We start from the raw sequence: 436,649 nt of genomic DNA on the forward strand, positions 1-436,649 counted from the left end.
TGCTCACCATAAGGACTGATGTCCTCTCAAAGGACAGCTGTCCATTTCTTCTAATTCAAAGGCAGAAAAGGAGGCTGTGCCTTCCCTTTAGTAACCCAGACTTAGCATAGGGAAAGTGGCCAGCCCACTTCAGAATAGCTGGCTGTTAATGGACTGCCCAGGATCTTACAACATGTGGAAGTAGGGCTCCTGAATTTTCATTTCAGCCCTTGCCAGAGCTGAGACAGTCCTTCCTCCACACACCCAAACACAGTCTTAAGGCCTGCTGGCAGATTCTTTAGGGTCCTTTTCTGGGGACTGAGATCTGGGCTCCCCCTTTCTGGGCGAGCATCCTGTCCATTGGGCTAGAGCATAAAAAGAGGGGAAGGGAGGCAGGAGCAGGTCTCTTCCCTCTTCTCTGCTATGTGTCTTTGAGAAGCAAGTTGAAAAGATCTACTCAGTTCTTTGAAAGGGCAGGCCTAGGTGCCCATTTGTATGGAATGGGGTGTTGATCCCAAGCGGATTTGGGTCACCACACTCGACACACTTCTCAGTGTTTTCTGAGTGATACTTTAACTTGGACTCAAAACCGAAATAAAAGTAACTACCTAGAGACAAATTTTTGGTAATGTTAGTTACTAACTAACAATATTACAAGTACAGCTAATTATGCCTAATAAGAGTAGATAATACAGCCTTGATTGCTTACTTTATTTTTATTTTAACAGGTCAGGGAAAGAAAAATAAGCAGATAAACCAGCAGGGAAATAAAGCAGGGTATGAAATGCAGACGGATAAAAAAGGCTCAGTGAAGTGGAAAGAGAAAAGTTACAGGGAATCACGGAATAAGATTGGAATGGAGCACGGTGGGTCATCTCTCCACCCTCCCTGCTCAAGCATGGTTATTCTAGGCCCGGTTGGACCAGTTTACTGGAAGGTGCCCCTGCCCACAGCAGGGGGATTTACGATCTTTAGGGTGCCTGTCAACCCAAGCAATTCCGCGGCGCTCTCTAAGCGCCCATGCCGGCCCGGAGCCCCTGCCGCGGGGAACCAGCCTTATTAGGCCGTGCGGGAAGCGGCGCCCGCCCCGCGCCCGCCCCGCCCGGGAGCGCCGCCTCCTCCGGCCGCGCCGCGCACGCCGGGACCGGCCCTGCCCGGCCTTGCCCAGCGCCGCCGCCGCTGCCCGGGCACGGCCCCGGCTCGGCCCCGCCGGCACGATGCAGGTGAGCAGCCGCGGTGCCCCCGTGTCCTCGCACCCGGCCGTGTGCGGGCGGTGCTGCGGGGCAAGCCCGGCCGGGCTGAGGGCTGGGGCCCCGCCGACAGCCACGGGCCGCCCTCCCCGGCCGAGTGCCCGGGGCAGCCGGGGCGGGGGCGGCCCGGGTTCGTGCCGCTCTCTCGGGGCGGACGTGGCTGTTACGCGGCAGTGTTGTTCGGAGCTCCGTGGCTGGGTTTGTGGCGATTTGTTGCTTTTTTTGCAAGTACGGTACTTACTTCACTACTGTAGTGAGCGAGGGCGTTTCAGGCAGTGCATCAGCGTGTTAGTAAACGATAGTAAATGCGGGGTCGAGGGAAAGGTGACCACGGTCAGAGACAGAAAACAAATAGTATCTGGTGTTCTGTGTGCTGAGCTACATTGTTCTCTTTATTTATTTCTTCTTTTTCTTCTCCCTCTCTGTCCCCTACCCCTCCCTTCCTGTCCCGGTAGCCCATAAGTGCTGGGGTTTAGTCTGAGAAGAGATACGGTGATATGGATGTGAACAGACCTAGTGTAAGGTGTACTGATACAAGCTGTAGCAAAGCAGTAGGCGCGTTCAGTTTACAAAGTGGACCTAGGCCAAGATAGCAAGGAAGCACAATCAGCCTGTGGGTGCTTATCACTGAGATTTCTTGTATTTTAAAAATTAAAATTGCCTGCTAAATAGGAAAGTCTTACATTGAGCTTTTCAACAATACACGGGGGCCTGTTTGCCTTGTTTTGCAGGATTATTGCAACTATTTTACAGTGAAGTCTCAAGAATAGTTTAGCTGTAGATTTACATCTGAATCCTTAGCAATGGGCTTGGCTGACAGAGACTGCTTGCTTTTCTCTAAACACTCACATGGTCACTCTGACTTGAATCTAAGACGGAGACTTCCCGCGTACTGAGAGGCCTGTAAGGTTGGTGCCTGTGTATGTCTTGTCACTAGTGCTTCCTGATGCAGTGACCATTGATTTGGTGGCCTGTCCTGCTCAGGGTCTATAAGGGAGCCCTTTGGCCACCATGCTTCCCTGTCAGCCAGCTGATACCCTCTCCTTTCATTGCACTTCGTTAGAGATGCAGCAGTGGTTACAATGCTTCAAACCGTGGTACCCAACCAAGGCCTCACGTATGTGCTGTGAGTGGGAGGAAATAAAACAAAGTCAGTCTTCGTGGTGCTACAGGTCTGGGGCTGGAAAGAAGCCCCAGCATCAGGAGGATTCGTGCTGTGACTTTCTGGTACTATCCATCCAGTTACCAGTTTAGCAACTGTGTTGAGTTCTGGAAGTGGTAAAGTTCACTTTGAAGAAATATCATCCATATGTTGTTCTGTTCCAGGATCCAAATAAAGACACAGAGTGGAATGACATTCTGCGCAAGAAAGGTATCCTTCCTCCAAAGGAAAACTTGGAGGAACAGGAACGTGCGAAGGAAGAGGAGCAGTTTGCCATCCTTCAGAAATCTCTTGGTGAGTGACCAGCCAACTCAGGCAGCCGCACAACAAGCCTTGGAATGGCTTCTGGGGGAAGCTTTTTCAAAGAAATGGCCAGCAGCAATGTTTATATGCTTGTAAAGCAATGTATCATTTTCCAGGTCTGTAGGGATACCAGAGCTTCATCTGTGCAGGGTGATCAGCTGATAATGGTATCAAACAAATACATTCCTGAACACATGGATTCTTCCAGCACAGGAAAGCTTTTTTCTTCATGTCAGCTCTGTATTTTTATGGAAGTAAATGTTTGAAAACATTTTTGAAATGTTTGTAAACATGTTTGGAAACAGAAACAAGAACAATGCAAAGGTAGTCTAGCAGGTGAAGTGCATGTCTGTGCTGCAGCTGCTAAACTTGAAAGCTTGTGCAGGTAGTTGGATGCTAGTCTAGGCAGCCTTCAGCTCAGAGGCTTTTCCATCATATTCTTTCCACCTATATATCTAAAGCACATAACACTTTCTAAAAATCCATTAGGAATAATAATGACAGGTTGAGAAAGCAGGGGCTGCTCAGCCTGCAGAAGAGAAGGCTTGGGGGAGAACTGTAGCACCTTCCAGTGCCAAAGGGACTGACAAGAGAGCTGGGGAGGGACTTTTTTGAATCATAGAACAGAATCATAGAATATCCTGAGCTGGAAGGGACCCACAAAGATCACTGAAGTCCCAACTCCTAAGGGTAATTGCAGCTTTATGATACCATGTAGTGATAGATAGGATAAGGGAGAATAGCCTTAAGATGAAGGAGAGTAGGCTTAGATTAGATATTAAGAAGAAATTCTTTGCTGTGAGGGTTGTGAAGCACTGGAACAGGTTGCCCAGAGAAGCTGTGAATGTCCCATTGCTGGAAGTGTTCAAGGCCAGGCTGGATGGGGCTTTGAGCAGCTTGGTCTAGTGAAAGGTGTCCCTGCCCTTGGCAGGAGGGGTGGGAAGTAGATGGTCTTCAAGGTCCCTTTCAACCCAAGCCATTCTATTATTGTAGGATAATACTCAAAAAAATCCACTCCATGTTTCCTATTAATCTGTCCTTAGAGTAAATAAATTCTGTTGGATTGATAAAAGATGATGAGTTTTAATCCTGGAATGAGGTTTTTGCTGATTTGATGTTTCTTCCATTTTAGTGAAAACTTACGAGGACATGACTCTGGAAGAGCTAGAAGAGAATGAAGATGAATTTAATGAGGAAGATGAGAAAGCTATTGAAATGTACAGGTCAGAGCAGCTTGCAGAACTTGGCTTTAATGATAATTGGAGGGTCTTTCTTTTATATGCTTTTAGATATTGTTGAAGAGAAAGAATGTTTTTAGGATGATGGAAAAAGGGGGTTGTGTTTCTGGTCTCTTGTGGAGCTTCTAAGTGTCTTTAAAAGGATAACAGTGTTTGAATTCACTATCCTTTATCTATGACCTAGCTTTGCAGAGATAATGTGCACCTGCTGAGTGCATGGCTGGGAATCCTGAGAGCTTTGAAAATCACCTCCAATATTTCCTAACTTTTGTGTGAATGAGATTAAGGTGCTGCAGATTTGCATAATTAGTGTTGGTTTCCGTTTATCTCTTAACCTCTCTCATGGTTTTTGCCATTTAGTTTTGTAGTGTATTGCCTGCAGAAGAAATGTCTAGTGAGGCCAGAAATGAGGAGAAAAAGGCATTTCTAAAAACATAGTTGTACTTCTTGCATGTTGGTGGTTTTAACTTACAATGCAAATACAAGAGCATCTACTATGTCATTTTGCTTTCACTGCCCTGGGGTTAGAAGAAGTTTGTAGTGTGTCTCTGAAGTCTAGGTTTCAACCAGCTCCTTCAAGTGTTGTTCTGTCAAGAAAATGCTTCTAATCACAAGATGTCTTTTCCATTCCTGGCTATTCAGGCAGCAAAGGTTAGCAGAAATGAAGGCAGCTCAAATGAAGAATAAATTTGGGGAAGTTTTGGAAATTTCGGGAAAAGATTATGTTCAAGAGGTTACAAAAGCTGGAAAAGGTATATGGGTAGTCTTGCACCTCTACAAACAAGGGTAAGAATTTGTTTTTAACCATTAAACCTTGCACTGTCAATAGCTGAAAATGTTCCAAGGTAAATTTGTAGTTATTGTGGAACTAAGGACTGATTCTGGAGTTCTAAGAAATAAAAACAAATTAGTAATTTCAATACTGTTGATTCAAGACTGCTGGACTTCATTTTAGAATGATGTTACCATTAATTGGCTTTTTTATACATAGATATGACACAGCATGATGTGTACCATACAGCTGCCATAGAGGTAGCTGCTGCCACTGAAATATCCAAGCTGTGGAAACTATTCTGCATTAAATGCAAGGGTCAGTGAATAAGAAGGATTGATGTATATTTAGCTTGGTTTCTAGTGGCATACAAATGGAGTGAGCAAGCTTTCCAGTCCTGTCACCATGATAGAAAACCTTGTCAAAAAGGTCTGTTAAGTCCTAGAATTTTTTGGAAGGGTTATAAATACTTGCTGTTGTTCTTTGTCTCTAATTTCCTCACAGGTGTTGATCATCATTTGCATGCTTTCTTCCAGGAGCAGCTTTTCTTTTTATTTTGCCCTTGCTCATGAAATTTCTAAGTATCTTAAATCCATAAGTTTCCCTGTATATAATGGGGATAGAGGGGAAGGCTGCATTAGTAATATATTAAAACAAAACCCTACCACACACCACAATCTCAGTGGTGCTGATCTCCTTTGAGTCCTGGAATACTGGACAACAAAAGTATCCAGAAGTTGCTTCTGGTACTTTCGTTTTTCCAGAAACTCATCAATCTGATATTTCTGACCTTTCTTCTGGAGATGTTTACTTTTGAATTGTCTTGTGTTTTTTCCTTATGTGTGTGTGTTGCTGTTCTTCACAGAATTCCACTCTGTGCCTTAATAAATCAACATATGAGTGGGCTTGCGAAGAAGTTCAGAGATGTGAAATTCATCAAAGCCATCTCTACCACCTGCATTCCCAACTATCCCGATAAGAACCTGCCTACGATATTTGTGTACCTGGAGGGAGACATCAAAGCTCAGTTCATTGGGCCTTTGGTGTTTGGTGGCATGAACCTGACACGGGATGGTGAGTGGCTGCATCTCTGGTCTTCCGAAGGCAAAGCAAAACTGTTTTGCTGGGAATGAGAGAAATGAAGCTTAGGAGGAGAAGGGAGGTACTGAAAATCATATTAGATTTTTTTTTTCACCCCTATGGCTCAACCACATGGCTATCTTGTACAAGCAGTGATAGGCCAACATATAGAGATTTGTCTTGTGTGTGCAACTGTTTATGCCCTGTGTTGGGTGAAACAAATTTTGCTGGATATATTAAAGGGTAAACAGTACCCATACATGTTCTTTGGGTGTCTTGGACATGAATGATTGCCCTTGCCTGCAGTGATAATCTGTGCACTTGCCTATTGGACTGTAGGGCTCTTTGTTTCATTTTTAAGACGATGGCATATGTTTGTCTGTTGTTCCTGACTGAGTCAGCTTAATTCGGTCATCGCAGGAAGCTGTGCACTGAAATTTCTGCACTTTCTTTTGTCTTCCTTCCTTCTCCCCTAGGCCAGGTGCCTTCCACTGGAAATTAAAGAAAGTGTGAGGTTGGATTCATTATTCTGTAACATCTGAAGGAAATTAGATTTGATTATAGGATTGTCAGCAGGAGTAGGAGAAGGGTTTCAACTGTATGTGTTGTATTGACTTTTTACCACTTCTGGGAAGCAATCCAGTCCAATTTGGGCCTACTGGTGGTGGTGGTCTCTCTTTACTGTCTTAAGGAACTAATATTTAGTGTGTGATGTAGAGGCAAAGGGGTGAATTCTATTTACAAGGTACATCCCTGAAAAATACCTATAATTCAGATGTGTACATGAAATTTCCACAATTTTTTGCCCTTTATTAAATTTATTTCCTGCCTCTTCTGATTGTGGTGAGCTCAGTGTATGATGGGAACAGCTGTAATGTACGAGCAGTATTCCTTCACTGGCAATAGATGTGCAAACATGTCTTCTGCCCTTATGTGCTTAGAAGGAGGTACCATTCATTTTCACGGGGAGAGTTGCCTCTAAAGCTGTTGCTCTGTATCCATCACCTCTTCTGCACTCCTGGTTGCAGGGTGGCACTGGGGATGTCACTGGTGGGCTGCAGAGCAATACCCTGACCTCTGTGCCCTGGGCTGAGACCTGTGCCAGCACTAGGGACTGGGAAAGGAGGGATTGGTTGGAACAGGTGTGGTAAACAGGGCAGGAGCTTGGCTCTGGTTGTGGAAGAAGAGGAGGAGGACCCTAGTGTGGTGGTGGTGGTAGGGTGATAAGGGAAGTCAGCTAGGGAGTGAAGGGTGGGCTTTCTCCAGTTTGCTCCCATATGTTCGTGACTCTTGTTTTGCACTGCACAGAATTGGAGTGGAAGATTTCAGAGTCGGGTGCCATCAAGACAGACCTCGAAGAGAACCCCAGGAAGCAGATCCAGGACCAGCTCATGTCCTCAATCAGGGCGTGTGTCCCAGCCAGGGGGGACAGTGACTCAGAGGATGACTAATTCCTGCGACTGCATCCAGACTGATGCAGTGTACTTGCAGCCAGTGTTCCCACCTCAAGCACTGGAGACACTCCTCAAGGCCTTGCTGAGCACCAGAAGGGTCACCTTTCAAGATGTTCATTCTAGAAACCTCTAGAAACTAAAAACATTTCTGTTTTTTAAAAATTGCAGCTTAAGATGCTGAAAGACATTTTGTATAGTAAAGCCTGAGTAAATCTTACTCAAGAGTTTTAAAATACAGACATGACTAGAAACGGGTCTCTTGTTATTATTTTCATAGTAAATTGCTGACTTCTTTAAAAAATTTGAAATATGAAGTGGTGTGAAGTGCACTGTTTTTAACAAGCTTAAGTTGTACAAATCAAATCTAAATAGCTGCTCTTAAATAATTGCTTATGGCACTTAGATGGGCCATCTCTTAGCCCACTGTGCTCAGACCTCTGACAGCCTGGACTTCATAGAGAGCTGGGGGAGGGTACCCGTGGTATGGGTGCTTCTGAAGGTGGTATGTGGTGCTCTGCAGAGATGTGCTGGCACCAGAGGGTCAATAAGAGGCTGTAAGCTGGGACCCTGTGCATCTTGAGAGAGGCCTTGCGGATGGCCAGCCTCTCCTGGGACCTGCTGAGTCCAGAGCTCCACTTTGAGTTAGCAGCACTATTTTGCCTTTCACAAGGGCTGAACTTCCTGTACCATCTTGCCTGCTAATTGCAGAATAAAACTCAAGCTGGTGGTGCTCAAGTGTGAAACTGCTGATTTCTTCCACAACATCAGAAGTCAGGTGTTCTTGCAGTAGTGCCATTGCCAAATGGGAGGGAGGATGGTGTTTGAGGAACTGAGATCTTGCTATATTAAAGATTTCTATCTTCTAGCTACAGTAATAGTAACTGAAGCCTTAGAAGAGCATAAACTTAAATACCACCTTGATTATGGATCTGCTGACACTGGGAGCTGCTTGATTATTTTGGGTTGGATTTAATGTCCACCTACACTTTCAGTTGGTCTACACTCAGGCTAACAATCTCCAAGAGCTTTTGCTAACGAGGCTGCCCCAATGACATTTTGTTAAATTGCTGGTGGATTCTGTGGGTGGATGGTACAGAATGCAATACTCAATAAGAAGTGATATTTTTAAAACTTTTTTTTCTTAGTTTGTAGTGACTTTCAAGCATGATTCCTGCACTCTGAGACAAATCAGTGTGTAGACCAAACAACAAATAACTGTTCCTTCAGGTGAGCTTGTAAGATCCTGATGGAAAGCTTCCTCTGAGATGTGAATGGTGATTTGAGTCTCACTTGTGTCTTTTCTTGTCTTTTATGTGTTTTTTGGCAGATAGCTAAAATATTAATCTTGTGCAAGTGAGCCAAATGCAGCACAATAGAAGCTGATAAATCCTGAGTATTATTATATAGCAGCACTCCTCTCATGACTATCCCATTTGGGACTACCCCAAATGCTATCAGACTTGATGCTTTACTGTGCTCACCTACAGCTTCGTACAGTCTAGGAAGAGGACAACTCTTCCTCTGTGTAGAAGCCTACACTGCATATTTTGCTTATCTTTTGCTTATTCACATTGAATTGGTCTTTGGAGTGACCTCAGACCATGTGGACTGCATTCCTTTTGGAGTAAACTAGAGGAGCTAGAGGTGAATAAAAAGGGGAGGTGGGACTTCAGACTGTTTCCTTCACAGTCTCTTCTTCCAGCTGGGTCTTAAAACTATAGCTGTGTTCCCCTTTTGTGTGTGGTCCAATGGGTTTTGTGAGCTCTTGGACCACCGAGAGGACAGCTCCTGAAGAGGAGCAGGGCTGCCTGTGGGTTGTCCCAGGCCACTCAGCTGCGGTGAGCCAGATACCCTCTGCCTGGGAATGGTACCTGTGGCACCCCCAATTGTAGTTATCTCTTTCCTCTACAAGAAGCAGACCTGGTCTGCCTGGGAGGTTCATCCAGGAGATTAGCTAGGAGAGGGGGAGAGTGCCTGCTCCCTGCCGTCGGGGCTACAGCCAGGGGCTGCCTCACCATTTCATAGGCAGCTGTATTTTGGTAGAGCAATTCAGGAGAAATGGAGACAGTTTGACCTCCATCTTTTATCCTCAACTGCTTAATCTGCTGGCATGTTGGAGGATGCCACTGGAGGATGCCATGCTGAAAGGGGCAGATGTGAGAATCATCACGAACTAGAAGAGTCTGAATATCCTGCCCAGCTGATGACACCCACATGGAGCATCATTTCAGATGGTGTCTACACTCCTCACTCCTTGGCTAGGTGTTAAAATAGCTTTTTGTAACATTATTTTTCCTGCCAATCATATTGCCGTGCTCAAGGCCTTTTGTAGAAATTAGGTCTCTGCAGGAAACAGATAATGAGATCTGTTTAACCTTTTGGCAGAGCAGAAGCTGTATAAACACAGTTAAGGGAATGAGCTTTAGCTTAAAAGGAAGCTGGCTGCTAAATAGCAAATCAAAAGAGTCAATTATTATACATTGCAGAAAGGGGCAATATAATGGGAAAAAATAACTGGAGAGCATGAACTCTCATTTGCCAAGGCTTGGGGCACTGTTGCTAAATGCACTATCAATATTTTTGCAGCCTGTCAACAGTTAGTGTCAGATCAATGCTCACTTTTCATCTGTGTGAGAAGGGTCTTTCTGTCAGCTATCATGGGAGAAATCAGAGGCAGCGATCCTGTAAACAGTGCTGAGGCTTGGATGAGTTGCTGTCCTGCATACTGCTGTGAGAGCATCCCTGACTCATCCCACACTGCAGCCGTGCCAGCAGGTGGTGGGAGAGGGAAAAGTAACCCCAGGCCATAGACGGGGGCAGATGATTTGCCATTAGTGGACAGTCACTCTGGAGTTTTTTGTGTGAAATGTAAGTGCACCACTAGTAATAAAAAGAGTTTTCTTCATGGTGCAAGTCTGAAGTCTGCTGCTTAGCCAGGCCATGTGAGCAGTTGCATCAGGTTCACGGCAGGCTGCCCTGATCTGGATAAGTTACCATTCTGATTTTTTTCCCCCCAAATCTTCTTGTATTCACAATATGGACTCACCAAACCTGGAGAGCAGCGTTTTACAACAATTTCACATGTAGAGGGAGAGCCTGGTGTTGTGCAAGCAGGGCAAAGCCATGGTTAAGCTACCAGTTCTCCAGGTACTGAATCCAGCCACAGTCAGGGACCTGTACATAGGTAGAAGCATCCTCAGGACTGTGGCTGCAGGAGGTGAAATGAAGGGGAGTCCTTTGAATGGCTGTGCTGTCCTGTACCTGTTTTGGCCAGGTCCTACTTTCCCAGGGCTCAGCTCAGCCTCTCCTGCCTCCTCCTTGTGGCTGTCCTATCATCTGCTTTCCCAAATATGCTCAGGTGGATATTTGGTTGGCCTTGTTGCCAGGAATAATTTAAGTTAGGTGAGATGACTCACTATGAGAAAGCTGGGTGTGTGCCTCCAGCTCTGTTGGATCAACACACAGGATGGGCACACGGTGCTAAGCCATAGCTTAGCCTGACACCTGAATACTAGTATTTGTCTTTGCAGAGTTCATGAAGAAAGTCATTCTGATCTACAGCAATTCTCATGAAAGTTAAGGTGCACTTTTTATTCCTGTTTTAAAAACTCAAGTTCAGAATAATTTGTCATTATCCTCTGGAAATCTGGGGAAGTTAATCTACTTCACAGGCAATGAGAAATGAAACTTCTAACAGAAACTTCAGTAACTTAGTTTGGAGTAGCTCTTTTTTTGCGAAGGGGTTAAAACCCCTTGCTGTTATATGAACATTTTGCTGCATATTTATTGGGATTGGATCATGTCTAAAGAAACTTTACTCTCACTGAGATCAAAGGGGAATGCTTCCCCATCATTGCTAAAACTAATATATTCCCTGTTTGGAATTATTTGGAAGGCAGTTGAACTCATTTCTCATCTCAGCCCATTATAAATCACTCCTCATTTCAATCTCGTTTAGTTAATTCAGTCATCAAAGGGTTGTAGGAGGCATGAAGTATTTTATTGATGTATTTAGCTCTTCACAGAATTAAAAAGAAGTATTGAACTTCTTAGGTCTATTTGCAGATGGCTCTTGTGATGGAGGAAAAAGCTTCCTTCCCTCCTGTAGAAGCCAGAACCATTAAAATATGAAAACCAAACAGCAAGAGACTCTCTCCAGGCTTCTGTGGGAGACTGATGAACAATATGACTTGTTTTCATATACCATGTTTAAAATTTCATCTCTTGACAGCATGCCAAAGTTTTGAGGACTTCATCATACTAATTTGAATTTACAGAGCTGACTGAAGCAACTGAGGTCTGATAAAAAAAGTCAGGAAAAATATCAAGTAATTCTGAAGTTGTTTTCTATTTAACACTTCAAATGTTATATAAGGAAGGAATTATAAGATCTAAGGCAGAACAGTCCATATAGAAGTTATTAATGGACAATGAGATGTATGTAATTATGCATATTTGTAAGCCTCTACTTCAATATGTCTCCTATAAAAAGGCCTATTGCAGTATTTCATCAAACACAAAGATGCTTCTTGTAAAGGCAAAGGTTACAGCACTTGCTAGTGAGAGCAAATCTTGGGTTTTCAGCTAGCCATTGCCTACCCCCACAGAAACTGACTCATGCTATAACATGTGTCATCCTGATCCCCCTCCCCTCAATATCCATGGGAATACTTTCTTTTACAAGGAAGGTAGCAAAGCCAGCTAATGAACTCCTTCTTCCATGACTGCAGCTTATCCTTCTGTGAATTAGTACAGACCATTTGGGGGTGTTGGGAAACTTCATTAATTATCTGTCCATACAGAGATGATTTCTGTTAAGCTGAAAGTAGGGGTGTCCTGGATCCTCCAAGCTGACTGTCACTTCCTGTGGTTTAGTTGTTGCCCTCAGGTGATTAGGAGAGCAATTGTGAGGGCTGCCTCCATGGCAGAGAAGCCCAGAAACAGACAATTGCAGAGATCTGCCACAACATTACGGCATAAACTATAGTCTTTAACAAGAAAGTGCTGGTGGTAAAAGGGTGCAAAGTTTGGTGTGATATAGCAAAACCATGAGAATATTCAAAATGTGGAGTTGGGTCTCCTGTCTGGTAAACATCCCCAAACTTCTCCAGCTGAGGTGCATTCGCTCTGATTATGTCTATCCAGAAAATTTAATAGAGCTGAGGAATGGGATGTGAACCAGATCTTGTGGGATGAACCAAGTCCAGATCAAAGGGCTCATCCTGGAAGTGCTCAGTGAAAATTTTTCTTGTTTTCCTTCTCCCCCTGAGAAAAAAGTGAAGGGGAGAGTCCTTGAGTCAGTGGAAGAGATGAAGGGCAAGACGCAGAGGCAGGATAAAAGGAGCTCAGATGGGAAGCTTCAAAGAGAAGTCTGACCATTGCTAGAGAAGAAGGGTAGAGGTGAAGAAGATAATAAAGAAAAATTTTAGAGCTTGCATTATGACGAATATTTGGTGTTGGGGTAGACTGAGAGAAGCACTGTTCTCAAAAGATAGACTTCGTGTATGTAGCTGAAGACTGTGCACAGAGGAGAGCAGAGTGGATGGCAGCATTAAATCACAGCGGAGAATTTTGGTGCAGACCCATGAAAACTTCATCCCTTACTTCAGCGTATAGGAATAAAAAAGGTAAAGATGCATGCTCTGTTCCACAGAGAAATGCTGGGGGTGAGCAAGTGAGCACCACTAAGAGCAGAAATCAGGCAGGTTTTCAGTAAGTAAAATGGATTGGTAAAAAAATAATCACATGCAATTCAAGCCAGGAGAAGATATTGCAGTATTATTTGCCTACTAATAAGCTGTCTTTAGCATGAGCTCAGGAGAAGCTATGAATCTTTCAGGTGAGAGGCACTGTTTATATACAGTTTTACAAGACACAGGAGGCACTAGCGACATCGTGTCATCTGGCATATGTTACAGATCCAGCCCAGTGGGTAATACAGGCTTTCTCGCTACATTATGATGCCAAATGGCATTTTCAGTTTAAAAACACTACTATACTGTCATTTTCAAAGTTAGCTGCTGCCCTATGTCTTTGTGTTTTATTATAAAAGAGATATCAGTGTCATTTTAAAAACAGTTGAGCAACACTCTCACCACTGGCTTATTGGTAGCAGTCCCACATTGAATGCAGCTAGAAAAGGGAGAAGGAGAGAGAAAACATCTCTTTGTCCTTTTACTGATGAGTAGCTGACACTTCAGGCTTTAAAACCTCAGGCGTCTCCTGGTGAGAAAATGGTGATCAAGGATTTTGGTGGCACCTCTGCAAAACACACAAATCCCTGTCCTCTTCCTCTCCCGGTGGTAGGATAACCAGTGAGAACATGGACATCCTCCCAGCTAAAATACCAGCAGGCTTCCATCACTCTGGGCTTCAGTTAGGGGAAAATCTTTATCATCAAAGCTGTAACTGTCACTCCAATCTGTGTGGAACACGTGGGATTTCCCTACAGAGTTATCCAAGCAACTGGACCCTGGGTTGTGCGTCATGCACCTTGTTCTGAAATGCAGATAATGCCCTGGAGATCCATAGAGGTCCCCTCAAAAGGCCCAAGGAGTTTTCCCCAGTGCAAAGGACCCCTTGGAATGGGGCACCTCCATGCAGTGACAGAGGAGTTGCATTGTCCCTGTCGCTGTCGGTGCATTTCACTCCACTACCCTGTCAAAACGGGAGCATATGCAAACCAGAGTGAGGGAGGATGGGGCCCTGGCTGAGAGCAAGCAGCTGGTGGGTGGGGTGCTCAGGTCCACCAGGATCCAGGGAGTGCTAGGAATCACTGGCTCACCCTCCAGCTTTGCTAGCAGGGAGACAAAAACCTACCTGGAGCAGACCTTCCCACATGAAGGAGATGATTAAGAGTGTGGATGGCAGCACAGTGTGGAAATCCTGAGAATGATGGGGTGCCCGATCTGTCACATACCTCTGCAGAAGGACTCCCAGGCTGCTGTGATATACATTGCTCTATGTTTTAGGGAGGACATGCTCATGGATGAGGTATGGAAATGGGATCAGCTTCTCCTGGTGTAGCTGTGGCAGCTCTTCCTTACATAAACAACACAGCTTCTTTGGGTCTCATATTCCTCACTAGGAGAATTCATGTTCGTGTTTACTGACCATATATTGGTATTCGAAGGGTTTTTTGTAATTTATGCCTGCAGTGAGTTACGAAGCACTGTTGCTAAACTATAGTCATTGTTGGTTTGTCTATTTGTCCATCTATGCCAGATTTTCCTGTGCAGGAGTTCTCTACTGCTGCTGTACTTACTGTGAGTCTGCATGGCTTCCAGCACATGCAGATAGTCTGTGAGTAAGTGCTGCTATTCCACTTGCTAATGAAAAAAAACTTTTGTAGAACTTGGTCAGTCCTGGTTTTCCACTATTCATTGATTTCATTGTGATACAGCTGGCTTTCTCCATTAAATATACTTAATGAAGCTCCTGGCCAGACAAAAAGAAAAAATGTGCTAGCCCAGAAAGCGATTCAGATCTTCTTATTGTTGCTTGAGGACTGGAACAGCTGTTGCTATTTAGGGAGACTGCTCCATTCAAGGGCTTGAACTCTGCTGGAGGCATCCTGGAGTTTTCATGAGAGGCAAGGGTGAACAAGTTCTGCAGTATCATCTCTCACAAAGATGCTGGGCACTAAGTAAATGCAGTTGTGCACAAGATGGCAATGTTCTCCACGAAAAGGACCTTTCATTCCTTCCTTGCTACAATCTGCCTGTGTGCTTTGAGACAGAATCTGGCTTCAGTAAAGTATCAATGCCAGCACTTGAGGTGTTCAGTTCTGCTCTGTGAATACATAGAGATATGCACACCATTTGTATGTTCAAATGTGTCTCACTGCAGGCACATGTAAACCTGTCCCACAGGTTTCTAACAGATCTAGTGAATGCACCAGACAGCAGCTTGTTTTTTCCTGCGTTCTGACCTGACTATCAGTGCACTTAAACCTAGTGTCTAGATGATTAACTTTGTAAGACTGCTCTTTGGGAAGAATAAATCTGCACCATGTTGGTCACAATAGCTGACTGTAAACACTTCTAATTCACCCATCACCACAGACCCAGATGTCTTGTCCACAAAAACATCACATCTACATCAGTCTCCAGAAAGAACCCGGATCCAAATCCAGATGACTGAGGTGTGAGCTTAACCTGTCTGTAGCAGGTCCATCCCTATGTATGAGACGTGTGAAAGTCTTCACAGGACTGCAAGTTCCCTGTCACTGTTCCTGTCTGAGGTAAGATAATTTCCCTGCCTTTCTCCAATATCATCTGCACTCCTCTGGAGAAAATCATGCATAAATAGATTACTTTCACTGAGCAAGCTCCATACATTAGGACTCACATGATTTACAGAGTAGAGAGCACCATGGACCAGGAGTGGACACCTCTAGACAGAGAGAAAACCATCTTGAGTTAAGAATCTGAGGGCTAGTATCTATCAGTGGTGTTCAGAAAGACCCAGAAACTTAAAAACAAAACAAAACAAAAAGTTGTATTGAGTACTGGTTTGATTAGAAAGAATATTCACAAGTAGCAATCCAGATTGATCAGGCAAATAGGTGAGAGTCCCTTCATAGATCTTTGATTTTCTGATCAGACTCAGAAGAGTCCCTGGCTTGGCATTGCAGGTACCAGTCTAGGTGGGTGACTGCCACCCCGGTGGAGAGACATCTTGGCAGGAGGCATGAGAATCTCTTCGCAGTTCCTGTGGACATCCGCCCCTTCAGGAGGCACTGCTGTGCAGCAGCAGCACTGACTCAGTCTCCCCGTAGCTGAGCCACCTGCGGGGATGTCGCCACACGGCAGCCACCACTGCATATCCCACTGCAGCTCTGCTCCCTGGGGAAGCTGTACAGAGGCACTGGAGAGGACATTTCAGGAGAGGAGAAGAATCTTCCATTTCCTCCAGCAAAAACTAATTTCTAATTTGGTGAGGGGACATCAAGGTGCAGTCCCGTGTGCTGCTCAGTAACTGAGGGTTAAGCGCCCTCCACCTGTATGAACAGCGGTGCATAATCACTTGAGGAGCTTTTCAGCGTCTATCACTCATGGGTAGACCAGGAGGGATTTGAGCCCTAATGTGATACTTCTTATAAGGCTTTTGTCCCAACTCTCTGCTACAAGTGGTGATTCAGCTTCTCTTCATGGGGTCACTTTCCTCTGTTCTTTCTGAAGACACATTTTTTCATAACAGCATTGCTTTGAAACTTTGTTTACAGAGGAAGTCAAACCCCATTTTTATTGCTAAAGACCATCAAGTATGATGACGGGGGGAGAAATAGAACCCGGACAGTTTACAAATCAGAGCTGGATTCTGGTTGAGCGCACTAAGAAATGGCGAAAGAGAACCCAACCAGAACTGCTGGAGCACACAGCATGCCATTAATAATGACAGTGACAGGGTAGACCTCATACCTTGCAGTCACAGGAGGATATGTGGTCTCCCAAGTCTTAGGGTCTAATGCTGTGCTTCGCAGAGCTGTAGTGTTATTCTGTGAGATTTCAGGATTCTGTGTCTTGGTTGTTTGTTGATTGCATGGAATGTGGGTAGCCTCTCAGAATAAAAAAATATTTTACCAAGGAGTAACTGAAGTTCCTTGAGATGGATTGGCCACTTCTCCTTCAGAGCCCTGCCCAGCTGAGATTCTGCAGTTTAGGTTTCTAAGCTTGGTTTTCTAATCTGCAGTAGGCACAATCCACAATTTATGCTGTTCAGCAGAGGGGCTCTCCAAGGGCATATGCATGGTATGGGTGTGCACAGTGGGTCAGGAAATTCTAGTTTTGGATGTGTGCAGTGCCCATACAAGCCTATGGCCTGTGGCCATGGGCAGAGCACCCCATATACCTCTATTCCTGTATGTGATTGACATTCAGTTATTAGAACCTCCATAGAGCTTTTCAAACCTTAAATAACCCAGCCTCATAATCACTCTGGGAGGTAATTAAGCTGCCTGGTTATCAACAGTAGAACTGAAATGTGGAGTTGGGATCTAAATTTTGGATGAGATATCCTTTTTTTTTGCAGGTCAGGTCAGAAAACATTAATGCAAGTGGTGTGGAACAGGATTTCTGCTTCTATTATGTCTCAACATCAATACTTGAGTTAGATGTTTAGGAAGCTCCAATATCCCAGCCCCGTTCTCAGAACATCTTCCCATAAGGCAGAATCCCAATGTATCTTGTTAGAAAAATGAACAGAACAGGATGTTTTATAAAATCTGAACTGTACCAAGATCATGGTAATTTACAGAACACCACAGGCATGTTTCTGTGTCTCAATGCACTGTTAGTGTCTCTCTTTGTATCAGGTTTTAGCATAATCTGTGATGGACTGAACTCTTTTTTTTGCCATGGCAACCTCACTATGGTGATTTCAGGGTTAGGGAGCTTTATATTTATCTTGACCAGCATGAAGAAGTCTGACCCTCATTAACTGAGGAAGGTGGATGGATAGCATGTGGAACACACTGCACACGAGACGGCGCTTCCCTTCCCAGGGCAACTGGGTCATTTGTATTATCTACATGAGCTGTGATTTTCCTTTTGGAAATACTGAGTTGCTAACTGTTCTCTCTGTCCCAAGGGAAGAAAATCCAGACAGACGGCTTCAGAGAAACCTTGCATCTTTAAGGGAAGATATCCTCCTGGAACAATAATTAATGCTGGTGGGACTTTTTTTTTTTTTTTGAGAAGCTTGGAAAGAATTCAGTATCACCAGAGGGCATTAACACAGAGCCTTGCAGAGGACAGAAAAAGATAAAGAGGGGAAAAAATAGCTAGCACAAAGCAGTGATCCTATTAAAATGACATTGAAGAATTCTATTAGTGCTCTTTGCCCCCTCGCCTGCTGCCTTCGAAGATTCAAGGTGAAACACAAGTGCTTGTCAGTCAGACAAAGCCTACTAATAGTCTCTGCTAAAAGGTGACATTCACAAACTGCAGAGGGACACATGGGGCTCCAGGCTCTGGGCTGACCACATCAGGAGGCTGCTGGCAGAAACCCGTATCTGGCTGTGGGTGCCAGCAGCCAAGGCTGGAGGGGAGGGGATGGTGGGGCAGGCATGGGTTTGGGCTGCTCACCACCCCGAGGCTCAGCAGCTCTGCCTGTGTCAGTGGGGCTGAGCAGCAACACTGATACTGTGCCAGTATTGTCTCCACAGGAAAGGAGACTGTTGGTATGCTTTGTATGAGGGCCCTGGAGCACTGGGCGAGTGGGTTGAACTTTGTCCTCGCTTTACTGTAGCCAAAACACCTTCCTGTACTGCTATCCTCTGGTAAAACCTCATCCCTATTGAAATAACACTGTTTTGAGCTTTGGATGTGTTGACTCTTACTGTTAGAAGCACACAACTATAAGGGAAGAAAAGCTGGATCCTAAGCTAGTCTTTTCAAACAGAAGTAACAACTACCTTGGATGTGCTGCCTAGTTTGATGCTGTGTGCTATATTCCAGGGTTCTCCAAAACAGTGATGACTTTGGGAACCATGAAAACTGAGACTAAGGGTCGTTCTCAACCAAGGATCACTGGGAAAATGCAAGACCTCATTCCCCACTAGCAGCTAAACCTCCTTATTTTAACTTCCTGAACTTGTTCTGCCGGTACATTTCAGCAAATGTTTGTGCAAGAGTATCTAGTGCACCATGCACAGGATTAAGAATGTTTTCTTTTCCTAGACACATTCAAAGTAAGTTTTGATTTCTATTAATTTTTCTCTCTCCCAGCTTTTTTAGTAAGAAAGTCTGCTTGGATCAGGATCAAAGGGATAGATTATCGCTCTTTGTGGAAAAGTAGATTCTCTGGAAATTACTAAATGTAGCACAGAAAACTCATACACCATTTTGTCTGTTTTACTCAGCAGAGATAATGTCTCAGCTGGAGTACTTTGTGTAGCACTGGGCACTGCGTCCCAGAGAGATACAGCCTAGCTGGAGTGAATCCAGAACAGAGCTGCAGGAAGGATCAGAGGGCTGGAAATCATGACCTACCAGAAAGAATTACTCCATTTGGGTTGCTTTTCTTAAAGGAAAGAAGATTAAGGATGGGGGAAGGGAGAATGATAATATTCCTCAAATATGCAAAAGACTGCTGCTGAGAGAAGAGGAAAAATTTCTTCTCCCTTGTGAAAAGCAAAAGAAATAATGGGTTCATATTGCAGCAAGAATAACTTAAGTTAGGCATTATGTAAAAGCTTTCTAACAGGATGGAAAATGAAGCACTGGACAGGATCATCTGGGGAGACATGCCACATGCCATAGATCCCACTGGGAGTCTTTAAAACCAAATTAAGCAACTGTTCCTCTTGGACAAAGGAAAGGAACAGATGACTTCGGGAGTTAAAGGCATTATTATTAATATGACATTTTATATGAAAGTAATTCACCTGGAAATTCAGCCACTGGTAAAGTGGCAAGTTTAAGAAGAAAATAATAAAGTTTTTATTCACACTTTTCTATGTCTTATAAACTTTAAAAATCATCCTTTCAAGATTTACTAGGCATATCATATTAAAACATTAAAAGATAACAGAAAAACAACAGAACCTAAAGGGGAGAGTTTGTACGTTTCAGTACTGGACTGCACTTGGCATCTCCAAGCCACTGACGTACCCGGGGATACTTGGCACAGTGTCTCTCTCCAGAAAGCTCACCTCTTTCCAGATCATCCAAGTGAGGAAGGCAGATTTCCTGCCTTCTTCAGGGAGCCTGGCACTGCCAAAGGTGTTCGGAGAGTATCATCGGGGCAATCCAGAAAGGAGAGCTACACCTGCTCTAAATGGTGGCTAAGCACTGCGCTGGAATGTCAGAGGATGGAAATGGAAAGAGACGATAAGAAGATTGCCAAGTTGGCCCCTGCAGCTGAAAACACCCTGGCAAAAGTCCTCTCCTGCTTCTCTGCTGCAACCTCTCAATCACTCTTGATACAGCCTTTGTAATGCTCTGCCAAATAGGATTACGCTCCAGCAGAGGGAGAATTTACACATTCCATAGCACTTGATGACAGAGCACTTGATAAGGGCACGACACTGTATTAACTGGAAAAAAAATCCATATCTATTAGGGGCTGGCTGGGTGAGAAAAGGAGAGTTACATCCCCGTTTGGTTGGTTCAAGCCCAAGCAACCCTTGTCTTCGTGCAGGGAGAGTCTTCTCACAAGCCTTGTGCTTGTTAGAATTTAATTGCTTGCTGGTTGTGCTGCTGGCGAACTGGTGCAAATAGAGATGATCCCTCATTAATGCAGAAGCTTACATGAGGCCAGCTCCAAGGAATAATTGCAGTCGTGTCTAAACACTGTCTGGTCCAAGTTTCCTTAAACCAGAACGACGTTTTATTAACATATCTGAACAGAAAGAAAAATCAGCAACAAATCTTTCTGGTAACTGTTTCTTCATCCTCCAGATACTTTTAAAAGTAGGTCTTGTGAGTTTGTCTTAGAGGGTATTTGTGTCCTGGAACTGCATAGAAATGCATTTGGAAACACATCACCAGGCAGGAGGTCAAGGGGCCAACGGCCACTATTAATTGCCTTGCAGCCAGGCAGGAGCAGAAACGCTGCCCTTCGGCCTTGCTCGGATGAGGAGAGTGTAGCACAGCTGTAAACAGCTGTAAAGAGCCGTCAGCGAAGGAGAAAGCTACACCTACCTTTTGCTTTTTTAGTCTTATGTGGAGAAAAAATATAAAAAGCAAATGAAAAACTCCCCTTGCAGGAAGATGTGCGTGGATTTCTTCTCCTCCTCTTCTGAAGCTGAACACATCAGTCTTCTTTCGCATGCGACGCGAGCTGCGTGCTGAGACACCTTGTGATTATAAACTCTCCTCAGCAAAATTACTGAGGGTCAAAGAATCTGAGGACTCGTGGGATGATGTGATTGGCAGGACAATTAGGTCTGGACTGTGTTCTTTCATTTCTACTGGAAACTTGGTGTAATTACAGCTTCTGCCTCTGGCCCGTGTGCTGCCGGAGGTTGGATGAGGTGATCAGAATACTCCCTCTGGCCGTAAAATCTATTAACCTTGCTTTGCACCACACATGGCTCAGGCATACAGAAATTCAATACCTGTCCACCATCTGAAAGCTCTCTTGTCAACGAGGGAGAAATAGAAGTACTGAGGTGAGCAGGGTTTCTTTCCAGTTTTTTCTATTGAAATTGCTGGAAAGAAGCTCCCAGGTGAGGGAAGCAGGGCTGTGTTTTGGAGGCTCTTATGACAGGACTTGGGAGGAGTGGGCCTCTCAGCTGGGGTGCACTGCAGAGCTGCTTGGCAAGTGATGGACAACTGAGGGAGACAAGGGCCATAGGGATCCCCATGCTCACTGAAGGTGCTGTTTCCTTATTTAAAGGGGATGGAAGAGGGAAATCTGTTTTTTTGGTAGCAAGGGGGCTTGCTACCCTTTCTTATAAAAGGAAAGCTCTTGAGTACAGGAAAATAGGCTGCCCCAGAAACAGGCCAGAAAATCACCATACTCCAGAGACTGTAATCTTTATTTTTGCACATATAGGGCAGAAGGATTTTTTTGAGTGAGGATCCTACTTATTTACCAGCTTTCTTCGGGGGTATTTTTTGGAGAAAGGGGCTAGTGAGGCTTTCTAGTTAATTTGGTAATCTGCCTTAATGAGTGGGAGATTCATCTGCCTTAAGTTTGGTATCTAAAGGTAAAAGCTTTCAAGCCTGAGCCAGCCAGACTTTTACTCCCTTTGTAGGAAAAACAGAAGAAGAGATGGCAAAGACAGATCAGACTACTGAGCCTCTGGAGATGCCCATTTCCCTGCATCAGCTACACAGGGAGCCATGGGTGACCACTTCAGGCTGCAACACCTAACTTGCAGGATTCCAAGGTTAGGTAAGATACACAGTAGCCATCGGAGTAAAACTGCCATGCTTTTCACAGATGATATTAATGTCATTAGAGAAAAAAGTACCACCGAGCAATCAATCCTTAGCTTAACTAGCTCCAAGCTATGAAGTCAGACAGTTCCAGCTGGAGGCCAAATCCAGCCTGTGGGCTGACTCCATCTGTCTTATTTGTGCCTCTGCCGTGACTGTGTGGTGGGATGGGCGGTGATGGGGAGCAGCTGTTTGCACCCTGGGGGAAGTCCAGCAGTTCCTCATGTTTCTACCGTACTTAAATGCAGCCAAACCCTCAGTTCAGGGAGGTGCTGTGTCCACATGGCTCACAAGGGGAGTCTCCAAATGGGCATCTGGGCTCCAGGAAGACAAAACAAAGCTTGGACCACCCTGTGAATTAAGTCATTCTTCTTGGCCAGAAAGAGACTTAGGAAAGTAAACATCTTGAAGCTTATATTGCACAGCCTTTCTTTCAAAAGTCCAAATTAAGTGCTTGGATGTGCAGCCTGTGCTGAGAGGTAGCATTTGTGTTGTTGGGGTTCTTGCAATTTCCTTTGGAGGGATTTTCACAAAGAAAACAAGAGTTTGTGTTTTCTGACATTTGCTTTAACTAAAAGACATTATGAGGACTTTTACAGAATGCCAATTAGACTCACAGGTTAGTGAGTGAGAGCTATGCACTTTGTGTTGGCTGAGGTCACTGCACAGCAGGAAAAAGAATCAGAGCTATTCACAAACAGCCTATCCCAGAGCTGCAAATCTGATTTCTCCACTTTAGCTAGATGAGGGTTGTTAGCAGAAGTAGCATCTCTCCTTACATCCACTGATTCAGTTAGAAAAGAGTAGACTATTAGTTGGGCTGTGATCAAGGTCTGAAATAGAACCTGGCAACCAGAAGGGCTTCTGCTCCCAGGGGCTCATCTGGGCTCTTTTTTTTTTTTTTTCCTTTTTTTCTTCACAGCTACAGCAGCCAGTCTAGGAAGAAATATTACCTCACTACAAATGATGACTTACATCTATCTCTGACAATCACAGCTATAGCAATATTGCTCTTAATTCCTATCACTATTCAACAATTGTAAGGCTTAGAACCCTCTAAAAATACTTTTTGTGCCTTTGTGTTTGTCAACAGCTTTATGTGCTTATGTTTGACAGGTGATGCCTGTTAATGCCAGGGCCACTGGTGCCATGAGACAGGTTGTGCTCTTGGGTCACCAGAGAAAGCCTGTTTACCCTGTGCTGGGCTCAGGGAGAGCTGGGTGCTCCAACAGGTCCAAGTATGGCTCATAGGTGAAATTTTATCAAAGTAAAGCAATCCTGTACCTCAGAGACTCCTTTCCCTAATATTCCTCTGCCTTGAGAAAGCTATAGAGCAAAACAAACCCTTTCCTCCATAGGTACCACACAAGAAGCACACCTGCCTGGCAGTGGATGGACACTCACATCACAAAGCAAGAGGACAAGAGGGATTCCCTGAGGCAAATCCAGAACTTGCTGAGAGACAGACACCACCACTCTGAGCTATAGGAGGACAGACCATCTCCTATGACTGTTTTCTGAGTGGGCCACTGAAAACAAGAATGAGGAAGAGCACATTGTAATGTTATAGCACATCTTCTCAGTGGTGTGGAGCACAAAAAAACTACTTTTCATATGGCAGTAATATGCAGTGTTTAACAAAAATATATAAAGTAAAGAAGGTCAAGGTAAATTGGAGTGATTTACTCTCAATTTTTACTCATGTTACCTCTAATTCAGCAGACAGGTTTTCTTGCACTCTCTCTCTGGTATGAAACAAAGTGTATATCTCTAATAGTGATAGAGCTGTACAGAACAGAATTTAGCCACCTACACAGCTTTAATCAAACATCTTTCACTACTTGAAAGGGGAATTTATCCAAGTAACAGCTTTTAAATTGACCATGCTTGTGTTTCTGCGATAAGCCCTCCATCATTTCTTGGTATTTTTCCCCATCTGTCACATTAACCTTCCTCTGATTTCTCTCTTACATGTCAGTTCACCAGGGTCAGAGGCAGCCACAACATGGCCAGGAGGGCCCTGAGGTAGTGCAGCTCTTTCTTCATTACCTGATTTGGCACACATTAGTGTGGCAGCTGAGACTGATGCCCCTGAAACTCCCCCAGTTAGTTTGTCCCTTGAACAGAAGAACAGCGAAAAATGTCACTCTTTTTGATGGATATAGTTCTCTCATAGATGATCTAAGTCCCAATCCTGTAATTCCTCGCTAGTGTGTATCATCACTCTCTTTAACATTTCTATTGCTCTGCACCATAACCATGTAGGCAATGTCCGTGCTGCAAACAAAAAAGGATTAGGTACCGATGCCTGGTCCTAAAGCCAAGTGGCATATTGGGTACAGCTCCTGTATGAAGATATAGCTCCCATGCTGAAAGCCTCCTTACTTCAGCTTACAGAAGCTGAAGTAGAGAGTAGCTGCTGTCTTTTCTAAATTTTAGTCTGTGTAGTCTTTAGCTCAAGCAAATTGTTAGAAAAAGTAGTTGCTCTACTGAGGTTGATATGAAGCATAGTGTATAGGTGTAGCATATAGAATGAAACTTCCCATCGAACTCATTATTGAAAGAACAGATTTTAATGCTAGGAAGGGTTCATCAATTAATGGTAGTGTTGTCTCAAAACAGTATTTGGAAAGTACATACAGGCACATGCATGTGCATGCACACACCACCTTGTTCATGACCTGCTCCTCTTTCTTAAGTTCTCTGGTCACTACATGTAAAGTGGAATCCTTACTTCTTTAAATAACTCATTTCTTCCTCTTTCAATGAACTTACTCATGCTCTTTGAACTTCAAGGTAGAAAGATCAAAAGCAGTCACTGTGTCTCTTAGGAGTTCTTGACCTACTTTGTACTGATCAGTTCTCATCTCCTACAGAAATGTGGAAACTGTGTCAGAAGGATTTACACAATAAGCTGTTGAGAATGTTTCTTCTTTTAACTTTATGCATTTCAAGGAAGGGAACCTGAACGCAATATGCACAATCTTTAGATACAATTGTAGGAAAAATGTCCATGCCAACAGATAATGTAAAAGATCCTCTGTGGGCTCAAGAGGTGACTTGAATGAGTTGTCTAGTGTAATTCAAAAAAGAGTCCCTGAATTCTTTCATGTTGGCAGTAAAATCAGAACTATCACAGAGTGATTTTGTTGACAGAAAAAGGGGAAATTTGAAAACTGGGGGAAGGAGGTAAAGTAAAATATTTTCCCACTTGAAGATAAAATTCTACTAATCAGTTACTGATCAGTGGCATGAGATAAAAGCTCATAATAAAAAGTAATGATCCATTATGAACAGAGGACTTCATATTTTAAAAATGTTGCTAAATAATCAAAGATCTGTTTAGGTACTGGTTTGGCCACCCACCCCTCAACCTGTCAAATGCCCATTAATTAAATTGGCAGTCCAGGACACTGCTATGCAGGACAAAACAGGTTTCATTGTGAGATAGCCTTTGAATTCTCCCCAAAACAAAGAAGGAAAACTAGCTACCTTCACAGCCTTTTTATGTCCCGTCTCCTCATCCTCTGCCTGGGACTTCCTTAGACATAGGGATTTCTTCCCCTGGCAGGCTCTGAGGACCATATTTAGGAACGCAACACAATAGGAAATGACAGTCTTACAAAACTTTGGAATGGTGAATATACAACCTGCTGAAGAAGTGGCATCCTGCAAGAATCAGAAAGAGTTTTGGTTAATGTCCTCAGGGGCTTTGTTTAGTGTCATTAGGGGTCAGCCTCATGATTGCCACTGTGCTCTCAGACACAAGTTGGTCACATCTGTCAGTGCTGGGCATCCCTGTAAAGCCCACATGGTTCTGTGCTAAAACATACAACAAACAACACATAGTCCATTTGTTGCTTGGAAATGCCCTTGTTTCTGGCAGCAAACACTTCTCTACATGGATAGCAGTATAAGTGTTCTGATACTTCCATTAAAACACCACCAGCTTTTTTGAATACAAAGGATTTAGCTTTCAACATGTCCATTAAAAGGTTTGGTATCTTTTTGTGCCAATACCTCTGTGACCACGTGTGTGTTGTATTCATATATGAACGTGCACGTGTGCTTTTTCACAAACCTTTACTGTGGAAATGGAACACCCGTATCTCTGTGATCAGCACTTTGTGGGGACAAAAGCAAGGCAAGCCTGCATCATTATTGTAATGCCTCCTGTTCAAGGGCAGAGCTTTTCTCAAACTGTATGGGAGAAAGTCTGCCTCTAAGAGAAAAACTGATTTAAAGGATGTTGGATCCTTCAGTGACAATTGACTTAAAGCTATGGTGGCATCAGCATTGTCAGACAAATGAGCGGCACCAAATGCTCTCCTCAGCCCTTCTGATCCCAGAGCTGCTACTGAGGCTTGGTTTGGATCTTGCTCCTTTCTGCAATGTTTTTCTCCAATGTGGACATGAAATGAAGGGATGGGAGGGTCTATGCCATGCTTACCGAGTTGTTTGCCATGAGCTCCTTCAGACTGGTGGAGTTGCACCCCATGCTAGGAATGGAGGTGTGTGACCCAGGCTGATCTTCCTCCCAGCCGGCATGATGCCCTCTCCTGCCCTTCAGACAGCCTGCTCTTCCGTCTCCTGGAAAGACCACGAGCTGCTTCTCTGGAAGAAAAAAGGATGTGATAGGCAATTTCCATTTAAACCTGGTTTGTGGGTATGATTCTTGTCACCATGATGTTCTAAATACAGACAGACATATTCCCATGCATGCAGATGAATACATCACACCTCTGTGTTGTTCTGAGCACAGCTATTAAAATAAGGGGAGTCTGATAGATACTCACCACCATATATTAAAGCTACAGCCTGCTAGATCCATCTCCTCTCCATTTTGTGCATGTACCAGCAGTAACCAGGTAACAGTAAACTGATTAACATTCCAGGGAGATTATCCGCAGTGATGTGCTCCATTAAATGGGCGGACGGTGGCTTACATTTCATAATCCATGGTGACATACTGGAAACGAAAGTGACAAAAATTATAGATAGCTCTTTGGCTGAAGATGTGAAAGAAAAGGCATGGAGAAGAGAGGCCCAGGGGCTTGCTTTTGCAAAATGCCAAGCCAGGCTGTGACATACCGGCTCATGGATCAGGTGCAAAGGGTTGTACTAGGGGTTACATCAGGCTGGTGACCAGTCAAATGGGTTCCATCTTAGGCCCAGTTCTCTTCGACATCTTCATAAATTACTTGGATGCAGAATTCAAAGAGTTACTAAGCAAGTATGCCTATGATAGTAAGTTGGGAGGAGCCATCCACTCCCTCCAGGGCAGAGACAATATGCAGAGAGACCTCGACAAATTAGAGGGCTGGGCAATCACCAACCACATGAAATTTAACAATGACAGGTGCAAGATCCTGCAACCCTGGATTTACAGCCAGACTGGGAGACAAGAGGATGGAGAGCAGTGCCATGGAAAGGTCATTGGGGGTCCTGGTCAATGGCCAGTTGAACATGAGTCAGCAGTGCCCTGGTAGCCAGGAGGGCCAAGCGTGTCCTGGGGGGCATCAGGCACAGCATCGCCAGCCGGGCAAGGGAGGGGATTGTCCCGCTCTGCTCTGCACTGGGGCGGCCTCACCTCGAGTGCTGGGGGCAGTTTTGGGCGCCAGAACACAAGAAGGATATAAGGCTATTAGAGAGTGTCCAAAGGAGGGCTATGGAAATGGTGAAGGGCCTTGAGGGGGAAGCCACATGAGGAGTGACTGAGGTCAGTTTGTTTGCTCAGCCTGGAGAAGAGGCGACTGAGGGGAGACCTCATTAACATCCTCAGTGGTGGAAGGGGGAAGAGGAAGTATAGACACTGATCTCTTCTCTGTGGTGACCAGTGACAGGACTCAAAGGAATGGCCCTGAAGTTGTGTCCAAGGAGATTCAGGCTGACTATTAGAAAAAGGTTTTTCACCCAGAGTGTGGTCAGGCACTGGAACAGGCTCCCCAGGGAAGTGGTCACAGCGCCAAGCCTGACAGAGTTAAAAAACATTTGGACAATGCTCTCAGGCACACAATGTGACTCTTGGGGATGGTGCTGTGCAGTACCAGGAGTTGGACATTGATGATCCTTGTGGGTCCCTTCCAACTCAGGATGTTCTGTGATTCTGTGAGTGCTCCCATTTCCACTTGAGGGCTGTGAAAGAAGGGCACTGAGCCCCTCAGAGGAGGGCAGGATGGAGCTCCCATTTGGAAAGGAAATGTTTATTTCTTTACAAATATCATCTTCTGTGACTCAAAGAACATTAAATCAAGTGCAAACTTTGAATTTGCTATTTTTCTGGTTTTTATGAAGGCACAGCTACAAATGTGTGTATGTAGGTGTTTATTTGAGGATTTAATTCAACGCAGGCTTAGTTTGAAAAATAAGCCATTACTGACCCCAAAGATCACAAAGGCAAGCAATGAAGACTGAAATTGATGGAACAAACAGAAATTGTGAAAAGAATCTCAGATGCCTGAAATTTGTATTAGACTGCATTTTTTTAAGCCATAGGACACTCGAATACAGATAAATACTCAAACTGAGTCAGCTCACAAGCATTCAACAATTCCGTATCTCTTCTTGATGACTGCTCCTTGGGTCACAGATGCTAACGCTCCACAGTTAAATAAATAAATAGGGCCATCATTTGTGTCTCCATGTTTCTAAAGTCACTAGTGGGCACTCTGGAACCTTAGGGGTTTCTGGAAGAGCCATGGTTGAATCCAGGGACACCTGTAAAATAGTTTTATTCAAAATTAGCATCCTAAAAAGAGACTTAAATCAGCCACATGTCAAGACAGCCTTTAAAATCAGAAACATAAAAATAAATCCCTACAGACTTGCCTTAAAAGATAGCTCTGAACTCAACAGCTCTGAAGTCGAATAAGTGCAGTATAAACATCTTTTGAGCAAAACATACTGGTGAAAAGAATGTTTATTGTGTTACAAAAATCAATGCAACCTGCAGGGACCGAATCAAATAGCTGTACAGTCTACCCTGTGATTCATTTTGCTTTCATGAGTAAGGGATGCTAGGATGAAATGGAATATGCATGTAGCTGGAATGGTTGGAATATACACGATGAGAAAATATAATCACTTTTTTCCGGCTTGGAATCTGACATATGCTTTACATTGCTTTCATTAATATATCAAGATGTTCTTGTCACATGATGAAAACCACTAATTCATGAAAATGCAAATTAGATGCCACAACCCCTAAACTAGCAGAGAACCTTTCACTTAGGTATAATTATGAAATACTACCATCACCCAGTCTACTGCTGGCATGCAGGATTTGCTATCATCATTCACACATATATTTTTGTGTGAGTTAGACTTGCAGCTCATATTTTCAAAGCATTTGTGTCAGTCTCTGAGCTCCTTTGCTTTAAAGTAAATATATAACTGCATGAAAAAGATTGGCAGTGTCACCAGCAGCATGTCTTTATTCTAAAGTGGAGATGAGTCAAGCAAAAATTAAATTATAATCAAGTAATGCCCATTCTACACACAACTATCAGCCCCTTACTTGCCAGGACTGAGGTAGATATCTACTTTTTTCAGTGTTTTGAATGTTAATTTTTTGAGTTTGTCATACGGGAAATGAGTTAACTGAGTATTGTAAGGCCAGTCTTTGCCCCACGAGGGATATGTCTGTAGGAGAAAGCAAGCAAGTCCTGAGAGGGCTCTGAGCATCCTTGGAGCTGCATGAGTTCAGTGCTTAGTTCAATGCACCCTGAGACACAGCAAGCTGAAGGGTTCATACTTGGTGCCAGGCTGACTACGGCCACTTTTGTTTTGATTCACACCACTGCACATCTTTCTGCTCTAGGGCACACACAAAGCAAGGCTGCTCCTGCCTACAAAGTGTTGTGGGCATATTCTAGTCACTGTTTCCCAGCTCTTAAACAAATAAAGTACACATGCATGGAGGAGATGGGAGAGTTATGGTCATGGCACTGGACTGAATCTGCATTTTTCTGTGCAGCCTTGGTATTTCATAGTATTTCCTTTTACTCCTGTCTTAATTCCCCTTCTGACTAGCTGGAATAAAGATGCTGGCTGTTATACTGTACAGGGTTGGCTTTCTGTCTGGTCATGACAGGTTTGCATAGTAGGGTGTTGAGGGACCATACAAGTACCAAGCCAGAGGGAGAGGGAGCAAACCAGAAAGGTTGAAATGTTAAACGATGTATTGCAATAACAGAGGTGTTTGGTTGGGGTTTTTTTGGTTTGCTGGGTATTTTTTTTAGCCTGGAGAATTTATAAAAGGACAGCAAAGCAATGGCAATCTGCTTGTCACATCACAGCCCATCGCAGCCCTCCCTCTCTCCTGCGCTGTCACTGTGCACCCACTGAATGAATAGGCAAACCCAACTTCATTTCAGCTTCGGACAAGGACTGTCAGTCACTTCTGACAACAAGCATTTGGTGCCCGTTTTTAGCAAGATTTTAACAGATCAATCTTTATCTGGTGGTTCAAAGAAGCAGTTCCATCTGCGTGCAGCTTCGTACTTGCAAATGCTGTGCTTGATCTCTAAACGTATCATTGTTCTGAGTCACCGGCTGCTTCTGTTTTAATGTAGGTGATCTGATTCACCAAAGTAAGTTAATAATATAAATGGGGAAAATTAAGTTCCTATTTCTATGAAAGCATAAATGTTATCTGAGATGGTGACATTTACGATTCACTGAAAAATATGATTTGTTTTATATGCAGTTGTTGAGCTGCCAAGGAGGGGGTTTTTTTTATTTCTAGCAATTTAAGATTCTCTGTAAAGTAGATGATTTAAGACAGGCAGAAGATGCCTTTTCCTCACTGATCCATTATGCCTGCCTTTTCACTTACTCTTGCTCTACAGCAGGCAAAGAAGCAGCACTGGTTAGAAATCTGGATAAATGTACACAGCCCATTTTTCTTTGTAATATGAGGGAGGGAGAAGAAAACCTTATAAAACACAGAGCCATTAAAAAAAAAAAAAAGGAGCAGACAATTCTATCATGATGGATAACACTTACACAATTAAATAAAAGTACACTTGCGATACCAAAGAGCAGAGCACATTTCATTTTTATCTGCAGTGTCACTCTCCTAATGGTTTCTGTCACAAAACCTAACCAAAACAAATCTTTGAAGCAGACAAAGTCTCAGATTTCAGGGATGCAGAGTTCTGCCAGGTGGATCAGAAAAGTAGGTCAGTGGGTCATTAATGCAAACCTGACAGGAAATAAACCCTGACCTGCTGAAAAGGACAAGGTTTAGCACAGTCGTACATTCAATACACTCCATGCATATCATTTTCTCTAAACAGGCATTGTAGGTCAAGCACTGCAAGCCAAAATGCAGATCTGAGGACATCTCAGAGACTGATATACCTTCATCCTCTCACATTGTGTGGAGTTCACAAATCACATTACATAGATGTGGAGTTTTCACACTCAAAGAGCAACATATATTACAATTTCTGTGTGCCTGAGTCTACTGCAAATAATTTTCAGAAACTCTTATAGTCTTATTTCTATTACTGACCAAGTCACTTACCGCTTAAAATGTTTTTCATTTTTCTACGTCCTTCTAAAAGCCTGGAATATTTTTGATATTTCATTTTCCAAGAAGGCATGATAGATGCAAGGTTGGGAATTTCCACTTGCAGCCTTGCACTGTTAGCTGCTTTGTGGCTTCCCCCTTATACATGGTGAGGAACATGTGGTGGGGAGCGAAAACAAGTCCTGGTCCCTTGGGCATGTGGCAAGAATGCCATCCTGAGCTCCTCAGTGCCCTGCAGGTAAACCTTCTGTATCCCTGCATCCCTGTCTGCTGCTTGTTAGTCCCTTTTGCCTCCCCTAGCCACCCCAAAGGAGACCTGCCAATGGCAGCTTTTGCCTTCAGGCTTTCTGGATCTGTTTGTTTTTACTTAGTTTACCTCTCTTTGTATAGACCCAAGGCAATTTTTCACAAAAAAATCTGAGGGTTTTACTCATTTTTCTCTTCTGGTCAAGGAATCAAGCACTTGGGTATTTTTGGTTTGTTGCTTGTTTGGGATTTTTTTCACATTGTTAACTTAATCAGAATTTCCTGCTTTGTACTATTTTACTTTGGCACCAAGTTTTTCCATCTCTCTTACCCTTCTTCTGGCATCAGAGTTTCGTGTTTCCCCCCACCTTGAAAAGCCCATTTCAGGAAATTCAGAGTCAGTGGTTAAGAAATCTGATGCAGCTTGGAAATCCTTCATGATACATTAGTTCCCAGAAACATGTGACAATCAAAAGTCCTTTGGTAGCTGGAGGCATTAAAAAATACATATAAACAAGCACAGAAATTTGGAGTTAAGATTTCTTATCTTCCATACAACAACTTTCTTGCACTTGTTCAACTCTCCTTTTGGCTGGCATTATATCTTTTCTGGGCAACTTGAAAACCTAAATGTGGGTATGGCATAATAAAAAAATCCCACACCAAGACAGACACATCGGGTTTAGCTTAAACTCTTCTGAAATGACAAGTAAGATAATCAACCAAATGGTGCATGCAGCAACAGCAGGTCACCGTATACATTAAAGCAGTGCAGCACATCTCTACTCAGTGTCAAGGTGGTTCTGGGTGCCTACTGAAATCCCAGACCTGAAAGTCTTGTCCTGGCCAGGACAGCTTGTGATCCTTTGCAGGATTAACTAACTCACCTGGCACAGAGAGCAGGTCTACAGCAGGAGGAGGAAGGGAGGCCAAACCTCCTGGTTCCATGCCTAGTCCTCAACGCTGGATTTCACAGCAGGTAATTGCTTTTGTATGTCTTGAAAGAGGTGTATAATAAATGAGTGGATACCTACATGTCATAGACACGGGTTTGAATCCAATTGTTTCTAATTATGATTTCAGTCATTAACAGAAAATGGCTAATCCTTTTTTGCTGCTTTTTTTAACTTTATACTTCAAGAATATTTCCCCACACAAAAGCCTGTAATCAATAATTGATGAGCTTTGTTTTTTTTTTTTTTTTTTGCAACACTAGAAGGTGAGCAAATCCACATCAAATTATTTGTGCAGTTATGGTTTACAAACATTTATTCAGATCCTTAATTTGTGAGTTACTTAATTTTGAAATGCCAAACAAAGCATCTCTTATTTATTAGATGCTGATTCCTTCTTACTTACAATTTAAATGAAAATGGAATTAATTAAAATATGTGAGATCAAAGCTTTATTATTGTTTGAATAATCTCAGCAAAGCTAACTTAGATGCACTGTATGTGTGCCACAAAGTGAACATGCTATAGCATTTTAAGCAACTAAATACCCTCTTTAATAAATAGAGGAGGCAACATTTCTGTTTGCCTAATTAAATTGATTATTTATGGCCACCTGCCTTTTGATTATCTCAGAAGTAGTAATTTTTATCCTTTCACATCAGTTTTTACTCACTAGTAGTGTGTCTGTTTGTTTAAGTGTGTACTTGGCTTTCAATTTAAATTACCTAGTCCTTGACCAGAGCTTGAAAAAAAAGTAAAGCAGAAAATGTTCCATTTTTACTTACAGTAGAATTTACCTCTGATTAAAAAAATATTTGTGACTGTAGCAAACCCTATTTCCAAGTGAATTCAGTATTCCTACTGAATAACTTTCCCTAGTTGACAGGCGTCTTTTTTTAAAACCATGGCTGCAATCATATAATTTGTTACTTTTATTGTAATTTATATTATTCTAATATATTATAAGAAATTTAGATTTTCTCTTATGTTGTCATATTTTACATTTTAGTTTTAAGCAATTATTGGTTTAAAGAGAAAAATAGGATTTAATTTCAACTGTAATATACAGATTTTTAATGAAAATATCAATAGATTCAAATCAGTAGAGCAAGTTGATTACACCAAAAAAACCATATTTAGCAACATTTCTGTTGCCATATATGTCAAATTATTCTATGCAGTAATAACTTGAAAGTATAATTTTATTTATTATCTCTCTAGCAGTTGAAAGTACTTCAGATATACTCTGTTGATGAAGGGACATACTATGAGTGCAGTCTAATTCCTACTTAAATCCAGAGTTTAAGTTCTAATAGAAATTGGATAAAACAAAGAATTTGCTGGATTTTTTGTTAAATTGAGAGCCAGAGAGAGACACACAACAATTTAAAGAGATTAAGGATCATTCTTGAAAGCCTGACTTTGTATTCATTTGACATCTTCAAGTAACAGAAAAAAAATAAAAGTTGGAGGAGCAGTCAAACAAAAATTAAGTCTTTGTTTTAACTAATGGGTCACAGTGCAAAGCAATAATGATGGCAGAATGATGTGCACTTAGGTGCTGCAATTGAAGTTGTCATCTCGGCTTTAGAGGTCATCCCAGACTGCAGGTGCCAACTCCCTCTTTCAGTGCCATGCACAGGTAGGCAGAGCTATGAGGGATTTTTCCAGTGCCCAAGCTCCAGGCTGCCATCCTGCCCCCACGTACCCCCCCAGATCACTTCCTCTTTGGGGTGGTGAGAGCCTTTGGAGGCTCTTGAGGACAGATCCTCATGGATTGAAATGGCCCCGACTTGGTGGAGCTGACAATGATTTACACCAGCTGGGTACCTGCCCTCAGCACATACCCTACTGGTATGTGTAAGTCAGTGAGGGTTAAACAGCGGGGAATTATCTTTGACATGAATTTCTAAAACAATGCATTTAACATATGAAAGCCTGGGAATCCAAAATGAAAGTTTTTACATACTTGGCATTCAATTGTAAGTTGGCAGCGACAGCTTTCATCCTACAGAAAACATTTTTTATCTCATGAAAGTTGAAAATAGCTTTGTGCAATACCGGTGCCTCTCGCTAAGATGGGGCTTTTCATCCGTGACCTACTTTGCTTTCTGCACAATATACCTAATGAGTAATAATGACTTCGGAAAGGGCAGCGCTACAGAAGAAGTCGAAGTAACGCCTTAAGATGCTGTCTGTGCAAACATCAAACAGAATATTTTTCATCAGGCTGAATAAAAGAATCTGGTTAAAGTACACATAAGTTTAAGACGTAAGCAACACTCGGCTGCTGGTTGCAGGCTCTCGGCACAAGGCAGCGGTGGCCGTGCTGTGACAGCCCCAGGCGCACACGGGCATCCATCGCTCCCTGCCAGCACCGGGACACCCGCTGGCACGGCACTGCGGGAAGCTGCCCTGCAGGGCACCCCTGAGACTCTGCAGCCTTTCGGGGGGGAGGCACCTGCAGGGAGCGAGGGCCGGGGCTGAGCAGCTGGGAGAAGCATTAGGGAGCCACAGAAGATGGGGATACCAAGCTCCACCCTCACCTGCTGAGCTGCTCTATCTTTTGCAGGCCAGTCACTCATCAGCATGGCGCAGTCCCCACCCGAATTTGTCCACCTGCTCTTCTGCAGCCCTCCTTTACCCCTCACCACCCTCCAGCTGAGAGCCAGAGCTGTATGACAGCCACATCCCTCCTTCCTCTGCAGTGGGGCCGATGCACAGCTCCCGCTTCTCCAGCCCTCCTCGGCTCTCTGGGTTTCCATCCCTTTGCAATCACCCAGTCCACAAGCCACCCCTCCACTCGCAGAGAATAAAGCTCTGCCTCTTCTCATCGCCCCCGCTCCATTTGTATTCCAGCTTCCTAGATTACGTTTATTTTCATTGCAGAAATCTTGGTTAGATAAAGAAGGTAAAATACAACTTTTATTATTATTGCTATTAAAATTCTATTTGCTTTTTAGACTGAAGTACTTTGATTTTGCAGGAGTAGAAAAGATATGCTTTTTTTTTTTTGGGTGACTGAAACTGTTAGATTGTAAAGGTCATTTATTTTGTTCTTCTCAGGTAAACTGAGAATATTCTTGACAGCAAGAACATTCCTTGTGAAACTGTATAGAAGGAAAAGGATTTTATATATAAAAAATGTATGCAAGTCTCCATTTCAAAAATCCATGCAAGCCACAACACTGTATCATTTTTCTTTCTTTCTGTCAGCAGATGCCTTTGAATTTTCTCACCAGGCCGACTTTGAATTGTATTTTGCTTCTTTGCCCATGGAGCATAATCAGAAACCTGGGGAGATTGCATGAAAAGCACGAAATGCCTCCCTGAACAATGAAGAGTAAATAAAGCAGGCCAAATGCCAGGCAGCAGAGAGGAGAGATGAGCTGCAGAAGGAAGATGAGTTGTGAGTTTGCTGCTGCAGGCGAGGAGAGGACACAGAGGGGAGCTGGGGCCTCTTCAGCCTCTGACCCTGCCTCAAGAAAGAGTTACCCACTTCAGGCACAGCTCAAGATGAAGGCTGATCTGAGGGATTCAACTTAGAGGTGATCAGCAGGTCCAGACTTGACAATAAATTCAATTTCATACCAATTAGCATAAACTAGTCCTGAGGAACAGCACTGAAAGCCACGAAAGCCATGAGAAGCAGAGAAGGACAGCTGACTTCCCTCACAGTATGTCTAGTAGGATAAAGGAGTATTAAGATGCTGATATTCTCAATGTTCACAGCTGCAAGGCCCCTTTATAATACTGACATGATCTGAAGGGGCGTTTGTTTAAGTGAAAACCATATCCAGTGCCTTAAGTAGGTCAAGTTCAAAGCCTAGTCAATATTTGAAAAATCTGTGCAAGTTAAAGAGGCAATGAGAAAAATTAGCATGTGAACCCACCAGAGCTTTACTTCCCAACTGCACTTTGCATGGGGAAAATGAGGACAGTACACAATGAATTGGTATTTGTGTCCCAAATACCCAACTCCTTCTCCAATTTTCCATAGGAAAAAAAAGAAATAATTCAGACACTCTTTTTCTGAGCTCTTACTTGATCATCCTTTTTTCTAAATTGGGAAATGGAAACTTTGATTTCTCATCGTAACTTTGCCAGAAAAATCAAGAGCTAAAAGTGAGTTTTATGTAACTTAATTCCCAAACATTTACCATACATCCTAATTACAATATATTGCTGTAACTTGGAAAAGCTGGATACCAGATATACGTACCACAAAATATAGACTATGGATGACAGGAGAAGCCTTTCAAAACAATGACTAAAACTGTTTCTTCATTTACAAAAAGCTTAAATGAAAGAATGATCTAAGGGATGTGGGGGATGCCAGGGCAGGGAAGGAAGGGAAAAGATGAAGGACAGCTCATGCCAGCTCGGGCCAGTGACATTTAGGCACAGTTTCTCTTGTGTTCCTCTTTAGTGAGTGCACTTCCAGAGAGCAGCTCAGAGCAGAGGTTGTGAGTCATTTTTTGGCAGAGCCTCTGGATGAGCTACACTGGTATATCAATTCAGATCAGGAGCGCACTTCAGGAGGGATTATCCCAATTGTCCCCATTTAAAACACTGGTTTTCATGGCAGAGCAACACTTAGCTTCCAGATGAAACCAAACAGGGAGAGGCACTCCAGGAGGGCACTCATAGTGGTACAGCCACAAGAGCATCCATGCTTGGCACGCAGGACTGACCAGGCCTAATTTGAGATAAAATTGTTACATTTGGAGAAGTGAGCCTCAGTACTGACTGTTTTACCCTGTAGGCCCTTATTTGTGAGTCCACAAAACTTTTTACCGTAGGTGCAACTCCTGTCTTTGGGCATGCAGAAAGTCTAAAGGAGCACCTGTCTCAAGCAGCAGAGTTCAACACCCAAAGGTGGCTGGTGTAAACATCCCTCAGTGTGACTTGCAGCTGCAGCTGACCTAACAGCCAGCACCATCCCTGCCATGCTCGCCAGGATGCTCCCAGAAGGACACACTGCTGCAGGGTGTGTGACTGAGCATGCAAGCGGAAACTGCATGTGAACTCTGGTATGTTCGAAAGGGGCTTGAGGAGCCACAAACACTTTCCCACCTTGGTCACCATTTAAACTTTCCACTTTGCTGAAAATTAATTTAAGGAGTCAATGCAAAAATCTGTGGGCTAGTCTCCCTGTCATAGCAAACATGTTTCCATGATTCATCGGGGTACAGAACTCTGGCTGAGAGGGGGTAAGAAAGGCCCTTAGTCATGTAGGGTTTCTGAGCAGGTTCATAATTTCGAGACCAATTAATAGAGAGGAAGATGGATGGAAAGGAAGCAAGATGCCATGTGGAAAGACAGCATAGTTATTTAATGGGTGCTGTTTTAAAAAGCTACACAAATTTGGATTCTGTGAGGCTAAATGACAAAATTTCCGCTGCTGTTAGAGGGCCCAGAATATGATCTTTGTGAGTCTGGGATTGTTAGCCCAGAGATTTTCATCAGTAAACCAGTAGACTGAAAACTAAAACCAGACCAAAGCAGAGTTCTGCATTTGTGCAAGAAGAGATTCAATAAAATGAACATAAAATTCAAACAATATTACAATATTTATTTATTTCAGATTTATTTTATTCTTAGGGGAACTTAATAGGGCTTAGCTATGCATTTCTGTGTTCAGTTGTAATTCTAGCTGCAACACCGATTTCATACCTGAGTTTAGCCAAGGAAATGAACCAACCACAAGTCGTAACAGCAGTTTTAAGTTAATGGTCTTGCTTATGTTTCTAAAAATACTTTGGATATGAGACATGTTAAATAGTATCTTGCTAAGGTAAAGAGAAGAGAGAGAGAAATGCAGAGACATACATAATTTTTCTTATATTTTATATTAACTTTAAAAATACAATGATTTTGTCAGCGCAACAGCATGAACAATGGGTTATAGTAAAAGGGGCATGGGTGACAGTCTTTATATAAGTTTGAAACATACTTCCTTCTTTCCAAAGAAAAACATGGTGTCAGTACATTTAAATAATTGTACAGTTCTGAAAAGTTCACTGTACTTTTCCATACACAAATACACACAAGTGCTGCAAGAGAAAAAAGTGCATACTAACAATTTGTCTTAGCTGCCTCATACTGACTCCTAGGCAACACTGATGAGCTTCAGTTTTACACTTCACTAAGGATAAACATTATGGCAAAAACATTAAAAGCTATGCAAACATGGTTTCAGGATCCCATCTAAGAGATCCTTCTGAAAACAATTTTTTTCCTTATCTAATACCCTCACAAGAGTACATTTGTCATTACATTTCTGCCACCTGGAGAATTCCAGTGAAGTGAGAAGAAATAATGAGCAACATGACAGCAACCTGAGAAAAGAATACATGAGAAATGCAAGTATTCTCCACTACTCCCATTGCATAAATATGCACCTTCCAGGGAGAAGAGAGAAAAAGCAGCAAGGATATTACTTTGCCCACACTGATCCCAACCCAACAGCCAAGATGTAAAGACTTGTTTATATTTACAGCTGCCTGTTGCTCATCAGCCACTCTGGGATGGTGATCACGTCTCTTCACTGCTTGTTAAATGGAAAAGAGTGACTGAAAATAACAACAATCCCTGGCCCTCTTTCTTTGGAGGTGGTGGTGGCTTGTGAGCAATTCTTACCTTTGGAGGACCTATAAACCAGCCCCAAACACCTGAGAGCCATGCGGTCCAAGGATGGAATCACCTGTTACACTATTTTCCCTAGCAGGCAATACTTCATTTATTTTTGCACACACTGAATAATAATAGTAATAATAATGACAATAATAATTCTTTAAAAAAAAAAAAAAGCAACTCTGCAGATCACCTGGTCTTTCCCATGTCATAGTATCCTATCTGCCTTCAGAGATACATTCCCAGTGCCCCAGGCTGAAATGCTTCGGTGCTTGATCGATTTAGGCGCCAATACTTTGGGTAAAGGCTGAATTAGACACAGATTTGAAGCTGTTGAAGCTGTTTAGGTTGTTCATACAGTATAGGCAGTGTGTACCTTTCACTGCAAAATTCCTTGATTCTTAGTGTCATTACTAAATAGGAATATTTAGTCTAGGTTTACCAAAAGAGCCCTTGGGTATTGAGAAACTTTCACATTTGTCTGAGTTTATATCCTCAGGGTGAAAACATAAAATTATTTAGGTTGGAAAAGACCTCTAAGATTATCAAATCAAATCAAAATATATTTTCTCAGGGAGTTTTGACTAAAGAATGACCAAAGAAGCTAGTCAGATCATGACTTTGCTTGAGTTTTGAGCAGTTCAGAGAAGGGCTGATAGACATGGAGCCCAAAAAGCACACTAAGCAGTTATCAGTTGCACTCAGATTGGCAAAGTCAGGTCAAATGCAAGTGCTGCAGTAAGATTTTGGTTTCAAAATTCAGATGTGGGAAAAGAGGACATTAAAATGGAGTTGAATAGTTGCATAAAACCCCAAATCAGGATGTTATTTTCACTTAGCAGATGGTTTGTTTTTTCACAATACTTCTTGTAGCCGGTTTGACAGTGTACCAGTGCAGAACTAATGCTGTCAGAGCCAACTACGTGTACTGCAGCATACAACAAAGTAAGGCACTACTGTGAGAAAGTTTGCCTCAAGGCTGTATTTCTAATAGACACTAAGACCATAAGATGGAAACAAAAATCTATGAAATAAGCATTGAGGAGATGCATTCACGCAATGAAAAAAGTAAACTGAGAGCAGCATTTTTGGTGCAAGCAAGGCAGAACCACAAATATACTGCACTGCATCAAGTTTCTGGTGATCATTAGCTTTAGCTAGTAGTCTGAGTTAGCTCTGAAAATGTGAGTTTGTTTTTCTAAATCCACCCATCTCTTCTCTCCCCATTGCAGGGCAGAACTAAGAGCTTCTTGATTTGCTCTTCCCTCCCTTCCCTTCTCACCCTCCCCCTCATGTCCGCAGGAGACCAGGCTTCATTGCTTTGACTGTTTGCAGAATGGCTAGTTTATGGTGCTGACATTATGCTTTTTGGGTTATAGGACAAAGTCCCTGTCCCAAGGAGCTACCTCCCAAGGAGTTGTGGGAACACAATACAAGTAATCACGGGAGAGATAAGGAAAGCAGTGTGACTCTGTGCAAAATGGAAAGGAGAGAAGGACAGCTCCCCAGGTCCCAGCAAATAAGTCTGTATATTGGTAGGACAGATGTTTATTTCTTCCCTCTCCTCTTCTTTCTCTCACATGCACACAAACATGCTCATTTAATGATTGCAGGCAAACACAAGCATAGGCTTTCTTGTAGCACCAAACAGAAAGAAGAGGCTGATTATGAGGGTGATATTGCTATACCTTCAGCTATAGCAAAGGGAATACTGAGAGCTGCTGGAAAAATAAATTGCTTTTTTACATCAAAGTTCTGTTATATTGAAAATGTCCCACTACGCGAATTCCTCTGTGAAAAGAAAGCAAGAATGGCTGAGGCTGGTTTTAGCTCTGGTAAACTCTAAAGAACTGAGGCCTTCCAGAATTCAAGTGCTGAGATGGATTGCAGAGTGAGAAGGATTACATTAAAAAAAAAAAAGCAAAGAAACCCACTTTCAATCTAACACATTTCAATTACTGAAATTATTTAGTATTGGACCTTAATTTCTTTAAGCTTCTTACTTTGACAAGAAGTTACTGCACACCAAAAGATTTAGAGCATATAGGATTCCTCCTGCAATGACTTTGTGTTCACTGCTAATACAGGGAGGGAGCTTTCCATGCCACCTCATCACTGGGAAATCCACTGGAAAAGAATCATTTTTCAGACCTAACTCTCCACAGCAGAAGTGAGATCAGCCTCTATGTATGTATTTTGAGTGTGTAGTTAATGAGCAGAATTAATTGCATTAGTCTTCTAAAGGCCTCATCTTTCCCAACCTTGAATTCACACTTTAATGATATTTTATGATGTGAAGTCTTCTGATCTTGAATAACACCATACTTTAGAAAAAAATTCCTCCTATTATCATTCTCACTGTCAGAGAATAACTAGATGCTCAAGACAGTTTTGCCAGGGAGAAAAAATTGGGGAAGTGATGATAAAAATAAATTATCAGTGTGGGTGCCCCACTTTGCCTCCTTGATTATGTCCCTGTAATGAAAGAGATGTTGGGATTCTGTTGGGAGCTCACAGGATCCTGTGCTTGTGCAAATGCTTCCTTAGGAAGCAGAGCTGAGTATCAAGGGTCAAGATAAACTGTATGGATTCAAGAGATGAGAGAGATAAGACTCATCCATGGCTGGGCCACCAGCAGTGAGGATTCTCCCTGTGGCAGTGGAGAGGGGCTGAACAGCAGGCTGACATCCAACTGGCGGGATCCCCACTTCAAGTGAGCCTCTCCTCTGCCTTTTGCCTCATCCTGCTTACAACACCGTGCTCTGCGGAAACAACTGGCATGGCAGATCCATCCTGATTGCTCCCAGATTTCTGCCTAAGAAGAGGATGTTTGCTATTATCATACAGTAATTCAGTCTTTTGAAATTCCAGTTCTTTGAGGCTAAAGTGCTTTCAGCTCAAACCCTCACTCTGAGCCTCTTTTGGAAGCTCCCCATCTAAGGAGCCCTGTCAGGCTGGATGATTGTTAGACCAGATTTCAGTGCAGTATTCTGAAAATCCAGCAAGTGCTTTGCTAAACCAGGGTACCTTTGCACAGCTCTTACATTCAAGGCCAGCTGAGCCCCAGAGCTCCAGGTGAAGACCCAGGAGAAAACCAAATTTGTGACAAGTCCAGGTTGAATGAGGCTTTGAGCAACCTGGTCTAGTGGAAGGTGTCCCTGCCCACAGGAGGGAGGCTGGAACTTAGTGGTCTTTAAAGTACCTTCCAACCCAAACCATTCTGTGATTCTATGGTTCTATGACAAAGCAGAGTTCCTTGCATTCCCTGGCGACCTTGCAAGACTACTCAACACCTTCTTTGTTCCAATGAAAAGGTGTGCAGTCTTTTCAGCCAGCTGGCGATTCATAAAAGGGTTCCGTGTGGCAGCCCCTCTGTCTCACACCAGGAGATGTGCGGGGCAGTCATTCTGCTCACAGCCAGGCAAAGGACAGGAGAACATGGCTGCAGAGAGCAGACTGCTGCTGCTGCCCCAGTGTGACACTGAGTCATCTGCAAGCCACCTAGGAAGGAGGTGCATGCAGATGTGTGTGTCCCAGAAGCTCCTGTTCTCATGGCTGCCTAGTGGTCTGCACCACTTAGTAGGTCTCATCAGACATCTTTAGGCTGAAGATGGGAAGATCCCCATATCCTTTTGTTTATTAGTTCCTAATTTGCTCAGTAAAAGGATGTTTCAGGCTTGGGCTACAGTCAAGACAAAACACAGTTTGCTGGACATTGTGATTTAAGGTCAAGAACACCCAGAGCTTAGTAGAACAGGTGATGACCAGGGATGCAGTGAAAGAGGAATGCTGGCAGGAAGCAAGGAGGAGAGTCCAACTGCAGCTTGGGCAAAAGCAAAAAGAAAAAGTATGGCAGGCTCCTGTCATCCAGGCCTGCAGAGCTCCCACTTCCGACAGTGCCAGCAAGGAGAAGAGCATGTCTCACAGCTGTGAAAAGCCATGCCCCTTCCATTTGGAAATATCAGTGCATCTCCTTGCTGTAGCACAGAGATTGGTTTCAGAGAGACATCCCAGTGTCTCATAGTATGAAATATTTTGTTGAGATATTTTTGCATTTTATAGATTACTGGAGCAGTTAATATCTTCACCTGAGCTCAAAACCATCTGGAAACAGGGGAAAAAACAAGCAAAGCTACAGCTGCATTTTATCCTGTATCTGCAAAAAAAGTGTTCAGAGGAAATTGAAGATGTGAGAAAGGTTCATCTCACTACTGACAGCGGAAGCCTCTGAGGCATTTCAGGTGCTTTATAGCTTTCAATTTACTCAAGCAAGAAAAGTTAACAATAAAACCATAGCATGGAAATGTTAAAAGTGCCAAACTCCACATAAAAACGAGCAGGAGAGAAATCAACACAGCAAGGCATATGGGGAACTCACATAAGCTTGCTGTTCCTGCTGCAATACTTGTTCTAACCAGATGAAGATGAGACACAAACATGCATTGAAAACTGGAAAGCTGAAATTTATTTGTCATTTAATCACCTAAATCACTAATCTTCATAGAGATGTCCAGTGAACCTACAGCACACTCTCAAAACCAATTCAAGATACCAAAGGCATCAATGGCAGCATTGGCTGTTCTGAGGTATCAATGAAAGCCAAGCTGGACTCCTCAGGGACAGGCTGTGACTGCACTCCTGGTGCAGGCTGGAGCACAGCTTTCCAGTGGTGAAGGTGGTGATTTGGTGAGTATGCAGCTTACAAGCCACTGGGGTGCCAAGAAAGGGGAGATTTCTGGTCTCCACAAACATATACTTCTCTCTTTTGGCTTGATAGGGCCCTTGCATAGTTCAGGAGTGCTTCACTATGCATGTGAAATAAAGTGGTGAATGAGGTGCCTCTGACAAGTGGATAGAACTCTTCCCCAAAAGCAATACATTCAATTTAGTAGGGAGAAACAGGACACAATTCCTGCCTGTATTTATGAGAAACATTATCTGAAAATGGGTACAGGTTATTACTGGTTACCATGCAAAACCAAGTCCAGAATGTAGAGAATATTTTTTTCCAACACAAGGACAGGATTTGGGAAATAAACACGATCTTGGAAGAAACAGGGTAGCTGCAAATACACTCTCTAGAGCAGTGTTCTCCACACTTTCAGATGTGCTTCATACAAAGTTGTACATTGCCTTTACTGCCCACCTAGAAACAACCCTGGAGAACCTTGAAGGAACACCATGCCCCAGTCCAGGGTGCTGGTTGACAGTGGCACATGAGCCAGTGTGTGCCCCGGTGGCCAAGAAGGCCAATGGCATTCTGGCCTGTATCAGCAATAGTGTGGCCAGCAGGACCAAGGCTGGGATTGTCCCCCTGTGTAGTGGTGCAATGCTTTATTGTATTTCTGTATGCTCTTTGTACCTCAATGGTTCGTCTCTATTTCCCCTATTCCCAGTTGGTCTACCCCCAAATCCAAGCTGCTCCCTTGGTGCTCCTAATATGGTTATTCCCCTCCCTTTGTTCTGGCACCTTCCCCACCACCCGCCAATCATCCCTCCTGGAGTTCCAGACAGTTCTGTGCCCGTCACCCAAGTCTTCCCTAATTACCCCTATGTGGTCACTGTCAATCTCCTGAGACCCTGCCTCCTTTAATACCTCCCCTTTGGAAATCCCCTAAAACCTTGATGCCCCATTGGGGCATGTGACCCCTCTCCCCCCACCCACCAAGACCATTGGACCTGGTGTAGGTCCTCCCCCTCCAGCGCCCCCCCAAATCCTCCTATTGGTCCCTAGTCGGGCCACGCCCCCTGTTAGCCCCCTTTATAAGATGTTGCAACCCATCAGTTCTTGGTTGTTGGGGTGGATGGTCTTCGAGGAGGGCTGGGATTGTATCCCCTGGCAAGCTTCTTTGCTACCTTTTATCTTTCCCCTCATGGAGGGCTGCTGACAACCACAGGGCCTGAAGCCTTTGCTCCCCTGGGTAGGGCAGAGGCTTCAGAGGAGCAGCTTCAAAGCCCCGTGCCTCCAGCTGCTCCCCACTCCTGCCGCACACCGCTGGAGCTAGCCTGGGCAGTGGACAGCAGCGGTCACTGCAACACCCCGTACTCAGCACTAGTGAGGCTTCTTATGTCCAGTTTTGGGCCCCTCACTTCAAGACAGACATTGAGATGCTGGAGCATGTCTGGAGAAGGATGGCAGAGCTGGTGAAGGGTCTAGAAAACATGTCTTATGAGGGGCAGCTGAGGGAACTGGGCTTGTTTAGTCTGGAGGAGAGGAGCCTCAGTGGGGACCTCACTGCTCTCTAAAACTATCTGAAAGGTTGTAGTGAGGTGGCGGTCAGTCTCTTCTGCCATTTTCAGGTGCAAGGACAAGAAGAAATAGCCTTAAGTTGAGGCAAAGGAGGTTCAGACTATAAATCAGAAAAAAAATTTCACTGGAAGTGTGTTTGGCATCAGAAGAAATTGCTCGGAGAAGTGGAATCACCACTTCTAGAAGTGTTCAAGAGGTGTGTGGACGTGGCACTTGGGGGTATGGTTTACGGGTGATTCTGATGGTGCTGGGTTGACAGTTGAACAAGATGATCTCTTGCAACCTTGATGATTCCGTGGCTTGTGACCCCACTGGAGCAGCCTGTTCCTGAAGGACCGCACAGTGTGGAAAGGAGACACACTGGAGCAGTTTGTGAAGAACTGCAGCCTGTGGGAAGGACTGAGGTTGGAAAAATTCGTGGGGGACTGTCTCCTGTGGGAGGGATCTCATGTTGGACAAGGGGAAAAGCGTGAGGAGCTGTCCCCCTGAGGAAAAGGAGCATCAGAGACAATGTGTGATGTACTAACTGTAACCTCTTCTCCCCATTCCACTGATGAGAAGGAGGCAGAGAATTCTGTATTAAGTCCAGGAAGAAGAGAGAGGCAGCGGGGGAAGATGTTCTTAAGATTTGGTTTATTTCTCATCATCCTATTCTTATTTAATTGGTAATGAATTAAGTTAATTTTTCCCCAAGTTGAGTCTGGTTTGCCTTTGAAAGTAATTAGTGAGTGATCCCCCCTGTCCTTATTGATCACAAGCCTTTTATTATATTTTTCCTCCCATGTCCAGCTGAGGAGACAAAGATATAGAATGGCCTTGGTGGGTACCTGGCATCCCCTACAGCTCTTTTATTTGGCATGGGAGCAGGTTGGTTGAGCAAAATATGGACAGGAACCAAAGGTCAGGTCCCTCAACTCCCTAGGACTGGTGTTGCCAGCACTGGTGTTCCAGGTATGCTGCACAAGTCAGAAGCCTGTTTGTGCTTTCAGACACTTAAAATCTTTGCAACAGTATTAATTTCTTTGGGTTTCCCAATAAGATAGAGCACCAAGGACAAGTCAAACAGCAAAGCATGAACTATTTTATATCTCCCCACTTTCTATTACTAAAAGAGCATGAGAAACACTTGAGGGCAGTTTGCAGAGTGCATCTACCATCCAATATGACAAGTAGGTTAATTGGAATGAAGGAAAATGTGACCCTTGACTACAACTGCCCCTTCAGGGTATTGAGTTTAGTGTTGTTGTTATTGTGTTCTGCAGCGTTGTGAGGCAAAACACAGTGACGGGCTCTTCTCAAGCACAGGAGCTGTTCTTAACAAATGGAGCTGCACTGAGTGACTTGGATTAGATTTGACTAAATCTTGCCTCAAGAAATCTTTCCCTAGAAAATCCTGTAGCACTCACAAATATTTTAGGAGTGACAATGCTGGGTGTCCAGCTCAGCAGAAAAGCACACGGGCTATAAGGGTGCACTATGATAGGCATCTTGCAAGCAGGAGAATGTGAGGATCACCTGCCATTTCTGTTGCTGGCTGTGCGTGCAAAGGAATCAGCTCATTGACTTTGTGTGAATGTTGAGATGGGGAAATAGTTGTCTTTGGGTTTGGTTTTGTTTGGGTTTTTTTCCAAAGAGGAAGAAGGCAGCAAGAAAATATGTGCAAATTTGTGTTAAAGAATGGTGATTTTTAGTCTCATTCTCTTGGATGTTCTGCTCTGTTGAATGCCAGATAGACTCTATGGAAATTCGGACAGGAAGAGTTGAGATTACACACATACAAATTTGAGCTCGCTACAGCTCGGTGTTAAAAGCTATTGATAACATGGATAGAGCTTATTCTCCTAAACTGGCCCACCAGTTTCTATGGGACTCTTCCATGGAATCAGGTTTTGAAGAAGGAATTGAGTTGTACTCACAGCACTGGAATTTCCTGGGTGCCTATCCTGGAAGCATGTGAAGATGCCAGCAAACACGGGGCAGATTTGGCTCCCTGGCTGATGTCCTATCCTTTCCTCTCCTCTTCCCCCAAGCAGCACCAGCCAGAGGAGGGCTGAGCTGACAGAGGAGGATGTGGAGTGGTGGGATCCTGCTGTCCTTGCCCCAAGAGCTGAGCAAGATCAACTTGGTCTTGTCACTGAGGCCTGTTCTTGGCTGTCCCTTGAAGACCACTGCAAACCACATCCCAGCTTTGGAAGGAGCATGTGCCTGGAAATGTCCTCCTGAGGCAAAGGGTCTGGGCAAAAGCACAGCTGTGGACAGAAGGGCCACATGCAAGGTCGTAACACTCCCAAGAAAAGATCAAAATGTGGGAAATGGTAAGAAAGGCAGTGTTAGCAAGAGGAATACAGAAAAATGTGGTCTGAGGAGATTCTGAAGTCAGCTGGGATGTATATACCATCTAGATCTGGAACTGCTGGCAGGATTTTTTTCTAGGTAAAGGCTATTTTTAGCTGGGGGATGTGAAAGGTAGTACGGTATGAAATAAAGAAATAAGGTCTCAAGAGTAAGGTATAGGCAAAGCTGAAAAATATGTTGCAAATAGAAACCAATCTAACTTACACCTTCTTTTTCCATATTGTGCCTGCTATAGTAATCCTCAGCTAAAACTGGAAAAACAGATTGCTCATCCCTGCATAGGAGATACCAGGAAAAAAGGCAGAAAGGAATTTTCTCTGAAATAAGCATACTCATAAAGACCTGAGATCTGAACTTCAAAAGAGGCACATTGTCCTTGCTCTCTCTCCTTGTCCCAAAACAGGATTAACCCAAACCACAAGTTTTTATACATCCATACCCATATTAGCTGTATAATTTCACTTTATATTGAATTTCTTCCATTGGTCCAGTTTTACATGTGTCACTGACCTCACTGGGAGCAGAACTGGTACATTGCCTTGTACTATCTGAACAATAAGCAATAAAAACATATATGTTCCTTAGAGCCAAATCTGTTCTCTGGCAGCAAAGTTTCAAAACTCTCCAAAAGATGAATTATTAAATGAGATGAAAGTGTCTTTCAAACTGTGGTAGAGGTTGACCTGTGACTTAGTGAACAGTGATGTGAATATTTTGAATTTTCTGAACATTTTTTACACTTCTTTGCATTTCTTTGGGATTCATAAGCCACTCCACTGAAGGGTGAAATTGCAGGGGAATATTAGCAAAAGCACCAAGGGCTCCTAGGCGTTTACTTTCTCTTGGAATCTTCTCAGAGATACCTGTCTTACATCAATGTAGGTCTTCGGAAAACAGGTGGTCAGTTTTGACACCTCCACAGAGGACGGTGAGTTTAAAAGCACAGTCTGATCAGCTGTTCCTATTGCTGGTGTGGGTTACCTGTTCTGCCCTGCTGTAACTGGTTGTTACTCCTTTCCTGGCTGCTGGCCACCTCTGGGGCCCACCAACTCAGGTCTGCTGGTGTGGCCTTGCCAGGTCACCCTCTGCACGAATGATCTGTTGAATGATCCCCTTTGCCTCTATGAAGAACAAACTGAAAAGAAAACCCAAGCCCTGTCTAGTAGGATCAGGCTTTTACATTTTAATGACATTAAGAAGAATGATTAAACCAGAAGAACTAACTTGGCAGCAATGTCGGAAGGTGACTGGAATAAAATACTGAATTTGGACGGCAAGTACTCCACTCAGCTTGTCTGCCTGGGATCCTACATATTGTGGATCCTACTTGTGAACTAGGTCTTGAACCAGTTTCTGTATGTGCCTCAGCATCAGTTTGCAAATACATCTCTGGGAGCTTTCCTACCTCACTGTTCCAAGAAGCAGGGGGTTTTTGGATTGATATTTGCAGCATACAGAGTGACTGGAAAAAAAAGATCAAAATAAGGTGACTTTTTGCTAGTACATGAAGAAAGTAGAAAGAAAAAAGTTATTGTTCTTAGATAGACCTGAAAGTCATAGCATTATACAGATAAAGAAATACTTGGAAACACATTAGGACTATGATATTCCAGCTGAGACATGGAAATAACTTGTCTTGTTGGTGCTCATTTTCAGACAACAGAAATGAAATCATGTCTCCAGCATGGAAAGGTCAGCCAACAAGATTTTGTTAAACTCATCAAACTGTGCTCCCCACTGAGTAGCTGTCACTGGCGTGGACTAAAGTAACAGAGGGGCTGAAGGTGTTTTCACCCAAACAGCACAACGTGGCCAGAATAGAAGCTGAGAAAAAATGCATTGATCTTTTTATTTCTCGTGTACTGAGAAGTAGGATTCCCTAGATGCAACTTAGCACATATCTTTCTTTCCTCCCCCATCTTTTATCTGGCAAAATAACACTTAATGGCTTTAGAAAGAAACCACTGTTCCAGCCAGCATCACCTGGCAGTAACAAGATGCAAGAAAGTTCTCCAAGTTTTGAGTTCAATATTTTTACTGAGCAGTAAAATATAAGTCAATTTGACTGTTCTCCTGAAATCAAGAAGAAAAGAATATTCTGTAGAAAATTGTGTAAGGAGATCCTTATGCATTTCGAAACTGGTTCAAAGCTATAACCATAATTTTCGCAGCATCCACAGATTAGATGACATTTACAACAGTTTTTAATTAAATTTACTTAATTTAGATATTTATCAGCCAGAATCCATTGGCACACTTTCTTCCATCCTTCTTAAAGGTTAAATGAGCAATATGTGTAATGAGGTCTTTAAGGGAATACAAATTGTGTCAGCCTCAAATTATCCCCAAAGCCAGTACTGCGCTGGAGGACTTGTCGAGCACTGGCAGAGGGGAAGGTGCCTCCTGCTCACTCTGCTGACACCAGAGTGCAGTGTACGACCTTCACACTGGCTGCTCCTGCCCAGGTTGGAGCCTGTGGTGTGATCACAGCACAGAATTATCTGGCTACAGGATCTGTTCACAGTTCCAGCCTCTCACAAATACCACTCTTACAGCTGCTTTCAGGGGTCTTAAAGATACTGTGAGGTAGTGGCTGAGGAAAGTTTTCTTAAAGACTCCTCAGGAGACACCGAGCTGGGACAAGACCTTCTGAAGTGTGGCAAAGTGCGGGGAATGAAAGAGTAGTGCAAGCCCAGCTGGCTGCGGACACCCTTTGCATCTCTGGAACAGCTGAAATGCTTTGCTGAGGATTGAGGGGGAAGGAGAGCAAGGAAGGTAATGTCTCTCTTCATCCCCAAGATGAGCACCCACAACCTTCTTCCTCTACATTAGAGCTGCGCTCTGTGCCTGCATCGACCCTGCCATTCAGTATGGCACTACTGCACCTTTCAAAAAGTGTTTGGTGAAGCATGTCTTGGAAAGAACATGATCACAAGCCAGCACGAAGCAGAATGAAATGCACTATGAAAAGGGCAATTACAGTGAAACTACATATGAGAGTTGCAGATGGACGCAATATGTAGTTGAATGACTAACAAGGAAACACAGTAGATGGCCTCCTAACAGCACATGGACCATATGGTATAGCAAAACTTGGGGAATCGTTCTCATCAACGTGGCAGTTTTATGAACGCCAAGGTAAAAAAACACATAAGCTTTTTTGAAAATCTCAGTGAGTATCTCATCTCAAACTGACAGATTTCTTCAAAGCTAGCCTTATGGGTTCAGATAATTCAGTGCTGAATATGCTGACAATAAGACAGAACAGAAGACTCCAGTTAAAGTCCGCACAAGATGGTAGAACTCCCTTAAATTCAGCATCACTGAATTCACTAAATCTGGCATCAGCACCGCTTAGAGGTAGGTCAAGCTATCTCCACATTAGTTTTTAATTCTTCAAACAATTTGGTGGTAATAAATTGCATCTAACAACACAGAATACTTAATTACCCAATATGCTAGAAATAATCAGCCTTGATTCTTGCTGTCCAACTATGTATTGCAATTGTGCAGGAATGGTCTTCACCACAGGTAACTCATGTACCAGTTGTTGTAAACAAATACCCAGATAATCTGGACTGTCAGATACCAGGGAAAATGGGCCTGAACGTGGGGGGATTAGGGGCAAAGAATGACTGGGGAAAAGGGGCTCAGTGGTGAACTTCCTTTTGCATTATCCCATCAATGTCATCGTTGTTATTACTGCTACTACTACTACTACTTACTACTACTAGTATTAAATATCAACTGGTGGTTGGTCATCTGGTGCTTTATCTGGGTCCTCCAGCACAAAACATCTTCAGGAATGCTTGGTTTCCCATCTGATTCAGATGCCTCCACTTGGGCTTGCAAAATAATTACATTTGGTCCTGACCATATGTCTGCCAGAGTTTTTGTGTGTTACTGTCTGACAGTGGAGGTCTCGGGTTGTATTGGTAGCTTCTTGTCAAAAACTGACTAAAAGATAAAAACTGTATCCTTGTGATGGGGTAAGCAACAGTACCAAGCATTTAGTCTTTGCTTGGTTTGTCACTTGTCTTTGGCAGTGTCAAAACCACTGCTCTGAAGGCTGAGGTCCGGAGCTCATTGTGTTTGTCTTATTTGATCCTGATTATCTTAAACAATCTGACAAGACACTGGGAAATGGAAACATGACATTTATTATTCTGCAGAATGAAGGATTTTATGTTCTAGTGTATTTTTGGCAAAATAGAGCAAGGATTTAGCAGACATCTCTTAAGCAATATGCTAACTTATTTCTTTCTGTCCAAACCGTAAGCTATATGACAGCTGCCTTTCTAATGAGAAAAATGCAGTAATCATTACTTACATATAGTGGTTGGCAACAGTTGTTTGAATTTCTGGTGAGCATAACTCTCTGATCTGTTTTTCTTGTGGTAGTTTACATACAGTTTCTAAAGTTTGCATTGTTAGTCATACCTATATTTAGAACTTCCATTAGCGATGACTCAAGAGAAGCAGAAAAAAAGTAAAGAGTAAAGATATGCCTGTAAAGCTCAGTAGTGATGAGTAAAAAATGATGTCCTGAATTTCATTCTGTGGCAATGCACGTCTTGAATTCAAATTGGAATTAATTTAAGCAGTCAAAAATGTTTTTAAAATAATTGACAGCGCAGAGAAACTAATTTCTAAGCTGATTTTTACACATAGAATTTTGCTTTAATTGCTGTAAATGCTTTCTTTCCCTGATTAAAAAGGTGCTAAGGGTAGCTTAAGGCAAATGTATTCAGTTATTTACTTTAAGTAAAGAGCTCTGATTGCATTTGCCAGGTAGAAGGGGTGGATGGGGAATATTGGTTTAACTTTTCATCAAAGAAGGGACAGTTAGTCAAAGAATCATAGAAAAGAATCATGGTGGCGTAGGAAGACCAGGAAGCTTCATGCTGACTGGGACCTTTGCCATTGCAGTCCCAAATAGCACAGCAACGTTCAGTTTGAATGATCTGATGAAAATGGATTTGTATGGTGGCAGCAAAGAAACTGCAGGCAGCATGGCATGGCCAGGTTTGGTTGGCCTGAGCCCCAGTTCACTGGGTGAAATCGAGTGCCCCTTATAGAAAACTGTCTGTGCTCATTTTTGCCTTCCCTTGCCTGGGTAGAACAGCACCCTGGTCCTCCTGTGTGATGTCTCCTTGCAGTAATGTTGGCTGTCCTGTCAACGGCTGTGACCCTGCACAAATAAGCAATACATGGGTGGCTTAAGAAGAAGTTGCAAAGGTCTCTCTTACAGATTCACAGTCTTCATGCAGCCATCTGCGTCTTTCAGCTTCTGGGGTATTTCATATTAATAAAGTATACAGAGCAGGCTTTTGTGCAGGAACAAGAGAATAAAAAATACTGTGAAAAGACCAGAACAAGTGAGGAGAATAAAGAGTAATACTGTGAAAAATACTATGTTTTCATCATTTGTATCATAGATAAATGTAGTTAGTATGTGGGTTATGTAAGACATTGGCCTAATTCTGCCCTCATCTTTCTTCCAGTGATGCCCTTTGACTTACCTTTTAAAGGTGAAAATGCGAAGTTTTGGCTAATTTCCTAAAGAGGACTTCTACATTATTTTGAGGGTGAGATGCTGCCCAGAATTAATTGAATCAGTTGGATACTGCAGGGTCACTCCTAGACATATTTCACAAGAAAAGATTAATTTATAGTTGGTGCAAATTAGTGCAGCTTGAGTAGAGTCAATTGAATTACTCTTGCTCAGTTCAGGCCTTGTAGTCAGATTGCCTCTGGAATATGAAGTATATCTTGTCTACTATCAGCTAAGAAGCTAATTTAATCTTTCTAAGTGATAAAAGAGGGGCCAAGCCTTCCTTCCATAAGGTAAGAGAAATGAATATGTATTTTAGAGGAACACTGAGGAACATTTAAATGAAAAAAACCAATCCTGGAGAAGATGTCATGTCACCGATATAAGGGCAAAAAGGCATCTGCTCAGAGAGCTGACACCCCAGGAGCAGATAAGGAGGTAGTGGCCAGCAATATTTGGCACTTGGCTTCAGTCACAGAGAAGAGATGCAACAGGGGCCATTGACTCCTCTCTCAACAGAGAACTTCTGAGAGTGGGAAGAAGGAGTTCAGCAGATCCCTGACATGCTTCCGATGTGCTGATGCACAGCGGTGCCAGACCCAGCAGCCTTGTTTTGACCCAGGAAAGTGTTTTTAGAAGGATGTGCTACCAGCTTCATTGGCAATTTGTTCACTCAGATAGTTCAGTTTTCAAACACTCTTCTCACAGCTGAGGATGCTGAGTAGACTTGCAAAAACTCACAGTTTGTGTGAGATGTTTGAAAATTAACCTCTGCTGATTTACTGAGATATCTCTGTAGCACATGTATCAAAGCACCTGGAGATAGGAGTAGTCATTGTCCATCTACCCATCAGGAAATTCAGTGTTAAAGTGGAACCAAAAGGCTGCATACAGGTATGCCCACAAATACAGACACATATCAATGATGCATAGCTGGAAAGTCGCAGCTTTGGATGTATTTTGCTATTCCAGTAGAAAAATTAATATTCTAGGGTACATGACTATACTTTCCAGAATATTTTCCTGATCATCTCAGATTTCCTGAAGGTTAGGCTTTAGTGTAATATCAGAGCTATTCACCAAGTGCTCTTTGGGAGGGCTGTGTGGCAGTAACATAGATGGAAAATATTTTCCCTCATATTAAGTATAACATTGCTGTCTGGAGATTATTAATTACTTCTGATTTTTTAATGTTTATTTCTCTGAGACAAATGAATGGAAAATGAAATAGCTCCTTGTTATAATTTAGTATGTAACTTCAGAAAAAAAAGCAGCATTTGCCTGTATTTTGAAAAGGCTTAAAGACTAGCCCAGTATGGTGCATTTGCCAGAAAATGGAACACAAAATAAAAACGCAAAGAGAAGAAGATGCTAGAAATTATTTCCTAACAACTAACTCATCTGCAGGAAGCACAGTGTGGGCCAAAGTGGTTCTCTGTTTTCTTCATGAAGAAAAATCTTGCTATTGTTAATTAGATCCAAATGCCTGAGTTTTGATATGTTACATTGCTATTTAACAAAGGAAGGAATTTCGTGAAATCTCTTCCCAAATAAATAATTCTGAACAGAAACTTAATGCCAATATCAAAGTTGCTTCTGCTTATGGTCAGAAGTATTCATTTCTTGTGAAAACGCTGTAGGGTGTTGCCAATGTTGATGAATTTCAGATTTTGATTCCAAGATCCAAGCACTGACTAATGAAATAGATATCAGCTGTCTGTGTAAGTATGCAGACTACCACCATCATTCGTTTCTTCAAGGTGGAAGTATTTTCCCAGTAAGTTTCAAAAATCTCTTTAAAATACAGTTCTACAGAGGAAAAAAGAAAATACTTTTATGCTGACATTCTGGGGTTTCTGCCATCACAATGACAAGTAGCTCAAATGTGCTCTGTGTACTGGCAGAAGAACAAGGTTTCTGACTGCCAGCCTGGACAGGGAGGAAGGTGGTGGTAGTGGGAGGTTGCCTGGGCCACCCCTGGGGTCAGTGGCACTTGTGACAGATGTGAAATGTACTTTTGTCCCAGCATAAAGAAACAAGAAATATTTCTCCATTTTTAAGCAACTTCTCTGATTTCTGCCCTGTGTTTCTGTTTCATGCTGTTTCCATGCAACATAGGATTCAACAACTTAGCAAGATGTTGCTATTAAAAAGCCAGCCCCTTTTTCTGCAAAACCACTGGGTCAAAGTCTTTTGCTCAGCTCTCAGTGACTAGCTACGTTTTTTTCACAGATATTAAGAAAGAGAGCCTTCTTTTGAAGGGCCTCCTTCTCATCTAGTGATTTTCTAAAAAAATTCCTCATGTTTACATCTGTTTCCAATTCATATAATCTGATTTAACCACATATTGTGCCAAAATGTCACCTTTCCCTGCTGGAATAAAGAGGGTAAAAACCCAATCCCTGCTTAGGTTGAGAGTATCCTTCTCAATAAGATGGAGAAGACCCCCATCATAGCAAATCATGCAAAACACCAGCATTGCTAGACTTGCAGAATCCGTTTGGTCTCCAATTGACAAGATCCCCTCAGAGTACACACCAATGTGACAGGATACCAAAAATGGACTTAAAACTCAGAAGAGTAAAGGGTCCCTCAGGAAAAAAAAGGCACAAATTAATAGTCTCCCAGGAGACAGAAAAACATATCACACCTCAAGAGAAATTAAATATTTAAAGAGGCTGCGTCAACCTGCAGGGGCTCCCGAGTGCCTGCTCCTCCTGAAGATGCCCCTAGGACTAGAGATTCTTTTCTCTTCTCTTTGAAAAAGAAGAAATTAAACCCAAACTTGGCTACAAAGTTGAAGCCTGGGATGCTTTGGAGTGCCTCCTGCCCCTCCTGCATTCCCCATAGCCCTGTGGTACAGCCTCTTTGCAGCACTGTGCTGGGTGCTGGCTGTCAGGCAGGGCAGTGGGGTGGGCTGGACACCCACGAGGGGTGGCAGTGGCCAGGGCCACCATGCAGAGGTGCACAGCAGACGTGCTGGCTCATGGGGCCCTGTGTGCCAGACACCTCAGCGGGCAGGTGCTCTCCAGTGGTGCCTCCTCTCCTGCCGTCGCGAGTGTCATTTAACGGGGCAGCGCGGGTGGAAAGTGTGAGGGTTTGGCACTGTGGCCATGAACACGTGCACAAATTTCATCCTCCACTTCCTAGCTCTAGGTTCCTGTTGCAGTGCTAGGTTTAGTTTAGCAAGCTGCAGCTTTCCCTGAGAGCTCGGTGGAGCTGCTTAGGGCAGTGCGACCGTTTCACCCTCCCATAGTCCATTTTGGACGGCTCTGCAGTTTTGCTCCGGTAGCTATCAGCTCTACAAACAGGGACAACAAAGGAGGGGGGAAGGGTTTCTCACTGGGCTTCCAAAGATCTTTAATATTACACCTTGTCTCAGCGACCCTCAGATGCAGAGACCTCATGATCTGGGTGCAGAGGGTTTTCTCAGGGGCTCAGGGGCGGTACATGCGGAGTTGGGGTACAGGAACCCAAGGGAGTCACCAAGGCTAGGGGCTAGGAGCAAGGGAAAGCGGGGGGAACAGTATGGGATAATAAAAGTACTGGATAAACAGATCACCACAGGTTCCAAGCATAAGAAGGAGGTGTATATCTTAGAGCAAGTCCAGAGGAGGGCCACAAAGATGATCAGAGGGCTGGAGCACCTCTCCTATAAAGAAAAGTCTTAGAGAGTTGGAGCAGTTTAGCCTGGAGAAAAGAAGGGTGCAGAGAGACCTTATACACCTTGCAGCACCTAAATGGGCCTGCAAGGGAGAGAAGGACTTTGTACAAGGACGTGTAGTGATAGGACAAGGGAGAATGGCTTTAAACTGAAAGAGGGTAGGTTTAGACTGGATAGTAGGAAGACTATCTTTTTTTGCTGTGAGGATGGTGAGACACTGAAGAGGTTGCCCAGAGAAGCTGTGGATACCCCATCCCTGGAAGTGTTCAAGGCCAGTTCAGATGAGGCTTTGAGCAACCTGGTCTAGTGGAAGGTGTCCCTGCCCATGGCAGGCGGGTTGTCACTAAATAACGTGTAAGTTTCCTTCCAACACACACGGTTCTGTGATTCTATGATTCTAACACATTCCCTCAACTGGGAACTTGTGGGGTGGGAGGCCCAGAAACAGCATAGCAGGGCACCATTACAGTAGCTCTGCAGCTGCTTTCCATTACCCACATCAGATATAAGCTGGCAAGCAGGGGGATGGGAAATTGGGCCTTATATATTAGCCAGCTCCGGCATGCAGCTACCCTGTGTTGCAATTAGCATTTCTCTTTAAAATCCTTCCAGGCTCTGCTGGGGCAGAAGGCAAGCCACTGTGCTGCAGCACACAGCTGCTGGGGCGGTTTTGGCATGTACCATGTCCCAGACATGAGGTTTGTGGGAAACTCCCTTAAAAATCCTGTGTTTTTTAACTCAACAGAGCTAACATTTCAAGCCACTAAAGAAAGGCTCTGCTGCCATAGCTCACACGCTGGCATGACCATGCTCTGTGCAGTTAGGACAGCATTCTTCACTTGTGCTCTGAGACAGGGTGCCTGTCTGAGTGCATAATCTTTACTCGGTGCCTGGCACAGCTGAATCAAACTGCAATCATGTCTTCCCACTGCGTCTCCACAGGTTGATAGCCACAGACCCTGATTTCTAACGCAATGAGGCATTGCTAATAAGGATGACTTTCTTCTCTTTAGCTTAATAAAAATATTCTCCATCCACAAATGGGACTGAAAGAAGCCAAATTCTAGGGAGGAGGAGAGAATTCCCACATTGAATTTTAGTATCTTCAATGGAAAAAAACAAAACCAAACCTAGCAACATAAATGTTATATAAAATCCAGGTAATTAAAAACCACAATTAAAATATTTTGAAGGGTGCTCATTTCTTATGGAGTTGAACCCTCTGCACTAAACCAAGAGGATAGTATCTCCCGTTTTTCCAAATTACTATCCTTTTGGCATGTGTTACCACAAATCCAGGACTGGGCTAATTAAAATTGTTTTGTTGCTAACGACAGTGCATCTTCTTTCACTAAATAGTTCAAACTGCAGCCTTCCTCTTGATCTGCTGTGAGATTTTTTTAATCTCTAAATTAGAAGAAAAGCATATGCCCTTTTAATGCCTATAAGAATTTGAGCTCGTTAATGTAAAAAAAAAAAAGTAGAAGCAGGATTTCTATTATAGCTGTTCTTTAATTATGGAACAGCATGTGTGAGAAGACTCTTTACTCACAAGCATGTCCTCAATTCTATTACACATTTTAACAGCGAATGCATGTAAAAGAAAAACAGCAATAGACTGTGGAAATTGTCCAGAGCCCTGCTCTCCTAGGGAAAAGATGCCAATGGTATTTTTGTACTGCTACTCCTCAGCAGCCTCTTTGCACTTTCCTCCGGGTTGCATGCATGGCGTGATTCACTGCCTGATGGTTTCATTGAAACAGAAAAATATAGACACAGTAATGATTACATTCAATCATAAGCTACAATCAATACAGCAGAGTTGAAATGTTCTGCACCCTAGCAAGCCACTACAGGGTCCCCCGCCCCACCCCATGCTGTTCCCTGGAGAAATGACTTTTCATTTCTAAAAGATAACAGTTGTTCCAAGTGTTCTAGCAGATGTAGTTGAGTCTCTCAGAATGAAATATGTAGGTCAGAGCAGGAGGCATTCATTGTTTTCTTTGATGTACCTTCACGTCAGCCCTTCTTTGGATGGAAAAGCCACTCACAATTCTTACGGACTGCCTGGTGGGAGCTTCACTGGAGACAGCAACTCCCCAGGTTCACCCGGGGGCACCGTGTGGGCAGGGCTACAGCGCTCAGACCAGAGACTTTGTGGCCTTTTATTTATGGACATCAGGGTATAAATCTCAAATTACTCCTTGAATGAAGACAATTTATCTCAAAGAAATCTTTGTTTGTGTCCATCACACCACCACCAATGCAGAGTTTGGCAAACTCAGACGCTCTGATGAGAAACAGCTCTCAGGAGACCCAGGCAAGGCTGAAAGTAGGATGGGGTTGGGGAAGGATGACGGGAACACAGCCAGAATAGGATACAGGGAGCCTCTCCAGGAAAAGTAATAAACATGACTTTTGGTCTTTAGAGACACTGTGTGTCCCTGTGCTAATCACAGTTTTCTAAGCAAAATACCCTGTTTTCAATAACAGTAAAAATTCTGGTTTGCTGTTATGTATTATTTGCTCTTTTGCAGTGCCTTCAAAGGAGAGATGCCCAAAGGAATCACTTCTGCCCTATAGCTCTGATCCTCTAACAAAAACCAGCACTGCAGTATTTCCCATCACAGGTCAGGGAACATCCCAGCACACACTCCAGGAAACTCAAACTCCCATTTCCTTAATAACCACCTTGTACTAGGAGCTAGCAAAAAAAAAAACAAAAAAAAAAAAAAAAAAACAAAACTCCCAGAAGGCCAGTAAAAAATTGAATCATGCTAACAAACCCTAAATAAAGGTTGCAATTCCAACATGTCCTCTGTTACCCTTGGGATGAACAGTAAGTGACAGCTGAATAAATCAAACTCCTGGAGTTTCATCGTAAGTATCAGATTAAAAGTGATATCATCTCACTTTAGCTATTCATACTTCTTTTTTCTTCGTCAGCTCTTGGAGATGTTGGATTCTATGCCATTCACATTAGAGTTGGAAAAGGACTAGTGGGAGGAGTAGTGCAACTTTCTAAAAAACAGCCTCTCTTCTTTTTTTTTTTTTTTTTGGGTCATGTATCAATGTTCCTAGTTTCATTTTACTGCCTGTCTCCCTTTCTTCCTTTCCCCCCGCCCTGTTTCCTCCTCCCACTCGTTAGTCTGTTCAGCACCTTCAGTGAGTCACTCAGAGAAGGCTGACAAGTGAAGTGAAGTTCGACTTCGTGTAAAGTTCCTGCAGAGCCCTTCTGCTGTGTGGCTTGCTGGGCACTGCTCTGGTGCCTTCTCCCTCCTCTGAACCTGGGCTGGGATGAACCTTGACTTCTGAGGATGTGCATTTGGGACCAGAGTCCTCTGCTGCACCTGAAATATGTGTTGTAGGCATTTCTGTCAGTCACACAGCTCACACAGGAGACCGCAGGTGAAAATCTGGAATTTATACCCCTTGCTAAAAGGCTGCAAGCCCAAACCTTAAATTATGTCATGCTAATTTAAGCCCAAGGGAAGGAAGGAGTCCCAGTATTGGCTAACTCTGTCTGCTGTCTCTCCCCACCACAGAATATGTCATCCTTAACATTTCTAAAATGGATTTTGCCTTATCACACGAAGTGTCAGCAGAGGCCACAATATTTAGGTCACAATAACTTACTGTACAACAATTCCTGAAGCGAGGACTGAGAGCTGTATTCTTTGACCCCATTTCAGCAACAGCTATAAGCATGTGTCTGACCTTAAGCACACAGCAGTTTTATTAGTTAAAAAGCATATTCCTCAATCAGAATTTAGTGTGTGATGCAGATCAGTGCTTTAACTGTCAGGTTGAGATTTTGTGATGTCTCAGCAATAGTCGCCTGGCCCCAGGAGAGGTACTGTTACCAGTCTGGTAGTGAGGCACTCAACTCTGGCAGTGGGAAGGGTAACTGAGGCATTAACGCTCTCCAGAAACCTTCTTTGTTAAAGACAGAGTTGCTGAGACACTAATGATGATCTAGAGACCCCTCCTCTATAGCTCAGGGGCCTCATTCTGGACTAATAACTGGCCACCTTCACCTTGCAGAACCTGGAATATGCAGTCCCCTCTTACCTGAAAGGCACTAACAGGCCCTGGTCTACCATGTGCCTCTGAGCAGGACCGTGATGTTTGTCCTCATGTGAAACCTGGGACTTTATGCCTTTTCCAGCCTGAGGGGCTGGTGGGGTGAGCTGAACAGGTAACCAGGGGCTGGGCTTTGCAGGCACAGCTGCTCTTCATCATGGCACATCTTCTAGGAGCTGGAGAGGTGCAATTGGTTATGGCTTTCAGCTGGGAGGTTCTTGCTGTTTGCACCCGTCGTGCTTTCTTCATGCAATAGTTACCAGGAAAAATCAGAAACGTTCTTGAGAGTGAGTCTGGGACCTTCTTCCTGTCCCTTTCTAATATAGGAGCCCTTACACGAGTCACCCAGTATAGCACCTTCCTACTGTGTTTGCTCTGTTTTCTCTTTAGCATTGTGGTAAGCCCATGTACTGGAGTTGGTGGATTCAAACCTTTTTCCTGGAGACTTGTTACCTGGGACTTTTTCTGGATGTTTATGCAGGTGTGTCTCTCACTGCTACAGCTCTCCAAGCTGAACTTTGTGCATGTGCTGTGGGCTTGGGTACCAGCTGGATGCCTTTGGGTAGCAGGGGGTGTCCTATGAGAGCAACAGAGCAAGGTCACAGCACCAGAGAGGTCCTGGGCCAGCCAGGAATGTCTGATGGGATTTGGGGGCTTTCTGAACAGATGCCTGAATGGTGCCTTAGTCTCAACACAGACAGTAAGGAAGTGATTTGGATCTTGCTCTTAGCACTCAACTCTTAAATAAATCTAACTCTATTCCTTCTGTTGCAGAAATGGCAGTAAATCCTCCTTGCACTTTTAGCACTTTTACAAGTGCTATAGATGCAGCTATTAACAAGGCTTAGAAAACTCTTAAATATCCTCCATTTTCTGAAACCTGGGAAAAGCCTGGTTTATTACAAGGAGAAGTCTGGGATTGATTACTGCTTGCTCTCTTATGTACATTTAAGTATTAGGTCAGTTCTGAAAGATGCATAAATTACTGAAACCAAACTGTTGAGTTAATATGATTGATATTTTCAAACTCCTGTGGTTCTGTTTTAAGTTCCCATGGTATTAATGCCAGCAGAATAACTTACTGCAACTGAAATGCACCACATTCGGGGCTAAATTATGCTAAAATAGGTCAAGCAGCAGTGAAGGCAGTTATTTTGACTGAACTAGGGTTAACAAGATGCATGTAACAAATGCCTCAGGAGAACAATCACATGCGCTCACTGCACATGATACCACAGCGGGATACCCATAGCTTCAGGTTCCAGCTAAATGGCATCATGGTGTGCTCTTTCGGGCAAGAAAATAGTTTTACAATTGTTTGAATATGATCCCTTCAGTTTACGTGATGTAACCTGACAGTTTAAAGGGTCCCATAAGTACGTTTTCGCTGAAGCCGACACAACATCTACATACTCAACTAGGCTGTTTTTAACATAAAGCAGAGGGAGAGCAAAGAAGTAATTAATGAAAGAGCTGATACCTTCGGAGACTCCTGGTATGACAGCGTGCCCAGCTGCCTTTCCACTTGTTTCTGAAGAAAGAAGGAAGTCAGGAGGCACAAATTAGCCTGAGGTATTAAAATTGGACTAAAGCTGAAGTAGAGCATCTGAACATCCTTGGAAGTTTAGGTAAAAGTAAAGAAATATGTTTCCAGAGTTAGCCTTCTTTGTAACATCAACAAAATAAAAACAAAACCTAAAACTTTTCCCTCAATTTCTTTATTTTTCAGCAGCTCCATACATCACTTATGGAACAATATGTAATCCACTCCACTTTATCTCCACTGCCTTGCCTTGCCTTGCTTTCCTTTCATTTTTCCCCCCTCTTTTCCCCCTCTTTTCCCTTTCTTTTCAAAAAGCCTCTATTATGAATTACAGCACTTGACTTTTGAACACTTCCATCACAGCTGTATGCTAGGGAACGAATACCTTGCAGGGAAAAAAGGAAGCAGAGGAAAACATACAGACATATTGATTGAGCCAGCTCTCAGCAAGCACCTGGGCCCAAATACCTACACACAGACACTTTGTGCATAAACCAATTCCACATCTAATATTCAAGACCCATGTCATTTTTCAGAAATACAGAATATACAGCATAGTAAATTTAGGAATACTTATGAATATGTGTTGCATTTTGCTTATTCAAGAGCACAGGATATTTTCTGTAAATCTGCTTGATCATATTGAGTGCTAAAAATGTTATGAAATTCCCAGTCATTAGAGCTGTGTACATTTTTATGAGGGATTTTAAATTTATTATTTAGCTGAACAGAGAGAAAAAGGATAGAGAGAACAAACATGTACTCTAGAAAAGTCACTTAAAGAAACCAATTCTGTACAGAAATAAACTTCCTACTGTAACAAACCCACTATTTGAGTCTATTTTCTTCATTGAAAGTTTCTGTAGTATTTTCACTTCTGGATGGGGCTGCATTTAAGACAATGAAGAGAGAGTGCAAAAGAGGCATTGATGAACAGTCATATTACCTCCAACTTCAGGTGGTATAAAGAACTTGTAAAATACAGCACAGCACTTCTCCAAACAGAAATGCTGATTTAACAAAACCAATAATGTTCTCTAGGGTTGTATTAGTTTATCAGATCTGTTTAGAGATGACAACTTGGGAAGCTCAATTTCAGTACTATTATTTTTACTTTTATTTCAAAATAGAACATATTGAAATGCTTTGATTACTTGTAATATACCAGATTATGTGTAAAAATTACTCCTTGTCAGTGTTTTAATCTTGTCCTAACTGAAGGCTACATCCAAGTGGAATAGATGCTTAAGTTTGTAAGAAAAAATCCTGTATTGTTGTCCTGCACAAAAAAAAAATAGGTAATTCCCATTTTATCTTCAGGTATGATGCGTGTTGACTTTTCAGCATTTCAGACACAAGGGGAACTTCAGGTTTTGGACACTGGAAATTCAGGGGGGTTTACTGTCTGTCACAGCTTTGATTACTTTTATTGCTGAAATTGGTTTGGAATGAAGGTTTTAATATTGTCTTCTCATTTCAGTAATTGGGTCTAGCAGAAAGACCTTTTTCTTTCTGTTTAGAAGCTATTTTAGTCTGCCTTTGTCAGACCGAACTGGATTCACCTACCTTGAGACACATTTCCCTTTACCATAAATGAAATGTGCAAATTATCTATGATAATTAGATTTGACCCAGTTACTGGATTTGGGAACATCCTTCTATCTTGCCTGGAGCTGAGCATCCCTACAGAAAGCAAATCTCACGGTTAAGACAGGATATAATCAGGGTTAAAAACCTTTCATCAGAGACACAGAAAGAGATGTAAGTGAACTAGCACTATTCCATTGCCTGACATCGTCTGTTATTTTCTTCCGCACAGTGAATTATTCATTGCTAATGATTTAGAGTTCTCTGGCTTATCTACATGATGACAGCTCCTCTCCCCTCCTGCCATTTACACACCCTACCACAACAAGAACACTTACGACAAATAGTGATGTCACATCCTTGAACTTAGTTAAAAAGTATCAGCTATGAATCAAATGCCGCAACTAATCCTTCCTCCTCCATCTTACAACTTCAGTAAGTCGTGGGGTATCAATGGCTGAGCATTACCACCTTTGCTTGGAGATAAGCCCTACACACACAGCAGTGTAACAACACCCGATGGGAAACACATGCCCGAGAAAAACCCCATAGCAAGATTACATTGTGCTAAGAAATTCCATTTGTTGGCTGGCTGGCTCCAGAAATGTTATTTATCCCTTTTGAGCTCCCAAGTTAAAATGCAGGGGCTTATCTACTCGGAGCATAATCTTGTACCAAACCAGCAAGACATTTAGATTCTGTTGAACTCTCCGTGAGTTGCCATCGTGTTCTTAGCACAGACTTTGGGATTAGCTGACATCTGCTCCCTGAATTTGTTTTTTTTGGCGGGTTTCTGGTCAATAGAGGAAAGAAGTGAAACATTTCTATGCAACACTGAATAAGGAATAAAATGCATTTTCTTTCAGTGATGTATTCTCTTGGAGTTGGTGCAAAATAAAAGGATTCTGTCCAAAGCTTGCAACAGTAATGGCTATTAGTATAAATTCCTGGTTAGGGACAGCCTTGTGATAAAATATAAATAGCAATAAAAATCATGAATATTTACTTCCTGAATGGGAGCTCCATCCTGCCCTCCTCTGAGGGGCTCGGTGCCCTCCTTTCACAGCCCTCGAGTGGAAATGGGAGCACTCACAGAATCACAGAACATCCTGAGTTGGAATGGACCCACAAGGATCATCAATGTCCAACTCCTGGTACTGCACAGCACCATCCCCAAGAGTCACATTATGTGCCTGAGAGCATTGTCCAAACGCTTCTTGAACTCTGTCAGGCTTGGCGCTGTGACCACTTCCCTGGGGAGCCTGTTCCAGTGCCTGACCACACTCTGGGTGAAAAACCTTTTCCTAATATCCAATCCAGACCTCCCCTGACACAGCTTCATGCTGTTCCCTCATGTTCTGCCACTGATCACCAGAGAGATCAGTGCTTGGCCCTGGTGAGGTCTCCCCTCAGTCTCATCTCCTCCAGGCTGAGCAAGCCACTCCTCATACAGCTTCCCTTCAAGGCCCTTCACCATCTTTGCAGTTCTTCCTTGGATACTCTCTAACAGCTTCATGTCTTTTTTGTATTGTGGCACCCAGACCAGCCCCCAGCACTCGAGGTGAGGCTGCCCCAGTGCAGAGCAGAGCAGGACAATCCCCTCCCTTGCCCGGCTGGCGATGCTGTGCCTGATGCCCCCCAGGACACGCTTGGCCCTCCTGGCTACCAGGGCACTGCTGACTCATGTTCTGCTTGTCATCCACCAGGACCCCCAATGACCTTTCCATGGGGCTGCTCTCCATCCTCTTGTCTCCCAGTCTGGCTGTAAATCCAGGGTTGCAGGATCCTGCACCTGTCATTGTTAAATTTCATGCGCTTGGTGACTGCCCAGCCCTCTAATTTGTTGGGGTCTCTCTGCAGGGCCTCTCTGCCTTCGAGGGAGTCAGCTGCTCCACCCAATTTAGTATCACGGGCACGCTTACTTAGTATCCCTTCCAGTCCTGCGTCCAACTCATTTATGAAGATGTTGAAGAGCACAGGGTGTAAAATGGACCCCAGTTAAACCCCACTAGTGACAGGTCACCAGTCTGATGTCACTCCATTCCCTGTAACTCTTTGCAACCAACCCATGAGCCAGCTGACCCAACTCCAGCTCAATCTACAGCTCCCAGGGGTAAAAATGTGGTTTTGTCAATAGACTTTAGATCAAAAGTTCGTCTACTGATGTACCCAGCCTGGCAATCCCTCTCTGGTGTGGACTGGACCTGACCCTAGAAGAGAATAAAGCAAGTAAGCGTTTACCCATTTATGCAATTTTACAATCAAAAGAAATAACTCATCTGAATTGAAAAAGCAGTGGTTAGCCTGAAGAAGGGGGGAAAAAAAGGAGCTCCTCCAGACTGGCGAGGATGGGATAGATGCTGGGAAACTGAGACCATCCCATTTGTTCAGCCACCTTTTACACCAGCTGCTTTGAATTTGTATCTCTCAAAACCACCTTTTCAGGCTAAAACTCCATTCTGAGGCTGTTGAATTAAATAAGCCTCTGAAAACTTTTCCATTTATGATTTATGAGGGCAGTTAAACTCTTGTAAAAACTAAAGACTGAATGAGAGAAACTGTAAAGAGGCAGGACCAATGAACTGAGTTTGTGATTAAGTGGCAGAAACCTCCTGAAGCCTAATTCCACTTCTGAATTAACATGCCACTTGGCCTGGGGCAATCTTTTTACCTTATTAAACTTCCTTTCATCTGCTGATAAAATTTGTAAGACTAAATATGCCAGGAAGTAAGGACACACTCATGTCTGTGTTTAAAATATTTTGAAAATCAAGACCAGATTTTATGCATATCATATAAATACTTCAGTTCTTCAGACAGTGTTTGAAGAATCATAGATTTGATGTGACTAAACCAGTCAAGGTACCATGTTACCACAAATGAGGCTGAGATGGCAGCATGGAACTCCTTTTTGGTTACCTGACATCTTTACAATTAAATGAAAATACCACAAGCTGATTCATTTACCATCTGGAAGGATTAATGCAGGAACAACCATGTCTTTATGTATTAAATCAGATTTGAGTTTGTAGGGTCTGAAAACTCTGTGGTCACTGCTTCCATTCCTGGTTTTAGGAAGCTGGAAAAATCTACATTAATTAACCAGACTTTTGCCTTTAAAACTTCCTTTGAGGATAGATTCTTGGAAATTAAGTAAATGGAGCAAGAATGCTAGAGATGTATGTTTTTTCCACGAGCCATTAGACTGTAAGCCACAAACGAGTCCGACTCTCCAGCTAGCCAAGGCTTGTCTTGGGGACTCCTGTCTTTCCCTAATCTCCCAGAGCGGTGACAAGCCATGCCACCCAGGTGCTGATTAATAGTGTTAGAGTCGGCACCAGCTCACTTCTAGCCAGCAGTCTGAAATGCTTGGGCTGTTCCCTGGAACTGCTGGCTGCTGCAAAACATAACCCAGGCCCCAGGATTAAGCAATAGCCCGAGCCCCTCTCCTACTGCATGCCTTCATGTTATAAATGCAATTGCTTGGACTTTTCAGCTTCTGGATCTTCCCTTGACTGAAGTAATCAAAGCACCTCAACACTCTTTATACCCATGTTGTTTTGTATTTATTTCCCCAACCATTCTGAACACCTTGAAGAAGGTATTTCGCTGGGATAGGGAGGGTGTGTGACTGCCAGGCAAGAATAGTCAGCAGAAATACTAGTTCTCACCTTACAAAGGATCATACCTTAACTCTGTCCTTCCTGCGAGGCGAGGCTCCTGCCACGACCCTCCCTGCATACCTCATCCTCTCCCTGACAAGGGGCATTTAGCAGTGTACTCCTTCATCTTTGAGATCTTTTTGGTGAAGTGTCACTCCACTGACTGTCCAGGAATGATAAAAAATGGGATGTGCTTAAAACTAAGAGAAGAAAAATATTTAAAAAAAGATCATTTGCCTTTTCATTCAACATGACTTTTTAAAAAAACCTCATAGAAAACATCCAGCAGTCAATAGCATAAAAGCAGTTGGCCTGCCTTGAATTTTTTTATTTTATTTAAATTTTATTTAAATTTTATTTAAAACCCATGGCCAACAAAACCCTCTTTGATTTTAAACTACTACTAGCAGAGGAAAAACGATCAGTTATATAATCTTTATTCTACTATTTAACAGATACTAAATATAGTGCTGTTACTCAGAACAATACAACACATCACAATATGAGAAACAGCGCCAAAGAGGAGAATGCAGCCATTCTAGATAGATGCATTTTTAGTATTATGTTCCTCAGGAAGAGCATCAAATATTTTTCTGAGTGACCTAATTTTCTTTGTCTGATCAAATGTACCAGATGCTTCCTTATTCAGAGTTGCCACTCCAAGTGAAAAACTGTTTTCTGGCAGCCACTTGAAATCTCGTCTTCAGTTTTCTGTTAGGGATTATTATACAATCATTGCCTGGGCAGACTGAAAGCATATGGTAACTGGGCTGACATTATCTCTGCTATTTCTAAGTTCCCCAAGGATGTGTGGGCACAGTTACAGTTGGAGGCGTAAGCTGACCTCCCTGGTACCTACAAAATGCCACCCAAACTCGGCACTGACCAAGCAAACTGGGGCTAGAGAGCTTGGCATCCTGGTTTCCATCTTCCTCTCAGGGATGGGAGGTTTTTTTCCCTTTTGTAGGTATTTCCATCACTTGATCAGGAGAAAATTATAGGGATGGCTCAGTGCCTTTAATGTGCAGTTCCCAGGTAAAATTATATCCTTTGCAACCTGACTGGAGCTTGAAACACTGTATTTTGGTTATATCCATTGAAATTCTTACATACTTGATTTAATTCCTGCTGTCCTGACTAACATTTCTTGTCTGCTCTCTTGAGGACTGGGAAGATGATAAAGATTTGATTTAGCCTTTCCCAGTATTCCTGTTGCTGGTGACAGGGAATCAATATTTGTAGGAATAGACAGCCAAACTGCTGTGAGTGTACCCTGCGCATTCCAGCCCATGCTTGCATGTTTTCCTGGCACCAGGAACATGGTGACTTCCGGGGTGCTGTGGACCTTCTGAGCCCTTCTGGCACTCAGAGGTGGTGTCTGGACATCTGAGTAAGAGGGACATAGACTGAGTGCTGGCACTGAACCCTTTCCTAACTGTGCAGGTTGCATTAGTTCTATCTTGCTCCCTCAACCCTGCAAGGCAATGTGAGACCAAGAGGATAGAGCCAGGTCAGGGGTGACTCTCTGCACCTGCACTCTTCTAGTACAAAGACAAGAGGGATACTTTTTTCATTTATTAGAAGTATGGAAGAAAAGTTCCTTTTATAAGAAATGCTTTTACTGCTAGGTTGTAGGCAACACACATTGATTAACCAGGGCAATTAAGTGCTCAGTGCAGATGCTCAGCAAATGTCATCAGACTTTTTTCTAACCAACAAGAAGACAACATTACTGTGTGCACCTGAATGAACTTGGCACATGCCTATCCATCAAAAGTCAAGAGAGAATTTTGATTTTGTTGTTATTGCCATTATTTACTTTGTGTTGCCTTTGCCCTGGAGGTCCCAGTCCCCCCTCACTCAACATCCAGCCACAAAGGCTATGTGTCTACTTCTGACCAAGAGAGGGCCAGTGGGCAGTAGGATAGGGTGTGTGCAAACCCCAAGGAGGTCTGTGTAGGGTAGAGGAGTCAAAGCTTGGTGCTTTCTTATCTGTACTGATTTTGGGGAGAAATTCTGGGGCTGAACTGTCCCCTAGTTGTAGCAGCTCAGGATCAGACCAGGGAGCAAGCCAGCAATCAAGCAGTGTCCATGACTGAGAGTGATGCTCAGTGCCTGTCTCTTTTAGTTATCAGCACACGCTGTCCCAGACCCACCTCCCTGCACTCGCTGCCGAGGGGCCCTTACCTGCACGTATCTCTGGGATAGTTTAACTAAAGGTCTCAATTCAAATCAGTATAGCCAAATGAGTAGAAATGTGGATGTTCAATAAACACTTAAACACTTAAACCTAGTTTATTTCTGCTGGGCTAAGTTGATTAGAAATTGATTTAAGATAAAAGCAAATGAGTTGCTCTTAAATTGTAGTACCTACATGGCCAACACATTCCTGTAAGAAAATCAGTAACAGGTTGTACATTGACAAAGCTGTCATGGAAATGGAAATTAGGTTTTCAAGATGTTTAGATTTTAGTTTCTTTAACTTAGTTTGATGTATCAACTATTAGTAGTATTTACTGTCTTGACAAAACTAAGTGAAGCAAAATCCTATCTCATTTTGCAAATTCTAACTCCAAATATAACTCAACATACATTTTTTTTCTTTCTGATTTAAAGTAGTGTCTATAGACAGCTCAGGGAGTCCCACAGAATTTTAAACAGGCAATATTAAAATAAATAAATCGATGAGATAATGTATTCTGCAATATTCAGAGCTGGATAGCTCATTTTCTTCTAGACAGTCTGTAATTTTACTGTAACTTAATCATGATGCAGACTATAGTATGATCTCTTAACACATTGCTGCAGGCAAGTTGTCCTAGTCACACCCCAAATGAAGAGAAAAACTTAGCTAAAATAGCAGCCACCTGGAGCAGACATGTCAGCTCAGGCAGAGCTGGCCAGGACCTAGGACACAGACAGAGAAGGTACAAGAGGTAATTGCAGAGGTAAGAAGCAGTGGGAGTGCTGGCTTCAGCAAAGTCTATACCAGGGCAGAAACACTGTAACTGCATTGACTTTAAGTCTTAGAAGCATAGTAGAAGAGTTTCATTAATAACTCCTCCCAGCCTGTCAGGTGTAATGGGAAAACCCTAATAAATGCTTCCCAGCTGTGAATTTGCCATTTTGCTATCCCAAATTTCCTTGTCAGTGGAAGGAATTGGTTTCCCCTTCTCACCTCAAAGCCATCACCTACTCCTGATGCCTTGGAGCCCTGCTTGTTTTCCTTTGGAAACAAGCAAGCAAACAAAAAGAAGAAAGCTACTCCCAAATGTCCCTGTTAAACATTGCTCCAGAAGTTTACAAAGTTATTTTCTTTCAAATGATCAGTCATTAAAAAATATCTGTCAAGGGTTATTGTGATTAGCCAGCTGTGCTGCAAGGGCCTGCACTCCCCAGCCCACTCCAGCTGCCTGTTACCCAAGATAATGTTATCTACATGGAAGTCTTAGACAGTCTGTCAATAATTATCAGTGATTTACATTGTTATTCTCCAACACGTGTTTGTCTGTGCAGACCAAGTCATGGAGGCCTTGGAAGTTTTTTTACCCAGTACATCTTCTCGGATCATTTATTTGTCCAAGTTCAAATCCCTGGACAGTAGTTTGATGTGACTTTTCCTTGGTGTGTAAGATACAATATTAGAGAGGGAGCTAGGATATATTTGGGTTCCTCTTTTCTTGCTTATCCCAACTCTATAGTCTTGGAAAGCTCATATCTTTGCTATCCTACCCTCTAAGTAGTCTTTCACATTTGTTAGACTTTCCCTGTAAAATACAGTATCTTCTACCTCCTTTTTGCTATGTGCTCTGCCCTGCATTTCATCCTTACTACCTGCTCTTTCCAGCTCCCCTATCAGCTGTGAATCCTCTGTCATCAATAATCCAGTACTTTAACTGGCTTAGAGTTTCCTTCTCTCTCTGTCCCGGTCAGATGCCAGATTAGACCCAGCAGAAGCCTGCTACTATCCCTGTTGTATGTAGTAATCTTCTTACAAGTATGGTCTGTTCTGTATTTAAGCTCTCCTCCCTTCATAGGCCAGGTGATATCGAGAGCTCCAGCAAAATTATTTGCCTTTGCACATTAATAAGTGAAGCATTAGTAACACACAACTGTAATTTTATATAATAGATTTAGATAAAATTGCTCAAGGTTCTAATCCCAGGCACATAATTTGGGCTACCACACAGTCTCATCTTCTCACCATGGGTATTGATGTCGTAGGGATTTAAGTTATTTGGTGTTGTGAAGACAAAATTCATCAGGTGAACAACTCCTTTGGAATCAGTGGGTTATGCTGCTTAACCAGAGCAATAAGATCTGCCTCTATGCCTGTGCTGCAGAGCTATCTACAGCTGTGCTAGGAAGAGAGATAAATCTTTGATTTTGGATTTTCCTCCCCGTGTGGATTACACTGTACATCTGGGGATGCTCCTCGTTGGTAAAAGAAAAAGAACAGAAGCTGGGAGCCCCATCTTCTATTCCTGGCTCAACCCCAATTCACTGTATGACTGTAGGCAAATCATTTAAGCTGTCTCTGGGATAATAATCGACACAGCAGTTCCAGGAGGCTTAATTTTTAAAGTGTCAACTCATATATTTTCTCTGATGTGCCTCAGGAGATGTCCCCTTCCCTTCACTGGGAGCAGGAGCAAGGCCTTAGAACTGACAGCAAGATTTGCAACCCCTGACCCACTCTTCCCCAGTCTGCCATAACTATTTCATACAGAATGTTTAATAATGATGCCAGAAATGCTGTCCCAGAGCTCTGAAAGCCTCTTATCAACTCTGATTCCTAAAGTACAGTGTACAGAATCCTGTGTAATGGTTTTCTTTTCACTACTTCCAGCATTAATTCTTCTCTCTTGCTTTGCCAGCAGATGCATAAATCTGCTGCCAGTGCTTTTTGTCTTTGGTTTCACTGATTGCATGACTTAACTGTGGAGAAAGAAAGTTGGGTGGTTTTTTCCAGTGTGTTTTTGTGTGCCTGAAACCCTAACCTTTCAGAAATGCCTAGTGATGGGCTGTGTCTTTGTTGGGATAGAGATTGAAGTATACATGTTCTTCATTTGGGAAGAGCTATATACTGCATGTCCATTCTTCTGAAAATCCACTGTCTCAAAGTGGAAGTATAAGCAAAACCAATCAGCTATGAACATCCAGCACATGGAAGACTCCTTCCAGACATTTTCACAGGGTGGATCACATTCAGAGCAAGATATGGAACAGACCATGTCTTCCCATAAGTACCCCCCTTCTAGTTTCAGTGGCATCTAATCCCTGTGGCAACTACAATAAACCCACTACTTTCATGGGTAAATATTATTAGGAAAGTATTTGGTGTGTTTCCCTTACTGAAATTTAGCAGCTGGAGGCAACAAAGGGAGTAGTAAGACTGTGGGCCAGCACAGCTCTCTGCAGTTCACAGCAGTGACCTGGTGGGACACTGCTTGGAAGTTGCCCTTCCAAGTACCTGGAGCAGGACAGACACCAACAAAGTCAATGGGAAAGCAGTCATTCAAACCTCATCAAGGTTTGAATTACATGTCTCGCTTGAATGATGAAGACTTGAATTTGTGTAGTTTGCTGTATCACAATATGGTGTTTCAAAATGTCTGCTACCACTCACTTTTAAAGCATATGTATAGTGCATATAGTCTTGTCACAGCTGACACCTTTTTTAGAGTTTGCTACATGAGAGTACTCTGTTGCTGATGAATCAAGCCATTTTTAGGACTGGTTTACTTCTGAGTATTTTGGAGGAGGAAAGTAAAAAGTCAACTATTTTTCAATGAACCATCCCTATCCCTATGTTTTGAGCAATTCTTAAATCAGAACCTTTCTTTTTTTTTTTTATTTTTGATAATCATTATAAATGTGATGTAACTAACCATTCTTCAGAAGCCTTGTAGAGCGAAAAAAACCCCAGCTTTACAGCTAAAAACCTTGGCTCAGAAAAGCATCCTTCATTAGGATAACATTTAACACACGCCAAGTCCACCGGGTCCCAGCTCAAGGGCAGAAAAGATGCAACGATTTATCATAGGCTGAATTGCAATGAATAACAAGAGGCCATGGAGCCCATGTCCTTGCCCCAGGGCAGTCCCAGTGACACCTCTGTGATCCCACCAGATCCAGGTGGAGTGTGTTGGTACAGACTCCAGTAGGCTGGGCTGCCAGAGACACATCTTGTAGGCAATTCGCTGCCCTTCTGCTAGCAGAGGGGTGCAGGACTTGCCTGCAAAGACGTCAGCTGTAGCCACTGGATGAATTACAGTTTCAATCACTATGAAAAAGGAAGGAAAAATACAGCAAGAAAAACACGGCAGGTGGCTTGGGCTCTAAACAATTTAGGCCTGCACTCCTCTCTTGCTGGCAGCAGCGAGCGTAGCATGCGCATCACAGAAAGAGGTGTGCTGGGCCAAAGTCTGCCCTCAGAGGCGTGTGCACACAATTTCCAATGACATCCATGGGAATTGGGCATGTGGATTGAGGGCACAATATGGTTATTTATTTTCAGCTCCTCTATTATGATCATGGCATGCTAATTTCTAATTCCTTTAGCAAAAATAACACAGGAAGACTTAAATATTAATGTTGCCAAATGTCAGAAACACCTCTGCAATATACTCTTGAGCAAATTCATCCACACACATTTCAGGAACTACAGCCATGCTCATTATTGGAACCTGACATCCTTGATCAGTTAAAAGTCTCCTTATCTTCATTGAGGTTTTGCCAAGCTAAGAACTGAATAAGAGCTGCTGGATTTAACTCCTTGGTAACTGATTTGGACATGGATCTCCTGACAGCCATGGTCACAGCTTCTGACTTAGAGATGGATGCAGAAGCACAGATGTCATCTTGGGTTTGCCAGATGATAAATATTCAAGTAGGTTCACCATCTCTCAAAAAAATTGGGACTGAAGTCAAACAAATGCAAACCCACAGGTAAGAAGAAAAGTGCAGGTGGAGATTTACCAGAGAAAGGAAAAAAGCCAGGATATTATCCTCTCACCAATCCCCAGTACCATATTCCTTGCCGCTGCTCACATTCGCAGGGGAATAAAGGAGGTACTGGATTTAGCTAAGAGGAGAGATGAAAACCTCCACAGCTGCAAGTATGCTGTGTGGGCTTGCTTCTGGCAAGAAACAGGCCATGGGTCAAGGTCACAACAGCTGCACCCTACCCCTGCCAGTGTGGGGGGTCCCATCTCTGCTAAGGACACATTCAGCAGTGTGTGTCTGCCTGGGCCTCCAGCAGCAGAATTCATCGTGCTAAATCAGGTGCCTTACCGTGCCAGCTGCAGGTGGACAATCAGGTCCATGGGAGGGACAGGGGGAAATGTGCCTGAACCTGATATATTTCTGCACAGTTGCTCAACTAGCACAAGCTCTCCATCAGGGTACAGGACCAGAGGAAAGATGGCAAAAAAGAAGCAGCATTTTCTTCCAAGGGAAGCTGAGGCAGCTTGCACAGGCTGCCCCACTGTGTGGCAGTCAAGTGGTGAAATATCATCTGCCTAACCTTCTGCTGAAGGGAAGGGTCTCCATGGTCCTTGGCCCTCTTTGCTGCTCTGGTTTGGGTATCACTGAAGGAACGTTCCTGTCTCCTCCACATTCTGCAGTCTTTGGCAGGCCCTCTGGTCAGGCTTGTGGGATCTGAAGCTGTCAGGGAAGATGGAATAGAATAAAAATGAATAAAAAGCTCAATTATTTGGAAAGTGCCCCCAAGTAGAATAAGAAAACTCCATGGAATACAGCAGAGCCACATAGAGAGGGGGCAATAAACCAGTGGTGTCAGGGAAGGCACACAGGGTGTGAAAAAGCGGGACACCTGGAAAAAAATGGGGCTGTGGAATCCTACTTCTGGACATTGTTCTGTGCCTCATGAGTCCCACCTGAGAGCTGCCCCTCACCAGGGCACGCAGCAAGGCAGGGATGGCACTGCCAGAGGTACCTCAATCGCGCGCTGCCCAAGCCCCCAGCACCGGCGCTGGCTCCGGCGTGTCCTCGTTTCGCTCTCAACATTCCATTTCATAACGGCAGGGAGCCGCTGGCCGCTCAGCGTGTCTGGAGGCCGGCTGGGGTGGCAGGAGCCCTCCGCCTTCGGCATCGTGCCTGCGCAGGCACCCCGAGCCTGCCATCGTCCTCCAGAAATGCACAGCCTGTCACAACTCGTTGCTTAATGCTAAACTACCCATTATAAATAAACATGGTCCTAATAATAGTTCGCCTGACCTGACTCACTGTAGGAAACAGCCTCAGAAATAAAAGAAGATGACTTTCAAACAGAAGAGTTATAATTTTACGTAAATAAAAAATGAAAAGGGCAGCACAGGACAAGCATGGGGAAAATCGTATTGCAGGGAGTCGAAGTTGCAATCCCAGGGTGTTAAAGGGCTTGCCTGGCTGCTAAATCTGACTCTGTCTCCCCCTGTAAATTTGCTGGAGTTTGACAGATGGATGTGGAGAAATATTACTTGGATTGTCAGATAACCGTTAGTCACCCAGATTAAAAACAAATTCCATTGACGTTATGTCATACCTTGGGAGCCCAAAACAGATACTGATATTTTCATCTTGTTGCAGGGAGGAGGGAGATGGGAGTGGATAAAGTAAGAAATCAAAATCACCCAGATAGGGCAAGTCTTTTGGCTTGCTTTGAAAAATGACACCACAGCACAGTGCACTTAGCTGAAAATGAGAGATAGCACAATCTAGAGTGATAGTACAGCCTATCTCACTCTCAAATGAAGGGGAGACAAAAACAGTGCTATCATTAAAAAACCCAGAACTTTTAGGACCTGTACACAATTGTTAGTCCAAGTGAAGGAACCAGTTTCACTCAGTGGAGGCTGCAAGATCCACCCCTCAAAAAGCTTCTCACACCAGCGGGATGTGTGGTGGGCTGAATTCCACACATCCTGGGGAGCACAAGGTGTTTCTTCTCACCTTTGAGTAAGAAAACAGAGGGAGATGCTGAGCATCAGCAGGTGGAGCAGGAGAGATTAGGACTTGCTCAATCTGCAGGAGTTTTGAGGAGATGTAACAGCCAGCCAGCATCTAGGAGGGACCATGAAGAAGCCAAAACCCAGCACTTCACCGCACCACAAGGCAGGAGGGTGAGAAACAATCACAGACTCATAAAAGTGTTTAGTTTGTAAAAGACCCTTAAGATCATTGAGTCCAACCATTATCATAGCACTTACAAGATCACTATTAACCATGTCCCCAAGTGCCACATTTGTATGTCTTTTAAATACCTCCAGGGTTGGTGACTCAACCACTTCCCTGGGCAGCCTGTTTCAATGCTTGACAACTCCATCCTCCTCCTCTGGTGAAGAATATTTTTCTCATAACCAATCTAAACTTCCCCTGGTGCAACTTGAAGCTATTTCCTCTTATCCTTGTTACTTAGGGGAAAAGACTGACAATCTTCTTTCAGGTGGTTGTAGAGAGCAATAAGGTCACCTCTGAGTCTCCTTTTCTCCTGTCTAAACAACCTCAGCTCCCTCAGCTGCTCCTGATGGGACTTGTGCTCCAGACCCTTCACCAGCTCCACTGCCCTTCTCTGGACATGCTCCAGCACCTCAATATTTGCCTTGCAGTGAGTGGCCCCAAACTGGACACAGGATTAGAGGTGCAGCCTCGTTACTGCTGAGTACAGGGGGACAATCCCTCTCCTGGTCCTGCTGGCCACACTACTGCAGATACAGGCCAGGATGCCATTGGCCTTCTTGGCCACCTGGGCACATGCTGGCCCATTTTCTGCTGGCTGTTGACCAGCACTTCCACGTCCTTTCCCACCGAACAGCTTTCCAGCTACTCTTCCCCAGGCTTGTAGCACTGCATGGGGTTGTTGTGATTCAAATGCAGCACAAGTGGATCAGTAAGAGGCATCAGGTGAAAAGAGGGAGGTTTGGATTCGATATAAGGACAGCTAGGTAGTGGAACTGGTTGCTCCAAGAGGCTGTGCTGTCTGCTTGTTTGAATTTTTTCAAAACAAAGCCACAAGCAGCCTGGCCTCAGAGCTCCCCACTTTGGGCAGGAGGTTGGACTGGAGACCTCCTGAGTTCCCTTCCAACCTGAATTGTCCTATTATTCCTTTGATAAATTCACAAACCATTTTTGCTTTGTTGACCTCCATGGTGACTATGATGACTTACATCCACTGAAGATCTGGTGTTAAGTTTGTAGGTAACTGTCCCAAAATCGACAACAAAATGGGATTGTGTTTTGCATGAATCATTAGGTGGTATAAAGAAGTCTTGAAAGGCCTCTACCAGTGATAAACCAATAAAATATACTGGAGACATCTTGAGGCAACAGAGAGACTTGAAAGGATCTTGGTGTTGGTCAGTGTTATGTGTATGTACAGAACTAACTATGTCTTTGATATTAACTTTTGGTTGCTCAATGCAGTACCTTACTAGTATTCTTTCTGTACAACGTGGTCTGTGCTTTTAATTTCCTAAGTTTATAAAAAAGTCAAAAGAGGAAGACTGAAATTCCATCCCAGAACATCATATTGATTACAACATGGTTTGTTGCCGCAGTTTGAACCGATACCACACACGGACACTCATCATTTGAGATGGCAGAGAAAAAGATAGCAGGAGTGACCTGTCACCCAAACCAGGCCCTCGTTCACAGATTCACTGTATCTTTGAGGAAAGAATGACTTATTATCCTGGAGCCTGAAATCACACTTAAATCAGGTTAAAATAGAAGGCAAATACAGTAATTTAGTCATAGCATCCAAAACAGGCAAAACAGTTACAAATGTATATAGAATAGGCAATGGATGAAATGAAATAGGAAGTTATGGGGCTGCATTAGGTAGATATCCATCAGTCACCAGACCTGAAAAGTTCATCCAGGACTCCAGACATTGTGCATGGCACTACCAGGTGCATCTTCTGAGAGATGCCCAAGGCATCTCACGGGGGGTACACAGCTTCTCTGGGGGAGCCCCACCAGAGAGCTGTCCCCAGTGCCTCTCTTCCCTATCTTCCCCTCAGATCACCTCTCCTTTGAGATCAGCTCACCTCTCTTTCATAATCATATTATCTTTGGTGTTCAGGCTTCACTTTGAGCTCTTCAAGGGGTCCAGACCAGTTTCATCTGTCATCCTGCAGTGCACACTATTTCTTCCTTTGCCAGAAGGCATTCTGACCACTCTCTTAAGTAAAATAACAGGGCTTTTTCCCTTATTCAATATGGAAATGCCTCTCTGTTGGATGAGAGCTCCTGCATTTAACTGGCTGGTGAACAACTCTGTTTCAGGAGAGTCCCCCTCCCTGACTGGCCACTTGGCATTTCTCTGGCCCTTTTAGTCTGTAGCACTGTACAGGAGCACACTACACAACCTCCAGAGCAGGAAACTGCATGTAGCTCACTCCAGGCTCTTGCCTGAGATCAGACACCATCAGTAGTTAATCTTGTTGGGATATGACAGGTTTCCCTGTGTTAGGCTGGAATGACTGTTGCGTGACGTGGGATTTGATTCTCTCACTAGGCTCCCCCAGTGCTGAGGAAGGGTGACAAGAATACACAAAGCTAAGAAGAGAACAGCAAAGGCTTTTCTTGAGGTGGAATTCAGGTGTCTGTCTCATGCTATCAAGCAGCTAAAAGACAGTCAAAAACACAAAGGCTGGCAGGCAAGTCCAAAACAGAAAAATACAATAGGAGTGAAAATAGAATAACTTATTAAATATTTGAATATTTCTATTAAAATAGGTGGGGAAAAGTGTTGTAAAATTTATCTTTCTTATTGCCAAAGACAGTAGTTCTCATTTTCTGTTAGGGCACAAGGCAAATATCCATGGAAGCACTATGAAATACCACATTCAACTTCAGCAAATTCAGAACGGTTATGGTACACAAATATGAGTAGTTGAAATGCCTGCCTACACCATGACAACTGCTTCTTCAGGCTAATTCTCTGCCTCATTTTTGTCTTGGCTTCCTGTTGAAACTGGGATGAAAATACAAAGGCAGGCAGCCTACCTTGCCAGATAGCCTTAATTAATTAATGCAGTGAACAGAGAATTCAGTCTTGTTTTCTTCTCAGAGTCAATCTGCAGCATCCCCATAAAGGCTCTGCATTGCTGAAACTAATCAAACCTCAAGAAGTTTGGCATCCGTTTGTCCCTTTGAAGTCTTACAGAGACCCAGGCAAATATCATGCAATAAATTTGGCAAGAGAAGTCACTCATATACATCTGGTGCATGTCACATACTTCATCTTTTTTGCAGGAACCAGCCTGAAACCTTCTGCTCTATAAACGAGTGTGAGTATTCTGCCGTCAGCAGTCTTGGGGTGACCTTTCTGTTTAAGCAGTTGTCATGGTTAACTTAGGATGTTTGAAAGATCTACGGTGGAGCTGGTCACTCGAGGCTTATCTTACAGTGGTTGATGAGACCCTGTCACTCCCCTGGGGCAGTTGGTCTGACCTCGTGCTAGACCCCAGTGTGAGGATGAGATGAAGTGCCCTCTGCAGGTGCCTGCCTCTGTCCTTTGACTATAAAAGGGAGTTTGGGTAACTAAGTCGAACTTAGATGTCTGACTTTCAGATGCCTGAGTTACAACAGATGTATCCTGCCTAGACAGAGTACAACTGGAGTAAAACACATAAAATATGTTGAAAGCATAATAAAGTTTAACGCATTTCCAAATGTAGCGCTTAAAAAGCTGCAGTGGTGTGTGTCTCCTTCCCCCAGCAGCAATTCATCTTGAGGTAACGCAACTCTTTCTTTTCCAAGTTTACATAACTTGTCATTCTATATTCAAGAGTAAACATGTTTGGTTTCTTCCATACTTAGAAGTATTTATGAAAAATGGGCAGATTTTCCTTTGTAGCTGAAGTACAATGGACTTTTTCGAAACAAAATGCCTGACCACTGGAACATTCACCTTCTCTCCAGGAATTCCAAGGATCACATTATATTTTAGACAGACATTTCTTGATCAACTCAGGGAACTATGAACTATATTCTTTATTGTACCATTTATATAAATATTAACTGTCACATCATACATTCTAAATGCTGACTGTAATGATAAGTAAATATTGCTTGAGGGGCATAGGTGAGGCCTTGGGATATGACGAAATGTTAAAAGTAAAAAATTGAGGACAAATATTAATAAACTCCAAATTACTGTTAGTTTTGTACCTCTGGCAATATGTTACCCAGCTGTAGCTGAAGAAAATAGTAATTTATTTTTACTAAACTGCATGATTTTTAAATGGGAGTGTTGTAAATCTTATTTGAAGAGTTCTCCAGAAGGAAAAATTTGAGCTGCTCTGGGGCATTTTTAAACTATGTCATTTTTAAACTAGACAATAACATGGTTTTATAACAGGTCACGTGAGCCCGGTTCAGCCACAGGAGCAGTGCAGGCGTGCAGTAGATGTGCAGGCACTGGCCATGGGTAGCTTTAGGCAGAAGCGAGGCTCAGTGTGTAGAGATGAGACAGAGAAATGAGAAAGGCAGTATGAGGACAGGCAGGGGTGACATCATGCCAACACCCTCCCCACCACCAAAAGCTGTCCCCTCCCTGTCCAGCTGCGCCTCCTGGACTGAAAGGTCCTCTTCCCTGTGCAAGGATGGCTGGTACTCGCGTCTCTTCCGTGCATCCTTGGATTAGTTGTATTAATAGAAATCCCTGTAGCATTTACAAAGTGTGCACTGAGTGGTCTAGAGAGGTAACAGTGGAGTCACAGGAAAGAAGAATTGTAAGTGCTTTGAGGGCTTTAAATACAGTATTACAATCAGAGTTTGATGGAACAGAAGTTCTGTGACGACCAGCCAGAGAGGTAAGCATTTCCCACAACGCAGAAATCATTAATTCAACCAAGAATGAAGACAGCACCATCATTTTCATTATCCCCTAATTTAATTGTCACAGATTAAATCCTGGCAAATCTGGGCACAGATTCCTGTTGTCAGACTTCAAAGAGAGCTCCTGAAGTCTTCTGCCAGAATCAATGATCATCGCTATATCCTTTTCTCAAACAGCATCTGTATCTTCCCTAATGCTAATGAACATTATTTTTGCATGCTTCTGAGCAGGCTAAAAAATACACTCTTGAATCGCATTTCCCATGTGAGGGGGAAAATGAACCCTTCTACATTTGTTATTCTCCTCTAACAAGGATTTAACCATGGTGTGGGTACTAATGAGTGACTTGCAGTTGCCCGCCTCTCACTTTAGTTTAGTACTCAGGAATATTGAAGATGAAATTTCTCAGCTGAAATCATGACACGCTCTATAGATTAAATGTTTCAGAGCTGTTCTTATAACAAATAATCAAGCTGTCGAGATTGCTTGCTATGCAGACTTGCAGACCTCTTGGGTCACTGTTGCCAAGGAGTAATTTTCTTTAAAGTAGACTCACTTGTCCATCTTATGAAAAAGAAAAACAGAAATAGTAGGTTTCAAGGAACTTGGTGTGAATGATACACTTTCATTTCATGTCAATTTGCCTACTCTATGTGCTATTTTTCAATACGCACTGTAATTGCTAATTACAAAAAGAATTAGGCTCCAAAGCTGAATTAAGGTAGAAAATACCTGAAAGAATTTCTGATGGAGCTATAATTGATGATAAATTTGCCTCTGGAAGTATGTCCATTTTTGTTCTAATAGTTACACAATAGTGAAAAGTCAATTACTACCATATTATCATTGTCAAGCAGCGGTCACAGAGACAGTTCTCCTGTGTGCATAAGTGTCTGCAAATCAGTGTCAGGGAAGTGCCAGATAAATTTATATCTTCATTCTTTACTGCCCTGTTGATATTTCCCTCAGTACTACAGCAAAGCTCACGCATCTTTATTCCTTTTCCATCCACTAAAATTTTATTTATGGGGTGGCACATTTACAGTGCAAAGTGCTTGAACGTGGCTGTAAGCAGATGCTACAAACTATGAGACATGGTGCATTAGGCAAGATGTTATATACCCCTTTCCAAGTAGTTGATTTCCAAACTAGCATTGGCTGATTGAAGGACTCGGTCATTCAATATGGATTAACCAAAGAGATCTACTGGATGGAGTGACTCGTTTCTCACCATTCTGCCCCGTAAATGGGGAGAACAGAATTGTAACAACCTATACAGTGAAATATAACACTTGGTGTCTGTTAAAACATAACACCTGGTGTCAGTTATTCTTAATAGATTGTAGGTACAAAAATGCTGCTAGCAAGGATTTTCTTGCTATTTTCTAAGCCCGTGAGAGACTTTTCTCTCTCACAGAAGAGGTAGCAGGGAATGTAAACAACCAAGCCACCTGCAACCTTGGAAAGTCTTGTTTATGGTATAGTAGAAAAATATTTTGACAATGGATGTTTTAGGATTTTAGCTGATCACTCCCAAGGGGTGGCTGATCCTTTGTCCAATTAGACTATGAAGACAAAAGTCTATAAAAGAGTTTGTAAAATAATTAAATAAATCAATCTTGCTGCACAATTCCTGCCTGCTGGATCTTCTCTCCTCCTCTTCCCTACAGCTGTGGGACACGGTGATATACCCTAGGGTCTAAGCCTTCAGTAATAATTAGATCACTATCTTTTTGGGCTCCAAACACCAAAAAAACCCAAATCTCACTTCTTCAGCAATTAGACAACAGAAGTTAGGAAAACTGTCCAGAGACTGATGTAGTGGGCAGCATCCCTGTCCGTGGAAGGGAGAACGGGTTGAAACTAAATGATCATTAAGGTCCCTTCCAACCCAAACCAATCTATGATCATCTTCTGGAGGGCAGGAAGGCTCTGTAGAGGGATCTGGACAGGCTGAGACAGATGGATAGGCTGACAGATAGATGGGCTGAGACCAGCAGCATGAGGTTCAGCAAGGCAAAGTGCCAAATCCTGCACTTGGGTCACAACAACCCCAGGCAGTGCTACAGGCTGGGGACAGAGTGATTGGAAAGCTGCCCAGTGGAAAAGACCTGGGGGTGCTGGTCCACAGCAGCTGAACATGAACCAGCATGAGCCCAGGTGGCCAAGAAGGCCAGTGGCAACCTGGCCTGTGTCAGCAATAGTGTGGCCAGCGGGACCAGGGCAGGGATTGTCCCCCTGTACTCAGCAGTAATGAGGCTGCACCTCTAATCCTGTGTCCAGTTTGGGGCCACTCACTGCAAGGCAAATATTGAGGTGCTGGAGCATGTCCAGAGAAGGACAACAGAGATGGTAAAGGGTCTAGAGGGTAAGTCCTGTGAGGAGCAGATGAGGGAACTGGGGTTGTTTAGACAGGAGAAAAGGAGGCTCGGAGGTGACCTTATTGCTCTCTACAACCACCTGAAAGGAGGCTGTATCCAGATGAAGGTCGAATTCTTCTCTCAAGCAACCAGTGACAGGACAAGAGGACACAGCCTCAAGCTGTGCCATGGAAGGTTCAGGCTGGACATCAGGAGGAATTTCTTCACAGAAAGAGTGATTAGACATTGGAATGCCCAGAGAGGTGGTGCAGTCACCATCCCTGAATGTGTTTAAGGAAAGACTGGAGGTAGCCCTTAGTGCCATGGTCTAGCTGACAAGGCGGTGATCAGTCAGAGGCTGGACTCAATGATCTCAGAGGTTTTTTCCAACATAAGTGATTCTGTGATTCTGTGATGATTCTATGAAACTCTTAAAATTTTCTAGGAGGACATCTATAACAGCAACAGTGAAACTGGAGGAAATCTGTCACCAGGCTCCCATCAGAACACAGACTCCTGGGCTTCTTTAAATTCACACTTTCTAAGTAAACGTGTTCCTCAGGAGGAAATCAGTTCAAAGAGATCAGACAATCTGCTCTTGAGAGTCTACCAGCATAGGTTTGCCTTCGGAGCATAGTCAAAGGACAACTGAGGTCAGATATGGTGGGGAAGGCATCCCTGGCATTTTTCTGGGAGGGACAGTTCTGGTATAAGGACATGCCATTTTCCTTCAGAGCTTTCTGAAGGCTGCAAAAACCTGTGATATAAACAGTTTCAGGAGATGATTTTTTCTAGTTTTATACTCTTTAGTTTGGTATGGAAGAAGAGACTTGGGACCAAACTGTAATTCAGATTTCATTTGCTCTCCCAGAAGGTTATCTACCTGCTGGTTTATGACTTTTTAACAATACGTTTGCAAGTCACAGGATGCTGTTAAATTCAGCTGATCCATGACTCTATCATAACTTACAGAGGTGCTGCCAGAGAGACAGGGCTGTTGGGCCAGAAGAATTTGGGTAAAGTCCGTCTGAAAAAGGGGAGACACCCTGGTAATTTCATCATTATCTCAAGAAGTGCAGTACCACAGACCAGTGGAGGCACTGGAAGCCCAGGATGATGCAAAAAGAGCAGCAAATACAAACAAACATATTTCAAGAGGGATTTAAAGCACATACAGGCAATGCAAATATCTGCAGTGAAATGGGAAGTGTTCCTATATAAGGAACCCTCAAAGTTTAACATCTAAGATAAACACCTATGCGGTGGATTTAAAGAGAATTTTCCTATGGTAGATGTTTCCAGAATGGTCTATTATGGGGGTGCTTTTACTTCTGAGGTTCATTTTACCACCAGCATGATTCCCCATCATTCTTACATATGAACAAAGCAATAATGCACAGATTTCATACACTCTTAATGGGAGTAGCCATTAAGAATCCATCAGGATCCATCTTCATTTCTCATTCTTCCTCAGATGTCCATGGTTCTGCGAGAAATAGGCAAAAATAAATAGCAAATTCATAATGATATTGCAAATGTAAGTTAAAAATGCTTACAGATGGAGAGAATATTTGGAAGTGTTAAAAAAGCTCAAAAATGCTAGGAAAATAAACCAACAAGTTCTTCCAATGGCTCAGCTTCTAATGTCCACCTAACAACTTTTACCCTGACCTACTTTTTGTACAAATAAATATAGTCACTTGCATTTTATCACCAAAATAGACATATTCAGAGATGTCAGGAAGTCTGAGTATGATTCAGTTAGAAAAGGCAGTCAGTCAAAGCCATGGAAAACCAGATATTCACTAGAATTACTCAAAACCTGCTTGGTAAGGTGAAAAGCACAAATAACCCACCCCTGGTAACCCAGAGTTGCTGAAAAGGATCTCTGTCCTCACCTCTGAATTAATCGCAATCAAAATACTTCTTTGTAGTAAAAAAAAAAATAAATTCTAAAATGAAAATACTACAAAGAGAGGATCCTTTTCAGCCCATTCTGAAGGGAAAAAATGCAAGAAAAATTACAGATCCTTTTTTTTTCTGAAAGATTTTATGCTTTCCCACTGCAGTCTGTTGAGATTGTATGAGACCTAGCATCTGGCTACCTGAAACTCAGTATTCAGCCCTACAGAACAATATATCATAAGATGTACTCATTCCTTGCTTGAGTGCAGATTATTAGAAAAGACTATTTTCAAACACAGGTATGAGCCTTGCCCTTAGGGCTGAGTGTGCTACAAGGTTCTTGAGGAAAAGAAATAATATATAAAAGGCTGGCACAGGATGGAGCCATTGCATGGGGTGCTTTAGGAAAGGAACTCCAGGGGTACTCCAGGAGCTGTTTCCTCTCCATGGCCCTCTGGCTTTCCTTCCCAGGCATCTACTTCACTGTTAACTGGCCTCTTTACAGCTCAGACCAGTGGATGTAAGTGTGGGGATGATTCCCCACCCACAGGTTCTGGAATATTCCTGACAACATTTTTAATCTGCTAGTTTATGCAAATGTAACAGGGAGGAAATGACCTAACCTAGCACCATCAGAGGGAGTGATTAAGCCTTAAATATTAGTAGAAACAGTAAGAAAATCACATACTCCAGCACTGTTTAGTTATGGATTTATGGGAAAGAGCATCATACTCAGATCATCATGATTCTGGAGGTCTTCTCTGAGAAGCTGCGAGCCCTTTACCTGCTCTGCTTGATCGCTCTGAGCTCATCAGCAGAGTGATCAGTGTAGCACTTGGCTGAGCTCTGAGACATTTTATGGAAAGAGTTTCCAGGGAAAGTTTTCTGCTTCTGTGGCTACCATGAGGCTGAATATATTTTGTCGAGGGACAGAAGGGATTTATCTCCAAGCAATCAGAAATACTCATGCTGGACTGTGGACTTCACTCACTGGGATTTTTACATGCAGTGAGTGCTGCTCAGGGACCAGAGGCTGTGCCGATACACAGAGTAAAGTGTATTGCTGGGACTGCCACATCTGCTCCAGAAAATGCTCTCGAGGAAGGGGCTGTTTCAGAGTAAAGGTCTCAGCAAAGGTGAGGACAGGGTGGAGATTTAAGTTTCAGGATCTGACCCTGCTCCTCCTTCACTTAATAATAAAATGTCCTGTGGCTGCAATATCACTCTCCAGTATTTATTATTACCTATCATTATTACACAAAAAAATCTTTGATCAGAAGGTAGGCAGGTAAAAACTTTCCTTTCTGGGTAACCACTGCAGTTAGTAAGGGGATGAAAGCTATTTTAGCAAACCCTTCTCTCTGTATTAGCTTTTTTCTCTTTTCTTTTTCCTGTTGCAAACATGAGTGGAATCTCTGGGTCATGGTGATCGCCAAGGAAACAACTTCCTTAAAAAGAGAAGATACAGTTTTACAGAACAAGTGTGGTTTCGCTTCAGGGCTAGATAAATGGCTGCCAGACCCACACTGAATGATGTTGAAAACCTGCCTTCAATGTCTTCCCTGGAATCTTTAGGTAGTCTTTGTAAGGGTTTTTAGTTATTATCTAGATCTGACACTCAACAAAGTCACACATCACAGCTCCAGGTGTGGAGGGAGTGTGTCCTGCTCCCTGGGAACTGATAACCTCCTCTCCTGCCGATTTGGAAGAGGGAGCAACTAGAATTGCTATGAGGTGAAGGTGATGTCCAATGCTGGCTGCTAAAAAGTGGAGAAGATGGAGGCAATTCAAGTTTTACACTCCTTTTTCTATTGCACATCTTTGGAAAGGCCTGCATTTGGAAGTTGAGTCAACTCAGTTGTCTCAGAGCCCATTGTGCAGAGCAAGAGGTAGAGTGGCCTTCTTTATTGAGAGAGTCCTTTCTGACCCAGAAAGAGGAGCAATTTCTGCTGCAGTATACCCCAATGAGCATACCATGCTTCCTTAAATCTGTTTTTCTGGGTAGCATCCTGTGGGAAGAATGAGCAAGTTCCATAGTTTCATCTCTGTAGTTTTATTAGAGCTATGTCAAAATGCTGTGGTGCCAATTGTCTTCCGTTTTTGCTAATTGTTAAAGGAAATATCTTAATTGTGTAGAAGAACATGCAAGTGTAACATATGACTTATTATCGAGAACCCAATTTTTTATGCACTGTAAAACTCCATCTGTCCTGTCATCTGGAGTTGGCTACTACTCCTCTAACACACAAACACAGATTAAGAATAAGAAGTTTTAAATATCCAGTGCATTAACCAAAGCAGGGACAGGTTTTATTTAACAGAAAGTATTGGAATAGCAGACTCATTTCTGTCCTGTGGGTATTTATGAGGATATTATGTAGGAGTTCCTGTTTCTGACATCAGGTAACCTAATTCACAAATTTGTGAACTGTAGTCCGTTCTTAGGGGTTGCGTAAGGAGCCAGGGCTGCAGGGCATTTTACTGCCTTTGGAGAGAAAATGGCTTATTTTTTTTCCTACCCACTGCTGATAACGTAAGGGTGTTCACACGTCAGACTGCTCTAACGTACACTGGCAGAAATTGTTTCCACCAGCTCAAGGTTTCTGACCTAATAAGCACCGTGACTTTATGGCACTTGGAAGGAGTGATTTGCACAGAGCCAGCCTGTCCTCTGCTTGCTGGCAGGTCATGCCAGGTCTGCAGTACTCCTCCCTCCTCGCTTCCCACAGCCAGAGCATGGACCTGGCCCATATTCTCAGGAATTAAAGACTGTTAGTCTTGGTGAGTTCTAATGTGGCCTTTTTAGCAACATAAACACACCACACAAAGATTTTGATCAGTCAATAAGATTTGGAATGACTTAGATAAGTGTACTAGTTTGAAAACAAACCAGTGGGAGGCACCAAGTCAGAATAACAATTTAATGGAAATTAAAGAAAAGGGGAAAAAAAGGTAAAAGAAAACACTGTCAAACTGGCAGAGTCAAGGTACAACCTGACACCCTGTTAGGCAGGGTGGTGGTAGCAGTCTGGTAGAATGGTGGCTGTAGTCCTCTGAAGCAGTGATCCTGTAGTAAAACAGTCTGCTCTTCCTCAGGAAGTCCAGTGGTGGCTGTGTAGCTCCTGTCCTCTGGAAATCCAGTGGGAAGCTGATGTCTCTGGTGTTCAGCCTCAGCTTATATCCACGATGGGATGCTTGGTTCCTCCCTCTGGGTGGAGCATCTCACAATGGGGTAATGAGTCATGAGGCCAAGTGTTGATTAGGCTCATTAACAGAAGATAGTCTGGAGGGAGTTATCTCTGAGTCAGGCAGCAGAACAATGATGGGCAATTAACAGCAAGATAGTCTGGGGGGAGGAGGCAAGGAAACACTGCCCCACCTGATTTCAACAGCTGATGGGGATGGTAATAGAATACACTGCAACCCAGGACAATAAGCACAGGAGTAAAGTGTATGCTGGACAATTTAGGCTGTGGCTCAGCAAAACCCCATAACTTTTCTCATGTCTGTTAATAGCTGCGGCCTAAAGACAAGCATGTCCTTAAATGCTGCCCTGAAAAGCTGGATTCTTAGTTTCACATGTTGTATGGATTAGGCCTTGCTTAAAGAAAGTAAGCAAAACTCATTATTGAAAACTTGCCCTCTCTTGTTCTTTCCAGAAGCCTTGTGGTGTGGTGATGAGTGTGAGATAGAGCCAGTAGCATCCACAGAAGACAAGCAGAATGATAGCAGCAGCCCTTGAAGAAGTGCAAAACACCTCACTTGTTAATTTTTTACATATTATGCAAATCTCTGGAATAAAGCAAGAGTGTTACAAAACAATGTTCATTCCTAGACCTGATCATCTCTCATAGAATTCAGAGATTCTTTAAAAAAAGAAAATGTTCAATAACTATAGAAAATAATTCAATTCAGAATTGCTTTAATGGATATTTTCCATTCATTTTATATGGAGCAGATTCAGCTCTATGGTAATGAAACTTGCAACAGAGATCTCTGAAAAAAACTATGGAATAATAATAGGTCTAAGTACAACTATGTATTATACAAACACTAGATTTTTAGAAGGACTCCGTGTAGGCAGAGCAAAATGTACTTTGATGCTCCAGTAGCAAAAAATAAAACAAACAAGTAAGCAAACAAAAAACAAACCAACCAAACCAAAACCAAAAAACCCCAACCTTATTTTTATTAGGACTGCCTCAAAAATAGCCAAAATATTCCCCCTCAAGGGACTTTCACTGAAGGAAGAGGCCAGACCCAAATTTTCTACCAAATCCTGCTGGTTTTGAGGGCTCTTCATTCTTCCCCAGTTCCCCCTAGCCTGTGGAGTTTGTGTGTGAGTCTCCCACCAGAGGCAGCCCAAAACTCTCTGTCGTGGCAGAAAAACTCATGTAGGTTAGGAATTCTGCTGCCGTGGGCATTGAACATCCCTGTGCTGCAAAAGTGAAAATGAGTGTGAGTGTCAGATAAAGATCCTGAACTTTTCCCAGTGCACTGAATACACAACCAGGACTGCTTTAGGGTAGGCATAAGGGAGGGGGCAGAAGGGATCTCCTGATTCTGGATCCTCCCAATGCTACCTTGCTCTTACAAGGCAGCTCTGGGCATGCATGGCTGCAGTGATGGGGGGGCTGTGAGGGTTAAAAATTACAGATGTAAGTGACTGTGATGTATATCCCTATGTAAAAAAGCTATATACAGAACAACAAGCTATCAGGACAGAAGTGATGTGGGTGGTACAAATATTTTTTCCTTGAAGACCAAATATAAAATAAAAATATTCCAAAACTGGCAAGGAGAAATGCATCCATTTTCCCCTGAATGAAGTAAAGATGCATTGTGCACAAGGGGTGTGAATTCCCAGGCAGATCCAAACAGGAAAAGGTATGAGGTCCCAGCTACCATCAGGTAATCCACTTCAGTGCAGTACTGCTGCTCTTCGAGACAGTCTCTGCACCACTGGGAGCTCTCCTGGTGACCAGATATGCTGATTGCATCCTCTCATTTTGTACCAGTCAGTACCAAAAGATGTAAGAAGGACCTTCTAAGGAAGGAAAAGAGGAATGGACCATCAGCTTCCATTATGATCCAGACTCTTTGCTCTGCTGAATTGTGGGGGTTCCCAGGACTAGCCACCCACTTGAATTTAAAAGCATAGGAATCAAACTGTCTCAAGATTAGTGGCAATGATATTATTGCCACACAATGACATAGTAAGGATTTGTAGGGAAAAAGAAAGGAAAAGGGAACTCAGGAATATTGTATAAATAACCGCCTGGGTGCAATGAAGCCATGCATGCAGGCAGTTCCTGCTGCACCATTGGCCAAGGCAGTCATGGCTGCCCCCAGGTTAAGAGCAGCTGGGATCTGTAATCCAGCATAACTCTCACAGTCTCTCCCCGCTGGGGTCAGCTGAGGACTGCAGCTGCTGGGGAATCACAGAAGGGATCACCAGGGTAATTCCTCCTTCCTCCTCTCCTTGTTTGCTCTGACTGGCGGTGTGCAGAGCCAGAGCAGGTCTGCAATCCTCAGTGGTGCCTGTTTGGGGAAATTAACCCAGGAATTGGACGTATGGAGGGAATGCACCCAAGCTTTGAAGCACCCGAGAAGTCCTTGCCTAGGTGTGAAAACAGTGACTTGCCACAATCCCTTCCTTTCCCTGCTGTGAGCTTAGCAAGAGCAGGCTGTTCCCTCAGCTGAACTGACACCATTCTGTCAGGTTTGGGGCTGTTTGATGATGTACGCTTGTGTCCTTAGGATGTGCCTAAAGACTGCTCTTTACTTGTGAGTCAGAAGAAGAAGTATGCATTTGAGGGACTATAATGTTCTTGGTATTAAATCTGGGTTATTTTTGATGGAGTGAAAAGCTCACTATAAATTTGAGCAGAAATTGGATTTGACCGGTTGGTCCACACCACAAACACATGTGGAAATTCCCAAATGTAGCAGCATCCCTACAGAGGAAAATATAAGCAGCAAAGACACAAAAACCTAAAACGCAGTTTCATAATTTAAAGGCAAGCTCAGTGCTAGCCCTGATATAAAAGTTGGCCGTAATAGATTTTTTTCTCCTATTGAGAAAGCACTTGAGCACTGTAGTCCCAAATCCCATCTTTCCCTCTAGAGGAACCAATCAGCCCTTATAAAGCTACCCTAATGGAGTGAGCAAGTTTGCAGTACAGAATCTGCCTTGACTCATGTGATATGCTTTTACGTTTTCTTCTTTCTGCCAATACTGCTGTGCAGTGCTGTGCAGAATGAAAGAGGCAATTTAATATGGCGTTAAGCCGTGCGCTGCCTGCAGAGCCTGCAGGGATGGATTCATAGGGGTGCTTTTGTGGCAGTGAGCCAAAATTAAGGCAAAATGTTATGCTGCAGCACGGATCTTGCCTGGTACGTGGCCTCCAGCTGCCTCTCGCAGGGTGAATCTGCTGGAATTGTGCAGGTGAGGGAGGATGGAGCTTTCTCTGATGTGCTGAAATAAATTTTCAAGTGTAATTTTCCCAGTCTCCCCTTTCCCCCTTCCAAGAGGAATCAGCAAGCACCAGAGCTGCAGCATGCTGCAACTGTGCTCAGCTGTCAGGAGTGGTTTTCCCACAGGCTCAGGACTGTAGGCAGTGCTTTTGTTTTGAGAAAAAATGAGGTGCTTCAATTTTAGAGAGATGTTGGCACTGGCTGCCCAGCTTGACCCTTTGTGGAGCGATGATCCAGCTCTGCTTGGAAAGAGGAAAAGCACTAATGCCTCACCAGGGCAAACTGCATTCCAGTTTTGTTTCCTTCCCATGACTGCCCCAGGTCTTATCTTGGGTAAGTCGCCTTTTTTTTGCAAAAGGAAAAAGAATCAGGAATGACTGTCAAAACAAAACAGAGTTTTGCCTGCAGGAAGATGAGTGATATTGCTGCAATCCACAGTATGAATGTTGTGTGAAATGCCTGCTAGAATAGAGATGTTTGGATAAAATAAAAAATTTTCCACAGGGGCTGGAAAAGTCATGCCAAAGGGAGCACAGCACTGCACCAACATTGCTGCCTTCACACCATTCTTATCTGTGCCAACCATTATGCTGGGCACTTCCGGCTCAAGCTGGCACTAGGGTTAGGGTTAGGGGTCAGAGAACCACAGCCTACAGCTCTAGAGCACTGGGTCTGGAAAAAGCATGCCAAAGGGAGCACGGCACTGTACCAGCATTGCTATGTACACATAATTTCTAATCTGGGTCACTCATGACACTGGGGACCTCAGCCACAGCCCCAAGCTGCCACTAGGGTTAGGGTTAGGGATCAGAGAACCACAAAGCCTATAGCTCCAGGGATACTGGGGCTGATGTTACTTGCAAATAAATACTCCCTGAATTATAAACACTAGGCACATATAATCTATAAAATTATTTTAAAAGTCAAATGTTCACACAAGCCTATTTTCTACAGTGGATTTTTGGCTTGTTCACTATCCCAAGTATTAAATAGCACCTCTGTGTTTCTGAATGTTATCAACAGCTACTGTTTCCTTGACAAAACCATGAGAGAGAAATAAATCGCATAAAGAGATTGGTAGGCAGCTGTTTGCCAATGGCTAAATGCTTGCAAGAGTTACACGGTATTATCTCTGTGTTTGTGCAGCTCAGCACTTGACTAGAAATCAGGAATTCTCTAGACCACCTGGCTGCTTAGCAAAATTTGATGCCTTTACCAGCACTGGATCCTTTTCTAAATTAGTTTCAAAACCCAAATCCTTCTGCATCAGTGCAGAAAATGACCCAGGATCCTTAACTGCTAAAAAACAAGTGTTTTCCTATATAATAAGTGAATGCATTCTATTTGGTAGAAAACTCTGCATGCCTATCATGGAAGGCTGCCATGCAGTTTCTACTGTCATGAAGCAGATCTTTCCTCCTACTATCCAAAAATGTAGAAACAAGTATAATAGGGTTTGGGTGGTTTTTTTGGTAGCACGTGAGATAAATGCTGGCAAAGCTTTGGTGATGCCAGCAGTCCAGCAGCCAGCTGAACAGCACAGCACTGCAACAGTAAATGGGCTTGTGCTGCCCAGCTGTGGTGTCACCCGAGCGCAGGGACACAGCCGAGTGCTCAGCCCACCTCTGACAGCCACCACAAGGTAGCCCTGCTGATAGCAGGGGTGCTAACAGCAGATCAGCCTCACCACGGGGCATGGAGCTGAACAGTGCCTGAAGAGAACAGATATTCTTTGGAGATGCTGGGCAGCCCTGCCAGCAGCAGCTGCAGCCCCACCATCCCCTCACTCAGCATCACTTCCGACTCCTGTAAGTTCAATGTGTTTGTCAAAGTGCAGCTGGAGATACTACACGATAGGCGATAGCCTGGGGCTCAGCTTCTCCATCACGCCACACTGGCCTTTCCCTGTGCTGCTGCTGGTGTGGCTGTGCATCCCTGCCCTGTCCCTCACATCAGCACCAGTGGTCAGGCAGCCGTCAGGGACGTCCATGCAGAAGCACAGATCTCTTGCTGTGCAGCCCCCTGTCACTGGGGAGGGGTACCGGGGAGAGCAGGGCGCCATTGAAAGCAGGATGGTTGCTTTCACACCTTCGTGTGTGGTCCTGAAATTGCCCCTGTTAAATGATAGCTGCTCCTCTCCTTGTAAATCCAATGATGACTGTGAGAGGTCTGAGTCTACAGTGGTGGATGGGGATGGTCTGAATCTCCATCTCCAGTGAATTTAAAAAGCAGATCATACAAACCTCTATTAGAAAGAATTAGAATGGAACTGACCCTGTCTTGGGACTAGAAGTGAGACTGGGTATCTCTTCCAGCCACAGCTTCTCTGCTGGGATCCACCAGAATATTACCATAGAGAGGAAATAAAATCACTGTACAAACAACTGCTTTGTGTTACTGTTTCCTTTAAAGCAGAGCTGCAAGAGAAGACTTAAACAAAGCAGATTTGGGTTAATCAAGTGAAGCTATGCCAGTCTCATGCTTGACATATGCATGCACTCAGGCATGACTCACCCTTCAAACGATGATTCATCATTAGTTTTTCTTGTGGGTTTCTATGTCTTTTGTCCATCCTTGTTACAATCTCTTGCCATCAACTCACAAGTCCAGTGAGGATTAAAACAACATTAAAATTAGATTTTTAATTGGGACCTGCTCTGTGGCATGCATGGTAAAGGGTGTTTTTTCTGTTTTGTTCTGGTGAGAGATGGGGAGCCAGAGTGTGGGTGATTTTTGAACGGGAGAAGGAGGGAAGGACAGAGGCAAAGGTGACTGTAGAAGAGTTGATTCTAGAAGGACAATGTTGCCACACAATGTGATCATATTTGGTTACTGCATAAGGAGCTGCAGCAGTTTGGTGAACATGGGAGGAGTGGTTAAAAATCACAGGACCTGCAATAAGGCATTCTACATTTGGCACTACATTTTCTTCACATTATCACGTGTATGAAGAGCTGAGTTTGCAGCTGACCTCCAGCCCCACAGCCCAGCACAGCACTCAGAAGGGACATGCCACACTGTTTTCCAAGGACATTTTCTGCAGAGTAGGGCAGGACACTGCTTAGACTATGGCCTTGGGTTCTCCTTTTGGGATTGGCAACTCTCTCCCTGCCAGAGGAAAGGCTCTGCATTCTTCGCTCACCAGGACTATCCCCATCACATGCCCTTGCCCATCTCTCGTAAATGCGTAAGTCACACCCTCTGCACGCATGGTGCTCAGATCATGCCAGGTGAGACAGTACTGGGTGGCTTCGAGTGCTTGGCTTGTTCCTTTCCCTGCACAGCACAGTGTACAATTCTGGTCCTGTGCATGCAAAGCAGGAGCAAGGAGCCTTCCAGGAAGCTGGCTGGAGGCTGGGAACAAGTAGCTCTTCCATAACACGTTATCACTTGAAAAAGAAACTATCCTCTGCCAAATTGTTTAGTAATTCTCCACATGCCATTCACTGGTACTAAACAGAATAGACTACTACATCTCCTAATAGTGGAGATATGAAATAAAACTGTTTTCTTTCTAGACAGACCCTGCAGCCCAGTGTTTTAACCATTTGTCATTTGGGAAGTGAACTTTGGCCAGGAGACCAGTGGTCTCCACATGAAAAGAACAAAAATAAAAGTCTCTTTTTATTTCAAGCACCCAGGTCTGTTTGTGTAAGCAGAGGGTAAGAGTTTACAGTGGATTACAGGTCATCATATGTAATGGCATTTGCTCTTAAATGGTCACCAGCTTCATTATCTGTACCCATTAAAAGCAGATTTGAACCACAATGCCAGACTGCACATATGTTTCACTTCATAATGTACAGTTCTAAAGAGAGAAATGAGCTCAGCAAAATTTTTTTAATCCAACTTCTATGTTCAATATTTTAAAACTATGTTACATGCACTGTTTTCTTTTGTTCCACCTGCTTCCTTTTTCCACTTCATTTTCTTTTGCTCTCTATTACAGTTTATGCCTCTGCTTTTGTGGGTCTAGCTTGTAATGTATTTCTTCAGATTTCAGTATTTTCCTCCCTTAGAATCAGCCTGCTCTCACCTCTCTTTCTCTACAAGGAAGTCTTCTCTTTCTGATTGTGTCTTTCTTTAGCTCCTCGTTCCCTACTTTTTTCCTATTTAATACATTGCTAAGACTTTCTTTTTCTTCCCTTTGTTACGTGTCTCTCTTAAGTTAGTGCCCCTTTTCTCTTTCCCATCTCAGCTCGCTCCCTCATTTACCTGCTCTTTCAAATGTTCAGGGCTTCTCCCCTTTGTTCTCTGCTTTCCATCCCTTCCACTCTTCACCTTTCCTTGTTCTCTCCTCACCACAGCCTCCTCCTCTTCTCACCTTCTCTTATTCCTTCAGCATTGCACACAATCTTTTGCCCATTTCTCTACATTTTTCCCCTCAAGGAAATGATCAAAGCCTGAGTACTCCTTTTCTGACTCCCCAAGGGTTGTTGGGGAATTTATCTCTGTTTCCAGAAGATCCAAGAAAAGGAATGTCAGGAGACCTGGTGTGATCTTGTTTGTATTTCCTGGGATGCCAGGGGAGGATAAAGCCTCATGACCTACTGAGAAAGTCTTTTCTCTAGGTCTGTGGTCTGTAAGCATGAGTGAGGGCAAAGGCTTCTTTGGGGTTGCTGCATAGCCTTTGCAGGTGTTTCTTTCCACCTGCCAGACAGGGATCCAGCCCTCGCCCTCTCCTCCACGCTTCTCAGCTGGAGAAGTCAGGTGGTGGGACACAGCGGGGACAGTAATTCCACCACTTGCTCTGTGACTTTTGGTGCAAAGGACAGCCTTCCTTCCCCTAGGCATAGGCAAGCAGCAAAGCTGCCCTGCATCCCTAGGGGGAGAGACCAGCATGGGGTCGGGCCCCATCCTCATGTACCACCTACAGGTGACTGTCCATGCCTGGGGCTTGTCACCTGAGCATACCTCAGTTTGCCTTGTGTCTGTAACTGAAATTTCAAACTAAAACCAGCAGGTGTCTGAGTGGCAACATCCTGGGGTGAAGATACAGGCTCCTGCTGTTTGTGTTGTGCAGCACCACAAACACACCAGTTGTAAGTCAAGTTTGGAAACACTTCTGTAACAATAGTGAGTAGTAATAAACAGAAAAGAAATTGTTTATCACTGTTATGCTGCTAAAAAAATTAATCTTTAGCATATTGCTCTGAAAAGAGGCACAAGGCACTGTAGAAGGGTCTCTTCATATCCTGGGCTCCCTGTGAACCACCGCCTAGGAGGGCATTCCCATTTAGCCAATGCATATAAGTAAAGGCTGAGCAATTGCTGCAGGACCGAGCCAAGTGTGCCATGAAATTTAATTAAGATCAACAGGCTGTGGTGTCTGGTGGGGCCTGAGGAGAGCCCTTTCACTGCCTGCACAAACAGGGCTGTCATTATCAGTGTCCCAGGGCAAACAACCCATTAAAGGCCACTGGAAATGCTCCTGTCCCCTCCATGGCTTTCTGTCAGGCCTAGTGTGAATATTACAAATTAAGCGGAAACACGCAGCAAGATTCCTTGCAGACTCCTAATTAGCCTTCTCACGGTGTCACTGCTCATCGGCAGTTCTGCTAGTTGTGGTGGCACTGTCCATGTAGCAGGGGGATGCCAAAAATAGCTTTTGGCAGGGATCCTCTGCCACCATGGTGGCATGGCAATTGGGGGACACCAAGCACCGTGTCCTCAGGGTGACGGCAACCATGGCACCACCACGTGTTCCATGGCAATGCAGCAAGGTGCCCAAGGCACAACAAGCAGTGACAGGGCATCATCCCCAGCTCAAAAAACTCACTTTGGGGGTGCCACCTGAGAGCAGATCCCACAGGAGGGACAGGAGAAGCATGGAAGACTGGACCATCCCACACTTGCCATATCCTATCTTCACAGGGAGAGGTGCAGTCACAGCCATTGGTCCTGCCTGTGGACGGGTAGGATCTGGTCCCTCCTCTCCCCCTTTCTTGTGCCCACCACCCCCTTCCAGATCAGGTAAGGTGGGCAGCCTCGAGCTGGTGCACCTCTGCAAACAGGACCACAGAGGTGAGCAAACAGCGAGGCACATCAGACAGCTGAAGGAGAAAAGCCATGTTCTTCTGAGTCTTTTTAACTTACAGGATCAATATTTGTGTAATATTCATGTCATAGGACTAAATATTTGCTATAGGATTAAGTATTTCTGTGCTGCTCTAGTGACTTCACTAGCCTCCAGTGCCTGGGGCTGCTGGTAATGAGCTGGAGTCACACACCAAACTGAATTATTATTACCAACACGTTTAGATGCAGCCTCATACCTGATGAATGACCCCTGCTGTGAAAAATGAGTGATGCTATTTTTGGAAGGTATTTATCTGGTGTTTGGAGGGTAGCTTGAGACGTATGCAATTCAAATGCATTTCTTTAGGTAGGATAGCGATCATTACATTATCATATTCAATTAAAGTCTATCTACAAGTACATGTTCTCTATGTGCTGTATGTGCGCAAAATGTGTATCCTAGATACCTAATGGCAATGACAGATCCAAGCTGTAAATAAACTGGTAAGTCAAATGTGCATTACTGGGCCCAGATCACTAAAACCAGTAGGAACTTATTCTGGAAAGGAGTGCAGGATGGGATCAAACACAGTAAAGACAAACATTACTGTTTAATTTCTGGAGATTAAAGCAATATTACAGATTTAAACTTGGATGACATTTTGCACACCACTTGGAAAATCACATTACAGATTTGCCAAGGCACTTACAGCTTAAAACTGCCTTATGGAAAAATTCTTGATACTTTTTTTGAAAACTGCAGGTACATTCCCCCACTCTCTCCCTCCTTTTTCTACTGCCCTTACTTCTTCTAATCATGTTCCACGAGTAAAAGGAAAATAAACTGATAAAATATTTACAGACAATGTTTACACAAGCAGGGTTTTTTTAATTAGTATTTTTTCACTTTTCCTGACTTGCAGGTGAAAGTGAGAATTTAAAAAAAGCACAGGTGTGTTTGCACAGTTGTCTTGCTTGATCCCTATTGATAGAGACATTGCCCTGGACAGTGTTTAAAGTCGGCTTGAAGTGGGATTATTAATGTGGATTTTCTGATTTCTTTTTTCTTGGGACACCACCTTGTTCCCAGTAATGTCACTTGGACATTCAAAACAAACCAGTGAAAACCTTTCCCTCTCTTTCTCCAGTAAAAAGCCCCAACATTTTCAAAGGGCCAAATTTGGATTGTCCCAAGGCTTTATGGCAGCCCCATGCATGGCTGTCACTGGAAATGTCAATGATACTGCCATCAGTAGTGTTCTGTTCAAGGATGGACCCAGGAAAGAATCAGATCTGCAAATGCAATAACCACTATCAGGACTGCAGGCTGGCAGGTCTATGAACTAAAGATAGAGCAAAACCAAAGACCAGCAAGATTCTGAAACCTCCCTTGCATTTACTGTTTTCTATCCTTGTCTTGTTGTGGCTCAAAAGCGGGTTATTTCCTGGGCAGGTACCTGTGCACTAGGCTGTTTACCAGGAGAGAAACAGAGCCATGACAAGCCAGGTCTGGGTAAAGTACTTGTGCTCCTCTGTCCTCTGATACCAGGCACACCAGACCCCCCACTCCTGGGGACAGGAGGGAGGCACCTATGCCTTGACTCAGGGTTCTGCAGGAGTGACTCCCTGCCTTTCCAACTAGAGCTGCCTGTTGGCTCCAGTCAGGGTTCCTCCAGAGCAGGCAGAGCCCCTTTGCCCGTAAAGTGGTGTACAGGTGCATGCTTAGATCACCTGCTTGAGCCCAAAGTACTCGCATCCTAATCTCATCAGAAAATCCATATTCCTATGCTTGCAGACCACGGGTTTGCTCTCGATATCACACTTGGTAGCCGCTGGCACTTGGTAGCACACTTCACTTGGGTTGGAGTGTTCATGGGCTGACACTCATCAGCATGCTTTTGAGATGCACATGGAACACTGGCAAATGTGTTTTCATTTTCCCCTCCAAAATACAGCTAGACTCTTATTCCCAGGTTTTTTTCATCAGCATAGCTCAACAAAGCCACTTTCTTCTTCTTAATTAGCAAATTGCTTATCAACAAATAAAAAATTATTTTGTCCCATTTTATTTCACAATTTCTTCCTTTTAGCTTCCAAACAAAATACCTTGCTTCACAAAACTCTTTTTCACAATACCACAGTAGTCTATTATGGGATCTCAGACTTCTCTAAACAGCCTTAGGTGCTTAACACATATATTCTTTAAACAGTGTAATTTTACTCCTCACAGTGGGAAGCAGACATCATTCATAAAGTTCCTGTTTCCCCAGGAGATCAGCACTGAGTAATGCTCTGCACAATTAAGTATTTTAATTTGACTGTGTATGTGAGACATTGAACCAGGAGCTTTTTCCAGACCAGGACATTCTTTGAAAAACTGTAAGAAAGGCAGGTGCTTGAGCAAGCTAATTTCTTTTAAATGGTTGGTTTCTGATGAGTGGAACATGGGCTATTCAACAATACCCCACTCAAAATTTTATCATATAATATACCACGTCCCAAAAGAACAGGTTCAGTGAAAAGCTGTGATTCAGTGATAGATTGGACATACACACAGAGACAGGAGCTGCGTAGGATAAACAGGGCTTTTATGCCAGCACACAGGATTTGAGATCTAGAGTTTCTCTTCAGAGATTATGAAAAATCAGTGTTCTACAGGAGATTGAGTTGTCTGTAATTTATGCTGCATTTATTTGTACTAATTTTTCCTGCTCATCTCTCAGTTTCCAATCTTCCTCTCAGTAATATGCATTCAAATTTTCAGTCCATATTCCTGTTAACTGCTGAAATTATCTCTCGTAAGTAATGCTCCGTAGATCTATTAAATGCATTGAAAGTATTTACAGTAAAATTCAACTGAAATTTGTCAAGCTAGTTTTCCCAGTTCGTTTTAAGTAATGTGTGAATAATAAAACAATGGAAATCGTATCATCTCCTTATCTTATCACTGAATAGCACATTTATCTACCAAAATGACCTAAGGAGACTTTCCTCAACATATGAACCAAGACATGTACACCTTCTGTCTAGAACTGCAAGTTAATGATGATTAGGGTTCTGCATCTTATTATGGCTGTATTAAAACTTGCTATTAAACATAATATCCTGTAGTGACTGAAACTTGTTAGTTAATGTGAATTACATACATGCTTTATCTAAACTAGTGGTTTGAAATATGCATTTACAAGTATTTCTCATTTCTTCACTCCCTAGAAATGCAAGCTAAAGATACCACTAGTAATGCATTCAGCTTTGAGGGAACTTTGTGAACAGGTAAGGATTTCATACCTTGGATCTCATGTGAGAACTAAAACAAGTGGACAAAAAGAATCCAGTCAACCTCCATCTAGTTTCACAGGAACCAACAACTCATGTACTAAAAATGTCTGACCAAAACAAAGGACTTTATTGGGACAAAATCCAGTATTAGATCTCTAAAGGTGATTACTTTTTCCCTAGCTATTTTGTATTCATTAGATGTGTCTTTCTACAGTGAGCTCTTGCTTAGGTTGTTAGAGTTGATTATCATACAAACTGGTATCTTTTCAAACATTTGCAGCTGTTATAAACAACATTTGTTCTGGCAGAGACAGACTACAATAGACGTCTATAAAATCTGAAAAGTGATGGAGAAGGTGAGTGGGGAAAGGCAGTTCACTATTTCATCTGATGCTAGAACAAGGCAGCACCTCTGAGAAACACAGTGGAAGAAAATCAAGGGAATGCAAAGGATTTTGCACAGAGCATATTTAAATTCTGGAGCTTAGTGCCACAGCAGTAGGTCCTGAATTTCTCATTCTGAAGAAGTGTATGTTATGGGGTTCCAAGACAGGAACACATTCCAAAAGGGTTTGAATTACTTCATGGAGGAGAGAGCTCACAGGAGCACTACACAAAGTTGTCTGGATGCATTCTTCAGCATACAACATACCCAAGTGGTTGTTGATTGCTTAACTTGTAATGGTGCAGACTGGGAAGGATCACTCTTTTTTTGGACTGTCTCCTGACTGTCTGCATTGAAAACTGTGTGAGGTTGAATGGACCTTAACTTTGGTCTAGTTCAGCCTCTCTGGTAAGTGTTGGTGGCAATCAGCCCTGTCATTTTAACGACTGCATTTTCAGGATCACATTCTTTGGATGGTGCATTCAGGTGTTCTTTCAGACATTTGATTTTAGTTCTCATGAATCTGAAAGTTCAAATGCATTTCATCTGTATAAAGCATATTCTGAAGCAATTTATTCTGTTTTCAGACCTGTCACTTCAATGTTCAGTCTTGACAATATGAGAAGTTCTGCACTGAGGTAATGCATGCAGAACAGGAAGCCACTCACCTGCCCAGATGAGTCTGACCTAATAAACCTTATAGAGCTGGATTTAGCTGCTGATTGGGATGCCTAAATTTGGTTGAATGCAATACAGATATCCCTATGTGATCTACATGTCTAAGCTTCCACTACAGTCAATGGAAGTTTAGTCAACAGGGAATGGAATTAAGAGCGAAAATTCATATTGTTAGAAGGTAAACTCCACCACTTGCTTAGCTGAACTACCCTGGCTGCATTAGAAGTAGGCTTTAGGTCTCCAGTGGCTGTTGCAGAAGCTTAGGTAGACAGGTAGACACAATTTGGATTCTTTGAATTGGGAGCTGAATTCATTCATAATTTCAGCTAAAGTTTATAGTGTTATTAAAAATTGGTCTATGCTGGATGGATTTGGTATGTTTAGGAGTCCCAGATTTTCCCTACACCAGTCCATAGCTCTTCCTCATCTGAAAGAAACAATTGCTTTGGGAGAGCTCAGTGCTTTCAGGTGTATACAGTTTGCTCTATTTCCTTCATGACATCAGCTGGGAGCTCCCTTCTTGGTACAGAGAGGGACTGTTTTTGGCATCAGGAAGCCTGACTAGCTGTTGACAACCAAGTGGGTTCCTGAGGTTGCACATAAGCTTTTTTTCTGACTTTAGAAGATTTTTTAAATACTGGACACGGCTTCTCTGAAAAGAGATACACTATGGCTACATTTACAGAAACAGCTTGCAATTTCCAGATATATTGGAGTCATTGTCTGAAAGTCTCTAACACTGATTAAATCTTGAGTCCTGGCATTGACATCTGGCTCTGAAGGGGCATGGGTGCAGCACCCAGGACTGGGGTGCTAGTGTGTGGTACCATTTCAATGAAGAATGTGGTTGGGATCCAAGGCTCAGACTGCAGTGCTTCCTCACTGTGCCAAGCTTGTATAAACAAACTAATCCACCAGAGCAAGATAAGGTGTATCATCACATACATGAGAATTGAAAACAAACTCAAGTACATCCACAAGGACATAGCTGATTTTGATTATTAAAACAAAAAATAAACACAAAGCAGCACCAGCATGTGTGTCTCCCTAAGTATTACTAAAGGATCAGTTTAGCTGATTGTGCTCTGTCCCATCAAACAGGAGGGGTTTCTCAACACCCCATCCTTCTTTAGCAGCTAAAGACCAAGAGGGGGGGGGTTATTTGGCTGTGCTACGTTTATCTCTACCTGGCAATGATTTTGTCATGCTGGCTGCATGCTGCATGTTCTGTACCTTATCCCTAGGATCATGTATCTGCATTTAGAGCTTAGAACATAACAATGTCAGATCTTCTGAAGGGAGCTAAAGTTGTCTTATCTCTTTCCCCTAAACCACACAGAATCATGTCATCTTTTGACTCAGGTCCCATGATCTCATCATTCAGTTACAGAAAAAATTCTCTTTCTTTTCCCCCTCTCTTGACAATTCTTTATTGATGCTGATCCGATGAGTAGGAAGAGATGGGGGGAAAATCTGAGAGGTGAGGAGGTGAAGTGGCTTTCCAGTGGCAATAAAGCAGCTCACTGAACTTCAGACTTACCCCGAAGTATCCAGGGCCTCAGCAAAGTGCTTACATCACCAGGTCACACCAAAACCCTGCAAGTCTTAGCCCATACCTCCCACCAGACTTCTGTGCATCTCATCCCATCTTCTTGCTCTCTCCTTTTCTCAACACCCCACATGTTTTTCAATGGCCTCTTCACCCTTGCTTCATGCCTTGCTAATATACTGCCAATACCCTTCTCTCTACCTGCCTTTCCAAAAGCCTCCTTCTTTTCCAGGCAGGAATGAATGGCTCCATGCCATCTTGCCATGTCGGTCTCGTATTGTTGCAATTGTACAACACACTCAGATTTCTGTTTGAATAGCAAAATGTTACTCAGCTTCCACTGTGAATAGTGGCTGCCTGGGGCAGGCATGCTCACAGAAAAGATCTTTGCTCTCTATCTAAAAAAATAATCAAAGAAAGGCAAAAGTCAAAAGCTCATCATGCCCCAAAGAAATGTCTGTATCTCCATGGAAGAGCTCCAAGTATATAAGCCAAGCTGAAGTGGTAAGGGTAGCAAATTTTCAGATCAAAGGTTTCAAAAATATGAAGGTCTGTTTTTGTGATGCAGACCAGAGCTGTTTGTGCTTCTCAGAAGTAGTGAACAGGCCAGGACACTCATGCCAATGAAGCATTAACATCAGCTTTTGAAAGCTGAATGCCACTGCTGATTACTGCAAGAAGACCTGGAGCAGAGCTTATTTTAATTGAAATGAAACTTTCAGGCCATTTCACTCACTCTCATAAAGCATCTGGAGATACTTAGGCACACCTTTGGAAAGGTATTTTAAGGCATAAGTTCAATATTTGTACCCCATGTCACTTGGCTTGAGGTTGTCAAACTAATCCCAGGGTGGTGGCAGCAGGTACAGGCCGGTGCTGCAGGAGGAAATAGTGGAAAACCTGAGGGGGGGCATCAGCTGGGGAATTTGGAGGGTTTTGTGGTTTGCTTGGTGGAACCAAGTGGGAAATAGGTACTGGTTACCCTGGAAGTAGGAAACATTGGACTGAGACTTAGGTCATCATTGCTGGTTTTCTATAGTGCCATATCAGTGCCATATTAGCAGTAGCAGCACAGATCAGATTAAACTTATGAGACTTGTAATAATACACCTGGCAAGGATTGCGAAATGAAAAAGGAACTGGGTAATTATGATATTTACAACCAATTTCAAGTAATGCAAACATCTCACTGCATCTTTAAGGGCAGGGAGGATATTTTTAAACAAACAGGCTTCCTTCCTGCAAGTAATAGATTGCAATAGCAGCTGGCAGAAGGATTAATCTATTTTAGTTGTTCTCATGGTTTCATCAGTTTTAGCTCTAACAAAAACATTTAAAAAAAGGGAGTATATTCTATTGCAAGGAAATTGTCAAAGGATTTCTTTTTATTATTCTATTCTATCCTGTCATACTTTATTTTCACAAGTTTAGAACATTTTGAAACATTTCCTTTTGCTGTTCAAGCTTTCTGTGATTGATCCCCCTTCCCCTCCCAGCATGGCTGTTTTTTGCATACATACTTAAATATAGCCCCTTCAGAAATCTTGGAAGTTACAATGAATAAGAATACATTTTCTCTTTAGCAACATTCTAGCCATTCTTTTCTTTTAATAGAGTGAAATACGTAGATAAATTAAGACAAATTTCTATTATTTTGGATTCATCCGGGCTATTTAAAAAATAAAAGGTAAGCAGAAAGAACTGTTCTTGAGCTCATGTAACTGAACTGTACCATGCATCTCAGAAGGCCTTAAAGAAACAAGAGCCACAGCCCTGTGCTATCAAATATTAGGGAAGGAAAAGCAAGAACACCATCGTGCACCTGTAAAGATTTAGTGTGTGTGCAGTTAGATTGCCTTTTGAACACTACACGCAGTCCTAGTCCTCACCTTAAAGGAAATGTAGTAGAAAACATTCAGAGAAGAATCACAAGGATGATCAAAAATATGGAGCAATTTCCATACTTGAAGAGTGATGACTGAGAGAGAATATGGAATATGTCTATAAAACCACAAATAGCATAAAGAGGGTGAAGAGAGACTGATTGTTCTCCTTCTCTTCCAATCCAAGAACAAAAAGGTACCAAATAACACCAGCAGGTTCAAATTGAGCAAAACCAGATGGCTCTTCATAAAGTGCATAGTTAAGCTGTGAGGTTCCCTGCAGGAAGATGTTGCCTATAATGGTTACATGGGCATATGGGGAACTTCTGAGCATAAACCATTGATGGCTGAGAAAGCACTCCAGGGAAGTGCATGCTTGTGCTACTCTTATTCACTTCCTCAGACTTCTCTTTCTGGCCACAGTTAGAGGCAGCATACTTTGGTCTGGCCCTGAATTTCTGTTCTTATTTTCATAATTGCTTCCTGATAAAACCACCTGAGTCCCTTGCTTTGCCCCAGATACATACCCAAACTCAGGTAGGAGTAGGGCTTCTATTGCAGAAATGTCTGTTTGTAAAGAGGTGCTGAAGTAAATGATTTACTGAAATACATGCAGCAAACCTAATCGGCAAACTGTTCTGGCATCAAGAACAGGAAAAGATGATAAGAGTGTCAAGAATGAAACAGTAATTCAGTTATTTTAGGGTCTTGCAACAACTGGCACTACAACAACACAGCGTGTGAAACCCTTGTTTTTAATAGAAAAAGTGTTTTTCCATGTGAAGTGACAGCCATTGTACTATAGATGATGGACTGCTCTCATCTACAGTCCAGCCTGACAGAAATATGTTCTTGACCAATGTTAGCATTAAGAATGCTGACACTCACTCCTCATCCAAATCACAAAGGTGCAAACTTCCCCTTGGAGACATACTTCCTACACAGATCCTATAAATAGCCCTTTGGAAAATATTTTGCTCTATTTAGCTTTTTATTAAAAGCATTGTGTAAAATGAATTCTCCGTTACTCTGCACTGTTCATCTGCATGTAATACCAATGGTAATTGATTTTCTGATGGCGCATGAACTGCTAATGTAAAATGTCTGCAGAAGACTTAAAGGTGAAATCTATTCTCCCTGCAGAAAGCCTATATAATCTGGTTTTACACAGGAGAATTTTATCTGAAAAGAACCGGAGGGCAATGCAGTTTCTGCATCCCACTTACCGCTCCAGCCTGTGATGAGAGGTAGGCACTAGCCCAGCCTCACCATGACCTCTGCAGAGGTGGCAGCATCAGCCAGACACTGGTGACAATCTAAACAGCTTTTATTCAGTATTAAATTGCTAACACACTTTTGCACCAGCAGCTCAATTAGATACATACTCCTCACTTAGGCTGTGTGTTTGCATCCACACATACCACTGTGGTTTTGTCTCTGCACTCACCACTTCCATTCTCTGCAAACCTTCTGGCTGCTCCCAGTGGCATGTAGAGGGAGGACACTGGCTGCCTCACTGGACTCGTGTCTGTGTGCAATCGGTGCCACCACATCAGGATCAGGCCCTGCAGGCTGAAACAACTCACCGCCTTCTCAGCAAACAGAGCTGAGGGCAAACATTGCCTACAGTATCTGCTGATGCCGGAACACTGCAATTACTTCTGAAATCTAACCTAATTACAGTTGCTGAAGAATTTTTCTCCATCCTCTCTGGCTCATTTACAGTTCTCCCACATTCTCCTTTATGTCTCCTTTCTTTGAGTCAATATTTACCTTTTTAACACCTTCTTTTCCTCTGCTTCCTTCTCTCCTGCAATGCTCTGTGGAAGGGGAATATCATAGCCTCTGCTAGAAGCTGCATCTGGGCACTGCCTGTCCTAGAGATGGAGGTCAAATGCACCTTCCAAATCCTTACAGCCACATCTCTGACTTTGCAAAATCAAGCAAACACCTCACCTGATTTTGCATGACTGAAATTGGAATTTTTTGTATTTTGACACTCTCCTGGGGCAGTCACAATGAAATCAGAACCACATTTGCATCAATATGAGTATGAGGAGCTGACAGCAACAAAAAAGGAAGAGCAGTCCATGAACTCACCCATTTTCATTGACAATAGAGAAAGGAAATAATCTAGTTTAAAGGAAAAAAGTTTTCTGAAGGTTTTTTTTAACTGTATCATTATGCTCAAACTAAGAGTTTAAAACAGCAAAGTAAATAGTTTTTAAATGCATGGTTTAATTTAGGAGGTTTTTTTAAAATTGTTACCAGGAATTTAGTAGCTGTTTGAACATGGATGAGTACATGGCAGAACACTCCCAGGGCCTCATTGACATCTAGTGCCTATGGACTGCAGTAGTTTAAAAAAGATTGAAAGACACAATTAAGAGATGAATCTGATAACAGTAGATAAATTCAGACTTCCACACTGTCTTGATATTGATAGTTTTTTACTGCTTTGAGAATCATAGATGACAGAGCTGTATATATGTGGGCAGATTCATATACCCCTGAGTTTGAACATTTCTTTATATTTCTTTTGTTATTAACTAAACTTTCACATTTAAATTCTCCATGTTTCTAGTAGCAAGTGTTGTGACTAACAACAGCATCATGAGCTTAAGGTAGGTGCAAGGGTAGAGTGGTACACGGAATCAAAGCAAGCTGAGAAGAATTTAAAAGGGCGAGTGTGTGGCGGTGAGTAGTATAACTCCAAATGTGTGAGCAAAAATGGTACCAGGAAAAAAGAGGAAGGAGCGCAATTATCAAAATGATTTGAAAAACTGTGGAATCCTGACTGTGATGATGAAATCCAGGCCTAATCCAGGTTCTGCTGAAATCACTGGAGATCAGGATCAGGCTGTTTCTTGTAAGGAGAGAGGCAACAGTTCTCTACACCTTCCTTCTGCTTATCAAGAGCTTCTGGATGAGGTAGAAGGTCTCTGTAAAACTGGCTAGAAATTAAAATATTTATGCAGGTCCACAGGGATATGTGCCTGCCAGAAAAGTACTAACACAGTGCAATAATAACGTAAGATGTAAAATGTAATAACTATTAGCAATAGTCTTTTGTTCTCAGTCAAGGTAAAGACAAAGATGCTGCATTTGCATTCAGACTTCTCCCAGATGTTCTTAATTCAGTTGTGGCACTACAACCCCTTATTATCTTCCATTTCACTGGGACTTCCAGAGCAAAAATAGCAGATCCCTTACTCCTGGGCTTGAGTTCGAACTTCCTTTACTTGAACAGCTCTCAAATCTGAACAAGCTCCACCAGCCTGATTTGAGACCAGAGCCTTTTTCCCAGGCACAGACATGGCATAGTTTCTTATTCCTATTAACCAGCACAGTCACATTGGAACTGGATGTATTCCCATGAGATGTATTCCCATTTTGCTGTGAGGGAACCAAAGGTCTTGTACGGGCCAAGAGGTACATGGTACATAGACCACTGTCAGCCAGAAGTGGCTCATCTCTTTCCCACACAAGGAGGAATTATTTCCACAGCCTTGAGCTTTGGCTCACCAGGCTGACACACGCACACATACAGTATGGTCCGTGGCAATTGAGTGCACACATACAGTTTGTGCTGTCTAGAAGTTCTTCCCAGAAAAGATGCAAATGCTCAGCCACAAGATTGCCAGACAGCAAGCTTTAGGGCTTTCCAGGCACCCAGCAGCAATTCCAGCCCTTCCAGGCAGCAAGTCTATTCAATGTTCAGCAACTAATTTTTCAACCCACACCTTCTTCCTCCCCACTCCTTGCATTTACCACTTAAAGGGAACTTACAACCCCTTTTTTGGATGAGCTAAGTCAAATGCTCAGGTAGTTTGTACACCTGGTTAAGTTCTTCCATGAAAACCATAGCAAAGGAGTTTTTTTCAAACCAGATCTGACTGAAGGAAGTTCAAATCAGCAAATTGGCTCTTCTCTTGTAATAATCATGCAGAAAAACAAGGAGTTTGGTCTTCTAGGGGAAGAGATCCTGAAGACCCATCAGACATCCTACTCCAGCGCTTGGGGCATCTCCAGTAGGATGCATCTGAAGTCCATTTCACTGTGGCATCTCTCTGCTTTTCCCTCATTCGGAGACTGTGCTGCTGACTGATAGGTATGCGCTACCTCTCCCTCCCTCAGGAAGCTGCAAGCCACAGAATGAAAAATAATGCTGATCCCCAGAAGACTATTTCTCCCTGCAGAAATTTCTAACAGAATTGGTTACAGAAGTATATTACCCAAAGAAGGAGCTCCTCACATCTGTCCTTGTGCTCCCATGCTCGCCTCCCCCAGCCAGCCTGTCTGGGAAGAAGCGCAGAGCTCCCAGCAGACACAGATGGTGTGACTCCTCCAACTAACAGGAGACATTAGATTTATTTGCTATTTATTTGTTCCTGGTGCTCTCGCTTTCAACATGGAAGGTAGGAAAACAAGTGGCCCAAAGTCTGTCTTGCCCCTTAATTAATATTAATCAAATTAATCCTTCTCCCTCTTCTAACTTTCTTGAAAACTAAAGAGAACAGTTTCATATTCAGTGGAATTTGGTCAGGTCTTTGAGAGTCCTTTATTTTTTTCCATCATGGTCCTCTCCCCTACAGTGCCATCTCTGATTTTTGCACCACTATTGCCATTTATTTTGATCAGAGGATGATTATTTGGGAGAAACCTACTTACTTCTATGCAAACACTAATCCAAAGTAGGCTTCATATTTCAATTATGGGCTGCAAATGGCATCCTATTTCCCCCCAACCTCTACTGGTGTCTGCTGAAAATTAAAAGCCTTTATATAGCACAGAGAATCATAGAATCATCACAGAACCTTTTGGGTTTGAAAGTACCTTAAATATCATCCTGCCATGGGCAGGGACATCTTCCATTAGACAAGGTTGCTCAAAGCCCCATCCTACCTGGCCTTGAACACTGCGAGGGATGTGGCATCCACACCTTCTCTGGGCGATGTTTTAGCACCTCACCATCTTCACAGTAAAAAAATTTCACCTAATATCTCATCTAAACCTGTCCTCTCTCATTTTAAAGCCATTACACCTTGTCCTAGCACTACATGCTCTTGCAAAAAGTGACTCTAGTGCTCTCTTGTAGGCCCCCTTTAGGTACTTGGAAGACCTCTGCTTCCAGATTGTGGCAGCCAGGCTCCACTTCTGGAGCCAAGGGATGTCTAGATAGCCCCTGCGCCAAGGGTTATACCTTGCAGCAGCAGCACCTCATAATCTTAACTCTTGGCAGCAAGAGAAAGCAAACCAGCAGAGTTAAACTCAGTGCATCTGGGTTGAACTCACACCCAACCCCAAATCCCTCCCATGGTCTTGCCACAATGGAGCAGCAGGATCCCTGGGGCACTGCTGTCGTCTCAGGCTCTTCCCCTTGGCCCTCCAGCCTGGGAGACACCTAGCCCATGGTTCATGGCCTATTGAAAACCCTGTTGCCTTGTTTCTGGGCCGTGAAGGTTGGCCAGCCTATTCTAGTCGAAACAAAAGGGATTGTGTCTTTGGATCACAGGCTCCTGGTGTCTGAAAAGTTGCTTATTAGTATTTCATTATTATTAAAAGATTTCATTCTTTAAAACTGAACGCTGGGCTCCTTGCCTAAAGTTCTTACATGTAGCATCTAGCATAACCCTTTGGTTAATTTCCAACCCAAACTTGGTATTCACAGCATTTGGTTATTTTCCATGTGTCACTGGACAGAGAGAAAGGCTGTGTGTTTTGAATGGCTGGTATTTCACAACGAGGTTCAGGTATGAGGTGGGAAAAGCCTGCCTCACCCTCAGCCACTCTGCTTTTTGTTGCCCTAATTAAAGTTTACACCGGTAACCTAGGGAATGAATTAAGAAACAAACCTCAACCAGTCTCACTTCTTCACTTGTGCAACGGAGTCCTTAGAAATTCACAGGGGAAACGCTGAAACACAGCACGGTAAAGATGTAATTTTGTACATGCACCCCTGTGTCTCTCTGATTGCATTTCTCAGCCTGGTATTTTCCTTAAGGTGCTTGGTTTCCCAGCTTCTGAAAGCACAGGGTTGGTTTGGGGAAAGAATTTTGGTAGGTTTTCAAAAGGACTGGAATATCAAATCATGTAGTGTATATAATCATGGGAAGTTCCTTTTCTCTAACCTTACAAGGCTTGAAGATTTTATGTTATACTTCATTGTGCAACACAAGAAAAGTACCTCAGGAACAGAAATGTCTTTTATTCCACTCCCCATGTATCTGATGCTTTATTCCCTCAGGCACTACTTGTTTGCCAAAGGATTGTTTAACCACTGTTTGACAATTTCCAAATGGGAAAAAATGCTGGGTTTCATCCAAAGGAAGGGAGGAGCTTTTTAAAGTTTTGTATTTAATCTTGGTTAAAAGTAAACAACTTTACCCTTTCAACATTAGTCATGCCTGTTGTGTAAAGTATGGCGTAAAAGCGCTCAGCAAAGGAGCGCAACATTTTTCCATACTTTGTAGCTACTTACATTTGCACTGGGGATTGAATTGGATCAAATAACTGGCTGGATAAGGTGTATGGCGGGAGGCGGACATCACAGCGGGGTAACTGGGTGAGCTGGGTGGTGGGGGTAGCGGGAGAAGCAGCACAACTCCTCACAGGAGCCAGGTAGCTGGAGCAACCATCAGTCCACACGCTGCGCCCACACACGCACACCCGGAGTGGGCAGAGTGTTCTCTGCTGGTGGGTATTTTGCGAGGATTAGCGTGTCTTTAAAAAGGGAGGCATCAGGGGAGATGGGGAAACATTGCTCGCCACACAAACTCTGCTGGAAGAGGCATGGCTGTGCAGTCAGGCCTTTTGGTGGGGACAGAGCTTGCACCACGATACGGGGGCTTCCCCTCCCCAACAAATCCCTCCTCTGAACAGAAAAATATACTACTCTCCTGAAAGCAAATACTGTATCTCGGGGAGAAACCCCTGCTGCCGGTGGAAGAGGTGTCTGCCAGCAGTGCCAACAAGCCCCGGGTCCATTGGGGGTGCGAGGGCGACAGCGGGCAGGGGGCAATAGCCGGGGGGCCCGGGGAACGCGGCTCCCGGGGCTGCTCCGGCGGGAGGGGCGGGGAGCGGGACCGGGAGCGGCGGGGGGAGCGGCGGGAGCTGCCCGAGCCGTGCCCCCGCTCCCCGGCCACTTCTGCCTTCCTTGGGGAAGAAGGGCAACGCCGGACCCCGCTGGAGCCGCCGCCAGAAGCCGGCAGGAGTGTCAGTCGAGGTAAGAGCAAGGCTTCGATCGCCAGCTCCTACCCGGCTCGAGCACACCGCCTTCTCTCTTACTGGCCACTTTGCAGGACGAGTATTAGGGAAAAAACATAGGCAAAAAAAGCCAAAAAAAAAAAAAAAAAAAAAAAGGCAAAACAGGGAATAAAAAGAATGACCTACTTTGAAACAAGGAAAAAAAAAAAACGCTCTCTGTCAAGGTTTTGCTCCAATTGCCTGCGCGCCGTTGCATAACCAGATCGGGAGCTCCTGCCTATGCCCGGCGAGGCCGTGAGCCTGCCCCGGGGCAGCGCGGTGCCGTGCCTCGCTCCGGCCCGGCTCCGGCCGCCACCACCGCCAGGACAGCGGGCACGGACAGGGCGCGGGATCACCCCCGAGCCGGGGGCCGAGCGGGGAAGGCGTCCCCAATCCGCCGAGCGGAGCCGCGCAGGGGTCCCGCCGGATCGCCCCGGGAGCCGGGGCCGGGCACCGGGCGCAGTTCTGCCCGGCGGGGCCGGCGGCACCGGCGGAGGCTCCCGGGGTCAGGTTACCGGGGCGGCCGCCGGTGAGAGCAGGGATGTCGCTACAGACATATGTAAACGTGGGCACGCCGGGGTTCGCTCGCGGCGGCGGTGTGAAACCATCCTTGATGCGGGGCTGGCTCTTTGGTTGAGGGTTTTTTTTCCCCTGCTTCCCCTTTCGTTCTCTTTCCAGCTTCTCCTTTTCTTGGATCCTCGCCTGTCTCCTCCCACAGAACGAGAGAGAGAGAAAGAGAAAAAAAAAAGGTCACGTATGTTTGGAAAAATATGTAGGTCAGTGGAACATTCCCTGCACTTGTGCACAGGAGCCGGGGCGGGAGAGCTCCTCCGCAGCCCTCTCGCTACCCATCGCCCCAGCCCGGCCCTCCCGGCGCCCACCGCGGGTAGGGGAGCGCCTAGCGCCAGGGTCTCTTTACCCCTCCCTGACCCATTTCGAGCAACAGCCACGCGTTTGGGCTCCCCCCGGCTCTCAATCCCCCCTCCCCCCGTTCCCCCCCCCAGCTCCCCCCGCTCCCTGCCGGAGAAGGCGAGCGAGCAGCGGAGGAAGCCGGCGCGGGAGATCCTCTGCCGCCGGGGCCGCGGCTGCGCCCATGGGCGCGGGGCGCGGAGCGCGCCCCCGCAGCGCCGCCGGCTGAGGGCGCGGGGCGGTGGCCCGGCGGCGGGGGCAGGCGAGGGGAGGCGGCAGCGGGCGGCGATGAAGGGCCGGCGGAGAGGATGCCCCCGCCTCGCCCGCCGGGCTCCAACTTCGCGGAGAACTATCGGCCCCGCAGCCCCCGCGCCCGCCCTGCCTCTCCCGGCCGCGCGTCCAACTTAATGCCCCAGCGGGAGCCCCAGCCAGCAGCCCCCCCGGCCCCTGGCCTCCGCACCCCCCCGCACCAGCCCGGGATCCCGGCGGCCTCCCGGTGCCGGCGGAGCCCCTGGCCCCGGCGCGCGTGGGTCCCGCGGCGCCCGGGGCGGCGGCAGCGCGGCATGCGGCGGCCCCGCGCACCATGAGACAGGGCACCGGCACCGGCGGCAGGCAGGAGGCGGGCAGTGTCCCCGGCTCCTCGTCGGCAAGGAAGAGTTTGCCGGCTCCCGAGGCCGGCCTCCTGCGCGGCTGGAGCAGCGGCGGCCGCTGCCGCAGCGGCACCGGCAGGCACCGGAAAAGCGGCGGCATCCAGCTCGGCGGCACCGGCACCAGCACCGGCGGCGGTTCCCGCGCCCAGGTGGCCACCGCGGACAGCAGCAGCAGCAGCAGCGGCGGCGGCGGCGGTGGCTGGGGCTTCCCCGCCGCGCTCCCGCAGCACCGGCACCCCAGGTAACGCGCGGCCGTGCGGCCCCGACCCTGCCTCCGTCCCGTGGGGCGCCCACCCGGGACACCCGCCCGGGGGGCGCCCGTCCGGGGCACTCACGCGCGATGCTCGGCCACGCATGACCCCCGCGGCGGCGGCCGGGGACAGCTCCGCGCCGCCCCACGCTCCGCGGGGGTGACGGACGCGCCCGGTGGTGCGGGGTGGCATCGGCCTTGCCGCGGGAAAGTTTCCGTGGGGAACACGGTATGTGCGGCGTGTCTGTCCCGGCCGGGTTGGCGGGTTCCGGCCGGGCGGGCCCCTCTGTTCGCGAAAATAAGTTGCCCCCTAAGCAGTCCTCCTCCCCATCTTGTTTTGGTGTGGTTGGACTTTTCCTGATTTTGGGGGTTCATGTAGGCTACACTGGAACAGGATCTGCGATGCGACCGGACGGTGTTTGTCAAGGAAAACTTCCAGTAGGACCAGTGGGGTTTTTGAATGGACGAAAGCTCCTGTGGGGAGCAGAGGTTGTGTCGTGTGCTGGGAGAGCCCTGCTGCTGCAGCAGCCCTGCGCAGGACTCCCGCGTGTTCCCTTCCGTGTATGGAATGGGGTAAATGTTAAATCCACGGCTGAACGGCAGCACCGGGTTCACACGGACTTGTGCCGTGGTGTTTTCCTCTATGGTCACTAGCCTGATTTGTCAATTAACAAGCATGCTCATCCAGAAACTTTGCTCCGTACTTCTTAGCTGTCTGCAGGATGGCAGCTTACTTTCACTTAAGTGACTCAGAAATAATTAGCGGTTATAAGCATTACAATCAGCAGAGGAACTTGGATCTTTTCATGGCGCTAAACCTCCAGAAGGGCTCTAGGGATGTCTTGGATGGGCACAGCCAACCTGAGCATTCAGTTCAACAAGTGGTTGCCTCTTGAATTGAAAAATTATCTCATTTATGCTAGTGTGAGATGTTAATGCACTAACCTGTGGGTTTAGTTTGGTGGTACTAAATAATTATAGTTCACAGTGTCCAGACATAGCCAGCTCATCTATCCACTGATCCACGTCTGATTCTGAGAGCTGTCAGCTGGTGGAGGGCCCAATCCTGCATACATTTCAGTGGATAAATATGGACACAACAGTGTTCTGCAGAGATGGTCAGGAGTATTTGGTGAATGTGATTGCCAAACTGTACATTATTTCACTGAAGATGTGAAAATGAAGGTTTTCTAGAACCAGGTATGTGACATCAGGGTGATTCCCCAAGCTGGCAGCACTTCTGTGCCCTGCACCAAAGCCTGGAGACGGTGGGCTTGCCTAAATTTGTTTTCCCTCACAAATAAAGGTGCCTCCCTGCATGTTTGCAGGGTTGAATCCACAGACTATACTTTGCAGAATTAGGATTTTTTGCCCAAGTGTCCACCCTGAAGCATGCCAGAGCCCTTGAAGAAGTTGTTATTTTATCATAGGCAGCAATGTTGTCTACAATTAAAATTACCTAGTGCTTTCTAGTACAGTGCTCTGCTGTCAGGTGCTTATGCATTTGCTAAGCTTAAGCCTAGGCTGATTATTTTCCAGGTTGAGTGTCTGCTGAAGACAGACTGTCTTTGGGAAGTTCCAGATTAGATGGTTCGGTTATTTCTGAGAACATGGTAAGAAGAAAACTTTGGTGGTTCTTTGACCAGGCATTTGGTGAAGATGGTTTAGGTATACATCCTATATTAGGAGATCTTGATCTTTCTGGGAATCTGAATTTTTTTGGCTATGTTAAAAAGCACTTTCTTTGAATTCTTGTGGCATCGTGTTTCGGAGCAGGGAAAAGATATTTGGCTTGGGATCAGTCTTGTGATGGGGGTGTGCCTTATGTTAAGCCTCTGACAATCTTCCGGAACTTATCTCCATTATAATTTTGTCACAATGCTCAGGGTGTGTGCTCTTGGGAGAGGAATTGTTGAGCATTTGACCACTGCCCTCGCTGAAGATGCTCTCAGCACAAGGCATGCTGAACATCCCTGCACTGTTAGGAGCTGAGCAACTGCTCCCTTTCCTGGGAAGGATGAGAGCACTGCAGTTGGTGGCTGATGGGCTGAGTGGACTTTACCTGCAGTTCTTTCAAGGTGTAGCTTCTACAGTGAGCATATAAGGACGGAGAATTGAAGACTTTCTCAACTGTGTCTTTGGTGGCAGAGTGTGCCTGGTGATGCCATGGAAGGGTGGAGGAGGAAACTGCTTAATTCACTTGCATGGTGATAAGAAATTGTGGGACTAGAACTGAGAAGTACTGGTGATGGTGACATGGAGAAATTGAAGAGCAGAGAATTGAGACAAAGGATTTGTGGGGTCATAGATGACAAAGCTTGGGAACAAGGTGCAGAGAACTGTAGATAGGGGTGGTAAACCCAGACCAAGAGAAGGAATGGTGGGAAGAAGGAAGTTGAGACTTGTAGTGTACAGAGACAGGAGATCTGAGCGTGCAAAACCAGTGGTTTCCAGTCTTTCAATAACCAGGGCATGGTACTACTACTTTTTCATCCTTCTCATTTTCCTCCCCACACTGTCTGCTGTGTTTTTCAGCCCCTGCCTCTACTTCTTTGCCTCTGCCCTGGATTGGTAAATGTCATACAGTTAAAAATAACAGTCAAATATACATTCTATGTGCATTTAATTGCTTTTCTTTCTGTCTTAGATGAACTTAAGTAACTTCCATTTGTGTTTATAGTTCTGTGTCTAGGCTCTTAGGGCAGATGCACTTGAGTCGCAGATTTTGTAGTGGAATCATTATCTGTATAAAAAAATAATTTTCCTAGATTTGGCTTAACTGTTAGTCTGTCGATCCTTGATCTTAATAAAACTTCTTGAAAACTTAGGCTGAGGCCATGCGAATATTTGTATTTTAGCTAATTTCATTCAGTCAGTAATCAACATCAGCTGATAGGCTCATTTTATGAGTCTGACTACTGAAGTTTGAAAAGGAAACACCATGTAATAGCTTTTAAGCAGAAAGCATAGATGGAGGTGGGTTTATTTGTGCAGTGCTGCTTTTGGCATTGCATTTTTTCGGGAGGGACTAAAGCCATTGTGACATGCTATGGGCCACAGAATACATACATACATACATACATATATGTAACAGTATATTGCCAGCTGAATTCAGAAATACAAGAGCTGCAGGGCAGGAAAGGCAAGGGGGTGACAAGGGATGTGGGTCATGTAGGCTCATGCTCTGAATAAGGAGCTGAGAAGCTGCAGATGTGGTTCATTCTCTGCTCCTTGTATTTATCTCATGGTGGCTTGGGGATGTTGGCAGATTAGACTGAGGGATTTAGGGGAATGGCTCTCTTGGCCTCGTCCACATAAATTCAATGTACATTTGGGGGATAGAAGGTTATACACTGGGGTTTATGCTTCTCTTCCTATGTCTCTTCCCCCTCAAGGCAAACCATGAAGCACAGCTCAGTCCAACCAAAACATTGTTTTTAATTACACTTTGGTAAAGACACTTCTATTCCCTTATCCAAGGACCAGGCAGAAGTCAGTGTTTATTGCAGGCTGCCTGCCACATTTGAGAGGAGTAGTCTGTGCATCCCTAGTGCTAGTTTTAATCCTACTCCAGTCTGAAAATCCACTTGTGACTTTAGAAAAATAAAGCTCTCACAAAACTTAGGTCAGTGGTGAGCTTGGACCTTTGTCCCTAGGAAATAGTACTGCCATATTATAATACCAGTATTATAGTACTTTATCTGCCCACTGTTTCTTGTCCTCTCCTTTACCTGCAAGCACTTTGAGGCAATGCCATCTCTTTCTCCTGTGTCTGTGTGGCAGGTAGCATGCCTCGAGTGCCAGGATACTCCAAAAATGACTATGTAAATGGTGGGAACAGGGTGGTTATCTGGCCTCCTGTTTGGGCACAAGTCTGTGTAAAACAGTTGGGCTTCTGCTGGCCTGATTATGACAGAAGGTGTTTTTCAGCTGTTTTACTACTGTTCTTAGGGATCTGCATAAAATAGAAGATTTCTAGCCAAGTGAAATGTGATATGGGAAAAAAAACCTAAAGGATGTATGTACATTTGAGATCAGAATTGAAATTTGGAAGTTCAGGTATGAAACCTCTCATTTCAAAATGTACAGGAAGTGCTGGCATGACAGAGTGTCATCTACTGGGACATTTCCATCACCCTTTCTCTTTTGAGTGTCTTCATGTGAGATAAATGTAATATGCATGTCAGTTTGAAAATAAATAGAAAAAATGTATCTATAATCATAGAAATTAATTGCTACAGGTTACTGAAGATGCCGAAGCTTGGACAAAATCTTCCATGGACAACTCAGAAAAAAACAATAAATGCAATGTGCAGATGTGATTTAAAAACCAAAGGGAAATAGAACATTAAGATTATTTCTAAAAGGATGGAAAATAATAAAAAAAAATCCTCATTATTTCACTGTAGCAGCTATGATGTGCCATATCTTCAGTATCCTGTGCTGTTGATTCCCCCACCTCAGAGATGTATAATGGTGAGGGAGAAGGTTCGGAGGGATGTAGCAAAGGTGATCAGAGAAACAGAGTGACTCCTGTCTGAGGACTCTGACAGTGCTGATAAAGTGATGCAACAAACATCTGTAAAATTAAGCAAAGCATGGAGAAGGCAAACCAGGAATGACTGATCACAGCAACTGCAGCAGAGGGCACTGGGTGAAGCAGGCAGTTGCAGGAATGGAAACAAAAGGAGATGGCTCTTCACATGGCGTGGTCAGACTGCTGAGCTCCTCACCACAGGATGTGGATGCTGAGAGGTTACATCAGCTAATGAGGTGACTGGATGAGTTCATGGAAGAGAAATCCATCAAGGGCTATTAAATTTAAAACCACTGCCTCTGGCTTAGGAAGTTTTGAGCTGCATATTTTGGAAGCTTGGTGAGTATCCTGAAGAAATGCCACCATTGGTTTGCCTTGTTCTTGTACTCTCTCCTCAGCAGCTGTGTCTGGCCATGGCTGAGAGGGGCTGCTGAGCCAGGTGGTCTCCCTGTGTCTGCTCTGCAAATTGAAGTGGGCCAGCATCTGGCCCCCCTCAGTTCCCAAGACCGAGATGCTACTGGTGGCTTGTACCTTCACTGCTTAGGGCTGGCCCCATTACAGCACATCTACCATGGAATGGGCTGGTTGGGAGGAGCTAGTTGAAGTGCTCCGAAGAAGAGCCAAGCGTGATGCAGAACTGTACTGCAAAAAGCAGGGTAGGATGCTTGAGCGCACCCCCTGGTGTCCTGTTGTGGAGCTGTGCAGTCATGCTGAGGATTATCGTCTTGGTTTCAAGTAGATTCAGAAAGCAGTTCATTCAGGGAGGCAATCCCACCAGAAGGTAGTGAATACCGAGATACAATGCCTGGCTGAGGAAGTCCCTGCTGGGAGATTGTACTGTTGCTACATGCCTGCCCCACTGACACAGGCTTCCCCAGCCTTCCCTGCTGCCCCGTGTCAGGGAGAAGATTTGGGCCAAGGTGGTCATCTTCCCTGAGGAGGTGTTGCTGCAGTTAGGGGTTTTATCTGTCTCTACAAGACCAGGCTTTGACATTCTGAACTGAGAATGAGTGGGCTGGGAATTAAATTTCTTCAGCTATCCACTGCGTTTAAGCACTGGTTAAAACAAAAACGTCATGTTGACTGCTGTTTACTAAACCAGACAATTTGCTTAATCATCTGAAAGGCAGATTTTAAAGCCATGGATTGCATTTACCACAGCTGTGCTAAACCAAAGGCTGTATTGCTGTTCACTTAAGGAATGGTCAAAGCACGATGTATTCAAACACAGCTCACGCTGATGGTATTTTGCTGGCTTTTGGATGAAGTCTATTGCTATTAAAACAACAAGCACCAATCCCAAACTCAGCAATGTCCTAAGTCCTTCTCATCGTTTCTTAAAATTTCCAGATGCTAACTGATACAGAAACTCCAATGCAGCACTTAATGGAGCTCACAACTGCCTAGCTGTATATTTTTGGGCTACCTTATGTAATAAAATGGCAGGGCCTTGCACTGCCTGCACAAACAAGGTTGCATAAGCAGCCTGGGGAAACAACCAGAGCTCCAAGAGCCCTCCTGAATCCTGTGCATCTTGTTTGATCTCGTTTAACATTATTTAATAAGCAATATTAACCTTTTCCTCTCTTTCCCCGAAGTTATGTGGGACCAGTGATACTGATTTAATTTCATGCACAGACCTCACTTTTTAGAGAAGTCCTCAAACTTTCCAGTCAATTGAGCAGCCTGATGTCTGGGTAGCCTTGAATTTTCTGTAATCAGCACTCAATCTAGTTAAAAATAAAAAGACGTTAAAAACAAAGCCTTGAACAGGAAAGTACTTGTTTTTCACTCTCATTTCTAATCTGGTAACCATTCTTAAAGTTCATCACTATGGTTTGTTCTATCAATGGATAAACAATTTATTATTCAAGCAGCTTTGGTTTTTTCTTTTAAAAATAGACAATACTATTCAACCACTGGGAAGAAAACTAGCACGAGAAAATTGTAATCAATTTTAACAGGCTTGCAGATGGCAATTAATTTCTTTAAGCATAATGTTAGCCCTGCAAACAATAATAATTGAGTTTGATTATTTATTATCCTTTTATCATTGATGAGCAGCTCAGACTGTTTCTTTCTTGATTCCCTCTGTTAGGTGTGTCAAATTTTTAAGCTGGAAAACAATTTTAATAAGGCAGCTTCCACCTGTAATCTCTAAATCAACAGGTGGATGTAACTGTGCAAAATCTGAGCATTACTGGTTATCTGATCGAGTCAGAGGCTGAATAAATCTGACTTTGAGCATGTCCTAGACTTATTGGTTTGGGTGGGACACCTCTCATTAATAGTTTATGGGAGAATTGACATATTTCCCATATTATGCATAAGAATGGTATGCTTGCAAAATCTAGTCAATAATAAATACTGTGTGCAGCATGATCAACTAGAGATAGGATATTTCTCTGTTATTTCTAATTCTCATACAAAATATCTGCCTTGGTGTTTTCATTGGTAATTCTATGGATTTTACTTGTGGTATTTTGTCTGTTTGTGGTTTTGACATATAAAACAGGAAAAGGTTTTAAATTAGAGGCATACCCACATTCCAGTTACACTTCCAGTGAGGGTTCCTTTAGTTTATCATTTATAGAGGGGAAGACAGCTATGTGATTTCTACATGGACCATTAAGGCCACTATTTGCTTAAGCAAAATCTTCATCCTGTTCATCAGATAAACAATCAGTTGTTATAATTTGCTTTATTTTTGGCTACCAAGATCAGAAGAGTATTTTATTCTCCAATCTACTTTTTTTATGCTTTCTTTTCCATGTAGTAATACAATATTTGGGAAAGATAGTTTCACATAAACAGCCTAATCAAACAATAGTTCTGTAAAGCAGCTGAGTGCATTTCCAACAATTTCAGCAAAAGCAAAACAGATAAAAAATAAATAGGTCACTTGTAGTCACTCCTGTATTTATATTTTTTATAAGAAGGACTAAATAATCTTCACCAGGCTGTCACTGAAGTCAGTGGAAACTTTGCTGGAATAATTCTGGGCCTTTAATTTGATTGATTGTAGAGTGGCACCAGTCATTTTTTTCATCTTTTTTCTTTCTTTCCAGCACAAAGGACCTTATTGTCAGCTGATGCACACTGATGTAACTCAGCGCGTTGTAGCAATTACATTTATACTGCCTTGCCTCTAACATCCATATTTCTTCAAAAATGCATCATCTTTTTCAACAACAGAATATCTTTCTATACCTTGCTGTAATTTAAGTATAAGAAATGAAGCTGCATTTGGTGCCTATCCTGCTGTCCTCATTAAGGCAAAACTCCCACTGAAATCAAGGAGAGTTTGGCTGACAGAGAACTACTGACTCGAGTTTCTGAAATGTCTAAACTTTCTCACTTTCTGGGTTTGATTTTTTTTTTTGTAATTTAATTTTAGATTTTTATCTCACCTTGTATTCTAACCCTTCCCTCTCCTTTTATTTTTCTGGTTTTGAATCTTTAGCTTCCTTTACTAGGATCTTTTTTCTTTTTAATTCTGTCAGGTCTTAGGACCTTCTACTTCCCACCTTCCCCTCTCCTCCTTTCTTCTTTGCTCTTACTGTCTCACACTCTGTTTCAGTCTGCTATTCTCACCTTCTCTGACTACAGCACTGTAAAAAGTTGATACACATCATGCATGTTTCCAGGAATTTCATTTAGCTTGTTTAGACCCCTTCTATGTACAGGTGCTCATTTTAAGGTGCTTGCCTAGGGCAAAGCAGCAGTTTGTAAGATTGGTGATGCAGGCAGAGATTTATTTGCACAATACTCATCTCAGTAATCCTTCCTCTTCTTCTGGGTAGAATCTTAGAATTTCCTCTGAAGTATTGATGAAGGGTTTCAGCAGTAAATTGAGTTTTGGGCTGATAAATATTTGGCATAGTATTGCAGTCAGAAAAAAATAGTCGCGGATTTTGAAGTCTGTGTAAAAAGGGTTTTGTTGAGGGTGACAAAACTGGAAATCTCCAGAGAAATGGGTTTTATTCATAATTCTTTACTGTGCAATGTTATGAGCTTAGACCGCATACATAATGCTTTCTGTGCATCACGTCTCTGATCCATAAACTGGGGCAGCTTTACAGAGTATTGTAGGGTGTGATCAATTCTGGGTGCCAGTCATGACCAGGTGTCAGAGGGGTGCACGAAACAGGGGGCCCTGGGATGCTAAATATACCATTGACAGGAAGAGGAGCTACAGTAAGGGTTTTTTGGGCATTGATTCAGCTCTGTGGTTAGGATACATCAGGCAGTACCTTGTCACTTTGCTTCCAGCTGTGCAGCACCTGATGGCTTTGGAACTCTCCCTGGATGTCCTGGCTCCATTGGTGTCCTGCACAGTGGCTCAGTTCTCTCCCCCACCCTGCTACCTCTTAACTGTTTGCATTTTTCAGATGGAAAGCATTTTGAGAGTTCCAAGTATTGTTATTTTCTTGCAAGTCTGACTGAAATTTGTGTTCTTTCTCAGAAGACCTAATTCATGCTTGTGAAATAAATAGTAGGTGTATGGCGTCTTAATGTATAGCATTTCAAACGAAAGTTATCAGCTTACTGTTTTTCAGCATCTGGATCCCTGCAGACATACTTAAAGTAAAAGACAACATTAAACTCACTTATTCTCCCTTAAACAAGCAAACACATTTTCTCTTAGTGGAATGATAAAAAATAATTTTTCACGGTGTCCAATTGCCTGCTACTCTGGAAAACCTAAAATGAATCAAAAACTGCAGGCTATATATAGAGAGTAATGACAGTTAAAGAAGCATTTCTTCTTTGATGCAATTTCTATTTGATTTTCTTAAAACCCTTCTCTTCCAAAGACCCATTTCAACTGCATCTGAACAATAGATTTATTGTTGTCAACTGAATGAGAAATTTGATAAAGATAGCTTTTCTATTTCCATTCAAAATAGATTATTTTTCAGAGGTCTGAAGGATTTAAGTTCAATTTTTAACTTTGAATTTCACATTTCATTTGACCAGTCTATAATATATGTATTTTCAAAGTCCTAATTGGCATTAGACTTGGCATATTTCTCTGCATATTTTTTCTTGCCATATTTTTTCTCAGTATGAAACTATTAGAGGGTCATTGCTCTGGTTAATGAAAGAGGGCTGACATTCTTTGTAAGTTGCGAGTGTTTAAATATTCCTCTATGCAAATTTTCCCCTTTAATGAAAAAGTTTAAAGAGACATCTTAAAAAATGTCTTTAACAGTGTTGAAAAACGCAGGTTACATTCATTCAAAATCTATGATATCTGGTGGTGGGAGGTGATGACACATTTCAAATTTGCTACTGTGTAATTAAGAGGGGATTCCATATAGGAGATGTAAGCATAAAAATTGGGTATGGCTCTTCATGATACTGCTGGTTTTGCTGCTGAATTCTTCAGTAGTTTTGTTAGAGTGTATAATCAGTTACGCTTGTGCTGATTTAATCAATTATTCTTGTGCACAAACAAACAAACAAACACACACAAAACCCAGCTAATTTCAGACTGTCTTTGAAACATCAGAACTAGAGATTTCACTTACAATGAAAGAAAATATTATTTTCAAGCCTCTAGAATGATTTTTAAAAAGGCAAAGATATATTTGGGAAGTATCGTACTTTTGGGTACCAGCAGCTGTGTATCCTTATGCAAAAGTGGATTTGGCTGAAAGACCGAATCATAAATATTGTGTTTGAAGATTGCAGCAAGCTTTCATATTTGCAAGAGATAATGTAAAATGTGCAACATTTTTTTCTTCACTCCAAGAAGTTTGAGCTTAAACAGCTCGGTCTCCCAAATCTAATGAATAATGACGAACAAACAAAAGTATCCATGGCTTCTTGAATCATGGGGGCTGGAGACCATTCTGTCTGTGGAAGCAGAAAGGTCAGCCTGCTGTGGTCAGTTTGAACACCCTCCTGCATACTGCCAAGCTGTGAAGTGGCTTGGAGGCGGAAGATGCCAATAAATAACTTGACACTGGCACTCCAATGACTTCACATCTTGTGGTCTATGAGCTTTCAGGCAAGCAACAGCCTGCTCCTAGCTGCATTGCTTGGAGGAACCAAGGGAGCTGGGGGAACATCTCATTTTTCTGCTGGAAAAAGAATCTATTTTTTTCCCTTTTTGTAGTCCTCCTCTGCCTTGATCTGCTGTTTGGGGAAGTGAGGGGTGTAGTGGGGGAGGTAAGACTTATCTTTGATCTGATGGCTCCTTTCTTTCTGGGCTGGTCTCCAGAAAAAACTTTTTCCCCCTTTGGGACACTGTGCTTTTCATGGCAGAGGCTCTGCAAACAGGAGCGCTGCAGAAGATCCTGAGTTTGCCTGACATGTGCTTAACATTTTAGCACAAATTCAGCAGAGTAGCTTTATTCAGGTAAACACTTAAGCACATGCTTTTCATTACTCACAATTTCATCTGCGTTTCTTTCCTGAATATGGAAAGACTTAAGCACATATTTAGGGGTTGAATAGGTCTCCAGTCTGACTCATGTGTAGAGCAGCGAGGATGGGTTGGATGGAAAGGGAGCAGTCATCGCGGTAGCATGGCAGCTGTGAAGTAAGATGTACTGTCTGAAAACCAGCATGCTACAAAGGGGCCTTGTTCTTCTGGGAGGCAGCTTTTTGTCTGTATATGGTCTCAAGAAGAGGAGCAGACCTGAACTTTCTGCTTTCATCTACCCATTTGTTCTTCTGTTTCTCCTTATTTTGAATTGCTCTGCATGCGGCTTGGATGATGTAAAGTAGGTTTATAATTAGAATTTTTTGGTTGCTCTGCAACTTCATGTTTGTCAGTTTTAAGATTCACCCATCTGGCACCCTAAGAAGAGGACAGTGTTCTTTTGCAGAATACTTTTGTCTATCTGCATGTGGAGACGGTGCTGTATGCTAAGTCCTCTGAGGATTTCTCGCGTTGCATCAGCCACAGAAGGTTTTTGAAATATAAGTATTTGTCAGCAGTGAACACATACCCAAACCTTTTGGCTCTTTCTAGCTACTTCATTCATGAAAAATGTTTGTTCACAGTTTTGCATGCAAAACTTAAACTGACTCAGGCACTGATGTAACCCTTTTCACTTCTTTTGAGGATCTGAATTATGAATCTAGATTAATGTTTTGCAACACAGAGAAGGAAACAGAAAGGCACTGCAGAGGGAGCTCAGAAATGGTTCTGTGGGAAGGTTGTTTTGGTGAGGCCAGATCTTGTCTGCTCTTAAAGGTCTTTGCTGACAGTAGCCCGTGTAAGGGCACAGTGGTAACTTTCTCTAACAGATGCATGTTGTGTGCAGGTACTTTGCTAGCAAAACTAAACTCTTTCCATGAGTGGAATGAGCTATCCAAGCAACAAAATGTTTCAGGGGAATATACTAGAGTTGGCAGAAAGGTGTTTCCAACATAGGGTTCATTGAAAATTCTTCCACATTCCTCACTGACAGTGTCCCCCAAAATTTGACACAGACTACACCTAAATAGAATATGGATAATGGGTTCCAAAACCTTAAGTGATGAATAGCCTTGATTGTTGCATTTCTTCTTGTGCTTTGACCAGGAGCGTGACTAGAGTGGAAGTCGCATGTTTTTCGGGGATTATAATGTAGGAAACATCTCACTTCAGGCCAGGCTTTTTTTTTGCATGTTATTCTGGAGTTAATAATGTTTTTGATGCTTTTTCCTAGTCCTAGTTTAGCTAGTCTGCAGGTTTCTTTTGGAGAAATTTATTTGATGTGAATTTCCTCTCACTCTGCCAAAGCATGACACCTCTTGCAAACAATTGTCTTGAAGAACAAAGCAGTGACTGGGAGTCATAAGATGTTTCTGGCATGAACTTAGGCAGCACTGCCTGTATAGTGTATTTTTCCATTTAAGACTGATTTCCCATTGCTTCCTCAAATCTTATCGATTTTGGCTAAAGCCATAGTTGCAAGACTGCTTTAATCCGTTGTATTGAATTTGCATGGAAAGGTTGTGGTGATGGGAGGGCTATGGGTGTGTATTTTCTGAGGAACTGCTTGAAGCTTCCCTGATGTCTGACAGAGCCAATGCCAAGTGGCTCCAAGACAGAACCCCTGCTGGCCAGGGCCAAGGCAGTCAGCAAAGGTACAGCAAAGATTTTGGGATAACGTATGTAGGAAGGAAAAAAACAGTTATGGGCAGGAGTAATTGTGGCCAGAGAAGAGAGGAGTGAAAATAAATGAGAGAAACAGCTCTGCAGACACCAAGGGCAGTGAAGAAGGAGGGGGAGAAGGTGCTCCAGGAGCTGAGATGTCCCTGCAGGCTATGCTGAAGACCATGGTGAGGCAGCTGTGCTGCTGCAGCACAGGGAGGACCACAGGGGTACAGAGATCCACCTGCAGCCTCTGGAGGACCTCATGTCACAGCAGGTGGATGCCCAAAAGAAGGCTGTGACCTCATGGGAAGCACACACAGGAGCAGGCTCCTGGCAGGACCATGGAGAGAGGAGCCCACGGTGGAGCAGGTTTGCTGGCAGGACCTGTGACCCCGCAGGGGACCCACACTGGAGCAGTCTGTTCCTGAAGGACTGCACCCTGTGGAAAAGGGACCCACGCTGGGGTGGTTAGTGAACTCCTGTTGGAGTCCTCCATGAACTGTCTCCAGTGGGAGGGACCCCACACTGGAGCGAGGGAGGGACTCCTCTCCCCAAGGAGGAAGCAGTGTCAGAAATAGTATGTGATGAACTGACTGCAGCCCCCATTCCCTGTCTCCCCATGCCACTGGTGGGTAGGAAGTAGAGAATCAGAAATAAAGTTAAGCCCAGGGAGGAGGGAGGGGTGGCAGGGAGGTGGTGTTAAGATTTGTTTTACTTCTCATGATCCTACTCTGATTTGATTAGTAATAAATTCAATTAATTTCCCCAAGTCGAGTCTGTTTTGCCCTTGACAGTAACGTGCAGGTGATCTCCAGTCTCTTTCCCCTTCTTTAACTCATGAACCTTTGTTGTAGTTTCTGTCTGCTATCCAGCTGAGGAGGGGAGAGATAGAGCAACTTTGGTGGGCACCTAGCATCCAGCCAAGGTCAAGCCAACACATCCATGTACATCTCTGCTGCTACTGTAACGGATGATCCTGCCTTACTTCCAACTCTGGACACCAGTGTGTCAGAGCAGAAAGCTGATCTTGCTAAAATTTAACCTTTTCTTTATGTGGATGGGTTAATTGTCAGCTGTTGCATTTTCGTAAGCTTGGTCACTGTGCAACTCCACAATTTGCAGGGGTGGGAGGAAGACAAGGGATCTCCTTTGGAACCAGTGTGAGTTTAAGCCACTTTAGAGTGACTGCTGAACTTTTTCCGTTTCTGGATGAGAGGAGGAGTGGGGCTTGAGGGGCACTGCTGGGTGAAGAAATGGAGGCAAGGCTGAGACTGACTCAAGGAGCTTGCACCGGTAAGGCAAAGACATAGTGCACTGGGAGGAAAAGTGGACCAGCAGGAGTGGGAACAGTGAGCATGGATGGAATTGAAAATGATGACCAGTAGGAGAAGGAACATGGATAAGGACCAAGGGACACAAGGAATTTTCAGTTGTAATCCATGGCAGTGAGGAAAAAGAAGCCCTTAGTACAAGCTTGGGTAAGGAGGGAGTAGTGTGAACAGCTGGAAGAAGAGGGTGTCATGAAGGGAACAAGCATGGAGCTGAGCCTGGAAGAGGGAGATCAGGAGGCAACATGGGAGAAAGAGGTTGGAGGAGAAGGGTCTTTGGGCTGAGAAAAATCTGAAAGTGGGGTTGGAAAGCGGAGGGTGATGCTCAAAATTTCTTAGGAAGTACCTGGGACTTGGACAGCCAGAAATAGAGATGAGCACATGCTCATCCTGCAGTGTGTAATTGGTGTGAGGAGGAGTCTGAGGTACAGAAGGAGGCATCAAGCTGACGGTCAGGGAGGACAGGCAGGAAAAGCTAGCCCATGTGGACATCTGGGAGGGCATCCCAGTGCTGGAAAACTTGGTGCTTCTCTGCTGCCTCAAAGCCCAGCAGGAGAGCATCTTACCCCTACCTCTTACTGCAGCCCGTAGTGCCTACCTACAGCAGGACCCTGTGACCAGTCTGGCTGACACAGCTTGTTAGCTGAAGTGAGTGGAAAGCTGCTGATATTTTGGAAATGTCACAACAATGCCAAATAGTGAGATTTCCATTTTTTGAAAGACCTAGCAAAGTCACACGCTCACAGAAACTGCCTTGAATGCTAACTGCTACAGATACGAAGTTGAGCACTCAAAAATTAGGAAATAGTATAATTAAGTCTGCCTGTGTGATGTTGATCTACTCCCGTCCTGTATAGTCATTATTATGCAGTACTTAACGGTTTAGTAATCATCCTATAATCAAATAATTCTTTTGATTTGTTGTTGCTGGTCACTTTAAGTCAGCTTGATTGGCTGGCAGTTCACAATCGGTTCACTAAGTCACTTCACAACTACTGGCATAAGCTGGGATGGGCAGGGGAAGGATGTGACCACTTTTGTTCCAGCAATGCAAGCTTAGCCTGGCCCAAATCAGTACTGAAATAACAACTTTACTCTCCATGTAGTAGGGTAAAAGCTTCAGTTTTATTAAACGTTGGCAAATCTGGGCAGATTTTTAAATGAGGATATCCTTGTTGCAAAGAGTACACACACCTGCAAAGCAAAGACTAACTTTTCTCATGAATATATCACCTCTACTTCTTAACTCTTCTGGCTGAAAATAGGAGTAATTAAAATTCCCAGGCAGACACCAGACTGCAGAATTTCAACCCAAATGGTTTAATCATGTAAATGTTCTGTATAACCAAGAAAGATTCTTGAAAATGGAAGAACCAGGCAAGGCTTCCTGGCAGGTGCTGTCCCCAGACCACTCCCTAGAAAAGGCAAGAGCTGAGAGAGCTCCAATGAGGGTAGCCCTATATAAAATCCATATTTTCTGCAAACGTTCTTGTTTGTTTTCAGGTGTTTCTGCTGCTAGAAAACATTGGTTTTGGTATGGTTAAATCATCTTCTTGAGATTTTAAATTACACATTTTAGCTGGTTTAAACAGATTAATAAAGATTCTCTCTTACTAATAACAACTGATTTTTATGGCTACCATAGTGGTATAATTTTTGTTTTAAAGAACTGTGAGCCATTTTTGTATCTTAGAAAATAACAGTTGTTCAAGTTCAGAATTATATAAAGCTTTCTTTCTGATACAAATTATTTCAAGACTGTCAGTATGTAACCAAACTCTTTAGATCAAACAGACTTTCTAATTAGTTTTTTGATCTTCTAATTACATCTTTTAGAAGCAGATTGACAGGCATTAATGAAACTTTTACTGTATATTTATAATTTATCTACAAAATCTTGTGTAAAAGGACTTTCATAGTCTGCTTGGATATTCCTTATGCTAAGGAAACACAAACTTTAAGAATCTTGCATAGTCTTGCTTGTTGAGCTGGAATTGCATGTGCTGTTTTGTATTATACCTTTAATTCTACAAGGTATTAAAACTTGTGCTTAAGTTTGAAGTTATTTTTATTGTTGAAGTGACTTGATTACCCTCATGCATCAATGTCTTCAGGAGAGTAATGGGTCTTGTTTCTATCACATATTTTTACATTCCAAGCATATATGTATGCAAAATAGCATCCTTTAGTTGTGAGTTCTTTAAGAACAAAGCTTTATGCATTTTCCTTCTGCTGTGCAAGGCTGGAAAACTCTGAAAAGTAGAATAACGTAAACAGTAAGAATAAAAACCTTAGTGATGTCCATATGTCACATCCTGTCAGATTGATGCATTAACTTGCCGGATTACAGGTTTCAGTCAGCAAAAAGCAAAGCAAAGTGGTGAATAAAAGTTTGATCTTGTTTTCCGTATAATTAAAATAGTCAGTAGATTTCAACTGATGGAAGGCTGTGGATTTGGCTGAAAGAATTGAAAGCAAATAAGTTACCTGTTAGCTCTTCAGGAGACAGTATTTCTTTAATTCATCTTGGTATTTGGCGAGCAAAAGCTCACTCATGGACTTTTGAGGGATCCAGTTACCATCTGAAGTCCATCTATAATGACTACAATAAATACATTGTTGTCATGGTAATGCAGTGATCAAAGTCAGGGAAAAACTCCAGGATTTCTATGGTTCGTAGTGTGAGATGAAAGGAAGACTTGACAAGAAATAAGATTATTTTATTGTTTTGGTTTTTTTCTTCTGGACTCACTTCAGCAGGTCCATGTCCTTGTTATGTTGGTGGTTCCAGAGCTGAGCTCAATATTCCAGAGCAGAGTAGAGGGACTTAATTATCTCCTTTGACCTGCTAGTCACACTTCTTTCAGTGCAGCCTAGGATATGGTTGGCTTTTAGGGCAGTAAGCACAAAAGTCCTTCTCCTCGGGGCTGCTCTTAATCCATTCTCTGCCCAGCCTGTGTTTTTGTTTGGGATTGCCCCAACCCTGGTGCAGGACCTTGCACATGGCCTTGTTGAACTTCATGAGGTTCGCACAGACGCACCTCTCAAGCCTGTCCAGGTCCCTATGGATGGCATCCCTTCCCTCCAGCGTGTCAAATGCGCCACACAGCTTGGTGCTGTTGGCAGACTTACTGAGGGTGCACTGAGTGCCACTGCCCATGTCACCAGCAAAGATGTTGAACAGCACTGGTCCCAGTACTGAACCCAAGGAATGCTACTTGTCCACTTGGGCATCAAGCTGTTGACCACGACTCTTTGAGTGCAACCACTGAGCCACTTCCCTACCCACTGAGTGATCCATCAAATCCATGTCTATCCAGTGTAGGGACAAAGACATTGTGCGGGACAGAGTCAAATGCTTTACACAAGCCCGGGGAAATGATGTCAGTTGCTTTTCCCTCATCCACCACTGCTGTAACACCCTTGTAGAAGGCCACAAAATTTATCAGGCACAATTTGCCTTTAGTGAAACCATGTTGGCTGTCACCAGTCACCTCCTTATTTTCCATGTGCCTTAGCATAGTGAGACTAACTGGCCTGTAGTTTCCTGAGTTTTCCTTTCTTTTTAAAAAATGGGAACATTCCCAGAAAGAGATTCTGATTTCTAATTTAAAATTACACTATTTCAATTTAATAGTGTAATCTTGCATAGTTTTTCTAGTATTGTTAGTACTCAGAATAATGCTGTCATTGTTGCCTGGGAAGGGTGATAGTCTTCTTCTGCAATTCAGTTTCTATTTTTCGTGGCAAAATTGACACAAATTGGCCCAACTGAATCATAGAATCATCAAACCATCAAGGTTGGAAGAGACCTACAAGATCATCCAGTCTAACTGCCCACCTGGCACTATCACTGCAACCCCTAAACCACTGAATCACATCACCCAGCGCCAGATCCACACACCTCTTGCACACCTCCAGGGATAGTGACTCCACCACCTCCCTGGGCAGCCAATTCCAATGCCTGACCACCTGAACAGTGAATTTTTTTTTTTTTAGTATCTAATCTGAATCTTCCCTGTCTCAGCTTAAGGCCATTTCCTCTGGTCCTCTCACTGAAGGCACAGCAGAAGAGATCAGCCCCCACCTCACCACAGCCTCCTTTCAGGCAGTTGTAGGGAGCAATGACGTTCCCCCTGAGCTTCCTCTTCTTGAGCCTAAACAACCCCAAACTGGGCCTCCCTGCGAGGCCATGCAGGGGAGTTGCTATGATCAACTGAGAGGATTCACAGTGAAGTCTACTGACGTCTGAAAGATGAGGTGTCACAACAGACTACAACTTAAATTAAGTCCATGCTGCGGCCAAGTGCACTTGAGTGGTGGAGGACCAGTCCCATTTACAAATGCCAGATTTCCAGCCCCTGTTCCCTGCTCCTAGATGTGCACTTCTGCCAGTTGCCTTTGCTGTCCTACCTAGTGAAACTTCTGCAGAACTCCTGTGAGCTTTCTCTATCAGAAAATAAAAGAAAAAAAGGAAAGGTTGGCTGTGGTTTTTTGCAAAATTACAGAATTTAGCTCGCTCACAGAAGGAGCATGAACTAGCAGTAAAGATAAGCAGTGCAGGAGAAGCAGGAAAATCAACCACATCTGTTTGGTGGCCATAAGCCACTTGGCTGGCACACTCTTCATGGCTTTGAGCATTCAAGATGCAGAGCCTGAACTGCTTGCTCACCAGGTAGACAAAATGCATGTCCCCAAGGAAGTGCAGGATGGAAGGGAGGCTTGGAACCCTACCTTCTTCTGTTCAGTGCCTTACTGGGCTGTGCTTAGGGCCATCTGTAAGACAGGAACTTAAAGCCACAGTCCCTTATGCATTTATGCAACAAATCGTCCCCTCTGGGTTATTAGTCCTACAGAATATTACCCAGCTCAGATCACTTCAGAGGAATCATCTCCTTTGCCAACACGCTCAGTGTGTTTCTAGCCCCAGTCTAATATTACTTGCTCACAGTGAATACCTCATTATTCCAAAGCAGTGTCCTTCACTTCAGTGGTGTAGCCTAATGAGGTATGCCCATAAATCCAAATAGATCAAGCTGTGCAAGCTTTAGTCCCAGTGAAAGGGGATGACTCACCAGATGAAGTGCTCACTAGTCAAAGCAAAAGCAGCACAAAGGAAATCTGAGGTGTTAAAGTAGGCTTTTGTCAACAGGCACAGATTCTGACCTCCTTAATCACAGTGAGTGCATCTTACAAGTAGTCCCACAAACGAACTGAATCTACTTGTAGAGTAATAAAGTAGCTCTCCTAGAAGAAAGGGCACTGAATTCCAGCTCCAAGTCATTAAACTTGTGTTAAAGTCTCAGTCCATTTCGTTGGCGTCTCACGGTTAATGTTCCGTGACAGCCCTTTAATACACAAGAAAACAGCTTAATCTGAGAGCACCCTCCTGGCATGTTATAAATTTCATCAGTATTGATGAGACCATTGAAATTACAATTACAATAAAAGATGTGAAATGTCACATGGCATGGTGAGGATCAAATGCTGAGCACTCTCCTAGCTTACTTCCTGGACACTGGAGTAGGCCCACAGCCCATTGCCCAAAACCCTGAGATAAAGGCATAAATATGGAGGGAAAGGCAAACACAAGGAAAAATTCAAAGGAAAAAGTGCAAAAATGAAAATAATAAATTAAAATTTCACTTCCAAAGAGGTTGATTGTCTGAACAGAATTGATGAGAATGTGGAAACCTCCATGCAGGACTGACGCAGCTTTCACTGGTTTTTTTTAAATATAAGCAGTACAAAAAATGGAGTGCATGTGAGCCATCATTCATAAAATCCGTGTAAATACTGTGACTACTAATCTGGAGCTGTTGCTGGATTTTTAAGAAAATCCTTGCCAGAAAAGGACTGGTGACCTTAATATTATTTTATTCAATAGTTAGTATGTCAAAAAACAATTTAACTTTGCTGACTTAAATGATAAGAAAGTACTTGTATTGCAGATATTAACTGCCTCATGCAGTTTTCAACCTAAACAATGTAAAGAGAAAAGTAGTTTTGTCTGTGTAAGGACTTTATGATATGCCCCAGAGGAATTAAAACTCCGGGAAAGGAAATGGAAAAATCTAGAAAATGTAGAAACTACAATTTAATAGCATGTTTAAAACATATACTTATTTTAGAACATGGGCTCAACATCTTCCTCCACTGGGTTTTTAAGATGTACAAGTAAGAACTCAATGATGCACATTACTAAATCACAACACAAAGATCGATAAACATATTTGCAAAACTTGCATTTTTCCTGGACTCCAGCCTGGATACGAAAAAAGAATTAAAATAGGACAAGGAAATTAAAGTATTGCATGCACTATTTTTACCTCCAAATAGACTGTAAATCAACCTATATAGTTCCCATCAGTCTTCAGGCAGCACTTAGCAGTATAGAGTATCAGGCATCTAAAGGAAAGACCACATCTGAGAGGCACTCACTGTTCTCATTTGTACTGTATACTGTAAATATACAGTAGTAGAATGCTAGTGCTCTTTGGTTAGGTTTTTAAAACATAAGAAATACTGAAGTCAAAGGGACATGCTCAGTCTGACAGTCTGATATTTTTTTAAGAATGAACTCAAAGGTATTTCAGAGACTCCTAACCCCTGAATCTCCACCCTGTGCTTTTGCACTTCTGCTCCTGGGTGTTTAATACACTGTCTTTCTCCCTATGTCTGATAGAGGACAATGCCAGGCCACACGTCTGATAGCATAACAAAATAAAGGGTTATTGTATAAACTAATTAAAGTTGTGGGTTTTTTAAAAGAAGACAAAGATTTCTTTCTTTTCCTTCAGATCATAGAATCATAGAATAGTTTCAGTTGGAAGGGACCTTCAAGATTGCCTAGTTCCAACTGTGTGCCATAAGCAGGGACACCTTCCTCTAGACCAGGTTGCTCAAAGCCCCATTCTCCTGGCCTTGAACATTGCCAAGGGATGGAGCATCCACAGCTTCTCTGGGCAACCTGTTCCAGTGCCTCACCATCCTCACAGCAAAGAATTTCTTTTGACCATCTAGTCCAAACCTACCCTCTTTCAGTTTAAAGCCATTCCTGCTCATCCCATCACTCCATGCCTGTGTGAAACATCCCATGCAGCTCTCTTGTCAGCCCCCTTCAGGTACAAGAAAGCTGCTATAAGGTCTCCCTGGAACCTTCTTTTTTCCAAGCTGAACAATTCCGACTCAGTCAGCCTGTCTTCATAGGAGAGGTTTGGAATGATCCAGCCCTATGATCATCTGGATTCACTTCAACAGGTCCACATCCTTCTTATGTTGGGGGCCCTAGGCCGGGATGGAGTACTCCCCTTTGGTGAGGCATCACCAGAGGGGAGTAGAAGGAGAGGATCACCTCCCTCAACCTGCTGTTTAGAGGTGGTTGTCCGTGTACGTTTTGCTACTTCTCCCTTACTGCTTTGTTACTCTTTACAGGATTCAGTCCTTGCAGCCTGCATGGTTTGATATAACAATGATTTTTTGGGGGAAATAAGGATTATTTGGTCATGTTGTCTGCATAGGTGTGTGTGTGTGTGCAGATATGTTTGTTTGTCTTTTGAGCCTGCTGGCCGATTTGTCGAGTTTGAGAGAAAGATAAAGATCTTGAAATTGCTGAATTTCTTCAACTTTTATGACAATAGATATCTGTCCCTGCAGACACCAGAGAACCTACTCAAGAGCTTTCTGACATTTTCACCACTCAAAAAACTTCTTTTATTTTCTGCAAACACTTCCTTTTGAATCTGAATGCAGTGGAGGATTAAGTGTCTCACATCTGAAGTGAATTGATTTTGGTTTTAAAAAATAAACATTTTAAAAAGGAAAAGTTGGCAACCAGAATAGAAGTAGGAACTGGTCAGAAATTGGGAAATGTGGATGGTCTTAGGGCCGAGTGTCTTGAATTCATGGTGATAGTTTTGGTAGATTAAGTATTATAGTAGTGGTTGTTCTGTAGAGATTTTTGTGCCATGACCTCACACTTTGTCTCCTCTGGCCACAAAAAGAGAAATCACAAGTGAGAGGAGAAATGCTGTATTACTTTCATAGGTCTGATAGATGATGTGAAAAAGCAATTGTCAGGGAAAGCCAGAATCACTCTGAACACTGCAGACCTGCTCTTGGCTAATTCTAGAGACGTCTATTCTAGAGACGTACAGAATATAAAAGCTAGAAGACATGGTGCTGTTGATTACATCAGTAGGATCCACTGATCTGAGTACTCATATGCAGCCAGCTGGCTCCTCTTTGAACTTTCTGAGGCCAGCCTTGCCTGTGGCATGTGAGCTGGGTGCAACAAGAGAGAAAGGCTAACACCATGAAACGTGAGGGGATAAAGAAACTGCCCGCTGAGCACTGAGCTTGCTGCTCACAGAGCTGCCGATAAATATCACAGGTTTTATCTGGAAGGTCTGAGGTCTTCCCCATAATGAATCTGTGATTTTTCTCCTCCTCCACTCCTTAACATTTCAGAGCAAGCAGGAGCTGGCTACTCCGATTGCCCTAGATGAGTCACTCCTCCAGATAAGCCTGACTGACTTCAAAACTGAAGTTACTCTGCATCAAGTTGAGACAGAAAAAAGCAGACTGCAAATGAGGAAATGCTCCTGCCAAATTCCAGTACCCATCACATAAAGTAATGCTATTTCATGTGTGAGGTGACGTGCTGTTTTGAACTGACTTCAGCTGATCGTAAAACAAAAATGATGTTGTAATTGTCACATAAAGGCTCCTGACATAGCAGGGGAGAAGACGTCAATCTGTCACAACCTGTTCTCTTTGAGGAAGAAAAGGTGACTGAGAAAGTGTTATTTGGCACAGAACAGTGAATCAGAAGCAGAAATATAGTCTTCTTTCATTTTTTTGGATGCATTTACACTTGCTAATAGGCCACTCGGTGCTCTTAAAAAACTCAGCTATTCATTTCTACCTGGCAGCAAACTGAGAATCTACTTTCCTAGGAACGTGCCAGAAGAATATAGCTTGTTCAGAACCAAAAGTTTCAGTCAAGTGTGCAATGCAACAATTAAACAGAGAATGTTTCACTGGCCTGTGGACAGGATGCTCTCCGTGTCCAACACTGTGGCCTGGGAATTCCTGCATGGCCCTAAGACAGGAAGATTCCCTTCGTGTGTTCCAATGCCTCCACTTCTGAAAGTACTCAGCCCACTTATAGAAAACTTGTTAATGTGGAGACAAGGCTCAAGAAAGTTACCGAGGTGGCTATTCAGACCCTCAGACTTTGGTTGGAATGCCTAATTTATCATTAGGGAGGCTGGGGAGGAGTGGGGGAGTGTAAGCATAGGAGAGACAGTGAACCTCCCTTCACAGGAGCCTCCTGAAGCAGAGCAGTACTGCTTTGTATCAGTGCAGTCATGCAGCCACCTCAACAAAAAGGATATGAGCCAGGCCTTTTCAAAGGAATTCTTCGATGAGTCAAAAACTGTCAAAAAACATTTGCTTGATATTTTTGTAGAGAAATAAGAGAAAGGTTCTCTGTAAAAATGTTGAAAAACTCTTTAATATTCTAATAAGCATAGCCATAACCAGACAACAGTGTATCATCCTGGAGCAGAGGAACTTTCAGGACATAGCAGTAAATGGTAGCTCTTCCATCTCTGCTCTTCCCAATCCTGACATGGGACACCTGATTGGTGCACTCAATGGCCCCCACCCAGCAGAGACTGAAATACCCTCATCATGCTTATCTTTCCACACCCATCAAAGATCATAACCCCTGGGACCCAAATGGGTCCAAGTCAGTAAGGAATACCATTCTCAAAGCTACTCTCAGGCTTTTACTCCACGTAGACCAGCTTATTCTGCCTGGCTTTGGGGTAGAGAAAATTTAAATTGAGATTAACATTTATTGCTAGCAATCACAAGGGCAGGATGATTCAATTTATTGCTATAAGAGTTCACTGGGATCACTTCAATACTGGATGATGAGAGGAAAACCTGAATTTGAAGCTCACCTGTGGAGGAAAGGAGGAGACGCTGGGCAACTTTTATGAAGTGTTTGTGAAAGAGATACTGTTAAGTTTCAGCTGTGGAAATACTGAACAAGGCGAAATATTCATGGGTTGCACAAGACTGACCAGTGTGAAGTGAGCACTGATAGGACCAAAAGCTCTAAGCTGAATTTTGGCCCCATGAGGGTTGATGTAGGACAGGTAAGCAAGCCTAGGGGTACACATGAAGTGGGGCTTTGGGGATGGGCAGTTCAGTTTGATGCTGGATCCTATATCTGTAGAGGGAGAGCAGACAAGGCAAGAATCAAACAGGTTAAATTTACCTTTTTAACCGTTAGAAATCTCAGATGATAATTAAAGTTTTAACAAGGCTTAGGGTAGTGATTACTATTAAAATCAGGCAGAAGTGAGCTGCTCAGTCTGCTGGGACAATCAGCAGGAATTGTTGGGTTGCAGACAGGGTTTGGGACATCTGCTGAGAGGCAGATGCTTTGCTGAGTTTTACTGCCATCATTGTGGCTGGGATTAAGGGAAATGGGATCTGAAGAGTTTAATCAATTTTTGTATTGTCTAAGGCCCAGTGTGGTAGGATGGCAGCAGGTTGCCCCAAGGAGCTTAGAGAAGATTAGTTTCCATTTGGGGTTTGGAGGTACTGCAGAAACTGAAGCACCCCAGATTTAGAGCTAAAATTAATCCGTAGTCATTGGCTCATTCTTCTCCCAGCCTTAGAGATCCAGTCAGATATGAGAGTTCGATCAGTCTCATCTCTAAACCTAACTTGCACATCAAAAGAAGTTCACACGCCCTTCCTCACAGTAGAGATAACTACCCAGCCCCAATACCAGTTCAGTGAACCTGCAAGGTCAGTGCTGTTAACACTCCTGAAGCCAGTGCTTCCACTACCCCATCCCTTAAACCTAGCTCTAACACTAATCCTCATCCATGGTATATTTTAGCAGCCTGTATCTACTGCAGGGTTATGCACAAGCCATTTGCTCTGCTGGCATTTGTGCTCAGTCCAGCTCAGTGTGTCTCTTGAGGCTTGCTAACATTGCTCATCCTCATTCCCACCACAACATGGACACTTGTGCTGGACCCAAGACAAAGAAGGGGTTTGCCTCAGCATCTGTGATGTTCCAGCCAGAGGGGTTTTTTTATTAGTGAAATTGAGACAATGCCAGAAGACAGGCAAGAACCCTAAAAATCTTTGCTGATGAGCACGTCACATGAACATATAACAAAGCATAGAAAGCTGTAAACTGCTGTACTCCTCAAATCAGTGATTGATGATCCCACTTTCTCATGTACTCAGAAGGAACAAGTCACTGACCAGACACTGTTCTTTTCAGTAGCAGAGACAGGCTCTCAAGAGATGGTCCTCTTTAAGGTTTCTTAATGGGGTTTCTTAGGGCCTGCCGCCTTAAATGATATTATTCCCAAGCTGCCTGCCTGCCAATCGTTGTTAGCTTCTACACAGACACAGCCAGTGCATGATAAGCCTTGGCACAATGTGGATATTTGGCAAGACTGTGAAGCCATACTTGTGTTTGGGTCACTTTGTCCTGGTTTTTTATCTAAGCTTTTTCTTATCAACAGCAGTTTCATTTCAGTAAGCTAATAATAGCCCTGGAAAAATTTGATGTATCAGCATGAAGGCTTCCCATGGCTAAAAATTGAATTTGGAAGTTTTTGCTGCACAAGGGTGAGCAGTGAGGAAGCCGACGTGTTGGCTCAGGCTAAGGTATAGTCTTGTGTTTGCTTGGGGAGCCTGTGGCAACGTTTTGCTGTTGTCTTTAGCTGGATCATCAGTTAAGCCCTTTGAGATCCAGTAACTAACTCAGTTCTTTGGGTCCAAATTCTAGTTCTACACCAAGCTGTTAAACCCCAGACTAACATTACCTAAAGCACATTGTTCCCACCCAGCCCTACGGCTGGTCGTGCTTTACTGTGCTTACGCTCTTCTGAGCTTTATAAGCTTTCGTCTTCCCAGCAATAGCAGCTGCTTTTCATCCCCATCAATCCTTAGCCCCAGTCTCAGCTCCAGCCAGAGTATTAAGAGACTTGAGCAAACTCAAGTCTCCAGAATTCATCAATACCAACCTAAATCGAATCGCATCCTTTCAGTCTGGAGGAGCCAGCCAGAAATATTCAACTCCAGCTTTTCCAAAGCCAGACACCAGCTGATGCCATTCCTAAACTTGTATTAGTGGCCATGTGGAACAGCCTGTACTGTCTTTGAGCCATGGACCCCTAAGGCAGAATGATGCTTTGGGAAGCACTCAACAGCAGAAATGAGCTTTGTTTGTGGTATCAAACTTGTCCTTTGAAAATGCCAGTGCAAGGTGCATTTTAGTTTGCCTTTTAACTATAGCCCAAGCACAGGCCCTGAACAGTATCCTGTGTTATCTTCTAGTTTTCTTTATGCAGAAGTACAGCAGTAACTGCCCATACAAGTCAAGAAATGCTTGTGGATAAAGACTGCTTTTCTCAAAGCCTCATTGTAAAATGGACACCTCAAAAAACAGACGTGTACGTCATGCTGTTGTTGGTATTTTGGCACTGCTTTTGAGAAAGCTGGAGTGCAGTTAGTTTAGTCAAGGTCATGAGAGCAGTTCCATTAGGATGATGCGCATTTTCCTGGGCAGATAATCATAGTACTATTTACCGCCAAGCTACGTTTTCACAATAGAGCAGAATCAATGTATCTGATTCCAGTTCACATACATTCATTTTACTTACCAGTGGAAATTGATATGACTGGTCTTTGATAAGTACTTAAATTAATTCCTCTTAGACATTTAATTTAATGCCTTTCAGCCTGATGGAGTTAAATTGGCAGGACTAACTACTTAAGAGTACTGAAAAGAAAGTAAAACATTTTTGGGATTAGATATTTGGGACAGGTTTACACATTAGTATATTAAATCCATATAATGCAGGTGTTAAAAAGGGCTTCAGTTACTCCCTAATTAGTAACAAACGTTTGATACGAGCAGTGCGTGCATCTCTAAACTGAGTTTCCTTATGGATGGGAGAACAGCATCACTATGCAGCTGCACACTGAGCTGCCATGATGTATTTTAAATAGCACTGTGATATCCCTTCTTCTGGAGAAGGTTGCATTCTCAGTGTAAGGGGTAATGTAAACATATTATTTTCCTCGGTTTGTTTAAGAGCAGTATTCAGAGCAGCAGTGCTGCTTTCACTCAGCAGGACCATATTCTTGCCTGAAGCCTGGGATCAAGCACCCACAGGTCTCCAGTCACGCCAGGGGGGTCAGATGTGAAGCACCACCACTATATGGCTTTACTTGGCTCTCTTACTGGAAATTGTGGATCTGTGGCACCTCGGTGTCTCCTGCCCGCTTGGGGGAGAAGGCCCACGAAAGCTTTCTGATTGAAAGGCATGAACTACTATCCCTCGCTGGTCTGACAGAATGGGAAACCTGTGTGGGCAGCTCATGTTTTACCCATGTCACCTCCTGGATCAGAGTCTCAAGGTACTGATGACCCAGTATGGGGGAAGAAGCAACAGGTAATTTCAGAGTTTTTACTCTGGTAAACACCAACAGCAGTGGACACTGCCTGCTAGTAGCTTATGAGTTACGTGCAAATGAGACACTTCTAATAAGAAATTCTGGAATATTTAAGTATCTTCCCAAACATTTTTACTTTTTACTGAAAAGAAAAAGTAAAATCTGAATTATTTCATTAAAGAGAAGGTGTATTCCAGTTTTCCATAAAAACAGTGTCCCAAAGATTTCTTTGAAAGATACACAAAGTGTCTCTGATGTTGGTTTTTTCCATGAAAATGCGCCATTTTTCAGACAGAGAATGCTTTATCACCTGTTTGGCAGTCTTCTGCTTAATTAGTATTTCATAAATAACACTTTGCACTCATCTTTGTTTAAGTGTGCAAGGCCTAGATATGTAAGGATCTAGAAACAATTACATATTCAATAAAAAAAGTCATCTCTACTCTCCATTCCCTCCTTCTCTTCCCTCCCCCACCATCCCCCCCAGTGCAAAGTAGGAAATGCAAGGTTGGAAAACTTGGAAAAAGCTTGAATTGAATGCATTTGAGAAATACCTTTTGTCAGAATAAGCAGGAAAATGCAGTGTTTATGTGCTGAAATGTCACCCTTCAAAGTACTTTTCATACAGTGAAATATTTCCAGTTAAGCTACTATGAAGTTACTATACTGTGTTAGCTATGTTATGCATATGGATGTTTATTTTCCAAACATTTCTTCTAGGAATATGGGTTTGTGCTGTATGGCTTTGTGCATTATAGCCTTAAGTCTGCTTACTTCCCATCTCTGAATCTTATGGAACCTTCTTGTTAATGGCTCAGTGATAGTGGTGCCCTCGATTTCCATCTTTCTTTTTATTTACTTAGTCATTTTACTGCTTTACAGATTTATCAGCTAGCAAGAAATGTCAGTTAGTAAATTGAGTGCATTACATTGCTGTCTTTAGTATTGGACATTTCTGGTGGCATTCACAAGCCAGGATTTTTTCCTTTTGCTTAGATCTACATCTGGCAGTAGTCTATATGTGCTAACAAAATTTGGCATAATAGAGTTTTTATTCTTAAAGAAGTAAATAGAAATTAGTTCTAAAGTGCAACTGCTGATATTTCAGTTTTCCCCTAAAGGGAAAAAAAGGCAAAATCTGTTACATTTTATATTTACAGTCATTTCCAGAATATTTAAATTTCTGGGTAGACTACACTTCTAGCAGAATTCAGTGAGATATCCTTTACTCAGGATGCAGGTGTAAAGCAAGTGTGAAATTAGGGAGGAAAGTTTGTGAACATGGTGTTGCTTCTGTCTTTCACTTGTTTACTCCTACTTGTGCTGAGAACCAAAAGAATGAGGGTAGGAGAGGTCAGAGGGAGGAGATGAAGAAAGTGAGTCTCAGGGTTTCTTTAGCTTTCTCTGGAGCTCCAGGAAAAGCTTTTGCAGTTCAAAGAGTACACATTTAAACAGAGGCAGACCACCGGTCACCCAAGCTCATTTCTCAGCCCTAAAAGGTGCTGTCATGGGTGTGTGATGTAGCTGTCCTCATTTTAGGAAAGAAGTAAATGCCAAAGTGGAAGTTCCTATATTGGAGCAAAGGCCATCCTGCTGGTGTGCATGAGAAGAGCTGGATGGTGCCAGTAAGGCTGGACATGCTGGTGTGGGAGTGCTCATCTGTACTGGGCAGTGGTGGCAGCCATGGTGGATAGAGAAGAGGGAAATAAAGCACTTCTGGAAACATTTTGGTGAAACAATTGCTCAAGACGACGTATTTCTAAAAACAACAAACCAAAACCAAACAGAAGATATTTGCATTTGCGTGACTTGAGTTAGCAATACTGTGTTCTCCTAGGTGTGTATCTCTGCTGTCCTCCAGAAACAGAATGTTTCTGTGTTTGAGCTTTTTGTTGTGCTCCCTCTTTTCTGACTTGTCTGTTGAGAGTCATTCTCCCTAATATTCTAAAGTGTGATGAATGCACATCAGCACTGTGTAGCAGGCTAATGGAAATTTAGTGGTAAAGGGCAAATAATTCTTTCTGTGGCACCTTTTTCGTGCAGGAACCCTAAGTTAAACAAGTATAAGATCTAGGAGAGGTGGAAGGAAGTGGTAGAGTGTTAAAGCACTTAGTCTCCTATTCCTTCTTGAACTTTTTACTCTCCTGCTCTTTCTGTTAAGCACAAGTATCTCTCAGGTATGTTGCTTTCTGAGAAGAGTCATGTCTGCATTTGTAGCTAATGAGCATCAAACTTGGCTTAATCACAGGATCTTAGAGTAATTCAAATGTTGCTTGGTCTCTGGTGCACAGCACAGCTTTCGTTTACACTAGAGACTGACATCCAGAAGAAACCCAGTCCATGCTGCTTCTGCCCTGGGTTCATTCTCTTCCCATGCCCTCTGTGGCTGGCATGAGAGCCACAGGCTGCTCTGAAATCCAAAGGCTGCCTTGCTCACCCTGCTCTGCCACAGCCTTGTGCTGGCAAGTAGGTGCAACATCTGCACCTGTGAATCACAAGCCTCCAAAAGCAGGGCAGGCAAAGAGGGCTCACTCTTTCCCTCTGTTGACTTACTGTTTTCTTTAAAACTGCACATTCCTCCACAATGGGACAAAATACCTCACAATTTCCCAGCTCTCCTGGGGTTGCATGTTCAGTGATGGCATTTGCCACCCCCATGACAGGAGAGAAGATACAGGCAAGGGATGCGGTGCTTGGATTAGCTATTGCAGACACCAAAGTGCTAAAGTTGCTTGTGCATGCTTAAGTAATGACAATGCTGAGGGTAGTGGAGAAGAGTCCCCCAGGAACAGAATATGAACATTAATTATAGGGGGGAAAATATATTATTAACATCAGGCTGCACACTGCAGGAGATCCCAGTGTGACTATTAAAGGAAATTAATTACCACCTCTCTTTACCTTTCAGATCAACTCTTCTTTATAATGAGAATAATTCCTTCATTGTTACCACTAGTATTATCAACTGTAAGAGAATAATTTTTTCCTGGTATTCCATTCACTGCTATTGTGCATCTCTATGTTTTGAAAATAAATACTTCCAGTGGAGGTATTGCATCCCCTTTAAGGGGGAGTTCCCCAGACTCAGCTCAGGCTCTGTAAAATGGAGCAATATTCTAAAGTACTCATTCCTCTGCACTGATAAATGTGAAATAGCATTTTCTGTTTAAATTATTTTCCATGTAACCCACTACCCTAAAATAGAGCAGTTAAGGAGATATTCTTTTTTAGACTACTCCAGCTTCACAACCCCCATTTCCAGATCCCAGTGTATTTTCCAAATACATCTTGCATGAACTCACATGAGAATTTTTTGCTGGCAAAGTCAGAATTGAGGTCAAAACTGGACTAAAAGAAAGCTCATTACAACTTTAACATCTGTAATCCACCCTGAGGAGAGAAATGAATGCAGCGAGCAGGCCATGGATGCATTGTTTCCATTGTACTCTTGATTAACTTATAATTCACAAGTGAGGGACTGTGAAGGAGACTACTGACTGATGGAAGGTCGCCAATTCCAAGAGGTGATATCCAATAAATGATATATAGGCATCCCATTCATCACTTTATTTGTGCAGCAGCATTTGGGACTCTGTCTCTGTAGAATAAAGGCCATTTAAAATCTTTTAATATTTTTGCAAAGGCAAGGCTGGGGAGCTTGTGCAATCTCAGTAACAAAAAAAACCCATGTGCAAAATCCACATCATCCCAGGGCAGCCAGTGACTTTTTCCTTGAAGAGGGTGCTAATTTCCCAAATTCCTCATGATTGTCCTTGGATAGAGGCCAGTAATTATCGTGATTGTTTCCATGCTGTATGAAGAGCTGCTGTCACCCTATTATTTCTAGTGTAATAACAATCCTAAGCTTTGCTCTAAGGTTCACCTTTGCACTACAAGGAGCACGCACTTCTCAGAAAATCCTTTATTACAGCCGTGGCTCTAATTAGTATCAGTTCCCAAATTCTGGTATACAATGAAGATATGGCATCAGTTGGTCCCTTTCTTTGTAGAAGAGCAGATAGCCAAATGTCTGCAAACATGCATCAAGCTCCTGAAGCAGTATGTCTCTTTACCACACTGAAATGGAAGCAGTGAAACAGGAGCTAGTCTAAGCCTGGGAGCAGTAGGAAGAAGTCAGCATACTCCATTTGTAAAGGCTGTAGAGTGTTTGAATCAAGTAAGATGAAAAACCAGAAAGTGGGTGGTAATACAGACATCAGGGCCAGATGAAGAAAAGCCCTTTGCATATATATCCCTATTTTTACCTCTGTTAAGTAATACCGTGGCAATAGGGCAGACAGACATGAATGAAATAGCACTTTATTTTCTTCTACAGTTTATTGCAGAAACAGTAAATGCTGTGCTGCACAGACTCAAATTGATGTGTGCGATCTTCTATGTTTTTGGTGGCTAATAGGATTGCTTTGGAGCAGGTCAGTGCACATTCACACTTTCAATTGCTTTGGACAAAAGCAAACTAAGTGTACCATGAAAAATGTCATCACGTAACATGGCATCGAAAAGATGATGTATGTCTTTACTGTGATATTTTTATTATGCCTCAGAGAAAATCCACTTTAATGCACAGCTGCAAAAAACCCCACAGGTCTTAGAGCAAAAAAGACACACACTTACCAGAATGGACTAGCATTTTCTGTCACATAAACTGGCAGAACTGCAAAAATGCCTGAGATGGGACATAAGCCGCATCTTTCTGAGTGTTGGGGGGGGCTTTTTAGTGGTAAATTTGAATTAATGAAGTCCTAATGCTGCATTTTGTTATAATGCCTGTTTGGAAGCACTGAAATGCTAGATAAAGAAGCAAGGGAAAGCTATAGCATGTCTGCAGAATCTTAAGGTGTGGAGGAATCAAGGCACAATATTAAAATAAATTCTTAAACAGCAGAGGTCTTCTTTGTTCAGCCTACTATGCAACAAATATGACAGTTAGTATGACAAAAAAAAATCTTCAGCCAAATTCCATCTCTATCACATGTAGAGCATGCAGCGTGATTGGAGTTGTGCTGAGCAGGCAAATCCTCACCCAAACCACGACTCCACTTAGCGGGAAACCTCTTCATAAAAGAAGCAGCTGCTGTGCTTGGTCAAACTAGCTCCATTTCAGTGACTCTGTGTGTAGGGCTAGATCACAATTCCAGGTCAGCTTTACAGAGCTTTAGCTCCACACATTTCAAAGGTCTTACTGTTGTTTCTCACCGATGTGAGTAAGAACAGAGGCTGGCCTCATTTCTCTGTCCCAGCTGATGTGCTGGAGGATGCCAGTAGGCAAATTTCCCCGGCAGCACACCTGGATGGGGATGGCTGCGGAAAGAGGCTGTTCTCATTGGGAATGAGAGCAGTCAGGAGGGCGGGTTCATGCACTACAGAGAGGGGCAAAATCCAGACTGAGCCCAAGGTAATTGGTTTGATAGTTGAAGAATAAGGAAACAGCAGATGTCTTTGAATGCATGTTAAGAGCAACCAGGTCAAAGACTTGGTTTGTGGTGTTTAGGTTTTGAGAGAGAAAAGAAGCAGCAGCCTGTCTTCTGACACATAGCACAAAGCTTCAGTCTTTATTTGAACACCTCTTTGGAATGACAACCTGTGATCCTTCTTTCTGATGTATAGGGTTGTTTTTTTCCTTCCTATGGTTTCCACATGACAGTGGTTGCTTCGGTCTGCAGTTTAGTTCTTCAGGAGTAGACTAGAGAAGGAAAAGTGTCTGCATCTGTGAAAGGGATAATACAGGAGAAGGGGTCAGAGAACGTCTGTTTCCCAGGGAGCCTTCTTAATGTACTTCACCACTGACCCAAAGATACATTGCAATCCATGACAGTCAATGCCTAGCAGCACCTGGATTTTCTTTCAAGGTTTCTTACCCAGCTTTGCCCAGTCTGTTATTGCTTATCTGTACAATCGAAAATCATCCTAGCTGCCAACACAAAATAGTTGAAAGCTAGCTATGAATTTAGGAGCTGTACTAGCTGTTTAGAGATTTATTATCTTTTTTTTTCTGTGTAATGGGCAAGTTAGAACCTTTCGATATTTCAGCAAAAGAGCAGCAGAAAATACCCTGGAGGACAGGCTGCCTAAGCTCTGATCCTGTATCTGAAGTCCAGTACCAATGTTTTCTCTCAAGAACAAAGTAATTCATTCAGCTAAAAGAGAGTGAGGTTGACTTTGAAAATTAAAATCAATGCTTTAATTCAATACACATACAATTACCAGCTGTCAAGTGGCATGTAATGCACTTTTACTGAAAAAAACAACGGCACAAAAGACGAGAAAGGAGGCTTTGACAAATGTTAGGATTCTCATAATGATGTTTTTTGTGTGGTTTTGAAAGCAAGACTGCAAAGTTAAGTGCTGTAGATGATAGGGCATTATGCAGAGGGCGTAAAAGGACCAGTGGTGTTTTTCAGAACACATATCACTGCTCTCTGTAGTGCTCTGTTGTCACAAATATATGGTGATTAGCTATTTATCAGCGTGAAAGCACATCATAAAACATTCCACATATCATTGAGTTTCTAATAATCTGTGTCACTGTGAAGATTAATACATTAAGTCAGTCCACACAACTTCATGAAATACCTTCCTTTGCCAAGATTTGTGTTGGGCTTGGCAAATGAAGGATGAAACACTGATGAAACAGGAACATCTACTTTTGTTCACTAGTCTGTGAAATAACACATTTGCTTTTTCACTCTTTAACACTGTTTTGAGGGGATAATAAGGGTGCCCCTGGTAGTGCTGTCAGCCTCTGAAATATCTCACCTGCCTGCTCTACTACTACAGTCCTTAGACTGTTTTGGGCTGTGAGTTACCTGTATTGAACCCCTGCAGACCTTTTTGTCCTGTGAAGGCATACTAAAGACCAGCACTGCATGTCAAGGTCCGTATTTTCCATTGTGGATGTCAAGAGATCAGCACTTAAATCTATATTTATCCCTTGGACTAGCTACCCTCCCAAGCATCCACACGTCCTTCAGTTCCAGATTTATCACTACCTCTGTTGTCACATGTACTTTCCCAGAGCTCCACTGTGTCTAAGGATACCCTGAAGATCATATTTTGTATAAAAGATAACCTGTGTAATTACTGTTTCTGAAAACAAATAAACAAAGAAACAAATTAGCATTAACATTGCAAAAGGGGAATTGTTTCAAATCACAGACCTCTGAAAATCCATCCACATATTAAGATGGCTAAATATGCTGCCATCACTAGCTTAAAACCCTGTGTTTGAAAATGTTGCCCTGAGCCCACTCAGCACATGATTTGGAATTAGATGAGTGATTAATCCAAGGGAAATATAACTTTCTCAGGTTAGAGTGTGACTGATGACACCCATCTCCAGTTCAGGGGGGAAGGTGGAAGTTCATTTAGATTGATTTATTAATGTTTTTTCCAGAGTCAGTAAGATACTTGATAATTAATGGCACAGAAATGTGAGTTCAGCTGAAATCCTTCATAAATTAAAAGTATTTAATTTAATAGTAATTTAGAGGATTTTGTAAGGTGCCAGAACAAGATAACTGCATTTGCAGAGGAAGCAAGATTGAGAGAACTGTCTCCTGGACTGATGCAAGTAATGCATCTTTATAGCCATGTGGGTCAGAATTCAGTAGCAATATTACTATCCTTCACATCAACATTTCCATGAAGAGAGAGAAAATATATCAGGAAAACTATTCTCTCACATTTCACTCCTCGCTCTTTAGCTGCCTAGAAGTTTACTGTGTATGTTCACACAGTATACAGTGAAGCATAGTTTAAGACTTCTCATTACTTCTCAGGATAATGTCAGTTTTAAAGTAGCTTAGAACAAGACAGTGGACTAACTGAGGCACAGCTGCAACTGCGTTGTGGTTCTCTCCCGTAAAATATTTCTGAGTGATAAAGAGAGAAGAGCAAATCTGAGAGTGACAGCCTTTTAATGCCCTTCTGTTCCAGCTTCCCACGAGTAACAATAGCTTAAACCCTTTTGGATACCCAAGCAGTGGCAGTTGGATGCCTGTTTCTCGTGGCCAATGTGTGCATCAGGCTTTGGCTGTGGTAGCAGCGCTCATGTGCTCCCAGATATCCAGCGCCAACACACAAGCAGAGCCTCTGACTCAGGCACTGGATCCAGTACAGCAGAGGGGAGTGGGGATGGTGTGGACTTGTGCAGGAGGAAGGCAGCCCAGTGCCATGGTCCCCACAGTCATTACTCTTGAGAGGAGAGGGTCCTGGCCAAGTGCCACAGGCAGCTGGGGAAGCAGGACAGGGAGAAGCTGTTGCTGCTGGACGGAAAGCCCATAACTGAGTTCCCAGAATTTACATCTTAGCCCTATCAGCTGCCAGAAGCTGGACCAAGATAGCTGTTTTTCTAAAAAAACAGAGCAGTTAGACATTAATGGAGCAAGGTTGGAAAGGGTGGGTGACACAGACAGACGTCAATTTGCACTGCAAACGTGCTTATTGAGTTTTCTGTGCAATTTTCCCATGAACTTAGGTAATATGGAGCATTTTGCTTAGGAAAGGTAAGTTTTATTTTTTTCTGCCCTATGTCTTTGAGAGGGAGGTGGTTTGAAACAGCAGGGTGATAATTTTCAAAGAAGAGAGCAAAAGGGCTGGGGTTGAGATGTGGGTGAGGATGTCCCTCTTTTTTTCATGCTTATTTGAACAAGCCCTACTTTGCTTTGGGGGATTTGAGCGACTCCCTGCAGCAGATTTTAGGACTGGAACATGTTCAATCATGGTCAGAGAGGATAAAGTGTACTTAATTCTCTGCTCTTTAGGTGGTTTACATTGGCACAGGCTGAAAGGTTTAGAGTTCTGAAGTTTACACATTCACAGAGTCTTGGTGTTCAGATTTAACATTATGTACTTTTTTCACTTGAAGTAGGAAACAATAGGAACCAGCAGAAAAGTTTTCTCAGGATCTTGGCTTTTGAAGTATCTAAAGAAAGGAGGTTGAGGAGGGAAAAAAACATCCACAGAGAACCTAGGATTTTTTTTTGTTTGAAAGCAAAAGATCCCCAGACCTGAATACCCCCAAAATAGTGTGGCGGTAGGATGAAGTATAAATTTTTCCAAGTGAAGTGCTGTGACATCGAATTTTATACTATCTTTGGCACAGTTTCTATAAATTAATATCTTCTCACAGATACTAAAGTTGCTACAGTTTCAATGGCTATCCTTGAGACTGCTTTAAACCTACTCAGCAAGGAGAAGCAATAGCATTTCTGCAAATAAACTTCTCAATCCATCCAGTGACAACAGCATTTTTCCTAGGGTCCCCAAAACTGCCTTTGGGATCTCTCTTTTTGTGTGGATTTTAGAAACATGAGATGGGACTTTCCCTTTTCTCCTCATCTCAACCCATAGCCCTATGATTTACCTCTCCCAGCTGCTTCACAAGACTATGAGCCAGAGGACCCAACCCGGCCTCAATCTCAGCTGCCTGCCAACTGCTTCTCTTTCTTTCCTCTTTTCCCTCTCCCTGCCCTCCCCCAAACTGAGCTGCCCTACACAAGCTCTTTTTGGTGACACTGGTAAATACGTAAACTAGCAGGCCTGTGGTGAGCTGCACTGATGCTTAACTACATCTCTACAGCCAGATCAGATAATGCTGGAGAGCTGCAGTCATAGTACTGGCTACAGAATAGATGGGATGTAAAGAACCTTATTTTCTGCAGGATATTTAATTCAAATTTTTTAGGTTGTCTGCAAAATTCATGGTTCAAGCCCCATTTTTTCTTATGTAGTTTTCCAATAATGGCTATGACACTCTATACAAATAAAATGTGATGCAGCATGAGTTGAAATCTAGAATTATGTCAGGTTTTTCCCCCTCCTAGTTTTTTCCCTGGTAATTATGAAAGATAGGAAACAGTGTGAAACGATTGATGCCCTTTGGGACATGGAAGCACACTTAGTGTGCCTATATGAATATTTGACACAGATGGCAAATAAAATAGCAAGTCAACTTGAGATTCTTACAGCAAATTTTCTTGCAAGTGGAAAGGGAAAATGCACATTATGAGTGGAAAGCAGCACCCATCAGAGCCAAAAGATGCTTTCCTCCCAGTATCAATTTGGCACAGAAGAGAGATTATTTTGCAGTTCTAAGTCATGCAGAACATAAGTGCGAGGTGAATCAGCACATCAGTATTTCACTGTGGTTTTCAGACTGTCTCTATTCCTTTTCAAAGTTAATATCTAGCAGAGGCATAATTTGATCTTTTGCTGTGGGGCTTTTAATGACTTCTCTGTTTCTGAGCTGCTGCAGTTGAGTGAATATGCTAAAACCTAAGTGCACTTTACACTCTATGGACTGTATTCTTCATTTAGCCTGTGTTCAAGAGGACATTAGCCTGAGACTTCTTAAAATCTCTCCTTCCGTTTGGTCAATTGGGAGAGTTTAATGTACAATATGAAGTATGAAGATGTTGGTGTATGAATAAAAAATATAAACAAAAGCAGTTACTGTTCTCTCCTGTTCCTGCATTTCATCCATTTTAAGCTGTTTTTATGCTAATCAGCGCTGAATTGCTGGAATGCACTATGGATAAAATGTAGAGTTTTTCAAGTTATTTCCTTGTTTAGGATCCTTAGGAGGATATCTGAATTCTGGAGCCAGATCAGTTTTAATTGATTCTAAATAATCAGATTCCAAACTGACTGTATATTGATACCAATTATTTCAGGGTCTGCACTTAAATTGAACACACAGCTTAAGCTGTAAACTTGTGTTCTTCAGAATCCCCTTTTTCAAGTCGTAGCTATCTAAAGGGATGGTTGGGATGGGGTTTATTCCCAGAGGACCAAGAGACAGCAATTCTAGCTGCCTTGCAAGCTCCCCATGCAGCACCGCCGCACACATCATGTAACAGAGCAGAGTTGCACCACAAAAATAGAACATCTATCAATTACGGTTGAAGAGGCAAAAACCTCCCTCTAAAATTCAAGACAAAATCCCCTGAGAATGTTGAAGCCAATAGCAGAAAAAGGGACACAAGGTGCAGAGGAACTGACGAGTTAGAGAATTCCCCATGTGGGAAGGCGATATCGGCCCGTAAAGCTGGCCTTCCACTGGAGAACGATTATGCAGAGATTTTTCCTGTTTCTGTACTGGCTTTGGGGTTGTTTCTCCCCATCTTATTTTTTTATCATTCTGACCCATACAAGTTACCATTAACTAAAAATAAAAAACAGGAAATGCTATATGCTTGGTACAGTAAAGGTTTGAATTTTCATCTCATAACATTTTGTTTTTCAAATCACTGTATTCCCAGTAGCACAGCAAAAATCATTTGCTTTAATGCAGTTGCTAATAATGATGATATCAACACAAACCTCTGTTTGTTCATATGTTGAGTTCATTGAATAAAGAAGCTTATCATTTATCTGTGTAGAAGCTTTTAATTAGTTTTCTGAATTTACTCCAGAGCTTAATGGGCAGATGATATTCAATATATGCTTTATTGTTTTAATTTATTTATTGAGACATCTGAATTTGTATGCTCTTCCCTCTTTGATCCTTTACTTTTTTCTCTCTGTTAGATAACTGTAAAATATTTGTCTGCAAACAGACTCATAAAAAAATTCCACTAGGCCATTACACCTGGGTGGTGGTGGCTGGGTCATAACATAGGACACAGCAGCAAATTCTGCTCTATCAGGGATTATAAACTTTACTCAGAAAATACTGAGCCACTGAAAAGTGTCACTTGCTGGAACTTTTCAGTATTTCCAGTAAGTTGGGGAGGTACCTTTTCCTGCTCATACACAGCACTAATGGTTTGTGTATTCAGGCATTTATTTTTTAATTGAGCTTTCTTCTGACCTTTTCCCCCAGTTGCCACCTTTTCCCCTGGTCATCAATTACTGTTGGCCACTGTGGCATGGTTCCTGTCACCCCTCAGTATCCCGCTTACCCGTGGGACTGTTCAGTATGGCAAAGTCATCCTGTGCAACTTCCTGGTGTCCTCCACCTGACAGGTCTCTGTTTCAGGCAGTGGGTCGCATCCTCTGCCTGCTTGGGTGGTGCACATCCTCCTGTTGAAGTCCACCTGAGGACCCAGAGCAGATGAAGTTCAGCCCTTGGGCTGTTAAGGGAGAGAACTTTAAATCTGTGCTTTCAGTGGAGCAGTGGTGTCACTGACTTTCCTGATGGCAGCCAATATCCACAGTCTGCTGCCCTCCTGGCTTAGGGACTGTGCCCTCTTGTTGCCAAGAAGGGAAATCGAGTCCAAGCTGCTGAATCCATCTTTGCTTTTCTTAATTTCTTGTGTCTTGGGAGAAGGTGCACCTTCGAGGTGCAGATAAAAGGGAATGGAAACCCTCAGTAAACTGCGTCATTTTTATTAAAAATAGTGCCCTGTGTAAATATAAAGTTCAACATTATGGTTTTGTTGGCCCAGTAGGAGAGGGATTAAAAATGCTCATTAATGGGATTTAAAGGCAGGAGTTCAGTTATATTAGCTACAAAAATATAATTATCATAATTAAGATTGCAAAGCACTAACGAAGCTCTTTAATAATTATCCTTTTTCCTTAGAGATTCATTTTGTAAAACCTGATTTGAATTTTACATCACGTTGGAGAAACTTTATCTTTGTCGAAATGAGAGCCACTGGTCACAGGAAGAATCTGAGAAGAGTGGTACTTTGCACATAGCTGGAGTGTGGCTTGGTCTGAGACAGGAGGGACTCAAGGGCACAAATGTTCAAGATGGCACAAAATACAGGTGCAGCCTTGGTCTGATGCTGTAGCTGAACTCTTGACAGGTTTATGGACTCAGACACAAAACTGGGAGACTGCAACTGGAGAACATTCCTCCCCAAAGTGTTGTGCAATCAGGCAGGCTGTCTGTCTCTATCCTTGCCGTCTTTAGGCTCAGTGATGCCCAGGCAAACCCTGAAGCCTCCTGCCTTGCTCTGGTCAGAAATAACCTTAAAACTTTGTAGGTTACGTTACCTGCAAGCAACAATCTGTACAGAGCAATAATCTGTATGGTCCCAGGCTTGCAGGGTCCCTTCTGAAAAGAAAGAGACAGCAAGTTCTCAAAATTAAATGACAACAAATTGTCCATTTAAAAATATCTCCCCTAAACAGCTTTTCATGATTCATGTCCCCAGATGATTAAGTATTTAGTTCTACTGACAGGGATATGATAGTTACTATAGAGCAGAAAATTTAGTGCAGTGTGTGAGTTATAAGCAGATGTGTTATCACGCTGTTAACACAAAAGTGATAGGATTATTGGTGTTGATATCTGTATTTATTTCTGTAAGATTGTATAGGGATATTTTTCCAGTACACCAGCAGATTTAGGCCACAGCTTTGCCTCTTGCACGGGGCGGGGAAGTTGTCTTGCAGGGTCTCTGCAGGGACAGTCACATTGTCCCCTTGTGCCTCCCACCTCCAGCCCCATCAATGGCAGAGCAGCTGAGCACCCATGGGTGTCACCATGCTGCAATGCCCATGAGGATGGGGAAGGCCAAGGAGAGCACTCACTGCCTGGCTCAAGTCCCAGTCTGCTCCTTGGAGATTGGCCCTCCAATTCTTGCTGGTTGAAGAAGCAAACAAATCCCACATGGGCAGGGAGAGGGCAAGGACACTGAGAGAGGACAGCCCTTCACACTTGGTCCTGTTTAATGAAGAGGGAGATGCCACATCAGGATAGGTGCCTAAAACTCAAAGGAAATTTGGTTTCATGTTTAGTTTCTGCTGTCCTGCTGAAATCTCCACAGAAACATGTGGTCTGTTATTTCAGCATCTTAGTATGGAGGGGATGATCACAGCTGGTGTAAATTGTGACAATTAATTGAATAGCACTGTCAAAAATGCAGAATTTCTTTCTAGAACAAAGTTTTCTATTGTTAGCAAAATTACTTCTAGGTCCAGAGCCTTTTAAAAGAAGAGTAACTTGGTTATTTGAGAGCCATCATAAACACTTAACAAAGAAGTGGGGGTAGTGAGACCTGACTATGTCAGCTCCTGGACATCTTGCTTTACATTCCAGTGCCACCATAGCCTGTTTAATCGTATGGAAAGGATTAAAATGATCTTGTCAAGACTGTTGCTGCCAGAAAACAAAGAGAATGACTGATAACAGTCCCATTGAAAAAGACTAATTTTCTGCTTGCGTTGGTGTTTCCCAGGTGGTTCATGCCAAACAAAATAAAAATCCTTGCATTTTTGACAAATAAATCTTTACAGTATAATATTTGCATATTTTGCCTGTGTCAGCTAGGCATTTGACCCTCAGGAGATCATAGGTCAAATGTTATTTTATTCTACTTATTTAAATATTTGCAGAAGAACATGAACAGATTCTTACAACTAAGAATACTTTATAACTGAGACCCTTTTCAAGGGAAGGTTTCAGAGCTAATAATTGCAAAATAATCTGTGCAGTTCTACCTCCACATTTTGACCTGGATTTTGCAAAGATACACATACATGACGGCCTTCTTATAGCAGTATAGAGTTAAGCACATTTTAAAGTCTTTGTACATTTGGGACTTCTGATACTATGAGGATTAAAGTTTTATAAATACCTAAAACAGATTAAGAACACGAGAAGTGGAGAGAGAAGAAAAACAGGTTTTACAGTCAAGGGCCATTCTCCTGAGAGGCCTTTTTCTTCCTTTTTTTTTTTTTTTTTTGCTAATTCTATCATAAAGTGAATTTTTTTTAATTAACAGCTAGAAGTGGCATAACAACCACCTGACATACAGACATACAGTGTTAATATGTGTACCTGTTTATGAAGCAGGAGGGATGACAATGTAGGGACACAGTGCACAAGCTATTTCTAGTACAGAAACCAAAAGCATAATAAAATATATTTCAAGACATATATAATATAGGAATATATAATTCAAGGGGACTGATTTGCTTAGGATATGTAGCCAGCTCAGTAGATCCAGAATCTCTGGACAATTCAGGTTGAAACTGAATTCAGGTTGAAACCTCAGGAAGTTTCCAGTCTAACTTCCTGCTCAAAGCAGGGCCAGATCTGAGGTCAGACCAGGCTGCTCAGGGTTTTGACCAGTCAGGTCTTGAAAGCCTGCAGGGATGGGGATGGCACAGCCTCTCCAGGCAGTCTGCTCCATTGCCTGGCTGTCCTCATGGAGAAAAGCTCCTCCTCTCTTCTTTAAACTTACACCTGTTATTTCTCATTGTCCCATCCTGCACCACCATGAGGAGTCCAGCACTCGTTCTTTGTTGACCTCTTGTAGGCAATAAGAGGACTCTTAGGTGTCCCCAAAGCCATCTCTTGTCCAGACTAAGCCAGCCTGGCTATCCCAGCCCCCTTCTCATGAGTCAAGGGTTCCAGGCTCCACCACTGGGGACGCTACTGACCTTCCTCCAGTTGATCTATCTTTTCTGTCGTAGAAAGCCCCAAACTGGTCACATTACCCTAAATGTGGTATAACAGGTGCCGAGTGAGGGGACATAAACCCTTCCCTTGGTCGGGCTGTGTTCCTGTCCATGCAGCCCAGGGTCCTATTGGCCGTCCTTGTCACCAAGGCACACCACTGGTTCATGTACAGCATGCTGCCTGCTGCCTTCCAGAACTCCCAGGGCCTTTCCTGCAGAGCTGCTCACTGATCAGTCCATCCCCAGCCTGTATCAGAGTTCAAGGCTCTTCATTCCCAGGTGCAGGACTTGACAGTTGTCCCCATTGTATTTCATAAGGTTTCACATCCGTCCTTTCCTTCAACCTCTCAGTCTCGCCCATGACAACAGCACTGCCTTTGAGCATGAAGCCAACATAAGTGGCATCCACTGCTCTCTCCCCATCCACAGAGACTGTCATTTTATCATAACTGGCAGTCAGGATATTCTTGGTAAATCCATGCTGGCTGGTTTTGATCACCTTCTTCTCCATGTGCCCAGCCCTGTGCTCCAACAGGACTTGCTCCATGATTTGCCAGGGACTAAAGTGAGACTGACTGGCCTGTTGCTCCCTGGATCACCCTTTTGCCCTTTCTTGAAGGCCAGTATTTGCCTGTTTCCAAGCATCAGAGACCCCCCCCCCACCTCCACAACTTCCCAAAATGAGAGATCAGCCTAGCAGAGGACACCAGCAAGTCTTCCGGCACCCAACGAGGCAAGTAGTCAGTCCCCATCAGCTTGTATGGTCAACTTCTCCCAAGCTTCCTCAAGTTCCCTGAGTTGATCCTCACCTGTTGCTGGTGCTTCTGCCCTTTCCTGCCCCTGCCTCCAGCATGGAGGCTGAGAGACCTTGCTGGTGAAGACTGCCTCAAAGCAGGCATCAGCCTTACCTGTTTTGCTGTCACTAATTCACCCCCTCACACACCTCCAGTACTGCAGTAGTCCCGCACTTTCATTGTTCAACCTTTTACTACTGATGTAGCAGCAGAAGCTCTTCTTGTTGCCCTTGTCATGCCCTGCAGGTGTCACTCTAGGTGAGCTTTGGCTTTCCTGCCACCATCTCTACATACCCAATGGAGTCAATACAGAAAGACAGTACCTCCGCCAGGTACTTGGCTTATGTGTAAGCTTTGACGAATATTTGGCTGTACACAAACTAATAATAACTAAGCATTTAGCTGCCCTGTGCCTCAGTTTTCTTGTTGAAATGCACCCACTAACTCCAATGCATCAGCCAGGCTTTGCCAAACCCCTGATCCTACAAATGTCAGGTGTCACCATGCAGGGACATAGGGTCTGAGCCACCTCGTGTGCCCCATGACAAGCCCAGGTGCTTCATCTCCTGGCTCATACAGAAGGCGAGAGGGCTGCCAGCAGACCACTGCAGTCACATCCTCCTCCGTTCATCACACGCAGCGATGTTACCGAACTGACCTACTTTCCCCATCCGCCCACGGAAGGCTAATCCTGTTTAGCATTGCTGGAAGGGGACGGGCACGCGAAGAAGTGCTCTGAGTTATACAGATGGCAGTCTTTGCTGATTAATGTTAGTTTAATTTGTTTGCCTTTCTGTTTCCAGCCGTGCGAGGGGAGAGCAGAGCAGCGGTTGAACATGGGGATTCGCAGCCTGTTCACTGGAGTCTGAGTGGTTTTAGTCATTCAGCAGTAATAATAGCAGTGAGGAAGATAACGAGTGTGTGTGTACTGATTTTCACCAGAGATCCAAACACTGCACAAAACTTTACACATTGCTCACAAGCTAGAGATAAAAGATGCCTCTCACCCTGGCCCCGCTCCAGCACGGCGCTGCGGACATCAGCTGTCTCACTCCTGACTTAAACCAATGTGAATCACACCGCACCTACAGAAGGATCCCAGGCTGCACACCCCAAAATTCAGCTGGCACCAGGGCAGAGGGGGTAAGCTGTCTAACACATGGCAATAGGTGCAAGGACTCTGACATGTGGAAAATAATACCCCTTCCCACTAAACGGAAATACTGTAAAGAATAAAACCAGAACATGCTCTGAGCCTTTATTTCTATTCATCATAATCTCTTAATACTCAGGTCTATTACCTGTGAGCATCTTCCTATCATCCCCAGTTCAGAAGAGTGGAGCATTCATTTCTGTCAAATTCCACTATTTTGTTATTGTCCGCGTGTGGATTATTTTTAATGTCTGTTTTGCTTTAAGCCTGTTACCATCTAAAGATTCATTGCACACGTGTATGAAACATGAAACAGCCCACAAGGTTCATGAAGTACAGTATTTTCTCAAAAAGTTTTCTTCTTTTCTTTTTTTGAAGCCTCTAAACAACATCTCTATTGTAAACAAAATGTAGTAACCTACTGAATGCAGGAAGACCTCACTATACACTGCCAGGCAAAAACTCTAAAGCTGGACATTTAACAGTGCTTCTGGATTTTTCCTTTACTCCTAAAAACAGTAATTCCCATAACAATCTCAGCATTACATGACCCGTGGTAACTCCAGACTGTCCTTCTCCCACTGAAAAGACACTATCTTTCTCAAATAACCATGTATATCATCAGGAAAGTGAATTTTTACTGTGTTAAGTTTTCTAAAGGCTAGTCTGTTTACATTTTGATAAATCAATTTTTATTGCTGTGGTTGGGAATGTGTCATATTTAATTATGGACTCCAGCATGTTCTTGTAACAGTTCATAACTTTATATCTGAAAAAAAGAGAATAGAGTGGTACAGTTCAATTTGATATGTCTGTGCATCTGTTGATTTGTTCTGCTTTGTGTTTGTACAAATCCTTCTGCTGTGTGTTCACACTGTAACCTTCCTGGTGGGATATCCAAGTGCTTCATCCATGTTACAGAAACTTGGAACAAGGTGTTTAAAGTGGTTAGATGGTCACTTCTTGCTTGTCACTCTGTGACCTCTCCTACTGCTTCCCATTTGCTGATCTTTCTCTTTGCCTTCCAGCAAGGCTTGGAAGGGAAATACTTCACTTGTTAGTGTGATTCATTTCAGGGTTCTGCTTAGTTGAGAGGAAGCAGGTAGAGATCTTGCCACAGTGGTGCTCCCCAGGGTGGGCAAGTCCCCATCTAACCCACGCTGTGGAACACCCATGGGATGATGCCATTGACCAACCACAATGCCCTTCAGACCCTGTTCATCGTCCCTGGGCAGGGCACCTGCCAGCAATGCCAGTACAGCGACCAAGCTACACTGTCCCCTGTGCTAGTGGGTGTCCAGAAACTGTGCCCCTGCATCATGCCCAGAGCCTCTACTCTCTTTTGGTGCCTTCGTCCTATGTATTGGATCCTACTCACTAAGCACAGGATGCCATGCTGGATCCATGGCTGGATCTGGCCTTTAAATCCTGAACCCCACCAAAGATACCCATGTGCCTCCTGCGTAACACTGACCTCTTTGCTAAGAGCCTTTTCCTCCCCTTTGAAGAGGGGATGGGAGAGTAACTCCCTGTTGAGGCAGAACAGAAGCAATGCTGAGCAGAGATGGGCACTGGAGGCTGAGCAATGTGTCTGGAAGGCATGGGAGCATGTCTGCCCTACACCCTATTGCTCTTTTCTTTCCTCCTTCACAAAGATTGCAGTTGTTGGGAAGGGTCTGCCCAGAGGTCAGAAGGTAGTTCAGGGGGTTTCATCCCAGCATCCCAGTCTTCCACACAACCCTTGCCCATCCTCTGTCTTTGAGAGGATTGTTCTCCAAGTGCAATGTCATCATCTTTAGTTAGGATGGTTGTATTGTACCAGCATCCCAAGTGGTCTAAGGGTGAAGTCTGAGGTGCAAGGCTCAGGTATGTCTGTAGTGGGTGGAGCACCCCTCTCCACAGGGCTGACCGTACCTGTACAGGATAAGTGGTAGAATACTCAGGCAGACCTGTGGGGTGATGGAGGCAGACATCCCACCATGCCAGAGAAGGAAGAGAAGGAAAAGCCCAGTCTTTTCCTTGAGCTGCCAATCGTAAGGGCCAGGGAAGCACAAACACTGTGATTTCTCACGAAGGTCCCCCAGGCACATATCAGGGCCTCTGAAAGAAATTTACATCTCTGATTTAATTCAGCTGAGTTAAATGAATATGAATAAAATTTCTTGCTAAATATCAGGATGATTTGTAGGAGCTATTAGCTGGCCTTGTGGCAACTCAGTGGGAAATCAACAACTGATTGCCTACATTTGAGTGTCTACAGCATATCCTTATGAGCAGTAGGGCAGGAAGGAGTGAAACCAACCTCGCCAGCCCAGAAAAGTAGTAGCTTAGCTCAATAAAAAACATGTTTCTAGCACAGGATAAGGTTATCAGTGCCAGATGATTTTTTATAGTGCAAGCTCTGTGTCCACTGGGAATAGACTGTATCAAAATAAACATGTGCAACCTTTCTTCTGGAGAGTCCCTGGAGGGAGGTGGCACTCTGCCTGAATTACTTCTTTCCCAAGCAACTATTCATTGTATGAATGAATGTGGGGGGGATGTTTGTGCTATAATTCTCCATCTGATAACTAAGCCGGGGGTACATGGTTAACAGTTTTAGCCACTCTTTTGTTTCCAAAATGCCATTCTTCCCTACTTGTGGATATGCATCTTTCTGTGTGTTTGCCTGAGTACCACCCTGATGGGAGTACATGAGCTTTCGCCTCCCTGTTCCAAGTAGTTCCAATCTTTTTGAGTGATAGTCTTCACTCCTTGAGGATAATGATGATATTAATGAAGCTCCGAATGTAACTGTCACTGTTAAATACTCTGCCAGCAGGAGTTAAATCATGTGGTGTTCTTACCTATAGGTTTCCAAATTCCCTATGTTATCCCTTTGTTAGAAAGGATTCTTCACATTTTGAGAAATACTTGTGCCGCTTGGTTTTTTATGTCACTTCTTTGCAGGGGAACTGTGGCACAGAGCCTTGGTGTTTACTGCCTGCCTCCATCGTTGTCATGAGTCTGAATTTTCTCCTAAACCAGTCACTGACAGGGGCAAGACAGTAGATTTCCAGTTTGCAATTTGGGACTTTAACAGCTGAGGGACTGGGAGGATAACATAAAGCAAGCAGGTTGCACTAAGCACATACCTAAGCTCCATGCTGTGGGTTTCTCCGTCAAGGTGTAAGGCAGCATCTGGTGGGGCTCTGGAGAGGGATGGCAATACCAGGTCGCAGCAATTGTATACTCTGATGTATCTATTTTATTGAGAACAGTTTTAATTTCATATGCTACATATGTACTAGCAAACCCTGTTAGCAATGCTTATGATGCTCTAGAGATTTTGCCGTGTGAGCAAACAGAAGCAAAATGACAATTAGATATTGTCTCATGCTAGCAACAGCACAGCAGGTCCAGAATTTCATCTCAGTCAGTGAGAAACCTTGTTTACTGGAAGCTGCCCATGAATTGCTTTACAGATCTAGCCAAATCCTTGGCAGAACAGACCAGTTAGATCTGTTGCTCTCTCTCAAGAGTAGAGGCTTCCTGGCAGTGTAATTTCTTGATGGTGTATGGGGTACAGCTGTAGGAAGCCCCTTTCCATTAGGTACATTGTGCTTCTCCTAAACAGCCAGGGCTGAGCAGCACCGATGCTGACTGTCTCATCCACCCCCACCCTTCCTCACAGCCGCTCAGCACACTTGTCCTCATATTCCTGCTTTCTATGGGGAACCTGTTACAACTAGAGGAAGCCTCACTGCAGCAGAGGAAGACCTTTAGGGATTCAGGGAGAGTGACTTCTGCTGCTGATACTGCCCCATTTGATTGTCATACCCTAGTTTCAACAAGGATGCATGCAACAGAACATTTTGTGCTGTGCTGTGCTGTGCGGGTGGTGAGACACTGGAACAGGTTGCCCAGGGAGGTTGTGATGTCCCAACCCTGATAGTGTTCAAGGCCAGGTTGGATAAGTCTTTGAGCAACCTGATCTAGTGCAAGGTGTCCTCCCACCATTGGGACTAGGTGACCTTTATGGTCCCTTCCTACCCCCTAACATCCTATGATTCTATGATGTTGAGCAAAGGTTTAGCAAACAAACACTGCAAAATCCCAAATGCTAACCCTGCCATGTTAATGCCTTCTGTATTCTTCTGAATAGCATAGGTTGCAGTAAGTGACCAAATAAAAACAAAACCCACTGAATATTGTCACTACATTTTAGCCTGGATTATTTGAAAACACACTGATTGGGGTAACAGTTTCATTATGGGACTAAGCAAATAAACACCTAAAATATATGTAAAACACTGGTTAATAAAATTTTGCTGGGCCTGTACATTTTCCTTGTCCAAAATATGGATTATGATTTGGCTGACTTGCAAGTCAAAAGTCATGGCTGACTAGGGCTGTTTTACAAGTCCAAACAAATATCTGAAAAAAACATCTAAAAATGACATGGTATTATTTGTTATTTTGTTCTGCATAACGGAATTCAGCAATTTAAATTCACCAGTTATGACTAAAAAAACTAATTCCTTGGCCTTCATATTTCCTATTTATGCTTCATCCAGAAGCTTAGTGCCATTAAGTAGTAGCTTTACCCTCCAGTCAGTGACCAGTGGCTTTAATTCCTCATAACTCATTTGGTAAAAGGTTATGGGGTAGTTTTGTCTCCTTAGCTAACTGTTGAGTAATAACCAGGTAGAATATTGCTGTAAGAGAACTAGTTTTCACTTTCGTTTTTTCATAAAATGTTCTTTCAACAGGCAAATTTATGTGTGACTCATATGTGGAGAATAACATGGGCTTAAATAAAGCCTAGCAATTAACTTCCTTCCTCCTCCCCTCCAATTTTATTCATGTCTTACATGTTGAGGACTCATTAAATGAGAAACATTGATTGCTGACAAAGAGTGTTATCATTGCCTGTCATTACACCACTGCTTTGAAAATGAGGCTTTGACAATATCCAGTGGCATTGTGCTGCTGTTTCAGAAAATATTTGTGTGGGATGAAGCAGCACACGGATTTTGTACTCAACAGGGGTGCCAGGTGCCCTGAGAGGTGCAGCAGCACAGGACTTCCTTCTTGGGCTGAAGTGGTTACAGATCAAGCATCACTTTCTCATAAGGTCACGGAGCAAAGGAGGGTGGGCAGTGAGCTGGTGACAAGCGTTTCTGAGGCACTCAGCCTTCAGCTGGGCTGCTTTTGTATTTTTCCCTTTGCCTTGCCCACACAAATTTACTTAATTTACCCAATTTACCCTTTTCTTCTTACAGCTCAAACTGCTGGAGCAATTGAACTGCAAAGCTGGGGTCACAACGTTTTGGTGAAGATTAGCAAAAAGAGTGATGGGGATGGCACAATCCCCATGCTTGGTGCCAGCATGGCTGGGCAGATGGTCTGACTGGGCTGCAAGAGGGTTTTTTCAGCATGGCTTAGGCAGTGGGATTTATAAGGACACTTTGAATTTAAGGTGTAATTCAGTGGAGTTACTACTATCTCTTTTGGCTTTGGGTCAAGGTCCACAGAGGAGGACAAGGAGCCTTCCAGTAGGAAGATCAGCCTGAGAAGCCAAAGGCATCAGTGATACTGGCTCTTGCACTGGAGATTATTTTGGAGGGAACATGGGGGCAATGAAAACGCTTTTCAGCTTGAGCAGACCCCAGGCTCATCCAGCCTACAAGTTTGCAGAGAGTAACCTCCATGCAAAAAAATCCCCAAGAAGTGGCTGGTTTTGTACTGTGCTGATGCACCATGTGGTGCCTGGGAGCCTTGATCCCTGACTAGAGACCCTAAGGCTAGCATAATGCTCAGGAATAACATTACCCACAATGGATATTTCCTAAAATCAAGGACTGTGGCATAAAGCACTGCTGACACATTTATCTGACCGGGATATCATCACTGTGTTTTTAAAATGAATTAGAGTGACTGTGAGATTAACCTGCAAATAGAGCTAACAAAATGACAGTTCATAATGATTCTTGCATTCCTTCAACAGAAAATACTGCTTAGACAATCTAATGGATGAAGATGAGAAAGACAGGGCAAAGAGGTGAGCATCTTTTCTTTTATAACTCTCTGTGATGAGCTTGATACTGTTTGTTGCTGCAGAAGCTGTTTTATCCATAATCAATTAATCAAAGAGCAAGAGAGTAAAATACAGTCAAACACAACTTGAAACACTGCCATCTCACAGACTCCTACTCTTGGCTGCACTGTAAGAAGAAAATAACCTAGCAATGTTTCCTGTGGAAAATGTTAAAAAAAAGCCAAGGCATTGATCGTTTTCTTCACATTACTGCAGAACGTCAGAACTGAAGCACCAACAACATACTTCGGCCACTACAGTACATCATCTGAGCTTCCAGAGTACACAAAAATGTTGTGGTTTTTTTTCTTTAAATACATTTTGCAAAAGAAAAAGAACAGAAAAAGTGGAGGGTTTTCCCTATTAGAATGGTCATTTATTCACCAATGCCTACCTCACAGCAATGAGAAAACCCAGAAGTTACCTTCAGAGCAGAGAAAGACCACGAAAAGTCAGCCTTAAACTGGCACAAACCTATATTCACATACAGTCTGTACTCCACTGAGTCCCAGTTGATGGGAATTCATTGTGAACCCTTTGTTGGGAGAGAAAAGGTGTGTTTCAAGGCAGAAGACCTGTGGCAATGAAACCCTTAATAACTGTCAGAGCTGACCGGCATCTGCAGTAAAGCACTTTGGAAGCATTCGAGGTTATCAATGCCTCAGCCCGCAGTTTAATTACTTTAGAGAGAGCAAGGGGTTGCCCACATTTTTCCCCTTGGTTCCCTCTAATGAGAGTATTTCCAGTCCGGGCACAAGCAGTTGATCCAGTTTCATCTCTTTTGATTCCTTCTCCGCTTCTTTCCCTCCCCGCAGCTTTTTCTCACTGATATAGGTCAGCACAGGCTGCAGCCAGGCTCAGCTGTTCCCCTTTGCTTCCTTTTGGAGGGTACAGAAAGGAGCCCACCTTGCAGCACTGCTTCGCCTTCTAAAGGCCTGATCATCTTCAAGATGTTTGTGTGCTAATTGTATAGTAAAAAAAATTTCATTAAATGAATACATATATGAAAAAAATAGGATAACACATATCCTCGCTATCGGCGATTGTCATCACCATCTGGTATGGTTTTCATGCCGTTTGTTCCCAGAAGGAATTTTTGTCATACCCTGGGGCAGGCCTCTATCAGGGTGCATAAAAAGAATTGTAACTTCAAAATTAAAAAAGGAAACTGCTTCTTCAAATTGTAATTTAAGTTCATTTTGCTTTTTAGAAATAAAGCTAAAGTTGAAATTGAGTTTGAAATCATGAGATGCTTCATGAAGATCTAAAGTTAATACATTATACTGAAACCACTCTGATTAATTTAGGTTTTCTTCCAGAGAAAATCAAACTTAGGAGAAGCTATTTGATGAATATTCTGCTGCTGTGTCTTGTAGACTGAGGACTCTCACCTGTCCCATACCACAAGGGAAACGCTTTTTGTTTTTCCTCTATTTAGTATAAGGATTGTGTCCCTCAGGGCTGAGAAACACCAGAGGGGATTAAAAAGCCCAGAAAATTGTTCTCTCCTTTTATTTTCTCTGTTAAAAGTAGGTGAAACTGGAAATTTCTGGACCTAAGTCTTTGGGGATGGACTCAAGCCAGGAGCTGAGTTTCTCAGGTTAGGTATGTGTAGAGGTACACATACACACTGTGTGTATCTGCAATGTATTAGGCATGTACAGGTTGCATTACACAGACATGAAAAAGAGGCACTTGCACTCTCACCCCTGTATCAGGTCTGCAGTATTTGGCCAAGATATATAACTCTTCCTCCAGGAAGAACACTGGTTAAATTGAGCCCTGTTCTGCATCATCTGACTCCCTAAGGCACAGCTTCACTCCGAAGACCTGAGGACTAAAATGTGGATATGATGGCACCACACTCGGGAGCAATGAAGACCTATGTGAGGTTTTCTGATCTTCCAAGATCAGAAGCCGTAGTTTCATTTTCAGTTCTTTGATACTAGATGAGGTTTATTTTGTTTTATAGATTTATTCATTCGAAACAAAAGGTGTGCTTTGTGCACTTTTTTGTCTATTTGCTCTTCTTTCAGTTTGCTTTAATAGTATATAATTTTAAAATACTTTTTTTGCAATTCAGTTGAATTCCAAATTCCAACCAAAACCAGCTTGAAGTGAACCATGAGAAAGTGCTTAATCATGAAGACTACTACCTGCCATTTTCCACTGAAATAAAAAGTAAATTTAAGAATCTGAATGAAGGTATGTAGTACAGTTACTTGCATTGGTGCGTATATAGTACACTCCACTGGACAGCCAAAAGAAATCTGAAATTTAGTGTAAAGTCACATTTCATTGTAAATTAGAAAATGTAGCATCTACTAGTCAGTAAGTCTGTCTGTCTAAGACAACAACCAGCATATATGTGAGCAAATAAAAATGGCTCTTAAATTGTTGATTTTGATCATTCTGAATTCAGGCTGTTCTGTATTGCCTTTAGCTGTATTCACTGATAGTCCTGATTTTGTTCATACTGTGTCTCCTCCTCCCTTTGAATATGCTGTCATCTTTGTGGAGTAGCAAGGAGGGAGGAGAACTGGGACAAGTGGTATGGAATTAAGACAGAGGTTGTTTTGGCTTACTGTAATTGTATGCCCTAGCAGTGAAGTAAGCAAGGCTAGAAAATAATCTTCAAAGGGAAGTGATGAAAACTGTCTTATTTCATACATCTATAACTGTACTAAACAAAGTATTTTCAACTGTGCAGGGATCGTTTTTATCATTTTTCCCATTTTTTCTCTTTTTTTTTCTTTTCAAAATTTTACTGTGATCAACGATTCATATCTTGGTAGAGTTATTTCCGCTAGAGGAGTTTTTATATTTCCTTTGTGAATAAAATGTCAAGTGTTAAAAATAGATACTTTATATTTCTGTCAAGGCTTTTTTGTTTTTTTTTTTTTTAAAGCAATGCATTCCCTATTGACAGTAGGTGGTTTATTTGATTTTTATGGAAATCTGGGCTCTTTAAGCTTAAAATGAACTGAGGATTGAATTATGAGGAAGTAAAATGTTGATATTCTTAACGTTGCCCTGTACTGTGGAGAAATAGGATAAGGCTGGAGCTTTGCACATCTTGTTCTGACAGCCTTTTGCAGTGTAATAAGAGCAAGCTGAAATCAGTCAGGCAGTATCCACCCAATCTCTTGTGTTCAAAGCTGTAAAATAATCAAGCATTGGCTTCTATCCAGTGTATCTCCAAGTGTGATCAGGGTTGAGAGCAAGACAAACAAAAATTGCCCCTCTGTCACCAGTAACATCCAGAAGCCTCTTTAGTGATTTCTCTGCTGAAAACGTTTATTGCCGTCCTGGTCCTTGCAGGGGATGTAGATGCTGGGCTAAATTCTGCTCTGATTTTCAGCAGTGTGCATCCAGAGCTGCTTTGAGGCACAGCCAGAGTTAGCTGGGACTGAGAAACTCAAGAGTGAGAACCGGCCTCTTGTCTTTTCTTTCCCTTCTACATGTAACCAGATTTTTAGGTCTTTACTTAATTGACAAGGCAAATCTCGTCCGCTTGAGGACCTTTCAGAAGAACAAACAAACCTCCTGGGCTATACTTATTTCTATTTCCACATGGATACAGAAGTCCAGGTGATAACCTCTGAGTTGAACAATTGTCGTATTCACAAGAACAAGTCAGAAAATGCGTGTGTACAGATTGGCATAGAGTTAAAAAAAACAAAGTGCGCATGCTGAAAAGATTATCAACAGCCTTAATGACAATGTAATGATGGTGCCAAAACACCCCAAATGAAATCCGATCCTTTCTTCCTGTGAGCTCTTCAAACACAGCAGCAGAAGCAAGCTCTCTCTGAGGAATCTGCAAGCTAAACAGACAAGGTTGGTGAAGAAAGCTGTAGAGTCTTCGTTTTACAGCTAGAGACTCGGGGCACTGACATTAAGGGGTTTTCCCAGTGGCACACAGAGATTTAACGCAAGCACTGCTGGCACTTCCAAGACCCCAGATCTGGCAACGCATCCCAGCCTCAGACCGAATCCATGCTGATGCTCTCTCTCCTGCTTGTCCTTGTGACCTTGGAAAGGAGACTGAACAAAGTGGCATATGAACCAGATGGGAGCTGCAGCAACTTCTACTCAGGTCTCTGTTCTTAATGACTGGAAGACAGCATCCTGATTCTTCTCTGCCAGCCTGGAGGTAGGCAGAGCACCTGTGACTAAAGTGGGCAGGTCCCTCTAGAGCAACCCAGCTCCAGTGCAACAGCTGCAGGACTGGGGTCCCTCTCTTCTGTTAAGACTGCGCAGATGGGTGTGATCCGGTCTCCATTCTTCTTCTTTATGAACAATTTTAGTGTCGTCACAGTATTCCTATTTCTTCTCATTCTGAGTCCCTCCCCAGAGACTGCATGAATTTTTAAGATCCTACATATGTCTAAGGAGATGGACAGAGCTCCTTCAACTGCAGGCTCAATGCCGACCTGATAAGCTCAACCAGAGTGTCCAGAGGCAACACAGAGGAGTGAGCAGGGCCTCCATCTCCCGTGTGGGCACTAAAGGTGGCTCAAAGAAAAGACCAGGAGGTGGGAACTGTTGCCTCCTACTTGTCTCTGCAGCTTTGCTGGAGTCCAGTGTCCATCTTCACACGCTGATGCATGCAGCAAGCTAATTTTATGTATATACATTGCAAAGAGCAGGTACATGATCATTTTCCTTCTTGGTCTGCTCATCCTTTTTTTCTTTTCCCCTGTCTACAGGGCTTCGCGTAACAAGTCTGAGAAGAAGAGGCGCGATCAGTTCAATGTTCTCATCAAAGAGCTCAGCTCCATGCTTCCAGGCAACACTCGCAAAATGGACAAAACTACTGTGCTGGAAAAAGTCATCGGCTTTCTGCAGAAACACAATGGTAAGATTTAGTGCAGCTCTTCATGCACTTGCCAGACAGTTACTATAATATCCCATTTCCTTCAGTGATTTTCAGAATGGCTCGAACGACCTAAAAGTGCCAACATAAGGTATTAAAGGTTTTTTTCTATCTCATCAAAAAAGATCATTTGCAGACACTGTGCTGTCCAAATCCATCTCCTTGTTTGCTCTTCAGTTGAAGATGACTCTCAGCCTGCTAGAGAAGGGGGCAAATGGCAGGAACCAAGGGAAAGAGGGCAACAGTGCCCTGCAGCACTCATGAAGAGGACAGATGCTTTGAACAAGAGAGATTTGGGAGCAGAGGGAACATTCCCTTCCTTGAAATTTGCAATATTCTGAGCAGAAGAACAAAGCATTCGCCCCAGCGTCTCTGCAGAAAAAATGCAGGGAAGCAATCTGTTCAGCACCCCAGCTCCTCAGTGGACTGTGTAGGACTCAATTTTCCACACTGAGCACAAAACTCAGACCAGAAAGCGCCTCAGTTTTTGAAGCTGGCATCAGCAAATTGCATCCGCAGATAGCTGACATGCTTCACCCAGTTTGCACAAGCAGAAGCTAAATCACATGTGCACAGCATCCAGTTGCAGTAGTGAAGTTCAGCGTCGGAAAGTCAGGAGTTTATTTTTTTAAATGCTTGCAGCAGTGACAGAAATGTACCTTCACAGAGGGCAGAGGAGATTTCTGACCCTGCTGATCTACCCTCTTTGGTCTAGTTTCTACTCCATGGGAGGAATGTGCACTGTGGCCTTCCTAATGCTTTGACACCCACCAGCAGTTGTCAATCGAAATGATTCTCCCTTACGATTCAGGGCACTGGTTTAAAATGGGGCTCTCCTGCTCTGCCCCTATGAGGAGGTTTCAGTGGGTGACCGTGGGGAATGCCCCTGGTCCCAGAAAGCAGAAAGGGGTCTCATAAGATGATGCACTAGGTCACCTGGCTTACCTTTGCTCACCCAGCACCTCCCTCCTGCAGTCTCTGGAGAACTCTGGGTGTAACAGGAAAGACCATGAAAATTCTTACATCATGACTCCCAACAGAATGGAGTCACAAATGTCAATCTTACTGAGGTAATAATTGTAATGGCTCTGTCGTTAGAGTGCCGTTTCTCCTTAAATGAATTTTGGCCACAGACAAGATAGAATCATAGAATTGTTTAGGTTGAAAAAGACATTTAAGACCAGTGAGTCCAACCATTAACCTATGGTTTTGTACAGGAGGGGATGACTAGGACATCTCAAGGTTTAATTGTTATATAGACTTTTTAAAAAATTATAGTAATAACTTACCTTTATTTTTTAAGCTGCCCAAGGCAAAGGAAGATGTGAATATGCTCAATTATAAAGCTAAGCAAAGAAACAATCACCCAAGATTTCAAATAATTGTATAAGTGTAGCTGAAGGTCCAAATAATTTACTCCAAAAGGTGCTTTTTCTTGAAGAACAACTAGGTAAAGAAAAGCTTACAGTCACAAATCCTTCCACAGCAATTAGGTCAAAATGTGACTGGGGTGCACTTGCTAAAAAAAGAAAATGTTATCTATTTTTTAACCAGATTAGTAGTCACACAATATAATACGAAACATCAGCATTTAAAATTGTTGATTATCTTCAGCGTGCTTTGGATATGGTTTATTGAATGATATTTCCCTTTCGTTTGGTAGGCTAAACCAAGATTTTAGTCACAACAGAGGAGGAGGTAAATTTTCAGATTTTTTCCTTCCTAAACAGCCTCCTTCATTATAATCCACAGAATCTCCCAAATCTCAAGTAACTCTTCCAACAGTCACCATTTCATGTACATTAGCTTTCCCAAGCTACAGGTCTGCTGAAAGTATCCTACGTTCTGAAACTACCTAAAAAAATCTGATGGACTCTTTTTCCTTAGTCTGGTTTTCAGTCCTGTGTGTAAAACCACGGGGGCTGTGGAGAGTTGCCGTGCTGCCAGTGACAGCCCCCAGCAGTGCAGAAAGCAAGTGGAACAAGCTGGTAGGAGCAAAAGGCTGTACCTCCACTAATACAGCCTGAACGGAGGCTTTGATTTCTTTCTCGCTGACAAAATGCACAGGCTCGTATAAATTTACTGTCTTTAGTATCATTTATCCATTTGATTTTCTCTGGCCAGTTTGCCTATGTGCTCTGAATAGGAAGCGTTGGGTGTTACATGCTCTGGAAGTGTTAATCAATAGGATTAATTAGCAGGAGGTGCTGAAAAGAGAAGACAGTCTGTGCTCAATGTCCCCCCACTGCTAGAGCTGAGTGAGGGAGCACTCCTAGAGAAGCAGAGTGAGCTTCAAACTAAACCAGCTCAAGTTTCTCTAAATTAGAGCTGTCCCCCAGAATCCTGTCTGACTCAGGCAGAACTGACATAGTGACTGTTTTCCAAAGGAAAACAGTGCAACCAGCTATCCAGTATGGTACCCAGTTTCAGTGCAAAGCTGTGAGTTGTTATCCCAGTGTGCCTGCACCCCTCCATGGAAAGTCTTTGGGGAGCAAGCCCTCTGCAGGCTGCTGTGGGGTCAGGATCGGACAACAGTGGGGCAGATCTCCTCTTGGTGCCTAATGGGCTGACAGCAGAGGGTACCCTGCTCTCCAGACAGAATTTGGGATGAGATGCTGGTGCTCCGTTCCTTCTCCTGGGCTGCCCTACACCACGTGGCTGAAGGTAGGCATGGGAGAGACTGGTGGCAGTAGCACCAGTGTAAAGCTGCTGCAAATGCTCGTGATTCTCTCTCCTTTTGGAAAACAGAGCAATAGCTCTGCAGTTTGGGGTCACAGCCCTTCGGGGCTCCTCTGAAGGAGCTTTCTTGCTGTTCCCTGTTTGGCACAGAAGCTATAAGCTGAACCCTCTCTAGCATCCTTATTGAAGCTGTAGATTGCAAATAGCAATTTGACATGTGCTAATCCTTGCCCTGATTTTAATTTCATGCAAAGTAGCTTTATCTTTTGATCAATACCCCAGTAATGCTGCTTGAGGCCAGTGGCCTTGTGAATACAGGCTCCCACTGAAGTCAGTACAAGTTGACTTGAGTAAAAAATGAGGAAAACATTTCAGGCTTGAAAACTGCAATTTTTGAATACAAAGGTTATTTCTCTCTTTTCATAGCAACTCATATGTAGTATTGCAGATGGAAGTTAATTTGAATTTTACAGATGTAAATGTTTCATTTGTCTAGAAGTCTCAGCACAGACAGAGATTTCTGAAATTCAGCAGGACTGGAAGCCTTCATTTCTCAGCAATGAAGAATTCACCCAGCTGATGTTGGAGGTAAACATGCATATATATATATATACCTTTCCTAATTTTGTCTAGCACTCATGGAAACGCCCATGCATTTAAAATAAACTGTCATCTGCAGTTCCAAAAAAGAAAGTTTTGGCAACTGCTGTATTTGACCATCAAGCAGAGCTGTCACTGGGACAAGGGATTAAAGTCCCCACTTGTTGCTCTTCCCTCTCAGCGGTACCATTGCGCTGTGCTGCCCCAGCCTCCAAAGCTGTGCAGCGACTCCCAACAAGAGCAGTTCAGGGCAAAGATTCAAATCACAAGTTATATTTTATTTTTACAAACAGAGGTGAGGTAAAGGGCACATGGCCATTTTTCTCCTGTTCTTGGAAGGCGTTATTATCATCTAATATTTATGAAAACTAGGACCTGAAACGTGATGGTGTCGTGTCCCTCTAGTGCTAGGTGCTGTACAAGCAGATAAAGCCTGACAGCTCCTCTTGGCTTGATACAGTTAGTACTTCCACTCTGATTTGCAAGGCCCTTATCAAACACTTTTTATTCTTGCATTTTGCAATCATAGTTTTTAAATTATAGCATAGGTTTTTTAATGCTAACTGGGATCTGAAGGGAGGCGACTCAATGGTGTTTATGTAGGTTCAAAATGAAAAGCAAATGAGTTGCTAGAATGCATTTTTTCTCTCAGTAATAGCTCGAACTGCCTTTAGCAAGGGTCTTCTCCTGTACTAAACACATGGATGTTGCATGGCCCCACAGTGTCCTTTGAGAACAAGCTTGTTCTCTCACAAATCATGTGAACATGGCACATGATCCAGGCTCTGGTGGTGGTCAGGGAAGGATGTTGGGGAACAATTTCACCCACCAAGGAGTGGCATAAAGCCAGGGCATGTTTCTGGCTCCCAGGGGCTGGCAGTCCCTTGGCCATTGCAATTTGTTGTGATGAGGCTCCCCTGGACCAATTTTATGAAACACTTTGCTCCCATTGCTCTGACAACCGCCCATTTCCATCTCAGTGCGCAGGAACTTAACCCACATAACTCCTTCAGTCTGCACTGAAATATGTCCCTCAGACTGCAATAAATTGGCTGTTTTGACAGGCTGGGCCTTTGTTGATTCTACTTGTATGCTACACAAATTTTAGATTAAAACAATCGCTTTTGGTTTCCCAGCTTATAAATCACCATCTTGCTACTGTGATTTTCCATGCCCTTCAAGATAACATTGGGTATTGGGATGTCCTGTTGTGCCAGATGTTCATCATTCCCTGCTATTTTGCCTTTCTACTAATCTTCTTTTATTAGCATTTGGACAAGACTGCTTGAAGTTTTTCCCATCCTGTTATTAAAAGATGAGAAGGGTTTTTTCCAAGCACTAATTCAAAAGACTCAAGGCATAATTGGCTGCAGTAATACATCAGCTTTCTTGAAAATGGCCTTTTCTTACCCCATTGAAAAGGCTGTCACCAAATTATAGTGAGCATTAGGCTCCGTTTGTCCATCTCGGACTGATGCAATAGTAAAACCTTTGAAGAGGAAAATGCTCTCTTAATGTTGGAATGTCCAGTCGCAAGTAAATAAAAATAGAATTATGTATGCACACATTAACTTGATTTTACCACAAAATTCTGATATGAATCACTGTGTATAATTTGCATTGGATATGAAATAAAGACCTGATTTTTTGAAAACTAACAACCTTCACCATAGTAACGTGCACGATCCAACTGCCTTGTAAAACCACTGCTCTCTTCTATGGGTTAACAGCTATCATGCTTTTTTAGAGAACAGCTTGAATGTACTGCACTAAAGAAAAACATATTCTCTGCACCTAGATTATCAAAATCAAACTAACTATAGCAGCTGGAGGGTTTTCAGAGATGCTAAGCACACACTCTTCTACTGGAGTATAAGTTATTGACTTGCTTTTCAAAGGACTGAAGCACTAGCAGATTCCCATTGACTTAAATAGTTGTGGGTGCTCAGCATTCTCTGGAAAAAGGAACATATGTTTGTGTCTTTATTCAAGGCTTTGTCTTTTCCTTTTTTTTTTTTTTTTTAAACAATTAGCATTTCCCAGTGTTCTCAGAATTCTTTCCCTTATTGAAGTCAGTGGGGGGGAAGGATGTGCTGTGGCTTACGAGATCAGCTGCAAGTCTGGCTTGGAGGCAGGCCTGGATTTGCAGTATGGTTCTGTAACACTGTGGCACTCTGATCAGGCTGTTTGCAGTACACCTGTCTCCTGAGCAGGTGTGGCCACTGGAGTATAGTCAAACCCTGCTCTGATTCAGCCGTGCTTGCAGTGCCTTTGCTGCTCAAATACTGCTGGCAATGCTGACTCCAGAACAACAGGGAACTGACAGGAAGGACCCAGACTTGCTCCACTTGAAGGCTTGGGGGCCTCACTGGTGACTCCCTAATGACAATGGGAAGGTTTTAATATATTGTCTGAGCACCTACTGTTGTGTCTTAATTTTTTGGAGTGTTCTCCTTAGAGTGATCTAAAGATCATGTAACTTTAGTTCACTCTGAGGAGAATGCCCCAAAAAATTAAGTTAGTCTTGCCTTAGATCTCAAAATCTACCTAGGTTTAATTTTGAACAAAACTTAGCTCAAAACTTGGCAGCTCAGACTAAAGAAGAGAGTCATTTTATAGGTGAAATTGCTCCTGTGCAGAGGGTGGGGATAATGCTGACATTTCCCTTCAGTCCTTAGGAGTGAAGGGGCTTACCACAAGATGGGACCAAAGTGAGGAAGAAACTCTGCAGAATGAATTTCTCTTGGAATGAATAATCTAATACCATGCCCTTTAAAATAAATCACTCAATTAAAACTTAGGCTAAGGATTATTTGATCATTTGCATTGCTTTTACTTACATGAAAGCCCAGTAATATACAATGTTACATTAATACAAACTGAGATTTATGGGGTTTGTGGAGAAGTACCATTTTGAGATAGGACTGCATCCTTTCATCGTGCTTTGATATTTACACAGAGCTCAAATGTTCATTTTAATAACTTCCAAGGGATCCAGTCTTAGTCATTTTGCATTATTAAAATGTGTGATTAATTTAAAAACTGAGACATGAAATGTTCCTGTGAGCCCTTTGTTGCTTCAATAGTAGGTTTTACTAGACTACAAAGAGTCTTGTAAAAGTTAAATCAGACTGTAAAATCAGAGAATTACTGTTCTGCAACTTGAGATAACATTCCTGTAACTTGATAACAATATGGTGCCAAAGTCTGTTTTGATCAACACATGATGAGATGTCCTGTTTACACCACTCATTCCTATTAAAGCACTCTCGACTTGTCTGTTTTCCTTAGGCATTGGATGGCTTCATTATAGCAGTAACAACAGGTGGAAGCATCATCTATGTGTCTGACAGCATCACACCTCTTCTAGGGCATTTACCGGTGAGTAATTCTGGCATTGGCTTTTCCACCACACATGGTAGAATTGGGCACTGCATTTTTAGAAACAGATGTAAAAGGGTGCTGGGGGTGGTGTTTTCCTGAAAATGTAGTGAAGGAGTTTGTCCCTGCATTATGCTGGCTGCTGCTGTTGCTCAGCTCTGCATTCTCTCTGTTTGATTCATACCCTTCAGGTTTTTGTTGCTATGAGGCACTTCTTGAATGGAAAAAGCTCTGCAGGAATAGTCTGGCCAGGGGAGGGACAGGGTGACCTGGCTGATCTTTTCCATCTCTGATTTCTAAGCTAGCAGAGAATAGCACCAGTGATGCTGGCAGCCCAGTGAGGAGCTCGTTAAGGGCCTTATTCTGCTCCCGCAGAGGTAAAGGACAAAAACCCCACTGAATTTGGAGTTAGCCAGAGGCCTCTGACGAGCTCTCTCTGCAGCTCAGCTGTGCTTTCCCAAGGGGAGCGCACCAGGAGGCGCTGCTGGAGCCGATGCTGGGTGTATCCCTACACCGGCCCAGCTGATGCTCAGTCTGGCACATTCAGCTTCTTTATCTGTGTGCTGCTGTGGGAGACACTCCCATGTGCGTTGGCTTGGTTTGGAGGAGCAGGGGAGAGGGACTGCTCCAAACCCTGGTCCTGTTGCTAAGGCTGCTCTAGGGGAAATGGCACAATAATTATGGATTAATCCTCATGCTCATTTTTAGTATCCTGGTCTCAAATAAATACATGCCCAGGAGAAAAAATTAGCTGCCAAATCATTATTGTACTACCCCCTGCCATGTTCTTAAGAAAATTACAATTCTTTTTCTCTGATTTAGTTTTTCACCAAATATGTGTTATGTTTTCCACCCAGACAAATGTATTTCACACCACTACCTTGCTGGAATATGAACAAAAATTATTTTCTTCTGAGACAAAAGGAACTTGATGAAAAGGCAGCAGCTCCTGGTAAATGCAAAAATATTGCTATGCAACAACAGATTGAATGAGTCTATCTATTTCAATTTTCTTTCATCCTCAACAGTTAAGAAGACTAGTACTTGACTATTTTCTGGCATGGGCCTTCACTTCAAGGGTGGGGAGAGCTCTGTCCTGCACACAGGCTGTGGGGTTTTCATACACTTACTGTTTTCCATGAAATTTCCTTGTCTTTCATTATTTGGAGGTTTCATTGGTATCCCTTCCAAATCCTGATTCTGAGTGGAGATGGTAGATTTGCTTCAGGAAAGTATTCCTCCTCAGGAAGACACATTTCAGACCCTGTGCCTAAAATCTGAAGCCCTACTGAACATGGATAGATTCAGGTTCATAATTCCTGAGTTGGACCATCAGAAACTAAACTGTTTTTCTCTCCCAAAGACATGCCTTGTGTGATAATCTTACATGGCATCTAGCCCAAAATAAGGCTGGACATTACTTTTTATTTGTATAGAAGCAGCATGTGGCAGTCCAAGTCAGGGACCAGCCTGACTGGGCTGGAGGTGGAGAAGACCTTCCTGGAGCTGTTGGGGTGGTAATGGTTAACAACTGCCCCACCAGCCCACATATGCAGAAGGAGCATCCCAGAGGCCACAACTGAACAAGCAATAGAGGACTCTGCCTGCCCCAGGTCGGCAAATCGCTATGGCTGTGGGCAGGGGCCCAGCTGAGGGTGCATCTAGGTGCACACTGGGTATTTTAGTCCTCTGTTGCCCTTGCCATATGGGGTTTTTTAAGTTTTAAAACTGATCAGAGCGCTATCTGAAAAATCTATGTGGCTTATTTAGTTTACCTTGAGGATCTATTTGTAAGCTGAATTCAGTCACTGTTTGAGGGACAAAACACCAATTCTTTTCCCTCTGTGACAACAGGGAAAAAAATACTCTGCAAATCTGCCTTGAGCAATGAAAGGAAAGCAAAACTGGGCAGAATGCAGAGCAGGGCTCTCTGAGGGCCCCTGTTAAGAAAACTGATATATTTTCTCTCATTAAAATCATAGAAGTCTCCAATACTGAGAATAAATATATCCAGTTCTCTTTAATACAGCTTCCCTTACTTCCATGGAGTATTTTCAAACACAAACTTCCCTTGTTGTAATTCTAAAATTTTTTTTTTAACAAGATCTGGAAGCTACTGCTAGGGTCAGTTGAGGTGGAGAGCTCTAGCTCACATGGTAAGGTTGACTCCAGCTGAAGTGAACTCATGGAAATCTGATCACAACTCTTAGCATTTGCCAGTCAGATGGTACACTATGACTCCAAGAATATGCAGTGTCTTGAGAAGGGTCCTTCCTGTCCCTTCTGGCCTGCTTTGCCAGAAGCTCCCTGACAGGGTTGAGATTCTCCCAGGGGAAGGTCTGTCTCCTCAGGGGCTACCCAGTAAAACTCAAGGAGCTACTCTGCTGTGTTGGGTGCTTAAGGTAAACGTCAGGGTGGAAAAATCCAGGACATAGCACCTTACAGTGTACAAAAGTTATGCATGTTGTGTTGCTGTTACAGGGTAACAGTGGGAATCAGTGCAGGACTTACAGGTTGATACAGGGGCCAAATAGCAGTACACAAGTGCATAGCCATCTTTATTTTTTGTGTTGATGGGAAAGAAACCTGTCCCATTTGCAGCCCTCCACCATCCTTTTCCTAGTGACCATGTTTGCTTAGTTCCTCTTCTTTTTCTCCCTACAGCAGGAGTTTTTCCTCCTAACCACTATCTCCCAACCCCCAGTAAAAGCAATGAAATCATGAGGAAGGAGTTCCATTTTGAAGTACAGCTGTTTCGTTGAAACCGCACAAATATTTTAACTATGCATCCCATTATTGCAGAACTTGATGTATTGTATTTGCAACAGACCAGCATCCATGTAGACAAAGGTGTTCTTTGTCTGCCTTAGCTTTCAGGAGCAAATACTCCGAAGTTTCTCTTAGCAGGATCCGTAGATTTGAAGATGCAGAGTAGATTCCAGGCTTAGCAGCAAAGCTCTACATTAACCTAGTTCATCTAATAAGTCTACCCACAGTCACTGTAGTTTATCTTTTATCTGCTGTGCCTGTCTCATTCAGCAATGCTCTGTGGCTGTCTCAGCCAGTGGCACAGAACTGCCCACTGCAGAATAATTAGACAGAGCTACAAACCATTCCCCTCTAACTGATCGATTTTTATCACTGGTGGTCAAATTTTGCCAATAGAATCAGGTCAGAAAAGACCTGCAAAATCATCAACTCCAACCTTTGACCTAATACTACCATGCCCACTAAACCAAGCTGCAATGTCCACTCATTTTTTGAACCCTTCCGAGGATGGTGAGTCCACCACTTCCCTGGGCAGTGTCTTCCCATGCTTAATCACTCATTCGTGAAGAAATTTTTCCTGATGTCCAGCCTGAACCTCCCCATGTGCAGCTTGAGGCAATTTCCCCTTGTCTTGTCACTGCTTGCTGCAGAGAAGAGACCAATCTCCACCTCACCACAACCTCCTTTCAGATAGTTGTACGAGTGTGATGAGGTGTCCCCTGAGCCTCCTCTTCTCCAGGCTAAACAATTCTAACTCTCTTAGCTGCTCCTTGTAAGACCTGTGCTCCAGACCCTTCACCAGCTCCGTTATCCTTCTCTGGACACGCTCCAGCACCTCAGTGTGAGTTGATTTGAGGGGCTCAGAACTGGACACAGCACTCAAGGTGTGGCCTCACCAGTGCTGAGTACAGGGGGACAATCCCTGCCCTGGTCCTGCTGGCCACACTATTGCTGACACAGGCCAGGATGCCATTGGCCTTCTTGGCCACCTGGTCACACACTGGCTCATGTTTGGCAGCTGCTGACCTGCACCCCCATGTCTCTTTCCACTGGGCAGCTTTCCAGCCACTCTGTCCCCAGCCTGTAGCGCTGCCTGGGGTTGTTGTGACCCAAGGGCAGGATGTGGCACTTTGCCGTGTTGGACCCTCATGCAATTGGTCTCGGCGCTTTGATCCAGTCTATCCAGATCCCTTTGCAGAGCCTATCTGTCTCACCACTCACCTTTTTACCATGACACCAGATGTCTGCTCTTTGGGTCTGGTGCAGAATTAGCTCTGAATAGCTTGCTTGGCATTTTCTACAGTTCCAGTGAGACCATGAAATATTTGCTTCCATCTCTCTATTTGACTTAGCAATGTATTCTGGATTGACATATTGATTCAAGAGCATTGTTGGAGTCTTGATCTGTACAAGATCCAGAAATTCTGTTCTGTGCACTATTTTGCAGGTGTGCCAAACCTCTGCAAGAGGCAAGAGTTGTGAAACACAGTAAGAAGTAGAAACCTTAGCATTTTTTTCAAACTCATTTAAAAAAAGTTGGTACTTCCTAAGAGCAAAGATGCAACCCAAATATTAAATTGTGGATATGGTACATGATGGCAGCAAAAACTGTGAATACCAGGACTTGCAAATCAACGAATACCTGGTGCTCAGGGTGAGAGGTTGCTCTGAGGAGGTGTGTGGTCTCTTGCAACTCCAACCACAGGTGTAGTCACAGGCCTCTGCAGCTATCACCTCAAACAGAAACAGCAGTGCAGAACTAATCAGAGGTTTGGAATTGGAGCTTGGTCTCAGTATGGAGACAAATGGTTTCAGTTAGAGGAATGGTGATGGCTCACATCTAGTCTTCCTGCAGTTACTGCAGAGTAGATGGGAGATTAATTAACCTGGTGGTATCATTATTGTTTACAAGTAGAAAGGGAATGAGAAGGAAAAAATTCATTTCTGAGATTGCACCTAAGCCTTGAACAGAACTCATCACTGTAGTTTCCTGTCAAAGGCTCTTTCTTCATATGCATATATATCAGTAGGATTCGTATTAATAAGATATAAACTAAAGTCACAAAAATTATTTTCAAGTGTTCTTCACAACAGGAATATTCAAGTAATGAGCATATATAATACTTATAACTGAAGCATCTAAAGTGATATATTCTCATCAAGGTGTCTGCATAAAGCATAGCACTCTGATTTTTAAAGTCTACTCTACGACTTTCACTCTAAACGGGAATTCCACACAGAAAAGCCAGCATGGATAGAAAGCAGATGGAAACCAAAGCACAATCTTACATAAATAAATGATGGTTAATGACTTGCCAGTCTCATACAGAGCTTACATGTTTTCAACATGACTGTACAGTCTGATAGCAGCTGCTCTGAGGACACACAAAGCTGTGTCAGTGTGCCAGCTCAGCCTGAGGTAGTCTCAAGTGGGACGGATGTAAGTCGATGCCATTGGAGAGTCACTTTACCTCAGGCTTCCTTTCAGATACACTCTGCTAGTGTAGGGTTAGTCACCACGCTGAGCATAGGGAGACCTTCCTCTTGGCAGCCCGTGACAGACTCTTTGTCTTCTGCCTGGGCCACCCATGGCCTTTTGCACAAATTCATCTCCTCTTTCCATTCCCAAATCTCAGTTCGTAGATTTTGGATGGATTTCAGGTTCATGCCAGCTGATCATAGGGCTGGAGGCACATGGACATTCAGCTCATGGCTGGCCAGAGGGAGGGCTTGTGTTGGTGGTACTGTAAAGTTCCCCTCCCTGGGGACTAACTGCTGTAAAGTCATGTCCAGACTTGGAAGTTTCTCCCTCCTTTCTCCCTGCTCCCACCTGCCAGGAGGCAGGGAGTGGGGAACAAAGCCTGCCACCCCAAGGGCACTTCCCAGGACCTGAGGAGATCTCCCCGGGAAGGGACTGGATTTGGGACTGACCTGGCTGGCTCAGGGTGACTCTCAGCCTCACTGCTCCTGCAAGTCAGGCTCTGTCAGGGAGAGAACAAATTCCAGTGATCCACAGCAGGCCGGTGCACAGACCTTTGCAGCAGTATGGGGAGCCAGACACCCATTTTCCAGCCCACTCTCAGATCTCATCATTTAATCGTGTGGACATACCTGCTGCATCTGATGGTCTCTGAGAAATATTAAGTCTTGCTGAGTGCTGAGACTTAATCTGATGACCAGCCCACAGATAAATGGCTACTCAGTTTGTCCAACAGCTTCCCCCCTGTTTTAGACTTTATCAGGAGTCCCTGGAAACCTGTGAGGAAACTCCTGTCAAATGCCACAGGCTTTGTATCAACCTTGTTGCACATCTCTGCAAGCGTTGCTTGTTTTGATATTTCTGTTTGTCTCAAAAGTTACTTCTCTTTGCAGTGTGATGTGTTGGATCAGAATCTGTTAAACTTCCTCCCAGAACAAGAACACTCAGAAATTTATAAGATGTTATCTTCTTGTATGCTTATGACAGATTCTGCCTCATCGGATTACCTAAAAAGTAAGTTTCATTTTATCTTCTCTAGTAAATGAGGAGGATAAAAAATTTTCTCACAGAAAGAGTTTTTTATGTCATGTGCAATAAAAAAATTAGGTTCATAGCCTTTCAAAAATATCTTGCCACCTTTGGTTCTATTTTTAAATGAAACTCTTTGCCTTTATTTTACCAGGCTAAGACTACTTGCAGTTATGTTAATTATTAAATATCATATCATTTGAGACACCTAAGGAAAATAGGTTAGCCGATGGAAACTGAGAGTTCACCTGAGACAAATCACATCTTAATTGATACTTCAGCCTGTTCAAGTAAGATGTTGTTCAGAGATAAGCTAATGTGGCATACCTTTGGTTTACCTTATAGTTGAAAAATACCTCTAAAACCATTGTAATTCTTTTTCAAATTGAATTTTGTTTTTCTTAGAAATGTTTTTACTTCTTTGGCCTTACTCAGTCTAGGAGGTAAGCTGTAGAAAACCAGAAAACACGCAATACCGTAAGATGTCCAGCTGCTCAATCTACTGTATCATACAAAACCTGCAGCTGATAGCTAATACGCCAAAGTTAATTTAATAGATATTTTGAGGTAATTAAGCATAGTTTTCCAACACAAGATGTAGAACAGCTGTGACTTGTGAGAAGCCTAAACAGAAAAAAGCAGTAAGTGAAGGACCCAGTTCTCCCTGTTGCTACGCCGAGGCTGTGACTGTGTAACTCCTGTGATGAGGTGGTGTCAGAGAAGGGCGAGTCATTCTCCGAGGCTGTCCCTGAGCTGCAGGCAGGCCTGTGCACAGCGCTGAGCAATCTGCATCCCTGCAAGGCGCTCCCTTGCGGAGGCTCTGATCCTGCAATGTATAGCACATCGGTGTTGAGGACTCCTGAGTGGTAACAAGCTGCTCTTGTGCTGCCAGTTGCAAGATTGGGGTTGGAAGACACCATTGGTTGTGTTTAGCTTAAATAGTATATTTATTTCTTCTTCTTCTTCTTTTAACAATCCAGCTGACAATGAACTAGAGTTTTATTGTCATCTTCTGAGAGGAAGTTTGAACCCAAAGGAATTTCCAACATATGAATACATAAAATTTGTAGGAAATTTTCGGTCTTACAGCAATGGTAAGCTTTAATTGTTGTATAAATGTTACTTTAGCTGTGTAAAATAAAATATAAATATTGCTCCATTGAACAAGACAGGCTTTTAACTGACAGAACTATTTTTAACATTACGGGATAAATTTTGCTTCACACGCATCTCGTGGCTGAGTTGCAATAGCTGGATGAATACATGTGATGAGTGAAATTGTGTTAGTTGCTTTTATTACTGCCCTTCACTTGCAGTGATCCTGGACTCTGGGTAAGTTTGCAAATAATGATGGCTTTAGCAGAGGGTTTATTTGTGCTCACTAATACTGTGTGCTAAGACCCCACTTATCAGCAAAATTATAATCTTGCTACTTTATCTGCTGGTTTACATTAAACACAAAGTCTGTGCCAGAACTGATAACCTGCCAAATCTGCCTTCTCACCTTCTCTGCAAAATCTTGGGGAAAGGCAGCCATGCCACGTGGCATCAGAACGGCTGAGGACACTGCCACCCACCTCCCACTCCAGCTGCCATTTTGCATTCCTCACCAGCACTGCAGAATCCAATACTCTCCAAAAAAAGGGAAGAAATGCAGTCAGCATAGTCACTAATGCACCACAGTCAGTCCAGGAAAAGCATCTTTCAAGGGATGAAGAGCAGATTTCCACCTCACCCGTTCTCTAACAAACAGATTGCTGCACGGCCATTAGTGTCAGAAATGACATACTCTTTTATTACTTTCCTTCTCCTGCCTGCCCAAGTTTGCTTTAGTTACTTGCCTGACTGAACTCCAGAGTGGCATTTCCAAAGTTGCTGGTATTGTGCCAAATAGGTCATCCTCTGCAAAAAAATTCCCCACCGTGCTTTCCAAAAACTGCACGCCACACTGTGAAAAAAAGTCCCTGTCCCCATTTAACTTTCTGCTTTTGCTCCACATGACTAGAATAGAAACCTACGTGCAGGATGGAGATATGTATTTCTTGTTTGGTGCCATCTGATTTGAGGCTCTATTTGTATAAAAAAATGTAGCTGCCTGTATGCTTTCTAGTTTGAATGAAGTGAAATGCGCCTGCCTGACAGACGCGCACACCAAGCTGTTCTGTTTTCTAGAGCAGAAACCGGATTTCAGGTGCTGACTCATAAGGATACATTTCTACCAGGGGAATTTCTGATCCATTTTCTTCAAGGATTTTCAGCCCTTTATTTTGGCACAACCTTAATATTGCCCCCTTACCCATTAGAATTTCACATCCCAGCAATTTTATTAGTGGCTATTTCTCAGAAGAATGATAAAACTTACATTACAGATATCTTCCCTAGCTTAATGCATAGAAACTAAATGGGAACATATTGATTTCAGAAGACACCAAATCATTTTCCAAAGATCCCATCTTAATAGCTTTCAAACAAGTCATGTGCTTTCTGCTTCACATTTTTTTCCCCTTTGTGCCACTTTTTTCCAAATCTTCCACTTTATTTTGTCTCTTCCACTTTCTTCTCATCTCTGCTGCAGTCTGACCCTCTGAGACAGGGAGGGGACAGTCTTAGCCTGGCTTTGTGAGATCGTGCCTCCTGGCCCCCTTGCCATGTGACTTCAGGTTCGCCAGTTCAGTGCAGAGCCTGATGGAAATGCTTCACCTGTGCTTGTCCAGAACTGCTCCCCTTTGGCTGGGAGTCACCCCCATGGCTGCCTCCCAGCAAAGGTGGAAGGAAGCACACCAGACTCACAAGTAGCAGCAGCAAACTCTTTGCTTGGGGCTGATACCCTTGGCTCACAGAGTGAGCAGCCAGAGGAGGGCACAGAACTCCGGAGAGGCTGTTGTTGGATCAACCAGGGTCCTTGCACCAGCCAGCTGCACCCTGAGCAACGCATGGGAGAACCAGCTCAAGTGAGCACCATATGAAAGCAGCCACCCTTTGGGCAAGCCACCCAAGGGCTGGGGTGCTTTGGCACAGGGACTTGTGGCACAGACAACTTTGAGCATCTGGTGGGTGTGGTAGTGGGCTGGGTTCTTGCCTCTGCTTGGCCCACAGTTATCAGGCACCATCCCCCCAGCCCATGCACCTCAGGGCTGTCACCTGTTGGACCTGATAGTAATTACCTCCTTTTCCTCCTGTTAAATAAATACCCCTTCTCCCATCACCTGTCTTCCAGGTGTGAGGCCAAGTGGGCAAGAAAGAAAGTGGTGGGAAGGGCAGTGGGAGAGACACGTATCACTCAGAGGAGCATTTGTCCTATATGCATAGGATCAGCTGGCCCAAATCCTGCTTTTTGGAGGTGTTTGTGAAGGAAAGATTCTAAGCTAAAGATAAGAAAAGAGTTAGCTGGGGGAGAAAGACAGAAATTGCAAATTAGGCTTAATTAGCAGGAGACATTCCTTATGAATGTATTGAAGAATGTTTTTCCCTGTAGCTTTTCACAGCAGTGGAAGTGCGAGCATGTTTTTACACATGGGAGACTGATACAGGATGTTCTTTAAATACAAATCTTGCCGTTCCTTTTTAGCTACCCAATGCCAACTCCTACCTTTGTTTCCAATGGTTTGCTGAGCATACTCTGAGCCCACTCTGCCTGCGTGTTCCTGCCAGAGCGATGCCAGAGCCTCTGTGGCCAGGGAAGTTCTTTTATCCCTGGGCAGGCTGTATCCTATCAGGATACTTAGCTATTCCATTGTCGTTTATGTAGGGTCATAACAGCAACAGCCCTAGTAAATCTGTCACCATTCCTTCTCATTTAACCTTTGCTAATGTTTTTAAGAACTGGTAGGTCCTCCTTCACCCCCTTTAACAGAAATGTCACTATCTTTATTCTACTTCCACATAACCTTTAATGTAACCTCCTTTGAATTATCATCTTCTTAGGCTTATTTTATTATTGTTCATTGCTCATACAGTGGTGGTGCTTGGGGCAAGGGGGTCATGCACGTGGATTCGCAGTCACCTTGCCCCCCCCTCCCTCCTCCTTCGTACCTTCTCCATTGACCGCATTGTGACTTATGGCTGAGAACATCATACAGGGATGGGTTTGAATGGATTAATTTGAAGGACTGTGGCTTAGAAAGCCAGTTAGGGGCTTAGCTGCTCTCCCTAACTTTAATGGGAGCTCTGGGGCTTTAAATGGTGTTGTACTGAGATGCCAAAGATAATTTTTTTGATGCTAAAGTAGAACAAACACCTGATATCTGCCAAGGGGACTTATCACCAGAATTGCCGTCAGGAAGCTAGATCACACACAATCTACATTGAACCCATGCTACTCCTGCAGGGGAGCAATCACAGGCATCTTCACTGATCTCAGAAGAGGAAAGGACATGCATGTACAGGGCCCAGAAATTGCTCAGGAAAGCTCTCGTAGTTCACAGCATGTATTCAGTCTTTCAGGAGATCACTGTCCCTGGAGCTCCTGGGCTCAGGTATAGCTGCAGGCTAGAGGAGCTGCACAGCCCAGTGCCAGGGTTAACAACAGCATGCACACTTGGACTGGTCCTGGGGAGTCAGTACTCTGCAACCCCTGCTGCAGAACATTTCTGCAGTTGTATCTACACCAGGGACGTGACACGAGCTGCCTGCACGACTGAATCCCCATTGCATTGACTGTGCCCAAGCGAGAGCAGCCGACCAGCGAAACAGCAATGCAAGCTGCGCAGAGCGCCTGCATGAGTCACTGGCTGTGCTAAATCATATACAAGAGATTTGATTTTCCATTTGGGAGGATTATATAATCAGCATTAATTAAGCTTCAATGAGAAAAGCAGGACTGTAACCTGAAGATTCAGTAATCCTGCGAGAGGAGAGGAGGTGGCCCATGGGCCACTCAGACAAGGAAGGTAGAGTTTCTTTCTGTTTCTGCGAGAGATGCCTACTTGCTGTCAGATCATCCGGGTTGTTTTTGGGCTTTTTTGCAAATAGGAACTCTGTCCAGTATTTTTATATATTTCAGGTTCTGGGTCTGTAGCCCAGATTTTAACGAGAGACATGAATGTCTGCAAACATCTGAGGGAGCCAAGTGCATCACTGTACCTATTGCCCAGTAGTGCTTGATAAGAGAGAGAGTCATATCAGCATCACCAATGAATAACGCAGTGGCTCACATCCTGTCTTGCCTGAGGGCTGAGGGGAAAGGCAAGTAATAAAGGTAACCCTCCCCAAAAGTCCAAGGAAATGCTCAGCTCCTGATATAAAATGTCAAATTGAGTGAGAATAAATTATTTTACAAAGCCGCTTAATAGCTCACTCTGATAAGAAATGATAAGGGGGACTGGATTTATCCCTCCTGTGAAAATTGTTTGTACGTTTGCAAACAGACAAAGATCTCTCATAATTATATATCCAAATATTGGCGCTGGTATCCTCTTTCTGAAGTGACACACTTACTTAAAGACTCCTGAAAGGGACAAAACCAGAGTCCGCACTTTCAAAGACTTCACCAATATAAAAAGGACCACCAGCATCTTTTAGGTGATAGATCTGTCCTTTCATCCAAAATGCCTGAAGCTTTTCTCTTGAAGAAGAAGATAACCGTTATGTGAAAAGGTTTCCTAATCAAGTAATATAATATTATAGTGGAATTTAAAATTGTGCATTTTTGTTTCTAATTACATGGAAATTCAGGAAGTATCTGGTTACTGAATGCTAATAATAGCAGATACTCTACTGTTAGCTGATACATCTCTCAGATATTACAATAATAATAAACATCAAGAAAATTACTATGCTGAAGAGAAAAAAAATCTTAACTCTCAGAACAAATATTGAATCTGAATTTGTTTTTAAAAGATATAAACAGTTTATACAGAAGATACATTGATCTTGAGCCTCCATAAGTATATGCTGAAACATCTGAAACAAGAATAACTCAATCCAAAATGAATGTTTTGATCAGAACCAAGAACCGCACGTTATTATTTTCTATTAACAATATCATAGAAGCTGCAGCTAACAATATGCAGCACTCATGCTAGGTTCTCTATGCAAGGAGAAGACACCATTCCTGTCCTAAGGAATCTGCTTGGGATTCATATCAACACAGGATGGCCAGGGGAGAAACAGGAGGAGGAAAGAGGAGAGAGTAGATCAAAGTGGACAGGTGATGTATGGACACTGTCACTGTTACTCATCTACATAGCTACTGAGATCAGTCTGGCTTGCCACCAGCACTTTAGGTTTCTTCATTATATCTATTAATTGCCAAATATTCTGTTTATCTATGGCCTGAATTAATTTATATGAAACAATTTTGATTTTATTCTGGTCTGTTTGGCTTGTATTTTTTGAAATCACTGTTCAGTTTGTTTGACAGCCACTAAGACTGGTTCTTTAAACATTAACATCTCCTGACAAAATAGGAAGGAGGGATTTCTTCTTTCACATGGGAGGTTTGCTATCTTAGGAAGATGATGTTTTACACATTCCAAGTTGAAGTAAGATGACCGAGCAACTGACTGCTGTACTATTATTAACTGAATGAAGTGGCATCTGGGGTTCTTCAAAACATGTTTTCATTCATTTCATGTGGCATGATTTCTACCCCTAAGGATAAAAATCCTTTTGTCTGTGATAGTTAAGGGCTTGGTTCCTTGTATATATTATTTATTTTCAACATTCTCCATATAGGTAAATCAATATCTTTCTATCTTATGAGATATTTGCAGGTATTTAATCCTTCTACGAAAGAATTTTGTGGTAGCTCTAGGAGCAGCAGGTGTGATAGGTAACCACAAGAACTATTAAAGTTCATGCTAAGGAGCATTAGCTAGCTGATATATATGAGACAACTGTTTCACCTTTCTGATTATGTATTTAGCTTTGTCACATGACCTTCTGATTCCTTACTCAAGGTATTTTGTCTTGATCATTTAATTATGAAACACACAGGCCCTCATTTACCCAAGCCCACCTGTCTATGGCCAACCTAACGTTTTCATTAGGCATCTTCTGACAAAAGCACTCCAAGCCCTATATTTGACTTAAAAATGTTAATATCACCATATCCTCAGGTTTGGTGCTATATTTTCTGTTCCACTATTTTTCTGTGGTGCTCTCAGAAAGTTTGCTACTGAACTTTGCTACCTCAGGATGATGTGTTTCTTTTAAAGAGACTTGGAGAATCATAAAGTATGATTTTTCAGAAGGCATGTTTAAAAAGGTTATACCAGGATTGTATTTCTTTAAAAATTCATGTAATGATCTCTTTTTTTAACTACACTTCAAAATTCATCAATCAAAAAAGGTTGAAATTCACTGACCAGCTGCAAAAGCAGAGCAAAGCAGGCTGTGCAGATAGAGCTGTGGAAAGAGCAGATACCAACAACCTAAGTCAGGCAGCAAAATAATTCAGAAGCAAATGTGAGTGGTTTTTTTTCTTTCAGTTATTGTAGTTGTCATTTTCAGATGGAGATGTATTTTACAATGTGGTGGCTACCTGCCTGCATCATTGAGGCTTTTAATGCTCTGGACTTTGTCAAAGGCAGCTGAGTATGAGATGGCACAGTAGCTGTTCAAAGACAGGATAACTTCCAGCCAGGCCAACTCCGTCTCATCTCTTTGGGCTTATTCATTCACTGCTGCTTAAGTTCATCATTTCCATGTATTGTGAGGAAATCCCAAAATACTGCCTAGCTGTCCTACACAATAATTATTACCCTCTTACTACAGCATTTACCTGTTGGAAATAGAATCCTATTTTGTAAATGCTCCATTTGGGATGTATTCTGCTCTCTTCTAAGTAAATGCCACATTCAGGGATGTATTCTGCTGTCTTTTGGGAATATGTCTCAGGCTCATGGTTGTTTACATCCAACAGCTGACACAAAAAAACCATCTGCTCTCTTTGGTGTGACTCAATCTCCACTTCCTTCTACAACTGGTGTCATTTGCAAGCCCATGGTTTGCTAACTAGGTTAACTTATCATACCTGTGCTTCCGAGGCTAAATGTACTTATCTTACTTTCATGTCTTAGAGCCCAGACTGCAAGAATTTGCTACTGAACTTGGCTATTACAGAGAGAAACAGCCCCATTGGCTTCAAATGTCACAACATACTACATAGCAACCTTGGAAGTAACTTTTCACAATGCCCATAATGTGGGTTTATAGCATTTCCATTAATTTTTAAATGGGACTGGCTACATAAATCAACAGACTTGCACTAAACAATAATATCAGAGATGGACCAATAACTCTTTACTTAGGCTACTTATGTGTCCTGTAGATCTTAACTCTTCTTTTTTTCAACCTTTTGTGTTAATAATCCCATAGAAGCCCACATATATGCACATACCCCCAGGATCAGAATGGGAAACATACTCCTAGGAAGTCCCCAGAGCATGTGTGGTCTGTTGGTTAAAGGAGAATTTTGCCCATATTTTTTATCTCAATATCCAGTCAGCCATGCCCTCCAGACTCAACTACAAGAGAGGACTTGATCTCTGCAGATGTTCACATCTCTGCTGTCGTCTTAGATAAAGAACCTTTCTTTTCCTTTTTGATGTAATATATATTGTGCACACAGTGGCCTAAACCACTTACTAACGCAGGTGTGAATTCCACTCAGCATACTTCCTTTTCTGTCTCACACCCTGTTAGCCTTGTTACCAGTAATGTGTCAGTATTTTAAGGCTTTTAATAGGTTGAACTGGGTTCCAAAAGCACATGTGATAAGTTGAGACTTCTTCCATCTCTGCAATTTGTGTTAGGGAACAAAATCCCAGTGCAGAAGTACCCCAGGATAAAAATGGCTAGTTATCTACTCCCCACATAGATACAAAGCTCTTCAATTTCACAGCAATGTTTTGCCCTGTGCAGAAGAGGAAAAACTGTCAGAAACTTCATAAAGATGGATATAGGGGCCTAATAGTAAGGAAAATTAATTTCATATTAGTATTAATCCCTATTAGCATTAAATTAGCTCATATTGGTGAACTCTGGCTGCTAGATAGTACCTTCTCTGCCCTCATGGGATAAATTCGGCTAGGCAGGGCAAGAATCCAGCCCAGCTCCCACTGCAGCTTGGCACACAGTTTTCTTTCATAGCTGTGGGAGTGGGATTACCATCTCTAAACAGCTTGAACTTGGAGGAATAATTTGCATTATGTCATTCTAACACAGGGCTATGGGCTACTTTACAGCAATACATTCTTTTGGCAATGCAGCGTGTCTGTGGCAGAAGGTGCAGGTAGGCTCTCAAAGCAGCTGGAGCTGTGCAATCATGAAAGACACAGATAAAAAAATATACACAAAATGTGTAGCCACATCACATCCAGTTTCTCCTTCCGCCCAGTGTTGGAGGAGACAGCAGGCTATCTGCAGACTCGCTGGATGCGCCCATCTCTGGAAGCCAGTGCCATACATGGGGTCCCTTTTCCACTTCTTTAAAACAACGATAACTTGAGTATAGTGGGGACAGTTCTTTCGATGCAGAAGGGGAAGGCATTCTTCAGCAGCCAGGAATCACAAGCATCCTCTTGCTAGTTTGATGAAGCCTTGCTGGCTGTGGGCCCCGGTGTTTTGCCACTGATGACTTGACGAACTCTCTTCAGCTATCTCCTTTGCCAACACTTTTTTTCACTACATCATGGAAGTTATGGTGCTAGGCGTGCTGCAGCATATATTTTTTTCTTGTGAGTGGTGAAAAAGAGCAATTGGATGTGTGGGGTTTTTTTCCAGAAAACTGGTTTATGCTCTGTAGTAAGGTTTCGCCTTATTTTTATCAGAATTAACCTGTAAAATTCATACTTGAAGTTAAGCTCTAATGCCTTTCTGCCTAACATGACTGACTTGGATTTAAATATATGCATATCAGCTTTAAAAGCTTTTAGCGCACTTGTCTGAATAAAAATAATATTAGTACACTTGGAGTGTGCAAAATATTCAGGGAGAGTAAATCTTACATGAGGCATGACTCCAGGTCCCATTTTTTTCCCTACCTAGTGCCTAACTCCACTTGCAATGGCTTTGATGAGGCTGTCCCAAGGGCTTACAGAACATCCCCAGGAAAGCAAATCTGCTTTGTTGCCACTGTTCGTTTGGCAACGCCTCAGTTTTTAAAGGTAAGTGCGCACCCTGGGTCCCATGCGTTTCAGAACTTCTCAAAACACTTTCAGATGGGGTGACACAGAAGGTTCTTAGTTTTACTAATTGAACAGATTACAGATACCACATTTCATGCATAAAAATCCAGTGAAGAGGATTATCAGTGCGAGCCAGGACCTGTGGAAGCAGTGTCACTCCTTCCCCCATTGCATGGGAAACGGAAACCCTCCTTGCATTAGGAATTGCAAAGTCACCTTGAAATTTGGTTCCTCATTGCTGCTTTCTGTTCCTGCGATGGGACAATGTACAAAGGTCTCAAGGATCTTTTCCAACCTACTTAATTCTGTGATTCTGTGACTTTGTGATACAGATGACCACCAACACTTTCATTTGTGCTCCTCGGCATCTTTGGTGGACTACTGCTAGTTTCCCTTCTCCCAAGTCCTGGAAGTAAGATAACTGCTTGTGGTTATAAGGATAGACAAACCAAGCTTGTGCCTAACACTGCTGTTCCATAACTAACAAATGTGAACTACTGCATCAGGTGTCCTGTCCCCAGCGTGTAAGAGATTTTTTAATGTAATTGAGATGTGATGAATATGAAATCACTGCTCCCTTGGCCTGGTTCCATTACTGCTCTGGAACTTGCAGGGCATTCTACACTGATTCCTTACCCTGCAGGCAAGTAGAGTCCCTTCTGGGTAAGTGAGGACACTTCCCATGAATCTTAACCACAATAATCGTATTAGCAGAAGGGATGGAGTTAGGGTTCTCTGAGAACCTTAAACACAAATTCCCTTGTCCTTGAGTAGCTAACATCTCAAAATAAACAGAGAAACAAAATGGGCTACTCATGGCAATGAGCTGCCCAGTGCTAGGGAGGGAGCAGCTGCTGAACAGCCCAGAGAAGGTTTTAACTCCCACAAACTCCTGATCACCCATCTCTTCAGTTCACCTGCGTGACTCAACCCCCACTCTTTACTTCCTACTGTAAAATGAAGGTAAAATGTTTATCTGATCAGCTAAGGAAGACTGAATTAGCAATTTGGTTGCACACAGCAGTGTTTGCACCTTGAATTTTAGTGTATGTTCTTGGCATCAGCATGGATTTTGGCCTAAACTGGAGAGAGGGGGAGAGAGGAATTTAAGGTGTTTGTGAAGCCTTTCGCCTCTGCACAGCCAGAGACTTCAAACAACTTTGTCAGCATTGATATGTATCAAAGAATTGCTTGATGGCAGCACACTTCAGCTTGTTCTCTGATCCCAACAGGGTTTAAAACATCAGTGGTCTCTTCTGCCTGAGGGACAGCAGAGAGACAAGCAGCAATGGAAATGATGGGAAGGTGTCATCACCTGTGCCCTCAGCACAGAGGGATGTGGCATCAGGGAGCAGGGGAACAGGAGCATTGGGGGCCAGTGGGCAGGCTGTCCTTGCCAGTGGTGATGGAGACCCTCCTGCAGGAGGGACATGAAGGACACAGGAACCCTGGATGCCACAAATCCAGAGTGCTGATGCTGGCAAGTCCCAGGCCAGGAGCCTTCAGGCTGACTGGAGGCAGCTCATGGAGCTGCAGTTGCCCCTGCAAAGCACCCAGTGGGAGAGGAGAGCTTTGCAGAGGAGAGCTTGGAGTGGGCAGTGAGGTGGTCATGAGAGTGCAGCCAGCCCCAGCCCACGCACGGGTGTGCACCATGCTGCCATCCTTCCCTCTACTTCCCGCCTCCACCCAGCAAGTGATCACCACTGACTGCCTCCTGATCCTCATCTCTCTGGGGCAAGGAAGTCCCACCTCACAGACAGCCCTGCCTCCCGTAACTCACTTATTAATTATTGTACTTGTGAGCACTGAGGGCTGCTGTGAGTCTTAAGGGCCAGCTTGTTCGCTGTGGCAGTGAAGTGCAAGGCAAAACTGACCACTTTTACCCACCTGACAGGTCCCATGGCTGGCTGCATGAAAAGGCATTTACTCCTCTGCAGCTACTGAGGGAGAAGCAGAGTGTCCCCCTTTCTGAGAGAGCTTGGAGGGCAGACATCCAAAAGGACCAGGCAAGGGTGGTGGGTATCTTTAGTAACACAGAGGGAGTGAAGCAAAACGTGGCAAGCCCTGGTGGGATCAGGCACAGGCTGGATGCTGGGAAAGCCCACGGCCATCACACCCCAGGCACTACTTCAAAGCCAAAAAAGTTTTGGCACCCTGAGGCACAGTCTCAGCTCTTAAGTACATGTGCATTACAAGTTCTTCTCCTTATCTCCTGCAAAAAAATGTTGGCATTGATAAATACAATAGATTGCTCTCTGGAAGTGCCAGAAAATGGGTGAATCCTCTGTTTTCTCCTCTTATGCACCGTTTATTTATAGCTAACAAAAGCTAGATGAAGCAGAGGGGTAAAGCTCCAGCTCTCAGTAAGTCAGTTTTCTCCATTGGACAGGAGATGTGCATTGTAGAAGAACCTCTAGAGGAATTCACATCAAGACACAGTCTGGAGTGGAAGTTTTTATTCCTGGATCACAGGTTGGTGACAAGAAAAGCCTTGCTGGTTGTGTTTGGTGCTTTTCTACTACTATTTCACAAGTACAATTCTCTCAAGTAGTGTTCCATTTCACTTCTAAATGTCATGAACAGGAGGTTAGCCACCAAAATTCCTACAAAAGTTGATGCTTACTATTTTACATTTACATTTACTTTTGCTTTTATTTTTAATGGGCTTTTAAAACAAAAGGACTCTGTTTCTTCAGCTGAATTTGTGATTAGCTTGTTCTTGCTTCCTTTAAAATTATCAGCAGACCAAAGTATGTCACATGGCAAAATGATCTAATTATTATACAGCTGCAGAAATCCTTCTTTCCAAATCCAGTCATAGATTGCATGTGTGCAATTCCCACTGAGTTATGGAGGGAAAGTCTATGCTGGCCTGAGGCATCTGTGCTGGCAAAGGTACAAAGCAAGTGCCTCAGCATGCCACAGATGAGCTCTCCAGGCACCCAGAGGAAAGCAGCACAGATGATTTCCCCTCCTATCCCCCCAGTCCCAGCAGATGATCGCTTCCAAATGCTTCCCCACACATTTTCCCCTGTGCAAGGGCTGCCGGAGCCATTGTAAAGCCCCTGACCAAGCAGCAGCCAGGGAATGGCTCCCTCACAGCAGGTTCCTTTGTAAAGGTCCCTGAGAAGCTGAACTGCTTTCCACAATCACATTTTCCCTGAAGAAGGGATGTTGTCATAGTCTTGTCCTGGTGGGATGGTGCATGCCGGTATTGCTGTGCTAAGCTCGGTATCCCAGGCTCAAGGTGGGGGAAAGTCAGGATCCAGTCCCCTGAGGTGAACAACTGTACTCTGATAAGTGAAAGTAGATCTGGGCTGTTTCCTTCTCCGCATCAACATGCAGAAGTGCTTGTTCTATGTTTTATGGCCTCGTGTTGTGCCCGACCACAGAGCACCGCCCATTATCGGATACTTGCCTTTTGAAGTGCTGGGTACTTCTGGCTACGACTATTACCACATAGATGACCTCGAGCTGCTAGCAAGGTGCCATGAACACTGTAAGTATCACGTGGCCCAGGTTCCTGCGAAGTCACTGGGACACCTCTTTTCAGTGAAATGTTGTTTGGAAGGGGAGGTTCGACTCTTGCCTCAGCCTGTATATCTTGGCAGAGCTAAGACTGGCCCAATAGCAGACTGGGGGCACTGCAGCTGACTGGCATCTGGGGCAGACCTATCAAGCTCTGAAAAATACAGTTTTAACCTCCGTATCCCCAAAAGTAGTCAGTGAGGCTCACTGAATGGATAAAATATGCCAGATTTGACCCCTGTTGTATTAGTAAAGAATATGCAGGAATAGTTCAAGCAATTCTTGTGGATTATTTCCCCTAATGTTGTTCACTGTGTATGTGGGATTAGCTGTGATTATTTAAATACAGTCTATTAGGATTTAATTGAAAAACTCTTTCACTAAGTAAAGAAAATAAGGCAATGCTTTTCAAATATTTGCTTACAGAACTGGCTGTAACATCTCAGCTTACCACCTCTGCCTGTCTTAAAAGTATCCTGTCAACATTAGTTTTTATATGTTGACCTTGAAATATAGAAAGGGTAAATATGTGGATGTTTGGGAACCCCTTGAAATCACTGGGGAAAAAATGAAGAGATTAATTTGGTTGGTGAATCTTCAAAACTTTCAGTACATCCTGGTTTACTGTAGTTTGAATTCTTGTCAGTCTGGGAATTTTCTTTCAAATTATTTTTGTCTTTGCACGGTGTTATCTCCTATTCTTACCTCATTCTAAATCCATCTGCACACAATACTCATCTTTTCAAGCATTTTTATCCTGTACTTTTCTGCTCTAGAACTTAAGATGATCACTCTTAGAAAATAATCCCAGGTGTCTAATTAAGCAGTATGTGATCAGCACATAAAGCAGGGTAAGATCTATGTTTGAACTGTAGCAGACACTAATTCATTAGTGTCCAAACTTAAGGTTAATTGTACTGTGTAGGAATGGACCATTCAAAGTGTCAGAAGAAGATACCTACTAATCATTAAGATTTTCGTTCTGTCAGAAGGCTGAGAGGAGCACTTACTCAAAATTGGTGCTTATACTCCTGTCTACCTATGACAGATATTTTTGTCACTTTTTTTCACATTTCATGTCATTTTCATGTTGGAAATTGTGCTACAAGCTGTTTGTATTTTCTGCTGGCAGTGATGCAGTTTGGCAAGGGGAAGTCGTGCTGCTATCGGTTTCTGACCAAAGGACAGCAGTGGATCTGGCTCCAGACCCATTACTACATCACCTACCACCAGTGGAACTCCAAGCCAGAGTTCATTGTGTGCACACACATGGTGGTAAGGTATGGAAAATTATATCAACCGGCCAGGACATAAAGGACAGTAAGATAAGAGCATCCTCATGTCTGCCAGCATTTTCTTTTAAAAATATAACATCATTTACATAACAAAAAATTAAAGGAAATACGGTAATTATAGAAAAATTATCAGACTGAACCTTAGTTTATGTTAAGCTTGATTTTTTTTTGGTTTAGGGGCAGATGAACTATGGCATTTTTCCATTTTGCGCAAAAACAGAGAATAGACAGATCCCTTAAAATTCACTTCTTCTAATCCCTGTGTTGCTTTAAAAGAGATATGTAGAAGCTTTCCAATGAAGTCATAAAGTGGTTGTGGCATGTGAACTTGAACTTTATATATACTTCTTTAATATGCATCTTGACTTCAAGAAGATAAGAACAGACCCAAACCTGAAAATTAAAATACTCTCAAATTCAGCAGCATTTGACTTAAGTCATTTTTCATCTGTTCATTTAACCTGTAAAATGTACAGTTATTTGTTCCTCCACACTCTTAAAGAACATTTTAAGAAATATAGCAGTTCCATGTTGATACATAAAATTATGATTTCCATTCAGTTATGCAGATGTTCGGGTGGAGAGGAGACAGGAGATGGGCTTGGAAGAAGTGTCCTCAGAGGTTGTGTCCTCAGCACTAAAGGTACAATGAGAAAAGCTTTTTTCATGAATTTATGTAGTAATCACGACTTGTTCCTATGTTAACATCACTGAAGACTCCAGCATTGTCTTTCTCCAATGTTGATGGATTCTCTCAACTTCAGAATTCATTGCTCACTTGAATAATTTTGACATAGATTAGGCGATTTTATGAAAGGATAAACCTGGAGATCAGTAACAGCCACAAATTAAGTGGAACATGGGCAGGGGCAGTGTGAGATATCTCCACTTTTCCTTGCCAAGGTACTAGTTAAAGATTCATTTGGACACGTTCTGGCAATCAGCCCTCTTGGCTACATCTCAGTGATCTCCTGAGGAAAGACAGCAAAGCTCCTCCTCAGTGCACGGCTGAGGCTACAGTTGCTGTCACATCCGGCTGAACACAAAAGAAAGATTCAGAAAAACATTTGAAGGCACAAAATTACTCTGGCAGTAGCTTACTATTTATTTCTAACTCAGTGATAGTTGTTTGTAAAATGCATTCATTTGATGCTGTTTGGATGGGGCATTGATGCCTGTGTCCAGGTCTGCTGCTGGCCTACCTGAGATTAGTTCTGCTCAAGTCATTTTAAGTCTGCCAAAGAGCTGGTGTGCAAACCAGTGTTTCAGCTTTGACAGATGCAATAGCTATTCTTCTTTTCTGGTTTGTTTTAGGACAGTGGCACCAGCTTGGATCCTGAACAGCACTTTAATGCACTTGATATTGGTGCCTCAATCCTCAGCGCTAGTCGGACACCCTCAGTGTCATCCAGGAGCTCGCCAAAATCCTCCCACACACCCAAGTCAGACCCAGCATGTGAGTGGCATTCCTGGGTTATGGAATTATTTTTAATTTAGCCAAGTTAAAGAATGTGTGCTTATATACCACAGCTGCTAATTCAACAGTAAATTATGAGGTATCGATGATATGCATTGACAGTGAAGTGCAAAAGCTGAAATGGTAATGTACAGGATGGAAGGTTCTTGCACAACCGCCTAAATGCTGGAAGATGAGCAATGGGATTAGATGTGAAATATGCTGTTTCAATCTGTTACAAAAATGAGGATTTTGTCTTTACATTTGAGGGCACCCTTATGAGACTTCTCTAGACTTACATGAGTAATAACAGCCTGTGGATGATTCTCCTCTAGCCAAGATTTAGGATGCTCCAGTGTTGACTTGAGAATACTCTTTCTGCTTCCCGGTCTGGAAAAAAAGCCAATGAGCTAACCTAAATTTACAGTTACTCAGCCCATATAAAAGGGAGTTCCAGCTGGTTTAGAACAGTTCATGGGTCCTTTTGCACTGCTCTTTGGAGCACAGAACCATAATCTGTCTCATTTACTTCTATCTTTGCCCAGACCCTCCTTATCAGTTTAATTTTACTGCCATTGAAGTCAACAAGAACAGCCTTGATTCCCACTGGAATTTAGCCAGGCCATTACAATTTCTACCCAGGTCTTGTCATATTACCCACTTCAGATGAGGTTGATTTCCAGTGTGTAAGATCTCACCGGTACTTTTCTTGCAGCTACACCAACAAAGCTGATTACAGAGTCTAACACTCCCGTGCCAAGAACACCAAGCACACAACAGGATTTATCCGTGCATAGACTCAGCCAACCTACTGCTCTTCAGGTAACTTGACCAGGAATCATGGAAACAGGCAGAGGGTGTAACAGCATGTGCCACATACGCAGCTTAGCAATTAAAAACAACTTACACAGAAGCCATGGCATTAGAAGAAACCTAAAATTTAAAGGAGCCAAACTTATAAAGTTTTGGTTTGTTTTGTTTTTAACCTAGGTTTCTTTGCCTTCTCAGCTTCCATGTGAGCTTCTCCCACAGCAGTTGCTGCCTCAAGCAACTCTGCAAAATCAGCCCGCACCTCTGGCACAGGTTAGTTGGGGATTTGGAAGTGGAATAGGTCACTTGCTTATCTCCTGATATTTGCTCGTTTTGGGGCTTTTAGGTTACCTCTCTAGTAACTAAAATCCCCAAATCCAAATTCTCAAGCACTTAAAATATTGTGGGAAAGTAATCTGAATTGTACACTTGTATGTTTAAACATATAACTGCATGCAGGTGTTCAGAAGCCCAGGTGCATGTAGGTTCAGGTGTGCACACATATCTATTCCATGGGAGGACAAAAAACAGATGGAAAAATAGTTTTCAACTTTGCTTTTACAGAACCAGGTCCCATCAAGATCAAATTCACAATGAGAATTAAAACCAAAAACTAACAGAGACACCCAGTCCTGCTAAAAACACCCATTTGGCTGTGCTGATGCAGAACTAACCAGTAAAGGACATGCAAATTCAACAACACCCATTTTGTGAGTGTGCCAGTAATGGTGAGGATCCCACTCAAGACAAATTTCAGATTCCTCCAGTATATTAACCCATACCTCAAAAGTGGGTGATGGCCCAAAAAGTCCCCTCAGGGTTATATTTGTAGTGGATTTTGAAGAAGGCAATTTGAGTACCATGTCCCCAGCACATTGTTTTTCTCCTGTGGTCCTGCCCTGATGATACACCCCAGCATCCTCTGATTTTAGGAATGACAGAGTATTGCTGGACCTAGACTGCTTCTATCATTGATACCCTGTACTCACAAGATCCCAGAGTTTATTCCTGTAGCACATAAAACATACAAAGTCCCGAGGATCCTGGCTTTAAAATAACAAATTCTCATTTATCTTCCATGTTTAATATTCTTTTCATGACTCCACGCCAGTACACAGCGAAGAAACAGCATATCAATTATCTGCTCTGAGCATTCATTTTCTTTTACAGATACTTCTCTCCGTTATTCATTAATGCACTTTCAAACATCAATTAGTTTATGTATTATAAGCCTGCCTGTGTTTTGTTTGACTTTTTTCTACCTCCCTTTCTTCTCCATCAAAGCTCTTTGTGAAGAGAAGCTTTCCAGTTGTTTACCAAGAGCCTTGCTGCCTTGTCCTTTCCCAGTAAAAGGCTCTTACTGGCACACCAGCTCCATTTCTTTTCTTACAAATTAGAGTGCCATCCAGTCACTGGTTTAGCCTCTTTGGGTCATCTAAATCTTGGTGAAAGGAAGAGGGCTGACTCGAGCCTGTCTACACAAGCAGCCCTCTGGCAGCAGTCACAGCAGTGCTCCTGGCAAAGCTCAAGATGAAGCTTGACCTGGAGCAGGGACATAACATCAGGACATTGCAGCTCAGGCTGCTGATGTTCACACTCCATAGCAAAACTCCTGCAGAGAGTACCAAATCGCCACACACTTGGGTGATTTTCAGAAACTATTACAAATATTATGATACTACTCTGTACTTCCCACTTTAAAATAATTAACATGTCAGCCTACAGCAATATAATTAATTATTTAAAAGACAAAGGTGCCTGCAGCACTCAGTAAGTGAGGGAGGAAACCCAGGTACATGTGCATCCCACCAGGGACATTTCCTTGGCTTCCTAGCTGACCATTTCCCAGCAGTTTAGTGGCAGAACACAAGCTCATAATTTGTAGTAATAGTGTGGCCAGGTGTCCCACTGCCAGCTTGCAAGGAGGAGATGCACAGGTTTCTCCCTGCTGCCTTTCTGCCACTTCCCCTTAGTTAAAGGTGACCGATGGCAGGAGCTGGAAGGCCCTGGGTGTCCTTGTGGCTAACATTTGGCTGCAGGGTGGCAGCAGCAGGGAAAAACATCGTAAGTGGCCACAACTGCGTCTGCAGCGAGCAGCTAGCTGCTGCCTCAGGCACCATCTGCTTGAACTTTGAGTAGCTTTATTTCCAGCAAAGGCTGTGATGGCTTTGTCTCCACTGAAATGTGGTTTTAGCTTCTGCCTTGCTTGTGTGAATGAACAGACAGCACAGTGTCACCCTAGATGTCACCTGAATCTAAATGGTTTACTTTAAACCAAATGCTCCCGATTAGAATATTTGTTTGTTTGCCTCCCTCATTGTCATGAATTAAAATCCCCTACAACACAGGGGATGTTGATGACTGAATAATAATTAACACTAATAATCCATTTGAGATTGAGCAGGTGTTATTCAGATGACAGAAAGAAAGAACAAGTTGTTCGGTGAGCTGCAAAACTAATGAAACCCAGTTTCCCAGGGGCTGTGCCTTGCAGGGCTGGTGCATGGAGCCAGCCTTTCCCACAGGAGGAAGGGACAAGTGGATCCTTCTCTCCTTTGCTCAGCTAAAGCTTTCATGAAGTTACAGCAATCTGGTATTTTTGACACTCTCACAACTCTGTTGCATGTCTCCAGCAAGAAACATGGCTCATCTCCTGGGCCAGAAGGATTGAAAGAAAATTGGAAGGTAGGCAGAAAATAAAAGTTTTAAAGGAAACTGAGCTAAGAAATAGATAGGGTCTCTTTTCTTTACCCCGCTACCTATTGTCATGAAAGCTGTAGGAACAGAATGTCTTGAGACATCCATCTTTATGTTCATCACATTTGAAATGAGGAACCATCCTAACAGACAGAGGGCTATAGGTCCCCTTCCCTGGCTGCAGCCCCTCAGCACCTAGAGAGAGGGAGTAACTGTGACACCCTGGGGTAGCACTTGATGGAGAAAAACACCTTTCCTTGGGCATGGTCCAGCTGGTGTCTTTCAGATGCCCATGGTAGAGGAGAGGAATCACAGCATTGAAGTGCCAGTCCCTCTCCCTAGGCTGTACAGCCTTCTTGGACAGTCAGCAGCACTAGTGCATCGAGCCCCTCCCTTCCAGAACATCTGCTGACATGATCCCAAATGCATCACTTTATTTTACATTTTTTTTTAAGAAACCAGACTAAAATTACTGCTGTGGGTTTTGCTTGTTTGTTTTGGGGTTTTTTTGCCTGCATTAACAAACCTCGATTAAACTGGTGCAATTATAGAGTTCTCACAGGTTTAGTCTCCCATGTTTGACTGTATCTAGAAAGATGTCACTTTTTTGTGTATTACATGCACTTCTCTAAGGATTCTGTGGGTATCTGTAAATACCTAAGTGAGATGAAGAGCAACTTCATCTGATGCCAATGGCAGAGCTAAAGCTGGGCAGTGTTTTCTGTGGAACATTTTGAGTTAAACTCTTTTAATTTATTATACAATTAGAGATTTCTTCCTTAATTAGTAGAGCGGTTAATGATCTTGAGATAAATACTCTGTGGTGCAGGTCAATTGCTGTTAGTGTCTCATTGTACAAAAACAATAGAGGCTCTGTAAGCACAGGGGTCATGGCTAGAGTTATCAACAATTTGGGGGTTAGAGTGGAAAAAGGAAAAAACAAAAGAGAAAGTTCCTTGTCTTCATCTGTAACAGCTTTCACTCCAGTATACCAGCTAATTGTTGATGTTAAGTGTATTAATACAAAAAGTATGTGAAAAACAGAACAAAAAGACAATACAAGATTAATATTCTAAATATAAGAACCTACACAAAAAAATTAAGGAATAATAATTTAAAATCAACAGCAATATATTCTTGTGTGCAACTTTACAAAGCAAATTTAAATTTAAAACTAAGGCCTGGAAATGGATTTTGGTGGGTTTTTTAAGTATAAAATGATTTTGAAATCACCATGATAAAATTCCTTACATTGATCAATTGAAGAAAATCAGGTTCCTTTCTCAAAGGGTCTTCAAGGAATTTGCATGTTAATCAAAAGTCTGCCATCACCAAGCCAGGCAGTTAAAATGAAGCTTTTTGCTAAAACTGTTTTTAATTCCTTTCTAATAAGGATCTTTTTGAAAACTAAGAGCAGTCCTCAGTAAAAGAGTTCATGTAGAGATAATTAGATTACAAGACATGTCTTTTTAAAAAATCCTTCTATACAGACCCAAGTTAAAGCAGGAATTAGCTGCATCTCATCTATGAGCCATTGCTCATAGAATCATTTCACTCCTAAAATCAGGATACCTGGGACTCTTCAGAACCAAAAGGCTGGGCTACAACAAGCAGCACTGGGTTCCCTTTTGAGTCACTCGTTCTTATTCCCAAACATCTGAGGTTTCTGCTCGACCATTCCTCAGGTTAATTCTTTATACGTGGACAAGAAAGAAAGAGATCCTGCTCTGGCTTCTCCTCTGTAACACCAATTCGAAGTAACAGAAACTTCCCTTTAGAAGATTTGACATCATTTTCCTGCTCTGGGAGAGGAGCGGGTTGCAGATGATGACACTGCTGTTCCGAGGCACAAGCACCATGAGTCACAGCACTGGCCTTGTCACATCCTGATGGACAGCACGATCTGCAAGTGCTCTGGCAGCAAAGTGGGCTCTGAGGGCCTCTGCCACCAGCAACTGCAGGTGCCACCTCAGCAGCCCTCCTTGCCCCTAAGCAGGGTTGGCTGTGAGACTCCCCTCCACCAGGCCACCAGTCTGTGAAGTGACCTCCCAGGCTGTGCGGGAAAGCCACCCTCTGCCTGGTAAATGGAAATAAACCCTCTAAAGTTCTCACTCTTACTCTGACAAAGGCCATTTACTTGGAGATGCCAGCTTTGCTAGAGGGAATGTAAAAGTACTTTCACATACTTAACTGGTTTAAGGTGAACTAGTTAGCTGATACAAATTTGTTCTGTCACATTTAGATTTCTCTAAGTAGCCAAAAATTTCATCTAAGTAAGCGTATAGTGCTGCTAGCACAAGAGCACTCCTTAATTCCTGTCTCATTACCTTTTTTTCCCCTACTAAAAAGCCAGAAACTATGTAAGCCAGTGTACCATGGAGCTGGAAGGTTCCAGCAGCACACATCAGCTCATCCACTAGCACGGGGCCACTGGAACAACTACAGGGACAGGGCAGCATTTTCAAGTCACAGCAATTTTTTTTTTTTTTTTGCCTGTACACTCACAGCACTACATGTTTTCAGAAAGATCTTGGATGCCTTGATTACATAAAAACTTAAAAGATTTTTTGAAGGTTTTTGTTCTTTTTTTCAAAGACTGTTTTTCACTTTTGGAATATGAGCTTATGCAAAGCAATTATTCCAAAGCCTATTAAGGTAATAATTAACCTTGGTGAACTTTGAATCATACCTGAAAACACCAAATACTAGTGATTTATTGCTATTAGTCCTCTCCACAATTCTTGAATGATTTCACTTTGTGCCAGTATTGCTGCTATTGGAGGTTGCACCTGCTTCTTGACCTTGATTAATGATCTCCATTTTTTACTATTATTTAGAGCAGCTTTTCTTCCATTGAGTTGAGCTATTCATTTTACATCACATATAAAAATAACGTAATGAGTATTTCTTGTAGCTTAAGTACTACTCAGCTGTACAAATCTAGAAAATGTTTATTGTGGTCTGTTGTGTGATGCCATAGTAAGTCATCAGCAGAACAAAGCATTGCAGAACTGCTATTCCTTTGCAGAAAAAGGAAAGCATTAGTAAAACACATCTGGATTGTACTGTTAGGCCACACTAAGGGCTCCAAACTACAAGATAATGAAAATAATGCACTCCTTTGCAATCCAATTAAGATGCTCTTGATATTTTAAATACTCTCTGAGAGCATACTCTCAAAAACAGTCCTTACAACAGAACATGGTCAGTTGTAAGCAGATCATTCTGGCTGAGGTAATTTAATATATGTGCGTAACACTGAAAATTGACAAGATCTATCTCTGCCTAGATATTAGTATATTACATTTTTATTCTTTGGCTGTGTTTTACAATCAAGAAACCACTAACTCCTTACAGAACAACATTCTACTGAGGCCTGTTTGTATTATAATGACTGCCTTTTTTCATTTTTTGACCCTCTTTCCCCCCCCCCAGTTCTCAGCACAATTCAGCATGTTCCAGACCATCAAGGACCAGCTGGAGCAGCGGACACGGATCTTGCAGGCCAACATCCGGTGGCAGCAGGAGGAGCTCCAGAAGATACAGGAGCAGCTCTGCCTGGTCCAAGACTCCAGTGTACAGGTGCATTACTGCTGGAAGGGGCAGAGTCAAGCATCCTCTCTCATGTGGCTATTGATAGGCTTGGCAACTTAAAATTGCTCCAGAGTCCAGGATATCTGGACAAGTGGAAACCAGCTTATCTGAATGAGGATGTTGCCTCCTAAAAGCCTCTTAAGTAACCTATGTCAAGAAAGATTTAAGAGCTCTCTGGAAGAAAAGGAAGGAATACCTCAGCCTTAGGAGAAGGAGAATAATTTGGGTCATTTACAATAGTATTTTATTAACTTTATCTACCGAATCTTCAGACTGAGCAGCTGTAGTAGAAAAATTTTGAAGTTCAGACTTCCTTGTCACATTAAAACCCCCAAACTTCTGCAGTGTTCATTTGTTCACACTTCGGAGGTATCTGAATTTGTTCTTCACCGGACAGGCTTAAGCCTTTAGGGCAAAGCTGCTTTAGGTGAGCAGGCTGAACCTGCTCTTCTTCTGCCTTTGACACCTCCTACACAGAGGTAGAATTCTCTAGTACAGTATGTGCTTTGTAGCCCTTATGTTTACCAAACCTCAGAAGTAATAGCAAGTGCAGTTTAGTAAATCACAGGTTTCCTTTAACAACAAATGGACCAATCATCCAGTTTTATGGAAGTTTTCTGAATGTGGGGTGATTACTGCTATGTTCCTCATAATTTAACTATAAATGCCATATAAATGCCATATAAATGATCCTTGCTAGTAATGTAGCACTGGGGACTTTATGTGTATTACACTTACAAGGTGATTTTGGAAGACAGACTCTGTCAAGGAAACAAACGTCTCAAAGAGTACTTTATGAACAGGATGAAAACATGGGACCTACTGAAGTCAGTGGGAATTTTGCTTGCAACTTCCACACAGAAATAAGACTCTCACCCATCATCAGCATCTGTGAAATGCAGTTTCACACATCAAGAAATTGGGATTGTATGTTTAGGCAATTAAGGGATCAGGGAAGCCAAATTAGAAACTTAGCCACCTAAGTTGCTGCATGTGCACTGCTGTAAGACAACACAGCAGTTGTGGGTTCCAAACCCAGGACTCCCTGTTCCTGGTGCCATACAATCGTATAGGGAGATCAGGTTTAGCTTCAGTGTGTTTCTTCTATTGCTTTTCTGCTGACTTTGATTAATGGGAAGAGAAAGTCTCCATGCAATTAACAGGTGTTCAGTTCAGAATCATGTCATATGTCTGAAACCTATTATTGTATTATGAATATCTAGAGACATGATATTCTAACTTCCTCTCTTTTTAACTGGGTGACAACCATTACTCTCTCCTGGTGAAGTCTTCAACAGTCATACACACTCTTTTTTTTTTTCATCATTCAGGCAAAAATAGAATTTCAGAGCACATTCTTATATGCTGGAAACAGATTTTATTTTTAGAAAGCTGTCTCCTATATGCACTAGGGTGCATTTAACAGTCCAAAGACCATGGAACAGATTCTCAGATACACTCAGAGGGAGCTCACACAGAGAGAAGCAGAGGCCCAGGGGGTAAATGGTGGGTTGTTCTGTACTGCCCACCCCTCACCAGTTTGCAGCTCTGAGTTACACCATTTGGGTGATGCCCTCTCCCATGAAGACTGCACCAGGTTGGACCAAGTATTTTCAGACCATTACAAGTTCTCTGGTGTCAGTACCTACCATTTCTCAGCTTATTATAGATGCAGAACTGAGAGGCAGGGAGAATGGAAGACAGCTTGGAAATGCAGGGGCTGCATATTTGCAATGCTGGATGGGGATCATCTGGCAATGCTGGATGGAAAATACATCCTCTGCATTTTGGGTGCTTTTTTGGTCTCCTTAGAGCAATCAAACAAGGTGATGAGACGCGAGTGTTCACACTGACTCCTGGCCAGGGCCTTTTTATTCTCCCACTTTCTCTAGGTAAAAAAATAAAAAACACACAAAGAAATTACTGTTCTGTTGCAGGGAGAGATTAAGACCAGGAATTAATTTTGTCTTACTTGGCTAGGGGCAATTTGAAAGAAAGCCTCACACTTTTGCATGCAGCTCTTTTGTGACTCACAAGCAGCAAGGAGTGAACTGTTACATCAGAAATCCAACCACGTTCTTTGCCACACAGATTTCATCATTTAGGGAGCTGGATGTCTGCAGACATTGATCTGTGTCTACTATCAAAGCTAAAATGCATAGTAACAAACAGGGTACTATCAAGCACATTTCTGGTGTCTTTAATACGCTGCGTAATAGAACTGTAAGCGTGGGGGAGTGATGTAGGCTGTCTGAGAAGGGGGAAGTGTTCCATGCTTTTCCCTTATTAGCTGATTTATTAACATATCATCCCCACTGGTCCACTCCCTTCCACACAGAATTGTACAGGTAGCTCCGTGGAGAATTAAGCTCAATTTCCATTTCCTTCAGAGATCTTCAAAACTGACTACAGCAGTCCACCAAGAAATGCTTTCCCACCTGGACCGATGTTGAGCACAGTAGTTTGCATTAGAAACTGTTTGCAAGAGAAAGATGAAACTATCGGGAGGGTTGCAGGCCCTGAATAAAAGTGCTCAAAACCCCATTAAATCCCTGTTACTGCTTTTCCCAACAATGAAGGACAAGAGCAGAAAGAGTAACCTCAGAAGTCTGAAGGATGCTGTGTCTGTTCTAGTTTGAACCATCTAGCTAATGATTCACAGATGCAGAGGAAGGCAGAAAGGCTGAGCCTGACCAGCTTGCAAGAGCTACAATCAAGACCATCCACATCCACCTATCATTTGCAAAGCAGGCTCTCTTCGAAGTCAGTGAATCTCAGCTTCCCAATGCTGTGCTTCTCATCTTTACACATCTTACATAAAGAAAGAGTCTTGGTGCCTGTAATGATGACCCCAAAAGCTATAATCCCCTGATTATCCAAAGGACAGGTAGAGTCAAAGAGATGTTTTCCTCAGGATGTCTTATCAGTGTGATTCAGCCATTAGTTATAGGGCCCATCTGTCTTGGAATGAGGGGGCAGCAGTGTCAGAGGGTGCCTCCTCTCCCTTGCTGCTTTGCTGTGTATGTTAACAATCTGGCCAATTAAAAAATGTTTGCAAGATGCTTCACTGACCTTACAGTCCACAAAATCACCAACGAGACATGTCATTAGCAGCAATACAGTTAGGAGGCTGCTAATTTATCTAGTTAGACAGGGAAAGATTTTATTTTTTATGAAAAGGTTTCTCATGTTATTTAAAGCTGCTGTATTTCTGTGTTTTGGGGGAATTCAGACAGGACTATCACAAAAGAGGAACATTATGAAAAACCACCATTAAGTTTTGTACAAATTAAGCTTTTAGGTTTAACTAGCAGGTGGAAATTCCATGCTTCGATCCTCTGTCAGGTTAACTCTTGTTTTGATAAGGCATTTTGAGTATTCAGTTCTGCAGGGACACGGGCACCATTGCTTCCCACTCTGAGCTTGTTTTTTCCAGGTCATTTATGTCCAGAAGGTAACAATGCTGCTTTGGCCATTACAATGGCAACAGAGGGTCCCCAGGTATGAAACACTCAGAGCCCTCTCAGGGTACAAACATATGAACAAATGCAATTGGCCTACTGGGATAAACTTGGTTCTAAATTTATAGTGTGCTAGTTGCCAACCATTAACTGTGCACATTCTTACCCAGTGGCACACTCTGGTAATTGCAAAGTAGGTTACTCTGCTTTCTTTCAAGGATAAGCTCCTTGGCCTTCATCTGGAAGTGAGGTAAGCACACAGAGAGGTCCCTGCTAAATAAGTAGTTTGCTGCAAGTTCACACCCTGCCTGACATTTGCCTTGATAGATGTTGACTTTGCATTGGTTGAACTGGGTGTTTCTCCAGTGCCGTGCGCCACATACAAGGAGGACACTAAGGTAACCCTCCTAAAGGTGTCTTAATTTGCAGTGATCTGTCCAGTACCAGTGGGCTCACACTCCCCATCACCTTTTTGACATGCACCACTTGCTTTGCCTGTTCTGAATTTTATATCAAATTTTGTATCAATGGCAACCTGTTTCATTGCTAGGGCTAATCAAGTGAGTTCATGTACTAAACATGTCCAAAGCTTAGCTTCTATGTACAGAAAATAAACAAGAGAATGAATTTTCATGATTTTTGTCTTTGATTTATTCATAATAAGACCTATTTACTTGACAGAAGTTGTGAGACCATCTGTCTTTCTGATATGTAATGGCTCCAAACTCAATGAGCAGTGTTTTTAAAAGAAAACACGGCGCTAGTTTCAGACCTGCTGCAAGCAGCAGCCCCAGCTCTGTCACTTGACCCATTTATTCCTATCAGACATCTCTGAGATGCGGTTAGCCTACAGCACCTGAAACAAGCTGTTGCTTTTCCTTAATTGCCCCCCTCTCCCAGCTGATTAATGTAAGCTTTGTCTGTACCTCTTCTCCTGAGTAAAATCTTGGCACACAGAAATTAATTAAAAATTTATCATATTTAAATAAACTGTGTTTTTAAAGCTAGATAAATAAGTACAAACATGATGGATCAAGCCATACTTTTTCAAGGAAAAGCAGTACATTATGCTGGGCTTTTGGAGAAAGGTATAGGCTTTTTCCAGGAAAAATTAGAGGGGACATGATAGTTTAGGGAATTGTTAATATAGCAATAAGCTGCAGAAAGGTGTACTAATTACTGGGCATACCTCAGATGTACTACTAGGCATGGGACTGATGGATGAATAATGAAGAGAATAATTGTGATTCTGATTTCATTTAAAACTTAAGTAGCTCCACTTAAATTAATGGAGTTCCACACATGTAGCAGTGGTGTGGAATCAGAATCAGATCCAAAAATTACGTCAACTGTGTGGGATGTGTATCTCCATACAGTCCTTGGTGGCAGGAGGCTAGGTTTGAAATACTGCAAAGAGAGCTTGTAGCATTAATAATGCATAGTTTTAAAAGATTACTTTTTCCTCTTTACAGCTGTAATAAAAGAAACAGCCCCTAGAAAAGCAAAAATTCCCAAGTCCTGTAACTTTTAAAGAAGAAAGCCTCATCTTGAAATGCAAGAATAGAGAGGACATCATTTACTGAAACACTAAGAGAGGAGCTAGTGGCTCTTTTGCACAAGTCAAATGCATGGCACAGTTAGGAAGAGCACCAGGTGACAGTTACCTGATGGGAAATCAGATAAATGACAGTGACTGTCTGTTTACACATCCTCTCAATTATAAGGACATGGCCATTCAGCTTGGAGAGCTCTGGCCTGACTGTGGCCTCATTAAAAACATTCGACAACTCAGCAGGGTGTAAAGCGTTGAATTTCCAGATACAAATTCAAAGACAGCTCTGTCTGAAAGGCAGGTGGATTTTGTTGAAAGGAGAAACAAAAGGACTGAAAAGGCATGGAGTTACACTCTTCTCTTTGGTCAGGATGCCCGAGAACACAGTGAATGTACTGGGAACTGCTCTTATGAGGGCTGTGCCTGCCCCATGGAGAGAGGACTTGTACCTTCAAGACACATTTCACAAGTAATAGGTGTACTTGCAGAACAAGAAACTAGAGACAGCAGAGCTGTTAAATGTAGGAATGATAGGTAATTTCCAACTAACAGTAAATGTGTTATGAATCCAGAAATATGGTAACTTTATTTTAGAATGTATCTTTGGATTTACTTCTGTCACCTTTATTATTCATGACAGCTGGGCTATGTAAATAAACCCTCCCCTCTTCTTTTCCAGATGTTCTTACAGCAGCCGACAGTGTCCCTGAGCTTTAACAATACTCAGCAGCTGGACCTACAACAGCTACAGCAGAGGTCAGGGGCCATTTCTCAGCAGCAGCTTGTCCCCAGTCCTCAACTTCAAGGGCAAATCACATCTTCACAAACAACGAACCAGCAGGCACTGAGAGAAGCAAGTGTGATATCGAACCAGGTAATCATTTCTTTGAATAGAGAAGCATTTAGATGGAAAGGAGACACTGAGCTGTTATCAAGCAAGCAAAATAATGTCAGTCCTGTAGCTGTGCCTTTGCCTTCCCTTTCTTATTCTTCTGTATAAGGGCAGCCTATAAAAAGGGTTTCCCTACAGCATTTACCTTACTTTAAAGCCTTTTTTTAAGACCTCAGCCAGGAGAGTTACTTGAGCAGCTGTTTCAGCTTGAAAATGGAGCAGGGGGGCATGCGGAAGGTGTGGGTGACTTACTGTTCTTCAGGTGGTCCTGAAAGAAACCTGACTGACCACACTGGAAATTTGAAATAGTGAGATCTCTCAGAATACTTGCTCCCCGAGTCTAGTTGGACACCACCAACACAACAAAGCCTGTCTGCTGTGGTGGCACACAGAATACATTGAGATTCGTGTGAGACCCTCAGGTTGTGAACATTAACAGGTTCCTGCACAGCACAATAAAGTTGAGCCTGAGCAGTAACTGAGATCTGTGAAAGCTATTAGGTTTGGCACTGGATTTTTTGTTCATCCTGCTGGTTTCTCAGCATTTCCAGTGTTTGCTCTTCCACCCACCTGTTGGACCTCCCTTCACAGAAAACTGAGCTCCTGTTTCTGCTTCCTGATTGTGAGGCAAGCATAGCTGCATGATTGTCTTCAGAGCCCCCAGCTGTAGCTTTTCACTTCCTACATACCTGTGTTATAATAACTCTATTGGTAGAGAGTGTATCTGCATAATAAATACAGGACAAGGGGCAAGGGGCAGAAACTGATGCACAGCAAGTTCCACCAGAATATGAAGAAGAACTTCTTTATCACATGCGAGTGACCATGCACTGGAACAGGTTGCCCAGAGGGGGTGTGGAGTCCCCCTTGCAGGATTCAAGAACCGTCTGGACATGATCCTGTGTATTGTGCTCTGGGATGACCCTGCTTGAGGAGGGAGGTCGGACCAGATGTCCGTCCCACTGTGGTTTCTTCCAACCGCTCCTGTTCTGTGATTCTGTGAAACAGAAAAAACAAAACAAAACAAAAAACAAACAAACAAAAAAAACAACCGACCACATTTTTTTTCTTTGATCTTTTCCCATCATGGGACTTGGCGGCAGCTCCTCACGCCTAACTCTGCTCCCGCCTTCATGGGGGGTCGTTTGGGCAGTGCCTTCCCAGCGCCCCGGTCCCACGGGTTTGCCGGACGGCACGAGCGGGCCTGGGGCAGCCGCGGGCATGACAGTCGTTTCGCGTATGGTGACAGCAGCCCGGTGGCAGCACCGCCAGGCACTGGTGCCGAAGTCAGGCTGTCTCCCGGCTCTCCTCTTTTCTTGCAGGGCCCGAAGGCGGCGCGGAGCGCGGAGCTGGCGCCGGGCGGCGGCCGCGCCCCCCTTCGCACCGCGCCCGCGCCGTTCGCCTCAGGCGGCGGCCCCGCGGCGCCCCCTGGCGGCCTGTCCCGCGGCGGCGCCCCCGCGCCCGCCGGCTGCAGCCACGACCAGCAGCTCAGGTACGGGGGCACCGGGGCCGCGCTTGGCAAGGGCTGAGCTGCCGGCTTTGCTCAGCGGAAACAGCGATCACAGCGCACACCAGCTCCTGTGACTGGAGTCACACGGGTGGATTAGCACCCCCAGAGCGTAGCTGTCTAACCCCGTAGCGTTATGAAAACTGAAATCTTGCTGCTGGCTTTGAAGAGCACAAGGTGAATTTAACCAAAGTTGTAAAATATTATTCAAGTATCCATATACTTAGCAGATAATAATGATAAAAAATGTGGTTTATTAGGTGTATGTCAGGCACCCAGATCACCCCAGAGGGCAGGCTCTGCCCCAGCCTCTCCACCTTGCAGTGCTCAGGATGCTCCTGCCGCAGCCAGCAGGGCTGGGTCAGGCTCCCCACACTCAGCCTGGTGCCGTGCCTGCGAAAATGCCCTGTTTCTCTTTGCACAGTGTGGAATTTGTATGGTCCTTCTCTTCCAGCAATGTCACTTTTTTTTTTTCCCTCATGTGCTAGATTGTTGCTTAGCCAGCCTATTCAGCCCATGATGCCTGGCTCCTGTAATGCAAGACACCCTTCAGACCTCAGCATGGCGGGATCCCAGGCTAAGTATGTGCCTTGTTGAAGATAAAACATCAAAGTTGCTTTTGAGGGGAAGTAGCCTTCTTTTGTAAGATGACGAAGTAGTTATAAATATTGGGAATGTGTTTCTGTGCTGAGCCTGCCTTCTGGCGTCAGGGTCAGCCTTACCCTGCCTGGTCACATCAAGAAGGATGACAGAGAGAAACACAATGTGCCAGGGGCGTTTTAACAAGCCATGGCTGGGGGAATATTTGTCCCTCACATGCTGCCTGCTTCAGCACTAGAATTTCTGATCCACCAAGGTAAATGTGAGAGAGAAAGTCAGCACTGGCCCAGTTAAATGACTGGTGCCAAGAAAGCCTCAGCTCAGTTGTTTTGTCCCCTCAAAACTTAGATGAAGGAAGCAGACCACACTGGTCAAAATATACCCTTTTTTTTAAGCTGTTTTTGGTCACTGTACTTAATTGTGAACTGCTAAAATAATAAGCAACTGATTGCACATCATTTCTGTAAAAATAATTCTTTTTACAAAACAGTATTCTTCTAATGTTATCTCAGGAATTCAGTACTTCTTTTTTTAAACAACACTATTGGTGTTTAAGATTATCTTGAGTTAATTTGTCAAATGTAAACATTGTAGCTCTGCTTTTAAGCCTCTGAATAAAAGAGGCCTTATTTGCAAAGATGCATCTCCTAGTTCATGTAGACTTCCTGACTCGTGGGACCCTTTTATAGGAGCTCACATCCTCGTACAAGTACCCAGACTGTAGCATTTCTGACTAAACCCTAATGTTGAACAGCTGTTGAGTGAACACATGCCACACTATGATCTCATCACCCTTTACAGGATAAACAGAATTAGGCTGGGTTGGCAATAGTTCCATTGTGGTTTTGCCCACAGCCTTCCACAAAACAACACATATTTAAGCTTTGCTATGCAAAAGCAGAATGGCAAGAGGAGATGAGTATTTAGTTTCTGTCCCATCCCTCATTCCAGAGGGTTTCTAGAGGCTTCTTCTGTTCCTAGAGTGGGGCTCACTGTGATGGGAACTGCTGATCGTACTTGGCAATATGTGTATGAGCAGCTTAAGAAGTAATCAACCCTAGCCATGTTTCTGCAAGAGATCACCACCCCCCAGGCAGTCACAGGGGAGCACAGGCAGCAGGACAGGAGGTGCATTTGCTTCTCTCTTGCTGCAGTTCAGGGCTCAGCATATTAAAACAGAATCAAAGGCCATTTGGTTTAATGAGCTTGGGACGTGAATGCTGTGGCTGAAGACAAGACATGCATAAACCAGAATCTTTAATGAATCTAAAATGTGATCTGGATTTTGAGGTGAGATGTATTCTTTCCTCCAAGTCCAGCTCATGCACAGAGTAAGGGAAAGCAGTGCTGCCAATAGTGCTGTTGCTCATATTAGCAGGTCCTATGCACAGGAATCATTTGTTGAGTTTGGGAGGTTTCAGCTGCAGAAGAGAAGGCCCAAGGACAGCAGCCTTCCAGTATCTAAAAGAGGGTACAGGAGAGAAGGGGAGGGACTTTTTACAAGGGTGTATAGGGATAGGACAAAAGGCAATGAATTTAAATTAAAAGAGGGCAAGTTTAGATTAGATATTAGGAAGAAATTCTTTACTGTGAGGGTGGTGAGGCACTGGAACAGGTTGTCCAGAGAAGTGGTAGATGCCCCATCCCTGAAAGTGTTCAAAGCCAGGTTGGATGGGGCTCTGAGCAACCTGGTGTAGTGGAAGGTGTCCCTGCCCATGGGAGGGAGGTTGGCACTGGATGGTCTTTAAGGTCCTTTCCAACCCAAATCATTCTGTGATTCTATGAATTAGGAAGACTAGGGATTGCCATCCCTATTCTAAGAGAAGACTGTGGAGATACTTACAGCTTTTTACCAGCTAGGCTCATAGTTCAGTGCCTTAGAAAGCCTCGGGCAGCCTAGAGAGGTAGCACGGGCAATCCAGCATTTCAGTAGCTCTAAAAGCGGCGATAGTAGCTGCAAAGCTGATACCACCAGTAGAAGCAAAGAGGGAGAAATACAGCTTTTGGTTGCCAATTCCTGCAATTAGAAGCTTCCAAATAGAGACAAGATGTTCGCAGAAAGGGTGCAAGCCAAAGAGGGCGGGCCCCCCTCTTGGTCCTTTCTTTTATTCGGAGAAGGGGAAAGGGGAGGACTGGGGGCGGACCCGGGGTGACCGGCAATCAGACACTGCTAAAGAGTTTGAGTTACATTTGGGTTTTGCCCGCGCTTGGAACAAAGGGGTTCAGAGCACATGGCAGAGGCAAGTGTCTTGGGGAGGGGGAAGGGAAGCTCGGAACAGGCAGCAACAAAAGACCTTTGTTTCCAACATTTTTTTCTTGATTGTTTCACTTCTTTCTTCCATAGGTATTCTCAAACCCAACAAATGTTTCAAAGTTTGGAAGTGCAGACTTCCAGCAGCAGCTCTCCAATCGTACTGATGGGACAAGCAGTGTTAAACCAAGGGTTCACCACTAGCCCTCCTTCCCAGCCATCCTCTTTGCCACCTATGCAACTCCAGCACCAACAGCATCAGCAACAACGCTACCTGCAGGTAGGACAAAGAGGATGATGTATAAAGTGTACACACAGAGTAATAAGGTGAGTGGACTCTGCAAATGGAGCCCCAGGTTTCTGCTGGAGCCTGATCCTGACAGAAATGTCCATTTAAGAGATTCTGACATGTGACACACTGCTACAGTGCCCTGTACCAGTACAGCAAGGGAGCAGTGGGAACAGTCAGAATATTTAAAAGGAAATTACTAATTCTGTACATTTGAAAGCATAATCAGATTATCTTGGATATATTTAAAGTTTATTTCTAGCTGGAGAAAATCAATGCCTTAGGATTTGTTCTGTACTCTTTATTCAGTATAAAATTTGCTTAGTTTACAAGTCGAAAGATGATTTTTAATTACCAGCATCAATATAAAATAGATCTGGATCAGATATCTGGATCCCTTCAGGAAACTAACATATTTTTTCAACCCCACAAGGCAAAGAAGATAAAATGGAGCACGTTGCCTGGAAGAACCAGGTGATTTGAAGATGTAAAAATACTTATTTTTTGACCTAATTCAACACATACTAAAGCAAAGGGGGGAAATGAGGTGTCTCTGTATTAGTTCAACAGGAGCTGAACTGAGTCTATAAAACCTGGTCACATATCCACTGGCATCACTGAAAGAGTATAACCAACCTCAAATGATTAAACTCTTGTTATTGAAATGAAATTCTTATCATAGGCAAGAATTAATGAAAAAAAGTATGGCAGATACTGTTTCCAATAAAGGATCTGCAAAATTCACATCAACTTCAACACTGCAAGGTCACACCCTACTGTAAGCTCACGAAAAGGAAGGGCTGGAAGGGACAGCATGAGGCACGTTAGGATCCTGTTTCATTTCTGCCATCCATCCGTGTCATTTCTGACATGTTCACCCACCCGGTTCCTAAACAGGCTTTTCAGGATAACCTGCAAATCCCAGGCAGTGCATTCCCATGAGAAAACCTTCTCAATGCCTAATTGGAATGTTCTTTGTTGCAATTTATGTCCATTCCTTCTAGCATTAGTTAAGCTAACCTCATCCCAAACAGCTCCAGAAATAAAAGCCAGAAAACCAGTAGTATTTTTAAGCATCCTGTACACTGAGGACAAAGAGCATTAACACGTGAAAGAATCAAACACTGTGATAAATTTTATTTTATCTGTAGGTGCAAACACCAAGTTCTTTGCACAATGAACAACCCGATTCTTTGCTCCTGCCATCTTACTCACCACAGCAAGGAAATATTGGGTATCATCAGACACAGCAGCAGCAACAACAACAACAACAACAACAACAACTAACATCAAGAAGAAGGAATAGTTTGTCAGAATCATCAAATTTACCACAGCCACTGCGATAGAGTCCCACCAGCACAATCAATGCACGATTAGCTTTAACCAATGGGCACATGGGGCAGAAGAGAATGACTGTACTTACTGTTCTGGCTTTTGCACAAGCATTTCTTTCCAAGCTCTATGACAGAAGTATGCCCAGAGCGCAGACTGCCACAGACAGTGCATTCACGGCACACTGGCTTCCGTATGCGCTGTGTCATGAGCACAGGATGTACTGACAGAGCAAAATAAAAAGGAGCACTATCCTGTGCAGCTTCCATCACCACTGGGTGCATAGGAAGAGGCGTTCAATCCCGGCGTGTCACTCTGGAAGCCATCTGGCAATTCAAAAGACTGTCGACAGACTCATGAGGTACTTGGCCTTCACTGTTTCAGTTCTTCTTTTGTGTATGAAAAGCACTGCGTCAAAGGTCTATTGAGGAGAGAACAAGAGATTATTTTTATTATGATTATTGTTATTATTTTGCACAACTGCACAGAGGACAAAACCTAGGCACTTTCTGTAAAGAGAAGTTTGTTTCTTTATTCTTGTGGCCAAATTAGCACATCCAATGGAGGAGAAAGTCCAGCCATTGGTGAAGATGGTCTACAGCTCATAACCCTTGATTTAGAATCTGAAAAGTATTATGCAGCTTACCCTAACTGTTCTTCATTAGTAAAAACCAACCAACCAAAAAAGAAAACCCACACTGGACTGTTTCCTACGTGAATTGTGATTGCAAAGGAGAACTCAAATTGTAAGCACAATCATGCAACTCTCCAATAGTACAACATGAATCCTTCTTCAGCCTAAACTCACCCACTCCAAGTCTCTGAGAAATATGCACTGTGTTTTGGCCCACTGACTCGGGATGCTGCAGACTATTACATATCTCTTTCATTATAACATTTAGGATTAAATTTTCCTTTGGAGGGAAAAAAAGAAAATGCACTTTTCGCTTTTTTTGTATGTTTTCCGTTGATATGTTTCTAAGAAAGATTTTATGTAATTATTAAATAAAAAGTAGTGTATTGTACAGCTGTTGTAATAATGACCTATTTCTATATAAAATAAAATTATATGGAATTATGTGGAAATTATTTTGTATATGAAATATCAACTCATTTCACAAGTATAAAGATTGTGCTTGTGCTTTTTTGTGAGTGGGTATTTTGTAATAAACTAATGAATTAGAAATGTTTTTGTGAAGGGAACTACTGTTTCATGCTATATACAACTCAAACTATTATTTTTTCCATTTAATGATGGACACTTGTCTTTATTTGTAGAATAAAATAAAATAGCCAAAAGGCTTTATTGCAGGAGTTGCACACATTTTCCTGTGACTGTCGAACTATGTGATTCACTTTAGACTTTTAATCTTAGCCACAGACTTGAATGGTGTTTGGCACCCAGTTAGCAAAACCAAGTATTATCCCTTGGAATTTTTGTCATGGCATAGGCACTGAGAATGAAAGCTCAGGAAGTTGTATTAGCTGCAAGTGAAGACAGCTCATTTTAAGCACCTTTAAAACTTTGAGCACCTTTAAAGACCTCAGGCAGCTTTGTACTTCCAACCAAAGAGTTCTATATTAGCACAAAACAGATCTGTGACTCAGCACACACCAGGGTTTTGACCCATGTCCAACTTCAGTGTTTTAAGACACCGCTGTCCTGAGTTTTGGGACACATCTCTTCTGGAATACTCACCCTGTAGACAGTCGAGTTTCCACTTTAGCATCCTCGTGCAGACTCCTTTTCACATTAAATTCAAACTGACTACAGGATGGAGCAGCCAAGGTACAGGTTTGCTTTCCCTCTGCAGACAGGGAGAACCTCCAACACAGATGGAGGTGGGTAACGAGCACAAGAATGTGTTCATTCCCCTCAGTAAGACTGAAAGGGGATGGCTCTCAGGGCAGCTTGCAGCCACTGGAGCCAGCGTTAGCTTCAACAAAGTGCACACATGGCCTTCCCTCCCTTGAGTATCAAGGATCACATCAGCAGGGCCCACATGTTCTGGTTTATATGCCATAGGGGAACAATGGAGATAACTGGGCTGGGAGCTGGAAGTTGTGAAAGTAAGCTCTCATGGAAATGAAAAAAAGCTTATTTGCCCTGAGTTCTGAAAAAGCTAGAAGTCTCCTAAAGAAAATCCATTGACAAAATTACCCTGATGATTCAGTTGCAAGACTGGGTGGTAGCACTGATGGGTGCATGTGTATTTCAGTCCATACAATCCGTCATTGGGAGAGGATTGAGGGAATCAAGTATCTGGTCTCTAAGAAAGTGTTTTTACTGCTACCTTTAGGTACCAGGGTGAATTAGCCTGCTCATCCCTTTAAATTCTTTTGTTCAGTGAAGCAAGAGTGACCCCACCAGATGAAGATTAGAAAGCTAAACTTGAAGGTTTCACTTAATGTCTGAAGGAACCTCTCTCTTTTCATTAACTATAGACAAACCTAAGCAAAGGCCAGTTGGCTAAGACAGAGGCTAACTTCATAAACCCCAGCCACTCCTGGGAAAGGAGGGGACAAATCTGTAAGCCCAAAGTTCATGCAGGAAGAGGTAATGAAGGAATAAGAGCACCTCAGAGGAAATACTTGTGGAAGTAGCAGTTGATGGATCTCTACTATGACAGAAGATACAGGAAGGGAAAATTCCTTTAAGAATTTGTTCTACTCTCAGGGATTATAAACCCACATGTCTCCCAGTTGCCAGTGGTATGTCCAAACCAAACTCAGCCTTGGAGCAAACACAAACACTTTCTAAAACCAGTGGCACTGTAAGCTTTTAACAGGGAGATGCTGTAGATAGGGTAGGGTTGCCTTCTAAGCTGGTTTAATACATTGTTTGGAAGGATACAGAGAGCTCACAAGAGCAGATTTATGTCAATACCTAGTTTTTCATGCTTTCCCCATACACACATTCCGGTTTGGGATTATTGCCCTTGTTCTCTGTTGCACACACAAGGCAACGCCAGTCCTCACAGAGCTGGGGTGTTCTAATTCATTATAGCCAACACCCAGCTTGTTCCAACATAATCCCTTAGGTTTTCCGGGCAGGTGAGATGGTTACATCAGGCTACTGCCCGACGCCGGGATGCCTCGGTTCTGTCTCGGGAACAAGAGCTCCAGATCTGCGGGAGGCAAAATGCTTCTTGGAAGCACCAGTGCGCCAAGCCGAGCTCCCCACACACCACTCCAAGGAAAAGAGAGACCCTACAGAGGGAGCGGGCGGGCGGGCACTGAACATCCCCGGTCCGGGCACACACTGACACCGCCCCAAAGACCATCCCCGGTCCGGGCACACACTGACACCGCTCCCAGTGAACATTCCCGGTCCGGGCACACACTGACACCGCTCCCAGTGAACATCCCGGGTCCGGCACACACTGACACCGCCCCAAAGACCATCCCCGGTCCGGGCACACACTGACACCGCCCCAAAGACCATCCCCGGTCCGGGCACACACTGACACCGCTCCCAGTGAACATTCCCGGTCCGGGCACACACTGACACCGCTCCCAGGGAACATTCCCGGTCCGGGCACACACTGACACCGCTCCCAGGGAACATTCCTGGTCCGGCACACCCAGACACCGCTCCCAGTGAACATCCCCGGTCCGGCACACCCAGACACCGCTCCCAGTGAACATTCCCGGTCCGGGCACACACTGACACCGCTCCCAGTGAACATTCCCGGTCCGGGCACACACTGACACCGCTCCCAGTGAACATTCCTGGTCCGGCACACCCAGACACCGCTCCCAGTGAACATCCCCGGTCCGGGCACACACTGACACCGCTCCCAGGGAACATTCCTGGTCCGGGCACACCCAGACACCGCTCCCAGAGAACACCCCGGTCCGGACACACACTGACATCGCTCCCAGTGAACATTCCCGGTCCGGGCACACACTGACACTGCTCCCAGTGAACATTCCGGGTCCGGCACACACTGACACCGCCCCAAAGACCATCCCCGGTCCGGGCACACACTGACACCGCCCCAAAGACCATCCCCGGTCCGGGCACACACTGACACCGCTCCCAGTGAACATTCCCGGTCCGGGCACACCCAGACACCGCTCCCAGTGAACATTCCCGGTCCGGGCACACACTGACACCGCTCCCAGTGAACATCCCGGGTCCGGCACACACTGACACCGCCCCAAAGACCATCCCCGGTCCGGGCACACACTGACACCGCTCCCAGTGAACATTCCCGGTCCGGGCACACACTGACACCGCTCCCAGGGAACATTCCTGGTCCGGCACACCCAGACACCGCTCCCAGTGAACATCCCGGGTCCGGGCACACGCTGACACCGCCCCCCAGGCAGCCCCGCCCGCCGCTGGCGCAGTCGCTTCTCAGCCTCATCCCGGAAGAGCTCCTGTTTCCCAGCGTGCCGCGCGCGCTCCTTTCCGGCCTGAGCCCGGGCAGGGTGAGTGTGGGCGCGGGTTCGTCCCGCAGAATCCGCCTCCATCCTGCGCGGAGACCCCGCAGCGCGGCGGGAACGCGGCCCGGCCCGGCAAGGGGGGCGGCCCGGCAAGGGAGGCACCGCGTGGGATCTCCCGGCGCGTCCGCGTTTGGCGGGAATGGGGCCCGTGTTCTGCCCTCCCCAGGCCCGGGGAGGCCTGCGGGACTCACGGGACGGGGATACGGCCCGTGCTGTTGCCCCTGGGAGGAGCCGCTTTGGCACCGTCGTGTTCATTCCGGGACGGGCTGAGCTGCCCTCCTGGGTCGCCTTGCGGAAGGAGGGGGTTTGGGGCTGGCCAGGAGGCCGGTGTTAATGCGAGGTGGTCGAAGAGTCTCAGATGTGCTTCCTGCTCCTCTCAGGGAGATAGAAGTAAAGCATCTGTGATGCTGGAAGGTTGCTGCGTGAAGCCCGCGACTAGTGCGACCCCGGGGGTTAATTAAGCTTAGGTTTAGGTTTCTAAATGTGGGAGTTGTGCGGTTTGTAAGGGGCTGGGGACGGCGGGAGGGAAGGGGACGGGGAAGGTCCGACGTCTGCGTTTGATGTGTGCACGGTGCCTTTCAGGGTCGCTGAGATGGCTCCCGCAAAGAAAGGCGGCGAGAAGAAAAAGGGCCGCTCTGCCATCAACGAGGTAGTAACTCGGGAATACACCATCAACATTCACAAGCGGATCCATGGCGTGTAAGTTCTTTCTATCAGCGAAATTCGCCTTCTGTGAAGAGGCATTTGGAAGTGGGTTCAGTACGTTTTAAAGGGCAGAGAAGGGCTGTCCTTACAGCATGGTGTTTGTGGTCCCTTGTGCCTCGGTTGTGTCCCGAGGCAGCAGCTCTGTACCTGTGCAACGCCAGACTTGGCTTGTGGCTGTCAGGAACAAGCCTGCTTCTGTGATTGTGAGTGTTCCAGAACTTAAATTGAACTTAGGTTGATTTACTTCTGTGCACAAGTTGTCATTCTTTCCCAAGCAAGTGCTTAGACTTCAGGCCACCGAGAACATTTCAGAAATTTAATACTGCTGTAATCAAATGGTTGGCTTCATGTTTAACACGAAATTGTGTGAGGTGTAAACTGGGATATGATTTGGGTTAAAGGATATTTGTTGTGTGTAGGTAAGACTAGCTTTTTAATCAACCGAATGCTGAACCTCATGAAACTGTTGTGGAGAAGTGCTTCAGAAGAAACTGCATTGCCCTTGAATTCTGAGTATGCCTGCAGTCACATGGAAGACACCATCCAAATCCAAACAATTGGTGCAGTGGCTAAAGTTAACATGGGATAGGAGAGAAATGAGGCAGTGGAGTATTGCAAAACCGCGGCTGAGAATGGGAGATAGTGGTACTCTTCAAATGGCATTAAGATGTTCTGGCCTTGCGTATTGATTGGCAGTTCAGTCTGTTTTAATGCTGATGATCATGATGTCCACTTTTCTTTTGGGGCATGATATGCTAGAGCTGAAATGCTTTTTATTTAGCACATTTCTAGCACAAAGTATCAACAGCAGCATACACATAGTATAACTGAATATAACCCACTGTGGGACGTCAGGCACTACTGGCAAAGCCCCGTGTCACAGTGTGGGTGTAATTACATATGGCAAAATGCTCATGGTGCAGCTCTTACTTCTGTTGTGAATGCCCAGTCCTGCAGGATCTGGCCATAATGGGCATGAGACTGGGGGAAAAAAACAGTTCTCATGGTGGTATTGGTACAGTCCTGATAGCATGAAAGAAAGCAACCATCAAGTACTGTTCAGCAAAAGCTGATACTGAGAATAACATCAATTTTGTTCTTCTGCTGTTTATTTCAATACTGATACAGTTCAGTCATGTTTATGTTATTATCATTGCACTGCTTTTCTCATAGGGCTTTTATTCAGAGTGTCTGTGAAACTTCTGATCTCTTCAGTGTTACTGAGATATTGAAACTTGTTGACATTAAAATGAAGGCTTAAGATCCAGGAGATCTTGTGATTGCAAAATTTTACTGAAAATATTCTACCTAAGTATAAGTGGTTTCTATTAAAAGTTACCAGCTGCCTGACAGGGTAAAGGTCCAGTTGTGCTGGTACAACTGTTAGTCTGCTCTTTAACACAATGCTTTGGGTTGTATGGAGAACACATGCAACGAGTGTCTAGTGCTGACAGTGTCCTGAAGTTAAAGAAGTGACTCTTGTGTGTGTCCCAGGGGCTTCAAGAAGCGAGCACCACGCGCTCTCAAGGAAATCCGTAAATTTGCGATGAAGGAGATGGGTACTCCTGATGTTCGCATTGATACCAGACTGAACAAAGCGGTCTGGGCTAAAGGAATAAGGTGGGTTTTTGCAGTTTTCCTTACTGGGTGAGGAAGGACACCAAGGATTGGGAAAAAACTATATACTTCTTGCAGTGTTTGCATTTTCTTTGCAAATGCTTCCTTCTTGCGGTATATGCACCAACCTAATCTTTCTGTCACCTCTGTGTTCTGGTCAGCTTTCCTGGGGTATTTGTAACAGAGCTTTGGTAAACTCTGGGATTAAAAGAACTTCCTTCTACTTCTAATAAGAATAAAGCAAAAGAAGGAATGCAAGTTTGGGGGTGGAGGGCAGGGAAGAGAAAGGATTGGGATATTGTAATACTGTAGTACCTTGATCCCTGTTGTAGCAGACAGTTTTTATAAACCTGAGCTTTTAGTGATACCTACAGTCCCAGGCTGTGTCTGGGATATGTCTAGTGTATCTGAACAGGATTAGGTTTTGAAGCATGCTGAACTGATAAATGCTGCACAAAAGGAGGTGTGTTTTAAACAGGGCCATTAATCTTTTCTTGTAAGTAAGTCATTTGGGGACCAAAAACTACAACTTTTTGTTAAATCACTGCTACAAAGGCAGCTGATTTGACATATGTAAAGATGGTCCAAAAGAACTTCTGTGAGGAGTGGGACCTCTTAAACTCTAAAAAAAGGTTGACTGATCTGGATTGCTGCTTTGAGAGATGCACTGGATACCCGTGGATTTAAACCATATCTTCTGGGAACTGGGTCCGTAAGTCTAGTCTATGACATACATAGAATGCTTTGCCTGGCATTGTGTTTCCCACCTTTCCTTCAAAAAGCAGAGTGGGAAGATGAGACCGAGTTACTGGGTCTTACAGGCAGGGGTTCTCTGTCCTCCCTGTTAAACTGCCCAGTATGTAAGGAGTGAAGAAGTAGCAATGTAACCAGGAGAGAGCATAACTCCAGAGCTTCGTAGGGAGGCTGCTAACCAAGACTTCCTCATGTTAACTGGTAAATGTGAAGTCTGTGGAGCAAGGAATCATCATATCTGTCTTTCCAGTGTGAGTGCAGTTTTTTACTAGTTAAAAAACATAATGTATGCAAAGTAAAATACCTTCCTCTGGAAGGATCAGCAGAGGCTAAAATCACTATGTTGCCTGGTAAGATAGTGGTCTACATAAAGTAGTGAAAAATGCTTTTGACTTTGACAAGAAGGGAGTAAAGGAGAGCAAGTTCCTGTGTCTTAAATTTCTATGTCCACTGCTCTTGAAAAGGTACAGCAGGGAAGAGGAAGTTCCTTCAGATTTCTGTGGAGCAAAGTAGTCTGAGCAGGAGTTTCCTAAAATCTTGAGTTCCTCTGAGGTGGCAGGTTATGTGAAAAACGGTGTGGAAAAAAAATTTTGTGCCATCCTTCAACAGTGTATTTTGGGCATTATTGGGTGACAACACTAAGCTATTACAAACAAAATCATCTGAACAATTTAGTTGTTATTAGGAAGAAATGATGATCAGTTTTGTGCCCGTAAGTAAGACCTAGGTTCAGGCCTGATGCTCACTATAATTTCCACGATTTCTGGCATAAAGATTAGGCAATACTCTGACTTTTGATAGAGTCCTTGGGCTTTCAAGGTAGATTGTTGGGGTTTTTCCTCACTATCTTACATTGTAGTAAGAAGTGCTTGTTAGTAACAGCTGCTTGCTGGTCATGTTCACTTGCTGATCATCTTCATGATGTATTTCCTCAGTAGTGGACTGATGATGCACTTCTGACTTTATGCTCCTACTGGATTATGAATTCATCTTACTGAAGGCTCAGTTAAATTTTACTTTCTAACTTTAATAAAACCAAACCAAACAAAAAAAAAAAAAATAGCTCCTCTAAGGCAAACAGTACAATCTCTTAAAGTACAAGATTTTGCTCTTGCTATGATGCTGAGAAAGAACTTTCCTATGAATTCACGGGTTTCAATACAGACTTCACTGAAAATTAATCTGCCATCTTAATTTTAGGAATGTTCCTTACCGTATCCGCGTGCGTTTGTCCAGAAAGCGCAATGAGGATGAGGATTCACCCAACAAGCTCTACACTCTGGTTACCTACGTACCAGTCACAACATTCAAAGGTAAGGAAGGTTCCATGCATCTCCCATGCCGTGTTTGAACAAGAAGCAAAGCAGGACAGCTCCTCCTGCATTGCAAAATTCAGGTGAAAAGCACACTGCAAGAGTGAAACCACTGGCTTAACTGTAGAGAACAGAGCTGCTGGTTTGCCTGCTCCATATTAAAAAAAAAGTACAGAATTTAGTGAAATGATCATGTAAATTTTGAGAGATTGAAAAACACTGGCCATTGTTGTTAGGGTAGTTCTAAGGTTTGTTTTCCCATGTAAAGCCTATTCTCTGATGTCAAAAGCTCAGGCAGGTTGAGCCCTTTCTGCTTGTCATCTGAGAAAAAAAATTCCGTAACTACAAGTAAGTTTTTGTTTTAACGTTTGGAGAAATACTTGCCTATATAGTTTGCTCTTCCAGAAGCAAGATAGCAAACTAGCCTTGAAACAGTAGGTGTACTTCCTTGGGAAGTCTTCCATATATATATAACAGGTGTTGATGAAATGTCTTGTTTTGCAGGTCTACAGACAGTCAATGTGGATGAAAATTAAACAGATTTTCATTACAATAAAAAGATAAAAAGAAAATATATTCTTAAGTTGCTGTTTTTATTGTCCAGTTTGTTCAGGCTCTCAACTGTGAAGCATTGAGTTGGAACAGGTACCAGCCTTTTAAAGTATCTTGCTTTCTTTGAATTTGAACACAATGGTGTAATTTTCTTAATTAAAGATACACTAGACTTATGTTACATGTGAATGGAATAAGGAGATTCAAATGTTCTTTGTGGGTCCTGGTAGGTTTGTTTTGTTCTGGGTATTTTGTTCTGGTATGTAATGACCCTTTACACAGGTATTTTAAGTTAAGGCCAAGTTTGTTTAAAAACAAATCAAGAAAAACTCATCCAAAACTGATAGATCAATATTTCATGTATGTAATCTCATGTGAATGATGTGCCACACTGGCCTCTTAGGCAGACTCAGTGGGCTTCTCCCAGAGCAGCTCTGTGTGCTACATGGAAACGGGGTTCCAATTAGTGAAATAATTGTGATCATGCTACCTCAGGGTATTTGTTTAATATATTTGTTTATATTTGTTTATATATGTTTAATATATTTGTTTAAAGGGACTAAAGGCACTTAGCTTCCCCAAATCAGTGAATACTGTCAATGCCAGTCTTGTAAAAAAGGGTTTATTGAAAAGTGCATGTTTTCACAGACCTATATGAGAAGCACAGTCCATGTACACTTAACATTTCAGCAAGACATAAAAATTGGAATACAATCAAATATATTAAAATAGTTTCAATTACCAGCATTGAAACAGTTTTCAGTATTAGTGCAAAAAAAGGAAACCGAAACAAACTGTGGACAGCAGATGAGAAGTGTTTTCCCCTGCTTAAAAAAAATAGACAACTGGAGCCAGCCTCTGCTCTCCCAGTGCGGAAGAGAGCTTCAGTGTCTTCACACTGTAGACAGATGTTTCCTTTTACATTCAAAACAAGAACATAATAAGTCAATGGCACAAAACAAACCTACACACCCTTTTAGCTTTTAAAGCTCTTGAACTGAAAACCACAGACCAACAAATTGTTTACCAGAAGTCCACTGCTAACTGAAAGCCTTTTACAGTATGTCCTTTGGCATAATTTCAGTGCATTTCATTTTTGAGATGTTTGCTGCTACTGCGTGCTTGGTTTTGCATGTTCACTCCGTGACTGGCAGCTCAGTCCATTTGTTCTGAGACTGTATTGATTTAGCTTTGCATTCTCAAGCTTTGGTTTCAGTTCTAAGGGTTTTTCAAAGAAGTTAACTAATGATTGTTCGGTCAAGAGGGAGGCTAAAATATGTTCAAAAGAGACAGTCCAGTCCCCCTCAGTCGCAGGTGAAGGTTGAGAGTCTTTGTGAGGGGTCTTCACAGTGTCAGTAAAAACAGCATCCTGGTCTGAAGTGGAGGCCTCGGGCTGTAAGTCCTCGGTGAACTCATCTGATCCACTCCCCAGGCTGATGCTCCTTTGTCCTACTTCTCCAATCTGAAGTAACAGTGTGGTCACAGTGGCAATGGCTTGATACAAATCATTCTCCTCTGGATCTTCATGAAACATGCTATACAACGTTTTGCAGAACTGAATGAACTCCCTCTGTAAAGGATGAAAAACCAGCATCAAAGTCCTGAACAGCCATGCTAAGGATCACTGCAGGAGTCAGGTGCAGCCCGGTAGTGCAAAGGCAGGTGGAATGCTGTGTACATTTATATGCTCTTCTATAACTTCTGCCTGCTTTTAAAAACGTTGGTGAAAGGATTTCAACCCCCACTGCTGCTAGGAAACCTTGTGCTGAAATCAAACAGGGAAGAGGGCAGTGAAGTATTTTGGTGCCCTGATGAAGGAAATCAGGACATGCCAGACGATCTAAGGGCAAGTGAGATACAAGGCAAGGGATAATCCATTACTGGTGTCTGCCACACAGCAAGTTACAACCGAAGTAGCCATCTACAGGCCTGCAGGCAAACTTCCCTTCTGCTGTTTCTCTCCCCTCTTTCCCCAGCTGTTCTAAAAAAATTCTGAGATCTTCCCTGCCCAACCCCTTTTTGTCTCTCCCTTGCTCACCCAGCACAGATTATTATCAGGCTAGAGAGGATGTTTCCATATATCCTGTAATGAAAGTCATGAGCCCTCAGTGAAATGATGCCTTTATGAGATCATGAGCCTCTGCAGAGCTGACAGAGTAGGTACATGCCACCAGTTCAAAACTTTATTTAGCAACAGGAGCACAGAAGGGATTCTGGGGGCAGTCCCATCTTTCTTTGCGTGTCTGTACATTTGTTTTATTAATATGGAGCCCTTTTCTCTCCAGTAGATTTCCTTATGCCAACAACACAGAAAGCTAATGGCAATAGAAAACAGATGGTAAGATTGTTACAGCCTTCAGCTGTTCTCCTGCAGCTCAAGTGTTTGGCTAGGACAGGGCAAGTTCCAGGTGTGGTGTACTAAGAAGCTACTGGTTTGGTGCAGCGGAGATATGAGAAGATGGAACAACAATGTACATTCCTGGGAATTCTTGGGCTTGGGAGGAGGAGGGCTTTTTCCAGCCTGCATAAGCCTGTTTGCTTGCATCTTCTGCTGCAGGTGAGAGTGAATCTGAAATTCTATTCCCCAGCCAGTCTGAGCAGAGGGAACTGCTAGGAAGGTAGTTTTTAAAAAGTAAAAGTTTTTAAACACCTGCTCCCTGGACCAGAGGACCCCAATCCTCAGTACCTGAAGGACTGAATATAAGTTCAGGCTGAAGTCATAATTCATGACAGAGCCAAACTTGTATTCAATCATTTCGAGTACACTTCTTTAAAACAGTACAGCCGCTAAGGTACATACCTGGCTCATTTTTGGCAATTCCTTTTCATTTTTAGTATCCTTTTCTTTGGCTAGATCCTTCAGCATCTGCTTCAACTGCTTTTGGTAATCTACTGCATCACCTTTTTTGGAGCAGACATAAAAAGGAGAATTCATTTTCAAGTCACTGGAGTAAATCTGTATTTCAAAATAAACCCCAGAGAGCAGAGATAATATGGCACAGATCAAAAGTGGAAAGCTGGTTATCTCATATGCACTCGCATTAGAGAAGCAGTCTGGACATACCGTTTGATTTTCCAATGACCAGTGGTCTTGATGTTGACAGCAAAGGATTCTTTAATGGTGACTGGCTGTCTCGTTCGTTTTCTGTGAGAGCTATCAAAAAAAAAAGTGACAAATTTAATCCTTTGAATTCTGCATGATGTTTTTTTATTTTTGTATTTGAAGAAAGTGAAGTAATTGTGCAAAAATGTTTTGTAAACACTTTTAGGTACTTTTATTTCATTAAATCATACTGTAAAATTATGTTACTGTAAGACTGGTGCTGCAGTTGGAAGCTTGCCAAGAACTGCACATTTTAATTAAAAACTTCGCAGAGGAACTACCACAGAATTTTGTCACCTAATCCAAACTGGATCAAGATATACAAGGACATTTCTACTGTACATGGAGTACAAGCCATTCAGAAACATTATTTCAGTTCATATTTTGTCTGGAAGTAACCATATAATTGGCTGCAAAAGATCTCTGAATGCAACAGATATGTGAGCTTCAACATTGTAACCTATAAATTCCATCCAAAAAGGTTCCATTTGTCATCAATGGAAAAATTTGTAGAATGCAGTAAGCGCAACTACAAATGCACATCCTGTATGCTCGCAGTTGGAAGGAAGCAAGATGGGGTTCCTCATTAAGCAGCTTTTTCCCAAAAGCAAGAGATTTTTTGGGGAAAGTGAGGTATTCATAATCTTTCAGATTTCTTACCCGGTGGGATATGCAGCTTGTATAGTAACTTTATCTTTTCGTTCATTTCTCCATTATACATAACATCTACAAAGAAAGAACAAGAAGGAAGTAAACCAGAGCATTTACTTCCACAGTTTAAAATAAATCAAGCATCTCTCTGTGCACAGGGGATAATTCTTTACATGGACAATCAACATATGGCCAGTGTATTACTTTAGGTTGTGCCTGTCAACAAGGAACCGCAGGTGACAGCCATGTGTTTTGGTCTTTGTTCTTCTAAAATAGACTGTGACCACCTAGTCCTATGGAGCTTCAGCATCATTTAAAAATATCAAGGAGGATGGCAGGCAATCTAGTAAAGGCTGTTTGCTGCCACAGATTTACAGAAATGTGAGAGGGGAAAGACAGAAAATGTAGGGGACATCATATTCTTAGTATTTCTCCCCCTTCAGCCCTTACTGCTGTTCTGTAGAGTAAGCCCAATGGAGATAACTATTTCACATGTAATATAATTCACACTTTCAATGACCAGTAAAAATTAGATTCTAAACTTTGAAATGCACTCAAATACTGTGAGAACTTTGAATTTAAAGTTGTATCCCTCTAAGAATCAACACTAAATAAAAAGAGAATACAGGGTGCCTTAGTGTTCACATAAAAAAGTCTAAAAATCCAAAGTGGCAAGAACACAAAACCATGGCTTTTTACTGAAGCTTTGAATGTTGATTCAGTTTTTTCCACTTGAGGTCAGGCAACAGTTGAGATATGGCACTTTCTCTTCAGACAGATTTTGGACAGGCAGTCTCACCTATTAGGACAGCTGGTGGCCTCAAGACCAACCCTGGCACAGCCCTCAGTCACTGCAGGCCAGATTGTTTTTGTTCTGCTTACTGTCAACATGTAAGGCAGGCAGCAGTCAGCTGTGTAAGGTTAAGTCTTCAAGAAGCAGTTTCAAAGAGGTACACTGAGATTTCAGAGGTATACTCAGAGCAACAACTGGGTAGAGAGGATTTCCTAGCATTCTGTGCAGACCCAAGTGTCATTTTTAATTCACACAAGATTTTCAACAAAATTATTGTCTGAGAAATCAAATATTCTAACACCATATTCAGTCATGTCCTTAGGCTGTCTTTTAAATCAAATTTCAGGTGATTGGAACACAAAAACATCAGTAAAGGTCACTGATATGGATAATTACAAGCCCTAAAAACCATCCTCTCTGCCTGTCAGGTGGCATTTTAACACTGCTGTTTCCCCCCCGTGCCACCCCCTGCTCTGCCCCCTACCCAGCCCACAGTGAGCCGATACCCAAGCAGCTGGCGAGCCCCTTGAACTCGATGAGCCGGTCCCTGTTCTCATCCAGGAGGCGGAAGGTCCTGTGGGCAAGGAGGTCGGTGTGCTCCCCGCAGGTCCAGGGCGAGAGCAGCCGGTAAAGGCTGGCGAACTGCTGGGCGTCGATGCGGTACTGCTCGGCGTACGGCCGCCTGGGGTCATGGCGCTCCGACACCCCGCTCGTGCTTTCCCAGTAGCACCTGATTAAATGCTCCCTCTAGGAGAAATCGGAGACAGGACAGCGGTTGTTGGGGGGCGCAGCAGCAGAGAGCACAACCAGCAGAAAAGGGCATTCACATCAAACTACGCTGTAACGTGCTCGACATTCACTCTGTGCAAGGGGTCACAGTGATACCAGGACCAATTCTGTGTGAAAAAGCAGATCTTTCATCAGAGCAGCCAGCCACTCTCACAATTTCCAATGGACAATTAATAAATATGAAGGGAGACCGGGCAATTCCTGAAAAAAGTTTACTGTGAATTTCACTACTGAAACTGTTTAACCACATCTGACCCAGGATGTCCTTTACCAGCCAAAGGTACAGAGGGTCACAAAAAATACAGAGTAAGTGTAGGCTTGACCTGCTCATTTATTCTCCCTCAGACCTCTCCATTTGGATACTGTACCTATTAGTCTTCTGCTAGGAACAGGCAGAACAAAGAGTCCTAACAAAGCAAGCTGTCCCTGGGGGAGCAAGGGAAAAATCAAAAAAGGAGCCACTACCAAAAAATGAAATTAGGGGAGTGTGAGCTAGTCAAAGGTCAAAACCAGCAGCGAGGAGCAAGAGGGAAGCACTGAAGAACAAGCCCCAGCAGCATCATCTTACAACCACTAATGGAGGCAGGATACAGCTGCTCCTGGCAAGAAAGCTGTGTAACACTAATGACATACCACAGAGCCATATTCTCAGTATTTATGGCTATGGACAATACACAGAAGAAATGGTCCATTACGGGAAATAATTAAAAGCTTGGACCTCTAAATCAAGTATAGTTGTATAAGCTTAGATGTCCCTGTCTCCAACTTTATTGTAAATTTTGTCAAACATCAGCTTGACAGAAAGGAGCTGAAACTGCTTCTAGTTAAAAAAAAAAAGCAAACCAAACTATTAGAAAATTGGGAACAAATGGCAAGGACACAAGGTTGTTGGGTTTAGGGGTTTTTTTCCCCATGGAAAAGAGTCTGCCTTTAAAGAGCATTAAGAGAATGGGATTGAAATGCACTGCCAAGCTCCCAGTGAGCAGAGGTACGTAATATTTAATTTATTCTGCATGTGAAAGTTAACAGAACCTAACTTGTCACGGACCATTTCCAAGCAGAAAGTTAGAAAGAAACTCTGGAGCATTTCTCTGAAGAATGAGTACATTACTTTTCCTCTTTAACAACTGCACAACCACAGAAAGGACAAAATGGCAAGATCCCACCCAGGGAGCATGGCCAAGGCAGAGGACGGGATGTCAGTGCTGCACTGCAAAGTAACAGCTGGAAGCTATGCCCAAAAAAGCCTCAAAGAGGTGCATCCCCTGCTTTTCAGGGAGACCAACCTTGAACAAGTCATACAATTCCTCCAAATCTTCAGGAAGGATTGAAACATCTGGGATGACAACTCTGAGCTTAAAAGGAAAGAAAATCATGTTAGTGACATCACTGACACAGGCAGACTCACAAGCTGTACTTAGGGGGTACAGCTGAAAACCACCATTAAAATATCTTTGCAATGTTTCCCCCTTCTTTAGGTTCACCAGTTGGACAGATCCATGAAAAGAGAAATCCCTCAAGGGCTATTAGAAACAAAGACAGGAAGTCCCTCAGCTACAGGTCACAGAGGCCAGGGAAGCATCGCATGGTGCTGTCTCTCCTCTCTTCCCCAGGCAGCTGCCGAGGGCCAGCCACTGTCACAGACAAGGTGATGGGCTGGACAGTCCTGCACTTGTTCATAAATTTAAAGCCACCCTAAACTATAATGGCTGCAAAAGAAAAACCATCAGCATTCCAGGAAAGAGCTTTTTGCAGAGTCACCAGTGATTTTTCAAGACCTAGTGGCACCTTTTTGAAAACTAACCCATGTGCCTCCAGAGAGGCAACACTGAGCTACCTCAGTCAAAATAATACCCTGCTCACCACATTTTGCTTGGTTGTATCTTCATGGCTCTGCAGGACACGGATTCGGTGTTTGTAGCGCATGTGCTCTATCTGTTCCACAGAGTGGTCTCCAAATTTCTGTAAGAGAGGAACAGAAGTTTATTATTTGTGTTGTATTTTATGATACTTGTATTTCTCATTAATTGGCTATACAGCTTTTAAAGTGCAGTGAGACCTTGAATAAAAAGCATACTCAGTCTCTAACTGATCTAGGTATTCATACTACACCTAGTCGTGTGCATGAGAGCACTTTAGTCAAGGAATCTGTAAACGTGTATTAACTTTCAAAGCAGCCAAGCTGAATTTAACCTTCTTCTTTAAAATTCTAACTTAAGTGACTAGTAGATACAAAGAATTATTTTACCTCATAAGAGTCATGAATCAGGTTTGCTATTTCAGTCACTGGAGAAGATTCCTGGTCGTCACTGAAGAATGCATGGTGATTACCAATAGGTGGCAGAGGGCTTTCCTCATTTTTGACACACTCTAAAAACCTGAAGGGAGGAAATATGTAAGAACACAGATCACATTGCACTGTGCTCTTCTCAGTTCAAATAAGTGAAGAAGTCTTATGGCTTAGACTTAGAAATAAATTGGGTTTTGGGCAAGCTAGACTTTTCAAAAATGCCTTTGTGATTACTCATCTGAGGAACAGCAAGCCAGCCAAATTACTAAAGCTGCCCAAGGAAGAAAACTTCTGTCTCCTTGAAGTCTGGAGCAGGAAGCCCATCAGTCTAGGGAAGGCACGAAGAGCAGCAGTAAATATTGCACACTGACGCAGGCGATGCACGTCTTGGCACTGCCAGGAAATTTCACAGGACATCTCGTCCGATGTACAAAGTCATTGTTTAAGGCAGACACTGCAACAGCAGCAGCAGCAGCAGGGTGACACAGAGTGTCCCTGGTGCCTACTGAGCAATGCCTTTGTTTTAGGGCAGAATGGCCCATGATGGAAGGAGCACTCCTGTGTGGCCATACCTGCTCAGGATCATCAGGGCCTGCCCATCATCCTTGCTGTTACACAGATCCACAGCATTTGCTTCCAGTATGGCCAAGCCCAGCTGGAAAATGGCTTTGATGCCATCATAGAAGAAGCAGTCCACAACATTCACAGCACTTTCCAGGGGCATGATGCTGAGGAAAAGGGTAAGGAACCAGGAAAGAGAGATGGAAGCTAGGGCTGTCAGATCCTTCATATGTTCAGCCAGCTCTGGAAGTTGCTCTTTTATAAGCTCTTCAAACACTGACTGGTCTACCTGAGCACCTACAAGTCATAAAGGAACAGTATTAGCCAGGACTGACACAAGAAAAAATATTTTTTGAAGTTAATCACTGCTGTCAACTATTAACCACAAGAATTTCTTAAGAAAATTTAAACCATCAAGATACAAACACATCTACAATGAGAAGTGCCATTATCCTGCTGCTGTGATCTCAGCCCAACCCCTGTGTCCATAAGCCTTACTGCACAACCTTCTGCAACAACTGTGTTAATTCTCCTAAGTGCCTTTAGGGTGCAATGGAATAGCAATAGCAGCAGCTGTTGGTTTTGGCTACAAGAGCACATAATAATTAAGTGGTAGAAAAAGCAATATTAAAGCATTTTACTGCTCCACTTGGGATGTACGCAGTAAAAAAAAGACAGTACACATTTTTCTCCAATGTATGTACTCAAGCAAGTGGGCAGCAAAGGTTTTGCTCTAAGTGAGAAAACACAGGATGGAAATCCAGATATGGCTACACACACCAAGCAGGAAGAAAAATATTTACACGAAAGTACAGGCACAGATACCAATATACACTTACAAGCATACATAGCTACACATAAAGAAGAAAAGATTTCCGCAATGCCCAGATAAGATTTCCTAACTGTCCCAACCAGTCTTTCCAAAAGGAGCAGATCTGGGCTCTGGTTTAGCTACTAGCTTAGCTCTGCTTTATCAGCAGCTATTAAAGAATCAATATAGTTTCTTCTCAATGAAGTAGATTGTGTCTACAAATCAAATCTGCCGCATCAGGGCTTTGACCAAAGACACTGCAAGTTAAAAATATTCCTGAATACAAAATGCAGTTAGTAGCTTTTCAATTATTTTGTCTTTCTTTTCAAGTTATTTCATTTCTTTCTTATAGTCCATATTCTGCTAGTATTACGAAACAATTTTAATTGCTGAGACATATATATCCCTAGCACTCAAAACTTCTGTTGTTCAAAAGCAGAATATAACCTGGACAATTTGTGGCAGAGAGCCAACATCTTTTGGCTTTGCATCCAAATCACAGGGAAAAAAAATAGCTATGACATTTCTCTCTCTTAGAACCTTTCACATCAGGCCACAAAGAGCTTCTGCTGGTGACTGAACAAACATTACAACACCACAAATCAAAAATAAAAGCCCATGGACATGCAAAAAGCTTTTGAGAAACACATCATGCACGATGCTTTGAAGAAAAAGCCTTCCATAATATTGAAAAAAACGGAGGAGAAAAACAGACTGGAGTTACTCAACAGAGGGCAATTTTTGTTTGGGTTTTTTTAATAAGCTTAATGCAAACAATTTAATAGCCACAGTTAACACAGACCCAAAAAACAGAGCTGGATTTAGAGGTATTTGAAGGAAGCCAGACACAGGCAAGACATATATAAATAGATCATTCCAGACTCAGAGACAGCACTGGCAAAACCCAAGGTTTAAAAGGAACATGCAACACTGCCCAGATCTTTCACAGATCTTTTTATTGTAAGTGTTGACACTGTAGATGAAAGTCAAGCAGATGTATTAAAATTGACTTTTCTGTCCATGTTTTCATTAGGCTCCCAGAAAACATGAAATCAGAGCAAATGAATCTGTATTACAGCATGAGACCATGATGAGGTAGGAAAATACCAGGGCATCCATTTGAACAATTATGACCTTAGATGCAAGACAAATGACATCTTCAGGACTGAAAAGGCCAATCAGAGAAATGAAATAAGGTTTTCAATGTTTGAGGAATTACAGTGTCAAGATGATGACAGTCTAACAGGTAAAGTCTAAACACGGGTAAGATGCCCTGCTGGTTTTTGCAGGGGATGGAAAAGTCATGGTAATTGAGAATAGGATAGGCCTGACCCTTGCAACCACTCTTGACCCATATACAACTTGTTTCTGTCTTGCACCTATAATTTCCTCTATGCATTGCAGAGAGAAGGACAGAGGGAATTCCTGAAGGAGGAGCCCTCCCTGTAGGCTTTTCCCATTTGCAAGCAGTGAAATAATAAAAAAGCTTGTGAAAGGAGAGAGGGGTCATAGCTGGCAAGGCTGAGGAGAGAGATGCTCATGTGATAAAAGTAAAAAGTTGAGTAGGACTGAATTGCCAAAGTTTTGAAAGCAAAAATTCTAGCTAACTAAATGAACACACACAAAAATAAATAGAAGATTTTGAAACTCATAAAGAAAAGGTCTGAGACAAAATGGAGCTAAGAAGGCCTGTTATAACCCAGGTCATTAATTCAGTAGCTGTTTGGACTGTAGTGATTACTGGCTGACACTGAAGAGGAAAAGCACAGTGACGGGTAGCAACGTCAGAGATCGCCAAAGTTATTGAGAGATCACAATTTGGACAACAGTGTTGGCAGGGCAGGCAAAGAGGAAAAGTTGGGTCTTGGAAGTGTTACACAGGCAGAAACAATACAAAGTTTAGACAAGAGCTGGTTGTAAATCAAAAAAGAAGGTCGACTGAAATGCGGAGCCAAGAACACTAACTCAAGCAACAGGAACCAGAGGAGGGGCAGGGTGGAGAAGATCAGTAGCACCGATTTGGGCATGTTAAATTCTAGGGTAAAGCTGAGCTGCAGAAGTAAGTGCTCAGTGAAGCAACCATGCTGCAAAACAGCATCAGTGCTGCTCAGCGGGGGAGAGTGGGGCAACTTCCAAGCTGAAGCTCCTGGCTCTTCACACTGTGGTGAGCCATGGCAGTAGAGAGACACAACACTCTTTCCTTGGGGTACAGAGGGCTGGAAAACAGAGACAGGACAACCAAAACTCTCATCACTTAAACAATGTAGGCTGTAGCCATGGCAAGTGACAGGCAAGATACAAAGCCCAAATTATATACATCTTAAGGCAGGGACATGGCTGGCCAAGTAAGACAATTCATTAAGTTGGGTGGAGAAAGCTAAGGGTAATAACCCAGCAACCATCAAAGTTATGAGTAATCCAAAGCATGCTGATAATATCTAGAAATGCTTGAGTACAGATAAAGCTGTTTCTCCTTTAATCAAGGAAGGAGACACACAAACATGGAAGTCAGTTATCAAAATAGCAGTTTAAACTCATGTTTGGAGACAAGACGAAGAATTCTGACAAGTGGGACAGGTAACAGCACCTAGTCCAGTAGCTAAAAATACCAGTGGCATTTAAAGCACCACAAAACATGCTAAGCATCCAGCTAAACTTTGGAATAACTCAGCTTTAACTTACCTTCTTACCAGATCAGTGACAAGACAAACTGTGCAGTGACACAGTGTCAGGAGGGAAGTATGACAGCCCCATCCTTCAGGTAAAAGACTGGAAATCTTCTCAGATGTCTCCTTCCACTCCACAGGCAGCACAAGAGTGCCCAGACCATTTCTAGCTCCCAGAACCACAACTGCCAGGGATTTCCTGCTATCCTCACTTCCTCACAAGTGACCCTGGTCCCTCTCTTTTGCCACAGCAACAGTGTAACAGCAGATGCTGTAGCTAAGGACTAAGGTTAGGATTAAACAGGGAAAACTATCAAACATTTCTGTAAGGGAAGGAAGTGACTGCAAAGAACAAATACTGCTCAGACCCTCTCTTTCTGTGCATTAGGCAGTTTGCACAACAATCTTAAAAATAATGGCATTTTATAGGAGACACAGCACACAGAAGTGCATGGCACGTTCTGCAGAGGGACTTGTATCAGCCCTCATTACAAAGGGCTAGTGTAGATGCAAGCCTGCATTGCTCCAGAAGCCATGCAATTCAGACAGGTCAGATCACAGATAGCTACTCTAGCAGATCTTTCCTAGGTTCATCTTAAACAGCTCAAGTCTCTAACACGGAACACTCCTAGCCACGTTCTTCTATTTATGTAACAGGCAAAAGTGTCACCACTTTCTGACCAACAGGAAAGAAAAAAACGGACTGCAAAGTTGAGCGTGTATTTATAGATTTTGCAGTTCAAACCCTTCAAACCAAAACCAACCCTGGCTGGAATCTGAGCTGCCACTGCTGCTGTCCCTACACAGCACACAAGTAGATGGAGCACTTCATCCGTGGAGTCTGGACCCCAGCTGACCCTGAGCATTTTACCCTCCCCTGTGCTATATGGCTGCCCCTTCCCAGTCTGCAAGAAGATGGACACGAGCTCACCTATCACTCGGTGGTTGAAGTAATCCGGCAGCATTCGCTCACACACAGCAACCAGCAGCCAAAAGGCTTCCTCCTCTTTGGCATACAGCAGCAACACGGAGGTCAAAATATTCATAGACTTACAAGGGCAAAGAAGAAAATGGGATTTGTTAGTGACAGCAAATCCTACTGACAAAAGCTCAACTGTGGCTATTTTTATAGAAAAAAAAGTAGCTTAACACGATGTAAAGAACTAAGAAAAAAACCAGCAAGAAAAGCAGAGAATATACAGCAAATATGTAATTGCAACCCAAAGGCATAACAAGTTTTCCAAGCTTATGTCTACTGCTTTTCATAAGAGCAACAGGAAACAATGGACAAAAGCACAATACTGGATTTGCCAAGATACAAAGCAGGTATCTGATACTGCAAGATGTTTTGGGGCTGCTTTTAGTGCCCCCTATTCCAGTATCAGGACCACTCTGATGTTAATCAAAATTCAGGGAGCTGGCCAGCTAGACAGAGTACTTTCACCATTTATCATCAGTTTTGGAAAAAAGTGGCAGAAAGGGTTCATTAAGCCTCTGCTCCAGTGCACTACATAAATCTCATCGGTGCAGGCCAGTTTGCCCTGCACTGCTTCCAAGTATTGTCCAAGAAATGCACTTTTGAACAAACAGAAGCATCAGAAACATTTTTTCCCCTCCTGTAATTATAAATGCAGTTTGCAAAATGCTGAAGGAATATTGTTGTTAGAACAGAACCTTTTGGTGAGCCTACATACTTGTTTTCCAAGGAAAAATGACATTTACTATCTAAAATTATGTACATTTCCTAACTAAAAGGACAATACTTATCAAAAGCACCATTAAAAGCACTCTCAAGAGAACAACAAAGAGTGGGAAGAAGGGGAAGAAGAAGCAGGGAGCATTATCCCGCTGGGAATTTCTCACCTGGCAGTAGCCTATTTTGGGGTTCCTGTGTGCATACGCTGTGAGCACCCTCCTCAGGGCAGCTATCCCCGTCTCACTCTGGAAGGCCGGGTGCTCAGGCAGCGAGCGGTGCAGGTCACGCTCGATCTCCTCTGTTGCCATACAGCACTTGCCCATGGATGCCTCCACCAAATGTATGTAGTACCCAGGATGTGAGGCAAGATCTGTCTCGGCATCTGAAGGCAGCAGGAAGGGAGAAAGAGGAAGGTGGGAAGAGATAAGGATGATGCTAAACCCAGTGTTGTAGAAATTACTGCTCAAAAGGGTGTAAGAAGCAAGATGGTTTTCCCCAAGGTCTGTGAATCTCCAGACCTAAAAGAGAAAGTCCTAGCAGAATATGTCTTGAAAACTAAGTATTAGCAAAGCTTACATGACACAACATCATTCAAAACACCTTGACTGAGCAAAGGATATCTCCAGCACTAAGTATTGGTTTGGATTGGAAGGGACTTTAAAATTCACCTCATTCCAACCCCCCTGCTGTGGGCAGGGACACTTTTCACTAGACCAGGTTGCTCAAAGCCTCATCCAGCCTGGCCTTGAACACTTCCAGGGATGGGGCCTCCACAGCTTCTCTGGGCAACCCCTTCCAAGTGTCTCACCACCCACACATATTACTGGGAGAAATGTACTCAGCGCTGTTCACATCCTTCAAGGAGGAAAAGCTCCACACTTACAAATGTCTGAATATGCCATATATTGGATTAAGGACTAAACTTGACATCATACTGTAGGCACATTCTGGCTCTGCCATATCTGTCGATGAAATGAGTGGTTTTTTCCATCTCCAGTTTCTGTAAGCCCTGCCAACATTCAACGAGAAACAGGAGCAGGTCTGCCAACTTTGAGATTGCCATTATTTTGCAATAATCTGATTTGTCTATGGCTAACTCAATATTTATGCTACAATCTAATTGCTGCTTGAAGATGAGCATTGTTTTATGAAAACATGATACTAATTTTAAATTACATAGATAACAAAGATGTTATTTTGATTCTTCTGCACATCATATGATATCATCCTGAGATAAAACTTTTACAGATCTACCTGGGTACTTCCATGCATATGTTAGTTCAGTTCAGATCATCTCTCTTCCTTAAGTAGTATCACAGGTTCCATGTAAAGGACATTTAATTGCCCCTGGGAGGTTTCTTGCCTGAATGTTTTGCCCTGTCCAGAATCAGATGATGCCTACAGTCAACAATTCTAAGCATGCCCACCTGAGAAAAGCAGCCAGAGTTTGCCTCTTAAGGATTCGGGAATTCCCATAGCAACAAGTTTTCTGATTTTCTCTGTGCGAAACATGCACACAGTTCTGCCATACTCTACAAAATGGTCATCCCACAGGCTCTCTTTGATTTGCTCCCTAGACTGGGAACAAGAAGATATATTTTAAAAAAACAGATCATGTGCACATGAGAACTGGTAAACAAAAGCATTTCACGTAATAAAAATTCCACAAGGTATTTCCATTACCAATGGAAATGGAAAGCCTGCTCTAGGGATCACAACTTGCCCCACTTTGCATATCTAATTCACCGCACAGGGAGAAAAATTATAAATATTCACCAGAATGAAATGGGGGCAGGGAGAAGAAAAAAATACAAGTAAAGAGAAAAGCTGTTATTCCAAAAGCTGTTATCTAATTTCTCCAACCAATACAGAGTGCATTTTACTAAAAATGCTTATCTGTCTGAATGTAACCCCAGCTTTTTTAAAAACAAAACAAAACCTGAAATTCCTACAGCTTCCCCCAAATGTTACATACCTTTCCAAAATCAAGGCCTGACATTCCTGACTGATGAAAGTCTGACCTTAGTGCTTCTGCATTGAGCAAGTAACTGTTCTCCTTTTCACATTCACTTCCCTCCTTCCCTTGTGAAGCCTCTGTTCCCAGACATGCAGCCTCATCATCCCCCAGCGTGCACATGGATCCGAAGGCAAGGCTGTTCTGCAATGCAGAAATCAGAGTGGTAATGACTGAAAAGGCTAAGAACTACATCCTTGACTGTCCTCAAGACACAGAGCTGGGTTACCCTTTGCCTTTTGCATCAAAGTCTTTAACACCTTTCAGGAGAAAACGTCTTACTCAAGACTTCATACAAATTGTCATTCATGTGCACGTCAGGAGAAGGGTTGTTACTTTAAACCAGAAGTTGTTAGCCAATTCTAAGTATCCTTGGTGACAAGCTACCAAACAGTCTTCTACTCTTAGGATTTGACAGACAAAATCACAGAACCATTTAGGTTGGAGAGGACTATCTTTTTCAATCCTCTGTTCAAAACAGGAGCCCCTCAGCTCTGGTTGCTGAGGTCTGTGCCCAGTCAAGTTGAGTAGCTCCAAGAAAGCATAGAGCACAGCCTCTCCAGGCAGCCTGGTCCAGTTCTGCCTAACCATCGGGGAAATCTCTCTTTTTATCTATTTGGATTTTTCCTTGCTAAATCTTGAGGCTGTGCCTGCTTTTCTTTCAACTGGCATATCAAAGAAGAGTCTGCCTCCATCTTCCAACTCCCTACAATATAGCAGAAGACTGGCTGAGGAAGCCCTGCTCCCTCCACCTCCTCTTATAAAGCATGTGCTCCAGCCCCTGACCATCTTGTAGCCCTCCACTAGACTTACTCCAAATTATCAATGCTTTTCATGTGTAATGGAGCAGAGTCAGAACCAGACACAGTACTCCTGATCAGCCCAATAAGTGCTGAATAAAAGGGAGTAGTAACATCCCATGACCTGCTGGTTACAATCCTGCTAGTACAACCTGATATGGGGTTGTTCCTCTGCATTGTAAGAGCACACTGCTGACTTACAAGCTAGACTTGTTCATGACTCCTCCACCTTTTCCACATGGCTGTTCTCCAACCAGCCAGTCCCCAGCCTCTTCTGTCACATAGGCTTATTTTGCCAGGTTTCACATTTGTTTTTGTTGAACTTTGTGAGGTCTCTATCAGCCCATTCCTCCAGACTGTTGATGTCCCTGTGAAGGGCAGCCCAGCTGCCCACCATAGTCTGTTCTCTCCCCAGCATGTCAATCACAACTATGCTGAGTGTCCTCTATCCCACCAGGCAGGTCGTTAAAGGTGGTATCAGACAAGCATTGGCTCAAGATCAATTTCCCAAAGAAGGCAGGACAGTGGAATAATGGATAAACACACTGAATCAATAATACAATAGAAGTTCAGTACCTGATTGTTATTCTGCAAGTTGTTGCAGTGCAGTGGGTTGCTGGAGTTCACCTCTTTTAGCCTCTGGAGAAGGTTCTCCACCAAAGTATCCCGATCCTTCAGCTCAATGAACTGAAAGGCTGTCTTACTCTTTATGCTAACAATGATGGGATTAGGGAGAAGGCTTGTGTCCTCCATCTTCTCTATACTGATTACCTTTTCCACAGACATTAGAGAAAATACATTAGGCACCACATCCACAGAAATGTCTTCAAATATTCTACATGTACCAAAACATACAAAGACAGCATTTCATATGCATGCTTTAAATGGGGTTATTCATATTGGCTTTCCTTGATCAAACACATCCTATTGCCTGAAGTTCATGGTCTCTTTAGAAGCTCAAAGCAGGTACCAAAAAGTATCCCAGATGCCTTTTCTTTTCCCTAAATTAATTTGCATCCCACTTCTAAACAGCAGACTGAGGGAAAAGATAAGAAAGGGGTGTATGATTTAAAAAATGATTTATAAAAGGATCAACTTGATCAAATTCTGAGGGTGGAGGAGGAAATTTACTTTCCCACCTTTGAAGATGGGCAAAAGCAGTTGTTTTGTTAATTTTGATTAAGGATGCAACACTGTTCTCATATTGCTTTCTGTTTCTGCAACAGTGGAAGGTAAATTGCTACAGTTAGGATATGATTTGGATGTTACTCTATTATTAGCCAAGGATGAAAGGAAAGCTTTAATTAAGAGATCATAACAGCCTTGTATTCACAGGTGTTAGCCTGACAGCTTCCTTCTCCTGTTCTACTCCCACCACCTTCCTTTGTGCTCTCCCTCCATTTAAATTTGTCTCTTGATTTCATGGAAATTTGTCAGCTCATCACTGCATCCATAAAATCCCATCTTTCTCTCTGCCCCACAGCTTCACACAGTATCCTCAGGTTTGTTAGAGGTTGTCTATGGAGGGAGGACTTCGACACTTGTATTGATCCCAGGCAACAATGCTTTTGCATCGGTGGAATGGGTCCGAGCTGGTCTCCATCAACATCAAGCTGAATGTACGTGTTTGTGGAGCTGGGAGGGGAGCCCTGTCCAAGTCCTGGGCCAAGTAGACTCTGTTTTTGCAGTGTTTTGTCCTGCTGCATTACCTGTCCATACTTCACTTTGAGGATAGTGTTAAATCACCCATATTTTCAGGAGCTCAGGCCCTAGTGAGTCCCAGAACAAGCTGTACAACAATCCTGTAGGCAGGATACACACAAGCATCCTACTCTTTTTCATCAAACGATGCTTTGCAGATAAGTCAAGTGGCAGCAGAGGGTTAGGGCAGAAGAAGGCAGATAAGGACCCAAAATGAAACAAACAAACAACTCTACCTCTCTAAGTGGGATGATAACAGTGCAGCAGCCATTTTCTTTGCTGGCAAAACAGATATAACTGTCTGAAGTATACATCCTCCCCGCTGTGTGACAGCGACTAAACGGTGTCCAGAGAGAACAGTCCAAAACTTCGTGCAGCTTCTCCTTCCTGGGCAATCTGAAGAAGGCCCGAAAGAATTCATTCTGTGCTCTGGCTTCAAGATCCCTTAAGAAAAAGCAGAAAGAAAGAATCACAAGATCCCGAAAGCCAGGACATACAGTGTGAGTTTCACTTTTCGTGTTGACCTCACCAAGAGCAAGGAATACAGAATAAAAACACCGTGCACAGCAATCTCCAGTGCCTATGTGAAGAGAGCATGAAACAAGCAACTTTGAAATACATTAAAAGAAAAACATTATCAATAACTGCTTGTTTAACAATAAGGTCAAAAGCAACTAGTACAGTAACTAGAAATGGAAAGGACACTAATTTTAATCAGCTGTTTCAGTGGTTTGGTTTTTTTTTTTTAATTATTATTTAACCATGCATTTTCTATGGCTGCTGTATGACTTTACAGACTCAAAAGAGTTACAAATTTCAGTGCCCAGGAGATAACTAAATCTTTCATCTAATGAACATATATTGAGCAAGGGAGATTAGCTAGATGTTCCTTGTTTCCCTTCACAGTAGCATTACCAACATCACCCCAGGGACTTGCACCTGCACCCAAAAGTAAGGTATTTGCTCAATGAGTGCTTCCAAAGTGCTCAATAATAGAAGTGTTAATGATGGTGACATTTACATGATGGAATCCTTGACTTGCAGAGGTATCAGCCTCAGAGAGCCCTCAGAACAGTTTCAAAATGTAAAACAGTTTCAGGTCACTTACAGACTCAGTTGGGAATAACAGCACCAGCCACATTCAGTTTGAACTTGGCCTCCTTCCAGCCACCCATCCACATTTATGTGGAGAGAAAAGTTTAAATAAATGAAACTTTCATTACTGAGTACATGGTTATATGGACTTGGCGTTGGGGACTTATTTTTCTTCTCCTTTCTTAATGAAGAAGCCTGCAGTAATTTAAAGAACTATGCAATTACATTATAAACAGGACATGGCTATTAGCTCACCAACAGCAGCTCCAGAAACATTAGGGCTTAAATTCTATAATTTTCTTTACTACAAGTAAATTTTTCCTAGCATGATTCACGTTAGGGAAAAAAAAAAGCAAAAAAAAAAAGCTTGATTTTGTGCCATTGAAAGAATTTAAAGCGTGGGCTGAAGCATAACAGGGAGTGGTACCTTGGTGCAGTAAATCCCCTCTCCACTCCTTCCTTCACCCTCCTCTTCTGCAGACACCTTCCCTCTACCCCAGCCCTGCTGTTAAAATATAAGTTGAGACAAATGCAGCCACTGCGTCAGTAAGTAAATCAATTGTTTGTTTGGGTTTGGGTTTTTTTTTTAGTTTAGCTTAATCCATAGTAAAAGACATAGCCATGTGAAACAAGGAGAAAGACTATCCAGAACTAACTGAGACCTGAGAAGGGAGGATCTGCATCTGCAAGCAACAGAAAAGACAGAATGCGCTCAACCAGTGTTCAGCTTCTGTTTCCTTCTCAAGCATTATCTTCCTTAATAATATTATCCAAAGAAAGCAGACAAATAGTCTCCTGTTTTTTCACAGAGAACAAAGAGAAACCCTCTTTGTGAAGAAAGACAAAAAGGTTGCTCCTGAACTAAAATTCCACAGCGAGAGCAACTCTGATAAGTGCCTGCAGCGATCTACTATTGTGACGAAGCTGGATCAGGATATGCCTCCTAGTTAACTCACCACTAAAATATTTTCCATTTCTGCACAGCACAGATGAATGCTGCTGATAGCCTCTGCAGTCAGGTCTGGTAGAGCTGTGCTCTCCTGCTATTGTGCTGAAAGGTATGAGCTTCCCTGCATCTACTTGGTTGTGAAGATTTCTCGACCTTTATGTGAAAAGAGGCTTTATACAGAAGAGTGGGACCTCTATTGAGGCACACATTGTCTGGTATTTAAGAGTTGACTGTTTCCTATGCTCCAAAATCTGAAGCTTCTGAGTTTTCAGGGTTTTGCTGCCTTTCTTGGGGCTGTGGGCTCCATGTGACAACAAGCCACAGGATTTTAAGCCGAAGAAAAATGACATCCTGAAACTAAGTAAACTCACCAGCACTGTATCCACCCCCACTCACCCTGTACCTGTGGAAGGCTGCCAACCCCAACATCCCTGGAAGTGCCTGTCCCTCCATGACTCACACACAGGCTCACACAGAGACACCACAGAGAACACACCACAGCCAGGGCTGCCCCAGAAACAAGTGCTGAAATGGGCCAGCCTGCTTGGAGGAGGGATCCCAGAATGAAAAGTGGTAGCACAGGGATGAGATGCTGTCAGCACCTACCACTGTGAGCTCAAACAAGAGGTTTTATTCCAAAATTGAACACATATTTCCTGTTAAGCAAGCAAATTCTAGGGCTTAAAGGCTTCCCTTCATAAACACAGCCAAGCAAAATTAGAGTTGGTTAAAAAAAACCCCAACCCTGCAACTCTAAAAAACCAACAGACAAATTTAGCTCCTAAAATGAGACAGGCAATTGTTTAAATATAATACAACAAAGATGGCCCACGTCACCAAGTCCCACAGCTTCCATTTAGACTTTCACAATACCTCCAATGCCAAACAGAAATGCAACCTTTTTAGCTGCACCCCTACCTGTTTGAAAATTTTTACTCTCACTTAACAATTTCCATGTCAGTTTGGTTTTTAAGCAAATGCAGCATATGAGTGGTAGTTAACTAAATAAAGGAAAGCTATCATTATGTAAAAATAATGGGGTTTGAGTATTTACACAAGCATCAGAAGAATAAAAGGTGAGAAAATGCAACTGCCTTGTTCCCTACTTTTCAAAAAACTCAGCAATTCCTTCTGAGTGCAGCTCCCAACTTGCATGTTATGGGATCATGGACTGCCTCCAACTCCAGCACTTCAAAGTGAACGGCAAGCCTGAACTGCAATAAGTCCTTGTGCATGACCCTGACATTACCTTCCAAGAGTTTTAAATGAAAGGAAATAACACACGCAAGACTAACAAAATGCCTAAAAGCATCAGGAGACTTTAAATGCTGTCCTCACTGTCACATGTTTTTCCGCGCTTTAAATCCAGCAGAAGCCAACTTGGCAAGATTTTAGCTCTGCTGAGTCACTTGTTGCCTATCTAAAATCTAAACAAACTTGTTGACCTCCTGCTTTAAGAGACCAATTACTAGATTCTTCTTGTTATTCAGACTCCAGAAAGTCAGACACTTTAGAAATAACACATTCAACAATATATGTCGTGTTTATTGGAAGAACTGATAAATTCGTGTGGGAAGAAAGGCTTCTTATAAGCAAGCCAGGAGATGTTATCTGAGAAGAGCCAACATGGACTTGTCAGGACACATGTAAACTGAACATCATTCCCTTACACAGCAGAACACTAGACTTGTAGATGAAGGAGTTGCAATGAACGTTTTAGCCAAAATTTATGAAATCTTGATATATCCTCTCATGGAACTAATAAAACTAGAAGTGACAAACTGTTGTACCAAGCCAGTTGAAAAAGAGTACCTCAGAACACAGCCTTTCAGGGCTTCCTGGTAAATTGGAAGGTTGTATCAAGAGGACCTCCTTGGGAGTCTGTCCTAGATTAGCTTCTGTTCAATGTCTTCATCAGCACTCTGTGTGACGGATCAAGAGCTTGTTAGTAAGCTTGCACTTGATGCAAGGCTGGTAGAGGCTAATGAATGTAAGAACAGGATCAGGTTCAGATTTATATTCATAAATTTAAGGGATGTTGTGGGGAAAAAAGCATTACAAATATTTTCAGCTGTACATCATAAGCTTCAAAAATGCAGCATGGAGATGAACTCCACCAGGAGCCATCCCTTGGGGTTACACAGGAGCAAAAGCTGAACAAGAACCAACGGCCACGTGCTCACAAGAGGAAGAGGAACACTGTGCTGGGCTGCAGAAGTGCATGGCCACCAAGATGCAGCGTGGCAGTCCCAGAACTGCAGCAGAGACAGTCCCACTGCTCCTGCCCTGGTCAGCACTGGCAATGTTTCTGAGGCAATCCCATATCCCACCACCATATGCCTGCCCCCACATGGCATCAGTGATGAATGTCCAGAGAAGAGCGACCAGAATGGCTAAAATCGGCACTGATAAGAAAACCTGGGAGTGCAGCCTAAAAAAAAAAGAGAAAGAACACGCACATCAACCTCCAAATACACAAATGATTGCTCTAAAGAAAGAAAGCACATCCGATCTCTTCAACAGTACTGGGGAAAACAAGAAGTGACAGACTCAAAAACTGCAAAAGATTCAAGTTAGACCTCAGACTTCTAAATGACAGAACAGTGAAGTACTGGTATAGATCCTGATATGCCCATTACTGCAAATCCTTAAAAACACATTAGGCAATCACACAGAGATAACCCAAACCCTACCTTTTGCCACAGAAATGCAATAAAAGGAGGTTCTTTCTAGCCACATTCTCCTTGTTGCTCAAGGTTTAAAGCATTCTCAGATTCCCTCTCTGAAGGAATAAATTCAGATTGAAGTGACATTTATGACTCAGGATACTTCAAACAGTTTCCATTAAGCTTAGATCAGTGTTAGCAACCTTCTTTGCCTTAATATGAAGCAAAGTCATTCTCACTGGTAATTCACAGTTAAACACGAAGAAAAGAAACTGATGTGGTTAGAGCCTGGGAAAACATCACACTTTTGAAACCTTACTGACAGCAGCACTAAAGCTTTTAAATTGTGGGTTCTGCTCTGGAGAATTTCTCACTACATTTGAGAAATGCAATGGGGATTTTTGCATCCCGTAAGAGATGGAAATTAGAAGTACGAGAAACCTATACCAGAGACTGTTGCAGCCTTCTTTTTAAAAAATAAAAAGTAGTTACCATATATATTCCAGTAAAATTGTATGGCACATACATATGTCTGCAAGAAATGGTATTTGTAGGTATCAAACACCTCAGCTTTACTTTGCTTTTTATGGCAATTATCTCAATTGCTATTAATCCCTTTGTAATCCATTGTTCTGTGCCCTATCATTTTATTAAACAGCACAAAAAATTGCATACTGACTTTTTTTGACTCTGGCCATGACATAATTTGTGTCACAGGCTCTGGGCCTAATCCCACAGACTCTCTGAGTCCCATCCCTCCACTGCTCAGCAAGATGACCCCAAGAGCCTCAGGAATGGCAAAGGTTTATGGTTTTCAGAATGCAGAATATACAGATCATGATAGCACTGAAAATGTAATTTAAAAAAAGTAAAGATATTGAAACAAGCCTCTCACAAAAGAAAGCCTTGCAAACAAAAGCCATCTGCAGAAACTTCATTAACTTGTCAGAGCTGGAATAGTTCCAATGATGTGTGTGTCTGCTTTCATTTTCACAGATTATTATTTGCTTCCAAATCATATACAAGAATTAACAATGACAATTATTAGAGAGAACGTGTTGAGAGGAAAGTAATTGTTCTTATAGTACTACAATGGCCTCAAGAAAAAAAGCAGTAACAAAAGCTTCATACACCAAAAAAAACTACAACATCCTCCCCAAAACATGTTAACACTAAAAACCAGTTTTTCCACTATTCAAACTACAGTCTTGCTTAATCACCTTACTTCAAAGTGGTTGCTGAAGTGGGACAAAGGACACCAGAAACAGCAACTTATCCAACCACTACCTAATTCATGCAGAGGAAATGGGATTTTGGCATCTTCCACGTTTTCATTTCTGCCATCCCAAGTCACAGCACAGGTTAGAGAACATCTTGATGAGGAAATCTCCAGTAAATATATTTTTGTCATTCCTTCTCCTCTGTAGCTTTAAGGGTTTTTTTCCTTCTTTAGTTGGAGGGAAGGAGAGAGAAAACCTGTTCGAATAAATGTGTGGGAACGTTTCTCTTGCTTGACTGTTAATAGACACACTACTTTTCAAAAATGCCACAAGGCACTGACAAGTTGATTCCCTGCGAGCCCCTTATTATAGCATATTACTAAGCTTATACAATTTCTCTTTACAACTGTAATTTTACTTTCTTTACATTCAGTTAGTACCCCTGATTCAAAGACTATTTTGGGAAGTGACAATGACAAAAATCGGTAGATGCTGAGAAATATCTCCCCCCAGGTTTTTTTTGACATCTCCTCTGGATTTCTTTTTTTGCAACTTACTTTTCAGCCCAAATGCAGGAGGAGGGTGAAATGGTAAAGCATGGAAAGGGGCTGAGATACAACCTGTCACAGCCATATTCTACATTAGCTAAAGTACATATCCCCACATCTCTTGAGCCAAAAGCCTACAATGTTAAAAACAACCAGTTACACATATAGTGTAAAAACAATGGTAGCTCTTGCATTCCAAGGAACCCTGGCTATTAAAAAAAAGCCTGCAAAGATTTTTATGGTTGCTCACCACTGTGTTACCTCAAGAGAATTCTTTGATAACGTCATGGATGAAATCCTGGTGTCAGTGATTTTCCTTACTGTGTGTACATATGAAATTGCAGAGGAAGTCCATTTTATTGTTTTGAACTCTATTATGAAACTTCGCAAAAGTGTTTAGCTGAGATGTATGCCCACCACCACTGTAAAAATGTCCCTCAGAAACAATAAAATGGCTACTGGTCTCTCTTTTCTGGGAAATGATACCATGCATTCCTTATGTTTTAGTCAGGAAGCAACACCTGGGCGATTCCCTTTGTATCCCTGGCAGAGGGAGAGGAAGGAAGAGCAAGAAAGGGCATGATTCAAGAGGAGATAACCACTCCACTCACATCCCATTCAGAAAAGAAGTATTTTAAATCAGTACCTTAACCTTGATGCCCCCGGCAAATTCCAGTTTGGGCTATTCCATCCAGCCCACCTAAAATTCCTGAGGACAGCTTCCCTCCCCCTTTCTCACAGCAGCAAATAAAACACAGTTGTGTGTTGTGCTACCAGCAGAGAAATAGCCATCAATCTTTCCCCGAGAGCCAAATGCATTTCTGTAGGGGGAGAGGAATGCAGAGATGCATTTCAGGGAAGCAAGGGGTAGAGCTGAAAATAGCCATATCACAACTGAGTATTTTTTAAGTCCTGTAACTGCTTGATAAGTTGGCTGTGGCAATCACACTAGTGGGAATTCCATGTTTCAGATATGATCAAATTTCTAGAGAACTGAAGGCACTAGGAAAACCTACACATTACCAAAATTATAAGGAAAATAATACTGCTCTTCAGAAGATGGAAAATATCCCTTGCTGCAATCTTCCCTTCTATGGCGAACAGTACTTTTGAAACTTTGTTTTGTTTATGGGAAGAATATAAAGTTGAAAAATGTATCTTGCATACAAGTTAAAATGCACCTTTTGGATACACCATAATACATTATGAAGTCTCTCTGGCACCAAATCAAACAAAGGTTTGAAATCTTACCCAGCTAACACACCAAACCATGAAGCCCACTATCAAACCTCTGCTCATAACAACAGTTCAGCTTTTTACCTTTTGGTAATCTGAGTAGGATCCTGCAGGCCTGGATCCAGTTCAAAGATTTCATTATCCAGTAGCCTTCGGAGTGTCACATCTGCCAGCTGCTCCATGATTCTGAAAGCCTCAGCAATATTGAGGAACGTGGAGAAGTCACGCTCTTTATTTGCTGTAGTGACACGAACTGTGTCAGTCATGAAGACATTGGAGGTTCTTTCCAGTTTCTGGACCTCAACCCAAGGAATGATAAGTTTCACTGCAATCCAAGAGAAGAGCAAAAGTGGGTGGGAAATTCTGCTTACATTTTTCAGATTTGGGAAACAATCAAATTCAGAATGAAATGCAAACCAAAGAGGAGAGAGATACATTTTTATAAGCAAGACCAAGCACATTCTGAAATATCTGTTATGACTCTGCATTCAATCTCACCCACTCCAAAAGATCTGTCTTTTTCAGAATCTCTCCCTTATAATTTTAACTATCTTCACAAGAAACGCTAGACTGCAGAGTGGTGCCTTTGCAGAACACCTGCCATATGCTGTGCTCCTAACTCCTTTACAAGTCATTTCTGCAGCCTGCTTCCTTACTACCAGAAGAAACAGTTCATCTCCAGAATACAAAGATAAGAGGGAAAGGTTTTGTAATCTCCTAGAAACAAAACTGTAGGCAGGTGGAAAACCAATTACATGAACAGTTATTTTAGCTTTTAAAATAAAGCTAACTCCCATCCAAAAGGAAGCTTTTGCACATGCAGCCTGCTATAAAGTGTATTTACTACTATAATAGGACATTAAAAAAGCTGCCTAGGCATTGGAATCTTCCCGTTTTGGTTACTTTCTACTGGAAAGATGCACAGGCACATCTTGCCCTAAACATTAACTATAGTCAGACTTGTTTGTAGAGAACAAGAAGTGTAGGACACTGTTCTCTATACTTAAAGCTGTTGAATTATATAAGTGGCAAACAGAATCAGCTTACTTTAGATAACTACTGCAGGATGTTACTTGCCTCTCACACAAATCTCTGGGAAAGAAAGGCTGGAAAGGACTTTAAAATAGATTCAATTTCTTCTTAACAACTGTTGGAAGCTTCCCAGACTTCTCTGTGCCAATAACATCAAGACTACACCCCCTAACATCCCTAGCTGGTCTCCTGATGCCAATAAAGCAATAAAAAGGCAGTAATAACAAACATTGTCATATATATACGACACTTATCCATGATCATTAATTACCTAAGGAGCTACCCTCAGCAAGTTTTCTGTACTACATGAACCACAGCTGTCAAGATTATTTGCAGATTACATTTTTTCTTACTTAAATAAAGCACAGCTGCATCAACATGCACAGACTGTTGCAAATGGTCATAAAATCATCTGTACCAGCCCAGCCAAGGGAAGAAAGATTAAATAATGTCATAGCAACAGCACTGCTGTTCAGACAGGTCAGAGACACACAGGCTCTACAGTGCTGGTGATAGGAAATGCACCACAGCCTGTACGGGACCCAAGCCACTGATAAAAGGTACAAAGTCTTCAAAGTTTAAGAAAAACACAAATTTAATTAAAAATTATGCAGAAACCTTGGCACGCTGTTTCAAGCTATCTGATGATGTAAGCCTCTGAAATCCTACAAATACTTTGAGGCTTAGTTAAAAGGGGACTTGTCCGGTAAAAAATTTTCCATGGAGTTTATATTCACATAAGCTGTAAATTAATTTTATGAGAGGTTGAAAACAGGTTCTAATATTGCATTCCAGGTCACTTCAACACAAAATGAAACAAGAAAAAGGGAAAAGACTTACCAGAAGCAGAAGACTTAACACTTTGCCTATCAAGAGATTTCATTCTACAGTTTGGGGGGATTTTTATAGAGGTAAAACACAATTGAGAACTAATTTTATTGCAACTCATATATTGGGATTTTCTCTGTGCAGTATTGAAGAATACAATAAGTGTGATTCCTTAGCAATATTTTCAAGACCAGATTTAACCAGATTTAATTTGTGATTGCTACCTGAAAAAAACAAAGGCAATGAATCACTTGTTCTGCATGTAATCAGCATTGGTTTCTCAAATAGTAACAACCAGAACGATATTAAATCTGGATTACTCCCTGTAACACAAATATTTCATAAACATGACAAAACACTACCCTAGAAACAGAAGTAATCTGCTTCATCACAATCAAGGAAGTGGGAATAATTTCAGCATATATGCTGCTTCCCACTGAGCTAGGGAAGTTTGTTTAACCAAAAGAAATTTCAGGGGGTTTTCTCACATTTCTATGCAAATGTATGGGAATACACAGGCAATGCAACTGACTACATTGGTGAATGAACAGTGTATTTTCCATGATCAAAATAAAAAGTTGCAAACATGTAATTGTTTGTTGGGGCTTTTTTTTGATTTTCATAAGTAAATATTATTAAATATATGAGAAGAAATCTCTTCTTAAACAATACAGCATGATATTGTACTTCCATTATCATTTAACAATCTGTGAGATTGCATAAACAGAATTTTTGGAACAATATAAAGGGTTTTTCTCTCTCCCTCCTCCTTCCTCTGTTATCTGTCATTAATAAGTATCATTTTTGCTTTGTGTGCTTTGGCAGATTGGCTATCTCAGATTTAATGAGAGAAAACCTGCAATGATAATAATAAGAAATGATTGACAAAGGATATTATTTAATACTAACCAGAAAACAAGGAGATTAAACAAGAGCTCACATATCTGATACGTACCAAGAAATTCCATTCTACTCTTCCCAGCAAAACTCAAGTTTTGTTTTTATGGTGAAAAACAAACTTAACTGCATTTCAAATATAACTCTTCCACCTTTCGCTGATATGACAAAATAATTGGGGTGAAATAATATAAGGGAAGAAAGGACCTCCAGCTCTAAGCATGTCTTTGTATGTTTTCAGTCTTAGAAATTACAAGCTACTATGTTTCTAAAGATGCACTTCATTTTTAAACCTACAGCTATACCTAAATATTAAATCCAGACGGAATATAGCAAAGTTTTCCTAATTGTTGTAACTGACAAATATTGCTATATTTACAGCAGTATAGGTTTCTATTGCTAACCTCGTTTAAGTTTCAGCAGGATAAACAGGCCTTAAAAGGCTAGAGGTTTATGCACAATTTTACTAAACAGAGAAATGCTACAGTTTAAATGGCTACATTCATTTTTACCATTTTATGTCTGTTACTTTCATTTTTACCTTCTAGTATCTATTCCAACAGGCTTTTCATTCACACAATTCTTTCTCTGCAGAGGAACACCACAACCAAATCCTTAGAACTTGCTGAACCATCTGAAAGTCTAACAAGCCCTAGGACAAACTTCTTCTGACCTTACTGCACTGCTATTCAGAAACACAAACAAATCCCTAGATCGCTGTTGTTTTTCCTTAAAAGCTCTGAATTTTCACCTGGTTCTCCAGGGCACATTCCTTTTATGCTTCCTGGTCTATCTTCAGGCAAGCAGCTTGACTCAGGCATCCCTGGCCCCACCAGCCCTTTCCCTACCACCCCACAGCAATGTGGTGACTCTGCTTCCCTGCCTGTGGGAGGGACCCATCCTTATTCACCATTTTCAGCACTAAAAGTCTCTATTTTAGAACTTGTAGAAGGTCTGCTACATCTTAAGGTTGCTTCACTACGCCAAAAAGAAAAACCAGATAACATCTATGTCTGTGTGCTCTTGCAGTGTCATTTTTATTACTGGATTCATATTAAAATACAAAGGCTGAAGTGAAAACTAAATTAAACAATTTTTCACCTGAACAACTAAAAACTCAGAAACTAAACTTCAGAGGTGAACTAGGCTTTTTATAACAATCCTGGCTATTCTTGCTTTTAACTGTACTTATATTTATATCTCTCCCCAGCATAAGATTTCTTACACATTTACACTTACATTCTTTGCCCAGGAAGAAGGAATAAAAACAGAGATGATTGATGCTCAAATAAAGCCAGCCTTGCCGAGGAACTTTTCCTTTCCAACAGCAACAGGAATAATAGGTGATCAACTTCTCTGCTTCAGGAAAATTAAATCTGGATTCAAATTTCACCAGGGCTTCTCGGAACTTCTCGGGGTCTTCCTCCTGCTCAGCGAGCTTGCTGCTCGTTTCCTCTGCAATCAGTGCCTGAGTCAGGAACAAGACCATATGTCAGGATAAAGCTATGGCACTCACACTCAGGCAAGTTGCTACAAGCTACCCATTCAAATTTTAATAATGCAACCCTTTCTTACAAAGAAATTACAGTCAATTTGCAATTTTCACGAATGTGGAAATTTCTCTGGTGCTTGCATCTCTCATACATTTTGAAAGCTCCCAAAGCTCCCTTCTTTTCCTTACATTTAGTTTTTTCAATGAGTCTGCCAGAACCATATCTCTACACTTTCACTATGGCTTATGATTGCTCTTATTTTGTATATACAGAGCAGAAGTAGAGTAAAAGTTGTGTATACTGACCAGTACTATTTACCTATGAAGAAGCAATGCAGTCAGATGTGTCAGTAACTTGAGACATGCTTGGAACCATTACAAACATGGTTTCAAGAACATCTACATAAATATAATTAAGATTTCAGATTTTTAACAGTGGTATTACAACAAAGGAGTTAAGTATGCATTGCACCATGCAGACAAATAATCCTTATGTTACAGCACCTGGTATAATTTGCAATTACCAAGCAGTCCTAATATGCCAAAAGTTTACAGCAGGTGCAAGGGTCCAAAACCTGGACTTAACATTAACTAATGAAACCTGAAGAATTTTAAGTATGTGTTGTGCTAGGTAACAGGCTGTCACTGTGTTATCAATAGACATTAACTGTATTTGGTATTTCAGTGTACTTAAAACAAAATGCCTTTTTTTAAAGAAAGCAGGATAAAAACTAGGATTTGTACAGTGGGGTTTTGTTTTTGTCCTCTTTTTCCCCAGATTAAGAGCCCACAAAGCTCACAGCAAGGCCGGAATTCACCAAAAGCATTATGTTCCCACAAAATTTCCAAACTGGAAAAGAGGCTGTGGGGAGAAGAGCATCCCACTAAAACTCTTACCAAAGAAAAGCTTGTAGCACAACCTGAGGTACAGCAGCCACTAGGGAACTCACACCCCCACCAGCCATCACCAAGCTCCTCTTAGAGGATCTATTTCATTAAAAGCAGAGCTCAGGACACCAGGCTTTCTAAGTTACTCCCCACATGCCATTGTTATTTTTAATCTGATTTATAGTCACAAAATTCCTTTACTTTTAAAATTCTTTAACTTTCCAAAAGGATGCTCACTTCTCCAACCCTGTGGTGAGCCAGCAGCTTCATGTGCTGGCCACATCAGGTGCAAGAGCCACATAGAAAAACAGTAATGTTTAGATGGTCAAAACCAAGGATGAATGACAACAACTTCATGACATTCTTCTAATAAATCACATGTAATCAGGCAGGGGAGGGTGAAAGTGAGACAGTTTCCTTACCTTCACTTTCCCTTTGACAAAACTAACAATATCTTCTTTATTGTCAAACACAGACAAAGTATGGAGCAAGTTTTGTTCCAGCCATTCCCAGTGTTGGTTTATTTCCTCTGCAGTGGCACCTAGAAAAGCAAAAAATAGTATATTGAAACTAATCCTACAAAATAAAATCGAAAGGAAGGGGAAAAAAGTAATAAAATGCACTATTTCATAAATTCATTATGAGAAACTGAACTTTCAACCTCAGAATTCTTAGTAGCAAACAGGTCAAAAAGGTCTTGTTCATAGCAGTATAGTTAGAGAAAAACAAAAACCTCATTGTTTCAGAGAATTAGTTTTAGTGCTTTTAGTTTTATCTTCTCGAATGCTCTTAGCCAGCAAATGCTGCATTAAAAGTCAAAGCAGAAAAACCAGCAAAACTTCATCCTGAGCTGCTAGACTGCAGCTTATTCTGACATGACGTTCCACAAGCAGCCACTGGAAACCTTAGATTTATGCCCTGCTCCCAAAAGTCCCTGATCTTCCTTTCTCCCTCCCTCAAGACACACATGCACACACCCCAACCCCCCCCCACACACAAACATGCACACCCTTGGAGAGGAATACAAAGCTCTCTATATAAAGTACCCCAAAAAGATTTTGGTTCAGCAACACCTTAAGGGTTTACAAGAGCACATTTCTAGTTTGGGGAAGAAATAAAGCAAACAGAAATCTTTTACTAATACAGCTTTTCAAATCTTTAAAGCTTCTTTCTCTAAAGATTTGAGGGATTTGCTGGCTCTTTAAATGTAATGTGTTCACGCTAACTCCAGAAATAATATTTCACTCATTATCAATTTGCTTTGGTTCTTTCTTCTTGAAACTGAATTGTCTCTGCATGATATGATGATAGAAAAGTCATAGCAAGACGGGCACCACAGAGGGCTATCAAGGGAAAATCTGGGCCCTCCAGACCTTACTGGTCAGTAATCAGACATTATAGGTAAAAAAGTAAAGACAGTAATAGTTGCTTCTCTTAGTGCCTTGCTTGTGCAAGAAAGAAGAGAAATAGCTGTATGTAAGAGACATACAAATCACACATGAATATAATAATAAAATTTATCCCAAACAGAAGACCCATTATCTCAAGATTTGTTTTGTGTGTACATTAGTGATGCATCATGTTGCCTCACAACAACAAAAAATGATAAATTTAGGTAAGGATTTCCCGCTTGTCCCTGCTCTGTTTTCCATGCAGAATGCCAACTGGCAGGGAAACCTTCCAAGCTTTAACTTCCCTGACAGGAAAGTCTTGTAATGGAACTTCTTAAATACCATTAATCAAGGTTAAAATTAAACTTAAAAAATCTTAAAATTAGAGACACTTAAAAGCCCTTTAGGTAAAGAAAACAAATCATATAAATGTTTAAGAACACCAGAAATACACTAATTTTTATACTGAAATGGCTGCACAAAGCAAATACTGAGTTGAAATTTTATTTCTGAGCAATCTAAAAGATACCAAGTGTATGGGCAACCTGTCAGGCTGCCTGTTGTGAAATAAGCTGTGAGCAAGATCCCTTTCATAGTAGCATCCACACTGCTAGGACTGCTCTGAGCCCAGGCAGCAGCTGTATCCCACAGGGGCTCCTGCAATCCTGCCTGCCTCCAGGGATTCTGTTCCAATACCAAAAGATCATTTTGGCCCTTCCATCTGGTCAGGCCAACTCAACTTTTTGAGTCCCTTCTTTATTTCTAATTTCTGTTTCGTAGTTTAAAGTTGTCCTGTGATTTGACCCAAGCATTGCCAATCTCTTCCTTTTATCCATTCCTTATTCTACTTCCTGTCCTGATATTCTGCACAGCATTTTATTCCACATTTTACCCACCTTCTTCATCTGCTCATGCCAAGTATTTTGTCTAACCACTGCCTCATTCCTCAGAATCTTTTCTTTAAAACCATTTCTCACCAAATCCTTTGCTCTCCCTCTTCTAAAACCTATTTTGCTTGACTGGGACTTGAGTTTCTGTTTTGCCCATGAGCCTTCTGAAAGGAAAATTTTAAGTGGCTCTACACAAGGGGTGAGGTTAGCCTTTTTTTTTTTTCCTGTACTGGTGTAACATGATTAACTACCTGGATTAATATATCTCTGCCAGAACAGCCATGCAGGGATCAGACTTCCTAGCAGCCCTCCAAGATTTGCAAATGTCTGTAACACAGATCTGACCCTTATGAATATATTATCACTTAAGCCTACAGCTCCTGGAACAGAGGACTGCCAACACACAATGCAAAATGTCATTTTAATTAACTGCCTAATGACACGATGGCTATCCACAATGGAGTTACACTGGGAGACTGGAAGGAGCTCCTGGAGCTGCTCCTTGCCCTCGCTATACAGCAGCAGAACTTTAATTTGACTAACTGCTCCTTCCAAAGCCAGGAAGAGACTCCTAACACTGTGTTTGCATGAAATGCCTCTCTCAGACAGGGCAGAGCTGGGTGAGCAGTGATGGCCACTTCTTCGTGAGGAATGTCCTTCTCCAGCTTCCCAAGAAGGGGTTGGGGTGACGCCCCTCTGACTCCTATTGCCAGCTCTCCCCTAGACACTCACGTCAGGGTTTCACAGCAGCAATATTATTCACAAACAGATTCTTCTGCCATGGTTCTTTATTTCTGTGCAGCTCTGGCAAATGTGTATGTTCTACCCACGCAGCACACAAAACAGACCCCTCTGCTTTCCGCTCTGTTACTATAAATCTCATTTTCTCCGGGATGAGCATCCATTCAGAAGAGCCAAAGAGAATTTTAGAAAACATTAACTGTGTAAGTTTGTCTCAGCAAAATCCTTAGCCATTTCAACCAGGCAAGTTTGTCATTTGTAGTTCCTTTACAAAAAAAAAAAAAATAGAAAAAACAAAACCAAATTCCGTGTGCAGATGGTTCTTGAATGTCCCCAGTTAGGGAGACACCACAACCTCTCTGGGTAATCTATTCATCTAGTAACAGGGCCACATTATCCTTTGTTTTCCTTTCGTTATTGATGCATTTCAAGAAGCCATCCTTGTTTTCCTTGAAATCCTGGGAATAGTCTAGTCCAACCACCTGACCACTTCAGGACTGACAAAAAGCTGAAGTTATTAAGGACGTTGTCCAAACGCCTCTTAAACACTGGCAGGTTTGGTAGGACATCAACCACCTCTCAGAAGGAATCCTGTTCCAGGGTTTGGCCACCCTCTCATTACAGAGATGTTTCCTAATGCTCCCCAGTCGCAGCTTTGAACCATTCCCAAAGAAAAACTGCTGTAAATTTCAATGCAGGATTATTTAGATGGGAGCAGAAGGGGTAAGAACAGCCCTGCACACTGGCCAAGCAACAATGGGATGAATGGAACATTCAGATGGCCTTTACTGGGTCATGGCAAGGTTGCTGCAATTTATGTCAATAACACTTTACTGAAGATGAGCTTGACCTTCAGAAGTTGCAGAAACACTGCAAAAGGGATTAGTGCATAACAGATCAGGTATTTGACATTCCCCTGCTCTCAGACAACTTTACCTCCTAAATCTTCCAAGTGTTCCAGTTATATTTTATTATAGCAAAGTGCGCAAAGACATTTCACAGTAAGCAAGTGAAAGACTAGGCTGGCGAAAGCCTAGACTAAGTAGCTTCTTGCTGTAAGGGACTACTACTACTGTAGGAAAAGATGCATATGAACAGAACCACACTACTTTGCAACAGAGAAAATTAACTCAGCAAACCACTCTCAGCTAAACAAGTTTTCCATAGAAACTCAGTGTTCCTAGGTAACACTTTTTCCTAATCTGTGATTTTAACCAGAGGTTAATTTGGTTATTAAATAAGCTTTACACACACACACAACTAGCTGGGGTTACCTTGAGCTTCCTGGACATGCAGACACTGACCATGCTCAGAACAGGTTTGGGGTTTTCCATCTGTGACTCACCAATAGCTATGGCCCAGTAAACTTCTGATCCATTCAATAACTCACCACATGCAATGGCAGAGTAAACCTGTGAGCCTGGAACTTGGAGTAAAATTCGAAATGGAGCAACGCGTGCATTAGAGTCTAACACGGCATCCAAGGCACCAACCAAGCGACCTGCAAAGAAAAATGGGGGAAAAGAGGATTAATCCAGTTTTCACTTCTGTAGCCTGCAAGTTGTTTCACATTTAAAACCATAAAATTAGAATACAGAACGTAACGATAATGATCCTTCCCCAGTTTTATGCTATGATTTACAGGTGCTCAGAATGCAAAAGGCAAACCAGATTAGAAGATCAAAAGCATATAGAATTCTCTGTGTTTCTGGTTTTGCCTCATATATATGTACACAACCACAGAACTGAAGTGGAAAGACCTGAGGGCATCTTAAAAAGTCACTGTTCCAGTCCCACTCTGAATTTGGATAAATACACCTATGCTGTCAGTGGTGTTTGTCTAACCTGTTTTTCAAAACCTGCCACAACCAAGATGCAACAGCTTCCCCAGGTAGCCTCTTCCACTATTTTCATTAAGTGAAATTACTTTCATTACCAAAAAAAAACCCCAAAAAAATAAAACAAACCCTACCCCAAACAAACAGGCCAACTACCACAATCTTAAACTTTCTTGCTGGAAATTAATCTTGCTCCCTGGAACACGGAGAGTAATTGGCCACAGGCACTTCTTATGTTAATGCTCAACATAATGAAAAAGTAACATCACGGTTTCCCACCCTTTAATGATTTCTCTTTTTCTAAAGAAACCCAAATCACCTCATCCTTGTGGGTTGTGTTTTCCAAACAGCTCATTGTTCTTGAACTCACATTGGAATCTCTCCAGCTTATCTTTAAGCATGACACTCTAAAGTGGACCTGATGCTCACTGCTACTGAAGTCTCAGCCACAAGCAGAAAGGAAGATCACCTCCTGTATCTTGCATACAGACTCCTGTATCCAAGAAAGCTTGCAGCAGTATCCCACTGTAAATCAGCACTTGATTTCAATACAGAAAAAGTCATTTTGAACAGCTGGAGCAATTGCTGACCCCAAAAAAGACTTTCCATTCTGGAGGACACCTGGAGCTGCTGGAGTTTCTTGCTACCCATTCCCCTGAGCAGGCAAAACCAAGCTATCCATGACAAAGTTATCCGAATGCCATGATTTGCAAGCTGATATATTAAAGTAACTCAGAATTGGTTTATGATGCTTACAAATAGCAATTCAGAGCAGCTTTATATTCAGTTGTCCTGTGCATCCTGCAGAGATAAATCTCCTAAGGAGAGGGATGGCAGAGTGAGGAACAGCTTTACCATGTTTGTTTGTATCACTAGAGTATCTAGGAAGTTTTCTGCAATGCTTCTTTTTCCCTGTGCACATCTAACTTTTTCAACCTGTTGTATCTTTTTTCCTTCACCATTAACCCAACAAAAAAGGAACTAAACTCCACCTCCAAAAGGTTTGCTAGCCCTTGGCACCACATGCTGTTTCAAATATGGCATTCTCCAGTCCATCACCTAAGTGATTAATGGAAATAATGGAGACCTACCAAGTCTTCATCCTAATTGCCTTCTCACTTGGATAACAAATGACAGCTAATTAATTTGAGTATAACACAACCAAACAGCATTTCAACCACTTTCTGGTCTAGAAGCTGTAAGAAGCTCACATGGAACAGCATCAATAACCTTCTGGGAGCAAAGAAAATTACTTTAAGTACTTCCTCCTTGCATACACACATGCCATCGATGATGCTTTCAAAGCCAAGCAGAAGTTGGACACAATATGTCTTAAAACTGTATGGTGAAATATTCTTCAACAGCAGTTTGCTTCTCACTTAAATATGTGACCAGATATTACACCCATCTATTTAAAATGGAGATCTGAATTTAAAGACTGAAGATACGTACAATATCTGAAATTGCTAAATGTTCTCCTACAACGACAAGAAAAAAGCATAAAAACTCATCCTAGTATAAAATGTAGCAAATTAGCTGTGCTCACAGAAAACAGAGCACCAACTTTAGTGTGCAGTCTTCAAAACAGTTGGATTAAAGCCAGTAAGAGAGCATCAAATGATGCAGAGAACAAAAATAGGGTTTAACTTTCAAATTTCAGAAGAATTGAGACACCACAGGAAAGAAAGAGAAGAAGAAATTTCTGTGCTGTGCATGTTTTCCCCTGATGATAGACCTAGGAGAAAGATTTCTTTTTCATTTCACTAAAGTCATGGAAAAAAGTCAACTAAAAGCAAGTGCTACCAAAATCCCTAGAGAATGCTTAATGAACATCTGATTTGTGAAATAGCTTTTTTTCTCTCAGAGCCCATGAAAAAACACATGAAAGAACAGAAGTAGCTGCAAAGTTTTGCTTTACTTCTTAGCCTATGCAAAATTAATTCCTTTTTCTCTTACTGAATACCAGACCAGAAAACCCAATTCCTCTTCTCACTGTTTACTTCTGCTTACAATTTCTATTTTGCTTACAAACAATTAAAAAGAAACCCATTCCTCCTTCAACTGTACGAAGAAATAATCACCTCCCTTGTCTAAACTACCCATAGACAAAATATTAACTCAGGATGACAAGGAGGAGTCAGAACTAATATGCAAAGAGAAGAAAAAAGAGTGTGGCCATCAGGATACCTGCCAGAATAAAGCCCAGGTGGCCCGGCCCCCCTACAAGAGCTTTGCAAGGGCACAGCAACCGCATACATAAATCACTCTAAGCCACCGCTGTGGCTGACAGGGAGCCCTGTCCTGTCCCACCTCTGCCAGGAGGGGATGCGGTGGCGTTGCTGTAGAGGGGACATAAGGGCAGCAAAGGAAAATAAGAGCAAGTACTGCTCAAGTTGAGCAAGCAAAAAGAGTGGGTGCCATCCCCATGTTTGCGGCTCCTTTATTCTTCAGATGAGAGACTGAGAAAGGTAGAGAATGGGGAAAAAAGATTAAGAGTGCATTTGCAGAAGCATGAAAAGGATTCAACACTAATATATGCACCCTGGCCTAATATGATAATTTAGTTGACACTGTAGTAGCAAGAAAATTACAAAAACTAGACGCAAAATTTTTCCAGTGTAAGTTGCCTCATAATTCATTCGGGGTAACTTTTGCATCATAACACTGAAAAACAATCAACCAAAAAACTCCTGAATGAAGAAACAAACAACAGTACACTGATTCTGAAATATGCTTTGAAAAATACCCAGCTTGTGAGCAAACACCTTTCTCACAGTATGTCCAAACAGCTGGTTCCATGGAAGGGTCTCTTACAAAATGGAATCTGTTTAAAAAACAAAAGGGTATCTGGCTTGCAAGATAAATTACATTAAGAGCATCGGGCTCACATATTGATGCATCAACTTGCCTTCAGTCAGGGTGATACAGACCTCTTCCACATCACAGACAACAGTGAAACCTTTTCTACTACAGGACAGGAAAAAATGAAAAGGAAACAGAAGCAGAGGAGGAAAAGAGAACTGCTACCCTGGTTTTCTTCCTAAAACTCCTTTTTTTTTAAATTTTTTTACCCTATATGGGACAAGATTTTTGGGAGGAACTTATAATTCAGAGTAGCTCTTCCCCTTTAATGAGCCACTTCACCAACTTCTTGTCTGTTTTTTGACCTCCCAAGAGGTCAGAAATATTTCAGGGAAAGAAATGAATCATACAGTAACTGTACTATGGAAAGCTGCAGACATGGGTTTACAAAGCCTTCCACAAAACACCACTGACAAAACACTGCAAGTTCCTCAAAAGGTACAAGTTTCTTCATGCAGAAAGAATATTTTTAGGCTAAAATTCACATGCAAATGTCTGGTGTAATACGCATATTTTTGACATATATGGAGAAGAAAATAGGAGAAGTGCAAAGGCACTTTTCTACTGAAATTATATGCTTCTCTTAAAAAAATCTGATCATTTTAGCTGGAAACTGGATTTCAGATAGAGGCAACATCTATCCGTATTTTTCAGAAGTAAATTTATAAAACGTATCTGGAAAACTCACTACGAATCCCATGCTTTACTTGGTAGATTTTATTTCACTGAAACATCTATTTTTGTGCGTATTTTGTTGCTGGAATAAAGAAAACTGGATACCTCCAAAATAAGCCTGTTGTACTTCCAATTGCACATCTGTTTGTATCAAATGTATGTGCATATTATGGATACAATACAAGACATAAATTGAAGTATATAAATTAGCAAGAAACAATTTCAAATTCTACAGCTGGTAGGGACTGTCTCCCCTTTACAGAGGTCAACCTGTAACCAAATAGAACATAAACAGGACATCATGAATCTGTTGAGCATTTCTTCACACACATACAATCAAAAAAATTAATCAAGGATATTTCTATAAGGATCAGGTTCTCAAATGAACTATCAAAAGTGTACTACTCTTCATCTTTGAAGATATGGTTTCTCATACCCCCACAGAGAGATAAAGGATCCCATTACAACTTATCTTGTGTCATGTTCATAACTAATCTAGGAAAAGGAACATGTTTACACTAAGTTAACCTAACACCAACTTCTACTGAACATTCCATATCTTTCAAACTAAAGAATGCAGGGTCCTTTCCTGAATCCCTGTTAATCATCCACATAGGATTTCAAGAATTGTTTTAAACTTACAAGACACGGGGCAGACGGCGAGTAAAGCTGAACTCAAGCTAGAAACTCAAACTGAAAAACTATCTGTTATTTCCATCTTTTATGACAATATTCAAGAGGCACTGCAAGACACCCTCTACATACAGCAAGATGATTTCTATTTACCTCCATCATATTTTAAAGGTCTTAAAGGGAAATTTTTGAGAGCTACTAAATGCCTTCCCATAAATGGGCTGGTCACTTCAGCAGTTAAACCATGCTGCAAGGCAGAGGGACTTGGATTGATCACTTAGGAGTCTGGGACTAGTAAATTAATAAAACCCTCCCAAAAAACCAAAACAAAAAACAAAAAGGGAAAAGGCCCCAAAGCTGCCACTGCTTTTTTTTTTTTTTTTTTTTTTTTTCTTTTTTTGGCGGGGGGAAGGGAGGGGAGAGGAAGGGGGAGAAGGAAGGAAAAAAAAGGAGAATTAAATCTAAGTGACAAGGAAGCCTTCAGCGTCACAACACTCAGTTTTGTTACCCTTTCAGTTCTATTTGGTTTTTAAGTAAGACATTTAGTCACCACAGCCAGGATCTTTTGTTTAACATGAACTCATACATCCATTACAAAGTGGGGAATGAAAGCCAATGTTGTTCAAAGAAGCAATTACATGTAGCACCTAGCAATGAGTCGGTAAGAAATTCTGATGGCACTCTTAAAATCTGGGGAGCAGCAGGTCAGATGCACACACAGAGGCACCTCTTCCCACACAGCCCTGAATCTCCTAAATCAAGAACCTACACCCTCTCTGCCAAAGTCAAAGGGATGACAAAGACAGAGTCCAGCCTGCATCTCCAGTATCCTGGGGAACACCTTTAGTCACTGTATAAACAAACTGACTGCTGCAGAAGTTTGAAGCAGAGAGAAAATTGTCCTTCCACTTCTCCTAAGTCTACGTTGAAAAAAAAAAAATACTTGAGATTTCCACTGCACCCGGGAGCAGCTCAGCGGGACAGATGTACAACACCTGACTTACGAGTATCTGCCAAATCTAGCCATTCCAAGAAAACAGGCAGAGGCCCACTACCATACAAGGACCCAAACCAGATTGCCAAGATGCTCAGCGACTCCAAAGCTGAGGCTTCTCTCGGCTGCAGGCACCTGGCACTTTCAAAGACAAGAAAGCGATGGCACCACATGGTCTCTAGGGACTGCAGAGGCTGTTCTGCAGGGACGTGGAAAAGAGCACCTGGTGGCTACACTCACACATATCATGCCAAAGCCATGTTTTAAGTACTCATACCCTCTTTTTTTTTTTTATCAGACTCGGTTATTTTTGTAAGACAAAACCACCAAATTGAGGTATTTACAATTACAGTCACAGACCAGCATGGCTCCAGTGCAAAACCATGAAGTGAAAAGCATGCCTTTGAATTCATCCTTAGGAGCTCACTGCAGCTTGCTACATCTGCTCCACCAGAGAAAGCTGGGGGCAGAAAGAAAAATAAGCCCAGTTGTCTGAAAAAAGCTGTACTTCACCAGAAAGGAGAAACCTCTTTTCAGAAGTGGAAGGAGCTAACAGCATAGGTTGCTTCCCAGTGGCTGCAATTTTAGAAGGAAAGTTGATACCTGCAAGAATCACTCTAAGCTGTTTAGGCACATGAACTGGGAGAAAAGAACAAATCAAACAATTCGGACGATCATAAAAATAAAGGGTTTTTTTCTTTTTAAGGACAGTGAAATTGAACTAACAGCTTCCAATAAAGCAGAATTAATCTTGGCTCTTTAAGGCAGAGAAGCAAGCACTTCATACCGTGAATCCTAATTACACTTCTCCAAATAGCTTCCTCCATCCCGCAGTGATTTGCAAACAATTAGAGTCTCACAAGAGCCATGGTGGGCAGCAATTAGCCAGGCTAGAGGAGGCAAGCAAACTGGCTGAAGGAACAGCCCACCACCAGGCAGAACACAGGAAGAGACACGTGGATGTACCCGTTCCCTACCCCCTGCCATCCAACCCTGTGCTCCAGCTGAAACAGAAAGCTGCTTTTCACACCAGCCAGGATAAGCTCAGCCTGACAAAAGGGCACTCCTGGGACAGCACCAAATAGCATGGATTGCTTGCCTAGCTCTGCAAGGCATCTCAGAAGCTCTCCCTAGGACCAATGTCCTTGCTGAGAGAGGGATGGGGGGATTATGAAGCTGATTCCTATCAGGCCTCAACCACCCCACCACATAGGAGCCCTAACTTGTGACTACAAACCCAAGGGCTGAGATGCAATGAGGACCACTGCAGCCTCTATCTCACCTCTTACAGCCCACCTAGAGAGTGCCATCCCCTGGGCATTACAGGCTAAGGTGGAAGCTTTTGAGCTGCACCAAAGTAGGATACAGCCCAGGGCACTGGCCATGAAGCTACTGTTGGCCAGTGGTGGCCCCCAGCATAAACGTTTGGGGACATCTCCATATCTTTCATATCATCCTGATTTGATTTCTCTAAAAGTTCAAAATTCAGATGTTTAGCAGGTTGTTACTTTCACTCAGGCCACCCTAAAATCCATGTTTTTGATGGATAATAAACACCATCAGTTATGCAAGGCCGCTAATGACAATGGCTAAATGCAACCACACTTTGTTGAATTTTGCAAAATTACATAAACAGGTTTTGATACAATACAGTACCTATTAGAAAGTATTTATTACATTTCTACCACCAGAAAAAAGAGTCTCGAAACTTATTTGGGTAAGTACATAAGAAAAAGGATGAAGGAGGTCTCCTCCAACGGCTGTAGGAAGGCTCTGTTTCCTTTGAAACGATAAGGGCTCACCACACTCAAAGATAAGCACAGGCAACATTAGATTTCAGCATACAGACCTAATGCTCCAAGTGTTTATTCACCCAGGAAAATACCCAACATCCAAGCCCTTACATTACTTCCAGCGCAGACCTTGCCAGATCAAACACTACCATCGGGAAAATTGGTTTCTGTTGAATTGGGACTTTTTTCAATCTGGTATGCAGAAACAAATTGTAATAAATTACTTAATTGTTATGCCTAGGTCCCAGTGCTCTGGAGAAGGCGGACATCAGAAATGTGGGGAGTTCAGGCATTTCACTATGATGGTGGGTGTCCCACGGTCCCCATGACTCCCATATCCCTGGATGTGATGCTGAGTGCTTGTGTCAGACCACCACATGCAGAGGAAAAGACCACACAGGAGGAAGAAGTGAGATGAATTATGTGCTGTCTCTCTTGTAATGGTGGAAATGGCGTCCCCACCCTGGAGCACCGATTATTTCTCCCTAGCACTGCTTCCCCACGGGCTGTCTCCCCAGGTGGGCATGCTGCCATGGCAAAGCACTCACAGCTGCTTATCTCAGTCCTCTGCCATCAGTCCAGTTCAAGCCAAGCCTATTTTTATAGCCCTGAAGGCCGCTGAGACAAATGCTTTGGTTCTCATGTTACAAGTACAAATACCTGAAAGTGTTTTCCACCTGAAAATGGACAAGAAGGTGGGATATACAAGCTGCTGCTGCAGCCCTGTAAATTATTCAGACATGCAGCACTACTTGGGGCAGTATAAAAAGTCTCTCTTTTTTGGTGGGTGCTGTAAATAATGCTGAATAGACCAAACCAGTGCTAAATTAACTCTGTCACCACAGACATGCTCATTTATTTTATAGGGAAGACATTTTTTCCTGTGAGGGTGGTGGGACACTGAAACAGGTCACCTAGAGAAATTGTGGATGCCCTATCCTGGAAGTGTTGAAGGCCAGGCTGGATGGGACTCCCAGCAACCTGGTCTAGTGGGAGCAGTTCCTGCCCATGGCAGGGGGGTTGGAACTAGATGATCTTTAAGGTCCCTCCAGCTCAAATCATTCTAGGATTTTCCTGCCTTTTTCTGTGTCATTTGGCCTCCACAGCATGGAAATAAAAAGCCACTGTAGCTGTTTACTGGATTAGTCTTGCACTAGGTGGTGGTCAGTCCTATGCAGACACAACCAACCCCTCCTTTCCAAGCATGGGTACTTCCTCACCATTAATATTAGCACTGTAACATTTCAACACAAGCACCTGCATTTCACCTTAGCCATCTCAGCACCACAGTGGTGCTTAGGAAACTCACCCCAGAAAGGCAAGCAGAGGCGGCCAGAGCAGCACACACAGCTCAGGGGGCTCAGAGGTCACAAACTGGGGTGCCTGACTTTGCAGGTAGTAGCTTGGCACCCTGCTCCTATCCTTCCTTCCAACTCATGCCTCCTGGCCAAACACTGTAACGGAGAAGCCATCCTCTTGGGAAAGAGCTTGTAAATATGCATTCTCTTAAAAAAAAAAAAGTTACAGTGAAATAAAGAGATTAAAAAGGGGAAAAAACCTGCCAATCTGAATTCCAGTTGTGGGCAAGGCTAGATAATGCTTTGACGAGAGTCCAAGCTTTCAATAAAGTATGCACATTTCTCCTCCTGTGCAAGGCTTCAGAGAGCTGTGCCTTAAAGAAACAAAACCATGAATACTGACAGTGATCATTGCCAATATCCTTTATTAACATCAATATTGGAAAAGATATAACATCTTCCTCTCCTCAGACTGCTCCATTTAAAATGAAAGTATTCTGTTGGGTTTGGGTTTTTTTCATTAGCGCTCAGATTGAGTCTAACTTATTTTGGTATCCTGAACATATCTTATGACAAAAAGGCAAGCTGTTTTGAAGACTGTATTGGGGCAGATCTTTTACTATGGTTCTATGAATGTGCTACTCATTTTGCCTTTTGCCCCTCCAGAAAGTAAAGAAGACTATGGGGATTCTCATTTGCATTCCCTAGTAAAAATCCAAGTCTTCAGGTATTTTGGAACCTCTTCTGCTACAATGTAATGAAGAGGGGCAACCTAGATGAATTCCCCATCTGAGTTGCAGGAATCCTCAACCACTGTGGTCCTCTTCCTGCCTTTCCCAGAAATAGACTCCCTTATGAAATTATTTACTTCAGACCTTCGGAGATGCGCAGGGCCACTAAAAGCTGAGGTATTGACAATAATTACAGGGCTGCTTGAATGGTAGAGTTTGAAAGAGCAGCAAAAGATCTTTTCATTTTTAATTTCCAGGAAAAATTTCCAGAGCTTATCAAGAACCATTTCTCTGTATGCTTAAAAAAACTAACATCCAAGCAAAGGAAAAATAAGGAAGGAAAGGTCTTATTACACAACTAGTCAGTTCTCTGCTCACAACCAAGAGGTACTCTGTACATGAGTTCAAAAGCTATTGCCCTGCAGGAATTTTATTTAAAAGGAAAAATTAAAACCCTAAAATCAAACTTGGAAATGTATTTATCACACCTACCACATTTATTTTTATTAAAGTAATAATAAGGCTTAGATTCATATACAGAAGATGTTTTTTTCTGCCAGTGTGTTATCTTACATTTAAAAGTTGTGAACCATAAAGCTTTATAAGAGCTGAAAAAGAAATTATTTTCCTTTCAAAATGTTTGTCCTCTGCAAGTTGCAAACAACACAAAACTATATCCAGCTTGGAAAGTGCCCTGAACTGAAAATGGAGGCTGGAAGAATAGTAGGGGAAAATATCATAGCTAAATTAAAAACATGGGTAAAACAGGAAAAAAACATAATCTTTTATTGATCTACTTCAAGCAAGAAGTTAAAAAGCACTGTATCTCAACCAGACAAAAAGTTGCTTGAAACAAGAGTTCATTTAAAGGTCTTACTTAACCATATTTATAAAAGGAAAGATTCACAAATGTTGCTAAGTGGGTTTTTATATGCTAGGAGTGTGCAATGTGAAGTACTGTATAAACAAAAACTGCAACTCTAGCTGCTTGGGAAGAGTGAAAGACTACTCTCAGTCCAGCGCTCATGATGAAATCCTTCCCAATGCATCCCAGAACAAGCAGGTTTGCTGTCAAAATGCAGAAAACTAATCAAAGAGGAAAGTGCATGAAGGCTTCAACATCCCTTAATAAAAATTGAAGTAGTGATTCACTTAAAGGCTAAACCATCCTGCAGTATTTACCACAAGGCATTTGACAGTATTTTTGACTACTGACATCTGACTACTGACTACTGATGAAGCTTATCATTAATATGTAACCTCAGAACCAAAGACACTGGCAAGTATGAAATCCAACTAACTTTGACCTGTTAATCATGGCTATATCACAGGCCTTTTCTGTAGGGATTGCTAAAGGGCTCTCCAATTAGGCAAAGGAAACATAACCAAAGAATCAACATAAATCAATAAGCTAAACAATTTTTTTTCAATCTATAACTTAAAATTAGTTTTTAATTAAAAAATTATAATCCAGATTTTTAAAGTATTTCTAAACATTCCCAGTTTTCTTATTAAGCCTCTGATCCAGCAGAGCTGTCAAGTAGAGATCCAGGTAAAGTGGCAAGTTAAACATTTACTTGAAAAAGCATATCCCTAAGGAAGAAACCAGAATGAGGCTGGTCAGGTAATGAAGAGTTAAATACAACCCCCATCACTGTTTGTACCCTCTGCTTCCAAGCCCAGTGTGCATTTGGGAACTGCCCTAGGACACAAATTAAGTAACAGTAGGAAATAGTCTTCACTTACAAACATCTGCTCAGCATCTGACAAAAACACAGTACACAAAGAAACACAGATATGAAAAAAAGTGCTTTTGTGCAAGCAATCATCTTTAGTCCATTCTTCAGGAATTAAATCCACATAAAATACACCCTCCAGCTGTGCTAACTTACTCTTACCTAATAGCTAAAATGCCCTGGTAAGGAGAAAGAATTATCCTAGAAGAAAGAAAGACAGGCAAATATGAGAATTGGGCCATAAACCAGATGTCCTCACACAGGTTCAGAGCAAATACCATGTTGTGGCAACACGCACAAGGGCAACTCAGCCCTCACATCCTTTCCACCCTGGTGAAAGCAAATTACCTCATGGGTGGTCCACTGCCCATCTACACTCGTGTGAAACCTCATCTTCTGGGAGTTTTGTTCTGCTGATCCCACATGGGTCTAACACAGCCTGAGGACACACAGCCTCCTCCTCCTCCCTGGAGGAGCAGTGAGATTCTCTTCCATTGTGGCACCCGCTTTCATGTACAGGATCTTCACATCTTTTAAACTTCTTTTTTATAAAGAGTAACTGCAATCGGCCAGGGATCAAGGTATTAAAGGGAAAACAGATATGGATATTGTTCTCACTTAAGCTTTGCTTCCCCACTAGAACAAACAAAAACTTCTAACTTTTGGCTTTACCACTTGGTAGACCATACTCTGAAATATGGCAGAGCTTTCTGCCCTTCCACCAGTTTGGAAAAGACAGGTACTAATTAAGTGTCTCTGTAGTCATGTAAAGCAAGAATCAGAAGGTAAGATTTGCACTGAAAGCAAACAGTTACCAGCAAAGCTTCGCTGTTTCTCAGTATCCATCTCCATTTCCTTCATTGCAAGTAAAAACGCTGAAAAAAAATTACACTATCCATCTAACCCCAGCTTAGTGCTCCTTAACTCTTGCGTTTCTGGTTTTAGGACTCAAATTTCTAAGCCCTTTTAAATACAAACGTTTCCAAATGGCTTCAGAGGCTGTCAGAATCTACAGTTCCCTTGGAAAATGTGCGAGACAGGAGTGGCTTTCCTTTGCCAGCCAAGAAAAATTTGAGCAAGCCTGTGCACTGTAGATTCAGCAAAATGATTCACCTGAAATTTAACCAGAGAGAAAAGCAGTTTGTTTGGTTTAAACTTGCAAATTTATGTAGTGAAAAGCTCAGGCATGAGGCATTAACATTTGTGAAACTGAACCTCATGATTGTCCTGGACCCAAATCAAGCAGCTGTAAACGGCTATTTTTAACTCTGAAAATTAATCTGCATCGTCTTTACTGCCACAAAGGAGTGAAACTTCCATTTCATTAGTGACACACTGATAGCATGCGATCTACCAAGCCACAGTTCAGTTTTGTGCACTTTATGGACAGGTAGGATAAGCTCTGATTTTACCAAAAAAAAAAAAAAAAAAAAAAAAAAAAAAAAAAAAAAAAAAAAAAGCAACAATGTAGAAAGCAGTATTATCAAATGGCAAGGTCAATAGTTCAGGAAAAAAAGGTTTTAATAAAATAAATAGCAAACGTGGTAATGCAGCTTCTTAAACTGCATAGAAAATACATTGATTTTGAAAATATCTAACCATCCTTTCAAATATATGTTACCATTAAAAATTCTCACTTTATAATATTCAAAACAGCCTCGTTTGCTTTTAAGTAAGAACTACATTATTAAACTATATTAATTCTCCAAAGCATTGTATACTTGAATTCAATTGCTGCTGCCTTTGAACCAAAAGTTTGGCCCAAATCCCCTACGCTACAACGTCAGCGCAGCCTAACACATCCTTCTCGCTGGAGTTATTCACGGATCCACACTGTTGCGAGGGTACAGCGTGATCCTTCTCCGTGTATATATCCTTCACTACTCGTATCTGGAGTGCCACATGGATATAACGTGCCGGATCTACAGCCACCATAACCCGCAGTGTAATTAATGCAAAAAATAAGACAGAATGCACTTTTCCACAACATTGATTTAACCCCCTCCCCGTAACGTCTTGTATCATCCAAAAGCCAGGAATCCTACATGTATTTATATAGCTCTCGTTGTAAAAAGGGGAGGCGAGCCGCAGGTCGCGGCCGGTTCCGGAGGGGGCACGGGTAGCACATCCCACTGTGTGCCCCGGCATCCCTCCACCTCTCACCGCCGGCCGCAGGGACCTCCGCCGCGACCCGCGGGCTGCAGCCCCCGGCGGCTCTCCCCAGCTGCATCCTCCGGCCACGGGCACCGGCTCCGCACCTCCTGACGGGCTCCGCGCCCGCCCTTAGTCACGCTGAGAAACCCATCAGGAGGGGAGCGCGGGGAAGTAACAATAAAAGTGGCTTAAGCGGTGCTCAAGGCTACAGAAACGCGAAGCTGCTCCCCAGGCAACTCGCGGGGAGCCGGGGCGGCCCCCACCGCCCGGCCCGCGGCCGCCTCCGCACCGCCCGCGGCGGGGACCCGCGGCGCCCCGCGCTGTCGCCGAGCCGGGCCACCCGTACACGGGCCGAACAAAGAGGCCGCTCCCGCCTCCCCCAGCCCGACCGGCGGCGCGGCCAAGCTCCCGTGGGGAAGAGGCAGGGGGGGATCCGCCACCCGGCCCGGTCCGGCCCGGTCCGGCCCGGCCTGGCCCGGCGCTCCGCCGAACCCCCGCGCCACCAGGTACCCGTGAAGCGGCCGCCGCCGTCTCCGTGGCCCCGACGCCGCTGCAGGATGAAGTAGCCGCTGCTCTTCTGCGTGACCCACAGCTTGAGGGCGTTCTTCAGCAGCACCTCCTCGGGCTTCAGCCACATCTTCCCCCGGCTCGAAGTCCCGCTCTCTCCCCCCTCTGAGCCCGCCTGCCCCGCACGGCACCGCACCCCGGCCGCCCGGGTCACATCGCCCCCCGCGGGCTGCGCGGCGCCGGCTTCGGCTCCCTCGGCGCGGACCCGGCCGCCGGGGAGGGGCCGAGGGAGGAGCCCGGGCACGGGCCGCCCTTCCCGCGGAGCCGGGGGCTTTGTGCGGGGTTGGCCGTGCTGACCCGCACCGTCGGGGGTACGGCACGGAGGGGACGCCGGGGGCTCCCGCCGGAGGGAGGGGGAGCAGGGGGGAGGCCCAGGTTCTCGCTCTCGGGGGTCCGATGGCGCCCCGAGCCCCACACAGAGCGCCCTGGGGCTCCGAGGTATCCCGGGGTCCTGGAGGATGCCCTGCCGCCGGGACCGCAGCCGGGTGGCTCCCGCTGTGGATTTTACAGTGGCTGGGTCAGGTCCCCGCCGCGGAGCCGTCAGGAGTGCGGGAAGGAAAGGGTGTCCTGGACTTGAAGAGAGGTTTGGGGGGGAGGTGTCTCTGCTTTCCTGTTTCCTTCTAGATCTAAGCCTAAAGCGTGAGCCCGCAGCTACTTGCTTTGATGTTTAAAGGCCGGTGCTTGAAACCTTGTATCGCAACGGAAAAGTCAGAATCTTAATTTTACGGATCGGGTTTTTTTCTCATTTTAAGAAATAATCTGTCACTGCTTGCGGTTGAGCTGTTGGCAGGACCGTTTGTGAACCTGCACAAATGGTTACTGCTGTAGCACATTGTGTTGCTAATCCTCTGACACTGTCTTTTACATTTTTATTAACACAGATTGTCATTAATGAGAGTGGTGAGACACTAGAACAGGTCGCCCAGAGAAGCTGTGGATGCCTCATCCCTGCAAGTGTTCAAGGCCAGGTTGGATGGAGCTCTGAGCTTGATCTAATAGCTGTCCCTGACCATGGGAGGGGGGTTGGAACTAGATCTTTAAGGTCCCTCGCAAAACAACCCTTTCTAGTATCCTGTGATTAAAACGCGACCAGTGTACTTTCTCTCAGTTACATTCCCTTTCCAGTTAACTGCAAATATTAAAGAATTTCTTTACAACAACTCAATTTGCAGGCTGCTAAACCTCACTTTTCTAGATTAAAGACCTCAGTCACTGTGGTCACCTAAATTTCAGCAAAGAGCCCTCTAAGTATTTTTATTAGGGATAAAGACCTGAGCTTCACTTTCCCAACCTCTGCCTACTGTTACATAAGTTGTGTACTAACTCTTTGAAAGGTACCAATGCTGCAGTGTGCTACTTAGCACAGCCAGCAGTAATTATTAGCTGGGAATTGGAAGGTGTCCATGTGGACTGCTTTCCAGTTTCCAGTGGGATGATTTAGTAGTCAAAATCCTGTACTCAGCTGCAATCTGGTAAACACTGTGTGATCTGTGTTCTTTACAATTTCTTTGTGAAGCAATGATTTAATTTCCATACATAGAATAGCAAGCAAGCACTTTGAGCATATTGCTTGTCTGATATAAAAATAAAAGCTGTCAAAAGGAGGAGATGGACATCCACATAATAATGTATTAAAAATTAATGAGAGTGTAAGGATAAATTACTTTAAATGCTCTTGCAGGATAAGAATAGTTCAGAGATTTTCCCTGCCCCCAAAACTGTCCTGAAGACACGTAAGTCTTGAAAGTTTAAATGCTTGGTGAAGTGAGATGGTGAATATTTCTTCCCTTTGCAGATATTTCAATATTAATTTCTATTATTATTTTTGGGGCATTTTTTACATTCAGTCTTGGGGTTTGGGCAGGCTGATTTGAGACATAATTTAGAAGAGGACCAAGCAAGTTGCTGACCTTTGAGGTGCTTTTGAGCTTCAGAGTTAGCAAAAGAGTAAAGCAGTTGAGGATCCAGTGTCATGCACACCTGCCTCTGTTAATTACATCTTGAGACAGGCATCTGTTGGACTCCACCAACAGTACTCCTTCAGAGTCATGGGCTTTGGAACCACATCCAAGGTGGCCCAACAACTGTTCAATCAAAATGGGGTTGCTCATGCTTTTTAAGCAGCTTTTCCAACACATAGAACTGGTGGAAGATAATTAAGAAAGAATCTCTGAGAAATGGCTTCAGAGAAGCAAAAGGGAGATGGATGAGATGAGAGAAAACTGATTCAGGATGACAGAGTAAAATGAAGCACTTTGTAATACATATTGTAATAAATCCATCTACTGAAAGCAGGAGCATCCTTCTTTCCCAAGATGGCATTGTGCGTGGCAGTCCCTGACATTCTGAGGCACAGCTTCTACCTGAAAACTAGACAGTCTTTGGCAACAGCTAAGAATAAGTTTATTTCATGAAGAAAGTCCTACAGTAATGTACTGACTGTTTTCACAACCAGTATATGAACAGGATTTGGATGATCTGAGGATCTTCCGAAGTCTCCTGTGAAGCAATAGTTTTAAAATGCTGGTGTCGAGAGAGGTACATAAAACCAGGGAGGATTGGAATCTAGTAGATTATTAGACAAAAGACAGAGTGCTGTGAGAAGTTATATACCTTTTTATTTATTCTCTGATAAAGTCTAGAAAAGATAGGACTATCTTACTCAATTGCTTGAAGGTACTTAAGGTTACTAGACAGGAGAAAAATAGCTTTAAAAATAAAGATGTGTTTGAAAGGAAAGAATAGAAATAAAATGAGGTTTCTGGCCTTATACCACCCTTAGCACGCACGCTGAAATGACTGTGTTTGCGTTATTTATGATGCTACGTATCTTTCTTAAATTTCAGTACTAGTAGCACAAGACAGGGAGTCTGCCATTCCGATTATGTTAGAGCATCAGTCATACACAGAATAAACTGCAGAGATTCTGAGCATCCATGAAATAGAGTACAGACTGCAAAAGGAACAGTCACAGGGAAAACTTTGCTTTTCCTTCTTGCCTTTGTCACTGACTGCCTTCCCAGCACTAGTCATGCCCTTTAACTTCACACAGCTTCATATTTTTCATCCATCAAACAGACATATAATTTTTGTTCTGGATGTCACTGAGGTGCTCAGGGAAGGCAAATTCCTCCTGTGCATAAAACAAATGATGGCAGGAAAGAGGCAGCCGTGGTGCTCTGAGCCTCCTGCCTGGCTGGCTCTCTGCAGAGTGTACCAAACCCTCTCAGCCTACCTCCGAGGGGGCTGGCAACACTTGAACAAACTTAGGAGACTGTGAGTGTGCCGTGCTCTAGGATAGGCTCCAGGGCTTGCAGGTGCATGGTTGCAGCTGATGCACATATGGGCTGCCACAAAACCAGGTTGTCCATGCTCCTTCCCTGACCCCTGTCAGACTTTCTGTAGTGAATGGCTTTAACTAGTTAAACTAGTTGAAAACTTCTATTTATTAAAATGTTTTTGGCTAGGATAATTCCTTTGTCATGTTGTGACTGCAGAAAAGCTAGGGTGAAAATTCATATCCTGGACTGAGGGAAAGAAACAGGCTGATCTTTCAGCACACTGTAGGGAGATTCAGTTGGATTTATCATGAAACGAGAGCCTAAAGATGGAGATTAATTTATTTATACTTTAAAAAAAATGAGCTAGAATTTGGCTATCATTCTGCAGGTGCACAGTCCAATAATTTCCATGTTTCCAGTTTTGATTCTTTAACTTGTATCTTTATTAGTGTCTGAAAAACCCTGATCAGTGAGCTGATTCAGTTCCCAAGACAGAGTTGCTGAAATTCGCAGATGATCCTGAGTTTGGACTTATTGGAGGCAGCAGTGAGTGCAGAGAAATAATGTTTAGGGTGCTAGGGAAATAATACACAGTAGTGAATATAACATTGGAAATTCAAACTAATGTTGGCTAATACATCTAGGAGAAAATAACTAAAACATACTTATTTCAGGGGACAAAAAAAAAAAAAAAAGCACCTCACTGAGATTAATCAACAGCTGCTGTTTTCAACCCTTTATTTTCTGCAGCCCCCAAAGTATTCCACTGCAGCTTCAGCCTCCTGTAGACCAGCTGACAGCAGGCATCAATACATTTACTTTTGTTAGTGGCATGTCCCCTTGAAGCCATCTGCCAATGCAGAGATCCACATCCCCTGGGCTGAAAACCACTGAGCACTCTGAGAGCAGGGAAGGGATTTTTCTGAGGAAATGAAGCCACAACTCTTCAGATTCACCATATTGATTTGTGGCTGGATTTTGAAAAGACTTTATCTCCCACCTACACTGAAACTAAGGAGAAATGTAGTGACACATTTGGTCAGTGCCCAATAGCAACCTTAAGCCCTCAGCACGCTGCTCCAGGCACTGGCTAGTCTTTAAAGAACCCTCAAGATCCAAAATTCCCCACTGCTCAGACTGCCAGGCTTTCCATAAAACGTAGGATTATATTTCCTGCATTGTGTAGACAAATCCCCATCACAGACCAGGTAGATAACAGTCCTCCTCTACAAAACTCTGATGGGACCATTCTTGATAGATCATACTAATTTCAGACTACTTCAGTATTTGAAAAATGTAGATCTAGTGGAGGCAGATTAAGAAAAGAACAACAGGAATTATTAGGGGTTTAAAGCTGACTTCTGAGCTCACATTGCAGCAGTCTGATATATGTGTAGCTCGGCTGAAAGTGACAACTGAAGTGAAGCACAAAATAGCTGCCTACAAGTACCTGTGTGTTAAATACAAAGAAGGTGATGTATTTATTGCCTTAAAAAGGCGATTCACTGAATGCAGCACAAGAAGTTTGTTTGCTTACTTTTTTTTCAAAAGAGAAAGTTAGATTAAGTATTAGGCTTACTGAGTAAATCAGATTGATCAGAAAGTGTTTCACTGTGAATAGCACCCTGTTGCAGCAGTTGAATCCACTGCAGGAATGACCAAGGAGCCACAGAGCCCCAAAACAGTGGAGATCCGCTGGTGGGCAGGCTCAGAGGTCTAAGACCACCCCCCTTTACTCCTTTTAAATTCATGTCCTAGATAGTTCTCCTTTCCTTGATACCCCACCGGTTCCCGGGTCCCTTGTTCCACCCCTCTCCTTTCCCGCTGGTCACTGCCCTGTCACCCCACGGCCTCTCCAGCCTCTGGCCCGGAAGGATAGGCTCTGATGTTCTGCCCTCCCCCGGTGCCGATCCGGATAAAACCCCGGACCGCCCAGTGTTCTGCGTTCTTTGTCCCTGGGTCCTTTCGAGCAGGGATTCCAATAAACCCGTCGGAACTCCATACAAAGCACCCCTCTGCCTCTCTGTCTGCTGCAGGAGCTGTCCGGCTCTGTGTGTGTGAGTGGCTGTGAGTATCCCCCAGCTCCGGTGTGTCAGGGGGTGTCCGAGCGCGTTCGCGCAGCACCCCCGGAGCGGCTCCGGCGGGGCACGATCGGGACGGACGCGCCGCTCTTTCCACCCCCACCACGCGCAACGCGTCAGCACATCAAGGACCAGACTAGAGGCGTTTTAGAAATAAGATAAACAATTTAATATATGTTGGAGTTACTCTGTGATGTTAACTTTGTGATCAGAAAGATTAGGCAACCAAGCAAGATACCCTTTGCCCTCTAAGCACAGTTAATGACTTTTTTCTCCACAAGAGATCCCCTACAAGAGGGGATTTTTTACAGATGCTTTGAAAGGCTCTTCTGCAAGGTTTTTTCCTGTCAGACACCCTCCCAGATATTGTGCTGTTGGAATGGGGCCATGTTTGCTTCTCACTCCCAGAAAGTCCACTTAAATTTGGCAGAAATGAGAGGGCCCAAAGGGAAATAATGTTAACTCACACGCAGATCCCAAAACCTGGCAGCATGCCTCCATTGAAACAGGACTGCAACGACCCCTCTTGCCAGACAGATGAGATCCTGGGAATCTGTAAAAGCAGTTCTTAAGCTTAGATCTTTTGAATAGATTCAAACACAAGATGCATTTGGGTTTGAAAGGGTCACAGAAATGTAGTTGTCAAGGTCTTCCACACCAAGAACTGCTGAGTTTCAGAAACACTGAAAACTGCCTGAGCATTCTCAGCTACCTCACCAAGTAATTTAATCTTCATTGTCTTTCTCCTGTAATGGCTGGATTGCAAAAGCCAGTTAATGTTTATGGGTCCATATGTTTTTGTCTTCCTGCCTGTTCTAGCAAAGTAACAAAACTGTTACAACCTGTAATTAATTCCAGAGGTTTCCTTTATTATCTCTGATTAAATTAATGCCTGTGCAATAAAGAAGATATAAGAAGATACAATACACTGTCAGGAGCACGTGTAATTAAGTTATAGGCAATACTATAAAAACACATTGACTCACAGTTTTATGCAATAATATTTCATGGCTTTTTCCCAGTCAATAACATTATATTGTGCATTTTTATATTTCAAGTACCAGCAATTGAACAGCAATATCCAAATGATTATGTGGCTGATTCCACTTCTTATTTTACTTCCAGCATCACTTCCTCACTTCCAGTTGCAAAACCCACTTCTGCAATTTAGGACTGTCAAAGCTCTTCTGGGAACCACACGGTTACTGTGACATTGGAAAGGTCATCACATTTCAAGGTGTTTAACAAACATTTCCTAAGAAAACAGCCTCTCTCAGGACATGTGACTGAAATAACAAATACATGTGGCTTAAGGCAGTAAACTTCAGCTTTTTTCTTGTCTCACTAAACTTCCAGTTCTCCAAAACCCTGGATGAAAAAACCAATCCCTTAGCCCTTAACTCATATATAGCAGATCCCTGCAGAGCACACAGGTGGTAGAGAGGAAACCAAGGCAGGGGCTTCATGGCCACTGTTTCTATAAAGGACAGCAGGGGAGTGTGACCTTGTCTTGCCCTGCTCATTACTTGACATCCTCCCCACCAGTGCTTAATAATGCTTCTGTACTTTGCCAGAGCTGAGTCACACTGGCTTTCCTCCCCACCTTCAGTAGGTGCAGAAGACCTCTGTTCATCACAGTGGTAACGACCCCAGGAAGCTGGGAGGAGATGATGCAGATTACTTCTGTTATGAGGGAAAGAAGAAGGTATTTCTCAGGTTACTGCCCAGGATACCCTCCCTGCTCATCCTCCAGAGGCATTTTCATTCTCGAGACATAGCTATGGGTAGACCCCATCCTCTTGGGATTTTTATATACCACCCAGTTTGACACTGAGGTAAGACACTAAAATTATTGTGGTACAAAAGAAGAGGAATGGCCAGCCCTATATAAGAAACTGCATTCCAAGAATACAATTTATTTCTGGCTTGGCGTAGTCGCTGCAGTGTAGTGGGAATGGAAGAGCTGGCTTCCTAAAATGCATTTCTGCTCTTTAGGGAGAATGAATCAAACAGCCAGTGATTTTTCTACCTCTTGGTAGATACAAGATCTTGAACAATAGAGCAAATTAGTGGAGCCAGGAACGAAGGAGGCAGAATCAAAAGTAAAGGTGCAAAGGCTCCATAACTTTTGACAAGGTGAAAAGCCCAGAGCAGAGAGGACAACACTTCCGAAACAGAGGCTGCAACCTGCCCATTTTCTAATTGCAGTATTCTGTAGAGCAGTGGTGGTTCAGCAGCAATAGCAAATGACCTTGATAGGAAAAAGGTATTGCTGTCCTAACATTTTGCTGCTACCAAAAATGTAGCTGCTGGCATTCACTTGTGCTAGGTAGTCCCAAAGGAAGCCTGAAGTGGAGTGGCCAGTGTTAGCTTCTGTTAGGAGCAGCTTCCTCTGGGGCTGTTTCCTGATCGAGAATTCCCATACTATTTCATCTTCCAAGATCAAAAGTCTTCAGGAGTTCAGCAATACTTCAGTGATTTGGGGAATAAGAAACCCCAAACCTAGACCACCTCCAAAAGTATGCCAGCATTGTTTTTAGTGCCCCATCTTGCTTTTGGATGGAGATGGGCAGTGTTTTTGCTACCATAGCTGTCTTTTGCTAGATCTGGGTACAACCTGTCTTAGCTAAAATTGTGGCCTAGGAAACTGGAAGAATTTCCATTTTTTCTTCTGCACTTGGAACCAGAGGTTCTTGTTGTTTTAAAACTTTCCTTTAGGTGCTTTCCCTGTTCTTACTTTGATCCCCTGGAATATCAACTTGTATGGACAGTAAGGCCTTTTAAAATCATGAATTAACTGTGCCTTTTTCTCAGTCAGAGATGCCTCACAAGAGTTGCATAACAGAAACACATGAAAGCATATTATGTCCCTTGAAATTATGATGGTCTCTATCCTGCCTGTATGCGACAAGGTCTGACACCGTACTTGTGTTCCATGGGATTTGTCATAACCATGTGCACATAGGGACCCTACAACCAGTTTGAAGCTACATAAAGCTCTACTGTTTTCCATTTTTTGTGAATCCTGCCCACCTCTCTGGCAGCTGCAGACAGTTGGCACCTTCCACCAAGGGGCTCAACACCACATTACGGCACAAGTGGCATCAGGGTGAGCGTGCTGGGACTGTTGGTGCTGCCAGTGCTGGGCATGGTGGCGCAGCAGAAGGTGTAGGGAGGAAGCACCACTTTTGCTCACCTTCTGGGGATTTCAAAATACCTGTGGGGAGCTTCAGCTGCAAGAGTGGCAAAACTGTGTCACAGCACATTCCTGGTTGTTGCAGAAGTGTCAGGGCCTTGAGACAAGTTTTGAAATGTGTGAGTGCCTTTGAGGCACCCTTTAACATATTTTTTTCTGGCAACCTTTTCCTCTTTTTTATGCACTGGGGATCCCCAAAGGAGCATTTCTGTTGTGATTCTTACATCTTCCCACTGATCTGCTATGACACTCAAAGCTATGCTGAGACTGTACTTGGTACATGTCTGATATTGCTGGGTAGGAATCGCGCTGCACACGCCTAGGATTGGGTTTGAACCTGCTGTCTTTGATCAGCACTGCATTTCTGCTTCTACCTGACTGCTATGTTCTGTGTGAAAGCTCTGTGATCTCCTTCTGTTTTGGCTGCTGGCTAATTTAAATGTGACACCTGCCATTCTAACAGAATTTGGAGGCTTTTTTACCACCTATGTTTTTGCAGGTAGGCTAACAAGATGTTAGTCTTTGCATGGCCACAGAACAACTTAAATTGGGAATGCATAATTCCAAAGAAAATAACTACAACTCTCTTCCCTTTTTTTATTATACTGCTAAAATTTTTTTTCTTTTCTGGACTACCAAATCACATGGTTTTGAATGAAGTCCTTTTGTTTCTTCCTCACCTCAGTGAAGCTGGTGACTACATACACATTCATGTTTTCTATTCCTTTCAGGAATAAAATATTCATCACACACTTACAGAAGTGCACCCAAACCATCTGCCTAGTCTTTATGGGAGATGTAAAAAGATTTGAAAACATGCTGTGCTTCCTTTCCCATTTGCACAGAGGAATGGATCTTCTTGAAAGTCTTTTTTAAAAAGTCTTTGTTTTACTTTGCCCTTTCTTTAAGTGTCTTAGGCCCGCAAAGCCTGTTTCCATTCTTGTCATGGTGCAATAGTAAAAAACATAAAGGTTTTTACATATTTATTTCTCTCATAAACCAGTTTTTCCTTACCTACTTTGGGAGAACCCAACAGGCCTACAGAGCCTGAATTTTCAAAAGATATTGCTGCTCTTGAGTGTGCATGTTTAGACCTAGCTTTGCAGAAGTAAATAGCATGTAATCGACATTGATGGCAACTGTGAAATCAATCCCTTCACAGTTTTGGTGCTGAACATCAAGGAGGGCTCTTAAAAGTAGTTTCTGATTTTGAAAACTTTGGACTTGAGCCAGAGCTTTAATCTCCTTATCTGTGATAGTGTAATATGGCTTAAATACGTCTCCAACAGCTCATGAAGGTTCATTAATGTTTATAAAACCCTTGGAATTGAAAAGCACTGATTATTACTGTTTATTTGTTAATTCCTGTTGTCTTTCACCTTCACATTCCTTTCAAATGTCAAAGAAGAGGATGTAGCAGGCAGCAAAACCAGCAAAACCTATAACAGCCTCTGCTCTACTGCCCTCCCTTATTGTAATAGTCTCCCTGTACCCTCTTTCCATGTCCCCATGTTGCCTTTACATCTTCAGTCCCCTCTTCCTGCAATGCTTCCTGTTTCCCCTCCTCCCAGTCTGGTTCAGACTCCCTCCCAAAGCCTCCCTGCTGGGGCCAGCTGGTCTGACATAGCTGCAAAATGGCCAAGAAATGAGAGCAGGAAAATTGGTTAGAGTTGAGAGAGCAGGCAGCAAAAATGAGGGCAGACTCCATGGCAGAGCCCTTCTCCTCTGCCAGGTCTCCAGCTGATGGAGATTGTACAGCTCCATCTCTTCCAGACCTCTACCCCTCTCTCTCCTTTCATTGAAAATAGCCGCAGGTTTAAGAGTTACTGGGAAAGGGGAGGTGCAAGGCTGTGTAAATACAGAGTGGTTTCTTCTTTTGTTGTTCAAGTAGATGCTTGAAATGCTCTCGATGTTCAGATCGTAAATAAACCACACTGAGCAAACTCAAATTTTCCAGTTGAAACTATTTATCTAAGCACACTATTGACATTCTCCATGCTCTTTTTCACAAGGTTGTACTCACCTTGGTAGGTGTATGAGAGTTGCTCCATTCATGGTACAGATTAAGTCTTCTTAAGGACATGGTGTCTTGTCTCGGAAGTGTCTGTGTTGTCCAGCAACAAGACTCAGGACCTCACCAAAACAGCATTTTCTGAAGTATTGCAATGCTATCAGACTACAGCTCTCAGCCCATCTGCCTGTGCCAAAGGGACATAGAGTTTACTCTGACCTGGCTGGAAGCTGCAGCAACTCCTTCTGGCCAGATGAAGGATGATGTAAACTGAGGAGCCTGCTGGGGCATGTCACCTTCTAAAGACAAAAACCATACCTACGGAAGTACAGGAATGTGTACATCCATGCAGGTAGCAGGTACTTTGTATACCTACAAGGCAGAACCAGTGAGCTGATGGAGAAACTGAAATCAAGGTAGTATTGTTGCTTTACCCTTTTCTCACTGCAAAGCAGCCCTGGGACTTGGGAAACTTGATGCTTTGCTTTCAGTTCTGCACACTTTTGCAGCTCTGCCAAGTTACACTTCTGCCCATTTCTCGCTGTAGCATTTACGCTGGCTTGCATATGTGGGTGTGGATATCCAGACAAACCAAACTTGCCCAAAAGCACACATTTGATTCACAGTTCTAGATGCAAGTCCACTCAAGGAGTTCTGGGAGGGTGGCTAGGACTTCAAAGTATCCACCAGCATGAAGTACTTAAGGAACTGTTTCACCATGTGCTGTGGAAAGATGTGTTTGTTTTTCCTCAACTCCAGCTCACAGATGTTCCTAGTCCATTATTAAACTACTAAAAATAAAATACTTCTGATTCAGCTTTTTCTCTTGTGTCCTCTCCAGCTGCTGCCCAGGCATGGATCCTGCACCATTGAAAGAGCTGTTCCTGTTTTGGATTGTGATGTTATTTCAGAAGGATGCACACAGAAGACTCTGACCATGAAGGGCATTTCAGCAGTGGTCTTTTTTAACCCTTACCTGACAGTGATAGGTCCTGGCAAAGAAATGGTGCTGCTGACACTGCTGAATGTTGACAGCTGTTGTTTGCCTCAGACATGCCAGTTGAGGTCTCTGGTGCTGCAGGGTTGTGAAATTGCATCAAGATCTAGAGCTGGGGTGATAAGCAGCAGCTACAGAGTTTTTGCACAGGGAACTCTGCCCAGTTGGAGTGCTCTGAAGACCTTGCTTTGACCCACAACTGCTGTCATAAACCAGAGAGGGGGCCCAGTGCACAAATGGGTCACCACTGCTAACCAGGAGGTGGCTGTGCCAGGCTTAGGTAACCATTTTTGTGTTGATTAGACAACTTCTAATGCTGTGATAGGAAGAAGTTTGTGCTGATGCCAAACCACAGGCTCCAGTAGCTAATATATGTGAAATAGTAGCTGGCTGAGGGAGAATGCACTTTCCCAGCTACACTGACTGCATGTGTCTGTCCTTGGTGTGATCTCTGCAAGAAAGGCAGGAATGACAGGCAGTCAGGGACATAGATCTACAGATGGTGGCTGATCACAGGGAAACATTTATGGACACAAGCATGGGATGCATAGAGCATGAAACAAGGATCCTGAAGAAAGCTAGGGTTTCCCCTTTGGAGAAGGGGCTCAGGTTATTTCTGATAGTATATTTACAAATGGAAAGTTTCTATCCATTTTTACTTTATTTGACCCACCTCACCATCTTCTTCTGTCCTGGCATGTCATGTTACATGCTGAGGTCAGGTCACCTGATGGGAAAAGAAGGTTTAATTATATATTAAATATTTGCAAAATGGTTTCAGTTGCTGAAGGCAAAATGGCTCAGCCTTCAAACTTGTTTGAATGTCTGTGTGCTCTGGGCCATTTGTGTTAACAGCACTCTGCACCTTCACACCTTCTGTGAGGGCGTCAGTTAAGAATGTCAATCTTTGGACATAGGCAGGGACAGCAAGAGAAATGAAGGATACCACGAGGATGTCACACCTCTCTCTTCCCACCCCTGAAATACTGCTGAGTAGCCCTATCTCTGCACTGCAAGTGGCATGTTTGTGTGCACCACACACTTCATGAATGTGAGAGGAAGATCATGCTGTAGGTAGTTCTTGACTCTTCTTTCTTTCCCATGCGCTCCAAGTCCAACTGCATTTTAAAAAATTTGGAGTTGTGTCCAAAATCAGTAAGCAGGAGAACAGGAACCTTTATCCCCTCTCCCCCCTCCCTCCCTGCTCCAACAATTTCTTGCTTAGTCATCTGATCTAAGATGGCTGTAATTAATTTTTTTTCGTCAATTGGAAAGTGGAGAAGAGAATTTCCTATTTACATTGCTCATCAGAATAGGGTCACTGCTTTTTTATCTTTATCTCATCTTTATCCATTAACCTGTTCTGAATCCCTTGCAAGACAGTAGTCTCCAGATTCAGGTACTTCAGGTTTAACTTGAAAGAATTTGGCAAACAAATAGCTGGGGCTTCGTGAGGAAGAGCAGGACAACTGAAGTAAAGGCCTGTCACCAATACTGTTTTAAAATGCATTTTTAGAGTATTGACTTGTTGGAATTCCCTAACAGAAGAAGCTGCTTCCCAGACCTATGACAAGAGACCTTATCCCTGTGTTTAAATGTTATCTGCTAACCAGCATATTAGTGAATAGGAAGGAACTTAAGGAAGCTTGGTCTCTGAAATTATCTTACCAATTTCTCCATTAAAAAAAACCTCAGACATCACAAGATATTAAGTAAAGATATTAGGAAGGCATTAGTAGATATCAGACTAAGTTGGAGAAGCTGTCTGAAAACCAAAACTGCTTTTTGTGTCCCCTTTTCTAGCACTGGCTTTGCATTTATTTCCACCATGTTCTTTGAGAAGCTCCCCAGAATATGACTTTAACCTTCAGCTCCTTTGGGTATAAAGAAAACCCTAAAGTGTGCTCTGCCCTCACATGTCCCACAACCCCATTCCTTCCCTTCCCCTTTGCCACCATGTCTCTCTCCCAACCCCTGAAATATTGCCAAGTACCCAGGAGAACCTCTCCAGAAGCACCGCTGAACTCCCACCGCAGTGACTTGTTTTTCCACCTTCAGGGGACCACAGGCATCATGCGGTGTTACAGCTATGCCCAAGGGGACAGCCCATTGCTGCCCACCCACTGAATTCAGCCAGAACTCACTTCTCCCATGAGGAAACTGATAAGATCTCTCCTCTGCCCCACCCACTGATTTTCATAAAACTTGTGTGCATTTAACACTTTTGAAAGAATTTTGCCTTTCTTTCAGATCTGGCTGGAAGAAATTAATGGTGAGAAGTTGATGGGGGGAGGGAAGGGGGGAAGGGGGCCAGTTTGATAGACAGACAAATAGACAATGTGATTGCATCAGTCTTATTTCCTTAGGAAACTGGGCTAAAAATAAAAGGTTTTATTTGCCCCTGGGAATAAAGAAGAATGTCTCTTACATCTTTACAAAACATTTGTTTCTATGTTTACTTATAAATAGTCAGGATGAGAGAGGAAGTTTGCACTGGATTTTGAGCAAAGAATTAAAAGGAAGAGCAGGAGGTGCGTGAATTGCACGATCTAGGATTCTTTTAAGCATATGAGAGCAGAGCAATGAACACAGGGCCTTGTACACCAGTGCCACATTACCCACGAGTACACATCACTGCCCAGCAGAACAGCTGCCCATTGGGCAATTTTCCACAGCCCCACAGAATGAGTGCAGTTTTACTGCATCAGTGACAGATGATGTGCTTTACATCAAACCCTTGGTGCACTTTATGGTCAGCAGCTCTCTCGGGTGTAAGTGAGCAACACGGAAATTGCTGTATTTGTTCTGATTTATGGTCTAGAAATTCCTGTCTGATGGTGACCAGGACAAGTTACAACAGAGAAAATAATCCCCAAAAAGGTCTCATCCATCATTAAGAAGATTGTCTAAGATGAAGAAGCACTTATTTGCCTTCTAAATGTCTCCTTTCCTGAATTTACTCTAGATATTTTGTTATCTTTGAAAATGTCAGGCCTCCTTACCACCATGGCCTCTGTGACAGTCTGTAGCAGTAAGTTCTTTATATGCATGCTGTATATAAAATGCTTTTTGTTTATGAGATTTGAATTTACTACCTTTCAGTTTCACTGAACTGGCAGTCGTGCTTAATAGACAGGGAACAAAGTAGTTCCACATCCTCTAGAAACTTCTGGTTGTTGCAAGACACAAGTGCCAACAGCAGGAGCCACAGGGGACTTCCCCCACAGTGGGTGGGCAGAAAGCAGCAGTTGTATTGTACAACCCCTTTGGTTTCACACTACCCATTAGTTTTTGCTTCAACTGCCTATGCACAGAAGCCCCTTCTTCCTGAGACATGCCAGAATTTCCATTACAGGGATAGTTCACAGTCCCAGAAATCGCTGTACTGTCATTAGAGGCAGTCCTCATCCTGAAGAATTTAAGTTTAAAATAGGAAAGACCAGCACAGTCTGGGGAAAAGGGATGCAACACACTCTTGGAAGATTAGAAAAGGAACAAGTATCTTGCCTGCAGATATGACTGGGGCTCTGACCAGGAGTTAACCTCAATTTGGTGTCAAACTTGATCTTGCTTCTCCACGGGATGGGATTGATCTCCTAACTTGGAGGTCAAAAATGAGATGTCTGTGTTCATCATCCTACAATCCCTCCACCATCACCCAAGAGAATTAGGTTCTTCTGGAGACTGTTCATGTGACCTATCTTAAATGAAAGGGTAACAGTAATTTCTTCTGTTTTCAACTGTATGCATAAGAGATTTCTTCTCTAACTGGTTTAATATCCATGCCCCACTCTACTGCTTTCAGCCGAGTTACTTATTACTATCATCATCTATTCAAGGTACACTAAGATGGTCTTGCTCATTTCTGTTTCTAGTTAGAAGAGTCTCTGTTATGGGCAGAAATATAACTAACTTACATTTTTACAACAAAACATACATATGCCTGTCTTAGGTACCTTATTTGATAAACAGTTTTGAATTTCTAGGTAACCTCTGAAAATTGTGTATCATAATTTCAGTCTAACATGCTGGGAACTACTAATAATTCAAAAAGGAACTCAGACTTCAAAATCACTTATATATTCTCAGAAATTTTGCTCCTGACCTTACTTGCATCATCTTCTTGAAAGAAAACCACAGGATTGAAAAAACATCTGAACAAAATGATAATGAAAGCAGCTGATTTTTTTTTAAAGCTCGATAGCAAAACCCCTGTCTAATTATATGCAGTTGCAGTGAGGTCGGAGTCATGACTTGTGAAATGATCCTCTTATTTGATGTGGCTACAAACCAAAAGCTATACTTTGGGAAAGCAAGCTAACTGAAGACCTCACAAAAGCATAGGCCTTCTTTATTTCCCTGGTCCTTTGCTTTTCTCTCTTTCTTTATGTATTACCTTCTGTTCAATCAAACCATAGGGCAGAAACTGTATTTCCTAATATCTTGATAGTGTCATGCACATTTATGTTGCTGTGCAGACGACTGATGAGCAAAGAATATGAATCATGCCATGAAAAGACAGAAGGGTAAGGTATAATGATGTAAACTTGACCTGTATTCATTTTAGATAAACACTCTCTGAAATAAACATGTCACAGTATGGGAAAATGAAGGTATTTACTTGTAACACTAGGAAAATATATACCTAGTACAGCCTGGCAATACTGCTGTTAGTTTTATGTCCAAGTAGCCACACACACAGGCTGGTCAGGACAGTGTATGGCTGCTTCACATCTTTCTCATTGAATTCTCAGAAACCTCTCCTAGAAACAAAACTCTTCATAGGATGTAACTACTGAGTTATTCATCAAAAGAGAGCTGCTCCCTCATCTTATGCTGATGTGTATGTTTGCTGATGGCATTTTTGTGCTTTTTAGCTCACAAAGTTAGCGTGAGAACTGTCTAGAGGGCATCTTTGGGCAGTTCACTCCAGAGCTAATGCATTGCATTCTCTGGCAGCATTCACTGGATGTGGATCATTAATATCTTCATTGTGATCAGAGCAGATAAGCAAAACTGTGTCTGGATACTGCAATTTTGTGATTTTCCCTTTTATCTTCTTGTATCAAGGATTATGGCTCCCTTGTTTTGAAACACTGAACACTATATACTTCCAATGTGGATGATTGGAATGAAGATTGCAGGAGATGGGGAAAGAGGGTCAGGAAACAGAGACTCTGAACTTTTTTAGTAGAGAGATACTGTGTTGCATTTGCCTTGTCTTTGAATCACATTAAATATACACACTGTTAAAAGGCTATTGAAATGTTCAAATGTCAGTGTTTGAAATGAAAATCAATAGCACGCTATTAGGCTAACTATATTGCTGTTATGCATCATTTAAAAGTATTTAGAAGCTTTCAGCATAAACCAGGAGATGGGACGAATAACAAGATGTGCAAGAGGACGTGCAAGATACTTAGAAGGAAATAAAGTCAGACACAAGAGAAACTTTGTAGGCACTGTGATAGAAAGCCCTGCAAAGAGCTCACTGGGTGTTAGAAACATACGTGAACATGAGGAAACTAATGACACGGAACTCAGGATACAGACAAATGTGTGAAGCTGTGCCACTGAAAGCATACTACCATATGAAACTATGCATATGTGACTAAGAGAGATTCCTTACTAAATTTCTGAATTTTAATTATAATCAAAATATATCCCTTTGATTATAAAGGGAAAGAATGGGAAGAAGTGACTCTCCCAATGGCTGGAGTTTAGGTGGGCAAGAGAAACAACAGATTTCTAGTCCCTTCACACATGTATTTTTATGCTTTTACACTTGATTGCTATTGTGCACATTTGCCTTGTTCCTGGAGCAGGACTACAACACAGACCACCCATGGTCCTGAACGTCACACTCTCATTAAATCCATCAGATCCTGCTTTTTCTCCCTTCCTCTTGTGGTGAATCTTTAATGCCTGTAAACAAAGCCAAAGGAGATAACACTCCCCTCTACTCCTAATAGCCATAGTCTGGGCTGGAGTTTAAAACCCTGTAGGGAGACAAAGAGAACCTGAATCTCCCAATTCCTGGACAAGAGCTTTCTAATCAGCTCAGAATTATTGAATATTCTTTCAGAAGGTGAATTTCAAATTTGTAGCTTAAACATAAAGCACTTCCTCCTGCAATTTTATCTGCAGGTAAAGATTCTACTGAAATTGATTTTGGATGAAAACAGAACCATAAAGCATAAATCAAGTCATGGAGCCAGGGAACGGAAATAGTTCCATTTGAGTCAGATGTGCAATTGCATAGCTCAAATTAAAAACGCTGAGTGCTCAAATTAAAGTTCACAGTGAAGAGTTCCCAAGCAATGCACAGACTGAATTTTTCCACACAGAACATATGCTCAGATATTTTAAAATTACAAATGGATTTTTTAAAAAATCCTGTCTGAAAAAAGAGCAAGAAAAAAAGGACAAATGAGAATATTATTTTGCTTCAAATAGTCTTGAAGAAATAGGAGGAAAAAGTGTTTCTGAGTGATCAGGAAAGGGGTTCCTTCTCAGAAGAAAGGTCTATCCAAAGACATATGCAAATAACCATAGTGTACGCTGCTTTTATGTGCCAGTATGTCCCTGTTGGAGTTTCACCATTAATTTTAATAGGGCCAAAATTCTCTCTCTTCTGGGAGTGTCTAACACTCAAGGAATCAAGAGTGGATTAATGTTAATTTACAGGTGTGATCATGTGTGGCTTAAAATGCAGACACATTACTAAAACTCACAGTAGTTAAAGAATTCAGCAATGAACATGTTTATTTCTAAGCCACTCAGTATTCAGCACTTATGAAGCCATTCACACAATGATATTTTTGGTGTTTCTTAAGTGCTTTTGAAGCCGTATCCAAGATGCCTTGGCAGCTTTGAGAGCTGACTAACAAGTGAAGATGTGTTCTCACACAGTTACTCAGGAAGAATTTTAGGCATTGTTAGCATGCCAATATTGTTGATTACTCCAGGAATAACAAAATCTGTTTCTGTATTGGTGGTCCTGTCTTGTATCTTGAATTGAAGAGATGAACTAGGAAGAAAAACATTCAAATGTTGCTAGAAAGATACACATGAAGAGATGTATACAAAATGCATCTTCTCCTTCCTTTCTCTGATATGCTGCTATTTAAAATACACCGTAGACAGGATGGGTCACTTAAACTACTGTGGAAAGGAATTTGTGTACAAGAGAGAATTCTCATGAGAATAAACAGAACAATCTGGAAGCGCTTTAATTCACTCTTTGACTTTAAGGTGTGATTTAATTCCTTCCTACTGTGTCCTTCCTAAATGAACTGTGGGGATAAAAGATAGGCTGTTGGGAGTTGTTTCCTGAGTATTCAGCCTCTTTGCTAGAAGAAACTAAAATACTGGCTGGACAGATCTTTAATACTTCTATTGCTCCTTCCAAATGTTGCCTTTTTCTATCTACCCTTCATTAGGATTTTTTTAAAATAGTACCTGCAGTGCAGTTTGTGTTTCTTATGCATCATCTAAAACACAATAGCAAACAATAATATAATCAATTTTAAGAAGGAAAGAAGGAAAGACAGCTCCTACAGTTAAATTGCACAGCCTTGCCTTAGGTCAGGAAATCAAATCTGACTGTTCTCCTTTGGTTGTGGATCTAATTTTCCAGTAACAATTACAATTCATCAAAGGCTGACTTTTTTTATATATTAAACCAATTGCATTATAACAGCCATATCATTTTGTAAAGGCTTATTTGTATTTGCAAAGGGTAACCTGCCAAATTAGATTGCCTGTGTCACTTTTAGTCTGCAATCTCTGTGTCTGTGCTAATATGTATCTGTGGTTTTGAGCCAACAGGACAGAGTTACACAAGGGGGCTGAGAGTCAGAAATTTAAGTATAGCCCAAATCTCTTCATCCCTCTTTAGGAACTCAAAGCATGGTTTTTACCGAGTTTCTTCCTTAAAAATTGACAGGTGTATTTTGTGCTTGTATTGACCATTTAATAGCTATTCCATAGGCCACCTAAAAGAAATGGAATATGCTCAGCCTGCTCCTGGAGGAGTTGTTCTGCAAAGGGAGAAAACTGAACTCCTCCTTTTATATCATGAGACTGTGCTGCAGTGGGACATCTCCTGCAGAATCCGATCCCCCGGCCCAACAAGGTAGCTGAGGTCCTGACCTTCCTCCCCGAGTGTAATGCAATCCATTTCAGATCCAGCCAAGAACTCATTTTATTGGAGTCTGCACTAGTACCACACACTCTCACTTCTACATTATACAAGTTTTCAGCCCAAGAACATCCAACACACTCATGTGTACACAAAATATAGTGCCCTGCGCATCCACAGAAACACTCTTTTGCTTACTACACTTCATGTCCCAAGAGCATTTTACCCCCATCTTTTTTTTAGATTAAGGTTTTTCCTACCCTGAAATGGTAATCAGTTTTTAAATCATTGTGACTTCAAAATTCCCTTTGTCAACTGATGCTTGTGCCCATCCCACTTCCTATTAAGTCTTCTAAACTGTTAGCTTTCCTGTTCTGACCAGAAACCTTTTAATTTGGATAGAATGCTTTCATATGGCTGCATTAGTGAGCACATATGAGTCACATAATTTTTTTTGCTATCTCAGTCATCAGGGAAACCTTTTATTTCTCTGAAGCCCATTTCTGCAGTTCTTTACCCATTACTTCAGTAAGCAAAAAATCAAAGAGTGGATTATGTTTCTGAAATCTATAGGAAAAGAAAAAGCAGCTTTCTCTTTCTAAACATGTTTCTTCTTTTCACTCTGTTGTCTTCAGCAGAGTTTGTTAGTAGGAGCAGGTACAAAAAAGACCACCTGGACAGAAGAATCAATGGTTTGTTTGGGTGCTAAACCACCCAGCAAGCCATCCCTCAGTTTAACACACAATTTTAGACATGATCATTTCTAACCATAAACTTCATCCCAAAAATGAACAAATGCAACTTTTGTCAGCACACCAGAAACAGAAAACCTGATGGTTGGTCTGAGGCCTGTGCTTTCCCATGTTCTCCATCTAGCTCTACCACACACATATATTGTTTACTTCCTCAGCTATTTGCAATCCTTTCATCTTCTTCCTAAATCTTACAATTAAAGTCCTTGCTCCAGCTGTTAGTAAACTCTAAATTGGCCTAAACTTCCAAATAATCCTTTGTTTCCTTGAATACGCTGGGCATGTCAGGAAGCTCACTGGCATCCTCTTCCTTCTGCTTTACTGTTCTAGCAGCCTGCTGCAAAGCAGACTTCTCACTGTAATCCAGTCTGCTGGTGAGTAACTGCTCCATCAACAAGGCTTTCAGATCTTGCCTCACCTGGCTGTAGATCTTGTTTTTCTCACAAACCCATCATTTTTATTACAGCTCTGTATGTACGTGAATCCTTTACACCTCTGGGATCTGTGTTTCTTTCCCATCAGAAATGTGAAATAGGGAACACTTCCATTACTTGGTCTATATACAGAACACAAGGCTTCAATTTATATTATTTTCGAAACCGAATCCCATCTCTTACACTGCTATGGCTATCTGCAAAGCCAAGATCTTTAGGGCTGGGTGACTTGGGAGAAGTACTACTACCAGAAGAATCAGTGCCTACCAGCTCTCAGGACTTCCTAAGCCCTTCTCTCTGCACATTCCACAGAAAGCCCTTCCTCCAGGCCATGCCCTCAGCACTTCTTCAGGTTAAGCCAGTGACTTGCTGTCCCATCAGATGTACTTCCACAGGATAAGCCAGTGAAACAGATCATCACACTTAATAGGGATGTGCTTCCATCCCTGATTCCCAGACACGTTACAGCTGCTCACTACCCTTCAGCTCTGCTGAGAGCCCCACCAGCAAAGTGGATATTCTCAACTGAACTGGACTGCAGAAGACATGGATGAACATCAGCCCTTCAGAATCACAGAATCAATTAGATTGGAAAAGACCTCTTAGATCATCGAGTCCAACTTGTGACTGAACACCACCTTGTCAACAACACCAGGGCACTGAGTGCCATGTCCAGTCTTTCCTTAAACACCTCCAGGGACGGTGACAGCACCACCTCCCTGGACATCCCATTTCAATGTCTAATCACCCTTTTTGTGAGGAAATCCCTCATGACCAACCTAAACCTCTCCTCGTGCAGCTTTACACTATGTCCTCTTGTCCTGTCGCTGGTTGCCCGGGAGAAGAGGCGGACCCCCACCTGGCTACAACCTCCTTTCAGGTGGTTGTAGAGAGTGGTAAGATCCCCGCTGAGCCTCCTTTTCTCCAGGCTAAGCAACCCAGCACCCTCAGCTGCTCCTCACAGGACTTGTGCTCCAGACCCTTCAATGGACCCAATCCACGGTGTAACTGCTCCGCCATTAAACGGCACGGCCACGAGGTGTTCCTCGGCCAGGAGAAAACCCCTGGACCCACACCCGTGCAGGGAGCGGGAGGCAGCGCTGGGCGCCGCTGCGGGCCGGGAGCAGCCGCGGCCCGGGCAGCGCTGACTCGCGGCGCGGCCCCGCCGCCATCCCGCTTCCCCCGCTTCCACCGCTCGCCCCGCTTCCCCCGCTCACCCCTCTTGCCCCGCTTCCCCCGCTCTCCCCGCTTTCCCCGTTCTCCCCGCTCTCCCCACTTCCCCGCTCTCCCCGTTCTCCCCGCTCTCCCTGTTCTCCCCGCTCTCCCTGTTCTCCCCGCTCTCCCCGTTCTCCCCGCTCTCCCCGCTTCCCCGCTCTCCCCGTTCTCCCCGCTCTCCCCCTTCTCCCCGCTCTCCCCACTTCCCCGCTTTCCCCGCTCTCCCCACTTCCCCGTTCTCCCCGCTCTCCCGGCTTTCCCCGCTCTCCCCGCTTCCCCGCTCTTCCCGTTCTCCCCGCTCTCCCCACTTCCCTGCTCTCCCCACTTCCCCGTTCTCCCCGCTCTCCCCGCTTCCCCCGCTTCCCCCGCCACGGGGACGCTGCAGCCGGCGCCGCGCGCTGCCGGGCGCCCCCTGCCGGCCCCCGCGGGAGCGCGCGCAGCCGTTGCCCGGCTCACTGCCCCGCCCCCGCCGGGCGGCCCGGACCAATCCCGGACCAATCCCGGACCAATCCCGGACCAATCCCGGACCAATCCCGGCCCACCGCGGCCGCGCGCGCGCCTCCCCGCAGCCCGGGCCGTAACGCCCCGGGCGCCTTTCGCGGCAGCGCCGTAAAGTGCGGCCGGCGAGGAGCGCCGGGGCCGGAGCGGCGGCGGTCGCGGTCGGATGCCCGGGGGCGGGGGCAGCCCGGCGCCCGGCACGCAGGGGGGAGCGGAGGCGGGCGAGGCGGCGGCGGGCGGCAGGATGAGCCTGTCGCCGAAGGAGCTGTCGAGCCTGCTGAGCATCGTGTCGGAGGAGGCGGGCGGTAGCACCTTCGAGGGGCTCTCCAGCGCCTTCCACCACTACTTCGGGAAGGCCGAGCACTTCCGGCTGGGCTCCGTGCTCGTCCTGCTGCTGCAGCAGCCCGACCTGCTGCCCAGCCCCGCGCAGCGCCTCACCGCGCTCTACCTGCTCTGGGAGATGTACCGCACCGAGCCCCTCGCCGCCAACCCCTTCGCCGCCGTCTTCGCCCACCTCCTCAACCCCGCGCCCGAGCGCGGCGGCGACGAGGCGGAGCGCACCCCGCTCTCAGGTGTGTCCCAGCGCGGCGGGGAGCGGGGGCAGGCGGGCGGCACGGGAGCCCTCCTGGAGAAAGCGGTGGGAATCCTGCACGGGCAGCGTCTCTAGGCTTCGTGTCAGCCAGGCCGCTTGCTTGGACCTTAGAGCTCTCTAGAGCTGCGTCCGGGGGCTGGGGCTGTTTAGCCTGGACAAGAGGAGGCTCGGGGTACCTTATCACTCTCTACTCCCACCTGAAAGGAGGTTGTAGCCAGGTGGGGGACGGCCTCTTCTCCCAGGCAACCAGCGGACAACCAGGACAAGAGGACATAGTATAAAGCTGCACCAGGAGAGGTTTAGGTTGGACATGAGGGATTTCTCCACAAAAAGGGTGATTAGACATTGGAATGGGCTGTCCAGGGAGGTGGTGCAGTCACTGTCCCTGGAGGTGCTTAAGGAAAGACTGGACGTGGCATTTGGTGCCCTGGTCTAGTTGACAAGGTGGTGTTCAGTCACAAGTTGGACTCGATGATCTAAGAGGTCTTTTCCAATCTAACTGATTCTGTGATAACACGGAATTTTTTGGGAGAAAGCTGTCACAAAAAGCTGGAAATTATAGGAGGCTTCTGACAGCCTTAAAGCTGTGAAACCTCTTAGAGAGAAATACATGAGTGTAACACTTTTTTCCTCTTCAGTAAATATGACACTACCAGTGTTGAGTAAATCAGTTTCTAAAAAAAAATAACCTGTTGGAGAGAGCCCAGAGAAGGGCCACCAAGTTGGTTAGAGGGCTGGAGCACTGGAACAGGCTGCCCAGAGAATCTGTGGATGCTCCATCCCTGCAAGTGTTCAAGGCCAGGCTGGATGGAGCTCCGAGCAACCTGGTCTAGGGGCAGGTGTTAGGTGCAGGCGTCCCTGCCCATGGCAGGGTTTTGGAGCTGGATGGTCTTTCAGATCCCTTCCAACCCAACCCTTTAAGCCCTTCCAACCATTCTCTGATTCTGTGAATTGCAATGTCAGGTTATACTTAATAGCTGATTGGTTGTCTGGAGTGGAAAGTGTGTGAATGAACCACCATGAGTGACTTAGCATCAGCTGTTGCATGCCATGATGTGTAATACTGATCATGTAGTGCTGTATTTTGCATTAAAACAGTTTTGTATGTGGCCACACAGACTCTCTAGCTCCACCTACCTTGCCATAAATAATAGATCAGTTTGTGTCTTAGTTTTGCTTGTTAGACATGAAGAGCACAGAAACTGTTAATGCTCCTACATAAAACCCATGGATTGTTTTTCACTGTGTCTCCACAGGTTTCTTACCGCCTATAACTCCTCCAGAAAAATTCTTCCTTTCCCAACTGATGTTGGCCCCTCCTAGAGAGCTGTTCAAGAAGACTCCTCGGCAGATCGCTGCAATGGATGTGGGGAACATGGCCCAGTCAGTGGATATCAGTGGGCTGCAGCTGGCATTAGCAGGTATGGAAGGCTTGTCCCTGTGGTTCTCTTAGGAATGGAAGCTCTCCTTGGAGAGCTGTCTCATTGACTCTGAGGTAATGAGTGTTTCGTTTCAACTGAATGTGAAAAAGCTTGAATTATGCTTTAGGGTCTTCAATCCTATGTTCAAGCACTTAGAGAAACTTCAGGCAGAGATTACATCCTAAATTTTTCATCCTTCTTAACAAGTAGTTTTTAAAGCATATACATCATTGCCTTAAGCACAAGAATATTTTACAAGGATAGAAAGACTTTCATCTAAAGCTTTGCAGGGTTTTTTAGGAATGGTTTTTTTGGGGGGGGATGGTTTTGGTGGGTTTTTTTGTTTGTTTGCTTTGTTTTAGTTATTTGTATGGGGTTTTTTCTGAACTTCCATCCCTTTTTACCCTTTGCAGTATTTCTTTTATGAGAGAACAAGCATAACTGTCACACTACTATTACATACCAGTACTTCAGCTGTACCTGGAAAATTGACTGTTAAAATTATATCTTCAGCTTATTGCAAAGTCAGACCTTGCAGTGTTAGCTCAAGAGTTGGAAAATGATCCAGTTTTACTAGATTGAAAAGAAAAGCAGCGTGATGCTTATCCTTTGACAGGAGAACAGGAGGAAGAACATGATTGTTCATGTCACATCAGGAGCTAATATGAAATATTATATATTGCTGGAAACAAGGAACCAGTTTAAACACAAAAAAATTCCTTTTTCCCTAGGTATGTGCCAGTAGACCTGCTTGCTTGAAAACTGACCATCCCAGTTCTATATCTGTACAATGCGATTTACTGCTCTGAGGTCAGGCACCATTTAGACTTCCTCTGTCCTGCAGTTGTATCTTGGTATTGTCATTTTTTTCTGTGGACTCTGACATTGACTGGTAAAGCTGTGGCACACTGTCCCTTGTTCACAGTCTACAAATGTCTTCTAGGGTCCTCCTTAGCTGCTATTTCCAGACTGTGGGATCGTTTGAAAATGCAAATTGAACACCCTAACATACCATTGTGGGCGAGACAAACCTTTCTGGTTCTTGTTGTGTTCATCCTGTCTGTATTTTGTAGAATATCTTAGCGAATTCAGGTTTTGTGAAGCTTCAGGTAACTTGTGGTTTTTGGTGCAAGGCATATGTCATGCCTTAAGAAGCTTAGAGTTTTTTAAATTTGTTTTTATTTGTTTTCCCCTTGGTACTGTGTTTGCCTTCTGAATAGTTTGTTCTCATTAAAAATGAAATCATTCAATCACAGAATGCTTTGGGTTGGAAAGGACCGTAAAAATTATCTCCTTCCACCTTCACCCACCATGGGCATGGACACCTTCTACTAGACCAGGTTGCTCAAAGCCCCATCCAGCTTGGACTTGGACACTTCCAGGGATGGGGATCCACAGCTTCTCTGGGCAACCTCAAAACTGGTTGGGTGAATGGGTATTCTAGGCTACATACTTTATTTTAAAATAGAAGACAATGATGGCTGAAAGTAGACTACAAAGTCATTAATGGTGCTTTTATAAGATTTATATCACTGTTTACATAATCCAGTAAAAGTGCACAATTGCTTATGAGCAGCTGTAGAAGTTATGTAACAAAACCAGCTGCATCTGAAAAAGCTCTGTGCTGTCTTTCTCAGACTTCTTGCTGTAGGTCCCCAGAAAAACTGTCTGCTTTCTAATCACTTTCTTAGACGATAAATCTTCTACTTGTTTTAAAATCATGGTGCTTCTTCTGTCTGTTTGTTGTGTTTTGGGAAGTCTGTGATTTTTTCACTAGTCTTCAGTATATTTCTCCTAGTGATTCAATATGCAGGACGAGGCTGGTGCAGGATGATGACACTAAGATGCAATGTTTGAAGTGTTGTGTTTGTACCAATTCCCCATGATGTACAGAATGTAACAGCTGTAGCACTTGGTAGCTCTTCGAAAGTTTGGTCCTTGAGATGAATTCAGGGCTGTTCAGAGCAGGATGATTTTGACTTCTTTAGCACATACCTGTAAAATCAAATGTAATAATTTAGAAAGCATTTGATTTTTTTTCTATCAATTTCTCTCTCCCAATCCTTTTTGTAAAGGAAATAAAAATACTTGTCCTCTGAATTTGAGCTCACTGTGACAGTTTATTTCCTTTGGTCTGAGAGTTAATTCAAACTCTGGTACTGCCCTACAATATGTTTTTGTTCATCTAGTGTGCTACCTTATCAAAAAAGTAATTTTCTCCTAGTTGCAGAGGTGGGTCTCCTGGCAAAGTGCTCCTAACTGTTTGTCCGCTAACCCTTATTTGTTGTGGAAGTAATTGACCTTTATTAAAGTAAAACTTTTAATACATTGTAGAGCTTTCCTTAAGACTCAAAGTTTTCTTTTACCTGTAAAAAAAAAAAAAAAAAAAGCTCCATAAAGGAACCTAAAGATTTGTTTTCAGTTTAATTTTGTAAAATTTAAATGTCTTAGTTCAAGATGCTATATTGGTTACTGTTAAATCACCATGTTCTAATTCTTACTTCTTCTTACCTGAAGCTGTTGATTCAGCCCTAATTCTTGAAGCAGTGAGGTTGAACTTCTGAGCTCCAATGCATATAACTAAGGGCTCAGACAGGCTTCTGAAATCAGTGAATTGCCATGTCACTAATCATCTAATCTAACATCACTAATAATTTCAGATTATGAAGTTACAAAGAAATCCGTGATTTACTGACTGATGGATTTAAGTTCTAGACTATAAATGAAAAGATAGAAAAAGGACACCCAATGCCTCTCCCCCCACTCCTGTACTTCATTTGTTAAACCAACCCTTCTGTTCGGGGCTAAATGAAAGTACTCACGTGATGAAGTTTGAAACACTTGCTTAAGTAGAAGATATGTTTTATACACCAGCTCATTTGGACTTCCAATTCTAAAATGTTTTTTTTAAAGTAACTGAAAAGTACGCTAGTTGTTGCCTTCAACAGAAAACCATACCCTGCTGTGCTGCTTCAGTAAGCATATATGCTAATGTTTGCATTATCTGAAATAGTTGGATAAAGCAGGACAGAAAGCCAAAAAAATTAACAACTTTGTTTTCATGATCCTTTTGTAACTCACAGTTTTGGCGTCTCTTGCAGATTTGTTTGGAGTCATATGAAATACTTTGTTCGTGTGTGTGGGCAGCTGGGAAGGGTCAACATGATTGCACAAAAAGGAGCAAGCACACTTTGCTTAGAAGTGTTAGGGTACACAAAATATGACAGCACTCACTCAATTAGCCAGGAAATGGAGTGGTGTTTAGTTTCATCTGGAACTTTTTCAAGGGATTTCTTGTATGGTACCAGCAATTTTGGACTTCAGATTGCTTAAGGCTTCATCTGCTGCTTAGTGTTCTCTGTTAACAGGGTGGGGAGAGGAATGTCAAGTGGTGTTCTGTAGTGGGAATTTTTCTGCTTTTTGTCCTTTGGAGTTTTCCAAAGCAATGGAAAACAGGATCTCTCAAAATAGTGCAGAGAACATGGAAGATCAGCCATTAAGTCTTCAGATACAGAAGAGTGATAGATTATTGACAGAAGGGCACATAAAAATCGGATAATGCAAGCACTGAGGCCCATATTTTTCTTTTTGGCCATTTTTTTCAAGTCTTCAGCTGTATATACACTAATCTTAATATTATTTTTCTGTTGTTTATGGCCTCTAAAGGAGCAATTTTAGCTCCTTTCAGGTTTGCTTTAATGATGATGTCTGTAGAATCATATAAGAGTTAAAACTCCATTGTTTTCCACTAAAGCACTGATTCTGGCTTTTCAGTGAATGCACAAGGAGCTCAGGCAATGCCACAGAAATGTGTTGGGTACATTTGAATAGCTGATTTCAGGTCTAATATGATCATTATTGTCTGTAAATGAATCTGTGTAGATCTTTCACTTTCCTTCTCTGAGCAGTGATTACAAAACTAGATACAGCATGTGAACTCTTTCAGGAGTACCATGGGAACCTACCAATGTACTGCTTTTAGATGCAGATTACAACGGTTACATGCCTTTTCTAAGGCCAAGATTACGTTTCAGATTAACTTCTATTTCTTCTTTATCCTTGCTGCATACCCTCTGTCCCTTGCCTGTCAGCTGGCAGTCAGACTGCTGACTGCCCGACTGTACTAAATTTCATATTGATATTATCTGGCGGGTTTTTTTAAGCTAGTTCTTTTCTAAAGCTGCTTGTTTCTCACTACTTTTAGTATTCCAGGCATCTCTGTTCCAATTTTATGGTTTAATATTCTTCTTTCAGAACGTCAGTCTGAGTTGCCAACACAGAGCAAGGCCAGCTTCCCCAGCATTCTCAGCGATCCTGACCCAGATTCTTCCAACTCCGGTTTTGACAGCTCTGTTGCTTCCCAGATCACGGAAGCATTAGTGAGTGGACCAAAGCCTCCTATAGAAAGTATGTGCATCTTCACATCTTTGTTTCTGTAACTCACGACATGCTGTGTTATTATACTTCAGATAAAATGTAATGGAATTCAGGTATTTTCAAAGCATGAAATGGAAATTAAGGTGAATGAAAGTGCAAAACTGCATCAGGCTGTCTCTAGATCAGATTCTATAGTGTTCACATTTCCACGCTTTTAGAAATCTGGAGTCTGTCATCAAGCTCTTCTCTGTGTCATCTGTTGAATAACAGATACTAGTCCCTCACTGAGACCTGCATTGGCTGGTAACACCTCTCAGGGAAGTGGTTACTATGGAAGGGAAAAATACCCACAGGATCAGTAACAAGGATCTGAATCAAGAGAAAAAACAGGCAGATGTAACAGTATCACTAAAAATCAGTAATAAATGTTTTTATGAGGGGCAAACAGGATTGTAATGCTGTTCTCAGTGTTACAATAGCTTAAAGAAATAGGGGCTTTTGGGGGGGGAGGGGTCTTCTTTTTTTACTGATGCAGAACTGAATACCCAAAGCTTAAGGAAACATTTCATGTTGTTGCCATTTTAGGTCACTTTCGACCAGAATTTATTCGACCACCACCTCCACTCCATATATGTGAGGATGAATTGGCGTGGCTAAATCCAATTGAACCAGATCACACAATTCAGTGGGATAAGTCAATGTGTGTTAAGAACAGCACTGGAGTTGAGATAAAAAGAATCATGGCAAAAGCTTTTAAAAGTCCTTTGACTTCCCCACAGCAAACACAGGTAAGGATGATGCACTTTCCTGTCTAAAATGATTTTCTAAGAAGCTATTAACTCCTATATTTTAGAAAACTTTGAGCACTTTAATTGATCTGTGTTTGGATTCAGGAAACTTTGAATTCTAAAAATCCAAGGATTTTTACTTGGGTTTGTCTGAATAAGGAAGATAATGTTCAAACCATTGGCTGGATGTAGTTACAGTTGATCAGTGAGTGGCACTGACATTTTTCTGTATGGAAAAATCTTTGTATAACTAAGTTGCTTGTGCTTCTGTGAAAGCTTTTGATAAATAATTATTTCAGAAATACCAGCAATGAATTTTTTTTTCTCAATTTGATAGTATTACCCCTGATTTCAGTGGGTTTTTTTCATAATCATTATGCTGACACTATAAAATAACCTTTATTTGCAGTACTCTTTCTGACAAGTGAACTTGAAATTGAGATTTCCTTCTGTTGGACAGGAAACAAAAGGAGGCTGAAACTTTTCATGTAGATTTTTTTTCTTCCCTTCTTTGCCACCCACTGATGAAGGACTCTTAAATGTATTATTAAAGGTTTTATGGACACAGTTGCCTGTACATAAAAATTTTAAAGCAGACCTCCAGTGCTTTTCAATAGAGAAGCCTAAATCTAAAATGGATCTTAGATGTATTATAGCAGTTTTTTCAAGCAGTAACATGAATAGTTGAAGAAAAATCAACTGAGGAATTTTTTTCTTCTTCTTCACAGCTCCTTGGAGAACTGGAAAAGGACCCCAAGCTTGTTTACCATATTGGTCTCACTCCTGCCAAATTGCCAGACCTGGTTGAAAACAATCCTTTAGTAGCTATAGAAATGTTGCTGAAATTAATGCAGTCTAGTCAAATAACGGAGTATTTTTCTGTCTTGGTCAACATGGACATGTCCTTACATTCAATGGAAGTTGTAAATCGGTGAGTACGATCTCAAATCTAATAAGGTTTTGTTGAGTATGTAAAATAAAGAAGTGAATGTAAGTTATGAAGTAATTGTGAGGCTGGCCATATGGCATTTAGACGCATTCCAAATACTACCAAAAATAACAGGAACAGAAGAAATAGCTAGTCAGGTTACAGTAAAAGAAAACAGTGTCAAGCTATCATTCCCTTTTCAATCTCTTTATGCTGTTTATGTTGTTTTGGGTTTTTTTAATACTGTTTTAATAATAATTTTCAGTGTATTTTGGTTAGTCCTGCAGAGGAAGAGTGTGCTGGGGATTTGTTGGTTTCTATGACTACTGGACTAAGTCTGTTTCTTTCATAAAGGCTTTGCTTTTCCTGTAGATCCTTATTGGTGATGCCTGTTTTAGTCCAGACTAAGTTTATAGAGTTAGTTGTGGGTTGGTATTAAAGAATTGAACCTCTCAAACATATTCAGTGCTAAATTGAGAGAACACTGCAAAGTTCCTTTTTACAGCCTTGCTATTTTCAAATATTACTGTAATGTTAACATTAGCAGCAGAAAAATTGCAACAGGAAAAAACTCCCACAATTTCCCAAGCAAAAGATATGATGGTGGAGGTATATATTACATTTTATATTAATTATTTATAATTTTACAGAATTGTTAAAATTAATATAATTTTATACTAATTATCTATAGCATACCATTTTTGGTGTGGTAAAAAGCACATTTCTTACACAGGTGCTTTGCTAGTTAATCTTTCGGTCCCTCCTTCAAGAATGGAGAACTTTATTTTCTTTAGAGAACACTGTGTTACTCTAATATTAGAAACACTTTACTACTTTGAAAAGAATAGGCAAATACATGTCCTGTTGTGCATAACTTCAGCTGGAGTTGATAACTACTAGAAAATTATTTTATCAAATTGTTTGATACATTCAGCTCAAAATAGTATTTAAAATTGTGCCACTTAAGAGAGTCTGTCCTTGCAATCTGTAAAATATCTAAATGTTTTCTTCAGACCTCAGGTTCCTGATTAATATATAAATTTCACTGGAAAGTAGATGTCCTATGTCCCATGTCCCAGGAAGCTGCAAGTTTAGTTCCTGACTTGTAAATGACCAGTTACTGAATGTGTTTGGTTTTGAACTGTAGTGACTGTCACCTTCCCTAACGGGTCACAATCCAGTTGTTGATGAAGAACTCATGTTCTTTTCACATAACTAAAAAGCCTCATCCCTAGCTTCTCTCTTTTCTTTCAACTGAGGGAGAGGTTTTGTTTTATGAGGACATCTGGAAATGTTCATTTTGACTTGAGGCATGCCTATGTGGAAGATAGAAGACTGCAGTGGGACAAAGGGCAGTTATTGTGAGAATCCTCCACAAACAGTTAATGCTGCATGGCTAATCTGCTTAATTGCAACTTGCATTCTTGATGCAGCTTAAGTGAACAAAAGGTGCTGTTGTTAAACAGCTGCCCTGCTGTACATTCATGTCCTGTTTTCACTGAGAAGAATTTCTGCAGATAGGTACAACCCGTTTTCTTAACAGAATGCTAGCCCCTTAAATGGGAAAACTTCTCAGACAGCTAATTCCTACAAATTTACAGAAATAATCTCTCCCACTTACTTTCTTCCATTACTTGGCAATTACTGAACATGAACTATTAAATAAGCCTCAATCAGCAGTTGCTTTGAAGCAGAGTTGAATTGTAACTTAAATATCTTCTGACTAAAGAAACATTTCTGACATTAATCCCTCCCTACTGGTGCAGACTGACAGCAGTTACTGCCTTGAAGTGGGGCTACTGACTGCAACATGGAGGAACAGTGGCGAGAGAAGAGCTTTTACGTGTGTCCATGAGAGCTACACCACCAGTCAGGCATGCTGGTTCTCCCACTGCATAGCTACCACAGGAAGAACTTTTATCAAACTGCAGAGTGACTCAGTGCCAACAGGGAGACACTTGATTTTTAAGGGAAATAAGACAAAAAATTGAAACTGCACTTGAAACTAAAACATGCATCTTTTTCCATACTGTCCACCTTTCACTACTGGAGATGGGACTGATTCGAGTTACTTTGGTCAGATTCTGTTGTAACCTTGTAGCAGTTCTCCATTTAGTGCATGTTGTTACCTTAAGAGAGCTGTGTTGCTCTTTCAGTTAAGAAACAGTGACAACTCAAATGTCAGATGTACTAGAAACCAATCTAACCTAGCTTCTGTGCCGTCAAGAGTTTTAAAAAGTTTTACTCTTAGTTAAGAAATTTAAATGACTAGGAATATGTCTGGAAGCTGTCAGAAATCAGTACTATATGACAGAACTGGGAATAAACTCATATCACAGGTCTAACTGATATGATTTGTTTTGCTACAGAAACACTAGATTTATGGCTTCATGAACCACTGAATATGTTTTATTTGAACAGGCTTACTACTGCAGTTGATCTCCCACCTGAATTTATTCATCTTTATATCTCCAATTGTATCTCCACCTGTGAACAGATTAAAGACAAATATATGCAGGTGAGTGCTTCAATAAATTGGTTAGGAAAAAGTATCCCATATATTGCTCTGTGAAGTATGTGCTATGATTTTAATAAGGCTGATAGCATTAAGTTATTCTGTTTTACTGCTTCTTTATTTCAAAGGCACTTCTTTTTTTTCCTAACACAATATGCAGTTCTTTATGGAGTTTTATAGACAGGTCTTCACTTTTTTTATAAGACTTCACAGGTAATCACTGTTCCCTGTTTTTCTGTAGACATCATAAACTTCTTCCTGGCAATACTAGTTTTAGGTGACTGGGTTCTTATATGCAAAAGGTTTATCTGTCACTCAGTGAGTGTTTTCTTCATCCCCAGTATTAGTATGCATTATGCTTAGTTTTAAGCTTCAAGTTTCTCTTCTATACAAGTGTGCCTGCCATTCCAGACCTCTGAGGTGATGTTACAAAACTCACAGGGAAGTCTCACTCTTCAATCATGACCAATAACAGCTTGCAGATCTCCTCAAAGACCTAAAAACTTTTGTCTTCCTAACACCACACTGTCATACTTGCATGCTGGTACTGAGGAAGTTGCAGCCACTCCAAGGATCCCTGACTGAGGAGGGTCAGGGGAAACCTGAGGAGGTTTACACACCTTTGGCATTCAGGGTTGTCTACATGCTGTGTGAGGTACTTCCTTCTCTCCTAAATGGATCTGTTGGTTTCACCAGGTGCCCAGTAGAACTGTTTTCTCGTGTACATCATTGGTGAAAAACAGTTCCATGTTCAGTTTCTCCAAGGCTTTGTGAATCCCAAGTCCTGCCTTAGCTTTATCCTCTAGATCCTGAAGGACTGCAACCTCTTTAAGTCTCTTGCAACAAGATGACTGTTTCTTTCCCTTTAAGCTTTCTTGGTGGCCTCTACTGCTTTCTCCAGCTCTATAATATCCTTAAGCTACAGAAATGAAAGTCATGTGCAGTGCACAGGATAGCATTGCAATGTGGTTTTAGATAGTGGCAATCCCCCCGTTTCGTTCTCATCCCTTTCAGATGATGACTGACCATGTGTTATCTTTTGGTGGCTGCTGATGTTTCTCTGCTTTGGGATTCTGCCAGACACATGGGTGACTTCATCTGTGACCTGCTGAGTAGCTGTGCCTATTACATTTGGTAGTGGAGTAGGAAAATAGCAGCAGACCTGGGCTGCAGCTGAGATTATGCCCAGAATGGGACACTGTACTCAAAGGGGCTGCTGAGAGCACGTAGCAGCTGTGCTTCAGGCACACAGGGGACAAAAAAGAGCTCTGAGGGTCAAGGAACATATAGTGATCACTAAGCAGCATGCACATCTTGAGATCTAACATTTTTTAATGAGTATGGTGCCTGTACAGCAGCTGAGACACAAGATGTTTTGTTTGAAAAATTAATATTGGAAATGATCCTCAGACACTGGGAGTCAGCCAGTACCTTGCATTTGTTCTTTTGCTGAATTTCATGTTCTTGGATTATTAAAATTACTCATGTAACTAATTCGTGTTGCAGAGAAAGCATGTGATGCCTTTTGATAGCAGTGAAGGAAATAAGTTGTTCAGTTTCTGAATTCTCTAAGTAGCAAATTTTGCAGTAGTAAGCTCAGTTCCTGGAAAAATAGCTGATATCTTACTTTCAGTGTCAAATAATCTGAAATGCTTTGGACGCTTAATCTGTCACATCCATCAGTTCTGTCTGATAAACGTCAATCACATGCATAATTGCTTTTAGAGAAAGGTTTGGGTTCAACTCTTTCTCACAATGTGAAGTATGAGAGCACTTTAATGATAAAGACCTGTTTTTGTCCTTGGGGAAGAATGTGCTCTGTGTAAAGCAGATGGTTGGTGACTGGATCTATGTATGACAAATTTTAAGCACCAGTTCCTAAGCTTTCACTTCAATTCCCATTGTGCTCTTCAAGGTGTTGCCTAAGTAGCTCTTAAGAAAGAGGAACACTTCCAAGATCCTGTCTTTTCACTGGATCAGGCAGGAAATGAGCCATGAGTTCCTGGATTAGGTGTCCGTGAAACTGTCTTTCCAATACAAAGCAGAAGGGTCATCTGCTAATTCAGCAACAGAGCACATTCCACGAAGGAAGCTTGGAATCAGTTTTGTTGATGTCACTTCCTATCTTGAGTTCCATGATGATATGGTGAAACTTTGAAATGTGAAACTTGTTCAATTTTCTTTATGGTGTTATTGTAGAAAATAAGCCTAAGCAAGACCCAAATCTTGACATCATCTTCAGCTGTTATCTCTTCTCTCTGCCTTTATTCAGAGATGACATAAGTACAGTGCATAGGTAGACCTGGTACTTCATTTGTGCATGGGATTAATCTTAAGAAGGCTCCTGCATCCAGAAGTACAAGAACTATAAAGCAGTCAATTTTTAAAATATAGTAGTACTATGGGAAATGGCAGAGAAGGGGCAGCATGTACAAAGCTTGGGAACAAGATAACTGCCGAAGCTAAACTGCTCCTGAGGGCCAACAGTCCTTTAACTGACGTGGTTGCAAACATTTATTTGGATTATTAAACCATCTCTCTTATGTTTCAGAACCGCCTGGTCCGTCTTGTTTGTGTCTTTCTTCAGTCTTTAATCAGAAACAAAATTATTAATGTACAGGACTTGTTTATAGAAGTGCAAGCATTCTGCATTGAGTTCAGTCGGATACGAGAAGCAGCTGGCCTTTTCAGACTGCTGAAGACACTGGACACTGGGGAAAATCCATCAGAAACGAAAACGTCAAAATAAAGTGACTGTCAGTGGCAAAAAAACACTCTTGCTAGTGTTCTATACCGATTAATTGTACATTTTAAACTTAAATCCCTGAATTAATTATGTATTATGTTAATTACATTATAAATAGCATTTTATGCATTTGAACAATAAATAAGGCTTTTTCTGATACACATTTGAGTTTGTGAAATGTGTTAGGCCTTACAGTATTTTTCAGTGGTTAAACTTTGTATGTTGTATGCATGTCCTGAAATTCAGGCTCTAGTTGCAGACAGAATATGAATTATACTTAGCATTCACAGCAAATTTAAGTATTAATCTGGCACTCATTTTCTTTGGGTCCAAAATTGTTTGTATATAACTAAAGTCAACTTATATCAAGGTAAATAAGTTCCTTGGTTTTCCTTTTGTTCACTGTTCTAGGAGCTGGCTAGAACTCCTAACAATGAATTCTGGTTTTGATGAGTAAGGGAAAGTCTGTCTTGATGTCTAGAAACAGCTAAAGGCTTATCTTTACATGGCGGAAATGAAGTTGGGTGCTGTAGGCTCAGAGCAATAGTCTCTCCTATCAAGATCACTGAGTATTTTCAGAATCACGCCAGCAGCAGTTGAAATACCACACCTATTGCATGCTTGTAAGAATGTTTCACTGAGGAAAGAGGGTCACATTTCTTCCATAAAAATCAAAAAATTCCAATCTCTTTTCACTTCCAAATTTGCATGGGCAGTTGCTATGTAGCTTCCAAAGTTAAATAACTTCTTCCTTTTAGAGCACAGATGCAGATTAGCTTTCATGTTAGATGCCAGATATTGGGGAAACTGGAGAATGGAGTCTGCTAAACTATAATTTTAAGCTGGTAAATAGAGTAGCTGCTGTTATATTTAAGCCCTGAGACTGTAAAGAAAAGTAACTTGGGAAGTTAACAAGTTTCTAATTCAATGCTGCTTGCTAAATGAAACCTGTTTTAAATCTGCATCTGCCTCTCAAATTTTTAGGAAGTTCTAGATCAATAATGCAAAGTCAAGACAGTCTTTTGGCTTTTTCTTTCTGAGTAAGCTGTGAAATTGCTTGGACTGAAAATCCCATCAATCATAATCTTTTAGTAAAAAGTCCTGTGAGAAGTGTTCTGTAGTCATTAGGAGTTAAGACTTGTGTAGCTTTCCAGTTAGAATGTATCAGGTCAACTAAAGTAACACTTATTTAAGGTCTGTTCCAATTCTAGACATTGCTTCCAAACCCAATACATTTGCTATCAGGCATTTTTAGTGGCAACAGCTAACCCAGCTTGTGCTCTAAAATCGTATCTTAATGTTTTCTATCTACTAAAGTTGGAGCCCAACTTGACTATCTTCTGTGTAGTAGTACCCCTCTTTAAAAGCATACATACATTTTAGACTAGTGTTTGGAATGTAAGCTGCAGGACTATGATGAAGTAACAGGCTCCAGTATAAAAGTGATTACCACTGGTTAAAGGCATTGCTACCTACTTTATGATTTACAGATTTAGTTAAAAACAATTTAAGCCTCCCCCACCCCCAGGGTTGCTACTATGATACTACAGCTAAAGTCTAGCTGTTCTGCATCTTCACTGTATTGGCTTGAGTTGTACTGATACACATAAATCCGTAATCCTTAGATTTGTCACAGAACTATAAAAATTACCAAGAAGTTTTATGATTTCTATCATAGGTATGGCTGTGATACATTAATTTCAGAGCCCTGTGCATTGATTGATTCAGATTTGTTTGCTGTGTGCTTCTGTATTGTTTGCTTGCTAGGAGGAAAGATAAGCCATGCTTTCCCAAATTTGTACTGGGTTTACACAGCAATGTTGTGGTATTGGGCAAGTGCAGGGTGACCTTTGTGAGAAGAGGCCAAGGCTGCCCTGTTCCAGGACAAGCTGGCACAGCAGAGCCCTGCAGCCAGGCTGGTGGCAGCTCAGTGATAACCTTGGAGTGGTCTATACCTCATGGAATCTACACTGAAGCAGTTAAGAACTGCAGCTCCATGGAAGGAACTCAGGCTGGAGCAGGGCAGAAGGGTGAGGAGAGTACAGAAGAGACCACCTCTTACAGGCTCACACCACCCTTCCCCATCCTGCCACCATGGAAGGGAGAAGAGTCAGCTTACAGAAGGGCAGTTTTAGTCTTCTATTTCACTATCCTACTCTAAAACTAATTTATTGTCATTTAAAAGCAATCTTTATGAATCACATCTGTTTTGCCTGTGATGGTAATTGGCAACTGTTTCTTATCTTAACCCACAAGTTCTTCCATCTGATTTTCTTCCTCCTCACGAAGCAGCCAGCCAAGGTTAACCCAGCCCACCCAGGTATTGGTCACATGGGGAAAGCACCACATGCTGAAAGAATCTCCCCCTTAGCTACCCAGCATGAATTTAACTTGTTTTGTGTTATGAGTGCTGAGTCTCTCAGATGCAATTCCTAAGTGTACCAAAGAAAACCCTCCGGCTTCTCAGATGTTGCTTTTTAAAAGGTCTGTATAATTTATTATGGAATTTGAGCTTTTAGCCATTAAGTTACAACAACAATGCATAACTCGACATTCTTACAACTGTACATACACAATGGAAAAGACACAAGTGCTTAATCCAAACAATGCAACCAACTCAGTTCAAAGTTACAATAAAAGACAGTCAGTTGTGAATAGTTTTTGACAGACTAGCAAATTCAAATAGTTTTCTGTAGGTATATGTTTATAGTAGAAGTAAGTGGCTTCAGAGTTTTGGACTTAAGCTTCAGACTAACAAAATGATGGAAACTTATTCTGCTCTTCTGAATTAAGGATGCGCTCATTTAAAAATGCAGTAACATTACCATGTTTCAGACGGTGAAAAGTAGCTTCAGGTCCAATGGAAGTATAATGGACAGTCTCAGGCAATGCACTCTTCATACAAATACATGCAATTATAAAGGCATTCTACTTTTAAAACTTTCTCAAATCAAGTTTTGCAATACAGCAGGATATCTGAGGAGAGATCAGGACCCATACTGAACAAAACCAAAAGCCTTCAGCTCAATTTGTGCATGTTTAATGAATTCCAATTCTCAAATCTTCACATATCACCTGCGAGAGAAAACAACACAGCCAATGAAGACCAGTCTCAAAGACATGTTAACATTTTTTGCAGGCATTCCAGTTAAAAAAAAAAAAATAAATACACATTCCACTTGAGGAACTGTAATTCACCATGGCCCTATTACAAAATTGCATGTCTTCAACTTACACAAGGGGACAGGACAGTCTTGCTGGACTCTGCACAACTACAACTGGCTGGTTTAAGAGGAACCTTGCAGGATGGGCAGAAAACCTGAATGACCATTCCCAAATCAATAGGTAATTAAAAAACAGCTTTGCACACTTGACAAAGGTGTTGCAATGGTGTTTCTCTGTGCCAGTTACAACATGAACAGGACCAAAATTCCCAACAGGCCAGCTTTGGCAGGAATATACTGGTATGCAGTTTATTAAGTCAGCATGGATTAGAGGATTTTCATTGTAGGTAAATTATCCTACAACTCCTCCAGCAGACCTCCAAAATCTACCTCTAATTAGTGGCAACAGGGTACTTGGACTACATTCACATGCAATGTGGCGGGTAAGGGGCAGGGGAAAGAAGTTGCTGCTATCCTATCAAACTTCTCTAGTACATGCCAAGAATCTCCTCCTAGCATTGCTTAGAGCAAAAGAAGAATCCAGTCTAGCAGTCATTAGTAAAAGAAAATCCAGACTTTCTAGTTAAATTGGTACTGCAAGTAATTAAACTATTAACATGCTTTTAGATCTGAAATGTCTGTGGTTCATTTTTGCTTGCTATCAAGTCTGAAAGACAGTTTAGACAATTATTTACTATCAAGTTTTTTCCAGTTTGTCATTTGTAGACTATTATTAATAAACAAAAATTTCTGAACAAAGACAGGGCCTCCAGTTTTTCCTTTAAGACAGCAGTTCATTTTGACATGTTCATAGTTCCTTTGTAAAAAAAAAAATTAAAAATCACTTAGCTTCAAATTTCTCCCTAACAGAGACAGCAGCAGTAGCAAAGCCATACCAATTAACACAACACTAATAAAACTTATTCCACAAAAACCAGCATCCCCTAGTCCTTTTAGGGATTTTTCCTAAGTGAGGCATTCAGTATCACCATTGAGGGGCTTTAGACTTCATGTGGGCTCTGCAATTTAGCTTTTTGTATAATGACACCACATGAATGCCTCTAGTAAGAAACACTCTGCCTGATTACAGCAAAATCTAACAAAAGGACAGAGGTATCCCTTTGTTTTATGAAAAATGGACAGCTAGGAAAAGAGTTGAGGGCAGGAGGAGGCAGCAGGAACCCACAACACAGCTGCAGCTCCCACACCAGGCAGGACATGGCCGAAGCAGAAGAGGCAGATTATAGCTTCCCCAAATGGAAGGGAAAGGAGTCAGAAGGCGCCTACCCTGTAAAAAGCATTCTTGGAAGGGGTGAAATAAACATTCATTAGTTCTGATCTTCATACAAGCTTGTGGTAGGTAAAGTGCTAGAAACTAGCAATACCAGTTTTGATCCAAATTAGTGGGGATCCAGATCAGCAAAGTCCATGCACCTGTATTTACCTACAGCAGCCTACACCCATTTACTCAATGTAATGGATGAGCTGGAACAGCAGGTCATATGCTTCTGGTTTCTAAGCCTCTCGTTACTGTTTTAAGCTAAAAAGACAATCCCTAGATTGTCTTTTTCCTGCCCTGAACTTTTCATCCTACCTCTCTTTTTACTAATGCATGTCAGCTTTTTGACTGAGGTCAGACTAGTGATTCGCTTCAGCTGATTTTTGTCATTGTGCTTCCAAGGAGAGCAAACTGCTTGCTGGAGGCACTGCAATTCGGCCTTTTATTGTCATCACTCCTCAGCAGCACAGCTGGCCTTGCAAGACCTAACTGTATCACAGATCAACTATGTGCAAACCTATTTGACTGAAACAACTGTAACTATTTTTGTGAATGACTGAAACGGAACAGGTGCAGTGCCAGCATGAGAAACAGACCTCAGGAGCCTTCACACTCAGCTATTTTCCTAAGTCAGTACACACCAGATTTTATAAGCACACTTTTCAGTTTGCAGGTTCCTTAGCTTTTCTTCCAGCTTTCTGCCAGATCTCAGATTTAATTCTTAAGAAAAGCTTTTAGTTTTATAGGTATTACATAAAAGCTCAAGTACTTACCACAATTCTCCTCTCCAGAATGAATACTGTGCTGTAGGTATCAGCAAGACACAATCCACAGACTGACAACACTTCTCTTGATAACTTCTCTTTTGGTTCCTCCTTGAGCTAGAGTTTAAACCCTCTCAACATTTACTACATCAATGTTCAGTTTTGTGTTAAAGAAGAGGGAGAAGACTTAGTTTTTAATATTGAAGAGATAGTTAAAAAGGCAGTTCTGGAAATGTTGATAAGCTTCTTTTGGAGACATAAGTGTCCCTACACACTGTTTGGTTTCGTCGTGGGTTGTTTTTTTATTTGTTCAGTTTTTAAGATGGTTGGTCAGTCCTATTCCATTCTCATGTGCTTCTTGTAAGATAAAGGCATCACAAAAGCTTGCACCTGCTGGTGACATCAGAACTACAACCTGACAGTTTTCCAGTAAACCTAAAAGTTATACTCCTACAGGGAAGAGGCAGATTTTTTTTTTTAAGTAGGCATTAACAGGAATTTTTTGAAGGAAATTTAGGGTGAAACATCTGCTCTGCAAAGTAGAAGTTCAGATCATATTTCCCCAGCTGAAACCTCTGTCATTTCTGGAACATTCATTTTAAAATTAAAAAAAGTTATTGCTTCTATTGAAGCTCAATATAAGTTAGAAAAAGAATTGCATATTTTCTTAAAAACATTCCAAATATACATATTAAAACCAAAATGCACTCTAAAACAAATGTCTAGTGAAAGACACTGTTTTAAGCAACCTGTAGCAACAGCTTTACAAAAGAAAATTGAGGAATGTAGCATATTATTTATAACATGACAATGCTAAAATCCTAAACAATTCACTTAACACTTTTAAAGTAGTGTTTTAAATACACATATTTCCTTACAAAACTGTTTAGCAATTCCTTATACCACTTACAGTATATAAATACTTGAATAAGAGGTCATAATGGGAGATGCCAGGGTTTACATTTACTCTCAGATGCTTCAGATTTCTTAAGTGTTTTACTATAAGGCACAATACTGCTAATCTAAAAGAAAGGAATAGAAGCTAATGGCAAACCTAGTCAAAACTCCTAACGTGGAATATCCAAGAGAATTCCAGCATCTCTATGCAAAGGAAAAGAAAAAGCTAAACAAACCCAAACTTTGTATTTCTTAAGAAACGGTTTCAATTTGTACATAAAGTGGGTCAGGATGGGAACAGGAGCAAGAAATTACATAAATTCTTATAAATAGACTAATAAATATATTTTAGCCATAATTAGCCCTTTACCTCTGTTCTACTGAGTTTAAGATTGAAAGAGGTAACCAGTGTGCATATACTAAATAAGTCTACATGCTCAGCACGTGAAGACCACCGAGTACAACCTATTACTGCCAAATTCAGTATAAAAAGCTAGCAAGATGGAGAAGGTTTCCTTTTCTCAGCATCCACTCTGAGTAGAACACAAGATTGAATAAGTATTTGTTACATGTAAAGAAAGTTGCAACCAGCAATTTTTCCATCACAAGGAAAGGATACACAACATATCCATTAAATATTTGATTCCTTCAAGGTTAATTCTGTTTTCTAAGAATATTCATCTCCAATTACAACAGATCAGAACTTTCAGAACATTTTAATAGTCGTAGCTTCTAAGTGTTCTTCATGTGGACATACTGAATGTAAATAGTGCATCCAAAATATTTAACCATTACACATTCTACATTATTTTCACTGCCTAGTCTTCATCTTTGTTACAGCCCTCTGGAACACAATGACATTGCAACAATGCTTACAGAAAAAGGGTTATTGCATTTTTTTTTTTTAGGATGAGACATCCAGAGGAGATTTTATAAAATCCTCCTGTGTACAAAATTCTTAGTTATTAGCCCTTTTGGAACACCAGCTAGAAAAGTTTGAAAGGTAAAATAATTTACATTGTTATTTTTTCTGTTCACTAGACAAAAGTCCATACTAATTAAATAAAAAATAATAGTTCTTCAACAGTCTATTCAAGATATCTTCCATGAAGCAGTTCAGTGGGAATTTCCATTAGATAGATGTTCTCCATGCCTGTTATTACTGGCATCCACATCTAAAAATCAGGAATTAAAAGAAAAATTGTTTGTTGTTTTACCATTTTAATATGCTTTATCTTTTATATTAATCCAGACTCTGGCAAAAAATTTCATGCTTATATATACCTAAGGTTCTCGAGATTCTCTGAGTAATTCTCTTAAGACACTGTTTACATCTTTCTTCCCCCAAGTCCAGTTTTTTCCAGCTCAACAGAGTTCTTTGAAAATCTGCTTGTATTTTTTGAACAGCAGTAGTAAGTGACACCATTCAGTCCGGTCTGCACTGCAGTACTAGCTGCTCACACTAGTTAGAGAAGGGCTTCTTCTAATGTGGTGTCTAGTGCTAAGGTTTGCCCAGTGAAACACTGAAGTACTTACCAAGCAATGCTGTGGTTTCCCCCGCGTCCTCTTTTAAGCTGGTACACTGCAATACTGATTCATTAGTGGAGGAAGCCGACAATTCGCTCACTTCGTTTCTGTCATCATCTTGCAAAGCAATACTCAGACTTCCGACTGAAACGCTGCCACTTATGGATTCAGGTATCGGAACTTCAAGTATGTCTTCGGGGTCCCCCTTCAAAATTAAACATTTAACTGTCACTTTTGTCTACCATCAGACATCAACTTTCCTCCACGTTACCTTTTGTCACCTCACCTTCCTGGAAAAAAAGACCATTTTTTTAGCTATTACATGTGCACTCCTGGGAATAGTGTTGATATTGTTCACTTTCAAGGTTATTGTCTAACTGCAAAGAAAGAAAGACAACCAAAGAAAAGCCATTTGTCCAAAGCCACCCAAAAGCCAAGAGCAGCAACAACAGCAGTCCACCCAGTCAGCTTTTTGGAGGGATTATTTCAACACTGTAGCAACAGTATTGCAGGTTAGGAGCAGGCTCCACACATACAAAATCTCCACTGAGGAAAGGTATTGATCCTTTGAGTTTGAAGAAGCCTCCAAGTCTCGTTTTTTTGTTATAGTAGTTGGCCAAGACTTTTTTTTTTTTTACAAGAGTGAGCAAACATTTACATCAGAACCAAATGCTCTCCTCCTCTATCGCCAGCCTAACTTTAAGTCTGTTCCAAAAACACAAACATGCTGGCTTGTCACTTTGCAGGAATGCAACATCTGCATCACAGGCAAAGGGATTTATTTCACCTATTGTATAGCCTGAGCTATACAATTGTGAATTAACTTTCAGAGTGAATCAAAGTCCTATACATACAGTTCTGTTTCTACAATTAAATAGGCTACCTTCATTAACATAAATATACTGATGTTATTTATACATAAGCAAATATATTGCAGTTTAAGTAGCTATTCTTTTTGCTTCCTAGCAAGTATTATTCCCTTCCTCAAACAACTAGCAAAAGCCCATCTTAAGATTTAAGAAATTCTGGGCTGATTCTTTCTTTAGCATCAAATCAGCATAATTTAAAAAGTACTGAATTTTAATGAGCTATAGACATGCTAAAATTGAACACAAGACACATGTGATACTTATCTTTACATTTGTGGGTTGGAGGGGGGGGGGATGAATGCTTTTGGTTTCCAAAACTTAAAACAGTTAAACAAGCACTGAAACTACAAAGTTCAGTAATACTCTATGAAATCAGTCAGACATGCTGAACTGCAGTTCTTTCTCTCATAAAAAATAGCATAATGAAGAACTAGACCACTGAAGTCTGCTCTGTACAAAAGCCACGTAATAGGACTTGGTGCCTTTTTTCTACTTTCAAGCCTTTAAAAATGTAAAAGCATCTGAAGTATTTGTTGTTCACAACTGAACTGAGCCTTGAGCCTCCCTGCAGAAGGTTTAGTTAATTTCTGTAATAAGGCTGCATATTCTTCTCGGCAGGTATGTCACTCAGACTGCACTGCCGAGAGAAGCTGCCTTGCTCTTTGCACTTCTTTTCTTCACATCGGTAAAAAAATTCAGGCAGTCACTCCACAGACTAGATCGGGCAACCTGGATCAAACTGAAAACTAAGCTACAAAAAAATTCCTGAATGATTTCCCATTATTTGCTTCAGTGGGACTTGAATGATTGATGCACACAGGACATATTTGCCTCATTTAATTATAAAAATGAACTGGGTTTCTCTGTTTAATATAATCCCATTCAATCTTCTTTCCAAAAGTAATTTTGGCCAACAAGCAGAGGAGTTATTACTCCTCCTGCTTGGGCTTAGTATTAATTATCCTCTGCAACAGCACAAATTCAGGGAATATAATTATTCTGAAGGTCCCAGTATTTCAGTTTCCAGCCTGTAATCAAAAGGATAAGTCCATCTGCATATAACACAAGATACATCAACCCCAAGAACTGAATGTAAGCAGAAACCAAGCTGCTAATATAATCATATTAAAGTAGCAATAGCTATTCCACGTGACAAAAAGACTGCAAGTCTTGGGCAAAGTCTGACTTAATACACAGAAGCACCAAAATCTGGTATGTATATATATTACATAGCAAGAGTATTGTCCCCTTTGACAAAACAAAACAGTAATTCATAACACTCTTCCATAGATCTGGAAAGTCTCTGCAATGAAGTAAGAGAAAAGGTAGTCAAAATACAGATCTAGTCTATGAAAGGAAAGTCCCTGAAACCAAAAAAACCACCCCTATTTTCTAGAGATCTCTCTAGATCAGTAGGAGATAAGAGAGGTATATTCTTGCCTATAGCATTTTTTATCAACAGTGACTGAGTAACCTACCGCATGTGTCTTCATCTCTCTTTTCTGGTGCTGTCAGAAAGAAATGAGAGCACATCATTTTCTCTACTTAACCAATTTCTGGTGAATGTCTTTAGGAAGGTTTTAAGTACCAGCTCATTTACAAGGATAAATCATGGGGCATATGTGGAAGTACACAAACATTCTATGTAGAAATACTGTAATTTCTTCCTTTGAATTGCAGTTCTCAACATCAAATATATGTTCTAGATTTATTTAATTCAGTTATATTTTTGCAGCCTGGGCAAACTGTCTCACCTCTGCTTCAAATTCCTTAATATCATCAGCTGGAGATAGAAAAAATTGGTTATCAAAGAAGATTCACAAGCTGCTCGATACACTATCTAAGTTCTTACCCATAAAATTCCCGTATTTTTCTGGTTCTCATTCAATTACTCTTTGCATCTTTGCCCAGCTTCTCGAGTCTCGTCAAAGAACAGCTGTTCTCATTCTGAACAGTTACATGAAGTCTTGCCTCCTAGACTGTACTTCTACTTTGAGATTAAAGTAGTATGCAACATACCCAGTATCCCAGAGCTTTGATAACATCTAGTTTACACATTGGACAAGTCCGGTGATCCAAAAGCCAAGGATCAATGCATGTTCTATGGAAGATGTGCCTAAAGAAAAGAAATGCTCTTTAGAACTTACCATGAAAGCCACACACCCCTCCTTCAAACAGTGTGTAAGTTAACACATTAAAAATAAACCTTTCCTTTATAATCTTGACAATTAGCTGCAGCTCAATTTACTAGTACAGACATGGTTCTGGAAAGCCTTTGCTTCATGCCAGCTTTCTGCAGTAGGAGATGCTACTAACCACAAAGACAGCACACAGTTACCAGTTCAATAGTGTACAGTCCTAATTTAAGCAAGCTCTACTTCACTCCTACCGTTATCTCAATTGCTCCCTTGCCCCGACACACACATGAAGTGCTATGTGATCTCACAGTGCCCATCAACATTTAACAGGCCATACAAATGGCAGCTTCAGCTCTGCCACCAGGGGTTCAGAAGAATTTATATTAAATTCATCCCATTTCTTCAGAAAAACATGCTAAAGAGTAAAGAATAATTATGGCTACTTACTTGCATGGCAGAATTCGGACAGTGTCTTTCAGTTTGTAGTTCTCAATGCACACAGCACAGTTTTCCACATCAACATCTAAACCCTAAATATGACAACATATTTAGGTGTATTACATTCATATTTCATTACAGAACAAGCTTTGTGTAATAGCTAGCTTCAAAGAATGCAAAATATATTAAATGGTATAGTAAATAAAAATATCTACCTCATTTAATTCAAGATTTTGTCAAGAGGTGATTTGATCAAGTTACCAAATACTAAAAGCTGCCAAACCCAGATTTTCTAATTTAAATAGCTATACATGGCACCCTAAGTAATTCGTTACGTCTCACACATTGGCTTTGCTCATGGGAGCACAGGAATGTTTCAGCTGGAAGTAGCTATAAGATGAAAACATTTTAGAAGAGGTCAGCTAAAATCAAAGCGCACAATCTAATTCTGAACAAACGGTCCCAAAGATTTCCAAGAGCAGGAAGAGATTTTTGGTGTTGAATACTGCAAACATCATCTTCACCTTTTTCTTGTTTTCTACCACATCCCAGCAGATATTCCTTCATAGCCAGAAGAGAATGCAAGTATGCAATTTGGGTTTACAACTTTTCTCCAAGTTCACACTAGACAGAACATCATTTCCCCACTTCTATTTTTATCTAAGGGTTAAATATCTTTCCTAACAAGTCTTACTCTCTTCTTGAAGCCATGCTTAGAGTTGCAGCGCAAATATGATGGATAGCTCCAAATACAAGAAAAATAATCCAACATTAACTGGGCTGTAAAAAATCTAAGTATTAGAAGAACAGACAGTGGGAAAACTCCTTTCCTTTCATCCCCACAAAATTAGTATGTTTGGTTTACTACTTACTGAAGCACTTCAGTTTCAATACTACAAACATTTAAACTAATTAGTTCTGCAAGCAAACTTTCAAGTTCAAGGCCAGTATTTCCCTCCTTCGCATGCTACCAATTTACACAATTAATGCCTTAAATTCCCAAGTAACTCACAATTAAGACTGTTTTTTTACGGAAGCGAAGTTAAGACAAGTGCTTATTCTATAACAAGTTATTTTTTATTCTGTACAAGAGGCAAAATCCAAGCACATCATATGGAGCACATCCTAAAATGAGCGTCCATTCTACAATAATCCCATAAGCTTCTCAGGAAAAATCTACATGATAGCAAATACACTTCTAATATATGACCTATTTTTAGTTAAATATCTCAGCATCAAGTGGGGATAATGAAAAACTGTACTGTGTAACAACAAAAGAAATACACTTTTTCTAAATGGCTGAAAGGAAATATTTAAAGAAAAAAAGTACATTTACAGAGTAGACAGGACAAATTTCCAGACAAATTTATATTAGTTCATGAAAATACCTCTGCATCAGTAAGTTACATAAACTTGCTGCTGGCAGGTTGATTCAAAACACATTAAAAAGATGTGATTTACCACACAGAAAAACTCTATTTTAATAGAGAGATTTTAACCTTATCTCATTCTTCTCTTCTTAATGAACATGGAATTCATAGGAATAACCAGCATACTGTATAACAACAAAGTCCCCCATTTTATTTACTTTAGTCAAAGGTCTATTTATTGGAAGGAACTCCCTGGTATACTGCAAAAATCACACCATACAAATCCTATTTGGAGGATTTTACCGAACATCAATTTTAAAAGCCATTAGCATCTTCCACGTGGTTTTTAACATGGGTTTCATCGTGACCCTTCTACATCACTTTATGCTGACATTATGCTCTGATAGTACTTTACACAAGTCTGGGTTCAATTCTGTCTTTCTTGATCTCTGATGTCACCATTGTATGAATTGAAGTATGAATATCCCTCTGTTCACAGCTTGAAATAGATGTGAAACTCCATCAAAAAGTAGTCTAATTGAAAGTAAGAAATACTCATAAAACACCATTTAAGCATGCTGAAAGCATAGGAGGAAAAGGCAACTAAGTTCAAAGACACTTTTAGGATTTTTTAAGTTTCAAAACCGATTTACTAAATGAAGGATATATTCTCTGTGGCACATGATCTGAGCTAAACAGCTTCTGCTGGACCACAGCTTTTAAACTTTTTACATATCAGTGTCCTTTCTCACTTTAATTTTATTCCATAGATTTAAAAATTTATTTTAAAATAATCTTGTTTTCCACCTCTGAGCAAATCAGTCCTTAACTAAAAACTCATCAAGTAAGACAAGGGTTGAGGGAAAAAAAATGCCTATGTAGCAGCAGAAATCTAGTTAGAAGCTAATTTTGTATCTAGGATCAGCACTCCTGAAAACTCCAACTAAAATATTTTCTTTCAAAATGTTGGCTTTTTCTACTTCAGTTATTCTAATACAGCTGAGTTTAGGCCGTATGCTGTCAAAGCCAACTTCTTGAAAGCTGCTTTAATTTTTAGATTAGCTTTATTTCATAACACAGAAAGGTGTAGGAACCCAGAGTGCAGAGAATATTTCTCTGCCTGTTTTGAAGGGTTCTACCCCCCTGGACAACAGTTTTTGACCTTTATCCTTGGAGAAAATTGCCTACCCTCTGGGAAGAATTAGAATCTATACTGGTGTGAACTAGGTGATAGAATATTATGTAAGATTGTCACAGGGTGAAAAATTTAGAGGATTTGGGTTTGTTAATATTAGTAAATAGATAAAAGCAAAAAACTTCAAAATAGAGGACTGTTGTTCTCCAGACCTTCTTCTTCTACTACTCCATATTCTGCAGTAGAAGGAGTTTGGGATGACTGGATAAAGAATTCTGGAGTTCCTGACTGCGTGATTAGATAATTGGTAGAAAAGTAAAAATAATGTACACTTTTAGTGACCATTGGTTGATTTACCTTTAAAAAGCCTTGAGCTTTCTTGCATTTTGCCTTTTGTATTTTGCTCTGCTTCATGCTATGCTGTCAGCATGTGAATTACTGATAAGATATAATAAACAACCTGAAGACCAAGAAAGTACAGAAGTCCTGTTCGTCTCTCGGACTCCTGGCAAAGACTTTAAAAACTCTCCTCCATCAGGGGAGGCATAATTATGGCACGGACAGTGTCAGAAATGTACTTTAAAAAAATTTATGCTTCAGGTTAAGCCTACACAGCTCCTTAATGTATTGTGTGTTGAAAGATGAAACAAGTGGTTTATTTTTCAAAGTTTTTTATATTTTTAAGGTCTTCTAATCAATAAGAAGATGAATGTTGTTTTAAGAAAACAGGACATTACATCAGCTGTAAGAACTGTGCGGAAGTATTTTGCAATCCACTTGTTGATGTTTTCAAGTGCTGAAAAGATAACAATGTTTCCTCATCTTTACATTCTGTACAATCCCCTATACATTCTGTACAGCCAGATATTACTTGCAACAAAGTAGCCTTATTTCATAAGTAGTTAAAATCTGGCTCTTCAATTTTAAATTCTGCCTTTTAAACAAAGCCTAAAATAAGCCTAAAATTGTGGGAATTTTAGTTTCAATTCTTTGAAGACTTTACAACCATTTTTAAAACCTAGAGAAATAATCAGAGCCACACTGAATTACCTTTTCTCCACGTTTCACTGTATGCAACTGAAGCTGGCTGATGGCTCTCTTGGTTTCTTTCCTATGTCCCTAGGAATAAGATTTTAAGTATTAGTATAGTCATTAGTTTCAGGAATTACATTTCCAAGTTTTTAAATACTTTCCACATGGATTGCTAAGTCTTCTGAATGCATCTGAAAAAAGAAGTTGATCTCTGGGCAATGCATTAGTTTATACAATACTTCCAGCCAGCAGATGTTCAGTAAGTTGTGGGCTCCTAGGGCCCAGCGGCACACGTGCTCTGCAAGCACCCCGCTCGCACGAATGGCCCAGGCAGTGCAGAGGGGAGCAGAGCACACCGGCAGCCGCAGTCCCGCATCCTGACTGCCGGCATTAAGGGCCTTCCCACACAGGAAAGCTGAAACCCGTGTAGGCTTGAGAGGCAAGCAGAGCTGTAACAACAGCCATACAACCAGACCTTCCAGTTAGGCAGGCCCATGAGCAAGCACACTGTACGTTTTGCACCAGCCTAGGAGAAGGTGGAATCCTGCCAGGCAGCCTACAGCCGGCCACCAGGTCAAAAGGCTGCTTGTAGCTATTAATATTTCCCCCAGTTAAACACTGTCTCCTACGTTGGACAAAGCTTTGCACTGAAAGGACACATTATGCAAAGGAGATGACAAGAAAGGCTTTACAGACATGATGCACCATACTGGACTTCTATACAGTATAATCATGCTTAGAGGGGAAGTGAGAAAAGAAAGCAGTACTGTATTCCAAGACAAAGTGCTAGCTACTGCAAGAAACTGAGAAACTAAACACTCGCAGCTGACAGATGCTGACCTGTCTAGCAGTAACCCTCACTGAAGAAATACCATAAATAAAATAAAAAACCCCAAACCCATTAGGGCAGCTTTTCTCTGTAGTAATTACGATGACATATATAATTTTACAAATGCATAGTACTGAAAATGGTGATTTTTTAATTTTTATGGTGTTAAAGATAAGTTGTCTGAAAGGTCTCCCAGAAATGGACAAAACCAGCAGCAGAAGCCTATTCCACCTTCTCAGGGTTTTCTGCACAGTCCTGTTTTCATCTTCAATAGCACGGAGATCTTCTAGAGTTTTACTGCTAAGCTGATATTAGAATAAATCTTAAGATACCCATCTTCACTTAGCAGCTACACAGTGGCTTGCTTTAAGGCATAACATATTTAACTCACAAGTTTTAATTTTACTAGAGTCTATAAGCCAAGCAAAACGAGATTTGGGTTAGAAAGTGGCTTTTTGTTTCCAAAAGTCTTTTGAGACTCTTAGTAATACATCTCGAGTAATATCTTCAAAACGTTGTCCAACTTTGTATCATTTTTATTTTCAGTGGCCATTTTAGAAGAGAAAGAATTGAGAAAATGGCATAATGTTCTAATGCTAGACAGTTTCATTTATTTAAGAAGCATTTGGATGATCAGCACTGGCAAAATCTATTGGTATTTGAATGACAATGACAAAATCTATTAAGAGTTAGTGGCACATGTTTCTGAGAAACATCACATCCACACCCTTAAAACTAAAGTACATGATATGATATGATGCTTCATAAAACATGTGAACTTTCCTCCGTGTGAACTATGTAAAAGGCAGGAAGAAGCAACTTTCTTCACCAAACAACTGTTACAACATAGAAACACATCCCTTTTCCTATAAATACTTCTCAAAAAATTTGTTTTCCCAAAAGTATTCTCTGAAAATAAATTCTAAGGTTTAAAGCTTAGTAAAAAAGAGTCTAGGAAACCAAAACTCCAGGGAGACCACCAATTTAACCAATACAGAAGTCCTGTGTGTTATCCTCAGTTATTGAAAAGAGAAATTAAATATTTTCCTAGAAGAGTCCTGTAAGTTCTAAACAGAGTTCAGACTTCTGAAAGCAAACAAAAATCCCTTCCCTCCTCCCCCAAAGCTAGCATCTGTATCTTCAAGCAGAAGGCAGGAGAAGTCCACATGCTAAGCACTGATTGAAACAGTATTTTTTTCTGAACTGAGGATAAAAAAAAAAGAACCTGCAAATATAAACAAGTGCAACTTTATTTTTCATTTAGCAGAAAACTATGGTAGAGCTGCTGATGATCGTGGAAGAAATCTAACCTATTTGCAGTAGTTGAAAAGCAGAGGTAAGTGCCATTCTAAGGTATTTTCAAAACTCAGATGGACTTACATCCTCAACAACTCCATGTTAGTTGCTCTCTTGCAGGGGTCCAGAGGTCCCTTCCAGCCTAAACTGTTCTGTGATTAAGTACTTTCCTCAGGGGAAAAAAGTAAATCTGGCTCTTTCTTTAAATTCTATCTAAGTACAGAAATGTGAAAAGGGCAAATAAGGAGCAAAATTACTCTTTCCAAACCTTCTCAGTACTCTCACTGTTCTCAATACCTTGAGCAGCCCAAGAGAGCTGAGTCTCACCACACATGCACCTTCTAGCACCTGTAGTTCAGTAACTCTACAGTGGAGTTGTAGAATTACAAGTGTCAAAAGTAGTTTTCATAAATCTTTAAAACTAAAAATTCTACCCTGAAGAACTTGTGGGTTTCATAAGAAAATAAAAAAATCTCACCATGGTCCCTTTCCATTAAAAAAATCTGGTCAGGGAAGCTAATATTTTCAAAATGAAAATTACTGAAGAATGAAAATAACTTTTAATGTCAAAAGGAAGGAAGTTCAGTTAGGTGAGAGATCACATAAGAAGCTGCCCTTACTCTGTTGTTGACAAGTGGCTAAATGTATTTTCCATTACTTCATATGAGCATCTAATAATTATAACTAGTCAAACTTGTGATGCCAATTAGCACAGTGCTTATTAGCCTCACTGACTATTGCTGAACAGCATCGCGGTTAGCAGAATAGGAAGAAGGCACAGATCCTCAAGAATGTTTCAATAAACAATCAGTTAGGCAACTGATTTGACACAAGAAGGAGGTAAATACTCTTAAGTGCCATTAGCTCCATTTACCTGGTTTCCAAACTGTGATCCCGTATACAGGAAACGTTGTATATAGTAAAATATGAGCCAAGCAAGCGATATAATCATCATGGTGATGAAGGCGATGGCTACAAACACAACTGATTGACCACTAATGTATTCCTGTACATGTCGTGTGCCAACAACAATACTCATTCTTACTGGAATCCCTCTTCGTACTGGTTCCAATATCTCTATTCCTTTTGGATAGCCAACCATTATCACCACTGTATTTCCTGTTCCTGTTGGAGGGAATAAAAAAAGAAAAAAGTCAGTAGTCACAGTAAAAATGTAGGCATTCTTGCTTGATGGTAATTTGGCCTCTTCAGTTAAGATCAGTGAGCAAAGTAATAGGAAAGCCTCCAGTGCTTTTTTTCAGTCATAGCAGAATTGATAGAAAGTTTACTGGTAAAGAATCCTTATCTACTTTCAAAAACTCTCAAACACAAGATAAAGTTCAACAGATGCACCTTCACTGTTCAAGGCCCTATACTCATCATTCTACAGTGAGGTGAGATGCGGATCCATGCAAAAAAGCCAGAAAAGTCATACACTTCTCAAAGCAGTTTAAGTTCTAGCTTGCAACTCAGGAACAGTTGGTCTTTTATTTGTCAGTGTGGGAATTTTAGCTGCAGATGGAGATAGTACGTGAATATCACAAAAAGAGACACTTCAATTTAGTTTGAATCTGAATCCACAGCCAAATTACACTGGATTATATACACAAAAGAGAAAAAGATTCAGATATTTAATAATAAATTATTTTAAACACTGAAATACTTAAAGATTCTTTAATACTAAATATTCAAAATGTAATGAGACTTCCTGACAAGGACTTGTCAAGAAATACTTTGTGACTGTTTTGGGAGCAGTGACCCAAAGGATTTTTCTTAATATATTAGAAGTCTAGAGTACTCAATCCATATGAAAGAAATCTAATTACAAAAAAAATCCGAAACCTTTAGGCAACATACTGCCACCAAAACCATAAAGACCACCTAGCAAAATCCAAAGACCTCTGTGACTAGTGTTTTACTAATTTTTTTTCTGGAAGAATCTCCAGTATTCTCAGAAATACCTAACCCAAGTGTTACAAAATAAATTACAAACAAATGTACTTGTTAAAAATGTCACATTTTCACTGTTAAATACTATTTCTATTTTAATAGTTCTTACTTTGTGTGTACCAACACTGCTGCTCCCTCAGTAAGTCACGGCTTTATAGTTTACTTTGCTGTCCTACCTCTGAGAAAAGGAGTGAAACTAGTCTTGATTCAGAGAGAAAGGAAGAAAAAGAGAGGGGTTTTCGTAGCTGAAAATCTAAAGCTGTAATGTTACAGCTACCTTTTTTAGATTCACAAGACTACCTATCTGCAACAAGACCTCCCCCAAAGGCTTAAAGCCTTCTGGCTGTATTAGATTCCTTACTGAGAAGCTATGTCAGAAGAAATGGCTTTCTTATTTGTAACATTACATCAAATGGGGACTCTCAAAATTCAAAGCTGCATTCTGGCCTCACCCACCTCTGCCTACTAAGACAAAGAGTTATTTGCCTGAACTATTTAAACCAAATTCCTTTAGTTGAGACAATTCTGGCTGTGACAGCTTTTCAATGTGGCCACTCTGCTACAAAGCCAAGGGGAATCTGCAGAAGTTTCACTTGTGTACTTAGAAGTCCTTCCTCCATAAGGCACACATAGTTTGCTTTGGATGAAAACCAAAGGTTCCGGGCATTAGCTGAGTAACCCTTCCTTCTCAGCTTCACCTTAACACAACCATCCCACCTCTGATCACCTACTCTACAAACCATCACACCTGTGTCTGCCAGATCCAGACCCAGCAAAAGAGCAGATTTTCCTAATAGGGTTACACCAACTTGTGCCTCCCCTCTGGCACCCCACTCTGCTCACCAGCAACACCCACCCCACTTATGTTGCCTTGCTTGGTGGGTGTGTTTGGAGACACAAAGCAGTGAAGCTGAAGACAGACAATAACCAACTAGGCTCCACTAATTAGTTCTGCTCACCTCAAGTCCGAGCATACTATGAATTGGTTAATTAATATTGCTCTTCTCTCTGAACCAGCACAAAAGCACTACCAGAGAGACTCATGAATCTCAGAGAAGAGTGTGAAACACTCTCTGTTCTCTGACCCTGCACAACTCCACAGGGAGTTAGCAAGAAAAAAACAAATGAATGTAGGAATTTATTTTATGTTGCTAAGAACTGCCATCCCCATACCTAAACCAGGAAATTAGGTCCTGTGTCCGTAATCAATTGTAAGAATTACAAATAACAGGAGGGGTGCCTAAGCATGGCCAGGGAATGGTACAAATGTGTAGGAAAGATTTATGTGGTTCCATCCAAGCTTAAGGAAGAAAAGGGAGTTTCAAGATTAGACGCAGCCTGCATTCTTCAATCAGTAAGTTTCCACCTCAGTCCTGAAATCTTGAGTCAGTTTAATCCTGCTATCTGATTCTCTGCACTATTTCTAATGATGAAGTATTTAAAAACCCCCCCAACAATAAGTATTGTCTTTCTCTGCTTTGTCACCAGAATGCCCAACTATCAGACAGTTATTTCCTTGAAATGAAAGTCAGGCTACTTTTGCACAATAGCTGCTAGACAGTGCGACACCTTTCACTTTAGAATAAACATAAGCATACTATACATTTTAAAATAAATACCCATTAAAAGCATTTTAACAGTTTTAAAGCCTTGGTGATGAACTTGCCACTAAAAATACACGAAACTAAACACAGGGGCCTTGAAGGTCATGAGACAGAAGGGGGAGAAGAGAAGAATAATTGCAATCCATGATTACAAAAGGAACAAGAGCACTCTCAGAGAAGCAGTTGCCCTGAGCAGCCTGTAAGACTAAGGGTTTTAACTCATTCTTTGCTAATTTTAGCCTTCTGTTCTGAAACTCATTATTCAAAGACTGAAATGATGTTGAGTCATTCCATCAGCTTCTTCAACTGCCATACAACTCAGACACCTCAAATCACATTCATAAAGAAAACTCCAAGTGTCACATATATGCGTCTACTGAAAGCATGTTCCATTGGCTTTGCCTTTCTATAACCTTCTAATTTTACAATAAATAATCACATTTTTACTCGGCTAGAGTAAACTTGATTTTTTTTTTTCTAAGTTTTATTGATGCCTCAGTGAAATTTGGTCCATTTAAAATTTGGTCTGCATTTTTTAACATTATCATGGCTGGCAGATGCTTAGGATACTTGCAAAAAAGGGCAAATTTGGAACTCTGAAGATGAAGGTACGTTTCCTGCCAGTGCAGTCAGTTTTACTGCTACCACTCCCAGTATTTTCTTACAAAAGGAAACCAGCATTCTCCTGATGAGGAAAAAGTAGGACAGGAACAGATCTTGATTCCAGGCACCCCAAACTACAACATTTATTCCCATTCATGCTTAGAGATGAAGAAGATAATTTTCTGTCATCTGGAAACTGATCGCAGACACACTCTAGTTTTTGTCCTTCTGAGAAATCTCAGAAAGCTCCCAGAGTTCAACCATCTTAGAAAAAATGTTTAAGGTCAGTCCACTGGCTTATTTAAACATAGGCACTCTACTAATATTGCCACAACTAACACCAAATATTCTTTTTAGCTCCTGGTCCAAACAAATGGCTGTTACCAGTACGCTAACAATCCCATAACAAGCTTTGTCTCGACCATCTACCCCAACCTCATCTCACCTAATCCCTGGTGCATGTTGTATTTTCACCTGCCTCAAGGAGGATGTATAACCACTGGTACACATACTCTTCCCACCTGAGTTCCAAAACACTCAAATGCACTCTTATCTATAACACAGATATAAGCAGTTACTCCTGCTTCTTCAGAACAATATTACCAGTTCAACATCATACAGTCATGTCTTATTTAAGCAAGCCACTGTCCTTTCAGCAGTTACAGTACCAGAAACCAGTAGTAATACAGAAACTAAGCACCATTTGAGAATCCTGAGTAGTGCTGCAAGCAATGCAGCAAAGAGCTGAACTACGTGCCAAAATAACTCTTAACTCTGCTGCTTTGGAAATAGCAAGAACTTACAGAATCATGAGCACAAAGTAATTTGCATCTGTTTTGCTCAATACAGATGCATTAAAAAAACATGACAATGGAGGAAAGAACTAGTTTGATGTATTTTGGCAAATCAAAGACCATAATTTTCATTATGTAGCCAAAGTCATACACTCAAATTAAGTCCCAACCCTCCCTTAAATCCACTAACCATGAATTAAAGCTCTACTCCAGACTTACCTCAAACTATTACAGCCAGCACCTCCCATCCCTGCATGTCAAGCACAACCGCATTTCATTCCATAGTCCACAATAAAGTAACACATGTTCTGATCAGGAGCACCAAATCCTAGCTTGAGGGGGGCATACAGCATGAAGTGTAACAGGAAAACTATAGAAGCAGAAGACCCTGTTTTCTTTCCATTGCAATATACCTCTGCTTCCCCCTAACTTCTCAACCAGAACTGAACCTCTTGACTCTCCTTAGTCTGATCTCCACAATACTCCACACTTTGCCTCTCCAGATTCCTCTCCAACCCACTCCCAGCTAATATTTACATGCAGTACCTACTTCAGTTCTGGAAAGCAATTTGAATCTTCTGTATTGTATTAAGTTCACCACCATCACCAAAAATGAACAGAGTTAAGACTGCCTGTGAAGTCTGTAAAACTGAAGTCTGAATTTACATCATTCAGATTCAGCAAATGAAGTACAACTCCTCGAGGCATTTGGGTAAAACTAGTTTTCCAGTGGAAAAATCTTCTCAGCCACACATGAAATTATGTCACTATTACTTTCCTCGAGGAGGGAAGTCATCCAGCATTTCGAACAATGTAATTTGGACAGAGAGCAAAGTCTTGAATCAGTAGAGTCACATCTGAAGAGCTTCCTTTTCGAAGAAGGGACAGGATTTCAAGGCTAGACATTCAAATTCTTGACTCTCTTGTTCCAAAACTTTAGTTAAAATCCCTACTCACTGCACACATGAAGCTTACAAGGTGAAAAATACTGATTATTTGGAACACTTGTCCTTTATCAAATCCTTTGATGCCAGCTGTAACAAATAATTTCTTCACCCAATCAAGAACCTCTCCTTTTACTCAAGCTGAATCATGCCTAAAAACGCCAAAAGGCCACCAACAAAAAGAGCATACATGTGTCACACACATCCCAGAAAATTCAAAGGTCAGGTTTTCCAGGAGGAGAATGAAAAGATGACACGGAGACCACAAAAGCTGTCTATCACCTTCACATAATTTGGGCTGCATCTCTACCAGTCGTAACCATTGTTCCATCTCACATCATTTTCAGTGCCACTAATTGCAAACACATTAAGCAGATTTTACTTATGCATGTAACTCCACTCCTTGGTTACTGCACTGCAGATTTCCCAGAGTATTTATCCTCAGCATTCCTCACAGAAGCAAAGCTTGCTTCCTCATGTGCCAGTTCACAAATCCCTTCACAGAAATGAAAATGTAGGTCCTGTAAAATGCAGCTTTACCCTCCACATTCTTCCTTGCCAGTCTTCCACAGACCTTTCTATCATCTCCCTTCAAAAAGCCTAAGATTTAAAACACTAACAGTAACTCTCCCCTTTATTCCCAAAGTGCACTGAAAGTGTTTGAACATTTACATGTCTGAAAGTGTCAACCATGAAACAAACATTTATGACTACATCAGAGCTCCATCGCAATTATATTGCAATATATTATTATATTCCCATTCAAACAATCGTAAGGTCAAACCTGCATTTATGAAGTCAGTATAAATACAAATGTATTATTGTATATATGAACTATACTAAATCACACTCTTTACATAGGTGGAACTTTCATCAGCAACATTCAGCCAGTTCAAGAAAAAAACCCCCCATGAGCAGTCAGAGAGCACTTCTCTTTACACCACTGGCAGATGTAACTATACTAGTGAAGTCCAAAACTGAGTATTAAGCCCAAGAAGGTCTTCTGTAGCACAAAGATAATAGCAGAAAAGAGAAAATTTTTTAAAAATTATAAAATAAGCAAGATGAGAAAAGGAGAAAAAGATTCAACAAAAGAACAAATAATACTTATGAAAGGTTACAATGGGGAATGGAGGAAAGAATGTGGGAAAAAAAATTGTGCTGATTGCCCAATACAGAGTAAAAACAAGAAAAAGAAGCTGTTTAAGATGAAAGCAGTATTACACAACGAAGTACCTTAATCACCATCCAGGATCAAAACCAAAGGTTCATTTTATCTAGCACCTCACCTCCACTTTCACAGTGAATTAAAAATACAAGATGGGCCAGGCTGATCTCAAGCAAGCAGCAGGCTATGAACAGTAATCATGATTCCAATCCCCCAACTGGTGCCACTGGGTATTCCAAGAGGAGAGACATGTTTTCCAATTGATAAATCACATGTGTGATAGAGCAACAGCTCCCTAGCTGAGATTTTCAGCTCACTATACTAAGAAAATAAGTTTGTTTCCTTTAGAAACACATTATGGTTTTACTTCTACCAAGTCGCTGGTCCTTCCCTTCCTCACAACCAGGAATGAGAGCCCAGGCACTAATAAACTCATTGTAGCAAAACCATGTGAAGCGCACATTTACAGAATGTTTTACTTAAGTTTGCCTTGTCTTCACATCCTCGTTTGAAGACCTTCCAGTTTCTCAAAAATCTACAAAAGCAAACAGATTTTACTGCCAAGTTTTGAGGCTTTCCCCACCTCTTTAAGCATTTAATGTCGTCATAACCATAAAAATTCAGCGAGTCTTTCGTGTCATAGCCCAAGAGGGGACTGTGGTGACAGAACATCTGGATTGCTATCTCGGCAAAAATCACAGAACCCTTCTGCAGGCTACATAGCAGCATCAGCACATTGAGACAAGCCAACATCCTTCTCCAGGGTTCAGTTTTCCTGCCGCATTTGCGAGCGTTTAAGGATTACCTGATGCTTACACCTCTCTCTCTCACTCTTTAACAGACCTGCGCAGGAGAGGACGATGAAGCGATAACAAAGCCTGTACCAAAAGCTACCTTCAAATAGCTACGGCTGTACCTTCAAAAGCACCTGAAGGCATCTTCGGGATACCTGGTGCGTTTACACACGGCCTGCAGAAAGCGGCCTACCTGTGACCGCTGTAGCCATTCTGCCGGAGGGTACCAGGCAAAAAGGTATCCCTAAAGGAAATCCAAGCCTCCCCCCCCAGTCTGTCACACGGCTGCCGGTCCCGATGGCTGCGCCGCATTTCCTCCCTGACGCCCGGACCGTAACTTGGGAGACAGAAGACGGTCCCGGCTTTTCCCTATGGCGGCTTACAGGAAGAGAAAACAAAATCGCGGCTCTCTGTACCATTTTTACAGGGATTTCTGCCTCCCCACATACCCATTCCTCACCGCGCACACCCGCATCACCGATGCGGGCCGGCGTTAGACAAAGCGATCCCCCCGAAAGCATCCCCCCGACCCCTCGGCGAGCGCGGAGAGCTCACCCAGGTGGGACATAGAGACGGTGCTGTTGCCGAAGCGGGCCTCGTTGTAGATGACCACAGCGGCCGCCCGCTTCCGCGCCGCGTTGGTGACCTTGTCCTTGAAAGTGCAGCCACCGCGGGCCACCAGGGCGATCCAGGTCGGTGGGTCGCCCTCGGGGGGGCCGCGGCCACCGGGAGGCAGAGGCACGTCGTAGTCGGTGTCGGCGGCGCAGCCCTCCATGTGGCGGGGCGAGGCGCCACGAGGAATGCCCACATGGCCCTGAGCGCTCTCCTTGGGCGAGCTGTCCCCGTAGCGGCCGCTCTCCGTGTTGCCGCGCACCGTGCGGTTGCTGAGCGGCTCCACGTAGGCCGTGCTCACCCACGCCGTGTACCACTCCAGCGCCCGGGCGCCCGCGCACGGCGGCGGCGGCGCCCCCAGCGCCACCAGCGCCGCCGCCACCAGCGCCAGCCGGGCGCGACGCACCATGGCCCGGCCGCCCCCGCCGCGGACAGGAGAAGCGTGCGCAGATCCCTCCTCCGTCGCCGGCGCGGTCTGCCCCGCGGCCGCCCCGCGCCGCGCAGGTACCCGCGGTGCCGCCGGGGCGGAGCCCGCCGCCGCGGCTGATGGCGAGCAGGGGGCAGGGCCAGGCCGCCCCGCCCCGCGGCATGCCGGGAGAGGGGGGGCCGGGACAGGAGGTGGGCGGGACGAGCGACTCGCGGCGCGGGGCTTGGGGTGGTGTGGGCGCGTGTGCGCTGCGGTGGCTACCGGGTGGCAAATGAATTAGGTTGGAAAAGACCTCTGAGATCATCAAATCCAACCTGTGATCGAACACCGCCATGTCAGCTAGACCATGGCAGTCAGTGCCACGTCTGATCTTTCCTTAAACACCCCTAGGCACGGTGACTCCACCCCCTCCCTGGGCAGCTCATTTCAATGTCTTACCACCCTTTTTGTGAAGAAAGTCCTCCTAATATCCAACCTAAACCCACCCTGGCGCAGCTTGAGGCTGTGTCTTCCTGTCCTGTCGCTGGTTGCCTGGGAGAAGAGGCCGAGCCCCACCTGGCTGCAGGCTCCTTTCAGGTGGTTGTAGAGAGTGGTAAGGTCTCCCCCGAGCCTCCTTTTCTCCAGGCTAAACAACCCCAGCTCCCTTTGCTGCTTCTCACGGGACTTGTGCTCCACACTTCTCACCAGCTCCATTGCCCTTCTCTGGACCCATTCCAGCACCTCAATATCCTTGAATTGAGGGGCCCAGAACTGGACACAGCACTCGAGGTATGGCCTCACCAGTGCCACAAGGGGAGAATTACTTCCCTAGTCCTGCTGGCCACTCTAATACAGGCCAGGATGCCATTGCCCCCGGTCTGTCGGGGCTCTTTAAGGAGCACAGCTCAGCCCCGGCTCCCTGCGCACAACTGGTGCCCACGGGGATCAACGTGAAGCGCCTCCTGCAGGAAGTGTCCATTGCCCCTGCCTGGCACTTGCCCTCCCCTGCCAACGAGCCCTCGGGCGCTGCTCGGCCTTGGACCCTGCCACGGCGGGCCGGCCCAAGTGCTGTCCACCAGCCCAGCAGTGACACACGCGCCAAGTTAAATGAGTCACTGCCGCACCCTCCGGGGCACACCTCGCCCTCGTTCGAAGGTGAAGCGTGGCTTCCTGAGGAGTGGAGGGAGACTGAAGCACCAGAAGCAAGGACACCACAGAACAAGAGGTGGCCATAAGGCAGCAAGGAATAGAACGGTGCACAGACATGCAGAGGAAAGGGAATGGAGCTACGCACGTTCAGATACACACGGTGCCTGTGCTGTTGTGCTGAGCGGAGCTCATTCCAGAAGGATGAAAAATGGTGACAGGGTCTGTACTGTGTCTGGAGGAAAAAGTATATAAGTACAAGATTAAGGTCCTGAATAGACATGATCATTCTATAGACTTGTTTTCCATTAAATAGAAGTATTTGACATACACCTTTTTTTAAATAAACACAGAATCTTCCCTATTTTCTTGTAGAACACATCTGTACCTTTTCCCAGCTTTTAAAATTAATCACTTGTTTTCACCAGCTAGCAGCCTTTTTTGAATGGTTGTTTTCCTTCAGAAGACGATAGTTGTGTGTTCCTGCACTGTTACCTGTGTTGTCAAACAATATTGTCAAACTTTGTTGATGTCCTTCCTAATCGTGATTATATGTTGTGGCTGCTGACACAGCCACATAGAGCCTGGAATAGTTTGTGCAAAATATATCATTGGAAAAAGCCATGAGCTTGATGAACTGCCCTACTCTGTGTCAGCACCAAGGCCAATATGTTCCCATTTCTGTTCCAGTGTTTCAACAAACAAACAAACACACAAACAAATACCTTCAAACCCAAAGTATTCCTTAATGAACTCTCTAGCATTCTCCGAAAATAAGACGTGGCAGTTTTAGGACTCTCTCCGAAGGCACTGAGCATAGTGACAAGATTAAGGTGGCAAAATCAAGAAGACCGACAAGACTGAGCAGCCAAAGTAATGTGGAAGAGGCTGTGGAGAATAACTTGGAAGCTGAGGGAAGAACATAGGAAAATTAGTTAATGAAAAAAAAATAGAGAAAAGAGGATAAGGAAACAGAAGAGCATCTAGCAAAATATTAGATGAGAGAAGGCATGTGGAGGTGGTGGCGGAGAAAAGGCAGGTAAAAAAAGAGCTTTATTGAAGGATGACAAGCGACAATTTGGAAGAAGTGTGAATTCAGTATTTGGCAAAAAGCAGATTAAAGAAAGTGACAGTACTTCAGTGATTCCAAAAATGTTCAAATTAGGGTTGTTGTTTTTTTTTAATGAATGAAAGACACTTGGTGTAATCAGAATAGACATCACTCCAGAAATGGGATAACAGTAAAAACAGCAAGCAAAAAGGAAAAGAACAGCTGCAGGAAATGTTCTTTCAAAAATACAGATTACTGGAAATAGGAACCTGGTGTTGACTGGGATTTGTACAGGTTAGGGAACTGCTGTCACAGTTCTTACAGTAAATGCAGTCCAACCAGTGGCAAGACAAAGATTTAAAGTGTAAATAGGAAACACAGGCTGTTATTCAATCCTAACATAGGCTGTTATTCTATTCTATTCTATTCTATTCTATTCTATTCTATTCTAATCTTTATTGGATATGAAGTGGGAATTTTAGTATGAGAGCTTGAATTTTGTTGAAAGGAGATGGTGTGGGAAAGCAAGATACAAAGGTAAATTGTCAGACTTGGCTTAAGAAAATGTGGCAGAGGAAAGTGGACAGCAGAGGACAAGTTGTAACAAGAACTTGTAAGAGCAAGGCTGGCAAGGGAAGAAACAGCACTGAGGAAACTTCCAAAACACTCTTAATGCACACCCGAGAGGTGAGTGCTCAGCTCCTACATGCAGAAAAGAAGAGCGAACTTTAAGAGTGACATTTAACTGCCACAGTGAAAGCAAATTTTGAACAGTAATGAGAAGACGAAGGAATGATAAAAGGTGCTTGGCTAGACTTTTCTCCTCAGAGAAAAGGCAGATCTGAGTCTCAATTCTCACAAATATTTTGAGAGAAATTAACTTGGTCCAGGAAAACTCAGGGGAAAAAACCAAAACAGACGTTCAGATCAGACAGAAATAGTAATGGTTTTTAGCACAAGGTCGGTTACTCTGGTGAATGCTGTACTGAAGATTATCCTCATACAGTTTCTGCTTTGAAATTTGTTTTATTTGCATTTCTTCCCCAAGGCCATTTTGTTAGCAACTTTCAATATTTTTAGAACTCAAAATACATTGCAAATTGCAATACACATCCAGAAATGAGACAGGTTGCATTTCAACCACTGAAGTGATGAAAATTTCACCAGAAACAGAGCATTCTTTGGTTAAATAAGAACAGCAGTTCAAAATAGCAGTGCCTAAGTTCTGTACATGCATTTCTTTTGTCCAAATTAGCAAAAAGTGAGAACCCAACCTTTCACTTCGTTTTCCTTTTTTCAGCAAGTATACAGAAATGACTAAATAAATCTTTTAAATATTACAAGGCCACAGTTAAAATTTTAAACATGTTGCACAACAAACTTTTTTTGGGAAGCTATAGAAATAACGAAAATACAGAACACATAGAAATTACACATCAGCTAGTTAAAACACTTAATAAATACATAAGAGCTTATCAACACCTTTTATGGAAATGCCTGTTTGATCCAATAATTAAAGCTTAACAAATAAATGGGATTTTTGCTATTGACTTGAACTGAAGCAAGATCAGACTCTACAGTCTTAAGGAGCTATGGTTTTATTATAGTATTTCAGATAAGACTCTTTGGGTTAAAAGTTTCAACAAACATCACTTAGCAAGTGATGACCAATATTACTTGAGACATTTGTCTGTTTAAAGAAAAATTAGAAGTAGCTTATAAATAATAATATAAAGCCCAAATAAGCAAACTACTATCACCTCCCTTTTTTTTTTTCTTTTTTTTTTTTTTGGTCTGAAAAATTCCTTTCAAAATCTCCACGTCATATTTTTGATGAATTTCTACAGACTTCCAAGGACTCTCATGGTAGCTGTTCCTTGGGTGAGAGAAGCATGAAATGAGAACAGGTGATTTAAGACAGCATTTCTTCATGAGGCCCCTTTTGTCACTTTACATGTCACCAGCATTTCATGTTTTGAGGTTCTGCCAAGAGCCTCACGGCAGGTCCATATAGAAAAGCTTCTTGATGAATGTGTCATTTTACAATACAGAAGCTACTCCAATTAATCTGTGTGTGCAGGGAGACAGCCTATAACAAGTAGGGTGTTGTAAATTCAAAACCTGCCTTAGTACACACTAACTTCTTAAACCATTAAAGCTCTTCTGAACCTCGTTGACACAATCCCTTACTGCTTCAAGGCTAGTTAGTAAGTTAATGGATAGGACATAGGGTCATGTCACTGTTGCCAGGGGATGTGAATGAAATTGAGAGTATAGTAACAGTAGCACTTCTAAAATTCTTCCTCTCTTCAGCTGTTTAAACATTAAAATTGTATTCTGGATTTGCTTAATCTGTGTGTGTTTAGGAGTGAGGGACGGAATAGGGTTTCAGGTTTCTCTGGGAATAATAGCGAACTGGGATAAGGAAATAGGTAATTATAGTTTCACAGAAATGTTACATGTGTGAAATTGTCTTACAAGGTCTAGTATTCTTCCTGTTGAACTCAGATTTAAAAGTCCCATTAATCCTAAAGGACCCAGTCATCAAATCCATACTGGACGAAGATCCCCATGGCAAAATTATATGAATCAAGGAGGATTTCACTTGACGGTATTCTATAAATCTGTATAGGATGAGCCATCTTGCTTCAGTACTACACAATGCAAGATTCAGGGGCAAACTCAAATGTGAAAATGCAACTCATGTGCCAAGAAAAAAAAAAGGAAATAGATTCAGGCAGGACACTTCCTCCTTTTGTGTAATTACCTCTGCAAAAGATCTGCACAGCTAACAAAATCTCTGGCAATGAGACAAGAATAAAAAAAAGCTTGGTGAATGTCATAACAAAGTTTCCCCCCCTCAATTGCCTTTGCTTCTTACAGAATGCCAGGAATAGTAGTGATGCCTGGGACCCGGGACTCACCCTAGGGCTAAGTGGCCCCTTGTAGTTAAACCAGCATGGTGCCCAGCTGTTCTGGGAATGACTCCCTCTCTCCATGCCTGAGCCAAAATAAGCTCAGCTACACTTAATTGGCTTCCAGCTGATCATGGCTCATGCAGCTGCCTCTGAGCTCTGCCCAGGGATTAACCTGTACAAGCTCAGGGTACTCGCCCAGGCACCCAGGCTCCTCCCCAGCCCAGCAGGCTGATGTCCAGAGCTCAGGTGCACTCCCAGGGATGCTGGAAGACCTTCCCCACAGGCACTGAAACCCCATCTCAATGTGTCTCTTTCTTAATGTAACAGGGAGAGCAGCCATATCATTTTCAAACAGTGCGGTGGCTTGGCTGGTTAGCCATGGGAACTTTCTTTCTGTGATATCTTAAGAGCTGCAGAATAAATTTATCAGGAGGACATCTACAGAAAGGGCTGACGGTGGTTAAAATACCTTTGAACTCTTTTGGTATTACTGCATGAGAAGCCTATACATAATGTGTTTGCAACGTTGCACTTTCCACACTGGGAAAAGTAGTTTTTTGTGGCCCGAAATACCTACCATCTTTAGGCTTCTTTAAAAAATAAATGCATGAACAAGCCCTTTAAATCTTAGTGAGGAAACAGAATTAAGGGACAGGCTCCACCCCCAGTGGAGTTAGTGAGGGCTTACAAAAAATCAGTTGCACAAGCCAGTTAAAAATAAAGCAGTGGCTGGAGCAGGGAGGCAAAAAAAAAAAATGGGACTACAGGCTATTAAGAATACTTTTCCTGTCTCAACAGGAACAGGCTAGCTGAGAACATTTACTCTAAATTCTTCTTATGAGAATGTTTGTACTTGTATTGAGATAATCCTTGTGGGGCTGATTTGATTTTGGCCCTTAATGTGTTTAACCAGCTTTGTGTCAGAGACAAGTTATATTGGAGCTGTGTTGTTTGAACTGATTGCATTTTTTCTGCTAAAGAGAGAAGTTTTACTCAATTTCCAAGTGAAATATCAAATTATCTAATTAGGGAAAAACACTCATAGAAAATAGGATTTAGCAAATGAGGACGGCTTTAGCAAATAATTTGTTTTTAAACTTAAATACCTAAATTTGCAGCTATTAAGTTTCTCTTAAAGTACTTACAAATCAAGGGAGACAAAGCAGCAGTAATACCTCCACAATGCATGGAGGCTTCTGAGTAGGCGATTTGCTTTTTCTGCAAATCAAAACATTATATTTAGCACATAGTGTAGTTTCCCTGTGGGTGCACAGCAATAGAAGTCAAAACAAACAGATACAAAGCATTTTAAAAACAGCATTTCAGATGACGCATTGCCTGCTTGAAATGACAAGTCTGTACATTGCAGGGTAGGGCTAGTATCCACCTCTCCTTTATAATTTGAAAGTCTGTGTTGATTTATTTTCACTCCACTCCATGTGAGACGGGGCTATTTTGAAGCCTCTTGGGAGAAGAAAAAAAATATCACTGTAAAGAAACCATCTACCATGAAAGTTTAAAACTGTTTGGAAAGAAAACTCAGGAGATTTCTATCTCAAAGCCCATTCAATCATCCTTTACTTGGAGCTGCTTTTAAATACTCTTCTACTGCAATGGGAGAAACTTCTCCATACCAGCTTTGAAGCCAGATATGTTCAATGTTCATTTTCATGAAGAACCACTCATAGCTACGAGGCCACTTTCTTACCACTGGGTGCCTGGAAAGACAAAGACAAGGAAAAAAATTAGAAGATGTGCCAAAGCATATGCATATTCTGCTTTTTTCTTCAGCCTAGTGTGTTCAGCCAGAATGAAACCTGAGATATGAGAACACCCCCATTCATCTTTTTGGCGCTCCCTTGCTTGCTGTAAAGTTTACTATCTTCCACACCCCAGTCTGGGGAGAACTGCAACACAGGCAGCCAGCAACCAGCACCTTGCCCCACTGCAGAACCCTGTCTATAAAGGCAGATGTTGTTTGGTCTCTAAGTAAGTGAAAAACAGTTAGAGAAGACTCTTATGAATGTGTGTCAGGGTTAATAAAACTGGGTAGCAGGTAGAGCGTAGCCTCTGCAAGCTGTCGCCTCCTACAGCCTTCTCATGCTGTATTTATGTCTCATTTCTTTGGCCTTCCTTACAGCTAAGTTGAACAGATTGTCCCTGACTGGGTGCAGATGTCTGATGCTCAGCAAGCGTATCTGTGGGAAGCTCAGCAGTGATGGACAGAGTGGATACAACAGTTCAAGTCCCAGTGTTCACAGGAACATGGGCAGGAAGTGGTGCAAGTCTGGGCAGGGTTGGCTCAGTGCCCCTCTACTCCTGCAGAGGACCCTGCAGCAGAGATGCTTGGTTTGGCAACGTCTTGGTTTCCCTGTCATTGGGAAAATGGTATTTCCTACCATTTTCTGAGCTGTCCCTTTGAGCACCTATGACTCTGGCATTAGTAAGTGGTGTCAGATGCTGCTAGCACTGGATATGCCCCAGAAGCCCTCACTTTATTGTTCTGGCTGTTGCACCCTGACAGCAGAGCATCCTCTGCTGAGGCACTTTTGGACTCTGGATCACATGGAAATTGAATTCCTGTGAAGTTTGTAAAAAAGGCTTGTGTGTCAATATGGCCCCATCTGTTCATGGTCCCATTTTTGCTATCGATGGTACACACTGACAGAGTCTAACCCTGACCCCTTCCCGTAGGTCAGAAAGAATATCACCTCTGGGCTGTTTTGGATTCAAGCTCATCCCAATTTCCCAGCAGTATTTGATTGACCAGGCAAGGTGTGCCTGGAGGACAATCCCTGGCAGCCTGTGTGGGAGGTGTGTGCCCCAGCTAAGTTTCAGGCTTTTCACACCTGTAATTCTAGAGACCCACTGAAGGGCATGGGAGCACACCCTGTGTGTGTGCTATGCATCTGGGTTGTGCTTGCATCTGTTCAAAGGAGACTGTTCAGGAAGTACTATGGCTTTGAAGCAGCTGGGACATTAGGAGAGGTAATTAAACTTGTAAGCTCCACCCTGAAGATGTTTGTAAGCCCAAAGGCAGCAGACCTCTGCTCTGAGTAGGAGGAGGCTGTAGGTGAAGAGCACTACCTGTTGTAAGGTGGGGTAGAATCATTAAAGATAACAAATACAGCATGGAATTATGGAATCTCTCCTTGGAACCAGGTGACCTATCTTTATAATCCCCAGATTATAAACCGTGTGCCTTACCAGGCACTAACTAATTGCATTTCCATATTTCATTTCCTCGAGAGTTAAAAGGTCTATCATTCCAAGCCACACAGAAGCCAACATGCTTCGTGGCCCCAAAGTAAACGTCAGACTTGTTATTTCTTAGATTTTCTGTACCAAATGGCCACATTTGTGTATTTGTCTCAAACCCATGGGTTGCACTCTACTACATTCCTATTAGATACAGACCTGGAAAACATTGCTTGCTTGGCAAATTCTACTTCCTCTGGAGGCACCGTGACCATCTGTCCCGTGAGAGTCAGCCTGGTGCACCTTGGATCCTCTGGATCAATTGCATTTTTTCTGTGCACAGAGAAAAATGCTCATGAGTAATAGGTTTCTTTCTTTCTAAAGGGCTTTTGGAGAAGTATGAACTGCTGCTCACATATAAAAAGCTTTGTCAAGCCTTGTGGCTCTTCTCTACTCCCAGCTATGCTGTTTGGTGGAGGGGGGAGGTCTGGAAGGAATACTTGACTGATACATAGCTCTGCTGTGGATAGTTGCTTAATCCTACTTTATGCTCACAAAAATTGGATTAGTATATGGTGAATTGTAAAAAATGTGAAAATGGCAGTATTCCCAGACAGATGTACGGACCTGTATTCAGGATTCTGAGAAGAACTGGTGAGATGGTTAGTCTGTGCCTATGCCTACAGAAAAGAGTATGAATATGTGTATCTGTATGTAAAACATAAAGTCTTTTCATTGTGCTTATCCTAAAAAATCAATTCTTGTTCATTTTTTACCTATTTGTCCACTGCTTTACACCAAATAGAAAAATTCTCCAATTGCCTTCAGACCAAGACAGGGAAAGTACTTGTTACTTTTTGGCTCTTTGTATATAGTAATAATAAATAACTCCCATTAGTAACTGCAGGGCAATTGCTGACTCTGACATACACAATACGAGCATATAAATCATAAGTAAATCGACCAATTGCAAAAAAATAGTGTACGAAATGACTGCAAAGGCTTGATCCTGGCAAATGCTGAGCAGCCCCAAGTCCTGTTGCCAGCAGTTTGAGACTGCTTAGCATCTCAGGGAACTGTCTTCCCATGTCAGCCCAAGAAACTACATTAGGAAATGAAAGCTCCATTTCTTCTTCACTGTGTTTTAATCACAGTAAATTACACCTCATCTGTGTACAATTTTACTTAAAGATCTTGGCTTGAGCCCTTTAGCCTTAACTGTGTGCAATCTGCAATGGCTTCATTTTTGGTTATATCTCAATGTGTGTCTAGTGTATGCAGGAAACATATGGGCATCCTCCTGCAGCTAATTTAACACCTGCAGATTCTCCACAGATGGCTATGGGAGATTATGTAGCTCACTAGATAAAGTATCTGCTTTTCTAGACAGGGTCATGAACAGAGATACATAAGGAGGTACAGGAGGCTGATTGATACTTGCCTACATCCAATAAGCACTTGCTACTGTCTGCAGCCTGACCTCCAAAGTGCCATTTGCAGTCACATCATCTCAGGGACACTTTTTCAGTGTCCTGTTCAGTCTGGAGCAGCAATTATCTGAAGGGGATGTTCAGTTTAACAACTTTTGGACAAATTCCACTTGTATTCTTTTTCCTCTCCCATGCTTACTGATGGGAGGAAGGGCCAAGGCCAAAGATCAGGCTCAAACTTTCTGTTCACATCAACTTATAATGGTCTAATTTTCTCTAATACAATTTTTAAGCTATAAAATAAAACATGAGTGGTGTTCTGAGTACCCGAAAATCTGCAGCCCAGGCATTGGGTTTATTTCTATCAGTGTGTATGCAGAATACAAACTTGTCTACATGATCATCTTGGCACACCGTAGATCCTCTCAGCACTGACTCCTACTGCCTGCTGAAGATTCATTTCACGTCTGGGTTACAGTGGCCCGAAAGCGCTCCATCCCTAAGGAACACAGCTCCACGGCCCAGGGACACCTGTAGCTCCTGGCATTTCTTTTGCATAGGCTTTGAGTGTTGTGTGACTGCCCAGCATCCATGGCCCAGTGGGATACTCACCCACCAAAACACGAATAAATACAGGCAAATACAGTGAATACGGCTGAAGAGAAAGGAACCAAATCCCACATGCAAAGGGTGTCAGCTGAGGGTCTGCATGTCCAGCAGCCAGGGCAGTGCACATTCACACTCTTTCAACACCACCCTGGATGGTGAAGTGTTAAAGTCCATTTGAAGTAATCTCCTGATCTATTGTTATCTTTTATGCTTAATACTGTACCCAAAGCCCTCTGCATATGTTTATATATTCAATATATATTTAACATATATATATAGATGAAGGAAAAGGGACTTCTTGCGAGCAGAAATTCAGTTCAGAAAATTGCTTTAAAACAACTGTGCATCTGAGTATATGATACAATTTCCTCCACAGCCTAACAGTATAATAAAACAACTGAAGAGCCAGGAAAAACAGCAATATTTGCAAGTGTCTTTCTTGCACACAGCTCCTAGGTAATATGTGGTTAATTACTTCCAGAGTGGATTTTGAAAGGGATTGTTATTAAAAGATGTCTGTGTTTCACAGAGCAGATTAAGGTGATAGATTTTGGATGTGATCAGGAACAGTGAGAAGTTTTGGTCTGGCCTCAGATTACAATTATTTGGTGTTTTTGTGCAAGTACATGTTTATTCTGTAAGCATACTATTTGATTTTGAGTAGGCAATAGAGCTGATGTAGCTGTGGTTAAGCAGTGAACCCTGCCTGCCTTTGCTGAGAAAGTTTTGCCTAATAGGACTAGTGTCTGATGTGACTCTTCCCCAATTGACATGAAAAGCTGCTCTCCAGATATTTGGCTGACAACAAAGCCCACACACTGTGCATCCATAATTTGAATAGTTTTATTTATGGGTTTTTTTCCCTGCCTGCTTCTGTTTACATTCTCATGAGCCAGGGTGCTACATTGATTGACACACATTATACTACCTTCCCAGTAAAAATTATTCAAACTGAATTTCGCACATTGGAATAATATTCTGGAGGGTCAGTTTGTTTTTCTGGGAAATGACTCAAACAAATTATTTGTTGAGATTATGTTAGGTGAAGTTTTGGAAGAGCTAAACAGGACAATGATACATTTGGGTTCAGCACACTGTTACTACTTTGCTGGTTTTGCTTTCAGGGCTGCCTCTTATCATAGGTTTTCTGTTTCAGAATAGGAACCTTGTATTCTAATCTGACATTAGCATTAGTATTTTCTTTTTCAAAGGAGCCCTTCATATTCTGAAGTAAATCTGTTTCTGCATCTCTTTTTTTTTTTTGGCCTAGTATTTCCCTAATGGTGTTTGATTACTGTTATACTTCTTAAACCATCAAAACCCACTAAACTTACAGCTATCATTTCTAAATGTTGTGAATGGGTCTTGAGTCTTCAGTGTTGTTGCCAGTGCAACTAATGCAAATGCAAGATTTTCTTCCTAGGACTAAAGTGGTATAGTCAGGGATTTATGTAATATTTTTACTAAAGATAATTAAGGGATATCAGGGATTAATAGATATATTTACTAAAACATTCCTCACTTGCATCTGTAGAGATCTAGTCATGCATTCACTAGACATTTCTTGCCTCTGTATAAATACATATTCAGCTCTCAGTCCCTGAGTTCCTTTCATCTTTTCTGGCACAAGAACAAGTGGATGCAGAGGAGCGGTTTTATGTAACATTTGTGTGCTGCTGACTGGGTGTGAGGGGGAGGCAGAGTCAGGGGTAGAGACGGTGACACTGTTGGTCTCTTGAGGAAACCCAAGGTGGTTTCTCAGGTGGTTTTTTTTCACCCGAATCAAGTCCTCTGTCTCCATGGAGAGGACTCATGAATGCTACAGTAAAATATGAACTGAGGGGAAGAGAAAGCAGGTGACTGCGAAAGAAGACCAAGCAATAGGGAACACATGATATATTTTCATGCTTATTTGAAATACATACACTTTGTTGCAGAAAATTAGGAAGGCCAGATTGAAATGGAAGAAGATTCAGTTGATGCATTTTATAAGAAAACAGTGCATTAAGAGAGATCATCTTAATTATTCATCTGATCTGTGAAGAGAGAAGAATTGATTGTTCCTGTTCCTCTGCTTACACTGAGCAAAGTAGGTATGCAGAGTTTGACCCAATCCAGGCAGTTTTCTTCCAAGTGTGTGAGATGACATCACTTAAAAGGTGCCAGCTTTACTGAGCTTAAGGAGAGACCTACATCCAATTGAAAAATACTTCCCAACAGAGATGCAATGCTGCAAAGCACACTGCTAATGAACGTCCCACTTATTTTACTATGTAACACTTCCGCAATTTCTGGGTCGTGGTTCAAGAGTGGTTCAGAGTAAAGAGTGCCACCTACTCATTAAATTCTTTACTACACTAGCCATCTCCTGGAGTTTAATTAGAAGGTTCTTATACAGCAACTGTCCAAGTCCAGGTGTTATGAATCTATACTTCAGGCTGCTGTGGTTATACTGGCACATAAGATGATGATGTTGGGACTTGGTTAGTATTCCCTTTCACAGTTGAGATCTTTGCTTTGACTGATGATGCTCTGTCTCCTGGTTTTTCACCAAAAGTATCCCTGAGTATATCTTCATTCTCAGCCTCTGCAATCCATTAGTGAGGTGACACTGATCTGACACAGACCAATAGTAAAAGCAAATTAAGAGTTTGGAAGGCACTGGGGAAGGAAAGCCAGGTACTCCCAAGGAAGGAGAATGGCAGGAGGGTTCAGTACTGCTCCAGTCTCTGGGTGTGGAAGCAGGGGTCTATGCAGAGGAATCCCTTTCTTTTTCTTCTTCCCCAGCCTCCTTTTCCCACAAAGGAGCTTACATCCTTCTCCTCCACCCCCTGAGGAAACGAGACCTTCCATCCTCCCTGGGGGGATACACAAATCCTTCCTATCTCCCCTGAACACATTTCTCACTGCCATGTGAGAAAGCACTGCTCTTACCCCTCTACTTCTTCAGAGTTGAAGAGAAAAGAAGTTGGGAGAGAGCTTTTTCCTGTTGCAGAAAAGAAGAGACAGAGCCAAGAAGAAAGCCGCAGAGAACAGTTTTCCTACATTTTTTTTCAGCTTTAAAGCACACAGCTCATGAGTGGCATAAGGGCAATGACTGCCTCTACACAGTCTAAGCTCTCCTATAATGGTAGCAGTCGTGAAAACCCATGTAATTTGGAGGTGGGGACTGGCTGTTGACACAGCTCATCCCTGTCACCTCCCATGGATGCAAGGTAGGTGACTCTGTCACACCCTGCACAGGGCTCCTCTTCACATAGCCCCAAACTGGGCACAAGGTGAAAAGGCAGTTATCTCCTAATATACAAAATGCATCATAGAATTTTTGTGCCCTAAAATCTACAGAAAGGAAGGGAGGGAATGCTCTGTTCTGAGAGAATTACTGTAAAGTGCATATAATTTTGATTCATAAATGTGATTAATTTTGAAAAGTAAGTAATTCTCCTCATTCATTTGTTCACCACTAACTATCAGAGTCTCTGAAGCCGAAAGAATGTATTGGTGCTGCTAATCTGCATGGCATGAACGTCAGACAAAATCTCCACTGAAAGCGATTTCGTAATCTGAAAAGCTGTTGCTGGCCTTCAACTGGATATGGCTAGGCAGTTCTGCCCTGCTCTGATTTTGACAAGAATTTCTTTATCAGCTGTGTTTGGGAGCCAGCAAAGACAGTTAGAACATCCTTGCTTTTGGAAGAGGTCTTCTGTTTTGAATCTGAAGTCAAATAAGAGAGCTAAAGATTATTGATGCAGTGGCTGTTCATCTAAGCGAGCCTGTGTTCATAGTATATGTGTTTTAATGTTTTAAATAATTTAACTCTTACTGTAAGATAATCCTTCCTAAAATGTTTTAATTACAATGTGTTACGTGAAGCCAGTCTGTTTGCCTGTCTCCACTGACAATAGCAATGCGTTTCTTCAGCTGAACTCTGTTTCAGACAGGAAGCTTTTATATAGTTTAACCATAGACCATTCATGGAGGAAAAAAAAGAATCACAGCATCAACTATTTCTGTACACAGAGTCAGAGAAACACTATTTCACTAGAAAGGGATTTTAGGAAGTTGGTTATTTAAGAATACTGGAAAAATAGTAATTTAGTATTGTGTGCATTGGGTCATGATGATAGTAGGTTTCATGTTTGACTTTCTAATTTAGTATCTTCATGATTTTTTTAAATAAAGATTTTTCAGGAACAACTACTGACATAATTATTTGCATATGACTAAAAAGGGCCAATATAAATACCAGAACTAGAAATGTGTCTGTGCCACAGAATCAGGAGGTAGATCTCAAAAACTGATGGCTGTCTGAATTCAGCCTTTGTCTTGTGCATGCGTAATTTCTCTTTGTGTAAAGGTACAGTACCAAATTTCTTTGTTATATTAACCCATGTATTAACAACAGTGACTCTACAAACCCAGCAGTAGTTATATGTTGAGTGGCCACATGACATCTCAAAAGTTGTGTCTTCCACCCATGGCAGGCTTACTGTCCATCAGGATTGCCCAGGGAATGAAGTTGGATGTTTGTGCATGCTGCCAATCCACCACACAGCAGGAACCCAGACTCACAAAATTCTTCTTCTCTTCCCATGGCTTGGTGGCTCAGCACTTCCTGTCAACATTTTCCATGTGGAGTTTAGGAAACCTATGGAGCCAGCTTATATCCACTGAAGACATCTGCCTGATCATGCCCATCTGCTAGCTCAAGCACAAGATGAGCGTAGTGGGTAAAATGGCTCTAACAGAGTCACCCCTGATGAAGATCATAAATCGGGAGTGGAATCTGAATTCATGAAAATCACTCACAGACAGCAGTGTGGATTTGAAATACCATTCTCCAAACTAATAGCAGGAAAACTAGTAATAGCAGGAAAAATCCAGAGGTGGACTGACCGAAGCTTGCTGCTTTTGCCTTGTATGAAAACCAGTTCACAGCAGCCTTGTAATCGCTCCTTCTCTAAGAAAGCTGCAGTGTGTCCCTGTGAATGTGCTGAAACTTATGTCAAGGAGGCGACACACGTTTAAAATTAATTGCGTGTTTTCCAGGCTGCAGCTGTAGTGAGGCAGACTCAGGAGCTTACTCGGAAAGAGGAATCCTCTGAGCAGCCTGTGTGTTGGGAAATGTGTTTAGAACAATAGCTGCTCTATTCTTTAATGTAGGGCTTGGTCTTGTTCCCTCTGAAAGCTGAAAGAATGGGACTCAATCTTTTCAGCTTGTCAGTGGCATAGACATACCAGCTTAGTCTATTTATAGCCCTGAACCATTTAATTTTTCTTGCCTCCATTATCCATTTATCAGCCTTCAGATAAAATGCTGTGTAGTTGCTAACAAATGCTGTCTCTATCCTGGCCATCAGAGCCTTCTCAGAGGGGGGCAGCCCATCTCCGTCTGGGGAGGCATTCTCTAGGTCAGGATAAGGAATCCAGACTGTAGCTGCAATACTAAAATGTCTTGCAATTAGTGCCTAGTCAGATGTGTCGCAGCTCTCTTTCTTTCAATATTAAATGTTATTTTTCTTATTAGTTTAGGGTTTTCAAATTTTCTCTCCAGCTGATGAAATATTGAGGCTGGAGCACCATAAAGGCCAGTCTGTATTCCTCACTTCCTTGAAAGGGAAAATATTTATTGTCAAGGTTTGGAACTTGAGTCTGTTCTGAAACAAAACAAATGAAATTTGCTACTAAATAAATTTAATATCAAATTGGTGTACACAAGCCACTTGAAACTCATTAGGTACACGAAGACATTGAAATGTCAGCTATGTTTTCTTTCTAAAGGCCAGAGATTTCTTTTGCGTGCAATAGGTCAAACGCATTTTTCAGGAGAGTGCCAAATACTCCCAGGAGCATTGGCTACAGGCACCGATCAGCTTTCACATTTATTTTCATTCTTGCAACTCAGAGTAGGTTAATAATGGAATTCTAACAAAGTTCCACATGAAAACAAGCTACAAATGCATTGTTGGCATAGCAAGGACATGAACTTTCTCACGTAGAACATTATTCATTTAGCTATTACGCATAATTATTTTGAAACCAAAACAATTAATGATGCACTTGAAGAGAATGTCTGACAAGAATGACACTCACCTTTGCAAAGAAAACCTCGCAGATACCATTTTAAATACTAACAGGACCTGAGGTCTCACAGAGTGAAAGGTCTTGCCTCTCATATAGTGCTAGTAAAGAAGACTTTTGCCATACCAAACTTGAGCCACCACATAAAGCTCTGCACTGAAGATGCTGTGTGCTGTTTGCATGGCACAGCTTGGCTATCTCAGCAGGTCAAGTGCACCCCAAAGCTGGGGACAGGTCACCCCAAGCACTGGCAGCAGGAAACCTTGTTGTTTTCTTGAGTGTCATGCTGCCTGCAGAGGCCCTTTCTGTGGATTAACAGTGGGGTGGTGTGCCGGGCTGCAGTTTTAGATGCTACTACTTTTAAATGTAAAAATCACTCATGGATTCCTAGTTTAAAACATAGATTAATTTCTGACCCTGGTTATAGGGGAAGGGAAGAGAAGAAAGGTAAACTCCAGTGCCCGTACCCTTCCTTACTGTGAGATAGCTTCAAAGCTTGCTCACATTTTCATATCATCAAAATCAAAAACTGTAGCTCAAGTAAAGACGCAACTTTTCATTGTCCGTATTGCTTGTCCTTTGCACTAATGCCAACCAACATCTGTTCCAAATGAGAACTTCAGAAATAATGAAAAAGAAACTGAAGGTGAAAATAAAATAAATAATGCATGGAGCACTGATCAAACTCTGAATCTATGTACTCAATTCAGTAGTAAGTTCAATATCTGGAGTATGGTTATATGCTAAAATGAGGATATCCTGTTTTCTTCCACCTTCTCTTTTCCTTTCCCCTCACCTTTGTTCTTTTCTGGCTCTTGAGGAGCTGATTCAAGTTACTAAGCCAGTAGAAATCTTATCCAGAAAAAAAAAACCTGAGTTCCTGAGCTAAAATAGGCCCACCATATGGTCAGCTGGAGGGAGGGGATGGGATTGCATGGCCAGTCGCAGTACTGGCCACAGTATGAAAAGAAGGATCGGCAGAAAAACTTATTCTCGCTGTCAGGATAATTTTCTTCAGACTTATGTTTCAGCTCAGGCTGAGGCAAAGCCCAGAACTGATTGGGGGCAGGGTAGCACATGACTGGTGGTAGGGAGGGAGAGGAGGGATGTGACAAATGGTAATTAGTTTGGCCTGAGCTGTTTTGGAAATCCAGGTTTAGCTTCTTGGTGGTGCCCAGAGAGCTCTTCTCACCAGAAAGTACAGTCTCAGGCTGCAGAAGGGACTAGAGAGGCAGATGACAGAATCCAGGTTGCCCTGGCTGCAAAACAAGCAGCAGCAAATATTTGTCATACTGATCAAAAGGGTAGTGGTTTGAAAATTAATAGTGATGAAATAAAAAGACATTGAATAAATATCCTCAAAGGTTTGTGATGTATATGGATTTCATATTCCTATAAATCATGCAGCATTTCTCTTTTGTTGGTGAATTGGCACTTCCCAAACAGGTAAATCGGGCAGTGATGTTAGTAAGCCATAAAAGGCAAAGACTTTCAAGAGTGGCTGTTTAAAGTCAGGGATCAAAGGCCACACTTAAGTGCCTAAGTGGGTGTGTGGTTTTCAGAAGTGCTCAACAGTACCACTTATCATCAATGGAAGTTGTTCTGAGTCTTGGGCCTCTGAAAATAGGGCATTGGGTAGTAGGACATAGGACTTAAAATACATTTTTAAGCACTTGGTCTAGATAGTAAGTTTACTATTAGACTGAATGAAGAAGCTTAGAAAGCAGGAATAAACACCATTAAGCCTGTAATGAAAGAACAGATATATTTATTTTCTAAATGATTAATCCAAAATATTTAATGAAATATTTAAGCAACAAGCAGAACCACTCCAGTGTTAACTTCACTACTTCACTGACCTCCTCAAGCATTCAAAACTGAATTATCTTAACAAATGTTGGTGATAGAAGTTTCCTATTAGGTGTTTGACATTGTAAGAGAAGCCATGATTTCCATTCCTTGGGAATAGGATGTCAACCTGAAATTACTTGTACTGCTTAGGACTAAGAAATGTTTCATTTTTCCAGTATATAACTCTCCAGAAAACAATATATTCTGAAGACAGACAAGTGTAATAACAGTAATGTTTTATATTTGCCATTCCCTGCTTCTCCCAGGGTTCTTCTCAGCGAGCAGGCTTGAGAGGTGGGATGATACTCAAGGCAATCCTCAGCTGGGGAAATCTGCTCTTAAGATAAAACCTCTCCTTCTCCAAAGAGGACCTTAAGTTGGAATAAAAACTGTTAATGCCATTTCTTTCTGAATGAGTCTGTTCTTACCAGTTCTTTCTCTCTTTCTCCTTGGAACATCAGCTAAGACCTGCTTTGGTAACGGAGTCCTGTCTGACACAATTTCAGTGTCATGTACCTCGTCACTTAAAGAGGCTTTTGTAAATAACACTTCACACAAGGCTGACCCAGCTAAGTTTGCCACATGATTGACTGTAAACAAACATATGGTAGAGATATGTCTTTTTCAAGGAGACAAGAATGGAGGGGGAAATTGAATCATCTTTGAGGTTACATACATACATTTTACACATGTAAAGCTTTGGGGACCTGAAGTTATTCATTATACACAAAGAATGAAATGGACCTGTTGGAGCGAGTCCAGAGGAGGCCATGATGATGATCATAGGGTTGGAGCACCTGTCCTACAAAGATGGGCTGAGCAGTTGGGGTTGTTCAGCCTGGAGAAGGCTCCAGGGAGACCTTATAAGCAGACTTCCAGTACCTAAAGGGAGCCTGCAAGAGAGCTGGGACTTCTCACAAGGGCATCTAGTGACAGGACAGGGGGATAATGGATTTGAACTAAAAGAGAGTAGGTTTTGATTAGATGTCAGGAAAAAATTCTTTGCTGTGAGGGTGGTGAGACCCTGGAACAGGTTGCCCAGAGGGGCTGTGGGTGCCCCATCCCTGGAAGTGCTCAAGGCCAGGCTGGATGCGGCTTTGAGCAACCTGGTCTAGTGGAAGGTGTCCCTGTCTGTGGCAGGGGGGTTGGACTTAGATGGCCCTTAACATTTCTTCCAACACAAACTATGCTGTGATTCTAAGATGCTATGATAGGATTAAGAAGAAGTCAACTCACTGCTGTCTCTGGAAAGAAGAACCTGGGACTGGATACAGGTTGGTAAACCTCAGGCCTGGCTTTCTTTAGTTGAGGGGTCATTTACTGAATGTGATATAAAAGGTGTAAAAAACTTGCAAAGATATAATATTCAATCATATTCTCTGAAGAGGTGGAAATCAAACTGAGTGTCACAGTCCTGAGCATATGAATTGTGAACTGAGAGCTTGAGATCCTCTTACAGAACCCAGAGAGCTGCAGCCCTGTCAAGGCATTCAGCAGGGCCTCCAGAGTTGTTCAGCAGAGCAAAGATGCATTACTGTGAGTTGGATACCCTCTGAAACTCTATGGATTTTATTGTCTAGATCACTATAGACTATTATAGGATCTTGAACACCTAGATTTTATGTAGGCACCTCCAAGAAGAGATTAAAATTTAGGAATTTAATGCACAAGCTGAAAGCCACTCCAGCTGTTGATGCTACAATATACTTCAGTGACACCTCTGCTTTGCTCTACTATGCTTTACCAGGGCAACATACTGCAAAAATTAAAAAAAACCTAGGAAGGAGCATGAAGCTGATCATGAGAGTCAAAAATAAATGCAGGACATTGAAGGTGGGGACCCAGCATTTTGTTCTGAGGTCTGTTTTCTCACTGATGTTGGTAGGAGGCAGATAAAACTGTTACCTGCAGAAATTTCCATCTGCCTCTGGCAGGGTCAGAGAAGCCATGGGATTCTTCAGAAGATCTGTCACAGTGTTATCCTTTGGTGTCACGTAAAAGAAAGGGATTCCAGTGCTGTTATTGATGGGACCATCGCTGAGAAGTAAACAGTTCCCATAGGGCATACCTTGGATCTGCAAAATCCAAATAAGCAACTGGTTACATCTTTGCGCATAGGTGTCGTACAATGTGGGGGATTCCCTCAAGGGCTCTAGCAGAGAGGACAGCCAGTGCCATTGCTCCCACTTTCTGTTGTCATCCTGAGACAGCATTTCTTCTAAATTAGACCTATCTCCTCTAAATTAGATCTATCATGCTTCTATGAAAACAGATCTCTCCTCTATTTCTTCTCTTTAGTCCTGTCCATGGCACTACAGAGAACATTTTCTCTTCCACTAAGCTTAAAGGAACTGCCAAATTAAAAATGTTTAAGTGCATGAATATCTTTTTTCCTGCCATCGATGTCAGGAAATGTTTACTCTAAACCACTGCTGGTACCTTTCTTCAAACCCCAAAAGATGTAGAGCCTAATTTAGCCTTGATTCAGCCTGCTTTTTACTCTAATATTGCCTCCTCTTTTGGTTTTAACTTGCAATGTGATTGCATCAGTTCACAAAAACAATAAAGAAGCATTTTAGCTAGAATTGTGTTTTAAGTCAAACTGGACATCAGCTCAGCTTCCTGGGCAGGAACATCAGATCAGGGGTTGTGTCTCAACTGCCAAATAAAACCTCCTCCCATGGCAGAGAAGGGACACTAAGGAGCCAAGTTTTCAAAAAGATTTTCTCACACTGACTTGTGTGCACACAGTGGTTATAATGCATGCAGAAAATGTCCTTGCCCAGTAGTGACACTCATTAATATACTTCAGAATAATGTATACTCCTACTATGCTTTTCATCACATTATAAATAGCAATGACAGATATTCAATTAATTACTCCTTTTTTTCATGTCTTCAGATATTTTTTCCTCCTGGTCTATTAGATATTAAACAGTGAAATTCTCTGTCAGTACATTAAATCTTTTGCAACAAAATCAAATTAAATACGAATAGTTAATAAGAAAATCCTGGATGATATTGTTATCTGGGTAGCATGCTTTGTGATTTTTAATGTTTATATGCCTTTAAAATTTTAATGCTTATAGTGCTTATAAATGGTCTTTGTTGGCTTTCCTTAAAAGTAATGCTTTAATGATATTACATAACTTAGAAAATAAAAATACTTGTTTATTATTAAGAGTTACATTTGAAAAAAAAAAGCTCTCAGTAATATCACAGGACATGTTCCCATTGCTTAAAATAGTCTGTCATGCAAGGTTAATGTTACTCTGTATTCTCAAAAATAATTGTGATCACAGGCAGCATAGTTCAGCATTCAAAGCAGCAAACACCACCCCCCAAATTTCAAATTTTATTATGAATCAGATTTTTCTGTATTACTTCTGTGTTCTGTCTGGAGGCAGATAACTGCAGACTATATTATGGCTGTAATTCCACTGAGGGTTTCTGGTGAGAGCATAAACCAAAAGAGTTATGATCATATGGTTTAATAGGATTTCCAAAAGCTGATGTAGAATTATAGGCCTCTTCTGTCTATGTACATATTCATTTAACAGTATCTTTTTTCAATCTGTTACTTCGTATTTCACAATAACATAAACTGCCACTAACTCAGCCAAGCTTTCTGAAGACTTAAGTGCTTCTAAATTTGTTTAATTTTAAATTGTAAGCTAATTAATCTGTGAATGCCTTCAACAGAAAGTTAAGACTGTTTTGTTTTTTTTTTTTTCCTTTTGTCTGAGTGGTACTGGATGCTGTGTCTTATCCCAACGTTTCATTTTGAAAAAGGAAATATTTTAAAACTGGAAAAAGTAATGACCCCAATTCTCCGGTATAGCCCAGCTATTTGTTTAGTGCTCTTGACAGAGAAATCGTCCTTTAAGCTGGTATGGCTGGACGGAAGGGCAGATTTCGTGGTAGCCCAGCCGGCTCTCCTCCTTCTTTTCCTCACCCTCCTGAAACAGCCCCTCTCCAAACCCTGCGATGCAGCTCTGTCTTCTGGCCTAAAAGAGATTGTGCTTTGTTTTGCTGTCTCTCTGGTGCGGTTTTTAGGGTGCATCCTCCCTCCCTGTGCTCCGAGCACGATTTCTCTTGCAGAGTTTGCGCTGCTCCCTGCGCGGCGCGGGCGCTGCGGGCGGCGGGACGGCGCGGCCGCGGGGGCTGGCGCTCGTCCGGCGGGTAACGCGCGGCGTGGGCGCCGTGGGCACCGTACCTTTCCTCGGGCGGCCCGCGTCGCCACGAAGCCCCAGGTGTTGTGGCGGGCGAGGAAGCGGGCGGTCCCGGCGCGTCCCGGCGCCCCGCCGCCCTCCCGCCGGTAGGAGAACATCCTGGAGGGGGCGGCCCCCTGGCCCGGCCGCCGCGCCGCCGGCCCGGAGCCCAGCGCCGCATCCTCCCGGTATGCCGAGGCCGGGTAGCTCTGCTTCCAGAGGCCGCCCGCCTCCTCCAGCAGCGCGGGCAGCGCCTCCTCGGTGGAGGAGCTGTGCAGCTCGTCCGCCGCCGCCCCCGCCTCGGGCAGCGGCCACGACACTGAGCTGATCACCACGTACCCCCCCGCGCCGCCCCACAGCAGCGCCGGCAGCAGCCACCACGGCCACGGCCGCCCCGCCGACATCTTCTGCGGCAGCGCCCGCGCTGCTCCCGCCGCGCCCTCCCGCGGCCGCCGCCCGCCCCGCACCGCCCCTCCCCGGCGCAGGGTGCCCGCGGAGCCCCGCATCGCCCGCGAGTCGCGTCACGCCTCGGTGTCCTGCCCCCCAGCCCGGCGTCGTGCGGGAGCGCCCGCCCGCACCTGCCAGGGACAGCCCCGGGACAGCCTCCCGCGGCGGCGGCTCGCCGGGCGCGCAGCTCTGGGGCCCCTCGCTGTTCCCAGCCCGCGCGGGGCTCACTGCGGGGTAACCCTGCCTTTGCCTGTCGCTTGCGGGGGACCCGGGAGACTGATGGAGCCCCTGGCTCAGGTGCGCGGTCCAGCAGGTATCTCACGTTTTAAGTTTTCTACACACACCACAAAACCAAACAGATGGAGCTGTCCGGGCGGAGGCGGTGCGACCTCTCAGTTTATTAAGAAAGAGAGAATCCACGAGGGCGAGTGTCCATGTGAACTCTCCTGTTGCAGGGGAAGCTACGTTTGGGCACTGGGGTCAAGTCACAGCAAGACCCGAAGTCCGAGGTGACAGGCAGCATTAGTCTGGTGCTCGCAAGGATGTGTTTTGATATGCAAATACATGGAGCTGCTATTAAACGTTTTCCAGGCGAGGTTGTAATTAGGCAAAGATTTGCATGTATATGAGTTTATATCAGTAGCCCAATTTAATAAAGGCACGTGGGCGTCCAGTTCCTTTCTTGGCAGTAGACCCCTTCACTGTGGCAATGCAAAGTTGTAATTCTTTAAAACATATGCTTGTTAACTTCCACTGCATTCATGCAAATTATTTAAGGAACACAGGTTCAATAGGAGACAGGGAGGGATGAATCTCACAGAAGCCTTTGCCTGTCAGAAAGTTCTCAGGTACATTTAACAGATCTTTTTCATAGCTGTGAAGAACAGATTCCAAGATCAGTCTACTGCTACAACTTCTGCTTAATTGTGCAATGAGAACAGGTATATCTAATGTAGAATCTAAACTCTTATAAATAAAAGTGGAATGGAGAACACTGAGTATTTTTAGCTTATATTTTTTCCTAGACTCCCTGTTCCATTTTTTTTTTCATCTTCACCATAAAAACCTGAAGAATAGTGGAAATGGGTATAATAGGCCTAAAGACCCAAATCAATTTTTCTGATTGTGAAGATACTTCCTAAGAAAATGTAATTTTGTCACCAAACACTTACTCTTCTCTGCAGAATTGAATATATGACTACCTTTTCCTTTAGCACATGGCCCTGTGACGTCTACTGCAATACCACACTTTTGACAATTGATTCCCGCTTCAGTGCTTGAGCTGAGGCAGAAGAAGGGAGATGAAAGCGGAAAACCAATGTAGATTTCCAAGCCCAAAATGAGTGAAAGCTTCCCAAGCTCCTGAGAAGTGCTTTTCTCTGACTCAGGATATGTCCCGTCTTAAAATATCGAAGCAGTTGTCCCTTCTTGAAATAGCAACCAGGCACAGACAACTCACTGCAGGCATGCTCTTCAAAAATAGTTAAACCCCCCATTTCCCCGGTGTTTCAGGGAATTTCCTCACACAATCTGATGCATGCAAGATATAAATCTCATCGTTTGTATTTACTATTTTATATGAATTTATGCCAGGGTTTCTCTTCATAAATGTCTTTGCTTGTACTTTACTTACCGAACAAGTTCAAACAACCTAGTTTTGAACATAATAAAATAGTAACGTTATATAAAGCCTATTTTGTTTCAATTAATAGAATTATATGTGAGATATTGAATCTTGTATCCTGCAGAAATGGGAAACAAAGCAGGAATTTCTTAAAACAGGAATTAGTGCTAGGTTTTATATTCAGTAAATACAAATTTTAAATTAAACACCGTAGACACAAAGCAGCATTAACAAAGAGTCATTCAGTTATGCTGTAGCTCCCAGATAAATTTACCATTATTACCTCAGGTAGGTCTTCAGCTTTACTGACAACAGGAAAATACAAGAAATACATAAAACCAAACCACAAGTAGTTCACCTTTATCTTCTGAAGATTTATTCAAGCAGTCTAAATCAAATCACATGACAGCTTAAAATAACTGTATTGCTAGCCCAGTTTTTCATTTAGTATTTTCAAAAAAAAAGATCTTAAGTTAAAGAGAATGAAAACAGTATTTCTCAAAGTTTTATCAAAAAGTAAGAATGGTGTAGCATATAGAATGCTATAGTCAGGATGGTTTTCTCTGAAGATTTGCTGTTTATTGGAGGCAAAGAAATATCAGTTCATCTTTTTGAGTAGGAAATGTTTCCTTTCCAACTTGAAGATCCAACTTAGTACATGATATAATAATTTTCTCTTCCTAGATTACCTGGATGTGCTGAAAATTAGAAAAGAAATATGGAAATGTTTTGACTGTAGGAATTGTAAATCATTTGTTTCTCCCTTCATTGAACAAAAAAACCTTCTCTATTCTTACTTGCTGAACCTGAGGTATTTTATAGATACCCAGCATTATTTTACATCAAATAAACCCAACAAGAGGAAGCACACATTGGGGATCATCGTAGGATGGCAAAGGTCTGACAGAAGAGCATATCCACTTTGAATATATCATTCACTCTTCTCAGACTCTGTGTGTCAGCTGTAAGCCCTTCTCTTCATTTTCAAAACAAATAGTCTCAGCCTGTCTCTCTCCTGATGGGGACTGCTTTTTCATGCTGAAATTCTGGCTTTCTTAAAATCAGCAGAAGTTTTGACACTGAATTCAATCAGGGTCATGATTTTGCTCTCATTTTTGGATCATTTTAGTTAATGATTTCACTTGATCTCTGTATCCTGGTTTATACAGACCACTCAGATGAACACTTACCATTCCTATAAGTCAAGTAGTTAACTGTGTCCTATTTTTTTCTCTCCTTTTAACAAATCAAAGTGTTTGATTTGCTCTCTGCCAACAGAGCTAGGAATAGCATATCTTCAGTCTCTTCGTGCCCTGATTTGCAGTATATTGTATGTTATGAAGGTGTGGAATTGGATTAAAAGCTACAGCACAGTGTTCTGAAGATAAACCCACTGCAGGTGTGCAGTTTAATAGGATTTTAATTTGGTAACAAGTGAACAAAAAGCAGAAGCCTAGAATGGGATTTTCTAGATGAAAAAATGCTATTCATGCTGAGAGAAAGCAACTGCAAGCTCCATGATAGGGAATAAAGATCTGGCCAATGCTCTCTGAGCTGCACTTTAATAGATTACAGCTTGTTCAGAGCATCTCTGTTACTGCCACCAGTTTCATTGATTCTGAGTTCATACTATGTGTGTTTGGCTCTATAGCATTTTATCTGCCACACTTCCCCGCTAAGCCGGTGTGTACAAATCTTCTACTGTCTCGCTCCTTGCCCTCTATATTTTTTTGTATAAAACTAATGTTTTCTTTGGGAGATCCCGCCAATTCAGAATGTATTCCGTCTTCAAGAGTATTAACTCTATTTATTGACTCTATGTATTAACTATTTAAGATATATTTAAAGATAACATTCATGAATGTACTGCGCTGTTCAAAATAAATGGAAAAAAAATGGTCTCTCTGCTGAGAAGTCTAATTTATATTCAGCATCAACTCGGAATGGAAGACCAGAAACAGATGGGGAAGGAAGAGGAAGAATGAAGGTGACAACTAGAAGATCACGAAGGGATCTGCTAAGCCACACATATTGGTGCTGCTGCTGTCAGGGTAAAGTTGGGAGATTCTTTTCTGATTTCTTTTACCAGTCCTCCCTCATATTTTTCCAGGGTTTCATAGCAAGACTGAGTGGTTAGCACTAATTTCAAAGAGCTGAGTGTGGAGGTGCTATGAACAGATTTTTTTTTCCACAGCATAACAGGCTGTAGAGAAGGCATAGAAATGCCTTGTGGGACAAGATTAAAAAGCTATGGAGGTTGGGTGGTGCTGGCCATGGATGGAGTGGAGAATGGGAACTGATGAAAGGCACTGGGTTGCAGAAAGCTGCCAAGCCTGCCTGAGGTGAAGGAATTAAAAGCAAAAATTATGAAATAAACCTGAGCAATATGTCAGGCAGCAGAAATGTGGTCCAGGAAACAGCAGTGTGGCTGGTGGATGCTGCTATGGCTGCTGAGGGTTTAGATACCCAACAGAATGGGCTGTGGCCAAAAGGGGATTAGTCAAGAGCAGGGACAGATGGCTCCTTGGAAGCATGATGATGATTTTTGGTGGTCAAAAGTCACAGAACAAAAATCCTTGTGCAGTGGGAATCTTGTCAGAGGATCTACAGAGATGACAATACAAACAAAGCAGTGAGTGATAGAGATGCTTTTGGCAACTGTGTTTTTCAGAAACCTGTGTCATCAGTGTTGATATACAAAAGAAAGAATCTGCAATGGTTGAGGTGGGAGCTACTTCATCACCAATCTGAAGAAGATGAGTGGGCAGAAGTGCTCACTCACTCTCTCACAGCTCCTGAAGCCCTTTTGAGCTGCAGATTCAAGTTTTTCAACTCCCATCACAAACTGTAAGCACTTGAACCACAACTTAACAGGCGCTTACTAGAATCTCCTTTTCATCCCAGTTGTCAGAATCTTGCACATAGACTGGTAGAACCCACCATCTGTTGGATTCTTTAATCTCTAAACTTCTACACTTTCTCAACCATTTGCTGTGTCCTTCTCTCCTCCACACCTTAAGTCCTCATACTTCTCCTTTCACATTTTACACCCTTTCCCTGTTATTCTGAAAGGGGTGATTCCTCATCCCTCACTCTAATCAGCCTTGCTCTGTTCTTGCGATCAGGTACAAAAAATGCAAAACTGATAGGCACATTTATAAGCGCATCACTTACACAGACCAAGTCCTTGTCTGATGACCCCTGCAGAAACCATTGCAATGGGCATAGGCCATACAAAAGGCAGCACAGTGAGGAGCACAGGAAATGGGCAGATATTGAATAAAATTTCTAGAGGTTTATTTCCTTGTTTCTGACCATCAGTGATTAGAGGTCTCCTGCAAATTATCAGCACCCAGCGCAGTTTACGTTTTGACATAAAGGTGGTATGGCAGGATGGGTCAATATTCCACATTTGAAAAATAACAAAATCTGTCAAACATGGCCATTGAATGTACGAATCATTCTTGGTTTGCCCCCTGTGTGCCTGCTTTCTCCCCTCCAATTTTCTTTGCTGAACTACATTAGAAAAAAAAATCAGGGTCCCCTAAATGTCTTTATAACTAATAAAGATGTTTTTAAAACAGTCAATTTCCACTCCTGTGGAAGTGTATGGAAACTGAATACCTCTTGGGAGCAAAATAACTATAGTAGTGTCACCCCCAAAACATAATTTTTCTCTGTGAGTCTTGGTGCCTTTAACATTTGTCTTTCACAGTTTTATGGAAAACACCACGTACTCTGAGATATAAGACAAGTGCTCTTACTGCATGGAAGAGAAATATGAAAACAGCTGAATGTCTAATTCATCACTTGCATTAACCACAGAGGCTTGATCCATGTCCCCGTGTGTTCTTGTATTTTAGCCTTGTGTTCTAGAAGACTTAGAGTCTATCTCGTTTTCTACCTGCATGTCACACCTTATGCTAGTAAGTTTGGAGCAGTGGACTGACTGCAAGAAAAGCTGGTGGAGCAGAGAAATCTCGAGGATTTCCTATTTCTGAAGATATTTCATATATTTTGATAAAAGTAACAGATAAGTGGAGGGAAGAGAGCCTCTCAGCACTTCCAACAGTGAGGAAAGACCACACCATGCCCTCTCTTTTTTGATCAATGAATACATGCAGTCTGTTTGTCAGCTAGCAGATGGCCTGCTTGCAGCCCACCAGAACAGCACTGCTCTTCCTTAGACAACACTTGAGGAATCAGAAGGAGCTCCAGAGGTCTGCTGGAAACCTAAGGAAAGAATCAGGAACCTGTGGTGCTGGGGAGGTGGGTGATGTTGAGATTACAATCCCTTGATAGGATCATGGGGTGGGGGCAGGATGTAGACGATGCTTTGTGGCTTGAGGTTTCAGTGACATTGGACACAGCTCCATGCAAACCTGGATTTCGTTAGTTGTACTTTACATGCATAAAAAACCCCAATCAGCCATACATCTTCCAACTGGTCCTAATTTATAACTTTTTTCCCCACCATTTTCTTTTAAGTTAATGTTAATTTCACCTTGCTGACAGTGGAGGTGCTCACCAAACAACTCAGAACTCTGGAAAACATTGCTTAATCCGAAGTTATTCTGGTTCTGCATCACAAGAGCTGTCTGTTGAGCATTAGCTTGAGGTTCTTCCTCTGCAAAACAAGCTGAGAGAGGGCTGGGCTCATAAATACACAGAAGAGGGACCTCATTTTGCCTTGCAACCAAGGAATTTCCCTCTTCCTTCTCCTCTTCTATATAGGACTGGAAAATGTGAGCCGCAAAATCAACAAGTAGCATATTCAACAAAAGCCAGGATCCTAGGTTTAAAGAAAAACAAAGATAATTATCACAACCTCTTCATTTGCTTATCTTTACAATGTGTTATTTTTTGGAAGGACTTCATTGTAGTAATAGGCTAGACAAAGTAATGGACCAGCACTCATCAGACAGTACCTACTAAATTATGTACATCCAAATAGCCCAGAAAAGTAGGCACCAACGCAACTTTTAAACATAAACAAAATTTTTTTCCCTTATTTAACTAGAGAGGAAAGTTGTGTTCATTCACTTTCCTGTTCAAGTTCTTCCCCCACATTCACTTCTACTACAAGGCTTATCAATAACTACATATTATCCCCATTCTCCCCTCAGACAGGTAAATCATTCCACCTCTTCCCAAGCAAAACCTCCTACAGACGTCTGTATGTGTTGTATCTATGACATTAAATGGCCCACCTTGCAGCTTGGACCATAACTGATAAAAGCCAAGAGAGACTCACTGACTTTTGAATCATACTTTGGTTGAAAGCCCTTACAGTAAAAAGTAGATCTTCTTCCACACCATAAATCTGCATAGGAATTCACTGAGCAATTTATAACCTCTGCATCCCACAAACCAGTTTATATGTACATCAACAAGGAGATATCACAATTTATACGAATGACCACAGTTTACAGAGCTTTAAAAATGAAAAATACTCTCTTTTGATGTTATATATGTGTGAGAAGCTGCTGCTTCTGCTGTTCATCCTCTTGAGGATCTTTAAACTATAGGAAAGTAGGGGGAAGTACTTGTTTACCTGTGGAGCAAGGAAAGGGATTTTTATAGATGGAGTTGAAAATATATAGATTTGTTACTAGTAGTCCAACAGTGTTTCTAACAGTCTTACAGGTGTTTTCAATATATGCTCTAAGAGTAAGCATGAAACCAAAGCTACCACTCCAGTTGTCCCTTGGGATAATACAGAGAAACACAGTTCTCAACAGGGACTAGGTTGAAGCAACTTGCTTGCAGAAGAGGAATGCACAGCTCGCTGCTCAGTCCCCATGGCTTGACAATGCATCCCTGAATGCCTTGGAAGGTAGACCAGTAAGGAAACAGAGGTGTGAGCTGACATGAAACTCTGTGAGGGAGATATGTAGAGGCACATTTTCCGGAAAGGAGACGGAGCTGAAGGAGCTGTAGAGGTCCCATTATCCCTCACTGCTGTAACACACTTGCTCCCTGCTGCCTTACAGCAGGGGTAACTGCAGGGTTCCTCCAACCTCACTTGGGCATCACTCAGATGGAGGCTGGGCTGGAAAAGGGTAAAAATCAGTCCTAAATTCAGAGGTTAAGTATACCAGTCTATTATGTGTGCTGGATGTGGCAAGCTAGAAGGCAAGAGATCAAGTCAGATTAATTTTGGTTACTGGTATTTAGTTTATTTTGGGGGCAGAAACACTGCATTAACATGACACACATTTCCCTACATAATTGTGTTTCCTGTGTGTGGATGCTACATAGTTCATATTTTGAAGAAATGCTGAGATTTAAGAAATTTCTGGAAAGCAATGATCCCGAGTACAGAACTTTTACACCAGATGGCTTGTTAACAGCAATGCTTCAGCCTGTCTGCTAAAATTCAGTATCCTAAAGGAATAGAAACATGCAAAAAAAGGGACATTGATAGATCAAATAACCCAACATCTTAAGAGTAAAGAAAGAAGATAATAATGATCAAATTATTGAAGCATCACAGCAAAATATTAAAAAATATTTTTAACTGTCATATTTGAGAATAAATTCAGTTTTAGTGTTATTGAAGTATAGTAGGAAAAATGTCATAAATTTGGTGAAAATTTAATTGTAATTAGTTTAATGAAGTCTCAGCAGACCAAGAGATATGCTCCATCCATTGTATCCCATCCATCAACACAACCGCAGAACAGGGAGGCAATTCCTTAAACTCTTCTTGTGATGGAAAGTGGGAAAAGGATTTCATTATCATGGGGGATTTCAATAAACATTTTGCTTCCAGTACAGTTCTTGGAATCCATTCTCTATTTATTCATTGCCAAAAATACTGGATGTAACATTGGAGAGTTTTGTGCAGAACTCCTCTGCAGAGAAAGGACTAATTATTTTACTATTACTGTGACGCAGCAGGTGATGGAGAAGGGACCCTACCACGCTGTGTTCCCTGCAGACACAGAACAAAACTCTGATCCCGCTCCAGACAGTTTACAAAGTAAATAGAAGGCAAAAGGTAGCAGCTTGATGAAGAAGAAAGGTGTGTTCATACACGCACAAGCACAGGCATTAATGGGATAAGAATACTCAAGAACACAAAAGGCAATATACCCCTTTGTTATGTATTTATAGCAAACATATGAAAGTACGGTTTTGAAGGGGCATTTCAAAGAAGATAATGAGGTTTTCTTTGGCTATTTGTATGAAGCTGCATCCAGTAGAAGAGTTAAAAATATGAAGGTGCTCCTTTGAAAATCTAAAAGGCATTTCATACAGTTTGGGATTAGATGCAACTCACAGGAGACGGTATATTTCTGCAGAAATTGCACTTCTGCAAGGTGTTACAAGTGAAGAGAAAGGCAGTTAGGGTAGAGACTGGACTGGTTTAAGGTGTGTTTGTATCACTTCAAGCCTTGTGAGGGAACACAACTGCACAGTTCCTTTCCTTCTCCATCCTTGCACTGGTGTATGATGGATTTGATGTTTGACAGCTCAGAGCCCTAGAATGGAGAGAAAACTAACCCAGCTAAAGAAGCGACTTATTTTTCAGTCAGTTTAATACCTTCGACAGGTTTACTGCTAGCTAGGCACGCACTTAGGTCAGTGTAAGCCATAAGGAAAAGGAGCATATATCTCTAGAGGAACTAACTGCCTTTTTGGCAACTAGTTATTGCAGTGGCTCTTCTCTGGCCGTATTACACAGAAAGAATCTGGAGGCCTTGGAGCTATCACTTGAGAGGTCTGGAATGTTTATGGTTTGGAATATATGTGGCCCCAGATCTCCATCAAACCATTCTGCTGTGGTGTGCAGCTCTCGTAGGAGGAAAAGCAGAAGCTCTCACCTCAGGCTGCTGTTCCCTGTTTCCCCACAGACAAGCTACAACTTCTGCCGAAAGAGGGAGTCCTGGCTTTCCTGCCATCTACAGCTGCGTGCTCCTACTCTCCTCGCTCCTGCTCATCCTAGCGTTTTGCTCAGGGAACTGGTTTGGTCAAAAACGAATAATTTAATTTCCCTGACCTTTCTAGCCACATCATCAGGAGAATGGTGATAGAAGGAAAGGAGTAGGAAGAAGGGATGACTCTATTAAATGTTGCATGAATTTATGTCAGTTAAAGTCATAGAATCACAGAAACACAGAATGGTTCGTGTTGGAAGGCACCTTAAAGACCATCTAGTGCCAACCCCCTGCCATACACCTTCCAAAGGTTGCTCAAGGCCCCATCCAACCCGGCCTTAAACATTTCCAAGGATGGGGCATCTACAGGTTCTCTGGGCGACCTGTTCCAGTGCCTCACCACCATCATAGCAAAGAATTTCTTCAGAATATCCAATCTATACATGCTCTTTTTCAGTTTAAAGCCATTCCCTGTTGTCCTGTCACTACATCACCAGCTCTCGTTGGCCGCTTTAGGTTCTTTTGGATCTGTTGTCTCTGCCATCTCAGGTCAAAATGGGGCATATCAAATTAGAGTCACAAAGATCCTATTTACCAAAACTGTCTGTCCTGTTGATGGTCAGAATCTTGCCTACATTGCTCAGTAGGAGGTTCCATTTCAACATGAAATCTGATGCCTGCTCTTTAAATGCCTCTTTACTCTTGCTTGGCTGCAGACAAAGAAAAAAATTGGTTTATGATAAAGTTGGTTAAAAGAATTCCATATTGTGTGGCAGACTATTTCCCTGTGCAAACCACATACAAAGGTGAAAAAAGCAACAAGCTTTTTTTCTATTAGAATCCTAAAATATCTTAGGTTGAAAGAGATCTTTGGATATTATCTATTCCGATCTCTTGTCCAAAGCATGGCCAGCTTAGTTCAGGCCTTGTCCAACCAAGTGCTGAATATCTTCTGGATAAAGATTCCACAGCCTTTCTAGGTAACCTCTTCCTATGCATAACTACTCTAATGGTAATTTTTTTTCTTTGTATCTATTGGAAATTTTCTTTGCTGTAACTAGTGTCTACTGCCTTATGCCCTATAACTGTTGACTCCCAGGGAAAGTCCCGCTCTATCTCCTCTATACCATCCCATGAGATAGCTGGGGGTTATATGAGATGAAGGCATCATAGAATTGTAAAGTACTATTCTTCATTTAAAAAGAAAAAAATAAGAGTAAATAATTAAGACAAGTAGATAGAGTTTACTCTGCTTCTTCAGAAAGGAGAAAAAAACCCCAAACTCTAAGTACCACCCAAACCCAAGTTAATTGTTGTGGCAACCAACCAAATGCAGCAGTACCAACACGGTGACACAAACTGTGAATCAGTGAAGGTAGAGGGGCGGTAGAGTTGGTAATCTATTGAAAGGTGCATGTGTGAGGATGGTCATACTTGAATCTTTCACAAGAGCTAGAGACTTCGTAGTAGAAATTCTTGGTACTTGCTAAAAGTCAAGTTTGGTGAATTGAGGATGTAAGGAGCCATGAAGTGCTCTCTTCATTTATATCAACATATTACTTAGGAATTTTGGTTTATCAGGGGCTGTGATAATGTGCCTATGAAATGAGAGCAGATACTGAAACCACTTGAGTGGATCTATGCACAGAAATATGCTTGTAGTTGTTTGCACAGATGGAATTTTTGTATGCCAATTAATTCTCCCTTTTTCCACAGCATGCATAAATTGTATTTATGCAAATCTGCAGTCTGGTCAGGTTGCTAGTGTGCAATGTAGCTCCTGCAGACTAGTGACAGTCAGGATGTATCAGGATAAGTGATGTGATCGGTCTTTGTATTCAGAAATGATTAATTTTATACCTTAATAACAAAAGTCTGGAGATCTGAAGACAAACAGCTCAGGAGATCCCGAATATCTGTGGAAGATGTGAGTGAAGAAATGAAGTTTTTCAAACCTGTGAAATACAGAAGGGAGATCATTACTTGAATTGATTGGTTTGCCTTTTGGGTTTTTTCTGCAATTTTAAGCTTTTTTTTTTTTTTTTATCTTTACCTTAAAATAGATTAAGACATCTGCTTCTAGCATTTTGATTAATATACCATTTCTTTAGTGAGGAATAGTACCCTACTTTGAAATCAGTCAGAATTCATGTTTATGTTCATTTCCAGTGTGACTGGGCTGACCTAATCATGATGGCAAAGGTGGCAAGAAAAAGCAGTTCCAATGAAAAAGCTGAAATTTGGTTATAGGCAATGCTAACTTACTTATCTGAGATTTTATGTGGTTGAGGAAAAAAAAATAACCTTGGTCTGTTTGTTGAAGGGAAAAAAAATTTTAAAACAATAACAGAAAATGCAGAATATTCTGTAGACCAACAGAAATATGGATAATGTTGCCACATATCAGTGCAATTGTTCCTGCAAAAGTCTGGCAACTACCACCCAATGCCAAAAGGTAAAGTGCACCTCCCTGAATTTATACCCTTCTAATTGAAACATCTTCCTTCAAGAAAGCATATGGATAAATTCTGTGAAACCTTTCTTATTATAAATGACAGTTTGGAAAAGCAATGAAAACAGAGAATGCAACAAATCCACCTCGAAAAGACTAAGAACATTGATAATACAACGGAAAAATGTAAGAAGTGTTCTATGCAGTGGTTTTGGTTTTAGTATGTACACATATTATTGAAATGGTTCCCCTGATGGTTCTGTGAAGCAGGCAAGTTATTACTCCTACTGAAAGCAGTCACAGAAAGTGTGTGACAAATCCCTTGTCAGTGCGTGAGTTGATGATGGACCTGGAAGAAAGAGCTGAGGCTCCCCCTGTTAGTTCTGTGCACAGCCTAGTCCAACTTGCCCATCTCTTGCTAATATTTTAAATGGCAGACCATTAATCTAAAAATTATGTTGCCATTATTTTTCTATTCCTTTTCATTAGGGTGTCAAATGCATTATGTCACGGCTGCATACAAACTGTGTATTTTGCTGTTTACAGCACAACATTGATCCCACAGGTCGCAATACAGCAAAAGGACACGAACACTAAAAGGTTTTGTCCAGTTCAGCATACGGTGTTTTAAAATCCAGCCACAATAAATGATTTTGTGTGCTTCAACTAAAAACAGGAAAACGCAATGATTGAAAACATCTTTTCTGTCAAAAGAAACAATAAAAAAATATCCCTTGTCAACCTTCTTCTAGGAGATACATAATTCAGTAACACAGACCCCACTCCTGATGTCACAAAAAGCTTTAAGAAAGTCAGAACCAAAAGCCTTTAATTCTTAACCTTTAAAGTTAGGAGGATAATATCCCATGCTCCAGTCTCAATTTTATTGGCTCTTTTCTAGCCCTTCAGGTTACAGGAAGACAGTGATTCCCGGTAGGGCAGATGTCATAAATAAACAAGAGGAAATGCTGGACGTTTAACAATGACAAGCAAGTGCTTAAGAGAAAAGACAATAAATAGCAGAAATTAATTACATTTTAATTGTATGTTTTTCTGCCGCTTCTTTGGATTCCTAAACTTCTCTTGAAAGAGGTCTTTAGTCACATCCAGAGATTTCTCATTGAAGATGGCATGCAAGCCTGATCTCAGAACAGTGACTGTGCTGTTGTTTTTCAAGAGTGCCCTCACTGTCTGTAGAGAATAAAAAAACAGTAAATGCCTTTCATTTTCTCAAACCCTTAACTCAGCCAAATAAGGGAATTGAAAAAGGAAAGCTTCCCTTATTCAGTACAAGACTTCATATGACCAGTCTCCAAACTGGATGTTGGGGGGGGTATAGGATCAAAGGAGATAAATCTGAAGTTGTCTTCAAGAGAGTTTTTGTTCTGGGAGACATTCTTTTCAATGACGCTCTATGTCATCTGTGATGGAGCAGACGAGGTTAACATACTTGAATTATCTGGGCAATTGCCTGGGCAATTGGCTTTGCCTAGAGTTATTATAATTACACTAAATAATGGTATTTTGTCCAAAGCATGGAATGGTGTAACAGGGATGGCTTTCCCTCAGTGTTATCTGTCCTTAATTCATGTTGCAATTTAATTCAAAGGCAAGTTTTATCAAGTTGCTAAAACCTTCGAGAGAGTAAAATTAACATTAGAAATATGGTATTAGTTAAAACAATATTAGTTGCTATTTTATCCCATTTATCTGCTTATGAGTCATTAGTGAATGAATGTCTTCATATTTGTCCCAAAAAGTATTACTCACATAGCTATTGCAAACAATTTTCAGACTAGTATTTATCATCGTCTCTTCACTTTTTAAAATTAGTTGCTAATATCACACAATATTCCTTAAGATTCTTGATGAAATGATGAAAACAGTCAAGGAAACAAAATCTGAATCCATTAAATTTTGTTAACAAATACATTTAGTCTCTCATTTCCACACTGAAATCAGTAAGATCCTAAAGCCTTTTTTGGACTTTGGGCTTTTCTGTGAATAATCCTTGTCCAGTTGGGCTTTTCAGAGGAAAAGTAGGTTTTCTAAAATTTTGAAAAACTTCAGGATTCATAAATGTTTTAACAAATCTCATTCACCAGGTGCTTAACATGACCCCACAAGCAGCAACAAATGCAGCTGACCATTTCTTTGCAAAAATTACCAATATAGCTATTTTTCATCTCTCTGCTAACTGTTTTGAAATACCAAACCAAATCTAATTCTCACTCAGCAATCTCCTTCGTCTAAGTTAAAGACAAAGGCATTCTTCTTATTTGGTGTTTCCAGTGACATAAAAAGAGCCTGCAACAAGAATACACAGCCCAAAGCCTGGGAACTACCAGGGCAGCATCTTCAGTAGGCTGCTAGTACCTGACTCCATGCCCCAACACTAGACTGGTCCCTTTACCCATTGGATTTCACCATACTAAACATGATTCTCTAAAATGACTGAGAGCCAGCCCTCTCAACACTCAAATCCAGCTTACCAGAGGCAGGAATCAGCCACAGGAAATGACAAACATCATATTCACATTCTTTTCTCGCAGGGAATTTGCACCTTTTTGTGCTCTAATTATTTCTGCATGTCCAGGTAGTAGCAGCTGTCAGCCTGCTTTATCTACACATGGTGGGAAAGTTACTTTTTTTTTCTTTTGAATGCTGACCCTGCCAAAATTGTTCCTACTTTCTTACCAGATGGCTAAATTATTGTGAAGTACTCTACAAGGGATGGTGTGTTTACACTGCTCAGAGGCTGCAGCTGCACAGTGCCTCTGTAGCACTTCTCATCAGGAGCACTCTTGCCTGCTCTGACCATCAGTCTCTAGTAGAAATTCCTGATGCATTTTAGACAGAAAACTGAGAAGATTGATTAGAAATATCAAATTACTCCTGTGTGAGAAGAGGAGATAAACTTCACCTTCAGAGAAAAATAACAGAGGAAGAATGTGATGGAGGTTTGTGGGAAGAATTGCAGGAAGCACAGAAATTTTAAAATAAAAAAAGAAAGATAGAACAAATAATTAAACGTTGGAACTCACTACCCCAAAATGTCAAGTACAGTGAAACTCTTTTGCTCTTCCCTTGTATTTTGAAGAGGCTCTACAGAAGGTACGAACATAATTTACTTGTGAGAGCTACAAGCATAAGTTCAACCCTGATTGTCAGGTCTGCTGTGTTCTATTTGTGTGGGTTAAACAGTATAAAAGGGATGTAGTGCACCCAGAGGCTTCTTCTAGAGAATTTCCCCCAAGTGCTGCAATTCTCTTGCCCTAAATCTTGAGGGTGTAAATCCAATTTTGACTCTCTGCAGCTTTTCCACACATTAAGAACTGGAAGGAAAGACTCAAAAAGCTACAATCAGGCCTTTGACATCACGGCTTGAACACAAGAAGGATGATTTGAAGTCCGAGTATGCAAACCAAGTGCAAATGTCTGGGAATAGGTGACACTCATGATCTTGCTGGATCATGCTCTTCAACGCATGAGAAGCTCTGCTTAGAAGCACATAAATCTGAGCTTTTCAGGTATTAGTATCTTCAAGGGCTGCTGCAGTAAATGGAAACTGTGAGCATTCAGCACTTCATGGATATCAGCTTTTTTCTTGGGTAGACACCTGTACATCCTTATGAATGTTTGTGCTTTTTTTTTTAAAAAAAAACCTCATTTTTTCTTTTTAAAGTAATAGGAGGGGTGTGTTTTGTATGCTGCTGGTGATGAAGTTTTCCCATAAAGAAAAGCTACGTTTAGTAGTCCAAGAAGCTGCAGTTCCTCCTGTCCTTCCCTCCCTCCCTCCTTTGTTTTCTCCCTGCTTCCCTTCTTCCATCTGAGTAACAATTGAAATCAGGTGGCATGTTGGGAAAATCTTGTACATGTTTGAAGGACAGAATATACCTCCTGTTCTCTTTTCCTTTCTCCCCTATTTGTGACCTTCCTTTTTCTGCTGTAGCCCAGACCACCTCAAACCCCAAGGATTCAGAAGCATCCAAGGACAACAATGGAGGGAATGCTCCAGCATGTGCTCTTGACTGACTTTGGCATGGATGGGCAAAGATACTGGAAACTGTCGTCTGACCCTTCCAACTACTGTGTTCTTCTCTCCGTCGGGTACCATCAGCCACATATCAGATGCTTTCAGAAGAATCCAGAGGGAGGAAAATGTCCCCTCAGCATACTTAACAGTGTGGGAAGAGATGGGCATGGTCAGTGTACAGTTAAGCACATCCATGCTGCTGCTCTTGTCCTACAATGGAGCATTTCAAAAACAGTGCAAACTGCTGGCAGGAATGAGATTCCCAGCTTTTTTTCCCACGAATTCTGGAACATACCTTGACCATGTTGCAAAGGTCTGTCTGTCTCCTGAGCCTTTTTACAAACTCTTCAGCTTCTGTTAAAGAAGAAGAAGCAGGTGTTTCACATCATTAATATTTTACAGTCTAAAATACATAAATGAAGACAGATCTTTTAAGTTTGAAAGTAGTTCCCTCGGGGAGATTTGGAGGGTAATGGAGGGCACAGCAGGGGCACGGAGCCAGCATTATGGGATGGGCTGGGCACCCTTGCATTCAAAGCTTGCAAGAAGCTGCCCAGCTCACCACTTCTCCTTCACTGTGAATCTATTAATCCATGATGCACAGGAAGAAGACTTTCAATATTTTCTTACATTTAATACTTCCTAATTAAGACTAATGCTCTTTTAATTGTATGGTTTCAGGTGAATGAAAGCAACGTTAAATCTAAACCTGCTGTATTTTATTTAGACAGTTTACATTTCCACCTTTATGCATCTATAATTCTTCAGCACTGTTAATAGGAGTTGGTTTCTTTTGCTCTACTTTTCTCCTGTTTATAATGTGTTATATGTAATTATGAAAAGCATGGTCCAAGAATACCCTGCTTCAGAATAAAATAAATAACTGCTTCTCAGTTGCAGGAAAACTGAATATAAAGCAACTTCTGTAGACAGACAACGATTTTCAAGTGAAAATTTCTGTTTCTGTGATGTTTGTACAAACCAGAAAGACCAGGATGTATATACATAGAGTCACAGCTGATTAATTACATATACTTCTATGCATGCACATGCTCAAAACACACTACTACGTTTGCTCTGTCAAGCATTCAAATGTAAGAAACGCCAAAATTAAGTCTGTCTGTGGTATTGAGCATATGAATCCTAATAAAATCTTTTGCCTACACAGGAGCTCTGTTTTGCTGCTGCAGAATTGGTCTTCACTCAATGAGCAACTGAGCAACATGAGGTTTTAGTCGGAATCTTCAGCATTAAAGGTATAAATAAACGCGTGTGTGTACATTTACAAACACACACATACACACATAGCTTTGTAGAGTACAGATTTTTTCCAATCGTCCTCTAATGTCAGTTATATTTTCCCTATGGAACTATGGTTTTTTTCCTTCTATATTGGCCTGTGCTACAGCCATTAATTAATTTATCAGCGTAAAACCACTTGTAAGAGGAAGAGAGAATAATATCTGAGTTTCAGAGGGCATGCTGCATACTATTGGTCATCTACACAGCCAAAGCAATCATGGCAAGAGACAGATCTGTAAGAAGACTTAAGTTCAATTCAATTTACCATGAATTGGGAATACTTTCGGCTTAAATTTGTTCTCACACATTATCTAAGACCATTTATTTTTAACTGTATCCCAACTAACTCTAGTAGTTGCTACTATCAACATTACATCAGCTAAAAATTTTTTAAAAATAATTTAAGAGTTTTGTAATACAATCTTCTCTGCAGTTTAACCAAATATTATTTTGGAAAATATCTCTCTTACTCAAACCTACCATTAGATTTGGATGTTTGAAGCAGTAATGGAAAACCTCCCAAAGGAATAAGCATCCAACATTTAACATTTTCACTGAATGATCGGATTGAGTCTATGTGTTGTGCAGGCACCTCGTCCAGGAAATCAGGAAGCAGGATGTTCTCCAATTCCTAGAATACAAATTCATGCTGCTGCACGTGACTGGTGTACCACAGATATTTACAGCAGCATGAAATGAAATTATATTGATAGTTTAAATGTAAGTGTAAAGAAGCTCATTTTTTTCTTACAATTAAGCAAGAGCTAAGCTACCTTTTTTCGCAGAAGGAAAAAGATCCTAAGAGTAAATGTTGCTTCCTGAATTAATTTCTAGACAATACTTAATGACCTGCTGGAAATAAGAAGCAAATTATTTTTATCAGAAAACTGCATATTTCTATGTGGAAGGTCACTGAGAAATGCAGTAGTGTTCTCAAGGGAAAAGTGACTCTCATAATCTGGAAAACCATTATCAGTTGAAATTTCAGTCACATAATCTCATGCCAGAACCACAGACCACATTTATAACAGCACACTCCATTGATATTAGGAACTTTCAAATTAATACATAGGAGCAAAATGGAAGCTATCTGAAATTCCACTGGTTCCTTTCAAAACCCATACTGGGCTGTCTCAGAAGAAGCCAAAATATAGAGGTGAGGAATAAACTCCCATTGTACAGCAAACAAGAAAGAGAGGGCCCTTCTCCTTAGAACTACCAAAAAGACACAAACATGTAATAGCATAATTACAACAAGCAAATGTGTGTACAGTACCTTGAATAGATACCTATCATAGCTTCTTAACAGCTGGCACACATCTGGCAAGCACATCAGTTCCATTCTTTCAGCCTGCAGAGACGTCCAGAATGACATGATATAGTCTTCCACCTGTCACACAAAGCCCTTTATGAATTTTCACTGATTTTACACTCGTGGAATGTGAAGTGTAATTCAGTAAGACAACACACATGCACAGAAGCAAAGGAATGACCATGGGGATGGACTCTTTGCCTGGACCCATCCTGGCTGGGCTCCAGTGTAAGTGGAAGCGTTCTGTGGGGAGTGGCAGCAAGGTGAACCTCACCAGGCAGAGTATAAAAGAGGAAAGAAAGAATTGTGCTCTGGATATGAGGATGTAATTAAAGATATGTGTCCATGGCTATGTTTTATGTGCTCAGCTCAGACTTATTGATGTGTCAGGAGGGCTCAGGATATGCTTACAAACTCAGATTCTTGGAGCATATTGTGTTAATTCAGAATTTTAAAGTAACTTGACTGAATGCTCCTTTTGTCCATAAATCATCTACCTTAGCTCAAACCATCAAGTAAATAAGCTACACAGACACAATTTTACCCTTACAGTTGTTTGCTGTTGTCAGAGTAAATGTTATTAAAGAAGAGGCATACCTTGTCAAGCTTGGTCTCTCTCACCATTTCTAAGATAACTTGACAATAGTTGTAGTAGTCATTGGCAAGCAGTGCAATCTGTTACCAAAAAGAGGATACAAAATGATCTCACAGGAAAAGAGCTGACTTGTTTTATGGCCACATACTTCGAACGTACCAATTCATAAGGGTATGTTTCACTTTGAGCTTGCTCTCCAAAGAAGAACTGGTTGAAATCAGGAGAAAGGTAATGAAATGCCTCTTGTTCAGTCTTCAGATAAATGACAGATGGATAATACTGCAAATTCTTACTCTTGATGGATAAGAATATATTTTGGACAATAAAAAGAGAAGATTGCAATTAACTTGTCAGTTTGGTTGAAGGTATTAAGTATTTTCTTGAAATTGTAGGACATGATTTTATAATAAGATATATGTCTTTAGAGAAATGCTTGTCTTTTTTTAGAAAATAGGGGCGGGTGAAAGAAACAAGCAGGACTGCCTAAATATTTAAATCCTAAACTGTACATGAATTTCTTTTCAAAACCAATGAATATTTAATGCTCTACATATCTTCCATATGTATTTTCTATAGCACCTGTGTCACACTTGTAACCCCTTGGAGAAGGCTGCAGATAGTTGGCTGTGCTGTTGGGATGACAGCACATGTCCCAGCTGTGACAATGAATGCTGTCATTGTCACAGCACTCATTACTGCACCTGAGCACTTGCTAGATGTAAGACAGACATCCAGCCTCTCCTTTTTTCCTCACTTTGGTCCATGTAAGTTTGTTGCTCATGCTCTGCTGGCTGACATCCAACAAGCCTGGTGTCAGGCCATCCCATGACAGCTCGCTGAGGGGAGAACTGCCACAGGATAGTTTTGCATTGGCCCTTTTCAGTGGGCAGGGATTGTGCTCTTTTTTCTTAATCATATCCTAGTATTTAAATACTTCTCATGCCAATAAACTCTGAGCATGTTGAAAAGGCGCTGTCTCAACAGCATGAAAGTCTGTTACCGTGGGCCTCAGGCAAGGAAGGTTGTGCCCCACTGACTCCCCTAATATTCAAAACCTGATCTGTCAGCCACGATTTCCGCTTTTAGTACAGACAAAATTATTTGAGCTGACGTTAAGACGACAAAAATATTTACCTAATGGGTAAAATAGGAGTGGGGGAAGTAAGAATGTAGTGAGATTACACAGGATTATTTTGAAGAAGATGGGCTAGCTGTATTTCATCAGAACATATTAGATAGCAGTTATAATTAAACACACACATAGATATTTTGTTATGTCTAATGTATCTGAAACTCACTGTTCCTTTCTTTTGTCTATTCTTCTTGTAATCAGTTGCATTTTCAGAACTCCAGGAACTTCTACTGTGATAAAATATATAACAGAAAAAAACCAAACATTCAAAAGCTCACTGATTTGTTCTCTATTTAGTAAGAAAATCAGCTCAAATTGGATAGACTGCACTAGGTTGGAGCATTGCATTTGGGAAACAAACCCCGCTCTCTTTTCTGTCATTTGGCAATCCCATGATTTTCTAGAAAATCTAGAGACCAATTTCTGAATTTAAGATAAAACTGAAACATGCATTTTAATGACAATTGACCATTTAACAGTGCAATGTCTTTGAACTTCTTGTACCAGAACCATGGGTTTGTACTTGCAGTTACATTTTGTTTGGAATGGTAATAACTATTACAAACATGAAAATAACAAAAGCATAATAATCCCTGTGCTTAGGCTTCACCGTTACTACATTTTCTGCACCGTACATCAGTTTAGATGGCATTTTGTTTCTGACTATTTCCCATTTACTTTACAAGTTGGCCATGGTGTTCCACACAGACAGAATTTACCTGGACCTGCAAAGGCTTGACCACTGGCTTGTTGCTGAAAGCAGGCACAACAGGCTGCTTTCTTGCTGTACTTTCTCCTAGCTCTCTCCCTGCCTGTTTTGTTGAGGCTAATGCTAGCAGAGGGAGAGGCAATGTTGCTAGTAAAAGGGACATGCTGCAAAAATTGGATGTCTCCAGTAAAGCCTCCATCTGCTGCTGACACTTGCTCACTGTCTAGGAAGGCATTTCAAACTCAAGGGTCCTGTTGGACTTGGCTGTTTTGAAGGGTGGCAGGCTATCTAATCAAATCCTGGCTACTTGGTTTCACTGCTCTGATGTATTACAGAGCAGGATACCACCATATGTCCTGAAGGGACAGAGAACAAAATATAGCAACTTATCTGCCTGTAAACTCCAAGCAGTGAAAATGCTTCCTCTCCACTCTTTGCCATCCACAGGACAGGCCCTTGCCACCTTTCCCTCTGCCTTACTCTGTGCCATGAAGGCTGTGCTCCAGTGAAACAACTAATTTGGCTGTCCAAGACAGGGCACAACATTTGTGCTGAGTATGTTTGGTAGTGCTGGTGACTCTTTCCCCAAACATTTTAGAAGTGGTGACTGGACAAAGGCAAACACATGTAAGTAGAAATGTTTCATAACACCTTCAAATAGATCCTTCCTGCAGATTTCTAAACCCTGTGAAAAAAAATTAATGAATATTTTCCAGCTCCTGCTCTCCCTGAGAAGGCGGCCAGCTGTATCTTCTGCTGCTGCTACTATGGCAACACGTATCAGCATCACTCGCCTCCAGTGTGATGGTTCCCTCGGCAGACTGGCTCCCCACTCCCCTGACACAGGGATGTCGAGGAGAGACAAGGAGTGCTGCATGGGTTCCTCTGTGCCCCAGCAGCCAGCCAGGAGCTCGCTGATGGTTGAGTGCAAATACCTACAGAACACTAACAGTTCTATGTGCTCCCACTGTTAGCAAAGGGGGCTGGCACTCACCTGGTGCTTGGCTGCACATCAGAGATGTTCATTTCCCCCGGAGAGCAGTGCCTGGGTAAAGATGGAACACACAAAAGAGGAGGTGGGTGGGAGAAAGAGAAAATGGGTGACAGCAAAATCACAAGGAGTTTCACCATCTCTCTTGCAGAGTTTGGGTGATACTATGGGGAGGGAACTAAAGCTAAAATGGGAAATACAAGAATGGGGATGAAATAAAGAATAACAGAGACATAAATGGGAAGGACAAAAGAAAAGTGAAAGGAGGGAAGGTGGTGAATGTGCATGCTGTTGACTGTCACATTACACAGAGATTAGTAAATTTAATTTGCTAGAATCAAAATAAATTTTTTTAAATTAAAAACGAATAGGTTTGCTTCACTAGACAGTCAGGAGCCTAAACCTTGCCTATTACTAGAATCAAAAAAGCAACTCTTATAGAACCAAAATTCAGTGACATTTTTTAAACACTGCTGTACTCTGAGTCAGACCGGGTACCATTTTAGGGAGAGCTTGTCCTCAAAGCTCCCATTCTAAGAGGGAACACATCATATTGTAATGCAAATCAGTAAATACCGTATTTTCTCATGTCTGTAATACATTTGGAGACCTCATTGACTACAGTTGCATATATTTACACTATTTTCATAAACACCATCATCAGAGCTGTGGTACACATAACTTCAAAGAACTGAAGATTTCTAAATGAACCAATTCACAGGTGCTGTGTAAGACCATCCTCATCACTCCTTGGGTGAATATGTTCCAACCCTGACACATCCGAAGTCCCACCAACTATCAGACTGCTAACGCCTTCTTTGTATTCAAAGGCAAATCATAATAATCTTGCTGCCATTCCTGTGACATCAAAAAGCATAGCTCCAAGCTGCCAGATCCTTCAGAAGCCTAGTTCCTCACTACCAGCACCACATCAGTTGCTGTCTATCATGGTCAAGAAATAGCCTTTTCAGGAATTAGAAAGAGTGGTTCATAGTTTTGAAACCATTCCCTTCTTCACCAACCCACAGGCTAGATGGATACTGTGGTCTCTCAGCTGGGCTCAGGGATCCACTTTCCCCTCTGGCGGGTGTGATAGAAAAAGCATCTGCATGTTGGACTTTATTCGGGCATGGGAGGGCGCAGTAGTTATTTAGGACACCTTCACCACCGAAACAGATACCCCCTGCCTCTGCCAGAGGGAAATGGCAACAAGCCAGAGAAGTATATCCCATTAGAGGGGTCTGGAAAACAAACTGGCACTGGACTGCACTGAAATGGTACATTAAAAATCCTCCCTCTGATCTGGAAATTTCCGCATGATTACACTCTCAAAAACCGAGATGTTATAGGTCATACCCTGCTGTGTTTATACATATGATTACTTGTATGAGAAAAAAATTATTCTTGCAGGTAAAAAAGTCTTCAAGTTTTAATAACTTTTTCTAAATTTCAATTTTATAAGTAAAAAACAATCTAGAATTTTCCATTTCTGGTTTTATCGGTTTTCTTGGATAATGAAAAATTAACAGTGATTTCAAAAAGTACTGAACCCTACTGATAGGACAGTAAAGATGAGGTATTTCCTTCATGACTTAATTGCAAAGAACTTACAAAACTCCACACAAATGGCAACTAACTCACTTACTTGGTTGAAGCAGATGCTTTTCTAGTATGTGACCTAATTATTTCTTTCAGAGTTTTGCTACTCATGCTTCTCTGGCCATGTTTTGTGCTTTTTTACTGCTTTCTCTCTGTTTTCTCCTGCTGTGCTTTATGAGATACTAAGAAGTAATTCTGACACCCATCTGCCCAGGTGTTGTGGGCCTACATGGTGGCTTGAGACAGAGATGTAGCCGTATTTAGAGTGGAAGCTCTAATTTCAGCTGTCTGGCTTCACTCAACAGCTTAGTGTCTTCTTAAAATTGTCTTAAATGAAGGAAACATCTGACAAGATAATTTTGTAGTTATGGGACTTTTCTACTGCAATTAGAAAGATGATCTTTTTCTGAATACAATCTTTATATTTTGAATTTATTTTAATCTGAAAAGTTATAGAATCATAGAATCGTAAAATAGTTTGGTTTCTAAGGGACCTTCAAGGGTTATCCAGTCCAACCTCACTGCTGTGGGCAGTGACACCTTCCAATAGACCAGGTTGCTCAAAGCCCCATCCAAACTGGCCTTGAACACTTCCAAGGATGGGGATCCACAGCTTCTCTGGGCAACCTGTTCCAGTGCTTCACCACTCCCACTGTAAAGAATTTCTTCCTAATACGCAATCTAAGTCTACCCTCTTTCAGTTTCAAGTCATTGCCCCTTGTCCTATCCCTAAACGCCCCTGTACAAAGTCTTTCCCCAGCTCTCTTGTTGGCCCTCTTTAGGTACTGGAAGGTGCTTATAAGGTCTCCGTGGAGCCTTCTCTTCTCCAGACTGAAGAATGCCAATTGTCTCAATAGGACAGCTTTATCTCAAGAAACAATATCAAGATCAGTAGGTGGCTGGTTGATATCAGCCCTTTCCCTGGAATGCACATCCTATTCCTTGGCTTGGTCAAATTAAATACAGTTTTTTAGGAGTAGATGTCTGGGCAGGCACCTCTGGCAGCTGGTGGAGAAGAAGGGGGAGGCCTGCAGCCAGCACAGCATCTTCCCTATGGTCAAGCATGAGCTACAGGGTGTTCCCCAGCCCATCCAAGGAGATGGCTCATTTCCGTGAGGAGGGCCAGAGACAGAAGCTATGCTGGCATATGTGGTGCATCTGTCTCTCAGCAGTGGCTAAAGTCCTTCTTTCTGCACCTGCCCCAAACTCACCTAACATTGCTTCTTTGGTTCCTCCTACTTTATGCATTTTTTCCTCATGTTTCTACACTGGGAGGAAAAGAGAGCAACAATTCAAATAATTCTGTTCTCTCTCATCTCTCACATGACCAGAACCATCAGCTTTTCTTTTATGCCCATCAAGATTGCTATTTTCAAGTGATGCTGCAGGGAAACACCTTTCCTTCCTTGAAAAGGAAAGACCAGCAGAGACTTAGCCAGAGACCTGCAATATTCCTTAAACAGCAGACAAGACCTTTCCTCATTGTGGATGTCAAACCTTAGGCCTATTCTGATTGTACTGGGTAGAGAGGAAGTGAAGGATATCACTTCAGTAAGGGTGTCATGGGAAAGCAGCCTCAAATTTCCTATTAATAATTTGTTTAGTCTCAAAACAACAAGACTGCCAGTTGATCGTCTACAGAACCTGATCCTCTGTCCTGTCTCATCATTTACCCTTGTTGCTCTATGGACTTCTGCAACATTACCTGCCATAAAACCTGTGAAGGAAGGCAACAAACCTATGGGTGTAATTTTTCCATGTTCTTCTAAAGCATGCACTTAATTAAGTAAATATTATATAAACTATCACGGACACTGAAACAGTTTCAGCATCACCAGATACCTTGGTCCTTGATCGGCTGACTTGTATGCCCCTAGCATTCATGCCATAGAATAAAGCTAGATCTCCATATTAAAGAACGGAGAATTTTCCCATATGCACACTAAAGTAATGTACAAGACTGTAAGAGAATGAGGATACAAGCCTGGTCTTCAAAGTCCAAGGTATAGGCTGCACCTAATTTTTTTCTTCAGTGTAAAGGAGTGTGAAACTTACAAAATGGCAGAATTTCCCTTCTTCTATTTTTTGTTTTGTTTTGTTTTGTTTTTCTTTCCTTTTTTTCTTTTTTCTGGGAAGAAATTCAAGCCTGTGGTTTGTTTATCTGAACCATGAGCTTAACCATGAGAACTCTTCCTCTCCTGCCCACAACATGCTCCTGTCTACACTTTAATCTACCGTTGTATCTTACATTCGTTTTTGGCTTTTAGGCTTTTAAGTTTTGCAATCCATTTATACTTGTCTTACACATTTTCTTATTGATGTTCTCTTACAAGAGGTGATTTTAAAATCTGGTATTTTAATACCAAGTGAATGAAGTATTTCTGAAGTACTGTTTCTAGTAGTAAAAAACCCAGATAACATGATTGTGTGTAGGATTCTTCAAAACAATACAGTCATTTATACTTCAATACATTTCTTCAGCCTACTCTTTAATGAGGAAGGTGATAGAATGTCATGAAGCCATTTCAATATGGGTTTTTTGAGCTCCCATTTAGAGTCCCAATATATTAAGCTCTTCTTTTAGGTTCAACATGAGCTCCTGCTCTTAAGATCTACATGGCTAAACTGTCCAATGTAAGAAAGTCTAATTAGGCAGGGTCTGTTTCCAAAATGCAGCTTGTCTATTAAGGCACAGCACTTTCATAGTGTTTATATTGAGAAGAAAAAGATAATGCTACTGGCAGTGTTCAACAGATGACTTACAGATTTTCACAAAACATATAGACTGCCATGTGTCATTTTTTGGTTAAAACATTTTAAAAAACAAACCTGAGATAATTTTGCTCATACAGAAGACAGCAAAAACGTGCATAAAAAGAAGACTCCTTCTTGATAGCTATTCCATCATATTGATATCTAGAAAAATAAAAAAAGATGAACTGGCAACCATATGCTTTTCAACAAGTCAGCAAATAATTCATAATCCTTGTTTGAAAGCAGATGATCATTCTATTTAACCAAGAAAAGATCAAGTAGCAGCTATATTTATTTTTTTAATTATGTTGAATATTTATTTTCCCCAACAGAAAATAATTACACAAACTTTTTACAAACGCTTGTTAACAGTTTTTGCCCTGGAATGATGCCCTCTTCTAAATGAAATAAGACAGTGAATGGAGGGCCTCAGATTTGTACAGGACAGTTAGTGAAGTCAGGAACCAGACTCTTAGCAGACAGAGGTCCCCATACCCCCACAGATGTTGAAGAACGTAGTGCAGCTGTTCCTCAGCCATTTACAGTAGCTCAGTGACTGGATGGCCCATCAGTGTCATGGCAAGCTAAAACTCAACTGCCAGACCTTCTCTAAGATTTGTCTGAGTTCAGTGAGCAACAGAGTCACCATCTCTGCTAGCAAGGTGCTACCAGCTGGCTCCTCCCAGGCTGGGCCACCAGGAACCACGGGAGCAGTGCCATGGTTTGGGGCCACCTGCAGCCAGGAGTGGGTAACCTTCTGCTGATGGGAAGAGAGAGCATGTTGGCTGGGGCTACCAAACACCATCCCAAATCCTGTCTGCTATGAGGAGGAGCCTAGGAGTGTCTGAGGTGAGGCACTCCCAAAATAGCCCAAAATAGAGGTTTTCCTGGCTCAAGCTGGTAGCAAGTCCAGACTAGTGGAAACAAGCCACAGATCAAGTAAAGGCATATTGTTCTCAAAGCCCACACTAGACAGCTACAAAAAATGCTTGTAAAATTACTCTTTCTCAATGCCCTTAAAACACCTCTTTTCCTAGTCTGGATGTTCAGAGTGTGAGTATAACTTTGAATATGAAAAAGCATCAAAGTATCTGTGGTCTAGAAGAGAGGGAGGGGAAAAGAAATTACATTTAGGAGGAGGACCTGAAGTTGTCTGATTTAAATGGTTTAAAACTGTACGGCACTTCCACTGACCATCAGTATGTGCTGGGTCACTCCAAGGATGTGTGCAAGGACGAGAAGCACAATACAGACATTAATCATGGCTGCCACCCCTGTGCATCCCAGAGCCAGTCTTTCCCGGCCTAGAAACACAGTGTCTGAAGAGCTCTCAGCAAGGTTGTGATGTCTGGCAGACGCTTCATGCAAACCATGCTGTTAATAGCCAGTAAAAATTGGAGCACTAAAGTCTTTTAAAAAGCAGTCCGATCTGGAATTCATGCCTTACCAAAGCAGATCTGATGTGGTGGTTTTCATGGAATTAACTCTATTTTAATGTCCTTGGTTACACCAGGAATTACTCTGGATCTTATGTTGTGTTACAGACTTGCAACCAAAAATTCAGCTGCCATATTGCAGTGCTGGGGCTGAAAAGTCAGCCACTTTCAAATTTTATTAGAATAGTTATAAGTTACATTTTCAAAGAAAGGACACAAACCCAATACCTGATACTCCCTGCTGTGGTCCGCTTTCTTGTCACCAGGCCTGGGAAAACCAACTGAATAAGCTGTATAAACAGAAAATTGGAGATACTTGGCAAATTCATTCTAAGATGCAAAAATGTATCTGCCACACTTTTTGTCTTTAATCACTTTGTTTGTTTTTCATCATTTCCAGGCTAATACCTGTTCTTACATACCTCTCAAATGGTAACTGTTGAACTAAACTCGATCAGGCTTTTGGGGATCCAAGGCTAAGTCACTTAAGGGATTACCTCTCTCAGATGGGAAATTTTTTTATAGTCTGCAGGGGAAAACAGTGCTTACACCAAGAGACTCCCTGCAGCCAGGGCAGGATCAATCAGCTGGGGGAACTTGAAGGTGTCCTGATGGTCCCTTACTCTGCCAGACCTTCAATCCTTATTCATTTAAGAAGGACTTACTCACACGAGGAGCTTCACCTACCCACCTACTGTTGGAAGATGTACTGACAGGATAAGGCCTGACTTATCTGTCTTAAAAGGACCTGAATCATCAAGCTGCAAAGCAACCTTTTGACCACCATGGTGGTGTGAACTGAGGTCATGCAGCATCTGTCAAGGTCAGGGTCTACACAGTAATTAGATACTGTCAGGGTAATAATTCACTTCACTACGATTATTCTGCATGAGCTGTCCTGTGAAAACAGAGACTAACTCAGGACACCTGGGTCCAGGACTAACCCAGGACACTCTAATATTCCCACTATGGCAGGAACAGAGGATTTACATCCTGTTAGCGAGGAGTGAGGAGAGTCTCCACTCAGCAGCACAAGGCTTGGACTCTGTGCCAAGTGTGTGTCGTTGGTCCAAAGGCCTGAAAAAGGACTCATTAACATGCTCCTCTAGTTTTAATGATGGTCCTGTTCCTTGCATGTTTCTGCATGCACCCACCCCAGCTGCTCCCTTTCTCAAATTGATAGTTCAGCATAATCCCATTTTTCTAAAAGGGCAGCCTATGAAGCTGGGGCTTTTGTGGCACAAGACATATCCTTCCTCCCGCTGCCATTTCTACAGAGACAGTGATGTATTTGGGCAGAGGGATGGGGCAGATGAGATTAGTAGTGTCTTCAATCACCATAGTTTGATCCACATGGGGCTGGACTGCAAAAGCCCTTGCAGTCCACACACATGGAGCACAGTCAGGTTACTGCAGCTTGGTAACTTATTTATAGCTCAGCCCATTACAGGCTGTGGTAACTGATTACATGTGCACTCAGTTTAAACCAGGGTTGCTGCAGTTCCTGCCCTCCTCAGCTTCTTGCTACACAGTCCATTCTCCTGCTGCAGAAGGACAGACCATTTCAAGGCACAGGGGAGCTGCACCCCAACTTGCTCCTGTGGGATGTGTTAGCTTGCGCTGCAGTGCACAGGGTTGGTTAAGACTGTGAGCAAATAGTTGCAAACACCAGCCCACAGCAGCTCTGGCTTGTCAGCTCTTCTATGTGACCAGACTCATGCTTCATCTTTGCCTGTCCCAGCTTAAAAGGAAAACACATTAAGGTAAACCACAAGAAGGCTTAGCTTACAGGTGGTAACTCAGTTGTGCTGGAGCACCGGAAGGGTACAGGCAGGATGGGATTAATCTCACCTACATGGCTACAAGGCAGAGAAGTCTAAGATAGTCACTGCAGACTATGTAGTCAGTGGGGAAAAACAAATGGCAGTTCTGAGGCCCCTTTCATCTGAGCTGTCTGAGGTGACTCATTTAGTGTGAGAAAACATCTGTAACTACTTATTTCTCTCCACTGGCTACCTAGACAGTTTTAAGGTGACAAGCTTCTTGGCCAATATCTACGCTGAGCCAGGCAAATTCTACCCGCAGTCTTAGCTGATGGGTGATGATCCATTAAGCTATGGTAATAAATCACACCAGAACACTCACTCAAATCTTTATTTTCCAGCAAAAGTGATTTAACTTATCCAGTAAAAAAATTAGCTTCAACCGAATTGAGATAAATGATTCCTAGAGTGGGGTTAGCCACACAAATGAAAATGACTTCAGGTACAACTTGTACTTAAATTATTTTGGGCTTGTGTTAAAACAATGCTTAGTAGCTCTTACTATGGGAATTAATAGAATGTTAGCCGTAAAAAATAGGAAGATCTGAACAAAAAGTCTTGAACAAGAGATAATCACAAGGCTATCTTCCTCAATTTGTTAAAAAAGGTTGAATAGCTACGTGTGTTGGTTGCAATTGGGATTTCTAAGTGGTAACTGTTCTGTGGGTTTTATCAACCCCTGTGTAATAGAAGAGTGGAACTGTTAGAAGGAGATTCAGTTTTACATCTGCATTTGTTTTGCTTGGAGGATCCTGTAACAACTTTTTAGGGTGTGTTTGGAGCAAAATCTCCCAAGTTTACTTAAAAGGGAAAGTATAAAACTATGTAACCACCAAAGATGTCTTTTAAAGACAGAAGAGTCATCTCCTTGGAATGAGTTGTTTAACTTTCTGCTGTTAAAAACAGAAAACTGGTAAAACTTTCTAAAATATATTGGCAGAAGAAATCTTTGCAAGAGTATCATACACCAGTTCCCTGAAGAAAATAAACTCCATCCCAAACAATGCACTTTCCTCTGATATAAATACATCTACCTGAGGGCTTAGCAGAAATACATTAGAAAACGCACAAGAATAATTCATTACATATTAATTCTTCTCTGTTATTTAATCTCTTTTGATATGCAGTGTGTATAGTTGATGAAGGGGTTTTCTGCTTAGGCATCCCTACTTCTTATCTTGTATATCCTATCTACTCTGTACCTTTCCAAAGGTGGATGGATGTACTTGAATCTTGAAATCCGGATTGCAGGTTTCAATATACAGCTCATATAGTAGCCGACAGGGTACAGTGCATCCTCCACATAAATAGAAGTTATCAGCTAGCCTTTAAAACAAAAATCATCAGTTGGTTTATGTCAGAGTTAGAAGAAAAAATTGTTAGATTTTAATAGTTCATCAGATTTACAGTGAACTCTGTAATAGTCACTCTGATTTTATAGAAACATAGAATGAAAAAGAGCTACGTCCGTTGTGTTAACCTGTATCCTGGGAAACAATAGACTTTTTCATATAAATAGATATATATGTATACTCTCTATTTTTAACTTTTAAAGCTCTATTTTCCTTGTTTTCAACATGTAAGAGAGCTCATGTGAGATTCTGCTAAGAAATTAACTAGTTCTCATAATTTTTAAATTAAAACAACACAGCTTAGTAATACCATTATAACATTAACACCAATACAGACAATATTAGAATTTCTCATATGCAAAATGTTTTTATATGAAAGGATATAACTTTGGTCTTCTAAATAGAAAGGTATCCACTATACCAAAAATAATAATATGAGCATTTTTTCACCTAAAATGTGCAATATGGTGTTTTGGGACGGAGTGCACAAACTATAAAGGACCACATTCTATTTTCATATAACCTCACTGACTTTAGGACAAGCTTAATAAGAGAACAGAATTTTAATTTACAGTTATTATATAACAGAACTGCCAGGACTGAAACCAGCTTAGGTGTTTAAATATCCACCCTTTCAGCAAATCCCTGATTCATCCTACTTTTCATAATGGTCATAGTCAAGTAAATGCAACTACTTGTGTGAATACGGTGAGGAAGATGTAAACTTGGTTACTTATTAGCCTAAGATATTACCTTCACCAGCAAAAAAATGATCTTTAATTATAAGATAATGCCAATGGTTTTGATGTCAGAAGATAATAGGCTGCACTACAAATACGGGAGCAAAGCTGAAGCAAAGGAGCAGAGGGATTAATTTTCAAAGCATGACATGCTGCTCGTATCACGGCAGTTTCTTGCTTTGACTCTGTTTCCATTCTACCAAATTATTTATGCGTATTTAATTAATGTATCAGCTGAATGCTAGTGCAGCACAGTGCCAATTACTCACTGTATCTTTACTGATAATCGAGTGGGTTGGGAAAGCAGACTTTTCACATTCACTGGGTGAGATAAGTCAGCTGGATTTTAAACCAGCATCCTCTGTTTTAGTAGCCTGATTTCAGGCAACCCAGTTGTTTATCTTAGCTGCTTTGGCAGTAGACAGTTGTGTGTTGAACCACAACAACAGTGGATAAGGTCTACAGCAAATTGGCTTGCTAGAACAGACTGAGCAAGAAGATGGTCTCTGTGCAGCTTGATGATGTCTACCTCACCTGTTATTTGTGCCTCCTCCCCCTTTTCCATTGAAGAAGGCTATCTGCTTCCCCAGCTTTCCTCCTCCCTAGCAAAAGACCCTCAAATGCCTCACTTGTACCTCCTTGAAGACCATTTTCTCACCCAATAACCCAAGAGGCTGTGCTGGGCTTCCTGCCAGCTCCTCACCACCTCCAGCCCCACCATCCAACAGGAAAGGCTTCATGGCTAGACCTGAGCAGGAACCTGCACCCAAAGACAGGGGATCTGCTGCTCTAATGGGGTATTTCCTGTCATCAGGCTAAAAGGTAAATGAAATTTATTCTACGTAAGAGTCCTGATGAGCTCTGGCTCCCAGCAGGCAGAAATGCTTTTTCTTCTAGAGCATCTCAAAACCCTTCACAATCGAGCAATCTCAGAGGAGATTAATCTTAAGTTCAAATTCATCCTTAATATAACACCACAAGAGTCTTTGGAATTGCATCAGAAATTAATTCATGCTTCAGTAGCTGGTTTTTGCCAAAAATTTTTCCTCAGCATTTAACTACTTAGGGACAAAGTATTTGGGAATTCCATTTTGTGATTTTTTTGTCTATTAAACTGCCAGTCTTTTTCAAATAGTAAGTCAAACATCTTCTTAGTGCTGACACATAACACAAAAATATTTCTATCAGGAAAAAAATCCACACAGAAAAGAGCACAGCACTCATCTTCTTGCCTATTAGCACCAAGGTTTTCAAAACCTGAGTTTTTATGGCATGCATCAAAACAAAACTGTGAGTAAAGACAACAAAATCAAAAGGAAAGCATGGTAAGGGAGAAAGGTGGAGGTTAAAGAAAAAGCACAGGGGGAAAGACCTCCTCCATTTATATACTATGTATCCACACGTTGGGTGGAGTTTATTATCGGATTGATTTTAGGACCTCGCATAGACTCCAAGTGTTTCGGGTTTGCCACCTGTTCTGTGTGAACCCTCAGCAGCCAGGCCATTATACAGGTTGGCAAGTCTACTGTTAAACCATTTCTGGACCAAAATCTGGTTTGCTATTGGCAATGCACCAACTGTGAAATGAAGCTGAACATCTAAAATTTTTCAAAACATGAAAAGGTTGTCATGATGAAGAAAAAATCATTGGTTCATCCTTTCAAGGATTGCTTATGATTCAGTTTTACAGTGTGTTTCAAACCTGTTGGATGAATGACCTTGTATAAATCTCTTCCTTCAGTCCTTTTGAAATGGGAGCAGTGGTGTCTATATCACAGTAAAAACACAGACTAACTCCCACTGTTCAAGTATGGCTGGCAGGGGGAATAGAATTTAATAGAAGTTAAAAGATTGTATGTATTGTTACTGTTTCCCACAAAGCTTCAAAATTATTTACTAGCAGGACACATCTGTGCTTGGGGAGAGAAGAAAAGTTACCCTGGTTTCTCTTTAGCTGTCATGAGGCAGATGATGGTCTTCTCAAAGCCCAAGAAAACAATGGTGACAACCTTCCTCCACTACAGAAAGTGTCTCATTAAGGAATTCAACCATTACCTTCAGCTCAAGAAAACATAACCTTGGAGAATGTCAAACGCCCAGCATCACCCCGAGTGCCACTGTGCCACCTGCTCACAACCACCCAGGTGCTATAAGAGCCCACCAGGCACGCGTGGCCATCCAGGGAGATCCTGGCCAGCTGCCCTGCAGCATCACACCAAGTAGATGGCTGACAGGGGCCAGATCCCAGCCAGTGAGTAGGCTGAGACAAAATCCCGTCTCCCCCATGTCAAACCACCTCCATATCACTAAGGCTTGTGGCACGAGACGGACTTCTAGGAAAATGTCCGTGCTTTCCTGTTATCGTTTGTGCATCATCATAATGATGAGGCCTTTGCAGCAAACCAGCCTCTTTGCCCTAAGAAACCGCGAGAAGAGCTAAAAGCAGGACTCCTACACTCCCTGTGGCAAGGCAGATCCTGCGAGCCCCCGGCAAAGGAGAGACAGCCGCGCCACCTCCATCCTCAGCCCATCCCGGGCAGCGGGCAAAGGGACAGCACCCACCATTGGAGGACGGGGAGGTAGGTGAGGGAAGTGGGGCCGAAATAAGCCATCTCGGCCGGCTCCGGGACGGGCTGCTCTTCCGTGTCGTCCATTGGTACCGGGATGGTGGGGCCGGGCCCGGCGCCTGCCGGGGACGGCGGGTAACGGACGGCGGGGAACGGACGGCGGGGAACGGACGGCGGGGAACGCCCGCCCCGCGCCCGCCCCGCGCCCGCCCCGCGCCCGCCCCGCGCATCCCCCGCGCCGGTCCCGCGCATCCCCCGCGCCCGCCCCGCGCCCGCCCCGCGCCCGCCCCGCGCATCCCCCGCGCCGGTCCCGCGCATCCCCCGCGCCCGTCCCGCGCCCGTCCCGCGCCCGTCCCGCGCATCCTCCGCACAGCCCCGCACAGCCCCGCGGGGCACGGGCGCTCCTCGGCGCTCCCCGCAGCGGCCCCGTGGTTTGTGCGCCCTGCGGAGGGCACCGGGGAGCCGCGGCCCCGGTGCGAAGGGCAGGCTCCACGCGGCATTCCTGGCACCCACTGCTCTGACGCCGGACGGGATTCTTGTAGGAACTGCAGGCGAGAAAAGGAATTCTGTCCAAATCGGAAAGCGGTGTAAAAGGCCGATCGTGCGGCGGTACTTCTGAATATCACGTAGTGACAGGAGAAGAGGGAATAGCTTCAAACTAAGCGTAGGTTTAGATTACGTATTAGGAAAAAATTCTTTACTGTGAGGGTGGTGAGGCACTGGCCCAGGTTACCCAAAGAAGCTGTGGATTCTCCGTTCCTGGAAGTTTTCAAGTCCAAGTTAGATGGGGCTTTGAGCAGCCTGGTCTAGTGGAAGGTGTCACTGCCCGTGGCAGGGGGATTTGGAATTTGGTGATCTTTATGGTCCCTTCCAACCAGGCCATTCTATGATTCCATGATTCTGTGATCACGAGTGCCATCTTAGTAGGTTTTGCACATCTTTAAAGCCTTGCTTTCAGAGTTTTCAACAGGAACATGTCAAATTCCCATAATTGTTTAATTTCTCAGATGAAAGGTCTGTCTGCTCTGCTGAAACCCTGTAAGCACTTTTCCATCACAAGTATCCATTATGCAAAACGAGCTTTGCTGCCATGTGACTGACAAACATGAATTATGTATGGCTGGAGCATCTAAAAGCTTACTAGTTCATGGCTTTGGGTTACATCAGAGCTCAGCTTCTCAGAAACTCCCACAGTTCCTTCCTGTTAATTAGCTTCCTGAAATCCCCATGTATGACACAGACTGGCTTTCTTCCGTCGTTATGACAATATGACCAAAGCCAACACCTTGGTAGATGGCAGCATTAAAGCAGGGGCAGGGAGCACGACACCAGGAAAGGGAATTAAAGGTGGCAGGTTGCTGGTTTTCTGGCCCCATTATGTACCTTGGTTTTGAGGAGTACTGCACACAGATGTCATGTATGGTACAGGTTGCTTTGAATCTGTGAAGCCTTATGCTGTGTTGAGAAGCCCATGGGAAGATGTTGTTCACTCAAGGGCCCCTGAACCAAAGCCTTGAAAATTATGTCTGCCAAAAACACAGGTTAGTGTTAGTATATTAATTGTAATCAGTACAGTCTGTCATCAATAACTGTACTTAAAAGCTGATTTTGGAACCTTCCCTCAGTACCTTCAGTTTTTGGTCTTGATTTTGTATGTCTGCATTCTACTGACCTCCTCTGTGGGACATTTAACTTAGACAGCAAAAACTCCTGCAAATACTGTAGAGTGAAAGCTTTCTCAGGTTAAAGCAGCTGTTGTAAGAACTGACAACAGTGATACTGCAGTGACTGTAAGACTTGTGTGATGTTTCCATGTAAGTACTCCTGGAGCTTCTGCAGCAGGTCTGGCAGTAGATGCTGCCTGGGACACTCACTGCCAGTTCAGGTGTGCCTGTCCGTTCTGCACTCAGAGCAGTGCCCTCCACTCCATGCACCTAAGGAAGAGGAAACCTCATCTCCAGTTTCCAACAACTCGCTTGCTTATGTGTTTGCATGTGCTTCTAGTCCTGGTCATAGTTCTCAAGGTTCATGACCAACAGCTGACTTTTTGGGACTATTTGAACCTCTACACAGTGAAGTTCCCCAGGTCCAACACACCTTAGCAGGAAAAAACCCCAGAAAACATTTACAACTTATCTAAAACTGAAGAATGGTAAATGGAATATTACTGCGGTAACAGACTGAAGTAAGGGAAATGACACAGATCAGAAAGTCCCTGGACAACACCTAATACTCAGAAACATTTTGATGAAAAGAAGCAAATGCTGCACAAAAAACCTGTCCAGTTACTGTCCATGGCTCGAGAGATACCAATTAGGCCACAGAATTTCCTGCCTAGTTTGCAGATAATGAGACAGATCTGTGTGCTGTTCAAGTCTTGACACTACTTTTATTTGATCAGGGTTTTCCCATTTTTTTCCAAAAATGACTCTTTACCTTTCAGATAATTCCAACACTTGCTTTTTTTTTTTTTTTAGGTGGGGGAGGGGGTGTGGGACAGAAGGGAGATTCTGACTTTAAATGCCAGGCTGTTAGTAGAATTTGGTTGAAAACCTGAAATCTGTTTCTTTAGTTTAAAGCAGTCAGATAGGACTGGTAGATGTAGATTAGGTCAAGCTGTAGTAAGTCTTTTTTCTTGCATAAGCTGAAAGCTGCAAAGCTCTTTATTGCTGTCATGGACATACTCCTTGCATAAAATTAGAGTATATAATGAACATGCGCTTTGACTGAAAAAAGATTTGGTATAAAATTAGGAGTATGGTTGAACTGATTAAAAGGTGTATGAAAAAAGCTTCCTTCCTCTGACTTTCACCCATAACTAGGACAAATTTAAACCAAACTTTGAGGTAATAGACATCTCCAAAACATTGTAAGGACTGTCTTTAGCACAAAATTGCCTGTTCAGATTACTGTCTGCCCTCAGCCCCCCCATCCTATATTCAAGAGAAGATTTGCATACCTTGGGAAATTTGGATGCCTTGTAGGGTAATCAGATTATGTAAGAGCTCTTGCTGGTGACAGCTGGCTTGTAAAGGCAAGTGCTAACATCTTTCAGATATTTACAGTTTTAAAAATAAGTGCTTTATAATATTTTTTAATACTTAAGCTAAAGTATGTATGAAACAATCATAAAAGCAAGTGAATCTACTACAGCTTCCACCACTACCAGCAGCAATGAAAATATGTGACTATAGTAAAGTGTATCTTCCCCCAGAGTTGAAAAGGCCTGAAGGGTATTTATTGCATTCATTCTCATGTAGGAAGAAATGGGTAAAAGAGCGTGAAAAGTAAAATTGAAAATACAAATCTCTCCCTCACAACCACCAAACCTCGGTCCTGGAGCAACTAACCATTAACTTTTCCATATGAAAGTTAAAAGAATTGGGTCACTGTTGGTGTAAGAGTCCTGTTGGACAAAGGCAAAGATCCCAATTTGAGAAATGTGTCAGTACATTTTTTTGGTTTGGCTTTTGTTTGTTTGTTTGTTTAGGTTTTTTTATCTCTACTAGTTGGCCTACCAGGGAAAACATTACATCTGTGCAAAGGTTTACTCATTTTCCTTCCTTTAAAATCTGAATAATGCCAACGATGGGCATTACCTCAATCTGATCAGTTTACTGTGAGCAGAGATCTTCAGAGTCGTAGTTATCTTTCAAACTTTAGTTGAAATAGCTCACTTGAAAGAATCAAAAACCTACAAAATTTATTTCTGGCTGTGTCATGACATTTGAAGCAGCAGCAAAACCAAATCAGCAGCCATCTTCTCCTTAAATATAATGCTTTAACATTATAGAATACTATGTCCTTCACAGGCCATGCACTTGGACATGAATGCACATGAGGAAGAGGAAGGCTCCTCTCCCAAATACCTATGGCATGTGAACTCTTGTGTATGAAAATCCAATTCAGCAAAGCATGTCAGCGTGTGTAAGACTGCTTCACTTCAGAAAAGCATTTAAGAATGTGCTTAAATTTAAATCTGTACTTAGCTGAATCGTTTTGCTGAGTGGGGATTGATGGCTGAATTGAGGCATTAAACATTAATGAGGGAGCTGGGAACACAAAATAATATGTAAATTGGGATGTGTCCCATCATGACTAGAATAAACTGATTCAAACAATGCAATCATTGCATGACTAAGATCTCTTGAAAGATGTGAAGCCATTAGAAACACTTAGGACTTGAGATAGGACACAATGACTGACAATCACTCAGTCCTTCACTCATTTCAAATCACCTGTTTTTGGAGTGTCTGGTGGAGAGGCTGGGTGAAAAGCTCTTCCACACAGTAACTGAAACACTTAACTGTCTGTTGGAACATCATTAATTCCAGATGCTGCCCAAGGCAGTGTCATCTACTGATCTTCTTTTAACTAGGATGAAGGACAAATTCTTTGACTGCTTTTGGTCGAGCCACAGCTGGTAGCAGGGTCTGAGCAGCTCTGTCCCTCTCGTCTGGAGAGACTCTGGTGTAAACACTTCCCATGGGGCTCTGCTGGTCACTATTCGTGCTCCAGTATAGGGCAGTGCTTCTAGGAAGGTGACTGTGGAGCTGAGGACTGTAGTTTCCACTGTGTGCTGACACCTCCTCTTTATATTTCTTGCTCTTTAGACCAGCTTAGGGCAGCCAAACAGTTTATACAGTGACTCATCAAGATGGAGAAATGGATAAAAGCCTATCTGTCCAGAAGAGGCTGAAGTAATGCTTGCAGGAGAAAGCAAATGCTTCATTTCTGCTTGGCAGAAGATGTTGTGCTTGCTCCTCCAAGTAGAAGTATCATTTTATGATTCTGCCCTGATACATTCTTTTTGTGGTTTTGTTTTGTTTTCTATATTTTGCATGCATACTGGAGTTAACTTTCTGTTTAATAGAACAATCTATTATTAACAGCTGTGCTATAAACTCTGAAATAATGATGCTGGGCTTGCATGTTAGAGTAAATTGAACAGGAAAAAAAATTCTGTACAATAAAAGCAGTGGTGAGTCATACAGAAAAGCCCTATCTATCTCAGAGGCTAGTGGATGAAACAGCAGCTCCTACGTTAGCTCCTGTGCCTGGTTTGCAGACCACATGCAAACGACCCTTGATTGTATTTGTGCGTCAGGAATGTTTACACAGTGAATCAATTAGTTTTGAAGTAAGAAATGGCATTAAGGGCAGCTTTCAAATGTGTTCACAATAAAGTCCAACTACGAAAGTTTTGAAAAGAGAGAAAAACATCACCCTCCTCCACAAAAATAAATACAGACTTTACTTTGAAAAGAAATGCTTTCTTTCTTTTGTCTTAATTAAAATGACAGGTGAAAATATTTCACTTAAATAGCTACAGTAACCAAGAATTTTCTTGAAAGTATTTGTTGAAAGATTCAGCATAGTGTTTGACACAATTAAATGACAATACAGTTAACAGTTAACTCCTCTGAAACTGACTTCTATTGTAATGAATACAAATCCTGCCTCCGTAAGTAACTTTGGAGGGTAAAGCATGTGTTACATGAGCGATGTACTTTTATCTTCTCACCTTTTGAATATCTTAGGCCAAATGGTACATCAGAGAAACATTATGTGCCTGTAGTGTCAGGGGTGGTATGATTAAAACTGCATACAGTTCTGTATTCCTACTATTATTTTACAAATCTTGTTTTATCCGTCAGACTAGAGAACTTAGTAGGAGATAGTGTGATTTATGCCTTGCTTATAGTTACATAACTGACATTTTCATATAATATTTTATGTCAGATTACCAATAAATTCGAGAGAGAGAGAAAACAGACTTAATAAGCCTAACCACTGTAGGAGCAATGAAACCTGAAGTACCACGACCCATCTGAATTGTTCAGATCCACGAGGACCCCTCTTTGAGCAGGGAGGTGAATTAGACAACCTCCAGACGTCCCTGACCACCTAATTTCTTCCATGATTGCTACATGGTCTTTTTCTTAATTGCATCTGAAGCATTTGTGACTTGTCTATGCTTGGCTTTTGTTCAAATAAGTAGAACATTCATTTATGTCACTGGCAGTAGTGTTGCTCTAGCTGCAGCAGTGTACAGATATAGCCAAGGCAAACTTTATAAAGAGAAATATTATCTTTTTCTTGGGCCAGTTGATACAGCTAGACTAGATGTAGATACTGTATGCCCATACAGATTGTGTTGGATCTGAAGCTAGCAGCAAACACATGGCTGATAAAGGTTGGGAACAATTGCTCTGGTGGAATGAGAGAGTGTTTCTTTTTCCCAATTTAGTGAATTAGATTAGACTGATACTGTTTAGGACGACAAGATGTCTGCTGTACCAATTAATACTCTCTGTTTTCATGGGAATAATTACAAAATCAACCTTTGTGTAACATTGGATACGAAATTCCCCTTTGAGGAGCTTGTATGTTCATACTCTGGCCCCACAGCTTTGCACTGGACATGAAGGAGCTCTGGGGTGATTGGATTGTGACCAGCCATGGAGGCGCTCTGGACCGATCAACATCCTTCCTTTATGGTCCTGATTTGTGATCCTCATCTTGAACTACACTCCACCATTTCTGCGCCTTACAAATACTTTCCTTGCTGCTAAGTGCTCCTCAGATGGCTTACATAAAACATTTCCACCAATGCAAACTTCTTATTTGGACTGTGTGCAGTATATTTGTAACGTGGGGCTGGCCCTCTGGTTGGTTGGAGTCTTGCATGAGCAAGCATTAGAGCTGAGTAAATACATACCCTCAATATTCATTTACATTCAAAAGGGAACTTCCATTTAACTGTGGTTGTAATCCTTTCATATTTGTTTTCTATGAATATGCGATCATGTGAGCTTTACTAGCATAATACTTCTCTGTGAGAATGCCCATGCGACTTACTCATGGGAGGCAAACATTTAATTCAAATGTTGAGTTTACAAAAGGAGATTCAGAATTTTCCATTGACTTCATTTTGATTACGTGTTCAAACTAAATGTTACGATCCTTGAGGATAAAGCAAAGCAAACCTAGGCAATATTATAGTCAGTGGGATGATAAGCATTCACACTCTACCTGTTAATTTTTAAAAACAGTACCAATATAGGCCAAAAGATATATGGAGCTTAAATTCACTTTTCTTGATTTATTGCTGAAGATATATTCCCAATTGAAAATTTCAATCTGGATTACAAAATTCATAAATGGGATGATCTGCAGACCTACAATTATTCACTGAAGAATTTCACTCAGGATTTTATAATAAGCACATTTCAGACTTGAACTGCATATCTACAATTGATTCAATGTAAAATTTGCCAAAGAAAATCCTCTGGTAAGATCAAAATGTGTGAGTTAGAGATGCAGGATGTGGTTGCTTAGTTACTAAGCAGGAGTCTACCTGGAAAGCACAGAGCATTTCAGGGTATGGAGAAGGGTTTTGCCCTTTACTTTTGACTGACATTTCTGCTGAATGTTAAAATCTTAAATGTGGAATCAATTTTAATAAACAGTGACTCCACTCTGGCAACCTCATTGCTACTGCAGCCAGTGTTAGTTCAACCATCAGGGAATATAGAATCACTGGGGAAAATTTAGACAAAGTTTAATTTTAAGAGGCATTTTAGAGAGTGTACCTTGGACATTTTTCTCTCATATGCCATCCTAGTTGCCCTCAGATAAATCACAGAGATTTCTTATCTCTTTTAATATTTTCAATATATCCTTGGATTATTTTTAATAAAAATTTTATAACAGCTTAAAATTTAAAAACCTAAAATAATCAGCCTATAGTATTTAAAACTAGTTTTCCCTTGAATCTGATTCTTGACAGAAACAGTATTTAACAAGATTCTATGATGTTTTTGCAATTTGCCAATTTTTTTTTTCAAATATTTATGATGTATTTTCACCACTGTCTTGAAAATAATCAAGAAGACAATGGATTATTCCCCTTTCAACTGGGCAACAATAAGTTAGAATCAGAAATGTTTTCCATAATTTGAAGGCTTAATGGCCACAGGGAAAAATATTTTAAAATCAAAAATTTAATGGTTTTCATAATTGAAAGAGATGCTAACATATTGTTGGGAATGCACAAAGCTTTTGTTTTGGAAGATATGCAATTTGACTATGAGTGAATCTTGGAAAACAGCATGATTTAATTTGCCTTCACAGTCAAGTGATCTATATGAATGATTTCAGACAATCTTATGACATACTTTTTTATGCTTCTGCAGCTGTCATATTGTCTTTTTCCAATTTTCTTAGCTACAAAACCGATCTCAAACATTTTGTTTGTAGAAGTAACCCTGGAATTATTTTATCACTCACACCATTTATAGGCATTAGTGTACCTAAGGATGCAATTAGTTAAGAAATCTCTGCATAAATTGCAGTAAGTATTGTATTGAGCTATGCATAGTCATTTCTTAACAGATTCTATAAAGTACAGGACATTTTTCTAGAGTTTGCATCTTAATGGCAGGTTACTGTCACAGTTATGGCTACAGTGTGTGTAGAAATGTAACATGACCAAGAAAAAATACACGAATAATATGTAAGGCCCACCTTACTGTGGCATGACTTTCCTATGCAATACCCATTTTTCACACCCTAAACTCAAATGCTCTTTTCCATACAGTTAATATTTACCCATGTGGAAATGCATGGGAAGGACCTCCAGCCATAACCAGGCTCTCTGCTGGCATGAGAGCTGGAGGGATGCATCTGCATCCCCTTGTTTTGTTCCTCACTGTGTGGGGAGGCACGGAAGGCCAGGAGCATGGCACTCCAGCAGCTGAACAATCGAGGGACCACGACGTACCTTGCAGGCAAGCCTCAGCTGCTGCAGCAGGGTGAATATTCACAAGGCTTTCTTCTCCGACCTTTGGCTCACTCTCATGGGTTCTTTCATTTCAATCTTAATTGGAGGCCATGGTAAAGGGGCATATTCACCTCACTTCCTCTGAAGGAATCTTCCATCTCTGAAACCCTCAACCACCCTTTGCCATCCAAATTACTTTTTCCCCCCTCCCTTTCCTATTTCATCTTGTGGCTTCCGTCAGCTGCCCTCCTTCATTAACAGTTCCTGGCACACAAGCAGGTTAATACACGAAAATCATATCAAGATGAAACCTCCTTTCATGCAGACTGCTGAAGCCTGGCTGGGAATTAACAAGAACCTCCAGTAAGGGTTCTCCTGAGCAAATCCTGTTAACAGCAGGCTACCTTGGTCAGTCAAAACACTGAAACATTGCATTTAAAGACACCAGAAGCCATTGACAAAGTTTTGTAGTGTTATTCCTTGTACATCATCTCCTTAGGTGGCTTAAAAGAGTACAAGTGGTGGTCAGAGCGACATCATATTTTAACTGGCAAAAACCAAAGCAACATCTACAGCTTTTACTTCAGGTGAGCAATTCAGCAGTTTTAAAATAAAATAAAAAAACAAGCAGTTTCCTTCAAATGCTGTGATTAATTATTAGTGAAATGCTAGCTTTCTGTGGGCCAAATTCTGCTTTGAAAATATGATTTAATCAAGAGTTATAGTGCTTAATGTTACTCTGTGCAGGTTTGATTGATTCAGTTTTCTTCTTGCTCATGCAAAAATGAATGCAATAAGACATGATTCTTAAATTAAAGAGTGGATTATCACCTTCAGGGAGGAGTCAAAGGATGTAGAAAGAACCTCAGCTAAGGGATGGATTAACACATTACTGACAAAGGAGTTAGCATTCACTGTCTGCTAGGTTGAAATAAATTAAGACAATTTGAGTATGTGTATGACAAAGCTTTTTCAGTTTCCTGAAACCAAATTTGTTAACTATTAACACATGCTAAAAACCCTTAACCCTTTGATAAATGGTTGGGAAGTAAGATGTGCATGTTAAACCTAAAGTAATTTTTTATTATTAGTAATATTATTAAATGTGGTATTTTGCTCTGTTTGTTTTTGTTGGGTAGGTAGCTGCTCATGTTCTGCCAGTTAATCCTGTTCTTTTGCCTGTTTTAATTATAAAGCACCTATAATGTAGTGACAGCTTCTAATAAATTAAAAATACCTGGATAAATAGAGAGGTGGTGGTGTCTATTAGGCACACTATCCAGGTTTGGTTAAAACCAGGAAAGTCTTCTTGAGCTCATAAAGTAGCTTCTGCAACTTGACACAGATATAAAAGACTTGCTCTCAGCTCTAGCAGAAATGCCTGAAGCATAAGGACCTGGGAAGTTCTGTTCAAGGACAGAAATAATCAGCACACACAACATCAGATTTTTTCTGTTCAGCCCTCATAAATACTGTTGCTAATTCTACATGTGACAGTGAAAAGCATTTTGCAGCCTTGTGAGGTTTTTACATTTTGAGCTTAGTGTGGTTTAACCACAGGCATTGTAGCTTGGAGGAGAATAACCGACTTGTGCATTTCCCCAAAAGCAATTGTTCATATGCCTCTGAAACAGAGAGGAGAAAATGCCCAGGCTGTGGCCAGTTTCAATGTTTGCCTCATCAGTGGTGCTGCCAGTCACCCTGCAAAGCCAACACAATGTGGCTTTTAGTCACAGTGCTTACGCTGACTTCTGATATTCTGAAACACCTGGGACTTGCCATGGGGTTTTAATAGTTATAGTTCTCCTTTTGTTAGTAGACAGCAACTCTTGGAGGCTGGGTTTAGCCAGCATTTCTGAGTGAGGTTCCAGCAAAATTTGGATTGTTTCATGTATGAGCCCATATAGAAACCAAGTTCTTTGAAAACCCTCGTCATCATTATCTAAGTGCAACTTTATCATTCTACAGCAGTAACCTTTCTGGGGACCTCACCATGGGTGAAAGTACTGAGCTGAGAAGAAAAAAGGATCAGGAGAAAATGTACTACAGTAACCCCTTATTAGTGAATGAATGCACACTCATGCACACTTCAGCTATCTGCTTTGATATCCAAATACAATAGAGCTATAGACTAGGCTCAGAATTTGACCTTCAGAATCTTACTGCCAGGGTATTTACTCCTCATCTGGTTTCCTTAGTCTTAGGCTGGTTTTGGGATAAGTAGTGAAGAAGCCTGGTAACCCCTGCTGTGCTGGAGGAGACTGGCCCTGTACCATAGTGTAAGCCTGACATGTAATGACATCTCCTGCCAATCTTTCTTCATCAACAGAACCCAAGCTTTACTAAGCTGCTTAATGATGGCATAACATTTACTTCCTTTTCAATGTAGGTATAGAAGGGATCTGAATAAAATTTTTCCCCTCTTGGTCATGAAATATTATATGTTGTGAAACACAGGTTGTACAGCTCAGAGCATAACAATTTGAGGGCAGAACTACCTCTGGAAAAACCATTTCTGTTGCTCTTCTGCATATTCCTACCTGCATTTTATATCGCTGTTTATCTTTGTTATTATGAAATACATCTTTCTGCATGGTGGTCATAGTTCAAAGATTATTTGAAGGTGATGTCTCTTGACTGTCATTTTGCTTTGCTTGGAGTTCTTGAAATGTAAAGATTTATGGCTCTTTTGCTCTGCTTGTCCCTTACCTATGTATATATAGATGTATATCTCTATCTCAAACTGGCTGATTAAAGTAAATGGTGCAGAGGAATATTCATCCTAGGAACAGTATCTTTTGCTATATACATGGCTTCAGTCAATGCTTGTCTTTTGAGACCTGGAGGAAAAATACACAGTACAAACACAAAATCAAGGAGCAGGAAGTATTTTCTTTATTTTGTTCTAGAATTTTGCTGATCTATGTTCCTTTGCTACAGTACTGAAAGCCCATCCACCTAAAGAATGTGATACTACAGCTTTGAGTAGGGGAAATTAATTCAACAAACACAAGGCCCTGATGACTCTATGATCAATTATCAGAACTGCTCCTTCCCCTTTAATAGTAGGGATAATATGAGGATGTATTTTGGGAGTCTCCATAGGACAGGGCCAGATACCCACGGTTTTAAAAATAGAAAAGAACACTTCCCTTTAAGATAAAAATCTAAAACTGTTTTAACATCCCTGAATGTTTTCTCCTTCCTGTGCTAAACAATTTTCAGACTGTAAGTGCTTCTGCTCGTGCCTTTTGGTAACAGCTGCATTGACATGTGCAGGAACACATGTGAAAAAGGCTTTGTCACCACACCTTAGCATTACAAGTAGCCTGTTTCATTGAGAGCCATGCACTGAACATCATGACAACCATACCATGAGTGATGTGCTTTGTCTCTCATCCCTTCCCCGAGGTGCAAGTCACACCTGCAGTGCACTACTTTGTTTTGGCAGAAGTTTTGTTTTAAATGCACATGCTGCCATTTGTATATAGTAGAAAAAGTGAGACTTAGACCAGAGGTCTTGCGCTTGGCACAAAAGAAGCAGGCTTGTAATGTTCATGGTTTATAGGGGAGCTCATTCCCCCTAAAATGGGGTATGCCACTATGGGAAGTTCTCTTCCAAGTGAGGAGCAAAACTGGACATCATAGTCTTCACACAGGAACTTCAGATGAATTTGGGACCCCGACTGCTGAGTGCTTTGGAGACAACAGACTTGGGCTGGAGTCAGCATTGTAGGAAAACACTGAGAGGGTACTAGTCCTAATCTGTGCAGGTGAGAAGAAAGGTTGCAGCCTTCTGCACTTGCTGGAATTTCCTAAGGGCTCATGACTTCTCACTCATATGCATGACATTGCTTTGGTCTAGACAAGAGCTGACAAAAGCTTGTATAATGGGGAACAGGTCACCATCTGATGCTGAGTGACTCCCATGACCTTTAAATGACATTGTTTTTCCAGACAGTTATCATAAGTAACATTTTCTGTTAAAACACATGACAAAAACTCTATTACATTTTTTGCTCTGCTTTGAAAGAAATTCCCTTCTACAATTCATGGTCAAATCTGGCTAAAATTCTGGAATGGGGCTTTTATGATCAGACTTTTCTGCTGTGAATTGAAAAAGAAAAAAAAAAAGAAGTATCTTCTTTGTCCAGGCGGTTTAAAGTTGACACAATCAGAAGTAAAAACTTCCACATAATCTGAGATGACCAAGAATATTTGTACAATGTAAAGTTTGATGACAAAAAGCCCTTCAGGAAAGTCATATTATCAGACAACTGTAATTCAAAAGTGACCACATAATATTTTTTCTTTTATTCTACATGTCAGCATCTCTCATAAATAAACAAATACGTAACTTGCTGAATGAACCAGATCCCTCCTGTTCTGAAAACAGGCAGTAACTCAATAAAGATTTTTTTAAAGAAAAGTCTAATATTTGACTGACCCTGTGAAATTTACTCCTCTGCTTCAGCCCTCACCTGCACCATCGCACTTTAGGTCACTGCTCTCTTGAGTGTGCTATCACATGTTCTTACTGTGATCAGTGCTGGTCAGTGAAATGATCCAACTTAGTCCTCAAATGGTGCAAGCAGTTGAGCTGGTGCAGAGGAGAAGGCACTAACCTCTACAGAAGGGGTGAGAACAAGCCCTGTGCAGTGTATAACATCCTAGCCCAGTGCACAGCTGAGACTAGTATTTTGTGGAATTCCCCCTCCTCCTGTATTAATTAATTAGTGACAGGGAATCTCCCAGCTGCTGGCCCCTGGTGATCAACGCACCTCATTTGTTGAAAGGTGCCTGGCCTGACCTGCTATTCTAAGGGATTTAGCAGCTAGCATGATCAGGGCCCTCTTCCCAGTGGATACCCTGCTTAAGAAGTTAAGATGGTTGAATACAACAGGCATGGGCTAAACTCCATCTCCTCTAGCCCTACAGACTGAGAATGGTCCTGGGTGGTGCTCGTTTGTGAGGATGTCTGCCTATGTACTTACTCATCCATCTTGCCCATACCACATGATCTGTAAAGACAAAATTATTACCCCCTGTCCCTCTGCAAACTGTCATTGATCACTCTGAAGGGAACATGGAGGCCTTCAAGAGTCCTAGCAGAATCGTGGAATCACAGAATAGTTTAAGTTGGAAGAGACCTTTAAAGGTCTTCTAGTCTAACCCCCTGCAATGAGACGGGACATCTTTAACTAGATCAGTTTGCCCAAAGCCCAATCCAGCTTGACCTTGAATATTTCCGATGATAGGGCATCTGCTTCCTCTCTGAACAACCTGTTCCCATGTTGCAGCACCCTCATTGTAAAAAATTTTCTTCCTTCAATCTAGTCTAAATATACCTTATTTTAGTTTAAAATTATGACCTCTTATCCTATGCAACAAGCCTAAAAGGTTTGTCCCCATCTTTCTTGTAGGTCCTCTTTAAGTACTGAAAGGCTGTAATAAGGTCTCACTGAAGCTGTCTCTTCTCCAGGCAGCACAACCCCAACTCCCTCATAATTTCTTCATAGGAGAAGTGCTCCGGCCCTCTGATCATCTTGGTGGCCCTCCTTTGGACCCACTCCAACAGGTCCATGTCCTCCCTGTGCTGAGGACCCCAGAGCTGGATGCAGCACTGCAGGTGGGGTGTCACCAGAGCGGAGCAGAGGGGCAGAACCCCCTCCCTTGCCCTGCTGGCCACTCTGCTTTGGATGCAGCCCAGGACACAACTGGCTTTCTGGGCTCTGAGTGCACATTGCCGAGTCATGCCCAGCCTTTCATCCACCAGCACCCACAGTCCTTCTCTGCAGGGTTGCTCTCAAGCTCTTCTATCCCCAGCCTGTATTGATCCCAGCGATTGCCATGACCCACAACTCTCAGAGCAATGGGCTGAGGGCCCTTGCTAGCCTTCTGTCCCTCTAACCTTGGTGTGTCATCTCACAGCTTGTCACAGGCAGGCCTGGCATTATCCCCCTCCCCCACCAAGTCTTGTTTAAAGCTCTGTCAATAAGCCCCACTAACTTGTGAGCAAAGATACTCTTCCCCCTTGATTATGGGGAAAAAAAATTTAAGGTTTAAATTTGGCCACTCTTCAACATTAGACTGAATTTGACCCACAGCCTCTGACTGGCATTGAAAGGAAAGCTGAAAAATAATCAGTTCTGGGGCTGGAAGAAAATTTCTCGGCAATGTTTCTGAATCCTTTTGCTGTTGCACTGCCATCTTTGTTAGTTAATACTTCTTTTAGCAATAAAACTGCTTTGATTTGGGTAGAACTCAGAACTTCTCTGCTTTCTTAGAAAAACAAAATTATGCTGATCTGTATTTTTTCCTTGTGCAGGCTGCATTTGTTTGCACACATGATGTGAATAATGAAGGAGTCTACAAAATTCAGCTGGCAAAATTCTATCAGAGTTTGCAAGAAACAAAACAAACACAAAAACAGCCCATCAAGTAAAAATGGCTGATTGATGCAAAAGGCAACACAGATGGAGGTAATGGGGTTTCAAAAGAGGAATTAGAGAAGATCTGAATGGAAGCTCGTAAATCTGCAGCAATTCAGCTTTGCCAAGAATGGCAGTGGGAAATCCTCATTATGGGAGATATTTCCATTCTGTACTCACCCATGAGAGCTTTGCTAGGGCAACCACAGGGAAAGCAGGACACACAGCCATCAGCATTCCTGAGCCCTGCCAGCCTGCACTGCTGACTCACAAGGCAGCCTTGAGTGAGTCACTCATTGCCAGATGCTTCCACCTGACCTTGTCAAAGTGCTGCAAACAAGGAAGCAAAACAGACTCACCTTTGGCAACTCTGGCAAACAAGTTTTATCATGTCGTATTCGAGCTTCCCCCACACCACCAGGTAAGCAGCGTGGCCAAGGAAGAAGCTTTAGGCCAGGCCAGGCCATTTTTGGGGCTGGGAGCCATTGTCCTGGCATGGCAGACACATAAAGGAGTTGTTTGTAACAGAGGAGGACTTGACTGTCACAAAGGAAACATGATGACTGGTAGAAAGTTCTTTCTACACAGAAAGTGGAGAACCTGGTCGTTGGGAAGCTCTTTGTACATAGGCAGCAGAGAAGCAAGTGGCTCAGCAGATCCTGTGGGAAAGACCAGTGAATGAGGAGGATGCAGAGTCCCAGGGAGGGAGCCACATAAACATATGAGATAGCCTCCTACCACGCAAGCTCAGCTGAAAGAAGGTAGAGGCTGGTCTTAAATCTTCCAGCAAATGGGAAAAAATATCACTGCTTCTAACAATGGGCTAGGGAATCTGGGAGGGCTACAAAATCTGGGGATTTTTCTGTCTTATCCCACCATTTCTCACCAGAGGGCATGTCACATTGCTAGTCTGGGAAGGGCAGTCCTTGGTGTTACAATCTGTCTCAAGGCAATTGCTCTGATGTGCTCTTTCTCTTCTGTGGGATCAGACGTGGGCAGCCTGATCTATGTTAGAAAAACATCATCAAAAGTTTCTGAAACAATTCACTTGGGACTGAGTTTTCCTGAGGGTTTCTCTCTGTAGTGCCTCTCTGTAATATCTCCTGTACTACCACCTCTGACCACTAACACTGGGCTGGACTAACATGACTTGCAAAGCCTAAAAAAAGAGCTGAGACCTGAGTGGGGCGTGGTCAGACCTGCAAGCTCAGGGGAGAAGGAGCCATGATCACTCTTATCCTTGCCTAAGCTTCATCTCCCCTTGCCTCCCAGCGCTGGCCCTGGATCAAACTTCCCTGTTTCATGACAGGAGATAATGTCATTTATCACATTGCTGCATCCAGTATTGATACATAGAAAAATCAACCCGTGTTCCAGGTTATTGAAAATCCCTCCTGAGTGCCAGCAGAGGGTTAGTTTTAGGCTGAAGCTGCCCAGATACCACTACTGGTAAGGATCCTTACTATCAGCTGTGGTGGGACATTCTTGGGGGCGGGGGGAGATAAGAGGCTGCCCTGAAGAGCTGTAATCTGGGGTTTAGAGTTAGCCCATATCTCCTACAGAGTTATATAAAAGTGCCATTAAAGTCAGTACAGGAGCTCTCATTGCAGTAGGCAGCTTAGACACGAACACAAGCAACAAGCTGTGTCCTGAGTGCTCCCCCCCACCTTGCCTGTCTGGTCCTGGTCTCTGTGAGGACTGTGAAATGCAGGAGGATTTGGGATGGGTCTCAGCTCCGTCGGGCTGATGAGGGGAAAATCGATGTGAGTTATGTGGTTCTTGTTTTCTGTTACTGTGACCGTTCCGTGACACCCGAAAGCTTCAGGAAGTGATTCATAAAACCGCATTTGCAACAGGTTGGGTGCACTAAGGGAGCTGTAGGAAGAGATGTCAGGAAATCGTCACAGGTATGGACCACCAGCAACGCAGAAAGCTGCCCTGAGCTGTTGGTACTGACCCACAAGCCAGGCTGTATTTTAGTAGGTGGGTCTGCACCAGGCTGTAGATCCTCCCAGCATTCTGGCAGTCACCCAGCTAGGGGATGGACATCCCTCTATGTGAGGTCTCACCCTGACACCACAAAGCACTCCACAGGGATCAAGCCTTCATTCAGAGAGGGAGAACTTCCATGCAATAAGTGCCTCTCTTGTTTCTGCTCTGTGACTCTGTTAGAAAACCAGGCTAGTGAAATACACTTGCCAATTTTAATTCCTGGATAGCACAGTGAAGCCTTATGTCCTTTGTGCTGCTTCCAGCTACAGCATTAGCTTTGCTAAACATACTAAGTGTTAGAATTTTTGTACTCTCTTGGTAGAAACAGATAAAAATAATACTTATGCTGGAGCTGACCCATTTGAGCTAGTGAAACACTGAAAACTCCCAGTTGTCTTTGAATAGAAACATTTTAAAGTATTGCCTAAATATTTTGGAACAATATTCAAACTATGTTTTCTTTGTTAGATATTTTATTTGATGTTTGCAAAATATTTGATGTCTACAAGCTATTGGATTTGACTTTCAGCTCATGTTGAGCAGTAAGCAACATGCTTTTGGCTGCAGGACTAAAGCTTTCCTCCTGACAGCTGGTGACTTTCACACCATTGTCTTTCTTTTTTTGCATTTCTGCAGGTAATTTATGCTAAATTCATGACGTATTTGCAGAATAGCTTCCAATCACCAATAGAAAAACCATTATGCTATCTCAGAAGTTGCAGTTAATGAAATTATGGGGTTCTATTTGCAGTGCACCTAAATGCTTTATTTGCTCTATGAAAAGAGCTATAAGCTAATTTTCTCTTTTTCAAACAATTAATGTGCTTATTTTCTGTCACAGCCAGAGTTGCATACATTACATGACCAGCTGTATTGTTAAATTCCTTTGAGGAAATCATCATTTAGTACTGCAGGTGCAAATTCTTCTGCAGCCAGTGGGTGTAGCAAGTACATATCCGAGAGCTGCATTTTGCCTGTTGAATCGAACTGCCCAGATCCTCAGAGGACCAAATGGGACAAGGGGAAAAATGGGAGCCATAAATTGCGGTACCACTAAGGGGCTGGTGTGCCGGAAGGATACACAGGGAAATGCCCTTTTGGACACATAACCACTTTCCAGTGATGAGAAAAGCTGGGGAAAGTGGGGACAAAACCCAGTGAGGGGCTGGGAAAGAGATGTAGCAACTGGAGTGGGAGAGCATGACTGTACCCACTGTCAGAGTTTCAGTGCACCAAAGCCAGGGCGCCTCACCCCATAATGACACAGCTAAATGGAAAGATTTTGTTTCTTTTGTGTCTCCACCCAGTTAGATAAAGATATAGCTAATGAAAGCCAGGTCACACCTGTCTACTGGCACCTTTTCCTCTCTCATTATGCGTGTTACCTTCACAGATAGATTTATCTCGGCATAAAGATAAAGGGGGTTCTTTCTGTTTGTTTTCTGTTTTCTCTTTAATTTTAGAGGAAGTGTTTCATACCTGAAAGGTAAAGATTACAGTTGCTTTTACTTTCTCTAAACTTAACTTCGGTGGGAAAATGGGAGCTGCTGAATCTGTTGTGTTTGATCCACTAGAGAATAAATATGTAAATAAAAAGTTGGAGCTGCACAGATTATAGCCCTCTGACAAAGCAGATTAAAAGCCATGAAGTAAAACCAAGGATATCTTAAGCAATTTCATGAAATGAAAAATATTTGTTTCTGGCTTTAATATTTTCACATATCTTTTAATCTTTTTGCATACTATGATTTAAAGGAACTTAAATTCACCTCAAAATACTTGTTAATGCAATGGAGACACTTCATTGTCTAGTGTAGCTGGTTCTAGACCTTCATCTTTTATCAATACCTTCTCTGAGGAAATCTTCTTTATTTCTAACAGACAAACCAAATCATGAAAACAGAGTTTGACCAACAATGAATTAGGAGTGCAGACACGGCTCAGCTGAGAAAGCACAGGTTTCAGTTAATCGTGGAATTATCTGTCCTGAAGCAAAAACCCTTCTTGAATGTACTGTGTGTTCAGATGAGAGAATACTTTTTCAACTTCAAGCCTACAGCAGAATGATAAAAATCCTCATGTTGAAACTACAGGTGCTTCGTGCAACACTGAGTAAATTACTCCAGAGTGAGTTTGGCTGGGGAGAAGTGACAGTCTTTTATTCATTGCACAAGCACCTCAGTCAGTCTGTCTGCTCAGGTTTCTGGAAACCTCTGTGGTCTGATTCACTATTTCCTTACTGTTTGTTTTGGGACTGGGAGTAACTATGCAAACATGACGTTGATGCAATGTTGTAGGGAGTATCTAGGCTAATCCCTGCATTCAACTTCTGAACATGTTTGTTGAGAGCAGGGGTTGGATTCCTTACTGTCTTCTCTCCTGTGCTAAGCCTAGGGAGATATAGGCACACACAGTTTTACACTCATTTTCTAACTAAATCACCCTATGCAAGCCAGTGAAAGAGAGAACTTCTAGTGGACAGAGAAATGTTCTGACAGTTGGCATGAGGACATAGCTAGCACAAAAAACGTATTTTCACAAAAACCTTTCTGCAAATTTGCAGCTTCTAAGAAATCATTGTTGTCCTCAAAATCATCTGAAGTAGTCAGGCTAACATCTTGGTTTTGGTTTTGGTATTGATGGCTTGGTGCTTTCAGGGAAGAATTAGAATTTGCTTCCCTCCAGATTTGTTTAATTATGTCCAAAGATACAGTAATTCTACCAGGACTCTTCTGGTCACTCAGAATTTAGTTGGAGAGCCAGTATAGGGGCCAGAAACACACTTTTAGAGACCTGTGCCACTTTTTAATAGGCTTTCCAGGCAGCATTGATCTCAACTAATATTACCTGTGAGAAACATCTGACCTGTTTTAGATGTCTGCCTTATGAAGAAAGGTAGGAAGGCTGCTTCTGCACATCAACTGTGAAGGGATCCATTCAGCGCCCTCAGATGTGGAAGCCCGTAGCCACTTTGGCCACCAGGCATCCTACCCTTTGCTGCTGAGCAACAAGCAGGATTTGATACAACAAGTACGTTATTTACAGTGGCAGAATGTGTGAAGGAAGAAAAAACCAGCAAACCTTTCAGACCAGCTTTCCAGTTCCTGATTCTCCAGGGAGTGTTGTGTTGGTTTTGGAGACCTTTATGAGGGAGGATTTAAAATTTCTTTTAAGGACTGCAGAGTTTCTAAGGGTGGGGTGGATGGTGGTTGCAAGTCTTTTTAGGAAAGGAAAGCTCGACTTGTATCTCTCTTCAGACAGTGCCACTTTCAGTTGCAAAGCAGTGGCATGGAGACCAGAAAGGTTTCCTGTTTAATCTCCCAGCCAAAACTACAAACACATGAATAGTTCTCTAGAAAAACACAGCTAAAAGACTGCACTTCCTGGCACTGGCTACGGAACATGGAACTGTAGGTGGATGTGCTTTGATATTGTAAAGTGTACATGGCCCGCAGACAGGCAGGACAGAAAGCCATAGGACTTGGGATGCATCTGAGGCTGCTAAGAGAGACAGCCGTGGCTTTCTGCCATTTTTGGAAGGCTGTGGTCCTTGGGGAAGGCCTCCAAAGACTGGAAAGGTGCAAATGTTACATCTGAAGTGTGAGAAAGGATCCAAGGAACTGCACTCTGGTTGGCATAACCTGGAAAGATTATGAACATACCTTCTGGAAGCTGTGACTGGACACATGAAGAACAGATAACTGGGAACAGTCAAGCAGGGCTTAGCAAGGACAAATCATGCCTGCCCACCCTGCCTGCCTTCTGTGCTGCAGTGACTGGCTCGGTGAATAAGGGGAAAGCAGTGCTCTTTACAAAGATGCTAAACAGTACTGGCCCCAGCACTGACCTCTGAGGGAGGCCAATAGCAAGCAGCTGCCAGTGCAACTTTGTACCTCTGAGCACAAGTCTTTGGGCTCAGCAATGCAGCCAGCTTTCCACCCACCATGCACTCTGCTCATTTGTTTCAGCAGTTTGGCTCTAAGGATACTGAGAAGCTACAGTGAAGGTCAAGATCAAATCAAGAGGCAGCTGGCAGAGGTTGCAACAAAGGCAATCCCAATCAGATAAAAGGAAAACCAAACCTCGTGGAGGGGTTGATTCTTATTTGGGAACCCCTGTCCTGGGAGATGCTGATAACACAGCTATCCAAGGCCCTGAGCAATGTGTTCTGAGAGCCCTATTCCAGTGAAGGGGCGGCCCAGATGGATGGAAGGCACCCAGACAGGGCCTTTCCAAACTGAATTATTCTGTGATCTACACTGTTGTATGTGTTTATACGTAGGTGTGCAGGAGACTTCCAGCACCATCACTGGCCTTGTGTGGGAGGCTGTTTTGTACCTTAATTCAAAACAGTTGTGTCTGGCTTTCTCCAAGAGAAGAGATAACATTCTGGGAGCTGATTTTCTTGTTTCCACTTCTGTTAGGGAGATGTCAGAACCATGAAAGTTACCACAGAGTGCAAGACTAATTACCACCTATTTGAGAAAAGGAATATGGGGCTGTACTGCCTTCTCACAAGGTCAGGTGTGGAAGCTGTTGGGGCAACGGGGGGAGGTCTGTGCTATCTGGCAGAGGAAGAGCTGAAGAACAAAGCTGTCAGTCTACTGCTTATCATCCCCAATACACATCTCTGTTTTGTGTGCAAATTGGTATTTGCTTCATGCCTGACCCTGGTCTAAAAGATAATAATATTTCAACATGTTCTTGCCATGCAGAGACAGCTAAAGAGAATTAACAGCAAGGATAGACCCATGGGGAACAGCAGTGAGGGGCAGTATGTACCTTCTCTGTCCTCCGGATAGGAAACGGAATAACCTTTAAGGGCTCAGCCAACAAACATTTTTGTGACATCATCAGTGTTTAATCTAAGCAACTCATGTTGATATTACCTCCAATATCATGATAGAGATAATGCCTGTGAATGGATAGGAAGACTCCACATTGTGGGGCTACATCCATGTACATTTTATCTCATATCTGATGACATAAGCACTCGTATCTGTGCTCATTCTGGATCTTAGACGTACATGTAGCAAGGCTCCTCTGACCCATTTTACAGCAAACCCATCTACACTGAGATTCCCTTTGTGGTCAGAGGAGAGATATAGGTATTTCCAGGGAGCAATTTCTCTCTTTCGATAGCATATCTTCAGAATAGATTATACAACTTCCTGTTTCTTTCCAGCTACTGAAAAGAAAGCGTGGGTGACAGGCTCAAATGCAGATATCTTCATTGTAAACCCCAAAAGTGCAGATTCATCTCAGCCTGATTTTAGAGTATTGGGGTAATTGCCCTGACTAGCCTCCCACAGGACCCCCAGACAGGTACCTTGTACCCCTTGTGGCAGGGACTGCATGTGAGCTCAGGCCCTGGTGCCCCTCCTTGCCCCAGCTATGCTGTAGTTGTACCTGTGCCCTCTGCCCCATCCCCTGCTGATCCAGACATACTCCCTGGACTCCCTACATTGACTTCACACCCGACTCCTTGCCTGCTGCTACCCTCTGAAGGGCTTGATCCAGTCACCTCAGCTCTAATACTATTTGGTGTTGGTTATCTTGCTTAGTTGTGAGCTGACGCTCCAGTAGTCTCCCACAGGTCTGGCACCAGCTCCACAGGGATTCCACAACAACCCAGAGGGGTCTGAAAAGGTGTCAGACATCAATGGGCTGGCAGCTGGACTGCACCTCAGGTGTTTAAAGCCTGACTGCATGAGAGCAAGGCATCTAAGCTCTTGGTACAGGGAGTAAGGATGTAGACCATATAGTTAGTGGAGTCTGGAGAGCAATTTGGCTGACCAAACGTTGGGATCAACCTCAGGGAGAAAGTTGCTTGCTAGGCTCCACCAACTGTATGGGCTCAGTCTTCCTTGTCTGCTGTTGGAGTTTAAGCTGTATCTCACACCCAGGCACTATAATTTAGGCAAGCTAAATCCCACCCATGATGACTAAAAGGAGAAGAAATAAATACATTTATAAGAGAAATATGAAAATGATCACTCTTTGTGTTAAACCTTGTGATTTTCATCTGAGAGGTATAGAAAGGCAAAAGCTTTGTGGATATTTTAAGTTCAGACACTGTGTCTGTACATCACACACTCCCAGAGTATTATATACACTCTCACAAAACACATCCTTTGTTTACAATCATATGGATTTACAAACACTCCCTGGAAGAACAGGGACACACTCATTGTATACAATATGTTTTTTGCTTCTGTAAACTGTTAATGTGGAATTATAAATAATAATTTGGGATATTTAACATATGGTTTTCTGCATTCTGTGATTCTATCTCTACAAGTAAATGAAAATACTGGTAGTGTAAAATAATGATCTCTTTTTGCCCAGTCTCCTCCACTCAGTTCTACAGTATTGTTATATCCTCCTCTGTTGCCATAGAAATGATTGATATGTCCAGTCACTGCATTCTTGCCATACCCTTGTCTCCACATATTATGTATTTTGCCCTTTAAACCAGATTCTCAGTTGGCTTTTTGATATTTTGGGTTATGTTCTGCAGAGACAACAACAATGAAACATACAAACGAAAGAAAAGAAAAGAAAAAAGAAAACTTTGGCTTTGAGAAGACTGAAACTAATTCAAAAGACAGTTACCTGTATTAATACTGTGAGTATTAAAAATTTTACTGTAAACCTCTGACATTTTTTGTTCTTATTAACCCCCAGCTCTGACAAGCAATGACTTTGTGAAATTCTTTGCATCTTCTCATGCAAAACAAGTATTTGCAGTGTTTAAAGCTTCCTAGCTATGGAACTTAAAAACACAAATGTAAAGAGCTGCCTTTTGGGGGGCCTGCTGATTTTAGGGGGAATTAATCATGATTTTTGCAGATTTGGGCTTCCCTCTCAAGAAAAGAGAAGAAAAAAAGTAGTCAAGCTCTTCTTTGACATGATGCAATGAATAGCGGTCAGAATGATGAATTTAATTTTGCTTCCCATGTTTCAGAACTTACTAACGCAAGCTGGCTACTTCCAGACTCAGATGTCCATTCCACAGCACCTTATCACTCCAGGAAATACCCTGGGGCTGCCTGGACTTCCTTTTCACTGACTTCCACTTCCCCCCACAGCAGTGCCTGTAGGGATATGGCACCAGACATACTCCCCCTTCCCTACCTCTGGACAACAAACCTTTCCCCCCACCCTGGTCCTGTGCTCAGAGCCCCATGAGGGCCCCTGAACATTCCCCCGTACATCCCCTGTGCAGGAGAGAGGGCTTTCTGTTCATCCAAGGCATTCGCAACACGAGTGCTTTCAGCTCTGAGCAAAGGAAACCAAGGCAAGCCAGGTCTTAGGAGATGGGGCTGCACGACTTTGCACCCCCTGCTACCTCCTGCTGAGATACTCAGCATCTGGTCCATGCCCCAAAGGATCAGCGAGGCACAGGATGGCACAGCCAGCAGCAAAAGGGCTTTCGGTGCGATTGCGGCAAACTATGGTCGGACCTCGAAGCTGCCGTGAAATCTCCTCAATCTCCTGCCTTTTTGGGGGACTTCAGGTCCTGAAGCTGCCTGTAATACTGATTTCTATGAAATGCCACTAGGTGGCTCGAGATTGAACCTCTGCAGGCAACTGCTTTCAGTGGGATGCGCGTGTGTGGGGGGCAGGAATTTGGGAATTATCCTTGGGCGGTGCGCACCACCCTCATCGCTTCTGTGATTTTTAGATCTTGGTTGCAGATGCTGTAGGAGAGAAAGGGGCATCCCAGAAAACCCTCTGAAATGGGAACGAGTTCATTCTTATTTCTCACGTGAAATGAAACACGGAGTTTTCTCTTGAGAATTGGAACTAGCGATAGCCTGGAGCCTAGTAGTACTCCCCGGAATACCAGTGACAGCGCCGCCCCAAATAAAAATGTGGGTTATTCTTCTCTTTTAAAAATTTTCAAAGGCAATTGTTACCATCATCAGGGGCTTATTTTGACACGGGTTAGCTTTGAGAACCCACCACGAATGAGAGGTCTGAATCCAGCACTGGAGGAGAGAAGGGCTTCACGCTCAGATGACAAGGGTGATCACCACTGGCATCAGTTTTATGCCTGTCACCCTTCTAACCTCTTTCTCAGAGGTGCCCTGAAGTAATTGGTTAATCCCCATTTCTCACTTCCCTCTATACCAAACCTTTGTTTTCTGCCCATCTTGTTCATTCTCATTCCAGGGTGCTGTGTGTCCCTCTTCCTCCCTGATACCTGTCCAGGCATCAGACCTGCGGTTTGGCACACACCCCCTGTGTGTGGGACCCTGGTGGGACATCTCCCACCTGCCTCTCACCTGGAGCTGCCCCAGCTGCCTGGGGCGATGTGAGAGGATGCTGTGGGCAAGAGCCGGGAGGAGCAGGGAAGATGAGATGCACAGCTCAGCGCTGCCTGGAAAACCTCGCCCTGCTCCCTGGGAAGGCCAGGGCTGAGTTTGTCAGGGTGTCAACACCTCAAAGGCAAGGAGGAGGAGGGGGAAAGAGGAGATAGAGACATCGTTGAGCAAGAAGGTGCAAGTGGGTGCCATCAGCCAGTTGTTTGAACTGTAAACAACTGCAGAGATGCTGGGAGCTGTAGCTATGCTAAACAGTTGGCCCATCCCCCTCCTGTGTTGTTCCCATTCCTCCTTCTCTCCTCCACAGTCAACAGGGCTTTGGCCAGAGATACCTTCCCTGACACTTTGGATTTGATTGGAAAGCAATGTATATCCTATGACAGGCAGGCAGGTGAGCACAGCAACACCGGCAAGTTAAGCATGTGGTATCACAGGCCTTGACAGCAAGTCAAATATATCCCCCCACTCCCTTACAGGCCTTAAGAATTCCTCATTTAGGGCCAGAGACAGCAAAGGTGAGCAACAACAAAACACTCACCTGGCTCTTCTGGGCTACAGCATGGGGCAGTTTCATTTGGCTTCTGCACAGCAGCTACCAGAGCTCCTGCTAACCATCGACAAATTAGTCTTGTTTTAAAATGTAAAAATACACTTATTCCCAACTTTGCTTTTATTGAGAGAAAAGGGATAAAAAACTAATTCATAAGCCCCACCTAAAGCCTCTTCCCCAGTGTTGGCTCTGCCTCAGCCTCCCTCCCCACAAACATTACCTGCCTTTCCCCCAGAGGGCTCCTCCTGTCTTCCTCATTTTTAGGGTGGAGGCTAATAAGCTCCCCAACCCTGGTAAATCAGTATTAATTAACCTGCAGATCCCTGCAGGCTTCCAACACCTGCTAACTGAGAGAATCTAGCCAGGCTCTCACGGTGCCTTTTTTTTTCTTTTTTTTTTTTGCACACAGCAAGATTTAGCATTTGGAATAAGGGAAGGTTATAAGCTCTTGCTTTGCCTGGGTGGTTTACAGTGAGGGAGGGAAAAAAAGGGGAAAAATGATATTTCATAGAGTCTGTTTTCTTGCTTTTCTTTTTTTTTTTTTTTTGTTTTCCTTTTAATTTAGACCAGCAACCTTTTGCATGGGAGGGGCATCTGCTAAGAAGCAGCTCTGCTACCTGCCATTACCATCTTTCTGAGGCTGGGGGAGGCACTTTTAGCTGAGTTCTGCCTCTCTGCTAATGGGCACCCCTCTCTGCTGGCTGGTGGCTGCCATCTGTGGCAAATATTGTAGAGCATGTAGTCAATCACTGCAGGATGCAGTTATCTGGTGAAACAGCTCTCTAGGGACTGATTTAGGACCACTATAGTAAGGCCAGTTGGAACTAATTGGATTTTTTTCCCCCCCAACCTGGGTTTCCAGATGTGACAGGGCAGCATAGCTTTACTAACCTAGCCACGTTCATCCATGCTCCCTGTTACAGAGGAAGAGATTTCTTCTTTTTTTCCCTCGGTGTTGAATCACAGCTTAGTGGGGGGTGTTTCCTGCCGGTTCCTGAACAAGAGCCAAGTGGCCTTCCTTTTCTGCTGGAATTTTACAGCATGCACTGAATAGGGGTGCCACCCTCTTGAATGCTGGCAATTTTTATTTCAGTGAGCACTTCTTGCTATCTCCACCAATCCATGAGTCATTTTCAGTGGACTAGGAAAACCAGAAAAAAAAAAATCCCTGGCAATATTCTTCAGTGACCCATTGAGGTGGCTAAAGCTTTTACAAATGTCCCCTCACAGCTAACAGGACACTGGTAAATAGCTTGTGTGCAGAAGAATGAAGATGGTGTTTTGCTGGGTCACAAGAGCCTTGGCTGCTAACGGAGAATTGCCACCATCCACCTCTTCCTTGCCCAGGTGCTCGGCTCCATCTTGGTGCCAACTTTGGGGCTCTCTGGGTCATTTCACCATTCCGACCAGATGGAAACACAGAGCTATTTCCTGTTAGTGCTTTGGCCCAAAAGCAGTTGGGCCACAAGGGAGAAGTGGGCCCACCTGGTTGGGAAGATGTTTGATCACTGTAGAGCAGCAGCCCCAGTTCATCCGCCAGTGCCACTCACCAGCCATGTGTTCTTTTTCACCATGTCTTTCTGGAAGAGATGAGAAACAACGGCCCAAGGAGAGCTTAGGAGACCTGCTGATGGTCATATTCTAACAAACCCAGATTTTCTCATGAGTTTTGCTAGAGTGTTACACCAAAATATCCAAAAAATGACTTGTATGCTATATTCCTTTGGACAATCCTGTGCTTTAGATAATGGACAGCTTGGCCCCATAGGCACTGTGACCCACTTCTAGAGCAAAGGAATGTGTTTCGGAGAGCAGGAATAATGTTCTGTCATGGCCATTGATCCTTTACATTCTGCAGTTGTTCCCTGAGGATCTCCACAAGAATAAGTGTTCCATTTTTATCTGTCTTGCAGATCTTTAAGAGAGGCTGAAGGCTTGCTAGTACCATGCACAGTACCACTTCAGAGCCAGAGCAGAGAACATCCTTCAGATCAGCACAGTTAATCTGTGTTCTTCACAGTCCAGGCAAGAGTAGTGGTGGCCCCTTCCAATACAACTAGCTCCAACAGGAGGATCCTTAAAAGAATGTTTAAAAGGATGCTCCATCCCCCTTCAGTTACGGCAAAGACTTTAGGAAATGTGGCTCTGGAGCAAGAAGGACCACATGCAATTCCATCTGCATAAATGTCAGAGGCTTCACTCCCTTGGAGATCCTGGATATATCTGCTCATGTTTGGCACTCCTTTCTCCTCACTTTACTCTTAACCTCTCTTCTTTTTTTTTTTTTTTACCCTATCTGCCAGCAACAGGACAAATCTCCTTTCGTACGGAGAGCAGCTGCTGCTTCCCTACCACCAACCCATCACCCACAGTATCTTTTCCATCCTAAATGATTCCATGCTTCTATATAGCTCTTCTTTCATTAGCAACTGAAGGCTAGTACCAGAACAGTGGTTCTCCCCACAAACTTCCTACCTGCCCTCCCAGACAGTTTCCCCATGAAGCATCATCCCTAGCATCCTGTACTTGGCTTGCCTAAATGCTGCTATTCTTTAACTGGAAGACACGCTTCTGGCTTTCCTGGGCAGTGAATTACAGTCATCTTGGCAGCTGCCCTCTGCCCCTGTCTATTGCAATACCTCAAGATGATGCCAACAGGGCCTGGGCTGCATTAGGAGAAGGGTCACCAGCAGGTTGAGGGAGGTGATTATTCCTATCTGTTCAGCACTGGTAGACAGACACATTAGGGGTTCTGGGTCCAGTTCTCAGCTCCCCAGTACAACACAGACAGGAACTTGCTGCAGAGAGTCAGTGAAGGGCCATGAAGATGATGAAAGGACTGGAATGTTGACGAGATGCTGAGAGAGCTGGGATTGTTCACCCTGGAAAAGAGAAGGCTCAGGGAGATCTGACCCTTGTGTATGAATACCCAATTGGGTGACTAAAGAAGACGAAGTCAGACTCTAAGTGGTGTCCAGTTAAAGGACAAGAGGCAATGGCAGAAATGGTGTCACATTCCACTGTGGGGAACTGCAGAGTTCTTTTAAAAATGGATGGTCAGGAACGAAATTAAGCCAAATGAAGCCAACGTTGTATCTGACAAACCGTTTATTGATAACAAAAATGAGAAGGAAAAGGAGTTGCCCAAATGAAAAATGGCTAGAAGAGACAGAAAAGAAGAAAGGAAAATGGAAAAGGAATGGGGGAGAGAGAGGGAGGACAGAGAGAACAGGAGGGCGTTACCCCCATCGAGGCAGGGCAGTGCTGTCGGTGTCCAGGTGACGGGGCTGTGCTCGCTGCCTGCCCGCGGCCGGGCCGGCTCGGACCGAGCCTGCGCGGCGCCCGGCGGGCGCGGCTCCCGCGGCGACGGCCCCGGACACGCGGTGAGTGGGCGCTCGGACGGGAGCAGCGGGACCCTGGGCAGGGTCGCAGCAACCGGCTGCATCGGGGCAGGGCGGGCAGTGACGGCTGGATCGGGACAACGGGGTTGGAAGCAGGCAGCCCAGGCAAGGACGCGGGGCGAAATGGTAAGGCGGCGGTCAGGGGCACAGGGAGGCAGGACAGGTGTGAGGATGAGCCAGCGAGGGCAGGAGACCCAGAAGGCAGGCTGGGGCCAGGGCAAAGGAGGGAGCGAGTAGCAGTGATTCGTAATGCAGTCAGTTTTTATAGCCCCCAGCCCCTCCCAAAGTCCGCCCGCTAACAGGGAACCATTGGCCCAGTCCAACCTTCCTGTGCCGTCCATTGGTAGAGACCTCTTCACGACCTGATTAGAGAAGCCCCTCCACAGTGTCTCTTGCTGCCTGCCTCGTGTGGGGTATGCTAGGCAACTCCTTCCAGAGACAAGGCTTCTTCTAGTTGTCTCCTGCATGTGGTACAGGTGCACCCCTCCTCCACATGACTCTGACAATCATTGTTGAGGCATAACAAAACTGAATTGTCTCCTCACAAATGGAAATACAAGAAATACCATTTCAACATTAACCCCTGCGCCCCTCCTCCACTTCTCTACAAGAAGGGTGACCACCCAGACAGGTTGTGGAGTCTCCATCCTTGGAAATACTCAAAATTTGACTGTACCCATTCCTAAGCAACCTGTGCTAGCTGACTCTTCTCTGACCAGGTGTCAGACTAGACAATTCCCAGAGGCACCTGCATCCCAGCCTTAACCATTCTGTGATCCTATTTGCTGATTCTCATATGTTGTAGCCAAGCCCACTACCCTTATCCTTTACCATCTTGATGAAGTGTTGTTTGGCACTGCTGGGTGAAGGAACAAATTCGCTCTTCTGCAACAGGTACTCAGAGACACCTGAGCAGCAGTCAAATGCACAGCTGATACGGGGAGTAGATGAGAAAAAAGGTCTTTCCATAAGGTATTAAGTCCAGACAAGGGAATTCATCCCATCTAACTCTGGACATTTGCAGTGTAACCGTTTATGCCTGAGTAATGTATCTAGACTCCCTTTTGAGTCAACACAGAGAAATAGGCATTTCTAGAAAGTGACTCATGTGACCTATTTCACATGAGATGAATCATGGCCCAGAGCTGCCTTTCTTTCTTTCCTGGCTACTATGAAGAGATTGAGGAGTGAAGAGGTCAAGTTTGGACTTCTGTACTGTAGACATCTTACAGCACTTAGGATGATTCCCACCTCTGATACTCATGCAGAAGTCTGTTATTGCCTAGAGTAAATTTTTACACACCATAAAATGCAGTCAAATTTGATGAATGTCTCTTTGCCCACAAAGAGGACTAAACAAACAGACAACTTGAAAAGGACAGGCAAACCCCAGAGCACTACAGATTAAAAGTCCATACAAGTAATCTAGGGGCTGGCTGGAATCCTATTGTTTTATTCCAAGATTGAGTATTTTAGGGGTACAGGTCAAGGGCACTTTGAGTAATGGGACCTCATCTAGTACATTGGACCAAAGTCAAGGGCCCTAAACCCAACCCTAGAGATTCCTTGTGGCTGGGCTCCTCAGAGTCCAGGGGAGTCTAGCAAACTGCTTATTTGATCAGTCCATGCTACTATCTCTGGGTTGGACAGAAGAGGACTGTGGACAAGATGGCTTGGTAAGTCCATGTCTTAGATAATTCTTTGCAATTTTTAGTTCAGATTTCTTCGCATACATCCATCAAGAGGATCTTACCAGGGACTGTTGATTGAACTTTCTTACTCACAAGCATTCTTTGGCCTGCAGTGGCAAGCAGCAAGGAGATAATGTATGTCCTTGGCAGTGACAGGCCCTAGGCTGGGTCAAATGCTTGAAGGGCAAGGCAAGAAGACATGACCTGTCTTGTTTTTTTGTTTTTTTTTTGAAATATGATGAGGCAACACAGCATAAAACTGTTTTCCCTTTTTGCACTGTCTGGCACACATCTGGACAGCATCTGGACAGAAGACTGATCAGACTTGGCAGAGGTGGTTTGGCTATGCAGCATGATGCCTCCATGCACTACAGGAAGCCAGATTGCATTAACACACTGTGGTGGTGCTATGGGTACTGGGGTGCAGTGTGGTCCTGGGTGCCTCAGACGGTCAGCCTAGGAGCTTGACTCTAATGTTGCACCAAGGGTTCTGGGAAAAGGAAGTATAGCTCCAGATTTCATCAGGCAAGTGATCTTTGGGCAAGATGCTTAGCCCCAGGATTTTTCAAGGGAAGCCACAACTTCTAGATAGATGTGTCATTTTGGGATGTTAACATTGTGGAAAAAGAAAGGATTGAGAAAGAGTATGTAAGGTCAACTGCCAAGAAAAATAGCATGCAAAGTGTGAATGAAAATAGTTCATCTCAAATTAGGTACCTCAAATCCCAAATTAATTCCTGGTATAAAAGAACTTGTGACCTCAAATTTCTCAGTACTTTGAAAGACAATAATGTGTTGGGTTTTTTTCTGAAGTGCTCAGAGATGTTAGACAGCTATACAAGATTCAGGTGTTATTAAGTGTAGATATTAGCTGTTGTCCTGTAAATTGTAGTATGCAAACATGTTGGAAACTGATGTGGGATGCAGGGAAAAGGTTGATATTTAAATATAAGTTTACACCTTGACAGTGTAAAATTTCATCGTCAAAAATCATAAAGTGTTTCTGTCCTATGTTATTATGGTGGTGAGAGGAAAGTGACTACCTATAACAAAATGCTTGAAATACCTGGTGCTAAGGTTAGTGGCCCTTATTTAAAACTCAGTAACTTCACTCATTTGGTATTGCCTTTTCGACAGTATGAAAATACAATTTGTCTTCCAGCTGAGCCGAGTGAACAACAAGACAGGGCCTTTTTATCTCTGCTGCACAGGTGTCCATCTCGGTGGAGATGTGTGATCTCCACCTCTTTTTGCAGTGATGTCATTCCATGTAGGTCAAGAGCAGTCCAGTTCCAGAGGTTTTAACCCCCAACCTCGTCAAAATTCATGTACAAGGGAAAACTATTTTGGTGAGCTTACATTCATCTTCAGTGAGCTGAATTTCAGATCCCAGCATCAGTGTAAAGATAGGCTTGCTTTCCTGGATGAAATCAAGGACTTGATCAGGCAGGCAGCTGCAGGCAGGGTTTGAGTACATCTGGCAGCGTCCTGGGGAATTCTACAAAGCCCCTTGCCAAGTACTTAGGATCTGATCTGGGGGAACGCCCTTATTCACATTTGCATGCCATCCCACCACCTTTAGTACTGGAGCTGTCTTCTGACCTGGGACTTCCTTCTGTGGTGTATGTCTTCATCTCATCACTTCTCCCTATGCACTTACACCTAGTTCAAATAACGGCTCCAGGCTGGGCTTGGGAGAGGAGGGAACAACAATGATCAAAGCAGCAGAAAAAGTTTTCAAAGTGCAGTTGGGAAATCATGTGTTGTTTGTCTTTTCTTTGTATAAATTTTCCTGCTTTTTCCATTTCATGGCTAATTGAGCTAAGGCCAAATTGCCTATTCAGCACTGCCTAACAACATCCTTGTTTCTGATGATGACTGCATATAGTAAAAACAGCAGTCTTAAATGGGAGAAGTTGGTCATCAGAGCTTCCAAACAGTTTCAGAAGCAGAGCTACCCTAATTCACAGCAGTTAAATATCTGTCCCCTTGACTTCACTTTGCTAGTTAAATGGGTAAATAGTTTCCAAAGCATGCACAACTGCATTGAAAATCTTAAAAATTGGCACTGCATGAAAAAGCATTGCCTGGCTGCAAGGGATTCATCACACCAGCCTGAGATGTCTTCAGCACAGGCTTCAGCCTCCAAACTAACCATGACTTCTTCATGATCACTGCTAAGATACCATTCCTCTGTGCCACTTCATTGTTTGTTTCATGATGAGAGGAACCTGAAGGTCCATCCTGGAGGTGCTCACTTCTTTAAATGGACAGGTGAAGCCCACATGTTTTAACTGGAGAAACAGCTCTCTGTGTACCCTCTATATTCAGTGTTTCTGTTATGACCAGAAGACCCCTAAGATATCCACATTTCAGAAGAAAAAGTAATTACATTGATTAGGAGTTCTTCACTAACAGTTACACTAAGGAACTTTACCAAACTGCTGTGTCACAGTAGCCCTGATATTTGGCTTACTTAAAACCAGATCACAGAGGGTAAATGTATCACACAGAAGAGCCCCCTGTTAAATTAGCGAGATCTAGAAATAGACAGAAAATGCCTCTGAAAGCCAAACTGTAGCTAAACTACTTTGCCTTCTATCAAACCGCAGCAATGCCCCATAACATTCAACATTTTACTGTATTTTGATGACAACATTTTGTTTAAGAAACAACACCTGGAGGATTATCCTGTGTCAGTCAGCAGCCCTTTCCATTTCAGCCATCGATTATGACCAGTGGGTGTCTTTGTTTTCAAATTATACATTCTAAGATGATATCAGCCTAGAGGCTTTGTCCCTTCCCTTGGACCTTTCCTTGGTATTTCTATTGATATGTCAGCAGCAGCCCCATGAGATCTTTGCTTTGCTGTTGGAGGTAACTTAGGAAGTTGCCAATACCATGTCACTATTTCACTTGTGCCTCTTTGCTGTCATTGCCTTCTTGGTGACGCCGCTGCCAGGTGAGTGAACTGATTCACTCTTTCTGGGGAGTGTTATTTTTCAGCTGATGTGAGGCTTAGCCCTGCAGATCTTTGTTCTGGCAATAGGAGTTGCCCATGGAGAGGTGTGAAGCCAGGTACAGGACACCAGGGAAGGGAGTAGAGGGAACATTTTAAGTTAGTTTCACTGACAATGCCAGAGTTTCCTGAAATTATGGCCTCTGTGGACCTCATTCTGTATAAAATGAAAGGGAAACTTAAACAAATTAAGCCTCCATAATAATTGTGGAAATTCTTACGTGGTTCTAAATTTCCTTCAACAGCACTGGGGTTTTAATTTTTCATTTGAAAGGACAGTTAATTCTCACCTAAGCTTTTTTTTCCCCTTTCTTTTTCATTTTTGTACTAATTCACTCTTCATTTTAAAGCTACTTTCAAAACACAACTCTACTCATTGTAAAATGTAACACAAAATGAAAACCCCTTCAACATTCAAATAAAAGTGACTTGGAAACTTAAGAAAGCTTTCAAAGGGCAGACTTCAGTAGCTTTAATGTTTGTTTAAAATACATGTTCTACACTTTAATTTCAACTTCTATAATTTACCTCACTTAAGTCACAGCTCTCAAAGATTTATGAATTCACAGGGAGCTTGCACAATGCATGAAGTTCAACACAGGGATAAATTTGCAGAATTAAAGATGGCTGTACTCAGACCAGGGGCACTGCAGGAGTTCATGCTCTCACAGATTTCTTGCAGAGGCCTACTGTTCATTGGCTTCGTTCTGGGGACACAATGACTTCTGTACCAGCTCAGGCCATGTTAAAAGTTGATTATTACCAGATTTGTGAATTTTTTTGGATCAGCTTGCTCTGCATCAGATACAGGCACACAACATCATCTTTCCATTCAGTTAGCCCAAGTACAGAGAAATATTTCTGTGCTAGCTTTATGCCTTTTTTTACCAAGTTTAAGCTGACTTCAGTATCTTCTCCATTAGATGTTCTGTGACAAAGTGACTCCCTCAGAATTTTTTGAACACATTTGAATTGACAGAATAAGTTCATAAAGGTTCAGTGATTTGCATCACGTCGTCATGGCATTTCTGACTCATTATATGGCACATCAAGACTATGTTCAGGGTCATGTCAAAACGAGGCCCAAGTTCTTGAAAAGTGATCCCCACTGATCTGCTCATGGGCCTGACAGGCTTGCAGACTCAACTTGAACTCTGTTTATATAAGCTGGAGAGCTGTGAAAGAACAACACAAACACACCTCCACACTCAATGCCTTTCTGCTTTCACCACACTGTGGACACGATGGAGCTGGATAAAACAAAATAAAATCTGAAAACAGGTGTTATTTCCAATAATTATCCATCTGGTCACATGGCTCTTGTAAGGACAGTGCAGTGACAGGAGCCAAAGAGCAGGAGGAAAGGCATAGGATACATGCCCATGTGCTTTGTGGGGAAGGCTTGGGAGATCCTTGCACAAGCACTGCCTGTAAATGCCTGCACAGCCACAGCCATCATCACGTTGGCAAAGCAACTTTTCTTATTCCAGGGCACAAATGTGGCATGAGCAGGTTGTCTCTCTCCTGAAGACACAGATCCCAGAAACTCTGGGTGAGCATCCCCAGGTGCCCTCGGGTGAGATAAAGCACATCAAGACAAATGTGAGGAGAGACAATACTCCCGGAGGAGTTCTGACTCAGATGGGGAGGAAAAGAGTTTGCTCATAGACTCTACAGATATGGCTCAGGGCCCTGTATAAGAGGTGAAATAAGTGTCACACTTGGGTCATGGGAAGATAGCTACAAGCCAGTTAGCTACAAGCAGAGATAGCCTGTGACAGCCAGTCACACTCAGTAATTGCGTGCTTTGTGTGACAGATAGCAGACCCAGAAACAGCTAGCTTGTTAGAACTTTAGAGCATGGGCAGTGTACAAAAATACACATGGGATCTTCTCAATTAGCCCAAGCATGCAACAGTATTTTTTATGCCAGGTTTGTACATTGTTGCCTGGTTTAAGTCTAGCTGCAGGACTGACAGCTCTCTGATATGAAGTGCAAGATTCTGGACTGTACTGAAAATTCAGTCTGGGTAGATCAATTAGGGATGTGGAGTCAGTGAAAGACTGTGGCAACATGAAATCACCCTTTCTTGTGTGCAGAAGCAGTCTCCTCACAGAGGCTGTGGCTCCATGGATGCAAATCCTGTGTGGGCATGTTCAGAGTCAGATTCAAAATGCCCCAGCTAGGTGATGCAAATTTCTGAACTTCACTCTGCTGGTTTAGATTTGTTCACAGATTCCTCTGGAAGCATGTTGCCCTGGCAAGCTTCCTACCATTTCAGCCATCAGCTTCTCATGTCCCATGACTCTAGATGGATCAGATACCATCTTTCTTCATCACATCCAGCATAAAAAAATTACATAAACATTGTATTATGTTATTTTCATAAGAACATTGTCATATGTTCATTTGTGATCTGGATCAAGTTAGAACTGCTGGGTGCTCCAGTACTGCACAAGTGTGATTAATTATTATAGGACTAAGGTTAACTTTTCCCTTTAGGCTATACTGCATTGCCATTTGAGGTAACTCTTCCCAAAATGACTTTTAGGACATGGTTTTGTGGTACCTAGATCTCTGTGTAATCACAACTTGAGAAATTCCCGCTCTCACATAACTGCCCACCACTCATTTAAAGCAGGGTGTTAATAAGAGGTAAAGCAAAGCTTGCAAAAAAATAAAGATGGTGTATTCTTTTTTGCTAAGATCAGCCTAGCTACCTAACCACAATACAGGGAAGCTGTACTAGCACAGCTGAAAAAACAGCACAGATGTGGAGCCTGGCAGGGGATGGGGAAAGGTGGGCACCTCCAAAGTGCTGACAGTGCTAACAGTACTGTGCCTTCCCGCATGGTACTGAGCAGCTGTGGAAAGGGCTCTGACTCACTTTGCCACTCTTCCTGTGCTAGCAGGATTGCTATATTTAGGCAGCCCCTGTGTTTCAGGAGTTCTTTCAATCCAGTCCCCAAAATGCTAACAGAGGAAGCCAGCCAGGGGGTGGGCAGTGATGGCCTCAAAGAGTACAGCTGGTGGAAAGCTGCTCCTTTTTGGCCCTGTGCAACTTCGTGTCACCTACATCAACATCTGCATGTGCTTCCCCAAGCTTGGGTCCAGCTACATGCCTGAGCCTTGGCTGTGTGCTGGAATGAGGAAAACCCATCAGTCTGGGAGGCAGTGCAGTATCCTGAGGAGCAGGAAGCAACAGGATGTCACCAGCAGCAGTGTGTGTGCAACTGGGCAACCAGAGCTGCAGGAACATGTCCACCCCATATGATATTAAGATGTGGCATGAAAGAACCGGGGTGTGCCGGCAGTGATCATGCAGAGCAGCTCTCACATGGAGGTGTGAGGTAGTGGTGGTGGAAACAGCAGAGGGGGAGAGGAGCCTAAGCTGGAGCGAGACTGATGGTGTGGCATCCTTCTGTAACTGATCTGCTCCCAGTATGTGTTGTAATAAATAGCATGAGGAGAACAGTCTCCCAGCCTCCCTCTGGTCTTGGGATCCCGCTTGCAGCAGGAGATCTGGACTAGGCAAAGTCTCACTCAGCCCAACTCACTACCCTGTCCTCTGTTACTTGTCACCCTAGCTTGAGCCTCCCTCAGAGATTTTTTCACCCAAGGAGAGAACCATTTCCCTAGAGTATGATGGGGCACATGTCTAACACTTCACACTATAAAGGAGGTCAAAATCACTCCCATTTTCCACATAGAGAACTGGAGTGGAAGCAGGAAATGAGATGCCCCAAGGCTATGGGATGAATCAGTAGTAGAACAAAATGAAAATTCAGAACTTCCTGTCTCTTTACTCATCCCCTTGAATACTGTTGATGATTAAGCTCATAAAAAGTTAGTGCAGTTGATGACCTCTACATCTCTGGTCAGTGATTAGGGCCCCAGCACATTAAAAGCGGAAAATTATAGAACAAAGACAATTTCAAAGAACTGGAAAAAAAATAGACGGCAAGGAATTTCTTTTGTGGCTGCAACATAAATGTTGGGTTCCCATTACTCCCACAGTGTCTCTTCCAGTAAGGAAGGAAGTTTCTCTAGTTCTACCCCTATGGGTCCACTGAGAGTTGAAATTGGCTTAAACCACAGCCACAACCAAGAGGCAATGCTATGGTTACACTTCCCGCCCTCCACTTAGTTTCTTCCCCCCTCCCCCCATTCTGTTAACACAACTGTTCAAGGAGGCATATGATGAACTAGCCTGGGGAACTGATCAATAGTAGTATTAAAAGTTCTTTTCCTTTTGTGGGCTAGGTTTGCTATGACTCCTGGCTCACTACACAGCTGTAGGAATGCTTATACTTACACAAGGGATGAGGTGCCGCTCAACAGGAATAAATGACCAGAGAAAGGGAGGCTCAGAACCCTTCTTTCAGGGATGCTGAAACTGCTCAGGGAGCTACAATCCTCTGTTCCCTTCACTGCTATGAGCACAGTGAGCAGGTATGGGTGCAACTGTGTCTGAGGGTGATGGAGAGCAGCACACATGGCCCACGTTTCTCTTGCTTTGTTCCCAAATGGATGGAGTGGACTCAGATTTTTTGATGCTTCTACTTAAGTTTATCATTGGAAACACCATGTGTGCTCTGTGGGATGACTATCCGCAGGGGTGAAATTGCCTTTCCCTGCATTTAATCTTCATTATGATTTTTGATGGCTGTCTCACTCCTTCAGGATTGCTGGTTTCACTATGAGGAAGAGTTAAAACAGACCACTCATCTTCTTTCCAGTGGTTTCAAGTTTGGTCTTTCAACCTTTAGATTTTCCAAACTGGGTAAGTACACTGAGCTGGTGAAGAGCATGATGAACACGTGAACAGAGTGGCTTTGGCCACAGCCAGAGGCGCTTCTTCCTCAAGAAAGCAAGCTTTTCATCCCTCCACTTGTGTAGGGAGGAAAAGGAAGGTGAGGCGTTGTGGTGCTTCACCCTGGGAACGAGTAGGAAGCTCTCTTGTGGCATTTACGGCTTTATGAAAATTATTTTTTTCCCTAAAGTTAGGGGATGTGTTACTTTTCAAGGATTCACAATCTTGTTGCTAGCACTTTTGCTTCTTTAGCAGGCTTTAGTATAATACTAAACCACACCAAAGAACGGAACTCACTGTAATAAAACACAAGCTCAAAGCAGAGAGGGGACACTGGTGGAGCCACATGAGAGGTTTGGTGAAATGATGTGTGTTAGTGAAAATGTGAATGGTGAAAATGTGTATTTGGGCTCAGATCCTCAGCTCTAAAAAATTTGGGCTGTACTTTTCAGAGGCACAAGAAAGTTGTTACATACTGTGTTTGGAAAACTTGCAGTTCAGAGCTTGGGCTTGAAAATCTTTCAGCATCCAGAAACATGCAGTAACAGTGTCTGAGGTAGTATTAACATTACAGAAGGGGATTCTGGAGTTATAACAGACATGTTCCACAGAAATGTCATATTCATACTCAACAACAGTGAAGAAAGGAAGGTTCAGGAGGGGACTA

The 436,649-nt window shown here is 42.5% G+C and overlaps 8 protein-coding genes, 1 long non-coding RNA gene and 1 other non-coding gene across 17 annotated transcripts; 4 read left to right on the forward strand and 6 right to left on the reverse strand.

Annotated features, from left to right (window-relative positions):
* Positions 1-1,123: 1,123 nt before the first annotated feature.
* PDCL3 (phosducin like 3) lies at positions 1,124-7,968 on the forward strand. Its single transcript, XM_032100365.1, has 6 exons — positions 1,124-1,202; positions 2,556-2,685; positions 3,827-3,917; positions 4,575-4,718; positions 5,570-5,778; positions 7,093-7,968. Exons 1-6 carry the CDS (start codon positions 1,197-1,199, stop codon positions 7,233-7,235), a joined length of 723 nt encoding a protein of 240 aa, XP_031956256.1. The 5' UTR covers positions 1,124-1,196; the 3' UTR covers positions 7,236-7,968.
* Positions 7,969-115,286: 107,318 nt separating this feature from the next.
* Positions 115,287-221,035, forward strand: NPAS2 (neuronal PAS domain protein 2). Of its 2 annotated transcripts, XM_032100366.1 has the most exons (21): positions 115,289-115,622; positions 166,412-166,465; positions 171,214-171,362; positions 174,556-174,647; positions 177,951-178,040; positions 184,182-184,302; positions 185,298-185,411; positions 194,308-194,426; positions 196,837-196,919; positions 197,840-197,946; positions 199,108-199,255; positions 199,832-199,913; positions 200,585-200,726; positions 201,442-201,548; positions 201,717-201,809; positions 207,669-207,815; positions 213,520-213,714; positions 215,055-215,224; positions 215,728-215,820; positions 218,184-218,370; positions 219,531-221,035. In XM_032100366.1, the coding sequence occupies exons 1-21, from the start codon at positions 115,315-115,317 to the stop codon at positions 219,723-219,725; spliced, it is 2,796 nt and encodes a 931-aa protein (XP_031956257.1). In that variant the 5' UTR covers positions 115,289-115,314; the 3' UTR covers positions 219,726-221,035. The 2 variants fall into 2 exon arrangements, with proteins under 2 accessions (XP_031956258.1, XP_031956257.1); XM_032100367.1 differs by lacking the exons at positions 215,055-215,224; positions 215,728-215,820; positions 218,184-218,370; positions 219,531-221,035 and having other exon boundaries at positions 115,287-115,622; positions 201,735-201,809; positions 213,520-214,780.
* Positions 221,036-224,053: 3,018 nt separating this feature from the next.
* On the forward strand, positions 224,054-229,134 carry RPL31 (ribosomal protein L31). The gene is made up of 5 exons (XM_032100372.1): positions 224,054-224,148; positions 224,746-224,862; positions 226,363-226,488; positions 228,439-228,551; positions 229,056-229,134. Exons 2-5 carry the CDS (start codon positions 224,756-224,758, stop codon positions 229,085-229,087), a joined length of 378 nt encoding a protein of 125 aa, XP_031956263.1. The 5' UTR covers positions 224,054-224,148; positions 224,746-224,755; the 3' UTR covers positions 229,088-229,134.
* Positions 229,135-229,709: 575 nt separating this feature from the next.
* TBC1D8 (TBC1 domain family member 8) lies at positions 229,710-278,282 on the reverse strand. Of its 4 annotated transcripts, none has more exons than XM_032100370.1 (20): positions 278,076-278,282; positions 264,242-264,352; positions 260,252-260,370; positions 258,689-258,917; positions 254,777-255,017; positions 247,215-247,422; positions 245,854-246,048; positions 244,439-244,621; positions 243,891-244,041; positions 242,631-242,845; positions 241,699-241,816; positions 237,302-237,587; positions 236,688-236,817; positions 236,303-236,401; positions 235,726-235,794; positions 234,157-234,397; positions 232,867-232,932; positions 232,168-232,257; positions 231,904-232,004; positions 229,710-230,673 (listed from the first exon to the last, which is right to left on the reverse strand). In XM_032100370.1, exons 1-20 carry the CDS (start codon positions 278,200-278,202, stop codon positions 230,215-230,217), a joined length of 3,438 nt encoding a protein of 1,145 aa, XP_031956261.1. In that variant the 5' UTR covers positions 278,203-278,282; the 3' UTR covers positions 229,710-230,214. The 4 variants fall into 4 exon arrangements, with proteins under 4 accessions (XP_031956261.1, XP_031956259.1, XP_031956260.1 ...); XM_032100368.1 differs by having other exon boundaries at positions 264,197-264,352; XM_032100369.1 differs by lacking the exon at positions 278,076-278,282 and adding an exon at positions 277,457-277,775 and having other exon boundaries at positions 264,197-264,352.
* Positions 278,283-296,428: 18,146 nt separating this feature from the next.
* On the reverse strand, positions 296,429-299,928 carry LOC116440071. The gene is made up of 2 exons (XR_004238387.1): positions 299,887-299,928; positions 296,429-296,728 (listed from the first exon to the last, which is right to left on the reverse strand). It is a non-coding gene; the product is annotated as an uncharacterized LOC116440071 (long non-coding RNA).
* Positions 299,929-300,849: 921 nt separating this feature from the next.
* Positions 300,850-314,245, forward strand: CNOT11 (CCR4-NOT transcription complex subunit 11). Its single transcript, XM_032100375.1, has 7 exons — positions 300,850-301,312; positions 302,589-302,753; positions 307,008-307,160; positions 307,716-307,918; positions 308,647-308,849; positions 311,268-311,364; positions 313,913-314,245. The coding sequence occupies exons 1-7, from the start codon at positions 300,907-300,909 to the stop codon at positions 314,108-314,110; spliced, it is 1,425 nt and encodes a 474-aa protein (XP_031956266.1). The 5' UTR covers positions 300,850-300,906; the 3' UTR covers positions 314,111-314,245.
* Positions 314,246-316,575: 2,330 nt separating this feature from the next.
* RNF149 (ring finger protein 149) lies at positions 316,576-339,745 on the reverse strand. The gene is made up of 8 exons (XM_032100376.1): positions 339,258-339,745; positions 331,720-331,970; positions 328,739-328,807; positions 325,193-325,275; positions 324,627-324,723; positions 321,748-321,943; positions 319,324-321,386; positions 316,576-317,182 (listed from the first exon to the last, which is right to left on the reverse strand). The coding sequence occupies exons 1-7, from the start codon at positions 339,721-339,723 to the stop codon at positions 321,328-321,330; spliced, it is 1,221 nt and encodes a 406-aa protein (XP_031956267.1). The 5' UTR covers positions 339,724-339,745; the 3' UTR covers positions 316,576-317,182; positions 319,324-321,327.
* LOC116440497 lies at positions 318,898-319,013 on the reverse strand. The gene has a single exon (XR_004238650.1). It is a non-coding gene; the product is annotated as a small nucleolar RNA SNORD89 (small nucleolar RNA).
* A 3,178-nt stretch (positions 339,746-342,923) lies between the features above and the next one.
* On the reverse strand, positions 342,924-362,643 carry CREG2 (cellular repressor of E1A stimulated genes 2). Of its 3 annotated transcripts, XM_032100377.1 has the most exons (4): positions 362,221-362,643; positions 359,910-360,079; positions 348,253-348,366; positions 342,924-346,553 (listed from the first exon to the last, which is right to left on the reverse strand). In XM_032100377.1, exons 1-4 carry the CDS (start codon positions 362,617-362,619, stop codon positions 346,406-346,408), a joined length of 831 nt encoding a protein of 276 aa, XP_031956268.1. In that variant the 5' UTR covers positions 362,620-362,643; the 3' UTR covers positions 342,924-346,405. The 3 variants fall into 3 exon arrangements, with proteins under 3 accessions (XP_031956268.1, XP_031956269.1, XP_031956270.1); XM_032100378.1 differs by lacking the exon at positions 348,253-348,366; XM_032100379.1 differs by lacking the exons at positions 342,924-346,553; positions 348,253-348,366 and adding an exon at positions 355,942-358,375.
* A 1,996-nt stretch (positions 362,644-364,639) lies between these two features.
* RFX8 (RFX family member 8, lacking RFX DNA binding domain) lies at positions 364,640-397,113 on the reverse strand. 2 transcript variants are annotated; one of them, XM_032100381.1, is made up of 16 exons: positions 396,965-397,113; positions 393,513-393,636; positions 390,716-390,777; positions 389,127-389,213; positions 384,702-384,752; positions 383,165-383,225; positions 382,026-382,160; positions 381,869-381,946; positions 381,236-381,349; positions 380,440-380,590; positions 378,953-379,011; positions 375,656-375,812; positions 374,030-374,124; positions 372,765-372,879; positions 368,791-369,078; positions 364,640-364,984 (listed from the first exon to the last, which is right to left on the reverse strand). In XM_032100381.1, the coding sequence occupies exons 1-16, from the start codon at positions 397,054-397,056 to the stop codon at positions 364,938-364,940; spliced, it is 1,716 nt and encodes a 571-aa protein (XP_031956272.1). In that variant the 5' UTR covers positions 397,057-397,113; the 3' UTR covers positions 364,640-364,937. The 2 variants fall into 2 exon arrangements, with proteins under 2 accessions (XP_031956272.1, XP_031956271.1); XM_032100380.1 differs by having other exon boundaries at positions 383,165-383,228.
* Positions 397,114-436,649: the final 39,536 nt, after the last annotated feature.

Source organism: Corvus moneduloides, chromosome 2, assembly GCF_009650955.1.
Source record: "Corvus moneduloides isolate bCorMon1 chromosome 2, bCorMon1.pri, whole genome shotgun sequence".
Lineage (NCBI taxonomy): Eukaryota > Metazoa > Chordata > Aves > Passeriformes > Corvidae > Corvus > Corvus moneduloides.

Coding starts and splice junctions, on each gene's coding strand:
- PDCL3 (XM_032100365.1), top strand. Junction 2,686..3,826: donor CATCCTTCAGAAATCTCTTG/GTGAGTGACCAG, acceptor CTTCCATTTTAG/TGAAAACTTACGAGGACATG. Junction 4,719..5,569: donor TTGCACCTCTACAAACAAGG/GTAAGAATTTGT, acceptor TGTTCTTCACAG/AATTCCACTCTGTGCCTTAA.
- NPAS2 (XM_032100366.1), top strand. CDS start 115,315: ATGAGACAGGGCACCGGCACCGGCGGCAGGCAGGAGGCGGGCAGTGTC. Junction 166,466..171,213: donor GAGAAAGACAGGGCAAAGAG/GTGAGCATCTTT, acceptor CCCTGTCTACAG/GGCTTCGCGTAACAAGTCTG. Junction 215,821..218,183: donor ATGGCGGGATCCCAGGCTAA/GTATGTGCCTTG, acceptor TTTCTTCCATAG/GTATTCTCAAACCCAACAAA.
- RPL31 (XM_032100372.1), top strand. CDS start 224,756: ATGGCTCCCGCAAAGAAAGGCGGCGAGAAGAAAAAGGGCCGCTCTGCC. Junction 226,489..228,438: donor GTCTGGGCTAAAGGAATAAG/GTGGGTTTTTGC, acceptor TCTTAATTTTAG/GAATGTTCCTTACCGTATCC. Junction 228,552..229,055: donor ACCAGTCACAACATTCAAAG/GTAAGGAAGGTT, acceptor CTTGTTTTGCAG/GTCTACAGACAGTCAATGTG.
- TBC1D8 (XM_032100368.1), bottom strand. CDS start 278,202: ATGTGGCTGAAGCCCGAGGAGGTGCTGCTGAAGAACGCCCTCAAGCTG. Junction 264,353..278,075: donor CGGCGGCGGCCGCTTCACGG/GTACCTGGTGGC, acceptor TTTTCTTTGCAG/GTCGCTTGGTTGGTGCCTTG. Junction 236,818..237,301: donor GCCCTGATGATCCTGAGCAG/GTATGGCCACAC, acceptor TCCTCCCTTCAG/GTTTTTAGAGTGTGTCAAAA.
- CNOT11 (XM_032100375.1), top strand. CDS start 300,907: ATGCCCGGGGGCGGGGGCAGCCCGGCGCCCGGCACGCAGGGGGGAGCG. Junction 307,919..308,646: donor CTTCCCCACAGCAAACACAG/GTAAGGATGATG, acceptor TCTTCTTCACAG/CTCCTTGGAGAACTGGAAAA. Junction 311,365..313,912: donor TTAAAGACAAATATATGCAG/GTGAGTGCTTCA, acceptor CTTATGTTTCAG/AACCGCCTGGTCCGTCTTGT.
- RNF149 (XM_032100376.1), bottom strand. CDS start 339,723: ATGGTGCGTCGCGCCCGGCTGGCGCTGGTGGCGGCGGCGCTGGTGGCG. Junction 331,971..339,257: donor CGTCTCTATGTCCCACCTGG/GTGAGCTCTCCG, acceptor TCCCTCCAACAG/GAACAGGAAATACAGTGGTG. Junction 321,944..324,626: donor TCAAAGCTCTGGGATACTGG/GTATGTTGCATA, acceptor TTAATTTTGAAG/GGGGACCCCGAAGACATACT.
- CREG2 (XM_032100377.1), bottom strand. CDS start 362,619: ATGTCGGCGGGGCGGCCGTGGCCGTGGTGGCTGCTGCCGGCGCTGCTG. Junction 360,080..362,220: donor CGCGGGCCGCCCGAGGAAAG/GTACGGTGCCCA, acceptor TGGATTTTGCAG/ATCCAAGGTATGCCCTATGG. Junction 348,367..359,909: donor GCAGATGGAAATTTCTGCAG/GTAACAGTTTTA, acceptor CTCTGTGCACAG/AAAAAATGCAATTGATCCAG.
- RFX8 (XM_032100380.1), bottom strand. CDS start 397,056: ATGGACGACACGGAAGAGCAGCCCGTCCCGGAGCCGGCCGAGATGGCT. Junction 380,591..381,235: donor ATGATAGGTATCTATTCAAG/GTACTGTACACA, acceptor TTTGTATTCTAG/GAATTGGAGAACATCCTGCT. Junction 364,985..368,790: donor GCACCTCCACTGTCAGCAAG/GTGAAATTAACA, acceptor TCTAATTTTCAG/CACATCCAGGTAATCTAGGA.